General features: G+C 40.5%; 9 protein-coding genes across 15 annotated transcripts; 8 read left to right on the top strand and 1 right to left on the bottom strand.

The window, feature by feature from the left end:
- The first annotated feature begins 3,126 nt into the window (after positions 1 to 3,126).
- LOC109038331 (uncharacterized) lies at positions 3,127 to 6,088 on the top strand. The gene is made up of 4 exons (XM_019053361.2): positions 3,127 to 3,744; positions 4,669 to 4,737; positions 5,115 to 5,204; positions 5,899 to 6,088. The coding sequence occupies exons 1-4, from the start codon at positions 3,127 to 3,129 to the stop codon at positions 5,995 to 5,997; spliced, it is 876 nt and encodes a 291-aa protein (XP_018908906.2). The 3' UTR covers positions 5,998 to 6,088.
- A 1,122-nt stretch (positions 6,089 to 7,210) lies between these two features.
- Positions 7,211 to 9,288, top strand: LOC140224034 (uncharacterized). The gene is made up of 3 exons (XM_072297032.1): positions 7,211 to 7,457; positions 7,968 to 8,110; positions 8,914 to 9,288. The coding sequence occupies exons 1-3, from the start codon at positions 7,350 to 7,352 to the stop codon at positions 9,107 to 9,109; spliced, it is 447 nt and encodes a 148-aa protein (XP_072153133.1). The 5' UTR covers positions 7,211 to 7,349; the 3' UTR covers positions 9,110 to 9,288.
- Positions 9,289 to 9,981: 693 nt separating this feature from the next.
- On the top strand, positions 9,982 to 19,113 carry LOC109040305 (facilitated trehalose transporter Tret1). 5 transcript variants are annotated; one of them, XM_019056207.2, is made up of 8 exons: positions 10,005 to 10,194; positions 11,656 to 11,796; positions 12,598 to 12,736; positions 13,210 to 13,595; positions 14,241 to 14,418; positions 15,335 to 15,531; positions 16,504 to 16,775; positions 17,805 to 19,113. In XM_019056207.2, the coding sequence occupies exons 2-8, from the start codon at positions 11,695 to 11,697 to the stop codon at positions 18,073 to 18,075; spliced, it is 1,545 nt and encodes a 514-aa protein (XP_018911752.2). In that variant the 5' UTR covers positions 10,005 to 10,194; positions 11,656 to 11,694; the 3' UTR covers positions 18,076 to 19,113. The 5 variants fall into 5 exon arrangements, with proteins under 5 accessions (XP_072153116.1, XP_018911752.2, XP_018911760.2 ...); XM_019056215.2 differs by having other exon boundaries at positions 11,623 to 11,796; XM_019056198.2 differs by having other exon boundaries at positions 10,006 to 10,194; positions 11,666 to 11,796.
- Positions 19,114 to 19,256: 143 nt separating this feature from the next.
- LOC109040323 (facilitated trehalose transporter Tret1) lies at positions 19,257 to 27,377 on the top strand. The gene is made up of 7 exons (XM_019056226.2): positions 19,257 to 20,066; positions 20,545 to 20,683; positions 21,060 to 21,445; positions 22,758 to 22,935; positions 23,386 to 23,582; positions 24,260 to 24,531; positions 25,156 to 27,377. Exons 1-7 carry the CDS (start codon positions 19,965 to 19,967, stop codon positions 25,424 to 25,426), a joined length of 1,545 nt encoding a protein of 514 aa, XP_018911771.2. The 5' UTR covers positions 19,257 to 19,964; the 3' UTR covers positions 25,427 to 27,377.
- Positions 27,378 to 27,522: 145 nt separating this feature from the next.
- LOC109039541 (facilitated trehalose transporter Tret1) lies at positions 27,523 to 41,645 on the bottom strand. Its single transcript, XM_019055044.2, has 9 exons — positions 41,477 to 41,645; positions 38,885 to 39,068; positions 37,713 to 37,851; positions 35,432 to 35,716; positions 33,490 to 33,590; positions 32,561 to 32,747; positions 30,232 to 30,428; positions 29,194 to 29,465; positions 27,523 to 27,909 (listed from the first exon to the last, which is right to left on the bottom strand). The coding sequence occupies exons 2-9, from the start codon at positions 38,984 to 38,986 to the stop codon at positions 27,633 to 27,635; spliced, it is 1,560 nt and encodes a 519-aa protein (XP_018910589.2). The 5' UTR covers positions 38,987 to 39,068; positions 41,477 to 41,645; the 3' UTR covers positions 27,523 to 27,632.
- tei (irregular chiasm C-roughest protein teiresias) lies at positions 30,451 to 407,691 on the top strand. 3 transcript variants are annotated; one of them, XM_072296993.1, is made up of 10 exons: positions 30,451 to 31,121; positions 32,171 to 32,288; positions 50,895 to 51,220; positions 260,071 to 260,412; positions 292,752 to 293,120; positions 323,290 to 323,412; positions 357,775 to 357,921; positions 362,508 to 362,846; positions 384,865 to 385,040; positions 406,694 to 407,691. In XM_072296993.1, the coding sequence occupies exons 3-10, from the start codon at positions 51,139 to 51,141 to the stop codon at positions 406,928 to 406,930; spliced, it is 1,815 nt and encodes a 604-aa protein (XP_072153094.1). In that variant the 5' UTR covers positions 30,451 to 31,121; positions 32,171 to 32,288; positions 50,895 to 51,138; the 3' UTR covers positions 406,931 to 407,691. The 3 variants fall into 3 exon arrangements, with proteins under 3 accessions (XP_072153094.1, XP_018910577.2, XP_018910564.2); XM_019055032.2 differs by lacking the exons at positions 30,451 to 31,121; positions 32,171 to 32,288 and adding an exon at positions 41,865 to 42,877; XM_019055019.2 differs by lacking the exons at positions 30,451 to 31,121; positions 32,171 to 32,288 and adding an exon at positions 45,619 to 46,565.
- LOC109039551 (uncharacterized) lies at positions 143,656 to 147,053 on the top strand. Its single transcript, XM_019055056.2, has 3 exons — positions 143,656 to 143,928; positions 144,639 to 144,737; positions 146,630 to 147,053. Exons 1-3 carry the CDS (start codon positions 143,899 to 143,901, stop codon positions 146,975 to 146,977), a joined length of 477 nt encoding a protein of 158 aa, XP_018910601.2. The 5' UTR covers positions 143,656 to 143,898; the 3' UTR covers positions 146,978 to 147,053.
- A 14,463-nt stretch (positions 407,692 to 422,154) lies between the features above and the next one.
- Positions 422,155 to 434,681, top strand: LOC109038089 (trypsin-1). The gene is made up of 5 exons (XM_072296981.1): positions 422,155 to 423,971; positions 425,857 to 426,034; positions 427,266 to 427,555; positions 429,112 to 429,263; positions 431,660 to 434,681. Exons 1-5 carry the CDS (start codon positions 423,806 to 423,808, stop codon positions 431,816 to 431,818), a joined length of 945 nt encoding a protein of 314 aa, XP_072153082.1. The 5' UTR covers positions 422,155 to 423,805; the 3' UTR covers positions 431,819 to 434,681.
- A 3,806-nt stretch (positions 434,682 to 438,487) lies between these two features.
- On the top strand, positions 438,488 to 465,993 carry LOC109039084 (endothelin-converting enzyme homolog). Its single transcript, XM_019054428.2, has 16 exons — positions 438,488 to 438,651; positions 439,746 to 439,846; positions 440,630 to 440,770; positions 442,004 to 442,285; positions 443,575 to 443,774; positions 445,575 to 445,778; positions 446,318 to 446,514; positions 448,778 to 448,924; positions 450,508 to 450,651; positions 451,946 to 452,042; positions 454,253 to 454,424; positions 456,304 to 456,422; positions 456,938 to 457,063; positions 458,080 to 460,105; positions 462,499 to 462,765; positions 465,376 to 465,993. The coding sequence occupies exons 2-14, from the start codon at positions 439,762 to 439,764 to the stop codon at positions 458,410 to 458,412; spliced, it is 2,247 nt and encodes a 748-aa protein (XP_018909973.2). The 5' UTR covers positions 438,488 to 438,651; positions 439,746 to 439,761; the 3' UTR covers positions 458,413 to 460,105; positions 462,499 to 462,765; positions 465,376 to 465,993.
- The last annotated feature ends 3,110 nt before the right edge of the window (positions 465,994 to 469,103 follow it).

The following is a 469,103-nucleotide window of genomic DNA, read 5'->3' as shown; positions in this document are numbered from 1 at the left end:
CATCCTGAGTGAAATTCAACTTTCCATTTTCATGAGGGAAAAATGGCAAATATTCGCGTCTCTATTCAAATATAAAAACTTGAGCATTATTTGCAACAATGCGTGGCTGATGGGAGCAATGGAGAATGCAATTGATATTTGGTTTGACAAAGCTTACAATATACATTTTATTAAAACATAACAGAGATCGTTTGAATTCTGATTGTATTTCAATGAAATTTGAGAGCGGATCTTGAAGACAATTTGAGATGGACTCAAGAAAAGAATTCTCACTGTGGACCCCATCTGAGATCAATTTTGATGTAGAATCCCTGTCAAAAAATAAACGACCAAAATTTTCCGAAAAAATTCGCCCGCTCATTTTAATGTACAAACTTTTTGGTCTCGTATCATTTTCGTATCGGAAGGACGGATGCTCTGTGATTCTGGTGCAGGACACTTTCAGTTTTTCGACAGTCGCGATAAAATCCGTCCTACTTGCAACGACGATTTATCTTTGGGGAGCCGAACCTAAGCATTGGCGCAGACAGTTGGATCTGACAATATTTTGGCTTCTATTGGGCGCCTCAGCTTACACGGAGAAATGCTTTTTAGATGCAATAAACACCATCGATAAATTCGACTCTCTGATGTATCACAGGTTTGCTCAAATTCAGAATCTTCATTTTTTCGTGGTATGTAGGCCGTTGTGTTGGTGATTGGTAATTGCACGTATTTCTACCAAACGAAACTATGTGCATTATGACGTGAGCCCTGTTATGCATATATTCTTATGGGTCTCAGGGCTCATGTCTTATTGCACATAGTTCCGTTTGAATCGAGTAAAGTGGGAAGGGACCATATTCTTTGGCTTATTTTCGCAACAATTCATTTACGATCCATTTATTTACCTGTACCAAAAATGATTTTACAGACGTGGCTACTTATTAGGCTCCTTTCTGTTAGATTCGGTTGAAATATGTTTGTATTGTCAAAGTTAATAACCTAACGTCAGGAAGAAGCTGGTTCTAGAAAAAAGAAAGTGGCAAAACATGGACAAAAAATGCCACTATTTTACAGCGGTTACTTTCTTATGCTCTTCAGTTTGCAAAATCACCGATTAAGAGAAATGCGGTGTAGCGCAGCCTGGTGTTAAAACTTCAGCAGTAGGCCCGCACCACTTGTCAATGCCCGAGTAATGAGGCAACTTTATCAACTATTTATCAACTGTACACATTGACCTTTTTAATGCATACTGGTAACTAGTAAATACTTAGGTTCGGAAATATTCCTCAAAAATTTTCCGGAATGTGGCGCTCTATTACATCCTCGGAAAAAAAACCAATACGGGCTGTGAATACTATATATACCGTAAGTTCCGAGCTCCAAGACATAGTGTTCCGGGTGCTGGAGCTGAAGCTTTGACCGCTCTGGGTGCTACGGTTATAGGACATTTCGTCAACGATTTTTTGTCCGCGCACCTGTTTTTTCCAGTAATTTACGTCCACGCGTTTTTTCGGCACGCGAGTTTTGGTCCACGTGCCAGTTGAGACCCAAAGTTAATTGGCCCACATGTAAATACAAACGACAATTGCTCACGACGTTTTTGGATGAAAATATATAATGTCTTGGAAGAATGAGGGTTTGCTTGTTTTTTTTTGTTTTTTTTTGTCTGTTTGGTCCAACGGAGAATAATATATAGTTGAGAGTTTTGGTAAAAATGGGGGAGCGTCAATTCCATGAGACAAAATTCACTAAAACTCTCTACACCTCTTTGGTGTAACAGGACTTAATTAACTTTCAAGAAATTCCCACCTTGTTATACCCGAACCGGATAAACCTCTATATTTGCCTCAGCGAAAGGCTCTTAGATTTTTCCTGTGTACGATAATTATCTTGATTTATTTTGCGAGGAAAGATCTGTACTTTTAAAGGATGCCTGTCATTTTACGTTCAATTTCGTATAATACTGTGCAACACCTCTGTTGTGAAATAGTTGCTTCAGGCGCCGCTGCAAGGCGGGCGGTCGGCCACCGCGAAACGCGCATTAGCGCCTACAAACCTAAGTGGATACTTCAAGCATTGTGCAATGCGTGAAGTATCCACTTAGGTTTGTAGGCGCCAGTGAGCCTCTCGCGCTGGCAGCACGCCGCGCCGCTCCGCTCTGTTAGGCTTTAATATTTATACTCGCATAGTCAGCGTTTTTTTAACTCATGATTTTGAATTGTTAGCACACTCTGCATTGATTATTCTCTTTAAATTGATGGGGAAAAAATATGTATCAATTTATCAAAGGAAAATAATAATATAATGTGTGTTTTTTAAATATTGGTGGTTCCGTGTCAAATTTAATGATTTGCAAAACACTATAATTTTTTCTTTTACGTTTTGTGCTTTTGTTGTGCTGCAGCGAGGTGTACGCGCAACGAAACGCTCAAAATTTGACGTATTTGACTCTAAAAGATCGATGTACAGATGGGTTAAAACCAAAGATTACGTGCTTCTTGGTTTTTCCCCTATTTTATTCATTTTTGCTGTCTCTGTCGGCACAACTGCGGCTCATTGAGATTAGTGTCGCTTGGATAAGGTTTTACAAATATTTGTCATGTTTTGAAAGTATAAATGTTTTCAAAATGAAGTAATAGTTTCGTAAAGAAAAATAAAAATAAAAAAATAAAAAAAGCACCTATACATATATAAGGTATATTGTACATTCAATATTTTAAGGATAGAAATAAAACCAAATATTCACAAATGACAATTTAAACAGATGATTCAAAAGGAGAAAGTGATAACATTTCATTCAGAAAATGAGCAACCATAACAACACCTCCTTCTCTCTCAATTTCTCCCCATATTCATTTCATTCCCATATTGTCAATATAATTTTACATATACCGACTAAAATATAACGCTTGGACCAAGTCACTGCTGCTTATTTTACGTGTGGGTGTAAACTACCGGACAAAAAAGGTGCGCGGACAAAAAATCGTTGACAAAATGTCCTGAAACCGGTGCTACACCCGGAACTTCCAACCTCTGAGCCCGGAACACGGACGACGTATGTGTATATCACCCGTAAGTCCGGCCTTCACAGCCGGAGTTTTCTTAAATTTTTATTCTTCTTGTGTCTAGATTGTTTAGCCTATGTTGCCAAAAGGTGTATCCGGCTGTGCCCTCCTAATCTCATGTTTTTTATCCTCTGTGTTATTTTTTCTCAGTGGCTCTCCCCTGGAGGTCCCTCGGCTCAACAGTCGTCTGCTGAGCGGAATGTGCGGCATCCTCCTCTTCTTCACATCCATCATGCACACCCTCCTGTACTCCCACCTGAGCGACAAGCTCATCTCCAAACGCACCCTCATCCAGTGCCTCAACTACCCCCTCAAGACCCCCCGCTTCACCGACTACCTCATCCCTCTCGTGGGCGTCGTGTTCTACTCGCAGCTCATCAAGCGGTTCCTGGACCTGAACACCAAGTGGCAGGGCGTCGTCACCGCGCTCCCGGACGCCGCCGTCCCTCAGAAAGGGATCGAAAGCGTCCGGCTCATGCACCACGATTTGTGCCAAGCCAACCTCAACTTCAATTACTACCACGGACTCCAGTTCCTTATTTTCTTCTTGAGTATTTTTTTGAAGCTCGTCACTGACTTGGCCTTCTTCCTGTACCTGTACATCCCTGATATCGAGCTGCAGTGCGTTGTTTATGTCGGGTATTTCATCAATTTCACCCTCTTCCTCGCCGTTTCGGGAAGCTTGTTGAGAGTTGTAAGTAAATCGACGGTGAAAGTCGGCAATCACATAACTCGGTTTGCGACGTCGCAGACTTCCTGTCATACTTTATTTTTTAAACGGAAAACTACTCAACGGTAATTCTTTAAAGCTTCCGTGATTTTTCTTCTATGTGCGAGGAAAATTCTGCAAAAACTTCAAGGAATAATGTCCATTTGTTCTCCTTTAAAAAAATAACATAGTTGCGGAGATTTTCAGACACCGCAAACGAGTTATGTGATTGCCGACTTGCACCGTCGAAATACGACTGACCGCGCTTTTTAATTACTCGAGTGTATGCCTACACGGAGAAAAAGAGTGTTACCGGATATTAGATCTCTGATCATCGGTAACAGGATGGTGAAATAGAGCTGGGTCCAGGTTATCCTCCGGAGGAATTAAAGCCAAAAAATCCACAAATCAAAATTAGAGTCACAAAATGAACGGCAATAATGTTCTCCATCTATTATTTTTAATTTTTTGGTTTTAATTTTCTTTCAGGTTAGTATGTGGACCCAGCACGACCGCACATTTTGTTACCTGTACAGTATTATCCGGGCCACATTTTTGGTGTTTTTTTCTTTTCCTGTAGGTCGATTATTGAACCATTATCGAATGACCTTAATCAATAGATATAATTCCCAGGATAGGGATATATCGATCTAGTTTATTTGATAACTATTCAATAATTGAGATGCTGGTCACATATCGTTTTTTTCCGGACGAGCGAAAGTAACTACATTTCAAGGTTGTAAAAGAACTAAAAAAATGTGTTTTTCTACAAGATAATGATCGTAAAGTTCCTATTTAAAAGGTGACGATAGGCTCTAGACTCATGCATGTCAGAATTGATTCAATGTAACTGTTTCTTTTTAGTTTCATTTGATCCAATTGCATGTAACTGATTACATTTGTGTGCAGAAACAACGGGTGAGCTGTGAAGTAAAAAAATTACAGTTGAGCAATTTATCTTCAAAGTGTGTCAGTCAGGTAAGTAATATTTTCTCCTTCTCCTTTTCTTGACTTTGTCGTGAAAATTGGTATAAAAATGATCTGATTTTTTCAATGCATCAATACACACAAAATAAATTTGAGCGTTCTGCTGCATTTTCTTCTCTTCAAAATTTCAATCGTGTGCAACAGAAAACATTATAACTTGATTATGAGTAACCTCTAATAATTTTTGTTGCATGAATCGTGCTCTACGTAAAATTTTGATGAGAAACATGCGTGTTAGTCCTTAAATTCAAACCTTGCTAGACGTCCATTGCTACATCAAAATCTAGAGAATTTTTAAAATATCCATTTTTGAAGCCTCGACGAATGTAAATTGTAAATTTTTCACTTGAGCAATTTTGTATTTCCAGGTATTATTGTATTTAGGACAAATCAAAACAGATAGGTGCGAAGTTGTGGCTAATGGGTTCGCGCATTTTGACCGACCGTTCATGATTTCCGTAAGTTATCCTCAATCTTACATTTATTGGAAAAAACATAAATCTTGATTTTTTTAAATATTCCATGAACGAACTGTGAACAGTCAAGAGTCAACTGTAAAGTTAATTGCATAGTGTATGCCTCCTCTGTCACGCTGATCTTCCTCTTTTCCCCGAGAGTTTAATGTTGAGTCTTCAACAAATGTAAAGAGAACTGAACATATATGGCCAGAAAAAATGTAAATATATTAGAATTCAATTGTTTCTCTTCTTTATTCTGTAACTTCTAATGAGTGTGGCCAATTATTAAAGTACAGAATTGCATATTACAAGCTGGGAATGAAATTAAAAATTATGTCCGCTCTTCCCAATTTTCATTCAAGAGATCTACAAAAAACAGAACATAATTTTTTCTCTGATCGAAGACTGACAATTTTTTCCATGTCAGTAATCGTATTCCACCAGGCTCATTTTCAATCAAAGGGTGAGTTGCGCCGGTCACAGAATCGTGTTTTGGCGCTTGATTCTTGTATAGATTAGCTAAAATAATGAGATCAGTCTAAACAACAACTTTCTACGTTCAATATCAACCGAGATGTTGCGCTTTGAAAAATTCGGTCTCTGACGTCACCCACCGCGGCAGTGAAACCCTTGGTTTCTTCCACCTTGCTTTCATCAGTCAGCGTGACGAACATTTGCTATTTGTTTCTCCCAGATCATTTCGGCTACAGCAACCGCACTGATTGTGATCATACAGATGGGACCGAATACATTCCATTTGACTCAAGCAGACATTGAGGATGACTGCTGCTAAAGTTGTAATTAATAATCATGAAAAGAATCTCTGAACATATTGGCACACATATACTTACGGCAGAATATCAGAAAGGTCTAAACTACATGCGGCAAGGTAACAAAATCGTCATCTGAAAATATGCACAACGATCTATCACATATCGACGGTGAAACTCCCAAACCACGTATCTCGTTGTCGGTGTTTCAAAATCTCTGCTTCCATTTTATTTTTATACAGGCGAAAAAACCAGCACCATTCATTGAAGTTTTCACAAAATTTTCTTCGCGCAGAGAAGAAAAATCATGGCAGTTTTTAAGAATAACCGTTGTATAGCTTTTCATTTAAAGATAAAACTCGACAAGAAGCCTGCAACGTCGCAAACCGAGACTCGTGGTTTCGGAATTTCACCGTCGACATGTCAGAATGGTCGTATGATTTAAAAACCTGATCAACAGCGTAGGAGCGTATAATACTGCCGTGCTATGGAACAACGCCGTATGAACATTTGAGAGCTGCCAAATTTCACCTGATGAAACATGTATTTTTGAAGACAGTTTTTTTTTCTTTTCCCCTGAAATTTTCAGATATTTTAGATTGAATTACAAGCAAAATTGTCTGACAAATTTGAAGAAAAATATTCACAATTTACCCTGTAAATTTCCTTTTCATCGAAGGAGAAATGGCAACGTCTGGAGGCTTACACGGTGTTCTTCCGTAGCACGGCAAAATAGTGAGTAATGCTGTTGCTTCAGATGATTCTCTGTTGAATCGTCTCGACGCATAAAAAACGCCTTCATCGGGGAAAGATACTTCCTAGCGTGGCCTCAGAGGCTGAATAGTTGCATCATTTAAAAAACCCGATCAGCAGTGGTGCGGCGTGGATTAGTGAGTAATGCGGTTACTGGCATTATTTTTTGATGAAGTAGTAGGGCATGGCATTGTGTCAAGGAAAATGCAAGGAAACAAGAACTTTATGCAACAGAAAATTAGACATGAATAGAACCTAGATCTTTTTAAGACAATTTTTCTATAGTGTGTAAAGTTTCGTAAGTCGTCAACTTTTTCTGCGAAGGTTATTATTTCGTCAGGTTTTATCAAATACCAAAATGACATAAAAGTCTAAGTTTGAGGAGCAAATGATTTGCGCGAGTGCACTCGCATTATACGTTACTCGGGACACATAAGTTTGTTTGGTGTTGCTAGGCGGAGAAAATAGACTCAACATCCAACGCTACCAATTGCTGAACAGTCGTTTAGTGTTTTTCTTGAAGGACGGATCGTGATTCTTTTTCACGATTCAAAGAACATAACCTGGATACTTGAAGACAGATTTCTCGCACAAAAAGCGTGAACAGTTCATATTCATTAGCATGCAAACTATCGAGGGACCAGCTCTTCTAGCACAAGAACCCGGATCGAATAAACTTTTTGACATCTACAATACGACAAACACACTGACATATCATCTTATAGATCGCGTAAGTTCTGCAAGGGAGGGGAAATCCTGAGTTTACAGTTGTATTTTAATGAGAGGTTTTTAATGATTGTTTACGGGGGCAATTGGAGTAAATATATTTGAAAGTTTTTTTTTTTTTTTGAATTTTTGTTACCTTCTCAACAAGAAATATAAACAATTATTTTACATTATGAGGTGGTGTTACAGAATGCCTCGACAGTTTAGAGGCATTGTATTTGAAAGGGAGAAAATGTACACCTCTATGAGTTCATAAAGCGGCATTTTTCTTTCGAGCAGATTAGTCACCGTGTCATAAGTTTTACAATAATTGTTTAATTTAGAAACCGAGGAAATTCCTAAGCTAAGCTCACCTTTTCATTTACTAACATCTCTCTCGTGAATCCGAAAATTGTCTAAATTTTTTGTAAAAACTCAGTGAACCTGCCTTTAGAAATTCATCACTAAATAATACAAGCGAGAAAAAAAACAAGATTTCATCCTAAAATGTCTGTATTCAACCGATTTTCCTCAGGAAGCGGTTGGCTTCTACAACGCACCACTTGCCAACTATTCTCCTCTGCTTCCAGAACGCGGAGCAATGCGGGACGTAGCAGTTTTTCCGCATCCAACTATTCACCGTATCCCAAGGACAAGCTTCAAAAGTGCGTTGAAGATGTGAGTAAATCGCTTATTAATAAGCTTATTCTGGGACTATTTTACTTATAATAAACCGTACTCAAACGTGCTGAGATTTTTATTACTGAGAAATCTTTTGAACCTTTATTACCTACTGGCATAGATGGGTGAGAATCGGGGGGGGGGGGGGTATAGACCCTCAATGAGCCAATTTTTAATCAAGAATGGGTCATTTTTCTCGATTTTTAAGAATAGTTTACCCCTGAGCCTCCCTTCCCCCGAGAGAAATTGTCCTTTGTGAATCACCTTCTTCCGCTTAATGAAAAACACTTCGACGGTGAAAATCCCAAACCACGTATCTCGTTTGCGGTGTTCCAGAATCTCCGCTCCTGTTTTATATTTTTAAAGGAGAACAAATCGGTATTATTCCTTGGAATTTTCCCAGAATTTGCCTCACATGCACAGAGAATAGAAATTACGTTAGTTTTCAAGAACTGACATTGAGTAATTCTCCTTTTTAAATAAATAATATCTTGAAATCTCGTGGGAAATATCTCGTATTTCATAAAACTATGAAAGATATTTTTCAAAATTAAATACAAAATCAAATGAGAGGCAAATGGATTTTGCTTTTTGGTGTTTTTCAGTGCGTGTTGCATACCCAGTCCCCGGAAATATGTTTCATTTTTTTCACAACTTTGTGACATTTCATGAGATATTTAACGTAAATTTCCAATCTTTTACACATTTCATCGCAACCCTGGGAGGAAGGGGTAGGGGTGGTCATCGGGCGAAGACTTCGCTTTCGGTTAAAAATAATTTTTTTTTTTTTTTTTGCACAGGACAGACAAATCAGAGACAAAGGAGAAATATTCCACACCATGGCAACCCGTGTTCGAGACGCCCATACCAAGACACATGTACCTGGAAGAGTGGAACAACAAGCATGTGCGTTGCTTGACTGCAATGTACTTAAGCGAATACAATAGCACAATCGCTAACAAGGCACCCGCGGCGATAAATTTATTAAAATTTTAAACAGATATTACTTCATAATATTTTATGAATCGACTACAAAATGCTTCAACAAGGAGTATCCTGTTAAATTCCGTGTGATGTGTGTTGATACGTGTTGAGATAGAAGTTTTTGAGGGAAACAGAAACAAAAAAGCATATAGTACACTGTTTTATATTAAAGTTTACTGCTTTAGAATAAAATTCGTAATTATCAAGCCAACTCAGTATTTTCTCACAATAAACGTTACTCACAATGGTTTAAACAAAAAAAAATGCATCTATATTTTTTCAAAAGTTGTGTATTTTTTTTCTTCTTTTTTTTTGAGTTTAAATTCTCCTTTGGTCCCTCCTTGTCTGTAAGCCAAAAAAATTATTTTATTTTTATCTCTATCATTAAGTCTTGAGGAAGAACGTAGAACAGAAGGAAGGAAGTTGAAGAGCGACACATTTTCAATAAAATTTCAAAACAACGAAGTTTCTAAGAAAACAAGAACATAGCGTCAAACTTCAATTCTCACATTGTCCATTGATCACGGCTGAATTATCAGAAATTCTTAAGTCTGGTGAAAAAAAAAATCCTTTCATTTTATCGCTATGAAAAAAATGAATTATCTTTTTTAACACATTCTTTGTCTAATGGCAGTGTCTTTTGGTTGGTAACTATTTACTACTCAGGGAAAACATTTAGTTATCGTCGAGAGGAATAATCTAAAGCTGATTTGAGATCGCCCACTGAGTCTTCGATTCAAACAAAACATTTAAAAACTCTCATCTGAGAGCCCCTCGCAATTTTCCCCATTTATTGAATCATGAATAAAGGCCCGTTTATTGGACAGCCAAATCTTATTTCCATCCGCAGTCCTGAGATGCCTCAATATTCAAGTATGCTTGGATTCTATCTCCACGGGATTAATGTCTGATAAGATCGATTTGAGAGGACTGATGACTTTATGAGCTTTCCTACTTCACAATGCTGGAAGTTGCTTCATAAATAAAGAGTTAGTTGACTCAGCGATTATTGGCTGGTTTTCATACATGCTTATCATCCATTACGGGTATGTTATCGTGTATCAGTGTGGTGATTATTTGCATACCTGGAGATTTCGGTGAGCCTACGTTAATTTAAATTTCAATTAATAATTAAGGATTACACGCATAATCACATCTTAGACGAGCGAATTCAAAAGTTTGATAATTTAGCATTGTTCAGAGAGTAGAATTCCATCGATAACGAGACCCAGGCTTGTGGCTTTGGGTATTTCACATTGAATTGTTTCACGAGTGTTGGAAAGCTCTGACTGCCTTTTCTGTGCAGTTCTTGGGTAACCAATCATGTCTGATGGGCGTTCTCTTATCCCTCCACCCTGGGAACGCATGCTCTCTTGAGATGCCAGGCTCCTCCAATAAAATTATATTACATATAATATTACTTATTTGAATTTGTATTACCCAGTCATAAAAATGAGAGAGGTACTGGAAAAGCGGATTGAGCATATTCCATCCACTTTATTTAATTTAAAATCACGTAATGACAGGAACATACATGAAAACAGTTGACAACGCTTTCGACCCTCCAATGACTTACCTATTATTGACGATGTGAGTTGTCGACCTATATAAGAGGAAAATTGCAGCCTATTTTCGATGTAATATCAAAAATTCAGACAAAATTGTGTCGGGAATGTCATGGAGCACAGTAACGATATAGTGTAGTACTTTCTTTTTGTGAAGTTACCATAAACTGTCTCACAGAATGTTAAATTTTAGAATTTACATCACCAGAATCCCATTACCAGTAGTACCTCTAACCACTGCCGTCCTGACATTTCCGGGCCGGTTTTCCGGTGGTTGCAAAATGCAAATGAGAGGAAAAGCAACCGAAGTAAATTGTCGTCTCGGTGATCAGGGGAAAAAGAACCCATACACCAACACACGAAAACAATACAGAGAACGAGAAAAATTGAAGATAGTAGGACAAGTACATACAATTCATATATCAAGACTCATGCGAAAGTCTTCCATAAATTTAAAATTACACTTGAGAGGCTTAGAGGACAAGGGAGATATAAGTGTTAAAAGTCTCAAAATCATATGGAGCCTTATGGCGAAAAGAAACATCAAACTCACTTTTTGATGCCTAAAAATTGGATTTCAGTGAATGGTGAATTTTTTCACAGAATTCATCTCAAGACTGGGTATGGTTGAAATTATTAATACCTCAATTATTTCGAAAACTGCACTTATGCGCCATGTCCTCCAAGTCCCCCCTTTCCTCTTAGCAAAATACAATCAACTTTTCTTGCCAACTGAATTTTTTACAGACATTTTGGTGAATTGGCAACAGAGGTATCATCCTGGAATTTTTTTATGAGAGAACTTAAGTATTACAGCATGATAAACTAATGTTAAGACAGAGGAAACACTCTGCAAGATGTAGGCCGGCAAGTTCAAGTGTTTGCATTACAAAATGCTAGAAATACTTACCACGTTGCCACGATCTAGAAATAAATTATCCTCATTTTTTCAAATTAAAGTATATATTTATCAACCATTACTTACTATGTAAGTTGTGAGTAGTGGGGTGAAGGCCGCCAGAAATCAGAAGGATGCGTGAAATCGATGAGTCAGGGGGCACGCAAGATGGTCAAATTAATGAGCAGAAATCGAACAAAAAGCACAAAACAGACCTGAGATCAGCATCAGCGCAGGCAAGTCATCATTTTTCGATTATTTTCGATTATTTTAGATTTATTTTAGAAAAATCGATTCTATGTGAGGCAGCCTGTCTCACCTATAATCGATATATATTAAATGGATTTAAATATAGTGTTAGCAGTGTTGCCAACTTGCTGGAATCGCCATCAGCCACATGCCATCATTATCAATGGGCCTCTAAACAAATTATGAATGGAAGCACTACGAATTTATCTCTCTTCAAAATGTTACGAGGAAAATGAATCACATAACAGGAAGTCTGGAATTTAAATACAATCTTCAAGCTTACAAAAGTTATAAGTGATAATTAGGCTGAACTTAAAAAACAGGAGAAGTTCCAAACTATTCATATGGCCGTTGTATTAAAAACCTTTTAAATTCTCATCATCCTAAAAGTAAGGGAAGTCCAGATTGCGACGTTGGAAGTCTCCGCTTAAGTTTTATTTTTTGAAAGGAAAACCAACGAAAAACATTCTGTTGAAATTTTCTGTAAATTTTCTCCACTAATTCCAAAAAAAAAAAAAATCACGCAAAATTGCAAACAATTTTCTCAGTAGTTGCCTGTGCAAAAAGTAAACATCATACAGCAAAAAGTAAAACATAATACAAGGTTTTGAACGCTGCACAATCGAAGTACTAAAAGTTCACACGCAGCTATCAATGTTTTACGAATAGGTGAAATTTTTATAAATTTATGAAGATACTTTGTTTTTTCACAATTTTTTCCTATGAATTGGACGCACAGGAAATATTGAGATCCACCCTTCCCCCTTTTAATCTATATTTTCTGGCAGATTCTCGCGACACTCATTCAGGACTGGCTGCTTCTGGGAATTGGTTTGACGTTGGGAGTTCCAACATTGGTCGTAGGAGCGCTCTACAGGAATCCAGCATCAACTTTCACCTTGGACGATGACCAAGCGTCTTGGATTGGTAAGGTATTACATCGTCCTTGAACTCTAGCGTTTCTCTGTATTTATCTTTGCGGCCATGGGAAAGGGATTCAGATGGCTAATTTTCCGAGAGAGTGTTTTTTTTTTTTTTTTGGCAAGCTAGATAAAAAAAAAGATCAGTATTTGAGATTTGAATGGCAAACTCTCTTTAGTACCTATTTATTACGGGTTGCCTAATAGCACATTCCAGCGTTTTTTCCTCCCCTAAGAAAAAAGTTTACCGTTCTACATTCCATCGATTTTTATTAGAGAATGCTTTATACATTTCAATAGCTTTATACAAGTACTTCCCCTTCTAAAAAACGTTGCATAATTTCTATATTCCAACAGTCTTCTCTTGAGTGGGTGAGTTCAAAACAGTTTTTTTATTATAATTATTTCTTTATTTTTGTGAAGTCAATTGACAACGGATACCACCAAGTAACTTTTTTAGTGTTCGATTCTTTTTTTCAGGGAGTATACCCTTCATCTGCAACATTATTGGGAGCCTGGCCTCGGGTCCATTTCAAGAGCAGTTCGGCAGGAAGGGTAGCATGATCCTCGTCAACATCCCCTTCTTCTGCGCCTGGCTGCTCCTCTTCTACGCTCGCTCCGTTGCTTCTCTCTACGCCGCGTCGGCCATCATGGGCCTATGCGCCGGCTTTTCCGAGGCCCCTCTCCACTCCTACTGCGGCGAGATCGGCGAGCCCCACCTCCGGGGGATGCTGTCCACCATGTCCACTTCCGCTGCCATCATGGGGTCGCTTCTCATCTACGTCTTCGCCTACTTCTTCGAGTGGAGGGGTGCTGCGCTCATCAGCAGTGCCTTCCCGGTTATTACGTTTATCTCCATGACTCAGGTGAGCCATATCAGGAGGCCATATGAGCCTTTCCTTGTCATAATTATACAATTTTAGTTTTGAGGTAACAATTTTTTCGGTTCCTATGGTGAAAATGCAGCATTCTTACACCGAGACCCATAGAATTGTCCCCACAAAAGTAACATCGTAACTGGAACTGAAAAGTAGGAGGATTTGGAAGCAACCACGACTATAGTAGAAGCGACGATTTTGCCTGCTTCGTGATATAAGAAACTCAGTATAAACCGTTTTCTACCCTGCATGTAAAAGTTCATATTGAGGATCGTCGCTATTCGGAGAGGTAGATGGAAAAAACGGCGTGAGACGCATGCAGTTGTAAGACAATACAGTTCAAAATTTTAAAATTTTGCCAAATGAGGTTTATCAAAATTAAAATACATATTTTACCATAAACGGACTTTTCTGACAGCCTTTAATTAGTGCCATTTATATGTGACTGTCCACGGCCCAGTGGACATTAAACTGCAGTGGGACATTTTCAGACATTTTTTTGTCAAGTTGCAGGATAAAAAATTCTGTGATTAACTCTTCGACGGAGAATATCGAGTTTTGATTGCAGGAATTTTCTTTGCTAAATGTTGAAACAGATGGAGAACGTTTCCAATTTTTGCAGTTTTTATTTAGATACCGGAATCTCCTACGTGGTTGGTAATGAGAGGTAGACTGGAAGATGCACAAAGATCTTTATGCTGGTTGAGAGGCTGGGTCGAACCAGATCAGGTTAGAGATGAATTTGAGGCGCTCGTTAATTACACCAAACAGAAAGTAGCTTCACTTGAAACGGCTCATCTGAACATACTTGGTGAGTAATGTCAATAAAATGTTTCATTATAAAATGATCATATGTATTTTGGCAGCATTCAGCTATTGGGAGCCAATTTTTTTGGTTCAAAAGAGACTTGAAAGAAACTTTGTTGAAAAGAGAGTTTTTTTGGTTCATGGAGTCAAAAATGAGTTGGGAAAATTCCAGATCTATTTTTAAAGAACGTTTTCAAATTTTATTTTTTTAAACCTAGTGTTCTGAAGACAATGATTTCTCGTACTTAATATCGAAAAACCTGTGTTCGGCATATCATCATTTATTTAGTGCCCTTCGTTAATTAGTTGGTTTCGCTTCTACTTATTAGATTATGATGAAACCAAAGGACATGCGGTTTACTGTGACTTTTTCGAGGTAAAAATGGATGAATAAAAAGGACCTCATTATTTATTCGCAATGTCTCTGATGAAGAACTGTGCCGTGAACAATTAACAAACACAGCTATTGTTTCTCAAAATAATTATTATCCGTCGCTGAAACTGTCAATATACCTTTGTGTCCCAATAAAAAGAGAGACAACAAAATTCCTCACTTTTTGAACAAAATTGTCAAGTACGTCATTTTTTGTCATCTTTAGGAGTTTACTCCCATGGACCCTCCTCATCAATTTCTGACAGTGGTAAAATTTACCCCCCCCCCCCCCAAATATTCCTGGGTCAAGCCACTGGGGGAGGAGTGTCAGTAACATGAAAACAAGAAAGATAAAACTTTCACGGCATCGCAAACACTCCATATTGAACCTTCTCCTTAATATCGTCTACTTTTAGAAGATGGCCTGGAGTCACTACTGCGTGCAAAATGAGTTTGATGTAATTTCACAGGTTCACTACGTGCGTTCTCTCATTAAAATTAGCCATGATCATGTCTTACCACACAGATGTGTAATATTTTATTCCAGAGAGACCGGCAATCGAGAAATGCAACGTTTTCACAGCACACTTGAAAGGACTCACTGCTAAAAATCTGTTACGGCCTCTACGGATGGAATGTATAGTAATTGCAAACAGCTACACCACAGGGTTCGCGGGCTCGAAGCCCTATCAGATCCAAATTTTCAGACAACTCGGCTACGGTGACTTTGCTAAGCGTATTTTGGTAAGTTGAGGAGCTCTGAGATCACTCAATCAAGTTTTCAGGAGTGTTTTGCAGGAGAGACAATGCACCTATGCTATCGTGCAAAAGGAGAACGATGTACGAATACATGGAAGTCACCGAAATTCCCCATAAAAAATACTTCTCTTTGAGAGAAAGTATGCATTCTTTGCCTTGAAATCTTCAGATAACTTAGATGAAATCACGGATGCAACTCTCCCAAATTGATTAAGAAAAATATTTTCAGGATTCCTCAAGAATTCACATTTTATAAAAAAAAATTTGGCAACGTTCAGTGGCTCGCACGGCACACCCTGCGCCGCACTGTAGAATGAGTCCGTAGAAGAAGTCGGACATGAAATTTTTGACAAAAATTTTGTAAAATTTTACGTTTATGTCCTCACAATTTTAATTTTAAGGGGTACTATTAGGAGAAAATTCCTCGAGAAAACCAATGAAACTTCTTGTAAAACATCAACATGATGAAAATGCTTTCAAAGTTTTTTGATCGCATTGTGCGCCGTGTCAAATTGGATGCCACTATTCGTGCTCGACGATTGTCCGTGTTGCATAGCAAAATATTGAAGGCGCACTGGTTTCAATCGCGCTTTACCATATGCGTATGTGCAATATTTCGCATTAGAACCGCCGGCGTTCTTCCTTAGTATAATCCCAGTGTGCGATCCATTTTAAGTATGATGCACCATGATGCTCGTGTGTAAAATATGCAATGCATGGATCTGATTTGGCATAGTGCAGCGATATCCCCCCCCCCCCAAAAAAAAAAAAAACGGAGACATGAACACGGATGCAAATCGCTCCGTACGATGCAATGAAGGATCAGCTTTTTGCCGTTGCCGATACCAGTCATGTTTAAAACATTCATATTCACGTCCTCATTCATGCAGTTGCCGTTAACCAAGTGTATTTCAATTATTTTCAACTGAGTAAAATTTTCCTTTTTCCTTTATTTAGATACTAGGTCACTTAATTTTCTTCGTTGGCGCAATGGGAAATCTGATATTACTGCCGTATTTTGGGAAACGGAAACTAGCTTTGTTCGCTTTTGGACTGTCGTTTTCCTGTCTTTTTGGTATTGGGACCTTTGGCATTTTTCGCATGGAGCTCATCCAGATTCCAGGCCTCTTTTGGCTCCCTTTGATCCTAATACTAGTATTCAAATTCACTCTCGGGCTTAGTATAATGCCGTTACCATGGCAACTTTTATGCGAAGTATTCCCACCTATGTAAGTCTTAAATGCTCGTATTCAACCTTTATTTCGGCCGCCAGGGATAGAGCCCTTGGTAGAAATGACGACTGAACGACTGTTCCAAATACGTAATTGCACTATTACTTCTTGTACCGTCAAAAAACATTTCCCCCGATTGGAGAATTTTGCAGTCACGAACCTATACTATTTATTTTTGCCGACCTCTTCCATACTGAAAAATTCAGAGAATTTACCATTTCTACTGCGACTAGGTAATTGGAAAAATTGTGCAATCGTCATTTTTTACAAGGAACCACATAGCCACATCAGAAAATTATTATTTAGTGGATATGTAAATACAGGTCTGTGTCTTTGATATGAAACCAACGTCAACCAAATCGGAGATAGTAGGACTATGCGGACATACCAATGTCAAATAAATTCATGACAATTACCTTATAATATTGTTCAGAGACATAATGTCTTTACGGCATTTATTTATGCCATTTTGTCGCAATGATTTGTTTTATCAGGCTATCATATTAATTTCTTAATTATTAAAGCTTTATGCTGGAATGATTCATTTTGAGCCTATTACCATCAAAATTAACTGTAAATGTTTGCCAAGGTGAAGAAGCAATTCTTCAAATCAGACAAACTCTTAGTGCGTTTACTGTCTTTATTTTGACAGGGTAGACAGAAATAGCTACTATATGCATCTGGAGACACAAGCATGGAAGCGTCTCTTCTTCACGGGATGTATTTGACGGGCTACTCTATAGTGCCTCTGAGCCTCGAAAATAAAATTCAAGACTAAAATACCCCACACAATGTACCGGAAGTTTTTTTATTTTATATTTTAAGCCATGGAAACAAAGAACTAGCTTTTAACAGGGGGGAGGAGGAAGCTCAACCTACAACGTTTTTCAGCCTAGGGAGTAGGGAGAGTCTAATGCTGCCTAGTAGCATACAGTTACCTGGCCGTGGAACATGGGGCCAAAAAATCGAAAAAATATCTAATGTCATAATATCTTAAATTTACTCTGTTCATTTTTCTACTTCTAGTGGCCGCGGAACTGCCAGTGGGATATCGTCAGCCTTTGGAAATTTAATCAGTTTTGGCATGACTAAATCATTTCTGTACTTGAAAGCTTGGTTGGATCTGCCGGGTGTAATCTACCTCTACGTGGCGTGTGCTTTTCTTGGCTGGCTGTACTTCTACTTCTACCTTCCGGAAACCGAGGGCAAGACCTTGGAGCAGATAGAGTCTTACTTTACCGAAAATCATGATCGAAAGGAAAAATTTTCCATCGGCAAATCAGGACGCAAAAATTGAGCTCTAAACATTCGAAAGCAGTTTAGATATTAAGCTGGGTCTGAAAGACCCAGCAACAGAGTAGATCCGCCGTTATTTGACTCAATGTAGTTTTGCTGATTGCTGACCCGTTTTTAGTAAATATCTTCGAAAATACACCATATCTTAACAAACCATGATAAAAATTGAAAAAGAGGGGGAAAATATGAAGTGACAGGCGCTATTATTTCAGGCTTACCCGAAGAAGTTCCTTTCCATCCGAGATCTATGGATTGCACTTTAGTCTTCTCTAATGGCACCACTTCCTTATTTCCCCGGACTATTTAGACGATTTAAGTTTTTTCGTTCAATACACTTCACTTCTTTCTTGAAAAGTGAGTCACCAATAAAGAGGAATAGCAAATGTGAGTGATGATAATAAATATGGTTACAGAACTGCTTTAGTAAGGCTCATTTTGGAACAGCTAGAAAGTTTTCATGGAGAAAAATGCTGCTTAATATAAGACTGTTAGGGTTAAGCAAAACTTTAAAGTGATCCTTATAGATTTAATGTTCACTACCGTCCAAGCTACTGGAGAAAACGGAGGAGGAATTAATACAGACAAGTCTATTACAGAATGTTGTTCCAGACTTGGATCCCCGTGCCCATTCGGCGAATCCATCATCAGCGGCGTGGCGTGCTTGCGATACATCGATTGATCTGCCATTTAAACCTATGGAAGAGGATCGATTAGTAGAGTGTTGGCAGCGAACACCTTAATGATAGATTCTATACCATAGCTTCAAATGGGGAAATATCGATAATCGAATCATTCACGCCTCGCCTCAGTATCATCTGATGTCCGGAACTTATAAATGAGACGTCTGGTGGGTTTTCGGCCAGTGAATGTCTGGCACGACCTACAATATGCTACGTAAGCTTTTTTTGCTTGTACCATTTTAGAGGAAAAGTTTTTTAGAAGTAGATTTAAAGAGACACACTGTAATTTTTCATGCTAATTGAAGCGCCAGTCTGTTTAGGTTTAGTAGTAATTAAATGTACGGTTTTTTAACGAGTAATTTGTATTTTTATTTATATGGTCCACTGCTTTGCGTGTATAGTCTTTTCCACAACTTCTGTCAGGTTTGTAAAAGGACGAGGAGAAGATGTATGTAGCATTTCGGACTGAAGACCAGGCCTATCCCAACAAAGACTTGCGCGCAAAGTGACCCAAAATGTTGATTGCGATAACCTCCTCTGATACTTATTACGAACTAGAGTTAGGTACGAATGATTTTTACCATTTCCTTTTTAATTGCAGTATCAATTTTTAATTAATGATCGAGCTTTGCCACTGATTCGGTCAAGATAATTCTTTGATAAGATGAGCTGCTTCAGAAAAAGAATAATGATAAAAAAGTAATGGCCCTAAAGTAAATTCCTCCGATGATCCACTTTTTAGTTTGGTTTAGTGAGTTTATAACTTAATGCGTTGGAGGCTGAATCATCTATCGCACATTTTAGTCACTGTTGTTTTCCCTCTCAAAATTATTTCCATGTGGTATTCTATGTTCCTGATAGTGTAATATTAGACTTTTAATTAGTGTAAGACAACACATGCCTCAACCAGTAGAACCATTTATTAATATGCAAGAATGAGTGTGGTGGCGCAAAAAATTATAATTTCTATGTGAATCTGTGATGCGGACACTTACACAACGGACAATGCTGCAAATGAAATCCATGGTTGTGGTTTAAATGTTTTTTTGTTCTTTTATGGCTCCGAGACAGTTTGAAATTACAAAAAAATAGTGAATATTTTCCCCCAAGTCTATGATGAGCTTTCAGCTTTATAAACCTGTCTAGAGGGTAAACGCTATTCCAACTTTTGTGAATTTCGGTAAATGAGTGGACCTTCAAAACTTTTAAGATGGAGAAATTAAATGAGTCATATGGCATGCAGCAAGTCACCATTGACACCGAAAACACAGAAACAAAACATAAACAAAATCTAAGGTCAACATCAGCCCAGGTAATTCGTATTTTAATAATATAATACTTAAATTTTCAAAAAGCCGTCGCTTTCATTATGACATGATCTAATGCGCAGACTCAGCATGAAAATGCATTAGTTGCTGTTGGAGAAACGACGAACGGCTTAAAAGACAATAGCAGATAAATGCAGATTTTGAAAAAAATAAGATATTAGTTTTTTCAACTAAAACTAGTCCTAAAATACATTCTACGAAAAATTCACTGCTAAAATCCAATTTTTAAGCATCAAAAAGTGAGTTTGAACTTTCTTTCCGCCATAAAGCTCCATGTAATTTGACACTTTCAACACGTATTTCTTGAAGTAGCAAAAACTGCACTTAATCGTGTTACGTTGAGTAAAAGCATAAATTGGTAGTTTTCATTAAAAAAATTCATTTTTTTCTTGTTTCAATTTTTTCTTTTCCTCCAATCCTATTGTAATTCATCATTATTCGTAATGATATTAATTTTTGCAGCTTTTAGCGACGCTCGCTCAAAATTGGCTACTTTTGGATATTGGTTTGACATTTGGGGTACCACCGTTGGTTTTGGGAGCGCTTCACCTGAATACTGGATCAGGTCTTTCATTAAACAGCAGCGAAACATCATGGCTCGGTAAACAATTTTTTTTAAACGTGTGCAGCAATACAGCTCTATACGTTCCAACTGATATTTCAATATTTTTCCGTCAAAGTTACAATCAAAGATTAGATATAAAATGATAGACGTTTCGGGGTGGTTTTAATCCCCTCTTTGACCAGGAAATAAAAATATAAAATTCAATTTTGATAAAAAAAAAAAAAAACAGAAAAAAATATAAACAAACAAACAAAGAACGAGGAGTGGGTTGAAACAATCCAAAAACATCCCAGGAATTTTGTTTGTTTTTAGTCTTCGTTTCCTATTTTCCTGTCAACTTATATAGGCTTTAATTTTCGTGTATCATTTTCATAGTTATATCACTAATATCATGTTGTTCCCCGACTCTCAGGAAGCCTACCCTCCATTTGCCATCTGATCGGGAGCCTGGCCTCGGGGTTGTTCCAGGAGCAGTTCGGCCGGAAAGGGAGCATGGTACTCGTGAATATCCCTTTCTTCTGCTCCTGGCTGCTCCTCTACCACGCCGAATCCGTGCTCGCTCTCTACATCGCCTTCATCACGATGGGCCTTTGCGCCGGCTTTTGCGAGGCCCCGCTCCACTCCTACTGCGGCGAGATCGCCGAGCCCCGCCTCAGGGGAGCGCTTTCCACCCTCTGCGTCGCGGCGACCATCTTGGGGGCGGTCTTCATGTACCTCCTTGGATACTTCTTCGAGTGGAGGATGGCAGCCTTGATTAGTAGTAGCGTGCCTGTCATCACGTTTTTATTGACGACGCAGGTACTATACCAACCTAACCAACCAACCTAACCAACATAAATAAAAATGAAGAAATAAATATAAAAACTCTGATTTTTATTTTATTATAATGATAAAAATTGATAAATTCAGTAGTTAGAAATTGCAATAAAGATATATATAAACAGACAATAAAAGAATTTAAACACCAGAACTCAGAAATTCTTAATAATAAAATCAAGGAAATAGGAAATCAATTAAGGTTCAGAATCATCAGGTACGAGAATCATTATATGAGGGATCCCGATCTTTAAAAATTAACTATATTATTGGATCCGGCCGCATAATTTTTTTTATTATTTCAGAGATCTGCCTATTTGGATCATTTTTTTGAATATATTTTTATTATAGGTACATGTCGCAGGAAATTAGTCAAATCAGGCATTTTATCAGATGCCTAGACTGATGATCTTTGACAGTTGAATAACATTTTGTAAATTTATGACGGAAAGCTCACGAGTTTTCAAAATTTTAGAAAATATGACGCATCAAATCTATGAATCTCTCCTTGTTCCTCCCGCTTCAAATTCTCCTCATACATTTAAATGTCAAAATATTAAAAATTCTTTATTCCATGTCATGCTGTAATTTCCACGTAAATGTTCATTCAGGGGCTAAAAACTGTTTAAAGTACTATTTTATGATGCAGATTTTTCCAGAGATTTTTTTCTTATATATGAGCAATGAATTATTTTCTCAAAAAGTAGCAAAAGAGTCAGAATTTCATTTTAAGGAAGAATATTTGACTACACGTCTAGAAATCAATCTAATCACATTTCAAGTTCGCCAGTGTTATCTCTTGTCTCATTTTTTTACAGGAAAGCTAGGCAACTTAACACCTTAAAACTCTCTGTGAACTTTGTCTACAGTATGAAGAATGTACTCACACATTTTCAAAACAGAGCTTTGTTTGGATTTCCTGTGAAAAATTTTCACGACAGAAACTCAGGGAATGTCAAGTGTACTTAGGCTGATTCTGGATGATGCCGCCCAAATAGTTGTATACATAAAATAGAATTATCTTATGACGAAACTCACAATAAATGAATGGCGAGGGAGAAAATTCAAAACTTGGACAATGTCAGTAGGTGTTGCACAATCTCAGCAACATCTGACTGTGCTTACCAGGATTTCCAGTTTTTTTTCACTCTCAGATTTTTCCTATATTATAGTCTAAATGTAAAAGTCATTAATTGACGATCGCTCAGGAAAGTGAGTATTTCAAAGAGCCCATATCAGAAAGGGGGAGAAAAAAGTTATGGTAACGATCTAATTTACTACAGTTTGCCTTCAGATACCAGAATCCCCCACTTTTCTTCTAATGCGTGGAAAAACCGAAGAAGCTAGGAAAGCATTATGTTGGTTGAGAGGCTGGGCTGATCCGGACGAAGTAAAAGAAGAGTTTCAGGCATTGATCAATTACACCAAACAGAGAGTTGCCTCCCTAGAATCATCTGGCGGTAACAAAAATGGTGAGTGAAATGAAAGGACGGATTTCCGGTCAACTATTCTGCCGTGCTAAAGAAGAACGCCGTATGAACATTCGAATGTCGCCAAATTTCCTCTCAGGAAAGATTTAATTTTGGAGAATATTATGAATATTTGTCCTTGCAGTTTTTAGATTTTTTAGATCAAATCGTCAACAATATCATCTGTAAAATGAGGAGAGAAATGTCAACGATCTAGAAACTATCGATAGGGAAATCTATGCCAATGTTGAATTTCGTATATTTTTAATGGATTTAAATGGAAGAACAGCGGTGTTGCCAATTTGCAAAATTGCCACCGGGTTAAATCCTTCCTCTCTATCTTTGCCATGTCCATGTGCAGGAGAAACGAGTAATCGGCTGGCAAAGTGTATTCATCGAACTGAATAATATCTATTACCTACCCGGCATTAATTGGGACTCCATTTTTTGCAGCGAGCCTCAAGTTCAAAAAACCTAATGACCTCAAGGCCCAACTCTCCGAGTTAACTTCTGACAGAATCTTGATACCCTTCCGATTGGAGTTTTTCGTTACCTTGAATGCAGGTATCACATCATTTGTCGGATTCCAACCCTATCAAATAATTGTTTATAAAGAACTTGGATACCCGAACTTAGGCAAGGAAATATTAGTAAGTATTAGGTGAAATTGGACTTTATTTTGCAATTAGAGACTAAAATTCCTGGCTCAGTTCAGAAACAACGTGTGTAACATTAGTTGTCCTATGCTCTTAATTCCTTAACATAGCTCTTAAAATAACAGGATATACTCGTATATTCTTAGGAGAATCCGACACAGTGATGAAAAAGAGGCATGACACAAAAGTGCGATCCTCGCTGACTAACGTCACTGATGAACAACTCTTAGGAGAAACCAAGGAAAACCAGAAAAAATTATTATCAGCCATCAGGTTAGAAATGCGACAGCATCTAGACTCAACCCCCCCCCCTCCCCCTGTACGGGAAAAGCTTAAATATGGTTAAATATGCTCGTCTTCAATCCATAAAATAGGCTAAAAGGGAGTCGGCAAGAGCCGGAAGGGTAGTAGCTTTCAATGTCAGCTATATTAATGGTGTCCTTCAAATAAAAAATAGAAAAATATAACGCCTGATCAGTGGCATAATTGAACGACTGTTCAAACGGAAGCAAAACTGATTTTACAAAATTGTTGAGGACGTCGGGAAATTGAATTATTTAATAATTTTTTTGGTCTACTGCATTCAAAAACATTGACCTTTTTAGTTACTACTTGCGGCGTTTTCCTCTCTACATCAATCTCTTTCCTTCTCTTTTTCCATTTTTCATTAGATCGCAGGAGCTGTGCTCGTATTTTTGTCTTCGATGGGAAGTCTTTTTTTCATAAGGCGATTTGGAAAGCGTAAAATCGCCCTATTCTCCTTCGGGTTATCCACAATGTCAATTCTTGCACTAGGGACATACAGCTCGTTCCGAGATGATCTCCTTTGGATCCCGGGACTTTACTGGGCACCTTTGGCTCTCATCCTGTTGATGAGGTTTACACTTGGTTTCAGTATTATGCCACTGCCTTTTCAACTACTTAGTGAGATATTTCCACCTGTGTAAGTTTAATAATGTACATAAGATTTTTATAATTTACAACATGGAAAACAAATGTTTATAGCCATTAGCCAGCAAAATGTGCTTTTTTATGTCCGTTGATACATAAACTTTTTTAAACTACCCTGCCTTGATATCACCTTCTCTTGAAATAACTGAAAGTCTATGATAGTCAGAAGATTCTCCAACGGAGTATTTAGACAACATTTTCACAATACTGTCAACCTTTTCAAGTATTCTTTTTTATAAGATTGTATGAATATTTTCGGTCATAATATTTTCTGATTTAGTATTAAAATATTTAAGGAATATCATCAAAGAAAATCATCGAAATAACAATATTTGAAATTTATTGATTTTAAAATTAAAACTGAACATTAAAATATTTATTTAGAAAAAGGTCTAAAATATTGAAACAGTACTAACTTGACTCTGTTTGGTGTAATCACACCATAGTATCAAAATCAGCCAGAAATATAGTTAATTTTATCATAGTTTTTTCCATGTATCAACATATCCTCCTCGACTTTTTTCCATGTATTAATCTATCCCCACTCGACTCTAAGCTACGTATTCACTATGAACGTTACTTCTTTTCATCTCAATTCTTTTTTTTTTACTTTCAGAGGTCGTGGCACTGCCAGTGGAATCTCAACTGCTTGGGCTTATTTATTGACTTTTTCTCTGACGAAAACTTTCTTGGTCATGGTAGCGTGGTTGAATTTGGGAAATGTGTTTTACCTTTATGGAACATGCGGCGTCCTCGGCTGGGTATACTTTTATTTCTCCTTGCCAGAGACTGAAGGAAAATCCTTGGAGCAGATCGAGTCATACTTCACCAAAAATCATGATCGCAAGGAGAAATTCTCTGTCGGCAAATCGGGCCACTTAAAATAGAACCAGAAACATCGGAATCTGGAGCCTGGTTGGACCATCATGTTGCTTCACTACAGAGGCGATTTCCACAAATTGCTCCTCCTCCGACAGGGGTCCCGTTACACAGAGAAATTTAAACATATTATCATTTGTTTTATTGGATTTTATGTAGCGGACGTTGGTGGTTGTTGGACACTTTGTCATTATAAATATAACTGTATCGCCAGTTGATCTCCTCAAGATATATTTTTTTCTTCATCAATATTGCTTTCCCTTTTGCCGTGATAAATTAATTCCAAAATTTTACTTCATTTCCTTCGATTGATTTACTTTTTTTCTACCTCCACCTGTGTTTTTGGAAACCATTAATCTCCAAGTGAGACTCGTATTAGGATTTTACGAAATGTGCTTGAGCATGTACAAATTATTTCATAAAATTCCAAAATTATCCTTAAATTGACTTGCTCTTTCCTGCAGGATTCATTTAATCGATTTGCAATATTATTTCCGTACTTCAATATCTGTTGTTAAATATGACAAGACTGCTTTATCATCGATATTACAAAATAGAACTGGACAGTCTTGTAACCAATGTTTGACTGTTGTCGCTTATGCTACAAGGATAATCTTACTTTCGCCTGAAAAAGACTGTACGCACAGTGTGCAAGTTCTGGTATCGTTCCTGTCAGTTCTTGTTGGATCAAGTATAATAAGACAGTCTTGTCTAGACAAGGAATTCCTATTTTCTGACAAAAGCATACCACACGCATACTTATCCGATAAGCAAAACAAAATGAAACATTCGTACAAACTGGTTTATGCTCGAAAATTATCTGTATATCATTCCGAACGTTCTTCCAAAAGTTGGAATCTGCGCTCTAGTTCCAGTTACACGATCAAATTGAGCCATCAAATTGGGCCTCTCATTGGTCGCATTCTGAATGCGACCAATTAGAGGACGTTAGAATTTGATCGTGTAACTGGACCTTATAGCACTAACGTTGTAATGAATGAGACCAGCTCTCTTCTTAATATGGGGTCTCTATACTAGAGTGGCGATTTCCTTAGGAGTGCAAAATGTATTAAGAAGTAATAAATAACATTTAAAAGCTCCGATGACAACAAGAATTAGAACGCACAGTGTTTTTATCTTCGAACATTGAAGAGTATTGCGTGTTGCAAGCTTCAGTCATCGAGCATTAAACCTCTTATTGGGACATTGCACCCGCAGAAACGCAGCTTTACTTAGGTGCTTACATTTAAAGAGTGGAAATTCGAAGCCTGTCGAGCGCCAACAGGTGTTGCTAAGATTGTGCAATTGCGATACTCTCATTAAACGAGAATTCAGTTGCCTAAGAAAAATTTGTTTCATGAAAGTAAGACCGAACTCTGGAGGAAATTCCCCCCAAAAAATCCACGGAGCGAATGCATTTATGCTCTTTCCAATTATTAGTAACTCTATGCCAAATCCATTACAACACGGATGGCTCTTATCGGGTATTAAATTTCCACTCTTCAGATAGTCTATAATTAATGTGCAGGATGTTTAAAGATTGATTATAGAGATTAATCAAATTTCTCTCAACTGATCCAAAATTCTAAACGTAGTTGGGAACTTTTGACGCTTTAAACCAAACTAGGTAACTCCATTCAACGAGCCGTGGAGAACATGGAGATATACGGATGGCAGGGTTCATTTCAAAGTGCAGTTACGCTGTTACGCCCTTACGTCAGTTGAGCAGTGATTTATCCACTTGTTTTGACGGGCTTTCCTCTGAATACCCTGTAATTTCATTTTCAAATTCCTCTTCTTCAGGGGCCATCTAGGGAACGTACTTAAATACGTCTGTGACAACAATTTTTTAAAAGAAATCTCAAGTAACTGCTCTGGAAGCACATATTTAATGTAAAACATTGAAAGAAAGCAATAATAAAGAAAAGAAGAAAATTATGTACGCGTGTGATTACTTCTTTCATATACGATAGTGATTTTACGGATGAGTAAAAAATTGTAGTTCCCTATTGCAAAACGTAATATAAATATTATAATATCAAGAGGAATCATGTATGTGGTTCAAATTCAAGCTTCTCTGTCAAACAACAAAAACATATGAATGTGCAGAAGTAAAAAATATTTTATTAGATCAAACTACTCAATAAAACTATGTACAAAACTTAAATTACTTTGAAAATATCACAGATCGATAGCAAGAACCGAATTCTTTATTTATGGATCTCCTTTTTGAACACTTTTTCCCATGGAGAATTTTTCCTTCTTGTCATGCTTTTTGGTGAAGTAGGATTCGATCTGTTCCAGTGATTTCCCTTCCGTCTCCGGTAAGCAGAAGTAATGGTAGGTTGATCCGAGCAATGTACAGATTCCGTAGAGATACATTATCCCATTGAAACCAATCCACGCCTCGACGTAGAGATACAACTTTACATGAACGGACAACACGAGATGCGCCCAAGCGGCCGATAGGCCTGTCGCTGTACCACGGCTCCTGGAAAAGAGGAACATTAAGGGTCATCTATTGCCATAACGAGGTCTGAAGTTGAAAGTATCAGAATTATTGTTTTACATAACTATGCAGCAGCTGAATAGTCAAAAATTTCATTGAATACCTGAGAAGAAAAGTCAATTTTACTTTCTAAAAGTGCAATTCTGATTTTTTTAAATTTAATTTTCGTTTTTTTGTGTTTATTACAAATATAGGATCTAAACATGAAGATGGAGGTCATCCATTAAATGTATGTTCTCTCCTCTATAAGCTACCCGTAATCCAACCTCTCACCACCTTTTGAATTTCGTGAGCCTTGCTTGACACCTCCCCCCACCAATTTTTTTTTTACAAAAAAAATACAGCAGAAAAACTAAAAAGTTGCTGAAACATTATTTTCATATGAAAATATTATTTTATTTTGAAATGAGAGGCTTATGTAAGTCTGGGCATAACCCTCCTTCCCCCGTAACACTGTGTGAGCCAAGCTCAGACCCCCGTCGTAAGTGATTCTCATAATACTTAAACGGTATCTACCCTAATATGCCATGGTATGTATAAGCGCTATGCTCCATTGCTAGTAAAATTACCTACTTTGCGATTTGAAGGCGTTTTATAGCGCTGGCTTATACGCAGATAAGAGATAACTAAATCATGCTTTTGGGTCGACCTCAACATCTTAACTGCACGAGGTTACAGCCCGATCCCTGATTGGAGCAGTGAACCCCTTCCCTCCTCCCCCAAATAATGATTGCGTTTAAATGTTTCACAGGACACTAGCAGGTGCAAAATAGCAGCCGCCCTTTTAAAGAGTAAACATCTTACTCATTACTTGATAACTAAAGATCGTAATATTGAACCCTGAGGAAATTTAACACTAAATTCCATAGGCTTAAAAATCGGTTTTCTAATTTAAATTTTGAAAAACAAACTGCCTCTGGGGACAGGGGCTTCGAGGTTTCCCCAAAATCTGAATTCTTCAGGAGTCTCCCGAGTCCCGCCAAGAAAATGCAATGGTTAAAACGATCATCCAAAGGGACTCTAAACTCATAGCAGCTATAACCCAAAAGTGGTGGTATTTTTACAATTGAGTGATAATTTTACCTTAACGCTAGTAAAATTATCATGTAATGGTAAAAGTACCCCTATCATTGGTTATGATTACTATCAACAAAGGGCTCTTATATAAAATCACTATCATGGTATTTTTCGCCATAGTTTTTTCTTAGTGAGTCTTACTACGGCGCAGGGTGGATTGTTATTACTCAGCGGGATGAAACTACTTACAAAGGTGGGAAAACTTCGCAAACGATCTGCCACGGCAGGGTGACAGTACTGAGGCCATTGAGGAAGTTGACGACGGTCCATAAGGCGATTGGGACCCACACACGCAGAGGATACTGAGTCAGACCTTGCAGGAAGGTAGCGTAGATTCCGACTCCTGCTATAGCCACGCCCCCTAAGGCATGCGAGAAAATGGCAATCCTCCTCTTGCCGAATCGACGCAGGAACGCCACGTTTATCATCGCGCCCAGGAAGAGCCAACCGGTGCCCATCGTCTAAGAAGCAAATACAGTTCTTCGTAAGTGCATTTGAAGGGTTTGCATTTGAGGAGGTTAAATTAGAGAACCTGTATAGGGAGAGTATGGACAACTCGAAATATGTAGCTCTTAGGGCCAAAAAGGGTAGGTAACCTTTGAAAACGAAAAATGTCACTGTCAGTCTTTAGACTCCAATATCAAAGGAAAATGGACAAGAAAATTCATAAGTAAGCATTCTTCCGCAAAAATGAGTAAGTTTATGCAAAAATCAAGTCAAATACGTGCTTTACCAACGACAGTTCCCAACAATTGTGATTATAAATCACTCTGGATAATTTGAATTCATAGATTGCCTACCCTTTTGAGGTCCAAGAGCTCCATCACCTAACTTCAGAATTTTCGACATGTCCATACTCTCCCTTTACAGGTACTCTAGGTTAAATTATCGTAGCGATACATGCTCGCACGGGTACTAATATAGTACTTCCTTGTTTATCAGTTACTGTATTTATCTAAACAATTTTCAATTTTTCTTCTCATCGTAGATGATTAATCGAGAGATTTAAAACAAATTCGTACACTTAGTATTTGATGCATCAAGTATTTAAATGTGTAACTGATTACTTTTCGACAAGTAGCTTTTCTGTAAGCTATCGGTTAAAGGGTTGTTAATTAGTTGCATTAAAATATCTAAAGCTCCTCATTGATTTAAATTCCATTTTTTAAAAACCTGAGCAGAAATGAATTTCAGTATTATGTAAAAAGACCAGGGAGATGCACTTACCAAAAATAGTTTAGGATCGATTGGCGATTCTAGCTTTTTGAGCTCATTAATGAAGTAGGGCCTGATACCTCCGACATAACCAAAGAAGCAAATGATGAACAAGGTAAAGACCATACGGAGGGGTCGGAATGTCTTTTTGTTCATTAGCTCTTTGAATTGCTGCGTTAAAAAGCCATCTTTCCTGACGAGTGGTCCATCTGGAAAATAAAACACACATCGTCTTTAACTGCTGGTGAATCAAGAAAAACTACAAATATGTAGTAAATTGATCCGATTTATTCACGAAAAAACAAAATTGATTCGGATTCGATTTATTTAGTGCAAAATTGCGCATCAAGTGGTCGCATAATTGCGAGGTGACCCCCCCCCCCCCCTCCGTTCACCTTCCAAGGGCGCTAGGGGGACTTTAAGATCATAAAATTCGGATGCCTTCGGGTCAATTCCCCACTTCATGGTCCCTGACATCGTGCGACCTAAAACAACCGAATAAAAGTCTTGTTTCGGGGCCGATTATTCGCTTGCGCGCAACGAGTGGACTCCCCGCTAATTTGAATATTGGCGCGTCAATTTATATATTTTGCCAAGCGCGCCACTGGAATTGGCGGGAACCAATGGGAGTGCGAGTTTCGACGAAGCTTTCATTCGCGTTGTTTTGATAAAGAAGATGTAAACAAACGTGGTTCCTCGTCTTCTCGTGAGTGTTGTGAATCGTCCTTTGAATACATAAATATTTAAAGTTTCTCGAGGTTCTTTACTGTTTCTAATAGTGCGAAGTAGTTTTCATTTACCAATCTTAATCATATTCCACCAAAGAATGTTAAATTCTGTGTTCCTTCGTTCAATGTTCATGAGTGCAAGTCGACACCTCGAGGTGTGCTCTCAAAATATCAGTAAGTTCTCACTGATAGTTTATTTATTCCTCCTAGCAGTTTCATTAGCACAGTACCGTTCAAAATTATTGAGGCTTTCAAATTCCAGGAAGCTTCAAACCTTTCATTTTGGTCCATTAGTCAATTGAATGATTATTTATCACTGGGGATTCATTTGTCGTGTAGTGGTCTACCTTCTTCAAATGTGTTTGAACGTCAGCGTGTCACCAGTTTATCTATACTCTTAGTCACTTGAAAAAGGGTCTTCATAGCTGAGACATAGAATAATTCATGCCCACAAATAAGACTATGGAAGGTTGCAGTCAAATTCAGAGTCTAATCTTTTGAGTAGTGTCTACAAGGGGCCTGCCAAAGTTTGATTTCCTTATGATGATCGATGCCTTAAAAATGGTTAATTTCATGCCTAAGGTGTTAGATATCCCTCAAAGATTGATATCAAGATGGAATAAATGTTCCTTGAAGCCTTTTAGCTAGGCTTTTATTGTTAGCGAAGAGAAATAGAAGAGTTGATCTATCTGTGGACAGATAACCAAAACTAGATACCCGAAGGCTGCCATGAACATTCACACTAAATGTTAAGATTGATGAACATTGACCCTCTTTCGGTCAGATCTATTTTTTCCATAGCAGCATATTTAGGACTCTCTCAAGCAGGAGGACTGTTTAGGCATTAAGTATGCGCTACTTTAGAGCAGAGTCATTGTATGTTGAGACAAATGTCAATCTCTGATTTGCTCTAAATCAGCACCACTCAACAGGCTAATACACACAGTCAGATGGCACCACTGATGAGTGGTAACATAAATAATACTTAACTTTTGTCTCAACATGCAATGACTCTGCTCTAATAATTTTACATTATACCTAGAGTAAGTAACTGGCACTGCGCAGTGAGAAATTATTTTAATAATTGAGCGAGCACCATATTTTTATTGGGGGCAATGGCACGGCGATTGGGTGTCGCAGATTACGAAGCTTTGCTGTAAAAGCAGCTGTCATGTCTGTATCATTTATTTTAACACTTATCTTGTATACTCATCTTTTCACAGAGACAGATCTATGTCTGATTTCATGCGGGACTTGAAAGAATTTGTCGGTAACAGCTGCCATGGTTCGTCGTTACGGCGGCTCTGCATATGAGGAAGTATCATCGCCTTACATTTTAGTGTAAGTATCTTGCTTGAATACAATATTGCCTCCTCACTAATCCTGTAAGGCTGGAAAAAAAGTTTGGCTACTCCCACCCACCCTAGGCAGTGAAAATTTCGGTTCGCCTACAAACCCCAGAATAATTTTTTTCTTTTTTCTTTTTTTGCCAATAATCTTAAATACGACCTCAAACATCAACATCACTGTTGATGTATAAGGTTGTACACTGTTGATGAAATCTAATTGCTAGACTAGAAAACCACTTTTGCTGGATTATAATGGACATTTACCATCGTCTACGGTTGAATTCGTTGAGTCCTGTCTACTTAGGCCAGCAGAGTTCCTCGTGTAATTGACCAAAGCTTGGAATTCTGGCTCAGCCTCATCTGCAGTTACCCATCCTCTCAGCCAGCACAGGGATTTCCTTGCCTCGTCCAACCGACCCCTGACTATCAGCCATGTGGGAGACTCGGGCAACTAAGGATCAAAGCAACAAAGGCATGCATATAAATTGGTATCATGGTACTTAGTGGAACAATTTGATAGTCAATCGATCAATAACTTCTGCTTTCTAAGACATCTTTTCAAAATCCCTGATATTAATATCAAATTTTTATATTCCCTGTATTTACAAATTCGATCTAAGAACTTTTTAAAAATTCAAAAGTACATATCAAGTTAATATCTTGAAGCAAGGCACGTGAAGATTTCACCTGAGAACTCTTAGAGTCATTTCAAGATTTTCCTATGTAAAATCTTGAATATGATTCCCAACATATTTCAGTGTGATGCAAATTTCAGAAATTTTTCAGATGAACTTTGAGGTAAGTAATGTAGTAGTTAAGAATAATGCAAAACGGAAAAATTTAACCAGAAATAACCTTTCTGCAACTCAAATTACACTAAAATGATAAATTTGTACAAGAATAATATGATGTAATTTTGACTTAAAAAAATTGATCAAAATGGTAAGCTAATCATAATCTGAATAGATGCATGCTTCTGCATTTTGCTATCTATTACCAGAGAAATTTTTACATTTTTCTTCTTCTTTTACAAACAACAAGGGCATATTCCTGTTTGTAAGGCCATCTAGTACGAAGCACATTAAATCATTAAAATATCATACGTCTTTCTGATGTAAATTAAATTCCAACTTGAACTTGAAATCTTATGGCTTAACTATCATTCAGGTGATTGTATATTGGGGATTTCTTACCTGCGTCATCATTAAGAAGGTGATAACAGAGCACGAACTGCTAATCAAAGCAACAGTTTTCCATTCAAATAGATAGCCGAGCAAGTACATAAGTGAAACACCTGTAAAATAATATATGGAGAAGTCTAAAGATGTTCCGGAAAGAATAATATGCAAGGCAGGCGAAAAATTAAAATATTTTTCTTATGCATTTCCTGCCGACCTGAGTGTCTTTGTAAGTTGATGCACCTACTTCTCTCTGATCAACGTGCATTTGTGAGTTATCCCATAAAGAGTGAACTTTTTATGGAATACTCGAGGTAATTTACACGAAAAGATTTTGAGCTGTCAGCACAAAACTGGTATTTTAGGGGCCACAGAGTGGGAAAAATGTACCTTTTACAATATGATTTTAAAAGTGATAATTTAAGCAACATAGCAACTGTATTGGAGCATTAGATGTTCATTTTAATATTCTGAGTGGCACATCAGGGATGTATGTAAGTAGGATAGGTAATGTGAAGTGAGAGAAGTGAAGTACTTAGGTACTGGGAGCATAAACTCCACTAAGAACAAGGTGGTTGGCATTATGTTTTTATCTCGTTAAAGTATACAATTATTTTTATTTAGTGTCGGAGCAAGTAATTTTTCATGGGAAGAGTGTCCATGATCAAAAATTTTTCACAAGAGACGGTCTAGGGGTAGAAAGTCCTGAAAATCTCGAACCCTAATGTTTTCCTTGGTTTTCCAGTAGGGGGGGGGGGGGGGGGGATATCTTGAATCCTTCTTCTCTGGCTGCACTTCATGAAATTTTGTCGTTCCCCAATGTTGCCAAATTCCCACTCTCAAATTGCATTTCAACAGGAGATTCTTGGGCATTTCCAACTAAAAATTTCACTGATTTTCCATCTGATCTCATGCAAAAATCAGAAAAAATTTAGACAGAAATTGCGCAGGTGCATTTTTGAAAATAATTGAATTTTTTGCGTCTATTTTGCAATCTTTGAATAGAGTTACGTTCTCTGGTGTGGGGAACGACGACTTATCGTTAGTATTACAATACACGGCCTTCAGGCAAACTTGGCTGGCATTTTTTTGTATTTCATTCTTTCCATATTCTTTCCATTTTCTTTCCATAAAAATTTTATTGAAATGCGTTTCCCGCCACAAGGAACCTGTTCACAGTGTTTTGAAACGGCTCACACTGGACCGAGTCAATAGGAGAAGTCGGACAAAATCTGGGAACTTTGAAAGCTTATATTTTCGAAAATACGAAACGAAAAAGTTTAAGCGTGGTCTCATTGGGTTTTTCGTGATATTTCTCTTCAGAAACACCCTTTGAAATTGAATTTCTGACAGAATAATCATACAAATTCGAGATTTTAGCCAAAAATTCCACGCCCAACCTCTTCTACTAGTTCGCTCTACTGTATGGCTGAGCATATCACTTTTGAAATGGCTCACACTGGACCGAGTCAATAGGAGAAGTCGACAAAATCTGGAACTTTGAAAGCTTATATTTTCGAAAATACGAAACAAAAAAGTTTAAGCGTGGTCTCATTGGGTTTTTCGTGAATTTCTCTTCAGAAACACCCTTTGAAATTGAATTTCTGACAGAATAATCATACAAATTCGAGATTTTAGCCAAAAATTCCACGCCCAACCTCTTCTACTAGTTCGCTCTACTGTATGGCTGAGCATATCCACTTTTGAAATGGCTCACACTGGACCGAATCAATAGGAGAACTCGGACAAAATCTGGAGACTTTGAAAGCTTATATTTTCGAAAATATGAAACAAAAAAATTTAAGGGTGGTTTCATTGGGTTTTTCGTAAAATTTCCCTTCAGAAACACCCTTTGAAATTGAACTTGTGACAAAATAATGATAAAAATTTGAGATAAAAAATCCCATGTCCGAGCTTTTCTATTAGTTCGCTCCACTGTGCGGCTGAGCATATTCACCTATAATGCAGCACGACGTGGAGATGGTGGACAGGGTGCCTCTCATGCGCGGCTCCGCGATCTCACCGATGTAAGCGTGGAGGGGGGCTTCGGCGAGTCCCGTGCAGAGTCCCATGATAACCGAAACCGCGTAGAGCATGTAGACCGACTTGGCAAAGTACAGGGTCATCCAACCGATGAAAATAGGGATGTTGATCATCATGACGGCCCCTTTGCGCCCGAACTTCTCCTGGAGCAGCCCTGACGTTAGACTCCCGATCGGGTGAAAGAAGTCCGGGATACTTCCTGCACAACACACAGCCAAAGTTCAGCGTAGAGTCCCTTTATGCTGAGAGTAAAGACAATGCGAATCCATTTCCGATTGGTTCCCGTATTTCAGGGCTTCGCAGTGTCACAAACGGGAATAAAGATTACGCTTTCACCACTTGCAACGATTATTATAAACCGGAATGGACCGGGGAATTGGGGGTACGGCGAGTAAGAAATGAAATGAGAGAGGGAACGGAGACAGGAATTCGGGAATAGGGTTGATCAAATATTACAAAAAACGTCCGATTTGTGTAGTCTTTATTCCCGTTTGTGACATCCATAAGCCGCGTTTTCTCAACTCTCTCTATAAAGGGACTCTAGTTAGCAATGAGGGATGAAAATCAAGAACTCCTATCCGAAGGTGTTTAAATTTGTTTCTTTATTAGGAACCTCTATGAGGTTTGCATTCACGGGAGGAAAGTATGGTACATCTTAAAGGGAGTCTTGAGTCTCTGTCTTCACAATGTAAAATTCACTGATGCTAAGGTACACGTTTTTCAAATTCTGCCGGATAGATTTTCAAATACTTCTGCTTGATTCATCAGACTTTTTTCTGGCTTTAGACAAGCGGGTTTTTGAAAATTCAAAAATCTGAATTGAGTTTTTCAAAAAATTTAAGTCAAAGGCCCATGGATTTTTCCTTTCTTAAAACGTAATCGGAGCAACTTTTCTCCTTTTTAGGTAGAGAGAAAAATTGAAAGAGAACGAATAAAAAGTTTTTGAAATTCCATCCAGTAAAGTCTGAGAAAAGGTAGATACAAGATAAAGGTATAAGGATAGATAAAGGTAGAATCTGTACCGGGAGGTAAAAAACCGTTGTTTTGAGAAAACAAGTGTAAAGTTTTGGACACATACAGGAGTCAATTTACGAACTCCAAGGCGCCTTCATTTTCGTCTGATACTGTGCAATACTTTTGTGGTGGAATAGTTGCTCTGAGCGCCTTCTACAGTATCGCTTCGGCTTAATGGGGGAAGATAACGATTGCCGCCTATTACACTGTAGCGTGTGCGTGGTTACACATTTTATCTTCGTCGACGGTTAAGTAAAAAACATTCATAACTTAATTTGCGACGTTGCAAGATTTTCACCGCCAATTTTGCACGGGTAAATAAATGTAAACACTTCAAATTCTGCCGTTATTCTTCCGAGATATCCATGATGTCTAGACGGGGATAAACTGGGATGCATCAGGGAATGAAAAATGACGGGAAAAATTAGAGAAAAAACAGGGAATCTGTTCTAGAAAAAGGGAATCTCTTCTTTTACCGCCCAGAAACCATTTCGTTTTCAAATTTTGCGGAAATGTTCAGTCCCTACCTATTGTCATTAAGGTTTATGTCAGGAGTCAATGATGTTCCCGATCACGCGAAAATTGTGAAAAGTCGTCAGGTTTTTTCCTCTTTTCTTTTTGGTCGACGTCCGACAAAGAAATGGTACAATAAGCGTTGATTAAGCCTCTCTTCCTCCCACTTTATAATTTTCTTCCCACCGGTCGACCAAAAAATCTGATGGCTTGAAAAAAAATGGTTATCACTTTTTGTGGAAGTACTTTTTCGGCCTGCGCGGAATTTTGGAAAGCAGGGAACTTAATCGACCCCTGGTTTATGTAAATGCTCCTAAGCCGCCATTCTTGACCTCTTGAATGACATATTTGAATCATCAAATTATCATGATAGAGAAGCTTACATTGGCCAGATAATGTAAACATCAGGAACGCTTTTGGAAATTGAAATTTGAGTGTGCGCCAGAGGATTGGCTGAAAGATTAAAAAAAATTATCTTCATGTCTGGAATTCGAGATAATTATACTCTTTTCCCCAGAAAATTCCAGGGAAGTGGGAGAAAACTTCGGTATCTCTCAAGGGAATGAGCTCTTAAAAATCAGGGGGAAATCAAGGAATGAGCGTGATCAAGGATCCTAGACACCATTATCTATCCTCACGTCTTATTTACATTTTAATATGCCTCTTACCAAACCAAGACGCCTCATCATCATTTAAATTGAGGGCCGCTGCGGGGTTATTATGAAGTGCTCCCAGGACTATGACAGGCATGGCCATTTCCAGTCCGATCTCAATGAGCAGCCAGTTTTGCATTATGATCGCCAAAATCTGCAACGTTCAAAAATCATTTCTGCTGATTCTATTTACAAGTATTCATGAATATAACTTGCAAAATGACATCATTTTGTACGTTGTCATTAATATTCCGCCACTTGACTTCTCGAAAACTGGAGTGGGTGCACACAATTCGTGATAGTGCACTCCCACCTGGAAGTACACCGTGCACGTAAGAATGCAAATAGACCTAAGCGAAATCATTTCCAATGTTGCGCTCGAAGAGGAAAAGGAATTCTCATGGTAGCATTTCTCTTAAATTAAAAATGACTTTTCGGCATAGAAACTAGGAAGGACACATAGTTTTAACGTAACTACATAATAATGAAAGAAGAGGAGGAAAATCTCCTTGATTGATGCATCTTTTAATAACGCACGATACTGTGATTTACATGATTCCGGGGATCGCAAAATTTCATATTTAATATTAATTTACGCATATCAAGTGACTAATGGGGCTTGGGAGATGTGTATTTTTCATTGAGGCTTTCTTTAGAAAATTACACGAGGATTATAGGACAAAAATTGAACTGTAATTCAGAGAACTAAACATTGCGTACAGCTAAGTTGAAAAACATTTACATGAACAGAAAATTTAACATGATAATGAACATCTTAATATTAATATTATTTGAAAATCAATATTTTTTTTTCACGCGTCTGTCAATATGACAATTTTTTTCTCTTGTAATTGTCGATTTCAATTTTTCACAATTGTGAATAATTAAAAAATTCTGTAAAATGCACTCTGAAACATTTCCATAACCAGTGAGCCGCGTGAATTCATTGAAACTGATTTGTATTATTTAATTTGTGAGACAGCAAGTTTTTAAATTTTTTTTTTTTTTTTTTAACATCAATTTGACGTTAAAGCGGGCAATGAGTATAAATTCACGCGCGCAGCTATTTGTTTTTCCTCTTGATCATTAATTTTCTTGCTTTCTTTTTCATTGGCTTCAGGGAACTAGTGCAAAACTCATTTTTATGCAATTTTTTAGTTTTTTATATACTTTGTAAAATCACTAACCTGTGCAAATGCTGATTTTCCAGGGTTTTTATACTGAAAACTTGGCTTTGCATCATTTCCCGGAACATCGAGACTTTTAGATGGCTCTGTCTTGTTACACATTCTGAATTTATTACCTTACAACTCGTTGAAATAATATATTTCCGGTGCGTAGTTCGATCAGTTCACTCTTCGTCTGTTTTATCTGGAAAGATACAAAAGTAAATAAAACAATGCAGAATAATCAGTAGATCTTCAAGATAATTAGAAGCGTAAACACCAATAACACCCTCTTCCGGCAGAATTACTGTTTTTCCGTAAAATTTCAGATATTTTTTTCATAGCCAAGTGAAGTATTATTCCTGGTTTATTTCTTGCAAAAATGCCAGGTATCATTCTCTAAAAACTATGAAATCAGAGTCGAGCCTTCGAAATATCGTAATCAAGGTAGTTGGTTTCACCGTCAAAAAGTGACCACTCTACTAATGTATGTAATTACTCTTGCAAAAATCTGCAAGATGATCGTGTTTCATTTTTTTCGCTAGTATGCGAGTGTTTGTTTCTGCTTGATTAACCGTCTATCAGAAAATATCCGTCTTGAATAATCGGCAACAACGCACAAACGCATAGGCCTTAACTTAAAAAAAAGAAAGAAAAAGATTCTTCTGTAAACAAAGTCCTCGAGGGAAGCAGCTTTGATTCATTAGTTAGTTACGCACCTGATATCAACGCTGAACGCTATGATAGGCTGAGCAAATATCGGTATCTTCATATTGCACTGAAAATCCGATCAAATCTTATGCGACAGTGATTAAGATACGAAACTGCTAATAAAGCAAACGTCGAAACACTGATACGCAGTTATGCGAATCTTCCTTATTTCAAAACATTGGAATGATAATCACCTAAGCGGTAAGAGCATTGAACTAGAACGTTTCGACGTATCTATGCGGAAAGGAACTCCGTCTAAATGAATAAAATAAAACTGAATCATGTAGCATGCAGATAAACGGGTATGCAAGTGATTACTTTTGTTTTATTCATTTTCACATAGTTCCTCTCAGCATAAATAGGTCCAATTGCGAGGCAAGGTTTCAACATTTTAAAAAAAATATTGATTGATAGGTAGACGGATTTATCGGAATAAACTTTACTACAAAAAACATAATGCGATTTGGACTACATTTTGCAATTAGGAACAACAGTTTCAGGCTCATCCATAAAAACACCTATGTGCAGAAACTAATGGTACGTACGTTGTTTTTAAATTGAACCGGAAATTGTAGTTCCTAATCGCAAAATGCACTCCATTCATTCTCTTGTTTTGCCTGAAAACTTAGCCACTCTCTGACTTGAAATTTTGTAAGTATGTATTTAAAATCTAAGGATAATTCAGATGAAGTTTTAAGACGTTGTGTTATATGTAGGTCTCTATGGAGGCCTACGGACAAGTATCCGTTGCAACACGATTAAGTAAAATATGTCAAGATCAAGAGTTTATCTTAAAATTGATTTCAATCCCAATGTGACCGGAAGGAAACCTTGCCCACAATAACTGAACATTGTTATTATATTGATACCCAAGTATCGAGGAGACTTTCACAACCATTTCGGGACCGAAATTGCCCGATCATATCAAATCAAACCAAAAGTGGCTAAACAATTACGGTTCAAAAAAAGTTGGTCCTGAGGAAAAGCTGCGTAAAATTTTGATCTGCCGTGTTCAGGGGGCAAGATTGCTGATCATACTGCAACTTTCTTCTCTGAATTGGTCATAATTGATTCTTTCGGACAATGGAGGGAGTTGCGCATCGAAATCTCAAAATAAAATTATTCGACTCAACTGAAAAAACATGGCCCTACGAAAAATGTTGCTTCCGTGGAGTAGGGTACTTTCCCCCATAAACAGTCATAATCTCTCATTAGTTCTCAATTAAATGCGTATCTTTTGTTCATCTTAAACCTACGAGAATTAAATAGTCTAAATTTGTGAATATCGGACAGTAAACCATCAATGAGCGATATTCTTCTGAAAATGGTCTAGTTTCTATCATTTTTTTGCAGTACAATTTTTTGGAAACAAATAGAGCCGTTTTAATAGTCTATTCTTTTAAAATTTCGGGAGCAGCGTTCTAAAGGAAATTAACTTAAGGTGTTCATTTCTTATACCGACAATTCTATTAGATCTGCCCGATTTCGAACTGTTTTCAAGAAATTGTATTGCTCTGGGGAAAAAAGATCCTAGTGCCGTACATCTCTAAATTGAAAAATTGGTCATCATCGTATAGAGGAGACCCTTTTCCAACTATTTAGCGGGAAAAACGCCTAAATGTTGAATCCAATTGCTATCATGAGGGTTTAAAGTTTGCAACTCAAAAAAATTTACTTTTGAAAGAAGATTTTTGCAGTTTAAATATTTCATGTTCAGCGCTCTCGTGTGTCCAAATGAAGGTTACTTCTCCGATTTTCCTCTTAGAGAAACGAGAAAATCTTGATTCCTAAAGCAAATGACCCGCGAAATTTCGACCCAATGCAACGAACATCGTGCACGAAAGTTCCTTTCCCCTGCTGAAGGCGTTCTTAAAATGTGTAGAGCTTTTGATGCCGACTTACCAGAAATATTCAAGACGAAATTTTCCTAAGAATATCCGTGAAAATAATGGTAACTGCAGTTTTCTAGTCGTTCCAGTCAACTTTTCAAATCCACTACTTAGTCTTAACTTTTGACCGAGTCGCTCAGTCAATCGCCGATCAGCGAGCTACGATTTAACTGCACCAAGAAAAATATCCAGATCCACGGACGGTTTCACGACTGCCTAGATGCACTAAGGAACAGAGTGAGTCCATGACATGCCGGCTTCTTGTATTTATTTACAATTTCGAAAGTCATGTGGAGATAAACGGATGCCGCACTTCAGACTCTCAAAAGCTAAACTAGCCGCCTACAAGTCTCGACTTGGGTGCTTGAGATTCACTTAAGATACTTTTGCGTCACGATCGACCAATCAGAGGAGTGGAGTCCACAACATCGGACCAATCAGAGGACGTCGATGGAACGGTGCACTCAACTGATGTGTGAAGAAAGACCCACTGTTCCTCGTCATTACGGATGTTACGGAGTTATCCTATTTTGTTTTTTATTTACGAGAGAGCACTTAACGACAAATCTTATTATTAGGCCCTTACGTGAGGTTTGCGGTGAGTTTTCGGAAATGTTTATCGATTTCCACTACCGGTTACGGCTTGTTTGATTGAATAACCTTTTTCAAGAGACTGCCGACACTCAAATCGGTTAGCATAGATGCAGTTGAAGAGTTTAACTACTCTTGATGAGGTCAAAGAAGTGGCGTCATAACTCCATAATTAAGCTATTACCCTCTCCTCTAGAGGTTCCTATCTTGCATTTATATCATCATTATTATAGTTCCGCACAGTTCACTTGAAGGCTACATTATTTTGCCGGCGTGCTCGTTGATTTTTGTTGATTTTCCTCGTCGATAGTAAGTGTGGGTGACTGTGAGTGTGTGTTTGTGTCAGGGTGAGGAAGGGAATAAATCACTGAATTATGACAATATGTGATGTATATTAAATATGTGATGTATATAAATATTTGATGTATATTAAATATGTGATGTATATTAAATTTTGAATCAATTTTTTTTTAGTTTTTCGGTTTACTGTGCGTGTGTATTTAATAATCCGGATTCTTTAAAACGCTGAGAATCTCAAAAATGTAAAGAATCGGTAAAAAGAGGTATCATCAGCAAAAAGCTAGCCCTCCGGAAAGCTTCAGTTCCATGTTGTCTACTTACACCCATCTTTTGCGTCAAGATTTACGGAAAATTTTGGATCCAAAGTGATGAAATGTAGACGCAAGAAACATACATTTACCTAATATCACTCTGGAATCAGCGAACCTTATCTAAAATTCAATTTTTTGCCGGGAAACGAGTATTATTGTGCTTATGATATATCTGTTCTACAATTTGATTTATTTTATTTATAGCTTTGGAGGTAATACAAAAACGTACTTTCTTTACGAATACATCTCTGAATTGCTCTTTGTTAAATTTCAGCTTATTCTTAGGATATTTAAAAGTTCACATTAATTGAATTTAGACGTCCAATGTGGTAGATGAACAAATCTTTGGTCGTATCTTTACTATGGCTGGTTAAAAGAGTTCCAGACATCGTGAATACTTGCAATCACTATCCACTGCTGTACGTTTACTTCTCTGTTAGATGTTTAGATTAACAAAGATATTTGCGTCAGCAAATTCAGTTTGTTTGCTGTTTTTAGTCGCAATAGGTCTAAATGTCCAAAAAAAAAGAAGAAAGAAAGAAAGTAGTAGTAATAGTAGTAAGATAAGTTTATTTTAAAGCGGTGCTTTAGCATCTAAGGCCATTTACACCTCTCGAGATTTTCATTCAATGTTTGTATGTTTTCCCAAATATTGGAATGTTCAATTGCCAATGACAGTTCGAAGACTTCTATAAAGCTGAGACCATCAATGCATTCGATCTGAGAAACACTTTATATAAAATATTAGGGATCCTTTCCCTGGTTGCTTTCTGGTTCGACCTCCAACGGCCATTCCGCGTCCTCAGACAGGCACAACGCGTCAATTAAAAACCTGGGCCATAATTCGAAAACTTAAGGACAGCAGGCTTATTTGGAAAACTTTCCTACCAATGGTCGAAAAATAATGAAAATAGGTAGATCTCTTGATATAGCTGTGGGCAGAAATGCAAAAGAAAGCTAGAGATTTTGAACCCATGATGTTGATGAAAAAAAAAACTTGCAACCTAATAACTTCCAAAGCTTTTAGACTATCAATAGGGATTTCTTCACAAATTAACGTATATTTATGCTGAGATGAACTATGTTGTACGTAAACTTTATGCTGATAGTTTCTTTTAGCACAAATACATCCAAATCTTATTTCATATGTGTGTGTCAATCTTAATCGCTTATACAGACGTGGCGCCTTAGACTCCACGCGTCTAAAGACATCAAATTGACTTCCGAAACGCCTTCAATAAGTGATGCAGGCAATTTCTCATGCTTGAATCGTATCGGGAAGGTGGATATTGTGAAGGCGTTTTGAGTTTCCACCGTTTATCCAGAAATCGTAGAAAATTGCAGATTAAGTCCACAAGGTTCGTTTAACTTACCGAAAGATTTCACCCGAAGAATATGCCTCCCGCCTCCCTCAACCCCTCTCGTTTTTACATGGCCAAAATGCCTGTATTCCGTAAATTTCAACAAACTCGTTTTCTGTTGATAAGCACGACAAGGGCGGATAGGCTTCTAGTAATTTTGTCCGATTTTATGTCAATAAGTTCCAGGTTCGATCACTTGTGAGGACGCCACAGTTTTATCGAGCTGACAAGTAGGTCTGCCCATGCAACTTCTTCAGCTCGACGTGAAACATGGATGAAACCAAGGCAAAAGAATCCACGGCATGCACCACAGCGGTGGATGACGTCATACGCCGTGTATTTTGAAGGGCGATATCTTCGTTAATCCCGGATGCGGAAACGGAGGGTATGGATTCGATCAACACCAATCGATCGGGAAATAAAAACGTGATTTGATCGATTCATGGGTTTGTCAATCGAATCACGGATGTGTCTATCGGTTCAAGGGTTTGTCAATCTATTCACGGGTTTATCGATCGATTCACATATTTGTCGATCGATTCAGGGTTGTCGATCGAATCACGTCGATCGGCTCAAGTTTTATTTTTCGCAGTTGTCGATCGATCGGTGTCGATCGGTTCACGTCGACCGGTTCATGTTATTATTTTTCGATCGATGCGTTTCCACCGAGTCCATACCCTCCCGTAGAAACTTGGTGTTTGGACAAATCCTATTATCTTTTGGCCGATCTATCATCCGGAATCATCAAATCACGGTTACTGTATTTACTAGCACAACTGACCCATCGCATGAACTTAGGCGGATCCACACACTTTGAAGGGGGGGGGGGTGCAAAGGGGGGGTGTCCCTCCGGAAAATTTCTGAATTTTTGAAGCATCTAATATGGACATGGAGTACATAGAGTCGTATTTAAATGGGAGAACTGGCGCCATGTGCTGCTCGATGAGTTCCGGGCCCGGTGTGCGCCGAGTTCGGGTCACTTTTTCGATACATGTTCGATCCAAAATGGCGGTATGGAATACGTGGTGATTCCTATCTTCTTTGTTTACATCGGATGGCCGGGTACCCGTGTATCGCAAACAATCGATTATGTATCGAAAAAGTGACCCGGCGTCACACAGGAGTCTTGGAATTCGGGACCTGGAAAATGCTTAAAAGTGGCGCCAGCTCACCCACTTACATGACGATTCTATGTACTCTATGAATATGGAGTTCGAGTCAATTTTGTCATGAATAAATACAAAATGTAAGCGTCTTTCCTCCGCTCCTTCCTTCTTTCTTCCTTTTTCTTTTTTTCTTCCTTTTTTAAGCGAACGGGCGGGGAGGGGGGGGGGGCGCACGCTCCCTAAGCCACCCACCCCCCTCTGGATCCACCTATGCGTCGAAACGGCAATAGTATTGCTATTTAGGCACTCGGCCGGCAAGTGCAGCGATTTTCGAGCTTTTGCCTGCGAACCCTACTGGACCGCAGACGACATGATGGAGAGCGTGAGGGGTATCAGAGAGATGTATTATGATAATGACACTCGTGGAGCGTCGGGGGCGGCGGGGGTGGTGAGGGTGTCGGAGGGGGTTGCCTTGGAAACGGCGCCGCGCTACGTCGGCTCCACGCTGCGACAGATGTGGCAGTGACTGCCAGGCAGTCGCAGTGAAGCTGCTACGCGCGTCGGTGATGTCCGCGAACGTCGCGTCTCGCCGGTTCCCGCGAACACGTGTGCTTTTTCGAAGCTCACTCTCGCCGGAGTGACCCCTCTCGACTTGGTCACAGCCCCAAGCTCTTTGCTGAAAGTTGTCGGATGGTAGTTTCCCAGTTCTTTTCGTAGTATGCAGCCTCGTACCAGGGTTCATTTTGCGGTAATTCGAAATTCTGCCTCGCACTCGAGCTAGATCAGCGGTCAGAGCAAAACTGTGACCATAATCTAGATAATTCGATTTTTCAATTGATGTTTCTTCACCCGTATAGTTAAAACTACATTTTAGCCGGTACATCCTATTCCGGAATATTTGAAACTGAAGTTTTAATAATTAAAAAATTGAAATGAAATTTACGCCATTGAGTATGTTATATTTGCCGTTCGAGAATCTAGGAAACGGAGGATGTGTTTTTCCGATGCCTAATTTTTTTTCTAAATCCTTCACCGTTTTTTCAGTGTAAAATCATCTCTTGAATGTCAAGTTAAATCATCATACTTTCGGTCCATGAAGTGCTGTGTGTGATCAACCTTTCCGAATCAAATTGAGTTTCTAATCCTTATCTTATTTTTATTTATATTTATTTTTTTCCGCATCTCGTAGCAATGTAAATATTCTGGAGTATGTAAACGGAGTGCTTGTCGTGCTACTGGACAAATACTTAGAACTACATTATCTCTCATTCCCCTGTAAATTGCTACTATTACTCTCAGCTGTATCTTTGATAAGTGCGGTTCAGTGTCTGTTGTCTGGAGTCTGAACCAACCCTCACTGTGCAATTACTGCGAACCAGCCCATTGAAACAGCAATGAGACTGTGTGGATGTACTGTCGCATTACGTTCGTAGGTTAGTTACATATTTTTCAATAGCACTGCCAAAACAATCGATAAAAAAAGGTGTCATCACCAAAAAATAAAAGGATGGTAGAAATTCCCATTGGTTCCGTATATCTGGATTTCTTTAAAGACACACAATATAGCATCACTTTTAAACTGTTTGTAATTTTGCGCATTCTGCGTTCATATTTTACATGGTGATCTTCACGTACAGTTACACTATACGAACTGTATAGTCATTTTATAAATGACACCGTATTATTATTGGGCTTGGGCGAACGACCGGCTCACGCCATTGGTGTATATTTTGTCAAAACTTACTGGGGATGGGTTTGTATCACCCGCAATGGCCATTTAAGAATCACGAAAGGTAATTTTGCATCACTAACAATCACTTCATTAATGAGAATCATTTAAAACGTTTATACATTTGCAAGCCAAACCAGATTTTACTCCTAAATTCTATTTGACTCAATTGTCGTTGAAAAAGAGAAAACGAGACACAAAAGGGGAGGGAGAAAAAAAGATAGCTGAGATAGAGAGGACGGGGGTATTAAATTTTTCATCCACCATCGTAGGAGTTCAACGCCTCACTAGGAAAGGAGCACGGAAACACCCCCGCAAAAAGCTTTGGTGCGAGATAAGGGTCATCCAAGCCGGTTGGCAAAGGGGCTCATCTCAATGCGGAACTGCCGATTTTCTTCCGAGAATTTTTTGTTTCCCAAGTTTTGTGTGAAAAACAATGAAACGAAAATGAAGTTGACCGTCGAGCGCGACAACAGCGCGTGGCAGAATCCCTGAGCTGGCGCGGTCATCAATATTCAAGGGCTATTTGCTCGATGCCTTTGACGGCCTTACTGCGGGTGCTCAGCGTCCAACGCATGCCATCCTTCCGGTCGTGGAAAGCAAACATTACAAAACGGTCATTCTCCTCATGACCGCAAATTTTTACCCTCGGTTCCCGACGCAACGTGGTCATCTCATTTCCTCGCGACTTGAAGACACTTGGGCCCTGTCCACACGAGCGCGGTTCGAGGAACTTATTCGACGAACTGCCCGCTTTCCCGAAACTTGTTCCTTAAAACGAGGGATGCTGTTCACACGAACTCGCCCGAACTGGAACCGGAACTTTAATATAAAACCATAAAATCATTGCAAAATAATATATTACTACGACCGCGAGAGTAAGAAAAACAAATGTTAAGACATAAAGGACGTAAAAAACACGAACGAAAAAATTCTGAACGGAAGGAACACAGAAGCTCGGAGTACGGAGGAAGTTCCGGGATTTGGAGAACAAGTTCCCCGGGAGCAAGTCCCCCGAACTAAGTTCCGCGAACCGCGCACAAGGCCCTTGGACAGCGTTCAGCAGCAAGGACCAAGCTACATCAGCTATCGCCAAAGGAAGGGTATAGATAAGGTCGTTATTCGGCCCCCCATGGCTGAATTTCTCCACCTCTACGATTGGTTGAACATTGAGGGTCATGATTTTGTCATTTCCGGTCTCTTTCTGGGTCTATTACCGGGTCTATTAAACAAGGGTCCGATAATGCGGATTTTCTTTGCATTTGACTGCAAATGCTTTCAGATCCATGTTCAGGCTAGTACAAGACCCAGAAATAGATTGAAAATGTTCGAATCATTTTCATTTCGTCAGATGTATACCCTCGATGAGCACTAAAATGCGAAGTTGCAGAATTTCACGATCTGCCTCAAAAACGGCCCATTGTTAATATTCCTCCTTTCATCGATCATTTTTTGTTTAGAAGATAATTGTTGTACAGATTCTTTTCAAAATTGCAGGGAATTTATCCCATGTCATGGCGGAAATTTCCTGCAATTTTCAAGAGAATTCATTCGCCCTTTCTCCCGTATGAAGATAAATCATCCGATGAAGTCTGGTAGGCTGACACGACTTGCTGAATTCTGCTGAATGCGATTCAGTTCGTCGAAACAGCAGCAGTGGAAGTAATCTGTGCCAAAACGGTTGTGTGCGGTTACTGATCCGGGGTGTAATAAGTGCGATCCAATTGCGGGGTGACGGGATGATGTCTTGGAGTTACTGCCTTGCTAAGGAAATACACCGTATGAGCCTTAGGATCCCCGTATGATCCCTTCCGATAAAATATAGATTTTTGGAGAAACATGCACGCTTCTTCCTATAATTTTCAGATATTTAAGATTAAATTGCGAACAAAATCATCCTAATTATTTTGCAAAAAAGTTTTCGCAAATTTCCTGTTGACTCGTTTTTTAGCGTAGGGAATATGGCAACACCTAAAGGCCCATACGTTGTTTTTCCTAAGCATGGCAGTGTAGGTCCAGGAACGGACGTGCACACGACGTCCTTCCTCCACGTCAGATCAAGATCCAGTGGTGGGGCTTAATAATTGACACGGAAACGCAATAAATTACCGGGTTCCAAACCCGCGACGCGCGCGCCACCTCCACGCTCACAATTCGTCGCCTACTTGACACCAAGGCGTAACTACACTATGCAATGGACCCTGTCTTCCATACATTCCAATGCTTTTCCGGGCTCATCATCAATGTGTAGTTACGCCCTTATGTCAGCCAAGCGACGAATTGTCGGGGGTTGATGCCTCCAATGTCGCATTCCTTGTATGGCAGGGAAGTAGGAGGGAAAAACGCCGTATGAACTTTCGAAAGTTGCCAAATTTTCTCGGATAAAAAATTTCTTTTCGAGGATTCTTATGTATGTTTGTCCTCAAAAGTCTCAGATATTTTATGTTACATTCCAAAAAATAAAATTGTCCGAAAAATTTGAAGAAATTTAAAATTTCCTTAGTTGATGCTTATTTTATTGACGGAAATGTTGCAACGCCCGCATGTTCTCTCGGCGTTTTTCTTTAGTACGGCAGCATAAAAGGTGATCCAATGCCAAATCACCAAGCTGCAGGATCGTATTCTGTGGTTCAAAATGAGACTTTTATCTTCTATTAAATTTTTCCGAAAGTGCGTTTTAAGAGGACTACACCCCCCCCCCACCCCCGGGAAATCAATGGTTTCCCCGTATCTAAGGGGCAACGGTAATGCATGAAAACCGTTTTTGTTTGATCCATTTTACAAATAGTATTTCTTAAGATAAACACTTTATAAAAATGAAACAAAGCCGAAACGCATAAATTTCTAGAATGTGAAGCGGTGACAACGCTGAAAATCAATGTGAAACGTTCTCGAAAATGATTTCTTCCACTAAAAAAAAGAGGGACAGAGGCGCGAACTTCCCCGATAAAGCGAGTGTGGGGATGATGCGTTCGGGTTTGAAGGCACCGCGGCGGCGGTGGAGCAGGGAGCGGAGGGCAAATGGGGAGAGAACGAGATTAAACTTTTTAAATTTGGCCGAACTTCCCTCGGTTGGCGCGAAAGTTGAGCGGCCATAAAACCGTAATTTTCTCGCCAGGAAGATTTATATGGCCGATATTTTGACTATTTATTTTTATAGACGGCGGTAGCGGGGACCGGTACCCCTTCCTCCCACCGCCCGTCATAGCCCCCCTGAGTCGAATTAAAAAGAAATGCTGCGAGAAATAAATTCAGCTTAAAATTGATCTGGACCTTATTTCTTATCTTTCAGCATGTAAGTGAGCGACGACTATTTATGACCGCGGAGATCCAACCTCTCGCCGCTTTTCTCCGAACGGTTCTGCTTCGCTGCTATTCGCTTGCCATTTTTGATTCGATTGCGTAGTAATACGTATTTTAGCACACTGAAAGTGTTCACATTTTCTGCTCTTAAGGACTTACTTTAGAACGGTACTTTATCCTAACGTTACAGCGAACATTCTTTGTCACAAGAGACGTAGCCATCATTTCAAATGAACGCCATAAGGCAAAAAGGGGTAAAACCTCATTTGGAGAAAAACAAGTTAAGGTTAATTTTGAGGTAAACCAGTCGCTTATTATCTACAATCAAAAAATCAAAGTAGAGAAAAAATAATTTGAATGAGAAAATAAAGGGGTTACACTAACTTTATCTATAACATCAGTCTAATGGGCAACTACAACTTGAAATAGAAAGCGGGGACACTAGACTGTGTGATACAACTATTTCGACTCGTGGGTGACGCTAATTGCATAACCACCGATTTGGAGGAGAACTCAGTTTTCTGAATGGTGTGTTAAGGTAATAATGTGCTGAGATACCAAATCACGTGATACCACTATTTCAACTCCTGGGTCACTCGAATTGCATACCCACTGAATCGAAGGATAACTGCATTTCCTTAATAAAGTGTTAAGGGAATGTATCAACCCCAACTGTAAGCGTATTTTGAGCGCATAATATATTACTTACAGATTTGCTTGTTTGTTTCAGACCTGAACCGGGAACCGATATGTTGAACCTCGACGTGGGTGCCACACGTGAGCGGTGATTTGGATACGTGGTACCACCTTATAACACGCCGCCGTGTTCGCGGATTCGGGTGTTTCGTTCTAATTACCGTCCTTTTTTAAGACGTCAGGTGGGTATTTGCAGTGACAGTGCGATGTTCGGAAGTGGCCACGGGAATCCGAGTGCGAATTGTTCGGATCGTCTCGTTGTCTGAGAAGAGATCGACATGAAGGATTTCCAATTGCTCTTCCCCCTGTACCTATGGACCACGCTTGCGTACCTCGTGCCGCACGGATCTGCTATTCCAGGTATGATCTAACACTTTTTGAATAACTGCATCCGCTGTCTTTTCTGAAGAACGCAAACTCACTTAATCGGCTGATAATCTTATGAAGTTTCTTTAAAGTCTTTGTTTTGCGTCCTAAAAATGGAGGGGAACAGAAGAAAAAAGAACCAAAAGGTACAATCATGATCACACTACCGTGCTAAGGAAGAGCGCCGTATGAACCATCAGCCATTGCCAAATCTCCCTCTACAAATCATGAATTTTCGGGGAAATGTTTTAATATTTTTTCCGTTTTTCCCAGAGAATTTTGTCCTAAACTTGATCTAAAAAGTCTGAAAATTTCAAGGGAAAATGTTCATATCTTTCTTAAAATATAAATACTTTCTAAGAGAAGATTTGGCAACTCTCGAATGTTCATACGGCGTTTTTCCTCAGCACGGCAGAATGGTACATACATAGTGAGAAAAAGTAACCAAAATTGTGTGTTAACATTGGAAGTAAAACACGAAGTAACACAGCTGTTGGTTAATTTTTTGTGTGTTAATTTTCCCTGTGTCACATCTACCAAACTTTTGTGTTGAAGCACCCAAAGTTTTGTGTTGGAATTCCGCGACCTCGTTAAAATTAAGGGTTAGTAGTCAGGATCACATCGGTGATAATCCAATTAGTGTGCCAGCCGAACCTTGAGCCACAACCTCTGAGTGACGGGAACGAAAACAAGAGTAGGTAGATAAGTTTCGCAGGACACTTTCTTCATGTCCCGATGTTTCAAAATAACCTGCAGTTTGGGTCGATTTAACACTACATTGTGTTGAGCAGCCAAGACCTTAGCGTTGCTCTGAGACAAAGAAAAATAACACAGAGTAACACCGAACACGAAATTTTTAACTGTGTACGCAGTGCGAGACTATCATGATCCATGTTTCCCAACGAACGGATGCAGTTACATTTCAACATCGCAAATTTTTCTCCGACAAATCGTATTTGCCGTACTTAGCAAATGTTGGAAATGTCACTGGTTTTTCTTCTGATCTCGCGCTAACATCAGCAAAACTGTGTACTAAAATTTTCCGGTTCTATCACGAGTGATGCGTTATTCTTTTTAAAGGCTTATTTCCAGGCAAACTTTGGAAAAATATCAATTTCACAATGTCTTTCATAACTATTTGCGTTTTCTGTTTAAATGTTTCATACATGAAAAGCATCGCAGACGTGAGATTCGATGTAATCCGCTAACTTTTAGTTTTTTTGCGATCTTGCAGCTGAAAGTTCACTCACTCCAGCAGTTTTCAACTTGCAACACAGATGACGACTTGCAAAACCCCTTGCATGACTCCTCGAACCGCCGTTCCATCATTTTCGTAAATTCCAAGACGTAGCGGGTTTATCCTTTCTCTCCTCTCCTCGATCCTCGAAGACAATCAAGCGAAGGACAATGGCGGAACTGTCATTGCGGGAGGATCAAAAAGTAGAGGGAGGGGTCGTTGCATCATTTGTCGGCAGTCAGGAGCGAACAGGATTAATGAATCGAGGACATTCAAATGATATCGTTGACAGGTGACAGGCAGGCGGCACCCGGCGCCCGGGGGCTACGCTCCAAATGGAGCCCCAAGACGGAATAAATTGCGTCCATTATGCGCACAACAGTAATTAATGTTCGCATGTTTTGCGGCCCGGCGGGAATGATGAGATGCATAGGGTGCTCGAGTAGATAGTTATGAGGGGGGAGGGGTACAAGAGTGGGGGACAAGAGACGATGCAATCGCGGTTGTAGGTGGACGAGGCAGCTTAGAAGGGGGAACTCGAAGAAAGAATCTCGATGCGTGATCATACACGGAAGAAAAACCCCACTAGTCCTAAAAAAAAAAAAAAAAAAAAAAAAAACCTGCAAAATTAAGTAAGGGATACTGAGACATGCAGCGTCTTACGAAGGAGGGGGCGGTAGGGCTAAAGGCATAAAGTTTCTAAAAATCACCTAAAATAATGTTTTTGGGGGAAGTTTACCGGTTACGCGGGTGAGGGGGTCCATATATCCTCTTACTTATATATGTCCATACTTATCCTCTTGGCAACTCCACTGACTGGAGCACAGAGGAATATTTTACGGACGTTTTGGAGGGAAAATAGCCGGGAAGTGTCGTGTCAAACTAATTAGTCAGTTGCAAAAGGGCTCAATAATCGCCAAAAATTAAAATCCGAGAAACATGGTAATAACCGTTTTAATTGACCCCTTATGAATCTCGGAGCTCTAAAATATCAAAGCGATGAATTAATTAGTCACATTATTAATTAATCTGCGATTTAAAACGGGTCGGCTCTTACAGTTTCTATGGTTTTTTTTACCTTTCTTTTTTAGTCGTATTCTTACATCTGGCGCTGAGCCCTTTTGTAATTGACTGATTTTGATGACGCCTTGACGCTGTTAGAGGCTAGTTGTTCATTAAAGTTAGTACTTCATGAAGAAACAACTTGAAATTGAAATCCGCCTGTTAATGGCATGACTTTGTTGAATCCTATATACGATTTTAATGCCTCAGCGGCACAAAGATTAACCAAAGCCCTCGTAACTTATTCCTTAGGGTATTGAAGAGTTTTCCGTCCGAATTTAAAAATCTAATTTTTGATACATCCCTGATGAAGTTAAAATTGAAAAAACTTCCATAATAACTCATTGCGCCCTCTCATACTGCACAGCTATACATATAATTCCGAAAGACCGAAGGAAACAAGATCTTTTGTTGGCTATATGGGCGCGGCATGAACGCAAACATAGGATACGAATAAGAAATAGGTAAAAAGAGTTTGACTGTTCCCTAAAAATCCTCAAACAAAGAGAGAAATCGTCCGCAAAGCGCTTATTCTCGTCCTACGAATCCCTTCCCGACTCAGCAGGAAAAGGAGGATCCCCATCCCAGACTGGGCGACGCGACAGTGGCGCGGCGCGCGGCGAACGCCAGCGACTCGTGTCCGATCCATCGCTTGTCTACATGATTGATAACGCTTCTTTCCGTTTTAATGCATGAACGACCCGCAAAGAGCTGCGACACCAAATTCGCCCCCGTCCGGAGAGCGCGGGGGACGCTCGCTCCCTATTTTTTATTCCTAAAGACTTCTGCCGGGACGCACAAAATATAAATAAGGTCTTTACCCTGAACCCTCTCACTTTTCGGGGATCTCGGAGGATGTCTGGCGAATAATACCGCGCATCCACCGTCACCCTCCTTCGGATATCCTCAAAATTCACTCGGAATCCTCTGCCATCCCATCCTCAGTCTCTCACCCTCCTCCACGAGATTCCATGCCAACTATCGCGCAAACACTTTGCATATTCCCGCAGTCGGGAGAGGCGTGGTGCTAAGGTTTAATAATGGTTCTCATCGACAGTGAAAATCGAGAACACGTGTAACGATTTCCAACGTTGTCAGTTGGACTGCACTCCGCAATATACGGAAATATTATTTCTGACTCATCCCCAAAAGCACTAAATTGCAGCCGCGTAGGAAAAATCAAAATTAGAGAGGAGGCAGAGGATGAATGAGAAAAAAAATAGGATATAGAAGAGGAAGATGTAGAAGGAGGAGAAAAAGAAGAAGAAGTAGAACCTGTCCGCGTATAGGAACACAAATGAAGCAACTCTTAAAATTAACCTATAATATTAGTTTTTACTCGCAAAATGGAATCAAATTCCCACTTTCACAAGTTTGCACGGATGACGAACCTGGAAGTGGCTACAACTGTGTGGTCCTGGCTGTAGATGGTAGAAATCGCAAAACTTGAATCTCAAAACCTATTCTGTTGTTTCCTTTTTTGAGAGAAAACATCAAGAAGTAACGTGGGTCGGAACTCTTTCAGAATACGCTGCACAAGACAACGAAAAATATATGAAAATTCCAAGACATGGTTGTGTCGGTTTCGTGGAAATTTAGTAAGGATTAGGGTCCGCGCTTTTCGCGATGCCTATCCAGTGGCGTAATTGGATTTCTCTTAGATAATAGGAATGAAACATTAAAAACTGGCAAAGAGATGTTTGTGATTTTGTGTGTATCAGGTAAAATGAACCGTAGGTTAGAAACTAGAGTTTTTCAGCACTGTTAAAAGATCGATTCGAGTTCTGAAAGAAAAATTGTCAGTCTTTCATGCTGAGTCTTTCCAATATTCTATAGAACATCGCGTCAAAATTTCAAACGATATTTTGTTTTACGTGCACTTGTGAAAAAAGTTTGAATCGAATCATTTCTAAAGAAAACGCCGGCAGTTATGGACGACTTTTTTCTATCAAAACAAAACAATCATGCTCGACATCTGGGCAAACTTTATCTTAGGCTTTCTCAATTTGACAATATTATTGCGCCGAGGGTCTCCCGTAAAAAATACCGTTGATGTGTGAAAAACCAAGAGATGACAACAGAACAAGGCTCTCGAACTCCTGCGTCTGTTTGATACCACTATTCGTACTTTATGGATGTGCTTGAAGTATCATCAAAATTGAAGGCGAATTGAGACATCTGGTCTTGACTACGACTTAGTGCAACGCTCTAAAATATTAAAATAGGAGCCGAGATCTTTAGATACCGCAAACGAGGTACGTGGTTTGGGACTTTCACCGTCGTTTTATCACATCGCTTAAATTCGCGCCTTGTCTGTTCTACCGTGCCAGGGGAGAACGTCGTATGAACATTCGAGAGTTGCCAAATTCCCTCAGTTAAAGCCTGTATTTCTCCTTAAAATTTTCAGACTAGGGAGTCCGCCTCCTGGACACTACGTGGCCCAACCCCCGGCCACTGCGCGCCCCTCAAAGGCCGCTTCTTACTCATCTTATTCCCCTTCCTCACTTCGTCCGTCAATCATCTTAAAAATGATTTTATCAGAATCTTCCCGTTTACGGACTTTAAACTCCAGCCCATCGACCGTCTTACTCTCCTTCCCAGCCCGTCCATCGAGCGTCTTAAAAATGATTTTATTAGAATAGAGAAGATTATAGTAAGCGTATAAAATTGTCCAAAAAATTGAAGAAGAATATTCACATTTTTCCGGGTGCATTCGTTTTTTGTCGAAGGAAACGAGTCAACGTCTGAAAGTTCATACGGTGTTTTTTCTTAGCAAGGCGGTGGTATGGGTCCATTCAAAAATCGAGTAATCCGCCGCCGAAAAATGGCATCCGTGCCTTGATCCCCCGCGAAGACCCCCCCGAGTCTGTGAGTTTAAGGGCGGGGAGTAAATTAGGTGCTTAGCTCTGTTTAGGCGTCTTCAATTCAAATTACCATATTCCGCAATCCGCAGGGAGCGAGCGGCATGAGTGGGAGGGGGAGGCTGGCGATTATACCATTAATAAGAGCTCCTGGAGTGGGCTTATCGCACCTCGGCGACTTCTCTCTCGCGTCTACTCCGAATCCTGGCCGAAGAACTCCCCGAATTAGATTTCCAGCCGTTTTTAAAGGCAACGCCGAAATTGCGTTCTCATAACAACTTTAAAAAAGGCCGAGGGTGGAGCGGAATGGCTCACCCCCCGTGAGGCGAGAGAGTACTCGGGATGAACGCTTCGTCTTCCCAGCGAAGGGGCGTAAGTGCACTTCGAGACGAGCCTTGATGTCGACTGAACTCAATGTTTTGCAGGGCTCGATGAGAATGAAGATTATGTGCAATCTATGCTCTGATGTCGACGGGGCCATGGATTGGGCTCGCTGTAATCAAGTTGCTCGGTGAAAAGAGATCTTTCTTTGAGATGTCTCTTGGAATGGTTGAGTGATTAACGCCCAGACTTTGAGTAAATCGAGACGAGCGGAAGTTCAATCTTGCCAAAATCGACTATGCACAGTAGGAAAAAGTAACCAAAATGTTGTGTTGCTATGGGAAGTAAAACACGAAGTAACACAAAGGTGTTGGTCAAATTTTGTGTGCGTTAGTTTTCCCTTTGTCACACGCAAATTTTTGTGTTAAAAATCTGTGACCTCCTTCAAAATCAGGCGCCAGCCGCCAGGATCGGACCAAAATTGAATCGATGATTGGGTTGATCTGACACAAAAAAGTAACATAAAATTCTGAGTAACACTAAATACGGAAAACGGAAATATTTACTGTGCATTTCGTCTTTTAAAGCACCCATGGTCAATATATACATTGGTGTAGTCAGGTATTTTTTATGGGGAGAGAAGGGGAGGAGTCGCCGGCCAACAATTTCTCATGGGGGGGGGGGGGGGCGAGTTCCAAGGTATAGCAATCTCAAAAATCACGATAAATCACCCAAAAAAAAAAACGAAAATTACAAAAATTTTGGGGGAAATTTTTCAATCGTTGAAAGGCATAGACATAGACCCTCTGGACTGCCACGTCATTAAACACTTATCGATGGTTAAAGATCAATACCGCCTAACTGATGTTTTTATTGAACGAAAAAACATTTTCAAATGTTTTGTAATTTTTTTTACCTACTACAGCGTCATTACAGTGCTCTTATGGGGGATGGAAACAATTAAAAACATAAGCTTGTCCCGCTACGTAGCTTTTGCCAAAATTCTCGTTCTCGCGGTTTTTCACCTTAGCATCGATATGCGCAAATCTTGCCCGGAAAAACAAATCAGTGCTTACGCCAAGATAAGTGTAATGACATAAGTTGTGATGTGCTCACAGAATAATGCTGCGATGACCTTTAAAGAAGATATATCTATCCGCATATTAAATATGTTCGATATTTTGAAGACTCCAAGTATGAACGTTTTTTTTTACTCATCTGAAGGAGTATGATCGTGGCTAACCTTAAAATAATGTTGAAGGAAGTTTTAAGGAGGTTCTGAACCTCTCGCAAATAAGCCATAACTTGCTATGTGTGAAAAAAACCAAATAACCTCACGAGAAATTACGAAAATTTTGGGGGAAATTTTTCAATCGTGGAAGGGTATAGACGTAGACCCTCTTGACTGCCACGCCATTAAACACGTATCGATGGTTAAAGATCAATACCGCCTATCTGATGATTCTACTGTACCAAGAAAAATTTTCAAAATTTCCGTAATTTTTTTTAGATTTACCACCAGTCAAATCGACTGGTGCGCCCATCACATCAACCCTCGTCGCTTTTTTCATCAAAATCCTGTTCGGGTGTCGAAAATTAAGACAGCTGCAAGAGCGCTAATTACATTTCACATCTCGGTCCCGAGGTTGCCGGATGAGCCGATCAGTTTTTTGTGGATCAACGTCTCGCCGAGGTTTCCCCGCCCGATATGACGTCCTTGTTGATGAATTTTTTCGAAGGATTTAATGACACAGTCGCTCGCAAACGGAGTTGATAAAAGGGAAGGAAAGGATTACGCGTCGAAAGAGGATAAATGATGGGGCAGGGCGTGAGGGGCGGGGGGGGGGGCGCATAGATAAGAGGCCTGAAGAGAATGAGAGGGTGGAGGGAGGTAACGCAAAGGAAGATGTGATAGTAATAAAATAAAGGCGGCGCAAAGAGACGGAGATGGCAAGCCCAGAATTCTCGGATGGCTAATGGAATTTTTGAAAAGCGATGAAGGCTGAAAGGAAAAGAAGAAAATGATGTGTTTTATTGTCCAGAAGAGCGGCTCGTTAGCTCCCACGGAAGGGATTCGTTTTCGGCCGGTTGCCATGTTTAGGCCCCGGTAAAGTATCCCTTCGAACCTTCGACAGAAAATTCAAGCGGCTCAATTATTACTTAAGACATTTTGGCCGACTTTTTGACCTTTAATTGGACCGCGTTAAACAGGAAGGAACCAAGCCACATCAGCTATTGCCAAATTTAATTGGACGAATTAATTTTTTACATGAAAACGGTTGGGCGGATTTTCGTGCAAATTTCAGTGCATTTTCCTCATGGTTAGACAAAAATTCCTTAAAATTTTCAAAGGAATTCGCACAAACGTTCTCTCGTAAAAAATTGACTTGCCCAGGTAAATTTGGCAATAGCTGATGTGGCTTGGTTCCTTTCTGTTAAACGCGGTCCAATTTTACTCGAGCTTTGTTAAAGTTGTCCACTCCATGATGCCGTGTTCATGAATCTCTTTATCCCGTTTTTAATCACAATGCGGTAACCAAAAGACTTCCATAAGGAAAGGATCTCGTCACTTTTCGGCTAAAGTTTCACAAGCGCCATGCGAGGTTTACAAATTTCCGTCGCCGTTTTATTTTTTTACAGAGAAATTGTTGGGTGCATCTGTTTGGAAATTTCACTGAATTTTATCGGCAGCACAAAGAAAATTCGGTGAAATTATCGGACAGCTCCGTTGAACAATTTCTCCGTGGAAAAAGAAAATGGCGGCAGAAATTTTTAAACGTCGCATGGCGCTTTTGATACTTTGGCCGGAAGGTGACGATCTGTTCAGTGGCGTGGCGTGAATAATCGATTATCGATATCTCGCCATTTGAAACCATAGTAAAGAATCGATTACTAGGGTGTTCGCTGCGAACACCCTGATAATCGATCTTTTTTCATAGGTTTAAATGGCATAACAATCGATATATCGCAACTCACGCCACGCCACTGTATCTGTTCAAGGAACGAGTATGCATACGGAGGTAGCTTTTACGTTTACGCAAAAGGGACCGTTCTGCAAAGATTATACAGGGTGTCCCAAAAGTCCGTACCCCCCCTCGTAACTTTTGAACGGTTAGAGATAGAAAAACGAAACTTTGGGAATGTTTCTATCTTAAAGGGGTCCATCTTCTAGGGGGGTCAAAATTTTTGTCCCCCCCTCAGGGGGGGCGCGGGGGCCCCCAACTTTTTTTTTTCAAATGGTAACCCCTATCTTGTGATACATCATTAGAAAGAGCATAAAAAACTAAGAATTTTGGCGCAAACCGCAAATCAATATCTTAATTTTTGACCGAGTTATGATAGGTCAAAGGTCAAATTTGACCTATTTTCAAAAAATCATATCTCCGGTTCAAATTATCGTAAAGAAAAAAATAAAACGGGAAAATTTACCAAATTGTAAGCACTTTCAAGTAAAAATCACAGAAATTACTTCAAACTAATTTTAAGGGGGGTTTCGGATCCCCAAATACGTCATTTTAAAGGTCATACGATACTCTCGCGAAATGAGCCAATTTCTCCTTACTTTTCCTCAACATTATCTTAGTAAGTTCAAAGTTAGTTCAAAATTGCGTTTTCAAGTCCCCAAATTTCGAACAAAGTTTTAAAAAAAATGAAATTTAAATGGTTGAATTGAATTACCTTAAATTTCGTTTTTTGAACTTTGCTCGAAATTTGGGGACTTGAAAACGCAATTTTGAACTAATTTTGAACTTACTAAGATAATGTTGAGGAAAAGTAAGGAGAAATTGGCTCATTTCGCGAGAGTATCGTATGACCTTTAAAATGACGTATTTGGGGATCCGAAACCCCCCTTAAAATTAGTTTGAAGTAATTTCTGTGATTTTTACTTGAAAGTGCTTACAATTTGGTAAATTTTCCCGTTTTATTTTTTTCTTTACGATAATTTGAACCGGAGATATGATTTTTTGAAAATAGGTCAAATTTGACCTTTGACCTATCATAACTCGGTCAAAAATTAAGATATTGATTTGCGGTTTGCGCCAAAATTCTTAGTTTTTTATGCTCTTTCTAATGATGTATCACAAGATAGGGGTTACCATTTGAAAAAAAAAAGTTGGGGGCCCCCGCGCCCCCCCTGAGGGGGGGACAAAAATTTTGACCCCCCTAGAAGATGGACCCCTTTAAGATAGAAACATTCCCAAAGTTTCGTTTTTCTATCTCTAACCGTTCAAAAGTTACGAGGGGGGGTACGGACTTTTGGGACACCCTGTATAGTCTTGGACTATTAGAAGAGGCAACATGGACCCAAATCGAAAATATCAGGGCTGCTTTCTTTGGGTCACCATCCCTGGCGATGAAAGCGCAGTTCGGATGGCCGAATGATCAGAAAAACCCAGGATTTAAACAGGGATTTCTGTGCTTTACGCGACGAGGGCAGACGCGACAACACCACATCTCGGTGCCCGCTGCTGTGCCCGGGACGCTATCCCTTCTGGGCGACGGGTCTCTTTGTCACTCATAATAATTTAATGCACTTTGGGCAATTGCCCCTCGCCTCTCTCCTCGTCCATTCAATGGTCCGGCTGGGGTCCCGCGTGTCCCTTCGGAAGCGTTGCCGATTCTCATCCAAATTAGACCGATTAAATTAGGTGAAGTCCGTCATGAATCTACTTTGCAAGGTCCAACTGTAAATTTATTTTGTCAACCGTTTTAACACCGCATTAATGTAATTACAAAATTTTAAGATAAAAACTCATTTTAATGGAACATTCCTCAGGAACCCGATTCATTGATATCGTCGGATTGCTGCCATATACGTCGCGACAGCAATTCCTTGTTGAGACAATATTAATTCTCCTTTTTTAAAAAAATGAACCTTCCGTTCAGTTCACTGAAGTTTCCGTCAGCTATTCTTTACCGGAAGTTTAGCAGGGCCGATGTTTGTCACGATGACTGAAATCCCTATTTACCTGCGAGGAGAATTTCCATCTTCTGTCTCGGAGTTAAAATGCATCTGTCACAAACGAAATTTGTTTCTCCGCGTGGATCGACAAGACCACACTGAAAAAAAAGAATCTTGAATTTACCGCCAAGAAGTATTTCTTCTTAAATCAAGAATTTTTCTGGTTAATATAAGCTAATTTTTTGCTCAACCCGAACATTATTTTTCTTATATCAAGAAAGTCAGCTTAAAGAAAGATAAAAAAAATTCTTGGCGGCAAATTCAAGAATTATCATGCTTGATCCAAGCTACTTTTTTTTCAGTGCAAACTAAACCAAAAAACCCTTTCAAGTGCTCAGCAGATAGGGTAAGCTATTTGATTTCAACCTGCCTCTGGAATTTTAGCATAATAGTAGCCATGCGTTCAAAGGCGCACCAGCTCATCAACAAGATGGCGGCAGAGGCGTGGCGTGCTTTGCGATCTATCGATATTTACCCATTTGAAGCTGTGGTAAATAATCGATTATTAAGGTGTTCGCTGCGAACACCCTGTTTATCGATACTTTTCCATAGGTTTAAATGGCTGATCAATCGATATATCGCAAAGCACGCCACGCCACTGGATGGCGGAGAGGAGCGTGGCACATTTAGAATAGATTACTCTGTGATACCTTTATTTAATATGCTTCTGATGTTAAAGCATAGAGAACGATAATCATTTATTCTTTTAGCGATAGTGTAGTTTTCTCAAGGTTGACTTTTGAAATTTTGGTGAGCGAGTTCTCTCACCTCAACGGTGCTCATCCTCTTCGAGGAACTTGAAAAATGCGCTCGTGTAGAAAACAGCCGAGCGTTCTTCTAAAACGAACGAATTAGAGCTTTTACGCTTGTTTTCTCCGGACTTTTTCATTTTTTCATGCGTATCCGACCTCTTTTTTGAAGACTTTGCAACTGCGGGCGAACCTATGACTTGGTCTGGTGGTCAGGAGCGGTCGTTGAAAGCCGCAGGAAGTAGATTTCAAGAGCCAGTTGAGCCTCGTTAGCGGTTAAATGTGATGATTGATACGAAGCAGCACCCCGCAAAATTGCATCGGGGCTCGGAGAAAAGGGCGGGGGCGGGGGCATAGTCCACGGGGTAACCGGTTCAATGTTCTTGGTGTGGCTGTTGACAAACGACCAGATTAAATTAATGCGTTCAAAAACAGCTCGGGATGTTGAGGTGATTTTCTATTGAGCATAGGCATATTAAGTTGTGAAAGCTGTCGGTGACAATTAGGTGAGGGAAATTTGCCGTGATCTGTTTGAAATGTACTGTCTAAATAAGGTAGTAGTAAGTAAGATAGTAGATAGTAGTAAGTAAGGTAGTTGATGAAGGAGTGGTGCAGTGCATAAAACGGTCCAGTAGACAGGTTACGACTTTAAGCATTCTGACACATTTTTTTAAATCAAAATTTCACCCAGGACAGGATTAGCTCACCGAAAGTTACTAAAATACTTGTAACTCCCAACTAAGCTATTTTACGTATTTCTATGCGTAATACAAACCTCCCGCTCATGTAAAAACAAAAGTCTAGACTTGAGAAAAATCGTGCTGTAAACGTTATTGTGACAGTCTGCGGTATGGAGAAACAGGACTCGACTTCGGTGCTTTGGCTCAGCTGTTGCACATTGCTATCACTTCGAACAACACAAGGTTCGAAAAATCTGCAACACTTTTTTGTGTCGAGGGTAGGGGAAATTGGTTGAATTCTATGAGTTCCTCTTCAAGGAAAAAAATTCAGCAAGTTGGAATTTTTTAGTCAACGTGCGTAAAAAGTTAGTATAAAGCTGAAAATCTCAATACAGAGGGGAAAAAACTCATATGATCACAATTTTCCCTCACTATGCTGATTTTTAACGCCCGTTGGCTAAAAATTCCAACTTACACGGAAAAAATTAAATTTCTGATTTAACAATTTTGTAGATGAACATAAAGCAACTGCAATGTTTCAAGTGGATTTTACAATAAAAAAATGCTAATTTATTCACCCCCGTGGTAGTTGTCCACACTGTTGTAAAATGTACATTTGAAAAATTGCGATCATTTTTTTAACAATTGAATTTTTAAATCAGAAATCCATTTTTTCCGTGTATCGTCTTACGACCCGTGCCTTTACCGCAATCCAGTTTGAGAAAAAAAAGTGTAAAATTCGAGCTTTTTCCTTTGAATCTGCAGTATTCTGCGGAGCACTCGGTATCGTCATGAGAAAGAGCATTTCTCGCCGACCGAGTGAAAACTGGGTGAAGAGTCACAATTGCGAAGGACTTGAAACTCGGCTGAAAGAGCTCGGAAGCAACGTGCGCCACAATTTGCCTTAATAGCGCCTTTTCGAGCACTTCTGTTATTCATCTCAGACAGGAGTCGCCACTAAATGTGCAGCGCCCGTTGAGTAAATAGGCGGCGAGAATAACTTCCTCACCAAAGTGGCCCTAGAGCCTTGTTGTCTCTTCTCAAATGGTGACAACGTCTTCTTTTTCATGAAACGGACTTTCGAAACCGCGTCTCTTTGCCGTGGGCATGAGAGGTGTAAAGAAAAACCACCCGACAATCCGCCTGCAGTTCTCGGATCTTTGTAAAAAGTGCCTTAATAGTTGTTCAAAAATTATTGCGAATTCTTTGAGGAGCATTGCGTTAGAACTTTTACAGATTTCTTGAATTTAGACATTACTTTTCAATAATTATTCAAACATTTTTTTTAGACAGTTTTTATTATTCTTCTTCTTCTTTTTCCACCAATGACTAGGGCATAGCCCTGTCTGTCAGGCCATCCAGTATCGAGCACAATAAACTGTATAAATATTAAAAACCTAAAAATAACTAAAAACATATGACTCGTCAAATCTATTAAAACAACACAAAATCTTCGATCATTTTGGAACTTCCTAAATTATCTGCACACATTTTTTTAAATCCCTGCACCAGCTTTATAATCGTCGACTGAGAGTGCGCAACATCAAAAAAGGAAAAAAAAATTGTGATTAAAACGCATTTTGCACGAATTTTAAAATTATATCAAGGTAAGAGTACATGGGGGGGGGGGGGGGTGTAAAAAGAGAGCGAAAGGGTAGGAGATTTTCAGTGTGTTCCTTGCCGGAACTGAGCAGAAGTGGCAATGGCAACACCACTGCGCGCAACTGTTCCCACTCTGAAGCAGCTCATATTGCCATCACGGTTATTGAAGGCGGACTCAAAAGATTGTGAGGCATGCAATGAGGAGTAGGCCTCGAGGGCTAGCAAAAGGTGACCAAAGAAAATAACCATGATGTATTCTGTGGACCACCGTATTTCCGGGGATTTTTTTGACGCATTTTATTTTTTATTGCAGTATTCGGATTCGCGGTAGAAACTATATGAGGATCGTCTGCCGTCAAGCACTAGGCATAAATACACACATCTCGTAGGTGCTGTCAAAGTTACGTGGTTCGGTGGCGTGCGTGAATTGTGATATATCGATTGTTATGCCACTTAAACCTATGGTAAAGAATCGATTATTAAGGTGTTCGCTGCGAACACCCTATTTATCGATCCTTTTCCATAGGTTTAAATGGCATAATAATCGATATATCGTAATTCACGCCACGCCACTGACGTGGTTGCTGCTGAGAGGGTTATCGCTGGGGATGAGAGTGCATGGCGATCGTCTATTCTGATCTGTCAACTGCTAGTTAAACTTCAGCGTTTATTAGATAACTGCGTCGAGTCAACAGCAGTGATTGAATTACTTCCTCAAAGCGAATCATCCAGTCTGGCATAAGCGCTTCCAGCAGTTTCGCTCCGTTGTTGAATTTCAATCGAAAGACAAAACAGACATCTAGATAAGGTAAAAATTGAAGCACCACGAGGCATGTTCCTTTCTCAAAATATTACGAAGAACGGTGTAAAAATTTCAAGAAATTCCAAAAGCAACCGATGGAGAAATTTTTCGTTTGTGTGCTTTGTTAGAATCCGTCAACTCGAACTTCCTGCTGGAGAATCAACGTAGTTCCTGATTGGAAAAAATTAGTCCATTCGACAAATAACTGCTGTTAGGTTCTACCGAAAATTTCTTCCCGCTCTGATGCGTAATGTTGGGAAACTTGTTTTTCAACAAAAATCCAACTTTGGTGAACGATTATTTCGTCACAAGGAGCAGGACTGTGGTTCTTCTCCGAGCGAAAGGTTCAAATCGACGTTCGCAGAAAATGCTCATTTTTCATTCTGAGAATGCATTTGCAAATATATGATGTTTCCACTGAATTTTAGGAGAAGCGCACCCCGAGTTAATTCTGTAAATTGTTTTTTCCTCAGACGAGGGATACTCGCTCGATATGTACTTTCGGAGCTTTTTCAAATGAGCGTTCTTCGGTTAAACCCGTATACTTGCCGCTTATTTACACGCAAAAAAAACTGCGTTTACGCAATTTGAACTTCGGTCTACGAGGAACGCCATAGTTTTTGGTTTGGAGAACCGAAGTTTTCGGCCATGAGGACTGAACTTCACCTCAATTGACCAAACTCTTCGGTTAAAAATACGAGTCTTGGTATGGTTTACAAAAACCGCGGTTACTTGACGGAAGTTGGGCTCCCAGGACCTAAAAATTCGGTTGCCGTTGATCTTTTATGCGAGCTGAAGTTTTTATCCGTGTGCATTCGAAAAAGTTAACAAAAATACATATCGATAGTGTAAGTCGGCAATCACATAACTCGTTTGCGGTGTCTGAAAATCTCCGCCTCTATGTTATTTTTTTAAAGGAGAACAAATCGACTTCATTCCTTGAAGTTTTTGCAGAATTTTCTTGGCACAGAGAAGAAAAATCATGGCAGTTTTAAAGAATTTCCGTTGAGTAGTTTTCCGTTTAAAAAATAAAGTATGACAGGAAGTCTGCAACGTCGCAAACCGAGTTATGCTTACACCGTCGATATGTCTTAAAATTCAGAAATATCACCGAGTGATCAATTTTTGGACCTTTCTCGGAAGAGCTGAAGATCAACTTCAAATTCAAATTCGAATATAAAATTCATCGAACAGCTGATCACCCATCGCCTGGAGTGTTTTTCGCGCGCCGAGGGGGGTCCGCGCGGGGTAAGCGCGTAAAATCAATGGAGTTAAACTTCCCGATAAGGCTGAAGGCTCGTCGAGGAGAAGAGGGTGGAAAAAACGGGGAAATCTCGGCAGAGGTCGGGATACGACGCGCTCAAGCCTCGGAGAATTGTTTGCTTCCGGAAATCAAGATTGCCGGCGACAAAATGAATCGAATTGTCCCGGAAGGGGAGACAGGGGAGTTGGCTGTCCCTCGTGGACCCCCCTTCCCCACCCCTCGCCCTGCCCCCTCGGCCCCCTCCGCTGGCATTGATACGAAGCGGCACTTTGAGAAATGAAAGCACGACATTCGTAGTGACTGCCCAATACGCTCCGCCGAGGGAGACTATCACATCCTAACGCGGCGTTGACTCCATGACGTCAGATTTCCTATCCTGAGGTTGCCTTGAAGAAATAGGGATTATCAAGAGAAATGATGCTCTTCCTGAGAATGAGAACAGAGCCCATGAATACCGGGACTTTATAATATTGCTGTGGAAGGGAAGAATTTTGGGTTCTTTTACGGTAAGGTCCACCATGCACAATATTAGCAATGCTTAGTGATACTCGCCAGGATTTGAATTTCTACTCTACATTTGAAGGATGAAGCACCATTAAATACTGCTAATATTATGCAAGTGTTTCTCATTTTAACGAAAATCTATTGGCTCAAGACTAGCAGTCATTTTTCTGAAATTAAAATCAAAATTACAGAAAATTCCGAACAAAAAGTTTTTAAAGCAGGAGCACTTAGGTTCTCTTACAAATAGGAGTATGTAAAATCTCAGCAACACTCGATAGTGTCCACCGAGTTTAACATTTCAAATATCAATTGCTTCACATTTACGTTTACAGTGGCGTAGCCAGAAAGGGGAGGATGTGGAGTCCAAACCCATTTTTCCTCCCTTTGATAGAAAAATTCGTCCCCAATAGCGTAATATTCTATAATTTTAAATATTTTTTTATCTTTACGGACACCCCCCCCCCCCCCCTCCTCATACTAGCAATGTCTGAACATAAAATCCTCCCATGAGGAATATTTGACTAATTTTGCTAAATTTGTTAACTTAGCGTTTGTCGACTCGCGAATATCGCCGTTGACACTGTACATAGTGAGGGGGGGGGGAAGGGGTTCCACCCCCTCCCTCCACCCGTCTCGAATAATATCATTTCTGCCCGGATTTTATTCTGTGTTCATGTCGGGCTTTGTTCGCTCGCGTGTCGGTATCGGTAGGTTTTACGGTCCTCGGAATTGGTACTCCCGACTTTTCGTCACCGTCGATAATTTTATTTTCTCCTGCCTTTCCTACTGCGACCGGTACCCTACGACCTGTTGGACGGTCGACAGTTTTGTTTGCTTCTCTCGCAGGTGCTTCATTTCGACGGCCTCGCCGCGATTTGAATCACAGTGCGGCACACGAAGTAAGCTTAATCTATCGAATACATGCAACTTTCCCCGTCTATTGGACTTATTTATGCTAAAAGGAACTATGTTCATAGGGTTTGTGAGCAACATGTTTCCTTTTAGCATAAATACGTCCTATTGGGATCAGGCTTGGCGCTAATAGTTACTATTCATGAGTAAAGGCTCGCTGAAATTTTGCATTTTAGCCCCTATCGTTAGGCAACATCCCTATTTGGACTGCATTTTGCAATTTGGACCTATAAATTCCGGTCCGGTTTAAAAACAACGTATGTGCCATTAGTTTCTCTATGCACATAAGTGTTTTTTCACATGAGCCAGACTTTATAGGTCCAAATTGCAAAATGCAGTCCATTTCTTCTTCCCTCTCGTCTTGTACCTGGCAGACAGGGCTGCAACTCCTGCCTTCCCGCCTGAAAAATTACGTTACATTCTGCTTGCTCCATATTTGTTGCATTTTTGAAAAGTAGAGAGTGCACTTTGCTCACGGGAATTTTTCTAGATTTTCTCGAGCGATATTGCGTCGTTGAAAACGAGCTCAATGTTACTGATTTTGAGCCCCCGTTCAAACATGTATCGCTGAAAAGCTAAGCTGGCTAAAATATTCCTCCCGCCACGGATGTTCTTTTGACTGCGCGTTCCCTCTGAAAAAATTATTGTTGGTGGAGAAACTTAACGGTTTTAAACTTGCGCTACAATACAATTTTCTCAATAAAAATGAATCTTCACCAGCGATGCTGCTCAAAATCGATCGCGGCGCTTCGTGCAATTATTGCGGCACTAAGGTGTTGCACGGTATCAGATGAAAATGAAGGCGCACTGGCTTACGTGAAATAACGAACAGTGTTCATTGGTGCAGGATTCTGAGAAAACTATCATACCGTTCGTCAAAACATATTTTCCTGTCGCATGTTCACCAAAAATCCACCTTCCAGAAAATAAGTAGGATGACGTCATTCAAAAATGCATTTTATCGTAACCGTGCACCTAGAGAGAGAAAGTAGTCTCGGTCAAGCGTATTACTTTTTTACCCCCACGAATAACAATCCAATGAATTTTTCCGGTTCAACAAATTATTACTAGTTGTTGTCCTCGAATTTCAAATGTTGATATCGGTGATATTTCTCTCGTTGTTGTCCTTGAATTTCAAATGTTGATATCCAAGCTGGTGATATTTTCCCTCCTCACATATATTTTTCAAACTAAAGCAGGACTCTTCGCAGTGGTAAACGATACCAGTCAATTTAAGTACGTTAGTGCGCCTTCATTTTCATCAGATACTGTGCAATACTTCTGTGCCGTAATAGTTGCTTCGAGCGCCTTCAACAGAATCGCTTCGGTTAGATAGCAGAGGATCCCACTTACCGTGAATTGATCACGATCAATGATCCATGATTTGTGCAGCCCAAGCATTGATCACACCTGCTCACCTCAAAAATAGCAACGTAATTGTATTAGTTGGAGTTAAAGACTTAATAGCGTTTACATCGGTGATTCGACGAAATTATTCTGACGTATCGCCGTGAGAAGCTCCATCTCAAGATTTATCTGTTGACTCGGTTTCGTTTCAAGATCTTTGTCCCGAATCCGACCGGCCGTATTCCAACTTCTTCGGTTAAGCGTTGTCGTTTTGGGTCATGTCGGAAGAAACGATATTCCAAAGAGCAGCAGCGCAAGAGCGATGTCAAGACGGAAATGATAAATTCGTGTTAATGACATCAGCCACTATTCACAGGAGGTCCTTTCTCCATCCCGAAAGCTCGGTGACAATTTACAGAACCTTGGTGCCACATTATGTTCAATATTTCCTCATTTTAACCCATAAATAATTGATTTTCCCTCCCTGTCTTCTCATCGACTGAATTGACAGCCACGTCATTCCAAGTTCACCAAGTAGATAAAAGTGTCCTTGCTCCTGGCTACCTCGGGTTGGATTTTCCTTCGAGGAGATTAACCGAATTAGGTTCCTTCAAGACATCAATATTATCAAATGTGTCCTGATATAACTTGATGTACACCCACGATTTCCGCAATTCTAATGAGGTTAAGTATTATACATACAGTGAATCCCATTACAAACCCGACAAAAAATCTCAAAACTTCTTATTCTCTTGACGTACGCAGAGTAAGAAACATCGACTGTATGAGTCGATTCTGATCATCAGACGTGAAACTGCTTTTCGGTTCTAATGCCCGAGTACTATTAAAGTGAAATTTAAAAATAATTAAAGTTGCTACGTAATTCAGTTCATTTGGGGTCGTTTCAGCATTTGCTAGGGCCGAATTTTTGACTGCCCCTTCTCTCCTCGTAAGGCACCCTTAAGACAACCCCTCGGTCCCCTCTTTCAATTATTACGCAATAGTGGGGTACCTCTCTCCGCTAATCTACTTTAGAAAATAACAGAGAGAGTCCGGATAATCAGTAGAAAAAAAAGTCGCTTGGATCTGGAGTCCGGACTCTTAAATACATTGACAAGAAAAAATACTATCGGTTCAATCGGATTTTTGCGTAAATCGAGAACCAAGGCTCTTAATTTAAGCGGATTTCTTTTTGATTCAAGCAAAAATCCGATTGAATCAAAAGTATTTTTTCTTGTTATCGTTTTCAAGAGTCTGGACTCTAGATCCAAGCGACTTTTATTTCCAGTGCTGAAAAAATTATTTATCTGGAAACTGTCATCTCTTTAAATTGAGAGGCTTACGTAAGATTAGCCATAACAACCCTCTCCATTAAGACCCCTTAGACAAACTAAGGCCCCCTCCCTTTTGAGTAACTTACGCAATACTCTAACGGCTCTTTAACTGCATGCCGTGCGCGACTCCCATACCGAACGGTTACTTTGAAACACCAACGGCAACATTTCAAAAGATTTCGAGAGTGAGTCCTGAAAACGGTGAAGAACTTTCAAGTTGGCGCGATAATTTTATTTGCATGTTCTGTGCGACTGAGAGAGTAGCGACGGTTCACTTTCATTTTACCGCGCACTCAGCAAAGCGGAAGAATTTGGAGAAACTTTCTCATTATCATGCAGATTTGGATGCATCAGGGAAAATCCACGTACCAGACTGAAAGTGCATAGGTATCAGTTTCTTTACGGTGAAAGGGGAGGGAATGCGAAGCTCTTGCGTTACAGGAAGGGTGGGGGTAACTTAAAACGTTGAGGCACTGGTACCCGTCAAAAGCAAGGTGTATTTGTGTCACAAGCAAATAGTCAATATATATATTCATATATTTTTAATTTAAGAGCACTCAGGTTTTCAGTGTTATAAAAGTAAGAATTCTTTCTATCTACAAACTTTACCAGTATTTTTCTCTCAAAATGAACCTCATATCGATGGTCAAAGTGCGTAAACACGTATCTCCGTTTGCGACGTTATAGACTTCCTGTCATACTTTACTTTCTTTTTGGGCAACTATAGTCAACGTAATTTCTTGAAAACTATCTTGACTTTTCTTTTCTCCTAGCAGAATATTGTGTTTAAGTTTCAAGCAATAGAGTTGGTTTTTTTCTCTTCGAAAAAATGAAAGATAACCGCCAATATTTTGATACACCGTGATGGAGGTTTGTGGTTTCGTATTTTGGCCATCAGTATATTTTAAGTGTCAAGATATTCCATATTTTTTCGCGTGCTACAAAATTTGAGATGGAATCTCGTATAGAGCCTAGAAGTATTATTTTTTTTTTTTTTTGACTGGGGGGCTCGCACCCTAACTCCTTCGCGGTTCAACCCTTTGAAGTGATTTGCTCTTCAGGCTTTATGCATTACGCGTTACTCTTTCAAATTTCATACGTAAAGAGTAAGATGTTAGTTTAAAGTTCTAAATTATGTGTGCAGAACACATCGTCGTATCAAATAGATATAAACCTGTACGTGTTATTGACGTAACTAAAAATCCAAGCAACAGTTTTTTTACTCGACCAAAACGAGTTAAAATATGCATTTTACAAAACGTCAATATAATCGTTTTTTGTCCTTTCTGAAAAACTAGGATCCGTGGGCGTTGCTCTCTTTGAACTAACTTTTTTAATTAAAATAGAACAAATTAATATTTAAGTGAAAAATCTTAAATCAAATCAAAAAACAAGAAGACCCTTCAGAACTTTACAAAACAAATCAACAAAACACCAACACACCAACATCCCATTAGTGCTTCAAGATTCCTCTTACGTTGATGAATTTATAGGTCCGCTGAAAATTGTCATTAGGAATCTTTTTTTCGGGCGGCTTTTTGGCAACGTTGTGCGTGTTCCTGACGCGCCGCAACACCGCCGTAAATAACGTCGAGTTGAGCGTTGACACGCGGACATGCAACATGCAACATGCGACAATGTGCTCAAATCTTTTAAAAAGATTAAATTCCCTCTGTCCTCTTGCACTTAAGTGTCTATGTCCCACCGCGAGCATCCACGCCCTTCCTCGTCATTCAACCCCCTCCCACTCCCACTCCCCCCCCCCTGAAGCGGCGTCTTGCGAAAAACAAAACAACAAAAAAGAAAGGAAAGTAGATCTTATCAATGGCTGAAATGACTCTTGTGTCTACGCGCCACTCCGTTACTATGACTACGTTTGACACCGTTGCCGTATTCGACTGCGTTACGCCATCAAAAATTCTCTTGTTGAAAAAAACGTAAGTGTTTGTACTCAAAAATATGTGCAAACTTTAGGTGAACAATAAAGCATGGTCGAAAGGTTAGCAGTTTTCATGCTCGAGAAGATAGGAATCAGACTGTTTTTTCCATTAAAAATGCAATCTTGACAGCTTTTTTGTAAAGATTATGAAAATTTGAATGCATTTTTTTGCGTAAAAATACTCGTTAAGTATAACTTTACGAAAAAAGTGTCAAAGAAGAGAATAATTTCTAATTGTAAGTTGAATTTGGATGGGAGTTGTTCTAAATCCCGATAAATTAATCAATATCGTTAAACATTAACAAATAAATCGATAGGCAAAGTAAGAAAAGCGTTTATTATTAGTAATTTTTTTACTCACTACTGAAAGACTCATATTTCTGTGGCGCGAACGTAATAAAACAGAGAAACCATTGAAAGTGCGTGCGACGAGCAGCCAACTTTGAAAGCCTGGGGCCTACTCAGAGACAGACGATGAATCTTACGGAGAGAAATTCCTCAATATTGAAAGTTCATTAAATTCCATACAAATTTTAAGAGCTGCGTATGCAACTTTCCACGATCAACCAAAAACTCGACAAGCAACTCGGAAGTAAGATGACTCAAGGAGTAAATTGTGTCCCTTCAAAATTCAATTTTGAATTAATTTTAGGCGCCATCTTTTAGACTTCCAAAGTCTTCCGACATCCATACTGAACAAATTAAAAAAATTTCACAAAATTCTGTTTTTTGAACTTCATTGAGTTTTGCATCTCCAGACTCTCAACCGCGGATACATTTTCTTTGCTCAAATTTCATTGCGTTTCTACTCTGATTTCTCCAATCCCGCCTCTTCTTCAATCCACCCTATTCCTGAGCCCCAGCGTTGCCGTTTTAAATATGAAATTCGCATATTTTCACACCCAGCTCCCTCCGCTAAAATTGGTTACTTCCCTGCTGAAACGTCAACGCTGCTCCGTCCCTCAGTCTCCTCCCTCAACTTTCTCCGCGCGAAGTTTCATTTGCTCTCCAGTTTCCCCTGGTCCCTTCCGTAGCGTCGCGGGACCCCAGGAAAAACACAACCCCACGGAAAGAGGAGTTTCGAACAGGAGCAATTTACAGGGCACCTCACCCTAACTTTGACCTTGGAACATTTTAGAACTCTCCCTGCTGCCTTCTTTGCAATACGAAGTACAAGGCATTCGATACCACGCTAGAAATCTAAGTAATTCCCTAGGGAGAGTTTTGCTATTGTATACTTTTACAGAGCATTGGACATCCATGCCGTTCACCAGCAGAATACAGTGTTAAACTTAATATTCTATTTTCATATTGCAGATAAGTTGAGACAGTTAACTCGTAGATCGATTCAAATGCGATCACCAATTGGAGACAATTGAAGTAATTTAGAGCAAAGCGGAGTCTTCAGTTTGATTCATTTTGAACACCGAAATGTTTCGATCTCAGAAACCTAATTTTGATTCAGTTTACGAAAGTTTGGTTTCTATGGCCAAACAAATTCGGTTGCTTGAACTGAAAAACTTCGGAGTTCATAATGAACCGAGGCTCAGCCCCCACTCCTGAACTTTCCTTGACGGTGTGGATTTTAAAAATTTGAAAGAAACCTCAAGGAACTGCTCCAGAGGGAGTCGCAAATCATTTTTTCTTCTGATTTGTGATATCCGTTAACTCTTGAAAAGAAAATGGTGAGGTCCTCGAGACCGCATAACCCCGTTTCAATGAATAAATTAGAGTCAAACTGCATGATGCTTCTGAAGTTCTTAACTGTGGTAGTATCCCAATAAAATAGGTTACTAACTCAAATGTTGCGGTACTTACACAACTTGAGTTGCGGTTCTACCATAATTTATTGGAAATGTCCATATCATCCAACAAAATAAGGTACAACCACGATCTCAGGGGATAACCCCTAACACTTTTTTCCCCATGTTTGCCCCCAAACCCTAACCCCTGGTTTTCTTAGTAAATCACTCCAGCTATTCTAGTATAGACCTATATTGCCGTGCCAAGGAAGAACGCCGCAAGAGCTTTCAGAAGTTGCCAAATTCATTTGACAAATCACGAATTTTTTGGAAAATTTGTAAATATCTCACTTTCGATATCTGGAGAACTTTGTCCGTACTTTGATCCAGAGTGCCTGAAAATGTCTTAACTTCTTTCAATAATAAATCTTTCCTGAGAGGAAATTTGGCAACATTCGTATACTCATACGGCGTTTTTCCTTATCGCGGCAGCATAAGAAGCTGCAAATCAGGGAACCAGCATGGTTGAATTATCACCCCCTTTTGGGTGAATTGAACCGGGTTGGAGCTCCGAGTGGCGACCTCAGCGCTCCTCCCTGTAGAACCGCAATTTTTACAGCTCGCCTCGTCATTCGCCTGCGAAACCCTTCGCCCCCCACCCCCCGCCGCTGCATCCATTTTTAAGGCTCCGTTTTATTAACGCAGCCTCGGCTTACGTGGGCGGACGGAGATAAAGAGAAACCAACCTCAACCCCCACCCCGTTCACCGTCCATCTAGACTGCCCAGATTTCTCGGCTCCCTTTATAGAGGGCGCGGACGATCAGAGGCATGTCATTAAGCTCAGTCCGTCTGAAAGAGGGTTGCCAAACTGTGGTGAATCCCTCCGAGAATCCCTCCTAAATCGGCGAATTTACGCCGGAGAATCGGCATCGACGGAGGGAGTTCTCTCGAGGGAGGGGCGGAGGGGCAGAGCAGTTCGCTGAGATTAAACTGCGTTACAATATTTCTTCTATCGGGGGAAACTTTCGCCTCCTTTCCGGCATCTTTTCATTAAGTTTTATACTCTTTTATTAGTTCAATCTTTGCGCTGAGCGTCGGCCGAGGTTGCCGCTTCGATCGGAATTCATTAAAATTATCAGCAATCAGCAATTTTCTAGTAGAAAAACCCAGGAGCCCGGGAAAATCGTCTTAAAATTAGACGAACTCAGCTGGAACTATCTTAACCTCAGGAGACGCTGCTTAGTTTCTACTCGTGGTTTATTTTTTGCGGCAGGAACTAAGTTTAATGCTGGTTTTACATTTTACATGTATTTTGTATGATCTGGAGAAAATGCAGCAGGTTGACCTGCCAAAAAAAAAAGAAAAAAAAAGAAAATGAAACGAGAAGAAATTAGGCACCGTGAATTGCAGTTAGGCAGATTCTGGTTGAAGCCTTTTGGTTTGAAGTTCTTCATAGAAAAATCCGAGGTATTTTCTATAGTCTCATAGTATGGGGCCGGTACCTACGATACAAGCTTTACATATAGGTCTAAAAGTACAACCTTAAAAAATAATCAACAAATCGAGGAGCGGTGCATTGAGAGTCACGTCTCGCGCCATCGCGCCTTCAATTTTGCAGATACAACACGGACATCCATCAAGCACGAATAGTTGTATCTCTGCGCCGTCATCAACACGCGTCCCTTCTCTTGCTCTATTTCTGTGCTATGGTGGAGGTGGTTTCGTTTGTCTCATTTGTATTGGTGCTTCCAGGGCTATGTGAGCAACACAACCGAAGATAGAGACGTAATCTAGGGTGAATTTACAAACAGTCTAAAGGTGTTAAGTTTCTTTGCTCTCTTTTAAAAAATATAATACCAGAGAAAATTACGCCACGTTTAATTCAGTTAGGCCAGCGCCGCACAGTGGATCAAACTAATAGAGGAGGTTTGGTTGGAGGATGGAATTTGTGGCTAAAATTACAAATTTTGATGTTTCTTTCAGCTTAATTTCATTTTCAGGAGGCGTTCCTCCAAGAAAATTTTACGAAGGAATCAATGGAGCCACTTTTTAACTTTTTCGTCTCATATTTTAGAATATTTTAGCTTTCAAAGTTTCCAAATTTTGTCCGACATTCCTAATGACTCATTTCACTGTGCGCCGTTTGAATTTGACAATTTCCAATACCAATCCGCCGAGAGATAGAGGAAAAAATTCAATAAATTCGACAACCTGAGTTCCAGCAAGTGGCAAACGCCGGCTGAAAATCTCGAGTTCTTTTGTTCGCAGCTTTTTAAGACTCGCTGACTCGCCGCTTCAGCACGGTTACAGCCTTACCGACCTTTCTTGTTCCTGTTCCCGCTCATCACTGTCAGGAACCGAGTCAACTCCGATCCCCCCCTCCCCACCTTCCTGGTCCTGCTCTTCGTCCAAAGGGAGAAAGCAAACATCAAACCATTGACCTGTTATCCGTTCAGGGCCTGGTTATTTTCAGATATGCTATGCCGTTCTTTTAAAGAGAATGGATCACTGGACAGGGTAAGAAGATCGTTTGACATTTTAAAAAATGTCCAAAACTAAATCGTAAAAATGACAGTCAACATTAGTTTCAGTGAATTTATATTTCCTGCTCAACAAAAAACCTAAATCGACGCTGGTCAAATCGATCATTGGAAACGGTTTTTTTTCGTCTGGAAAATAACTGATTATTTTTCGAAAAAGTTTGAAGTTACCTACAAAGATTTTGACGTATTTACCGTGTTTTTCGTGAAATTTTTGTGAGAAACGTGTATAATTGTGCGTAATTTCTTATCCTGGCTAGCAGGACATTGGTCGATTCTACCACGAGAAAATCCTTCGCCGTATGATGCAGAGCAATAGGAAACTTGTTCAGAACGATTCAGTACCCTCCGCTAAATATTTTTACGCGAGTAGTGCTGAAATTGGTTCAATGTGTGGGTTTCGCATGGTTTAGTTTTTGGTGAGCGGGAAGTCAGAATCTCCATGAGCATGAATAACACTAATTTCTCGTCTATCAGTTGAAATCTGAAAGTTTCGATGTGTTACGCGTGTTTTTCGTAACATTTTTGCGAGAAAAATGTTTTGTAGTGCTCATTTTCTTACCCTTGCTGGTAGGATATCGGTGTATATCCTATACTTATCTAATATTCGATTTTCCGATGACGTAAGGCTAGCAGTGTCTAGAGAGGAATCAGGGATCTCTGTTTGCCTTTGAAGCCAAACAAATGATGAGGGATCGGTGATTGAGGTTGCACTATTTACTAGATACGACATAGCCTTCCATATGTGGATGGCACATGGTTGTTGCAGTAAACTGGAGTTATTCCTTGGTTTACAGATGACGTCATCTTAGTTTATTGCCCCTCTAGCCTATAAGAGATTGAGGTTATGTTTTTGTTTTGGTCGGAATTCCGGACGAATCGTATGACGTAACGACGGTATATGTCTGATAATCCGCTCGGGTAAGAAAATAGGAGGAGGGGCTTTGCGGCCGCCAGCGTCACGCCTAATTGAGCTGCGGTGGATTACGACGCATGGCCACACGCCTGGATGAGCGCGGAGTTCATTTGGCGATCACGTGATCCTCAGCGCGTCATGGCGTCACCCAACTCGGTGCCTCAACCCTTCTTAATCCTATTACACTGCACCATCACATTGTTGTCGCAATGTCGGTGTCCATGAGATGGGAGACACATTTAGAAATGACCAGCGAGAACGTATATAGAAAGAATATGAACGCACTGGGCCTCATTCAGACCCTCAAAATAAAAATAAAGATGACGGCGACTCAAGAAGGGAACCGGCGCGGAGGGATTTTTACGAACCTTTGACGTTCTTCCCCTGCTGCACTTTTCACCAGATTTAGTAGAGGTTCTATTTCAATTTCAATATGTTTTCTTTCTCAACGTAATTCACAAAAGTGGTTTCAAAATTGAGAAGGTAAAGTCGTCTAACTTTTTTTGACTTAGAGTGAAGTGTATAGTATAGTATATTCACAATATACAGAGTGTGGAATTGCATAATGATGCAGCAATTCTTTGTACTGAACAAAGTAGATCAGAATATTTCCATAGACTACGTTTCTTGGACTTCGAAGCTCAAACTTCAAATCGGGGTAGCTCCGCGAGAGGCTTGTAATTTTAAGGCATTTGGGGTCCCAAATCGAAATTGTAAAATAGTATGAAATGATAAGAGTCACGCATATCGCGCGAAGCGCTTCACGGGGTTGAACCGCGAGGTGGTCAGGGGGCGTACCCTTCTTGTTGATATTGTAAAATATTCGTCTATGCTTCGCTATCAGTAGTTCAGTATTGAGTTTTAATGGGGGGACTATGAAGTTCTGGAACTACATCACGATAATAGCCTAAGCGGGAACAAGATCAACAATCAAATCTTTCCCTTCAACAGTTTTGTCAGTTGTCTCTACAAACAGTTTCATTAGTCAAGGGGAAATTCTCGGTTTGACCTGTTTCAGATAATTATCAAATGAATGTTTCACATTCATGGCTACGTGCGAAAAATGTGTATCTCGGTTGCAACGTTAAAATCTGCGATTATGTTTAATTCTCCCAAATCAAACTAGTCAAGTTTCCTAGCACGTTGGTGCATGTGTGTGTGTGTGTTTTTTAGAATGGGAGAAAAAAATTCAACGAGTATAAAAGAAGATTTGTTTTACTTTAAAAAAAAAACGCACTGGAGGGGAGACTTACAACGTCGTTGCTTGATAATGCATTCTTCAACTTAAGCCATCAGTTGGGCCGAAAACAGTGTATCTGAAACAAGCGCCACCGATCGATCGTTGAAAAGAGCAATAAAATCTTATTATAGCTCAACGTGACAACAAGGAAGGGGAACAAGTATGGCTTTTCTCGGGAGCTGTCAGTTTGTCAGGTGTCCTGATTTTTACCTCCTTAGCTGCAAAGTCACTCACCTTGTAGAGCATCTCAAGAGAGGTTTCGTTTTTCAGCCGGATGGATTTTCACGTATGCACCAGAAACTTGCTTGTTTCTTTCGCCCTCAATATCGTTTTTGTTTACTTCGCGTCCGTCGACTTTCTTCAAGGGTTTAAGAGAGTGATTAAAAATAATCATATGCGATTCGTTTTTCAAGATGAAAATAATTTTTGGTTACTCCTTATACTGTAAGTTCCTCATCGATACTGACTAACAATTTCAATGATATTTATTAAAACCTTGGTGTATGTTCTTACGAATTATATTTAATTTTGTGTTTTCGTTTTGTTTCAGGTAATGATTCATACGTTTACTCAATAATTTGTGGAAACCTCTAGTTTGTGGTAAGAAAGTCGGAATCGCTAACTTTTTTAAGTAGAATAATAATGAATCCGCCACAACAAAGTATTAGAAGTCACACAGTTGTGACGGGTTTTTCAGTAGAGTGTATATTTCTATTTCATTTATTTATTTGTAGTTCGATGTAGGCGATGAGCACTTGGTCTCCTCTGTCCCGAACTCCCGAGAAAGACTTTATTTGACTTTGAAAAATATTGATATTTAGTGGTCATCCAGAATACCTTCAATCTTGATACCCATTCCTTGATACCTATTATTTGATGCGTACATCTTAAGCTGTTTGAATCTCGTGGCGGGGCGTTTCGTGTCTCTCTTCGAAAACAATGCGCTCATCGGCGCCTCTATGTTATGAGAGGCATATTGGGAGACGGCGCGCAGGCTCAGAGGCCAGATAATAGTTGTATCCTTTAAAAATCTAATCTGCAGCGTAGCAGCGTGCAGTAGTGAGATAATGACTCTACTGTTGTTTTGATGAAGAATGTCGACGCATAAGAAACGCCTTCATTGCGAAATGATACTTCCTAGCGTGGCCTCAGAGGCCGAATAGTTGCATCCGTTAATCCAATCAACAGTGCAGCAGCGTGCATTAGTGAGATAATGACTATGCTATTGTTCTGATGAAGAGCGTGGACGCATAAGAAACGCCTTCATTGTGGAATGATACTTCCGAGCGTTGCCTCAGAGGCCGAAGAGTTGCATCGTTTAACTCGACTTTTGCCTCACTCGATTATATTGATCAGACTGTCAGTGCGGGGTCTCTAAAATGCACCGCCTGATTATTTACACTTGTTTTTGCTTTAGTTAATAGTCTTTCCATTGTTGCGTGTATTACATAAAAATCCCATTATTTCATGACGTAATCCGGGGCCTCCTCGCGGTGCTCCTCCACGGGTGATGACTCTGTCTCAAGTCCCAACGCGTTCATTAACTTGTAAAGCGGGCCCCCTTATTGCCATGGCAAAGCGAGCATGTAGCAAACACCCCGAGTCCACCCGTATCTGATTATCCTAATGCAATATTCGTGACCCACCCGCCTCCGCCGCGATACCCGGTAAATGCTCAACTTCACGCAATTAAAAGATATTTCACACGAGTTCCGCCCCGCTCTTAACAGTCAACCCATGCTAGTTTAAACTTTACGGCTCCCGACCAGCCCTCTGCCACTCGGCCAGACTTTCTAATTACGCTAGTTTATTATCTCGCCCGCGACTTTGGACCTGAGATTACCCTCGCGCCTCGCTCGCCGAGCTTCCATGCCCCCGTCCGAAGGAAAAACCTCGTATGAGCCCTCGGACGTTGCCATATTTTCTTCGATAAAAAACGAATTTACCACGAAAATTCTGAATGTTGTCCTTCGAATTTTTCCAAAGGTTCGTTCCCAATTGTATCGAAAAACTCTGAAAATTTCAAGGGAAAACAAGCGAGAAAGGTCTAATACGTTCGTATTAAGGAAGAATATCGCGTGAGCCTTCAGACGTCGCCATATTTTCTTCGATAAAAACGAATTAACTGGGGAAATTCTGATTGCTGTGCTTTCAATTTTTCCGACGGTTTCGTTCCCAATTTAATCTAAAATATCTGAAAATTTCAAGGAAAAACAAGCGGGGAAGCTTTTATGCGTTCGTATTCAGGAAGGACGTCGCATGAGCCTTCAGACGTTGCCATATATTCTCTTCGATAAAAAACTAATTTACTGTGGAAATTCTGAATACTGTGCTTTCAATTTTTCCGACGGTTTCGTTCCCAATTTAATCTGAAATAGCTGAAAATTTCAAGGAAAAATAAGCGGAAAAGCTCTATTACGTTCGTATTAAAGAATTGCTCTGCTGTTTTCTATGTAGGCGCTTTTTAAAATTCCCCGCAGAAGATGAGCACTGTTGCGATGAAACAACTCGCTCATCAAAATATCAACAATCGATTTGGAGAAAACTGCACTACCGTTAAAAAATTAAGTTATAAAAAAAGTTTTAACCGTTCTCCGTGCTTTGAGATCAGTAGCTCTAATGAAGGTATCGCAGATTAATCTATTTTAAGTATGTTAGGATCCTGTGCGCTACCTTGTTGTTGAGCTGGTCCGCCATTTGAACGCATTGCCACTAGTATACTAGAATTCTACACACAGGTTGAAATTCAACAGCGCTCCCTATCGGCTGAGCGGTTAGTATGCATAAATTTCCTTAAAGATCAATCTTTTTTGGGAAACAATTTGGCAACATTTGAATGCTTATGAGGCCTTCTTTCTTAGCACGGTAGAATATGTGTTCTTCATTCTTGAAAGAGCGCAAATCGAAAACTCAGGAGCCTCGCACTGAAGAAAAAACCCTGTTGCAGGATTGAGGATTTCGGTGCTCCTCACAAAACTATCCTGTTTTCGGAAGGATTTAACCAAAATGAATTTTGCAATGTTTAATTTCTTCTCATATTTTTCTTTCTCAACCGGAAAATAAAAATATAACGCCTTGAAACTCTCGGTGCATTTTCTCCACATTATAAAGAATGTACGCACATACTTGCAAGTTAAATTGTTGCTTATTCTCTGTTGGAAAAAATAAAACCTAACAGAAAAGTAAGTAGACAATGGTCACAAGGTTCGAATTTAAGCAATCTGATACATGTTTCTTAACCAAAATTTCACGTAGAACATGATTCATACAACGAAAATTACTGAAATCAACTCCTAACGAAGATATTAACGTTTTTATTTCACTTAGGTTACGATGAATTTGAACTGCCCGCTCACAAGAAACTCAAAGTTCTACGTGAGTCAAATCGCGCACTACAACGGTTTCAGCAAGCTTCTCAATCGAGCAATGTTCATTTCCCACCATGTGTTGTTCAAACTATTAGCACTTTGCCATAGCTGAGCCAAAGCGTCAAGATTGAAGTTGCCAGATTTTTATATCACAGAGACTGTCATGATAACGTTTAGCGCGCCATGTGAATCACGTAGAGCATTGAGTTTTCATGAGCGGGTGGTTTGAATTCACGCATCAAGAACTATTAAATATCTTCGTAAGGAGTTGATTTTAGTAATTTTTGTTTTGCGCATCGTGTTTTACGTGAAATTTTAGTCACGAAACATGTATCAGAATGCTGATATTCGTACTTTGTCTAGTGGTCCATTAAAGCATCTTTCCCCGGTAAAATCACAGGGGATCTCGTTGACAAACCGAAATTTTCAGTTTCGTGCAGTTCGATTTTAGACTTTCTCGGGAAATCGCGCCCATCTCGTGAAAGCATCACCGAGTTTTGAGAATTTGAGATACGAGGAGGGGAGGAGTAGTTTCACCAGGACCAGGCTTCGTATATTAAAAAACCGGTCGGGTTTAAACGACCGCATGGGGCCAGTGAAGTGAGGGAGAGACTGGCAGAGAGAAAGGAGTGAAAGAGGGTATGGGAATATGAGTCTCTAGGGGCGGGTTTTCATTTGCGAGGCTCAACTGTTAAAACGTTGAAAATTAAAACGCCCTCGTCGTAGCTTCCCGCTTAAAATCGTCGTGTAAGCAACAAACGTCATACATAATGTTGTCAATTTTTGCTGAATTTATTTCATAGGTTGATCAGTCAATCAGTCTGTCCGTTCGACGAGACGTCCTTTCTCGAGGAAGCGTGCCTTTTTTCAAAGTTTGCAAAATTTACTAAAAATTCAATTTCTTGAAAGAATGACTGTGCAATTTTTGTATAGAATTCTGCTGATTTTTGCACGTACTCGAGGATAATTACTGAACTTTTCAGTCGAAGAGACCCAATAGTTTTCTAGTGAAACTGCAATTTAGGAGTAGACATTTTGAGACGTTCTTTTTTCTGGAAAACGACAGAAAGAGGCATCTAACTTTTCTCAGGCGCTCATTTATGTGTTGTTTTAGAAGGAGTAAGCTCAGAGATCGCCTTCAATTTCGCTGTGTAGGCAACAAACATTCCGAGATGCTAAAACCGTTGTCCGCACGGAAAACATACTTATTTCGCTCTATGTGCTAGAATGACGAAGTCACTAAATCAGCCTATCGAAATTGGCTTTTTTAAATTTCGTCCTCCGACTCGGCAACAGCGTATGACATCCCCACTTAAACTTTCAACTCGTGTCTATTGAGCCCATTTTGCTGAAAATAAGCAAGCTCTGGAGCAGTGGCCGTGCCGGGCCGGCCAAAGCAATTTTCGATTTCGACTCCGACGCAAGGCTTTCAGTCTCGTTTTAGAGCCCGGGCATAAATTTGAAGTCCCTCCTTGCCATCTCGGAGCATAATAAAAGTTAATTAGAGAACATTTAACAACGTTCCCGTCGCTTGACGTCCTTTTGTAGAGTTCGCCCGCAAATTGAGTGGAAGATTTTGCGTGGACGTGAGCGCAAATTATTTCCAGCCGCTCCCCGTTTTCGCCTCTCTGCCGGAGAATCTCCGTCAGCGTCAGGAACGATTAGGCGGTTTTAAAGCCAGTTTGTTTCTTTCAAGTTTCGTTGCTTGTGAGACGTTTATAACGGTACGTAACTGACATGATTTTCTTCTTTTTTCTATCCTTCACTGGAAAAAAAACACATTGGATCTAGAGTCCAGACTCTTAAAAACATCGACAAGAAAAAATACTCTTAAATTAATCGGATTTTTGCTTGGATCAAGAACCAAGCCTCTTAATTTGAGCGGATTTCCTATTGATTCAAGCAGAAATCTGATTGAATCAAGAGTATTTTTTCTTGTCAATGTTTTCAAGAGTCTGGACTCTAGATCAAATGTGTTTTTTTCCCCAGTGTTCCTTATTTCCACAGTAGGCCCTAAATTCCCTAAAAACTCTGACATACGATTTTCAAAATGCCATAAGTATGTTGAGTTATAACTCAACATACATAAAATTCATACTCATAAAAACTTTACGCCATGAATATTTCTTGTCTCAGGAGTGTGAGTTTGCCATAAATTCTTTTTTTTTCTTTTTCAATTTTCCATCATATTCTGTGAATCATGTTCCCGGAAAATCTGGAAAAGAGTATGTGAGTTTTGTTTTCAGAACCGTCCTTATCAGCAATATTTAACACCACACTTAACCTTTTTCTCGTTTGGTCAGCCCGTGAAATACTCTCATACTCTCAGAATAGGCGCGAATGCGGAGCACAAATCAGTTGCGCGATGTTGTCAAATTGACAAGGAACTTTTCTTTCCTTCCCATGTTTCGTTATCACAGCGATCAGCATTTCGATGTCCAGTCTGGCGTGGTTGGGTGCCGGTAACGGGCATTGAAAGCAAACACATGTACGCATCAAAGAGTTTTCCATGTCAACTTGTTATTAATGTATTAATGTTGCTTGTCACGCGAGCGAGAACGGCGAAAACAGTGTTGCCGGCCCATCGAACTTCCCCGCCTCCACTTTTATGAAATTGCAGTTTTCGTGCACGAAGTGGCAACGACAACGGAAAGTGATATTTTTCACTTTTTCAGAACCCATCGGCCTGGAATTAATCGTCCCCGTGTCGCGTTTGATTGGTGTGTGTATCGCGCTTTTGTTTTAATAATCCGTTCCGGGTTGCCGACTTTTCCGGGAACTGAGCGTTTCCCGTGGGGTCCCTGCGAGGTTGGAAAATTATTGGACGATCCGCAACCCTGTTGTCATCCGCGACCCACTTTTCACCCTGACTTTTTGTCGCTGTTCACTCTTGTGTCCTCCGCGAAATGAACGGCTCTGATTAAAACTGCGGGAAATCGAGGTGCAAGCCAAAGAACATGCTCCCTAAGAAACTTGCCTGGGTTGGAAAGTAAAATGTCACCAAATTTGTGGGTTTTTTCCCCCAAAAAGAATCGTAAAGGAAACAGAAATATGGAAGAATGATGTCGTCTTTCGAAAAGTTGCACTCCTCTCGGGAAAAGATAAAACATTGTCACAGAGGGCAAGTAAGTAGCTTGCACTTATTTCCTAGCCGTGGCGGCTAGAAGGAGCGGGGAGCGTGTCCTCATCTACACTGATTACTTCAGTCTGCACCAATGGAAAAGCTGGGAATTTTTTTAGTGTTCCAATTTATTTTTTAGCGCTGAGTCCGAAAAGAATCTTAATTTTTCCCTGCGCCCACGCACCAATTTTTCCGATGATCGAAGTAAAATTAGCTCCCCTCAAGAACCATTGGTCCATGATAAAACACACTTATTACAAGTACTTACATACAATTTTTCCCGCATTGGTACCCATGTAAAACTGATCTGTTTGTTTTGTTTGAAGCGGGAGGCAAATTATTCCATCTACGTGTCAGATACGGTCTTCTCCATTTAATTTTTAGCGCAGGCAAGTCAGAAAATGACCTCGGTTTTTTTTCTATCACCCACAATTTTTCCGAAAAACCGAAGCTGAAAAAAAAAAAGTGATTTAACAATCAAGAAAAGCGTTTTATTTTGAATTTTGCATGTTCCAAAAAAAATGTGTATAATGAAGGGGAAAAACATGGACCATTTTTGGCTTCACCGGTAAAAATGTCATCTGAATCATCCATCAAATCTCCAGCATTTTCTTTTAAAAAACTTGTTTTGCAAACTTGTTTTATGGATGCGAGTTCCTTTCGTAGCTTTCGGCTGAAGCCATCCCGGAGACCCCGCCCCCATTACCCGGAAAGTGAAAAGCGATCAAGGCAGGAACACCGCGGAACACGGGTAGCCAAGCCCCGCCCCTGCGGAAACACCCCGTCGGTAGCGATGAACCGAATTAATCTCTCGGCTCCAGTCAAGCAGTGCCTCTCGAATTTTTTCGGCTCATAACTTTTTAAGGGCGCCCCACCACCGGGGAGAGTTGTCGAAAACTCACCGGGGGGATTTCTGCCCCCCCCCCCGCCCCGCCGCCGCCCTCTCGGCGTCAAATTTAAGGTGAATTTTGCGGTCGGGTGCACATCTAATTTCGGATGGGGCTCCCGCTCATTTGAGCCCCTGCTTCTCTCCTTGATTTATCGAGCTAATAGGAGACATGCCAATTTCCGTGCCCCCCTCCCCGTCCTCTCTTTCTTTATCCACCAATGAATGCACTGCGGAGGCTCTTGGAGGGAGGTGCCAAATTTAGGCAAAATTGTGACCTTTTGGTACCGCGAGAGCCCATTTAAAGCCGAAGACAATACATCAACTCTGTATGAAGCTTAAAGGATCGAAAAGTCATCTGGTCACTTCTCGACGAAGCTGTAATAGCTTCGACAAACAGGGTTTTATAGGTGCATTTTAAGAAATAAAAAGAAATCGGCGAACACTATATTTTTGGAGGTCTGGGAGGATATTTACCCTCTAAAATATTCTAAAACGTAATAAAATGGAAACATAAGTTCATCTAAAGGTCCATCATACGAATTGTACGATTATTCTCCTTTCATTTTAATTTTATCCTCTAAAAATCTTTTATGTTACACTAATAAAAATTAAGATCAAAAGAACATAAGGTTCAAAAAGCCGCAGGTCTCTTTTCCCCCTTTTAAAATTCGTGTTATAACTTAATTTTTAGTGTGTAAATTTGCATATTCTTCAGTGGTCTTCCTATTTCTAATATAAATACATGCTCTAAAATTCATTTACTAGGCAGTCTAAGAGCTCATAGGCCTTAAACTGTTGAACAATTCTAAAAATTTCCATAAAAACTACGGGGGAAAAAATGGCAGGCAAGAAAGTCGGTCCCCTTCGCTTGTAAATTCACCCGAGGGCGTGCATCTGCAGCCGGAGTAAAGTTCCACAGCGCATGAGATATTTCAACCCTTGCAAGAGTTGAAAACATCAAGGGGGTAGGGTCGCTTTACCAGGCGAAAGAAAATAATTAACAGGGCAGAACACCGCAGTCAATTAAATAAACAATGCGAACAGTAAAAATTTACAGAATTCTTCGCCAACAGACGGCACAACCCAGGAGATACGCCCCGTTCGGGAAAAATGCACACTTTCATTAGAGGAAAAATAAACTTATTCGAAGTTGCTACAAGTTATCCCCTGACCAGGCAGGGCGAGCAAACATCGTAAGACGGAGTCTCTCCGTCCCCGAGGCGCGGGGATAGCGGACGGGAGGGGAGGGGCGAGGAGGGGGCTAAGAGGGGGAGCATGCAGGGATGCAAACTCAATTTGCGCTGCAAAAACTGCCGACGACGTCGGAGAATTAATTACCAGCATCCTTTTTAATTGAAATTGTTCGCCAACTTTTGACGGCGAATTCATTCCGTTTTATTTTTTAATTTAATTTTTTCTCTCCGTTCTCAGCTCGCACCCGGCTCCACGCACTAGACGGTGGATTAGCCGCCTTGTCGCTAATTTCCCCATTTTCTCCGAGCCTACTGACCCCCTTCGTCCCCCAGTCGTCCTTCATCAAAGTCCGTCAATAATTCATGTCTTGCCACGGAAAAACGACGCAAGAACGTTCGGACGGAACCAATTTTTTTCTGATACAATATTTATTTAATGAGAAAATCCTCTGTATTCTAATAAAATAATTTTTTAGATGCTTGATGGACGGGGTGAGGAAGGGGAGTAAAACGGTCGATGGGCTGGAGTTCAAAGTCCGTAAGAAAATTATAATAGAATAATTTTTAGACGCTCGATGGACGGGGTGAGGAAGGGGAGTAGGAAGAGTGAGAAACGGCCCTGGGGGGGGGGGGGGGGCGCCTCGAAGGTTGGGCCGCGTAACGGCCAGGGGGTGGAGCCTCCTAGTAATGAATACTTTTTTTTTTTTTTTTTTTTTTCACTTTTAAAGGTACTTTAGATTGAAATATACAAATAAAATTGAAAAGGAGAATCGGGAGAAAAAATTGAGACACTGGTTGTTGATTGTTAAATCAGCGCAAGCTGAATTCATTTTCTTCACTCTAGAGGAAAAATCTCGAATTTCCCTCATGGAGTTAAGCTGTTAGGCGTTGTTTGGTTGCTTTCTGATAGGACGTAACTCGTTTAGCGCCAAACAGCTTAACTTAATGAGGGAAGTTGTACGAAATGCGAGATTTGCCCGCGATAGTGAAAAAAATGAGGTCACCTTGATCTAATGATACGGTCATCACTTGTGTCTATTTGACCGGTACGTCTCGCAGCTTTTGCACTGTGTAGGAAAATATTTACAAATTTCTACGATAAATTGGACGTATTTATGCTAAAAGGAACTATGTGCATTGGGATTGCGCGTGACATAGTTCCTTTTAGCATAAATACGTCCAATGGATCACTAGACAAGGTACGAATTTAAGCAATCCGATACATGTTTCTTAACCAAAATTTCACGTAGAACACGATTCGTGCAACTAAATTTTACTGAAAGCAACTCCTAACGAAGCGATTAACGTTTCTAGCATTCACATGGCTACGAGGAATTGTGAACTGCCCGCGCACAAGAAACTCAAAGCCTACTTAGTCCAAATTAGCACACTACACGGTTTTCAGCAAGCTTCTCAATCGACAGGTTTCATGGGGCGCCCAGGGGGGGGGAGAAGGACGAGCGACGTTGCCATAGCTGACGCAAACGGCACATTGAGGTTGCCACGATTTTTATGTCAATCGGAGAGGACGGACATGATAAATTAGCGCGCCCTGTGAACAACGTATAGCACTTGCAGACAACATAGCTGTAAGTTGAATATACGCATCACGAATCATTTAAATTCTTCGAAGGAGTTGCTTCGTAATTTTCGAAGTGCGCAACAAATTTACGTGAAATTTAGTTAAGAACCATGATACAGACTGCATGAAATCGTACCTGGTCAAAGGTCCTTTGTATTTTATAACAGGAGTACAAAACCGCAAGCATCTGAAAGCCCATACGGCGTTCTTTCTTAACACAGCACAATTTTAGAATGTAATACACACTACTCAGAGCGCCTTTCGAAGGATGGGGGGGGGGGGGGGGGGGGGTGGTGAAGGGACGACGAAGTTGGCTCGCCGGTAAGGGAGTTACTCCGTATCGGTATGCAACCGCGCTGCCATGAGCAGCGACGTAGGTAATCAAGAGTTTCGGAGTTGTTTTTCAAGACCCCTTGACGTTGAAATTTTGCGGAATCCGAGCACACGCAGTTACCCGGCACTCGTTCCTCTTGAAAATCAATTACAAATAAATAACAAGCTCTCACCTGAATTATTGCTGAAGTGCTCCGATTTGCCTTCCCCTCGGGTTTTTAGGTACGGTTCGGACCTGAAGTTTTAGTCTTTTAGTTAGTTTCCTCGTGTTCAATTGGATTACGTTTTGCCATAATATTTCTGACTAATTTCAGAAAAACAACATATTGATGGCCAGAGTGCGAAACCACATATCTCCGTCTGCAGCGTTGTAGACTAACTGTCATACTTTATTGTTTTCTTGGAAAACTTCTCTACATAATTCCTTGAAAACCTCATCGATTTTTTTCGCTCCCTTCGCAGAATATTCTCTAAAAATTTCAAACTATAAGGTTTGCTTTTTTCTCTTGCTCGAGAAAATGTAATGAAGGGCTTGGAGGACGCGGCGCATAAGAGCAGTTTTTGCCATTTCGAGAAATACGTGTTTGAAGTTACGAATAATTACATGGATCCTTGTGGTGGAAAGAAAGTTCAAACCGACTTTTTGATGCTTAAAAATTGGAATTTGGGATCGTATTTTTGACAGATTATGCATTAAAACTAGTTTTACTTAAAATCATATATCTCAATTTTTTCAAAAACTGCACTTATGCGCCTTGCCCTCTAAGCCCCTCAAATAGGAGTGGACATTTTGAAACCCCACGATGAAGATACGTGGTTTCGAACTGAGGCCATCGATGGGTACTCCACGCGGATCGGTGCTTTCATAGATGGGCCAGGAGTAACAGTTCCTTATTGCAAAATATACTGCAAAATGTATTCCAATTGGACGGAAGAAGTGCAATAAAAGTTCCTCTTTCTCGTTTCTTTATGCCGCTGCTTCTATCACAGTAGCCGCGCTCGATGCGAATTCCACACCACGCAGCGAAAGGACGTAACGCACTTTTCGCGCAGGTTCCCGACGATCATAGTCGAGCGTTCTGCGTTACCAACGGAGGGCCCATTTGAAAATCCAGTTACGTCCTTTTGCCGTCGGCGCGACAAATTCCTTGTTTCGGCGCCTCGTTCACAGCATCTGCGGAGTGCCGAGGCGAAAAAATAAATCATTTACCGTTGGTCGTTTTAATAAAACGGCTTAAAAGGCACGATTTCACCCGCCGACACCACGAACCCCCCCCCCCCCCCCCCCCCTCCCCGCGCCCCCAGCCACACTTTTCCAGCTCCGCAGTGCATCGCCCGATCGTCGCGGGGTCGAGGGGCCGCGGATGCGTTTTAATTTCGTTTCATTAAAGTTTAATTACGATTCTGATCTCGGTTTACAAATGTTTTCTTCGCCAGTTCGTCGTTTCCCAGACGGATTAACGTAACTCATCCTAAGTTGCGAAATTTACTCGAACTATACCATTATACACGAGAGTCTGACTTTTCAGAAGGAAACTCACTTGAAATTTCAGTCAAAAAATCTGGAGTACCTTTATAGGGAGAGTATTGTCATCTCGGTCCTTATATTACAGAAAAAGTGTGCCGTTTTCTGATTGGTCTGTTATCTAGGAGGCCCAAAGTTGGCCCAATGTAAACAAACCCCACCTCTTCTGCTCCTATTTTGACCCAGTGTAAACAAACAAGATGGCGACAAAGTTTTACAAAATTCTAGACGGGATTTTGAGTGTGATAGAAATTGTTTTATATCTAACTTCTGCATTGAGTTGGGATTGAACTTTGATGAATATTCTTGCCGAAAATTAAGCTTTGAGTGTGATAATCATTTATTTCTCAGCCGATAATACGTGTTCCCTTCGGTCGGGTTTGTTTACATTGTGCCCACTTTGGAGCTCCATGACAGCCTAAAACTGATGGACCAATCAGAGAGTGGGGCAGAGATGGCAGTACTCTCCCGTATACAGGTATTCTAAGAAAATCCGCAACCGTCTTCTAGTGATGATACAATTTGTGCATGAGTGGGTTGGGTCTCGTGAGAGTTTAAAACGCGTTGACCAATCAAGAAGCTGCACATGAATGAAGGAACGTAACTCCTTTCCATGGTTGCAAAATCGACACAATCAATTCCATTTTTTACAAGTACATACTCACTTGCGCAATTTTTTGCAATTTTTTGATTTTTGCACAAGTTAAGGAGAAAAATCCGTGAAATTTCTAACTAGGAATCCCAAGATTCACCTTGTAAAAATACAATTTGTGTGGAACAATTTGGTAACACCGAAATGTAGTTATGTTTTTTCGAGAGGGTAACGACAGACTGTAGTGTTCTAAGAAGATACACATCGCCACAGATCGTGAAGCCAGAAGCAATCCTGTCATGACGTGAACTCTTGTAGAGTCCATGTCTGCGAACGGCGAGCTGTGTGAATGATAAAACACGAGTGACTTCATCGAGTACGAGTGCTCGATCGTTGTGGCTCTGGATTAACAACCCGCCTCGCACCCCCTGGTGCCCCGAGCCCCCCCCCTTCCCCCCATTCCCCCTGCCCCCCCCCCCCCCCCCACAATGCGGGCGATTAAACGTGATTAATGATCCGCGCAGACAGAGGTCTGAAAGACTGAAGCTGGACGTCCAGCTTTACCGCACAAAAAGGTGGGTCTCCAAAATCTTCCGACTCCGATAACTATAACGCGACTCATCTCACTGCTTCACGGAGGGAAAAAAAAACCTCAATTTCATATGGAACATTAAAGATTTCAGTATAGGTAATTGAATTCTTCAGTCATGACTCATAGGAGTCAAACTTCAGTTCATATAAGCGAGGTTTTCATTCGTCGCAAAGTAGAACGAGCCAATAGGAGAGGTCGGACACATTTTGGAAACTCCAAACGCTTGTAACTCCGTTTATACTAAATTTTGAGGTTCTAAGTGATTCCATTGGTTTCCTCGTGAAATTTTCTTATAGAAGCACCGCATAAAATTTATAATGTGACGAACTAATCATTAAAATTTGCAGTTTTAGTCAAAAATTTCATGTCCGACCTCTCTGATTGACCCTCCCTTGTCTTTAAGGTTAACACAGAGGGGTTTATCAGTTGATTTGTTAATTTTTTTTTACATATTGCAGGCGTGTCGTACATTGTGCGTCGTTTTAAGACTCATATTCTTTAGGGAAGACTTTTATCATGACTTGAAATTCAGATCCCATGACTGAAAACTTCAGTTGACCAAGGCACGAATTGAAAAATGAAAATAAATGTTGACTACTCAAAATTTCTCGCAAAACTTGATTCGGGTAATAAAAATTTCCTTAAGTAACCCCTGAGTAAGATTACATAACTTAAGGTATGAAATAACTTTTTAGTGTGCCTTAGTTACAGGAAAATTGAATTGCCCGTTTACGAGAAGAACAATGTACCCAACGTGAGTCAAATCGTGCACTACAACGGTTGTGGCGAGCTTCTTAATCGAGCAGTATCAGTTGCAGCAATATCTGGTCAAAATTCACAATCTTTTTAAAGAGTTAATTTGAAAATTAAGACGGCTATCATCGATCTTAGCAAAGTTAAATTTAAAGTTCCGCAGTGTGAAGGACTGATAGGTGTCTGAAAATAGTGTGTCGGTAGATAGTCATCATTATTTTTTAATATTAAGGGGCTCAAGCAACTATTCGTGCTTCGCTGTCGGTATTTTGCCTACACGAGTAATTGAAGGCGGATGGCGCGTCCTCTGATGCTGCCTCTTGTTTGCCTCGCTCCCAATCGAGAACGAAAAGAAACGGTTACATGAAAACGGTATGCTAGTTTTTGGTCTTTAACTCCTTCATCAAGGAAAAATATTTTAGGGGAGTGCCTTTTGGCACAACGCAGCCCAACCCTGGACGGTCCTACGACCCCAGTAGAGTTTCCTTTTTTCATAAGCGGGAGGTTTGAACAAGTGTTTCGAAGAACGTTGAATACTTCAGTTATCAGTCAATTTTTGTAATTTTCGCCACAGTAATTGTATTTCACGTGAAATAACTCGTAAATTGAATCAGTTTGTCTAGTGACCTATTTCCAAAATGATATTCCAGGTTTCTGGAAATACGTTTTTTAAATCATAATTTTTGAACAACTACGAATACGGTTCGGCTTGACATTTTTCTTGTATTTTTGTACCAAAATGTCTGTACAGTAAACTTACAAATGTCACGGCATCAATGTGTCAATTTTGAATTTTTTCGGTACACATTCCTATTTCCAAGTTTAACAGAAACTCACGCAGTAGCATCAAGTTTGAATCACGAGCGAAAAAGTTTGAAATTTTGATCTGCACACTTAATGTTGAGGACAAAGTTGAAGGACTTTTTTCACGCTGAAAATATTTTTCTCTGACTTTGGATTGTTAACAAGAGAAAATTTACGACTTGTTGAGTTCAAAATCTTACCCAATTCACACCCCCCCCCCCCCCTCTGCAGTTTAGTGCGCTTCTGTCACACTCGGTCCGTATCGTGATTTTTAACAGACGCAGAGTGGATCGAATCCATCAGAAAGGTCGGATTTGAACTTTTTTACTAAGACTGCAAATTTTGATGTTTCTTTCGCCACATTTTAAATTTCAAGGGGCGCCTCTCAAAAAAATTTCACTAAAAAACCAATAGAACCACTTTTAGAACTCTAAAGTTTTGTATAAACGGAGTTATAAGCTTTTAAAGTTTCCAAATGTTGTCCGACCCGTCCAATTGACTGGATCCACCGCCAGACGGTGCGGCTTAAAGAGCGTATAAAAAGTGCTTGATGAAGGGAGAGTGATATCTGCAAATTAAGCGGCACTTGGACTACTTTGAGGGTCCTCGCCGTTGATCCCTTTCTAATGACTCGGTGGATCCGCACATCAATAGCTAAGCGCCGCGTCCCCGCTCAGGGCAAAGGCAGAGAGGCAAAGACCCTGCATTCATCACCACTTCGCGCCCACCGCGTCTCTGTCACCCGCGTGAGTTCGTCCTTGGCGGCTTGTTGTCTTGTCGCTTCCAAAGTTTTTCTTTTTTTTTATACTTTCTCTTTTTTTAGCCCCAGTGTGATAGACTCGGGTTTTAGGATTCTTAACTCGATGGCCGAAGTGCGGAACCACATATCAGTATCCCAGAGCGAAAAGGTACCTATCGCACCTTTTTGGAAAAATCGAAATAGTGTCATTTTCGGTATTTTTATTAACGGCTTCGCATGTGTGAAAAATTTAGCAGCTTAACCTCAGGCCGGCTGCATTGGCGGATCCAGCACTGGCTACATTGTTTTTTCTCCATTTGATGGAGTTATAGGAAAAGAAGGGGAGGAGGGGAAAAAGGGGAGGAGAAGAAGAAAATTTGAGAAGAGATCTACTAGATATTATTAAGAAGAAGAATAAAAAGTGGAAGAGGAAGACGAGGAGAAATCCTGTGACGCGGAAGAAAAAATTCAATGGTTATGGCAAACTCTAAGGTAGGAACAACCTTGAAATTTTCAAAATTTGCAGAAAGTGTTTCCTCCTGCATTTTCAAATTTTCGTAGGAGTAAATCGAACAATCCTTTGCAAGGGTATATGCCGAAAGTGATTCTGTTAAAAAGTGAGACTCGTTGAACTTATTCCTATTTTTATGGTGATGTTAAGGATCTTCGCAAACCTCTCTTGACCCCATTGTGAACCATACGGGGTCTCCTCACAAAACGAGCTGTTTAAGAAACGACCCTCAAAGCTTCCCGCCTGTGTTTTTCTCGAGTTGTTCGACCAAGTCTGGCAACGGTCTGGAAGGGTAAGCATCAATCGAAGACCAAAGGGTAGCAGCGCGTTGCGTATCCTGTAACTGACAGACGGGCGGGCGGGGGTGAGGGGGGGATCCTGAGTCTAACTTGCAAATGAAGTTAAAATTGCTTCAAAAATGAATTATTGAGGGATTAAAGTCCCGCGCCCGGATCCACGATCCCCGATCCCCGCACCAAGGAAGGGGGTTGGGGGGTGTGAGGGGTGCGCAAAGGGATGAATGGATAAGAGCGGGCGGGCGTAATCAAACCGGAGTTGAAATTACTTCGCGCCAAGATGGGGATGCCCCGATGATACCGATGTGGGTACCGGCTCCTCCTTCAGGGGCCATCCCTTCTCGGCTAAGATGAGCCGTGCCGTCCGTATAACTTCCGTGTCCCTGAGGGATCACGTGAAAATGAGGTTACGCCTTTTTGTCAGGGAAGGGACGTCCTCCTCGGCCTTGATCCGTCAGTCAGCCAACCTGACGGCTTGGAATTTCTCGCCCGGTAATTGAAAATGCTCGGCTCGGAAAAATGAAGGCTCAGCTCAAACGCAAAGTTTTTTTTTCCATTTGCACCCAAGCAATCTGTGCAACAAATGTTTTTGGAAGTATAGATGATATCTTAAAAAAACTTCTTCTCAAGCTATTTTAAGTAGAAGAAGAAGGATAGATTTAAGAAAAAGAGTGAGCGTCATCTATGCCCTTCTAAAGTGATCTAAGAAAAGATCTAAGACTATTAAATCTTGTCTCCTCTGGGATCGAAACCAGGACCTTTTGGTTAGTAGCCCGTTGCGGTAGCCATTAAAACAACCGAAATCGGTTTCACTTTTTTTTTCTAACGTAAATCTACGTAAATAACGGATAGGTTATAGGAGATAGGGAAGGTTCTATGGTAAAATATTTGTCATGGGAGGCTGGCACGGGTGCAAAATTAAAAATCTCTGAAAATCATAAAAAATGACACTTTTTGGAACAAATTGTCACTCATTGGGACGAGAATATGCACTTGTAGTTATTCTCATCGCGCATGAGCACTTTTCTCAGTGTGCTCTCAAAGTTAGGTAGAACAGGAACGGGAAATTTCAATGATCTTTCTTTTTCGCGAGAAATTTCGTATGAAAACATGATATACTGTCGGGTCTACACCAATGACGGGTATTCTAGCTCCACCCAGAGGCACCTACCAAAGCGGGGTGACTTGCGATTTCTAAAATGCATCTCTACCACGATATGCTTTTGCCAATCTTTACCGTTGCGTTTATCGAAATTTTTGGTCGTTACTAGGTCGAACTCTTCTTTCAGCACCACCCCAATTTTGCATGCGTTTTATTTTCGAAAAATACATGGGAAAGGGATAAGGACTTTTCCGAACCGGTCACACATTCAATGGTGAATTGATAGAAAAATTATGCAAGTTTAGGGACATTCCAGAAAATCTATTTAGCAAACCATCGTTTATCTCATACATTCGACAGCATCAACGCTACTTTTGAACATTATTGGGGGGAATTTTCGCATTGTTCGGTGTGTCACCCTGCAGGAAATTAACGAAACGTTGAATGGGGCTCAGGTGTGACGCGTCATTCAATGCAAAATTGCCCTTGAGACGGCAACTGCGGCCCGCACGCTTTCATTATCAACGTATCAATAAAACTCGACCCCCACCGGCCAGTGTTGTCGAAACTACCAATGAAACTCTGCAACTTTTCGTCGACATAGTAGAATCGACTTTTCAAAAAGTTAAAAATACTCTCTTAGTTCAAAGAAAAAACTTCTAAAATATCTAAGTTAGGAAGTTATATTCATTTTTTCGAAAGAACTCCACCTTGCACTTCTATGAGTGTATCATACACTGTTTTAGTAAATTTTAACACAAATTTTACACAAAATTTTAGTTTTTTATGTTGTATTGCAACAATGGAAAAAAAACACATTGGATCTAGAGTCCAGACTCTTAAAAACATCGGCAAGAAAAAGTACTCTTGATTCAAGCAGAATGTAGCTTAAATCAAGAACCAAGCCTCTTAATTTAAGCGGATTCCGTTTTGATTCAAGCAAAAATCCGATTGAATCAAGAGTATTTTTTCTTGTCAATGTTTTCAAGAGTCTGGACTCTAGATCCAATGTGTTTTTTCCCAGTGAATTTATTTTGTGTTCAGCGTCAATTTGCGTGATTACTAGATTTTAAGCAAAGTTTGATACCTATTTGTTTGAACTTTTTTAAAATTAAATTTTACATTAGTTGTATTTAAAAGAAAGTTTTCTAACTTTTACATTTCAAAACTTGTTTAGTATCTTAGGTATATTTCGATAAGAAGAAATAAACTTTGATCATCCCATCCGGCAACTTCAATCGAAGCAACCGAGGTTTCGCAGAATAATTTGAGCTTCCCTCCCCTCCGCACCTTCAGTTGCACCATCCGTCAAAATTTGAAAGGGAGGAAGTGGTCGGACTTCAGCTGAGGGAAGCCCTCAAACTTGCGTTTTAATCTGGGGGCAAGTTTCGTCTCGGAAATTTCTGGGGATAAGTTGTCAGATTATATTGGTCGACAGCGGCTACTGAGCCGTGGTCTACAATACTGCCGTGCTAAGGTAAAACCCCACATGAACTTTAGCCCGTTGCCAAATTACCCTAAATATATTATTTACTTTTGAGAAAAGTCATGCACTGGAAAAAAAACACATTGGATCTAGAGTCCAGACTCTTGACAACATTGACAAGAAAAAATACTCTTGATTCAATCGGATTTTTGCTTGAATTAAAACTAAATCCGCTGAAATTAAGAGGCTTGGTTCTTGATTTAAGCTTGATTCTGATTGAATCAAGAGTACTTTTTCTTGTCGATGTTTTTAAGAGTCTGGACTCTAGATCCAATGTGTTTTTTTTTCCAGTGTGAATGGTTTGCTTTGACTTTTTCACAGAATTTTGTAAGGTTCTTTACAGACATCTAATGAATCGTTGGAAGCGCGCAATTGCCGCCCAGTGATGAGTAAAACCATAAACCTTTATTTTATCAGGAAAATCTATTTAAGAGTAAAATTTAACGAAAAAGTTCATTGAAATCGGTTGCAATGGAGCGGAGTTATAAATTTTAAAGATTTTCACTTAAAATGGCAAAGGGGCAGCCCGGCGCTTGTTAGCAAACCGCGACCATTTAAATTGTCTCGGGAGGTACTTTATCACGCTTAGTGTTTTTCGAAATTCGAAAATACCTTGAGGCATTTTTGGCCGTTTTCACACACCTCTTCATGGAGAATAAGCGAAAGTAATGAATGTTTAAAACCCGAGAGTATGTGAATAATTACACTTTTCCACTATTTTATTTGGCTTCAGTGAATTTTACATCCCACTCTTTGCTTAGCGATTCAATGGGTTGATTGCGCTGGTCACGGAATCGTGTTTTGATTATTCATTCTCGCAGATTAGCTGAAAAAAGTAAGATCTTTCCAAAAAGCAACTTTTCTTTTTCAGTACTGACCGACATATCGAGCTTTGAAAACTTCGGTTTCTGATGCCATCGACCGCAGTAGTGACACCCTTGGTTTCTTCCACCTTGCTCTCATTTGAATTTCACGTTGAGCAACTACTGCAAATATGTTTATCACCAGTTGATGAACCTAACTCGAGGTTGATGAATCGAAGGTGTAAAAGATCATGATATGATATGTAAGGTGATATGTAAAGATCATGACTGCGATGGATGACACCATAAACCGAATTTTGCAAAGCGCGAAATCTCAGTTAATATTGAAAGTAGAAAGTTGCTATTCGGACTGATCTTAATATCTTCAGCTAATCTACAAGAATTAACAGGGTGTCTAGCATCAGGATTTTCCCGATTTCATCAGGATTTGAAGAAAAATCGGTCGTAAAATCAGGATTTGAGAAAAGTCGGCCGTCCGCTTATTTACCATTAATTATCCGCTATCCGTACGTTAATTTTTTTCCGCAAAAAGTCAGGATTTGGAAAAAATATGAAATCAGGATTTAGCGGTCAAAAATCAGGATTTCTCAAAATGAAAAAAACTAGACACCCTGAATTCAAGCATCAAAATACGATTCTATGACCAGCGCAACTGACCCATTCAAATGGAAGCAGCAGGAGAATAACATCATTGCTGATCAAACACTTTCATCGGTTTGACTCGCATAATCGTTTCTATTCATGCAAAATATTCGCAACAACGCTATTACACGGTAGGCCATAAAGACCCTATAAATCCCCGGTCTAAAAGGTATAACTCAGGCTCGGATTTTTATTCTTCTTTTTCCGATGAAAAATGTGAGCGTTCGAGCGGCTGCACTGCTTGTAAACGCGCAGTTCATTTTGATTGATTAATTTTCTGAGGCCTCTTCGTCGGTTCATTTGTTTTGCAATGAAAGCGGAGAATCCACCCGGACAGGTTTCATACCGTTAAAAAATGAGCTCTTTCCTGCCTCAGTGTACGAGCACTTCAAACACACTTTTAAAAAGCCTCGTTGTCATATTCTAACTTTACGACTTACTACCCTTTGTATTGAAGTAACCTAAATAATTAGTTCTGCTGCGTGTAAAATCAGTTCGTTGGCTCCTCTATTACAGTCACTCCATTGATAATAATTTTTCCCTAGATGAGAGTTTTTCCACCACAACAAAGAAGCACCAACCGCAATGGTGATAATGCCTGGCAGTTAATGTCAATGGACAGGCTGTCGCTGCAGCGATAACTCTCCCGTAACGTTACCGCATACTATGAATTACAAAAGTACTAATTTTGCTTGAAACTATGATAAATAATAGAGTACTACACTGTCAAGGCCTTTCGCTCTTTAATTTGTCATCATTTGTCATTCGCTCTTTTGCTCGGGTCACCGTGTGTTCTACCTCCCAAATGAACATAAATTGTCGGTCCTTTCTCCTACTGCCTTTTCCTTAAAGATCGAAAAAATGACTTAAATACAATGAAACATTTGCAGGTGTCTAAAATTTAATGAATTTCGTGTTTAAGTTGAAACTACTGAATGTACTAAGCATGAGGATCCACGTGGTTCATAGATTGAATAATTGGACCACGTGGTTCATAGATTGAATAATTGGACCACATTTTTCAATAAGGAACTACGATTTCTGGCTCATTCATAGTATCACCTATCTGCATAGGGAAACCAATGGTTCAGACGTCGTTTCTAAATTGGACGTATTTCTACGAAACAGACCTATGTGGCGATGAGAAATGTGGGGTGTGCTCTAGAAATCTGCATAAAAAGCAATGTAAAAGTGGGCGTGGTTCCTTTTGAAGAATTGGAAAAGCGGGATATTGCATTCTATCAAACAGACCTATGTGCAGCTGAGTGCGGAACTCATGAGCCGCGGGCATGGCAAGAGAGCCTTGTGGACAGGGCTCATGAGTTAAAGACCACGCTGCCGGGCATCGTTGCTCCCGTCATCGTCGCTGACGTCACTGGTGCTTGATTATTATCATTCACTCTTACGCAAAGAGACTAACGAGCACACCCCATATTTCTCACTTCCACATAGGTCTGTTTGGTAGAACTACGTCCAATTAAGCCAGAAATCGTAGTTCCGTATCGCAAAGTGCGGTCCAATTATAACAGGAGGTATGACAAAATGATCTAGTCTGCTGAAATACATCTCGCTAAATTTCGCTAGATGACGTGACTATAGGTGGCGCATTTTCTCACTATTAAATCTATCTTCATACTATTCCCCATATCACACTGGAAAAAAAAAACACATTGGATCTAGAGTCCAGACTCTTAAAAACATCGACAAGAAAAAATACTCTTGATTCAATCAGATTTAAGTTTAAATCAAGAACCAAGCCTCTTAATTTGAGCGGATTTCCTTTCGATTTAAGTTTAAATCTTATTGAATCAAGAATCCTTGGACTCTAGATCCAATGTGTTTTTTTTTTTCCAGTGCAGGGAAAAATTATAAAAAATACTGCGAAATCAGCCCTTTAAGCCTTTCAATGAAGTAGTAAAACATCTGCGTGCAAATTATCCATCTCTTAGATGGAAGAGAGGTCACGCATTTATTCAGCAAAAAGCCCTCAAATTTCCGGAAGGGGACCAAGCAGATCTGCGGGGGAGGCAGCCCCCCGCCCATGCCGACAACATCGTCTCGCGGTTCACCCTTGATGCACGCACAGAGGACGAACGGCTCGCGGGACAATTAATCAGCGAAAGTGCGCGGCGCGCACTGGATCGAGTCGATGGGAAAGGTCGGATAAAATTTGGAAACTTTAAAAGTTTATAACTCCATAATGAAAAACTTTGGGATTTTAAAAGTGGCTCCATTGGTTTCTTCGTAAAATTTTATATCAGACGCACCCCTCTACACTTAAAATGTGACGAATTAAAAATCAAAAGCCCTGGAAGAAAAACACATTGTATCTAGAGTCCAGACTCTTGAAAACATTGACAAGAAAAAATACTCTTGATTCAATCGTATTTTTGCTTGAATCGAAACGAAATCCGCTTAGATTAAGTGGCTTGGTTCTTGATTTAAGCTAGATTCTGATTGAATCAAGAGTATTTTTCCTTGTCGATGTTTTTAAGAGTCTGGACTCCAGTAGAGTACCTATATTGAGAGAGTATGGCCACTGGGGTTACCACCTCTGATTGGCTTAGCCATCTTAGGCTGAATGGAGCCCTTAGGACCCAAAAATGGCGGACGCCATAAATTAATGTAATGCAAAATGACTCAAAATGTAGTTTTCTTTGCTTATCGTAACGAGAAATTTACTCAAATGCACTATTGCGACATCTTTACATATTTTTAAGGCTAATCGTGTGCAATTTTTAAGAAAAATTATCTTAGATGTAGTAAGGTTGGCAGCAAGTGCGGTTGATGATAACCGTCAAAAGTTGGCAATGACCCCCCTCCCATCCTAAAAAACCAAAACAAAGCACCGCCATTTTTGGGTCCTAAGCCTCTCCATGGGGCCCAGTGGCCATACTCTCTCAATATAGGTACTCTAGACTCCAGGTACAATGTGTTTTTTTTCCAATGTGCAGTTTTAGTCGAAAATTTCATGTCCGACCTCTCCAATTGACTCGATCCACTGTGTGGCGCATCATCCGAGCGCCGCCGTCGGGACGACCGTAAAATATGAAGCGTCTGTCAATTAGAGGAAAATGAAAATTTGGAGGGGCCAACGCCGCGACGCCCCTTCCCCTCCCACCGCCTCGCCGACCGGGTGGCTTTAAAATGCGCGACACGCTTACAAATCAGTGCTCCCAACAAGATTATAATTTATCGACGGTTTCCCTCCTTCTACCTGCCCTCATCCCCCCCGCCCCCGGGGTCGGTTTGGTCGCCCGCATTTTTTATATCTCCGGGCGTCATAAAAGAGTCTTAGCCGGAGGTGAGTGCCATTAAAGAGCGTTGAATCATTTCCGGACCCGGCGCGGTAAGTACCCGGTTATTGCAGCAGGTTGGCTCGTGCTGGGCGTACGATGCCGATTTTCCTCCGAACTCCCTTTTTTGCCACTTTTAAATCTTTGAAATTATTTCCCTCTAGAATTTTAAGAATGATTTCTTGAGGGGTGCAGAAAATGTCTGGTCTCGCGAATCTGGCAGCACGGCAAAGATAAGTTAAATTTTTGGCCATGAAGCTATTTTAAGCCATTTTTTTCTTTAATATTTTTAAAAAGTGGGAAAAATCGTGTAATTGGACCTTTTCCTCCAATTTTGAACTTTGGGCCGTGAGGCGAATTCGCAATATGGTCGTGAGGCAAAATTAATGGCAAATCCCGGCAGACATTCGGCATTTTAGAACTCTCTGAACCCCTGCAATCTTTTCTACAGAGGTCTCTGATGGACTTTGAAGACATCAATTTTCCAGGAAAAACTAAATAACCTCGATGAAACAGAGGTGGTTGTTTTAACGACTAAGCATTTTGTGAATTTTTAACAAGTTTGCAATTTCGCTAGAGGCAACAGCAATCTCTAATGAATTACTTCGGGATTAAGATTTTATGAAGCCTAATGTCACCGGCGATGAAAAATTTCACTTATTTACTACGGATTTCCAATTATGTCACCCTCCAGACACAAGAACGTGATTACACTTCGGGATGAACCCTGTCGTCTATGCAACTCGACGCTTTCCCGGGCTCACATCCAAGTGTAATAGACGCATTTAGTGGTGACGTCACGGAGCGATATTGTTGGTTCGATATCTCGAAAGTCGAAATGTGCCCCAACCAACAAACATAACCTCCAAAATGAACAATTGATGAAAGAATGCTGAAACTAGCCCAAAACTGAAATATTAATCCATGAGACCGTAAAATTATGAAAGCTAGTTATTTTCCAAAACGTTTGAGACCACATACACACGAATTGATAATATAATAAGCTCGTGACGTAGTACTTAGTCTTCGGACGAACGTTGTGTTCGTTTGTTGGGGCACATTTCGACTTTCGAGATATTGAAATTAAATCGAGATGTGACGTCACACTAAATGCGTCTATTACACCCCTCTGTGAGCCAAGAAACCATTAGATTGGGCGAGAAATCAAGTACCGCGAAACAAGTGGTCCCTCATCCTAATATCATGCAAAATACGGTGGAAAGAAGAACAAAAAAATAACAAAATTCAACTTATGAAAGAGAAATCAACATTTTGGCGTTGTTCCTTCATTTAAAAAAAGGGGTCTTTGCAATTGACCCTTAGGTGCCCAAGCCTGGTCAAACTGATCTGGGGATTCCTGAAAACACGGAGCCTGCCTACGGGTTGTATGGTGTAGATAATTATGAGCCTCAGAACATTTAGCGTTAGTTCTACGGATACATCCTAAGGAAAGAATCAGATCTCGAATTGAAAAAAAAAATCGAGTGTCAACACAGCCAAAGACAGGGGAAACGTATTCGAGCCTCGTTGTTCTACTTTTCTGCCGTATTTGAGCGACATTTCTTTGACGGCATAGAATGGAGCATTGCGAGTTCACGCCTCGCGCCGTCGCGCCTTCAGATTTGAAGAATGCAACACGGACATCCATCGAACACGAATAGTTGTATCTCTGCGCCGTCATCAAAGCGCATCCTTTCCATTTCTCTATCTCGGTGCCTCCATAATTCCATGTTTTCTGGCCGAAAACTGAAAGTAAAATTCTTAATGGAGGTATCGTATTTTGCGTGTTAATTAACAATTAAATTGAAAAAAGAGAGAAAGTCTTGCCTTTGCTATTGATGAGCTATTTATTTAATAACTGCGCATTTTTTGCTTCTAACCTTCTCACTTGCTCAATTTTTCCTGTTTTAATTTATTGTAATGCATCGTGATATTTCATCTACTACCCGTGTTTTTACTGTGTAATTTTGTGTTTAAGTGCTGAGGAAATGTACATCCACTAAACTTTTAATGAACAACATGCGTGCAAAGGCAAGACTTTCTGTCTTTTTTCGATTGAACAAAATTCTTAATGTATCCTGATAAAGTAACTTTTTGAAAATTTGTAAAATAAGCACAATCGGCAACAGCGGATCTTTTGGTCATTATTTCTCGGATGTGGGAACATGAAAGTGCCCTGACTTATGTCCGGGATTATTAGCACTTGTTTTGGGACCCTGGGCGCCCTCTCGAGTGGTCGTAAATCAATATCCCACCACTTCAAGTGCAGGTGTAAACAGGGAAGACAGACGCATTCTCCTTTAGATTTTTGCACTTTAGTTTGCCGTGTCGTCACTCAGAGAAACTGAGAATACGTGGAGTGTTCCCCCCCCCCCCCCCGATCATTCCAAAAGTCTCATCACAATCATTAGTAGAGCCCACTGGAAAAAAACACATTGGATCTAGAGTCCAGACTCTTGAAAACATTGACATAAAAAATACTCTTGATTCAATCAGATTTTTGCTTAAATCAAAAGGAAATCCACTCAAATTAAGAGGCTTGGTTCTTGATTTAAGCAAAAATTCGATTGAATCAAGAGTATTTATTCTTGTCGATGGTTTTAAGAGTCTGGACTCTGGATTCGATGTGTTTTTTTTTCCAGTGCCCATGTAAAATTTCGAGAGAAACAAGATAGTGTTCTCTCAATGTAGTTTTCCCTAAGACGAACTCCCAAGCTCAAAAAAGCTCTCAAAGTTGAGGTCGTAATGTATGGGATCTTCCATGTTATGAGAAAGTCCACCTCAATATCCAGTCTAACACTCCAAGCACAGATAGACAGGTAAACATTTCCTTGTTTATGGTTACTTTGAGATACTTTTTTCGGTTAAATCAGCCGAAAGGACTTGACTAATTGATTAAATTTTTGATTAAGACGACCGTAGGTTGCTCTGAGACATTAAGCGATGAAGAAAGTGACCTGCTGAACCGGTTTGTTTCTCTCGATATCACTCAGGAATGGTGGCTAGCGCATTAGACCACTAACTTGATAACACTTGATCCTGGCGGCACACGCCGACGTAAAATTTCGGAATTTCTTTTAATGCGTAGGGAGCGACTACAATAGTTAGGTTGCCGTAGCTTAGCCCTGAAGTTGCCGTTCAAAGTAGCAACCCTACTCTCCTCCTGTATAAGGAAAGTTTGACTGCATAGAGGTGGACTGGACATTCTCTTGACGTGAATGACTCCTTCTGTTAAAATCTTGAGAGCTTTTTACAAATTGGAGAGTTCGTTCCAGAAAAACCAGTGGCACCGTCGTATTTTTTTGCATAAAATATAGTACTTAAATCGTAAATTCCTGTGGAATGTCAAACTCCATTCTTCAATACATCGCTCAAAAGCCAACATGAAGGTGGATGGAGCTGCGAAAGTAAAAATTCCCACCGTTCCCAAAAGGTGCGTTGTTGAACCAAACTGTCTAGGACCGTGTTGAAATAAAATTAACTAATACCAAACGGTCGATGTCGCTCCCTTCGAATTACCGGATGACTTGCGTGTTTACATGGATGCGCAGTGTTTTTACCAAACGCTCAACGATCGATCTATTTGCGTTTAGTAAACAGGATAATGGAACGGAATCGGATACCTAGTTTTGGTTTAACAACGCACTCAAATTGATAGCGGGGGGGGGAGGGGGGGGCATGCACCCCTTAACTGGATCTGAACTTACCTTTTTTTAGTGTATTCCAATAAGAATAAATCCATGTACAGAGCTTTTCTTGTAACGTGTCACGAACGGCGTCTACATCAACAGCCTGGAATCGAGTCGTTGAGGCGCAGCTCGACAGTAAGTGGATCGCTCTAAATAATTCCGCCGTGCAGGTCTTTATAAATATTTTCATTTTCTTCCCGCTGGAAAGGCCCTTTGTTATTATTTACCCGCGCTCCTTTTATTTTTCCTCTAAAAGGGACCCCTCGCCCCTGCCCCAACCCCGGCGTCTCTCTTCGGCGGCATAAAATTCACCGGTTACCTTCAGCAACGCCACTTTTTTCCCTCATTTTTCGCGGCTTCTTTTAAAAGGCGGTGCAGCGCCTGTTTTGAGATAAGCACTTTGTTTCGTTTTGCTCTCTTGAGGGAATTTTAAACAACTAATTTCTACCTCCCCCTCCCCTTCCACGTCTGGAGGTGGAGCGGGATTCTGCACTCGGGGATGTTGTTAGACTCGCCGAAAAATCAAGGATTTCCGCTCCTGGAATTGATCCTTAAATCGGTGTTTTTCCGTGACATTTGGCCAGCTCTCTCGCACCTTTAATTACAAGGTGCCTTTGAACTCGGCGCCAGAGAGTTTTTTTCTCGACGATTGAGGGACTTAAATGAGAGTTGACGCGTAGCCTTACCCTTAAACCTGCATATGGGGTGGAGGGAGGCCCCTCTGGCTGGTTCCTTATTAGTTTTAGTTGAGTTCGCGCTTACATATCGCGCTTACAGAATCTGTCATGAAGCGAGTAGCTTATTGCAGAAATCGAGTTTTAATCGCGGATAGCTCTCACTTACTAATTCTATCTTTGTGAATAGGGAAATCACTTTCATCCCACCCCAGAGAAGGGAAGAGTTGAAACTTATGACTCAATTATTTTTGTGAGCCTTCCAGTTGTTTGGACCAAAAATAACCATTTATTGGACATTTTCAAATAAATTGTATTGCCTGTGGGCGTATTTTCAAGTCCTTTATTACATTCTGGCCTTTGAGCGTAAAAAAATCTGCGTGGACCTTGGAGTACCACTTCTTTGGCTGTTCTCATTTTGCTTAAATAACTTTGAAGTACTTCAAAATACTTTGCGCACAAGTGTTTTATTCTTTTTTTTTGTAACTTTACGTCTCGTGATTGTATTGAACTTGCTCTTATTTTGACCATTTTGGCCTGAGAGAAAATTTAATGGAGGAAACTTTTCAATAGAGATAATTCAGTCCGTATTGATACAATCATCCTCCTCAATCATTTTTGAAACCAGTCGAAATTAAACTTTCTTTTGCTAGACGATCGAAAAACATGGGCGTTTTTGTAGGAGACGTGGGCGGCGAATTAAGGCCCGTTTTTTATCTTATTTTAAGGTACAAAGGAAATTTGTTGATAAAATCCACCTTCTTGGGTCTCGTCAATTTCATCAGCTCCATCGATAACACAATTTTTAATAAAGTAAAAGTCACAAGTATACTATGAATAGAGAATATTTTATCTTCCACATTCGCATCACCGAGCTAAAATTTCTAGGAAAGAGGTTATCCAAAACCTTTAGACGCATATAAAAGGGGTTGTCATTTTCCACTAGAGTTTCAGGAATCAGTTAATTAATCCATCTGAATTCCAGCTAAAGGCTAGGTTGGTGTGGGGCGTGGAGGAGAGGAGTCTTTCCGATGAAGGAGAGAAGGACGAGTTTGCCAGTACTCATCGTTATTGTTTGATTATTCGTTTATCAGTTTTGGAGGATCGATGAAGAGAATTTAAGTACGAATTACTTTATTTAATGTAAAGAACAGTGACATCGATGGTGGCGTGATAGAACGAAGGAGGCACGAATACGCGTTATCCGTTTTGTAGAAAAATAAATAAGAAAAAAAATAGTCCCAATTTTGTCTTGATTAATTTTAGGGGAATCAGTTAAGAATTCAAAAACTAGGCAACGCTTCTTTTCTAAACTGAAGCTTCTATTACTTTTACGACTTGTTGTGGAGTGCAAAACGGTAAAATGCCTAACAGATGTTGTAAATATTCACTTATCCACTATACGCCGAGTGATATTCTTCACAAGTGATTTTAAAATTTTCTACGGAGAGTAAAAATGTATCCAACCCTATTGTTGACTTTACAGTAACGTGTTCAGCAGTTTGCAAAGAAAGGTTACCAATATTACGTGGTTGTCAAACAAATAGCTAAACCCCTTGCTGTATATACAGCAAGTCTCTAGGGTAGATAGCTTTTTAAGTAGAAGTTTTTATTTTTCACCAGGAATCCACGCAGAAGTATCTAGGTATTCATTTCGGTCTCTGTATCAGCAGTTTAAAATAATGTGTAGACTGTATTAAGGTGATTCGACGGACGTCATTTTTTGTGTCAGAGCGAAGTGCGATGTATCGCATCGGTTTGTTTCATAATTTCAGTCATTTGTCAGTTTTTTCGAATTTTGAGATCGCACTGCTGTTGTCATGAGACTAAAGAATTCATGCACCAAATTTGATAAAGAAATTCAACGTAATAAAGGCAGGGTTTTTTTAGAGGAAAAATATCGCATCAGAGTGTATTTTTGATATCAGTGTCGAATTCTATATTTTTCCTCTAAAAAAACCTTGCCTTTATCACCTTGAATTTCTTTGTCAAAGGTGCATGAATTCTTTAGTCTCATGACAACAGAGGTGCTATCTCAAAATTCGAAAAAAATGACATGTAACTGCAATTATGGAACGAACCGATGCGATACATCGCACGTCTCTCTGACACAAAAAAATGGCGTCCGTCGAATCACCTTAACTGCTTTTTCGACTTGTTATAGTCGCAAGTTGTTTTATCTTCTACTTTGAAACTACACAGAGTTACAATGTAATTTTGGGCCCCTCTGGTTCTCACCCCTCAATATTTTATAATCTCTCATAGTGTAAAGGTTTTCTTTTCCTCTCCGTGCCAGTGGCGTGGCGTGAATTGCGATGTATCGATTGTTGTGCCATTTAAACCCATGAAAAAAGATCGATTATCAGGGTGTTAGCAGCGAACACCTCAGTAATCGATTCTTTACCATAGCTTCAAATGGCGAGATATCGATAATCGATTATTCACGCCACGCCACTGCTCCGTGCCCGCCTCTGATTCTGAACGAGAGTGAGGCGATCTGGAGTTCCTTTATAGGGAGAAGCACATCTCAGGTCCTGATGTCGTTCTGATGTCACAAATCGTCGAACAGATTATGCACTGCGTAATGCTTTTCGTAATCTTTGATCAACTCATTTCCGGATTCTTTTCCTCCATTCCCTATCTGTCTTGGTTTGTTCCCTGACGTATCCTTAGTTCCCGGGTACATTCAAGTTTATTATCTTCGCAACCGGTGAAACTGTTATCTTTGTAACACGCTTTGTGGCATCAGGAAATAAATACTAGAAATACTTGAGTGCCTGGATTGAGAGAGTATGGACGGATCTGTTTTCCGGAAATCCAGCAGGTACATAAATGCAAATAACATAAAACACAAACAAAAAACAAAAATTTCATTTTAGTGTTATTATTTAACTGTTAATAAACTATGAACGTTTGAGCTTTTTCAACTAATCATAAAGATATCGTTGTTTTATATTTTATCTTTGGTGTTTGGTGTACAGCTCTAGGGTCCAGCCCTATTGCCTGTGGTAGGCGGTATTTTACTTACGTGAAAGGGCTCAGCGCTAAGTTGTCTTTTCCGTGTATCCTAACGCAACGTTGGGTCAGGTTAGATTAAGTCAGATCAGGTTGGGTTAGGTTGGTTTCCACGTTTGCGCTTCTGGATGACTACACTGGAAAAAAAGAATCTTAAATTTGCCCCTAAGAAGTATTTCTTCTTAAATCAAGAATTTTTCTGGTTAATATAAGCTACTTTCTTGCTTAACCCAAGCATTATTTTTCTTGTATCAAGAAAAAGTCAGCTTAAAGCAAGAAAAAAAAATTGCTTGGTGGCAAATTCAAGAATCATCATGCTTGATCCAAGCTACTTTTTTTTTCAGTGTAATTGTGCTTTTTGCGCTTTTATATAGTATCCGTAGGCAACCTCGCGATGCGCTGCGCTTACCGCTCTATTCCCGGCGAGTCCTTTCCTTTCCAAGCGGAGGATTCGGGTGGATTTTTACCTCGAACGCAAGAGTCGCACAACTGGAAACACGTTTTAAAATGCTAATTGCGCGGGAGCGGTTTCCGGGGCGGGCCCGCCTTGAACTGGAGCAACGTCTTCAATTAAAGGAGACAATAGTGATTACTTTTTGTTGCTCAAGATTTGCTCCCTCCGTTATCTCCGCGCTAGGCGAATTTGCGATCGTTCCCTCAGCTGCAGCAAGTTGCCCCCACCCTGCTAGCTTAACCCCCCCCCTCCCCTCCCAAAGCGAGATAACCCTCGCTTGCCTTTTAATTACACTTCCCACCAATACTCCTTACGACCTATCTTGTGCAGAGAATTTCGCATGCATCTCGTCGTAAGTTCATGTAAGTATTCTACGAGATTATAAGATAGTAAAAATAAAATCGCAAACTTTGAATATTTGACGGTCTACATGATAAAAGACTTGATTCTACAATAACTACAAATTTAATTATTGATAGCAGAGCATAGAAGAATTTTCAAGAATTGATTTGCGTTCAAGGGACAAAAAACGCTGCAATATTTTAAACGTGATAAGTGAGGATAATGTTACAGCTTACAATTCCACTAACGGAAGTTCGAGAAAACGCCATTTAAAGTTCGAATCTGCCATGCTCAGAGTACACAATCGCTGCATCATAATGTAATTATCTCACCATGGAAGGCTTGCTAACAGCAATACCCAACAAAATGGTGCCAGTGATAGCATTTTATTCGATGGATAGCAGAGAGTGTATGTCAATTCTTAAATAATAACCGAGATAAACCCAAAAATAAAGAAATGATAGTAGACAAGAAGTTAATTTTAGAACTTGTAATTTTTTAGAATTTTAAATGCATTCAGGTAAGGCTACTATCAGATTTATTCATAAACATTTACACTTCGTAAACATTAATGAATTCTTTAAAAAGAAAGGTCTTGTGGCCTCACAAAAATCAGAGGTATTGTGAGAAACGGTTACGAAAACAAACTTATATTAATTTGATCTCACGTGTGAGATAAATGCCACCCTCGCGGCTACGCTGCCTTTCGTCGCTTGGCACGTGAGATGAGCCTATTTTTCAGACGGAATCTAGTTAAAGTTTCACCGACGGAGGGGGCCGAGGGGGTACCGTTTGCTCATTCAGTTATCCGAGACTGCGGAGAGACACAAGAGGAGGCATCCCAAGTTCATCACCACACGCGCCGCGGGCCACGGTTGAGGAGTTGCTAACACACGAGTTGATGAAATATTACATCGGAGATACCGAGATAGGGAGACAAATTAGGGTACTCCACCCCCTCCCCCTGCATATTTTATTCCTCCCCGTAGACAAAACACTTAGCGTGTGCATGGGTGAGGGGGTGTTATACCGATCACCGCCCGGGGGCAAGTAAGTGTCGGCGCTGCGAAATTTCGGCTGCTTCCTGGAGTCGCTTCACAGAGGCATTGTTGCTATTTTGAACGGATTTGAATTCGTCTTATGAATCAGTGGAAAAGGTACGCATTTGACCATTCTGATACAGAATGAAGAGCAACTCAATCAACCAAAAACATAATAAAATAACAACATAGGGAAAGGCTGCAAAAGGGGAACAAATCAAAAGAGGACAGCGAATTGACGACTCATTTTTATTTAATTTCTGTTTTCCTGTTGATAATGAAGTTGTGACTAGTTCGAAACGTTTCGGGGTTTCTTTTGATTTGTTCTCCTTTTGCAGCCTTTCCCGAAATTAAGTTGTTATTTCATTTTGATATGTCCTCTAATCAATGGACTTCCCAAATGCCCAATGGAAATGTCAAACTTCCGTGAAACCTAACAATTTTGGTAACTTTGCTTCATTGAGAAACATTTAATCCCACCATCCCCTCTTTTAGCCACTAATGTTCCTGCAGGTGTGAAATGTAGCTGTTGGAAAATTGCGTCCGTAACTAATTTTCCTTCCAATGAATGAGTATGCAATTTGAGAGGCTCTCGAGCTGGTTTAGTTGCCTATTCGACGTTTGTATGATCTCCGCCACAGGTGGATGTTACCTTGGACACTGAACAGGTCACTGTAAAAGACTTGATAACAGTAATGCACTGAAATAATACAAAATTTCCGTTTTTACTGAAGTTCTTATGGGGCGGGTAGCCAAATTAATTATTTAGAATCGTTTGGTGTTTCTTCTATTTTGATCGTGTCAGAGAATTTCCTTTGTTTGTATAGTAAATCGCCCGTCTTACATGTAAAGAGTAGGTATGCGTTTTGATGTTACAAAAATCACCAGGGAACCGAATCAATCCGTTTATGTGCTTCACTCTTTTCCAACAATAGATTTGTCTTCCCTCGTAGTTTAAAATGAGTCTGAAAGAAAAATTAATAAAATGTATTCATGATCAGGTAAGTTGATGATCAGTACTCATCTACTATGATTATTTTCCTAAAATATATTCGTGATCAGGTAGGTCGATAATCAATCCTCTACTATGATTGTTTTCCTTATTGCACCAAATCTCTCTTTCCTGAGACGTGCTTAATTTACGTGCATTAATGATTCCTTTTTCTATTTTCAGGTGAGCAAATTGTGACTTTGAGAGAATAAATATATCTTCTTTGAAATATTCATCGGTAAGTAAGTTTTTAAATTTTCTTAAAGATCAACTTTTTACTTTCAAATTTTCACATGCAAAGTTTTGCATATTCTCATTAAAATAGAAAAAAAAACTGTGAGTATGCATGAGAAAATCAAGGTTGAAAACAGCTTCGTTAAATAAATCGTTTTACACTAAATTTTAGACACATAGCAATTAGATTTTCATTAAGTATCCAAGCATATAATGACCTAGTTCTTCGGAGGGCCAGAGCCCCGCAAACAACTATTTTTCTTTAAGTGTGAAAGCTCCTTTCAAGGGTCAACGTTCAGATGTGCCCACCACGTTCATGACCAAAGGAAGGAACAATGGGCCTGTTGCAAACTTTTGCTAGAGCAAAACTAAGAGTTGTTTCTTATAGATAATGCCTCAAAAATCACGATGAGCGCATCGGCAAAGTCTGAAATGCACTCATAACTTCACAATCTGCGTAAGAAATTTGCGTTTTTTTAAGCTTCCCGCTTCAAAAACGATACTACGGCACAGATGAACATTTTGTAAGAGGAGTCGTTCCATCGTCGGCAATAATCATCATAGCCGACGCCAATCCGCCAAAACACGTTTGATGGGACGAGATAACACCTGAACTGGATTGGACCAGATAACAATCGGTGTGTTAACGTTCATATTTTCCACGCCTGAATTGATTGACCTTGAACTCTCCTTGAATTACGCGCGGAACTGCGTGCAAGCGTCGGCCATGATGAATATCGCCGACGATGGAGCGACTCCTCTAACAAAATGTTCACCTATGCCGTAGTATCGTTTTTGAAGCGGGAAGCTTAAAAAAACGCAAATTTCTTACGCAGATTGTGAAGTTATGAGTGCATTTCAGACTTTGCCGATGCGCTCATCGTGATTTTTGAGGCATTATCTACAAGAAACAACTCTTATTTTTGCTCTAGCAAAAGTTTGCAACAGGCCCATTGATTTAGTGATCCTAACCTAATCTGCAAAAGCTCGCCTATGTAGGTCGTTCATCAATCATTATTTAGTGCAAAAAAAGACCCTTATCAATCATTATTGAGCAAAAAATAGCATTGGCCTCCGAATGTAACTTTAGCCTCAACAGATTACATTGCTCAGATACCTAGTGCGGGATCCCTAAAACAAATTATCTTTTTCTTCTTCTCCTTCTTCTCCTTCTTCTTCTTTCGTTTCAATAGAATTCGATGAGGTTGATAAAGAGTCGCTAGCTTTTATTCAAGAGAATTCGTGCAGGCCGTTTCGCAATTGGACGTATTTCTGCCAAACGGAACTGTGTGCATCAAGACATGAGCTCTGAGACCCATAAGAATATATGCATAACAGGGTTCACGTCATAATGCACATAGTTCCGTTTGGCAGAAATACGTCCGATTTGGCTTCGTTACTCCTCGAGTCGATACAAAATTCAGCGAGAAGCAGAAGCGAAACAAAAGAAAGTCAAATGCCATTCATTGCAAGGCGGAAGGTTAAGTTATGCGTTTGAATTGCTTCCTCAATAAAATTGAGCGGTGCTCTGAATCGAAAGACACCAGTCAGCCCTCGTTCTTGTTTCAGCTTTGGTTTTATAGATTCTCGCTATAACTATAGAAGCTTTCTCTTCGACTTGATTACATTACCTATCGATTGAAAAAGAGCAGTCTGCTTGCTTTTGCCTTGAAGTAAACGGAGCAGACTCCAAGGGGAACGGAAATTCAGGTTCACCATCGACTCCTCATTTATTTTTTAAGTGTTGTAACTTTGAACTTTGAGTATTTTCACAATGTTTTTTATTTTTAAAATCCCCCTTCCCCCTTTTCCCCTTGAATAATTGTCGGCTTCAGATTCCTGCCTCTCGTGGAAAATTCCAGTTCCGCCTCTGATATCAGTGATTGAATGATTCTACACAAATTGGTTGAACATATGATCAGCCAAGATGACGTCATTCTTTATTCTCTTACTATGTTTTTTACTTATACTTTGTTCTTTGTAACACAATAATTACAGTTATTTTCCTTTTTTTAAAAATGAGAAACACTTTTCAAATCAACAATGCCTCCCATCCAACCCCATAGTTTTTTAAATTCTGTCTTTGAATTATTTCCGTTTCCAGGTGAAGTCAGGCACCACGGCTCGACGTATCACGTCACGCGTGGCTGGGGCGAACGACGCGAAGTGCGTGCAGCGCTGGTGGCCGGGCGGAGCGTTGGAAGGGGCTGGAATCCGCAGGGCTTGGCGCGGCGCGGTGACATTTTCGGACATTTCGCGATGACATTTCGTGTCTACCACCCTACCAATGCAACACCGCTCTGCTCGGTAAAAACCGCGGGAACATCCTAGGTTCCCATGAGAGTTACGCTTTTGTAGCTCGGCCGCAGGTCGATTATCGAATTACCTTGATCGACATATCGAATTATCGAACGACCATGACCGATAAATAGCTTTGCCTAGGTAGGGACTTATCGATCAAGATCGTTCGATAACGATTAAACCATCGAGCCGCAGGACAGATTACTCAGCACTATATCGCGTCGATTGTTTCCCCATCGCAGCTAATACGGAGAGCACCTCACGTTGGCAGCAGGGTTGTCGATAAACTTTAAAGTGGTTTGCGCAAATTCAGCGCAATGCATTCTGGGTATGATCGATGAATTTCAAATCTTTACCATTAGGTGGATTATGTTGGAATAATAAACATTTCAGTTAGGAGATAAATCACTGAGGAATGTTCGTGGCTAAAATTATATTTTAAAGTATTAAAACAAAGTCAATAAAAGTATTGCTTCCAGTTAATCATCGATATTGATACATTAAATTCGGTTGCGAAATGAAAACAGTGCTTTTAACTTTATTTTAAAAGTTTGGAAGAAGATTTTCGGCACGGGCATACCTTGATGATTTATCTATACACCGACATTTTTATTTTCTCAAAATGGCCAAAATGGTTAAAATTTGGAATATATCAATTTTACCCAGGGATGCATATCACGGATGCTCGAACCTTAACCGTCCACCTTAAATGATAAAGTTATGAGTTTCTTTATCAAAAGAAAACGAAGTAATACTATTGCTCAACATTTTCTTCAGAATATTCTTTACACAAAGAAGAAAAATCAGAGAAGTGTCTAGTTATAATGTCTCTACTTTAGAAAAATAAATCGTAACAGGGGATTAGCAGCGTCGCAAAGCGAGATACGAGTTTTTGCAGGTTCACCGTCGTCGATTTGCAGCCAGAATATCCGCTAACGCGAACGTCGAGTAATAATGAAGAAACGGTTCTACTGGTCCTCTATCAAAACAATTTCAGATTATACTTGTTTATGCGTCCGTTCATCCTGCTGAAAAGTTTCATTTCATTAGAGCGGTAGGCCCATATTTTCCGACGAGCTGGTTTTAAGGGATGGCGACGGGGGAGGAGAGAGGGTTTTGTGGAGTGAAGGACGCTTAGCGTAAAAATTTAATCTGAAAGTATCACAATGCATCACGATCACGTGTTCATCGTAAAAGTCATTAAGAGCAGTACAATACCCACACATGGTTCTCGGATTACGAGCGAGGCGAGTGACAGTGGCGCTCTCTCTGTCTCTGTTTCCATTTCAATAACTAGCCCCCTGCGGGCGCGACGATGGGAATGAAAACAATACTCAAGTTGGAATTACGGCTTTGGTTTTTTCGCCCCGTCGACAGATCGCGCTGTTGCCTTCGGTAACATGCATGTTCGCATAGTTCGCTGTGCTCGAATCTGAAAATTTCCCGTACTGATGTTATCCATCGGAGAATAATTGGTCCGAGTTTTTTACAAACGCACCAAGTTGCAGTATGGAGTAAAGTGTGTTGAGAGCTGTTTTGAATTTAACCTGTCGTAAATTTTCTTTTCTCAAAAATTCAGAGCCAAGAAACAATATTTTCAACGTATTATTTATAATTTATATTCAATCTTATGGAGGATTTAATTTAAATTCCAAACATCTGTTTTTTGGTTCAACCTCGATCCGAATCGCAACAGTCCTCCTATACTCGGTCCAGCTACTTGTTCACCTTGACTCTTAAATTTAATATATTATTCTCGGTGAAGTGGCAAAAATGCGCATCTTGATCGCAATATTTCAAAGTCTCCGCTCCTATATCTTACTCGTAGAAGCAGACTCAATCAATGTGATGGCTAAAAATTTTCAAGGATCATTTTTCACTAACGAAAACAAAATCACCGAAGTTTTTATGGAATGGTGTTAAGTGGTTTTTCATGTAGGAAACAGAGGATAAGAAGTAGTGTCCAATGTCGCAAACCGAGATACCCGTTACTGTAGTTTCACCATCGATAGTTTTTTCAAGTATTCAGCACACCACGTGGCGTCCTCGCGAACACCGGAAATGGGACGCTGTATTGAAGCATGAAACTTCGGCTTAGTGGCCTGCATTGTCTTCTATTGCAACGTCACCGGTTGAAATCTGCGGTGGTATTATCTTGTCGCGCACTGTTACATTATTCCGCTCTTCAAATCAGGAACCGCACGACTGCGATAAAGTCCTCGCACGCATACGCGGTTTTTGCTCAGCCTCAGCGTGACAATATTGCAGCGCTTTCGTCCATTTACAAGTTATTACGCATTTTTCTTTGTTTTGCATTGCAAATGGCTCGTTTCAGAAAGGATTACGTCGAAATGACGTGGTTGATTTTCAAAACGTCACTGTCCTTCCGTGGGAAAATAGGCGTTAGTTCCAGCAGGTAAAGTTCTCGGGAGAGGGCTTTTTTTTCGAGTTGAGAAGTAAAATCGGATTTTGAGATTTCGACATAAATCTCTCTTTGTTCTCTTAAAAGTGAGTTGTTAGCGGTTTAATTCATCTCTATGCCAGTCATAGGTAAAGAGTTGCATTAAATTGTGACAGTTTCCCGGCGGATTAGAATTTTTAGCAATTTTTTCTTGTAACTACGTGGTTTGAACTCTCAATCCTAGGGTTAGATGTGGCGAAAGTACAGTTGTATTAACCAAACTGTCTGCAAATAACATTGCCTTCCAGCCAACCTAAACTTTTTCTTCTTATATGCTTCCATTATTGTAAAAGTTGTTTCCGAGCACCACTATTTGTCGCTCGACCATGAATTATGAGAATCGAGCAGACTATTATTAGCAAACGAAGTCTTATACGATACTGTTTTCGAGAGTCGCTCAACCCAGGCCAGGGTTCGCCAACCATCATCCGAAAGAAAGCACTCAACAAATTGCCGTTTGAATTAAAAATTATCACTTGGAAAATGGCTTTGCCAAAAGGAGAATATTTAGGTTCCCATGTCTCACCGAAGTTTTTGACCCGAAGTTGAGCGAAGTTTTGTAACCAGTAACCGAACCTTCACCGTTAAAAATCGAGGAGTGAAATTCGGTGCCGGAGTTTTCAGTCTACGTAGTGCCCAAGAACCCCGAGTGATATTAATGCGAAGTGAAATAGCAAATGGCACTCTGCAAAAAGAGTAGATTCCACTCTGTAATAGTTTAAATCACTGTAAGATTCCGCTGCGCATTCATATCACTCGGGCCTTCCGAGTGCTATATTATAGACTCCAGCACGAAATTCCACCCCAAAATTCTTAACAGCGTTGTTTCTGTAACTAAGATTTTTCGCGGCTTCACTGAACATTTTTCATGGGAGATTTTACTTATCTGTATCAAAGTTAAATTTCTATGCTTGAGTACTATGGTTGCCCAGCCAAAAAATTTGGTGTGTCATAATGCACCGAAGTTTAGTTTCCTTTAATTGATATTTCTTTCTCTATGTGATTCTCGAAAGTAGCTTTTGCCTTCTTCGCTTACATTGCTCATGTAGGGTGTCTAGCGAACGGGAAAACCGGGAAATGTCAGGGAATTTTTTTTGTGTCAGGGAAATCAGGGAAAACGTCAAGGAATCCGCAAAAATTCGGCATGTCAGGGGATTTTATTTTGCAAGCGATTTTTTGTCAGAGAAACGTCAGGGAAATCGAAAAACACGAATTTATCCGAAAGTGTCGCAAATTTTACCCTCGCGGAGATTCTACCAAAATATTTACCAGAATTTCTGCTGATGTCTTTTAAATTTTAAAAATGATCAAAAAATATCTCGCATAAGTTTAAGCACCATATATTTTGCTCTATTTATTACATTATATTCCTAAAACATGAGTGAATTCTTACTTACATCTAATCAGTTCAACCGTGTCGAAAAATTAAGAATATTTCTCCTATTTGTCAGGGAATGTCAGGGAATTATTTTTTCCGTTTGTCAGGAATTTTAACTTGTTTATCAGTTTTTTTGCCGTTTTTGTCAGGAAAATCAGGGAAGTGTCAGGGAATTTTTTTCCTTAAATAGCTAGACACCCTGGATGGGTTTATAAAATTCCTTGCCTCTGCTGTAAATCCATTTGATTTTTTTCTCCGCGGTCAGCAAGATATACTACCCCTAAAGCTTAGTCACCCTCCTCATTTTAACCCCACGCACCGGCTAGGTCGAGAGAGCGCTAAAGCTGAGCCAGTAAAAAGTTGGGGCGAATTAAAGCAGGGTTTTCCGTGTGAGGAGGAGTCGGGCCGGAGAAAGTTTTAAGAATCAGCGATCTGCGATCTCTCCCGCAGGAATTCTAATGACACGAATTAGAGGCGACGTAACGTGTAATGATAGCGAGCAACTTGAGTGTGAGGCCGCCCAACTTCCATAGACCTTCTCTCCGTGCCGGCGCCGCGCCGTTGCATTTCGAATCGGAAAGCATTCCACCGAATTTGTATGAGAAATAAGGGTGGTTTGAAATATTCAGATCGTCGTTTTGAGCAGAGTCTGTCTTGAAGCATAACAATGGATTTGTTCTAAAAGCACAGCGCTTATGCTAAAAAAAAAGAGGGAGTCTGTTCCTACTGAGAATTTCATAATGAGCATATCGAACTAGTTCAAAATTCTCCCCTAACTTTACAATGTGTCCAAAAATTTTGAGCTTTCCCGTTCAAAAATTATCTACGGCGGAGGCACAATTTGATAGAGATGAGTCACTCCGGTTTCACAGCTAAACAAATTTTGTTCTCTCAACATGCTAAATAAGAATTTCAAGTAGGTAATCCTTTTTTAAAACCGCGGTTCCGAACTGCAAAATTGCAAAAATATAAAAAATCTCCGAAACTTCAATTTTGTTTCACATTTTTTGGCATTCCATGATTTATAAAATGAATACCCCTGATTGTAGCAACAGGACAAAAATTCCGCATTTCTGAGGAACATTTCCCCTTCTCTCGTTAACAGTCAAAATTACGACCGGTTTCACTCAAGTCGACTTTGCTTTCAATCGAAGATCCCATCCCCTCCCTCCGAAAGCGGGGATTTTCTGAATCACCCAGAGCATAAAGCGCGAATTTCTCATTTATAATTTGCGTTCGGAAATTTTCAATTTTCCCTCCGTGAAACGTGGAATTCTCATCATGAGAATGCTGCTCGCTTTTCCATCCTGTCTAATCGTGCATTATCGGGGTATTTTTGCAACAGCGCACCGGTGTGCTGCGGGTTGCGGGACGCGGAGAGGCACGGCGCGGCTTTGAGTCGACTCCATTGTTCACCGTGGAGAGAAGAATTACGAAGACGCGTGACCAGTTAGCTAATGTCTCCTCCGCCCCTATTCCGTGCCCCTTGTCTCCAAGTCGACTAAAGCCCCCCCTACCCCCCGCCTCCCACCCTACCGCCTCCCCCTGCTTCGACTTCTCGCCCACTTTTAGCAGCTTCTGCACACGCAACTCGGAATTATGTGGAATGCGGAAAACCCTTCCCGGTTCCACGTGTTGTCGAATTAGTCCCCCCCCCCCCCCTGGTGTTTTCTTTCTGTGATTTTGGGTGCGTTTCTTTGTTCGAACCAGCTCTTAACATTCGCGGCCTGTTTCACCGGCCGTCCATTCGAATTACGATCATGCGTTTACCTCAGACGGCTAGTAGGGTTTCTGACGCTTTGGAAAGTTCTTCGATGTATCCGAGGCAAACAATCAGACCAGGCATCTGTCAAAGGCAAAATTTTCCCTAGCATTCACTTGTGCTTTAGCCAGAAAACATGAAAAATTACCATTTTTAACTTTTTGTCCCATCATGGTCACTTGTGCGTCCGATTTTGGTCACGAACGAGACAATTCTTTAACCGTTCCAAATTATTGGAAAGTCAGAGAATTTTGAGATTCGAAAGTAAAATTGTAATTTAGTGCTACCGTAGGAAGCAATAACGCCCTTTTGGAAATTGAGCCACCTTCAAAATATGACTAATGTTTTTAAAAGAACCTATTGAATCAACCGTAACTGTAAAGTTCGTACCATTCGTAAAAAAGCTGAGAAATCAATAATTTCAAGAAAATTGATGTCATATAATATTTTAACCCATTCAATTCTTAATACTTTTTTCTACGCTAAGTCCCAAGTCGGGTCCAATTGACCCGTGCTGCACCACGCACCTTGCCCTTGAAGCGCTACTGCAATTTTGACAAACGGAACCAAACAACATGGAAACGGAGCAAGGGACGGATGCGCTTCGATAAGGCGCAGAGATACAACTATTCGTGCTCGATGGATGTCTGCGTTGCATCTCCAAAATTGAAGGCGCGAAGGCGCGAGGCGTGAACTCGCAATGCTACGCTCTCTGCTGCCCATGAGGTATCTCTCAGATTCGGAAGAGAAGTTTGAAGAGAGGCCCGAATACGTCTCTTCTATCTTCGGCTGTGTTTGCACTCGTCCCCCCCCCCCCCCCCCGATTTTTTTCAGTTTGATGTCTGATTCTTTTTATACAGTGTATTTGAAGACCTATATCTAAAGCTCGCATGCACCGGCAGTGACGGACCTCGCACAACCCGCGGACGCCGTGCTTTTAGCAAGTCTTGGGCCAATTTAACGCAGTAAGTCCACATTATTCCGCGAGGAGGGCGGCACTTAGGCACTGTCGTATTGAATAAAATAATACCTTTCTCTTCCAATCCGACCTCAGAATTTGTCTTTTATGTGTCCAAAACCTAACCACGTGAGAACGCAAAATATAAAACGAATATGTCACGACTGTTATCAAATGTACGTATGCACGAATGCGTTATCATATCATGCCAGGCTGTCCCACCTTGCGAGAAATGAAAACGGGGTTTTTCATGTATGTCAGGTGGTCGAAAGCAAAATTCGTCGATTTCTTATCATCCGAAAAATTGATGTTAGTCCTTTGAATAAGTTTTGGCAATTATGCGCGGAACAAGGGATCCGTTCAGGAAAATTTTCCGCTCGGACACTAATGGGTCCATTTCCTCAACACTTGCTCTTCGGACGTAGCGCAATGAAAGCATATCGGAATTTACAGAATTTACACCGACCCGAGAACGGAGGACCGAAAAACTCATTTCCATCGGTGCAAACTTGAGCGGAGCACGGCGGACTATACAAGTTCGCCACCTCCCCCTCCCCCTCCCCCTCCCCCTCCCCTCCCACAACTTCCAGTAAGGGGGGGGGGGGTAGATACGAGGAGTTGAATCTCGCGGGAGGGCATAATTTTTGAGTCGCTTTGATATCGCGCTCGAAACGCTCACAGCTCATCGCAAACTTCGCGACCGGCTAGAATTCGCGTTAAATGAAGATAAAAAGTACATTACTTACATTTAACCCCTCCCCCCTCCCCCGCACTCATTATTCTACCGCCCCTCGGTTGTCTTTATCTTGTTTGCCTTCTAAATATTTGAGCGACCCCCAACTTTGTTTCATTTTTCTGCTTCGCGTCCATGTTGTATGTTTTCTCACCCCCTCGTTCTAGCTCTCCCCTAATTTCGGAGTGCTAAATGAATTCAGACCTATTCGTTCGAAATGAAATGTTCGTGTCTGCGGCCTTATTTCCGATTTTTTTTTTCTCCGCGGTCTTTTTGAAGCGGCCTTCCCTCGAGACGGGGATGGGGTGGAATTATTGTTGTATCCACCCTCGGCCTGTAGTGATGAGTTGTTAAAGACTCGATTATTAGATTTCTGCAGCGCAAAGAAAAACGTTCTGTTCGTATTGAACGTCAAATTATTGTTCGGTTCAGGTAACCGAACTTGTTGGTCACAGAAGTTGAAATTTCTTCTGCTTATACCGATTTGATTTCTTTGGCCGAAAATTTCGGTTACCAAGCCGAAAAAATAAGGTGTTTAATAAACCGAAGTTCAGTCTGCAACCGAATTTGTGTTTCAGTGTGGATCCAAGTAAAAATCACTGTAGATTTTATGTTTGTTTTACTGCTCGATGAAATGGATGCCTTTATCTTAATAGAACTGTATCCATTTAAACTTGCTTTTTCATTTAGGAGTTAAAAGAACAGTTCACTTAAAGTTGTGCTTCATTCACGTGTAAGAGGGCATTAGTCTAACATTTCAGATCAGCCTAAAAGGGACCTTAAAAATTCCCCACTTAAAAAAAAAATAATAATTTAGAACTTTCAACTAGATGTTGACCTATCGCTTGAACTCTTCATATAATGTTTAGTCATTTTCCTTGAAGAGAAAGTAAGTTTTTCGCCGTCCCTCTGAAAATTGGCCGGGTGAACTTACGCCTTTCTAACTGCAGAGAGCGTCATAATTGAGGTTTTCTAGTCATTGCATGTGGCAAGTTCATACATTGCGAGTACAATTTTGAATTCCTTGAATATAACTGGACCGTTCAAAGGTAGGATTCGGAGAAAAATCCATTGAACCGTTGCAGGACCGAAATAAAAACCATCTAGCAGGAACAATCTGCCAAGCAGAGACGTGCTCTCGCGTCTTACTGACGTACTTAGAAAAAACACCGTATATGAACATTCAGTTTTTGCCAAGTTTCCCCTGAATTAATATACATTTTCTAGGAAAGTTAATAATGTTTTCCTGTGAAATTTCGAATTACCTCAGATCAAATCAGTCTGTTGCACGCAAGAGACACAGCAAAAAAAGTGTTTTTTTTTCCAGGTGAAAGCGTACTACATATACGGACGATCCACCAGGGTTAAAATTCTCGGAAAAATTGGAAGAATGTATAATATTCGCTGGTGTCCTGAAAATCCGACAGCATTTGATGAATCGTTCAGCATGCCACGGTTAGTTAAGCATGCATCATAGAGAAAAAAAAGGAGGTGTTTGCATCTTGAGGATTTGTACCCACCTACGTCATCAATGTAAACAAGACGCTCGTTGAGGGTTATGTTGACGCTGTAAAAACGGACCATAATGTCCGATTTTTTTACTTAAATCAACTCTTTATTTAATTTCAAGCACTTTTTATAGAATGACTTTTTCCCTTAAATTACACCATTTCCAAGAAAATCGACAGGATAAAAACGTCGCTGTACCCAATGACGTCATCAAAGCTATAGATACTCTATGAAAAATTCCAAGATGCCCGAAATGCAAACACCACGTTTTTCTTTAGCGGGTAGTAATCCGATTCAGCATTTTGATCCACGGTTAGTTAAGCATGCATGGCTACGGTGCTCCCGGAAGAGGAAAATTTTTCGCGACGGTCAGAAAGCGCCGAAGGCGGGTGGACCGGGGGGGGGGGGGGGGCGTCTCATTACCCACGACACATTATCCGCCATTTACTCGAGTCGTTATTTTTCATTTCCGCTTCTAATTTCCTTTTTTCCCGTCTCTACCTTGAGCGATCCTAATCGGGACCCGGTTTCAATTATTTCCGCTTCCGGGTTGTCGGGCTCCGGGAGTGTTTCGCGATTGTCTCCGCGAGATGCCGTTGGCGGAGTGCGCGGACCGGCAACGCTTCCCGTTTGCGCTTTCGGAGTCCCGGTGTAATCGTCCGGATAACCCGAAAGGTCGTTCCGGGTCCCCCGCCCGGATCCGACGGTCACCGACCGTCGGATAGCCAGACTCAACGAATGACCAACTTATCTGATCCTCGGTTCGTCTTGTTAACTTAATTCTTTGAGATAGCTGTTTTGTTTATGTCTATCATAACATGCGCTAGCTTAAGATGAACATTGAGCACACTGACATTAGTTGGACGGATTCAACCGGAGTCGGCCGAACTACATCACGCGTTGCCTGATTTTCTCTGATTTTTTATTTTTCAACAGAAAACGAGGCAACACTGAACTTTGAAATTTGTGAGCGGTTGTGTGGTGTCAAGTGGTTCAGTTCAAAAAAAAAAAAAAAAATTAGAATGGAAAAAAAAATTATTAATATAAAATCAGCATCACAGATGACTGCAGCACTTTGGTATTCGAAATGTATACGAGTATTATCACAACAGGACATCGCAAATTGAGAATCACACGGGAAAAATAGGACCATGTTTTATCTCAGAGATTAAGCAGATTAATCAGAGAAAAAAAGGAAGACCCTTCATTGACCTCTCGGCGGCATATGGAAACTTTTACTCTCGTGGATTCGATAATTCCTATGAGCAATATTATACGGCAGCAATAGTATTTTCTCTTTCTTTTTGGCTGTTAATCTACCTACCAGGGTATAGCCGCGGGTGATAAAATAAGCCGGACAAGTTTACGAAACTTCGGTTTGTTCGCGAAACAAAATACTCAACATGTTGTTAATCATCCACCTAGTGGGTAAGTCAACAGTTGAATGTTGGAGTCCCGCTAGCAAAAGCTTCCACCATTGTTTAGATATCAGTGGCGTGGTGTGAATGATCGATCATCGATATTTCCCTATTTGCAGCTATGATGAAGATTCTATTATAAATGTTTTCGTTGCGAACACCCTGTTTTTCGATCTTTTTCCGTATATTTAAATGGCAGATCAATGGATATATCGCAAAGCACGCCACGCCACTGACAGATATTAATGGAGGGTCTTTCTTTGTCTCCGAGATGAACATAACCTTAAGACTAGTTTCCAAAATGAGGCCGCTGATCAGGGCCGCTCAAAAGAAAAGAACGACTCCAGTTCAAGTCAGTTTTTGATCTGCTCGACTGAATATAGTCTGAGTTGAATTTTTTTGATAGCGGCATTTTTTACTACTATCATACTGTAGTAAAACGCGGAGCTGATGTCTATGGAGCCACGTCGAGTGAACTCCACTTCGTATCGCTCGAAAAATCGGTCATTAATCGGGCACGAAAACTCGATCGCTGCACACCGGCCGATGGAAAGCTGTGGTGGGGGGGGGAGGGGGGAGGGCCCGAGAGTGTTGTAAAGCGGGCGATAATGTTGTCTGGCCGCGGATGGTGGTGTGGGAGGGGGCGGATCCGCGGGCGGAGGTGCGCGGGATTAAATTATTCAGAATCGGGCCTTTGAGACCATTAGGGCGGCCGGTCTCATCCCTGTCCGGGCGCAAGCGGCGCGGCGGGGGCCCCTGCGTATGCAGAGTTTTAATTGGAGTGCATTACTATTGCTCCAAGATGATAACAGAGCGCAATCGAAGCCGTTGATAGAAGGATCCAGCCCGGCGGCTTTAATTGAACCCCGAGCCAGACTTTCTCTCCGTTCCGTGTTGCGGGGTTGTCGCAGCACGAGGGAATATGAAAATCGGGGAGGGGACGTTCCAGAGGGCTGATTATTGCAATTGATAGACAAAATGATAGACAAAAAAGACGGAGAGAGTGGGGCGATCCCATTGGTTGTATATGAAAACTGGGGATGGGAACGTTTAGCAGCCTGATCATAGAAATTGATAGACAAAGCGATAGACAGGAAAGAGTGGAGCGATCCTATTGCCTGAAACGGGTGGTTGTTGTAGACTAATGATGAACTAACTATAGGGTCTCGATGAGTTGCCGTTAGTTAGTCCTTTATTTACCTCCTTCATCCATTGCAACCACCCGCTCCCTCTGATAAGATTTTTCCATTTTTTCATTTGTCTTCTTTGTCTATAGCTTTGTCTATCAATGTCAACAATCAGCCTGTTTCAGGACGTATGTTCTAAAGAACTCACACTAACAGTCTAAGTAATCTAACCGAGTGAAGCAAAAGTTTAGTTTCGAAAGAGGTAGAAAGCCTTAAAACCACGTTTCGTGAACATCAAACTTCGACCTTTTACATTTTTTCCCATGGGTCCCCGATTGGCTTATAACATGTTGTACTCCAAAATGCGTTCGCGTTTCCTCAAATGTATCCGATTTATTTGCATCCAATTGGAGTGACAACCTGCAGGCGACTTGAAACGGTGCGCGGCACGCGTAATGCTGCTCCGTGCGCAACCAGCCACTGCGCCTTCAATTTATAGCTTCTGCAACTCGGACATCCATAGAGCAGTAATAGTTGCATCAAGGAGTTGGCTCAAACTGAGCATATCCATTGTGCATTTCAGCGACGATGTGAGGCTGCTTAATGTTCAACCCGTCGAATTTCTCCTAAAAATCCGTATGTGAACACGGAGGGCGGCAACGTGGTTACCGGAAGGACTTAATTCGGCGATTGCGGATAAGGGTGCGGGCGTCTGCCTGCGATGCACGGCCAGACGTTATCTGAATAGTGATGGTGCTGCGCGGGGAGGGGGACGGGGGCTCTTAAAAAATGACTCTTTTTAAGTGCTCGGGGACTTCCCTCGGTTTGTTTGCGATCGAAGCGCCCCATCGCGCCAGTTCTGCCAAGGGTCGTTCACCCCCCGCCCGCCCTCTCGCCACCGGCCGCCCGCCCTTGCCTCACGACCCGCAACGGCCCTCGGGGAGGCCCGGCGCACGGAGACGGAGGACGCCACTGAAAAGTTGCGAGTCTCATCCCTCACCTTGAGCTTACGGTTTCCCTCCCCCGCCCCGCCCTCGGTTTCGTGTGCACTCTGAGTGTCCACGACGCAATTCCAGCGATGTTTAACAAGAGAAAAAAGCACCAATTTTATAGGACCAAAAGGGGTTGAACGGGTCAGTGAATTATTTTTCACCCAAGAAATATTTATCATGAAACAGGGTGTCTAAATGTCCGGAAAATCCGAAAATGGTACTGATTTTTTAAGGGCGGTCCGAAAGCACTGTGAAAGTGCGGCAATTCCGCGAAAAGGTCCGGAATTTTTTTAATTTTTTGTCATTCTTGTCGTAATCTCAAATTTTTGAAATTTTATCGAATTTCGTCAAATGTAGGTACTGAAAAAGTACGGATTTTTCCTGTTGGAGGAGGCACTGAATTTCTTGAGAATGTACTGTAAGAGTACTTACTTTTGACCAGCCTGTTTTAGATACCCTGTGAAATTATTGATATAATGCGAGTACGTTGTGGAATACCTGCGTCCCGCCCAACACGGAAATATTTTAAAAATATTGCTGAAATATTGTCAAAAACATTTTAACAATATTTTAACAATATCGAAATAATATTGCTGCAATAGTTTGTTGTCCGCCCCCCTGACAATATTGCAGCAATATTGTCAAGGTAATATTGATAATATATTTTAAAAATATTTACTTGCGATGAGGTTATCATATTCCATATCCGTGTGCGCGCACTCTAGGAGACGTCTTTGGTACTAATTTTCTTTCTAATGTACACATGCGTCCAGGTTGTGGATCGTAGAGTTGTTACTGACCTTAAAATCCGCGCCGTCCTAGTCGGGATTAGAACCCACGCCTCGGGGTGGAGTTGATATCCGAAGTCCAGTACTTTACCACCAGACCAGCCAGGCTTGATGTAGATGGGCCCGTAAATTCAATCTCTTAACTATCGCAGGCCTCTGAGTCCGTAATATGTTTGTTTATTGACGGATTCTTATAATATTTTACCAGAATTTATTATTTATTATTTATTTATTATTTTTTATTTCATCCTGTAATTTGTGTTTCAAATTCTTTATTAATTGTACTCAACATATTCCTATTCATGTATTACAAATTTTCGTTTTTTTTAACTCTCTCTCATTTTTTTCTTTACCAAATTACTGTTTTTTATAATTGCGTCTTTTTCCAGTTTTAATTATTTGAGCTTTTTCCTAGTTTGAATTTATGTCGATGTATTTATGTTATGTTATTTATTTTTTTCCCTTCTTTTTGTCTTTTCTTCCCCCCCCCCCTTTCTTTTTTCTAGCGATTGATTTTAGTAAGTTCCGCAAAATAATTGGTAAACAGAGCAAAACCATACGCTAATTTGGCAAACATTTTGAAAATCTAGCAAAAATTTTAGCCATAATAGCATAAACTAGTAATGTTAATTTCGCAAAAGTATAGTTTGCCATTTTCGCACAATAAAATTACCACTTTTGCAAATTGTTTTGTCGTTCTCGCCACGAGGGTGGGCATTTTAGCAAAAAAAGCAAATTGCAGAAATCGCAAACCATTTTTTGCCATTTTAGCAATTAATTTTTAAATATTACAAAAATATTTATAAAATATTTTTAACATAATATTAAACAAATATTTTTAAACTAATATTTCTAAAATAATTTTAAAATATTTTGTAAATATATTTTACAAACTGTTTTAAAAGTAATTACATAAATATATTTTGTAAATATATTTAAAACATTTTTATAAATATATTGTTACAATATTGTCATGAAATATTTTAGCAATATTGTCAACATATTTCTGCAGTGTATTTAAGGAAATATTTACATGACAATATTGTTTCAATATTGACAATATTGCTGCAATATTGCTGCAATATTTCGTGTTGGGCGGGGTATCATGTTGATCAAGGAACTGGAGCTTTGGACAAGGTATTTAAAAAGGTAAAGTTTCGTCGTCACGACTGAAATTTTTGACAACACTGCGTAGGTGAATTCTCCCCTCGAATTCGCCTCAACTGAAGGGAGAACTGCCAAGGCGACGACTCTCTCGTAATAATGAATCTGATTTGTATCATTGCGCTAAATGAAGAGCCAAACATGTTAAGCGTAGTCAGGTTTTTATAAGATTTTGAGACTATTCCTCTCATATCACGGGAATCCACAGACCCAAAAATGTCAATCCTCATCAAGCAAATATGATCCTAATATAGACAAGTTACCCCTAAAAAGTCAAAGATACAAAGGAAGGGTCTTTTAAGACGAGGGACAACATGAACAGTCTTACCAACACCATATGGCCCTTGCGAGGTATTCAATTTCCACTCTTTAAGTGTCAAATGCCTCAGGTTTTGCCTATTGGAACAGAAGTTTAGCAACAGCATCGACATATATTCCGAAGCGGGAAAAAATGCTCGTATACAGTCTACTTGTAGACCTAGAGTCCCTTTATACTGAGAGTCAAGACAACACCCCTCATGGAGTCACAAACGGGAATAAAGATTACAGAAATTGAACGTTTTTGTTGTTTTTTGTAATCTTTGATCCTTGACGGCCCATTCTCAAATTCCTCTCTCCGTTCCTTCTCTCATTCCGTTTGTTCCTTGCCGAACCCGTAATTCCCTGGTCCATTCCAGATTATAATCTTTGCAATCGGTGAAAATGTAATCTTTATTCCCGTTTGTGACACTGTGAAGGCCTAAAATACGGGAACCAATCAGAAATGGATTCTCATTGTCTTGACTCTCAGTATAAAGGGACTCTAGTAGACCCGAAGGAGTCAATCACTCGGGGAGCGAAGAGGGGGGGGGGGAGGGGTTGTTTTTCCCACGGACACATAGTAATACGAGAGCGAACGGAAATCAATCCGGCGTACACGGGGATTTGCCAAGATTTATGTTGAAGTGCACCGATGTCGAGGGCTAATAACTTTATAATTGGAAACCTCCATCCATCAAGAGACGTCACGGAGGATTGTTACCGGAGCTGTCCTACATTCCGCCCGGCGTCTTACGTCTTTCGTCCGCGGAGCCGGGTCCCTGTTTGCCATCGACTTTTCGTCTGATTGAATTTCCAGCCGCGTTTGTTTGCCGAACCCCCGCCCCCACCCCTCCCTCGCCCCGGTCCGTCCGATTGCATAAATCATATTTAATAAGAACACATTTTTAATTGCGTTCCCTCGATTCGGACGCGGGGCAAATACGGAATACGGGATCGCGGGGAGGAAATCTGCCGTGCTAAGGAAGAACGGCGTATGAACATCCGAGAGTTGCCAAATTTCCCTCGATGAAACATGTATTATTGACGATATTTATGCACATTTTCCTTTTAAATTTTCAGATGTTTTAGATTAAATTGCGTACAAAATAGTCTGACAATTCGGAAAAAAAATATTCACAATTTTTCCAGTAAATTCGGTTTTTATCGAAGGAAACTTGGCAACGCTTGAAGGCTCATACGGCGTTTTTCCTTAGCGCGGCAGAAATGTGACTAGGATCTCTCCAGACGTAATCTTCGCCGATATTGTTTTTCCAGGAGTGAGTTGTAAGAAGGCTGCTGCGAGTTGATACCACCTCCGTTGTTGTTTCTCCGGCTTTCCGTTTTCCGCGCGTCTCATAAATTTTCGAAATTACGCTCGACAAACAAACTTCAATATGCTCCGCAAACAAGTTTCTTTCCTAGGGAGGGCGAGGGGCCCGTCTGATCAAGATTAAGTATTATTTCAAAGTTTTTTCATGCACGTATGTTGTATGTTTTCTTTCCGTACGGCTCGGACTCTTAATGAGCGTTATCCATAAGGTGGGTGTGTCTAACTGTTCATATCAAAAAGAACTATTTCTGTTGCGACCCGGGCTCCGAGACCCGTAAAATGCATGCGTGACAGGGGGTCTTGTCATCGTGAAGATAGCTTCTCGTAAATTAAGTAAGACTAGGTTATTATTTATTTGATCCGTTTTAAATTTTAATTGTTCTAAATTTGACCCCGCGTATTTATGCATCAGGAATCAAATTCATCGTTTTTTTAAGTGCCCTCAAAAAATAATTCATAAGGTATAACATGTAACCTGACGGAAATCTTTCCTCTTTTATGATCGAAAATTTCTATGAGTTTGATGCTGTAGTCGGCTGGCTTCCGTGGAGAGTTAAACAAGCAGGAAGCTCCAACGCATTGGCGTCGGAGAGCGGCTCTGGGGGCAGTAGTTGTAGTCAAGAATGAGGGCCTAGACACATTTTGTCATTGATGTACAATCCGACAACTGTCGATTCATGTTTTGTAACTTAGCAGATTTACGTAGCCGGTGTATAAATGTGTATTGGGCTTTGATATGGCGAATACATGGCATTATCACTTGTTGTATACTTTTAATTTTGAAAGCTCTTTGGAGGTCCGCTTCCTAAAAAATCTCTGGTTGATAAGTCGTTTAGCGAGGCTGCAAAAAATTTGCATTTTTATATCTGAAAGTGTAGGTATTGGTTTTTTGTATAATTGTTTTTTTGGATTGCTGGAAAAGTAACGCATACTTCTATAATTTAGGACTGAGTCAGGGAAATATAAGGTTCGTTAAATAGTAAATATTCCTAGTACCGTGTGACACTATTGTTAACGAAAAGTTTTTGCAACTTGTCAAAGAGGTTGTTGAATGATCTTCGAATAACTTTTGATGAGCTAGAGGTAATGGTTCTATCTGCAGCTCGTGGACTTCTGTACGATATTGTCCAGAATCATCTAAATTTTCAAAAAGTGTCCGCTTGTTCGATACCCAATTTGCTCATTCATGCATACAAGGAGAAGCGCATGAAAGCTTTAGCAGACATTTTGGAGATGAATCAAGAATTAGATGAAGAATTTATGACTTAAATCACGGCACCTTAATCACGGGATGACCTTAATTACGGCAACTATTTATTGTCCATGAGATGCAGATGGTTCCATTTCCCTAGCTCATCAAAAGGTATTCGAAGATCAATTTCATCAGCCACCCGTACGAACCACGTTTCTAGTGACCCGTACTTGCTTCGCACGTATGAAACATACAATCAGAGAAAACAGAATTCATCTTACAATAATCAATAATCAGTAGGACATGAATCGTTGCGATGTATAATACGACATTATAATGCGGCATTACTATTGTAATTCATTTTAATGGATTAGGGGCATTATAAATCATTATTGCCACGTCGGAATGAAATGTTGTAGACTGAATTGAAAAGCATGTTGGCAAAATTTATTATAAAAATAGTATAACATGTAGGTACATAACATAAAGGTAATACAAATTAAATGATTAGAGCGTGTATATTTCATTACATTATAGGTATATTACAATCATTTTTGTCATTAAAAGGGGAAAGGGTCCAGAATGAGGGAGAAGGAAAAGTTGAAATAATTTTACTGGAAGGAGGGATAAATGAGGTACTCACCGAATTTATTCGTACAGAACATTCAAAAATCCCGTGAAAAAACAGCTCACAAATAAAAGCAAATTGCCATAGAAACTTCTTCACGAAATCACACACACAACGAAGAACGAGGCGCTACAGACGAGTCCGTCCAGGACAAGTTAAAAAATTCCCATGAGCCGAGTGCCGTAGGTTAAGGGCCCGTTCGCCAAAACTAATCGGAACTGTATGAATGAATTGCTCCTTTTAAAAATCAAAACAATATCGAATTACGATATATTACACAGTTAAGATAGGGCTATGTCCTGTCGTAAGCGGCGACATACAGTCGATATCATTTCAATAATCGCCCCAATGGCCACGATAGTTGTTAGACGTTTACGGTTTCCCTGGTAACCTTTGTTTGCTATCAGCTGATATCAAGTAATATGACTAGGAAGCTCCAACCCAGTGGTTAAAGCTTCCTTAACCGCGAAAACTTTAAAATTCAAATTTTCAAATTTTGAACGTAAAGTACATTTTTTCCATCACGAGATAAAAGCACAAACAAGTTTTGAATTGTTGACTGTATCACCATGATTCCAAAAATACAATACACAACATAGCATTGACTAACAATAAAACAGTATGCAATAAAATAAAGTCATGACAAGGAACATAGCCGAAAATGGCGCCGATTCCCATCAACCAACGCGCGGTCTCTACAATGTAACATGCTGCATTGATACTCCCCAGCTGGGACCGTCCGGAATAGCAGCTCTAGTGCAAGCACCAGAGCCGCTAAAAGATAGGAGGTGAGACGATGTGCGACTTATATTTAAATGCATTTATGCCAAATGGAACAATGTGCAACCGAATTAAATCAGTAGGAATTATGTACGCAACCCGTATGCACAGTTCCTTTTGATTTATTTTACTTTCACATAGTTCCGTTTAGCACAAGTATACAATTTTCACACAAATACGTCGATGTTCCTTCGTTCACGGCAGGAAGGACCATTGTTAAACCACACTTTGCAGTCATGGACCTCTATTTTTGGCGCACCTTAGAAAACATCATATTATGTGCTGCGTTGGTTTCCCCACGCAAGTAAGCATTTTTATGGATGGGTCAGAAATAGTGTACCTTTATTCAAAAATGTAGTTCACCCAAAAGAAGTTTCTTTATTTACAATGCTTTACGCTTCTTCTTACCAGTTCGCCTTGAAAAATTTGACAAACAATTCGAGCGCCTTACGAGCACCGTGGTGAGAGAGCAGTGAAAATTATCCACAGAGACCCAAGTCCATCGCGCCTTCAATATTGCGCGATACTCTACGCATCACCGCAAAGTTAGTTTAGTTGCTGAACCCAACCAAACCTAACTTAGCTTGCTGTCTGTGACATTGAACGGCAAGCTTATGCAGTTCACCTTATAATGGTTTGTCCTTTAAGAAATTAGTCAATGCAATTAGTTGCAAGCAACAGTTTGAGCTTGCTCATTCGGTTCTAGCAGGAAGATTACTCGAAGTTACAATAGTTATTTTCACCAGTTTGACTGGTTTAAACTCGTCTATTAAAATGCTAAACTCCACTATCATTAGTCACTATTTGACGAATTCAATGCCAAAAATAGCGTTTACCTCAGAACTAAACTTTTGTCTTTCTCGATTACACTGCTTAGACTGTTACTTCGTTGTGAGGCAATAGAGAGGTACAAGGGAAGCTCCTCCGTGACTGTTGACGGAAAGAACTCGAGTCCATGATCGACGATACTCTCACAGTCAACTCATTCTAGAAGATTATTTCCGAGTCAAGAAGGAATTGAAAATTGGTCTTTCTACTGTCCTGGACTGCTGAAAAAAACACCCTGGACGACGCACAGTGAATTAATAGAGTCAATAAGAGAAGTCGGACATTAAATTTTCAACTAAAATTGCAAATTTTGATGTTTAATTCGTCACATTTTAAGTTTCAAATATTGGGGTTTCTTATTGTCAACGGGCACTATACCAAGCATATTTACGATGACTTGACGATTGAACAGTCCGTAGTGCATCAGAGGAATAGCGCAACCGTCAACGGCGCCATCAATTTTCCCATCACGTCTAAGTAATTCCCGGGCAATCCAGAATTCAACATTAAGCTAATTATAAGCTGCACTTGTCAATGACTCGCTGATTCGACAAATGAATAGCGCTCCGCCTCGCCACGCCGACGAGTGCATAATTATATTCATCCGCCGTTTCCGGAACGTGAGGCACCGTTGCCGGAATGTCCCGGAATACAAGGCCTGAATAAACGCAAAAGGTATGTTTGGCGGTAGATCTGGCAACGGCGGCGTCAGAAGGTAGCGCCGAATCAATTCTATTAGCGGCAATCTCAATCGCTCTGATTTTCAACCCTTTTTGTGATGGGATTCCGCGCTCAACGGAACGTGGGGCTTCCGCGGGGGATCAAATATGCGTCGGCAACTCATGAGCCATGTATGTATATTTTGTTTACTCGATAATTTCTGATGATTTTTTTTTGTAAATCCATTCTATTACATTTGATCAATTTTTATGAAACGTCGTTCCTTTAATTTGTTAATGTTTCAATTCTGTTGAGCAAATTTTGCACGACAGGTGCAGTTACTTGGAAATACTTGAATGTATACTTGGTATCATACTTGAATTCGGAGAAATCGATGGGATATGCATGAATATACTTGAAATGATTCAACTCCTCCAGTGCGACCTGGCTGTGGCTGAGCGTGACCAACGATTTTTCGTGAGGAAATGGGGGGGGGGGAGTCTATGGTGAAACATTTCTGATGGAAGGGAAGCGAGGATCCAAAGTCTTTTCAAAAACAACTCGAAAAATTGACCTCTTTTAAGAATAATTTCGGGTCATAGTGGTAAAGACGGAGTTTTAATGACTTGAGACCCCCGAATACGCTACTGCGACTAGGACGGGGAAAAACTTGGATATCTATAAAGGTTTACATTAACCTCGAACTTCTGAAGAGAAACTCAGAGCAGCTCACAAAAAATACGTTAAACACGTCAAACCCGATAACCACTCAAGCGCTTTCAATCCTCTTGCATATTTGCCCGGTTTATTTAATATGCAATGGACCACTAGACAGGGTACGAATTTAAGCATTCTAATACATGTTTCTTAACCAAAATTTTACGTAGAGCACGATCGCGGCAACGAAAATTACTGAAACCAACTCCCTAACAAAGATATTAACCTTTTTATTTCACATTGGTTACGAGGAATTTGAACTGCCCGCTCACAAAAACTCAAAGCTCTACGTGAGTCACAATAGCGCACTACAATGGTTTCAGCAAGCTTCTCAATCGAGCAATGTTCATTTCCCACCATGTGTTGTTCAAACTATAAACAACTTGCTATAGCTGAGCCAAAGCGTCAAGACTTCGGTTGCCAGATTTTTATATCGCTGAGACGTTCATGATGACGTTTAGCGCGCAATGTGAATCACGTAGAGCATTGAGTTTTCATGAGCGGGTAGTTTCAATTCACGCATCAAGAATCATTAAATATCTTCGTAAGGAGTTCATTTCGGTAATTTTCGTTGTGCGTATCGTGTTCCACGTGAAATTTTGGTTAAGAGTCATGTATTAGAATGCTGAAATTCGTGCCTTGTCTAGTGGTCCATTTACCGCTTACGCCCCAACAACTTATATCTATATGCTTTACTAATCCACTTAATTAATAGACTCTCCCAAAAAAGGCCTTAAAGATTACGTCCTTATTGTCGGGTTCCGGTCGCCTGGAAACGGAATATCCTCTCTCCCCAACAAATTCAAGGAAACCGCACTCGTAGCCAAACGATAGCTCAGAGAAAGTCTTCGTTAAACCCTTTATTTCTACGAGCATTTAGGCTAAACAAAAGCAGCGTTAAGATGAAAGTTAGACGGAAAATAACGACGACAAACAATTCGACCGAGGCGGGGGATTTTAGAGAGGTCTTGCTCATTTATTTTAACTGCTGTCATTTCGACCGGGAACTTGCTAGTTTTTTTCTGCGGAGACAGTGAGTGACTTCTCTGATCCCCTTTTTGATGACTCCTAATAGCTTGGCAAGTTCAAATGCATTCAGACCCCGGAATGCGCAGTAAAAGTAAGAGAACTTGACAGAGCCCTCTCGATGGCAGCGTTGTCTTTCCTTTGATGAGTTTACCGATGATTTTTTTTAGATTTCCTACCGCTGTAACGTTTTGTACGATTAAGTTCTCTGATTCCTGAGTATCCACTTTTGCTTCGATTACCGCGAGTGCACAGTTGGAAATTTCCGTGTTTGCGGTTACTGTGGGGTGGTTTTCTTTTGGTTAGGTCAGCCTAAGGTATACCTAGAGTCCCTTTATACTGAGAGTCAAGACAATTCGGCTCATGGATGTCACAAACGGGAATAAAGATTACAGAAATTGAACGTTTTTCGTAATCTTTGATCGGCCCATTCTCAAATGCCTTTCTCCGTTCCTCCTCTCATTCCGTTTGTTCCTTGCCGAACCCGTAATTCCCTGGTCCATTCCAGATTATAGTCTTTGCAATTGGTGAAAATGTAATCTTTATTCCCGTTTGTGACACTGTGGAGGCCTAAAATACGGGAACCAATCAGAAATGGATTCAAATTGTCTTGACTCTCAGTATAAAGGGACTCTAGGTATACCTAATTAGGAAGAATACGGACTTGTCGAAATATTGAGCTCTCAGGGCCCTAAAGGACAGCCAACCTTTGAAAATGAAAAATGTCACTGCCAATCTTCAGATTCTAATATCAAACCAAATTGGCCAATAACGTGCATAAATGAGCGGTCCTCTGCAAAAATGAGTAAACTTATGCATTCGTGCCCTACCATCGACGAGAATCACTCTGGATAATTTGAATTCATAGATTGGCTGCCCTTTTGTGTCCTGAGAGCTCCGTCACCTAACTTCATTATTATACCGGCATGTCCGCACTCTACCTATATAGGTACTCTTGGTCGGCCAACCCGATTTCGTTGCCCAACATAAAGCTGGTTTAATCAACCGAAACCGAAATCTTAGGCTGCACGGGATAGTAGCCATAAAATCACTTAGATTTTAACAGAAAAAAACTTTAGGTTACCTTGAAATATTCTGCCGGCCATGAGAAATGTTTGCCCGCAGACACCCCCCCCCCCCCCCAATGAATTATTTCTGCCACGCCATAGTAACCAACGAAGAGACCCTTTCTTTCCCTGAATACTCGGTTTGCTTTCTCTAAGCACTGTCGCAGTGCTACCATTTCCCGGAATCAATTCCGAAAATTGGAACTTTTTCCGGAATTTTCAGCTATTTTCGGAGTTTCTTCGAAAATAGCGGGTTTTCGCCAGTTTGACTATTTATTTGATCAAATTCAGGAACTTTTTGATCAAATTTGACGATCTTCGGAACTACATCCGGGCGTATTTCGGAATTTTCCCCCGGAATTTTTCCCACAACTTTGGCAAATCGGAATATGTATCCGGGAATCGGAAATATTTCGAAATCTTTCGATATAATAAAATGGCAGCACTGCACTGTCCGATTTCTCCTCCGTGAAAAAGCGGTGGTTTGGCACGGTTGCTTCCGTGCAGCGGGTGGAATCAACTTTGAACTTTTTGATCAAATTTGACGATCTTCGGAACTGTTTCCGGACATAGTTCGGAATTTTTCTCGGAACTTTGGCAAATCGGAATATGTATCCGGAAATCAGAATTATTTCGGAATCTTTTGATAAAATAAAATGGCAGCACTCACTGAAAAAAAAATCTCGGTGTATTTACCAAGAAAAGGGTAAAATTACCAAGAATTCAGGGTTCTATTCGATCCCAGTTTTTTCTTGGTAAAATTACCATTTATGGAATTGGTAATTTTACCGAGAAATCTCTGCAAAATTATTGACTTTCTCGATAATTTTACTGATCCCCGGTAAAAACGCCAATATTTTTTATCGACTGTGGTAGAATTACCGAGATAAAATGGCAAAGTTACCGGGAATTGATTACCAATAAAAGTGGTATTCTTACCTGAAAAAAACAGTAAAAATACCGGTTTTTAGGTAAGCTTACCAGTCTATCTTGGTAAAATTACCAATAATTGGTAAAAAAGTGAGATGGTAAAGGTACCAACGGACCTTGGTAAAAACGCCGAGAATTTTTTTTTCAGTGTGCACTGTCCGATTTCTCCTCCATGAAAAAGCGTTGGTTTGGCACGGTTGCTTCCGTGCAGCGGGTGGAATATGACGCAATACGAGGGAAGTGGTTTAATCAGCATTATTCCGGAACCGCGGCGGTGGCGGCGGCGGGGAAAGCGGTGAATTATCATGACGACAGAGCGGAATAAAACCGGTGGAAAACAGAATAAAACGCGGCGGTCGTTTTGATGAAGTCGCGCCTCGTCGGGTCTCGTCGGCTGTCGCCGTCGCGTTTTAAGACCTCTCATTGCGCCCCGCGCCGCGACGCACGGTGGATCGAGTCAATCAGGGAGGTCGGACTCGAAATTTTTGACTAAAACCGCAAACTTTGATGTTTTTTTCACCACATTTTAAATCTCAAGGGGCGGCTCCAGAAGCAAATTTCACGAGGAAACCATTGGAACCGCTTTTAGAACCTCAAAATTTTGTGTTATGAGCTTTTAAAGTTTTCAAATTTTGCCCGACCGCTCCTATCGACTCGATCCCCTGTGCGACGCAGTGCCGAGACTATTCAATTTACTCGCATTAGGCGTCGTTATCTTTATCCAAGAGCCGAGAAATCAAAGGCTATCATGCTCCCCTGCCACGTCGCTCCCAGGAAAAATCTCCGGGAAAGCGCCTTTGGGGACCGAGTCGTTCATGAAGTACCCAACCCTCCGGAAGGGAGGGGGGTGTGATGCTGCATTAGGGTGCGTTACAAGGATCACGTAACGCTAGTTTCACGTATTTTTAAAGTGAAACATTCACGCAAGGTTGAAAGTTAAAGGATACTTCAGCAAATTTAAACATATTTTTTTACCATCGTTTGGGGCGCCGTCTACCTAAAATATCAGTCTTAGGACCTCTATAAATCCGTATTTTAGATTCCAAAGACCCCCCGAGGATCGAGAATTAAGAAGAAAGTCGCCCGAGGGGGGGGGGGGGTGCTGCAGCTGGCCGGCTTTTTTTAAAATTATTTATTTAGCACATCCTTGTATAAAACAAAATATAGTACGATAAATGTACAATGAAAATACTTTTGATCGATCAACTAAATATGAACTACAACCCGGCTAAGCCGGCCCTGAAAGGCAATCCAGGGATGGAATCCAAATTTTTTCAATGTGTCCGAAGGATTCCAATCGTTCAGAAATTTTCGCGTATTTTCTATTCCCAAAGTGTTCGCAGACCATACTTAAATGCTCTGATATTAATTACTCACATTTGAGCTATCATGAATACAGGCTCTTTTTCCTGTAGATAGTAGTATATGAAGAAATGATCCGAGGTCAAATGAAACGCCTCAAGTCAAATTTTGGAAGTAAATGAGATGGGAGTTTTAATTTTAAAAGTCGAGAGAGAGAGGATTATTTTGAACTTGAAAATTTTCGTGAAGTTTGTCCTTAACGTTGAGTCTTACGACAGTATTCAACTTCAAACCGCTTTTTCTTGGCTTAAAAATGACGAAACTCGTCATCTGTTGAAGTTAATGTCAGTCAATTTGGAATCGGATTTTCTACAAACGCAAATAAAAGGAACTGATGATGAAACATTACAGCCCGAGAATTCATTCCATCCAATTCCAAGACTCGTTCGTAAGACTTGTATTCAATTTTTTCTTTTTATTCTGTTGCAGGTGAGTTGTTGGTCTACCATTACGAATCCGAATCAACAAGGAGGTCGTAAAAAATACCCGTAAGCGTATTCTGTCGCACTTGTTGATTGCCTGCACGAATTGCATGTTGTAGTGGATAAATTGCTACCAGCACGTTTTACACGATGTCATTCGCGAATTGAACCGAGGGTGTCGAGTCTAAACCAGAAATATAGGTGTACATTCTGTACATACACAAGATGATTTCAGTTTAAAAATTAGCCAAAAAGTATTAAGATCAATCCAAACATTGAGTTGCCATGTCCAATGCCGACAAATATATCGATTCTTTTCAGTGCAAATTCGGGGAGGGTATAGATTCGATTAAAAAATAAAAACGAGAACTGATTGACGTGATGCGATCTACAAAATTTGATCGACTTTCAAGGTTTGTTGATTGACTCACGGGGTTTAGTCGATCAGCTCACGTGTTTGTCGATCAATTCACGGGGTTTTTGATGGATCCATCGGTTTTTTGATCGAATCGCCACCCATCGGTTTACGTTTTCATTTTTCGATCGATTCATGTCGATCGAATCGACACCGGTTTCTTTAATCATTTGTCGATCGAATCGGTGTCGATCAGTTCCCGTCGACGGATTCCCGTTTTTATTTTCCTATCGATTCCTGTCGATTGAATCCATACCCTCCAAAATTCCATTCGTGTATCTGTTGCGTATAACAGACTGGTCCAACGTCATGAATACGTAATTTCCTATTAATGTAAATTTATCGCTGAATCTTCTTTATTTGAACGATGCCGGGAAGTGTTACATTTTCAGAGGCAGACGGCTTGATTTTGGAAACGTTATGTTATGGGGCTCAAAGCAACGTGCTGTAGACTTTCAACTCAATTCACAGTTTCAGAGTCCGCAGAATTTATTTCCGGGTCTGCATTCGCTCTCATCCCACCCTCCGCCCGAACTTCCTGTCCGGGTTTCCAAGTTGACTGATGCGTCATGCGGAGTTTCAATCGGACAAATATTTGACTTGGTCCTCGCCATACCGAATACTGCGCCGCCATTGGTCGCTCCCCCGACGCACAGAGGAGCGAGTCCATGGGATCGGTCGGACATGATGTGAAAACTTTAAAAGCTTTTACTCTCGTAAATACGAATCGTAGAATTTTAAAAATTGGTCTCATTAATTCCTTCTCAAAATCTCCTCTAGAAAGCACCTGTTGAAATGTTTAATGTGACGAAATAAACATCAAATTCCATAGTTTTAGTTATGTGCGATGTATCCCAAAATTCCGTTCCACTGTGCGACGAAAGAGCGCAAGCTCATCTCGAGTTGAGCCTTTCAGGCATGGATTCATGTGGAATACGAAACTTTCATTTTTATTTATTTTATTTCACACATTTTGTACATACGGGCGATTGCCTATGTTACAGGTCGTGAATGGATTTGAACAGTAAGAAAAATAGATTAATTCGGTTAAAATAAACTAAGTGAGACAGCTTTGAATTACATTAATTTACCAAGCATAATATAGATCAGTGATCAATTAAATTTTCAGCGAAGTTCAGGTGGAGCTATTAGGGGGGGGGGGGGGGCTTAGGAATGATGCAAAGTCTGCATCCCTGAACAAATGCTTCAAATTTAAGGGCAGTGCATTAAAAATGAAACTGATGTGAATTTGATGTTGGAATCTGAGACTTTCAGAGATGTTTTCATATTTTGAATTATGTCCAGAGTTATAAGTATGCTTAGGAATCAAATCAGTTGGTGTAATTAAAGTAATGTAAATGGCTTATTTGATACTTTCAGAGGTATAAAGTGATGGTGATGGTAGTGATGGCTCGTCGTCTTTAAATAACTGTTTACAGGGAAAGTTTCAAGGTTTACTGAAGATAATAGGAATCTTTTTCGTTTTTTTAACAACAAACACTCCGCACCGCTACTCCTGCCCTAGAGGATAATGCTTTAACTAATATGGGACGTAAAATGAGCATGGTAAACAGCTCATGGTTTATGTTCAACAGTTTCTCAGAATTTTTTTGATTTTGAGGGGGAAAATTAGGGGAGGGTGGGGTTTCTAGGGCTGCTATATTAAGTGTTACAAGGGGGAGGTGAGTCAAAAATGCCTAAAAAGTGCGTTGTGTAATTTATGAACGCTACCCTTGTGTTGAATTGAAATACTTTGCGCTATCTGTGAATCGAAGATATAGAACCGAAGCTTCATGTCTAAATTTTGGATTCCTCTACAGTATTTTTCACAGGTATCTCAGTTTAACCTCAGTTTAATAAGTAAGCGACAGTCCAAATGATGATTAATTCCCTTGAAGACTTTACCGTCATTTAAGTTGTTTACGATCATAAAATAAGTTCCATCAAAGGTAGCAAGTTAGGTGGAAATACAGGAAAATACGAGGAAATTTGCCACCTGTGAATGACATTGAGTGCAAGAAAAGGGATTCCGCGCATGACAACTTGCCCGAAATTAAATTTGCTCTCAGACCTTGCGTGTTAGTGCATCCTTCTCATACATCGGCAAAATTTGCACATTCGGTGCAGCACATTTGCATGCATGAGCGTAAAAAACTATTTACGTCGAGAGCACCCGTGTATTCAATTCTTGAGTCGTTGCTCAGGGCCGATCGAAAAATTGGTTTGCCAGCTGGTTGGATGGTTTTACACAGGTCCTCTTGATTTTACGCATTTTCAAATTTTTCTCGCAATTCCGATCAGAAGAATTCATTTGTGCCACGATGAATCTCGTTCACGTCCTTCTTTTCATGGTAAGTACTCTTACTGGGATATTTGTTTTCACTGATAATATCTGTGAGCGTATATTGTTTTCTACACCTTGAAATCTATGAAACCTTGCAAATTCACCTCCCATAATCACCAAATTTTCAAATTATTCTAATTAAAAAGGTAGCCAGTGCTTCTAATTATGTGTTTTTATAATGTATTTTCTGCTTAATTTCTGTTTTCATTTCCTTTTTCCTTAAATTATCGTTGCAATGATCTGCAATATTTTGAGTTCTCATTTAGAAAACGTGTTTTATATGACTTGAAATTGTTTTCAAAAATTTCTGCACCCCCGTATTTTTGGGGGAAATTTTATGACTCAAACTTTTCTGCGAATATTTTATACATGGGAGTTAGAATATAGCTTTTTATGATATGAGCTGCCTTAATTAATATGCTTACGACTTTTACAAGAAAAAATGAAAGATTCTCAACGTCGCAGATGTGATTGTTGCTTCACTTTTTTTTAAAAAAAATTCTGGAATGAAATATATAATTTGTATATTACCTGCTGCATGCAAAGAAACAGTCCTTACCGGGCGTCAAGAATTGAGCGTAAGTATTTTGTATGCGCGGTCTGGAAAACATTAACGACAAGTTCATAGTAATGACGTTACCTTTACATTTTTATTATTTACCCTTTAAATCTGGATAGAACTTATTTACCATCAAATTATTTAATTGGTTTCAAAAGTTTTTGATGATTGTGGTGGATGGCTTCGAAGAAGGACCAGTAGACAAAACCGATGAAGGCCGCGGTTTGATCAGACTAAATCGGGAGCAGCCTACTACGGTGAGTTAAAAAAAAAAAATATGTGTCAAAGAAAAAACTTGTCATTTCCATCTTTGGTTTCATTTTCAAAGTATTTAAATATCTTTTAAATTAAAAGTATGCACATTTTTCTCGTCGTCTCGCCTCCCAAAAGACGATCTCTTGTCGCGTAAAGTTTTATCAGAATGAGAGTAGACGCGCAGTTGGACTTCATTTTAAAATTTGGAGCCTCTATTTTTGGTTCATCCCAGGAGGCACCCATGTGCATTAAGGAAACTCATTGCAAAACTCTAACTTAAGCCTGCGCATTGTTTCTAAGATGAGCCAAAAATAATAGCTAATGGCGAAATGTAGTCCAGCTTTCATTTGTGAGTTGTTGAAATGAAAAAAAGACAGTCACACAATATAAAACATCTGTGTTGTGCCTCCAAAGGCCCTGTGCTGCGGTATAGTACAGCTGTACTGATATCATGTAGTTACTATATCAGTAATATTTGTTTAACAATCGTGATTTTGGTAAAAGTAATACAACCAGACAACATGGTGATGGTTGGTTGGTTGCGATGCTCTATCAACATCAATTGTTTTATCACGTACCACCGTGAGTAATACGTCAGGAAGATGTAGTTAACTAATTTCGGAGCCGCATAGCAGATTTATACTGGTTACTGATTTTAATGGTATACTATACTAAAACAGAGTGACGTGTAGTATATCAATGTCTACACGTAAAAGAAATAGTCGGTGCTGATGACGAAACCTTCTGTTCATAGGGCTCCTACACTTTCTTTGTTATACTTACAGAACTTTTGTGTCGTGAGAACAGAACTTAGGTCGTGAGCACAGAGTACTCCGTCCTCATAACGGAAACTTTTATAGCTGTATCAAAGAAAGTGCAGGAGCCTTATAATCAGAACTATTTGTTTCGGTGTAAACTTGAACACCACTATCAATTTGCGACTTTGTAGACTTCCATTCATGCACTATTCTCAGTTCTCGCGCGGAACCCCGTATAGGTCCTCTCTTCTGTTCGACGAATTATCCATAAATGGACATGAGTTTAACAGAAAGGAACCAACCTACATAAAATTGAAACTGAGAAAAAGAGGATTGAAGTTTCATTCCTCTATAAGACTCACTGCAGAAAATAAACTTTAAATCTTCTTTTCTTAGACTAATTTTTTGTCGACTCAGAGTTTTTGGCAGGAGAAAATATACAGTTAGTGGAATTCAAAAACATTCTGAACTCAATTTTTTCGAAAATGTGGGTCGGTTCCTTTCTGACAAACTCGGTCCAAATACATTAGGAAAATAGGTTTTTTAATTTGAGAAAAAAATTGAACAAAAGTGGAGAGTTTTAAACACCGTAGCCAAGTTTCTAAGTTTGGCGAAAGATTTGTCATTTCTTCCTGTTAATACATCTGTTCTTAAAATGAACATTTCGTACTCCAGTAAATAAAAATATTATGCGTACCTTTCTTATTTGATTTCCCCCCATAGTTGACTTTTTAATGGTATCATAATTTTGAAGCAGCATTTTTATTTCCGTAATGCCCGTTGCAAAAGCATCGAAAGTATAAAGCGAATACACTTTCGACCAAAGTAAGCCTCACGAAATAAAAAGTTACCGAGTTCCCTCTCATTCTTGATTTTTCAACAGATTATTAAGTATTTGACTTAAAATTATATGACTATGAGAATATGATTTCACAACGCATGAGAATTCTACGAAAAATTCCATCGAGGTAAGTTGCTCAGTTCCTCGTTAAAAAGGTGAGCTAGACAAGAAATTAGGCAACACGTGAAATGCGAAGTTATGATGATTCTATAGTTGAATCCGACCAGATTAAAATTTCACTCCCACTCGATCACTGTTTTTTCATATTCTTTTTTCTATTTTTTATCGGGAACAGCCAGGCGAAACGGTGGCAGAACAGAGTCTGGTAACCAGAAGCGAGCATGGAAATCATGTACATGGCGAAAAACGTACAAAAAAAGGTGCTGCGCACTACGCATCGAAGCTCTACCATGCTGTAGCGGGACATAAAAAAGGGAAGACGGATAAGGATAAATCTTCAAAGAAATCAAGTATCAGTAAAATCTTCTCGGGGGCGCTGTCATTGGTTAAGAACCGTAAGGGACACAAGGATCATAATAAGGAACATCATAAGGAACATCAAAAGGACCACAAAGGACATTCGGAAGGGAATCATGTAGAACCTCAAGAAGAGCAGGGGTCATCGGCACCACCTGAATCATAATTCCTTATGTCGTACCTCCTTGAGGTAATAATGAGAAGCCACAAATGCTCTGCATTAAACATTATTTACAATGATACTTGATTTGATTGATTTTTCTTCTCTGTTATTTCCTTCCCTTTCTCCCTCGTTTAAAACGCATCGGAATTGCTTGCAAACATAGTTACGGACCATTAAAAGATTACCTGCTAAGCTACTCTCAGGGGATATACGAGGTCTGAGCTAGCCTTATGGGGTTTTACGAGACGGAAAAAGTCTCTCACGGTATGCTCGAAAGATTCAAATTCAAAAGTTTATTGCTGTACATTAGCCATGGTAAGCTAGGCTCGATACAGGTCACAATGGGTACAATGAAAATTAGCAGATCAGTTTGTTAATAGGCTGGTTGGGTTATCACAAATTTTCGTAAGTTTTATCAAATTATCTTAGGTATGAACAATTTTCTCAGATTTTAACAAATTATCTCGGGTTTTGACAAATTAACAAAAGATCTCCAAGCTGTGTGATCTTTGCGCAGATAATGTGGGGAGAGAGGTTGCCCGTTTCAGTTTCGGATTGGGCACCCTCTAAAAGAAGTCGACGGAAATTCTTAAGAAGGGATGCCCGTAGGGCGACGACGAAGATATTTTTTGTTGTCAGTTGCTGTCAGTCGTTTGCGTTTGGGTGTCGCAGAGCGCCCAAGTGCGAGCGACATATATGTATGGATTATTTTATTTTTAAGTGACAGCCTTTCATTAGAGTGAGCTTGACCTTCCTCTCCTCGTAAGAGAGGCTTAGAAACCCCCCCCCCCCCCCAACTAGTAGCTTACGGGATACTTGAGCGGCCCCATCGCCTAATTTAAAGAATGAAAAGCTGGAAGTTCGATGGATGTGCCTTTCCTTTAATCGCATGCACGGAGCTCCAGATCCCAGTCAAACTTTGCCGCGGGTGGGGGGGAAGGGGGAGTTCCGCCACCGCGGGAGCGCCGGCGGGGCGCATTTTTAACGGGAAGCGCCGTAATTATACGACGCCGTTAATAACTCCACGCGACGCGCCGCGCCGCGACGCCGAGCCAAAGTCATAACGCCGCAAACTTTGGCATCTTGTTTTCGCCAGATATTGCAATTACAATATTACACTTCCGCGTGTGCGCACACCTTGTTGCCGGACGGTAATTCGTTATCACGATAGAGGATGTGAACTAGAAAAATAGTCGTAACTACTTTCTCCTCAAAAGCTAACGTAGAAAACGTTGCAAAAGGGGAAAATACTTGAATCAAACCCCCGAACGAGATGTAACTCGTGCTTTTAACACAGATTAAGTGCAAGTTAGATTATAAAAATGACGTCTATTGTGTTTTTTCTATTTGACCAATGTAAATTTTAAATCCCTTGTTATGTATTTTTTAAGAGTTAATTTTCAGTTCCTTGCCTTAGCTGTGTGACTTGATTTTATCGTCAAATTTTGGAGTGAAAATATGATGCGTAGTGCTTTAATTCGTACCTTATCCAGAGGGCTATTGTCCGCATGCCTCAAAAACAACGGTCCAGCAAATACCACCTGTAAATACAACAGGATTTGAGAATATATCTATCCCCAGAACATTGGCATTATTTTGTGCTTAATACTGTCCAGACAGTAATTTCATAACTTTTTGAAATGGTTTTCAGCAAAACTCCTAAACTTATCAAGGGAAATATTTTCAAAATACTTTTAGTAACAGTCTCCGAAAATGAACAAACTCAAGTACCTATACTGGAAGGAGGTACTGAACGAAAAACATGTATATCTTCAGGTAACGTAAAGGAGTCTTAAAGTTCTCCAACTTGCAGAAAAGAAGCATCGTTATTCTTACAATACTTATAGTAGTATACATATGTAGTTATAGTATGCTCCTTATGCGGTTAGAAGTATTCGTATCCCAGTGACAAATGTCACGGGGATTGGAATCATTGCTCTCACAAAAGTAGCAATGAAATTAAGACCAGACAAGTAAATAGGACCTGTAATCCACTAAGAGCATCGTGAGAACAACGGTTTTTTTTCTGTGAGTAGGAACATATAAGTTTTTTTAAGGGAAAAATATGCTGGAAAATCATGAACTGCAAATACCAATGCGAAATACAAAATTATAAAACAACATTTAAAAAGTTTGAAGTGATTATTTAAAATTATTTTACTTTTATTTCTTTAGACGCCAAAGTGCCTTTGCCTGTCAAAACCTTGAAATTCGATTTTTTGAAACAACTGCACCGAAAATCATCCTTCTGAAATTATGCCTCAGTGGGTCGTTACATTGACAGTTTCAAATACAGTCTCTACTGAATGAATTGGATCGCATTTACTTAACAAAGAGGAACCAGCGAGCATTACAGTATTTTCAAAATCATGCAACTTCTCCTTTTCTTTTATAAATATTAAACATGCGTACAGTACTACAGTATAGAAATGTACACAAGTATCTTCCCATAACGTAACAATATTTTGGGGGAAGCTAGAACTATTTGCTATTCTGGGAGAGTTTTTTAGATAATTGTAAAGAAGCAACATTTTTACAACACTGTAACCTCCCTGGTTCCTTTTTGCTAAATACGATCCAATTGAACAAGGACAATATTTAAGACCTGGTAGAAAGTATGGCATATCGACGGTGAAACGACCAAACCACGTATCTCGGTTTGCGACGTTGCAGACTTCCTGTCATACTTTATTTTTTAAATGAAAAACTACTTAACGTCCAGTCTAGAAAATTTCTGCGATTTTTCCTCTTCGTGCGAAGAAAATTCTGTGAAAATTTCGAGGAATGATATTGATTTGGTCTACTTCAAAAAAATAAAATGTGAGCGTAGATTTTTAAACACCGCAAACGAGATACGTGGTTTGGTAGTTTCACCGTCGATATGACCTGAGTTTCTCGAAAATATTGCCGCATGTGGCAATGCGGTTGAAGGTAGTAACTTTTCGTGCAGCGCTTTATTGCTCCTCGCGTGGTTTTTTCTCGTCTTTGGCGAAGATTTCGCGCCAACCCTCCCTCACCCGTATATGAGGGTTGGAGGATTTGGGTTATTTCTAATTTTATGTGTTTTATGAGTTCGGTGGAGAATTTCATTGTTCCTAATGTAAATTCGGCGGATCCACATCCTGTAGCAATCATTTTGCCTATCTTGTGTGCATCTCCGCTCTAGAGTCCCTTTATACCCAGAGTAACGACAACTCGATTATCAGCTGACTGGCAGCCGACCTTGGCTGGCCATGGAGGCCGAAACTAGTGCACTCAAACGAACGATATTGGGGGATAAGGATCAGGAATCCTGCGATGTCTGTCACACAGAAACAACAACATCAACAAATTGATCAATTAAAAAGAAAATGAGATTGGTTTGTGAATAATTTCTTAATCTATTTTCATTTTGGACCGATGGCAATAACAATTTACTCTTGATAAACCACAATTAGGTAATATTTTCATTATTCTTGTTCACATACGAGGTACCGCCATCTTGGTGCACTAGTTTCGGCCTCCATGAGCGAGAACCAATCAGAATTGGATTTTTTTTTAGGCCACTTTCAGCCCAATCCTGGCCCAACCAAAAGTGAGTTGTCGTAACTCTGGGTATAAAGGGACTCTACTCCGCTCGTTCTACCATGTTTGGAGTCAATTTGTTTCAGTCGATTGGGTTGGCTACAAAAAGTTGGAGGAGGACAGCAAAATACACTGAGAATACGCATTCAAATACGTGTGATGATACTCCATAGTATTTTTACCTTGTCTGATAATGTTATACGGTATTTTTCATTTTTGCGATCAAAGTTGTTAACTTTACGAAAAACGAAGTGATAATATCGTGCGCGTTACTAAGTTTTTCAATACCTATAATTTATCGAAAATTTAATTCAAGATAAGACTCCTATTTTTCTAGATTATAAAGTATGCATGATAAAGTTGCAACAGACCCATTCTTTCATCAGTGTAATCATTATCAGCCACTTTAAAATTCACTCGTCTTAGGAGCAGCTGATCCAAAGACATAAAGACGGAGCGCTCGTATCTAAAAGCACGGGGAAAAAGTGAAGCTAGGTTCGGCGCTGCGCGCTTGTGTGAGTGTGTAAATGAGCGCGGGAATCCATGGCGGCAAACGGAAATTTGATTTGAACTTGTCCTCTTGATTTTTGCATATTTCTTCTTCGAAACGTATTTTAAATTCCTAAAACGAATATACTAAGAAAGTTTGGTCTGCGTCCTAACATAATACACCTACTTTTGCTCGGTAACAGGCAGTAATCTCAGATAAAGTTAGTTTTTCTTCTGCTTATGGTGGTTCTGCAGGTTCAAACAGGCCGTTACAGTTCTAGATCAACGTTACTCCCAAATGAAATTAATCTGTCGACGACCGACGGAAACTAACCTAGAGTTAAAAAAATATGAGTTTGTACCTGAATTTGGGCAAAAATCAACCTAAAATACTTTGTTTCCGCAATTATTTTATTCAGTTCCCGCCCTATATTTGAATTCAAACTTGTCCCGATTTCGCCGCCAATCCTCTAGCCAATAGTAGAGGTGGTTGAAAAGAAGCTTCATTTTTTGCTTTTAGCCCTCCGTCTTTATGTCTTTGAGCTGATCGCACCGAAAAATCGATCGAAGTATACAATTTGAAAAATGAAAGGCATGATAGAATTGCTATAGGCACTTGTGCAGCAAAATCTCTCACTCTTCGTGGAAGCGATCAATAGATCGCTGGGGGCACCGTGCTGAGTCGATGGAACAACTTAAAGCTGTGCTAGGATGAGGTTGTGCTTTGTCTCTGTGTACCACTTGCGTTAATTAAACCTTAAGTTTTTTGGTGAAGTTCAGAAAATTTAGTCAAATTTAAAAAAAAATATGGCCAAGAGTACATTTCCTATGTAACAGTTTTTGGACCTTCACGAATACATGCCGCCTGCAAGAGAGCTTTCAAGTAAACTCCTTTACTGCTTTATCTCCCAAGTGAGACTTCTTCGGTTTAAAGTTGGGTGCCACTTCAGGACCCCCCCCCCCCCCCTCACGCTTACTTGTCGTGTCGTCCGCGGCCCTCTCGAGGAGCTCCTGAATGGAGCGCCGGAAGGCATTCGGCTCAAATCGCGTGAGCAGCGAAAACCCGTGAAACCACCGTTGCCGGCTGACAGAACTACATTCCGCAAGAAGGAACTACTATTTCTGGCTCATCCACCCAAGCACCTATCTGCGTAAGGAAAGTAACCGAATATTGGTTGTTTTTAAAATGAGACGGAGATGATAGTTTCTGATCGCAAAATGTAGTCCATTACGTCTAGAGTCCCTCTATACTCAGAGCAAAGACAATACGAATCCATTTCTGATTGGTTCCCGTAATTTTGGCCTCCACGGTGTCACAAACGGGAATAAAGCTTACATCTTCACCATTTGCTAAGATTATAAACTGGAATGGACCGGGGAATAAGGGGCACGGCAAGGAACAAATGGAATGAGAGAGGGAACGGAGACAGGAATTCGGGAACGAGTTGATCAAACATTCAATTTATGTAATCTTTATTCTCGTTCGTGACATCCATGAGACGCGTTGACTCAACTCTCCCTACAAACGGACTTCAATCAGGTTGATGCCAACACCAAAAATGTCGATTGAACCTCATTTTGCAATGAGTAACTATTTCTGGTTCATCCATAAAAAGACCTAACTACAACATTATAAAACGGACTCATTAGGCCTTTCTTTCCATCTGTTTGTGTGTCCGGGACAAAACGAGAACGGGTCCTGCGTAGGCGGATCCAAGGGATGGGGGGGGGGGCGTCCCCCTTCGCCCGAAAAAAGAGGAGAAAAGGGGAAGAAAGAGATTAGGATGGAACGGAGGAAAGAAAAAGGAAGGACGCTTGTATTCGATAATTATTATTCATGATGAAAACTCGAATTGCATATCAGATTCTTTAAAACTTTGGAAATTTTCTGGGGGAAGTGGAAGCCCCCCCCCCCCCCCGTTCAAAATGTCTGGATCTGCCTGTTGTGCAGAGCTAAGGGAGAACGCCGTATGAGCCATCGGACGTTGCCAAGTTTCCTCCAGTAAAAACCGAATTTACTTGGAAAATTGTGATTATTATTTTCCGAAAATTTCAGACAATTTTGTACGCAATTCGACCTAAAATATCTGAAAATTTCAAGGAAAAATATGCATGTTTGTTGTCAGAAATACGTGTTTTAGCAAGGGAAATTTGGCAACTCCGAATGTACATACGGCGTTCTTCCTTACCACGGCAGTATGATCGTCGGGATCGTGATTGTTCGGAGCAGACGGCAACCGGGCCGAGAGCGACTTAGCTGAGCGTTTACGTTGAATGGTTTTCGTTTCAAGAGGAGTCTTTTACCTCGCTACTGCAGGGGTGGAGAAAAGGGTGCGGATTGGTGGGCTCACATCTCGCGTCAAATGTGCGAACGTTAGTCGGAATTTCTCAAGAATCAAAGAGGAAAGGATAAATGGTCGCTGTCTTGAAAAGCTTCAAAACGCTGTGCAAGTCTATTAGTAACTTATATAATGAAAAAAATTAGGTCATAAGTCCCGAGTTTAGGCTCAGTAGTACTACGTTTCTCAATTAGGAACTACTGTCGCTAGGTCGTCAGTAGAGTCCCTCTATACTGAGAGTCAAGACAATTTGAATCCATTTCTGATTGGTTCCCGTATTTTAGGCGTCCACAGTGTCACAAACGGGAATAAAGATTACATTTTCACCAATTGCAAAGATTATAATCTGGAATGGACCAGGGAATTACGGGTTTGGCAAGGAACAAACGGAATGAGAGGAGGAACGGAGAAAGGCATTTGAGAATGGGCCAATCAAAGATTACGAAAAACGTTCAATTTCTGTAATCTTTATTCCCGTTTGTGACATCCATGAGCCGAATTGTCTTGACTCTCAGTATAAAGGGACTCTAGTCGTCAGCAGTGTTCGAAACTCACAGGCGCCAACGCGCCATATGCGCCTAGGAAATCGGTCATGGCGCCTAAAAAATAAAGGCTCTGCTCCAACGTGGCCCCTTGAAATTGCCCCACCAAAAGAATCCTAATTTTTCTGTTTAGTAATTTTTTGAACTTTCAACGCACGGCACCGGATTCTGACTTTTCACTAAATGCGCCGTGATACGTAGGCAAAAAGTCAATTTTTCCCCTAAAAAATCTACAATGGCCCCTAAAAATCGAGCTTGATGGGCCACACGGCTCCTGAAACGCAAAGGCGAGTTTCGAACACTGCTCGTCAGGCACTGTACTCAGCAGAAAATGCTATTGGCTACTATCATCCGGAAGGGGGCTAAATGTGGCATTCCTGTTGGGGTATATGGGAGGGAGGCACTTGTGCTTTGCTTATCAGTGCTCATCGCGAGGCCAGAAATGGGCGCGGCAGCCGAATGAATTTCGGGCGTTCTGTCTCAAAGCCCAAGTGTCTGGCACTCGTTCCGCATTGTCTGCGGTCCTAACTGGAATCCGAAAGGCGGTAAAGGTGCAAGAGTTCGCACTTCCGTGTCCTCAACAGTGAAACACGGCGTGCTCGCAACCAACTTGAGCTTCTCGCCAGCCTCGTGGGCAAATTGTCAGATACGAACTTCGGAGATGAGTACTTTTGTCTCTTACGGAGCTGGCATTTTCTTCTAACTTAGAATTCCCACGCAAGAGTCCGGCTGCGTTGCGGTGATGCGTGTCGCGGAGATAGTTATGTGATGCCATACGATGTATCACCACTAAAATGTGATGCCATACGATGTACTACCACTAAAATGGAAAGCTCCAGAGCTCAAAAAGAGCTTTCAAGGTTGAGGCGGCAATTGAGAAGGTAGCCCACCTTATGGCGAGAGCAAGTACTTTAGTTTGCTTGCCGTGGCTGTAGCCTTGGATTTCCCACACAAAGTAGCAACCGCGCTAATATATTAAGCGCGCCATGCATATGACGGAGAAGGTCCTGATAATTGTCGAAGTAAGCAGTAGTACCTACATATAAACCTAGTACCAGGTTAATTATTAAAAATGCATCAAATCCTACATATATTCTCTTAAGCAGCGCTCTCCTAACACTCAGTGTTAGATTTTTCTGCTTGTTCGATTTTTTTCTGTGCATTATGGAGAGTTTGACTGGACGCAGAGTGGACTTTCTCATAACGCGAGGGACCCTTCCTACAATAACCTCAACTTTGAGAGTTTTTTTGTACTTAGGAGGTCATTTCAAGGAAGGCTAGTACCGTCAAGGTGTTGCTCGTGAAATTTCACATGAGTAAAAGTAAAAAGTACTTCACAAATCCTCATGGCGCATACAAGAGCTTCATTCTCGTAATTGAAGGATGGGAATTATAAACTTGGTGAACCTCATGTTGTTAAGATTGTGCAACTATTCCTGGAATCCAGTGGTCTAAAAGTAACAATTTTCGCCCTGAAGATAAGACTAAAATGTGAAGAAATAAAGCCTCTTTTACGGAGAAGATCTGCTTGCAAAATCTGAGCAACACCTGATGACACATGAGCAGATTTTGAATTTCCACCCTTATTCCTAAAAACATCTATTTTACCAAGAGAAATTTGACAACGTCTGAATGTTTATGCGGCGCTTTTCCTTTAGCTCAGCAATATTTGTCAACTGCTAAGAGAGAGAAACCGAGAGGGCGGGAGGGTCGTAAAGATACGGGGAGACAATAATCGGGAAGAGATAAAATGTGAGCCGCGCGTGGAAATATTTAAAACCGCGGAGACGGGTGAACCGATGCGAGAGATATCGCCCGAGAAAATATGTCCATGGCAGAAGGGAATTGGGAAGAGGGGCTATTAGGGCGGGTACGAGCTCCGAAATGATGGGTGGCTCACGGGAGATGTCACGTACGGGATCTTCGGGTTTCAATTTTCAACTGAGAAATTCATTCCGAGGAGAGACGTGAATTCAGCTCTAATCTTGGGAGTATCTCGGTCGGCTAAGCCACGACTTGCTGATGGAGCTCGCGTTTTTACTAAGCGGAATCGTTACGCTTACAATGCGCTCATAAATTCTCAGCGCAGATTCCGGACCAAACTACTTTCTCAGTAGTAGTTGCATCGTTACTTTTGTGGTTAGGGCACACGCAGATTGTGTAATGAGCCACTGAACAAGAGCACCCTACCGGGATAGGCAAAAGAAACGCTCTATACACACCACACTGAAAAAAAAAAAAAAAAAAAAAAAACACACACATTGGATCTATAGTCCAGACTCTTAAAAACATCGACAAGAAAAAATACTCTTGATTCAATCGGATTTATGCTTAAATCAAGAACCAAGCCTCTTAATTTGAGCGGATTTCCTTTTGATTTAAGCTTAAATCTGATTGAATCGAGATTCCGTTTTCTTGTCAATGTTTTCAAGAGTCTGGACTCTAGATCCAATGTGTTTTTTTTTTTTTCCAGTGCATTCAACGATGTGTCACAAGTGGGGGGGGGGTGGATTTGAAAATGCTGATTTTCTGCGGGGAGCGCTTCTCTCGGGTGAGGGGGTTGGGGGTTGTGACCCCCCAAAAAGTGTCACCTCGATAATTAGGACAACCGTCCGAATCGGAAAATTTTAACTCGATAATTGAAAAGTTATGGCGTATCGATCGTTTCTGTTGCCCATCCCGGTACATGCAGAGAGTATGGACATTTCGGTAATTTTGGAGGTTTGGTCCTGAAACTTCAAGGACCCAAAATGGCACCAACCTACGAACTAAAATTATCCACGATGATTTATTAGTACAATTTTTACGACTCGTCGTCTGCAAGCACGTATTTGACCTGGATTTTGCATTTTACTCATTTTTGCGGAAAGACGGTCATTTACGAACCTTTGCCCATCTTGGTTTGATATTGTAATCTGAAAATTGGCAGCGGTATTATTCTAGTGTTTTTCATGCTAGAACGTTGGCTCCTCATTCGGGCCCTAAGAGCTCCATATTTCGGCACGTCCGTACACTCTCTCCATCTAGGTCTCTCTTCATCTAGGTACCTCAGCCTACACAGGGGGAAAAAATTCCGCATTTCCGCATCAATATCTTTAAACAATTCACACAACAAGAAGTTCAGAAACCAACTCCCGAAAAAGGTATTATCAATATTTATATCCAATATTTGTCTTTGTAGAGAACCTATCTTTTCCGCACCTTTCGATCAGGTTTCTAAAATTGTGTAACATTGTAATATTGCAACGCCTACGCGACACAGCTAGCGATTATGAAAATAAACAGGAGTAGAAAACACGACCCCTAGGCTATCGATGAAACGGTTGTTACCCGTTGAAATTCGTCGGTTATGACAATGCAGTTTCCCAACCACTCAGGAAGAAAGGTTCACAGTTATTTAAAAGCTGAATTCCACGGACAAGTCACGAGAGTAAGAAGTTGGCAGAGGCAGCGCCAGAGAACGGAGTAGCAAGATTATGTAAATTTGATCTCTCTCGTTTCAAGAACTCGGCTCGCTCCTCTCTCCACTCTCTTTATTTACTTTCCCGGCTTATTTTTTTGAGTGCAATGTTATGATTTATTATTTCGCAGAGTCGTCTCAGAATCGCACCTTTTGTCCGCGGAAATTAGCTATTCAGCGCACCTCTCCTTTGCATTCCTAATCCGTCGGCTCCCAAGTTCAAAAGTTAATTGTTAAACGAGGAAGTTGTTTTATTCTTTCAAGCCGTGATTTTATTCGCTTGATTATGCCGCGCTCCAACCATCCTCTTTCCCCGTTTTACCGTTGACCGAGAGTGTAAAAAAAAGTTGAAATTGAGGCTGTCTTCGATGCAACTGAGGACATTAATAAATTCATGGTTTCTTCATCACGAGAGTTGAAGTTTTTCACTTACCTTATAATTCAAAGTTCGGAACCCGATGAAACTTGCTTCGCTCTACTTTAGATTTCCCTGCCTGCTTTCACTCACGATCCGGTTTTTTTCGCTTTAATCTATGATAGGCTGTCTCCGATGTACTGTGAGCGACGCGACGCACAATGGATTGAGTCCATTAGAGAGGTTGGACATTAAATATTTGACGATAACCGCGAACTTTGTTGTTTATTTCGTCGCATTTTAAAGTTCAAGGGGTGATTTTAGAAGAAAATTTCACGAGAAAACCACTGGAACCACTTTCAGAACCTCAAAATTGTGTATAAACGGAGTTGATAGCGTTTAAAGTTTCCAAATTTTGTCCGACCTCTCCTATTGACTCGATCCACTGTGCGACGCGGCGCGGTGACGTTGAGTGTCTTTCTAGAAAGGAAGGAGTTACATAAAATCCGGGCTACCAATTATTTAAGAAAAATCCGAAGGACATTTTTATTATATTTTTAAGCACGCCATTTTATTGCATGCGCACTGTGAGAGTGAAGTTTGATTTCTTACATCTTTGTAAAGAGCCCCAGAATATCTACTTGTTTCAAGCCCTCTAATCGAACTTCATCGCTGTTCCTACCATCAGCAGTCCGCTGGAGAGGATAGGACTTATTCTCACAAAGCATATTGCGTAGCCGTACGAGAAACTTAAAAACAGAGGTCTTGTTCTAAAAATTCAAAGAAGAAGAAAACATTCTCATTGATACTTAAGGGCATACCTTCAACACATAAAGGGTGATTATTATGAACTAATCCTGGTTAAGAAATCTACAGTTTGTTTCTTGATAGAGGGAGATCACGTTCGAAGGGTCGAAGATTGAGAAAAAGGAGTAGGAACAATAATAGGAATAAAAAGATGCCTGACTTAGATTTAAGCTAGAATGCGGCGAATTTTTGTTTTTGGTCAATAACCTTATATCAGACGAGTACCAAGCGTTTATATAAAAATAGCCGTTTAATCAGTTAACTCTTTCTCGTTTGCGTCATATGCTTTCGTTGCTTTTTTCAGGTGCTAATAGCGTATTATTGCACCACACTTTTTAAACTAGATTATCAATTGATTCAACCTTTCGGTTGAATAATACTGAGTGGTTATAACCGGTAGTGCATCGAAACCAATTGCTTTTACTTGCATACATGAAGAACGATATGAAGAAAACCCCCGCTATTGATGAAAATTGAGCCAGGTAAATCCTACCTCCAGGCACGAAAAGAACAAGACGTTTGAACAAATATTCAATCTTGTCCATGAATCGAATTATTCTTTCCGTAAACGCTTCATTTAACATTTACCATCTATTGGGAATAATCTTTATGCACGGTTGCCTTTGAAATCGTAAACCTACTATCACATGAAAATGACTTTTCGTAAATGTACCTCCGAACGAATCCGCACAAAAGTAATAGTTTGCGTCTTGAGAAAACATTTCATTACTTGTGTGAATAAATGGGTATTTTTTGCATTCTGTATTACCTGGGTTTCTTTCCTTTTATATTTTCTTAATTAGGCGTTGAAAGTTGCCTTTTCTATTTTTTTCTCATAATCTTTTTCCTCCGAAGTATATGATTAAAAATCAAGTTTCAAGATGGCGTAAGCCGAAAGGTGCCTCAGTAATAATATATATTCAATACAACACCTTGGTTCTCATTCAGATCTACGAAAATCAAGTTTTGCGTTCTCATCAAGAGCTATGGAGTCACCACAGCTGAGTCCAAATCCTTTACTGTCCTCGTTTTTTCCACTATTTTTACAGGGTTTACTTTGGTTTAAAAGCAAAGAGAACAAAATGAAATGCGAATTTGTAAATAGTTAGTCACTCAATTCAAATGGAACCCTAACATGAGACCAATTAAAATGCCTCCTAAATTAAATCTGCAGCTTTAAGGCCTCGTAAAAAGGTGATTAGAAGGATCCAGAACTTGTATCTTGACTTTTGAAGCGTCCCGTTCAGTGGAAATGTCGAGAATGAAAAAAGTTTCAAAGTGTTTAACGCCCCAAGTTTCTTCCGCAGGAGTGAAATGAGGCAAGTTTAAAATTATGACCGAGCGAAGAATAGTTCACTTAATAAACAATTTATGAAGTGACTCTCTCGGCTACAAATTACCGACGAGAAAAATTGAATCAAGCAAAAGGATCCCACGTGATAACTGGTCAGTAATTATTCAAGTCGAAACTACTTATTCAACAATATTAAAGTTCTGGAGTTGAAAAATTTCCCCCCTTAGATCTTCAACAATCTTCTCAAAGTTTATCATCGCTCCATTGGAGAAAGTCTCCTTTTTTTCTAAGATCTTGGTTTTAATGAAGTTGAAAAATTGATTGAGTCAACACAACGGCCTCGAAACCCTGCGTCTGCGTCCTAGCATTCTCAGCCTCCTTGAAGTTGCGAAAATCGAGTGCAAATTTCAACCCATTTCTTTTATTTTCGTGCAGGAATAGTTGTGCAGAATGAGTATCAACTGTCAGGGGATTGGAAAACCATATCGAAAATATGATTTTTGTTTATCAACCTCCGCAAACCACGGAATTTTCCAGTAGCCAAAGAGTACGTTACGGGGTTTTGATTCTAATATTAGAAATGTCTCCAAATATCTTACACATGCAATTATTCTACCCAAAAGCGACGTGAAAAAATTTTCTGGGAATTTTCCACCCCCCCCCCCACTCTCCTACGATAGATTTTTATCAGTGGACTCCCTATTCCATTTAAAGCACCTTTCTATGCAGAAGTTTATAGGCAGTGCATGTATTTAATAAAACGTTCCAATATACCCAGAAGACCACGAAAACGAACACAGTACCGAATATTATTGTGTGGAAACAGTGGAAACTTCACTTGAGAATCAGGAGGAAGAGTCACGTGCGTCACTCCAGAGTTTCTTGCAACGCCTGCACGGAAAAATTTAAATTTCTGATTTGACAATTCAATTGCTAAAACAAAGTGACTGCAACGTTTCAACGTAGATTTTACAACAAAAAAATGCTACTTTAACCACTATTGTAAGTTAATTTAACCACTGGGGTGGTTAAAGTAGCATTTTTTTGTTGTAAAATCTACATTGAAACATTGCAGTCACTTTTTTTAGCAATTAAATTGTTAAATCAGCAATCTATTTTTTTCCATGATGAATTAATTAATACAGGTCGTAAAATGAATAACTCCTTAAAATTCTGTAAAATTGTTTAAACTCTCTCAGAAAAAAAAAAAAAATCCATTTTACTTATTTCGCATTTATGAATACACCCCTGAAAACTACGTTTGCCTACGTCTAAACATCGATTCGCCCCCTTTTGTGCCACATACCTCAAGAATCCCCTTCGTTTTTTTAATTTTCGCAATATTTTTAATCACGATTTTCATAAAAATATAGGCTAATTCACGCGCGCGAAAACAACCTTGGAGAGGAGAGGACGGAGGTAACCAGGGGTTGAACTCAATGTTCACCTCTCCGTGCTCTGACCGTTGTACAAACGTCACTTAACTTAATTAAAAGTAACACAACATACATGCATAGCATACGTGCAGTTCGCTGCATAGTGTGTGTACAGGGCGGACCCTGCACCCCTCCTCGAAGTTCTCGGCGAAGCCTCAATGCAATTAGGAGCTTATTCAGCACACAAAGAACATTCCGGGTTGGTGGAGGTGTAGGTACCCTGCCATGATAAGGAAGAACGACGCATGGGCCCTCGGACGATGTCAAATTTCCTTCAATAAAGCTCCAATTCCCAGGGCATCTCGTGAACATTTTTCTACAGGTTTCCAGAGAATTTTACTCGTATTCAGATTTAAATTATTTGAAAATTTTAAGAGGAAATATCCTCTAAAATCAATCATCCATCGGAGGAAAGTAGGCTACGTCTAAATGCACATAAGGCATTCTTTCTTTTCCCTGTCCATTTCTCCTGCATCAATGCAATTTTGAGCGGATGGAACGTCGGTCATCGAGAGAATCCAATGCCTTTCGGATCAAAATTGCGAATCGTTTTGGATTGAGGATAAAAACGCGCGCTTGCCGCGGCAACTTGCAATCACTACTTGTTCAAAAATGTGAAGTGTGTCAAAACGATGAAGCTCTAAAAAAGTAAGGCAAATTCCTTTGGAAGGCTAGTTGGTTTTGGCACAGTGGTACTTTTCGGTGAAGGAAACCAGACTATTGGTAGCATTTATAGCACACTGTTAAAATTCCCGCGTTTATGGTTTCTTTGGCACTTTTTGGGTGTTGATCAAGTAAAATTATTTGGTTGTACAACAAACTTCAATGTATGTCTATACAAGTCGCTTTTACAGCGCGTCCGGGCGCTCTGCGACACCTAATTGCCATTCTTTTCTATCGACCTTTCTTTCTATCTTCCTATTCTTTTCTATCTTTTCTATACTGGTCACCCAGTAAATTGCACCTTGTTCTTTCATCTCGAATGCCTCCTATCCACGATTTTGCTCGGCGTCCTCCACGATTTCTCCCAGGAGGAACCCAATCTAGTACCTTCTTGGGCAATCATGTCATCCGCCAAAATTTAATGTCAAATCAATTGAAACCGTAGGTCACTCCGAGACATCTTAGGATCATGGAAGTGTCACGCTGGCCTAATATACTCCCGTTTTGCTCGTTTCTGATTGCGACGTACTAGTTGAAAGTGGCTAGCGCATAGATTGTCAACTATGGTATCAGGTTTCGATCCCAGTCTGTCTTGGCTAGTTTTTATGGGCTTTGAGTTAGCAAAATGAAGTTGGCAAATTTACACCAAAACGAAACATAGGCGGAAACAGGCAACGTGAAATACAGTTACACATTTTTTTAAAAATGAAATCAGGTCGAACGTACTTTTCAAATTATCTTCAAAACAAACCGGCGAAACCGTTTCTTTTTTCTTCAGCTCCCGTAAATGTTGCAAATAGAGATATTCCCCATCAATATCAGCGGTTGGGGGTGGGATTGCGATAGCGTTATTTGCCGACGCACAGTGCGTGAAATCGGGGCGGCAGCATTGTGAGTTTGCGACGGCGACGCACCGTCGCGCGGGTTGCATACACAAAGAAATCACGGCGCGGTGATTCGCTGCGCGCGGCCATTGTTCGGCGAACTCTAATTAGAGCGGCGGATCGATGAGCGACAAAGCCTAATTGAACCGCCCGACGGAAGAAGCGCGCAACTGTCGCAGGGTCTCAATGACGTGCACGTTGCTCTTCCGAATTAATTGGTCGCCAGTGTCGCGGGCAGAATGTCGACTGTGACAAAGGTTATCGCGCGCAAGAGTCAGCGTTGCTGCCGATGGATCTGGTGCTGGTGTTGTTCGGGCTCCGCGCAGTGGCGTGGCGTGCTTTGCGATGTATCGATTGATCAGCCATTTAAACCTATGGAAAAGGATCGATATACAGGGTGTTTGCAACGAACACCTTAATAATCGATTCTTTACCATAGCTTCAAATGAGGAAATGTCGATAATCGATCACTCACGCCCCGCCACGCCAATGAGTTCCGCGAAAAGCCTATCACAACGGAGTGGTGCTAGCTCCCTGTTTCCGCCATGAACCCTTTTTGAACCGAACTTGCGGATCCAATCCACGTTTGCCTATCATCAATTATCGATAAGTATTTGGTAATCCGGTAGCGTAGAAGGGAAACTATGTAACAAGTTCTTCGTGGATCAGGTGTTGAATGTTACGTATTAAGCTATGTTAATGACAATGGTGGGACAGAAAATTTAATAGGCTAAGTTTTTATCCTATCTTGGATTTTGTATATTTCTTTTGTGTGTTTTCTATTATATCGCTTATATGGATTGGAGCTAATTGAATAGAACACCCTTTTTACTTGGTAGGACAGTGATTAACTTTTCTTTGCTATACTTTCTTTCATTTTGTAGCTTTTTGAGATTCAAAAAGCTTCAAAAAGCTCCAAAGATTCAGGAAGCTTTTGGACAATGATTTATTATGCGACTACGAAGACATACAATAGTAAAGAGAAAAGAATGACGATCATTTGGATGCATTTAACGAGAATCATCCGAACTACATTTCACGTCACCTAAAACCTTCGCATATTTTTTTTTTCTTGTCCTTATTCTCTTTTAAAAAAATGGGAGAAACGCAACTTTTGAATTTTTTTATATATTTTTAGATTTTCACATAATTTCAAGTCAGGCAGTTGCTCGGTTTTCTCGTAAACAGTTAAACTACGAGAGAAAATCTGGTAACATCAAATGTAATTAACCTTTAGATGCCCAAGCCGGGTCAAATTGTCTGGAGGAATGCTAAAAACTCGTGCTCCGCGGGTTGTATGGTGCTGTGCTTTAGATGTAGGTCTAAAATACCTGCATCATTAAAAAAGAATCAGACATCAAATGGAAAAAAAGAAAAGAATGGAGTGTCAACACTGTCGAAGGTAGTACGGACGTAAGCGGTTATCGATTCTCAACTATTTTCTCAAATCTGAGCGACACCTCATTCGTAGCATAGAGAGGAACATTGCGAGTTTACGTCTCGCGCCATAGCGCCTTCAATTTTGCAGACGAAACACGGACATCCATAGACCACGAATAGTTGTATCTTTGCGCCGTCATCAACGCGCGTACTTCTCCTTCCTCTATTTCCATGTTATGATGCCTCCGTTTGGCTAATTTTTATAGTGGCACTTCAAAGATTACGTCAGAAACAAAGCCGAGGGTAGGAGACACGTAAGAAGTTATCGATTCTTTACTTTTCTCCCAAATCTGAGCGGCACCTCATTAGCATCATAGAGCAGAGCGTTGCGAGTTCACGCCTCGCGCCATCGCTCCTTCAATTTTGCAGACGCAACACGGACATCCATCGAACACGAATAGTTGTATCTCCGCGCCGTCATCAACGTGCATCCATTGCCTTGCTCTATTCCTATGTTTCCATGTTTTTTGATCGAAAACTGAAAATAAAATTTTTTAACCTATATTATAATAAAGTCACTCCTTTGAAATTTAACGAAAAAAAGTGAAACTGAATCTGGTATGGTCTCTATATTTTTTTCTGCAGGATTCATGACCAATATGCTACCCCCCTCCCCCTGTGCTTTTATGAAAAAAGATCTAAAGGCTCAATACCTGTGTATACAGGGTTCTTTCTTCCCCTTGAGAGCAGGAGTGTGTTTGAGCTCCTTTACAGGTCGGTGCTATGTTCGTGGTCTCCCAAGCAGGTATGCGTGAGTCAAAAGCCCCCGAGGTTCTCGGTGCAGGGAGTGCAGTTTCATTTCCGATGGTGCAGCATGCTTTTGCAGAAGGGTGCGACATGACTTGGGACCGTGCGGTTGCCATATTTATCTTGGAAAGAGTTCGTCGAGAATTCTCATTTACTCACGATAAACTGTCTTCAGAAGATTATAGCTTTTTGATATCCTTATAACCTTCAGAATAACGTGAATGATTATTTTTGCTTGAACACTTCAAAAGATTGAGTAACAATTGAACGTATTCATGCTAAAAGAAACTATGTCCATCGCAAATCCTATGCACATAGTTCCTTTTAGCATAAACACGTCCAATTAGTCAATTATAAGGTAAACAAACCACGTTTAATTTTTTTCATCTTCGTGTGTTTTTTTGTTTTTTGCCGTTACTTTGCGAGAAAAGTTCCATACTCCTAGAGGATGCCTGTCATTCTTAATATGTTCGAGCGCCTTCAATTTCGTATGATACTGTGCAACACCTCTGTTGCGAAATAGTCGCTTGAAGCGGCGCGGCGGGTGAGGGCGACCAGCGTGACACGGGTAGTGGCGCCTACAAACCTAACTGGGATACTTCACGCATTGCGCAATGCGTGAAGTATCCCTGTTAGGTTTGTAGGCGCCAGTGCGCGAGTCGCGCTGACAGCACGCCGCGCCGTGCTGCTCTGCTCTGTGTTTGGCTCTAATGTTTAAGAAAAAAATCAAATGTATGTAAGACAATTTTTTATTTTAAACGCTTCCCAACATCTTCTGTGTAAGAAATGTCTGCAATTTTCTTTTGGCGGGGGAGAAGTAATCTTACCTATCATCTGTTTTCCAAACTCTTAGGGAGCTATCTTGTGGAAGTGTATCGTTCAAATTTGACGTGCCACGTTAAATTTTAGACAAAGTCTACGGTATTTTTCAACTTCTTTTGAAAGCAAATCGAAAGTACTTCCGTTTTCAACGCGATTCATATCATTCAATGTGGTGTTGCAGTTCATCTTTATGGATCTTTAGTTAATATTCCTTACAGGAAAAAGTAATATTTTATTTCGTGATTTATGTTATTTACTCATTTTTTTAAAAGTTTTTTTGTTGCATGTTTTCTAGAAATCTCGATGTAGTTATCATCAAAAAGTTCTCTAATTTTTTCTTCTTCTTCCAACACATTCCATGCTAAGGAACTGAAACATCACTGGCCGCGACTCCGTTCGCTTAGAATGGTAGATGATTTGATCGTCAATTGGACGTATTTCTGCCAAACGGAACTATGTGCATTAAGACATGAGCCCTGTTATGAATGTATTCTTATGGGTCTCAGGGCTCATTTCCTAAAGCTTATAGTTCCGTTTGACAGAAATACGTCCAATTCCATGTATTGAGAACAAACTGGAATAACACGTATATTATTTTAGCGGGCGGCAACAATGCGTGTCACGAGATGTATGGTTTTAATTTTGTCCCGCAAACGTGTGCCTTTTGCTAGAGCAACGTCGAAACAATGCGCCTCATGCTGAACCGTGTTGCCAGAATTATCGTCAACAAAATATTCATATTGTGCCTCTCTGAATATTCTGTGGGGTGAATTTTCGTCACCCTCTGATTCCACCGAGTATACTCTTGGATATAGCGTTTGACTGGAAATTTGAGCATTTGTTCGTCCATTCAAGCTTCCTATTCATACCAAATGACGACCAGAATATCTTTTTGGTGACGCTAATTCATATACAAAACTCGGGGCTTCGTTCGCTTTGACTGCTTCGCAGTTCATTCCTCAGGGCGCCCAGTAGATCGAGTCAATTTGAGTAGTCGGACTTGAAATTTTTGACTAAAACTGCAAATTTTGATGTTTATTTCGTCACATTTTAAACAAGGAGCGCTTTCGCAGGAAAATTTTACGAGGAAACCAATGGAGTACACTCTTAAAACCTCAAAATTTTGTATGATGGACGGAGTTATTGGCTTTTAAAGTTTCCAAATTTTGTCCGACCTATCCTATTGACACGACTCACTGTAGGGCGCTTCGCGCCACAGGCGTTAAGCGCTCCTCTTATGATTTTATATTTAAGAGCGTGATTCGCACTGTTCGGTTTCAGTCGCATAATTCGGCCCCCACCAAAAACCTGCCACGGTTGGATTATGACGTGTCTCCCTTCCCTGTGTGCGGTGACAATTATTCTGCCGTATTCACTTACGCTTCGCAAATAATCTTCCGACCGCAGCGTCTAAAGAGCATGTGAAGCTACTTAATTATGGTTTAACGGGACGGTTAAACGCTCGCGTCTGAGTTTCTTGCCGGTGGCTGAGATCGGGCTCGGGGTCGGCCGGAGAAACACATGCACCACCCGCCCCCCTCTCGCGGCGGTCACCGGCAGCCGCCTAATTAACTCATTAGCGTCCTGTTACTCCTCTTGCCGAGAGATTGTCGCACTTAGCACCGCCGCGGCCTCGCCTTCGCAAGTGCCCTTCACCCTTGCCCTCGACTTCTATGCTGCTGTGTTAAGGAAAAACGCCGTAAGAACCTTTAGGCGTTGCCAAATTTTCTTCAATAAAACACGAATTCCCCGGTAAACTTATGAATATTTTTCCCCCCAATTTTTCAGAGAAATTTGTTTGTATATTGATCTAAAGCTCCTGAAATTTTCAAAGAAAAATACTCATAATTTTCCTCAATAATAAACGTTTCATCAAAGGAAATTTGGCAACTCTCGAATGTTTATACGGCGTTCTTCCTTAGCACGGCAGCATTCATATCCATGGTGTAATGGGGATGTTGCGCGTTTTTTTTTTAAAATTCATTTTTGGAAAGTACGTAGCCAATGAGAAAACTTTCAATTTTCCGTTTTTTCTTTTAAAAAACTTTTAGCTGAGATTACGACATTCCAAGACACAACCGGGGGGGGGGGGGGTGTCGGCAGCACCCACTAATCTTTCTTAATACCATACAGAGGCTTCGAAGCGAAATTCTAAGGAAAATTTGCAGAGCGGAGCGCAAAGAAATATACGGGAGGAATGTAGATATTCATAGGGGCCTGGGAATGGAGCCTGTCATTGATTAATAATTATACTAAGGAAGTCACCATTAGACACGAAGACAGGCCGAACTCTCATCCCAATGAAAAAGCCTTTGAGTCATGAGATACATCTTTTTTACATTTGTTTTTAGGGACTTAGGAAGGCTCTGATGGAAAGAACCATGGGATTTAGCCAGCCGAATACGGCTTGACCTATAAGTCATAAAGGATTGAAACCAGTATAGACCTAGGTCACAAAAAAAAAGAATCATAAATCTTGGACACGCGCTTTTCGTTAAAATTCCTTAAAAATACCTATTGCAAGGCAATTCCCAGATTTCGCAACACTCCTATCATGCCTTCGTGGCGTGTGGTCTCTTTTTCTCCTAACGGTCACATTTGAACTACATTTTGCTATAAGGAACTATTATTTTTGCCCCATCCATAAAATCACACACTCGAATAGAGAATCTTCAGTTCATTCAAAGTTTAAAAACTTCGTTCTGATATTGACGCAATTTGTGGATACCACTATTCCACCTCCAGTGGACCGAGTTTTGCCTCTATTACGAAATGAAGGCGGACACTGTCTTGTCGACTTTCTTTTCGCTTACTTTCTGGGGTTTTTTTCTTTATTTTTTTTTATTAGCCTTTTGATCGCCAGTGCATCACTATTATGAAACCGCAGATTACCACACAATTTATCTCTAACATAAAACTGAAATTTTAGTTGCTAATTGGAAAATGTCTTCCATCGATAATACTCAAGATAGGAACATACCACACATGAAACACACGCCCCTTCGAAAAAACACTAGTTTAAATGGAGTGGACCACCACGAAACGTAAACGAAGCCCCGATTCAGACGCTCATCCACGGCAGTTGCCATGGAGACGGTGCACCCTGCCGCAGACGCTGAGTCATGGTACAGCTCAAATGTAAACATTTTCTCGGGCAGATTGACTTGCCGCGCCACCCACGCTAACGCATCTTTGCTTGCCGTAATCAAAACTCCCAGACACGCTTCCCGCTCCTTTTTTATTCTGCCGGAAAACCCCACTTGTCATGAGATTGCTCTTTAAAAAAAGATGATTTAAACGGACATTTAGCGGCTTGTCCCCGGAGTTTTTAAAATAGCGGTCTATGAACAACAATTTCCCACGGAGGGGCTTAATTACGTCTTTTCAATGAGAGTGCTCACTTATCGTTGTTCCTCTGACGTAAGGGCGTACCTCTATTTCCAATGAGCCCCGAAAAGCATAGAGTCAAACGGAGAACAGGGCTCACGTGAAAATCGAGGTACGCCCTCAGGTCAGAGGAGCGACGTTATTTTAAAACCTGCGGGCCGATTATTGAAATTGAAAGACAAAGCTATAGACAAATTAGATATGGAGAGATTCTATTGGTGGAAGCGGGTGGTTGCAATGGACAAAGGAGGTAGGTGATAGACTAACTAACGGAAACCCACGAGAGACCCGACAGTTAGTCTATCATTTTCTCCATTTGTGTATAGGAACCACCCATTTCAACCAATAGGATCGCTCCATACTCCCTATGTCTTCTTTGTCTATAGCTTTGTCTATCGATTTCAATAATCAGTCCGCAGGTAGCTAGGGGCCGTTCAAGTATCACGGAACGCACTAAGGGGGAGGGGGTTTGAGCCAGCGTTACGGTACGTTAAAAGGGGGAAGGGGGAGGCTCACAGTTAACCTGCTGTTTCGTATTCTGAACATGGCAGATTACATTATTTGGTAACTCTTCCAAAAATTTATTTATTTATTTTTTTTTTTTTTTCAAACTCAAACGTTAAAACTGTGACAGTTCCGGTTTAGTATGACATTTTTAGATGCTGTTCAGAATTTTTCGTACACTGCTCCTCTATGCTCTGGTATGAAAACCCCAATTTCGACATATTTATTATTTATTTATTTATTAATTTATTTATCTATTTATTTATTTATTTATCTATTTCAAAACAACTTATACAAAGATATACAGGGCCACAGGGGCCCCAAAACATATCTTATTAACACAAAAAGAAAATCCAATATCTAATATGTGGGTCTGGAACCCAACAACCAATAGATAAGTAACATAAAATAATCATAACTTAGACTAGATAACATTACAAAAGAAAAAGAAAGGAAAACGCTAACATGAGTGTGAAAAGAAAAAGTTAAACAAGAAATGGTTAACAAGTTGAACAAGATAGAGTGAGTCAATCAAGAGTGAGCCGCCCGAGACAGTCACTGGCAAAAGCTCCAACCGAAACTGCAAAAAAGTCCATTATTAATTAATTACTCACTGGCTCGCGATATTTAATAACTAATATCGGGAGCCGGTGATTAATTAATTAATAATAATTATTTCAAGTTTTTCCGGTTCGGTGCTTTCATAAATCTAGTCAAATACTCAATTTTGAGTTTTTGCGGATCGAGGCTCCCTCGCCAGAGGACAGTTACATTTACGGAATAAATCAGGATTTTCCTCTCTCGCCCTCCGTATAAGGATATTGCAATCATGTCGCAGGCAGTCGAAAAAAAATCCAGAGGGAGCCCATCGGGCGCAAAACACCTTTACCGCACGCGGGTCGACACAAAGGGCGCCCGGATGAATATTCAAACGACACCCCTAACAAACTTCCCGGGGCCCCCGACGAGTCATTTCCATCCGATTTCCACGCTTAAATTCCCCACTCATCCGTTACGATGCACCCCCCCCCCCCATGCCTCCTCCACCCTCGCCCCATCCCCCACCGAGACAACTCAATTCGTCACTTATGCTACAGTTTGAGCTCACTTCAAAAAGGGGCGCACCGATTGTTCCTCCCCCACCCCCCTTCCCCTGACCCCCGCGACTCGCGAATATTAGAAAGTCAAATGAGCTCGCATCCTTTCCTTTCCGGGCCGTGTTAACGACGACGGCCGTCGCCGAATCGCACGCGGATTCGGATCGTCAGAACGGGGGATCGGGATATTTTCGATTTTCGCGACAACAATGCGCCTCCGGGCGTGGGAGTGTGGGGGGCTAAAACAAACAAATAAATAAACAGAAAACTTTGAGGGCTAACTCGGAATTATTTCAAGTCGGTAGGCACGGAAAGGAGGGGGAGGAAAGAGGGGTTGAGCGGTTTCTGCCGTGTCCCGATTCCTCCCGCATCTATAAAATTCGCCCGCTTGAGTCGGCGCTGGTGAAGTCGATTCGCCGCGTATGGTAATTCCGACGCCCTAGGGCAAAACACCCTATGTACGTCCCAATGTTGCTGAATCCCCCGATGGCAATTTATTTTTTTAAAATTGCTATGAATGTTTTTCCTCGAAATGGGTCGCTAAACTTAGAGTGAATTTTGACTTGCAAATGCATTTTCCTTACGGTAACTGATACGTAGAACCCGTGCGCGTACTATAAACGTGAGAAAGGAACTCTGGAACCGGTAATTCGCATTTCAAAAGTAATGACCTGTCCGATACAAAATTTAAATCGCTCCGGTTTCGCGCCAGACCGTGTGATATCATTCGATACCAATCAGAAGCAAGTACCTGTGTTGGGAGAGATACAGTCCCTTTAAACTGAGAGTAGAGACAATGCGAATCCATTTCTGATTGGTTCCCGTATTTTACACCTTCACAGTGTCACATACAGGAATGAAGATTACATTTTCACCAATTGCAAAGAGTATAAACTGGAATGGACCGGGGAATCGGGGGTATGACAAGGAACAAATGGAATGAGAGAGGGAACGGAGACAGAGGTTCGGGAGTGGGTTGATCTAAGATTACAAAAACCATCAGATTTGGGTAATCTCTATTCCGGTTTGTGACATCCATAAGCTGCTTTGTCTCAACTCTCTCTATAAAGAGACTCTAGTCAGACAGAGTCCATCCCTATATCCAGTCACACTCCTCGTTCACGGGTAGGGAGTTAATACATAGAGTCACAGCATGTACATAGCCACAGCAACCCAGTACCCAGTTTTTTGCCCAATGATGATCGAAGAATGACCTATTAAGCGATGTGTTTTATAAAACAGGATTTAGCTTGTCAGATGTAAGTTAAATTGGACTTTTTTAATCCAAGGGGGGGGGGGGGAGTCATTTACTTTTTCAGGAGTGTCAAAGAAGTGAGCGGACGTATCCGGTTAAACTTTTCGTATAGAGACAAGACCCCCGCCAAAACCCCCTTTCTACGTTTGCTGGGCCAATCCCTTGTTTTAAGATTGCTTTTTACTATATTTTTTTTCTATTTCTTCAGCCTCGGAATATTACTCGAATTGAAGGAGAAGAAAGAAACAAGTGCACCACAAAACAAAGTGTAATGCGAGGATTCACGAGAAAACAGCAAAAAGAGGAAAAGTCAACGGCTGCAAGATATAACCGGAAACGGCTAAGCTTTGAAATTGAGAGGGAAGGAAAACCCGACTTCAAATTAAGACCAAAAGGCAGTAATGAAAAGTCGGCGGCGGAAAAAAAGACGCTGAGAAAATGAACGAAGGAAAGGAGATTGCCCGAGTTAGCGGACTAAACTGGGATAATTTAGGTGAATTAAGGACGGAGATAACCAGCGGAGAAAACGGAATGAAGGGTGGGGGGGGGGGAGGAGTCGATAGGGTTGGGGGGGGGAGGGGGAGACCGCATCGCGCATCGGGACGAACCGATTCCGTTGAAAGTTTTGAGATTGATGACGCGGTAATTCGTGTGCTGTGAATTGATCCAGGTGATGCGGCCGTGCAGGAGGAGAACGGCCGAAACGGGAGGCCATCAGTGGTGTGGTGTGCTTTGCGATATATTGATTTATCCTCCATTTAAACCTATGGAAAAGGATCGATAAACAGGGTGTTCGCAGCGAACACCTCAATAATCGATTCTTTACCATTGGTTTAAATGGGGAAATATCGATAAATAATTGATCGTTCACGCCTCGCTACTGGAGGCCATAAGCGGGAAATTAGAGGTAGCGCAGTGTTCACAAAACGTCGGAGATCAAAGTGGCAACGATCGAGTAAATGAATAATTTGACCGTTTGTCAGCCAGTTGTGTTGTATGCACATAAATCTGGGAGACACTGTTTTCGCGACGGAGTTTAGGAGTGTTGAAAGATTCAAGGATCGCCGTGAATGTGGGTGTTTCTAAAATTTTTGCATGAAAAACTCGTTTCCACAATTTATAAATTCTAAACTTTTTTCGACCGGAAAAAAAAATTAGATTTAGAATTTCTGACATTCACCCCAAACATACTTTGTGTTCTAGGTTTCCATTCTAACACGACTTCTTTTGTTTCCTTGTTTCAGGTAAACGACAACTACCATCTCAGGTTTCAATCGATGACGATGCTTGTAAGTTTGAAACATTATTTTTCCTCCATTTATAATCAGCTGAAAATGATCAAGTTTTCGTGAGATGGCAGGGCGGCCATGATGTATGTATCGATTGTTTCAACGATTATTGATTAATGAACGATACTTATTCAGGCCGAGATTAGCCACAGCTCCTGTACCCCGGGTCCTCCCTATGCGATCTTTTTTTTATTTGACACGGAAAAAAATAGGGTGGTCGACACAACCAGCGGCTTGTTAAAAATGCGTCAGCTACCGCGCGGTAGTTACGATAACTACCGCGGTGAAGGTCACAACTAACCCGGTAGTTACATCAACATCCATGGTTGTTGATGTAACTACCGGGTTAGTTGTGACCTCCGCCGCGGTAGTTATCGTAACTACCGCACGGTAGCTGGCGCATTTTTAGCCAGCCCCTGATTGTGCCGATTACCCTATTTTTTTCTGTGTAGATTCCTCAGGAGTCTGTGGATTCTAAAAGACGGATTTCGGAAGGCTATAAGACTGGATTTTTGAGTGTCTTGTGATCCTTAAATTTTAGTATTTGGGCCCTCTAATGACTAGCACCTCCGGCCTTTGATCGTTAATCCAGCCCAGCCCAAATTACCAATGGTTTTCATGTCAATTAATAAGATTCATTCTTCATCTCATAGCGGTACGCATGATCCGTACCCACGCTTTAGTTGCCATGCTTTTGTAGCCCAACGGGGTTGAATACAATTCAAAAATCGAGTGCCCCTTCAAGTCGGCGGTTATACAATTTCAGCAACTTGGGAGTTGAAGTAATCGCATCTCACCTGCTGGTCTCGAGACAGCAACAAAAATCGGCTCGGATGCAGGAGATTGTGGTAGGTAAGAGCTCGACGTATGTCTAGAGCGGATTTTATCCAGAATTTAAATATTGCCCCCTCAGGCATGCAGACATTCAAATCCGCTTATTTGAACTTTGCTTTTAAGTTTTTTTCACGCGTAAAACCGAGCTGAATTATTACTAGGAAGAGATTCAGACACCAACACTGACTCGGTTGGAAGCGACTTGAGCAAACGCTTAGTACAGGTTTGCGTACCATCGGAACGAGCATGAATAAACAAAATATTGAGATGAGTCGAAACAGATTTCCGTAAAACAATGCCGCCGACACGAAGCAGGGCTGAGGCTCGCCTTGCTTCGAACCCCCATATTTTCCGCTGGCTTGGAGCCAGCCATAAATCGCTGCTCGGGAAAATTGCAATGTATAAACGTATGAGTTTGTCAAGTGAGTTATGAAAACTTAAAACCGGGAAAGCCACCTCAAGTCACATCGTTTCTACGAGCAGCTGCGTTGGAGATCGTTCCGTCGCGCGATTCCAGTTTCCTTCCGTCATGATGCTTTTTAAAGTCACCGATCCGACCAATCATAGACTAGGAAAATTGCGCTGCATTTCTTGCACTCCGCGGTTGGCAAAACTGGCTTACGGCTTATTCGTATAGTCGTTTCTTGAACAGCTTATTCCTGGAAAATCCTCATCACCGGAAAGAATTTCGTTTTTGATAAACAGGAATACTTGTTAAATATCGACGTTGAAAAGCATTACAAAATCTCTTTTTCTAGACAGCACCGCAAATACGCCATCGATAGAACGTCTGATAGACCGTGTAGGTGTCCGATTGATTCCCGCTAATTGTAATAACCCCTCTCCAAATAATTAACCTGGACCAATAAAAAATTCGCCCCACAGTCCTGACTCCGACTCATCGCGAATTGGAAAAATTTAGACGGCCTTTAATGGAGCCTGCAAGCACTACCTTTGAACTTGTTTTTATTTTATTGGATGATTCATACACCGCTGCTCGTGTTGATTCTCCCCACTTTGTTTTATCATTTTTTTTCCTATTCCCACTTTCTCCCTTTCCCCTCCCCGCACTCTGGCTTAGGGAGAAATATTTGCATCTAGGAAAGACAATCAAATTAGCCACAGTGATTTTGTGTTTGCCACATTGATTTTTTTAAAAAAAAAAAAAATGTTCAGATGGATTGATGTTAACTTTGCATTTTGATATGAGATTATTTATTTTATGAATATTTTGGGGGATAAAAGTAATCATTAAATTAATAGAACATACGAACACCTGATTGATGAATAAAGCTCATTTTACAGAAGTGCATTCACTTCCTCTTTTTAAAGGAGGCAAGTAAGGAAAACTGCCCATAACAAACTAGAACAAGCTTAACAACTCGATGAATTGGACCGCGTTAAGCAGAAATGAATCAGCTATTGCCAAATTTCATTGGGCAATTTGGTTTTTTACATAAAAACGGTTGTGCGGATTTTTGTGCAAATTTCAGTAAATTTTCTGTGAAGTACGAAGCAAATTCCTTAAAATTTTCAAATTAATCCACACAAACGCTCTCTCCAAAAAATCAAATTGCCCTGTTAAATTTGGCAGTAGCTGATGAGGCTTGGTTCCTTTCCGCTAAGCGCGATCCAATTGTGATGGATATTTTTAGTGAGAATAACCTAAAATAATATTAAAGTGATCATATGGTGAAAACGTCAAGTGAGGCAAGTAGCAATTTCAAAACAGCATGGCGACAGAGCAGCTCTGCACTGGATTTGCCTGTAGCACTCAACTCACTCCGCTCAAAATTGCATGCGTACTTGCCGGATATTTCGATTATTTTATTCGTATCACTCCCATTTTCTCACTTTTTTGGAGAGAAAAAACAAACAAATCGACAATGCTGTCATACAGGGTCCAGTCCCTGCGTGGAAATAGAAATACCTGGAAATTAATTTTTACCGAGTGCTCGTATTAATCACATTTATAATGATCCAATTTTCATAATTGATTCAAGGCCCAGCAGGCATTACACTCATCATCACCGGTATGCTGCCGTGCTAAGAAAGAACGCCGTATGAGCCTTCAGGCGTTGCCAAGTTTCCTTCGATAAAAACTGAATTTACTGGGAAAATTGTGAATATTGTCCCCCCAAAATTTTCAGACAGTTTTGTACGCAATTTCATCTGCAATACCTGAAATTTTCAAAGAAAAATGTGCATAAATGTCGTTTAAAATACATGTTTTGCCAAGGAAAATTTGGCAACTCTCGAATGTTTATACGGCGTTCTCTCTTAGCACGACAGTATGATGGGGGCGAAGAGGGAGAGTCGATGGACAAGCTTGATTGGTAGGAATAACTTAATTATTCGTATTTTTGCGCATATTTCTGATTTCATGATTTTATGACGTATCCAGAGATCAAAATTACTATTTTCTTCTCCTGTGGATACTGAATTTCTCCAATTTTCCCGAGAGAGAAAATTTTCTTTGTTCAACAATGAACCGTCGTGATTTCTTCATGATAAAGCCACGATGTAGAGTCATGACTTTTTTGTTTCACTCCAAGTACCATTCGTGTAATTTTCCTCATTTATACGAATTAAAAGGAAAATATATTAGGAAACACGACTCCGATCGGGAGTGACTGTATCTGTATCCAAGACAAAAATCTAAGTTTCCGGAAAAACAGAGGGTTTATTTACCTTTTGCTTTGTGTAGAATCTCCTTTAGTAATCATCTTTCATTAACAAGGACGAGGATCCTTTTTTGTGAATGAAAGTCCATCTTTTAAAGATCTTGGGAAGGAAAAAGTTTCATTCGGTATTTTTCTTTGAGTTATTGATTTTTTTTCCAGTCATCGAAAGGGAACTCATTTCATAATGAACACTAAAAATATACAAATTGATCGCGGTACACGCACGGGTCGTAAGACAGTAAGTTTGAATTTTTTAAAGCCAACGTGCGTTATAAATCAGCATAAAGCTGAAAATCTCAATATAGAGGGAAACTCACACCGATCTCTTGGAGGGAAAATCGTGCTCATATGTGCTTTTTTAATCAGCGTTATACATCAGCATAAAACTAAAAATCTGAATACAGAGGGAAAAAGCTCATATGAGCATGATTTTCCCCAAGAGATTGTTGAGCTTTTCCCCTCTGTATTGAGATTTTCAGCTTTATGCTGATTTATAATGCACGTTGGATAAAAACATTCCAACTCACTGAAAATATATCTAGAAATGTTCCAACTGCAATAATTAGTTTGCTTCCAACAAATATCAGCGCAGCGGGAAATTAACAATATTAAGACGGAATGTTATTTAATTCTCTCATTCAAGAGGGGTAACTTGCAGTAATTTTGAAACACTTAGCCCAGGGATGTTATTTTGGGAGGACAAGTTTTAGGGAATTTACTCCTCTTTTCTTAAAGTTGACTTTATTATGAGCAATTTCCATCAATTTCAGGGCAATTTAAAAGATTGTTTGAAGTTTCACTCGCCCCACCCCCCCTCCCTCACAAGCCAATTGTGTCGCCTTTGAACATCTTTTACACACTCCCCAAAGACCCGGCTGAAATGACAGCCCTGAAAAATACGTAGTGTATTTACTTACTTTAGCTACTAGAATTTTTAAGTATCAAACTAGTTAGGAAACGATCGATTAAGGAATGGAGAATTTGCACACAAAAATGTTGAGAAGTCATCTGAGGGTGCCTAATGAGCTGAATCGCAGTATTTTGCATAATTTTTTTCTGACATGGGAAATTGAAGGAAAATAGATTTAAAAGTGAGAAAATGTGCCGCCTTATTACGTCATCTGGCGGCATATTCAATTTAAACACATGTAATTTATAAGATTAGATTATTTTTCATATTTTCTCCAATAATTGCTCAATTTAGAAGGCTACCTCGTACTTAGTTTTCCCAGTAGGATCATTTTAAAGATGAAATTCACAAAATTTCAGACACCTGCAAATTCTCTAGTGGATTTGGTCTAAATCTGACGAGTATGTCGAAAGTAATTATTTAATTGAAAATTTAATAGCACGCAGTTGAATCCTGTAAAAGCACTCTTAAACTCATTGTTGTTTCGAGCCCTTTATTATATATGGATCGGAAGCCGTGAGGTTCCGCAGGTTGCAACCCCTGGCCCTGCCGGAGCGAAACATGGACGGACCACGGGGATGAAATATTGAGGCCGTATCTTGCGGCGGCGTTAATTGACGGGGGACCTCTGAGCCGACAATTTCCGAGTGTTTGGAGGCCGCTCGCCAGGGACCGCACTCGGCCCCGCACAAGGAGACGATCCGGCCCTAGTTTTCGATTTCACTCGCCTCCTGGCGCCGTGGGCGGTTTCAATTTTCGGGATATTACTGGCTGCATTGGCTGATATTAAAAATAACAAGCGGGAAAGCTTTAATACGTCACGTCAGTGCTGCCATTTTATTTTATCAAAAGATTCCGAAATAATTCCGATTTCCGGAAAGTGATTTGCCAAAGTTCGTAGAAAAATTCCGATATACGCCCGGATTTAGTTCCGGAGATAGTCAAATTTGATCATCAAAAAGTCCCTAAATTTGATCAAACAAATGGTCAAACTGGCGAAAAACCGCAAATTTCGCGGAAATTCCAAAAATAGCTGAAGATTCGGGGAAAAGTTTCGATTATTTGAAAACTGCCGATTATTTGTAAAGTTCCTAATTTCAGAATCAATTCCGGGAAATGGTAGCACTGTAAATACGTAGGTATTGGAGAAGCGCTCAGCAGTTTTTTGGGGAAAAGTACGATACACAAAGCACAAGAAACGTGGTTCAAAAGCTGCATTTCTATGGTATTGTTCTATTAAAATTTGGCTCTATTTTGAGACGTTTGGCAAAATGACCAATTTGACTATACCTCCGTGAAACGCGCGGTTGAGTGCACCTTTGCTGCAGGTCATGCAGCTGATCGTCCCAAGTTCTTGTCCAAAAGCTCTGCGAATCGGCCCATTGTGCGCAGAGATGCGGAGGATCTGTGAGATAAATTTAATTCGGTCGAAATTTGACCGGGTGGTTTCGTTTATCCTGTGCCCTCTAATCATGATTCGGACCCGCCAGGGAAAATCGTAGGCCAGACAGTGCGTCGACCCCTCCTTCCTCTCGGAGTTTACTTGTCCACGAAGAGTCCACCTACACCTTTGTCATTGAAGGCAGCAGATCCGTCATCGACCCAATCAAAAGTTTCAACTTTTGATATATTCATCATATGTAACAAAAGTACCGCACGTTAATCGGATGAATATTTGATTTTAGTTAAAAATATTAGCCCGCTATATTTTCAAAAATGTTCAACGGATGGATATTTGTAAATGTAGCTTTGAAGTTTACAGTGTTCTGAAAGTATACCCGTGTTTTTTTATCCTCTTCCTTTACTAACTCATCATAGTTTTCCAAAGTCGGACTGCGCATTTCGGCATTCTAACGCCACTCCTAACCTCCTGCCCTCCTCTCCCCCAATTTTGTCAAATTTTTGCACGCCTCTTTTGGTTCTGTTTCTCCTACAAAAGAGTTTTTCTTGTGGGTTTTTGTACATTTTTTCGTGCCCAAAAGAAATTGAACAATATGTATGAAAATAACCTCAAATAAGAAGATCTTGTTTCACAAAAAACACGCACAAAACATTTCGGCTTAATCGTCCCTGAATATCATTGATGCATTTATTTTGGTACGATTTTGAGTAAAATTTTCGTACAGTCTTTTCATGCGATACTTTTGTCCGATTTACTGTCACGATTCGTCTGATATTATTGCCCCAAAGCAAATAGCTAAAGGTTACAAGTCATTGAGTTCCTCCATAGAAACCCCACCTTTAATCACAAGTATCTGCACTGCTGCTTTAAGGAAAAACGTTGTATGAACTTTTGGGCGTCGCCAAATTTTCCCCTATCAGATATTAATTCTTGAGAAAAGTTATGAATATGTGCGCTTGAAATTTCTGGATACTTTAGGTTGTATTGCGAATTCTATCTTAGAAATTGGACGGAGTAAGTCGCAAACTTTTTCCTGCATGAAATTCCGCATTTTATCAAAGGAAGTTTGTCAACTTACGATGGCTCAAATGACGTTCTTCCATAATACTGCAATATAGACATTCTTACTTTGATGCAAGAGACACCTTAATATCTTATCGCGGAAGGGGTGCGAAAGCTAATATAAGTCCAAAGGCGAGGCAGTTTGATTGCGCACCACCCTTTATTCCACTTTGAAGTTTGTGATAACGGAAGGGTGCGGATGACCCTACCACCCCGATACCCTTGCGCCCGACGGCCGGGGCTCGAATCCTCCAATTGCCTTCGTTTTGATTAATTGCGTCGACAAGTGACAATGAGCAATTATCACCATTGTCCGCTAGACTGCGCTGCACGTCTGCCCCCGCGCAATCGTGAGATATGGCCCGGCGTTTATCAGCCGATCGCAGAAAGGGGCTCAAGATGACCCGCGCAGCGCCGCACAGTGGATCCAGTCAATGGGAGGAGTCGGACAAAACTTTGAAACTTTAAAAGCTCAAAACTCCATTATTGCAAAATTTAGAGGTCTTATAAGCGGTACCATTGGTTCTCTCGTTAAATTTACTTGAGATAGCACCCCTAAAACTTTAAAATCTCACGAAATAAACATTTAAATTTGCAGTTTTAGGCAAATAGTTCATGTCCGGCCTCTCCCATTGACTCGATCCACTGTGCGCCGACCGGCGGATTGTTCCGAACCATCGGCCCACACTGCAGTGTTCCTAGCGTTGCGTTCCTGTTTTTAAGGGATCACAAATATTTGAATAAATGGAGAATTTGCACGAGAAAATTTAATTGCTTAATCTGAGAGTGCTCAATGAGCTGAGTTCGCAGTTTTTTTTTATAATTTGTTTTTAATACGGGAAGTTGTCGAGTAATCGATTTAAAAGTGAGAAAATGTTCAGCCTTGTGAGGTAATCTGGCGGCATTTCCTATTTAAACACAAGTATTCCAGCAGATTAGGTTATTTTCTCAAAGCTACTCAAATATTGTTATGTATGAATATTTTTCTCCCGGAAGCAGTTCTTCAAATGTTGGAAAAGGACGTTAGAGAGCTATTATGGGGGAATCGCCCGGTAGTAAGATGCGTCCACCCTAAAAGAATAGTACTTCGTCGAAAACTCGATGTCTGAAAATTTGGCGTTTTCGCCTTTCTTCAAATAATCCACTCAACTGAAACTGATGCATTGTCTAAACTACTGTAAGCAACTTTTACCGGTTCCCGGGTCGCCCACTTTCCCTACCAGCTTGTTGAAGGCGAACATGTGAGAATGACGCTGAACATAGTGAGTGGATCAATTATAGGTCCAACTGGACTGGAACTAAAACTGATAAATTTCTCAAACTACTATACGCAACTATTTTTGCTCCTGAGCCGCTTACATTGCCTACCAGCTTTAGTTAGAGTGAATTTTACTCGAGATCTATATTAAACTTGTCCTTTTAAGATTACTTCTTGAAGGATTCTCCTCAAAGCTTTCTCGTTCACAGTTTGAACAACATGGGTCCTTCTAAGGAAATGAGTTGTCTGAAGAACGAACATAAATACAGCTCTCTTTTGGCTTAAAACATTTTTATAAGATTTGTGTCCTTTTTCCAGTTGTTAGTCTTTGTTTACTAAGTCCAAACGTCTGCCTTTTGTGCGGACTAGAGGATGCACGCTCTGCATTTGAGGATTCCTGCAATATTCACGCTGCATCATTCCGCTCCATTCAGATAACCGCGGCTAGCTTGACTCTTCTGCGTTTACACCTCTACCCTTGGACGCTTTTATAATTCATGCAGACATTCATTCACTGTACCCTTTTACCTTCCTAGTTCCGGAGCGTCACACAGAGAGCAGAGTAAACAGATATACAATTTTTTCAGAAACTTTGAAGACGACGAGGACCTAAAATATGAGGCCACTTTTTCTCTTTTCTTCTTACCGCGAGGATTTAATATTTCGCTCAAGCGCAGACATTTTAAGTCTGAGTATGAGTAATGAATGTTGCATCGAGCAAATCGAGGAAAAATTGAATGCACACGGCTTGTCTGTCAAGCATGATGCAATAAGACTATACTGTTAACTAGAAAACGTGGCTAACGTGCTAAACGTGATAGAAACGTAGATAAAAACTTGGTAATCGTTGGAAACCTAATGGATTAGTGTCGGGTCTCTGACAAAATTTGTCAGTATGCATACCATTTTTTTCAACTGAAAATTGGTGTTCAAAATATGTCAACTACGGCATATTTTCTCCCCTCCGGCGATGTTGCTTTTTACGCCCCCCCTCCCCCCATGCCATGCAATATTTAAAAAAAAAAAACAATGACACTAAATACCCGGTGAGTTACAAAAAATTCGCTTGAAAAATGACTAAGGTGTTGCTTGCAATTGTTCTTTCAGTCCTAGAAAGGTACCCCCTCCCCACCAAGTCTTGTAGCGGCCCTGACCAAAGAAAATGCTAACGAGGTACGAGAATTCCTAATTTTGTTGACTTTTCCCTCACCCTTAACCATCAACTTCATTTCTTTTGCAAGTGCTTGGCTTGCCAGCCAAGATTTTTCTCACTTGTTGCCTGAAGCTCGCTGATAATGTTTTTTTGAGTAAGAGAATTTTTCATGCACTTTTCAAGAGTCGATAAATTCTGATGTGGAACGCTCAAAAATACCATTTGGTTGAAAATGACGGAGACACTCCTATATGCATTTCACCAACCACGCCTTCGAATAATTTTATCGAAAGGTGCAACAAATTAAAACTTTTGGTCGATGCAGAAATTACACCCGATGTTGGTAAGCACTTATTAAGCATTCCTTTGCTGCTGAATGAACCCTCATTATTTTGCGTATACTAGGCATCTTCAGTCTTGAAAAGTTTTTCTGGGTCTTTTCTACTCTAAGAGTAAGATTCCTCCGGGCTTATTTTTATCTCTATGGGGCTTTCTAGAGTATTTGCTGAAGAAACTCGTGAGACTTTGTAAGCCCATCAGAATTTCGATTAAAAAATTTAGACATGCCCTTTATCAGAACGTATGAATGCATGACTTCAGCCGAAAACTGAGTGTTTCAGGTTAGGAATGGTTAGTCTCCGCCCATGTTTTATTTTTGTAAAGGAAAGTTATCTGACAGTTTCTATTAAATTTTTCAGTGATTTTTTTTCACTCATTCTAAAAAAATCATCCAAGATTGCACGGAAACACGTTTCACATTTCGTCGTTAATTCTCTCGCACGAAAGAACCTAACCTAACCTAACTTCATTTTTACGTCGCAAAAATTCCACGTCCAACTGTATTTTAACTAGAAAGATATTTAGCTTTCTTATTTGAACATGTCACTAATTTTCCTTCCGACTAACCCCAATAATCACACAAATTTTGAACACAAATTGCACAATGATGCTCTTGTAAAAAAGTAAATTGTTTGAATCAATTTTGCAATCTTGGAATAAAGTTACACTCCTTCGTCCTGGAAACGACCATCTCATCATCCATATTGTCATGTTGAGATATCAGAGCTTACATGAAGCTAAATTTGTGCGATATCACACTTACACCTTTAAAACCCTTTGTTGAGTATCCAAGAAACATATGCGCGTGAAATTACATTTTGTGACAGGCTTATTTGAAGTTAGAAATAGACACATGTCAACGCGTATGTCTCATACCCTCGTTTTTCACCTTTGAAATGAAGAATGGGAATTTTTTCAAGGCGAAAGAACAGAATAATCTTGTCTCTACTTATCTCCTGTTTTCCTCCTCTTGCTCCAATCCTTGAACTAGACCACATCGGACGAAAAAAATCGGAGGGAAAGAGAGGTGACAAAAAAGAATGGAGGGCGCTTGAAATATAGATTGCGTCGTTGTTCCTCGTAACCGCGGGTCGGAAGGGGGTGTGCGAGGGGGATATTCGAGGGGGAGGGGAGCCAAGGCCTGGGGTAAAAGTTCCAAATCTCAGGACGAGGCAAAAAGAATGTTATTGGATTATTAAAATGAGTTTGCCCGCCGAAGGAGGGACAACAGGAGAGGATAAGGAAAATTTGTGAGACACCGAAACCCACGGATGAGGATCGGCTCTCGCTTGCCACATTTATGGCTGTATTCAAAATTGTTCCTGAAGCATCTTGTTCCAATAGGAGATCACATTTCGACAGTGAAACTACAGACCACGTATCCCGTTTTCGATGAATAGAAAATAAGTTTCTTGGATCCAGAATCCAGAATCTTCAAAAATGCGATAAGAAAAAATACTTTTGATTCAATCGGATTTTTGTTTGAATCGAGAGCCAATCCTCTTAATTCTGGGAACTTATTTTGATTCAAGAATGTAATGGTCAGTATTTAGGACCAGTGAAATATTCAACGACAATAATCCAAAATGTATTTTCGGTTCAGATAAAAAGGAATTTTGATACAACTTACAATTTTCTTATTTTTTTTTTCATTCACAGATTTTCCGTTCTTTTACTTCTTTATGTTCAGTAAGTACTTATCCATGTATAGTCTGCAATTTAGTTCAGTTACTAAAATCTCATGCATATCATGCGGAATGAGTGTATTAATGCTGCTCCTGTGAGAAAGTAATTTCTTTATACAGTTTGACAAAGAGGTCCAAACAAGTTTTGTGTAGACGCTTTAAGTAAAAGCTCAATCGCGCCTCAACAGCCCACGAATTTACTTGCTTCGAGGAAAGTTTTCCGAACTTTGCTTGTTTATGTAAGGCGCTAAAATACGGAAGGAATAGAGCCTTCTATTTTCAATCCTAGCGGAATCCCTCAGACCGATGCCATTGTCAAGATCCATGTTGTGCCTCCTCACCGAGGTAGCAACTTTAAACGGAAAAGAAAGAGTGCTTGACTGTGAAAAAGTACAGGTGCCACGCATCATGTAAGGGAAGTATTATTTCTGGCTCATTTTAGAACAAATGTATGGACCATTAGTTTTCCTCGTGCAGACAAGTGTTTTCATAGATAAGCCGATGAAAAGGCAATTCATTACCGCAAAATCCAGTCCCATTCTATCTCCGGGCTTTTTTTTGGTCCCATAACGTTTGTAAAACACGTCTCTATATTCGGGTATCAATAATTTCGATATTGAGCTTTGTGTGCTAAAGTTCTTTCTCCCGGGGACGGTGTCAAATCGTCGTTCCCCCGACGAAGGGTTGTAACTCCATTCCAAGGTAAAATTATAGCCATTCCATTTCAATTTTTATCAGAATATACTTGTGCAATTTTTGTTACACATTTTTCAGATTTTTGCACGAGATCAGATTAAAAACCAGCGTAAATTTCAGTTAATAATGCCCAAAATGTCCTCATAAATACACGATTAGCGACAGATAATTTTTCAACATAGGAATGTAGTTACACTCTTTTGTGAGGAGAAGGACGAACCACAGATTGTTTTACTTGCATTCAAATGGACCAATCCCAGTTTTGCCAACTTGCAAGAATTCCACTGTTCGCGAACCGGGAGAATTTGAGTGAGGGTCTCTTGGTAAGGCACCATGCAGATAGGCTCGAGGTCATTTCATGCTTTCACCGGCTTTTATTAGATTCCTCATGATTGTTATGTGCCCCAGTTTTTGCAGCCAACGGGTGCTTCGGGCATTTTGTGGAGTTTTTTAAGTCTGGGAGATCCAAGAAATTACGCAATGTGAGAAATGGGTTTTCTTGCAACAATGAAAACCGCTCCTTTTGCGTCTCCTCTCATTGGTGCTGAAGATTATACCCGCGTTAAGGTATTTGAGCTACAATATTTTATAACAAACTGGACGCATGATGGTTGGAACTTCGCAAATCAAAGAAGTTTTTCTCGGAAATTAACCACCGGACAGGATACGAAACAAAGGACCACAGTACATTTTTGTTTTATTGACAAAATTTGGCAAACGATGAGCGCATTACAATTTTCAAATTCGCAATTCACAATTAATATACGTTTACTGTACCTCCCCCTGTACCCATTAGTTTATGTCTAATTTTGATATATTTTACCACCTCTTGCCGTGTGGACAGATTTACCTCGGCGTCGAGACTTATTTTCTTGTGGTTAGTTTTTTTTATCGCATTTTTGTTCGTTTCCCCCCAGGAATGCAGTAAAAACAAACCTGCATCAAATTTTCCCCAATTTCAACTTGTCGTAGACTTTAAATCTTTCAAGTCGCTCCAGAACCGCTGGGTCCCCTGCCCCTTGGGGTCTGAGAGACAGATGCCAGGACCTAGACCGAAATCAAAAAAAGAACCAGGCCAGCATAAATCACGGGCCATTATGCAATTTAATTTATACATGCGGTTTGCAATACACGCGCCCTGGGTGGAGCGGACCGCCGCCGGTGTGTGCGTGTGTGTTTACTGGAATCGGGGGTGGAGGAGGGGGGAGCAAAGGGGCTCAGTAAATCAACTCGCGGCCACGTTTGAATGGTGAGATGGTGGGTGGCTAGGGGGCGGCGGGAGGATTATAAATCTGCGAGCGACTAACCGCTGAAATCAAGCGCGACAAAAGAAATGTTGCGAAAAGTGTTGCGAAAAAAGGACGCGATCCGCGCGATTTCTTCCGCGGGAAAGAGTTGGCGCACAGAGGGCTCCGAATTTAGGTCCGCGTTGCAGGACAAAGTTTTGGCTCGAATGCATGGGGAATTACGTATTCTGCCGTGCTAAGGAAAACCGCCGTATGATCCTTCAGGCGTTGCCAAATTTCCCTCCATAAACGGGAATTTCCTGGTAAACTTATGACTATTTCCCTCCCAATTTTTCGGATATTATTGTTCGCAGTTTCGCCTAAAGATTCTGAAAATTTGAAGGAAAAATATTCAAAACTTTCTTCAAAAATAAGAATTTTATCGAAGTAAATTTGGCAACTCTCGTATGTTCATGCGGCGTTTTTCCTCAGCACGGCAGTATTGTCGTGAGGATTTTTTGCCGTGTTGGCGAGATAATTCAAGATATAGCCCTGTCCGTACCCTGTAATATCTCGATTAGGAATTTGCAGGTGTCTGAATTATGCTGAATTTATCGGTCAAGTGGAGACTATAGTGAGTGAACTGAACACGAGGATACCCTCGGTACATAAATTGAATAATTATTGGAGGAGATACGACAAAATGATCTTATCTGCTAAAATACAAGTGTTAAAATAGAAAATGCCGCCAGGCTGTGTTTTCTCACTTTTAGATCCATTTTTCTACTCTTTTAGATATTAGAAAAAAAGTATAAAAAGCACTGCGAAATCTGTCCCTGAAGCACGTACTGTTAGATGAGTTGCAATCGTTGACCAAAAGCGGCGAACAACAATTATTCGTCTTCCGTTCCTGCAGCCTGATCGTTGAAACTTTTACAGGCCATGTCGGCAAGATAAGACAAGACATAGCCCTATCTGTGCCGTGTAATACATCGATTTTCGATTCTTGTCGTGTCGACATGAATTCCAACAATCGGACGGCTGTCAGCTGTTTTTTCTGCAAAATTGGTGATCCTAAAATGATCCCAAAATGATCTGAAATTTATTGAATAAATTGATGATATTCAGTCGCATAAAATCGCTTTTTGAGAGACTGGTTGTTTCCTTCGGCATCAATTTGCCCTGAGCTCATCACGGAAGGAGTTATCACCATGAACACTGATTCGGCCCCAGCAAAGGAATCCCCCCGGCGGAAAAAAAAAGAAAACGAGGGATGGAATTGAGTCGGTAGCTTATACTGCTGTGCCAAAGAAGAACGCCGTATGAACATTCAAGGGTTGTCAAATTTCCTTCGATAAAATTTTTCTTTTTGAAGAAAGCAGTGGATATTTTTCCTTGAAATTTTTAGGAATTTTAGGTGAAATTGCGAACAAAATTAACTGAAAAATTGGAGGAAAAATATTTACCAATTTTCCCGAAAATTCGTGTTTTACTAAAGGAAATTTTGCAACGTCTGGAGGTTCATACGGCGTTTTTCCTTAGCACGGCAGTTTACCAAGTGCATGTGCATGTTCCACGGCGGAAGTGGGCACCGGCCGGGGCGGGAATCTTTTATTCCTACGAATGCGACATCAAACGGAGCCCCTCCTTGGCAGGGCTCCAGGTAAAAGGGTATTCAAATTTGGGTCGAATCGCCCTCTTCCCAGTCGCCCCCGCGCCCCCTCGCCCGGGGATGCAAACACGACCGGATCTTATTTATCCTTTTGATGACAAAAGCAGTGCATCCGAGCTTCCGAAAGGTCGGGTCAGCTTTTTTGCCCCCCTCCCCCCTCCTTCGGCTTCACTCACCGCCGCTTCATGACAACGATTCACCGTTGAGTCATCTAATATCCGCGCAGATCCTCATTCATTAGTTTTGGATCCAACATAACCTGCAAGAATAGCGGGAGGAAAACGCAGCAGTGCGAGCTGAAACACTATCCACGGCTAGAGTAGAAAAAAAGAGCGCCTCCTTTGCGGCATTCAAGGAACTCGTGACTTATGTTTTATTTTTAATTTTATTTAATTTATATTTTTATTCTCAATTGAAAAAATCATCCTAAAATTCATAATTTGTCTTATAATAAAGTATGATCAGGGATTGGAACCAACATAGCTCACATGCAACGCTCCGTTTTCATTTTTTATTTCTTATTTTGCGAGTGGAAGCGAGCAGATGACACAGCTCGGACTCAGAGACGTTGCTGCGGAACATCCGCCTTCAAATAGTCGAATAGGCAAGATACCGACCATGGAGTACGAATAGTTGCTTGAGCCCCTTCTGATCACAAGATAAACTGATCGTACTCCAATGCCTAGTAGTGTCATGTTTAGACTTTTAAACTTGTTGCTTGCCTGAATTGACAGTTTCCCTCGTTTATAGAACGTGAATGGACTCCAGTCACGGACACGTAATGATGACTTTTTACGACCTGGTAATATTTTGTTTCAAACATAAACATGTACATAACCTTTTTCTGATGCTCTCGCTTGTTTTCTTAGTAATTATAAAATTGTTCAACAGTAATAACACCATTTATTTACGGCAAAAATATTATTACTTCTAAAGTAGAAAGTGGTATCTCTATCGGGTTCCATTGTTACGGAAATTTATTTACCTTTTTATCCCGATGTAGCTCATCGGGATAAAAAGGTAAATAAATTTCCGTATTATTACTCCTCTTATTAATTATATAAATAATAAATAATAACCGTAAAATTATGGCATTACAATAAATAAAAGAAAAATTTCTACAAAAACAAAAAAAATATAAGATGAAGGGAAAGATACATTCAGGAATTGAACAATATCATCCCTGCAAAAAACTTAAATACTTCAATCGGTAATTATTTTAAATTTTCAAAATGCCTCCTACTTTTTAAAAGCAGAAATGACAGACTTTTATAGTGAGCACTCTACTCGGCAAGTTTTTGCAAATTATAGGCTAGGATCGCGAAAGAAATCGCTCATCACTTTGGTTCGCAATCATCATGAAGCGAATGTGAGCGTTTTCCTCCGGAAGTAACCTTTACACTACGGGGCAGATTAGTGCGAGGTTTCGAAAATTATCGTCGTTGGTTGGACTACATTGCAGCCAGAAAGGGGACCCCAAAATCCTCTCTGTTCTAGTGAAATCATTTTTAAGACGCTCGATGGACGGAGTGAGGATGGGGAGTTCAAAATTCAGAATTTTAATGGAGTGGGTCTTTACTTTCAGAGGCCTTTGTTTAGTCATGGATAGCTATCTGTGGCCCTATCAAGGCCTATTTCCAAAAAAAGGAATCAAAATTCAGAGTAGGGAGAAAGTGATTATGAATATTGCAATGCGGGAAATTTTTCTTTGAAACGTCATTTTGTTATTCAATTAAAATTATTTGCTAATTAACCGCCAATGGGTAATATTGACGATTTCGCTAGCTGTGAAGCGGCCTTTGGAGGGGGCGCGGAGGGGATGGGCTGCGTGGCGGCCAGGGGGCAAAGCCCCCTAGATTGACGAATAAATTCAAGGCAGGACACGTGGCAGTACCGCGACATATATTTCTATATGATGTTGCACCCAGTCTGTCTCCAGCGCTGATCTCCGGTCGTGGATCTGTTTTCCTGCTTTTATTTTTTCTCTCTTCCTTTTTTCCCCTCGTGAACAACGGGTAAACTTCGTGTCGATTTTGTTTTATTACTTTCTTCCACCCACCGTCAAACAGACACCCGCCGCCGACGACCTGTTTTATTGCCGGAAACAACCCGTACCGAAAGTTGATGCTGGTGCTACTCGTCAGTGAAAATTGCGGAATGGTTTTCTCTTCAATCTTGCTCCTTTTTGAAAAGGTTTTGAATATTTTCATCATGGACTACTTTTTGCAATGTAAGACTAGAATTAATTCCTGGCTCATCCGTAAAATTTTTTTGTCTGCATTGGGAAACTAATGGTATGCACGTTGTTTCTAAACTGAGCCAGGAATAGTAATTTCTAATTTATTCCACGATGCAGTGCAGTTCAACTACAGAATGTAACCTTATTAGGATGACACCAACTGGAATCAGCATCACCGGACAACATTTTGCAATTATTAGGAACTACAATTTATGGCTCAGTTTAGAAACAATGCATTTACCACGCAGTTTTCCTATGATCATAAGTGTTTTTACGGATGAGCCAGAAACCATAGCTCCTGATTGCAAAATGTAGTCCAACAGTATTTGCCTTACTTCCTCTAACAATTTCGGGGTATCAGAGGAAGAAGCCACGTCAACCCTACTGGTTTGAACGTATCTGGTTTGAATCTTCTCCGCTCATAACCTGCATGTGCAAGAATAGCTGCCAAACTTTTCACACACACATCAGAACCGTTATCGAAAATATCGCGGAATCTTTCAACTCAATGTTCCTAAGAATGCAAGCCAGATATCTTTGTTTGCTTCGGAGGAATGCTACACGGAGAAAAAAACTTCGTACGTGGGACCCGAAGTTTAGGTCATAAATTGGATCTCTGAAGTTTTCGGATTGAGCATCTGAACACTTCAGGTCCAGCTGCTGAGGTTTGGATCACACATCTGAAACTTCAGTTCTTACATCTGAAGTACTTCGGTTTTCACATCCGAAAAACTTCGGCTCTCACACCTGAAGTACTTCAGATGTAAGAACCGCGCGGAGTTTCAGATGTGTGATCCGAACCTCGACAGCTAGACCTAAAGTGTTCAGATGCTCAATCCGAAAACTTCAGAAATCCATATGATCTAAACTTCGGGTCCCACGCACGAGGTTTTTTTCTCCGTGTACCATGGCAAGGAAGAACGCCGTATGAACCTTCAGACGTTGCCAAATTTCCTTCAATAAAACCTTAATTTACTTGGATTATATTGAATTTTCTTCTTCAATTTTTTAGACGATTTTGCTCGCAATCTCGTATAATATGTCTGAAAATTTCAAGGAAAACTTGCATAATCGTTCTAATAAATCTATGTTTTATCCAGGGCAATTTGGCAACTCTCGAATGTTCATACGGCGTTCTTCCTTATTGCGGCAGGATGCGACAGCGACATGTTTAATGGCGAATCGCAGGTGCCCGCGAAATCTGAGTTTCGGATAAAAAAACCGAACATTTTTCGCGCTTTTAAAATGCATTCAGCGCTCGGAGCACCCTACGAGCCTCCCGTTCGATGGGAAAAATTTCAATCTTAACAGCCTCAACGACCGCAACAGTTACGAATCGAAGCGAAAACAATCGCTCTTCACAGGCGTTTGTTCCTCTTTTTTCCATCCCCTCTCCTCCCCCTACCCCTTTCCCCGCCCCCCGCAGCGCTCGGTCGCAGAATCATGCACGCAAGATTTCACCCGTGTTCGTTGCAGCGCCGCACGGTGGATCGACTCAATGAGAGATGCCGTACAAAATGTGGAAACTTTAAAAGCTTATAACCCCGCTCATACAAAACTTTGAGGTTTTGAAAGTAGTTGATCCATCGTTCCCTCGAGACATCACCCGTCAGAAGCACCCGTTAAAATTTAAATTGCGACGAATCAAACATCAAAATACAGTTTTAGTCAATGTCATGTTCGACCTCTCTGTTTGACTCGATGCACTGTGCGCCGTGCCGGCACTGTGCATCGTTTCATATCCACCCACTCCCCGTCCGCAAACCCCTCGGCTCCCCTCCCCCTCCCCCCACGACCGCGGTAACCAAGCCGAGGCGAAATGACAACCGCATAGCACTCCCCCGTTTTAAATATTGTCTCCACGCACGTGAAAAGCGACGCAAAAAACGCATCCGAGGCCGAGAAACAAAAAAAGGGAAAAAAAAGAGAAAGAGTCGCAAAGCTCGCCGGAACCCGGTGGTGAGGGGGAGGTGGCCAGGAGAGAGGGGAAAAGGTACGTGTCCCCCTTTGTTGTTCATCTCGTGGAGTATTTTTCGCCTTTCCTCCGTCGCGTTCGGTCTCGCTGCACGTCGAGAGGCGAGTATTAGCCACGACTGTTGGGGCTCTGATACTGCCGTGCTAAAAAACGCCGTATGAGCCTTCAGGCGTTGCCAAATTTCTCCTGTCAAATCACTAATTTTCAGGAAAATTTTGAATCTTTGTCTCCCAATTTCTCAGATAATTTTGCTTGTAATTTGATCTAGAACTTCTGAAACTTTCAAGGAAAAATATTCATAATTTTCCTCCAAAATGAACATTTTATCGAAGGAAATTTGGCAATTCTCGAATGTTCATACGGCGTTTTTCCACACCGACGTAAGGCTTCAACGAATGCGTCGATTGAGTGAGAGCATTGTCCCTATAGAAACTAAAGTATTTAAAAAAAATTTCAAGTGCTCACAGTTTTTTTGAGCTATTTTTTTACATTTTTCCCCCAAAATATTTTCTGGATGACCATGTAGTGTGCGCCCTTCTTAACTATACCTAACCATAGCTGAATATTTTCGAGAAATTTTCAAGATTTTTTTAAAAATTTTTCTCGTAAATCTCAATTGTTTTAGATCTATCAAGGAGTATTTTCATGAGACAAAATTAAATTATATTGAAAATAATTTGCTTTTATATTTCAAATATTTCTCCGAAAAATTGTTTAGAATTGGGAGAAAGCTCGCAGAAAGTTCCAAACTGCTATAAATTTTTGTCGACAAAATGAAACAGATGAAGCAATTGGACCACATCTTGCAGTAAGGAATCACTATTTTGAACCCAGCTGTAGAAGCACCTATCTGCAGAGGGATACTCATGGCATCTATGTTGTTTCTATAACGAGTCAGAAATTGCAAAATGTAGTCAAATCAGACAGAGTGAATTCAACGACGTTGACCTCAATTATTGGACTACATTAAGTGACTCAGAACTACAATTCTGGCTCATCTGTAAAAGCATTTATGGGTGGGGGAACTAATGATAAATACATTGTTTCTAAACTAAACCAGAAATTCTAGTCCCTAACTGCGAAGTAGAGTCCAATTACATTGTTGCCTCGCTATGCCTCGCATTTTTGTTTATTAATAAGAAAACTAGGTAGCATTCCAACTTGAATTTTTGGGAGTATATTTAATAAACCAAAGAAAATTCATAAAAAGTTTCAAGGTGTTATGGTGTTTTTATATTCATAAAAGAGGCGCGGGAAAAAATCAGGAAGTGTGCCTGTACAGCGTAGTTGAGCTAAGTTCGACCAAAATAAGATAGGCAGCATTTGGTTGAATTCGTCTAATTATTGAACGTCACTATACGCAGAAGAAATCCAATTACGACAGTTTTAAAGACAATGTACGGTCTTTTCCTCAACTTCGATGTATAAAGACGCGTATTTTCAAAATCACCCCCGTGCATAGATCCCTCTCGCTTTAATGGCGTCCAATTTCGAGTTTCCGATGAGGACGAAACAAACAACGAGCTTTCGCCCCGGGCTGGGCAAGAGAGACAGAGAGGAGGAGGAGGAGGAGGAGGAGGAGGAGGAGGAGGAGGAGGAGGAGGAGGAGGAGGGAAGGGGCGAAAGTTGCGAGTTCTCACGTGGAAACACTTGGAGGATTTTTCCCGGCTGATTGCATCCGGAGAATCGGAGGAAATTCGATTTGCATTTTTATGGCTTCTCACAATTGTTACACTTTCGACACAATCATTAGTGCGAGTCGAGCGCCGCCACTTTGACTTCCCTCCCCCTCGCCTCCCCCTCTCCTTCCTCCGCGTTCCACCCCTCTCCCCTCGCAACCAGTCGGATCCCTTTTTACGCTATTCCGCGATGCTGCGACCGGAAATGTGATGCTATTTGCATTTGTTTCTCTTTCTCGCCCCCAGAAGAATTCTCGATTGCCCACGGCCGTCGCTACTCGTTTGATGTCCTACCCCTATCCTTTCCTCCCACGCTAGAACACCGATAATGGTATTAGCGGTAATTTTACCTTTTCTTTCCAGTGGATGGGGATCGCAGAGGTCAAAGCTTGTGCAATGATAGTAACAGTGTATACGAGATGGTATAACCGAGTTTTTGATGTGGTTTGAATATTTTACTTTTAACCGCCGGAGAAAAGGATTAAACTGACGTCGCAGCATATCTGATATATTGGATATATATATCCATATATTGGAGGGGGGACTGGGGGGTGAGAAAGCGCCAGTATGTTACTGAAAAGGAGAAAAGTCCAAAACATTGTATCTTACGTTCAAAAACATAGAAATAACACAGATAATACTTCAAAAACCATCATAATCGATGTATTTAAGTCGTATGAATACAATTTCGGGCATTTAATGATTAAAGCTAAGTGTTTGTGTAAATAGGGTTTTTACTTTATATTTTATAACTACTTATATTAAATGAGAACAGAACGTGCAGGATTTTTAAAACGACCACCGTACCTCGCGTTTCATTCTAAGTAGTTCTTAATTTCCGATTAGGTATTGATTGAACCAGCGCAAGGGTGTTTTTCAACTCTCATTAGTTATACGTCAAGGGACAGGGAAGATAAGCAAATGCAAGATCGGTGTGCAACGACTCTCTCTTTGCTTAGTAAGTTAGCATCCACCTATTTCCGTCTTTTACGGATCCACCACGATTTCTGTCTCTTTCTCTTGCTCTCCCTTCTCTCATTCCTACTTTCTCTCTCTTCCTTTACCACCCCTCTCTAACGAAGACTTGATTCTATGCTAATACCGCTGTGATGGCAGGCTTTGTCTTTAATGTGACATTCTTATTTAATATTAACCTTGTTTATCCACCCAGCGCCCTCTGCTTACCCTCCCTTCACCCTCCACTCTCTCCTTTTCTTCGCTCCATTTCTTCCCTTTGCCTGCCCCAAGCGTTGTCTTTCTTTAATTGCGACGTGTATTTGCTTTAATTTCGTCGAAAGACCCTCCAATGTTGCAAGATTTGGATCCTAAACTTTTTTTCTTATTAATGCAGTTCCTCAGCGTGCAAAATAGAGCTCATAATATGACAACGGCAAGATTTTTTGGAGCTTTTGAATTTCGATTTTTGTAATATTTTCGACGCAAATTATGTAGTTTGCAAAGAGGATGTGTAAATTTAAATATTATAATACAAATTATTGTGAAATAAACTCTTATTTACTCTTATCTTACTTATTGCTCATATAATCAGATGAGGGACAATAGCAAGATTTTTCGACCTTTTAATTTCGCTTCCCGTACTTGTTTTTTTTTTTCTTCTTGTAGATTGAGACGTTTGCAGTACACGTTTTTAAGCATTCGCAATGCTCAATTTCCTGGTTCATCAATTAAATGTTTACTATTTTTGACGATTGGTATGGTAAAACAGTAAAGTATCTCTTAGTCGTCAAAGGTAGTTAGGGCTTATTTTATCAGCAAAGATAAAAAGATGTTAAAAGGTTTTTCAAGTTACGGAGGTTTAACTTTAAAAAGTAATGAAAGTTTTCTCTGCAATGTGGCAAACTCAACACGCAGTTTTTACCACCTAGCTTCTTCATTACTGCGGCTTGACTTGTAAATGACGGTTTTCGTAAGCTGCTGCCGCTTCTAAGTAGTGCGTCTTAAGGGCACCATGGTCATTTTTAACAATTTACCAGATTTTTCGCGCTCAGGTTCGGGAAATCGGACTGATTTTGTAAATGATACGGCAGCATTGTACGACACTTTTCCTAGAGGTTATTCGTTGATGGTGGAAAGAAATTAGGGTCCTGTAAACAGCGAGCAGAAGACGTGACGTTGGAATCAAAGTTCGGATGAATTTCTTGGAGCACAAGGAAGGAGCGTTAGAGAAGCTCAAAGGAAAATAAATGAAAGATTCGAAGAAAATTAGCTCCAGAGTCACATTTTTCTCCAAACATTCTAAATCTAGAACCGACATTCCGACCAGTATCATATTTCTGATCGGGAGCAAAGAATGCTGAACTTGTTCATCAAATTGGTAATATTCGCGTGTATTTATGGTTGTTGGTTTTTTGAGAAGTAATATCCTCCTATTTTTTTCTTGTTTAGGTCAAAGCAAAAAATGCCTTATGATTAATTTGATCAATTTTATGGCGTCATCTATTAATGCGATACTTACATATTAATTTTTTACAAATTTTAAAGTGGTTTTATAAAGTAGACACTTGATTCATTTCTGAAAATACGGAATTCAATTCAATACTCATAATACTCATTCAATACTGCATAATTCAATACTGAAAATACGAAAGAAAGACAAAGATATTTTGAAAAATGCAGAATATACAGAAATTTATTAGGTAGACATTTATTTTTATGATAGTATGATTTTTTCCGGGTTTTATCCTAAAACTTGGTTTCACTAGCGGTCAACTGTTCTGTATCTAAGAAAAAATTCGTTAGTTCTTCTTCATTATAAACATTCCGACTTCCCGACAACTGTTTTACATCGGCAAGAATCGTCACTGTAAACTCGTTGATTTCGAGAGTTTTAATTTTCTGTGACATGTATGTTCAAAGATTTACTGATATGTAGAAATTAGTTCGACTGTCGATAGAACATATCGATAGCGAAATAAATTTCTATCACTTGTCTGATGCTACTACAGCCCATTGCGTTTACATTCTTGAATGATGAGACAATTTTTTGTCATCACAAAGCGAATTGATCCTCCTAGGATCGTCGAAGGTATTAGGCTGCGTCATAACAAGGAGAACTTTAGTTTTCACTTTTTCCGTGTTAAAGGAACGTCGAAGATCGAAAACTACACCCTTTGCTCTCCCTCGCAAAGGGAGCGAACAAGAGCAAGCATCGGAGGACGTTCGATCCGCCTTCATTTACTCGTGTAGGCCAAATACCGACCACAAAGCACGAATAGTTGCTTGAGCCCCTTACTATTAAAAATAATGATAGGTATCTACCTGCACATTGTTTTCAGACGGTAATCTCATTTTTTCATACCGTAAAATGTTGTCGGCAACTTTGTCGACATTGTAGCCGTCTTAATTTTCAAAATACCTATTTAGAAAACGTTGAGTTGCGACAAAATATTTACAAATCAGCCAGCATGAATTTTCAACTGATTCCAGGGATTAAAGTTATTTTTTCACTGGTTTTGTTTTATTTTCTGGTTAAGCTCCTCAGAAACATTTAGTTCACGAAAAACCCATACCTCAAAAATCCTAAAAACCACTTACCTCTAAAAAATTATTCTCGAATCAAGAAAATCCCTGGAAATACTCAATTTCGGTTTTTATCAAGAGATTTTCGATATCATGTCTCATCTTATCTGACGTTGGTAGTTCCCTTAAAGGGATGAAATGTTGTAATTATTGGAAAATGAAAATGAACCAATAGGCGCTACTAGTGGTGACGTCACCGCACGGATGCTCCATTCTATCGAATTGGATCCAAACGAAAGCAGTAACATAACCTCTTTTAATGAGAACAAATCGATATATATTGCTGTTCTATGCCGTGGCACTTTTCTGCCGCGCTAAGGAAGAACGCCGTATGAACATTTTAGAGTTGCCAAATTTCCTTCGATAAAATGTTTATTTATGAGGAAAATTATGGATACTTTTCCCTGACATTTTCAGGAACTTTTGATCAAAATACAAAAAATATTCCCTGAAAAATTGAAAGAAAAATATTCATAAGCTTACCGGGGAATTCGTGTTCTATCGAAGAAAATTTGGCAACGCCTTAAGGTTCATACGGCTTTTTTCCTTAGCACGGCAGTATTAGTGTCTGTAAAAATTTACAGATTACAATTTTAACAAAGTAGTTCTTTTGCACAGGAAGGAGTCGCAAAGAAAATTAGTTAAAATGCCATCTTTACGCTTTAAATTTGCATCCTACAGAATGTGCACCTACGTAAATACCCTCGAACGTAAGAATGCTTTTGCAGAGTTCCTCCTCCCTCCTCACGCGTTTCCCATCAAGGCGCCCTGAAAGAGTGCGACACCGTTGAAAAGGCGATCCAGACGAACATAACCGTTACCAAACACGCGGAGCGCTTCTTCCCTCAACCACTCCTCGAGGATAAGATTGCACGGATGCGGAGGAATAGGGAGTGGGGAAAATCGTCACGAAAGTTGAAGAGGACCTGCAAATGGGGCGGCTCGGTGAAATGAGTGATTGCCATATCGAGCTCAAATCCAGCACTTTTCCGTATAATATGAGCAGGGACGATGTATATCAGAGATCCTTATTAACAATCAAATAAATGGATTACATTTTGCAATAAAGAACCACTATTTCTGGCCAATTTTAGAAACAACATACATGCCATTGGTTTCCTTATGCAGATATGCGCTGTTATGGGAGAGCCAGAGATAGTGGTTCCTTATTGCAAAATGTAATCCAAATGTAGTCGAGGGAGGCAAAGGTTAATTTCGGTGGTCAACGCTACTTTTTGTCCAAAGATGGTTGATGAGCAACTCGCTGAGCGAAAATTCAAGTTGCCCCATGAAGACGCTCAAACTGGGACGTCAGTGTGAGGATATTGATGCGGATGTTGACTGACGGAAGTAGTAAAAAAGAAAGGAAAATGTTATGAAGCCTTACATTTCGACAGACTTGATTTCAGGGTTGTTGATCAAGAGTAATCAGTATGCGGACTTTCGAGGTTCAACGGCTAACATCTGGACCCTCACCGATACCCTCATCCTCACACGGAGAAAAAAACTTCCTGCGAGGGACCCGAAGTTGAGGTCATGTGGATCTCTGAAGTTTTCGGATCACGTATCTAAAAACTTGAGGTCCAGCAACCGAAGTTCGGGTCAGAAATCTGAAGTACTTCGATATGTACCGAAGGGTTCGGGTCACACATCTGATGTACTCCGGTACATACCGAAGTGCCTCGATGTCTGACCCGAACTTCGGCAGCTCGACCTCAAGTTTTCGGATGCATGATCCGAAAACTTCAGAGATCCATATGACCTCAACTTCGGGTCCCATGCACGAAGTTTTTTTCTCCGTGCATACTGACGTTACGGTTCGAGCGTCTAGAAGGGGCCAATAAAATTCGCCTTATGATGACTGGTGTATGTCTCGGTGTTGCGAAGCGAATTTTCGCACATCAGGTTATTAAGATCCCTAGACCAGTTTCTCAACTTTTCGGTCATGAGTTATCGTGAGGCGAATTTGAGTGTTGACTTTCGAACGTGTAACTTCTTCCCCGCGGAGTTTCTAAAATATATCGATTGCCGAAATACGGAACCCCCGTTGAAACGTTGCAGACTTCCTGTCATATTTTATTTTTTCATTGGAAAACTTGCCAATGTAATTAGGTACTTGAAAACTTCCATGAATTCTCTTCTCTGTTGACAGAATATTCTGTCCAAATTTCAAGCTTTTAAATTGTCTTGTCTTTTTCAGAAAAAATAAAAGAGGAGCGATAATTTTGACTCGCTGCGATGGAGATACGTGGATCCGCACTTTGACCATCGATATTATCTATAATGTCTGTAAATTTACATGAATTTTTTTTTGCCCGAGCCGACAACCGCGGTGGGGGGTTCGTTGCCGAGAGGCGGGAAATAATCGCAGTTTTTCCCATTACCACGTAATTCGAGCCAGCGTTCCGCATAAATCCGGCAGCTCACTGAGGGGCGATATTAGTTTTATGAGCTTCTTCAGAGCCCGCTACACGTTTCGTATTCATCTCGTGTTACCTGAGCTTCTGGTTCAGGGACCTCTCCTTGAGAAGGGAGGGGCCGTACGAGCGAGTAAGAGAGAGCGAGGGAGCCACTGGTCATCGATTCCGTCCTGTTATTGCCACCTTAGCACTCGATTTATCACCTCGTCCCACACCCTGATACCTTTAAGATTTCGTCGCCACCGTGTTGTCATAGTTCGGGAAAGCTCAGAGCTTACACGTGCGAATGAAGGGGTCGTTAAAAGAACGATAGACTCATTTAGTGACTTCCGATACAATATCAAAAACCGAAACAAATACTATGATCTGACATAATCTCCCGTCCAAATTCTTCGTGAGCTAATTGTGTTAATTTAGCGCAATTTAGTCATTTACAGGTCATAAATTAATCAAGCAGGACTTATTGATCACGAGAAATTTAGATCGTAAGAAACGCTTCGGTGCATTTTACCACCATGACGCGAAGGATGCGAATCAAAGACAATGTTTTGTGTTTGTTCACAGTTATTGAACCATGACGTAGCCACTAAATCAGTCTATTGAATGATATTCATCAAGACTAGCCTATCTGAATTTCAGTTGCCTAATTGCCTTTCATGTTTCATTCTTTTAATGAAAAACTAAACAAGATAATGCCTTGATACTTTCTCCGCAGTTAGCTCGGATTATTAAGGATGCTTTACAGAAATTTATACAGATTTGAGAGTTACAAACTGCATTTTGGTATTCCTAAAGTATCCCCGGAAAACCATTCAAGCTCAAAAAGTATTGAAACATAAAAGGAAAAAGTCTCTGATCGTTGTTAAAAGCTTCAGCAAGACTGAACAAGAGTTGAAACGTACAAATGTTATGTACACAAAGATGCTTTATTATGATAGAACAAAGAACTACGTACACAAGCATCCCAAAACGGAAACGGTAGAAAGAAAGCAAGGATGGTATCACCATGATACCATCACCATGTAACGTCGTGCTGGTTTCTTTTGATTTTTATTTCTTTTTTATTTTTGTATTGTACTGTTTCTAGCTGTTGATAATCGCGAGACACAGATTTTTTGTGTATTTCAGCCTTGTTTCCGCTGTTTCTTTGTGTTCTTTTTATTATTATATAAAGATGTACGTTTTACGTGAATTACCGAGATGTATACGTAGTACCAAATTGTACAGTTATCAGAATAAGGAAGTTGAAAACTGAAGAGGCTACCATGTTGACATTATTTCATGTCAGACTTTCGAGCCGCATCTGAATCTTTCTTCCCCGGCACGGCAGTACTGTAGCAATGTTTCTCCGAGTCGAGACCCATCTCCATCCCTCGATGCGCCCGTGTACAGGGCCCGCCAATCGCGCGTCACGAATGCCCTGCTCGGAATTCCAAAGGGACTCGGAACCGACCACCGCCATCACTAATTGACAGGAGGAAAGGGCCGAGGTTTGGCTGGTTATTTTAGTTTGAATTAAATAAGATTTCTTATCGGGACTTTCATTACGGGCCCGAAATTGGATTTCAAGCGTTGAAGAGGGTCGCGCGGGCAGACGCGTGGGGTCAGCGAATTCGTGGGTCGCGGGGGAGGGGAGGACGGAGGCTTGCGGACCCGGGCCGACACTTGTGTTGCTTCGTCCACTTCATTAGTTTCACGATATTCAACACCCTTTGCCAAGTCTGACTCGGAAACTTCCGGAAACAGAAGAGGGCTTCTCAAGATTTATCTACATCGTGTTAGTGCCGTGTTCCGTGGAATATCCACGACTTCCCGCTGCTACACGGTTCATAACATGGTGTGTAGATCGGAAGAATCTGAGATTCAACGAATAATGAAAAAATAGGGCTTCTTGAAATTTATCTATATCGTGTTAGTACTGTGTTCCGTGGAATGGAATCTACCACTTGGCGCTGTTAAATGGTTAAAAAACTGCAGTCCAATTTTATCTTTGGAACGCAAATTAGACAATTCAGAGGTCGTCATCAGCCGCGACTGAAATCGTTCAATGTACGGCACACAGTGGACCGAGCCAATAGGAGAGGTTTGACAAAATTTGGAAACTTTAAATGCTTATAATTCAGTTTTTACAAAACAGCGAGGTTCTATAAGTAGTTTCATTGGTTTTCTCGTGATATTTTATTTCTAGTAAACCCCTTGACATTTAAAATTCGACGAAATAAACATAAAAATTCGCAGTTTAGGTAAAAAAATTCATGTCCGACCTCTCTGATTGACTCGATCCACTGTGCGGCAGTTGTTTTAGTGTACATCTCCCTTGTTTTCTTCCTATTTCCCTCTTCCTTATAATGCAACCCTGGACACTACAAGCCACTCGTAAGGGAGGCTCGTGGGAGGGCGCTGATGTTGTGTTTCTCGGTGTGGGTTGCGTCTCGTCCCTACCCTCCGTGTGCCGACACCCCCCCCCCCAACCCTTCCCCCAAGTCGTGACGACATCGATCGGAGCTCGGCAAGACGGAAGAATAGCTCGGTTCCGCCTTGATTGGAAAACTTGTAACCAACTTGTGTTATGTGGTGAGCCGCGATAGCGGGACGATGAGATTCGACCGGCGGCGTCCCTCGATCGGCCGTAAGAATGCCCCGTCCTAAAGCCACTTAGATGCCTCGTAACTTGCGGCCGTGTCAGCTTTCGCTATTAGGTCTCGCGTCAGTGACGTTAGGCAGATCATCCTGGCGCCTGCATGCGACTATACTCGCGTTGCGGATGCCCTTGTTGCATAAGCAACGCCGTGAAGGCGCGCCAATCTACTCTCGGCTTCGTTCGCGACGCGTCGTTGAGGTGATTCGACAGACGCAATTTTTGTGTCAGAGCGACGTACGATTTATCGCATCCTTTCGTTCCATAATGTTAGCTACTTGTCATTTTTTTTCGAATTTTGAGATCGCGCTTCTGTTGTCTTGAGACTCGGAAAAAAATTGCGTGGAAAAAAATCGTGGTTTTCGATTGCTTAAAAAGAAGACAATTCGTTTTCTCTACTAATCAGAAACCTTTGATGCCAAAAAAGGTGTAAAACCCCACTTTAGGTTCGATTCAAATGACAATTTTGCCGACCAGGTTGGCCTAGCGGTTAGCGCGCTTGACTATAGAACATTAGGTTTCGGGTTCGAATCCCGGTGGTGGCGACAAATTTTCAAGGAACTGACGAGTGGATCTGCAGAAACAGACTTCACGCGTCCTTAATCCCAGAAAAATTGAAAGCCGAGAGCATGAATCTGTTCTAACCCTATCCCGATCCCTATTAAACGTTGCAGAATCCTCAACTGGATGAAAAACCTCAAATAACTGTAAAAAAAAAAAAAAAAAAAAAAAAAAAAAAAAAATCCGGGAAATTATCACGCCAAAAATAGAATATTCATCAATTTACATGAACATCTACTTTCAATGATTTTATAAAACATGGCTGACACATAATCATATTTAAAAAGTTGGATTTTAAATCACACATTATTAAAATTTTGACTATAGGCCGTCAAATAGTTACACGCTTGAATAATATCAAGATTTATTTTTAAGATAGGAAACCTCCCGGACCCGGAAAACCTCCGATAGGAAGAAGTATTTGTGCGGCGAAAACTTTTAGAGACATTTTAATTTTGTACATAAATGTGCCAGATACATGCATTTTTGAGCTGAAAACTTCCTTGGCTAAATGTCACATTTTTTTCTTCCCCAACGCCATCCACCGGTAAGTTGGCACTGTTCAAGGGACGCATTACGAATTCAGATTTTTTCCTCGCCCCGACTCGAGCCACAAGGGGGTGTGGGAGACGCCGAAAAAGACACATAGCTTTTTAACCGAGTGTCTTTGCATACTATCGCCCGGGTCTAACCCGAGCGAAAATTCTCAGCTCGACACCGGAATATAATTTAAGACCTTCGCTCCACGTATTAGTGATAAAACGCCGCTACAGAATGAAGTATGATATGCTTTTTTAAGTATCTTTCTATTAGAATATGTAAATTCTTCCGCTTTCTATGATTTAGAGGGCGCGAATGAGACCCTATTTACTTATATTTTTTGCTGTCACCTCAACCTGTAATCTTCACTTCCAGCGTCAGAGTTTTTCTAATGGATAACCGAGAGAACGCCTCATTTCCAGAAAGGAAACTGAGAACCACCTTAAATGTCGATTTATATAATTTACACTGCGTTAAGAGTTCGTATAGTTTTGAAATGACAGAACTCAGATTTCTTCAGTATGGCAATTGGAAAAAAAATTAAAAATAGGCAATTAATTATTAGGACATTACCAAATTTAAACAAGTAAAATCATCCAGTCTCGGAAATGTCCTATTGCATAAAACTTGATTGCACGTCTACAAAAAAAAAGTGAAAAAAAACCCCGTTGATGCCTCCTGTTTTGGGGGGAGGAAAGGTGTCAAAGAGGGACCCTCACGCCCCTCCTTTCTCAAAAGGAAAACAAGGAAAAAGGGAAACGAGGAACTCAACCATTTTTATCTGAAATGCATCTAAGGAGTGAACCGAGGAAAAATTGGCGAGATTTTTAAATAGAAATGTTTAATAGTTTCCGGGCAAAAATACGATCTCAGGTTGAGAATTTTACAACATTGCCACGTAGTTACATTCTTTTGTCTGTGAAGCGACAAATTGTAAAAACCCGTGAAGAAAATGTTTAAACCTTTTTAAACCTGGAGAGTGCTCTTTGCAACAAAGTCAACTCAATCAGGCGTCTCATCAAAGTCAGGCAGACTCACTTTTACTTACCTCTAATTCAAAGGAGGGCACGAGCCACTCTGGGGCCCATGTCCTAAATTTCTTCAACGCTACGATTCTTTGCTCATTCAAGGTGTATATTTTACAGGACGCATCATGGATTTGTCATTTTCGGTCCAATACATGACCTAAACATGAGCTTGAAGGCAGATTTTGGCGAAAAACGTGGATTTTTTGGCACTCATCCGTAATTCCGCATTTTGCGCAAGAATTAGCCTCCAGAGCCACTATCAGGGCAGCATTAGATCCGGAAAGAGATAACAAATAACCAACTCATGACGCAGTTCGTAAAATACAGACCTTCAACGAGCAAAACATCGTAGAGTTGAGATTCAGGGTGGTCCCAGAAACGGCCTTTATCGATACTGTCGTGTGAAGGAAGAACACCGTATGAGCCTTCAGACGTTGCCAAGTTCCCTTCGATAAAAAACCGAATTTCCTGGGAAAATTGTGAATTTCTTTTCCGAAGCTTTCAGGCAATTTTGTACGCAGGATAATCTAAAATAGCTGAAAATGTCAAAGAGAAATATGCATGAATCTCGTCAAAAATTCATGTTTTACCAAGGGAAATTTGGCAACACTCGAATGTTCATACGGCGTTCTTCCTTAGCACGGCAGTATACCCCACTTTTTCCCGCGTGTCTCTGACTCCGTGCCGGTTTTTTCTTTCCTCCGAACGGCAACAGTGATAACTCGGTGGAGTATTAGAGCGTCTTGAGACCCTTGATACGCTAAAAAAACTTAACTCTGAACGGAATCGCGGTTTTGGGTTCAGTGGACGTGAAGAAGGTAATAAGACTTCATAAAAACTGGCACGGTTGCGACGGGTGGAGGGGCGAGGAGAAATGCTTCACCAATCCCAACGACAGGCGGATCAGAGATCTCGAGACTTCTCAAACGTATCTGGAGCGTAAGCACCAATAGCTCTCCTTAATTTCAGTGTTGTCGGGTTGCATCCGGCGAACTTTTACGAGCCGACGTGTCTCCCGGTATCGAGGGAGATTCGGCCCCAGCGAATCCGCCGAGGAAAATCGCTGATATGAGACGAAGGCAGATTATTATGCTTTGCTGCTTGTTGGTCAGCGATTGCATCCAATCATTCCTGAATTCGAGTCGGGTACCGAGTTCAAAGTATGAGGGAATGATACGAATAGATGCCAAAAGATGAAGCCAGCGTTAGGCCTTGTCTCCGCAGGACGTTTTCATGAGATTTGTCCCGGAGTCGAATCGCGGGAATGAAACTCAGAGATTTTTCAAAAGCCCTGTGTCCACTCGTCAAAATGGCGTCAAAATGGAAGTTCAAGTGTATCGATAAATACGATCTGTTCGCGATTGTTGATCAAAAAAGAGTCGCGCCTAGAGTACCTATATTGAGAGAGTATGGCCACTGGGCCCCATGGAGAGGCTTAGGACCCAAAAATGGCGGTGCTTTGTTTTGGTTTTTGTGGATGGGAGGGGGGTCATTGCCAACTTTTGACGGTTTTCACCAACCGCACTTGCTGCCAACCTTACTACATCTGAGATAATTTTTCTCAAAAATTGCACACGATTAGCCTTAAAAATATGTAAAGATGTCGCAATAGTGCATTTGAGTAAATTTCTCGTTACGAGAAGCAAAGAAAACTACATTTTGAGTCATTTTGCATTACATTAATTTATGGCGTCCGCCATTTTTGGGTCCTAAGGGCTCCATTTAGCCTAAGATGGCTTAGCCAATCAGAGGTGGTAACCCCAGTGCCCATACTCTCTCAATATAGGTACTCTAGTCGCGCCGCTCTATTTTGAGTTGCAACACTCATCAATCGCATCAAGTCCCGACTTTGAGCCACTTATCGTTGAAATCGATTCACTTTGAGCCTCCATTTGACGCCATTTTGACGAGTGGAGGCAGCGCTCAACAGTGACGTGGCGTATATGCTTTGCGATAAATCGAGTGATTTGCCATTTACACTCATGGATAAGGATCGATAAACAGGGTTTTCGCAACAAACACCCCAATAATCGATCTTTTACCACAGCATCAAATGGGGAAACATCGATCATTAACGCCTCGCCACTGTTTTCAAAGTCATCATCCCCACGGAACGAGGCTCTCGTGTTCTTCCGACAAGTTAGCGCGGGAAGATGAATTGGCAAAAACCGAGCATTTAACCGCCATTAAGATAATAATTCAATACAATTGACAATGAAACAAATTATTTAAACTAAACAATTAGGAACACAACAATGTGGTCTTACTTCTTCTCTCTCTCTCTCTCGGTTGATTTTAGATCTCTACGTGGACTACACTTTGCTACTCCAATACTGAGTGATTCAATATTTGTCCCAATTTTTTTACGAAAAAGAACTGTTTTCTTTCGCTCATTAGATCACTACAGATTAAAGCGATCCAAATAATGTATAAAAGTGGTTGAATTATCACTGTTTGTATGATAGTCTTACTCTCGCGCATCACTTACTTTGTTCATGACAACATTAACCAAACGCAATCTTGGACGAATTTTTTTAAAAAAAAAAATTCTCTGCGGAAGCTGTGGATCAAACGCTATATGAATAAATACACAATGACTCGTAAATATTTTTCATGTTTGAAATGTAGGACCTTTTCAATGATACAGTGAATCAATGCGGAAAAATTTGACGTTTTCCAGTTTTCGGATATCCGTGTTTCCCTTGATGCCGAACAAATTTAACTCCAAATCAACCACGTGTATGACGATCGGAGGCCAAAATCGGTGGCATTTTGACAACTCTGACCCATCGCGAATCATAATTAATGAACGAAGGACGTGAATTATTCATTCTATCTTCGGTAAGGTACGTAATTTCATTAAACGAATATTTTTAACAGTTCAATTACTACGTCGAGTGCGAGAGAGCGCTGGAAGTCGCGGCGGCGGCTCGCCATATTTAAATCTTGCGATTTTTTGCCTCCTGCGCTATAATTTCAAGCGCCGAGGAATTAAGAGGAAATTCTGCATTCATAGAATAATAAAAGTGACCCAGGGAATGTTTAGTATTCCTCGCGAAAGGTCGCCTTCGGACTCTCCCTTCTCCAATTTAATAAAATGATAATTACCCTCTTTAAAAACGCAGGACCGGGGAAAAAGTGAAATTAATGATTAATGCATTTTTATTCCTTAACTTTGTGTTAATCACTTTTTTTTTTGCATAATTATTTTTTCAGCAAAGAGGAGAGGGACGCGGATTTAAAATAAATCTCGGGCCCCGGCTAACTAAAGGAGAGCGTCCTCTCAGATCCGAGCTTTTGTTAACTGCATGTCGTCGTCAATAGGGTGCGCTGAAAAAATACCCGTTCATATTTACCTCCATTTTTTATCTTCTCTTTTATTCCTCCTCCGAACGATTTCCTAGTTTTTGTTCAACCTCGCCGTCTGGTAATGGTTGTCCCAGAAGTATCCACCCACACAGACTCTCGTTAAAACTGTTGTCTATCCAGCCAAATCAAATTGAGTTATAACCAGAGACAATATATTTTAGAAATCCTGCACTAACGATGTAAGCATAATGTAATCGGATGAGGCGAAAGTGAGCTTTGGAGTTAGACTCTAACAGTAGTAGACTACTGAAGAAGGTAAGACATGACACACTGCAGCCCATATTTTCGCATCAATTTACACTGAAAGTGTTAGACATGTACATAAATTTCCAATTTAACCTAAAATTGAGATATGAGGATGCGTAATTTACATTATAAAGAGTAAATTCAAACGTCGCGCTTACAAAAAAAAAAAACCATAATTATCATAGACCTAATTAGGCATTGAAATCAACCTTTAGGCAAATAACTAGAAATAAATTTTAGGGATATAACTAGACCACGGAGTTTTTCAGTTAATGTTTGTTTCCAAAATGCGTGGATTTAAAAAAAAAAAAAAAAAAAAAAAAAAAAAAAACCCCATCAAAAACTAAAATTTATTTTCGGTATTAAAAAAACCACGCACTTCTGCGGCTCAACTGATAATTAACTAGACCTTCGTTTTACATACACTTTCATCCTTCTCTGATACAAGGTATTCCTAATTTTTTCCCAAACAAAACGTTAGGCATAGAGAAATTCTTTCATCGTGATATATGCCTAAGTTACTTTAGTGCTCGATTTGGTTAGACAACCTCCAGCTTTCCTGTGATCGGGATTCAAAATGGACGTATTTCTATCAAACGAAACTATGTGCATTAAGACATGAGCCCTGAGACCCATAAGAATACACGCATAACAGGGCTCACGTCGTAATACAAATAGTTCCGTTTGATAGAAATACGTCCAAATAATGTAGGCGCAACCCGTTTTTTCTAACTTATGAACTGAATTTGGGGGGGTTCTGATGGGTCCATTGTATTCTAAATAAAATGCAGTGGAAATATTACGTTGTTGTCTTTAATCTCGTACTCTGTCTAGCGCACCATTGCGTCAAACCTAAACTTTAACCTAACCTTGTCTTTAAACGTAATGCCGTTTGAACTTTCAGACGTCCCAAATTTTACTCAATAAAATACACATTTTCACGAACACTCGTGGAAATATTTGCCAGAGAATTTCATTCGCAATTCAATCCACAGCATCCGAAAAGTTCAGAGAAAAATATGTATCACTTGCTTCAAAAATGAATGTTTTAGGCGAAAATTTGACAACTTTCGAATGTCCATACGGCGTTTCTCCTTAGCATGGCAGTACACCCCGTTCCACTGTTTACTCGGATATCCCGACCGTTTTCGTCGCCTAATTGGGCTTCCCTCGATCGGTGGATCCGGGTAATATCCGCAGATTAGTCTACTCGTTCCGCGTCCAATAAACGAACCGAGTTTCTTTGCCAACCCGCCCGTCGAGAAGCGCCTATTCGCGACGGGGACGACACGGACATACGCGCTTCCTCGAGCGCTGACCGTGGGGCATGTCTCGATGTCTCGGTGGTGCACAGTGGATCGAGTCAATCAGAGAGGTTGAACAAGAAATTTTTGACTAAAACGGCAAATTTTGATGTTTATTTCGTTACATTTTACATTTTAAGGGGTGCTTTTAGAAGAAAATGTTACGGGAAAACCGGTGGAACCACTTTTTGAGGCTGCAGGACTTTTCTGCACACTTTTTTTTAGAAAGTGCCAAAACAAATGTATATTTGGCAACGTTGTACTTGCCTCACTGCCGTCCGATAAGTTTCCCAGATTTACTTTGCCTGGAGCCTTTGTATGTGCAAAATGAATTGCAAATGTGCAATGTGCAAATTCGCGTATTTTTGGAAGCTATCTGAGAAGCGTGGATCTCAGATAAAGGTGATAACGATGATGGGAAACCAGAAAAAGATTTTGATGTCGTCGCGATTCCGATGAAGAATAATTTTTTTTAGGGAGATTGTTCAAAATTACCTAAGCTGTTGCGGGGCCCTTTGAACCCCGAGTAATACCAGCTTTTTTGGGTGGGCAGGGAGGAACTTTGAGAAGGAAAGGTGGGTAATCAGTCCCAAAATTTTACTTTTTCCCTACATAGCAGAGTTGATTACTATGAAACTATTTGTCGACCAAGCCCATATATTCGGTAGAGCCCCTCTAATCCTTCACTCGCTTTACCTACGGAGGGAAAGGGAATGCGGCGTTGTGCAGTAGTAATTTTATTTGGACGATTTTCGCAAAAGTGTGCGGAAACGTCCACCTCCCCTTTTTGAGCCTCAAAGTTGTGTATAAATGGAGTTATAAGCGTTTAAAGTCTCCAAATTTTGTTCGATCTCTCCTATTGACTCGGCTCGGTGTGTGGCGGCTCGACAAACACGCGTAGCCCAATCTCGCGAGTGTTTACTTTCGGGTTTCTGAGACATTCAAAGAAGACGCGGCCGCAAAGAGACTCTTCTCGGCGGGGAAAAATTAATCCGGGACTTGAGTGCCTCCGCTCTGGTGGCGAGTCCCGGAAGAACCCGTAAATACGTTGCTAGATGAGCCTTGGTTTGCACACGCTCTGGTGTGTATCGAGGCTCACGTTTAAAGCTACGGAACCTTAGGCGCGTCTGGACGCGGCGTCCTGGACGCGGCGTCTAGACGCCGATAAATCTGTCTAATGATTTTTGCGCGGGGACGGCACCTTAGCGGCGAAGAGACGCTGCGGAAAACGCCGATCGAGGACGCTCCGATCTGTCGCGAACAGATCGGAGCGAAGACGCCGAGAAATTCCGCTCAGTCCGCTGCCTTTCCTACCGATTTTTGAATGTGTTTAGTTCGACAAACCCACGAATCGATCACAAAGGCCGTGAATTGATCGACAAAAGCCGCGAATCGATCGAAAATTCCGTGAATCGATCGACAAGAGCCGTGGATCGACCGACCCACCCGTGAATCAATCGACAAAAGCCGTGGATAGATCGACAAACCTGTGAGTCTATCGACAAACCTGTGAATCGATCGACAAACCTATGAGTCGATCGACAAACCTGCGAATCGATCGACAAACCTATGAGTCGATCGACAAACCTGTGATTTGATCGACAAACCCGTGAATCGATCGACCAAGTTGTGAATCGATCGAATTACGTCGATTGGTTCACGTTTTGGTTTTTCGATCGATTCATGTCGATTGACTAGATACCGGTTTTCCTTTTAATTGTCAATCATTTCTCGTCTATCGATCCACATTTTTTGTCGATCGAATCGACACCCGTTTTTTAGTAATTTGTCCATCGATTGGTGTCGATCGATTCACGTTTTTATTTTTCGGTCGATTTTTGTCGATCGAATCCACACCCTCCTAAAAAAAAGCGCGTACAGCCATTTTCGCGGCCCAGAGCATACTGTCCGATCAACGAAAATTCGAGAAATTGACGGCGGACAGAGCGGAAAAAATCCACGGATTCCGCTCCTAAGGTGCCGTGCTCTAAAATGTGAGCGTCTTCTCGCCCTCGACTCGGTAGCAGCATTTTCCGCCGGCGTCCAGGACGCCGCGTCCAGACGCGCCTAAGGTTCCGTAGCTTAATACCACCTGTGGCTCTTCTCTGTAACATGGCAGTCTGGTCTGGTGGCTCCTCAAAGAAACCCGTACAAATACACCGCTCGGTGCCAAACCGCAGTTTCGATTTATCCGAGCGTCGCCGTTGCGGTCGTGCTATTTTGTCGCCGGGCAGGGGCGTAATTTCAGCCAAATCTGGTGGGGGGCGACGCGACGGGACGTTGTACAAAGGAGGTAAAATTTGCTTGGAGGAGGGCAGTGTCAATTCTTGAAAGTTGGCAACACTGTCTCTTCTCCTTTTAAATGTTTGGGAAACAATTGATTCTCGACAAATTTTCCGGAAAATTGATTTTTCTCCGGAAAAGCTCGATTTTTTAAAAAAATCCAGATTTTCCGGGGTGAATCGACCTTACCCACCATAACGGAGGTCATTTCCAGACTCAGTGCCAAAAACTACCCTGGAACACATACATTTTAACCCGTGTGGACCAGTGTTACTTTAGATCTCTGGTCACTACCAAAATAGCGTAGTTAATAAAGAGTGTATTTATATTGGAACTTTAAGGGAGAGGGGGGGGGGGGGTTCGGGGGGGGAAAGGAGGCTTAAGGTGGAGAATGGAGTGCATTTTACATTATGCACTGTCTATTTATGAATAAATTCATCAATTAGAACTCTCCGTAAGACCTGAGAAAATTTGCGCCAAAATTGATGAAAAAATGCAAAAATTAGCCAAATTTCGCAATTTTGAGGGTCCGTCTGGACCTATAAATGTTGACCAAATGCAAAATTGTTCTACAACGTTTGTTTTTACATTATTTGGAACGTTTTGGCGGGGTCCCTTGTCAACTTTGAAATTCATCATTTTAATTTATCGTATAAGCCGCACCCTCGGGGAAGGATGAAAAGATGTGATAAAACATTTATTTCTCTTGTGTCTCTTTAAACCAACCATTCTCCACCGAAGTGCTCTGAAAAAATCACATCTTACGATGAAATTGAAGAAGAGAAAAGTTGAAATTACAAAGAGCTTTAATAGTTTTGCAATCCCATTTCCGTGCTCAGAACCTTTCTCGGAGACTCGAAGGAACTACGGACATCAAAACAGTGTGCAAGAATCGATGGAGGCTTGTATCGTGGCGTCAACGAGGGATTTTGGAGCATTACGTTAGAGTCGAAACAATAATTTTTGCTGATGTTATTATTTTCATAAAGAAGTGAGCATAATAGAGTGAGTGTCAAGAACAAAGAAGCGTTATCAAACAAGGGTGCAAGCGGGTGGGGTAGCTGGCATTGCCGCGAAACCATTGTCTTCCCGATCAGACATCCCCCTGCCCTGCTTCCGCGCTGAAGACCTGCAAAATCAATTGAAACTTTTTCCTCAAAGTTTCTTAATTTATTTTCGTCTTCAACCGCTTGCCAGACTTCTCGAGGAATATCAATGTTTCGGTGAAACGGAAAGCAATGGTTGACTTTAATATTAAATTGTAATGTGAGTTCAAACGCTTTTTCTATCGCTTCAAATGTACAACTTTTGACTGATTCTCAAAGCAAACATGTACCGCATGTACATGTAAATGGGCGGACATGTACTGTCGTAGCAATTACAGGCAAGTAAAAAAACATTCACGAGCTAGGAAACCCTTCTTGTTTCTTTGAAATTGACATTTATGTGAAAAAATTTATTAAGGAAAATTCGCATAATGTTAAATTCTAAAAATCTCTCACACTGATCGTAACCACAAAATATTGTGCATAATATGTGACGCAAAAACTGCAATTTTATGAAACAATTGTGGTGAACTTTTCAAAAATAAAGTGATCACGGATTGCGAAAGTTTAAGTTGGCATTCAACGAAACAAAGAACAAAAGGGGTTCTCTACTGCGGATGCCTAAACAGTCTTTTAAAGAAATTTTGCTTTGTAATTTAGAGGTTTTTTACCTTTTGCAGCCAATGGCACTAGACGTTGACCCGTTCTCTCGGACAAATTTTGGCCTTAGACTGGCATCCTTAAGTCAATATTTTCATTTTACAATGACAACCTTGCAACTGAATCATGTCGAAAGTATCAAATGCTATTTACATTCTGATCAGAGGAAGGATATTTTTTTCCTTATTTCTTCGATCGATCGTAGAGTTTTAATTATTTCGGGGCACGGCAGAAATTAAATCAGGGCGGGACCCAAAGTTGGCGGCCAAGAATTCTTTTGTTCGAGAAAGTTTGCGGGCGCGGTCCGGGTGCTCTTTGGACAAGGCGGGAAATTTCACAATGAAGTTATTGTTCCGGAGGAATAGATAAAAGTTCCCGTTTCTTTTTGCATTAGGCGGCTCCTAGCGTATCGATTTCAGGGTTCCACTCTGCCCTGCTAAGGAAAAACGCAGTGTGAGCTTTCAGGCGTTGCCAAGTTTCCTTTGACCCATCCAGAATTTTCGGGAAAATTTGTGAATATTTTTGTTCCAATTTTTTAGAGAATTTTGTTCGTAATTTGATCTGAAGTGTCTGAAAAATACAAGGAAAAATATTCATGAGTTTCTTCTAAAATTCATGTTTTCTTAGAGAAAATTTAGGAGCATTCGAATGTTCATACGTTGTTCTTCCCCAGCATGGCAGTACCACTCGTTTAGGTTCGGCTTGTTTTCCGTTCTTCATCGAAGCTCTTCTTGGTTTGAAGCTGGGTTAAGCTTGATAAAGTCAATTCTTAGGGTGCTAAAAATTGGACCACAAGACATTATAAGAATTCGACCTCCAAGACACACGCTATCTTATCAAAATCTCACGCAGAATCTGTTAAACAGTTCGGAAACTTCTGTAGTTAGCTCAATTAACGTTTGTGATTTACATTAAGGACATCAAATTTAAACTTCCCACTGTCGGAAAATCATAAGCAACTAAGTCCAAACCAGTTATTGAAATCTAAGTAAGTATTCGAAGAATAACTAAGCTCGGTTTTACTGGCACATTTCTCTTATTCAAGGTACCTTTAATCGTGTCACAAATAGATCTCAAGTCTTCTCACGAGTAATACAGGAATTTTTTTAGTAAAATGTACAGAAAAAGTATCGTAGTTTCATGCTCAATTTTACTCGAATGGACTTCGATTTTTTTTGTGAACGGGAAATGTGAATATATTTTCATGGAAAATTATATTTTTTCATGTATCAATTGAATTTGAAAAGGTTCAGTGTATCCATTGTTTTCCACGTAAAAGTTCATAACGGAACCACAAATCACGTAACCGTAACAAAAGACTGCTGTTAACGTCACGAACGGTGTTTTGGAGTGTCAGTGTTTCTCTTCAATTCGCCAAGAAAGTTAAAAATCGAGCCCCGATCACGTATTTTCCATCTTGTCTTGTCGCTCACACAGCCCTTGAAGAACCACTATAGAAACCTGACAAACGGAACCAATATAACACAGAAATATAGCAGAGGAAAGTGTGATGATGACGGCGTAGAGATACAACTATTCGTGCTTGATGGATGTCCGTGTTGCGTCTGCAAAACTGAAGGCGCGATAGCGCGAGGCGTGAACTGAACTCACGATGCTCCGCTATGCTATACGCTGTCAATGAGTTGTCGCTCGGATTCAGGAGAAAAGCCAAAACCCGAGGCCTAAATACGTCTCTCCTGTTTAATTTGATTTTTTGTTTTTTACTTTCTCGCTCCCATAGGGTAGAGAGGAAGTATTGTCATCCTCCAAAAAAAAAAAAAAAAAAAAAGTTGAAATTTCATCATTTCTAGACGTTTTAAGGTCCCAGGAGTAAAAATAACCATACTTGAAAAAATGTGTGTCCGTCCGTGTGGCGTCCCCCAAATCTGTCTACAGCGATATCTCAGAATCTATCTGTTCGATTTCATTCAAAATTGGCACAGGACACCATATCTATGGTCTCCTTATGCACGTCCAACGATTTTGAGGTACGCTAAAATTTGGGGGGGCTACGCTCAATTGTCCATTTTTAGCAAAATCACACGGAAAGCTCATTTTGAAAGACTGTAAATTTTGAAAAATGTCTTTAATTCTTTAACAATGGGCATCAAGCACATCACCTGGGTCATTAATTTAAGTTCCAAAAAGATCTTTGGACTAAACTCAAAATTCAAGAGATTACGAGGCCCAAAAGTAGGCACTTTGCTCCGCGAAACAGCTCATTTTCAAGGACTGTAAATTTTAAAAAAATAAAAAAAATAAAAAAAAATGCCTTCAATTCTTCAAAAGTTGGCATAAGAGCACCACCTGGTTCATTAATTTAAGTTCCTACGAGGTCTTTGGACTAAACTAAAAATTGAAGGGTTACGCGTCATATAGCGAGGAGAGCACTTCGGTCACACGGAGAGCTCATGGACTGTAGATTTTGAAAAAATGCCTTTAATTCTTTGAAAGTTGGCTCAAAAGCACCATCTGAGTCATTAATTTAAGTTCCTAAAGGATTCATGGACTAATCTCATAATTGCAGAGGGGCCGATAGGAAACGCTCAATTCTCTGATAAATGAGTCGGAGCGCTTCTAGATAATAGCAGCAAACGCTTTGAGTCAGGTGAAACCTAGGAATTCAAATGCATTATATAATGCATCATATACTATTTCCAAAATTACTCCGTAGGTAATCACAAAGCAAAATTAGACAACTAATTAGATACATACTCACATTACAAAGGTACTATGAATCATCAAGCTAACGCCAAGAACTGACACTTAGATCTTTATTAAAAACTAATATGTTTGTTGTTAATGAATTTAGAATCCCGGCAGATTCCATCTTTTGCGGTTCCTTTTTACGAGGTACTAAGCACAAATATAATGTAATAATTCGGCACAAATATAACTGATTTAATGCTTGTTAATGAAGGAGGTTATAATAGTTATAACGTGACGTTTGTTGACTTGTCTCTGGTTGACGTTTGTCGATGGCGCTCTCTATTGTTTTCGCTTTAAGTTACGGGGATACGCGGTAAGGAGATGGCGCTCCTGGCGGGCGTGTCGTGAACCTTCCAGCAGGTAGATTCGCCCGCCAAATTTAAAATTTGGGAGATGCTAAGCGAAAACCGTTTAGTTTTAAGACTATTTGAACATCGAATAGTCATTCTACCCATTCAAGTAGATATTTGATGGCTTTTGACCGTGCTTAAGGAGAGATTATAATATAAAATCGTATCTGAAGTATGATGTCAATGAATCTAATGGATCCTAATGAATCGTAGAAAAGCTAAGATTTTTACGGATCGCCATCTTTGACAGGAGACTTAGTTAATCAATTACATATTTAATTGAAGATGCCTCATAAAATCAACAAGTCGAGTCCGAATATATGAATTCACCACATATCGCGAAGACATTTACAATGAAGTTCAATGGTTTGAATAAAAATTTCATAACTATTATCCTGTGATCAAAATTCCAATCAAACTTTATGATTTTGTAAAATTGGCAGTATTTTTCTAAATATTCCAGTAAAAGTGGCTATGCCGGCGCGAAGCGCCGGCTCGAGCGAGAAAGTCCCGTGCGGTCCCCGCACCAATCCGCTAAGCGGATGGGGGGGCGAAGCCCCCCAAATGCCGGCGCGTAGCGCCGGTACGCGGCGCGAAGCGCCGCGCAGTTTTTTCCATTTGATGGCCAATTCCTTTCTAGGATGTATCCGTAGACCTATATCTAAAGCTCGTATGCATCGGCCTTACACAACCCGTCGGGGCACGTGTTTTTAGCGAGCATCTGGTGAATTTGACCAGACTTGGGCATCGACAGGTTAAAATCATAATAGTTGCCAAGAAAATACGAAGAGCGTGTGTTTGATAAACTCTCTTTTCTGTTCACAGGTATGAGCTGTCCACGATGATTTTTTCGCAGCAAAAGATTGGTTGTTGATTGTGTCAGTAAGTAAATTCTCTCCTGCCATTAGTTCACCAGCACGGTACAAAAGTGAGTCTGGTGTCCGTCCGACATCATCATATTTTCTTTAATCAGGCTGTGCTTAGTTTGCGAGTTGATTATTAAACCAAACTTTGGAATGCAATAACCTTTTCAATGTCACCAATGAAAATAAATCGATGTATATCGCGACGTATCACGAATAGCGTCTGTATCCCGGAGGGATTCGGTGGTTGACAAGTTGAATTAGAGATGACCGCCGCCGGCCGGGTGTGTCACTCGCTTATCACCGCATCGCGCGGACGCCTTAAAGCCACGCTCCCACAGGGCGCGAGTGGTGCGAAAATGGCTGCGCGAAATCAATGGAGATGTTGCATGTGTGAGGAATTTGCGATGTGACTGTTGATTTTTATGTAAAAGTTGGCGAGAAACACGATGGTGCCACTGGCTTTCTCTGAAATCAACTCCCAAGCTCAAAAAAAGCTCTCAAGTTGAGGCCAAAATGGAGGGGATATCCCACGCTATCCTGAGAGTCCACCTCTGCATCAAGACAAACTCTCCATGCAAAGATAGGGAGCAAATACATTATCAGGGCTGCCGTGTTTTCAGTTTTGGAGTCTCCAAATAAAGTGGCAGCCCTGTCAATGTATTTGCTCCCTCTTTTTGCATGGAGAGTTTGTTTTGATGTAGAAGTGGACTCTCAGAATAGCGTGGGATATCCCCTCCATTTTGGCCTCAGCTTGAGAGCTTTTTTGAGCTTGGGAGTTGATTTCAGAGAAAACCAGTGGCACCATCGTGTTTCTCGCAAACTTTTACTCAAGAATCAATAGTCAAATCACAAATTCCTCACTTATGCAACACCTCCATTCATAAAAAAATGATCTTTTTCATGATGATATGTTAAGCACATCCTGAAGCCCCTCTTAATCACAACGTTAACGTACAGGACCTCCTATAGGAGGAAGCTGTTCATGGAACGACCATAAACGGTCTTTAAAATCATTAAGCTGAGTCACGCGCACTTCCGCGCGGTCTACTCGACGTCGTCGCCGGCGGCCTGTGGGACCGTGGCTTTAATCCCCACTCGACGTGATGGTCTCTTCGCCTCGTCCGTCGCCCGCGCACTTTCATCAAGTGTCCGCGGGAGTTCATCTCGCTTCTTCGCTTCGGACAGAGACAAATACGCTCGCAGTCCAGTATCAGGTCACGGGGGTTTTTGCGCCCATCAGTGCGTGCTTAGCGCAACGTTTTCGAGCTCATGACGTTGATGCCGGAGCAGTGATACAACTACTCGTGCTTTATGGATGTCCGTGTTGCATCTGCAAAATTGAAGGCGCGGTGGCTTAAGGCATGAACTTGGAATTCTATGCTCCATGCTACCAATCAGGTTTCGTTTGTATTGGAGAGTATGGATTCGATCGAAAAATAAAAATGTGAATCGATGGACAAATTATTGATACATCGGTGTCGACAAACCCGTGAATCGATCGACAAACGCGTGAATCGATCAACAAAATCCGGGAGTTGATCGAGAAACGCGTGAATTGATCGAGAAAATCCGAGAGTCGATCGAATTTTATCTATCAATTCGGTGTTGATCGAATCATGTCGATCGGTTTACATTTTCACTTCCCGATCGAATTAACACTGGGTTTTTAATCACTTTTTGATCGAATCGGTATCGATTGGTTCACGTTGATCTATAGTTTATTGCAGGAAATAGATTCTCGCAAAAGATCCCAATGAGTATTGCCTATTTAAAAAATATTTGTGCAAGAGAAAAAAATCCGATGATTTTGACATAGTTTTAGGTAGAGAGGGCCACCTATTTCAAACCCGTACAATTTTCATGTAACATTTTACATTTTTTGCGGTCAAAAAATCTTTGAAATTCCTGGATCTATTTCCGGAGTTATGATGTCAAATTTTGCTCAAGTCTCGTAAAAATCATCCCCTTGATAATGCCACGTTAAAAGCGTCCTCAAATCTTTTAACCACAAAATAAACCATATAGGGCCTTCCGAAGGAGAGGAGCTCTTTAAGGAATGACTACGGACTCAGCCGCTAGAATCGTTAAGCGGAGGAAAAATAAATAGTGTTGCAAACTCCCAAGATTCGCCACTCCTTAAAGTTAGCAAGTCAGCATGCGTAATGCGCCCATGCGCGAGCGCAATGACCTCTGACGTCGAAAACAGGCATTAAACTGTGAGCTTCCTTTGCACTGCGAGTTTGCAGACAGCTTCATGGAACGAAAAACGATGCGGAACTTTCTAATTTTCCCATGAAGCGATGTAAACATTTCTTGAACCCGACACTTGAGTAGTTTGAGTCGAGTAACTTTAGTTTACAGGCGCGATTAACGTTGTTAACAAGGTGCATATCAAACAGCTCGCCTTACCGGGATATTTTGGAAATTCTCCGTGGCTATATTGCGTCAAGTACATTCCACGGTGAAAAAAAAATGCGAGGAACGAATTTCGGAACCCTGTAAATTTGAAAATAAGAAAAACGCACAAAAATAACCCCAGTAATTCGATGAAAAATAAACACAATAAAATTGGTAAACAGAGTTGAAAAGCATACGTAAAGTCTGTGTGTTCCGGGGTAGTCCCTCCGTTATCAATCAGGAGGAAAAGTATAAAATGATCAAAAAATCAAAACCCTCAGACGCCTTTTTGTGGTAACAAAAAAGGAGGTGTCTCCCTCAAATGTCTGTCCCAGGCATTTTGTATGTTTTTCAGCCTTGTTTGTCCATTTGATTGTGTTTTGTTTTTTTTCAAATTTAAAAGAATTTCGTCTGCATGCTGCATATATTAATGTTCTGCCCATTTTAGATTACAACAATCAAATCGTTGATATCCCTGCATTAGTGATAATTCTATTCGAGATCGACAGTTGGTCAACCACCCCACCCCCCCTAATTTTTTGCGTTTAATTCTGCAAAGGAGTATCACTGAGTTGAGTGGTCCGCGTCAGTTGACCTAGGCATAGTGACCTCATTTTGTACGTTTAGAAATGACCAAGATGGAATCGAGCAGGAGTCTTTGGGCCCTAAGTCTTTTTATTAATTTCCAATTCGTAAAACTATTTTGTCAAACATCTTTTCGTAAGATTTGCCTTGAGCTTTAACGTTTAAGTTTGAGAGTAAAACTATAACTGCATCGGAAATAATTGTGCGCCAGACTCACGAATACCGGTCATTATCACACTGGAAAAGAACTTATTGTATCTAAAGTCCAGACTCTTGAAAACATTGACAAAAAAAAAGGACTCTTGATTCAATCAGATTTAAGCTTATATAAATCAAAAGGAAATCCGCTTAAATTAAGAGGCTTGGTTCTTGATTTAAGCTTAAATCTGATTGAATCAAGAGTATTTTTTCTTGTCGATGTTTTTAAGAGTCTGGACTCTAGATCCAATGTGTTTTTTTTCCAGTGTAAAGATAGAATAGAATAAACTCAGAATACGTTTGGAAAACATCAATTTTGCATACCTGGTCGCTCTGAGACATTTTTATGTTGATCATTTTTCACTTTTCGTTTCGCTCATCGCCGGCGGGGAACGAATTAAGAATACAAAAAATTATGAGAGGAAACAGACGATGAAAAATAAGAAAAAATATAACCATGAGATAAAACGACTTCAAATTAGAAACATTAAGAAAAATAATTGAATAAATAAATGAGCAAAATGAAATAACGCACCAAAATGAAATAATGCAGACAATAGAAAGAGCAAAAATATGAGAGAAACAAGGCACTCCAAGAAACAATGCTCCGAAGTCGGGGAATACAAGTTTTTCTCCTCATTCTTTCTAAATTCATTATACCTTTTAAAAAAAGGAGATGACCCAAATGTCTCGGCACTACCTCAACTGGAGTTGTAGTGCTACCAAAATTAATTTGAAATGTGCATATCCAACAATTTGGGGTAGTATCACAATGGACCACAAGACAAGGTACGATTTAAGCATTCTGATACATGTTGCTTACTTAAAATTTCAATTAGAACACGATTCTTGCATTGAAAATTACTGGAATCAACTTCCAACTAAGATATTAACGTTTTTATTGTACATTGGTCACGGGAATTTTGAATTGCTCAGTCACGAGACACGCAATTCTCTACGTGAGTCAAATCGTGCCTCACATCAATTTTGGCAGACTTCTCAATCTAGCATTGTTCCTTTCTCACCCTTTATCGTTTAAAGTGTGAACAATTTGCTGTGGCTGAGTCAAAGCGTTAAGATTGAAGTTGCCAAATTTTCATATCGCAGAGATTGTCATAATAAAGCTTAGTGCGTGATTCGACTCACGTAGACCATTGCGTTTTCACGAGTGAAAAGTTTGAATTCACGCATCAAGAAACATTAAATATCTTGGTCAGACGTTACTTTCAGTAATTTTCGTTGCACGAATCGTGTTCTCTGTTAAAATTTGGTTAAGAAACAGTTATCAGAATGCTTGACTTTGTATACCTTGTCCAGTTGTCAATTTTAGGGGATAGTCCCTGACACTTTCTTTCCGTGATTTAAAATTTTAAAGATAATCATATATTCGAACTGAAGAAATGCGGCAACACTCAAATGCTTTTACGGCTTTCTTGTGGAATAGGTGTAGCGCAGTTCCAATTACAAGGACTCAGCCCGGCCGATAGCATATCCAAGGAGACCCTAGAGAAACGGAGCCTACAAATTGCTCTCTTATTGAGTACGTGCATTGAACCTCCCTCATGCGCGGTGCCCTACTTCTCGAGCACCCTGTGCGAGCCCGAGCCGCCTAGTTGCCCCAGCCCCGGCCCCGACTTCGGTATTAATTTCCCTGCGAGTATCGTGTTTTCGCCCCTTAAAACCACCCCGCTACGTCGCCGCGCCGTCTTGACGTTCTTCCTAGATTCTCCGTGCCACATAGATTTTCCTCGGATCTTTTTCAGATTTTAGGGCTGTGTTCATCGTCCTTTAACAGGGCGCAGTGGTCCCATTTCCCGGAAATACCACCGAATTTCGGAACTTTCGAGATTTTCCTGAATTTTTCCCGGAACTTTTGAAATTTCCAAAATGTTCCGGAACTTTCGAAATTCCCGAACATTTTCGGAACTTTCCCGGAATTTTTGAAAAACTTTAAAAAGAATCCCGGAACTTCTGACGGTCATCTGGCGGGAGAAATTGAAACAAAAAAGTTCTAAGTCCCGGAACTTTTGATGGAATCATAGCACTAGTGGCCTACTAGTCTGGAATTTCTGGAAAGCCCACTATGAATACGACCTAATATACCGGGTTTACGTCGTAGTAGCCTTCGGACTTTACAGAATGTTCCTTGATGATAACCACGCTCTGCTACCATTTGCAACCGTTCGGTCTCTAAGTGAAGCGTGTGATGGATCAGAAAAACATTAGAGAGCTTAGAGAAATGAAAAGGTGTATTTACGGTCGCTTAATTGATACACATATTGGAAATTCACTTCATGACAATAATCAAATAATACATAGAAAAATACATATCACATAGTTTCAGATGAGCAGGCACTTAGATGATAAGATCGAGAAACTGGAAACCAGGACTATCCACCACCTGGACTAACCAGGTTGCGTGGTATTTACGGTAAAACTTCCAAAATTTGTATTCTAATTTTGCAGAAAATACTCCCAGCCTCTCAGCAATCTAATCTTAAGTATCTAAATATTTCAAGGCTAAATATCAAGTCAACTTTTTTCAATAATCATTACATTATCGGGGGCAATGTGGTAACATTTGAATGTCCATACGGCGTTTATTCATAACACTGCGGCGCGGCAGTAGTGCTGACTTAAAGTAACAAGGGGCTCAAGCAACTATTCGCACCTCGTGGTCGGTATGTTGCCTACACGTCTATTTGAAGGCAGACGCTACGCCGCGTATACTCCAATGCCACTCATCATTCCACTCACGTTTTCCTTCAGTCGGTTAATCGCTCGCCACCGCTTGCCACTTACCATTTCAGTTGCTAGTGCATTGACCTATCAGGTACAAGATGCTGGTTCGATGCCCAAAACGTATCGTTGCTCTTACAATGCTCATAGTTGAGTCCAGATCCTATTCTATACCTACTTTTTAGTCGTTGTAACAATGTTACTGTGTTGGTAACTGTTATTCCGGACAACATTCTTGTCACGATCAAACTATACTAGGATTGTGCTTTTAGGTTTCTTTTTTCAAGGACTATCACACATCAGGCTGTTGGACTCTTCCCTCTTTCCTTTGCAGAAAAAAAACTAAGCCTAACCCCAAAAAGGGCCATAAGTAGAAATTATTTCGGCAATGTAGAAACAGTGCTACGCGCCGAAATATTAATTCGCGTCAATATGCGGCCAAGTTCCAAGCTCACTCTCGAGGATTTAATCTGAGACCCGCGTATAAATCCCCCACCCCCTCCACCCCCCTCTTTCCGCAAGACGGGTCACTCATTAAGCACCGTGCTTCAACTCCCGCCTCCCTCAAACACTTCCCGCGTCTGTTCTGCACCGCTCCGAAGTAGGTGAAAAATCCGTGTCACTTTCACGAGCGCTCACTGCCCCCCATTGACCCAATTCCCGCGACCCTTCTTTCAGATGGCTCGTGTAATTTCTGTTCTTGCAATAACTTGCAAGCTGCGTTTGATGGGCAGCGTTGCGAACCCGAGGGAATTTTAGGGATTGGCTCCGGATCCGGTTCCGAAAATTTGGGAATTTTGGATTTGGCTCCAGTTCGTTCAAATCCATGGTTGGGTCCCGTGTTGGCTCCAAAGATATCTTCTTAACACAATTTTCAAAGGTTTGAATAAAGTATGTATTGCAATTCAAAATGGCTGAAATATTTAACGAATTTAAAACGTTACATCCTCTTTCATTTGTACCTTTAATGCATTGAAAAATTTACGAATCTCGAGAACGGGGTTTCCGGGGTTCCTCCCTAAATGTCACCATCAGCTGATGCGGTCCACATAATGCGGAACCAACTCAAACTGTTAAATTTCACTCGAGATTGTCAAAATTGTCCATTTTATGATGCCGGAGGAAGGACCTCCTTGTATCTCCCGTAATCACAATGTATTCCATGCAAGGCTTCCTAGGAAAGGTGCAATCCAAGAAGTGACAATGAATACTCCCCCAAACATCGACCGAGACAGCGATGGAAGTGGACAAGGGGCTGCTTGGGGGGTGGTATCCGCTGCGCCGGGCACCGCGAAGAGACACGTGGGTACAGAAAGGGCCATAAATCAGGTGCGGCCACGATGGCAGGAAACGCGTGGGGATGGCGGGAGTGGCTGGGGGGCAGAAGGGGGGGTCGAAGGGGGGGTCGTGGATCCGGGCCCTGTCTCAAGTGCACCGCGGCGCCGCCACGCGCATCAGCGTCGATCCATCAAACGCCTCCGAAAGGAGTTATAAACCTGCCGGCGAAACTTAATCCCGTCCCGGTCAAGGTAATTTCGCCCATTGATAGATGTCCCCGCCTCTGTCGCGCCCATAAATCGCTCCCGATCCGATGCCCCCCCTCACAACCTTTCCTCCCCACTCCCCCCTTCCGATGACGTCGGCCGCTTTTTTTGCCTATTAATTAAAGTGTTCCGTGTCGGAAAATCGGGTGGACCGTCGACCGACGTGTCTGGTCGCTTGCGCTTTGTTGCCGAACCGTTTCTTGTTGATAAATTTTAGATGTTATAAAATTCTACTTCTTCTTCTTCTTCTTCTTCTTCTTCTTCTTCTTCTTCTTCTTCTTCTTCTTCTTCTGACTATGGCATGAGCCCTGTTTTTCCAGCCAGCCTTGGGCCAGGCACGTTTAAAAAAAGCTAAAATAAGAATTTAGTAGGTACATTGGTGAGCAAACACAAATAGTTGCAAATGGCACATTGCTAGAGTTCTTTTCTTTTTAATTAAGAAATATAATTTGGAGGTGCCGAGATGAACGTTAGTAGATTTTCAACGCTACGAAATTTCCGCTCGCAAAGCGTACTTTTACCAGGACGTTTTTCGGCATTTTTAACCGAATATTCCAGTTTTTCTTTGATCGCTCGCAAAATTTTAACATGAATTGCGAAGTCCTGTCCTGTTTGGAAAAATTGGCATTTTTTAATCAATTATGGAACCCGGTAATAAATTAGCGTTTATTTGCCAGGGAACTGACGCATTTAGAAGTCAGAGATTCAAACTTGCTTAAAATGGAAACTTTATCCGAGAAATTTTATTGCTCAAGTAGTGATCATTCAAGCTCACGAGAATAGGATCTTCATTATTTGCAGCCCAAAGCACAATTATTAAAATATGCCCGCTAGAGGTGGAAATCATGAAATTACAAAGCCCCAAGAAACTTGGCAAGGGCTCATAGATCGTTCTTCAGTGATACGTCTACGAGCGCTGTTTTTGATCCAATCTCTGATTTATCGTCCCTCTTCCCCATTCATTAACCTGCACTACCAGCGCAATACCGAGGTTTTCACGCCGTGTCACCGATTTTTCCCCTTCTTTTTCTTCCTTGACACCTCCAACAGTTTTATTCTGTAACCTACTGAGTCCTACGTTTCGACTTCAAAAATACTGTCGTTTGACGCTTGGACTTCCTATTTTGCCGTGCTGAGGAAAAACGCCTAATGAACCTCCAGGCGTTGCCAAATTCCCTTTGATAAAACACGAATTTCCTGGTAAACTTATGAATATTTTATTTGCAATTTTTCAGATAATTTTGCTCGCAATTTCACCTAAATTCCCTGAAAATTGCAAGGAAAAATATTCATACATACATATCAAGCCGCTACCTCAGCGCACTAGAGCGCTCTGCGACTCCAAATCGCCATCGGAATCGATCCTCCCACAAATCATCGGGCAGATTACACCGTCTGATCTCCCCCTCCACTCCCTCTAGCCAACCTTTTACTGGACGTCCACGCCACCTTCTTCCGGGAGGAACCCAATCAAATACCTTTCTGGGCAACCTACTATCTGCCATTCTCCGCACATGAAAAAATATTCATAACTTCCCTAAAGAATGGACATTTTATCGAAGGAAATTTGGCAACTCTCGAATGTTCATACGGCGTTTTTTCTTAGCACGGCAGTACTAGGAACGGCACTGACTATGGGTGTGTTCCCGGAAGTTTCTTGCAAAAATTCAAGAATTTGAGAGGACAAGGGTGCACGCGAGTAAAGGTATTTTTTCCCTTTTATTGAAGGGATCAACTTAAGCTGAGAAAACGACCTTTGATTCTTCAATAAGTTCCTCGAGTATCATTCCTCAGATCAAAAAGCATACGGGAAACGATAATACGAACAGAGACTACGCTCCACGTATTTATTTCGCGGCGCGAGGCACGTTAGATTTTGGCGTCGTTAAAGGGCTCACCCGAGATGCATAACCATTGAAACGCTCGCTGCGTTTTATTTAGAGGTCATTAACTATAAACTCATCCTCGGATGCCGCTCGTAGATTTTTATGGAACATCACAGACGCCATAAATACGATTGCGAGGAGAGTCACTCATTTTACTTCCAAGTATCCTTGAGCGCTGCGGCGTGGCATTGCGCGTATGGACCATGGGTTCACAAAATGTGTGTCCTCTTTATTCGCAGACCTGGACGGGAACCAAACTTTGGCTCCTATGGAACACCAATGATTTTGGTCCGGGAGCAGATATTTCCAGCCATATTAAAAAACTTCAACTCAGGTAACTGAAGTCCTCGCTCCTCGGTAAATGATACACGGAGAAAAAAACTTTGTGCATGGAACCAAAAGTTTAGATACATATGGATCTCTGAAGTTTTCGCATCGTGCATTCGAAAAGTTGAGGCCCAGCTGCCAAAGTTCGGGTAACACATCTGAAGTACTTCGGTACTTTGGTTGTCTCCATGAAAATTTCAAACGAAGCTTTGAAGTGTTTTAAATGCGTGACCCGAACTTCAGCAGCCGGAACCCAAGTTCTCGGATGCAGGATCAGAAAACTGCTGAGATCCATACGACTTAAACTTCGGGTTTCATGCACGAAGGTTTTTTCCACCGTTTGCGAGTCTTCTCATGAAGGAAAAAAGTTCGATTCATAGTAAACACCGATTTTTTCGCTGTAGGTAACTGAAGTTTTCGGTATTAGAAACTGAACTTTGGTTCAGCTGACGAAATTCTACCCTTATGGTGAAAAACTTTGATGTAAATGAACCAGTAAACTTCGCTGTTCATAATGAACTAATTTCAATCCCAAAAACAATGAAATGTTTAGCTTCCAAGTAAAAAATTATTTTTAAACTTCTCATTACTAGTTTTTGCTGTTCATCCCTGAAAGAGGACCCGAAGTTTCTACCAAAATTGTAGTTAGGATCACAAGCATGCAAGAGGGGGAGGGAGGGGAGGCATAATTATTGTTACTTTACTATTAATTAATGTTACTGTTAAATAATTATTGTTTCAACGAATTTTCTGCATAGACAATCTAAAAATATGTGTAAAGCATCTCTACCTGACCCCTCCTTACTTTCGGATTCATTACCGTGACCATAAGCAGATCCGATCATGTATGCGTTGTGAGGAAGTTGAAAAATAACTTGTTTCTTTTTATTTTAGTGGTAAAGCATGTTTTTTTCACAAAAAATATTTGCGCTGTTACCAAATCTATCTTTCAAGTTCTGAAAAATAGTAAAAGTAGCTGATAATTATCATGAGTCTTAAAATTGTGTAAACCTTTGTAAACTTTAATTTAGGAAGTTCTGAAGATTTCCGCGACCGTTAGACCCCTAGCCAGCTCATCTACAAACTCTTTCATACTTACATATTTACAAAGTTTCGCTCCGTCCACATTTTGAGAAACTTTGCCCTGGATTCCACGCTGTCCATTCAGTTACTAACGATTTCCAAACAGCAATTATTTTTTATACTCTGTGTACTCTTGGTTCTCTATTGATTAAGTCTCCCAAGAGTTCACTCGTTTTATGAATAAAGATTCTGAGACGTGGTCGTAAAAATAGATGACCAATCTCAATTTCAGTTGATGCTATTTCTGCGTTTAGTTTCCTCTGCGAATTATGGATGACAGTAACCGGTATTTGACTCCAATCTACCGTGATAAAGTGCGGCTGCAAAGAATAAGCGTTGTTTTGCGACTGATCGAATGCCAGTGTATTTTTTTGCAACAAGATACAAAATATCAATTTTCTGGGAAAAATTGGTCTACTGATTGAGAATGATTTGCAAGATGTCTTAGTATCAAAATAGGCTTTTTATAAAATGGAAGGGCCAATAAATTAAATACCAGTATGTAACCAAGTGATCAGCTGATTATTTTAGGATCTCTCTGAGTGAAATTTTATCCGCGACAGCGAAACGTGATGTGTATTGTCTCTTAAAGAGAATTTCACCATCGAACTAACGGGTAGATCCTTTGTTTCCAAAAAATGTAAAAGCTTTTCTACCAGAATACTCAGTCAAGCGGTGTTGTTCCGTAGCCCTCGATTTGGAGAGCAATATACAAGAAAATTTCGTAGAATTGCAGAATTTTCATATTCAGATTGCTGAAAATTCGACAGGTTTTCGCAGGGTTGCCACATTCAGGGAAAACCGGGAAATGTCAGGGAATTTTAAGAAGTCAGGGAAAACCGGGAAATGTCAGGGAAAATGACGAAAATGTCAGGGAAAATTTGTTAAATCCCCTTCATTTGCTTTCTAGAATGGGTTTGAGGTTTCAAACAACAAATTTTGCCTGAAAACTATTTTCAATTATGTCTTCTTAACCATCCGTCACATCTTCAATTTATTGTCAGGGAATTTCACCAAAATTTGTCAGACAAAAGTCAGGGAATTTCATTTTCTAAATTCTGTGGCAATCCTGTTTTCGTTGCAAATGAATGAAACTTCGTATATAAGCTATCAAAATTTGTCAATCTACCTATTTGATAGTAATAATATGTCTGAAATCATCTAGCGACGCGGTATATCAAATAACGAAGTCCCTAAATCAGTCCATGACAGTCACTGCAATTGGAAAATATCTCAACCACTCATGCACCACAACACAGTAGCGTTTGCGGGCGCGATGCATCCAAATTTGAAGCACCCCATCGCGTGCGGCGTGTCGACACCCAGGCGACCCTTGCACCCTTCCGAGATCGTCGGATCTCAATCCGAGACACCCTTCGATGCGGGAGTCCCTTCGGCATTTAATTCTTTTGTCCCTGCACCCTCCGCGGTGCGGTCCTCCCGGAACACGATCATGAATATGAGGACCCGAGGCCAGATCCCTTTTATAACCTACCAATTCTGCAGTGTTGAGCGAAAACGCCCTATAAACGCTCGGACGTTGTCAAATGTGACCGTTCGAGGGAAAAGGAACCTTTTGTTTTTTCAAATGGAGAATTTGCACGAGAAAATTGAATTGCTTCATCTGAAAGTGCTTGAAGAGCTGATTTTGCAGTATTTTTTATACTTTTTTTCGGATATGGGAAATAGTATAAAAATAGATTCAAAAGTGAGAAAATGCGCAGCCTAGTGACGTCATCTGGCGGCATTTTCGATTTAAACGCATGTATTTTAGCAGATTAGATCATTTTGTCATATCTCCTCTGATAATTGTTCAATTTATGAACCGAAGGTATGCTCGTGTTCAGCTCACTTGGTAGCGCCCATTCAATCATGGTATTCATCAAATTTCAGACACCTGCAAATTCTCCATCGAGTTATCGATTTTCAGAGCAACGAGGCAAAAGGGCTAAAAAAGTTCTAATGGAACCGCAGCTCGTTGTTTTCTATACAAAAGAGCGTACGTAAGTTTCAAACTTGCAAAATTAATATTTTTTTTAAAAAAAATGTTGGAAGTCTTAATTAAAATGTTTACTGATTTTACTTTTGCATTCACATAAAAATCAGCCAAACTGTGAACATACACCGCATAACTACATAGTCTTGGCAGTTTGAAGTTTGCTGCTGAAAACAATTCCAAGTTCTTATCTTCCTTGTTCAATACTTAATTATTGAATTTAAATGCAGTTTCAAGCGAAATATTGACTGAACCAAACTGCCCGGAGTATATCATGGGGGTGTACGGAGAGTATTTCCTGTAGAAATTCCGATTTTTGGAGAAGTATCACCCCCTCAAAAGTATTTCACCGCGTAAGCAAAGGTCTAATTTCTTATGGGTCAACGTTGATCACATATTCGAAATCTTCAAGAAAGTATACATGCATAATTCGGAATCTGCCTAAAAAATGGAGAAAATTTTACAAAAACTGAATGTTCATTGGGTGTTTCCCCCAGTCTTACAAATATGTTGCCCTCGCTTAGAAAAAATAAAAAAAAAAAAAAAAAAAAAGTAAATCTTTTCGTGCATGATCTTGCAACCGCGAGCATCGCTAGAGGTTTCATCAGTTGGGAGTGCAAGTTTTCATCGCGAATGAGTTTACATTTATCACTAGTTATGAAATTACCCTCAGCCTCCTTTACAATGTATTGACAGGCGGACAATGCACCGAGACGATGCGACGCCGAAGGGAGTTAATCAAATACTCCTCGCTAATGGGTGTTTGATTATCACATGCACCCATTCATCTGTTGGTTTTCGAGTCAGCTCTCGTTCAGAGCCTAACTTATAATGAAACAACTTTTAATTCACTGGAAAGCACGGACATTCATAATAAATATGTATTATATCCGTACAAAAAAGGTATTTTTCGGCTCCTCTGTGATTATTATTATCTGTTTCAGTAATAAATAACAGAGTCATAAGAGTCTTTAAGGAGGGGCGTAGCTTTATTCGTGTGTGAACCTTGATTTTCTCGTATTGTGAATTTAGTGTCAAATTTTTTGTCGCAATTAATTTAATGAAGCTGTACCGTCGAGGCCGAAGGCGCTCTGAGCAACTATTCCGCCACAGAAGTGTTGCAAATGTATCCGACGAAAATGAAGGCGCATTGTCGTACGTGAATTGTCTGGTATCGGATACTACTACGTTGAGTCCTACTTATCCTCCGATATGCGGCTTCTGTTCGATCGATTTTTGTCAAACTTTGTACTATCTGGCATTTTCTGACGAGAAATCTGAATTTTAACTCAAATTTGCAAATTCAATGTAGCGGTAGCGGCCTTAAATGCCATCCTGGCATGTCCACTTCTTTCTTTTTTTCTGCCAGAACTTTTGGGCATTCTGAGTTCATTGATAGGAGAAAACTATGAAACTCTTGCAGTGTAATTTTTGAGAGTCTCTAGATAAAGTAACTCACAAGACCTGGTTAGTGTTTTTTCGTCCAGCTGAAGATATCGGTAAGCATATCTGCTCGATCCTCAACGCAGTTAGCAAGCAACTTATCTCATCATTCATCGTCTCTCTCATCTACTCCACCGCCTTCAAAATCTCTCGCCACCACCCCCTCAGCACAAGGGTGTATCGGTTACCGGGACGTCGGCAACGCACGAGGAGGCGGCGACCAAGACCAACACGACCCGGCGGTGTCTCTTCAGAAATAAACCAATAATCCCTATAAAAATACACGGGGAGCATAAATAAATAAACGGCGGGGATAGGGCGGATGGAGTGTTGATCTCGGCGGTGAGGGCGCCATTAATGTAATGGCGGTAACCGCTGAAAAATTGAACCGGTGTTCCCGCCCCCGAAAAGCGAGCCCCTAACAACTCCCAGATGGCCCCTCCAGCGCCGTCCCTCTCGCGACGTTGCGTTGCCGATTCTGACGATGCTAAAACCCGGAAATCCCGTCTCGCAAGATGTACCCTCTAAATAAACCCTGAGAACCGAACCAGGGTGTCTAGCATCAGGATTTTCCCGGTCCTATCAGGATTTGAGGAACAATCGGTCGTAAAATATGGATTTGAGAAAAGTCGGCCGTCCGATCGGATTTTTTTATCGAGCTATTTTTGTGAAGTTACATTCGCCTTGCGTGAAATCAGGATTTAGAAAAATTATGAAATCAGGATTTAGCAGTCAAAAATCAGGATTTCATCACAATGAAAAAAAATTAGCCACCCTGCGTAGTCATGTATTGTCGTTCCTGGAACAGTAGTTTCCCCTAAGATGGCCCCATATCCCGTATTACATCGATTACATTTTGATCAAGAGTCATATCTATAGTCGTCCTTTAAACATCTTATTGGGAGGGGCAAAGGGGGCGCAACCCCTCCCTCTCCGTGAAAAGGAGGAAAAAAGAAAAAAAGAAGGAATAGCGCTCATATTTGATAAGTATTTATGACAAAGAGCCGTATGCAAAAACGACTTTTTTCGCCCCCCCACTAAAACTTATTCAAACTTCGTCTATCAGTTTACTAATACTTGAGCGCTTCTTTCCCCAAATTTTCAGACCCCCAAAAAATTTTGGGGGGGCGCTAGGGGGGGTGGAAGTCAAAACCTGTGACCCTCGATATCTTTCGAACGAAACAAGATATTGAGGCCCGGTTTGGACGAAAAATCGTCTAAAATTGCATACTTTAAGATTCTAAAGGTCAAAATCCCAAAATTAAATTTTTAACTTAACTTATGTGCTTTTTTTCAGTTTTTGAGGAAAAACAATTTCTTTTAAACAGATTAAACTGAAATTTCACATTTTTTGATTTGAACCAAAACCAGTTTTTTAAATTGTTCGTCTTTTTCCGCATCCAACGAGTGGTCGTATAAGCTGGGGAACCGAACGGTTCCGGAGTTATGATCGATTGAAGTTTCCGCTCAACGCGCGCCGACCGATTTTCGCGCGCAAAAAAGTCGGATTTGACTGTTATTAAATCAGATTTAATGTTCAAACTGAGCAAAATGCATTATTAGGGACCCTTGAGGGTCGCTGAGTCCAGAAATTACAGATACTTCCAAAAAATTCACGTTTTTAAAATTACAGCTCCGTAGCGCTATTTTAGAGGCCCACTGAGCGCCGACCGGCCGCTCAGTGGTCCTGTACGGAGCTGTAATTTTAAAAACGTGAATTTTTTGGAAGTATCTGTAATTTCTGGACTCAGCGACCCTCAAGGGTCCCTAATAATGCATTTTGCTCAGTTTGAACATTAAATCTGATTTAATAACAGTCAAATCCGACTTTTTTGCGCGCGAAAATCGGTCGGCGCGCGTTGAGCGGAAACTTCAATCGATCATAACTCCGGAACCGTTCGGTTCCCCAGCTTATACGACCACTCGTTGGATGCGGAAAAAGACGAACAATTTAAAAAACTGGTTTTGGTTCAAATCAAAAAATGTGAAATTTCAGTTTAATCTGTTTAAAAGAAATTGTTTTTCCTCAAAAACTGAAAAAAAGCACATAAGTTAAGTTAAAAATTTAATTTTGGGATTTTGACCTTCAGAATCTTAAAGTATGCAATTTTAGATGATTTTTCGTCCAAACCGGGCCTCAATATCTTGTTTCGTTCGAAAGATATCGAGGGTCACATGTTTTGACTTCCACCCCCCCCTAGCGCCCCCCAAAATTTTTTGGGGGTCTGAAAATTTGGGGAAAGAAGCGCTTCAGTATTAGTAACTGATAGACGAAGTTTGAATAAGTTTTAGAGGGGGGGCGAAAAAAGTCGTTTTTGCATACGGCTCTTTGACTGATAATACATGAATACGGTTAAGGAGTTTAAAGCACCACACAAGAGTACGTAAAATTTAAAATTTTAAAAATTTTTAAAAAACAATTTGTGAAAACACTCACTTGCATAAAATGTTTTGACAGAGCGCAATTGTAATTGTAAATTTTTGCGCGAAATTGTAAATTTTTTAAATTTTTTTTTAAAATTTTGATAATACATGTTAGATGCTTTAAAATTTCGACAATTTGCGGGGAAGCCCCCGCCCGAACCCGCATTCCGCCCCTTCCTATTCGAAGTGTCTGGATCCGCTTTTGTTCCCTTTTCCTTGGAAGGCCTCGTTTATATCGTGATTGAAGAGGTTTTTTGCCAATGGAGCTCTTACATATACCCCAGGGATTTGAAATTTAAATAATTTTTCTAACGTTAACTTGTGCAGGAAACACAATGGTGCCATTGGAAATATATGGTACAAACTTTGAAGCTCAAAAAAAAATTCTCAAAGCTCTCAATGGAGGTGATTGCCTCCGTCACGATAGTCCACATAGGTATTTAGTCAAACTCTCCATGTACCGATAGGAAGGAAATACACGAATTTTGAATATGGTCTTCACTTTGTGCGGGGACTCCAAGGCTGCAGGCACGGCAACCCTGCTAATGTGTCTTCATGTATATGCTCCCTATCTGCGCATGGAGAGTTTGACTAGGTATAAAAGTGGACTCTCACCATAAAGAGAGCAATCCGTTTTAGTCTCAACATTGAGAGCTATTGTTGAGCTTTGACGTCTGTTCCAGAAAAAAGTGTGGCCCACCCATGTGTTTGCTGCAAAATTTTAGTGAGGTTAAAGTCCTGCAATCGCGAGGCTAGAGCTCCATTCCCTTGATTTTTTCCCCTGATTTTTTTTTTTTTTTTTTTTTTTTTTTTATTCAGTATTATATACAATTTAAATATACAATACAGAGATGTGAGCAGACTCATGGAGTCTTTTAACACTCATATTAAACCCTGTAAAAATACAGTATGAGAAGGGCACTTTTTGGTGGTCTATTGACACTAATATTAAAAAGACAAAATGTGAAAACTGAAAATATGGTAGTTAAAATTAATTAAATAAGATATTAAAAGTAAAATTAAAATTATGAGTAAAATATACCCTTCCAATAAGGCGAGAGGGGGGGCCTCTGTAGCTATAAGGGAATGCATAAAACATTCAGTGATCGATATCATTGAAACGGAGCGATTTCAAGTTGTGATTGTGCAGGTTGAATCATCGCTCGGTTCTTTTAACGTCGGAGCAATTTATGCACCGCCAGGTATACGCTGCCAAACAACTCATTATTCTGAATTATTAGAAAGAATGGGTCCACGATTTATCCTCGGCGGGGACTTTAATTCTAAAAATCTTAGGTGGGGATCTCGCCTCACCAATCCTAAAGGAGTTGGCCTAGAAACAGCAGTAAATCTAATTGGTGGAGATTTCATAACTCCGGGTAAGCCTACCTTCTATCCGGCTGATGGTATTAAAGAACCAGACATACTTGATTTTTTTGTGTTTAATAATCTTTCTTTAAACAATAAAACTGTTTGTGACGTTTTGGAATGCAAGAAAGGACAAAAACCTAAAGATCATATTCCAGTTAAATTATCCATTCTTGCTACTCCCACTTTGACGAAAAGACCCCCTTGCCTCTTTTCGGCCCAAACCAACTGGAATAAATTTAGAGAATTACTTACATCTAGAATTGATAATTCAACCCAAATAAATAATTACGAAACTCTCAATAAAGAGGCAGAAGCGATAACTTCATTAATCCAGGAGGCTGCCAAAAGTTCTACTCCTGTTGCAAGAAATAATACAAATTTTTACCCCAAGTGTACTTTACCCGAAGAAATCTTAAAACTCATAGACCACAAAAAAGGAGCTGCGCGGAGGAAAAAGACTACCCATTTCCCTGCAGACAAAGCCTATTATAACCAGCTAAATAAAGTCGTTTCAAAAAGAATAAACGCTTATAGGAATGAACAATTCGAAAAATTTATTAAAAATCTAAGCGCTAGTGAGACAAACGACTACTCACTATGGAAAGCAACAAAAGGCTTAAAACGTCCCTTCCAAGCTAGTTTTCCGATTAAAATGGATAATGGCGATTGGGCTACTAGCAGCCAAGATAAGGCGCATACCATCGCTGCCCATTTGGAATCTGTTTTTCAGCCCAATCCAAGTTCAAGCCCTGAAAAAGAAAGAGAATTAGAAGCTGAAGTAGAGAATTTAGAATTTCTTCCAGACGAAAAAATCAAAAAAATTACTTACGAGGATGTATTTAACGAAATTAAATACAAAACAAAAATTAAAAAAAGCCCAGGATATGACTTGATATCAGCAGTAGTTTTAAAACAACTTCCCCCGGCCGCTTTAAAAAAATTAACAGCTATTTTTAATGCTGTAATTAAGTTAAAATACATACCTCTGCAATGGAAAAAAGCGGAAGTTATTGTAATCCTCAAATCGGGCAAACCTGCTTCAGCTCCTAGCTCCTACAGACCTATTTCCCTCCTTCCGCTAATCTGCAAACTCTTCGAAAAATTGTATATAAAGAGAATTTTTAGTATAGTTAGAAAGAAAAATCTACTCCCAGACGAACAGTTTGGTTTTAGGCCTGGGCACAGTACGATTGAACAATTACACAGAATATCCGCCTATATTGAAAAAGCGTTAGAAGAAAAACAATACTGCAATGTCGTGTTTCTGGATGTCGCCCAGGCTTTCGATAGGGTGTGGCATCAGAAACTGGCATTTAAACTTTCCAAAATACTACCGGGCAACCATGTTCAGCTGCTGATGTCATACATCTCTGACCGTTTCTTTCGGGTTCGCTTCGAGGATTCTTACTCAGATTTTAAAAAGATTAGAGCAGGAGTACCGCAGGGGTCGGTACTCTCCCCCCTTCTTTATAGCCTTTTTACGGCCAATATTCCAAAGCCCAAAAAGGGCAAATTGGGTATTTTCGCTGACGATACAGCCGTAGCGTCTTCAGCTCCCACATATGATGAAACGGTCAGAAATCTGCAAGAAAGCCTGGACGACATCCAGGAATGGACAGATAACGATCGTACTGTGCTCAACGCCACTAAATCGGTCAACGTGGTATTTACTTTACGCCCCTACGTTCACACACCTCTGATCCTAAAGAATACTGCTATCCCCCATTCTTCAAAGGCTACTTATCTTGGCCTTATCATGGATAGTAAATTATCATGGAAAGAACATATCCTAACTAAACGTAAGCAAATCGAACTTAAGCATAGAAAAATGTTATGGCTTCTAGGTAAGCGTTCAAAATTAAAATTAAATAATAAAATTCTCCTATATAAATCCATGATAAGGCCAATCTGGGCATACGGCAGCCAGATGTGGGCCTGCGCAGCAAACTCTAACCTAAACCAAATTGAGATAACACAAAATAAAATCTTGCGCCAAATGACCGGGGCCAGATGGTACGAGCGTAACGCCGATATTAGAGGCGAGCTCGGGATAGAATCCATGGAAGTCTATATCTCTAGACTTTACTTGAACTATGAGGATCGGCTGGGTAGACACTCCAATCCGGAAGCGATATCGCTCTTGGATTGGTCTGCTGCCCCGCGACGCTTAAAAAGACGTAAAACGTTTGAGCTGAGCTCGCCCCTTTTCCGCCGGTGTTAGGCTCTTGCCTCTGACCCCTGATGGCCTATGTCGGCTGAAGGGGTACACGCTTGCTAAAGGCAAAAGTTCTCACGTTACCCGTGAGGCTTGACATAGCTAAACTTAGTTATTTTCCTGCTTTTCTTATCATTCTTAAACTTCAGTAATCTACCGTACTTACCTTTCAATAATTTTCGTAACTTAGTAATTTCATTTTCTTGCAGTTTTCACTTCGGGCCACCTGGCCTGATTACCACAAAGCATTCTACGTTGTTCTTCTTTGCCTTAATACCCCCTTTTCTGATTTTTCTAATTTTCACTTATTCTGATTTTTCTACATTTCTGATTTTCTGATTCCCCTTGTTACCATATAACCATGTAAAAGCAGTTGTTTATTTATACTTAGTATATAAGTTAAAGTTAAGATTTAAAAGACTACACAGGTCTAAAATCTCTTTGTGTATATCGTTATTGTGATTACATAAATAAAAAAAAAAAAAAAAAAAAAAGTAAAATATGAATCGTGGAAAAAGAAAAGTTAAATAGAATGAAAAAGTTACCATACAATAAGACAAAGTTAGAAAAGAAAAGAAAAGAAAAAAATTAAAAAGAAACAAAAAATTGAGAAATTGGTAAAAAAAGTGCTAAAAAACCTAACTATAAGAACTGGTACATAAATAAACTACTTTACTAGAAAATTTTTGACTTTATCATTACTATAAGAACTGGTACATAAATAAACTACTTTGCCCTGAAAAATGTTGTTATTGTTGAAAATTGGACTACCTGAGTCGATGCATCGCTTATCCCGGTAGAAATCCGGCAGCGGGGTGAGGATATTTTCGCATCTTTCATTTTTATCGTTTCCATTGCTCGACAAGGATCTGGATCGGGAGGAACCAGCGCCCGCTTGGTGGCAAACGTGTATTTATGCGTTTCGCATGCACGGCTGCGCTGTAGCTCGCATAATTCTAATTTATCGTCCAAGTGCATAAAAGGAGGGCGCTAATTCACCCAAGCTGGGCATCCCAACAGCGGGGGAGCCTCGAGTGTCGAGAAGTCGCTCCAGCCCCGAACGGATACCCACTCACCCTAAAACGATCAAGATGTAGCTTTCAACGGACTAGCAGGCACGCTTTGAACTTCAACCTAACAATGAATGATACCTTTTAAGAGAGAAAAATCCTCAGGACGCAGGGCACACATTGAAAAGACGTTTTCTGTCTGACAATTCTGAGTAAGAATTATTAACACGAAGAGGGTGTAAAAGTCACGTACGTCGCTATTTTGCCTTCAGTTTTCGAGGTAGGCTAGAATTCACACTTCTCGCAGCTTTTGAAGTGAGCGGCGCATAGTGGATCGAGTCAATTAGAGAGATCGGACATGAAATTTTTGACTAAAACTGCAAATTTTGTTGTCTATTTCGTCACATTTTACATTTCAAGGGGTGCTTCAAGTGGAAAATTTCACGAGAAAACGTATGAAACCACTATTAGGACATCACAATTTTGTATAAGAGGAGTTATAAGCGTTTAAAGTTTTCAAATTTTGTCCGACATCGCCTATTGACTCGATCCACTGTGCGGCGGGTTTCGACGCTAGCAGCTTAGCTTTATCTATTCAAATGTCCATGATTTATGATAAATAAATGATAATAAAATGTAAGAAACTCTCAAAAATCTGGGGACAGTAGTTTGTCTTTGATGTATCTATACCAATGGTCGAAGAGCGGAATCACGTTGCGATGGTTCAAAATTCTTGCTGCTAATTTATTTGTTTGAAGGTAAACAAGCCAAACTTACAGCTTGATTTTTTACAGAATATTCTCATAACAGAGAAAAAAAATCGAAGAAGTTTTCAAGACGTTACGTTGACTAGTTTTCAAAAGGAAAAATAAAGTACGACAGGAAGTCTGCAACGTCACAGATGGGGATGTGTGGTTTCGCACTTTGGTCATCGATAAGCACAGTCACCACTTGATTATTGCAAAAATAACTTTCACCAGAATCACTCATTGTACGTTGCAACTACCTTTGGTGTGTTCTTTATTTTCCCTTGAAAGCCCCCAAAACTCGGACCCGAAACTTATGTTCAGTTTTCTTTTAAGTAAAGTGCTCATGCTCACTCACAAATGTTTCATCCAGTTTCAAAGTTCAGTTTTTCACCCGAGTTCTAGCAAAGTCTCCCTCCCGAAGTTTTGCCTCCATGGATCAAAATTTCTTCTTCTACGGACGGCCAGAACTCTGTTTTTCTTTCCAATACGCAAATTGGGAGCCATCAATCATAAGAACACGCATCCGTCTCTTTTCATGACCATTTCCTGGCCATTTTTTCTGGAATCGGAAAAGGATACGGTTCATTGTAAGCGGTTCACACACGCGTATTTCCTCGGTTTGCATAAGCACAAACGAGGACTCGTTTTTCAAGATCTGGATGTTTACCCATCACGGGTCATGGGGGTCAGGGGATTGTAAACGACCCCCACGAGAGTGGAGGGGGGAAGAGTGGCTCGGCAAGCGTGAAATTCCGTCGAGAGCAATGGCGACGGGGAGGAGGATGAGGATAGGCGGGGTATCAGAGCGCGATAAGCGGAAAGGACAGCAGATTAGCCATTATTAATCTTGTTTATCAATTTTTCCCCCGTTTTTCCTCGGTTTTGGATTTGCGGGGTCATGGCGCCAGGGTTGAGTGTGAATGTATCGGATTTTGAGTGGAGGCTTCGGTGATTTAACTCGAGCCTCTGTTGTCGGGTTCCCGGAATTTCCGGATTCCCGGATTTTTTGAGTTGCCAGATTCTCTTTACTAAACTGAAGGGTGGAAAGTCAAAAACTGGAGAACTCCATCAGGTGTTGCCAGGAGTGTTCTTCTCATTTTTCGAGAATCCCAGTGACCTGAAAATGGCAATTCTTTTTACAAAAATGAAACAGAAATTTCTAAAAAGTATCCGATACAAAGTTCATGTGGGAAATGAAGGAAGGAATTTTTGTCCTATGTGTAATGATCGAGGAACACCATGCATAATCTGGGAGACATTTAACGGTTTTTGCCAAGTCTCTAATTTTCACTCACCTGTTACGGTTTTTTTTTCTGATTATCTTTCACGTCCTCAGGACAAAAACTCTATAAACGGATGTCGAAACCCCTTGCAAAAGAAGAAATCTCTTCTGTAAAGTAATTTAACATTATAATCAGCGAAATCACCGTAAAGTCACCCATAATGGTATTGGTACATTGAGTGATGCGTTATTTGTAGAAGGGGCCTTCATCCTCAAATACTCGCTCTAAAATGATTATAGAGTCACTGTAAAATATTTTCGAAATTGCACACTCGTAGCAGCATTGAATAGAACTAGAGCAAGAGTCCTTTTTGCATATTGTGCCTCAGTTGAGGAGTAATTTTAAGAATTAAGAAGTATTTAATTATTAAATATGTCTCATCACGTATGTGTAAATAAGGAGAAATCTTCTTTGAACAGTACCCGATTGGTTTTTAAAACTTGACAAGAAATGAGCTGATATTGCATCTATGGTTTTGGAGATCTGCTGTACGACCTGGCATGTATGTCAGGGAAATATGAGAGGCGAGATGTAAGAACATTTTCTCATTTGTCAGTATGCGGTCGTAATGTATTTCATCCATCACGAGCTCTGTCAAATGGGAACAACTTTATGCTCATTACATACCCAGAAATTTTTCCTCCCTCTCCAGAAACCTGAGATGTGATGTCGGTGATGCATTTTCTTCCAACATTTGAGGGTGCATGGTGCATGCGCATCTAAACATCATCCCTGTTTCTTAACGTACATCACCTCTCTCACTGAAACACGAATGATAATTCATCGGATATGTGAATTTTTCCATCAGATATTTCTATCCTCTCTCTGTCTCGAAATATTTTTCTAAACATAGAGGCATGCATATCGAACATTTAAGTTTGCTTTTTACATAATTTACTGACATTTTGTTCATTTAAGCCATGACACCTACTTCAGTAGTCCATCGTTGGGTTTCCATATAATCTTTGCGTCACGTTGCTAGAATTGCACCATTCCTTGCACATAGGTAAGCATGCTATGCACGGGTACGGTAGGAATGATCGTCGGGGTAGAGGTATTAAAAAGACATTTATTCCGACGAAACACAATAAAGCAAGTTACAACTGCGGGCTGTGACGGCGCGGCGGTGGAGGATTTTTCAGGGCGGAAAAATGGGCAAGGAATCGTTAATTTATCGTTGGCCGGTGGCTGGTGCACCGATGATCGGTGAACAGCGGGGCGGCTCAATTTATTCGAAACGGAAACACCGACCAAACACAAGCGGGGGAATAAATAAAAACTAACGAGGATTTACGCCGTTCGTAATATTTATAACAGCTGTTTTGATTCTTGACCGCCCCCGGGGGTCTGGAAATATCTTTAGGTCGGTGGGGCCGAGTTGGTTTGATTTTGATTTCAGGTGATAGGGAAGTTCCTGATTTGCCCCAGTCGCACCCCATCTCCTGGGAAGAGAGCCAATGAATATAAAAAAATAACCCCGCCCCCCGCGTTAAAAAAACCGAGCGTTATTATAAAAACTATGTATGACAAAACATCGTCGTATATAAAATGCTCGATATTCTACATTATAATTCGTACCTGTTTTTGATTTTCCTCGAAATGATTTTCATGTTTTTCGAAGGTTTATCATTTTTAACAGAAAAACAAGTTATGTGTATGGCCTGGTTTTTGCCAAGGAGTCAAACTTATCTCAGGTATGACTTGACAAAAATTAGCTAGACGCATGAAATTACAAAGTTTTTTATTAATTTAATTTAATATACCAATGCATTTCAGCAAACGCCATCATCTGGGTACAACTTACAAAATTTTGTAATTTCATGCATCTAGGCTAATTTTTGTCAAGTCATTTCTAATAAATACAATAATGTAAAATTACAAGAAATTATCTCAGGCACAATAAAGGTTAACGCAGATGCAGACAAGTCTTTTATCACAACTCCATATAATCCGTGTTTCATGCAACATTGTCCGGTTCGAGTTTCCTGATCTCTTCTCCAAATCACGGATCGGTATATATACGTGTATAGCTTGATTTTTGTGGGGTTACATTGGTCACTTCAAATGCATCATGATCCTAAATCCCTATTTCCTTTTTTTTTGCCGAACAGAAATATCCGCCAATAACAATTGGGCATATACGAGGAGGGCAACCGCAGTTAGTGACCCTCAAAGGATGGGGGGGGGGGGGGCAAACCCGCAATCGGAATAAAAACAATAACCCTGTGAATACAACTTTTTATTTTTAACGCTCAGTTTCCGCACATCGTGTCTGCCGGATTTCGCCTAAAATCAGCGCCATCCCACTTATCATGGGTAAGTTGCACACAAAAGACACAGCCGACTGAGTTAGTCTTTTGTCGACGAGGTCCACAAAAATTCTGTTAAGTACGTCAGAAAAACCTAAAATAAATTAAGACTTGATTATTCTACGCATTTCTTTATGGCTAAGCTCTTTATAAAAATAAATTTCCCTTAGAAGCGGCTAATTCTATCATGCGTGCTACGAATTATTCAAATTAAGCGTTTTGGAGAATGTTTCCCCTCCAATTTCTTCAACGTGATTTTTGTACAAGCTTTACGCCTTTTAAGCCCACTCGGTTGGTTGTATCTCTGGTGTGCAACAGACAGGTTCTATGTACAGGAATACGATTTTATCGAAAGATATCTGGCAATCTTGCATCAAGCCTCGGAACTGCCCATTCAATCAAAAAGAATGCGGACTATGCGGACGAAAAATCCTACATCATGCCACAATCCCACCGGATTTTATTTTTCACCTTTATGCATTTACATTTCAATTGTTCCTCCTTTATTGGATTAATTTATTGACTTTGAGCTCTGCGCGATTTTAATGTGTGCGCTCAGCTAAACGTCTCACTATTGTCTTTTTTTTAACAAGCTGTTTCACGTGTAGGTACCCGTGTTGTGGAGCAGAGCCCGTCAAAATTTAAGAAATGTGGGAAGTGGCTAATCCAAATGCGTTCAAAACATTAAACTGGATGTTCAATATCCGTCTACTTGACAGCAATAATTTTTTTTCAAAAATGGCATTATTTATTAGTATGTTATTTTACGTTTCCAATACTTTTTAAGTTGCGATTCCACAATTAACGGAAAAGACAAGGCGGGTTGGACTAATTACATGTGGCATCCAGTTACAAAATGGCAACGCTGTTTTTACCTAACTTAAATTCGTTTTAAAACTCGGTTCTTGGTGAGGCAGGTGAGGAATGGTTCGTGAGAAAATATTCTCGAGATGACTAAGGAAAACTACACACAATTTGGTGAAATAACGATACATTATTAGAGATCAGCAACGTCCCAAAAAAAAGAAAAGAAAAAAATATGCTTTTGTAATTTCCATAAAATTGCTTTAGTTCTTCTTCGTCTATTCCTAGTTTTTAATAGTTATATTAATTGTCATTGATAAGTTTTTTTTTTAAATTTTAAAAATTTTACTTATTTACATTTTGGTCTTTTGTAAAATCAGGCAACGTGAAATGGAGTTAAGCCGATTCTCATACAATGGAGATGTTGTCATGTGTGAGGAATTTGCGATTTGACTGTTGATTCTTCTGTAAAAATTTGCGAGAAACACGATGGTGCCACTGGTTTTCTCTGAAATCAACTCCCAAGCTCAAAAAAGCTCTCAAGTTGAGGCCAAAATGGAGAGGATATCCCATGCTATCCTGAGAGTCCAACTCTACATCAAGACAAACTCTCCATGCAAAGATAGGGAGTAAATACATTGACAGGACTGCCACTTTATTTGGAGACTCTAAGACTGAAAACACGGCATCACTGCTAATGTATTTGCTCCCTATCTTTGCATGGAGAGTTCATCTTGATGTAGAGGTGGACTCTCAGGATAGCGTGGGATATCCCCTCCATTTTGGCCTCAACTTGAGAGCTTTTTTTGAGCTTGGGAGTTGATTTCAGAGAAAACCAGTGGCACCGTCGTGTTTCTCGCAAACTTTTACATAAGAATCAACAGTCAAATCGCAAATTCCTCACACATGCAACATCTCCATTATATGAGAATCAGCTTAACTCCATTTCACGTCACGAACTTTTACAGAAGAATCAATAAAGTCAAATCGCAAATTCCTCACACTTGCAACATATCCATTCCTAAAAAATTCCTCCTGATTCTGCAAGCGTCCAAATATCTCAGTTTCTCTCCGAATGCGAGCCAAGACTCAGAGCCACTCTATATGCGTGACTACAAAGTGAAGTTCCCCAGAAAGCCGAAACCAGTCGATCCACCCTTTGACGAGTGTACACGGCTCCCCGGCGAACCACCGCAGGAAGTCGCATGACGTCACGCCGTCGGGCCGTAATAGACCATTCTCAACGGCGGGTAGGTTGGGTTGGGGGCTGTTTGCGCGGGAATCAAACGTTTAATAACGGGGGCTATGTGCCCGAGGGAGGGGGGAGGCCGGCGGGGGAGGGAGCAAAAGCTTCAAGAATTAATTAAAGCGTGTTGCGTAAACAGCTGTTGGCACCAGTGATGATTTAATGGCATCCGCCCCCGCCACACCCCCCCGCCCTGAGGATTTTCCTCTCTCGAGTTCCCCCGGCCTTTTCCGTTTTCCGGCTCGGCTCTGCTCCGAGGCCCGTGTCACGGGGAACTGATTCCGTAATTAGATGGATTTCGTGTCCTCTGTAAACAATGGCGAACCTTTTCGATCCGGGCCGCCTCCGCCTCCCGCCTCCACCCCCGAGCAGGGAACTTTAAAATTTCCCTCCGAATGTTATTGTTGTTGACGTGGTGATATGGGAATCATTACACGACTTTAGGATGTGACCATCCGCGGGATAAAGGATCTTGGAGCTTGGAGGCAAATTTCTCACAGGGCGACTTGGTACCGAAAAAAACCCCGGATTTTAAAGTCGTAATTACGGGCTGTATACTGCTGCACTGGAAAAAAAACACATTGGATCTAGGATCCAGACTCTGAAAAATATCGACAAGAAAAAATACTCTTGATTCGATCGGATTTTTGCTTAGATCAAGAAACAAGCCTCTTAATTTGAGCGGATTTTCTTTTGATCTAAGCAAAAATCTGATTGAATCAAGAGTATTTTTTCTTGTCAATGTTTTCAAGAGTCTGGACTCTAGATCCAATGTGTTTTTTTTCCAGTGTATGTTAAAGAAAATCGCCGTTTGTGGTATGAACCTTCAGACGTTGACAAGTTTTCTTTGATACAAAGAAGATTTTCCTCCAATTTTTCAGAATATTTTATCCGCAATGAGATCTAAATTGGACGTATTTATGCTTTAAAAAAAACTGTGTTTAAGGGGATTGCGTGCAACATAGTTCCTTTTAGCATAAATACGTCTCATTATTGGGAAATTTTAAGAGGATATTCATAATTATTCTCCTTAATAATAAACATCTTATAGGAGGAAATTTGGCAACTCTCGAATGTTCATACGACGTTTTTCCTCATTACGATTGTACACATAGACTAATCATCCGTTCCGATTTTAGATGCGGAAGGTTCCGGATTTTGAAGCCGTTATCGTTGTAGCCCCGGAACCTGGAATAGTCGAAGCAACGGCTCCCAAAGTTGGTATTTGGGCTTCTGAAAATGGTGAAAAAATAATAGTGGTAGTAGTTTATCAGATTTTTATTGGCTTCAAATCAACTATTAAAAGACACCAGGAAGTAGGTTTTAACATCAAATTTTGAAATTTCAGAGAGAGGGTTCATAAATTTGGGAGTTATAAAAGAGGACGTCGGAGCTATTTTCGATGACAAGACTTATTAGTAAGAATAACTCATTAAAGAGAAAGGAGAAGGCGATTATGCGGAGTGAAATATTTTATATAAGACACTTTAGAACATAGACACAGCGAAGTTACATTGCAACTAATGAAACTAGTAAAACTATATGCAACTAGGTATGTAACTTGTGAAATTTTGAGAATCCAGGGAGCGAAACATAGATAAAATGTGAGTGTGTTAGGAATAAGAAAGTAATTTAAATTAAGAATTTTAGAACATGTGCGAATTTCTGCCTAATTTTAAATTTCTGATTATTAATTTAGATAGTATTAAGGGCGAAAGGTTGAATTGGAGTGAAAAACAAGAAGATAAATGATTCTCTAAAAAAATTTATTCTAGAAATTTTCCGGTGACTTTGTTGACCAAAAGTAAGTCATAGAACGCTTTTTACAATCTGAAAGAAAAGAAAAACAATGTGGTAATATACGTCAGTCTTTCATGATCCATCCATTCATTCACTCATTTATAATTTTTATACCTTAATTATTGTTAAGTTAATCAATTTTACCGAGATGCCGCAGATTAATAGAACATTTAACGACAACAGTACTCGTGTTATAATTTGATCTCGAGGCATTCTCTTGATATCTCGTTAGCTGTGGTAAAAAGTTGAAGCTCAAAGGTGCACGGAACTTAATTTCGTTGGACCCTAAATCATCGCGGCGGGCGCGGGTTGGCCGCCTGAGTGTGAGATAATGCAGCGCAATAATTATGACAGTCACAAAAATCCAGAAAGTTGAGTTTAATTCCGCTCAGGGCCGAGGGCGGGCATTTATATCTCGGGCGAAGTTTCGGGAGATACGAGAGTGGAAGTGGAAGAAAACTCGGAGCAATAACGATAAATATCGTCAGTGTGTGTGAACAAAACGGCCAGCATCGCTCTGCGCCTTGACTCCTTGAGATGAACCAGCAGCGCTCCCTGTTGTCAAGTCTTTAAAACAACCGGATCGGCCCAGCTTATAAGCATACTACCGCGATGGATCAGATAGATCGTCAAAATCAAAGTGAAAAATCCCTGACGTCAAGTATGGCCGGCTTTCGTGCAAAAAAAGCGAGGACATTCAAAAGCGCAAATTTCTAACAGCGCAAGATCCAAAAACGCAAATCGTCAATTTGCGCTTTTGGAAGGTGGCTCGATTGTGCAAATTGGACATGGTTGAATTGGAATGGTTTTGAGGTGACAGAGAGGTACTGAAAGGTATATAGAATCAAAAGGGTCAATATCTAGCCTAACTTGTTCTAACACAAGGTTAGGTTGGGTTAGGTTTAGGTTAGGTAGGTTTTCACGTTTGTGCTTTTGGACGACTACTTGTGTTCAAATAAATGAACGCTTATTCTGCCGTGCTTAGGAAAAAACGCCGTATGAACATTCGAGATTTGCAAAATTTTCCTCGACAAAACATGAATTTTTGACGGAATTCATGCATATTTTTCCCTGAAATTTTCAGATATTCTAGATAAAATTGCGTACAAAATTTTCTGAAAATTTTGGGGAAAATATTCAGAATTTTTCCAGTTAATTCGGTTTTTATCGAAGGAAACTTGATAACGTTTGAAGGCTCATACGGCGTTTTTCCTTAGCACGGCAGTATTTGCTACCGTCTTTTCGCTACCAGGAATTTGCGCTTTTAGATAGTATCGTAAAAAGGTGCACATGGACCCCTTGCTCTGCGTGAGTTTTCTACATAGGTCTTACGCGAACTCAAGAAATAGAAGAGCGGAGGAAGCCCAAGCTGGCAGGAGCGTTGTCGCATCGGAAATTCACACGTGTGTAGAGCAGAGCCCAAGAGCACTGAATATAGCTTGGCATTGTTTTGTTTCTCGCGAAAGGAAGCGCTGGGAGGGCGGGGGGCGGGGGATGGGCGCCGGGAGGGAAAACGTATTAGCTCCTCCGTCAAAGGAAAGAGTTTCCGAGTGACAACCGGGGCTCCTTCACTTGCCTCGCAATTTATGTACATTTAATATGAGTACGTGTTCTGATTTAGTCGCCTCCGCACCTCGCCGGTGATTCGCTTTTTATTAGGTTAAAATTGTAGTTCGCGCCCCGCTCATCCCCCCTCTTTCCCTCCTCCCTCCGCAGCTCCCGAGCTGTGCTCGTGATTGGCCGTGAAAGCCTTCCAACGCAACGGTTGCCAGCCGGACGAAATGTACGATACAAATATTTCAACGCTGAAGTACCCTTAATTGCATAGGTAAAGAATTGAAGGAGAACTTATCTTTCTCTGTTTTCGAGCTCTGTCCGTAATCGGCCGTCAAGTCTGAAGCCTCCAAGCGGTTACGGACGGTACGGAATGCACGATACGAATATTTCGACGCCGAAGTACCCTTAATTGCATAAGCAAATAATTGAAAGAGAACTGATTTTTTCTCTGTTTCCGAAGTCTTTCCGAAAATGGCCGTCAAGTCTCAAGCCTTCTTGCAATTAGGAACTGGACAGAATGTGCGATACAAACATTTAGGTACAAAACAACAAACATTTATGTCAGACGTAAACATCAGGTCATATACATTCGGTCAGTGCTCGCAGGAAAGACTTTAAATTATTATATAATTCAATGCTGAAACAGTTCTGACAATAAAATTTAAAATACCATCCAATCAGAGTCCCTTTACAGGAAGAGTTGAGAAACCGCGGCTCATGAAGTCACAAACGGGAATAAAGATTACACAAATTGAACGTTTTTCGTAAACTTTGATCAACTCTTTCCCGAATTCCTGTCTCCGTTCCCTCTCTCATTCCGTTTGTTCCTAGCCGCCTCACCCCTAATTCCACGGTCCATTCCAGTTTATATTCTTTGCAATTGGTGAAAATGTAATCTTTACTCCCATTTCTGACGCTGTGGAGGTCTAACATACGGGAGTCAATCAGCGTCAATTTATTACCTGACGCGCTCCTTTTGAATTTCACCATCTCCTCTTTCGTAACGTTTTTTTGTGATTCTCTGTAATGGTTGATTGCGGTATCCGAGACCCCCTCTCCTTCAATTCCAATGCGTAACTCTATTACGACTCCATAAAAGCAGCAAGACCGTTATCTTTTAAATTGTATTTTATTTGTAATTGGATCTTTCGGATTGTTCTACAATAGGTAAAAGTGATTATTAATTTAGATAGTATTAAGGGCGAAAGGTTGAATTGGAGTGAAAAACAAGAAGATAAATGATTCTCTAAGGAAATTTATTCTAGAAATTTTCCGGTGACTTTGTTGACCAAAAGTAAGTCATAGAACGCTTTTTACAATCTGAAAGAAAAGAAAAACAATGTGTTAATATACGTCAGTCTTTCATGATCCATCCATTCATTCACTCATTTATAATTTTTGTACCTTAATTATTGTTAAGTTAATCAATTTTACCGAGATGCCGCAGATTAATAGAACATTTAACGACAACAGTACTCGTGTTATAATTTGATCTCGAGGCATTCTCTTGATATCTCGTTAGCTGTGGTAAAAAGTTGAAGCTCAAAGGTGCACGGAACTTAATTTCGTTGGATCCTAAATCATCGCGGCGGGCGCGGGTTGGCCGCCTGAGTGTGAGATAATGCAGCGCAATAATTATGACAGTCACAAAAATCCAGAAAGTTGAGTTTAATTCCGCTCAGGGCCGAGGGCGGGCATTTATATCTCGGGCGAAGTTTCGGGAGATACGAGAGTGGAAGTGGAAGAAAACTCGGAGCAATAACGATAAATATCGTCAGTGTGTGTGAACAAAACGGCCAGCATCGCTCTGCGCCTTGACTCCTTGAGATGAACCAGCAGCGCTCCCTGTTGTCAAGTCTTAGAAACAACCGGATCGCCCAGCTTATAAGCATACTACCGCGATGGATCAGATAGATCGTCAAATTCAAATTGAAAAATCCCTGACGTCAAGTATGGCCGGCTTTCGTGCAAAAAAAGCGAGGACATTCAAAAGCGCAAATTTCTAACAGCGCAAGATCCAAAAACGCAAATCGTCAATTTGCGCTCTTGGAAGGTGGCTCGATTGTGCAAATTGGACATGGTTGAATTGGAATGGTTTTGAGGTGACAGAGAGGTACTGAAAGGTATATAGAATCAAAAGGGTCAATATCTAGCCTAACTTGTTCTAACACAAGGTTAGGTTGGATTAGGTTTAGGTTAGGTAGGTTTTCACGTTTGTGCTGTTGGACAACTACTTGTGTTCAAATAAATGAACGCCTATTCTGCCGTGCTTAGGAAAAAACGCCGTGTGAACATTCGAGATTTGCAAAATTTTCCTCGACAAAACATGAATTTTTGACGGAATTCATGCATATTTTTCCCTGAAATTTTCAGATATTCTAGATGAAATTGCGTACAAAATTTTCTGAAAATTGTGGGGAAAAATATTCAGAATTTTTCCAGTTAATTCGGTTTTTATCGAAGGAAACTTGATAACGTTCGAAGGCTCATACGGCGTTTTTCCTTAGCACGGCAGTATTTGCTACCGTCTTTTCGCTACCAGGAATTGGCGCTTTTAGATAGTATCGTAAAAAGGTGCACATGGACCCCTTGCTCTGCGTGAGTTTTCTACATAGGTCTTACGCGACCTCAAGAAATAGAAGAGCGGAGGAAGCCCAAGCTGGCAGGAGCGTTGTCGCATCGGAAATTCACACGTGTGTAGAGCAGAGCCCAAGAGCACTGAATATAGCTTGGCATTGTTTTGTTTCTCGCGAAAGGAAGCGCTGGGAGGGCGGGGGGCGGGGGATGGGCGCCGGGAGGGAAAACGTATTAGCTCCTCCGTCAAAGGAAAGAGTTTCCGAGTGACAACCGGGGCTCCTTCACTTGCCTCGCAATTTATGTACATTTAATATGAGTACGTGTTCTGATTTAGTCGCCTCCGCACCTCGCCGGTGATTCGCTTTTTATTAGGTTAAAATTGTAGTTCGCGCCCCGCTCATCCCCCCTCTTTCCCTCCTCCCTCCGCAGCTCCCGAGCTGTGCTCGTGATTGGCCGTGAAAGCCTTCCAACGCAACGGTTGCCAGCCGGACGAAATGTACGATACAAATATTTCAACGCTCAAGTACCCTTAATTGCATAGGTAAAGAATTGAAGGAGAACTTATCTCTCTCTGTTTTCGAGCTCTGTCCGTAATCGGCCGTCAAGTCTGAAGCCTCCAAGCGGTTACGGACGGTACGGAATGCACGATACGAATATTTCGACGCCGAAGTACCCTTGATTGCATAAGCAAATAATTGAAAGAGAACTGATTTTTTCTCTGTTTCCGAAGTCTTTCCGAAAATGGCCGTCAAGTCTCAAGCCTTCTTGCAGTTAGGAACTGGACAGAATGTGCGATACAAACATTTAGGTACAAAACAACAAACATTTATGTCAGACGTAAACATCAGGTCATATACATTCGGTCAGTGCTCGCAGGAAAGACTTTAAATTATTATATAATTCAATGCTGAAACAGTTCTGACAATAAAATTTAAAATACCATCCAATCAGAGTCCCTTTACAGGAAGAGTTGAGAAACCGCGGCTCATGAAGTCACAAACGGGAATAAAGATTACACAAATTGAACGTTTTTCGTAAACTTTGATCAACTCTTTCCCGAATTCCTGTCTCCGTTCCCTCTCTCATTCCGTTTGTTCCTAGCCGTCTCACCCCTAATTCCACGGTCCATTCCAGTTTATATTCTTTGCAATTGGTGAAAATGTAATCTTTACTCCCATTTCTGACGCTGTGGAGGTCTAACATACGGGAGTCAATCAGCGTCAATTTATTACCTGACGCGCTCCTTTGAATTTCACCATCTCCTCTTTCGTAACGTTTTTTTGTGATTCTCTGTAATGGTTGATTGCGGTATCCGAGACCCCCTCTCCTTCAATTCCAATGCGTAACTCTATTACGACTCCATAAAAGCAGCAAGACCGTTATCTTTTAAATTGTATTTTATTTGTAATTGGATCTTTCGGATTGTTCTACAATAGGTAAAAGTAGAGTACCTATATTGAAAGAGAATGGCCACTGGGCCCCATGGAGAGGCTTAGGACCCAAAAATGGCGGTGCTTTGTTTTGGTTTTTATGGATGGGAGGGGGGTCATTGCCAACTTTTGACGGTTACCACCAACCGCACTTGCTGCCAACCTTACTACATTCAAGATAATTTTTCTCAAAAATTCCACACGATTAGTCTTAAAAATATGTAAAGAAGTCGCAAGAGTGCATTTGAGTAAATTTCTCGTTACGATAAGCAAAGGAAACTACTTTTTGAGTCATTTTGCATTACATTAATTTATAGAGTCCGCCATTTTTGGGTCCTAAGGGCTCCATTCAGCCTAAGATGGCTGAGCCAATCAGAGGTGGTAACCCCAGTGGCCATACTCTCTCAATATAGGTACTCTAGGTAAAAGCACATGAAAAGAAGTTTCTCCGCAGAAAATTCTGCATTTCCATTTCAAAAGATAAGATGACTTCTTTCTATCATACTAATGCTACAGTTCATAGCATCGAATCGGAGATTATGATGCGAAATTTGGCAGTTGTGGAAAAGTATGGGCGAATTTCGTCTCTCATAATTAAAAATCGATCTGGAATAAGGCCACCGCAGACCCATCGAACTCTCTTCAGTCACGTTCGAAAAGTTTTCACCTCGACGAACTCTTGATACAATAATCCGGTTCCGAGAAGGGTCTTCCTTTGAAGTCGCTCTGCGTCCGTTTGTCACACCATGCCAAGAGCTGGCGGTTTTGACCCGTGCGCTACGGAATCCGGCATACACACCGCAGAATGCGAAGATTCGAATTTAAAACACGGCCGGCCTCGCTTCGCATTCTGGCGTCAATGCAGTCTGAACTTCCGGGTCTTCCCGGATCCTTGTTAGATAAAATAGTCCGGAAGGGGGGGGGGGGGCAATCTATTCAGATTTTCGGCTTAAAAAATCCTCTACGATTACTGAGAACATACTAGTAAGCTCTAGCAGCTTGATTGTTTTAAAAAGTAAAAAAACGTAAAAATCTGGATGAGAATACTCTTTAAAAAGAGTGTTATATTTCTTTGTTTTTTTTTGATAAAAAAAAGTAAAATGTCACCTTATACTTTTACAAGCTTTCTAAATTTCATCACATTCAATTTAGAGACGATTTTTGCAGACAATTTTATTTTTAATGTCGTATGTAAATTGTACTTTTAATGTGCTGTTTATTTTATATTACGTGTTAAGAGGAGTGATGATTAGATTTTAACGAAATTTTGTTGCCGTTTTGGTTTTATTCATTTTTTAACGGAAATTTCCGATAAATTTTTATCAAACTCTTAGATGCCCAATACTATTGCATACCTCACCGTGCGTTGATGACGGCGCAGGGATGCAACTATTCATGCTTGGCGGATGTCCGTGTTGCATTTGCAAAATTGAAGTTGCGATGGCGCAAAGCGTGAAACCGCAATATTCCGCTCTTTGCTGTCAATGCGGTGGCGCTCAGATTCGAAAGAAAAGTTTAAAAATGAGACCCAAATACGTCTCGCTTATCTTCAACTTTGTTGACACTCAATTTTTTATTTTTTCCTTTTCAAAAATTGCTATCAAATGTAAATAAAAACCAAACAGAAAAACAAAAGTTCTTCAAGTGGAACATTCTACTTTCTTCATGCCCTGAAAATGCAACCTAGAATACTAAGTGTTTCCATCAAAAATTATTACTAAAGCTCAAGAATATTATTTCAAAGTCATTTTATAGTGGTAATTATGCCTAGGTTTCCTATTACCACTAAAATGGGAAGATTTCTCGCCTTGCTATAATTTATATGGAGGAGGGCTGTTTGTAAATAGATTATTTATCAAGCCTAAGGTATAAGATTTTATGTGAAATAGAATGGATGGAAGGGAGAAAAGGAGACGATATCCTTAGAAGCAAGCATGCAAAATTAAATAAAAGGATTTTACAAAACAAAAGAGGAGTAAGATTAGTTCAGACTGAGATCACTCAAGTGTAAAGGTTTTAAATAAGATATTCAGGTGCAGTTTAAAACTGAAGAATAGTCGCAGTTTTTCATTTCGGAGTCCAATACTTTTATCTACTATTTAAAGAGGAATTTATGAATCCCGTCTTTTGTTTCATCTTTAAAATTAAAGTGCTTCCAGCAAGTTTTTAATCCTTATTTTTATGAGGGCGCAATAAAATTTTTGAGGAAGTGCTAACGTGCCACGAGAGAGAAATATTTATCATAAAAAAACTGAACTCATATCACTTCTTCAAGAGTAGAAAATTGTTCGCTGAAAGGATCCAGAATCTCATAAATCAGAGTCACATCACTTGTAGTCCAGTCAATCTGGCATTTTTCTGGGAAAATCTATATATAGAAGGTTTTTTTGCGGAAACATGTTGCATTAGGCTACCAGAACAACATATCAAAAGTTTACCAAAATCGGCCGTCCGCTAAGGCCGCCATCTTGAAAAAAGGGGGGGGCGGGGGGCCAAAATACGCAGCCGGCGACCGGTTTTTAGCTTATATCTTGAAAAATATCGATCCTACGGAAAAATGTCACTGAACCTTTTAAAAAGATCATAAAATTTCCTATTAGAAACACTATACATTTATCAAGTTGCGACTTCTGGTTCGTGAGATATGGCGGTAGTTTCCTGCGGCTAGGAAAGTCAAATCTTGCGAGAAATTACGTTTTTTCAACAAAATCTGTAATTATCTTAAAAACGACGAGTCTGAGACAAAAAAGTGTTCTCACCGGAATGAAAGAGCATGAAATTTCCATGCTAAAAATGCTTATGAATTCACTAGGGGGTCCGCCCCGGAGCGCTATGCGGTCCGAACCAACGGCGGCTACTACGCGGTGAGGCTCGGCTTGGCCGCGCCATGAACTGTTGCGGTCCAAGATGAAACGGCTTCACTTTTTTGGTAGATTTACCGCGAGGGTAAGTCATATTATCCATTTAAATATGTGCTAATTTCCTTTCATCATGAACCCCCCCCCCCCCTCCCCCTTTAGGTCATGCATGTTGTATAGTTAACAAATGTCAACGGTCGCGCTTGAAGATAATGTTATTATTTTATGCTTTCTTATTCAAATTTTTGTCAAACAACAAATCTTCTTTTTTCAAAGTAACTAAAAGGAAATGAATTAATACAAAATATAGAAAGAGGGAGTTTAAATTCATCCTCTGCTTCCTCTTCGATCAGTGTTTCTGGTTTATTGCTGCATCCCAAGCCGGAACAATGTAGACAAATGTCACTGCATGGTAGACCAGCTCTCTTACAAGAGCAGCGGTTACTACAGCCTTTCGAACATGTACATGAGATGATTTGTAAAAGTTCTTGGGGGGGGGGGGGGTCAGGCGGGTTGAGCATAGGCACAAGGAGAAGCCTGAGTTCCGAAGATTTCCACCCCCATTCTTTGGGATTCCGTTTTCTTCCTCTCCAGAGTTGAACTTGATAATATACACGTAAGAAGTGTTGTCTGCACGCATCTGAAGTTGGAGGCAACGTTTGCAGTTTCACCTCAGTTTTTGCCTTGCCGAAGCACGATTAAAACATTGAAATCTGCATTTGTTCAAAGCAGTAACTGATTTTTCAGCACCATACAGCAAAAGAACGAGTTGCTCATCCGCTTGACAAAGCTCATCTTGAGTGCAGTCGGTTTCATCAAATTTCTCAGCAAAACAAGAGACTTCGCCACACTTTTCTAACAGTTTAATAAATTTACCTTTGCCCTTGCCACGAAATGCTGAAGTAGTATCACATCCACTGACGACATGGATAAACAGAATGCTCTTCTTCAAATTTACATTCGATGTTCGCAATTGATTTGAGCTAAAAATTTGGGCTGCATATTTGCCCTTACCTGGTTTGAGTAATAGGACGTCGCTTGATGCAGGCGTCAAAGCTATCATTAGAACAAGGAGGTCAATGTCTTCACCAACGATTAGAGTACCTATATTGAGAGAGTATGGCCACCGGTGTTACCACCTCTCTGATTGGCTCAGCCATCTTAGGCTGAATGGAGCCCTTAGGACCCAAAAATGGCGGACGCCATAAATTAATGTGATGCAAAATGACTCAAATTGTAGTTTTCTTTGCTTATCGTAACGAGAAATTTACCCAAATGCACTATTACGATTCTTTACATATTTTTAAGGCTAATCGTGTGCAATTTTTGAGAAAAATTATCTTAGATGTAGTAAGGTTGGCAGCAAGTGCGGTTGGTGAAAACCGTCGAAAGTTGGCAATGACCCCCCTCCTATCCACAAAAACCAAAACAAAGCACCGCCATTTTTGGGTCCTAAAAGTCTCTCCATGGGGCCCAGTGGCCATACTCTCTCAATATAGGTACTCTACCAACGATAACAACTTGTTTCTTCGTTCCTCTCGGCAGACTGAGAGCTTCATTTACGATGAGAGAATCCGCATCGTCCTCTGCTTGAGATACTTTAACTTGACTCCCTGTAGTAAAGTGTTTCGATAGCAAGCAAATCAAACGCGCCTCATTCTTTTCATTATAGATAGAAGCAAGTCCTGGGCCACGGATAGAGGAGTGTCCTCACAAAAAATTAAGGCAGGACATTTCTTAAAGCTATAACGTCGTCACCTTTCAACGCTTTTTGTAGAATCTGTTGCGCTTTTTGTTCGTATCCATCAAAAACAATTGAACCTTCAAGACCATCATGCTTTTCAACACATAGGTATTAATAAACGATTCCACCGCTTAAGGTAATAAACGAAGAAATGCTTGTCTTATTCCTATTTCTATATTTTGTATTAATTCATTTCCTTTTAGTTACTTTGAAAAAGAAGATTTGTTGTTTGACAAATTTAATTTGAATAAGAAAGCATAAAATAATAACATTATCTTCAAGCGCGACCGTTGACATTTGTTAACTATACAACATGCATGACCTAAAGGGGGAGGGGGGGGGGGGTTCATGATGAAAGGAAATTAGCACATATTTAAATGGATAATATGACTTACCCTCGCGGTAAATCTACCAAAAAAGTGAAGCCGTTTCATCTTGGACCGCAACAGTTCATGGCGCGGCCAAGCCGAGCCTCACCGCGTAGTAGCCGCCGTTGGTTCGGACCGCATAGCGCTCCGGGGGCGGACCCCCTAGTGAATTCATAAGCATTTTTAGCATGGAAATTTCATGCTCTTTCATTCCGGTGAGAACACTTTTTTGTCTCAGACTCGTCGTTTTTAAGATAATTACAGATTTTGTTGAAAAAAACGTAATTTCTCGCAAGATTTGACTTTCCTAGCCGCAGGAAACTACCGCCATATCTCACGAACCAGAAGTCGCAACTTGATAAATGTATAGTGTTTCTAATAGGAAATTTTATGATCTTTTTAAAAGGTTCAGTGACATTTTTCCGTAGGATCGATATTTTTCAAGATATAAGCTAAAAACCGGTCGCCGGCGGCGTATTTTGGCCCCCCGCCCCCCCTTTTTTCAAGATGGCGGCCTTAGCGGACGGCCGATTTTGGTAAACTTTTGATATGTTGTTCTGGTAGCCTAATGCAACATGTTTCCGCAAAAAAACCTTCTATATATGGATTTTCCCAGATGACCCTTATTTAGAGCTAAATTGACTGGACTATTGGGCAACCGAGACAGGTTCTTTCTGTCAAATCGACGGCGCGGCGTAAGTCCGCAATCACATCTGATTTGCGGTGTCTGAAAATCTCCGCCACTATGCTATTTTTTTCAAAGGAGAAAAAATTGACATCATTCCTTGAAGTTTTCGTAGAATTTTCTTCGCGCAGAGAATAAAAATCACGGCAATTTTAAAGAATTGCCGTCGAGTAGTTTTCCGCTCAAAAAAATAAAGCATGTCAGGAAGTCTGCGACGTCGCAAACCGAGATATCGACGGTGAAACTACCAAACCACGTATCTCGTTTGCGGTGTTTAAAAATCTACGCTCACATTTTATTTTTTTGAAGTAGACCAAATCAATATGATTCTTTGAAATTTTCACGGAATTTTCTCCGCACGAAGAGGAAAAATCACAGAAATTTTCAAGACTGGATGTTGAGTAGTTTTTCATTTAAAAAATAAAGTATGACAGGAAGTCTGCGACGTCGCAAACCGAGATACGTGGTTTGGTAGTTTCACCGTCGATATGTGATTGCTGCCTAACACCGGCGATATGCGTTTCACGTCGACCAGCGACCAGGCGCAATGCGTGAAGTATTCGTGCACTCTTGTAGGCGCTACGTGAACCGGCGATCCTACTGTGCGCTAGGCGCAATGCTTGAAGTATTCGTGCACTCTTGTAGGCGCTACGCGAACCGGCGATCGTACCGTGCGTTAGGCACAATGCGTGAAGTATTCCTGCACTCTTGCAGGCGCTCATATGCGTTCGGCTCCGACCGGCGACCGTACTGTGACTGTCGATATGTAATCCATGCATTAACAAATCTGCTTTCCCGAATAAACAAAAACCTTAAAGGCGACAATATATGCCACGACCATTGAAGACCTGCCAGACTTTTATCAAATGCCGTGGCAGATAGTCAAATTTTGACAGTTCACGAATTTGTTTAAATTAATGGCGAAAAGCTCACGAGTTTTCAATATCGTAGAAAAAATGACTCTTTAAATCTTCGAAATCTCTTTGTTCCTTCCTCAGCAAACGCTCTTCATGCGAATTTAATTAGGAAAATTTTATGAAAATTGTGTTTTATGCGGCATGCTGTAAATTTCAACATGAACGTTTGTTCAGGAGCTAAAAAACGTTTAAAATACTATTCTATGCCACGCATTTTTATAGAGGTATCTTTCTTACATGATCTATGAATTATTTTTTCTAAAATGAGCAAAAGAATCAGAATTTCAATTTAAGTAAGAATAATTGACTATTCACCTAGGCATTTGATAAAATGTCTGATTTGACTATTTGCCTGCGACACCTTCTTTCGTTGTTGAATGAACCAGTGGCGAGGCGTGAATGATCGATTACGATATTTCCCTGTGTGAAGCAGTGATCAAAAATTGATTATTAAGGTATTCGTTGCGAACACCCTATTTTTCGATCCTCTTCCATAGGTTTAAACGGTAGATCAATCGATACATCGCAAAACACGCCACGCTACTAGAATGAACTTCGCGGATCCTCCTCGAGGATTTTTAAATATAAGCTATTTAAACAAATAAAAACAATTATCGGAGTAAATATAATTAAAATTACGGTCTTTAGATTGAGCTGACTTACTTTAAATAATAGTTGTGTTCTTATATAAATAAATTTGATTATTATTTTTGTTTGTTTGAATACTATTCCTTTTTCTGTTGTTTTTATCATGGTGATCTTTCTTTTTAGACTCAACGTGAGTATTTTTCCTTGTGTTTCAGGCGGCCCGAAATCGACGAGCCTTCGTCACCGTCAGCACGGGGGTAGTTCCGGCGGGGGTGGAGGGGCGGCCAGCGGGAACTCGGGCGGGAACGAGGCGGCGATCAACGAGTACACGGTGCAGCAGCACGAGGAGGCGCGACTCCTGTGCGACCTGGTCGGCAACGACTCCATCCAGTGGCTCCACGACGGCGTCCCCATCGGCGCCGCCCACAACCGCTACTCCCGCGAGCCGCGCCTCAACATGCTCACCATCAGCAACGTCCACCTCGAGGATAACGGCGTCTGGCAGTGCCAGGACTCGGACGGGCTCAAGGGCAAGCCGGCCACCCTCATCGTCCTTGGTGAGTAACCTCTCAGATCTTTACGCCCCAAGTACATATTAGAGTCCCTTTATACCCAGAGTTAAGACAACTCGATTATCAACTGACTGGCAGCCGGCCTTGGCTGGCCATGGAGGCCGAAACGAGTGCACCCAAACGAACGATATTGAGGGATAAAGATCAGGAATCCTGCGATGTCTGTCACACAAAAACAACAACATCAACAAATTGATCAGTTAAAAAGAAAATGAGATTGGTTTGTGAATAATTTCTTATTCTATTTTCATTTCGGACCGATGGAAATAACAATTTACTCTTGAAAAACCACAATTAGGTAATATTTTCATTACTCTTGTTCACATTCGAGGTACCGCCATCTTGGTGCACTCGTTTTGGCCTCCATGAGCGAGAACCAATCAGAATTGGATTTTTTTTTTAGGCCACTTTCAGCCCAACCCTGGCCCAACCAAAAGTGAGTTGTCTTAACTGTGGGTATAAAGGGACTCTAGTGCATATGATCGTTGCTCATGTACTATCGACGAATTTAGTTTCACGCAGAGTCTCAGGTGACTATTTAGCGACGGCGCGGCGCGGCGCGTTGCCTGATAACGCTCTCATGAAGACGCACTTGTTCTTCTGTGAGCGCGTAGTCACTAACACAGACGCACATGAAACACACACAGACACTTTCGCTCATTCACCGTGAGAATTCACGTTTTTGGCTCTTTGGAATGTAAACAAAGATTCGTAATGACGTATCGCGCATCGATTCCAAGTCTCGCTTGCCTCTTGTTCTTGTGACTAGAGCAAGGAAGAAAGGACTTCATTCCAAATCGGCCATTTTCAACCTTGGCCCGATCTTCGAAACATTTTCAAAGTTGATAGAGGATCACCTCCCGAGTCTAAAACACTGACTCTTTTTGAAATCGGACGATCACGGAGGGAGGGGGAGGGGAGTCAAAGTAAAAAAATTAAACTCGCATATCTCGCTAACACTTAGTCGTAGAGAGATGATATTGGTCTCAAAATTTAGAGAAAACCATCAGCTTTCAAGCGATAATTACAAAATTGGTCCATTTTGGCAATTTCATCTATTGTTGCCACGTTGCCGTAGTTCAAAAGTTCAGTTTTTCCTATTTTTAGCTGTGGCGTTGCGTTGAGAGGTGCACATAAAAGAACAGAACTATTTTCTAATGAAAGTAGACCGTTTATGTTTTAACAAGCACAAGCACCTGGGGAAACAAGTTCAGGGGGAGTTAAGATTTTCCAAAGTTGACGCGGTACGCTGAGACCTGGGATGTTTGGAGTCCCTAGACCACCCACGCCCCCAAACTGACCACTAATCGCGTGGTTTTGCATTTTTATTGGTTAAGAGGACCATATTTGATGCATTGTGGTTATTGGTCAGTCTGAATCACTCAAGTAGGGGAGGAAGAGAGAGAAAGATCTGTGCTGAGCTTTTTCTCGTAACTCTCTTTGTCATTTTAATGGGTTTTAAGCATCGGTATTTTACTTCTTCTTTGGTAAGAAGAAAACAAATGCTTCACATCGATTGAATTCATGTCAGGGCCGGATTTACCTACTTGCCGCCTGTGGACCGCCTGTATTTTGCCGCCCCCTTCTCATTCGTATTGAAACATTAATAAACACCATCAAGTGAGCGTGCCAGCGGGGGAGGGGTACAAAAGACGCGTTTTCTCGTGTTGAACACATTTTTTGGGGATGCCCTGTCAACATGACTACTTAGCAAAAGTTAAGTTTTGTAAACCTATCTCTGTGTGGATAAGGCCTTCCATTCAAAAGAAATGAACGAAAAAATTATGAAAGAACAGACATGAATGTGGTTTAATGATTTTAACTTCCACCGCCGCGCCGCGCAGACCGCACGGTGTTTGGCGCAATGCGTGAAGTATTCATGCATTCTTGTAGGCGCTATCCGATTCACGCTGACCGCAATGACCGCACTGTGTTTCATGCAATGCGTGAAGTATTCGTGCAGTCTTGTAGGCGCTGATATGTGTTACATGCCGATCGCCGCGCCGATGGCTTCTCCTTTTCATCTCAAGTCCTCGTCATAATTGCTCTCTGCGCCGCGCCGTTCCAGGCCAAATTGCGTGTTTGGTTTCTCTCTTAACTCGACTAATTAAAGGTGCTGTCTCTTGCATCACTGAAAGACGACAAAATTAAAAATTACTACATTCTCAGGAAACGAGAGATTTTGTCGCCTTTTCTCGTTTTGTAATTTTTTTTTCTAAATCCGATATTTTTTTATATCTACATTTAAAGAAATTTGCAAAATTTGCCGCCTTCTAGATTAGCCGCCATGGGCTACGGCTCATGTGGCCACCCCCTTAATCCAGCCCTGATTCATGTTGAAATCATATGTGAGAAGGATTGACACCAGTTTACGAGGTCACTGATTTCTCATTTAAGTTTTTTCACAAGTCTCTCCTGGACAAACCTTAAAGCTATAACGACGAGAAAAAGTGTTGTATTCGGTGGTAAATTTGAAAATGTGTACTCAACTTTGCCGAGCTTTGGCCACTTCCATGCCCCGCCGTCTGCAATCGGTAGTTGACAACGAGGGCAACCCAACAAAATATTGAATTAAGCTTATTTTCCAATTTAACTTTATTTACTAATCTTGTATCTCTTATTGGCCAAGCATGTTTATCATTTGTCCTATTCCTATAAAAAAAAAGATGTAAAACTTTTACGATCCTCTTTGCTTGTGAAACTCATTTTTGTAGGGCTGAATCTCCCAGTAAATGAGGCAAATGTGTTTCTAACGAGTTTATCTTCACGAGTTTTTTTAGATATGTGGATGTAGGGTGCATACATCGATACTGAAACGAGAAAAACACGTTCCTCGACTTGCAACGATACAAACTTACTGTCAGAAAGTCATTTCTACGTTAAACATATTTTCTGCGAAAAATTCAAGCAATGATTTTTATTCATGTTTTTGTTTTTGAAAGATTTAAAAAAAATAATTATAAAAAACCCAAAATCGAGCTACGCATTTCCCTGGTTTCGTTACGGCTAACCAATGGCGTTTTTCCTGGCTGACCATGCCTTTACTCTTAAACGAGCAATTGATAGAGAGCTTAGTCCAATTATGACCATAGTTGGATCGTACTTAGCAAAGAGGAACCATCGCGATTACGGTGTTAAATTTCAAACATTTTTTAAAGTGTTAAATTGGATCGCATTTAGCAAAAAGAAACCAGCGCGATTCCAGTGTTGTAAAAATGTTGCTCCTTCATAATTATTCACAGAATCTCTTAGAATAGCAAATAGTTGTTGCTTCCCACCAAAAATTTGTTAATTTCAAAGGAAAACAATTGTGCAAATGTTAATACTATGCTTGGATTATAAGTATTTTTGAAAGAAAAGAAGAAATTGCACGATTTTGAAAACACTGTAATCGCGCTGGTTCTTTTTTGCCAAATGCGATCCAATTACAGTGCCAATTTTTTTTAAGAAACCGAATTTTATAGAAATGCATATTATCTGCACCTGGATAGGAGATTTTTTTGGGCCAACTCGACCTGTCGGAAAATTAGTAGGTGGTCGAGAAAAAAATGGTCGATTAGGAGTCAGTAGCAAGCGATAAGATGATGTAGCCCAATTAGCTATCTTAATAATATAATGTTCGGTCCTTTTAGACTCAAAACAAACGGATCAGTTTTGTATAAGGACCAGGGGCTTATGGAGCAGCCCCTTATTTTTTATGTACACTTTTTCCTTTTACATGTCTTTTTTTTATTTATTTATTTATTTTCAATTAATTTTCTGGTTTGTCTTTGAATTGGTCCTAATTTTTTCTTCGAAGTAATGAATGTGACCAAATTTTTTTCAAAAATTGTAAGTTTATTTTGTAAAATTTAAATTAAAATTTTGTATAAACCTTATACAAACTTCTTTTTAAGCTTTTACCTTTGTTTTTAAACTAAGTTTTAAGTAACGGCTTTTTTATCTTTTAAATACTTTACTCTGTTTTCCTTTTAATTTTTGCTTCTTCTTTTTCGATCTCTGCTCTGCTTTTTTTCCAATTTTTCCTTCAACTCTTCTCTTTTTCGTTCCTCCTTCTTTCTTCTTTTTCTTCTTCTTTTTCTGCTCCCTCTTTTTTTCTTCATTTTCTGCTCCCTCTTTATCTTCATCCAATTCTTCCGATTTTTCTTCTTCTTCTTGTTCCTGTTCCTTCTTCTTTCCGTTTTCCGTATTTTCTGTTTCAGAAGTTTCCTCTTTTTCCAGTTTCTTCGTCTTACTGTTCCACATGAATGTTATTAGAAAGAAAAATTGGAGGTTATTGACTTGATGAGGAAAAATTGGAAATAGGAAAAAGATGGAGCCAATCATGATTTGGGGGTAAAATTGGAAAAGAAAAAACGCGGGAAGATAATATGACAAAGCGTAAAAAAAACGCGAGAAAAGAAAAATGTAAGTTGATGGCAGTTGAGTGTTGGAGGTAACCTCATTTAATGATGATTGTTGAATGAAAACAGCTTATGAAAAGACAGCAAATAGTAAAGTAAGATGCTTAGCAACAAAAGATTTCCGAAAAACAAAAAAGAAAAAACCCCTACTTCCCCTCATCCAATTTATGAGTTTTTAGAGATTTAAAAATCGGGGACAAACCCCAGAAAATAATTTATAATTTTCCCGAAGCATTGAGTACAACACCTTTCAAATGAACCAACGCCCCTCGCAATTAGTACAGAGGTTAATTCACAATTTCATTCTATTTTTCAAATTATATATTAGGATTGTAAGTAGAATATGCCATTTCGACCGGAAAACCTTGTTATCAGAAAAAGGAAGGCACATTTTTAGACATGCGGTATGCGATACAAGTGCGCTAAAATACCTTAATAATCTCAATCATGCATTAATCTCCAGGAAATTAGATTTTCCTAGGAAAATTCCTTCTAAAGAATCCCAATATGCCGGGAAATCGGCGGAGACAGGGAAAAAACCAAGGTCATACTTGGACCCACGGCTGAATATTACACGAGAATTCGCTATTAAAGCACTAACTATTTTTTCGGTGCATACTTGTGTAATCTTTCATATTCTACAGCCGATCAGTCTTGCCTCTTGCGTCATTTTCAAACTTCCTACGCGAAAAAGTGTATGCTGAATTGAGGAGTTCTTTGGAACAAGGTCGCATGACCGGAAAAGTAGTTCCGAGGAAATCGCATTTGACAGTTCAAAAGTGTATAGCGCTGGTTCTAACCAATATCTTCGCACGGAATTTAATTAGTTTGGAAGAACAAGTCTTTGACAATTTACTTGCAAAAACGGAACATTATGACTACATTCCCCTATGATTTCTGCAGGATAATTTGGATCGTTGTATACGCCCTTGTTCGAAAGGCTATAGCTTACTAGTTAATAATTTTACCTTTCTGGAAAAAATTTTATGAAAAACAGAGGTAAGTGGGAAAAGAAGCCATTTAGAACAATTTAAAGTAAAAGAGAACTATATTACCCTAAAAGATCACTCCGGAAAGTCATGAATTTGAGTCAAAATTTTGGGCAAAGTTCAAGAAACAAAATTTAAGGTGTTTCAAGTTGATTAAAGTCGATTAAATTTTCGATTTTTGAACTTTGCCCAAAATTTGGGTACTTGAGAACGTAATGTCCAACTAATTTGGAACTTGATGAGATAATGTTGGGACAAAGTTACGGAGAATTGGCTAATTTCGCAGGAGAATCGTATGACTTTTGAACTGACGTATTTTGGGGTCCGAAATCCTCCTTAAAATTAGTTTGAAATTATTTCTGTAATTTTTACTTAAAAAGCTAACAATTCGGTAAATTTTCTTGTTTTATTTTTTTTCTACGGTAATTTAAACCTAAGATATGATTTTTGGAAAAAAGACCTTTGGCCTTTGGCATATCATAACTCGGTCAAAGATTGAGGTATTGAAAAATTCTTTGTCCTTGATGTTCTCTCCAAAAACGTATCACAAGTTAGGGGTTTCAGCTTGGAAGAAGAAAGTTTCCCCCCTTGAGGGAGGGTCAAAAAGGGGGGGGGGAGCGGGAATTATTCGTGCACTCTGCATATTTCCTAAAATTAGGAGTAATCAAGTTTCAGAAAACGCGTTCTCCCGGAAAAGGGCGGATGCGCGCATACGCCTTTGTCTCAAAGAACTCCATGCAACCTGCCGGCGCGGCGGCTAGAGGAAAAAATCAGTTGCACCTCATGAAATGTTAGCTCTATTTTCGAGTGACCGCGGTGTTGCGCTGTCTATTATAGTTTGCACCTATAAATGCTTGTCTGAGGGATATTTTCTTGAAAAAGTAGCAGATTTGTCAATTGTTCATGTGGCTCCGTTTTCCTCGTTGGCATGAGATGAGATAGGTCCAATCAGCACCCGATATCTCCGAAACGCGCCACGCCGCGCTGCGCCTCGTCGCACAGTTTACATTTGATTTGGAGCGGCCTATGCGTGAAACTAAATTCGGCGATAGTACATACATATATGTCGCTTTACAGCACTCCCTCGCGCTCTACGACTCCTAACCTCCACTGCTCTCTTTCAAACTACAAATCTTGGGGCATTGAGCACCTTAACATTTCCGCTACAATCCCCTCCCTCCAACCTTTCATCGGGCGCCCTCTGCGTCTTCTCCCGAGGACCCAATCAAGGACCTTCTTCGGCAACCTGTCTCCTGCCATTCTCTGGACAAGCACTCCTAAAAATTTGTAAATATCGCAGCTTCCAATTTGCCGCCCATCCTCTAATTCTATACTTTGCTGATTCCCGCCAAAGGAATGCCAACGGTTGCTCATGTTCCCGTCAAAAAAGTCACCATCAGCTGGGACAGGCTGGGTGCAGTTGTGGGGGTTGCTATGGTTTTGGTAGAGAAAAACGTATCAGTCAAAAAGAGAAGGAAAAGTTGTGAGTTTAACCGAAGAAAGTTTGTTTCACCTGCCCCCCTTGTAATTTGCATAATTTTCTTAATCCCTTGTTGTAAAGTAAACGATTATCACTTTCATCAGAAATGAGTATTTATTCGTATTCTTCAGCTAAGGGTGATAAAATTATCCCTTTCGCGTGGGGTGACAACAGGGATAAAAGGAGGCCATCCATTGCTATCTAGGCAATGGAGGAAGCTTTTGCTTTCGGGGTTCCAACCTGCAGCTGTCGATTTACTCTTAGGTGGATGTTGAACAACGTGGTGAGTATTTTTTTTCACAAACAAACCGAAGTTTGGCAAACTTCATTGATTCACCTCGTTACCCGAAGCTCATCCTCTACCTTGCAGGTGGGTCAACAGCCGAAAAAATATTGATAACTGTTGCCTTCTTTTAATTGTCCACGAGTAAGTGTTGAATCACCGAAAGTAAAAGGTTCCACCTGTCGCCAAGAGGCTATCGGAGGGTTTTTCTTAGTATCTGGGTGCCAACCGTGGCGGTGCTAAAATTTCTCGCATTTCTTTTATTTATTGAATTTTTCCCAGATATTTCCTTTTACTACTCTTATTCCTCTTCTTCCTCTCCATCCTATTTGTTCCATTTTTCTTATTCCTTCTTTTCTTCTTTTCCCCGTCGAATGAGTTTTTTTTTTCTTTTCAGGTAGGATTTTGAAAAGAAAACACGTGGCAAGTTTTTCCAAAATTTAGTGTCAAGTATTTTTTGAAAATTCAAGGAATTTTTTTTTCAATTTTTCTGAAAAAGAGGGCTCTTACTCGAAAAATGTTGACAACATTTGAACGCTCATACGACATTCTTCTTCAATATGCGTCATTGTTCACGTCAATGACCGAAGTGAGTTAAACGTTGTCGACGGACAAGGAAGGGAGCACTGATTGGACTGTAATTAGTTCATCCAACTGCAGTCTGCAGTGCGCGGATGTGATTGCAATTAGCTCCCTCTTCCCCTGCTGACCGGTCTACGCTCGTAAATTCGCAACCGACGCGGCGCGGTGTGGTGTTCGACACAAAGGCCCGGTTTGAGTCTGACTAGTTATCGGCTATTCATCGCTTGAAGGGCGAAGGTATGATGGCCAAACTGGGACCTTGCCTCTGAGACAAACGCCTTAGCTTTACACTTATGGAATATGTTTACTATGCTATTGTGCATGCTCTCTCTGGTTTTCATATGACTGGGGAAAAAAGTAAATTCATTAAGTATGCGATTTTATACGTTGCTAAAGATGAGCGAAACTCATGTGCCATGGTGTCTACAAGTCCGAAATTTCCGGAAAGTCCAAAAAAAGTACTGATTTTTTTTAGGCCGGTCCGGAAGTACTGAAAAAGTGCAGAAATTCCGCAAGAAGGTCCGGAATGTTTTGTCGCTTTTGACCTAATTTGAGCAAGAAATTCAAATATTTGAAATTTTTCAAACGTCAATCGGAGGTACTGAAAAAGTACTGAATTTTTCCATTGAAGAGGTACTGAAATTCTTGAGAATGTACTGAAAAAGTACTGTAAAAGTACTGATTTTTGGCTAGCCTGTTACAGTAGACACCTTGCACTGCGCAACTGTCGATATTTCCCATCAGGGCTGTTGCAAGATCGAGGAATTGCTTTGAAAATTAGCATTTCTGCAGTAATCTTTGGCAAGAAACGTGTTTCCGCACTTTCAAAGTATCAAAACTTTTTTTTCGACTGACGATAGGGCTTGTAAGTGGACGTTTTGAAAGAACGCCTATTGGCCTGAAGCTTATGGCGTCTTATGAGATAACACAGCCGTCTTTAGTTTTAACCGCCGTGTACCTGCAATTTACATCACAACGAAACGATTTCGTTCAGGAAAATGGCGAAAATATTCTTTTCAAACAGCGGTGGTATCGCAATTGTTTCTGTTCGGTTTTTCTCATTTAAACCCCCGACGTTTCGTTATTCCACAAAATTGCTGAAAGAAGGAAATCGCGACGGAACATTTAAGAATCAGCACAACTTCCTCTCATCATTCAATCCACTATGTTAAGCTAACAGATTAAATCGTTTCACTCCGTCCCACCGGTGTTGTTCACGTTAGTTCATGTACCCGAAATCTCACTAATCATGTCAATTTGTAACGCGCATTATCGCGATGACGTCAATTGCAGACGTTGAGACTCCTCTTTTTCGTGTCGCGAGCTCTAAGGGGTGGAGAGGGGGGGAGAGGGGGTGGTGAATGCGCTAGCATATTGGAAAAGGAAAGAGAGATATCCAACGAGCCCAACAGATCACTGCTGGTCGTTACTGTCTGTGGCGTTGTCAAAACGCGATTTCTCGCCTCGATTGCTTCATCGCTCGTCGCACAGTGGGCCGAGTCAATTAGAGAGGTCGGACATGAAATTTTTGACCAAAACCGCAAATTTTGATTTTTATTTCGTCACATTTTAAATTTCAAGAGGTGTTTCTGGAAGAAATTTTTACGAGAAAACCAATGGAGCCATTTTTAGAACCTCAAAATTTTGTATAAACGGAGTTATAAGCGTTTAAAGTCTCCAAATTTTGTTCGACCTCTCCTATCGACTTGATCCACTGTGCGTCGCGTCGCCCTATTGCAGCAAGTTAATGTCCCAGTTTCAAATTTTCATCACCATCAACTCACTATCGTCGCCTGGGTTCAGCGATGCCGCTTCAGCCTCGCTTTTCCGCACGTTTGCGCCATTGTTGTAAGCCTCTCAGGTCAGTGGCTCTCCAAATTCGTCGCTTTTCAGACGAAAGAGCGGAATCGCGTTTCAAAGTTGCGAAATGCTCACCCGCAACTCAAATTTTTTACCGGCAAACTAATGGACATTTTTAACACGAGAGTTATCGTATTTGTCTCCTGGTTCCATGCAAGTAGTATCATTAAAATTGTGATCATAGGTCGCATAGTCGCATTTCTGCGGTAATCGAATCGTTTGAGTCGACTTTACCTTATTGGATTATGGTTCTCTCGTCCGAGCAACAAAAAATTGGACTGAATTTTGCAATAAGGAACTAAAATTTCTGGTTCATAGATAAAAACACCTATCTACGTAAGGAAACTGATGGAACACATGTTGTTTCTAAGATGAGCCTGAAATTTTACTTCCTAACTGCAAACTATAGTCCAATTCATGGCCAAACATACTGGAATAATAGACTATATTATCTCAACAGTATCGGCTCCATGTCAGGCAATCTATATAAGGAGGTGCGAAAGTTTTAGAAGGCAAAATGTGCAAGGATTGATCTCAAAAAATCTCGAAAATTGAAAAATCTTCGAAATTTGAGAAGATGATGAGAGGTTATTCGGGGGGGGGGGGGGGGCATAGTTTTTTTCCTTTTCCAAAAGGCAATATTCAGTCGAAAGTCCGAGAATTCCTTTCCCATTTTTGGGGTTCATGCTGAATACCTCGCAAAACTACCATAGCGATAAACTTCGGAGAATTATCTGCGGAATGAAAGCACCGGTGTGTACGTAGACATTCCAAAAGCACCCGGCAAAACAATAAGCGCGATATTGCAATGGGTTGCCTTCAGTTGAGTGGAGCATAGGAAGAGAATTATCTCACAACGTTGATTGGTTGCGGTGATTTGAGGTTATGTGACGGCGGTCACCCGCGCAGCGCCTACAGGAGGTTGTCAGATGGTGCCTTTAATTTCCAATTTTCCCTTATTGAAGCAATCAGAAAATAACAGAACCTAGAATTGGCTTTTGCAATCCTGTTTATCCTCGATATCGGTTAACTGAAAAATCCATCAACACCTCTGTGTGTGCAGAGTAAAATTGTGTGAGTTTACGAGACTATGTGGCAGCCTAAATCTGTTTCTAAGGCATTGATTTCACTCATGACCGTCGTATATTGCTCGTGATCAAATAAGCGCCAGGAGGTAACCAACCGTTCATAAGTCTGGTTTCCCATTACAGTTTCACTACTGCAGTGTGTGTATGACCGTGATTACATCTGGTGTCAGAGCAAGGGAAATTATTTCGCTGCAGATACTTCGGAGAAGAGTATTATGATAGGAAAATGTTACGAAGTCATCAACCGTAAAATTTAATAAATTATCCGTTAAAACCTATCCACTTCCTGTCCAGCTAGTTAATTGAACTTCTAAGCCACGTTTGTAAAAACTGAAAGACGAAACTACCAAATTTTGCCTCGAGTCAGCTATTTTATTTAAGAATTTAACAAAGTTGATTTAAACGCTTGGTTGTGGTGAACTTCGGTGAAAAGTAGTGCTTAAAACTGAATAAATCCGTCTGGAGGTAATCAAAATCAGCGTAAGTGCATTTAGCTTTGCTTAATTTTCTCGGGTGTTTTATTTTTTTTTTAAATAGGGAACTAAACTACGTAATTCCTTGAAACTATCTGTGAATTTTTCGTAGATCATAAAGAATGGGGAGTCTGTTGTATCTTTGATGCATTTCACACCTTCTTTAATGTGAGGGCATATCTCGATCTACGCATGAATCCCAGAAAGCATGGACTTATATGCAAGACAGGGCTCACGTGGAAATTAAGATACGCACGAGTATCGAGCCACAATATGTTGTTTCTGAAAAATGTTAGTCCATCATTGTAGTCTAATTCATCCGCTCAAGACTTTTTAGAATGTAGATTTTACCCAACTCCATCCGTTTGTACTCTCTCAGTTTCATCCGTGACCCCAATGTTTGAGGTCAGTTCGGCAAGACAAAGTTCTAAAAATCGCATTACTCGCAGCGCGACGGCCGCAACTTTATTGTATCAAGAAATAATGTAGCATGAACTTTTGGATGTTGCCAAATTTCTTCGGGTGAAATTTGAATTTTCAGGAAAAGAAGTGACATATTTCCTCAAAAAATTTCAGAAAATTCATTGCGTAATTTTATCAAGTGCGCCCGAGAAATTCAGTAAAAAATGTCCATAGCTTTCTTCGAAAATCAATATATTATCATGGGAGATTCGGTAACAGCCGTATGTCCATACGGCGTACTTCTTCAACAAGGTAGAACTCCCAGCAAGGACGGTCACCTCTAGCAGCAAATTAGATTTCCAACCCCGGCCGCTCACCGCGCCACCTGTCCGAGTTGAACAAGTTGCGGCCCACTTCTCCGAACTCTTGACTGCGGGCTAATGTCATTACCGGTAGCCGAAAAGCTTTTAGCCCGGGGTTGGTCGGTAATAGTCGACGGAGGCGGAGGGGCACCTGGTGGTCTAATTTTGACGCTAGAGTCAAGGGCCACTCGGGTCGATTTTTCTAGGCAAACATTTTCAGCTGAATGCGGAATTTTAATTTTGCTCAGAAAATATCTTGAATGACAAATGGTACTTATGACTTTATCTTAAGATTTTGGAAGATGATCTTCGGGGTAACGTTGCATGGTTTCAACGATCATAGTGTCAACGAACCCAAAATCTGATCACGGAGTCAACGATTGTTGACGTGGTGCTCAGGCAGTAAATCGCAAAAATGAGCCTTGGGCATGGTGTCGACGATCTCGGTGTCAACAAACAGAAAAATATCTTCCTTATGAGTAAAATTAAAAAAATAAGTGTATAAGAGAGGTTTGGGCACGTATAATTAAATTAGGTTATCTCAGGTCAGGACATGTACTGTTAGAATAGGTAGGAGTGGTTGAAGTTAGGCAGGGTAAGGTCGGGGAAAGTTAAGTTCTGTGAAAGTGGGTTATAAGATTTGCAAGGTTAAGTTGGGTAAGGTTAGAGTAAATAACACAAGAAAAATAAGACTTGAAATTAGAAAGATGTTAAAGAGGGAAGTTGTAAGTTTCGTTGACGTCGTAATCGTTGACATCGTGATCATTTTTTACAGGAGTCAGATTTTTATTTGTTGGATGATCATGGTGTCAACAAAAACTTAGAAACACTGTTTGTTGACACCGTAATCTTTGACACCATGCTACGTAATCTCGTATTTTCGGTATGAACGTTCCTTAATGATTGATCTACAGATATAAATTTCGATTTTCCGAAAATAATTAATCAAATGGTTAAAATTTGAAATAAATCGGTCGTACTCAGGATGCATTGCACGAAAGCTGAATGGTCCAGTCACACGATCAAATTGAGCCATCAAATTGAAGCTCTGATTGGTGGAAAAAGACCTGAGGTGAGGATGCGACCAATGAGAGGCCCAATTTGATGGCTCAATTTGATCGTGTAACTGGACCTGAAGACCCACTCGAACGGCAGGGGCAGTTGATGCAAACGGTTCGAGGTCGTTCCACATGTTTTTTAGCAACCAGAATGTTGATTCAACATCCTGATTTATTTCGGTGCAGGGCGGTTTTTCTTAAAACAGCAGCGTGGACGTTTCGTGTCCTCCGCGTCGACCCGCGGCGTACCTCTTCCGTTCGGAAGTATAAAATATTCGCCGTCTGATCTCGGGCCCGGGCGGAGAGTAAGTGAATGCTCCTTGCGAACGCCGTTAAGTATCGAACATAAAGCGCAATTCTTCCGCTGTCGGAGCCATTTATCCGGCAATGAATTGTTCTTAAAAGCGTATTATTTATTTTAATTCCGGGGCGCGCCGCGCGCCGCGCCACTGCAGCGACCGGGCGAATTTATCGCGGGGAATCATTTGAATAAGCGACTGTGGGAAAAAAATCGCGCGGCGGGCGGGTTCGGAGCAAATGGCTCAGTCAATCTCTCGCCCCGTACAAATTGCCCGGCCCCCCCTCCGGGAAACGTATAAAAAGTTTACGCAGACATTAGAATTAATGTGGAACAGCTTCTGCGGAGCTGAGTTTTGTATTCTGCCCTTTCTCGTCGCCGAGCATGGTAGCAGAACGTGGTTAATTCTTTTCTTCAGCTTCCCCGGGTTATTTTCTTTTTCTTTTTTCTTTTTCATCAAAGAATGATAACGTCAGGAGCATTGATACTGCCCGCATTGCTCACCGCAAGTTTCTTTTGTTTGCGCGGGGGATGAGCTTGAGCAACCCTCCTCCCCCGCTCTCAGGTCTCATTCTGCAACGCAATAACACTTCATGGCGGCGTTATAAAAGTGCGCGGAAATAATCAGCGAATCTCCGTCCGACACTTCTCAACTTCTGTTCTTCCTTTCGAGAGAAAAGAACCGTTCCGGATGGTGGTAAGTTTTAAAAGCGCTCTTCGCCCAAGGTGATTATCCGTCATTAGGGGTAATTTAGGTGCGCGGCGCCGCTTCGAGGCTCGCGTAAATGATCGCGGGTCGCATTGTGCCAATTGGAGTCGGGAATGCACCGCGTCACCGGCAGAAACGCTGGATTTATTGGCTTCTTTAAAATCGCGATTTTAAGAGTACGAACTGTTTGTTTCAATTCGGGTCGCAGCCTGGAACCGTGCCAAGGGACCGATAACGCCGCCGCTGCTGGGACCCCCCGGTTTTTCTACCTCCGGTTCGGAGGAAAGTTGGAATGCTACACAGTTTCAAATGTCCGTGTTTTTTGTTACTTTGCCTCAATTTTCTTTCGGTTACATCAACCAGAACCTTAGGTTATTATCAGACTTTTCAGGATTCAGAACGCGTGCTGTCCTAATCTACCGTCCCAAGGAAGAACCGCAGGAACCTTCGGACGTTGTCAAATTTTCTCTGATTTAAATGTAATTTGCTGGGAATATTCCATCGATTTTATTTCAAATTTGCCGAGAACATGAGAACATGTTAAGCAATTTAATCTCAAGTATCTGAAAATTTTAAGAAAAAAATCATCGCATCTTTCCTCAAAAATTAATATGTAATCGGGGATAATGTGGGAACATTCGAAGGTCCGTACGGCGTTTATCCACAAATCAGCGATAAAGCTGACTTGTGGTCATAGGGGGCTCAAGCAACTATTCGCACTTTATGGTCGGTATGTTGCCTGCACGACTATTTGAAGGCGGACGTTACGCCGCCGTTTCTTCCAAAATTATTTCACGTGGAGTGGTGGTAGTAGTGGAAGAAAACGCGGCGTTGCGTCCGCCTTCAAATAGCCGCGTAGGCAACATACCGACCACGAAGTACGAATAGTTGCTTGAGCCCCTTAGTACCACCAGTCAGCTTCACTGCTGCGGTGCTATTCATAGACGCCGTATAGATATTCGAATGTTGCCATATTAAAACCCCCCCCCCCCCCATAACAAATTGATGTTTAAGAAAAATTGCTTTGATATTTTTTCTCGAAATGTTTAGATACTTTAGATTAAAGTGTTATGGATATTTTCTGGAAAATTGAAGGAAGAATATTTGGAATATTTCATTTTCATCATAGAATATTCCGTAATGTCCAAAGACTTCTGCGGGGCAGATTAGTAATATAATTTTTTTAATTTTTTAAAATGTTTTCGTTACGAAATAAGTAGATCGAGTTTTCACCTTAAGGGTCCTTTTGCCGAATGTTAATATCATTGTTAAAACCTATCGTATCTTTATACCTTGAATTTTTCCAAGGGTATAAAATCAGTCTGTTTTCCATTTTTTCCCCGTGTGTAAAAATTGACTACGTTCAAGGAAAAGTGAAAAGCAAGTTTTTTAAAATTTGTTTTTTTTTTTAAGAAAAAATTTTTCAAAAGTTTTCATAGACTAAAAACTGGAGTAATGCACCTCTGTAATTTTGACTGAAATTTATCAAGAAGAAAATTTGAAGTGTACGATTCTTTCCTTTCGAAGCTGCCACAGTCGTATATTTACACATTCCGTCTTCAAGAGACCTCGATAGCCAAAAATTGTAGAGCCAACAACTACAAGTTATACAAGAAGAAATTCTGCACGGAGCATAGAATCAAGGACAATGTTGCCGACTCGTCGCAGAAACTACCTAGTTGTCAACGGAAAGCTGAGGTAAATTAAGGACTTTCCGAGGGAACAGACAGCGATTGGATAAAGCAATTAGACCGAGAAGTCGAGGCGGACAAGAAAAAAAGCAAACGCGACGAAGGAACCAGTACAGGCGCCAGATAAAAGAACGAGTTGGTTCTAAAAGACATTGCCCCCATTTATCCCATGAACCCCAGGCTGCGTCAGAAGATTAGTGTTTTAAGGCTCATTTGAAAAATATCCTTGTTCCTTTTCGGAGAAAAACTCGTTCAAAAAGCGGAAAGACTGGAGCAAGTGGAAATGTGTTTATCAGATCACCGAGAGAGCGGGCTCCGCGCGGTCCGGGGCCTAGTTCACCTTCCGTCGAAGTAAATATGATAAATGATTTTTATTCATCCCTCCGCTTTGAGCTAAGATTATATCGCGCAGATAAAAAGAATTGGACGTATTTCTGCCGAACGGAACTATGTGCATTAAGACACGAGCCCTGAGACCCGTAAGAATATATGCATAGAAGGGCTCACGTCATATTGCACATAGTTCTGTTTGACAGAAGTACGTCCCATTCGCCGGCGTCCCGGAAAAGGCGTCCACGTATGGGGAAATTCGATCGGATTGGAATCTTTTTATTAAGTAGGTTGCGGGGAAGCGCGGCGCACTATCCTTTCTCTCCCGGAGATGGGAGTCAATTTTCCCGGGAATTTCCTAGTTATTCGTTCGGCAGTGCGCTAATGGTGTTTACCTGTTTCCGAGCGGTTCCTTCATTTATTTGCCCGTTTATTTATCTTCGGAAAGTAGGGGGTTTTCTGCTTTCGCCAGAGAGATTCGGTAAACTGGAACGTAGGCCGGATTCAATCGAACCGTTTGGGAAAATAATAAGATCCGATACATTGCAGTTTTTTTCAAGCACTGCCTTTCATTCAAATTCTAGGTTTGTATGTTTCTAGCATGTGGCTACATTGAGAGACATTTCAACACAAACGTTTGGTTAATATGGGAAGTAAAATACAAAATAACCATAGCCTTCGCTGGACAATTTCTAGAGAAAATTCCAGCTAGTTTTCTTGAAAAAAAATGAAAAACGAGTGGTGAATTCAAACGTCGCAATCGGAGGAAAGCATTTCACCAGTCTCTCCATTGTTTTCTGCGCGAAATCCATCGCAGACTGTACCGAAATCATTATACAATCTGTCTTGGTTTGTATTTCACCTCCTCCATATCGACGGTGAAACTACCAAACCACGTATCTCGATTTACGACGTCGCAGACTTCCTGTCATACTTTATTTTTTAAATGAAAAACTACTTAACATCCAGTCTTGAAAATTTCTGTGATTTTTCCTCTTTGTGCGGAGAAAATTCCGTGAAAATTTCAAGGAATGATATTGATTTGGTCTACTTCAAAAAAAATAAAATGTGAGCGTAGATTTTTAAACACCGCAAACGAGATACGTGGTTTGGTAGTTTCACCGTCGATATACTCTTCATAGAAACTGCGTGGGGGGATGCCACGACTCAATTCTGATAACAAATTTAAAAAAATTTCCTGTACTCACTTGCGGTCATTTTTTTTATTTATACAATCAAATCCTAGGATTGAATATAAATAAAAAAATTACTGCAAGTGTGTACCGGAAAATTTTTTAAATTTTTCAACACAAATATTTTTATCCGTGTACGCCAAAAATACAAAACACCATTTCAGAGTGTTATTTCAACCTCTTTTAATCTCTCGGTGCTCTCTGTGAGAGCTTTGCCTAGGCGTATTCCGCCACGTAATCAAGAACTTCTCTTAAAAATTTTTTCCCAAGTTCACACAACTCATTCGATGGCGTGTGAATGTGCTGGCAGGGGTCTCGATCGGACGGCGGAAAATATCCCCGGGCTCCAACTCCCTCGGAACGTTCCAACTTTTCTCGCGAACCTGACGAAAGCACCTGCGACGTCGCCGGGCGTCTGATAAAATCCGCCCACTTCCCATTGCTTAAATGGACGTATTTCTGCCAAACGGAACTATGTACATTAAGACATGAGCCCTGAGATTCATAAGGGTATGTGCATAACAGGGCTCACGTCATAATGCACATAGTTCTGTTTGATAGAAATACGTCCAAATAACGGAAAGCGAGTTTTTTCCTTCCACCATCTGCAAACGCTCGGTCCGGGTAATAGTTATCGTCCCGCTCACACACGTACTTCGCGCCGTCTTCCCGCCGAAGTTCCGGGTCACGGGGAGCTACGGGAGGGGGAGGGGGAGGGAGATAGGGTTCTCTCAATCAAAGCTGTCTAATCCGTCGAAACGAGGTTTTCGGTTTTCACGCGCCGCAAGTTTGTTGAATGGCGGGAAGCTTCTCATCGATGAGTCAGCATCCCGCGGAACGGTGCTCTCGGCAGATGGTGTGGTGAAATTCGCGTTTTGCACGTGGATCCGAGCGGGAGATCCGTGGATTTCGAGACCGTTTGGCACGCGCGTCTCGGAGGCAGTCCAGTTTCGGAGCCGTCGATATTCCGTGAAACGTTCTGAATAGATTATTAATATACAGCCTTCGTTCGGGGTTCTGTATCGGTGTCAGGTTGTCCGCAAGTAACTACCGAAACCGGAGGGGGTGGGGGGCTAAGGAAGAAGAGCTGGAGCGTCTCTCCTGTTCGCCCCGAAAGTGATTCAAGGAGGGTGAAGTTGTGGGAGATAAGCGTGGAGTAGGCAGTTGTTAGGGCCGAAAGAGAGACGCGAGTTTTCCCAGTTCGAGATATTCGCTTCGCTAATGATATATGGCTGTAATGCACCTTGTATCTAAAGGCTAAAGGTAAAAGCTAAAGGTGGTATGGAAAGAAATAACACTCGGAGGACGCTTTTAGATCACCTTTATGGGCAAGGTATCATACTGAACTGAAACTGAGAAATGAAAAACTGGAGGAATCAAAACTTTACAAAACAGCTGACGCTTTTCGCCAACACGCCCCCTCAAAATTTAACTTGGGGATTAAATTTTGACATTGAAAAATGAAATGTAAATTTGAAATTTCTTTTTTTTTTTAAAAAAAATTAACTTTATCTAATATCTGGGAAGAAAAGAAAATAGATTCAACATTCGTTGCAAGGATGAGGGAAACCCAGATGAAAACCTCATCAAATCTCTCACTCGGTACTGGCTGATTGGAGCCCAAATTCAGCTCTGAATTTCAAGAAGGTCGGAGTTGGTAGAGGCTTCGTGAGCAGATCTGCTGGCTGATCACCTGTGGACAAATGATGAAGGATAATAGTATTTTCTTCAACTTGCTCTCGGGAAAAGTGATATTTAATATCGATGTGTTTCGATCTTTTATGACTAGACGGGTTGTTAGCAATGCTAATACAACCGTTATTATCCTCATAGATAGGGATTGGCCGTTGTATTGCCAAATTTACGCTATGCAGTAATGACTTCAACCAGAGAGCTTCCCTAACCCCTTCAAATAGGGCCATGTATTCTGCCTCTGTAGACGAGGCAGCAACAGATTTCTGTTTCTTTGTATTCCAACTAACGGTGCACACACCAAACAGTTTGAAGAAAAACCCAGTGGTACTTTTCCTGTCCGTCGAATCTCCTGCCCAATCAGAATCAACAAATCCACTTAGAATATGCTCATGATCATTATTTCGTTTATACGTAAGTTTCAAAGCACGAGATCCTTTCAAATATCTCAGGACTCGTTTTAAACACTGCCATAGCTCCTTGTTATTTTTACTAGCGAATCGACTCAAAATATTTACTGCAGTGCTTAAATCGGGTCGAGTACTCAGCATTATATACATGAGACATCCAATAAGGCTTTGGCAAGGCGCGTCGCACCTTTCGTCTGAATTGAGAGCTTCGAAGTTTAATTTGCTCGGAAGAGGGTTGCTAATAGGATTGCAATCACTCATGTTGAATTTTTTAAGGACTGCGTCAATGTAAGCGCATTGACTCATGGTTATCTCTTCATTACCTCTTTCGAATTTAATTCCCAAGAATAATCGAATGCTGCCTAAATCTACCATGCTAAATTCACTCATTAAATAGCGTTTGAAACTCATCATTGTTTTAAGATCTTTGCAAATTATTACCACGTCATCGACGTAAAGAATAACGTAAATATTTTTGGAAATATCACCCCTATCCAAAAAGTAAATGCAACGGTCCGCAGGTGAAGTTTTGAAATCTACCTTAAGGAGTTTTATTTCAAAAGTTTCAAACCAGCATCGTGCTCCTTGTTTAAGACCGTATATTGCCTTATTTAGTTTGCAAACGTGATTTTCTTTACTCTCCATCCCTTCTGGTATTCTCATGTAAATTTCCTCTTTTAGAACTCCATTTAAGAATGCAGTTTTGACGTCCATTTGGTGAATTAACAGGTCAAATTGGTTTGCAAAAGCTGTTAAGATTCTAAGACTAGCGATTCGAGCAACTGGCGCAAATGTTTGGTCGTAGTCCTCCGCAAATTTCTGACTATAGCCGCAGGCTACAAGTCTAGCTTTATACTTTACTTTTTCCCCAAATTCATTGTTTTTAATTGCAAATACCCACTTGCATGCAACAATGTTTCTTCCTATGGGCTCTGGCACAATATTCCAGGTTTTATTGATTAATAAAGAATCAATTTCTTCCTGAATAGCTTTTTTCCATTTTAATTTGTCGGGGCTTTTCTCGATCTCTTTAATGGAAGAGGGAATGTCACATTCGAGTGATTGAGCACTTAAAATGTACCGAGTTAAATCATCGGTTTCATCATAACTAACATGTGGCAATCCCTTAATTCGTTCACTCCTTCTCAGTTCATGGGGCTTTGAGTCACAGTTTGCTGTAGGTAAATTAACATTCACATCCTTATCATCCATTTTGTCCTTGTTAGAGTTTTCAGGTTTAAAAGGCTCACATGTTTTCTCACACGTGTTTGATTTTTCATTTACTCCAGCTCGTTGCTGTGAAACTGATACTTGACCATTATCGAGTTTATGGTTTGCACTATTCCTATCACCATAGGTTTCACCATATTTATCTCGATTTTCTAGAATATTATTCAAATTCAGCACAGGCCTCGAAACCAGGTAATTTGTCTCATCAACAATTACATCTCTAACTTTGACAAATTTTTCGTTTTCTACGTCCCACACTTTATATCCATTTGGTTCATAACCAACTAGAATGGCTTTCCAGGATTTTTCATCAAATTTTCGTTTCCTGGTTTTGTTGTGGACATAGACCGTAGAACCAAAAACTCTCAAAAATTCTATTTTGGGCTTTTTTCCATGCCATGCTTCATACGGAGTCATGCATGCTGATAAAGCTTTGGTAGGAGTCAAGTTTATCAGATACGTAGCTGTTAGGACAGCTTCACCCCAAAATGCAAGATCTAACTTAGCTCCATGAAGCATTGCACGTGCCCGTTCTGTGATACTTCTTACCATTCTTTCAGCCACCCCATTCAACTGAGGCGTTCGTGGAATGGTCGGATGATATGTTATTCCCTTATCTATACAAAACTGTTTCATCTCAGTGGAGAAATATTCGCCACCATTATCTGAGTAGAGAGTAACGAATTTTGAATTAAAATGAGCCTCACTTTTGGCTACAAAATCTTTGAAAGCAGGAAAAACTCCCGATTTTTGTTGAAGCAAGTAAGTTACACAGTAGTGAGTGTATTGATCAACAAATAAAACGAAGTAATTCTGATTATTCAGAATAGTTGGAGGACTAATTGGTCCAGACACATCTGAATGTACTATAAATAACGCTCTATTGACGTGACTTTTATCTTTTATCTTGTGAAATGGTAACCTTGCTTGCTTACCTTTAATACAAGCTTCACAAAAATGTTCACTCACTGCAACATTTTTGATCCTGTCAATATCATCAAACATGTTATGTCTTTTCAACTCTAAAAATTTTCCCTTGCCAATATGTCCTAAGCGTTCATGCCACAGTTTATAAGTAGTATTGCCCATCGCACTATAAACTTGCATGTTTGCAGTTCTGGGAATTAATCAAAAATGTAATCGAAAATAAATTATGAAAGGGCTTACCCTTGAAAAACACTGTACTTCCCTTTGTAATTTGTACGCCCTTTTGATCGAAGGTGACCGTGAATCCAGCTTCCTGGATTTTCTTCACGGACAATAAATTATGAGGAACTTCAGGGCAGAATAGAACGTCCTCGAGAAGTCCGCTGAACCCGGATTGAGTCGTAACGTTGATATTCCCTTTTTTAAGGGCAGTGATGAAGGCTCCACTCTTTGCGATGGCAATCTTCATTGGAGGATCTAGTGTCACGCTGCTGTTGAAGAATGCATCAGTTTTTGAAATATGGGCCGATGCTCCAGAATCCAGGATCCAGAATCCAGCTTCTTGATTTCCTTGAGATTCACCCGCCATGAAGGCAAAAGCAGAGATATTTGCACTTTCGGGTGAATAGTCATCTTTATCTTTAACTTTCACGCTCTTTAAGTTGGGTCTCGGTGAATTTTGGCTCGATTGATTGCGTCTGTAAATGCAATCCTTGATCACGTGATTTTTACGGCCACAATGGAAACATCCCATTGATTTCTTCTGAAAAGGTTTGAAGTTATTCTTCTTCTTAATGTTCGGATTGAACTTTTGAGAATTGAACTTTGAACCCTTTAGTGGGAACTTTCGTTTTTGGTGGTCCAAGAGGAGGACTTTGGGGCTTGTATCATCATCACCCTTCAGCTTTGTTTCATGATCAAGTAGCCTTGTCTTAACAAAAGCTAATGTCAAGTTGTTTTCTGACAAAGTCTCGATAGCTGTAACGATACCATCATAGCTGCTTGGCAACGTCACTAAAAGGTGAGCCACCTTATCAGATTCGGTCAACGTGGCGCCAGCGGCACTCAGCTCAGTCATCAAATCGTCAAAAACTGTGAAGAATTTCATTAAATCTGACTGTCCTTGGAATTTTAACGCGAGCAACTTCTTTTTAATCGATATTTGCGCGGCCAAACTCTTCCTCTCGTAAATGGCATCTAAACTTAAGAAAATGTCTCGTGCACTTTTTTCGTTGCTAACGAAGTGAATGTGAGAGTCCGCGAGATACTCGAGAATTACATTTTTCGCTTTTAGGTCCGAATCGTCCGAGATTTCACTTGCACCACTTGCAACACTGTTATCGCCCGACGCGGTCTGAGTCGTAACCGTGGTTACCGAGTCTACGGCGGATAAGACTTTTAACTCGGCCAAGACCGCTCGCACTCGCAACTTCCAAATTGAGTATTTGGTACCGTCGAACGGCTTAATATTTCTTTTAGTTTTATGGTCACCACTCATTGTTAATTGGACACTTAATGAAATCACGAATAAAAACTGCACTGCTCTGGGCCCATAACCCAAAGGCTAAAGGTAAAAGCTAAAGGTGGTATGGAAAGAAATAACACTCGGAGGACGCTTTTAGATCACCTTTATGGGCAAGGTATCATACTGAACTGAAACTGAGAAATGAAAAACTGGAGGAATCAAAACTTTACAAAACAGCTGACGCTTTTCGCCAACAGTATCTCACTTTATCCCCAAAAATGGCACGTGTGTATGGAGGAGGGGGATGAAAATAAGGTCTTATAATAAACAGAAGTATCGGAACGATAGTTAGTAATGAGAAACTAATATTCCTGGTAAATCCATAAAAGCACCGGTTTGCAAAGGGAACTAATACCATGTACAATGTTCATAAGATTAGTAAAAAATAGTGTAGTTCTGTATTACAAAATGTTGTCTAATCATGTTTACGCGTTTCTTTTTGCAGTACAACATGCATACCCTGTTTTTGATGTTTGCCATTATTAAGTAACTACATTAAGCCTCTTTTGCAATATTTTACCATCGGACCGCTCAACTGTAAATCAAAAATATTTTTTTTTTTTTTTTTTTTTTTTTTTTTTTTTTTTTTTTTTTTTTTAATTTATTCTTGAATTACGCCTACATAGAGTATTAAGTAATTTACATTTTAGAAGTACACTTAAACTAGACCATATATACATTTTAACTTGTGGATTATTAAATCCTATGGGTGAGTCGAACTCTGAGGCAGAGTCAGAATGTACAGTTTAATTGTTCCAGGTGTCCCAGGCCAGGCCGCGGTAAATATCAAAAATAATGCGTAATGTGTTTTTCCGATTTTTTCTGATAAACCTACTCGTAACGCAACCCGAAACTTCTTCCTCTCCCTTTTGAATCACGTAACATTAGTCCGGTCCTCTCACCCTAATTTGTGTAGAAGACAAGGAAACTTGCAGTATTTGGGACTGAACAAATTGCGGGCGTATGGAGGTTATTTTGATGTGAAAAAAATGTCAAGACAGGTCGGTGGAACCAAGAAAAATGACATTAAATTCATTCCTTTCTAAGCGCAAATGGCGTTAGTCAGTTGCAATCTTAATGAAAAGTTGAATTGATTTTTGATCGTTTTGAATGCGTTTCAACTCAAATTAATAAAAATATAGTTTTAGTTAAACTGACGGAAGTGGTATCGGAGATAAAGAACAACGGGATCGACGTGGCGGTAATAACGGAAACGAAGAAAAAAGGCCACGGATCAGAGAGCCTTGGGGACTATGATTTATTCTACAGTGGAGTGCCAAAACATCAGCGTGCACAGCAGGGTGTCGCAATTCTGATCCGCAAAAATTTCGAAAAAATATTAAGAACTGGGAAGCCATCAACGCTCGCATGATTAAGATGAACCTAACTATGCACGGTCACAGAGTCACTGTTTTGGGGGTATACGGGGTCAATGATGATGCTACCATCGCACTTAAGGATCAGTTTTTTGAAGAACTGGACGAGGAGGTAGTGAAGGTAGGACCTGGGAGAGAAGTCCTTGTGTTGGGAGATCTAAATGGAAGAACGGGATCCCGGGTTAACAGTAAAATCGTTGGCCCGTTCGGTGAAGTTACAGTGAACGACAACGGAAGCCGCATTATCGACGTTTGCGAGCAGAGGGAATTAAAAGTATTGAACGGGTTCTACCAACACAAGGATATTCACAAATATACTTGGGTCCAACCTACCCGCGGCTTAAGATCCATCATTGACTACGTGCTCGTTAAACAGGTAACAAACCTGAAGATCCAGCAGGTGAGGGTATGTAGAGGACTCTCCTGCGGTAGTGACCACTATTTCCTCAGAGCGGATGTAGCCTTTCCCGCTCGTGTGTCGCAGAACGATCAAGGCGACAATCAACAACCGGAGCGACAACGCGTACATCAAGTTCAGTACAACATCGATAGCCTAAAGCACCCGAGTGTCAAGGCTCTGTACGCAAAGCGCCTGGATGAAAAGTTAGGAGATGCATGCGATGGCAGTACGGAAGAGCGGTATGAATTCATTAAGAATTGCGTTCACTCGGCGGCAGCGGAGGCCCTGGGGGTTTCTGATCAAAAAAATGACAACAGAAAACCGTACTGGTGGGATGCGGAGGTAGAGGAGGAAATAAATGTGAAAAGGAATAGGTATCATCAGTTTCTCTCTTCCCAAAAGTTGGATGATAAAATCATGTACAGACAGGCTCAAGCAAGAGTCCGTCGGGTAATCACTCGGAAGAAAAATGAGGCTTGGGAAGAAAGCTGCATGAAGATAAATACCTACCTTGGAGGCCGGAAAAGTACGGAAGGCTGGAAAGTGATCAAAGGGTTGCGACGGAATAAAATGCGCGACATCATATCTCCGATACCAATTGACAAGATGGAGGACTATTTTAAAGATTTATTAACGGAGAGGCGACCCGAGTTTCAAGGCGGAGTCATAAGCACTAAAGAAGATTCCAACGTGGAGATCCAGCTCCAAGATGTAGTGAAGGCTGTGAGGGAGTTGAAAACTCGCAGAGCTCCTGGACCTGGGGGTATACCGGCGGAGTTGATAAAATGTGGTACCGGTAAACTATTTGAACATCTGAGGAAACTTATGCAAGACTGTTTGCATGGTTCCGAAATACCAAAGGATTGGAAGGAATCTTGGATTACTCCCAGTCATAAGAAAGGTAGTAAGCAAGATTGCGACAACTACAGAGGTATATCGGTCACAGGAACCTTGAGCAAGGTGTACGGTAAAATTCTCAAGGCAAAGGTCGAAGAGGTTTGGAGCGGTCAGGAAGCCGAAGAACAGGCTGGTTTTAGAGCCGGTAGGTCTACCGTCGACCATTTGTTCACCATTACCCAGGTCATCGAGAAGAAAAGGGCGGTCAGCCAGGAGCTGCACTTGGTGTTTGTGGATCTTCAGAAAGCTTATGACAGCGTGCCGTTAGTGAAGCTTTGGGAAGCCTTGGAAAAAAGGGGTTTTAGCAAAGGACTTGTGGGGGCAATTAAATCATTTTATAACGGGACGATAGCAAAAATTAAATGTCGTGGAGAGTTGTCCGGAGGTTTTTTCGTCACAAAAGGGCTAAAACAAGGCTGTTGTTTGTCACCAACACTATTTAAGGTATACCTAGAGCACGTTTTAGAGGAATGGAAAAAGAAGGTTGCAGGAATGGGCGTTCCACTCCTTGATGGGCAGACCCTTTATACTCTATGCTTTGCCGATGACCAGATCGTTGTAGCTCAAGATGAGGAAGATGCAGATTACATGACGCAGAAGTTGGTCGAAGAATATCGGAAATGGGGCATGGACGTTAGTGTGTCCAAGACAGAGAAGCTGGTCGTGGGAGCAGCGCATCAACGGCAAAGCATAGAGCTTGAGGATGGACGGCGCATCGAAGAGTGTGACGAGTATAAGTATCTCGGTGTTTGGCTCGATCAGGATGGAAGGATGGATAGAGCAATTAAGGACAGGATCATCCAGGGCAGGAGAGCCATCGCGATGCTGAACGGGGTGCTCTGGGATCAGAGCATCTCAAAGGCAAACAAGCACCGGATATATGACGCCATCGTTAAAAGTATCGTGCTCTATGGTAGTGAAGTGTGGCCTTTGACGAAAAGAACGCAAGAAATGTTGAGGGCAACTGAAATGGATTTTTGGCGGCGATCTGCCGGCATTTCGAGACGGGACCGTGTCCGTAATGAGAGAATTCGCCAGGTGATGAAGGTTGAGAAAGATATCGTGCACGACGTCATGTCCAGGCAGTTATGCTGGTATGGACATGTGCAAAGAATGTCGGAGGAGAGGTTGCCCAAACAAGTTTTGGATTGGGTACCACCTGGGAAGAGGCGACGGGGACGTCCCGTAAAGGGTTGGCGGCAGGGCGTTGACAAAGAGATGTTGCGGTGTCAGTTGCCCGATAACCTCTGGGAAGACAGGCATATGTGGCGCTTGGGTGTCGTAGAACGCCAGAGTGCGTTATAAAGCGACTTTATATATATATAGTTTTAGTTAATGTGTCGCACTGCTATACTGTTGTGAGGCTAAAACATTCGTAAGTTTGGCTCTTCGAGTCCTATGCAAACAAACAAATTGTGACCAGATGAAGTCGATGCACCGATCGCAAAACAGTACAAGCACCTTAAGACTAGCCTGTGTCACACTATTAAAATACTCCATCGAAATGTCAAGGTCAAGTGCTGTGATTGGTCCAAGTCATCGAATAAGCCAATCACAACGCCCGACCTTGATATTTTGATGGCTAACTTTGATAGTGTGACACAGGCTACTCTCCCAATGTTCAAGAACGCTCTCCGACACGACGAACAATAAAGAAGTGCCTCCCAAGTCAGAGGGGTGATTTATAGCTACGGACGTGAAAAGAGACGGGATCACGTGAGCCGAGGCTACTCTCGAAACTCGCGCCCGGCTTGTTAGACCGTATGCAAAGCGGCGGTGTTCGACACGAAGGGACCCGCGCCCGACCGGAAGCCGACGGTGGCGCGGGGCGGCGGAGCGGACGGAAATTGAACCAACTTGTCAGCACTTCCGGTCCGCAGCCCTTGCTTTCCTCCCCCCCGCCCCCCGCCCCCCGCCTCCCGCTCCGTCCAGGAAGGCAATAAAAATTCATCGCGCATGTTTATGAAATTGTCGAGTGATTTCTTATTTGTCACGGGCGATTGCCTTGCGACTGCCTTCGCCGCGCGCGGAGAGAAGTTCGCCCGGCCGAAATTGTCGATGCAGATGCGACACTGACGTCCGATTCAGTAAGGGAGCCTTTATTTTCAAATTTACTCCCGTTTCTATTCCTCGCTTTCCTTCGCTGTGTTCAATTGCAAGGAGCGAGTTTTGATGTTTGAAAAGGTGCATAATTGTTGAGTCGATTTGTTTCGGAATGTTTCCAAGTTGCATACGAGGTTTTAGGAGGGTATGTAGTTTCTAGAGCGAAACTCTTCGAATGGAGAATTCTTATGAGCAGTTCGCCAATCTTTTATTCCGCCTACTTTTGGCTCTGATCTTGCTCTATGTTTAAAAAGATGACATATTCTTGAAAAGTTGGCAATCTTAAAATTGTCTCGTAAAAATCATTTTCGCAATGAATATTCATTTTAAAAAAAGAAGAAAAAACAAAGAAAATCCCTAAAAAGTAAGGGAGCTTTAGGTTCAAAACCTCTGAAAAGTGAGAGAAAGAGGGATTTTTAATATCCAGGAAAATCTTTCACCCTGAAAAACGATGCAGGATGTCAAAAAATCCACCCGGTTCAGTGGCGTGGCGTGCTTTGCGATACATCGATTGTTATGCCATTTAAACCTATGGAAAAGGATCGATAAACAGGGTGTTCGCTGTGAACACCTTAATAATCGATTCTTTACCATAGGTTCAAAGGCATAACAATCGATATATCGCAATTCACGCCACGCCACTGACCCGGTTAGTAGAAAGGGTAGCTGACATTGGGATTCGATCCCAGGTCCGCGGTGGGGAAAAAACATCCCTCACGTGAACATTCCAGAGTCTTCTCGCAGATTTTCAACTTCCCGTTTTTTCATTCAACAAGCTTTTTCTTTAAGTCATCCACTCAACGAAAAGGTCATTTAGGATGTTCGATTAGACAAAAGTTTGCATTCGCGGATCCAGCAATTTGACAACACCGGATTTCCTCCATTTAAATCTATGGAAATGTATCAATTCTCGGAGGGGCCAGGTGTTGCGACAAGAATCGATTACTTAACATAAACTTCGATAGAGAAAATCCGGTGTTGCCAGATTGCTAGATCCGCTTGTGAAAGTTTGTTACTATATAAGTAACGACTAATGAACAGTTTTAATGTTAGACTCATTCTTACGATTCGGTTTTCGATAATGTCAATGTGCCTAAGGTGTTACGCACGATTATCATGCTAGAGGACGTGCCTTAAGGGTGTCATTAGCGATCGGATTATATGCTAAAGTATCATTATTCACTGCGAGAGGCAACCGGAAGAGTGCGTATGTCACCCACACCGCGGCGTAAAATGGTAACTAAATTATACAAGCGGAGAATAAAAAGCGGGAAAGGCGGAGTAGATTGTCAAAAACAGAACGCCGACCGGGATTCGACGCGACGTCCATAAAAATTTTTTCCACCGCACACACGCTATTAAAAATCCATCATAGCTCGGAGCAAATCGTCGCTCCTCCGACGCGAAGGCGAATCGCTATCCACATGAGCCCCGGAAAGCATTAGGTTGTACGGAGAACAAGGCTCATGTGGAAATTTGGATACGTCCTTACGTCTCAGGGGCGACGAAATAACCTGTCGTTTGAATACGAGGCTGCGCCTCCCGCGGAATGTTTCCGAAGCTCTAGGAAGTCGGAGGTTGCTACGCGCAAAATGCTTCGTGCACGATCTCAATAGGGGCTTTTTCTCGGGTGCTTTGATCCTCACAGCTAGGGGTGTTTTGAATAGCAGCGTTGGCCTTTATAGGTCTTGACGCGCCGCTTAATTGAAAAAGTCTGAAGGCACACGAGGCTATAGGCAGGATTATTTTGTTTCTGATCCGAGCGGAGCTTATTAGAAAAGAAATCATATGGGAGTTTTTCCCCATATTTTTGAGGGCTTTATAGGGAGTCGGTTGCTCGATTAAAATATGAATGATCCATTTCTCTCCTCTTTAAAGCTCTGTGTTTTATGATTTTATGCTCCTTTAGCCGATCTAGCTAGTTGGCAACTCTACATTTTGTCCGTCCAAACGCATGTAAATTTGCTTGTTAATAACGGGGTGGAAGGTGGTAATGGTCCACACCATTTCGCGGGGAAATCAAAGCCAAGAAGTTCCAAAAGATATAATTAGAGATGTAAGCATCGAAAATTTTGACGCGATATTTTCGTTCATTCTGTTTTCTTAGAGGTAACAAAAAAATTAAATATCCGAGTTTCTGAATCATCACAATGATGATACATACCTTTCAGTCGGGGTGAAAACCGGGCAGAGGCCGTCCAAAAAAATGACGCGTGGTCCTAGTTTTGCGTCGATTTAAGCGTCACGCAAACCAGGGAAGGTAGCGGAGCGCATTGCGTTTGGTGCAATGCGAGAAGTATTTATGCAGTCTTGTCGGCGCTAATATGCGTCTGAGACCGACGCGACCGTGACCGTACTGGTTGGCGCAATGCGTGAAGTATTCCTACAGTCTTGCAGGCGCTGATATACTTTCCGCGCCGACCAGCGGCCGAACTGTGTTAGGCGCAATGCGTGAAGTATTCCTGCAGTCTTGTAGGCGCTAATAGGCGCAAAACATAAAAATAAATCTTTTTAACTCTAATGAGTACCAGTACAAAACTGAGTACAACTGACAATGAGTGCTACAGTACAACAATATTGCATATGTCCACCTTGTTTCATACAGTATTTGGGCCACCTCTTAGTGTTTTTTTCTCATTTGCTTATTATTTTCATCGGATTTTAAAACGTACATGTCTAAAGCTTTAGGATTTCTGCCTTTTGGTATCACAATAATATCTAACCACGACCCTTAAGTTTAAAATCAGGAATCTTCACTTTTCAAGCATCTATTCCTGGGGTTGATGAGATACTTTATCAGGGGTGCAGAAACTTCTTTGCTTTCCCATTTTTGGACCCAGCTTTCGTATTTTTTGAGCTTGCCTTCACATTACTGACCACGTAAGACTTGTGCGCATTAAAGAACGCGCTTCACTATTTCCTCTTATAATATGCGCTCGTTTATGAACGTTAGGTGCTAAAACCACTTGTTTAATTGTTTGGTCATGAGCCATCATCACGCGAATCTAAGCGTTTACTTTCGAATGTAAATGGTAAAATATAGAGAAGGTAGAAATGTGGTGTTTCTGAAATGAACCTTCATAGTTAACAACGCTTCTCTGGTACCTTGACACTGGTGAACGGTGAAGATGATGTTCGCAATAAAAGGAGGCAATTTCACGGTGGGAAACTCATGCCTTGGCGAGTAATTTTCGATGGGCTCGCCGGAGCCGTCAGAAATCGGGCGATCGATGCGAATACGAGTCGAAATAATTAAAAGCATCGCCGAGCAGCGATTTATTTTTGCCGTCTCGTAATTACTTTTGCGCGCCCCCCAGCCATATTTTTTTCATAACCGCGGTGGCATCGTTACGGCCTAGCGGACGGAGTAACGGAGCCTCTTCAAACAATCATCCCTAATAGCCCTCTTTGCGGAGTTGCCAGCTAATCACAGCCTTTTACGGTCTCAATAATTCAAAAGACGGTTCCGGTAACTTTATTCTAGATAGTGACAGCATATTCCTACGCATCGACAATTTTCTTCTTCTTTAGTATGAAGGGAATATATTTTTTCCCGGGCACTGAAATCGCAATTTCTTCTAAAATGGTTTTTTCCCCCCTCGAAAATACCTGACCAGGCCTGACACTACTCAAACTGCCCCAATCAAACCTAATCTCACCTGAATAGACCTCACACAACGATTGGTACTGGCAATCACCTTAAATTTTGTAAGCTGACATGTTTTTAGATTTTAACTTTAAGAATGAGCATAGACGTAATAGTTGCGTTATCGGGGAGATCTCTGTGGGACATTTCTACAGGTGTTTCAGCTGTTGATTTTCTCCACAAATGCTTGGGAGGGTCAATGGCAACTACGAAGTTTTTCACGTTTGTGTTGACACATCACAAGAGCTGTTGTTTCCTCATATATATAATTAATTGGAGAAGATCGACAGCAATAAAGCGTTTTAGGACTTAAAAAAAGCGATTGTAATGTAAATAGTGGGGACCCCATTGGGTCCCCTTAGGATCCCCGCAAATTGTCATAGGAATCTGGGCCAATTCCCAATAGGTCGCTCATGGGAACCTGTACAATATCCCATCGGGGTGTCTACAAGTCCGGAATTTCCGGAAAGTCCAGAAAAAACTGAGTACTGACTTTTTAGGGGCGGTCCGGAAATACTGAAAAAGTGCGGAAATTCCGCAAGAAATTCCGGATTTTTTAGCCGTCATTCGAGCAAAAAATTCAAATTTTTGAAATGTTTCGAAATTCGGCAATGGGAGGTACTGAAACCTACTGAATTTCTCTATTGAAGAGGTACTGAATTTCTTGGGAATGTACCGAAAAAGTACTGTATAAGTGTACTGTGTGTGTACTGATTCCGGCCAGCCTGTTTTAGTTGACACCCTGATCCCATGAGACCGTTTCAACAGGGATAGTCAGGCTAATTCCAATTCAATCCGCCCAGTTACCACACTCTTTTGAAACTGAACTCTTTGAACTCTTTCGAAAAGTAAAATCCAAATACACTGTCCAATTTGACAATTTGTTTAATTTGAGTTTTGTACGAAATTTGTTTCAGATCCACCTCGGGCGCCATACCTGCAGATCGACGGGCGGCGTCTGGACCCGGGGAACCTGTTCATCCCGGTGAAGGAGAACATGGAGCTGTCGGTGGAGTGCGTGATCGAGGGTGGGAGCCCGGCCCCGCGGCTGGACTGGCTCCTCCAGCCGAGCCCGCAGGCGAGCAGCCAGGACGCCCAGGCGCCCCCGCCGGCCCCGCTCGCCCTCCAGACCTCCAACACGAGCGCCTACTCCGGCTCCGGCCTCGCCCGCCGCGCAAAGATCGCCAAGGTCCAACGCGCCCACCACAACGCCACCGTTGCCTGCATCGCCTACCACGAGACCTTCCCCACACCCCTCAACGCCTCCCTCCTCCTAGATGTACAATGTGAGTAAAACATCATCTAAAACTAGAGTACCTGTATAGGGAGAGTACCGACAGATCTGAAACTCCGAAAGTCCATCAGGCCTTCACCGATGCCTCCGCGAATAAAGTTAGGGCCCTAAAAGGCAGCCAACCTATGAATTTCAATTATCCAGAGCGATTTACTGATACTATTGTTACGAACCGTCCTTTATTAAGCACGTGTTTGACTCAGTTTTTGCATAAATTTACTCAATTTCGCGGAAGAACGCTCATTTCTGCATTCTTGGCCATCTTGGTTAGAATTGGTATCTGCAGACTGGCAGTGAAATTTTGTGCATTAGAAGTTGGTTAGAAGGGTGGCTGCACTTTTGGGCCCCAAGCCCTCCATGAACCGATCTGTCGGTACTCTCCCTATACAGGCACTCTATCTAAAACCATTCACTGAAATTCGTGTACTGTATATGCTCGAACAATACGTTAGGAGGATCGAGGCAAATTCTTGAGATTGTGTATTCCTCTTAGTTCTCTTCAAGTTCTCTTACATCTCTCTCTGGGCAAAGCTCATGGCTGGCACACAGGGTTGCACAAATGAAATATGTCAAGAATTGCAAATTTCGATTCGTAAAAGCTTAAAATGTGGGCCATTGATTCAGATCATGAAGGATAAGAACTTTTTGGGACAAAAACGTTCCAACATGCCTAACCAAACGTGGGATGGGATTCCAAGCAGTTGACATAAAATACATAGTTCAGAGAAGCAACTATTTTAAATTCTACTCTACCATATTAACGTACGAAATTGCCCAATAATAATGCAAGTTTGCGCCCCCCTTTGGATAAAAAATGAACGAAATTACGCTGTTAATAGAACACAAAGCTTTACGTGTCAAAATCTAAAAATCTAATTTCCCGACCCTTCTCGACAAAAATCGCCTCGCTACACATTTTGACAGTGTGGACGAAGGCCGCTCTTCCTATCATGGACGATCACGAACGGAGCAGTGTTACCAACTTGTTGGGATCCCTGATCCCTTCAGGGATCCGGAGCAACTTAGAGTCCCTTTATACTGAGAGTCAAGACAAAACCCCTCATGGAGTCACAAACGGGAATAAAGATTACAGAAATTGAACGTTCTTTGTAATCTTTGATCGGACCATTCTAAACTTCCTTTCTGCGTTCCTTCTCTCATTCCGTTTGTTCCTTGCCGAACCCGTAATTCTCTGGTCCATTCCAGATTATAATCTTTGCAAACGGTGAAAATGTAATCTCTATTCCCGTTTGTGACACTGTGAAGGCCTAAAATACGGGAACCAATCAGAAATGGATTCACATTGTCTTGACTCTCAGTATAAAGGGACTCTAGAGCAACTCAAATACGAAACGCAACCTCGGAAGGGTCCGGACGGTGAACTTCTCCCGGCCCGCCATGCCACGGGAAACGAACGGAACGAACAAAATCAAAGGCGGCATCGATAAAAAGGCTGGAAACAGAATCAACCCATTTTAAGCCTAAAACATTTTGCGCGCTCATCCGTGGAGGAAATAAGGGATACGAAGGGGGGGGGGGGGGCTCTGCCGCGCCCGATACCCATTCTTGTGTTAGTATTCCGAACTCGTCTGACAAGGGTCCGCGAATTTCCTCCCGCCCAGACACTCGGGCCCTTTTTCTCCCGCGCAAACTTCTTGTTTACCCTCCGCAAACGCGGTCGGGGAACGCGGAGGGGCCGGCGTAAGCCCCACCGCAGAACATGCAAATAATTTTTCAGCGGGGATGGATTTACAGGGTTTGCTCGTCAATATTCATCAAGGATATGTTTGGTTTCAAATAAAAGCGAGGCAATTTTATCCGTAACCTCGGAAGCTGCAGTTTGCTCCGGTGAGGATGGTAACCGACTCATCTTCCGTTTTTAGAACGTCAAGTTGGTGTGAAAACAGCAGTTTCCTCGCAGCGTTTATAAAGTGGGTGCATTCATTCGTGGGCTGCTTTTTGATCCGTCTCGCAAAATTGATTTTGAAACTGAACAGAAAAATAGTAAATATCTCGATTGTAAGTTTGGGTAATTTTGAAGGCTTCAGATAGCATTTTAGGCCACTCATGCCATCTTGAATTTTGAAATTTTGAAAATATGACTGAAAATTTGTGTTGTTTGTCAAAAAATACTACCAGATACCGAGTTTCACAAAAATCCATGGAACAGACGCCAAAATATCAGTTTAGGCCACCTCTGCCGTTTTGGATTTTGGAATTTTGAAGATTTGAGTTGAAATTCAAGTTTTCGTCAAAAAATTCCCTCTGGCTCCAAGTTTCACAAAAAGCAATCAAACAGGGGCCGCTTATCGTAGGATCTATACTCGGAGGGCTCTGTATAATGGTAAACGATACCAGTCGATTGTCGAGCGTTAGTGCGCCTACAATTCCATCTGATACTGTGCAATACTTCTGTGGCTGAATAGTTGCTCGGAGCGCCTTCAATAGTATTTCGCCGCAACTTGATGGCAGAGGGTCACGGTTGTCGCTGAGATTATGCTCTAGAGCGTGTGTAGTTACACATTATCTCATCACCGACGGTGAGAAATCATTCAAACCCCAGTTTAAGACGTTGCAAGTATGTATTTCACCGCCTGTTTTACGCGGTCGAAGGAATATGAACGCCTAAAAATCTGCCGTGATTTTTCCGAGGTACAATGAAAAATATTTTAGCGGCTCTGGTGCTTGCACTAGAGCTGCTATTCCGGACGGTCCCAGCTGGGGAGTATCAATGCAGCATGTTACATTGTAGAGACCGCGCGTTGGTTGATGGGAATCGGCGCCATTTTCGGCTATGTTCCTTGTCATGACTTTATTTTATTGCATACTGTTTTATTGTTAGTCAATGCTATGTTGTGTATTGTATTTTTGGAATCATGGTGATACAGTCAACAATTCAAAACTTGTTTGTGCTTTTATCTCGTGATGGAAAAAATGTACTTTACGTTCAAAATTTGAAAATTTGAATTTTAAAGTTTTCGCGGTTAAGGAAGCTTTAACCACTGGGTTGGAGCTTCCTTAGTCATATTACTTGATATCAGCTGATAGCAAACAAAGGTTACCAGGGAAACCGTAAACGTCTAACAACTATCGTGGCCATTGGGGCGATTCGACAGTTTGAATCGTTTTCGTTGATTGAATCGACAGTTGTCGGATTGTACATCAATGACAAAATGTGTCTAGGCCCTCATTCTTGACTACAACTACTGCCCCCAGAGCCGCTCTCCGACGCCAATGCGTTGGAGCTTCCTGCTTGTTTTACTGTTCCATTTAAGTCAATTTGTACGCTGTCGTTAAGTAAGAAAAGAGAAGTGTGAGTAGGAAAGTTCGAAGAAACAAAGGCGGGTCCGAAATTTATATACCTCGAAATAAATTGGCCTTGAAAAAAAAGGGGGGGGGATGCCAATAGAAACAGACTGACAATCAGCGTTATTATCACTTCGATTTTGCGCTGTTGTGTCTGATTATGAACTTTGATCATAGTTATTTTGATGATGTAATGAGGAAATAAAAAAGGAAGGTAGTAGTAGGAAATAATCCTTGAGAGGAATAAAAAAATAAATACATCAATAAGTAATCAAGCTGTTTCAACACAAACAATTGAAGAGTGCGCTTATATTGAGGTTTATATTAGATGAGAGTTCAGGCCTTAAGAGAGCTATGGCGGCAGTCAGCGTACAAACGAGAAAGCATTCTGTAGTGACGTTTCTCTTTTAGTATGTAATGTAAAAGATCGATATCAGTACGATTGACTGACGAATACAGTCTCAAACAGGCGGTAAAATACGTAGATGCAGAAAGAACAGAATTCCTAGGTACTTTGAAGTGATTGGTTTGGAGTTTTCTAGATAAGGATAGTTTACCGACAACAATTACCCTGTAAGACTGAGAAAAATACCTAATAGAATTCGCCAAATGTTATAATAAGTTCTTGGAGAGTTTCACAACGAGGCAAAGGAACTAGAAGCTCTTGTCGAGTTAATTCAAAAATAGAATACTGAATAATTCATGGAGAACGTAATTCGATGTGGCGCGCGTCGGAATCCGAAATCGAATTTGAATTTGAATCTGATTCCATAATTGCAAACTTAGCCGATTTTGCCGTTTACTCATACGCCTTCCATTCAAACTTCATAGTAGACGCCAGTTCTCACACAATATCACTTAATTTTCACACCTAAAATTCATTTTTTGTAAAAGCGCAATCTCAATTTGATATTACCAAAATTCCTAGTGCAGTAGTTCAGAGGCAACGCTAAATTCTGTGTCTGATGAATATCTTTTTACTTTCTCACTCCTCTCGCGGGTAAAGGAAATATTGTCATCGTTCAAGGAAAAAAGAGTTGAAATTTCATCATTTCTCGTTTACATCATTCGTCGTTTTATTTTAAATTGCAGCTGAAATTTGATCATATTTGCAGAGAAATCAAACGAGGTTTGTTTACGGTGACTTTGCATTGCATCGGATACTTCTGACACTTACAGGCCTTTAACATGGGTTTTGGGTCAAATTTATCATGCTATGAAGATTGACAGCTCCAGTAAGGCACTTTGATTCGTTGCATCTCGTTTTTTCAGAGGCCTAGAAATTGTTACTTTTTGCTTTGACTATTTGTGACCATCCACGGGAAAAGTAGAATGATGCCTGTTTTTAAAAAAATCTATGTTTTCTTTTTTCGCGGGATCGGGAAATTGGATTTTGAGTTTTTGAAATAGATTATTTTCTTCTATAAAAAACAACTCAACCTGACTAACGCACTATAAGTACCCATGCAGTCCGAGGAAAAGCCGCCAAAAGAAGAAGAAGAAAAAAAGTTAAAAGAATCCTATTTTTTACAGCCCTTTGATCACGCTATTCTGCACAAATATCCGCTTGGTATCCCGAAATATGATTCACATACGGCTCAGTTCACTCACTTGCCAACACAGGGACTTGAATTGCTTATCAGTGCAACATTTTTGCGATCCTATTGTGACAGAAGAAAAACTCAAGCTTCAAATCGCTATTTTCTCGGTTTCTTTGAACAATTTCGGAAGGTTTGATTGCACAAAAATCTCCCTCGCTATAATGATCCTCTAAATATGCTATATGATCCTCTTAATTTTTGGACATTAGTGTTTTTCCCCCGCGGATAATCAGATTAATTTTTGCCAAACGTATTCCGAAAACGTTCTGCTGATCTGGATCTCTGCCTAGTTTTTCTCCCGATCACTCCTGCCTTACCCCCTCCCCCTATTACAACCCTCATGACTATATGCAATCCATGTCTTGGCGGAGATAATGCCTCGTGCGAGATCCTTAGCAGTGCGTCGCGTTGCCAAAGAAAGAACATAAGTCAATTTTCTCGTACACTTTGGACCGTATGGATGTGCGATCATGGCATGGCTCAGTTTGAATGCAGTTATGTTCTTTGGTTGAAGGAGCGGCGACGCTGCTACTGCTGAGACTGCAAAGCTCCCCGCGATTTTGCATTCCCGCCGGGTTCAAATAAGGAACTGATAAAACTCTGCCCCACATTTCTGATGCGCTCAATTCCACGAGCGAGGGATTTTGATCGGCGGGAAAATTACGGCGATAGCTCCATCTGATCCTCGCAGGAATAAAATCCCAAATACCAGTTTGCGATGTCGTGGGACACGCGCTTACGGAGGGGTTTAGCTGATTCGATTTGATTATTGGCGGGGAAGAAACTTCCTTAATTCGCTCTACTGCATTATGCAAAAATGAACTAACCTTTTTAGCTCATATCATGAACAAGATGTGCATCATCAATATTTGTTTGTAGTTAGGTGCTAATATAGACGAGGCAGAGAAATTAGTTTCTTTTTGCTGAAAGCGGCCAGGAGGATTGCATAAGTAAGACTTTTATCTTTGTAGACGCGCACAAGAAAACAGATCAAAAATAGTTTTACTCACTTGCGCGTAACATTTTAAACTTTCTCAGTTCGAGGATGCGGGAGGGCGTGCCGTCGAAACGCGTCTTCTAATTATAAAAATTTCATGCGCATTTGAGTAAAGTGTTTCTTGAACTGATCTCCTCTCTACTCAATCGTTTCTGGAAATGTCTAACCAAGCAACATAGAGGGGTATTACCTTTAACATTTCTGCGTAACGCTTCTCTACTGAGAACTGCATATGCAAAAGAAATCGTTAAAAAAGAGAGCTTAAGATCACTTACTGGTTCGGCATTTGAATGAAGTTTTGATGATTTTCATATATCATCCTTTTTATCATCAATTCTCTTTTAATTTCGTGTGTTTTCCTATATTAAATATTTAATCCAGACTGAATTATCGCATATACGTCTTTTTTACAAAACCTCAAGCGGCAATGGAACTTTCCCTCCATGGTAAATGAACCCAAACTAAATTCGAGATTCGAATTTACAAGTAATTTTCTGTCAATGAGAGCAAATAGTGCACTACGCCAAATATTTCAGTTTTCTCCTTTCAGTTGCAATACACTTAATAAAAACCAAAATGTCGGTTTACTTCTTTTCCAAGAGTTGATCAGTAGCAAAGTATTGACAGCGTCCCAGGATACCGTTCTGGTTTAGCGGCTGTATTGTCCTCGGCGCAGAAGAGGGACTGCCCGCCTTCAATTTTGTGAGTATGCAATACGGACATCCATCGAACACGAATAGTTGTATCCCGGCGCCGTGATCAATGCCGCGTCCGCGCATCGCGCACTAACTATTGAACTTTATCCCGTAGTTTATTATTCAGTCATACTGAGATCCTGATAAGTTAGTAGAATATCGTGCTTATCGACTTTACCAGGGTGGCCTCTGTGCAAGGAATAAAAGAAAAGGAAACATTACGTCACGAGAAATACGGTTAGGCTGACCCTGGTTGAATCTAACAAATCCCTTATCGGGGCAAATCCGGCAATATCCAAATGCTCATACGGCAGTGTTGACACTGCCGTGCTAAGAAAGAACGCCGTATGAATTTTCGAGAGTTGCCAAATTTCCCCGAATAACTCTATTTTTGAAGAAAGTTGTGCATATTTATCATTTAAATTTTCAAACTTTTTAGATAAAATTAGGAGCAAAATCCTCTGAAGACTCAGAGAAGAAATATTCTCAAATTTTCCTAAAAATTAGTGATTTGTCGAGGGAAATTTGGCAACGACTGATGGCTCATATGGCATTTTTGCTTAGCACGGCAGTACAGGACGCGAGAACTCTTTGGCACGATTTGACGGCCCGCCGGCGGCGTCGGGGAAACGAAGTGCCCGGGAGATCTGTTGCGCCAATAAAATCGGGGTTTACGAGTGAAGCGGGACAAACGGCGAAAGGCGAACAGCAAAGGCCCAAGCCGTGAGACACACGGCGCCGCCTTTGCCTTAATCCATTTTGCGACGCGTTTATGATGCGAATATGAAACGACCGGCGTATCACCGAGCGGCGCGAGCGTAAAACGACGCGGAATGCGCAGTTGCAATGCCGTCGTCGAAAAACTAATTTTCTTTTCAACCTAGTGAACAATGGCGAAAATGTTCAGGAAGAGCCAACTGGAATATCCATATTGACAATAGGTGACCATTTGTGTGCCGATTTTTTATTTGTAATGAAAAATAGGCGAATACGATGCGCTGACGGCCGTAAGCTTACAAACAACATGACGACCCCACGCAACTGTTGAATTTCCTCTCGAAGAATTAATGAAAGAATCATTTTAAATCAGATAAAGAATTGAATTAGCTGGAAAAAGGGAAAAAATCAAGCCTTTAGGTCATCTACACAGGAAGGAGGTAGAATGAAGTGTATTAAATCGTTATCTTTGCAAGTGCAAGTGGAATGCGCGACCGTGGGATTGATCACGGCGCGTGGATATAGTACTATTCGTACTCAATGGATGTCCCGTATTGCATACTCACAAAATTGAAGGCGGACAGTCCCTCATTTCGCGCGGCGGACACTGCGTCGAGCCGCTAATCTGGATCGCTAACAACACGTTGCTAATAATGAACTCTTTCAATTTTTGCAAGTAACGTAAACCAGTAATTCGCGTTTGGTATTCGAAACTATCCAATATGTGTGTCGAAAAAATCAAAATCGAAGTTCTCTGAAACGTGTATCGCAAAAGTTTTGGCACAGTAATTTAAAGAAGAAGCATGTTTTGATCCGTCATGCTTGATTCTCTGATATGGATCACTTTCATGGGTAGAAAAATAAATTAAGCTACTCGGGACTAATTTTTTAAGCTATTGAGCAGTGATTTTTGTCTTAAACTCAATAATCAATTCCGCAGCTTAACCTCTGCTGCTTGAAAGCGCTCTTCTGAAGATGAGTAGCAACCTACGAGTTCCTCATATACAGGTGACTTTTAAATAATCATAATCTAAAAATTTCTCGTGAATTTGACAACGCTGACGATTGCTCTGAGTGCCATTCTTTCATCTAGGTGTCGGCAAACTAAAAAACTCATACTCCCTTCAACCTCGCAGACTCGAATAAACCTAAATCACTCAACTATGCAAATGTTGATTTGCCGCAAATGACGCACGACCTTAACCTGTCAAATTTCGCAGGATCAAAATTCTCAATGCTCTCATGCTCAGGAGAGGAAACTATGTTGAAGAGTGAATTTTTTGAAAAAGTTGACATTTACAACGGAATCTTTCGTTTGCCTTAATTTTATATTCGTGCGAACAATGCGCTCGAGAGAAACCCTGTCGTCTGTGAACGTAAGGAAATCTAAAAACTTGTAACTTCCTGTGCAAACGTGTAAAAATGATACAATCTCGGGAGCATATTTACAGTTTCCAATACTCATAAAAACGAGCACTATGCTATGGTTACAAAATAGTCATAAAAACACGATTTCATCGACGTATTGTGACGTCGCTGCATGTTCCAAATCACAGTTTAAATGCATGCATGTCAGTCGTCGCGCTAGTTATTACTTCCTCTCCTTATTTTTATAAACAAGTTGCATTTCCATTTCTTACGTGTAAAGTACGAATGACAAAAACAAATTGGAATCTTTGACGTTTTTTGCACTATCTGCAGCACTGATAGCATCCATGAACAGACAAGAGTTCGGATGATCGTAAATTTAGGGTCATTTTCCAAGAACTTCGGACCGTCGTTCCTACTCTCAAACAAAGGACTGATCGAACCAATAGAACTTGCATATTTATCTTACGACAGAATTTGAAACACAGCATGGACGACAGCCCCCGTTAGATCTTGCTAAAATACGTTCAATAAGATCAAAATAAAGCAAGAGCTTTGTGCTGCGGTTTGAACCGGACTCACAGGACATAGGACCACCCCTCTCCGCCCCCTCTTCACCCCGCGCCGCCCCCGCATAGCTCTCGGCTTGCCTCCCTTTACACTGGTTCTTTGACAATCTCTAGGGTGCTTTATCCATGATATAGTGTCCCATAATCCTTTTCGACCGGTCTCAACTTGCGAACGCGTCCGCGAATTCCCTCTCTTTCTTTCTGCGCCAATAAAGTTGGGCTGGGAGACTTGAAGTTTTCAGTGCTTGCCGACTTTTGATTCAAGGGGTCAGTGTCACCCGCCGGACTCTCAGATTTTTGTGTTCCTCCCGTGAAGTTAGTTCGTACGCTTGGGAATCAAGAAACTCGACTACATAATAGTTCATGTTGATAAATTCTGTGGTATGATTATGTATCCGTCGTTTTTCTCAGAAGGAGGACCGTAGCTCAAGGTTCAAGGTTGCAAAATTGACTCGAATAATTTAATTTTTTTATAGGAAGATGGCAGAGTAATTTCTCTCCGAATTTTGCCCATTTTTGTTTGTGATCAGATTTTCGCGATTTTCAGTTAGCATACCGGTGAGAAAGCATGGTAGTTATGCAAAAGTACTTTGGAAAAAAAAACACATTAGTTATAGAGTCCAGACTCTTCAAAACATTGACAAGAAAAAATACTCTTGATTCAATCAGATTTTTGCTTAAATCAAAAGGAAATCCGTCAAATTAAGAGGCTCGGTTCTCGATACAAGCAAAAATCCGATTGAATCAAGAGTATTTTTTCTTGTCGTTGTTTTTAAGAGTCTGGACTCTAGATCCAATGTGTTTTTTTTTCTAGTGTACGGTTTGACGTTTCGAACGTTCGATCGATATGGAACACCTAGCGTTCGGCTCGTATGATGAAACCTTTTTTTTAGTATATTTCTCATGAAAGACGAACAGATGGGAGAGCGAATCGAGAAACGAAACCGTGAAAAACATTGGGTCTCCGTGTTTACATAAACCGTTGAAACTCGGAACGGCATAGAATTAAAGCGTTCGTTCCTCCAGCAAAAGCGCATCCGAATCAAGCCGTCCGAAAACTAAACAGTTAAACCGGAATCGATTCGCGCCTACCCCTGCTCATCAAATTCGAGCGCGTGCTAACATGGTTAGAGTGGACACAGTAGAAATTAAAAGCCATCAGCGAGATTAGATGAAACGTGATTCGGGTATTTGCACAATAGTTCTGCAGTTGCCCGTTCGCAGCGCCACCTTGCGATGGATGCGACGGTTGGGGTGGACCTCCTCGTGAATTCGGCAGCCTCTGTTTCCTGTCGCTGTCACCGCTCGTGTCAACGGGACGGGCTGGGAACATTGGTAGCCGGTGATTGAGCCGCCGACGACATTGTGAATACAGTGTGATTCTCAAGTGATGGACCCGATCCCCCATATCTGGTGGATCTGCACGAAGAGTCTCAACTTTGTCTAAAAGTGGCCCAGAATTTTGATAAGAGGGATTGCTGATCCCAACTTTAAACGATCATAATTTGGACCGACTTAAACAGAAACGAAGTAAGTCGCATCAATTTTGAATGGAGAGTAAGAGGTTTGAAGTTTTATTCATGAGACACAGTATGAAAGCCTTTGAACGAATATTTGCACGCTAAAAAGATTTCATTTCAGCCCTGCATAGTTTTGATCAGGAAAAATTGTTGAATTCAAACCCAGTTCATATCCCCCCCCCCCCTCCACGTGTGAATCACTGCTTTTCTGTTTGATTCTGTTAATTTAAGGTGCTGGTTATCTGAAGGTTAATTTGAGAAATATTTTTCGTCTTTTTAAGTATGTACAAGAGAAAGAAAAAAATAATTAAGATTAAGAACATGCGTTTCACTACGCGAACAAAGTATACTTTTGAGATTCTCTAAGCAAAAAATAATTTAATTCCAGTCACCATACCTAAAGTTTTTTCAAAAATGTACTTGAGAAAGATTTAAAGAGATATTTTGTTTGAATCAGAAAGAAGACAATGTCAACTAGCTTTCATTAGAATTCAGCCAAAACATCTTGTAAATAAATCCGACGACTTTCAATTACATCCTATCGTTTTGGGGAGGGGGGGGGGTATAAAAACAATGAAGAAAACATTAAAAAAATTATATTCTAATCATCCGTAAAAAATCGTCGATTTTCTTTGCAAGGATCCATTCACAAGACAGAACAATTGAATTTCATTCAAACTTCATGAAAATTGCTATTTTCCCCACATTACATCAAAGATATCTTTAAACCCTCCATCATAACTTTATCTTATATGGATCTCCCTCTGAGAAGGAGCTGTTTACAGTGTGACAATAATCATTAAATACGTAATTCTAAATTTCGCCTCCCCCTTCCTCTCCACCTCGCGACGCTTTCACGACGTAAGTTCCTATCCTGTAACGCATGCAAACAAAATTCCTCGACCCCCTTCCCCCTAGAGCGTCACGTACCTCTCGAACGACTTTTCTCCACCATTCTACAACATCGTCCATCACAGTGATCCCGGAACACCCTGTAGATTACCACCAACGGAGTTGGGACGTAACCGAATTGACGGGAATTCAATCAACGTGGGGACTCCATATCCGCGAAATTTCCCCGAAAATGCTTATTGCACCGCTTGAATTCTCAATTTTCCCGTTACTTTGGCAACAGTGTTATCGCGGAGGTAAAACAATGACGCGAAATTGAATGAGCTACAATGACGCGGTTTTTAAGCCGCTGTGCAAGTTTACACGCACAAATGGCCGTAACGCAGTGTAGTCCGTTCATCGGGTTTGATTGCCGGTCAGAGTTGCCATTTCCATGGAATTTTTGGATTTTTTTCGCGTAATTTGTGAAGTTTTGAATATTCAATGTAAAAATGACGACGCGGATATTGACTCATCAGTCCGATCTATCATCTATTTGTTTCTGGTTGACATTTCGAAAGTGCAATGTATGACCGATTTATTCAAATTAGGCCAGGATTGTCAGGCGCTGCGCTTGACCTCAACACTATATCGAGTGATCCGGAAGGAAGCAACTCTTCATCCGGTGACAATATGACGCCAGGGTGATATTGAAACCATTCAGGAAACCTCAAAATTACGCATTCATAATAATGGTCTTTGATTAAACATGCTCACAACTTGAGTTTCAAAGGGCCGCTCCTATTTCGCTGATCTATGAACTCGAGATGAGACTCTTAAATTAAGTTTTTTTGTGAAAATTAAAGTAATCTTGGAAATACGGAAGTCAATCTGAATGATTATGAAAGTCACCGTACTTAATCTCACACACAATATGGAAATAAAGCGAGAGAAAGGATGCACGTTGATGACGGCGCAGAGATACAACTATTCGTGCTTGATGGATGTCCGCGTAGCATCTACAAAATTGAAGGCGCGATGGCGCGAGGTGCGAACTCGGAATGCTCCGCTCTATGCTGCCAATGAGTTGTCGCTCAGATTCGGGAGAAAAGTCAAGAAAAGAGACCCAAATACGTCTCTTCTATCCTCAGCTGTGTTAACACTCCATTTTTTTAAAAAAAAATTTTTTTCAAATTAGATGGCTGATTTTTTTGAAAGATATGTTTGGAGACCTATGTCTAAAGTTCGTGTGTGCCGGTCCCATGCAACCCGCGGGCCACGTGGTTCTAGCAAGCCTCGGGTTAATTTGATCCAGCTTGAGGATCTATGTGTTAAAGCACTGATGTAAAAGATTTTGCCCCAGTTGGTCCAAGATAAAACTCAAGTGTTATTTTGTCTATTTTACCCATGAGTTTTTCAAAATCGTGTGGCAAAATCTTTCGAATCATATTTCCAACAGACTGTTTTGGACAGCGGGTTGGCCGACTTTGCTGCGTATTGATTTATTGCCACACAACTTCCTTAATGAACTCGATTGGTGATTTTTACCGATTCCAAGAATATTGTAGTTTTTTTAAAAAGATTTTGTCCTCGCTCGAATCAAGCTCTTTCCCATTTTTACTCGAAACCACTCAACATTGATTCAAACCACGGTCTCTACAAGCGCTGTAGGTGGTAATTGTAAATCAAATTAAATACCTTACTGACAGGAAACATGGCAAGCTTCAAAGCTAAACAAACTCTCCGTGCCGGTAGTCCTGAAATCTCATCAAAACCAGGCGTATGTAATTTTTCCGACCCATCAGTCCGATGATGATCGATCAGCCCCAATGTTTCTGCGTAGTCTGTCTGTTTATTTAGGATTTTTTCAGGTCCACTGAATAAAATCCTGTTAATATATAAATAGGTTGAAGCTTTGCCTCCGTTGATTTTGTCGGCCGTGAAGGCCTCTCTAGTGTCATGTAATTTACAAAAAAAGCTCTATTCATAGTTCACGAGAGCAGCAAAAATAAAATATTGTTAATAAACAAACAAAATTTCCAATATACAAATATTGATAGAAGCTGTAATATTGTCACTAACTTAAGGGCGTTTCTCAATTACCACATGAGCCTTGTTCTCTTAATAACTCTATGCTTTCCACGGCTCTTGTGGAAGGAGAAGTACGTCAGTGGCGTGGCGTGAATTGCGATCTATCGATTATTATGCCACTTATACCTGTGGTAAAGAATCGATTATTAAGGTGTTCGCTGCGAACACCTTGTTTATCGATCCTTTTCCATAGGTTTAAATGGCATAACAGTCGATATATCGCAAAGCACGCCACGCCACTGAAGTACGTCTTTATGTCAGAGGAGGGACGATTTACAGCACCGAATTCCATCGGCTTGACATAGAAAACTTTAGCTTTAACATCTTCAATTGAATCCCTAATTTCATGTCCGTGCAAGGGCTTCATTTTTAAGTATCATCTCTTTCTTCGGTGAAACATTGCTGCTTCGCACCGTCGGGTTCGATGAAGTGATTAGTTTGTGTAGGTTGGGTGTCATTCTGTTGCGCCACTTAGTAAATCATGTCCCCGCGACTCTCTTATTTCAAAGGGGAGTCTTGCCACACGATGCGGGGTTTTCGACGCTTTTGACTCGTTAAAAGCCAAATTTGACATCGTAGCCCCTGCTTAGCTCCCTCATTGTCTCACATAAATCATTTTTCTCTCCGCGCCCTGTCTTTGCTCCAAGATGACGGCACAATTAACGGCTTTTTAACTCACTTACGCCTTGGTTGTCATATCTGGCTTCAGTAGAAACCCTCTGTACCTGCACAGGAAAATCGGGTTGCGTCGGAGACACAGAGAGAGTAAGTCGATTGGCGTTACCTAACTTCTTTGCGGCCCATACCTACCGGTTTAGACGCTCAACATATTTGTTTGTACTTCCGTTCCGAATCGGCCGGCGTGAGATGCAAAGAGGTTGGATAGCGATGATTTTTCTCCCCATCATGTGTCTCTGACGCACAATCGTTTTTTCCTGTGGCAAGGCGTGAATGACTGATTTATCAATATTTCCTAATTTGGAGCTATGGCATAGAATCGATTATTCGGATGTTTGTTGCGAACACACTTCTTATCGACCCTTCCATAGGTTTAAATGACAGATCAATCGATCCATCGCAAAGCACGTCACGCCACTGGATTTTTCCGTGCGGTTACTCTTAGATTCGGTCCTGAGGCATATGAGAGTAGCAAACTGAACTACTTACTTTCCAAAATATAAATATCATCCTTTTGAGTTCTTAGAGCGTATGGGAGCTTTTTGTAAACCCTCTGGAATCTGGATGCTTGCTGTGTCCTCATGAAAATAAAAAAAAAAAATTCTTCGGAGACGCAGGACAGGTAGGTCAAAATTGGTGTTATCTAACTCTTTGGAATCGAATACTATACGAATAGGGCTGAGGCTTAAACTAGGTCTGTTACGACCCTAAACTGGCAGGCAGGGGACGCAGAAGAGTTAGGTTTAGAACGCCAATAATTGACCGACCGGTTTGTGTCTCCGATGCAAACCGTTTTACCCGTGCTGAAAAAAAAACTTTGATCTAATTTTTTTTTATTTTTTTTTTATTTTAATAAACAACGGAACTACAATGTATTAACCGTCTTAATTCTAATATTATACAAAGAGAGTTGTGAATATTAACTGGTGAGTCTAACTAAGACTCTAACTAATTGTAAGCTTATAAATAGGATCTATTTACAAACATTGTTCTAATTATTGATTCTGCCTCCCAGCGCCCAGCAGGCACCACTGCTGTCAAGGATAGAAGGGTCAGCATAATTGGAGAAATAACACTTACTGGACACTGGTAGGCAGAATCAAAGGTGAAGTGTTGTTATCTATTAATGTGTATATAATATATATATGTACAATTGAATAATAAAGTATCGATCTAATAAGACGAACGTGCGGCTCTCTATTTCAGTAGAACTATTCGGGCTGTTAAATTGAAAGTTCAGTTCATCTGACCGGACTTTTTTTTTTGAACCAGATCTAAAAAAGAAATTAGGTGACGGGAGTCAAACGACCGCATCAAAATTTCTGTTTGACAAACCTAATCATTCCGCGCAGACCAGTGCATGTTTGCGGAAAATTCCTCTGAAATCAAATGATGTCACTCCGAGTAAAGTAATATCAAAGAACCTACTAAAAAAGGGATTAATGATGAAGCGTCCAATACGCTATCTCCTCACGCCGCGAGGAAGTTTTCGCCGGAAAGTTTCGCGGAAGCCTGGAGCGGAGCAGTGAGCAGGAAGCATTGGTCATCAAAAAAGGTCGCCGGATGAAAAGCTCAAATCAGCATCGTACTTGGCGAGTAATAAGCTCAGGACTTGTGGAACACGCAGTTAAGGGGTCCTTTGTGCGTTGATTGGACCACTTGAGCGAGCGAGGCGCACTGAGAAGCCTCGCGGAAAACCGCTAGATTTCACGGAAAAAGATCATATTCCACCCGCAGTTGCGTTTGTGTCGCAGGCAGGCCGGCAACACTCGACCGCAACAATGCTTAAAAATTCCGTTGGGGTTGCAAGAGGGGGGGGGGGGGGCACTTCTGAAGTCGGCCAAGTATGTAACTCGTTTACGGCGCCGAAATGTCCACGCTCGGACTCGAGCAACTTCCGAATTCCAACTTCCGCCTCTGCCGTGGACGTCTCTGCCCTCCCGATTCCGGTTTTGACGGGTCTGTCGCAGGGATGGTCAAGAGGACATACTTTCCTCTGGAAGTAGGTTTCATGCCTTTTGAAGGGGCCTTACACGATCCAGCTTGGAGGGAAAACTGCAAAAATGAATTGAATTTTAGCGGCTCTGGTGCTTGCACTAGAGCTGCTATTCCGGACGGTCCCAGCTGGGGAGTATCAATGCAGCATGTTACATTGTAGAGACCGCGCGTTGGTTGATGGGAATCGGCGCCATTTTCGGCTATGTTCCTTGTCATGACTTTATTTTATTGCATACTGTTTTATTGTTAGTCAATGCTATGTTGTGTATTGTATTTTTGGAATCATGGTGATACAGTCAATAATTCAAAACTTGTTTGTGCTTTTATCTCGTGATGGAAAAAATGTACTTTACGTTCAAAATTTGAAAATTTGAATTTTAAAGTTTTCGCGGTTAAGGAAGCTTTAACCACTGGGTTGGAGCTTCCTAGTTAATTACTCGATATCAGCTGATAGCAAACAAAGGTTACCAGGGAAACCGTAAACGTCTAACAACTATCGTGGCCATTGGGGCGATTATTGAAATGATATCGACTGTATGTCGCCGCTTACGACAGGACATAGCCCTATCTTAACTGTGTAATATATCGCAATTCGATATTGTTTTGATTTTTAAAAGGAGCAATTCATTCATACAGTTCCGATTAGTTTTGGCGAACGGGCCCTTAACCTACGGCACTCGGCTCATGGGAATTTTTTAACTTGTCCTGGACGGACTCGTCTGTAGCGCCTCGTTCTTCGTTGTGTGTGTGATTTCGTGAAGAAGTTTCTATGGCAATTTGCTTTTATTTGTGAGCTGTTTTTTCCATTCCGGGAACATATTTATTGAAAACGGCGACTTTTTCAACAGTCCTATTTTTATCTACAACATCTAAGTGGCCCTTCATAATCATTTAATTTTGGCCCCTGGCCAGAAAAAGGTTCGGAAATTGCAGTGATTTTGCCGAAAATGCTGAAGTAAGTAAATTTGGGCATTTTTTTTCCTTCTTCAAACTCTGTGGAGAAGCACTTCTCCTCCAGTACATCTATTTTTTTACTTATCTCTCGCAAGGTACATTTACAGAAGGTGTGTTCCAGTATTAACAGTTCAGATTCGTGGTTTTTTTATTATAACGCTTATTTCGGAAAGCAATTATTACATTGTTCAATTCTACTGACTTTCAACACTCGATTATACTCCCGGCAAATTCTGCAGCAGCGTTTCAAATGTTGACTCTAATGCTTCCAACAGCCATCCGATGTCTAAGGGTTTATCCCTAGATTTAGGGATTTTCCGGAATTTCCAGGGATTTAGGGATTTTTCAGGAAATCTAGGGATTTTTTTTTGATGAGGTAAAGTTACCAAAAATCAACTTTTTAACCTCAATTCTAGCTTCGACTATCGAAAACATTTTTTCATCTATATTTTGTAGGCCTTTTTGGCAATACTATTTTCCCCGCAAATAAGCCGGAAATTAAAACGATTGCGTCCTTCGATGTACTTGACATTCAACTGCATTCAACCTGTTAATAATAAGAAATCAACTAATATTCTTTCATTTTATTGGTCTGGATTAGCACTGCTTTCAGAGAGCGCCAAAATTCAAACGAGCCAATCAGATTTAAATATTGCAAATCGCTACATCGAATGACATCATGATTCTTCGTTAAAAATGGCGCTTTTTGCAAAATCTAGGGATTTTTTAAGTATATTTGAGCAAATCTGGGGATTTAGGGATTTTTAGCGAAATCTAGGCATTTTTTTTCTTCCCCGCTAGGGATTTAATATCGGAAGACTGGCTTCCAGTATCGTAGCGTTGATCGTCGCTGATGTCGAAATGGAACCTAATGCCGGACTTACTGTAACACCTCCATTCCTCAATTCCGGTGAGGAATACGTCTCTACCCTTAACTCAATATAAATATACAAATTGATAAGTGTGTGCTTTAGTCTCCTGAAAACAGAATTGCGAAACTTAAAATTGGAGAAAAATGATGAGTAAATGAAAAAATGGAACCAATTGATGGGATATGTCGCATGCCATTCTGACACAAAATATGGCGTCTATCGAATCACCTTAACTAAATAAAATAACCAAATTTTCAACTCTCAAACTATCAACTATCAACTATCAAATTTCAAACTATCAAAATTTCCAACAATGACAAAAATGATTTTAATATACCTATAATGTAATGAAATATACACGCTCTAATCATTTAATTTGTATTACCTTTATGTTATGTACCTACATGTTATACTATTTTTATAATAAATTTTGCCAACATGCTTTTCAATTCAGTCTACAACATTTCATTCCGACGTGGCAATAATGATTTATAATGCCCCTAATCCATTAAAATGAATTACAATAGTAATGCCGCATTATAATGTCGTATTATACATCGCAACGATTCATGTCCTACTGATTATTGATTATTGTAAGATGAATTCTGTTTTCTCTGATTGTATGTTTCATACGTGCGAAGCAAGTACGGGTCACTAGAAACGTGGTTCGTACGGGTGGCTGATGAAATTGATCTTCGAATACCTTTTGATGAGCTAGGGAAATGGAACCATCTGCATCTCATGGACAATAAATAGTTGCCGTAATTAAGGTCATCCCGTGATTAAGGTGCCGTGATTTAAGTCATAAATTCTTCATCTAATTCTTGATTCATCTCCAAAATGTCTGCTAAAGCTTTCATGCGCTTCTCCTTGTATGCATGAATGAGCAAATTGGGTATCGAACAAGCGGACACTTTTTGAAAATTCAGATGATTCTGGACAATATCGTACAGAAGTCCACGAGCTGCAGATAGAACCATTACCTCTAGCTCATCAAAAGTTATTCGAAGATCATTCAACAACCTCTTTGACAAGTTGCAAAAACTTTTCGTTAACAATAGTGTCACACGGTACTAGGAATATTTACTATTTAACGAACCTTATATTTCCCTGACTCAGTCCTAAATTATAGAAGTATGCGTTACTTTTCCAGCAATCCAAAAAAACAATTACACAAAAAACCAATACCTACACTTTCAGATATAAAAATGCAAATTTTTTGCAGCCTCGCTAAACGACTTATCAACCAGAGATTTTTTAGGAAGCGGACCTCCAAAGAGCTTTCAAAATTAAAAGTATACAACAAGTGATAATGCCATGTATTCGCCATATCAAAGCCCAATACACATTTATTCACCGGCTACGTAAATCTGCTAAGTTACAAAACATGAATCGACAGTTGTCGGATTGTACATCAATGACAAAATGTGTCTAGGCCCTCATTCTTGACTACAACTACTGCCCCCAGAGCCGCTCTCCGACGCCAATGCGTTGGAGCTTCCTGCTGATTTTTTTTTTTTAAATTTAAAACGATATTTCAAGTATTGTCTCTTTCTGTTGTTTTGTATCTTTTCTACTACATATGTATAAAAGATACAAACAAATTATATTTTATTCCAATTTTTTATCACGTTTTCTTTCAGAAATTCAAAAGGAAACTCGGTTCGCACTTTTTCCCGCAAAAAATTAAGTGCTCGGCTGGATATTTTCTACGAGCTAACAATAAGCTATTTCATATTCTGGTGAAAGCTGTCTAAGTTAATTTAATTTGTTCACATGTTTATCTCTTTTTCTGTTTCTTTTCTAAAATCATGTAGTGAAAATTCTACTCTTAAACGGACTCCGTCAGTTCATCGCGATTAGCTTTTATTGCTTCTATCTTTTCAAAGTTTGGTTTTACAAAATATAAACGAAAATATTACTTCAGGTCTTTAAAATGAAAATTCAATGAGCTAAAAAACTGAACACCTTACTGTAGGAGTTATCCATAGATTGACAGTATTAGGACATACCTCAAGATTGATCAATTTCGAGTCAAACACTGAATGGAAGTATTCGTGATAAAAAGAACTATTTGTAAAATAATTTAAATCAAAAGAAAGTATGATTCATGCAAATCTATACACATAGTTTCTTTTGATTTAATTCATTTTCACGAAGTGGCTTGAGGCAAATACGTTGAAATAGCGAAGAGATGCTTAAGAAACGAGGTTAAGACCTGATCTCCAAATCTGCATTCGGGGTGGATCCATGTCTGAGCGTAACACTTCAGCGTGCGTTCAGTCGCGCACTTAATCCAACAAACCCCTCTTTTCTTCACGAAGAAGCTCTTTTGTGACGGCGGAGCCGTATTGATTTTATCGCAATAAGTTTCTCTCTGACAAAACATCGGGTAACCGTTGCCGATTTCCTTCGAAAACCACCTGAAACTCTTTGCATTACTCCTAATTCAAAGGAGAAGAAGAAACATGCGTTTTTACATCCTTTATGAAAGAGAGATTAGTATATTGCCTTTCTGGAAATAAAGTTTTTGATACAATGCAAATTTAATAGAAAACTCAGAAGACTTTCTAATTTTTTAATAATTCGTCCCCTCAAAAAAAATTTAAAATAACACACGTCTCATCAATCAGCGAAATTTTGGCGCCTAAAAATTTGAAACTCTTTTTTAAACAGCGTTCCTACTTCGGAGTAGAAGTTAGGGGACCAAGAGTTTTGAAGTTTGGCTGTTAATCTAATATTTTGGAGCCATTCACAATTTTTAGGGGCCCGAATAATTTTTTACATCCTTAATACCTATCATGCCGCAAATTAACGGCAAAATGAGTACCGGGCCAAGCGCTATTAGATTTTGTCAAAATCATCCTGCTCAATACAAATAACATAGCTGTTTTTTGGAGGTCTTATGCGGGTTGCGTGCGATTTTTTAGGCGCCACGTATTGCCAGCGTTCCGAGTTTTTGGCGTCAAAGATTCATTTTAAGGTGCGTTTTGCCCGTGATGCCCAGTGAGGTTAGAACAGTGTTACCAAAGGTCGAATATAATGGAATCGAAACCCGTCAGCGACGCTACAAGATTTCCTACAAGAGCGAAGCGCCAGAACTTGGCAAGCGGAACGCCCGGGAAAGTGAAAAAAAAGGGAGAGAAGGGTCTCGTCCTCATCCCGCACCGGGATGAGTTTAACAGATTGTCAGATAAGGAGAGGTGACGGTTAAAAAACAAGGGACAGGAATTGATTAATTGCATGCATACGCCAGGACTGAAAATCCCTTCAGCCATAATGTGATCCGATAGACGCTCGAGCAATCCGTAGCCCTCCTTATCCTTGCCTTCGCCTTTTAGCCGTCGCCTTCCCTTAATATCATTATATTTTACTCGGTCTTCTGCTTTGCAACCCCCTCCCCGACCCGTGCGCTGCGTTTGAGCTTTGACGGGGAACGTCGAACCCTTGTTGATGATAAATTTGCGCAATAAATTGCATCGCGATGCGAGTAATTTTAATTCAATATTCGTCAAAGACGGCGAAATTACCGCGTGGATGTGTGTCGTATCGGGAGCGTCATTCAGCTGTTTCTCCGAGCCTCGAGTCTTTGGTTCTGCTCGCTTGAATGTGTTTCTAGTCGCCTAATTAATATGTTAAACCAGGAACCACAGGGCCAATTTCGTCGTGTCTGCGGGAAAGGAGGAAAATGCATCGCGAAATAACGCCTTTGAAAATGTTCGCTCTCAAAGACAAAATTTCACGCAAAAGGAGTAATGATCTAAATAGTACACCAAGACTTTTCCTTATGCCGCAACAGGAATTCTTATTGAATGAACCGAAAATCTCTGTGACAGAACAGAATGTTTCTTTAAAGCAATTGGAATGCTGGAAGGACAAGGAGATTTCTTGTTGTTTCAACAGGAAATTCTTATCGTGGTATATGGAATATAGGAATTCCTGTTAATGAAGCAGAAATGTTTTCTTGGTGTTTTATATTCAAGCGAGAAAACCTGATAGAGGCAGGAAAGGCCGAGAGGGAAAAACAATTTAGCTGCCAAGGAGGGCGACGCCCCCTCTGCCGTGCTAAGGAAAAACGCCGTATGAACATTCAATAGTTGCCAAATTTCCCCAGACTAATCATGTATTCTTTTGAAAAGTTACTCATATTTTTCCTCGAAATTTTCAGGTATTTTATATCAAATGGAGAATTTGCACGCAATTTTTTTATTGCTTCATCTGAAAGTGCCTAATGAGCTGAGTTCGCAATATTTTTCATAATTTTTTTCTGACATGGGAAATTGGAGAAAAATTGATTTAAAAGTGAGAAAATGTGCCGCCTTGTGACGTCATCTGGCGGCATTTCCCATTTAAACACATGTATTTTAGCAGAATCGGTTATTTTGTCATATCTCCTCTAATAATTGCTCAATTTATGAATCAAGGGTATCTTCGTGTTCAGTTCACTCAGAGGATTCCACTTAAACAGGAAATTCATCAAATTTCAGACCCTTGCAAATTCTCCATTGCGAACAAAATCGTCTGAAATTTTTGAAGAAAAATATTCAAACCAGTTAATTTGGTTTATATCGAAGGAAATCTGGCAACGCCTGAAGGCTCATACGGCGTTTTGCCCTAGCACGGTAGCCCTGTGCTCCTCCTCTAGCTATAGCCCTGAAACACAGACAATATATTGTAGAAAACCCGCAACCTCGCTATCTTTTCCATAGTGTACACTGCTCAGGTTACTGTCCATTTTACGCTCAGACCAGTCTGACGACAACTGATGGCTAAAGAGATGATCAATTAGTTCCGCAAACCTAACCTAATTTGCGAAAGCTTGCCAAGCCATGTGCTCATCCCGACATTCATCCATCACCATTTTGGCAAATTTATAATAAAAAAATTGCTTATCAATCTTCAATCGGCAGAAAATTGCATTAAGATCCAAACTCAAATTTTCCCGTGCCCGATTACACTGCTGAAATGGACTACTAGACAAGATAGGAACTATCTCATTTGAATACTTGTTTCCCAATCACATATCACGTAAAACTTGGTTCGCGTTACGAAAATTGCTCAAATTAACTCTTAAAAAAGATGTTAACGTTTTCAGTTAGCACTGGTTACGTGAAACTTGAATTGTTTGCTCACAAGAAAAACAATTCTCTGTGTGAATCAAATCGCGCACCTCAATGGTTGTGGTAGGTTTTTCAATTAACAGTGGAACACTGGGGAATCCCCACCCTGTGGTTTTAAAGTGTAAACAACGTAAACGATTGATCCAACGTGCCAAGATCGAGGTTATCATATTTCTATGCCGCAGAGACGGCAACGGGTATAGTGCGTATTGACTCACACAGATATTTGTTTTTTCATGAGCCGTAGGTTTAAAATTCATATAATTTATTCAGCAACTGAAATTCATTAAAATTGGATTCATTCAGTAGTTCAATCTTAAGTATCTAAAAATTTCAAAAAAAGATATCAACGCAACTTTTCTCTGCAGTTCATGTGGCATTAGGGCTAGTGTGGCAACATTGGAATGTCCATAGGGCGTTTATTCCTAGCACTGCTGTAACACCGAGTTTTGATGATAAGGGGCTCAAGCAACTATTCGCACTTCATGGTCACTATGTTGCCTACACGACTATTTGAAGGCGGACGCTACGCTGCATGTTGTCTGCGAGCACAAGAAGTATAGTCCTGCCCGCATTTTAATGAGCAAAACCCGAGGTTGCCATCTTACGAAAATCACTAATAATATGCCTCGCCTAGGCGCACAACTTTCCTAGTCAAAATTCCTGGGTGTTCCACTATTCAGCCGGAGGCGTTTGCTTCACCAACCGCCCCGTGATCTTTGATTGGATGAATATTTAACGAGATCATCACCTAGAGTAAGCGTTCACCTGGGCGTGCACACGCAAAATGGAGCGTGAAAAATCCCTCTCCGAGCTCGCTGCATCCCTGTGCAGTTCTGTAACGCCTCAGTAGTGCCAACTGCGACGGGATTTTCACTCCGTCGCAACGTGTCGGCCGAGGTTTCTCCGCCGTTGTTGGCAAGATTGACGCTGTTTACCCGCGAGGCGAGAATTTGCCGCGCGCTAAGTGTAAATATTTCGTCGCTGCCAGAAAAAGCGTTCTCAGAAGCGCATTCTCGAAAATTTCGATTATGAAATTAGATTTTCGTGTCGGATATTCGATGCATTTTAAGTTTGCGAGTGTGAAGATTCTGCATCAGGGGGAATGTGTTATATTTCAATTGGTCTCTACGAAAAGGCTGTAACTCCACCAAACAGATTTTACAGGAAAGGCAAAGGGATTCATTCTCTCGTCAAGTTTTTTCACTAATTTTCGTTAGTAATGAAGAGCATTGGGGTTAAACCTTTAGAGAATGTAAAACATTTAAAGGCGTTGCTGTTTTATTATTTAAAAATAAATAAAAATCATCTTAAAAAGTGTGTAAATACCCCTTAAAACGCTAAAAATAATTTTCAATTTCACGTTTCTCGCCCTAGCTCATTGTTCAAGTTAGACTTGGAGACTCAGTGCCTGGAGGGATTTCAAAATATTCGTCTAATCAACAATGCGTAACCACCAAAATACGAATCTGTGATACGCGCAACTGACCTGTGAAATATTTCAAAAGGGGTGAAAAGTTCAGAGCCCTGAATCTCCCTTCTGCCGCTTATTACCAGAAAATTTCCCCATATTAACGCCATATTTCTTGATTTTCAGGAATTTCCCACCCATTACCATCCCTTTGTAAAAAATTGTTGACCGCGAACCCCCTTAACTGAAAAATTCAGGCTACTGCACTACTCAAAACGACCTGGACTCGTAAAATATGGAGTTTCACGTACAGTCCTCCGCTCAAAAATAAATAAATACTAAAATAAGAAAAACAAAACGTAGACACAGCGCTCTCTCCCTAAATGCCATCCAATTATCAAACGCATGCAGCATCGAGGGATGAAGGGGTAAGGGGAGGGGGGGAGCTGAAGCACGTCGCGACTCGAAATCGCATTCCAGGGTTATTACTTGTAAATACGGACCTGACTCCAATTACCGTCTTGCCCCCCCCCCCCTCACCCCATTCTCCTTTCAGAACTGCATCCCCGAGATCTCGGGACGTGTTCAGTTGTAGAGGGGAGGGGAAGGGGTGTCCCAGTCAATGCGCATTGAACTCGTGAAATCTGATAAGCCTGTATTCAGCCGAATCGCGAGGAATTTCAAATCGGGGTCCTCGGCGCGTCCTTGCGGTTGCCAAACCCGCGGTTCGGTTCAGGAACATCGGGTCAGCCGATTTTTCAGGTATTCGAAACCGTATTTGTTTCGATGAATCCGACGCATCGCTTCGTTTTCAGACAAAAGAACCCCCTTTAGCGTTGCGGAATTTTCATTCGCATATTTTATTTTTACTCGATGTCCGTTGGAAATTTTGCACTGAAAATTGCACTGCCTTGACTTCTGGTCACTGAAAGTTTCTGGACAGGGATTGTACCGTAGTATTGTGGTATTTTTGTCAAAATTTGAACTTTCCTAGTCAATTCTGCGCCATTGGCTTTAAGTAACACCTATCTTTGTCTGAACACGACGATTTATACTGATAGTAATATTAAGACAACGCATTAAATGGAAACAAACTTTGTGCATAGTATTTGCGTTCAACATTTTTATACACCATTTTTTTTTAGCATAAATACATCCAAATGTGTACGGCACACATGTACTTACATGCAGTACACACGTTACATGTATAGTCTGTGGGGTCGGGAATACCCAATATCGTGAGGGGAAATATTGGTTTTGACGGATTGTTCACTTGTGCAGGGCTCGGGTTACCGACCATTTTTATTCACAATTTATGGGCACATGATGACATGATGTGGTATATCGAGTGCTCTAATAAGGTAGTTACAGGTCAGATTCTTCTCCCTTTGTCCTTGTCGTTTCTTCTAGAGTGATAGTACGTCAGAAATTTCCTGGATAAGAGGGTTTCTCGTAACAAATTGCATTTAAAGAGGAACGGAAAGGCTGTGAAAGTCTATGGTGGACTACTAAATAGTGTCAGAATTAAAACAAGTCAGTTGAATTGACCACTTGCCTTGTCACAAAATTCGTTCGCTCTTCACGCCTAAAAACATTACTTTGTGACGGGGCAGCTTTTGTCGTGTAAAAGAGAGCTGTGTCCCAACTAGGATTCTACGTATCGTAATTCATTCTGTCTTGCTGTAATGAATCCAACTTCTCAGTTCGCAAATTGAAACAAGCAGTAAGCTCCAACGCATTCGCGTCGGAAAGCGGCTCTGGCGACGGTAGTTGTAGTCAAGAATGAGGGCCTAGACACATTTTGTCATTGATGTACAATCCGACAACTGTCGATTCATGTTTTGTAACTTAGCAGATTTACAAAGCCGGTGTATAAATGTGTATTGGCCCTTGATATGCAGAATGCATGGCACTATCACTTGTTGTATACTTTTAACGACGACTAACAACGAAGAACGAGGCGCTACAGACAAGTCCGTCCAGGACAAGTTAAAACAAGTTAAAAAAATTCACATGAGCCTAGTGACGTAGGTTAAGGGGCCCGTTCGCCAAAACTAATCGGAACTTTATGAATAAATTGCTCCATTTAAAAATCAAAACAATATCGAATTGCGATATATTACACGGATAAGATAGGGCTAAGCCGGCCAGGTTGCCCTAGTGGTCAGCGCGTCTGACTCTAGGCCAATAGGTCCCGGGTTCGAATCCCGGTGGTGGCGACAAATTTTCATGGAACTGACGAGTGGATCTGCAGAAACAGATTCCACTCGGCCTTAATCCCTGAAAATTTGGAAGCCTGGAGCATGGATGTGCTTAATCCCATGATGTCTAAGGACAATAAATACTGTCTATCGATGGCTGTAGGTTCCAACGGAATATAAGCCACTAAACCAGCAAAAAAAAAAAAAAAAAAAAAAAAAAAAAAGATAGGGCTATGTCCTGTCGTAAGCGGCGACATAGAGTCGATGTCATTTCAATAATTGCCCCGATGGCCACGATAGTTGTTAAACGTTTACGGTTTCCTTGGTAACCTTTGTTTGCTATCAGCTGATATCGAGTAATATGCCTAGGAAGCTCCAACCACTCGTTGCCAACCACTGCATTCTTCCAAAAAAACCGCGAAAACTTTAAAATTCAAAATTTCAAATTTTGAACGTAAAGTACATTTTTTCCATCACGAGATTAAAGCACAGACAAGTTTTGAATTATTGACTGTATCACCATGATTCCAAAAATACACTACACAACATAGCATTGGCTAACAATAAAACAATACGCAATAAAATAAAGTCATGACAAGGTACATAGTCGAAAATGGCGCCGATTCCCATCAACCAACGCGCGGTCTCTCCAATGTAACATGGTCCATTGATACTCCCCAGCTGGGACCGTCCGGAATAGCAGCTCTAGTGCAAGCACCAGAGCTGCTAACACCTATTTTAAAATCATTGTCCGGTGATTTCAGTTGCTTAAAACTCCTCTTCATCTACTTTGTCGTCAAAAATGTTTTAATCGTAAATTTTCTTTCAGTCAACATTGAGCCTAAGTAAATTTTTAATTTTACTTTTACAACCGAGAGCCCCATTAAAATTCGATCATTTCATAGATTTCGGAGACAATGACGTACATTCTGAGTTAAAATGGTTACTATTTGACGAAATCTGAAGATAAGGCGAAAGAATATAATGAACGAGGGTCCTCTCTTTTTATGGGAAAATGATGATCCTCAACTTCTAAGAATGTCACAAAAACGGCTTCATTAGCCCGCATTACTGCAACTTTATATTTTCTTCCCGTTTCTTTCTCATCTCGAGCGTGCAAAGTTTCCCATCCCCTAACGGGCAGAAGTTACCCCCGCGGACGCATTTCTTGTTATTTTTTCCGTGTATTATTGCTCATCCCTTCTTCCTCAAACATCCGCTTTGATTTATCTACTTTATCAACTAACTTGTCCGTGATTCCAGGGTAATGCGGGAAAAATCGCCGGGGGAACTCCGACCAGGGGTGATATTTCAAGAGTCACTTAAAGAGGGCGTGTCAGAGCCCCGTTCAAAACTCACTTTTTATCTGCCCATAATTAATTACCCCGACGAACACAGGACGTCTCTCTTCATTCCCTTGAAGCTCCGAATGGAATAAGGGAGAGAGGCGACTGCCAACCACGACTCGTGCACGCAGCGACGAAAGGAGACTGCAGCCATTAGATCATTGAGAAATGCCCGTCCATAAATCATAGGGGAGGGGCCCCGATCGGTCGACAGGGAGAGGGGGGGGGAGGACGATGAAACGGTCAAGTTGAGCGTATAATCGAACAAAAGTATAAACACATAAAGCGCGCTTGTATGGCGCGACACCGAAACAGCCTAGTTAACTCGGAGAGGAGTAAAGTCGCAAAAATAGGGAGCGCTGACATCTATTCTCCAGGAGGGGTGGGTGGGGGGACGCAACTATTCCGTTGAATGCGTCGGCCGGCGCCAGACGGAAGAGTTTATCATGAGTCGCACGCGGTAGCCGAACCCCCTCCCGTGCGAGGGTGGACCGCTTTGCAGTGCGTTCTGCCTACCCGCCGCTTCGAGGGCGCTGGGATGGGGATCTCCAGACGGGACTGGAAATTGGGTACCGATTTCCGTGGCGCCGGGTCTCGAGGTATTTGTCTAACCTCGCCATGCGAAAGAGTGGGATGATGGAAGTGGGTGATTTTTGCTCGGGCGCCGAGGGGAGGGATGCAATTCGGCCTGATGATCGAGGGGTTTTGCGCTCCGCTACTCTGAGGCCACCTATCAATGGGGGTCGCTCTGATCGAGGGAGGAAATTGGGAGTTCTCTCGTCCAAGTTTTGAATGTAAGAAGATGAAAAATGCGCCGGCATTTTGTTCGGACTGTGCTCTTGGACAGGCACACAATTTTCTCGCTTCTGTCTCTTTTTAGCCGGGGCGGATCATCTGTCTAAAACTGAATTTTTGTAGCCGTTCATGAAACGCGTAAGGGTGAAAATCGAATTACTCTAAGCTCTTCTTCCTCCCCGTAATGCATCCATCATACATGTCTGCGCCCCCGTAGCAAAAATTACGTAACGCTCAGTTTGATTATCGCCTCCTGAAAGTAGCGTTTTGTGGTGACTTGGGGATGGAATTACCATCTCGCTTTGATTTTCCGTTCAGATTTGTTGAATAATTGGAGCTGTGCGCCCATTTCAGCGTTAAGTTTCCCAGCGTGAAATGTTATCCTTCTCTGTAACTTACTCTCATAACGCTAGTTAAGTCACCCCCCCCTCTCTGCGCCTCCGCCCTATAGCGTTACGTAATTTATGAACGGCCCTGTTGGACAGTTTGCTGAATTTCGATTTGATATTACTAAAATTTAAGCGCTCATAGAAAAAGAGATGCTTTTCCACAGGAACTCAAAGTTGACTAATTGATACGGGAGCGTGGAGTACTTTTTAAGGAAACTGTTGTGACCAAGAAGGAAGAAAAAAAAAAAAAAAAAAAAAACAAAAACACCTAAAAAGTCAAACTAACCTGGACATTTGTTAATTTCAAATTTATACTTCAAAAAACGCCCTTTTGAGATCAAACCAGTTTAAATTTTTCATCCATCTTGATCAACAATTGACTTGACGCTCATGACAATAGGAAATCTCAAACTGCAATTTTCTGTAGTCAACTCGATAAAAATCGCTCTATACACAAAACATCACCTTTACTTCCGTAGACGAAGGTAGGTAATAGCGGATGGTCATAGATTGCTCTATTTGACGTGCGAGAGCGTATTTCAAACAACTTTTCTTTCATTATAACATTTCAAAACCTTTATGCTATGAGTTTTGAGCATTTTCAACTATGAAGAATAAGTTTTCTACGTTGGCACGAATTGCCATTTAAATAATTAAAAAAAGCTTTTGAATTATAATTTGAATGTTGAATTTTTGTTTCAGATACTCCTTCTTTTGGAATTAGTAGAATACCAGGGTTCGGAACCCCTCTCACTGTGGGTATCCCTGTTTCATTAAAATGTGATGTAGACTCTAATCCGCCATCTACGCCTGTTTGGCAGAAAGGTAAGAATTTTCCTTTTTTTATGCTTATCAGTTATTGCGATTGTATATTTTCCTGGATTGAGTTTTAGGTACCTTTTTTTTCTCGATGATTTTTCCTTGGATTTGTATTCTACGCACGATTAACATTGAGCTGATTTGTCTCATCTTTAGATGTTTGCATTATCAGTATTGTAGTGTCTCGTGCGATCTGTCACATAGCAACACTGAGAAAATAACTTACGTTGCACCGCCTGAATTTCGGTTCATATTTAATACTAAAGTTTTTTGGTTCACTGAAGCGAAGTCTCTGCTCATAAGATTTAAATTTTGGTCACCTGAACCAAAGCTCGTTTTTTTGACCGAAAACTTTAGTTACCTAAACCGGAAAACCTGTGTTTAATATGGGCCGAACATTTGATTGGATGAATTTTGTTTTTAGTTAAATAAAATTAACTTTGTCGTCCGATGGCTAAGAAAATTTTCTGTGAATTCAAAAGTAGCTTCATTGAATGGAACAAATAACAACTTCTTACCCAAAAGTGTTTTTCTTTACAGAAAAAATTGCCTAGCAAAAAAAAATTCGAAAAAAATTTCAGGTCTCTTAGAAAAAAGAAAAAAAATCAGAGACAAATTTTGCTTTTTATGCAAAGCATCACCATTACCATGTTTTCTAGTGCATGTGCAAGAATCCTTTGCGTTGTGATTCAGTAGCATAGCGAACAATAATTATAACCAATAGATACTGGAGGGTTAATTAAAAGCTGCTCACAGCAAATAACTCCCGAACAGCGTTGCCACCAGGCCTCAAACCCATTCTTCAGATCTCATGGTGTTGTTCCAATTTGTCTCACCACTTGTTAACGTGGCTCGTAAATTAGTTTTCGACGCGCGAGTCCCCTTGCGCGAGTTAGAATTCCCGCGCGAATTTCTCCCCTCCCCCCCACCCACCCCGGGCGAATTCGCGAAACGATTGGAGCTTAGAATAATCGAGCGTTGCTATGAATCAGCTGCGGTCCAAACTAATAAACTCTATCCGCGACACCGTCAGGGGTCATGAATCCTCTTGCGGTGACTTTTTTTGCGCCGATCTTTGCCCAGGTAAACCTTGCTGAACGAAATGAACACTGATAAAAAAAAAAAAAAAAAAAAAAAAAAAAAAAAAAAAAAAAAAAAAAAAAAAAAGTTTGGTGCAGTCGCAATATATATCAGAGACCCCACTGTAACAATCTAAACCATGTAGTGGAGCGTGGTAAACGTTACTTTCGGAGGTCAACGTTTTTCTTTGCCTATTGATACACGGAAAAAAGTGATATTGCTGATTTGAAAAAAAGTATACGACATGTTTCAATGCAGATATTACGATAAAACAAGCTAATTAAACAACCCTTGTGGTTAAATTAGCTTTCCGCTATTGTAAAATGTACATTTGAAACATGTCGAGTATGCTTTTAACAATTTAATTGTTAAATCAGCAATCCATTTTTTCCCCGTGTATCTGATGGACAACTTGTTGAGCATAAATCCACCAATGATGACTGATGAATGTCGGAATGAGCACTTTTTCAAAAGAGTATTTGTAAATTAGGACACAAAAACTCATGAAGTAAATTGACCAGCTCAGTTCACTTTCCAGAAGCTCCAAACCTGCGGCCCATTCATAACACCAACGTCTCTACACCAGCACGCGATCGCCCTTTATTTCCTGGAGCTCTCCTAGGAATCTCGGCTGATCAAAGTTGAAGACAATACCCGGAAGTTGGCGGGAAAAGTATGCGCGAAACCACCTCAAAAGTAGGTAACCGAATTGGCGAGCTACGACTTTTTGACTTCGAAGACGGGGAGCTAAAAATAATGGCGCAAAGTTCTGAAACACCCTGCCATGCCGCTCTGTACCCTCCAAGCCAGCCAACAGCCCCCCTCCACCCCCCTCACCCCCTTCCGTACACTTCGGGCTCTTTATCAGAGCAAGGAGAGTCAAAAAGTTCCCAACGCGGCCGGCCTTGCTGTGAGAATGTGTGTTTCTTATCGCTTGTGAGCGATTAGTCTAAGCTAGATTTAATAGTGGTGAATTTCTTTGATGCCTCAAGTTTTCTACCCTTATGTTGCCAATTACTCCAAAATTCCACAAAGGGCCATTCAAGTATTACGTAAGCTGCTCAGAGGAGAAGGGGACCCAGCTCGATCTTACGTAAGCCTCCCCTCTTTAAGATAGATATAATATTCTTCAATATAATTTTTTTCAGGTATTTTCACGTCGCCACTATTATTTTTCTGCAACATTTTGGGTGGAGTCAGACCAGTCTTACGTAATTCAAAAGGGGAGTCCCTTACGGGTTGCTGTTAGTTCGTCTATACTTACTTCTTTTGTCCGTTGCAACTACCCGCTTACACCAATAGAATTGTTCCATCTCCTTTCCTTCTGAATCCTCCTGATTTATCTCCTTTGTATGTAGGTTTGTCTATGAATTTCATTAATCAGCCCACTGGACACCAACTATCAGATGACTAATGCGTGATATAGTGAAGATCACCAATATAATTCCGAGAAATGTTCATTGGTCGATGGAGAGCATTGTACAGGAAACTATTCGTGTAGATCCGACAACGTTGCCCACCCACCTGATTCGCGGCGCCTTCCCCGTGTCATGAACATAACTCACGGGGAAGTGTTGCGGGTTGCGGCACGTGAGCTGGCAGGCGCGGGGAGGGGGTGGTGAAAACAGCCGAGTTTGAATTGATAAGGAAACGCACGGCTAAGACGGGAACGTCGACTTGCGGCGCATTGAATTAAAATAACTGAATAGCGAATGAATTGCACGAATGAATGACTTACCTACGCCCCCCCCCTCTACCCGCCCCCACACCACCTCCTCCCCTGAACCTTCAAACAGCCACCAGCCGAGTTTCCTTCGAATGCGTCTTAATTCTACTGAATTCGGCAGCTCCAAGTTTATGCGAAGTTGATGCTGGAGTCGAGGCGATTTTGAATGGATTTAACTTCCTGCTGCAGTCTAAAAAAATAGATTCCGTGAAGTGAGTTTGTATTATAAAGGAGCACAACTAAACTGCATACTGCAAAATTTGAGATTATTTATCCCTGCTGTTGGTGATTTTGCCGACGTGCGGTGAAAGTAGTCAGAATAAAACTGAAATGTTCAAAACAAAGGGAAACAATTCATTTGAGCACAATTTTCTTTGGAAAGATATCGATAGCCAAAGCACATGATACAAAGTGCAAGGTTTTTTTTTTTAAAATAAAATGATGACCAAGATAACTTGCTGTAAAAAAAACCTAGCCGAGCCAAATTATTTTTGTTGAAAATATTATTTATTTGCAGATTTTTATTTTTTATTTGTATTACTTTTTTTTAGAAACTGGGAGATTTCCGTAAGGCTGGGCTTTGTCCTCCACCCCCTCGTATGACCCCGTAAAGTAAACTCAGAACACCCTCCCTCGAGTAGATCACATCATACTTGAAAGGCCCTGTGCATCGTTTTGAATTTTGCATAACTTGATAATATTTTTTAAAATGAGTCTATTTTTATGCCAGTATATCATACATAAACAGGGCAAGGAAGGAATAATGACGAAAAACAACAAGAACAACTATACGGGCTGAACAGAGTCCCAATTTAACGGCGAGATCGAATAACGCTCTCTCTGCAAGCACATTAGTCGTGTGATGAGCTCTCCTCATGAGAGCAAGCACAAGTGGTCGGTGTATAAGTAACACGACGCACAATGGATCGAGTCAATTAGAGAGGTCGGACATGAAATTTTGCGACTAAACACTTTACCCAATTTCTTTTACCCAATACCTAATTGGGCCAACAAATTTTATCCAAGGTATAGTTTGGCCAAATTTTATTATCCAATTAAAAATTTAACCCACCCTTTTTTAATCCACGTTCTATGTAAGCCACAATATTATTCATTATATACATTCCTCGTGTAACAGCTGACTTGTCGGACGTTGCTAAGGAAACTTTTCAATTGCAAAATTTGAAAGCTGAGGACGAGAAAATATTATAACCTGTAAGAAATGAGTCAAAGACAAACTCCAAAATTTTTAATTAAAGTCTACATTTGAAATCCAATTTTTACTTCAAAATTTTCGCGACTTTTTTAGAAGCTTAAAATTTTTTTAAATAAAATTATAATTTAAAATTAATATAAGATACAGAAGCAGCTGTCACACAACTACTAGGAGGGCATGGACATCTTAGAGACCCGATAAATTCAACGTATGTTCGAAACCAAAGACGCGTTGAGACGATAGTTGGAAATTACGAAGAATACAAGCAGCAAAACAATGTCCGTACTTACTTGCGGGCGATTGCTAACAATCTCAAGCAAAGGGCGGATGAGACTCGGACAGACTCGGAAGGCGGCGATGATTAGCCACATCATGAACAGACAGCATGTAAAAGTATGAATTTAATTTTTCCCACAAAATAAATATTACCTTGGACCAAAAACTAACGTGGACTAAGTTAACTATTGGTTAAAAAACTATTGGTCCAAAATTTTATTGGACAAATTTCAGCAACGGACCAAACAATTGTTGGACCGAACAAAATTGGGTAAAGTGTCTGGCCACCGACTAAAACTGCAAATTTTGATGTTTTCTGCGTCTTATTTCAAATTTCAAGGGGTGGTTTTAGTAGAAAATCTCATGAGGAAACCTTTGGAACCACTTTTAGAACCTCTAGGTTTCGTATAAACGGAGTTATAAGCGTTTAAAGTCTCCAAATTTTGTCGGACCTCTTCTATTGACTCGATCCACTGTGCGACGGAGAGCACAGGGTTCTCAGCGAGTGTTCCCTTGTTAGTTGATAAGTGAGTTCATCGCCCCTTCGCGGGGAGGAGGAGGGGGTTAATCGCGGAAAAACTCAGGACTCGCGAGTGGTCGTGAATTGCCACCCGCCCCGCATCGTCGATCGGGTGGTGGGCGAGGGTTGTTGTCCGAACCCAACGAAGGAAATGTCGACTGAAACGGAAGGCATTCGATCTTCGAGGAATCGATAACTCATCTTTGACTAGTTTTTATTCTAAGTGGAGTAGGTTTTCCGCGAGGCGTCGGCTCGAATGAAAATTGGATATGAAGTTTTGATGTGCCCAAGATTTATCACAAAAATTTACTTTCCTTACTTTATAGACAGTGTTTTATCTTTGCAGTAAATTTAAAATGTGATGAGCAGGCCTTGAAGAAAGAACTTACTTGGCATGATAAGTAGACTTATCAATATACTTGGTTTCCTTTCAACAAATTGAAAAAGGACTTACAAGATTTTGGAAAACTCACGGGAAAAAGAGGCAGGGGTTGATAGCTGATATGGGATTTTCCATTTTTTGGTAGCACCCCAATTAATGGTTGTAGGATCCCACTAAATTAGATTACTAACCTAAATGTTGCGGTACTACCATTATTAATTGGAAATGCCCATATCATCTAACAAATGGAGAATTTGCTCACAAAAATTTTATTGCTTCATCTAAGAGTGCTTAAAGAGCTGATTTCACAATGGTTTTTATAATCGTCTTCCGATAATAAAGTAAAACTAGATTTAAAAGTGAGAAAATGCATCGCCTATTGACGTCATCTGGCGGAATTTCCCATTTACACACGTACTTTAGCAGATTAGATCATTTTGTCAAATCTTCTCCAATAATTGTTCAATTCATGAACTAAGGGTATCCTCCTTTTTAGTTCACTGAGTAGTTGCCCCCTCTACATGATATTCATAATTTCAGACACTTGCAAATTGAGATAGTACTACATTTTCAAGGGACGATCCCCAACACTTTTTTTCCGCACCGAAATCGAGACGGGACCATTTTGTTTTTAAAGCCATCCAAATATGTAATTTGAGCATCCCTTAGTTGAGGGGTCGTGAGGCCGAAGAGAAAAATAAATCCGATGCAAATTGAGCTGAGGTATGGGAGGAGGGTAGGGTGTGCCTTATTTTTGAGTTTTGCGAAAATCAAGTTGGTCAACCCCTAAAAAGTTTCTATGTAGTCTCTAAATGAACCCCCTAAAAGGAAAAAATTTTAAAAAAATTTTAACCCGTGCCTCAAAGGGCCTAAAGGGCCTAAACCCAAAATTCAAAAATTTTGGCAAGCGACACATCAATTCTGAAGGAAAATGGCAAGTTACGGCCCTTTTAGGGCAGAAATTTTGTCCGTTTTGCCGTATCTTGAAGCGTAAGGTCACAAACGGCCCAATGACGACGTGAGGCTATGGGCTGGCGGGGCGCGCCGCGGCCGGCCCGCCGCTGAGCGTGCGCGCGCGGCAGGGTTGCGCATCGCCGCTTTACACCGGCGTAGAGGAACGAACGGTGGGGTGGGAGGGGGATATCCGGTGGAAAAGCATCCACATTTTCTATCCATAATGAAAATGCATTATACTTTTTCAATATAGATGAGGAAATATGAGCCATACAAGGAAGTGATGAAAAGAGTGACAAATACATATATAGTTTGTACGGTTAGGGGTGTAAGTGGGGAAAATTTGCCGTAACTACAGAACAGCCCTGAAAATCTCCGGGAAATAAAAGCTGCTATTGATGAGAGGTTTGCATGAGAGGTTTAATTAAGGACTAATTAAAAAGATAGGTGCGATGTTGTCGAATCGTAAGCCCTTTACGCGATCAAAAGCGATTAGTGTAAATTTAATTGGAAAAGTTTAAGAAAAATTTGATGAAAGAAAATTGCCCCAAATTCGGGAAGTGCTTAAAGTGTTTTTCTATCATGTGAAGTGTTCGCACATGAATGTAACAGTAATTCCAATATGGAATGAAAAATGTAGAATCCCTGTGATACATAGTGTCTATGTTTACCCTCCTTTTCATTAGCGCATTTAACGTGACATCAATTAGAAGGTTTTATACGAGAGGTTCAATATGGCTTACCCACTTACATTTTCTGGTACTGAACACCCCCCCCCCCCCCGCCACAGTTACTTGCTATAATCAAAAATGTAATATTAGTTTCTCGAAAAAATATGATTTAATTTAGGATTTGAACCCCACTCTTTATAACCGTGGGCAATGCCCTTGACCACTCGGCTACTGGGGAAGATTTGAGTAAATGAGGCTAATGTGTCATTTAGCCCCCTGGGTGAGGCCAGGCAATCAACATCAGCTGTAAGTTGGCGAAGCCAGATTGAACCGATTGAATAAAACTTTCTAATTGATGCCGCGTCAAATACACCAATGAAAAGGAGGGTAAACAAAGTCTTATTGATGTATCAAACCTTCAGTGATTTCATAGGAAATGAAAAAACTTATTTTCTTCCGTTTGGCGGGACTCATAAGCGAGCGTGAATTTTTCCTGTCGAGAAACTCTCTCCTGGGCGCGAGGTTTCTTCTTGTCTGCTCTCCTCACCTCTGCTGCAAGGATAGTATCCTTCACTGTGGATATTATGCATTCTCATTCAGGTTTTCGCTGAAGAATTAAAAATGCTTTATCCTCTTCATTTTCCATGATACCAAGAGTATTGCATAAAGCAATGTCGAATAACATGTCGATTTTTGCCGTAAAATCAGTCTCCAAATTCTCTTGAACCAGCAATCGACGGCTAGTATTTTTTGATACGCGCCTCCACTCCTCATAAAAATGCAAACATTTTTAAAAACATGGACACTATGTATCACAGGGATTCTACATTTTTCATTCCATATTGGAATTACAAGATCAGAGGTTTTCGACGCACCGCCATTGACATTAATGTGCGAAAACTTCACATGATAGAAAAACACTTTAAGCACTTCCCGAATTTGGGGCAATTTTCTTTCATCAAATTTTTCTTAAACTTTTCCAATTAAATTTACACTAATCGCTTTTGATCGCGTAAAGGGCTTACGATTCGACAACATCGCACCTATCTTTTTAATTAGTCCTTAATTAAACCTCTCATGCAAACCTCTCATCAATAGCAGCTTTTATTTCCCGGAGATTTTCAGGGCTGTTCTGTAGTTACGGCAAATTTTCCCCACTTACACCCCTAACCGTACAAACTATATATGTATTTGTCACTCTTTTCATCACTTCCTTGTATGGCTCATATTTCCTCATCTATATTGAAAAAGTATAATGCATTTTCATTATGGATAGAAAATGTGGATGCTTTTCCACCGGATATCCCCCTCCCACCCCACCGTTCGTTCCTCTACGCCGGTGTAAAGCGGCGATGCGCAACCCTGCCGCGCGCGCACGCTCAGCGGCGGGCCGGCCGCGGCGCGCCCCGCCAGCCCATAGCCTCACGTCGTCATTGGGCCGTTTGTGACCTTACGCTTCAAGATACGGCAAAACGGACAAAATTTCTGCCCTAAAAGGGCCGTAACTTGCCATTTTCCTTCAGAATTGATGTGTCGCTTGCCAAAATTTTTGAATTTTGGGTTTAGGCCCTTTAGGCCCTTTGAGGCACGGGTTAAAATTTTTTTAAAATTTTTTCCTTTTAGGGGGTTCATTTAGAGACTACATAGAAACTTTTTAGGGGTTGACCAACTTGATTTTCGCAAAACTCAAAAATAAGGCACACCCTAGAGGAGGGTCTGGGATGATCGAAGATGGAAAGCTTCGAGAGCTCCACCTTACGAGTGGAATTGAAAGATGCGAAATTTCTGGTCGGTGATTAATTGGCCCGCCCGCATGGTGGCCCTGGCGCTGGCGCACGGGACCATAGCGGGAGCCAGATCAAGATTGATACCGGAAATCGAGCCATCCAGACCGTTTTTCCTCTCCATTCCGCCTCGCTCTTGTTCCTTGTTCCTCGGCTCCTTCTTCCCTCGCAGCTACTCCTTATCTTACAGGCAATCTACCTCCATCCCTGTGTTGCCGATATCTACTGACGGCCTTAGAGCATTCAGCTTAACATGATAGAAAATAAAATATTCGCGATTAACAACTTCATAGGCGGATCCAGACACTTCAAATGAGGGGGCGTAAAGGGGTGTCGGGAGGCTCTCCCTGGAAAATTTTTCGAACTTTGAAAGTATCTAACATGCAGTTTGAGTCACTTTCGTCATGACTAAGTACCAAACACAAGCGTCTTCTCCCTTCCACTCCTTCCTCTTTCTTCATTTCCTTCCTCCTATCTTTCTTCCCTTTTTCCTCCTCCTTTTTTCGGGCGAACGAGGGAGGGGGCGGTGTACGCCCCCCCCTACTTCACCCTGGATCCGCCTATGAATACATTTTATGTATTAGGATTACAACTACTATCAAAAATATACACCTTTATATATCGTGTGTTAACGTGATAAGTCGATATGAACAGAACTTTTTAAATCAGTACGTTGATATCCTCTCTTCTTTCTATTTCTCTAATCATATCTTTTTTTTCTCTTCTTCTACTCTTCCTCATACTTTCTTCTCTTCTTCTTTTTGTCTTCTTCCTCTCTTCGACCAACTTTTCTTTTCTCTCTCTCTCCCTCCTTCTCCTCTTTCTTCCTCCTCCTCCTTCTTCTTCTCTTTCTTCTCTTATCTATTCATTCGTCGGAGGAAAGGAGGTGGGGGGGGGGGGGGGGGCGCAAATTTGATGTTTGCCTTGGCGACAAATTCACATCAGAAACACGACGGCTGCATGGAGAGTATGCGACAAGGCAACGCCACTTGGCTCGTTTCGTTGGCTGCTGTGATATTTTTATTGTGGCACGAGCTATGAGTGTCGGGGCGGGGGGCGGGGGCGGCGGGGGGCGTCAATTCCGCAAAGTTGCTCCTTTTACGCCGAGAGAGTGCGGAAGAAGAAATTCAAGGAAAACATCCCGCTTGACGACTCGGCTCCGTGCAGATAAGTGAGTCAGTGCGACTTGCGAGGTGGTAAGGCGAATTGAATCGTCGCGCGAATATTCTAAGCTCAATTTCCGCCGCCATTCCCAGTGACAATGCCCGGATTTACAGTCGCCGCACCCGCAGCCGCCGCCGCCGCTCTTTCAAAGGTCATTGTGCACTTTGCACCGAGCGCTGCGCATTCGTCATCTCTCGTCATTCCTCCTCCAACTCCTGGGAAATCGCTTTGGCGGTATAAGAAAAATCAGCAATTGAAACGATTTCAGACGCAACATTGCACACCGTGTTGATGCGTCTCGATACGGAATTAGAAAGCTTTCAGCTTCTAATTTTTTTTTATTTTTCACTTCAATCTGAATAATGTGACCGTCCATACTTCAATTACACAAAAAAGAGTGTTCAGGTTTTTTCCCCCCCTACACTTCAAATATCCGACGAAGGATAATCCTGCGCTTTACCGTCCCTAGAAGCCCCTCCCCCTCCGCCCTGCATCCCTAATCAAGCCAGCTCCAGGTAACCGTTGTTTGAGACCATCAAACTCGGGTCACCTGGCCGGGAATCGAACCCGGGACCTCCCGATCATAGAGCAAGCGCTACAACCACTACACCACATGAGGCCAACCTTGGCCTGCTGTGTTGTAGTTGGAGTGGTACCGCAAACCGCAACATTTGGGTCAGTAACCTAATTTATTGGGGTAATACCACAATTATTTCAGTACCCCAGAGTCAAAAGGTACCTAACTCACATTTTTGGAAAAATCGAGTTAGTGGCGTTTTCGAAATCTCCATTTCTTATATAAAGAGTGCCTTCCATCCAAACTTACAGGAAAATATTGTGTTTTTTCCGTCATAAAAGTAAATCCGTATAACGCCATCTTGCTTCTACATCTTTTCCACAATTATTCAAGGCTTTTGATGTAATCTCAACCGAAGGAAATAAGTCGGGAAGTCATTTCGAAAGCACGTGAGTTGGTGAGTTTCGATGAGATTTCCGACGTATCGCCCGAATCGAATCAATTATTCGCACTTCCTCTAATTTACAACGTTCTCAGCCTACTCCCCCTCCTCCAGCGATCTGATTTACATACCTGCCCATTCGCTCCTTCTCGGTCCCTGAAATATTACCCGCGCCCCGATTCAGCCCCCGCCGAACCCAATTCACATTTCCACCGCTATCGTCCCCTGCTAAGGAGAAACGCCGTACGAACATCCGGGCGTTGTCAAATTTCACCCGATTTAATATTTAATTTCAAAGAGTGTCATGAGTATTTTTCAACGAAATTCTCAAATACTATGGTTTGAATGGAGATATTGCATGTGTGAGGAATTTGCGATTTAACTATTGATTCTTACGTAAAAGTTCGCGAGAAACACGATGCGATGGTGCCACTGGTTTTCTCTGAAATCAACTCTCAAGCTCAAAAAAAGCTCTCAAGTTGAGGCCAAAATGGAGGGGATATCCCACGCTATCCTGAGAGTCCACTTCTACATCAAAACAAATCTCTCCATGCAAAGATAGGGAGCAAATATACATTAGCAGGGCTGCCACGTTTTCAGTTTGGGAGCTCCCAAACTGAAACACGGCAACCCTGCTAATGTATTTGCTCCCTATCTTTGCATGGAGAGTTTGTCTTGCTGTAGAGGTGGACTCGCAGGATAGCGTGGGATATCCCCTCCATTTTGGCCTCAACTTGAGAGCTTTTTTTGAGCTTGGGAGATGATTCAGAGAAACCAGTGGCACCATCGTGTTTCTCGCGAACTTTTACACCAGAATCAACAGTCAAATCGCAAATTCCTCTCACATGAAACATCTCCATTGAATCTCCATTCGCGAGGAAACAGGAAAAAAAAATATTCATGAATTTCCCCAAAAATTTGTTTTATACCAAAGGAAACTTGGCAACGCCCTAATGCTCATACGGCGTTCTTCCCTCGCACCGCTATCGTGCTTCGGAATAAATCTTCGCCGAAATTAAACTTCCCCGGGTGGATAAAGTTGAACGCAAACCCGTCGCTCGGTCGACGAAGGACGTAACTCAATTCACACATGGATCTTGAGTAAAATGATATCATACGGACGATACGTCTCATCGCAAAGTGCACTTACGTCCTTTCAGCACCTTGCTCAATGAGTAACGGCGACGTCCGATTCCGAGGGATTTGATTCGGTGGCGCCTAGCGCGTATGCAACCCGTCGCGCTCCATTGTGTTGCGCGATTCGTTCCGTGACAGGTCGACGGGATAGTGGGTGGGCGAAACGTATCGGCGTGAAACATCGCCTACATCAAATTTCAGGATTCGACCACCTTCCGTGACTTTAAATATAAGATTATTTGGTCCAGTTTCCGGGTCAAAGATGAAGAAACACTGTCAGGAATCTCGTCCTGAAATTTGATTGGTTTTGCGGGTCTACGTGATCGTGTAGGCACGTCGATACACGATCTAATCCGATCAAAATAGACCATTGCTGATGTTGGTCATCATGCAACAGTCTCCTTTTGGACGGGCCAACTTTGATCAAAACGAATTTCCACCATTCATCGTTTCTTGCCGCGCGGAACATTTCTTCCAAGTTTTCATTTTAAAATAATGAGTTGTCTATAGCTGGGTGTAAGTTCCTCGATTGGAATATAAGCCATTGAACCAAAAAAAGAAGGAGAATAATTTGAAGTAACGATTTTAGCACTGATGATCCCCGACTTTTGGATGGGAATTGGTTCGTGTATCGAGGTTTCATACATCAGAAGCGGGACTTTCCGTTGTTTTGATTCCGTTTAGCTTTGTCTCATTTGACACTACATCTCTCGGATTGTATGTCTCTGAAGTATGTAACTTTTGAATACAACCAGCGGATAAAAATTGTGCAAAGTTGAAATTTAGTGGAAGAATAGTGTGGGCCGAGCACTATCGTACCACCTTCTTACAATCCGCAAAAAAGTGTGATCCCAGCTCTATTTTACCATCTTGTCACATACAGTTCGGGCCACATTTCTTGGTGCTCGTCTTGTTGAAATGAAGTTTACGTCCTTTTGTCGAGGAGACGACGATATGACAACGCAATCACCCCTTAGGTGCATCTTACGGTGCGGAAGTATAGAAATAGGTATGGAGACGGGCCTGGCATTTGACTGAGAGCATTTAGCCATTGTAAATTAGACTCTCTACGTGACTCCCTTACTCCTCCTCCACCCCTACCCCTCCCTCTTTCTCCCTCCTCCTCCTTCCTCACTACGCCCCCCGACAACCTCCTGCGGGGGTAGGGTTGATGGGAACGGCGGATACACGGCGGATTCGAGAGCGAAGCGTAGTAGAGGGGAAGAGATCTTGTCACATTTTATGATTGAACATGTACTTACGTGTGCATCATACTAATTGTTGGCCTATCCCGGGCCGGATCTTCAGCTCGGTGCTGCTGTTTCCGGTTTCCGGTGTCTCCCTCCAAGACGATGCTCAGTCTTGTAAGCTCCTTATCTTTCGCTATCTTCCGTAGTTTTTGGACCGCGATGCCAGTTTTGAACTGGATCAAATAGAAAGAAAATACGACGTATTTTGGAGGGAATTAAGATCAGTGTGATACTGAGCTCAATTTTTTGTGCAATATCTTCTGAAAAAAATCAAAGTTGAGAAAAAATAGTTCCGATGCACTGGGAAAAAAGTCGCTTGGATCAAGAGTCCAGACTCTTCAAAACAATGACAAGAAAAAATACTCTTGATCTAATCGGATTTTTGCTTAAATCAAAAGAAAATCCGCTTAAATTAAGAGGCTTGGTTCTCGATCCAAGCAAAAATCCGATTGAATCGAGGGTATTTTTTCTTGTCACTGTTTTTAAGAGCCTGGACTCTAGATCCAATCGACCTTTTTTTCCAGTGTGGACCGCATTCAGCAGAAAAGAACCAAGCTCCATTATCTGCTGCCAAATTCAACCTAGTAATTTTATTTAATTTTTTACCAGAGAGCTTTTGTGCGAATTGTCATTAAAATTTCAGGAGTGTCCTTCGTATTAAGCAGAAAATTTACTGAAATTTGCATAAAAAAATCCGCACAACCTTTTTCATGTAAAAATTAAATTGGCTGATGGGATTGCCCAATTAAATTTGGCAATAGCTGATAAGGTTTGATTCTTTTCAGCCGAACGTGATCAAAATGTGAATAAATTAGTCGTTGAACTTCTTCTCCAACATTGAGTCTTGTGGAAAACTTAAACTTCAAACCAGTTTACGACAATAAGGCCCCTTTTCTCCTGATGATGATTGATACGCAATTTGTAGAGCATAATATACGTTAAAATGATGATTGATGAAAGACGGGGTCATCGCTTATCTAGGCGCGTTTAAATCTAATCATCAGTCAAAATCTGTTTAATTAAGTTTACGTTCCTTATTCAGCTAATTTGGAATGTACATACAAAGATGCAGAAAATGTGTCTGATGAACACGATTTTCATGAACTTTCAACGAAGTGTCTTTGATCTCCATACACGCGCCAACTTTGTTCCACTTAAATGCCAAACAAAACGCGCATTTGAAAGATTTTGCTCTCTCAAAGGTAAGAAACGGGAAGAGTAAAAAATAAGGAGAATGGCAGTTTACTCTGGGAAGATTAAATTTTCCCGATGTAGGTCGCGTTGACGAAGTCTTTGCGTTTTCGAGACCGACCTTTCACGTCGCAGAACAAAGGGAAGCGCTGCTCGACGTCGACAGGCACAATGTATACGCGTCTCGTCATCGGATCGGCAAGCTGTGCAAGGGTTTTAGACGTTTTGCCTGTCGGCGGCACGGAGGCGCCCCGACAAGAGCAAACATGGCGCCGGTAAAAGACGAAGGTCGATGTGCGATGTGTACCAAAGAAAACTGAAGAGTAGTGGAACACTCTCGATTTTCTTTTTGAGCTTCTCTGTGACCTAGTAGGCGTTATTAGTAAGTCTTTTCTCGAGGCGAGAGGTTCAATCCCTTTCATATTCTCATTTTTCATCAATCTTTGAGGCGGGAGCAATATCTTCGTCTTAAGGGTTCGTTGATCTCTTGATCAAAGATTTCATCAAAGCTTTATCAAGCCTCAGTTTTGACTACTGGTGTTTGTTTGTTTGTTTTTTTTTTTTTGCATTAAAACACGGATAAATTTTCAAGGCGCACGCACCCACGAAAAAAATAAGCATCGTTATTTCGAATTTTATCGGCGATGTTTCCCATCCGATAAAATGTATAATATGGACTGGTTTTGAGAAATGCTTGCTCGGGGAAAATATCGATGGCTCGAGTCGAGGACCATGTATCTTAGTTAGTGGTAGTGCATATTTCTCATTACGTTTAATATTTTGTCTATAGGACTGAAAACGTTTTTTATTTTACATTTCCACTGTCATTCTACCATCTATATCGGTCAAATGTTTTTCATCATGTATGAAATGAAATCGCCGACGTAGAGCGTGTAGAGGACGCCCTGCCAAATCGTGGATTGACGGAATAAGGCAGGAAATGAGGAGATGCGATCTACCGAAGGAGCTCTGGCAGGATCGCTATCAGTGGCGGTTGTGTGTCGCAGAGCGCACCAAAGCGCAATAAGAGCGACTTGTTAGTCAGTTATGAAATGAAATCATTCGATCTATGAAATATCAAAAACGGGACACGAGGTTTCCGACTTAGGTCAGTGCCATGAAGGGACTGAAGAGACGATCTGTCTAAACTGTGATTATTCGTTTCCTTGCCAACTCTGAATGATGAAATCATTATTTTATGAAAAATATTTGTAATACTCTCAATTTTTGTCGAGAATATTATCTGGCCTTTTTAAGGAACAATATCTGAAGGTATTATCAGAAAAATAATAATCTCTAGTTGAATACTGCCAGTAAAAATGTGAAATATGCGCGATGACATCGTGGATCATATGAGCTAATCGCGCAAACTCACTATTTCGATTCCTAGGAGTGCTTATTGCCTACACGCTCAACTGCAGGCGAACTGATACCGATAATTTCTCTGCCACGCGGTCTTCCTTGGGTAAAGCAAGGTGTCGTACAAAACATTTCATTCTTTTTAGGGATATTTAGTAAAAATCGCGTGTCTTTTAAGCGTTTTTGTACTGTTAAAGGTAGGTTCTGTCTTTTTGTGTATGATTAAAATTGCCTCCAACTGATCTCACGTAAGATTTGGCTACAACGCCTTCTTTCTCGTATTTGGTCGTGAGCTCCCGGTCACCCTCCCCGACCCAAGATTATCCGCGGTGACCACAGCGACTCCGCGCCGCCGGTCTGAGGCGGCTATTTTCGCCCAAACATAAGGATGCCCGAAGAAATCAGGTTAGACAGGATTGAAGGGATTGTCCCCGGACCCAAGAGCTCAGGAGAGGGGGGATCGAAGGACGGAACGTGCCCGGACTCCGATATCCGGCCCCTTTCGGCTTTGAATTATGCAACACTCCCCCTACCTGGGTCCATTTTGAAGTTGGTTTGTTTTGGAATTAAATTCGACGCGGCGAGGTGCACCTGACAAGTCGGATAGGGAGGCGTCTGATGGGTGAATGGGTCGGGGAGGGGGGGGGGGGCTCTTTCGATGGATGTTGATTACCGATTCGTTCTTTCAGACCTGTCGAGGAATCGTGGTTAGCTGTGGATTCTAACTTTAATGAAGGTAAGACACTAGATTAATTCGGTGACAGGGCGAGAAGAGCTAAACGACTCACCTACATTCATATCACCGTTCTCCGGAAGAAGAAACGTATCCTCATCCCGAGGTTGCCAGATCTATTCACTCAATTTTTGTACGTGCACACATAGCAGCGCAAATTTAGTCTAACATTTCATGAATTTTTTACCATAATCCAAGGAAAAGTCTCGGAAAATTTTCAATAAGAAGTGTCCCATAGTTTCCGAATAAAAATTAAACATTTGGAAAGGAAATTTGGCAACGTTTAACTGTAGTTACATTCTTTCGGCCGAGAACGGACATTATTTTGTCGTTCAGAGTTTTGGGAAAGGGGCTTTATATCTTTGATCCCGTTTCTTCGTGACTTTTTACCTACAACCCTCAATACACTTTATTTTCATATTAAAAACTGATGAATTTAAAGACCATTGCTCCTCTAGCTCAAAAGATTATATTTTTTTAGCAGTATGTGTTTTAAAATTAAAAAAATAGTGATAAGATTAATACGAATTGTTAAAATTGCTAAATATTCTGAGGTGAAATCCTGTGGAGCTGTCTTACATCCAACAGGCATTACACAGCATCCAAAAGTATATTCTATACGTCAGAGTTAGTCGGAAGGAAAATGTTTGCCGCATTTCGTAACAACACTTAACGCGACCACTCATAAAAGACGGAAAGAAAAAACAACATCGACCTGAAAAATTAGGTCAGTAAAGCGCCCCGATTTCTAAGAGATTTAACACTGGTGCTTTACTACGTCAGGGATGTCAAGTATAAAAATAGACGTATTATAGAATTCCTACCGTAATACCCAGAGAAAAGTATGCAAGTTGGCAACAGTGTGCGCTCGGCTGTGCTAAGCGCCACTCGAGGATCTTTTAAAGCGTATGAGAAGTACATGAAGTTCGAAAACAACCGTATTAATCATTCCCCAGCGTTAACTAGATTTGAACGCCAGTTTAAATGTGGAAGAAAAAAACAAATTACTCGTTGGGAAATACACACTTCGTCACCCCTCTAACGTAAGGACGTATCTCTACTTCCAAATGAGCTCCAGAAAGTGTAGAATCAATGCGGAGGAAGAGTGCTTACGTAGAAATCGAGTTCAGCCCTTTCGCCAGAGTATCTATAACGTTTGATAATCCTCCGAAGATCGATAGACTGATTCAGTGGCTATGTCATTCGATTTATCGCCATTAAATGGATCAGTTGCGCTAATCACAGAATCGCGTTTTGGTGGTTGAAGCTTAAAGTTTAACTAGTAAAAATAAGATATGTTCAAACGCCAAGTTTCTACGTCCAATATATACGCCCTTACATAGATGCCGTAGATGTTTTTGATCCTGTTGATTTTAATATTTTTTGAAATAGTGTGTGTGTTATTCCTATATTTTTTAAGACATGACGTACGTTTTTTTTGTCATTTTCGCCGTTTTAATATACCGGCGCTTTTCATCCCTTCCTCGTCTGCTAAATTTTACTCCCCGAGAAAGGACTTGACCCGGTTTGGGATTTCTAGGGGTAGTCGTCAAAATAAAATTCCCCGACACGAAAAAACTCGCGCCAAAATACCAATTTTTAGACGTGCGCTCTTTAAAACGCTTGAGATTTCATTTTTTTAAAACTTTTTCTTCTTCAAATTGATTATTGATTTTGACACACTATAGTATATTCTGAGCAAACTTTAGTTTAACTTCTCTCATAGTCAGTAGTCATCAACGCACGTTGATGCGCGCGGCGCAGAGATACAACTATTCGTACTTGATGGATGTCCGTGTTGCATCTGCAAAATTGAAGGCGCGATGGCGCGAGGCGTGAATTCTCTGGTTTCTCGACTTGAAACAAGAATGAAACCAAGGTGGATCATGGAATTAGGGAGCGAATTTTTCACAGATTACGCATTAAGACTAGTTTAACTTGAAATTATGAATATCTCAATTTTTTTTTTTTTTTTTTTTTTTTTTTTTTTTTTTTTTTTAAGAACTGCACTTATGCGCCCTGTCCTCCAAGTTCCTCAAATGTTTACGATTTAGTCACTAAATCTGAGGACCTGAAATGCGGAGACAAGATCAAGAGATCCAACAACCCGAAGGCAATTTTTGAGAGGTGCTGGTGCCTGTATGAGTATTCGAACGAAAACCGTTTTCCTCTAACCCATACAGCATCTATCATATTTTTACGTGTGATACTCTGTTGATATTTCAAGCATGTTGAACAAAGCAGGGAAAGGTGCTGTGTGGTCTTCTTTGGGTTCTCATTTTGAGGTATTCTGGGAATTCCGCGCCCTTCGCAACTCCTCTGATTTTAGAAAGGAGGACGAATAAATAAATGAAAAAAATAAAAGGCCGCCATGAATAGAATCTCGTTTAAAACCGCAAAAAATTGGTTTGGTGCCTCCTCGCGGCGCGCTCAGCGCTGCCTCTAATGTTCCCGAGAGAGCTGCATTTTTATGAAATTGCTTCTCTGATCACTGAGTCTTCTGGTGTTATTCATTTTTTGCCGGCTTTGAGCTAGTATTCTCCTAAATAAATCCGCCGGAACAAAGCTCTTTTTGCCTCACCGAGAGCTCTCGTCCTTGCTCTGCTCACTTCTTGGAAATATTCCCGCAATCCTGATCCCAATGAAAAATATTGGGCTGTTAAACGTTCAGCCGTGTTGACGGTGAAACCACAAAAACGGTTTACAGCGTTTCAGACTTCCTGTCATTCTTTTGTATATAAACGACGAAATACTCAACGTTGTATCTTGAAAACTTCAGTGATTTTTCTTCTTATCTGTGTAAAAAATATTCCGTGAAAAATTCGAAGCCATGATGTTGGTTATTTTTTTTAACCCTCTATGGCATGAATTAATTTTGGATCTGACATTCTGGGGGACACTCATCTATTTTGTAGCTTGTGTAAAAAACATAGAGTACCAATTTTTTTCAAAAATTTAAAATTTTTGGGAATTAGTTATTCAGAAAAAGAGGGAAAACTAATGAAAACTTGCAAAATTATGCTACAGAAGAAAAATTCAATTTTTAAAAATCTCATAAATACGTTGTCACTAATTCGTAATAAGGGGAGGATTAAAATAAATTAAGCAGGAGCACAGATTTTGAAACAACGCAAACGAGGCAGGTGTTTTTGTAGTTACATCGTTGGTTACTCGAGCTAGGTATCTCTAGGAGTGAGTCAAGCGCTTAGCTGATGGCAAAAGCTTTTTGCTTTGAACCCGCCAATGTATGTACACTATAGAATATTCGTGCTGCCGAGACTGATAAGGCAGCAGCTCATCAACAAACATGACGGAAAATCGCCTCAGATTTTAGGAGAAGATTAGCCCATCATGTAATCTCTCATGCTTTCAATGATAAATACCGCAGATAATTTAGGTCACATGTATGGAATTTATTTCGCTAGAAATAGTGTAATATTTGCAAAGCTCATAAAAATTGTAATGAGTGTAATTTTTTATCCGCGGGACAACCGACAAAAAGTCAATAACATTCGATGCAGAAACTAAACCTGTGCAAAATTTTGCCGTGCTAAGGAAGAACGTTGCATTTACTCTCAGAAATAATACATTTTTGAGGAAAGTTTTGAAAATTTTTCATTGAAATCAACAGCCACTTGAGACAAAATTCTCTGAAAAATTGAAAGGAACGTATGTACAAATTTCCCCGAAAATTCATGATTTGTCGAAGGAAGTTTTGACAACGTCTGAAGGCTCATACGGCGTTTTTCCTTAGCACGGCAGATTGAGCATGACGTTCTAAAGTGAGGACTGAAAAGTTTCACGGCTTGGCGTCTATACTTCGCTGAGGTAGAACCGGGTGACTTCAACCGAGTTGAAACTGGTTGCAGTTATCAGGTTTCTCCTTCATGTGATAGTGTTGTTTTTTGCAATACATGTCGATTACTTCCTTCCATTTTCCGATACTAATTAGACGTTGTCCTCAAAACGGCAACACTGGTGCCGCGTCTGGTTGTGGGGTAGTTGGAACATCAAGTCTCATCAAAAACGTGTTGCCCAGGCTCATAAATGTGTTTACAAATGCATCCGTTGGAGTCTCTGATTTGCCGGCGCCGGCTAAGTGATTTTCATTCGTGCCCGCCCCTCCTCCCCCTTCGGAAAAACACTCCACGGCTAGGTTCTCGCTGTAATCATCCCACTAATGTTCTTCCTTCGATCACTGTAAAATGAGTGGGGTCCAATGTGTAATGCTGGCAATCGTCTGGTCTAGGTGGAGATTTCGCTTGTGGAAAAGTGATTTTGGATCTTCTTTCTACCGACTGTATTTGATGACACTCACCTTATTAATCATTTGGAAGTTTACTTATCTTATTAACTTTAACGCATAGATTCTTTACGTGCCATCTCTGCAAAAATGAAATGGTTCATTTTTTTTCTGTTTGCAAACTCACGTGTTTTCTGCGAATTCTTCGACTCACCGTCTTCTCGTCGCTTATTTCAGACCGTCTCTAAATCATATATAGCCAAATTTTCAGTTTTTTTATACCAATTTTACACTCCTGAACGCCCCCTGAACACCGTGCCCTTATCAGGTCCCGTATCAGGATATGTCAGTTAATTAGGGTGTATTAGATTAAGATAGATGTGCTAGCGTTAATTGGTAGGTGTAAAAATTTTGATTTGTAGCGCTGAGGAACATAGTGATTACCGCACCGCCACGGCTACATACATATACCGTCCGTTCCGGGCTCACAGGCCGAAAGTTCCGGGTGCTGAAGCCGTAACCTCGACTGCTCTGGATGCTACGCCCGGAACGCGGACTGTATGGCTATATAGCCCGCAAGAACGGCTGCCACGGCCGTAGTTTTTTTTTCAGTGTGTTTCCCGCGTGGACCACGGGTCAACGCAAAAGAGTTCCCTTAGTGATGCAGAGCGCAGGGAGGCTGAATTTGTGCCTAGACTTGGCAACAAAGACAGGCTAATAGCGAAAAATCAGCGTGGAGGAGAGGGAAATTAATAATTCAAGAAGAAGAAGCAGAATAAAGCGGGAGAGGCTCAGCATGGTCGCTTTAAGTGGGTCGCGAAATTGTTGCTGCCTGAAACGTTGGCAAATTATCCGTGTCATAAACTCGAGCCTAGTTGGCTGACGCCGGGAGACTAGGCAGCCTGTGCCAGAAACAGCAATCTCAGCAAAAACCGCCTATTTACATAGGGCGTGCGTTGGAATCTCGGGGTTTGTTCCTAGCCGTGCCAAGCCGAGTGCAAGCTCCGAATAAAAGCCTTAAAAGCTTTTCGCCCATCACAATGAGGATGAGCATGATTCAAGACACCCCCACCCCCGCCCTCGCCCTCACACAGTCCTCTCTCCTCCGTCCTCCGGCTCAAGACTTCAATTTCATCAAGTTTTCCGCTCGGGTTTTTCCGGTCGCCTCTGATGCTTTACGACTATGGGCTCTTTACTAAAAAACCGTTTTTTTTTTCTCCTCTCCCAGTGAAAAGCTTTGATGTTAGTGTTACTTGTCTGAAGACTTGGCGACTCCTTCTTGGTTGTTTATTGAATCCAGGTTCTTTTCCTCTCTTTCGTCTTTTCTCTCACTCCTTTCTCTTCTTCTTTTTGTTCATAATCAGCATCATAATTAGACTACATTTTGCAATCCGGAACTATTTCCCTATGCACACAAGTGTTTTCACGGATGAGCCAGAAATTTTAGCTCCTTATTGGACTACACTTGCAATCAGGAACTAAAATCTTTGGCTCAGTTTGAAACAACGTATATGCCATTAGTTTCTCCATGCAAATAGACGCTACTACGGATCGGACCAGAAACTTTATTTCTGCTGTCCAAAAAGAAAGAGTTTCACCTCAGAGATAAAAATTGAACGAAAGTAAAATAACTCAATTTTACTCGTATTAAAAAGCGGTTTTGAGACATAAAGTACCCGCCAGAGACAAGCTTTCCAAGTGTATTCTGTGCCAGATTGATCTTTCATCCTCCCACCCATCCATTTTTTTTAATCCTCTTTTATCTTTTCCCCTCCCTCCATCACTTTCTGATTGCCTTTATTAAGGTAATTGCACGTAGGAAGTAGATTTAAAGGCAGCCTCCGCATTTTTATATTCTTAAATTTGAGTTCATGACTGGTCCAGAAAAGTCTGATCATCGTCGTTTATTCTCTTTTTTTTTTCTTGCAAATTCAACGTTGCAAGAAGTAGTAAAACAGAGGAAGGCAAGTTGCCGAAGAAATACGGGTTTCCTCCGGAACTCGCCGCGAAATTAATTGGATAAAATGTACGTAATAGGATTGTCGAGCGGGAGGCCTGCCGCCAAATCTAAGGCGCTTCAGCCCCATCAAACGCAGTTACTCCACAGCGGAAGAGGAACTCCGACGTCTTAATCTTATCTGCGTCTGTTTACACCCGTTGTCAATTGGACTACATTTCGAAATAAGGAACCCCACTCTTTCTTTCACTCCTTTTTTTCCCTGCTTCTTTTCTTCTGTTCATTTTCATTTTCACATACCATAAAAGCTCTTATATGCACTAGGAAATTAATGATAAGTACATTGTTTCCAAAACGGGCCGGAAATAGTAGTTCCTAATTGCAAGGTGTAGTCCAATTCTGTAAAGTAAATTGGAACCACATTTTGCAATGAGGAACTACTGTTTTACACTCATTTAAAAATGACTTATCGACGGTGTAAGTCCGCAACTACGTTTCTCCGTTTGCGACGTCGCAGACTTCCTGTCAATTTTATTTTCCTAAATTGAAAACTACTCAACGGCAATTCGTAAAAACTGCCAAAAGTTTTCTCCTCTGTGTGAAGAATATTCTGCACAAACTTCAAGGAATGATAACGCTTTGTTCGCCTTGTAAAAAAATAAATTAGGAGCGAAGGTTTTCAAACACCGCAAATGAGATACGAGCTTGTGGACCTACACCGTCGATTTGTCTCATGACCAGATATAATAACGGCAGCATTTATTTTCTCTCGGTTTAATGAACCGAGTCGATATTAGTTGGGTTCCGTTAGGTCAAACAACCAAATTAACTCCGCGGCAATGCGTGGAGTATCACCAAAATCGAAGGCGCGTTCGATAGGAAACCGCGCTAATGGATGTCATCGTAAACCATGTTAGGCTTCATTTAGGAGAAGAGCTGATTAAGGAACAACCTTAAATACAGCCCTAAAGCCGGCACCTGCGTGTAAAATTGCACCGCCGCACACTTTCGATGAGCAACAACCGCTTAAAACCTACGAAAAACTTACGTAGATGAATGGTTCTTGCGGCTTCACGGCAGCACTGAATTCGTCGACCCTCTGACTGAAGCTCGTACCTCGATTTTTGTGTAAGCCCTGTTCTCCGTATAACCCTAAGCTTTTGGGGGCTCATGTGGGAAGAGAAATACGATCTTACGGCAGGAGAGCTACGAAATCAGCCGCGACAGCCTTAACGCGCTAACTTTCCACATAACCATTAACCTACATTGTCGGCCAAATCCCTCTTTTTTTCTGCACGCGGAAGCTGAGTCGACGCCGGCAACATTTTATTGGGGCCCGTGGTCCCCCTCCCCCCTCCTAACATCGTTATTTGGTCACCGGATCCACGCCTCATTCGACTTTTATTTCTCTCGCAGTTTCCCCTCCCGGCGTTGCCGTTCGGCGAGGATGATCGGGTACAAATCGGCGCTCTCCTGTCTTAAGGCGTATCTCCGCTTTCACGTGAGTCCCAAAAAGCATGGAGCCCTATGGACACCAGGGCTCACGTGGCGATGGACATACGCCCTTACGTCGAGGGCCCGACGGAATTAGCAGTTCAATCCATCTTGCCACGAAAAAAGGCGTCGCTGACCGAGGCTACAACTTGGGCTTTATGGCTCTGTAGATCCGTTTAATTTTTTCCTCCACCATTTCTATTATAGCCAACTTCGGCCGTTTTGGGAAGTTCGCGGGACGGGAGTAGAGAGTGCTCCTGAATGGATCGTTCCTCTCAGAAATAAGGAGGATAAATTGGTGCTTAGCGGGCACGCCTTGTGTCATCGTGAGGATGTCCGAGTGCTCGTCACGTAACGATTCCGTTTTTTTGACAAGCCGTCCCCTTGGTATGGCCCCCATCCGCAGTCCAAACCCCTTTTCCTCTACGACTTTATCAGCGATGGCCAGACTTTCTCTTGAATATAGACTTGGAGAGCCTAATTTTCTCCTCTATACGTATGATTGATTCTCTATATGATTGAATCCCCCCCCCCCCTCAATCAAATGTCGTTACAAAGCATCAAGCTAATCTGAGGGTTGAATTTCCAAATCTTACACTTTAGAGTAAGAAAGCATGCGGGATCTCTAATATCGACGGCTAAAGTTCGAAACCATGCGTATCTTACTTTATTGCGGTGCTTAAAAATTTCCGCACTTAATTTTTTTTTTTTTTTTTTTGAAGAGAAAGTAGCTAAATTTTTGGCTTGAAATTGATATAAGATATTCTCTTTACAAAGATAAAAAATCATAAAGATTTTGAAAAAAACACATTGACTATTTTTCCGAAGAAAAAATACAGTATGACAGAAAGTCTGCAGTGTCGCAGACAGACATACGTGGTTTTGCACTTTGGCCATCGATGAATGCTCTCCAGACACAATATCAAAATATTTAATTTTATTCTTACCGAAATTCAAGCCGTGGCGAAAAATCTCTTCTTCTCTTTTTCAACAATAGAATATTACGACATTAATATTTTCCCCCATTCTAACTTAAAGTTCATGGCTAACGTCTTCTTCTTTGATAAATAACAACTTTGGGCCGACAAGGAAAAGTTATGCTCGGTCAAGAGCCTCTTCGTTCAAAGGACCGGGGGGGGGGGGGGGGGGCGAAAAAGGAAAGGAAAAAAAACAAAACGGCAATCTTCGACAATGGTAACAGGCTCCGGTTGACAGGGGGAACTTATTGAAGAAAAAGCACGGCGTAAGCCCTGTAAATTCGCGCGAAAGAACCGAGCTGAAACAACAGTTGTGGTGTGACCTCACCCCCAGCGAGACGGCGGAGAGGCAAAAAAGATGCGTAAAAGCTAGGAACGTGACGCCCTGCCCGATATATCGACACATCGATATCACGATGGTCCCTATCCTCCGCGGGTGAAATATCGAGAATTTCGATATCGATAGGATCGGGAACGTGACCGAGAGGAGCGGATCGGTAAAAAAAAGTCCCGTAATAAAAGCGGAAAGACGGGGCTAGAACTACGTTTACGATAAAAGTTTTCAGAGATTTCCCGGCTTCCGATAACAAAACGCGGCTCGTATCATTTCATACTTTCCCTCGCCGCCTCGCCCGCGTTCCTGCTCCTTTTGCGCCCTAACGCATAAACTATGGTCCGGATCGATTGTCAAAAGCGTCGTTTTCCGCGCGTTTGCCGGGGATGTGGGGGCGGCGGGGCGGGAGGGGTTCGTCTCATCTCGGACGAAATGTTTAAGTCGGAGACCTCTCGGCGATTTGAGCATCGCCGCGAAGGGATTATGCCCTTGTTAGACGATCGAAATACGAGCCGATTCTCGACGATAAAATGGTTCGCCGTTTGGTGAGCGTGTTCGGTGCATCCAGGATAAAAGTCCGGGCATATGAACCGCACATTGCTGAAAATCTCGAATGAAATCCAGGGTGTATTTCATTCCGGCGCTTACTTTGTCCTTAGAAAAAATAGTGGTATGAGTCAGGGGCGAAATCAACTTTTTTCGTGGAGTGGTTTTCGCCCCTCATTTATATAAGACTGTTAAAAATCTGGAATAAAATCCGGAGTGCAATTCACTCCTTAGTCTATTTTGCCATCAGAAAAGCTGAGCGATATGAGTTAGAATGGAATAAAATATTTTCGTAGGGTAGATGCTCAGACTACATTTTGCAATAAAGGACAATTATTTCTAGCTCCTTTTAAAAACAAAAATTATACCTTGAGTTTTATTATTTAGGCTACATTGTACTGTTAAGGACTCAAAAATTTCAGCTCCTTGTAAGCAGATGTAGATTAAAATTACTGAAATACTGGTTTTATTTCTTAGTACACCGTGAAAGCTACTTTCTCAATATGAAACGTTTTCAATCCATTCAAAACCCAACCTACAGGTTATGTATCGAAGAAAAGAATCATTCGTCCATGTATAAATATTTGCAACAGGGTTGGGAAACAGTTCAACAGACGATAATGGCCAAAAGTTGGCATTACTGCAACAGCTTAATCCACATCCGTTTTGATAGCCACAGCTATTTTTGGCTTCTTAGTAATCTAAGGGAGCCTGTGCCTGTACTCTTCTTATGATGGTACTCAAACTTTAGAAGATTGAAAATTTCCTCGAGAGTGGGAATAGCAACACACATCTTTTTATATATTGGCCATTAATTGGACGTATTTCTATCAAACGGAGCTATGTGCATTATGACATGAGCTCTGAGACCCATTAGAATACACGCATAACAGGGCTCACGACGTCATAATGCACATTGCACATAGTTCCGTTTGATAGAAATACGTCCAATTGAGCTGCGTACTTAGTTAAAAAGATAACACGAGAGAAATTTCAAATTTTAAGGGCTGAAATCCCGCAAAACATATTTTAACCATTGTCGAAATGAGGGAAAATATCGTATACGCCTTCAGACGATGCCAAATTTCCTTTGACAGATCACGAATTTTCGGTAGAATTTACAAATAGTTTTTTTTTTTTTTTTTTTTTTTTTTCAGATTCTATTTCCGATTTTTCAGAGAATTTTGTTTGTCATTCGATCTGAATTGACAGAAAATTTCAAATAAAAATATTCATAACTTTCGTAAAAAATAAATATTTTCCGGTAGTAAATCTGACAACATTCGAATGCTCTCACGGCGTTTTTCCTTAGTACGGCAGCATTGCCAGGACACTAGTGCCGTGCTAAGGAAGAACGCCGTATGAGCCATCAGCCGTTGCCAAATTTCCTCCGATAAAATACCAATTTTCCAGAAAATTGTTGGATATTTTTCCTCAAATTTTTCAGAAAATTTTGTACACACTTTATTCGAAAATATCTCAGAATTTCAAGGAAAACTATGCACAACTTTTCTATAGAATGCATTTTTTATCCGGGGAAATTTGGCAACTCTCGAATGTTCATACGGCGTTTTTCCTTAGCACGGCAGACTAGTCGAGGGTCCAAGGCCTCAGTGGACGTGAATTACGTTGCCCTGAGCGCGGTCTCTTTGTCGCGGCGTCAATAACACCATGCGTGAACGATCACGCGTAAACATGACGTCATACAAGGCAGATTTATGACCTCGAACCAATGGGCGATTGCTTACGACCCTTCTCGTCGTCGCGTCGACCGTTCGCGTCCCTCCCTGCGGGGATGATTCCGGACATGACCGTCCCCTAATGAGCGTCTGGTTATTGCGCTTGTTACGGAAGCGGGTCCGATCATGCTTTGAGCCGCGCCGTAATGAAAAGTTAATGAAGCAATGATAACATTGCACCAGATTGCCCCATTCAGCGCGGCCAATGGGTGGGGCACTCGCTTTTTCAATGCCTTATTATTTATACCGCAGGGATGTCCCGATTCACGGTTTGGGTGGCTCGTCGGCAAGCGCTGCAGGGGTTTTTTGATCGCTTGCACTGAGTAAATAAGCGGGCATCCAGTTTTTTTTTTTACTTTTTAGATTACGAATGATCATGATTTGTTATTGACAAAAAAGTGATGAGGACAAAGCTATGTTGCATTGGGATGCAGAAATCTATCGACCATGCGACCAGTGGATTGCAATCGGTTCGTGTGAGTTATCGCGAAAATGGAAGACTGGGGAAGGATAACTCTCGTGAATGGTCTTAGACAAAAAATTTTTTATTCCTTAGCAAGATGTTAAGAATATTGACGGATCCAGGATTATCGTACCTGATAATCCCAGTATCCCGATGCGTGGAGAAAATCTTAGTTCAGGGAAAACACATGTATAGGGAGAGCACAGACACGGTGGGTTATATTTTTATGTGGGATCTTTTGTCTGTTACAGCTAAACAAGCTAAAAGAGTTGCCTATGACACTCCTCAGAAGTTTTACAATAAAATTGAGAAAAGTTAGATGAGAGTATAGAGTTGAGATCGCCCAAAAGATTTACTTTTTTGAAACGTGGCAACGCCGTGCCTGGACAAGTGGACAAAGAGACAAAAACCTGGTAAGAAATGAAGGGTGGTGGGTGGCAAAGGTGTTAATGACGTGATAGCGCAAGAAAGGAGTGAAACGTGAAAGCCAAAACGAGACCAGTGTCCAGGATTTATGATTCCACGCCAAGAACCTGAGACGGGTTTGAGATTTGGCGAAAATCGCGGTTGCCTAGTGCACAAGAAATTCTTGCTATAGCACCTTCGAAGCGTGTTTCTCGAGATGGGTAAGATTACACAAATGTAGTAGCCCTGCCTTCCGTTGTTGTTAATGTTTAAAATGGCGATCAGGTATTTCAGCTCTCAGATTTTCCGTAACTCCCACATGTTGAAAATAATTGAATATTTCGGCTTGTCGAAAATGCGGAAATCTGAACGTTTATTAGCTATGCTAGACACTATTGATGCTAGACCACGGAGGCCAGTGCTCCTAAGTTTTTTTTTTACTTTTACTCTCCTTAAAAGGCATAAATTATTATAGTTTCGCACATTTGTAACCAGTCTGAATTTACTTGATCATTCAAAATTGTAAGTACATAATTTTATCACATAAAACCAAATTTCAGTGTGAGGAAAGTAAATATTGAATGGACTCAGTTTCAGGGAAACGCACTAAATAATCAAATTGGGGGGAAAATGAGATGACAGTAGTTTTGAATTCAACCGGTCATTAATTTTCCCATTACCGAAAATCTGAAGTCCAGAAAAAAATCTTCAACGTAAGTGGTCCTTAACATCGAGTCTTTTGGAGGAATATAACTTCGAACTTCTTTTTCTTGGTTGAAATTTGATGATCGGTCTCAGTTCAACAGAATGTTTGAATGCAAAAATTGGTCTAAGTGTTACTCAATAAGTTCGCAATCCGTAAAGCAAAGTATTGTAAAATATTTGTCAATTAAGAATAAGATCTAGCCTAAATGAGCAGATAAGGACCAAGTCCCATTTTGGAATAAATGAGTAAGAGTATATTCAAGCTCAACTGCACGTATGTTTGCTTCTGTCGGAAATTCAAAGCCGAGAAACAATTTTGATTGTGAAAATAGGGATTGAAGAGTACTTATAACATGGAGTTTTATGGCGGATCAAAAGTAAAACTCCAAACCTATTTTCCTTAGTCTCAACTTGATAAGGCTTGCTTCCTTGATTCCAACCTGCTTCGAAACAATTTTAAAACTATAATAATTGTATACGCAATTGTGTATGCGTTTGGCAAACACGCAAATCACTTTTGTTTCGCTATTATTTTACGATACAAACATGGTCTCTTAGAAAGTCAATCAACAGATTTAGGCGAAAGTCATATTATGTGGTGCTAAAAACGGAGGAAGACAGCAAAAAAACTGTCAGTATCATCGCACCTCCAAGTGGAAAGTAAATGACAAGTAGAGATGTTGCAAGGGGGAAGCGGAGAAAGAACGATGAGGAACAGGAAAAATATAGAGGGAAAGAAGGAAAATTGGAAGCAGAAACAAGATAAAGGGGAAGGAAGAGAGAGAAAGTAAATTGGTAGGAACATGAACTACAGGCATGCGGTCCTCCCTGTGTGCAGTCGGTAAAAACAGTTCCAGTCTCGGGGGGTGAACGCAACAAACATGGTGCCAACTTGTACTTGTCAAATATACAAAATACTGTTTTATTACTGGTAAAAATAAGCATAATATTAAAATTTCTTCTTCTTTGAAGTGATGAAACAACGATTGCTCTTTTGGTGCTCTCGTCATAACAAAACTAAAAATACCAAACAGTGTAAAAACTGTAAATGAGCAAGGAATCAATATTATTTAATTTCCCTCGTTGATAACCAGCAATCCAAAAGTCTTCGATGACACGCAAAGTTTCTAAAGGGAACTTTTGCGATGTTACTTTTGAAGTTGCCTTTGCCTCGTAAGAGATTCTACTGCGCTAATACAAAGATCACATTAATCTCTAACATACGCAACTGTTTTCCTGGTAAAATCTGTAGAGGGATTTTGAGAGATGAATACGTTTGTACGAATGAAAGTCTAGACAACATTTTGGCAAGTATATTAAGACTCCCTGAGAAAAATTCTACGTTCCCTTTATAGTGTAATTTCCAAGAAAATTATAACGTTTACTCAATTACCGTTAAACTAACCTTCGCAGTTCCATCACTTCTAAGGAATTTTGACCTTTTTTAAAAGAAAAATATCACCCTCTATCGTTCATCCAATTACGGAAACTTTTAAATATTTTGATCATCATTTATCATAGCCCAAAACGTTAAATACGTACTCTTCAACATGAATTAATTCATTCAAAAATCATTACCAAAACATCCATGCTGAAAAATCTCTTCAATATGCTGAATGCGACTATGTAAAAGAAAATACAAAATTAAGGTATAATTAAACACTATGTATGATCCTCACGTACTCTTTCAGCGAGTCTCTTAAGATACACATTTTCTGAAAGCTCAGACGACCATCAATGATGTGTTTATTTAGGGATATGACGACTATTTTGGATTGATCAGACTACTTGGCAACGTTTTCATGCGGACCAAAGGGGTGGTTGCTGCGTACAGAGGGGTGGCCAAAGCGTCATACATCATATTTTCATCTGTGGCGGCTCAGCCCCTGCCACCCCCTCGCAACGTCGAGCGTAGTTATGTTTCATGACCCGTGCATAGACAACAAAACGACAGCATTGTGCTTTGTGTGAAGACCATTTTATCATATAAAATGACTACCCAAATTCTCATCTCTTGTCATAGTTATATCTGGTGATCTACCGATTCGCATAATTTTTCGACCATCGGTAGGAAATGAACTCTAGATGAGTCTGCTGTCTTCAGAAATTAATAGTAGATCGCCATTAAAATGTATTTATTGTACAACTTGTATTCTACAATTATGTAGAGTTGTTGCAAATTTAATAATGTTTCAACTTAAATAAATATATGATGTGTATCAATCTTAGAACCAAAGCTATTTATCCCTTGTATTATAAGTAGATGTCGGTTCCATTTTTTTTCAAAATTGTGGTAGAATAACGATCATCCGACATCTCTATTATCCAACACGACGTTTTCATCGCTGAAACGTGGCATTTCCAGATACGACGCGACGAAAATTGGTTTTCGGGGCGATGATCAAATATGCATGTTTGGTTAATGTATTTTTTTTCCAATTGAATGACCATATTTTAACAAGCGATAGGAAAGTGGCCAAGCTTGTGTCTTCTGGTGACAAACACAGTCCAAATTAAAGTTTTCAGTCACTTTTTTAAAGGTAACTTTGATTATCCTACATTTTCATTATCCAATATCCCCGATCACTACATTGTGTCGGATAATCGAGATTTTTCTCTTCTTAGTGTTTTAGTATTAATTAACGGTAGGAAACTTTGACTAATTTAAACAGAAGGGGCACCACGGTATGAAAAAATATACCATACGTATAGTGATGTCCTTTCTCCTACAATATTGTTAACGACATTACCCAGAAACTTCTAAAAAATTATCGAAAGAAGTACCTGTAGCAACGAATAATTATCAACAGCATCTCAGACACGCGAAAAGTAGATCGTGGAAACTGAGCCGACCCATTTCTGAGATCATGCTAGGATTCACGAATTAAAGCGTTAAGCTACGAATCTTCAAATAAAACTCGAAAATTTCAATATTGATCTCGATTGCGTCCTCTCGTTGAACGCTCTAACGAGCTCGGGTTTTTTGCGGAATCCGGCCGTCCCTAAATCGCCCCCACTCGATCCTGGAATTATACTTGCATATTGCGTTGGCTTTTCGTGGAAAAGCGTCGAAGGATCCGTGCGTCATTCTTAGAATCAATTTATCGTTCTTTTGAGGTAACAAGCTTGCTAGTTTAACGAAGAGGACTCAAATTCAAGACGTCAAAAACTTATACGCTTTGATATCAATTAGGATCAATTTGAAAATGTGATTTCCTAGTAGTTTACGTCGGAGGGCGCTCAAGCATTTCGTATTTTTTTTATTTCTTCTTACCGTACTTTACTTTTTACATCCTGACTCCAGAACTCCCTCATAAGTTAGTTACGTTATAGAGAGCAGAATACCTTTCTTCCCGTATTCTTTGATATTTTGACAAACTGTGGTTAATTTAATCAGATATTTTCCGAATAATCCACATTTAGCCAGCCTACCTTTTTATCCGAGTTTCCCTAATTTCCATGGTTTTCACATTTTTTCAACTCAATTTCGCATCCATCCTTCCCCTTTTTTCGTCAAAGGGAGTGTACAAGAGGTATCAATTGCCTTCATTTACTCATGTAGGCAAAATTCCGACTACAGAGCACGAATAGTTGCTCAAGCCCCTTACAGCCACAAGTCGACGATAATAGTCTACCTCGAAGGCGATTCTTGCAAGTTGGCAACACTGTTTCCTCCGTTAAAACCTTTGTTGAACAATCAATTCTAGGCAACCTGCCTCACCTAGTTTCGATATATTTAATGGATTTACATGGAGTATTAAAAGTTTTACCAACTTACTGCAATCGCCACTGGTCTGCCTGCACCTAGACACCGTTTTCTTGACACTATTCGTACTTTTACATGTTACGCCATCTACAAAATATTCAAAATGGCGCATAAATCGTCGAAATTCTGATGAATCCTCACCTAACCCCCCCCCCCCCCCAACGGATTTTATAGATTTAAACTGTGTATTCTGTGGTTTTTCCGTCTCCGGTTAATACTCTTCTCAAAATTTGGATTCTTCTCCCTCACGTGATGCTGTTCTACGAGAGAAAATCACCGTCGAACCCATAGTGATTACCCAATAATAATCGATGATTTGCACTGGCTATCGATATTTCTCCATTTGAAGCTACGGCCGATTACCGACGTTATGCAAATAAAAGTACATTTTAAGTCATTTTTTATTAACATTTACTTACAGCGTCCGCCATTTTTGGGCCCTAGAAGATGGCTAAGCTAATCAGCATTATTGATGGGTGGTAACTGCAGTGACCAAACTCTTCCTATAAAAGTACTCTACGTTACCCTCGACTTTGATATGATGACAACGCTGCCGTGATAGCGAAGAGTCGTAGTGCAAAAATGGACCGCATTTTGCAATTTGGAACTATAAATTCTAGCCTGGTTTAAAAACAACGTATGTGCCATTAGTTTCCCTATGCACATAAGTGTTTTTTCAGATGAGCCAGAATTTATAGTTCCAAATTGCAAAATGATGATAGTCCAAAATGAAGTTTTGAGAAAACGGGCTCAGAAGCTTCTGATGAGATCATTTTATTGAAAGAAGCCTCCGTTCTTTGTCTAATTGCCACTAATCGTCCGGAAGACCCCTGGAAATCGTATGGATGATTAAAAATCGACTGATTTTATTTCCATTACATAAAAAAAAGTATTTTTCATTTTCATGCTAGGTTATTGTTAGGCAAGACAGCCGTAAGAGCTATCTTCTGCACGCTTTCGTGGTTGCGTTTCGGACGCACAACAAACACATTTTCAGGTTAGAAATTGGCAGAAGAGGGCGGCACCTTACTGGAAAGCACTGTTTTCAGTGGCTCTCACGCATCTACGGCTGTCTTGAAAAAAAACTGTGTCATTTTTTGTGCACTTACGGCTTTTACATACGTCTCGTTTTCATTAAATTAGGATGAATTTTGCTGTTTTAGCTGTCTCAGTAATTTCATCTAAAAGAGTTTAGACGAATTTTGAAGAAAACTCGATTTCGAAAATTTTGCACTTACGGCTCTCTTCGCTATCACGGCAGTACGGTAGAGACCTTTTACTTTAGATTTCACCGATGCGGACGTTTAAAACTAACCTTTAACGATGGTCTGTTGCAGATAACGAGCCGCCGCCGGTGGAGCAGTCTGGCGACGGATTCCTCAATTTCACGAGCATAAGGCGAGACCACGTCGGATGGTACAAGTGCACAGCCCGGCATTTGTTCTCCGAGTACTCCTCCATAGGCTATTATCTCAACATCGTTTGTAAGTATCATCTTTATTATCCTTCACTACCTACCCCCCCTGCCACCCCTTGATAGCCCCTTCCTCGCGAGTGCATCAGCGCCCTCGCCGACTCTTTAGAGCGGAATTCTGCCGTGCTAAGGAAGAACGCCGTATGAACCTTCAGGCGTTGCCAAATTTCCTTTAATAAAAAACAAATTTCCTGGTAAATTTGTGGATATTTTCCTGCCAATTTTTCAGAGAATTTTGTTCACAATTTCACCTAAAGTTCCTGAAAATTTAAAGGAAAAATATTCATAGCGTTCCTCAAAAATAATCATTTATCATGTCAATAATCAATAATCATAAATCATTTATCGGAGGAAATTTGGCAACTCTAGAATGTTCATACGGCGTTCTTCCTTAGCACCGCAGAATTGCTAGCTACGGTTTACTCTCACTGAAATTCCCCAGCGGTGCATTTGTTTCGTAAAGACTTTGTTACTGAGATTCAGTGCTCCCATTTCCCGGAACAAGTACCGAATACCGGAACTTTTGAAATTCCCGAAATGTTCCGGATCTTTTGCATTTGCCGGAACTTTCTCGGAACTTTTGAAAAATCTAAAAGGAGTCCCGGAACTTTTAACAGTCATGGAGTAGGAGAACTTGGAACAAAAAAGTTCCGAATCCCGGAACTTTTGATGGACATGAGGTGGGAGCACTGCTGAGATTGTGGGAACGAAAGAACTTTGATTCGAGCGTTTTAAAATATTTGCTTCTGCTCATGTGCGGAACTTGGAATTTAGTGAAGCAGTAGGGCCTATTCTCAAAAGGCCTCATAAGGGAATTTAGCAACGTTGAAATTTAGTCACGCTTTTTTGGCAGGCAAACAAGGGAATGTCCAAAATCGAGGCATTGCGATCTGACTAAATTACCAACGTATCAGACTTATTCAGAATTTCAAAAATATAAATCATTCGATCCCTACAAAATAGCTGGTCACTTTTCAGCTCTACTTCAAGTTAAAAATATGACAACACCCAAGCATCACACCGGAGTTTGTCTGTTCGTTGCCTTTTTGTACTTAGCAACGTGTTATTGGAAAAAACTTAATGCGAAACACGAAAGCAGGAAACTATCTCGAACGCGGGGGCAAGGATCTGCCGGGAGCAGCTGTTTTTGACTGGAACCATTTCGCACACGTTGAACTGTAAGCAAATGCATTTTAGATTCTCCTCCTCGCCCCCCCCCCTCCCCTCTCTCCTCTCTAGGCAGGTGCTTCTCGAAGAAATTTAAAAAAAAAGCTTCCACGCGCACTTTAAAAGCAAGAACGGCGGGTTAATGCAAATAAAAGGGAACGTCTTACCCTGTTGTCGCATTCATGGACAACTCCCGCTAGGTTGTGGGGGTGGATTTACGATAGGGGGCGATTTGACACTGGGGCGCCTCAATTGGATTTTCGAGACGACAGCGAGTTTCGTTAAACGCTTCCGATTGTCAGCGAATAGAGGAGGCGCCGGGTCAGAGGAGGTCGGGGAGGGAGGGAGGGAGGGAGGGGTGGAGGAGGGCGAGAGTTTGCAAGATTGACGCATCTCCCATCAAACCGGAGGAGATGAGCCTTTGTGCTCCGTCCCGAGGGACCCCGAGTTTCGTGATTTTCCGACAGACGTTTCGTGTTGGGGAAAAATTTGTGAGGCTGACACCCCAAGTTCGAGCCTCTCCGATTGATGGCCGCCTTTGCTGAATTTCTCGGGCCGTTGGATTCAGGGATCTTGCCACCAAATTTTGACGAACCTCTCTTGTTTGAGAAGGAAATTTAGCCCACCTACGACTTCGTACCATTTATACACTGCCGGGCTAAGGGGACGCCTCACTTTGGATCGAGTCAATTAGAGAGGTCGGACTTGAAATTTTTGATTAAAACTGCAAGCTTTGCTGTTTATTTCGTCTCATTTTAAATTTCAAAGGGTGCTAATGGTAGAACATTTCGCAAGGAAACCAATGGAACCACTTTTAGAACCTCAAAATTTTGTATAACTGGAGTTAGAGGCGTTTAAAGTTTCCAAATTTTGTCCGACCTCTCCTATTGACTCGATCCACTGTGCGCCGTATGAAAATTAGGAAGTTTACCTCTGCTGAAAAAAATATTCATTTTTGAGAAAATGAATAAATAGTTTTCCCAGAAATTTTCAAATGATTTTCGATTAAGACGAGTTTAAAATTTTCTGAAAAATGGAGGTTGAAAATTCAAAAGTTTTTTTTTTTTTTTTTTTTTTTTTTTAACACTCACCTTTCAAGCAGGTGCGAGGGTAATTTTGAATTGTTTTAATTTATAAAACACGGTTTTACTAGATTCTTGAAAATGCTGACGCCTCATATGGCGCATGAGAGCATGTTTTAAAAAAGAAGTTTAGAACTGCATTGATATCAAATTTCAAAATCAAAGGGGATCTTAAATGTTGTCACAAAATTGCTAGTAAGTACAAGGCATCAAATCACATCTCGATTTCTGCGAGGGTCCATCGTAAGTTGGTGAGACTACCGACGAATTGTTTTGATCCTGACCCAGCGAAACCCACTTTTTGTGGATTTTTTATTTATTTACTTTGTTTTCGACTTTTATCACTGGTTTGCATTGCTGACAAGAACACTGGCTGATAAAATTGAGTAATAGAGAGTCTCCAGTCCTGTTTGCCGACGCCGGAGTCGTAAAATTGGAGCGTGACTAGCCGGTGCCTGAATTATTGGATCCAGGCATGGGAGAACAAAGGGCAAAAATTAGGACGCCAAGTCGATAAGGCTGATAAGGGAAAACCGCTGTGGAGGGAGATAAATTTGCGCGGTAAAACGACAGAGCTCGGCTGATCCAAACAGCATAAAACACTCAACCTGCAGGGCGAGGAGGGGTGGGTGTGGTTGGAGCGCCGACTAAAAAAAGAGCTTTTTCGCACGGTCAGAAAATAAATCTCGGCGCGGAAAGCGGCAGTTCTTTTGCGGTCCCTGCGGGGCGAAATGGGGAAGAATAAAGGGGAAGGGATAGAGGGACGAGATAAGATTCCCACACCCCGTGCCCCCCTTGCCCTCTCCGTGTGATGACAGTCTATAGCGTGCAATATTCTGCCACGTATCATGCTTTTTGATGTTCTTATTAAAGGAGTCAGGGAACGAATTCCTCGTATGAAATTCGATGTTGTCTGGTTTTGATACCGTAGCCCTACCACAGCACGGCCGCGAGAGCTCCTGCTTCTCGTTCTACGCTGAGAACACAGAGGTAGGGAAGTTCAGTCATATAAGCCGTAGTACGGAGTCTCATATCCGCCGTAATATTCGGTTAATGCATCCGTGTTTTTTACTTACGTAACTGTATCTTATTTAGTTCTCGTGACTGGAAATTGAATTTATACCGAATAGTATTACAAATTTGATAGAATGAACCGAGTTACAGGCGGAGTTCGGTTGCATTAATTGAAGGTTTAGTTAAATAGACAAAATGTGGTGTGGCCGATGTGGGACAGAGTTCCACGGTTTACATGACCCTCCCTTTTTTTAAAACTTTCTTAATATTACTTTTTCTTATAACTTTTGTTCTCAAACATATAGAGGCAGTTAGGACGTTTGTTTTCGAAAAATATTTATGATTTCCCTTAAAATCGAACATTTTATCGAAGGAAATTTGGCAACTCTCGAATGTGCAAACGAAGTTCTTCCAGATCACGGCAGTATAGTTGGTCCATCATTATTCTCTTTAGTCCACCATCCATTTCAACCTATACGAACGGTCCACTTCGACGGCGTAAGTCCGCAATCACATATCTCGTTTGCGGTGTCTGAAAATCTCCGCCCTATGTTATTTCTTTTAAAGGAGAACAAATTGACATCATATCTTGAAGTTTTTGCAGAATTTTCTTCGTTTAGAGAAGAAAGATTACGGCAGTTTTAAAGAATTGCCGTCGAGTAGTTTTCCGTTTTAAAAAATAAAGTATGACAGGAAGTCTTCGACGTCGCAAACCGAGTTATGTGATTGCGGACTTACACCATCGATATGCTTTTCACGCCGACCAGCCAGCGATCGCACGGTGTTAGGCGCAATGCGGGAAGTATTCCTGCAGTCTTGTAGGCGCTCATATGCGTTCGGCTCCGACCGGCAACCGTACTGTGACTGTAGATATGCAATCCATGCATAAACAAATCCGGTTTCCCGAATAAACAAAAGCCTTTAAGGCAACAATATTTTCCTTCGCGCTCTGCTTCTGTCGCAAACCGAGTTATGTGATTGCCGACTTACACCGTAGATTTGCTCTTTGTCTATTTGTCTACACTGAAAAAAATGGTATGCTGTTTTAGCACCTAGGATGTCAAAAATATGTCTAGTGATCCTAAGATGCTATCTTGATTACCTACGCAGTTGAATTTGCATTCATAGGATGTAAAGTTAACTGCCAGGGCAGTAAAGGCAGCATCTTGGGACCACCAGACACATTTTTCACATCCTCGGTGTTGAAAACAGCATATTATTTTTTTCAGTGTACCGCTCTGTCTATCAATTTCATGAATGAGCCCGCAGGTGGCTTTTCTTTTATCCTTCCCTCGTTGAAGATATTCATCCTGTATGCTTGTGTTTGTTACAGACGACTCTCCGGAGCTGGAGATGCCGGCGGACGAGATCTCCTCGCCGGTCGGCGGGTCGGGGGTGGTGACGGTGCCCGGCGCAGGGGCGGGGGCGGGTGTCGGCGTCGGGGAGGTGGAGGTGACGCTGGGCGGGGCGCTCCAGCTGGAGTGTCCGGCCGGGGTCTCCGGGTGCTGGAGCCGGCTGGGCAGTAGGGGTCACTTGGAGCCGGTCGGGCCTGGACCGGGGCTCACCATCGACAGGATCCTCTACCAGGAGGCTGGCGAGTACCGCTGTCTCCCCGCCAAGATCGCGGCCCTCGACAAGCTGAGAACTCACAGTTTTCACGTTAAAGTAGTCGGTAAGTCAATTCCTGCACTTTATCCACCCTCCTCTCAGTGACGTGGCGTGCTTTGCGATACTTCGATTGATCTGTCATTTAAACATACGGGAAAGGATCGATAAACAGGGTGTTCGTAACGAACTTATCGATTCTTTAGCATAGCTTCAAATGAGAAAGTATCATCAAGCATCATTTACGCTTCGCCATTGGCGGATCCAGCAATTTGGCAACACCGGATTTCCTCCATTTAAAGCTATGGGAATGTATCGATTCTTGGAGGGGCCAGGTGCTCCGACAAGAATCGATTATTTAGCATAGGTTTAAATGGAGGAATCCGGTATTGCCAAATTGCTGGATCCGCCTCTGCGCCTCGCCACTGTCTCTTCCAACAGTTTGGGAGCCCGACAACATTTTGTGACAAAGTCGGGACACAAGTCACTCTGGAAAAAAAGAGGTCTCTTGGATCTAGAGTTCAGACTCTTGAAAACATTGACAAGAAAAAATACTCATGGTCCAATCGAATTTTTGTTTCGATCAAAAAGAAATCCGCTCAAATTAAGAGGCTTGGCTCTTGATTTAAGTAAAAATCCGATTGAATCAAGAGTATTTTTCTTGTCAATGTTTTTAAGAGTCTAGACTCTCGATCCAAGCTGTTTTTCCCCCAGTGACTCAAATCGATAGCCTCACATGCTCTGACTAGGCAAATGGTCGTTTTTATAAAATCACGCAAAATGCGCTTCACAGATTATTAAAACTGCATTGTTTCACAATCAATCCTAGCTTGAAAGAGCCAAGTATACTTTTTCATACCCTACTAAAGTTCTGTCATTTTGTCGTGATCATTTTGCTTAGAACAGTTAGCACAGTTAGGTTGAGAAAGCGTTTCTTCAGGTTTCAACGGGGAACTCAATGCAGTATTTGAAGAAATAAGTTGCGAGCTGTTCATTTCCATTTTGTGCCAATAAAGAGAGCAGGAATGCATTTATAAGGCGATGATGTCGCATGCAGCTCAATGAAACTTCACCTAAACTTAAAATTAGTCCATATTTGTTAAATGTTGTGATTTAATTTCTTCCAACCTGTAAGAATTTGTTTTCAAGTTAAACGACTATATTGAGTGTTTCGTAAATTGGCACAGTGAGTCAAAGTTTGATCAAAGTGTGAGAATATTCTACATTGAATGTCGTCAAATTGTGCTATGCTAGAAACTACTCAAAACTGAAGCTTTGAGAAAATGTAGGTAGTCGAGCACTCAAAAAAAAATAAATCAGGTTCTAGTTCCAGTAGTTGTCTAGCGATATTATTTTTGAAATATCGGCGCAACTCTGTTCAAAATATTGGTGCCTGTATAATGGACCCCGAAATATTTCGAAAAGAGACTTGGAACAAGTTTGATTTAAAATGGGAAGAGGAGGGAAGATGAGCCCGTGGATCTTGGCTGTTTAGGCACTGCTGTGGGGTTTATTTGCCAGGGCTCGAGCCGGCGGAATCCCTTGCGGTTTCTGTTTACCGAGTTTGTCTTTGAAATGAACTTGCGGTGCCGAATTACAAAGGGATCTCCGGGTGTCCCCGCAAAATTCAGCCTCCCAGCTTCGAAACTTTTTGATCCCCAACGCGCCCTCCCGTTGCAAAATGTATCGTAAATTACTCGCAGATACGGTGCTTCCAACAAGACTAATATCGCCCAAAATCTATCAGTCAATAAATAAGAAGAAACCGGCCCCATACAACCCGCGGGGCATGTGTTTTTAACAAGCCTCGGGTTAAGTTGGTCCTGCTTGGGCACCTTAGGGTAAAACAAATTCTTTGAACTATGCAAACAAGAACAGTTAACACACTTTTCCTCTCTCTCGTAGTTAGTCTTGGATCTCCACAATCAAGGTCAAGATCCCTTTAAAGTGGTAAGAGTGGAAAACAACACAAGAGCCCGAATTCAGAACGATAAAATACAATGAATATAAAAAACAAATGGGTATACAAGGCTAAAAAAACAGAATATAAACACAACCTCCAGTCACTGCAAACTCATCATTTTTGCACTAATTCCTACCTCGGTCATTTGCATTCTAATTTATTTCTTGTTTAAATTTTTTAAATTTCAAGCTTTTGTTTCAGTTGAGAATGGGCATATAACTCGCTCGAAACGTCCTGATTGTGTTTATATTCCGTTTCCTAGCCTTGTATACCCATTTGTTTGTTATTTATCGTATATTATCGAACCCCTCTAAGTGTTGCGATTAATATCGAGTTAGTCAGTATTTTTTCCAACTTTGCAAGTGTCATGAGGATTTTCCGTGCGACTAATCTCATGAAAACGCCCCGTGGAGAAAGGGCCTGAGGTAACTTGTATGCACGTCTCTTCATTTTTCATACACGGAATCAATTGAATTTGGATACCATTTTTCCACAAGAAATGCGAAATCAAAAGTCTTCCAAACACAATAAACTAACTCGTAGCAAAGTTCGTGAATTACCTGCGTGTGATCCCCATCCAAAACCCTGTCGCTGAATTTTGAGGCGCCTGTAAAAGTCAGCTTGGTAGTTTTATCTCGGTGAGGAAAAAAGTCAGAGCTTCTCCGGCGGAAGGCCGCGCGCAACTTAGTTGCAAGTGCATTACAGTCATCGTATCTTGCTCTAACTCGCTGCGAAATGAGACAGCCGTCAGGTCTGTTAAAATTTACTCCCAAATTCTTTGCGCGCCACTTCCTTGCCTCTCCGATTTCTTTTGATTAAAATCTTCTCGATAAATAACGCAATTTATCGGCGGAAAAATTTGCACCCATTGTACCGTAAACGGGGCCAGTGAAATACGTATTTGATTGGATCTCGCGTCTCCTTGTCTGCGGGACGGACGTTGAAATCGCCAGGTTGAACATATTTTTGAATCGGAGACATTTATTAAAGTCGTGAACAAAGATGTTGATCCCGATGTAAGTAAGCTCATCAGACAATGTTCTCCTCTGTGTGGGAAGGTCATCAAAATTGTTGGAGAAAATGCGGGAAAATGTTGGCCGATCTTTCTAATTCTTTTACTAATTTTTTTTTTTTTTTTTGGGGGGGGGGGGGTGTTTGGTTGGCGTCATTCGTCGTTACGGTAACGTGAAATAAAACGTTATTCGTTGGTATCGTATCCCTAACTAGAAAAGTTTTTAAATACCGCTTCACATCATGACTTCTTGACCGATAACCGGAATATTTTCTACCGCTTAGGTGACTTGGTAGTTTTGTAAGGTGGCATAGAAATCGTCAATATCAGTGATCAATTTCTGATCTAGGATAACAAGAAAACACTTTATGGTGATCTTTTCGCACTTTTTGGAAAAATAGGTAAGCACGGAGCTCTCGGACGGGCAAAGAGCAATGTCCTATCAGTACACGTATGTGGAACCGGCTTCGTGGTTTAGGACAACCGAGGAAATCTCGCTTATTTTCTTTAATCGGCTGTATTTTCGTCAAGTTTGTAACCGCAATTAACCGAAAAAATGTTGAAGTCCGTACGGCTACGGACGGATAGAGCCAGCTGTTTTTAACTTAGTTTTTTAACTGCATCAAATTGGAAAACCTCAGCGGTGAAACATTTTTCGATTAGCGATCAAAAAGTCATCCGGTAAAGTAACCTTAGCGGTATACTGCTAAGATTTTCCAGTTAGGATACGGCACATTGACACATAACGTTTTATTCGATGATACGGTACCGACGATTAATTTCATTTGAAGGTACCTTACCGACGAAGAATCAATTCATTAATTTTTGGTTAGGAAAACCACCTGATGGTTTCAAATAAAATTTCTTGTGAATTTTCTCGACCCATCCTAAAGAAACACATACAATTGTAAGAAAGAATTTTGGCCTTTTTTTCCTTGCGGAAAATAAACCATAATCGCAGATGCTGAAGCGTAGCAAACAGCGTACACATTTTCCGCATTTAGGCATCGAATGTTCTTTTAGTCAATTTTATAGAGAGTCAAAAGCCATATCCAAAGTTAACGAATAAACCAGATAAGATTTTGTGATAAAAACATGTTTAAATCCCTCTAATCTGGTCTCTCCAAGATAAGTAGGATCAGTATGCAGTGTACACAAGTCTTCACTCGCTGGGAACACAATACTGTTTGTTGTGCAACCAACTTGTGTTTGACTAATAAAGTATGCGATTAAATGAAAAAAGCGTTAGTAAATTTTTGCTTAGCCAGGACAAAAAATTACGGGGATTCCGTTAATGCCGACTAAGATCAGATCTGCTTCGCTCGACCGATTTTGACCGATCGGGGTGGAACAAAATTAACGATCGATAGTTCCTGATGGATGAGGATACTCAATACCGGCTCTCACACCGACAGCAGCGCGTATTCAAAGTGGATTAAAGAGCGCTAATTCATGCTAATAAAATTAGAGTCCCCTACTGGTGGAGCCTGCTTGCCAAATACGCTTACAAATTGAAAAGCTTTCTCGTTGAAAGAATATCCCAGAGAAATCGCAGTAAACTACTCGCAACAAAGTAGTGAAACCATCAAAAAATTCGCTCCAAATTGCAGTCAATAGCCCTTCAAAGTTTTCACCCGGCTGTGAATTCTAAGAATGACCGAGGATTCGGAATTTTTCGCAGATTTTCTTATCATTAATGGTGATCGTGACAACGTTGCTTCAAAGATTGTGCATAGGTTGATCCAAAATGCGGAAGTGAAAAGATTTTTTTATATTTAAATGAAAGCATCTCAACCAATGGACTCTAAACTCTGTACATTCAGTCAGCCGCCTGGGATTAATCCATTCATCGTCGACCCTTTTTTTGGATTACATTTTGCAATAAGAAACCACTATTTCTGGCCCATTTTAGAAACAACATACATGTCATTGGTTTCCCTATGCAGATATGTGATTTAATGGTAGAGCCAGAGATAGTGGTTCTATATTGCAAAACGTAATCAGTTTAAGTAGTTTACTTTTTCCTTTCCTATCTTTATAATCGCATGCAAATGATGTGGGAAATTAAGGGAATTCTGCAAGTACGAGCCAAAGTTTTACACTAGTCAATGTTTGAATTACCTCTAAAATGCTACCAAAATATCATTTATACTACTAAAAAACAATACCAAGAATGACGTTAAATGTCACGCTTTTCTTTCGAAAGTACCCAATTCAGGTTTTTTTACTTCTCAGATTCGTCACCAATTTTTGATAAAAAATTTAACTGAGCATCTTGAAATTGCAGGAAAGCATCCAATTTTGGATCTTCATTCAAAAAGAAGATCATCGATTCATTTTCGTATTTCCGGAGGATGATATGTATTCTTCCATTATTTATGGAATTAGTGTTTCAAAATTCATTCAATAAACAATTGTAAACGTCATAAAATACCTGCATGGTCACGATTTTGGTAAAAGCATGAAGAAATGGTAAAACGATCGATGTCTTAAAATTTCGTATTCCTCCATTATTTTTAAAATTGAGTTTTCAAAGTCTATTCAATAGATTAATCAATGAAGTCATAACATATCTGGTCACAATATTGGTAAAAGCATGAAAAAAAAGGTACATTTTTGAAGAAATGGTAAAACGATCGATATCTCAACCTTGGTATTCTTCCATTATTTTTTGAATTGCTTTTTCAAAGTCTATTCGATTAATTAATCAAGGACGCCGTAAAAAATCGGTAAAATCATGAAAAGAGTTACAATTTTGAAAAAATGGTCAAACGATCGATATCTTGAAATTTGGTATGATTTTCCATGCTAGCAAGTTTTATTCAACCTCTGAACATTTCAAGCGGAACACCAGTACCAGTAGTACTTAGGCTCATACAGTATTCTAATTAAATATTTTAACCCCGCATTTTCGCGAAATTGTATCATATTTAATTTGACCCAGCGCCGGCCTTATTAAAAGATAGTTACCGAGGTCTTAAGTCTCACGCTCAGCGCTTGCGGGGAAATTTTCGCGATAATTTTCTCCTCCAACACACGTCGCAGAGACTCTGAGCCGGCTTCGCGCCCAAAAGTTTTCATGAAATTTTTCCTCGAGACCGGAAAACTTCAAAACAGCCATGCCCGTCGTCGCTACGTGCCTGAAGCCTTCGCGTCAACTGCGTTTAGCTGGGCGGCAATTCTGCCGTGCTAAGGAAGAACGCCGTATGAGCCTTCAGACGTTGCCAAGTTTCCTCCGATAAAAACCAAAATCTCTGAAAAAGTCGTGAATATTATTTTTCAAACATTTCAGATAATTTTGTACGCAATTTAATCTAAAATATCTGCAAATTTCAAGGGAAAATATGCATGAATGTTGTCAAAAATACATGTTTTATCAGGGGAATGTTTGGCAACTCTCGGATGTTCATACGACGTTCTTCTTTAGCACGGCAGAATAACCTTAAGTTGTGCTGCTTGTTTCCCTACGCCAGCGACCAAATCTTCAACTACGGACCAAACTCGACTAATACTTCAAAAACTTGCTCTCGACCTCATTAGCACGAAGAGGCTCCTTCTTAATTTAATTTCCACATCGAAAGTATTAAAAAGTATACTTTCCAATTACAACCACTCCTCCGCTTCTTTTTAACTGACGTAATCAACTTGTTTATTAATTTTAATTTATCAGCATCTGCTCCGTCGAGCGGTGAAGCGATCCATCGTCGGGCTGGAATTTGATATCGCTCGATTGTGCATGGAATAAAGCGAGGCACGATCGATGTATCGTATCGTTTTAAGTGGGAATTTGCTCCGTACGGTTGTTAACTTACAAGCGAGCCTCAACAAGCAGCGTCTGACGAGAGAAGTTTTTCCTGCTAATCAAAAACCCATAGCTGCCCAATCGCAGTGAAATTTGATGTCGTGGAGGGAATGGATCCGCAAGGGGAACAATAGAACAACGTTAAGCACATTATGAGCGCTTCGATTAAAAGGCGCTTTTTCTCAAAACGCTTCTCCTGATAATCAAAATCTTCTGTTTCACTGCGTTCAAGTGATCTTAAGGAACCATACTTAAATTATGTTAACGCCCCTTAAATTAGGAGATGACTCAGTTATAAACAGAAAAAAATAGATGGTGCTGAGGACAGAACCATCTGTTCACAGGGCTCCTGCAGTTTCTTCGTTACATTTACAGATTTTGTCCGTTGTGAGAACAGAACTTCGGTCGTGGGAACAGAGTACTCTGTCCTCCAAACGGAAGCTTCTGTGACTGTTACAAAAGAAGTGCAGGAGCCCTGTGAACAGAAGTATTTTTTCAGTGTAAGTCCTCTGTAAAATCATGATTAATCGAAGTATTTTAAAACGTTTATACGTAATAATTTTTGGATTTATTCTTGCAGTCCATTCGTCACCAATTGTATAAGTAATTTTTTTTCAACCCAGCGCATACTATCGCAGTCTGTTTTGGAACAAGGCAATGAATCCTGATTCTTTTATCTGATGAACAATCTAAAGAGTATGACAATATTCATTGAATTACAAAATTCAATAAGGAAACCTCAGTTGGGCTCATTTTGCTTCCAATGTCCCTTCAAACTGTCGGTGCAGTTTTACCAGCTTCCTCATCCAGATTTGGCCAAAATTATTAACGTTAGCAACGACCGAAGCTTGTAAGTTCTACCGGAAGCTTCGGCTTTATAAACCGCAGTTAAGATACCCATAACTTTGGTGGAACGTTCTAACCGAAGTGTGAAAAAAAAACGGAAGCGAAACGGAGTTCGTTGTAAAACTAACGCTCTCCTAGTGTGATCAATGCAGAATTGAATGAAATCAGGATGTTGAACTAACATCCTATTCGTTAGTAAAATTTGACCTGAAAATTACCCAATGACCTGAAAATATTTGTCTCGATGGCCTCCAAAATTAACATAACATCCTGAGGACATGCATGCAGATCAATTGAGACAAAGGTATTTAGTTCGTTGCCCCTCATTTTTTTAAAAAGTTATTTCAACATCTTAATTTTTCTCTGCAGGGCTCCAAAATTCGTGTCTGGAATCGGCGAAATTTTGCAACCCTCATAACGAGACGAGTATTTACTCAAGGGCCCGTCAACTACTCAAGCACCCACCTCGCGAAAGAACTAATTTCAAACTCCCTCGAGAACAAAATAACGAATCCACGGGTCCGCGAAGAGATGCTCGAAAAAAGTGCGGAAGCGCTGCGAAAAGTGGAAATAAGACAACGATTAGGTTATTATTTAATGAAAGACCCGGGCGGAGACCCCGGGGGGACGACGAGGGGGGAGGGGGCAAAAAGAACTCGCAATAAATACGCGACTACAGCGGTAGTATTTAATACTTAATGAACTGAACAAAAGGGTTTGTTTTTGTAGGCGGCCTTGCCTCTCCCGGGGTCCGGGGAACCGGGGGCGGGGGAGGGAGGATTACGTCCCCTCCCGCCGAGACGTCTTGGGTGTTTTTCTGCAGGGATGCGATCTCGCTTTGTCATTCAGATGGCCCGGCGCGGTGGTCTGCTGAATGTTGGATGTTGAGTGTTGAATGTTGACTTGAGGTGTTTTTGCAGCATTACGGGGGGCTCGCTTCGTTTGAGGTTGTCCCGGCAAATAAGTCTTGGCTCCCTTTGTCCCGCGGACTCCGCGCTTGCTCTTAATTTCACGGCTTTCGACACCTCGGCCCGTCACCGAGAGAGATGTGCATCTCGCAAACAGCTTTTGAGCGTTGCTCTTGTTTATTCGCACGAGAGGCGGTTGTCCTTTTCGGGAGGTTATTATCAAATCGAGGCGAATCTACACCGGAAGTAAACAAACTTTGACGCTTTGAACAAATAATGCTCCCATGATTGTTCCTTTTACATTTTTGGCCAAAAGCAGAACCGTTCAGCCGTTTTCTCCCCGAAGAATCTATTCGGTAAACCTAGAATGGGCGAATCGAACCAGAATTTGACTATTGTCAATTTTGTCTCGTCATTTTTCTCGAATTTTGAGATGGCAATTCTGATTTCAGGCGACTCCAGAATTCACTCACCAATTTTGACAAACAAATTCAACGTAACGAAGGCGTGGTTTTTCCGGAGGAAAAATTTCGCATTCGATATTGATTTCGAAACGGCACCCGAATGCTATAGTTTCTCTTAAAAAAAAAAAAAAAAAACACGCCTATATGACGTTGAATTTTGTTTGTCCAAATTGGTAAGTGAATTCTTTAGGCTCCTGACAACAGAATTGCAATATCAAAATTCAAGAAAAATGACGAGTAGCTTAAAAATTGGAACCAAACGATGCGATATATCGCATGTCGTTTTAATAGAATATATGGCGTCCATCGAATCACCAGTAGGACATTGGTGAAGTTAGGTTTGGTTGGGTTAAGCAACTAAACTAACTCCGCGGTGATGCGTAGGGTATCAAGCTATTTGAAGGCGTTTTGCTGCGCTCTTGCAGATCAGTTTTACAATTCCATTAAGGAGTGATTGAACAAATGTAAATATAATGAAACTACGCATTGATGAGATGTTTAGGACCTTGTAGTAAGGTACTTCCATGACCATCCTAGCTATAAATTAAATATTTCATTGAGTTTCTGAAAGATGAAGGCCCCTTGAACTTTTCCAAGAATCAAATTTGAGAGCGCGAAAATAGGAATAAGACTCCCTTTTTTCCTCTCCTCGTTTGTATGGGAATTAAGACTTTTATTTCGTGTTTCCCGGCACAGTAAATGATATTTCTGAAATTTTCTAGATCCCCCCCCCCCAAAAAAAAAGAATTTTTTCGCCATACAGCGTTGCCCAGTTAAACATTTTGAAATTAAATTTAAAAAAAAGGAATTAAACTATCGAATTGCGCTTTACAACCAAAAATCGTTGTCAGTGCCCGCGTGTATGGTGTAACAGTGACCATAGCCTTTTTAGCATTTTTAGGCGTTGTTGCCATTTTAAATTTTAATTATATTTATATTTCTTCGATGGCACAGGTACATGACATTGACCGATCTTTGTTCGCGATGATGCTTAGAGTGACTACCGGAAATGAAGGCGCTTCGCCGCGTTTTCGCAGACTTGTTTCACAATTTTGTGCGACAAAATATAAGCCAAAAATATGTATAAAAGTGTTTCTGCAAGTTGAAATTTCACCCAGATTTTCCTTCATTTTCATGAATGTGGTGTCATGTTTCACCTCATCAATATGCAACTTTCATCATTTCTCTCTGAGTCAATTGTGTTTTTAAGTGCCAACTGATAGAAGTGTACCGTATGCGAACCCCAGTCTTACCTGGGAAAAAGTTCTTCTTTCGCTGAAAGAAGGTATTCAATGTTTGATAACTAAAACCTAAAAGCACGACAGGTACCTCAGCAAATTGGAGCAAACTTTAAAAGTGACGGTGCAGGAGCCAAGAATTTACGTGACATACAACCAAAAGTCAAGTCTCTGAGCTCCATTTAAATCAAATTCCGAGTCTTACGTTTGAGTGCGTATTAGATTACACCACTTTTGCCAAATTTATGGGCACGTTTATAATTTTTCCGTTAAATCTTAGGTTAAATTTGATCGTGGAAATGTGCAGCACCACAAATAACACCTTTTATCGTGTCGACACATGACCGTTGGTGTTTCTTGACTGTAAATAGAGTAGTAAGATTAACACGAGGAAGATACAGAGGTTACGTTTATTTTCCGTTCTCCTTCAATTGCGAGGTTCGGCAAGAAAACAGCCTTAAAGTGGCAATAGGCGTCTATCCGAGGGCTTGCTTCTTGAATGAACTATGTTATTTGCATGTGCTAATGCCACGATTCACGCCGTATATCATGCCATATTTCGGGTTTGAAATCGCCAAAATCTAGTGAAACTTTCCTCAACCCAATACCGAAGCTGGAACGGACCTCTCACGACTTGCTCTTCTAGATTCGAGAGAGATTGCCGTAAAAATCTTGGATAATGATTTATTGACCCGAGTCAACGAAAATTTCTCCTCCGAGAAAGTGTTCCCCGTGAATTAAAGTCCCTTTTTCCTGTCTCAGACGAACGAATGACCTCTTTCCTTGAATTTACTCTAATTGTCTGTATTCGTGATCGCCAACCGTAGTAAAATTTTCAATACAGCAGTTTTTGTAGCATCGGATTAAAAATCGGATCGCGAAATGCCACCAAGAAACTCTTCACACTCATGCTGTTAGTGAGGATGAATTAGGGTCAGTTTAGTTCTTTTTTATGCCAAAAAGGCATGCAATTGTATCAATATCTGGAGATTTCGTGGCCTGAACACGAAAGAGCATCATCAAATATATTTTTGTCGATGTTACGGGTTTTTCAATATCAAACTGCAAACCGCTTAAATTCTAGGGTATTTTGATATTTTTGGCATCTTAGATCCAAAAAGATCCGTAAAACACTCTTTATCGCTCTTCTTTGACACTTTCGATCGAACCAATGCAATGGTACCGTATTAGCCCTCAATAGCTGGCAACGTTATTGGTGAATTCATAAAGTGTGGAATGAAGTCAGGTCCCCATTTCAGGTGCATGTAACACGCAGTGCATATTTTAAGCATAAATCGCAAGCCTTTGGAGGACGAGAGCGACATCAAATTGGGGGCAAAGTTTTAAATTCAGAGACTGTCACAAAATCCACTTAGCGCGCTCTCTAAAAGTCTTCAAAGGCACCGTATCTGTGATGCGAATAGATTCTAGTGCTGAGAAGCTCATAGTTAAGAGCATCTTTTACCTGGGCGTAAGGGAGTGTAAGTATGGACCGCATTTTCAACATCACGTTTGTAGTGGGTCTGCGTGAACAAAGCACAGTGTGAGAGGCTGTTGCTTATCAAAAAAGCTAGTGCTGTGCGTTATATACTTGAAACGTGGTTGTGCAAAAATTCCCCCTTGAAGTGAACAGCCAATGTACGTATTTTCAAACAATCTTAAAGTTACACTAAACAATTGCTTTTCTCTTACTAGTTTTCGCTAGTGCTTTAGCAAAATTTGCCAATAGAAATTTCGTCTGAAAACCGAACTCGTCGCGTAATTCTTCATTTCAGTTTTGGAATTTGTACCAGCTTGTTGTTCCTGATCTCCTAGTTTTGTCCTATTTTTGATTATTTGACGATGACCATTTCGGGGAAAGAAGCCATTTTGAAGGAAGTTATACATATTTTTCTTTGATATTGTCAGATATTTTAGATCAAAATGCGAACAATATTGTCTGAAAATTTTGAAGAAAAACATTCACGAATTTTCCAATGAATTCGTTTTATATTGAAGGAAATGTGACAACACTGAAGGTTCATACGGCGTTCTTCCTCAGCACGGCAGAATACTGAGCACGACTCGGCGATCGATCCTTTTCGGAGAAATCCCCATGCAAATTGACGGAGACAGACCGGCACCTGAAACCCGGCAAAAAATCCACGTGAAGCCGAAAGAAGGGGAGAGGGGGCGGTGGTCAATGAATAAATTCGCAACAAACGGTCCTCAATTAACACGGCAAACGGGCAAGTATGTAATAGGCCAATTTTCGTCCAATTTCGTTGCCAACACGGTTGCCGTTTTCTTATCTTTTTTTTTCACGGCGTGATGGATTCGCGTTGTGAACGAGGGAAAACGGCAAAGCCGGCCGGGTTTTTTTTTCCGGGCGCGACCCCAAAGAGGCCGATGGAATTAACCCCGAACGACGGGATTAGTGCAAATTGGAAGGAGCGGTGGGTTGTCGGACCTTTCCGCGCGGTCGAGCTCCTCGCGGGGAACTCAGGGTTCGCTTTTTTACGTCCGGACGCGTTAATGAGCGAAAGCGTTAAAAAAACTATCATTAAAGCCCCCTCGTTGAGTTTCGCCTGAAGGTTCTAGATGTCGCTCCGAGCGTGGGGATGCCGTGCAGGTCGGGCCGCTTTCCCGGCGAGATCTGGCGGATGTGCTGCCCCCGCTCGGACTCACCTGCGTAAGCTTGACAGATTGTGTAATAAAATGTGGATGCTATAAATGTGAAATCTATGGGTTTTCAGCACTTTCTGGCAACGGTGTACCTGCGAGGGGCTATGTCGGTGAGCCTCCGTAATTATCCTTTAACCCGTTTATCCTGGAATTTAAAGGGCGTTGATTTCACGTCCGTAGACGTCACTTCGTCGCTCCTCTGGTGTAAGGGCGTATGTGTAAATCCAAATGAGCCCCGGAAAGCATATGATTATACGGAGAACAGGGCTCACGTAGAAATTGAGATACGCTCTTACGTCCTTACGTCTGAGGTCTGACGACTTCTTCGCATCGGTGCTTTGATACCCTCTTTCATTCTTTCGTAAGGTTCCTCAGTTTGCCACGAAGAAGATTAGTTTTCTCATATTTTTCACGAAAAACTGAGGAATTAGAAACGTAATTGATAATGTTAGGGAAATAATTCTCACTCAAAGAAACTTAATGAATCAATAGTTTATGAGAAAAGAGAGCTCGAAGAAAAAGAAAATGAATCGTCTCTTCCAAAATGCAATGACCATTAGTTGTTTTCTAAAAAAAAAGGAAAAAAGAAAAACTCATATGTTGTTTTAAGTATGGTACATTTTACACTCTAACGTCGACAGTAATGTAGGAAGAATGGCGGGGGATTCCAGGGGGTCTGGTTTGGACCCCTCTTCCCCTCATGACTGAAAAATGTCCCCAAAAATGTCCCCAAAAATGTCCTTTGTCTGTCAGAAGTTGTCTACCCTTGGATCCTTTTTTCCTTCAGAAAGACATTTTTGAGTGTGTACTCTCCTCATAAAAAATCTAATCTACCAAAATTACGCACCAACGTCGCGAACGTTGCGAATCGGAAGTTCCCAACTCAAATAAAATGGCAGCTCGGAGGTTTGGGCACAAAAGTAGTACCGAACCTCTTAATAAAATTCGCTTACTGTAACGTTTGGTGTGCGATTTACCTCAGAAGATTTTTGTTCTTTCCATGAGGGGGAAGTTTGAATTTATGCATCGTAAAAAGATGATATCTTAGTTAGGAGTTACTGACAGTAATTTTTGTTGTACCAATCGTCTTTTCCGTACAATTTTGATGAGAAAACTTACATCAGACTGAATAAATTCGTACCTTGTCTAATGGTCCCTTCGGGTTCGACGCCAAGGAGTATCAAGGGACGAGCTCCGAAAATTGAAACCGTACGCATTGCTGCTTGAAGTTCATTAATTAAGAGAGTCAAACCAATATTTGTTGCGATTCAGTTTCAAGGAGTGCACTGTCTGCAGCCCGGTCGAAGATCTGCCTTAATTAAATGGAGACTTCATTGCGATATGGTCTCAGTGATTATTGGTTTGGTAGCCGGTATTCTCGGAATGCCCTAATGGACGTCTTCGCATTGAGTTTAAAGTGAAAACGGTAACAGCTTTGCCAAATTTCGTGTTAAATTTCGTTGAAGGTTCGTTTTATATCATGAGAAATTGAAACGGTCGTTCTCAAAAGTGGCCAGGAACGAGAATTCGAGAAAATCAGTGAGAAGTATTTTAATCGACTCATTCTACATTTTGGAGGTCAGAAAAATGAATGTGTGATACGGTTAAATTCGAAATCGGATCGTGGTTGTATAAAAATGTTTCTACAAAATGAACGATTAATGAAGAACAAACGGTAACAGATTTGCCAAATTTAGTGTCAAATTTCGCTGAAGGTTCGTTTTATATTATGAGAAATTGAAACGGTCATTCCCAAAAAGACTTAAACGCCAGCAATGAGAATTCGAGAAAAATAGTGAAAAGTATTTTAATCGACTTGTTCTACATCTTGGAGGTCAGAAAAATGAATGTGTGATACGATTAAAATTTAATCGTGGTTGTATCAAAATTTTTTATATAATATGAACGAATGATGAAGAAAAAAATGAGTTGACACTTGAGTGTTTTTGAGAATAAACGGACTTATTCCAGAATATTTTCCCCCGTTTAAAGTAAAATTTCAATAGACTTGAATGGAAGATTAAAATAATATTTTTCAACTTATCTCGAAAAAATCAGGGCATATTTTACAGGATCAATATTGGTTTACCTAGATAAAAACTGAGTGAAAAACTTGGCAGTGTCGCAAATTGAGGTATGCATGTTTTTATCTCGCCATCGGTAATGAGAAAATGTGTAACTTGCGCACGCGCTAGAGTCTAATTGTAATCGTTGTCTTCTACCATCAAATCGGAGAGTAACCGTTGAAGGCGCTCTGAGCAACTATTCAACCACAGAAGTATTGCACGGTATCAGACGTAATTGTAGGCGTACTAATGTGTGTGAATTGACTGACATCGTTTACCTCTATGCAGAGTCCTACTGATATTACTATGTGCGGCTGCCATTCGATCAATTTTGATGAAAGTTGGTGTCAGGAGGTTATTTTACGAGAAACTTGAATTTCACCTCAAATTTTCAAAATTCGAGAGTCCAAGATGGTGGATGTAACCTAAGATGCTATCTCTACTTTTTTCGATCGATTTTTGTGAAACTTGGTGCCAGAATATGTTTTTTGTCGAATTTGTAGTCACTTTTTTAAAATTCAAAAGTCCAAGATGGCGAATGTTGCCTGATAGTGACCTCGGTGCCTTCGAAATCATCCAAATTTTTTAACCTAGATATGCATTGTTTTTCTGTTCAGTTTCAAAACCGATGTAATCTCATGCTGATTTAGATATCGATATCGGCGCTCTCTTTGACTTTTTCGTGTTGAAACTCTTTGTTTGTTTATTCATTTATTAACTTTTTCCTTTATTCTTCTTTTCTCATTTGATCTTTCCGAAGAGCATAATCAAAGTTCATAATCTTTACATCATAGACGCAAAAGCGGGCTTTCAACAACACAGATTTTCAGCCATTGCTTTGACGCTTTTTTTAACTCTTCGGGCCCTTTTACTGCAAGGATTATTTTCGGATCCGCTTTTCTTCATTCGAAAGTTCCTAGAGGTGTCGTCAGCTAAGTTGACGGTTGTTTACTTTCGGTTTGCAAGCGTTTCCGTGTATTTACTATCCACGAGAAAACATCCGACTCTCGCAGAAGCAAAAACACAAGCTTATAAGTTTTTTAATACTTTCAAAACTTGTAACATTTTAATTTTTAGCCACACAGAAATCACAACCACATAAAAGTCGCGAATCAAAACCGATAAGTAGTTTTTCTACGATACAATCATGAGACGGATGTTTTCAAAGTAGATAATAGCGAACGCCGCTTTGTGCAGAGGCCCAAATTCGTCGTTGGCGCTTGCAAACCGAAAGTAAACAACCATCAACTTAGCTGATGACACCTCTACTCCTACATTTATTTTTCCCTTTTTAACGGAATCATACAATTTGTTAATATTAGAAGCCGATGAATGTGCATGAAAAGGGTTCCTTCACACTTTTTCTACGTAACATACGATGGTAACGCCTACTCTCTGTTTTATGCAGTTCTGCAACTAGTGAGACAAAATATGCCCGCGTGCAACTAAATAAGTTTAGAGGCTGTTTTCGTAAACTGACCTCAAACTTTCGTAATTTATGGAGGTTCGTAAAGTTTAAGTTGTGTTGAAGGGAAGATTGCGCAAGTTTCCGCCTCGGTGTAGCACACCGATCTTCTTTCTCGTTGTTTTTTGGCGCGTATACGTAGTATACCGCCTTTGCGATCGTTTCGAACCCTGCTCGATACAATAACCGAGTCCCTTAGTTCCTTACCGAAAAGTGACTACCGCGAACTTCTGAGATTTTCCAAAGCGTGTAAAAAGTTTATTTATCCATCAATAATTATGATTTAAAGTTGTTTCTCATTCTGGGGCTCATTAGTTTATGTGCAGTGAATACCAAGAGTCTACGTTACTTGGTTTTTTCAAAAAAAGCCTAAGAATGCGACGCGCTGATTTAAATTATGCATATATAAGCAGAATCAAGCGAATTGATTCGAGGATGGCTGAGCAGGTCGGCACTCTCGAAATGAGAATTTAACTCCTCCGTTTTGTTCAAAACGTTGCTTTGACAGATCTGTAACCTCGGTTATACTTTTCAAAAGTTGGTTCCCGTGCTCTGATAGTGCTGTTCATCTGACAACATTGTCAGTGTCAGCTGATAAAATGTATATTTTCACAGTGCAATCTGTGTAAGTGCAATCTGTGATGAGCCTCGAGACTCATTAGACCATTAGCTAAACGTGGCTCATACAGGAATCCACTTACCCCTCTCTTTCCCACGCTCCTGCTCACTGCGTCGGCGTCTCGACGAACAATAGCTAATGACGGTTGCCAAGCGATGCCGGGATCCTCAGCCCCTCGCCCAATTACTTACGCTTCATTAACCATTTCACCGTCACGCTAGGATTCGTCCAATTTTCAAAAAAAATTGTTTCGCGAGTTTTTAGCAATTTTTTCCTTACTCTCCGTTAAAACACGAATTAAAAGAGGTCTCATTCATAAAAATCGGCCAAATAGAAGAGAAGTTACAGTATTCGAAATCCGAAGAAATCAACAAAACTTCTCCAAACAAAAAATAAAATGAAGGGGAGGGGGGGAATGTATAAATTACAATTTAATATGATTGACCTCAGAATGTGACAAGCAATTCAATTATAAAAAGGAGAAAAAATTGAGTGAAATTACAAAAAATTAGCCTCTTGCAAGGGGCTTCCTTGTATGAGTTTTGACCTGAAGACAAGTAAATCCCGTTATATTATTAAAACGAAATTGACTCCATAGTTTAATGCCTTAGTTTCTTGAATACGATTATTTTAAGCACTCGATTTATATCAGCAATTTTACCCATGAGGTGATTTCCTGAGAGCTGATAATATCACGAATTTCTCATAGAGCCCTTCAAAAATGGCTTGCTTTTTGGGCAGCCGATTCGGCCATCAAACCGAGGTTTAAATGGAAGCTGATAATAACACAAAGCTCTGAGAACAATTTTAAGATGAGAATAGGAACGGTTTGTAAATAACGAGGAGAGGCGGGCATTCTGTTCAGCATATCGATACATAAGTATTTTCACACGTAGAATTCAATTTTCACGTCAGGGAGTCGACATATTTTGATTTTTTCGATTTTATACGGGAAATTTATGGTTTTTCGGGATTGAAATTACTTACAATTGTTTCATGAAAAATGAATGCACCCAAAATGACTATAGCATTTTGACTTTCACATACCTACGTGCACTCACTAAATTGATTGGTAAATTCAAAGAGTGGGTACATCGACCTGGTATATCAAGTTTCTGCGATTTTTTACGGCAAATCGGTAGATTTTCGGGATGTTGGATTGCTTACTTTCAATTCATGAATGAATAAAGCATGGACATGGTTGAGCTTCTTTGCATGAAAAGACGTTTAAAATAACAAAATCAAGACATATTTAATACAATTGCATTTATATCGAGTCAATTTCTTTTCAATAATATAACGGGATTTATAATACCGGTGATTTGGGTATTTTAGCCCCAAAATACCTTTAAATCGACTTTATCTTCTAGGAATTCGACAGAATTTTTCCTTTCTTCGCTTAAATTTTTCCGTACCACTTTTCTTCAAGAATCTGATAAGATTTTGCTTGAGGCGGATCAAAAAACTTAAATTTGTTCGAATAGCTTTCTAGATTCACAATACACGGTCTCGTCAAGGTGCGTCGTTGACCTTGCAGTGTTGGATCGTGAATTCTCTTGTTGTGCTGCTTGCCTTTTTTGAAATCTCTGTAAATGAAAACTAAAGGGGTTGATATGTGCGAGTTAATGACGCGCCTTATCAACACATTGTGTTGGAGGTCACTGCTTGTTTAATTTTCAGAAAATTTCAAAAATGACATAAATGGCTTCAATTTGCCTGCACGGTCAAGTAACTGCATGTATAAAAAGATGCAGTGTAAAGGTCCATTTGCATGAAAAAAAAGAAAAATACGTACCATTTAGTTTAGTCCTCGGCCAAATTTTAAAAAATACTTGAAGCGGTTAGTTTCTTTTTTCTTCATTATTTAGCGTCATAAATTTGGGTGTTTTTCATATTTTTGCGGTTGCATTCCAGTGATATGAATCAGGCTTGATTTTCTGTCGTAAAATTCACATGGAAACGTTCAATTTTATTTGTTCTGACATGTACCGGAATTTTCTTCAAATTTCCATCATCAAAATGCAAATATCGCAGCCCTTCTCAGACGTTAAAATCATGAATCTGCTCTTTTGTGTAATATACTACTAAAAGGGTGTGGTAGTTGTTTCATCTGCAGCCGATTAGTTATATAATCTTGTGGACATTTTTTAATAGATGAGCCAATATTTTGACAATAATTGTAATCTATAATTTTGACGATGTGATACTCCTCTCATTTTTTTAACATTTTAATCACTCTTGGAACTTAACACTTTAAAGTTAAAAATTAAACTTTACAGGCAATTCAGGAATTTAAAAATGTTAGCGATTTCTCGAATGGTTCCTCGGCCTAAAAAATAATGCTGTAGATTCAAATTCGGTTGTTTCCTCTTGTACTCGTGAGTTTTACATTGCACTTTCCATTGTTCAAAAATGAATTGTCGTGCCCATTACCGCAGTCATTTGTCGTAGCCACGAAGGGCTCTCCAGAATAACCTGTTGAAAACACCGTCATCGTGACAATTACGAGCAATTCATAACTGACCGTCTAGTTTTATCTCCCTTCAAAATCAACATCAAATTGAGTCATTCGCACGCCACTGAACGCCCACTGTGCTCGAGCGATAATTCGTCGTCCCTCGAACGTAAGGTCGTATCTCAATGTCCACGTGAGCCCTATTCTCCGTTTAACATCATGCGTTTCATGGCTCACGTGGAAACACAGATTTGTCCTTACGTCAGTGGAGCTTGTATACAAATTACGGAGCTGTGAGTATATTCTCCTTCGCCTGTGGGTTAATTATCGAATCGTCATCAAATGATTTTGATCGAGAAATCCCTTTTTTATGAGTGCTATTTATCAATCTAGTCTGCTACTTTTAGAAAGGGAAAATTGAGTAATCCTATTGGCTGAAACGAAGGATGTTTTGGACCAAGGGGGAAAATGATGGACTGCAGGGACCCTCGTGGGTCGTCGATTTGTCTGTTACTTACCTCCTTTGTCCATTGCAACCGCCCGCATTTACCAATAGGATTGCTCCGTTTGCTCTTCGTCTTTTGCTTTTTCTACAAATTTCAGTAATCAGCTGGCCGGATTTCGTTTGTAGAGCTACCCCAAACCCAGCCCATACGGCTAATTTAACCGACATTTTCCCATCGGGCAGATACGCTCTTTTCAAAATGTGTTGCGCACAGGGCCCTACTTAAATCATTCTTTACGCAATAGAAATGTTAATCTTTGGAAAATAATCCCTAGCTCTTTGGGAAGCCTTAATGCGGGGCGTCTAAACACTTCGTCCCCGACCAAGCATGCCATGATGAACGGAACATCGAAGACCAAAACCATAATTGCCGGGCTGAAGAAGAGCACCGTATTAGCGTTCGAACGTTGCCAAATTTTTATTGAAAAAATGTGGATTTCCCGTGACATTTTAGATATTCTCCTTCCAACTTCTCAAAATAATTTTGCTCAGAATTTTATCTCAAGTATCTGAAAACTTCAAAGAAAAATATTCCCAACTTCCCTGAAAAATGAACAGTTCACCCGGGAATACCCGGCAACATTCGAACGTTCTCACGACGTTCCTCCATAGCACGGACTGGCCCCATATTCTTGATGATTCGAGTGGAACGAGATGGGGGGGGGGGGGGGGGGCGCTCATCAGATCCGCTCGTAATATGGTCCATTACGGCACACTAACAGACAGTTAAACCTGAGGTGGAATCGCCTGGCGACTACCCCCGAGAGGTGCCCCATTTCCGGTGCCCCAGTTCCGGTGCCTCATCCCGACACGCTTTGGTGCAGCGGGATTGCGCGTCTCATCCGGTTGATTGATGCGATTCGCTCCGCTTCGTCCGGTGATTAAAGCCAGGACTAGGAATTAAAAGTCCAGTGCTCGCGGTCGTCCGTGTTTTAAGGACCGTCGGCTGGGTAGCATCAAGAAATTCAGTCATATCTACACCGAAAGCATTCAAAGTAGATCTAAGTTAGAGTCCCTTTATACTGAGAGTTAAGAAAACACCCCCTCATGGAGTCACAAACAGGGATAAAGATTACACAAATTGAAAGTTTTTCGTAATCTTTGATCGGCCCATTCTCAAATTCCTTTCTCCGTTCCATCTCTCATTCCGTTTGTTCCTTGCCGAACCCGTAATTCCCTGGTCCATTCCAGATTATAATCTTTGCAATTGGTGAAAATGTAATATTTTTTCCCGTTTGTGACACTGTGGCGGCCTAAAATACGGGAATCACATCAGAGATAGATTCACATTGGTCTTAATTCTCAGTATAAAGGGACTCTAATCTAAGTTATATAGTGTTAGACTGAGTTTTTACTAAATTGGGTTCAAGAGGGAATTGCATTGTCAAAGAAAATCAAAGGTGAAACTGCAAATGTGAGTACCTCGATTGCGATGTTCCGAAATCTCCGCTCTTTTTTATTTTTCGAAGGAGGCCAAACAAACATCATGGCTTCAGGTTTTCTCAGAATATTTTCATAAAGAAAAGAAAAATCACTGGAATTGTAAATGATTTACGTGTGGTAGTTGTCATCAGTAGTTTTCCGCGTGGATAATAAATTATGATAGAGAATAATCTACAACCCCGCAAACCGATATACGCATTCCTGCAGTTTAACCATCGAATTGCAAGTTTCTCGGATGGCCAGTTCAGAGACAGTAAAATACTGCTTTACTGACGTAGATTGCATTTCACTGCCCTCCGTCTCTTCGTCCCTTCCATATTCGTAATATGTTACCAATCGCCAGTCTCGTGTCTCATTGCAGCGAGTGCGACCAAACTAGAAACGCCTTCAATTCTGCGTGTCTGCAATGTGGACATCCGTTGTGCAGGTATAATTGCATCCAGGAGTTATCAATTAGTAGCGCCGCAGCTGTTTGACTTAGATAGACCGTCCGGAGGTTTAAATGCAAGGAATTGAACCTCTTTTTTTCTCAAACTTAGTTACTATTTTTTCAGTCTCACGCTTAAAACAGTAATTGTAATCATAATTTTTATCAGTGTTGAGGGATCTTATGATTTTGTTTTGTTTTGTTTCAGGAGGCCCAGTAGTGTACCCTTCAAATTCGTCGATCGTGACGGCGTCGGGGAAGCACATACGAATCGTGGCGGAATTTTGTGCCAATCCGGCCCCCACCCGGGTCATATGGGTCACCGAGACCTCCGTCCTTCGCCCAGGTCAACGCCGTGAACGCCTCATCGCCCATGATCTCACCGTGAGTACATATATATATAAAGTCGCTTTATAACGCACTCTGGCGTTCTACGACACCCAAGCGCCACATATGCCTGTCTTCCCAGAGGTTATCGGGCAACTGACACCGCAACATCTCTTTGTCAACGCCCTGCCGCCAACCCTTTACGGGACGTCCCCGTCGCCTCTTCCCAGGTGGTACCCAATCCAAAACTTGTTTGGGCAACCTCTCCTCCGACATTCTTTGCACATGTCCATACCAGCATAACTGCCTGGACATGACGTCGTGCACGATATCTTTCTCAACCTTCATCACCTGGCGAATTCTCTCATTACGGACACGGTCCCGTCTCGAAATGCCGGCAGATCGCCGCCAAAAATCCATTTCAGTTGCCCTCAACATTTCTTGCGTTCTTTTCGTCAAAGGCCACACTTCACTACCATAGAGCACGATACTTTTAACGATGGCGTCATATATCCGGTGCTTGTTTGCCTTTGAGATGCTCTGATCCCAGAGCACCCCGTTCAGCATCGCGATGGCTCTCCTGCCCTGGATGATCCTGTCCTTAATTGCTCTATCCATCCTTCCATCCTGATCGAGCCAAACACCGAGATACTTATACTCGTCACACTCTTCGATGCGCCGTCCATCCTCAAGCTCTATGCTTTGCCGTTGATGCGCTGCTCCCACGACCAGCTTCTCTGTCTTGGACACACTAACGTCCATGCCCCATTTCCGATATTCTTCGACCAACTTCCGCGTCATGTAATCTGCATCTTCCTCATCTTGAGCTACAACGATCTGGTCATCGGCAAAGCATAGAGTATAAAGGGTCTGCCCATCAAGGAGTGGAACGCCCATTCCTGCAACCTTCTTTTTCCATTCCTCTAAAACGTGCTCTAGGTATACCTTAAATAGTGTTGGTGACAAACAACAGCCTTGTTTTAGCCCTTTTGTGACGAAAAAACCTCCGGACAACTCTCCACGACATTTAATTTTTGCTATCGTCCCGTTATAAAATGATTTAATTGCCCCCACAAGTCCTTTGCTAAAACCCCTTTTTTCCAAGGCTTCCCAAAGCTTCACTAACGGCACGCTGTCATAAGCTTTCTGAAGATCCACAAACACCAAGTGCAGCTCCTGGCTGACCGCCCTTTTCTTCTCGATGACCTGGGTAATGGTGAACAAATGGTCGACGGTAGACCTACCGGCTCTAAAACCAGCCTGTTCTTCGGCTTCCTGGCCGCTCCAAACCTCTTCGACCTTTGCCTTGAGAATTTTACCGTAGACCTTGCTCAAGGTTCCTGTGACCGATATACCTCTGTAGTTGTCGCAATCTTGCTTACTACCTTTCTTATGACTGGGAGTAATCCAAGATTCCTTCCAATCCTTTGGTATTTCGGAACCATGCAAACAGTCTTGCATAAGTTTCCTCAGATGTTCAAATAGTTTACCGGTACCACATTTTATCAACTCCGCCGGTATACCCCCAGGTCCAGGAGCTCTGCGAGTTTTCAACTCCCTCACAGCCTTCACTACATCTTGGAGCTGGATCTCCACGTTGGAATCTTCTTTAGTGCTTATGACTCCGCCTTGAAACTCGGGTCGCCTCTCCGTTAATAAATCTTTAAAATAGTCCTCCATCTTGTCAATTGGTATCGGAGATATGATGTCGCGCATTTTATTCCGTCGCAACCCTTTGATCACTTTCCAGCCTTCCGTACTTTTCCGGCCTCCAAGGTAGGTATTTATCTTCATGCAGCTTTCTTCCCAAGCCTCATTTTTCTTCCGAGTGATTACCCGACGGACTCTTGCTTGAGCCTGTCTGTACATGATTTTATCATCCAACTTTTGGGAAGAGAGAAACTGATGATACCTATTCCTTTTCACATTTATTTCCTCCTCTACCTCCGCATCCCACCAGTACGGTTTTCTGTTATCATTTTTTTGATCAGAAACCCCCAGGGCCTCCGCTGCCGCCGAGTGAACGCAATTCTTAATGAATTCATACCGCTCTTCCGTACTGCCATCGCATGCATCTCCTAACTTTTCATCCAGGCGCTTTGCGTACAGAGCCTTGACACTCGGGTGCTTTAGGCTATCGATGTTGTACTGAACTTGATGTATGCGTTGTCGCTCCGGTTGTTGATTGTCGCCTTGATCGTTCTGCGACACACGAGCGGGAAAGGCTACATCCGCTCTGAGGAAATAGTGGTCACTACCGCAGGAGAGTCCTCTACATACCCTCACCTGCTGGATCTTCAGGTTTGTTACCTGTTTAACGAGCACGTAGTCAATGATGGATCTTAAGCCGCGGGTAGGTTGGACCCAAGTATATTTGTGAATATCCTTGTGTTGGTAGAACCCGTTCAATACTTTTAATTCCCTCTGCTCGCAAACGTCGATAATGCGGCTTCCGTTGTCGTTCACTGTAACTTCACCGAACGGGCCAACGATTTTACTGTTAACCCGGGATCCCGTTCTTCCATTTAGATCTCCCAACACAAGGACTTCTCTCCCAGGTCCTACCTTCACTACCTCCTCGTCCAGTTCTTCAAAAAACTGATCCTTAAGTGCGATGGTAGCATCATCATTGACCCCGTATACCCCCAAAACAGTGACTCTGTGACCGTGCATAGTTAGGTTCATCTTAATCATGCGAGCGTTGATGGCTTCCCAGTTCTTAATATTTTTTCGAAATTTTTTGCGGATCAGAATTGCGACACCCTGCTGTGCACGCTGATGTTTTGGCACTCCACTGTAGAATAAATCATAGTCCCCAAGGCTCTCTGATCCGTGGCCTTTTTTCTTCGTTTCCGTTATTACCGCCACGTCGATCCCGTTGTTCTTTATCTCCGATACCACTTCCGTCAGTTTCTTGGAAATGCCTTGCACATTCCAAGTACCAAAAGCGAGGGTCGTTTTCCGTAATCTAAGTCGAAGAGTCCGTTTGTTTCCATGGTTACCGAGGCATATGTTATTGGGTTTTTTGACATTGTACATTTTTTCCGAGGATCGGGGAGTCAGCCCGATGCCCCAACCCCCAACCTGGAGGACCAGGGTTTGATTTCGGAGTTACCTCTCCTAGACAGGTTGCTTTCACTACAGCTAAGAGCCCTGTCTACCCACCCCCTTTGAGGCAGGGGCTACCAGCTGGGGTCCGCAGGATTGCTAAACCTGTGACAGTACAGTCCCCCATACGGTTACCGTGAGTACATATGTCTTTTTATTCCATGACCTCAAACCCCTTCAATTTTGTGCATCTGCAATGTGGACATCCATTGAGCAGGTGTAGTTGCATCCAGAAGTACTTAATTAGTTGCGCCGGAGCTGTTTGACGTATATTCGTAGAACTTTGTGCACATGTACATAATTCGTCTACATAATGCGTAATACTCGGTCGTAACAGTCTGTTTTCTTCATTTTTAAAACATTTTTAAGATTGGAAAATAAAAATAAGATGAACGCTGTCAATGGTGTGATTTGCGTTCATATCGGACTCATGGTATTGTTGTCCAAGTTCAAAAATTAGGTAATTTAAATATGAGGTGTATGCAAAACTAACAATAAATCCTAATCGAACGTTTTGGTTACGTTAGCCTAGGTCACAAGGTCAAACTGCGGCTGTCAAACTATCAAAGTCACTGCGCAGTAGGTTCTCGCGCGCCAATCACAGATCAGTGCGCCATCAAATTACTGTGTCCCGCAGTAATTTGATGGCATTGAGAGAAGTGTTAGAAGTTATCCCTTAAAATTGTGGCACTGCCCCAATATGTCGGATGATATGGACATTACCATTTAATTGTGGTAGTACCCCGACTCAAGTTGGGGTAGTACCGCGACATTTTTGTTAATAAGCTAATTTATTGGGGTGGTACCACAACTAATGGCGCACTACTAAAATTAATTGGAAAAGTCCAAGTTCATGTTAGGACTTAACCCCTATTTCTTTTTTCCGTGTCTGATTGGTATTCTTAGCATCAATCAGAACCCTGACCTTGCCGCATCGATAACTCCGTTGGATCGTGTGACGCAGCCTTACGTGTTCTACTCCCATACTGCCGTGCTAAGAAAAAACGTCATAAGAACATTCGAGAGATGCCAAATTTTCCATGATAAAACATGTATTTTTGACGACATTCTTGCATATTTTTCCTTGAAATTTTCAGATATTTTAGATTAAATTGCGTACAAAATTGTCTGAACATTTCGGGAAAAAATAATCAAAATTTTACGAGCGAATTCGGTTTTTAGTGAAGGAAATCTGGCAGCATCTAAAGGCTCATACGACATTTTTCCTTAGCACGGTAGCATATGAGCCCAATATATAGGTTGCCGGCCAGGTTGGCCTAGTGGCCAGCGCGTCTGACTCTAGGCCAATAGGTCCCGGGTTCGAATCCCGGTGGTGGCGACAAATTTTCATGGAACTGACGAGTGGATCTGCAGAAACAGATTCCACTCGGCCTTAATCCCTGAAAATTTGAAAGCCTGGAGCATGGATGTGCCTAAATCCCATGATGTCTAAGGACAATAAATACTGTCTATCGATGGCTGTAGGTTCCAACGGAATATAAGCCACTAAACCAGCAAAATATATATATATATATATATATATATATATATATATATATATATATATAGGTTACTTTTTCTGACTGGTTGCTGGTTAACACCGAACGTTCAGCTCATACGACTGAACTTTAATTTTTATCAGTGTGAGAGGCTGTGAGTATGTGTGTCTGGGGGGGGGGGGGGGGGTGACGAGGAAGAGAAAACAGAATCGTAACGCGCGCGGCACTCGAGAAGGAAATGAAATCCTGCACGGTGAGAAGGATGATACGACAAATTAAGCTGCAACAAAAGCTCCCGTTCGCGTTTGACTATTCGCAAATTAACTGAAAAAGCTATCGGCGAAAGATACGCGGAACACTGAGCCCACGCTTAAACGCTCATCCAGTCGAGGAGTGATTAATTAAAGTTTATATTATCCCGGCCCGCGCGTCGCCCGTCGCTCCTCGCCCAAGTCATAGCCGTAATTTCCATTAAATCTTCATTTATTTGCTCCGCCGAATCCCGGGGGACCCGATCCCTCGGGACCCACCCCGCCCCCCTGCCCCTCCTGTCTTGACCCGGCAATTGTCTTTGATTAAATTTAAAATATTCATTGATTAAATTTCGAGTTGAATTATTCTGCACTCATTGTTTCTCTGTATTTGCCGCTCCGACGCGCTGATCGCCGAGAGGGCGGAGCAGTACATCGTCGATTTTCCGTCGCGGTGACTAAGACCCGTGGAAAACGGGTAACGTCAGCGAACGAGACATTTCCGGGAAAATCAGGGAATTTGAATTAAAAATCGGGCCGAATCCTGGTCTTTTTACTTTGGGATAATTGTTTCTATGAAATTGGCGGGTAACCAACCCTCTGAGGCTGACGAAAGCGTGAACTTGCCGGATATACAATTAACATCATAATTAATCAACTTCTAGCTTCCTATGAAATGGTAGCATTATTCAAGAGCCAAGCTTAAAACTTGTCTTTAATCCAGTCAAGACAATTAGCCTAATATCCAGCATCAGTAACCCTTCATAAGGAACGTACACTCAAGAGCCGTTCGGTTTGATTCCGAGAAATATGCATCACTATCTCTCGCGTTCTTGCACGCGCAGGAGAAACATCGTAAGTGCATTACAACCTTGTCAGATGTCTCTCGGCGGAATTCTAACTTCCAAGCGAGGGTATTGATGTTCTCTTTAAAAATCTTCAAGCGCAGTAGATTGATTTGCGTAGGAGATCCATCGAAAAAATTCGGAGATGAGAATTGACGAGCTCTCGAGAAAAATCGCATTTTATGGGAAGAAAATCGGCAGTGTCTGAATGTTGTTAAGCTGCTTTTCCTCAGCGTGGCAGAATTGTTCCAGCCCCCGCCTCAAGGTCTCAGCTTCCTCGAATCCAGGTTATTAATTCTCCCCCCTCTCCGCTCTCGGTGCAGGAATGCAAGCAGTTTGTGAACCCCTTTCAATTCCAGTGAACCGTTGCGCAATTTTGAGACGATCTAATGATCTCCCCCTCCTCACCCCCTGCCTTCCTAGCCCCCCTCACCCTTATGTCTCGCAGATTCTACGAGGAGAAGATGCGTCTCACTCCTCGGTCGAGTTGCGTAGCCCCCGCACAGTGGAACATGTCAGTAAGAGAAGCCGATAATGAAATTGTTGTCTAAAATTGTAAATTTTTTGTTTATAACGTCACATTATATCTTTTCAAAGGTGACTATTGGTGCAAACTTCACAAGGAAACCGATGAATCCACATTTATACTTCTACGCTTCGTATTAACGGGGTGTATACTAAAACAGGCTGATCAAAAATAAGTACTTTTACAGTTCTTTTTCAGTACATTCTCAAGAAATTCAGTACCTCCCCCAGCAGAAAAATTCCGTACTTTTTCAGCACCTCCATTTGACGAACTTCGAAAAATTTCAAAAATTTGAAATTGCGACAACAATGACAAAAATGACAAAAAATTAAAACAATTCCGGACCTTTTTGCGGAATTTCCGCACTTTTTCGGTACTTCCGGACCGCCCTTAAAAAATCAGTACCATGTCCGGACTTTCCGGACTTGTAGACACCCTGAAAAACGAAGATATATACGCTTTTAAAGTTTCCAAATCATGCCTGTTATTTCCTGCTCCCCTGTGCGACCTTACGGGAAATTCGAGTTCTACGGGACAGGAATCGGTGACGCCTTGACGACGTGACGGTGACGTGAGACGTATTAATTATATTTCTCGTCAGTCCCCAGTGTGACGACGGTCGTTAACGGATCTGCCGAGATCGTTAGCGACCCGAGGTTACGAAGGTGGGAGTGGATGAAACTAAAAAGTGCCACTTTTTTCGCAGCGTGGTAGCTTCTGTGATTCTGAGGGCTGTTCGAGTATTATATAAGGGATTTTGACCGACATTTCAACCTTACGGGAATTTGTTTTATTTTGAAAAAGGTCACAAGTGATGATTTTGTCTCGCTGACCTCATTCAAAGCCTATAGAAAGATCATAAATGGTGGTTTTGTCCTGCTGATCTCAAATAAAACATGCAGGAGCAGAGTGCGAAGAAAAATATTGTTGCCTTAAAGGCTTTTGTTTATTCGGGAAATCGGATTTGTTTATGCGTGGATTGCATATCGACAATCACAGTACGGTCGCTGGTCGGAGCCAAACGCATATGAGCGCCTACAAGACTGCAGGAATGCTTCACGCATTGCGCCTAACGCACAGTGCGGTCGCCGGTTCGCGTAGCGCCCACAAGAGTGCACGAATACTTCACGCATTGCGCCTAACGCACAGTGCGATCGCCGGTTCGCGTAGCGCCTACAAGAGTGCACGAATACTTCCCGCATTGCGCCTAACGCCACGCCGTGCGATCGCTGGTCGGCGTGAAACTCATATCGATGGTGTAAGTCGGCAATCACATAACTCGGTTTGCGACGTCGCAGACTTTCTGTCATACGTCATTTTTTTGAACGGAAAACTACTCAACGGCAATTCTTTAAAACTGCCGCGATGTTTCTTCTCTTTGCGAAGAACATTTTGCATAAACGTCAAGGAATGATGTCAATTTGTTCTCGTTTAAAAAATAACATAGAGGCGGAGTTTCAGACACCGCAAACGAGATATGTGATTGCGGACTTACGCCGTTGATATGCAAATTGAATTATCGGGTTATCTATGGTTCGAGGGCGTTTTGCTTGAGGTGAAGACCATCTCTGATCGACTATCAAAACGTTTCATTTCTGGAACGCATGGAACAGGCTGGACCGCTACAGTGAAACGAGATAACGCAACCATCGTGATCCTCTATGGCTGAGATAGAAAGTTCTTTTACACCCCGAGAATGTGAATATTTCTATTCAATGGATGTCCTGGTCACATTAGCCGAAAATCGAAGGCGATGGTTTCTTTACGGTCACACCGCAGCTATGCACCAAAAATAATTATTGTGGTCAAACGCGTGCTTGGACCTTACTAATGATACACTCAAGTCTAACTTCAATTTTCTTAAATCTTATTTATTTATACTTTTCTTCATTTTATTTATCTACAACCTGACCAATACACTCTTTACCGAACCCACGCATGCTTCGTTTCTTGTCCACGTGGAGGTCTACAAATACTCGAAAACTTTGAAGTTAAGTCATTTCAAAATCATCCCAATAGGACGCTACTTCCGCTATCTTTTTCCAAGATCATTTACATCAGAAACTTTCATGTATCTATCTTTTTCGGATCTCGAAGTCCGTTCGAATTAGAAATTACCGGAGCTGTTTTTTTCCCTGCGAAGCACCTGAGGAAAAATTCAGTGCTGACTCGCTCGCCTCCCTACGCGGGACGGGCTTGTACGCGAACGAGAAACGCGAGATGAACATGCGGAGGAAAAACCACCGATCTCCATCGCCTTTAAGTGGTTTTCGGTTAGCCGGGCACGAGAGCAGATGAGACGAACCCAGCCGAGCCCTATCTTGGATGACACTGGTTGCCCGCAGTCAATTTTCATCGAATAACTTTACGCTCTCAAAGAGTATTCCCGTATATTTTATAACCGACCGCCCCGGTTGAGAGTAACCCCCCCCCCCCCTCCGTCCTTCTCAACCCTCTCTTTTTCCGACTCCACCAAGATTATATTTTATTTAGATTTTAGAATATTATATGATGCGAGGATATAGGTATTCCTTGAGTGCGCAAATATAGGGTCGTTCAAAAATGGCACACCGCAGATCGGGATCGAACACCGTTCATATCGCAAGAAAACGCATGATATTCATTTTTTATCTTATTCGAATTCATGCCTCGAGAGAGAATTTTTATTTATATGCTTGGTAAGAAGATAGTCACCACACAGTGTCACGCCTCTTTTGCGCATCTTCTATGCAAACCTGCGGTGAAGGTTGCTGGTGCTGGATTAAGAACCGTATCTGGAATAATGACTATCTCCCGAAGATATAATGATCAAAATACATGAATTATAAGCATAGCATATACACCTGCAATATATGCCTGCACCTCACGTATGCCTGCACCTCACGTATGCCTGCAATTCCAATGCATGTTATTCCACTTGTAGTTAATTTTGTCACGATTTTTTATTTAGAAATGAAAAAAATACAAATCATCAATTTAACAAGTCGTACGTCAGTTAAAGGCTACATCCATTTTTGCTACATTTTCTTTGAAAATCGATGCAATGAATGAATTTTAACTCCCGTTGCCTAAAACTTCGAGTGCCTGTAGAATTAAATACTCAAAGATGTTTTCCAAAATTTGAAGAAATCCATTTAACCAAGATCTATTCAGAATCGGAAATACATCCAGAAAATGTGTATTTAAAATAGCTTGAAGGTGTTAAACGCTGTAACTTTATTTTTCCGACCTTTCTTCGAATCATTACTTCACGTAGAGAAAGTCAAATAATAATCTCAATCACCATCATAAGATGTAATATTCAAAAGAAAATTCAAAATTACTGCTCAAATTAAAGACGCCTATCGCAATGAGTACGTTCAGGATTGTCAAATCCTTCTTCAAAATTAATTACTGTATTTTTGGTTTATTGAATCTCCCAATTTTTTCTTAGTATCCTAACTGAAAACGAATGATTTTATTAAAAGAAGCACTTAAAAATGTTACTAGTATGTTGCTAACTCTGGTCAACGGCTCGTTTTTCTTCAGTTTCTCAGCGTCCCCCTCGCAAGTTTATTTTCTTTTTATTATTTATTCTAATAAAGAAAAAAAGAAATTACTGTGACTACAATTTAAGTATTTAATATTTGAAGGCATATTTTTGAACGATCCTGTATCCGTGGTGTTATGATGACAATCACTACAACTTTTCGTGGGCTCGCGGCGTGTTGAATCGGGTCGATGAAATTGCTAGAAAAAATGTGCGTAGACGACGTACCCTCGTGCAGGCCTCAACTCATTTCCATAATTCTGTTCTTCCGAAATGAAATAACCTCCGGACCTTTTCCCCCAAGTATTTCCTTCTCTCCAGAGTAATCCCACCTCGTTTCATTTTCTCTCGTAGAATTTTGCAGGATTACACTCATTCTTTTCTCCGCCTTTACTGCTCCAAGAAGAGAGAAATTCTGAACAACTGGCATAGTCGTAACAAAAATATTTTTCACTTAAATTATAGGAGCTGGCATGTAAAATTTCCAAGTGTGATGAAGATAACCGAGGGAAGAGTGGACTCACGTTATGCAATTATGAACTGCTATTTTATGGAAAAACCAATGGCGCATATGTTTTTTTTCCAATATAAGCCAGCAATAATATTGTATAAAAAACGGATACAATGGATATACCTCATACAAAATGTATAGCACAAAAAGTGGTGTTTTGCGCTATCGCACTGTCAGGAAAAACGTAGCGTAAATCTTCTAATGACGCCAAATTTCTTTTGTTATGATATACATTGCCTGAATAACTCGTTAATCTGTTCGTCTTTTTAATTTATCACATAGTTTGCTCCGCAATTAATCATAGCGCTCATGAAAATTTCAAAGCAAAGCATTCACAATTTTATTTAAATATTTTATATTAAATTCTTATGGTAGATTACGTCTGTCTGTCCTTCCAAGCAATGGCGCAAAATTCAGTTCTATCATTGCTCGGTTCAAAAATCGGTTTTTGCTCAGAAAATTAGAATACCATTTTTACCTAGAATGGGTGTATCAGTTTTTCCAACCCGATGCCATTTCATCAAACTTTTGTTATTAAAGTCATAAGGAGACTGAGGAACTTACACCATAATTTGCGACGAACTCTCGGTTGAGGAGTACACGATTGGATTACAAAAACCGCGAGCAAAGCAGCAATGAGATTTAATATTCTGGCTCAGTCATAAAGCTCGGGATAAAAATCGCAATTCCAAAGATAGTAGCTGGAACTTTTGCAGACCGTTGAACCGTCACGTTAATTTGAGTACATTCACACTCACTATCTGACATCGTTGTCCGTGAACTCTTCGCTTGGACAATTCCGATTTACTTGTCGGGTTAATTTATTTCCATCGCCGGATCACAATTTGCCATCAGGTTGGTTCGCCGCATCCTTAAGCCCTTCCAGGGTCTTGGCTTAAGCTCAAACTTACGAATTTCAGTGGAGTTCCAAGATTTTTCCCCTCGAATTTTATCGTGTTGAATTGTGACGCAGGAGAAGATTTTATCTGCTTTCAAGTCATTTTTCAGGCGACAGTAAAGCAAATGTAGTGCTTTGTAAGACGTAGCGTCACCTGTAAGCTGCTTGACATCAGAGAGTTTAGAACTAAGTATTTCAATAAATACTGGCGACATAATAATAATTTATTCTCTCCTTAATACACATCTAAAACTGCTCTGTACTAACTAATTTAAGTTTAAATGAGGCCAACGATCGAGAGATGGACTCGACTCTGTTGAAAAAATAAAACTTGCAAGGAAATTAAGGAATGTGGAATGTAGTTATGCTGATACTCTGTTTAAATTAGTCTAATTTTACCTTTTAATAACATGGGCACTCCTTGAGTACCAACATCAGCAGCCGCACGTCGTGACGCCGCGGAACGCCTGCAGAAGGGTGCGTATGCAACACGGTCATCCCTTGGGTACGAATAGTCGCATCACTGCAGGCGCCGTCATTGAGGACGCCGAAGCGCCTTCAATTTTTTTCGCTAATGATTAGAGAATACGGCAAATCAGCGTGCTGTCCATGGCATGTGAGTGATGTGGACGTAGGAATAGACCTAATACACTTTTTATTTAAAAAAAGGTACGTAGCTGTGAATGTTTTAACCCGCAGTATTATGCCGGCAGCTCATAGTTAGCACCTTTTGATCACAACCTACCTGCTGTTTCTCAATAGCGCACCAAATCCCTCCCTGTTTCAAACAACTTAATCTCCACTTTTGATTTATCCGTTCCTTGTCCCTTTTTTTAATTTAACTTTTTGTACTATTCTTTCTGGATCTCTACTCTGACGTGTGAATGACCCAAGACTTGTGAAAGCACCTTTAAATACATGTATCAAACAACAACAACTCACCGGAGGGATGTCAAATAATACTTCTCACACTGAGAAAAGGTTAGCCTCGTATACATTTGCGAACGCTTTTAATGCCAAAGAGCGTAGGAAATTAATCATTTGTCTAAAATTTGATCCTCTGAAGACGGTGTAATTTTCTCAGCATAGTCCATAGAAAATGACGCCGACTCTCAACCCTCCGAAATTGCCCCCAGTTGACCGGGAGGCGTACCCCCCTTTGGTCGAATGGAAAAGTAAACGGATTTCCAAACGCTGAACGCGGCTATAATTTCGACGGCGGTTCCTCGAAAGCTCATCTCGCGCCTTACGGCCGCGTCGATCCACGGACACCGGGAAACACAGAAAGAGTGATTTAAAGACCCGATTCCACGCTTGTCAAACTTAGATTTTTCGAAATGCATCGAAATTTTGAACGTTGGAGAACATATTTGGTACTTTTACATTAGTGTTACTTTAGCGAGACTTTAAAAGTAAAACATGTGAATCACCGAATTCGAGAAAGATCACAGCAAGCCGAAAACAAAATGATGGCAGCCGACTGTTTTCAATGATTTGAACTGTTTTTTGGTGCATGATGTTTACATATCATAGGAAGGCTGAGGGGTATTGCTACCAACATTTTTTGCTTTTGTTGTAATTAGACTGTTTGTCGGGCAGGTAGGACTGCCACAAGGTACCGATGTGGTTATTGCTAGTCGTCCGACCGACGTACCAGACCAATAACTTCTTAGTCTATTCTTGTCCATCAAACAAGTAAACAAAGTCAATGATCAACCTCTCGAGCATTAAAAATGTTCCTTTGAGCAAAAATTCTTTAAGTCTAGTTCAGCCGCAACCGACAACACTGTATGTTCGTCCATGTGTCTCCATCAAATCTGCGCCTCGCTTCTCAACAAGTTTAAGTGGAAGAGATCTCGATGAAAAAGAATTGAACTTGTGTTCTTGCACCGTTTCGGGTCGTCGAGAAAGGCGGTCTTGTCCGACAAATGCCTGGAGAAAAATCCATCGAACAGGATGGTGGGTGTGAGTGAAAAGGGATCAACTCGAGTTTGTCACTGGCGGCCGATGAGACCGCTGACAAAAACAAAGCTTCGACCGTAATTTGTCAAATCGTTCGGGATCAGAACTTTTGACTTTCTCGAATTCAAAACAATAACGTGCGTTTTGGGTATTTTTGATAAAAGTAGCACACCGAGTAGCAAATGCACGATTGTAAAAAAATGCTTCTCTCGGATCAAAAAATTAAGTGTAAAGTTAATCTCTTTTTTAGCGTAAATACTGAAATTCAGGACTCATTCGACGACCCCGCTTGAATCTGAGGCCCATGGTATACTTGGGGAAGGAGATGAGTCAAAACTATGCTTGACAGGTCTGGATGAGAGGGGACCGGGAGGTTGAATGAAAGGAATCGATGAAGGAGGTGAGAGGAAAATCTAGCTCGAAAAGACAATAACTCCAGCATCACTCTGGATTTCGCGGGAAAACCGAACCCCCTCCCCCAACCTCTTTCAAGCAGGTCCTTTATGTGTCGCTCAACTCGCGACGCGATGTCTCCTTGTCTAATTAATTAAGTGTCTCGTTTTCCGCCTGCCCTCGCCTGCGCCTTCGGACGTCTCTTGCAGACACTCCAGATTCTCCCGAATTTCAAGTCGGTGCAAAAAATCTGCACCAGTTGGAAATTTATAAAATACATCGCTAAGTACGTTGTTTTGGAAATTCTATTTATTTTCTTTCGTGCAGCCTAAAATTCCTCAAATGCAATAATTAATATGAATTATCAATTTAATAGTAATTATAATTAATTTCAAAGAGGGATTTTTGGAAATATTATGAGAGACTCAACGACTGACCCCTCTCCGCGGTTTAAATTTGGGAACCATGTGTCCAAAAATCTTGAATTTGTCTAGGCGTCTACTCAGATTAATAGCACTTTTGTCTCGCTAGTAATTTTTTTTTTTTTTTTTTTTTTTTTTTTTTTTTTTTTTTTAATTTACCGTCTAGGAGTATTTATATAGTTAGTCTCGGAATTTACTAGTCCACAAAACAATATCTACGTAAAGGTTTTACCGTTTGACAAACTGAGTGTTGGCTCCCGATTTTGCTGAGTGATGATTGTTAGAGGGCCAGCATGGTTGGAGCAGGGTGAAGCCAGAGGTGAAGCGCACACCGCATGCGCACCGCCAGTTCAAACCGGGGCGCGGTAAGTTAGCGGTATTCCACCGCGAAATTCGTTTGAGCGGGAGCGGTGCACCCGCAGTGGTCACGAGCAACCGCACATCTGTTTGATGACTTGGAAGTTCCACCATCGAGCACCTAAACGCTGTTTCCAGGGATTCCAAACCGAGCCCGGTTGCCATTTAGTGAAATGTACAGGATAAAAAATGTGCGGGCCGCTTTTTGAACAAAATCGAGGTAGTAAAATTATATACTTTTCAAGCCACATCCAAGTACACAAAAAGTCCCATTTAAGCTTTAGGTTAAAACATTGTTGAGCAATCAAACAGCCGTTGTTTCATGAAACATAATTTGTCACCACAATTTGTGAATTTTTTTTTATTTTTTCCTCCGCAATTTATTACAGTACGCCTGAAAATTTTAAGGAAAACTATTCCTGACGTTCCTCAAACAGAAATATTTCATCAGAAGAAATAAGTCAATGGCTGAATATTCATACGGCACACAGTAGAGCGAGTCATTGCAAGAAGTCGATTACGGAAATTTCGACCGAAATCGAAAATTTTGATTTTTAAATCGTCACGTAATACATTTTGTGGGGTACCTCTCATTGAAAATTTTACGAGAAAACCAATGGATTCTTTTTTAAACGCCTACGTGTTAGATTAACGAAGATAATTAATAGCACTTTTGTCTCGCTAGTAATTTTTTTTTTTTTTTTTTTTTTTTTTTTTTTTTTTTTTTTTTTTTTTAATTAACCGTCTAGGAGTATTTATATAGTTAGTCTCGGAATTTACTAGTCCACAAAACAATATCTACGTAAAGGTTTTACTGTTTGACAAACTGAGTGTTGGCTCCCGATTTTGCTGCGAAGTTTGTGAAGTTTTGTGAAGTTTCTACCCAGTGCCCGACCTTTCCCACTGACACCCACATCCCGTCGCTCCTCTAACATAAGGGGTTGTCTTTATTTCCATCTGAGCCCCGAAAAGCATAGAGTAATATGGTGAGCAGGACTCATGTGGAACTCGAGATACGCCCACGCCCATACGTCAGAAAAGCGACCAACTGTGTGGCTTATGAACCAAATTCTCTTTTTTTTCTGCTCACGATTTAGAGGGGTAAAATCATGGATTTGGAGTTTTTGAATGATCCGCATAAATCTGGAACGCAAACGAGGGAGCGAAATTAATGGGCAGTATTTTCTTCAACGAGGCGTGACACCGACACCCGACCGAAGCGCACGGCGGCCGCCTCTGGAACTACACAACTGGGAGTGAATAAAATTCGACTGTCACATCAATCGTTCCCTCAAACCACCTCTTATTAAGGTCGTTGCTCCTGGGGGTCGCGACGCTCCGGTCTACTGGGGTACGATTCCCTGAAATTGCGCAGATTTCGAATGGACCGACCTCAGGAAGCGAGAAAAAGTGACGTGAAATGTTTATCCCGCCGTAAGATTTGATGTTGGGTATTCAGGGATATTTTGGGTATTTTATGTTGTGTATTACAAATTGTCCGTGTTTACGATTAGACGTTAAATTTTTGGTGAAAGAAAATGCACGATTAGTTTTAAGCTCAAAATTCGCTTTAACTCATCCCCCCCCCCCCAAAAAAAAAATTGGCCTTGGTTCATTTCTGCTCACGTCATATGCATTCCTATAAGTACACTTATCCTTTAAATAATGATTTCGGAATTTTCAAGTTCCCGAAGTTCCGTGATTTTACATGTTAAACCACTTCTTGACCTCGACATACGCTCTACCCATGAGCTTCTACCGAGTTAAAGAGGCTTAAAATGTTTATCATATTCTAAAATATTTAAGGTTGGAGATAACTAACTCGTGTTTATGTAATGAAAATCGTCTTTTCTCCGCGTTAAAGTTGTGACGGAAGAAAATGTACGGTTAGCATAAACTTGAAACTTCCTCTAACTCATTTTTTCTCAAAATTTGATTGTACTCATATTTGCTCCATATCGGCGTAAAAAATTCGTTCAAGCTAAAAAACCACATTCGAAAGCATTTAAGTATTGTATTACGCGCTTTTCCCATGATATACTCCCTCTTGACCCTTTTAATGTGTCCTACCGGAAAGATAGACCCTCTCACGGACAGTGTTAACTCTGACTAAAATCGCTCTCCTATGCACGAAGACTCATTAGACAGATGAATAAATTATGAACCTTAATAGCATTCGCTCCCCAAAATTACGCGAGAAATTCTCAGTGGGTACATGAAACGTTTCTGATATTCAATTAATTCATTCAAAGTGGAGAGAAGGGATCGCCGTTTAGTAGACTTGGAAGATTTCAATTTGGAAGAAGATGAGCTTTAGAGGAATGTAGGTTCATAGTGTAGTGTCTTCAGTTGTGATACAGTGCTGGAGTGTCTGTTGTCATGATTTGGAAAAAAAAGAATCTCTAAAGAACGAGGATAAAACGTGAGATAACATCAAAGAGGAGCTTCGCCGTTCGTCCGAGCTCAGAAAGGAGACAAAGTTCGGCGCTGGTTTCGAATGAAAACAACGATCTAAGGATAATACTGGAGAGAAATCCGTCCAAAGGAAAATACAATCGTTGCACCTTCAATTTTACGTGATACCTCAACACATACGAAGTGCCGGGATACCCGCATAGAAGTTATTTGATCTTCTTTTGGTCTTAAACTGCAGGCAATTCTTCTACTGGGAAAACTTGAACCGTTTTATTATTCTCCCTTCACTTCTTTCTGAGAGGACCCCACAATTTTAATAATTCGACTTCTTTCAAAAAACCAACACCATTTAAATTACTATTTTCTGAAACTCCTTACAATTTTGAACATTTAAAGCTCAAAATTCCCCAATCAATATATGTACTTTACACCATTTCTCGTCTCAGAAATTAACTGGACTGTTCTCAACTTATTCAACTGGTTTTTTCAAAACGCAAATTCTGATATTTCAATCCAGTGTGCGGAAATCACTTTGCCTGTAAAATTTGCCATCATAGATTAAGGCCCCTGCCTCCTTGGAGAGATCAAATAGTATGGTAAAATTCCAACTGCGCCAACGACAAAAGTGCAAATCCCAAAGGAGCTAATCTTCGTTTGCCTTATTGGGGTTGTAAAAGAAGGGAATTGTTTGCACAAATTAGTGCGATTAAAAACAGAGAAACGTAAAGAAGAAAAACTATATCTATATTAAAAGAAATCAAATCTGCACTTTGCCTCTAAGCTTATTATTATGTAAATGGGTAGAAGGTTGACGATTCTATTCAGGACAGTCGTGTCAAAGGAAGTCATCGGAGGTGGGGCTTAAAAACGAGTATTGAGGCAAAAATCTGAGTCCGGAAAGTATGCTGCAATCAACACAGTAATCGGTAAACCAAATATTTGAATGAGGCTGGCCTAAAGTTCTTCACATAAAATCCCAGCCCTTGTATAAAAGTGAGACGCGCTGATGTCAGACTCTAACTCAGTAAAGCTGCATTATGAGCAAATTCAAATCACTCTGACGTTAACATGAATCATTTTGACGTCAGTTTGACGTCGGTCTGATCGGATGGACGCTAGTCCAAAATTTACTTCGTCACCGATTTTTAGGACATCAATGTTAAACCTAGGAGACTTTGTTAGAAAGGGGACATTCTCGTCAGGTGCGGCCATCAAGAGCCCGAAATATTGGTTTTTTCCAACTATAGTTTAGTGTCTTCTGATTTTCATTCATTTCGTTCCGAGAAAATTAAAAACGCGCTGCTAGTGATATCCACACAAAAATTGAAGGCGTTTTGCGTCTCCTTGCTCACTCACGAACAAAAATAGTACCACGCAACCTATGGCTACGATCACCACTTTGACTGTAGCGCCTTGATGCAACTATTCGTGTCCCGAAGCTGTCTAGGTTGCCTACACAAAAGTTGAAGGCGTTTTCTCTTGCGCTTACAGCGTTACACTTACGTACACAAACAGTACTATGTATCCATGGCTTACAATTTACAAACTAAATTAGACGTTTGAGCTAGCATCGTCTTGATATGAATACTTGTGTTCCGGAACGCCCAAGGAACATTTTCCCCTTTCGATCCAGGGAAGCTATTCCAGTTCGACCCAGGATCCGTCGTGCTATCAATAATTCAATTATTTGCATTTCTTTTATTCACCTAAATACTCCCAAGATTATTACGATTATTCCTGTTTTGTTTCTCTTTTCGTTTGGTTCTTTTGCCTCTTCGTCCGCTTTTCCTTCTTTTGTTTCTCCCTCTTTTCCACTTTTGCCTTTTCTTCCTGCTCTTCTCTTTCCTCTTCTTCCTCTTCTTTCTCCTTTCCTTCTTCTTCATCCTTTCACTCTCTTTCCTTCCTTCCTCCCTCTGTTGCCTGCTCCCTCTTTTACTTCCTCGTTTGCATCATCCTCTCCGGCCCTTTTCCTTTTTTTCATCTCCTTCTTTTACTTCCTCTTATTTCTCTTTACTTATTTTTTCTTCTATCGTCCCACCTCCTACCTTCTATGTTCTTTCTTATCTTCCCCTCATCTTCCTCCTCTTCTCCCTTTTCTCTTTTTTCCCTGTCTTTTTCTTCATCATCTTTCATCCTTGATCTCACTTTTCTTCTTATTCTTCATCCTATCTCCCTCCCTCTTTTTAGTCTTTCTTCTTTTCGACTTGCAGCAACTCAGTCCAATCCGCCCAATCAGGTCACGCCGAGTCGACATCAAAATGTGCGCACGTCATCATTGCAGGTGCAACCTGTGCACCGAACCAGGTGCGCTTGCACGGCAAAGGAGGCTACCTCATTCCCAGGCATTCCGGTTTATCAAGAGCATTAGCGCACCGCGATTTATGCGCGATCGAACGAATTCAACTCAATTCGACGAATTCCCAACGTGAGGACGCAACCCCACTCTGAGCCGAGCCTCTCGGAGCAAGGAATCATACGGGCAGCAGGGCTCATCCCGAAAATTAGTTACGTGGTTCGTCAGGCCCACACACTCGTGCATGGCGTAATAGCATCTCGGTAGACAGGAACTCTCCGCAAAGCGGAAAAAAGGGAGCGACAAGTAGATTAGCGAGCGAATTCCGTCGCACGAGGACGTCTTTGAGCGCGCAGCCGGGGGAACCCGACGGCGCCAAAACCCAGTCCGCACAGCACGTGTGTTCCCCCGAAAAGCGGCCTGAATTCGCAACCGCGGCCGCAGTGATTGGAACAAGGGTGAATTGAGGCATAATCCAGATATCGGCAAAGGCCCGAGCTCAGCTTAGCGCCTTTCACACGTTCGCGTTTCAAAGTTAACCGGCTGCCTGCAACTTTCGTGTCTTCTATCCGGATGGAGGGGGGGGGGGGGGGCGCAGACATACGCCTTCCCCCTCCGACCAGTGCCTGCATCTTGGAAGTCTTTTTGACTATCATTTTCATGGTTGACAAACAAGTTTGCAGAAGGCGGCAAGCGTAAACTTGCTTCATTAGAAGTTTTCCCCCGCCCGCCAGCCTCGCCACCCCCACTCCAGGGGCTCTCGTCGGGGGGTCTCTGACTAGGTCTCATTAAAATTCATCTGCTTTTTTCGCTTTGCCCACCCTCCTTCTCGTTTTCTCCCTTTTGGCCTCGCTATCTTTTTAATTATGAGTTCTCGGGGGAAGATGGGCAGATTCAATCGGAATGGGAACCTGATACGGATCCTTCTGCAGTGGACACGGCTCGCAGGACGCTAATTTTTACTCCCGCAGGAGCACTCATGAAATTCGGTGGCAAGGACAGGAAAAGAGGATTATGAACTACTCGGCCTCGCGGTCACGCTAGGAGGTATTTTTTCACAATGAAGGCGGTGCTTATGCCGTTGTCACTCTTAATCAATGAATTATGGGAAGCGACCTTATTTCACGCTGATTAACGTGCTGCTACACTATCGATGATCGAGTTTTTAATCTATTTCACTATATTCAGCCTCCGCGGCGACGCTAGGAAGTATCTTTTCCCAATGAAGGCGTTTCTTATTCATCGTCATTCTTCATCAAGGAATTATCTCAAGCAACCGTATAACTCACTAATCTACGCTAGTGCATTGTTGCATGGGTGTTGAAATGCTGCAACAATTAGGCGTCTGAGGCCCTGCGAGGTAGTATATTTTTCTAATGAAGGCGTAACTTATGCGTCAACACGTAACGTAACATCAAATAATATTGTGAAACAACCGCATTACTCGTTAGTCTACATGCTGCTACGCTCCTGGTTGGGTTACTGAATGATGCAACTATTCGACCTCTGCGGCCACGCTAGGAAGTATCTTCTCCCAATGAAGGCGTTTCTTGTGCGTCGTCAATATTCATCCAAGAAATATCTCAAGGAATTGCATCACTTGCTAACCAACGCTGCTACTTTGTTGAAAGGTTTTTGAAATGATGCATTCAGCCCCTGAGGCCCCTCGCTCTCTCGGAATATACATTGCGTTAGACAGAGGCACCAACAAGAGCGTCTTCGTCTCTCAAAGAGAGACGCGAGATGCCACATCACCAAAAAGTATCTCTTTTAAATAGATCGTATTCGATACATCAAACAGGTGAGATTTATATCGATATCGATTGGTTCAAAATGTGAACATGGCCTGAAAAGTCAATTTAGAAATCTAATGGAACGGGTCTTTTGTGATCGAATTTTTATTCTTTCTAGTATTTAATGGCAACGAAAAATGAAATTATTAGGAATTTTCTCATTTCAAGCTTTTCCAAATCAAATCCTAAAATTCTTGTCCGAGGATATGTTCTACTTTTTTTTTAACCGAACGATACATTGAGCCACTATCGATTACGATCCATTAAGCGCCAAACAGTGATTTCTTATCCTAAGAAGCACCTGTTGCCCAGAGTCGTAATGTAAATGGGAGAGCTGGCGCCATGTTCTGCTTGACGAATTCCGAGCCCGGTGTGCGCCGAATTCGGGTCGCTTTTTCGATCCAAAATGGCGGTGTGGAATACGTGGTAATTCCTATCTCCGTTGTTGTTGTTGTCATCGGATGGTTGGGTGCCCGTGTATCGCAAACAATCGATTATGTATCGAAAAAGTGACCCGGTGTCACACAGGAGTCTCGGAATTCGGGACATGGAAAATGCTTAAAAGTGGCACCAGCTCTCCCAATTGGACGGAGTTAAACAGAAAGGAACCAAGCCACATCGGGATCGAACCGAGAAAAAAAGGCTTAAACTTTGGCTCCTGCATAAGACTCAATGTAAAAGATAAACTTCAAGTTCAATTTCTGCAAAATTCGCTCCAACAAAAACTTTGAATTTTTGGCAATAGATAGTAGGGCAGTGGTTGAGTTCAAAACCACTCATAACTCAATTTTTTCCAAAATGTGGGTTGGTTCCTTTCTGCTTAACTCAGTCCAATTACATTACGACTCTATGTACTCAATGCCCTCATATCAATGCACAAATCTTTAATCCATTTTCTTGTGTTTCAGGCGGGTAGTTCGCGGGATTGCCGGCAGGCAGCGCTGAGCATCAACCCGGTGCGGCCGACGGACGTGGGCGAATACTCGCTCATCGTTCGCTCGCCGAAAGGCGTAGCCGAGGGCTCCGTCCTGGTCAACGTCACCGGTGCCGTCGGCCACGTTTCGTCCTCCGGTGTCTCACCAATCATCGTCCATCCAACGTCAATTTGTATTGTTATGTACCTTGTCGCACTAGTCTTAAGTTAGTAAGGCAGGATTTTTTTTTATTAAACATGTATGTATCTTCGTCTCGACAGGAGCCGAATCACTCGGGTGATGGAAAAGAGTGAGCTCAAGCTTCAAATAAAGGGTAATTGAGGGGCTTTGAAGACAAGGCGCATAAGTGCAATTTTTTGCTATTTCGAGGAATACGTGTTTGAAGTTTCGAAATTACATGAATCCATATGGCCAAAAGAAAGTTCAAACTGACTTTTTCATGCTTAAAAATTGGAATTTGGGAGCGAATTTTTCACAGAATATGCATTAAGCCTGGTTTTACTTCAAATCTTTAATATCTCATTTTTTCAGAAACTGCACTTATGCGCCTTGTCCTTCAAGCCCCTCAATTGAAGGGCTTTAAGGACAAAGCGCATGAATGCAATTTATGTTAAATATGAGGTATTAAGGATTGAAACTTAAACTTGCCTTAGATAATATTCTTTGAAAAATTCACTATTGAAATCCAATTTTCAAGCCTCAAAAAGTGAGTTTAAACTTTCTTTCCACCTCAGGGCTCCATGTAATTTTGAAACTTTAAACACTATATCTTGAAGTGACAAAATCTGCACGTATGCGCTTTGTCCTCTAAGCCTCTTATTTGGACTTCATTTTGCACTCGGAACTGCAATTTCTGGCTCATACATAAAGACATTTATCTACCTGGGGAAACTAATGGCTGATACATAGGCTGTCCCAAAACAACTGAGAGTAAGTCTGTATTTCAGAAACAATAATAGATATTGAAATGCGGTTTGTGAGAGGTTGTAGCTCATCTTTAGCTATCCTACGAGCCCAGATCTGCTAATTGGTCAAAATTTCGCTGAGGTCAGCATTTTCCGGAGGCGGGTAAACAAAAACCCTACAGGATTTTTGAGTTTTTTTTTCTTGTCTGAACTGTTGTTCGATAGTCGCGTTAGTTGATCGCAACTTTGCGGATCACGTTGGGCCAATGGTCTAGTGCAAGTTCTAATATGTTGCATGTGCTTTCATTGCATATAGAGTTTTCTTCAACCTCCCAGATCAGTTTGAAGCAACATGGTAGCGTTCATATGACACTTTCCTCTGCCGCAGAAGTTGTCGGCATGGCCCGCCAGCGGAATATTCAAAGTCGCCGACTCGCGACCCTCGGATTAAATAGCGCATGACACCGATAAATGGTCGCTATCCCCAAGGTCGATTTTCTCCTATGCACCTAAACATCTCTTTCACGGTATCTGAGCAGTTAAACCTCCGGTCGAACTACAGTACGGATGGCATGCGTTGCTCTTGTTTCAGCTCCGCGGGCAGAACTCATTGCATCCAAAACGAGAACACATGTCAATAACGGCTAGGACTTGTTGGCTTCTCGGAGCTGGGAGGTTGAAGAAAACTCTGATATGCAATGAAAAGCACATGCAAACATATTAGAACTTGCCACCTGACTTGTGCCAACGTGATCCGCAAAGGTTGCGATCAACTGCGCGACTTTCGGAACAACGTTCAGACAAGGCATAATAATACTCAAAATCCGGTAGGGTTTATGTTTACACGCCTCCGGAAAATTGCTGTAAACTCAGCGATATTTTGACCAATTGAGTGATCTTAGGGCTCGTTGGATGCTATGGATATTGAGCTACAACCTCTCATAACCGCATTTCAATATCTATTATTGTTTCTGAAATTTACAGGACTTACTCTCAGTTGTTTTGGGACAGCCTATGTATGTTGTATCTATAATGAGCGAGAAATCGTAGTTCCTAACTGCAAAATGTTGTCCAATTAATCTGTTGCACACAGAAGATACAGCCGTGTGAATAGACTCTCAGGGGTAAAATGACACAAAAATCACAATTTTTACATCAATTAAGTCTGAAATTTACTCCTCAAAGCGTAATCTGCATATTTTGGGACACGCTCTTTCAAATTGCCTGCGTCTGAGGGCAGTTTCCAATCATCGTATTTGAAAGCAAGCAACAGCAACTTGCGGTAACTCGCGGTCAATGCATGAAAACTGATAATTCTGGACATAACACGTATCAACGTAACCTGCAGATCGATAGAAAATTCAAAAATTCAAGGCATGGATCACAATCAAATATCACTTTTCCCTAGTAAACAAAACTAATGAGCAACAACAATGAATCAGCAACTTCTGGCAACCACTGAGGCCGCCTAAAGTTGCCGTTTGCTTGTCTCCAGTAACTAGAAAGCTGCCCTTAGACGTGGGAAATTTGAAAAAGTATGCTTCTAACTTAGCAAATTTTCCTTTAAGGAGTGGATTTTAGACTTTTTTAATGTATAGCCATCGAAAGTTTTGTGCCATTTTACCCATTCATAGCTTCTTGATGTCATCCTATCAAGTCATCGTTTTTCTTCACTGCCTTCATTATACGATTTTTATGCATTTTACCGATCGTATGTAAAATCAACCAACTCGTTTGATTTTTTAAATAAGATGTCTGTATCATTAAAAATATAATGACCCATATTTGTTGCAAGAATTGCCAGAAAACATCCCTCTTTGATCAAATCGAGTGAAATGTAATTTCAAAGCATTAAACATGTGAATATTTTTATTTTAACGAAGCTCTTGGATGAGAGCGACTCTCCGCGAATTTCGAGTCTCCAAAAATAAAAGAATTACCTAAGTCTGTCGGGGTGGGGTTGGGGAGTAACTGAAGTATTATAAACCAACTTTTGCATTTACAATACTGTTAGAAACATGGAATTTAAATTCTAGGGTTATCCAAAACTCTGACAGGTGTCACGTTGTTATTTTGCAATTAAACTTTTACGATGCCAAATGATGTTTCTGTCAGTAGTACTTTTAAATGTTTTGATCATTTTAGCAGTGGTATGTTCATAACCTGTTGTCGTGTTTTCTGCTATGTTCCTGCTGAGATTGTCTAATTAGCAAGTAATGATAAATTCTTATGAGCTAAGCAGACACAATCAGCAACCACAAAGCCGAGAACATATGACAACAGGTAATAGACTATTACCTTCGTCTCAAGGAAACCTGCAAAATGAATGTCTGTAATATAAGTTCAACCCTGTGAAAGATTTTATTTTTACTGAGTCTGAGATTGAATTTTGTTGAACAATTTTTTCTTTTTTTTAATGGGGTCGTTTTTCTGTGATACAATATTCTGATTACACTGAAATCAACACTGTAAAGACTCTTCTACCTTGTATAAATTTACTCGAACTTTTGTAAAACTATTTCCCATTTAATTTAATTTAATTTTTTTCCTAAGATCATTCGAACAATTCTGTTATATGGATCCTGGATTCTGTTAACTGTCCTGGAAAGTTAAAGTCTGAGAAATAGCCTTAGAAGCTATCGCAATTAAAAAGGCGTGCAAAAACGATAAAATACATTAGAGTCGAGCCCTGCAAAACCTCTCGTTCCTGTCTTTTGTGAATGTCTTTCAGACCAAACCCAAATATCTTCTCTTGTGGGGAAAAATCATTGCAAAGCACCAATTAAGTAAGATAAGAGACGGATTAGGTCAAATCTGATGCTATTCATGATATGCGGCTCCCTGATTTCTCTTCACTTTCTTTACAGGTGAGCCTTTCAGAGAAAAAGTAAGTCTTTATATCACATTATGCAGTATTTGTTCATTCCGCAAAAATGTGCTCTTTTTTCTCCGCATGATCAATACAAAATTATTCCACAATTCACAGTTTTAAGCTTACCGATGAGGTTAACTCAGGACTTCGGAATTAAGTTAATTTTTTGAGGTGAGAAAAATCAGTCTTTAAATAATACTTGGTCAAATTTATTGGTTCAATAAAAAACCTGACAGCAAATTTTTGAAGGAACAACCAAAAGTATATTTATGTAATTTTCCAGGTTTCAGATATCTATATCAAACATCAGCAAAGCATGTCTAAGCAACCGTTATTCATAAAAATTAAAATTTGCCTAGTTGAAGAAAAAGTTTGCGAATCACAACACTAACGACTCCATTTCTTGACGTCAGCGTTAATTTTATGATATGTCACACCTAATTTCCATTATTTTTCTGGCAGCTTGTATGTGTGTGAGAGATTTATATTTTTGCCTAGAAAGCTGTACTACATATGGCAATTTTTGCGTGTATTCAAAAGACAGGATGATAATTATTAAAACATGTAAACATTTGAAGAAAACTCATACCTTAATACGATAAACCAAAACCTCCTGTATTCTGTTGTTAATATTATATAATTTATTTGTACATACGTGTAAAAAGGTGTTGAAATAAATTGTTCATACAGATTATTTTTTCTTTTTTGCTGTATATTATAACCATACAATTTCATAGAGAGAAAAAGAACATTTCATCATAAAACAGTAGTCCTCTAGGATCAGCATCTTGGTGACAGATGGGAGTAAAAATGCGGCTGGGATGCACTCGGGGGCTGATTATTGAAATGGATAGACAAAGCTATAGACAGAGAAGACCTAGGGGGTATGGAGCGATCCTGTTGGTTGAAATGGATGGTTCCTGTAGACTAAGTGAGAAAATGATAAACAAACTATATGGTCTTTCGTGGATTGCCGTTAGTTCGTCTATTACCTACCTCGTTGTCCATTGCAACCACCCGCTTCCACCAATAGATGTTTGTCCACATCTATTTTGTCTTCTTTGTTTCTAACTTTGTTTATCAAACTTATATCAGATGCTGAAAATTAGAAAATCCTTATCAGATCTCGCTTTATTTCACCATCTTGTTCAAACAAAGTAAACAAATCGAAACACGGTAAACACCCTGGTCCAAAACTAGGATCGGAGGGGTTACCATTAAAGTTGAAAACTTGCCAACAAATCAGAGAGCGTTAGTAACCGGTTTGAGACAATATTCTCTCTGTACAAAGTACAAGGCACTGTGGATTTTGGACCAAATGACGCAATCCTATCGGAATTGCAAGTGCAAGACGCTTACATCACAAATATTGTATGAGGGCGAAAATTTCCGAGCCTAGAATCCGAAAAGTTGCCGAACAGCCAGGGAAATCCCGTGGACCCATTGCAGTTCCGCACGTTACATTACGTTCCCGAGCAATGCTGGTCCTTGCCCTTGCGGAATCTTTCCTGCACCGCAACGCATTGGTGCATCGTTGCATAAGTCGAGAGTTGGGATCCAGATAGCGCTGCTGTATCCGCCACCAGCATGGAGCATTTCCGGGTCCGGGCTCTAAATAGCCAACCACGCGCCAAGATCAAGGTCGCCACGATAAAGAGACGTTGCCTCTGGTGTCATGAATGAACAGTGCTGCCATCTTTAACGAAAAATTTGGCTAATTTGCAGCTCATTCAATAGAGCACTCGGGGTCTTGGACAAGATTGGGCAACAGCGTAAATCATAAACATGAATGAATGAGTAATAAGCGTCTAAATGGCCTTGTTGCCAGATTTATTAGATGGGGCGTCAATGTCATGCAGCATGGCGCTAACCAAACGCAAAGGGGAACATCGGGCTGATTGTTAAAATTAGGAGACAAAGCTATAGACAAAGAAGACAAAAAGGGTATGGAGGGATCTCATTGGTAGAGGCGGGTGGTTGCAATGGGCGAAAAGGGGATATACATGCTAACTAACGGCAGCCCATGAGAGACCCTATCGTTCCATCATTTTCTTCCTCAGTCTACAAGAACCACCCATTTCAACCAACAGGATTGCGCCATACTCCTTATGCCTCCTTTATCTATCGCTTTGTCCATAAATGTCAACAATCAGTCCACTAGAAATACTATGATTACTATACAATACAACTTTTCACACCACTTCTACTCTTCAACATTTTATGTAGAAAACGAATGAGGTGTCTAGAAGTAACTCCTCAATCAGGCACATCAAGTGCTTACAATTAACATTGTTTAAATGGTAAGAATGCAAATGTTAACTGACATTTGAGTAATCTAACCTCCATTTGATCCGTGTTAAAAATGCTTGTGATAATCTTATTGAAGGTTCGATATTCCCTCTTCCCATGGTAGAAATCGTCGTTATCGTAAAATTTTGAAGAGAAAACGTATTACTTCTTTTCTAGCTCAATCCCTGCTAAGCAACCCATGGAAAGTGTTCAGAAAACCGGAATTAGACTATCGGATACAAACCAAAATTAGCGAAGTGCCTATTAGTCAGTTGCTGGTAGCAGTCATGACCTAACCACCTGTTATTCACACAATACAGTTTTAACTGATATTTGTCTCAAACTGTATCCATTAACTTGGATACTAAATTATCGAAGGATTTTTTACAGGGTAAAACAAAAGTAAGCACATGTCAAGCCCACGCATGGATGTCTCAGAAATTGATTTATTACGTCATAAATCGCTAATGTGACAAAAAACAGGTGCTCATTAGGCAGCGATGCGTTATGGTAGGTCGACATGCGCTCGTCACCGGCAGCCGGCCGGTCTGATAACACATGTCTGACATTAGAGCGTATGCAATTACCACGTGAGCCCTGATTTACATCTAAGGCCATGCTTTCTGGAGCTCATGCCAGAATTGAGATACGCCCTGACTTTAGAGGAGCGACAATGTTCAGCTAATTCCGCCTTCAGTGAAAAAACCACGTCTGCGCTTTCCTCTGTCGTTATATTGCACAACGAAACGTAATGGAAGGGGCTTCAAAAGTTTTGTCACGGATTCAGTAACAGGGAAAGAAGGAGTGAACATGTCACGTAACACTAACAGACCAATGTTTGCGACTTTCAGATTATTTCTCTTTTGGGTGGTGGGGGAGGGGTGAAGATTTTAAGCCACATACCAAGCTAAAAATCATTTGCCACTATTGAGGGAATGTCCATTTTGTTATGCTACAAGAAAAACTGGACAACATTTTGCAATTAGAAATTACCATTTTTGGCTCATCCATAAAAGCTCCTATCTGAATAAGGATAGGAATGGCAAGCACGTTTTTTCAAGAATTCATTCGTTTCATTTTTACGAGTACCGAGGAGTGTACAATGCCTTTTTCTTGTTTAAAAACACCTCCTCAAAGTTTTCAGCTGTTTTCTTAAGATAGAAAAATACATTGTTGTGTTTTTTAATATTTGGTTTATGAAATAACTAGATGTTTTTAAATTTTATCAGAATTCTGATTAAACATATTTACAAAGCAAGGGCCAACACCGAGTTTCTCTTCAAATGAAAATCGTCATGAAAATGTCAGAGTCTGGAGACTTTAACGCGAAATAAGAAAGTGAACATCGGAGCTCACAACTGGAAAAGAGGAATGTGAATCCTCGAAAACAGTCAAGACGGTCAAACACATTCGTTTTGCGACTGAGGAAGCTTCGTGGCGTTTCGGTACTAGACGCAATCGATTCTACGCCTCAAACTTTATGAAGGATATGCCCACCATCTCAAAAAATGTCCCACGTCAAAAATCGAGAAAAATCGACTGGGATTGCGTGGACAAGAATTTTTGGGTCAAAATCAAAAGTTTTTGATCGGACTGAAATGAAGCTATGATGTAACCAAGGTGTAAGACGTAAGCGATCAAGGCATGCGTTACCACCCTGGATGACGTCATATGTTTTGTTGTTCGATGAGCAAATTCTTTGTTACCATTGGAAGTAGAAACTTGGTGTTGATTATTTATTGTTTTTTGCTAATCTCCAAGCTGAAACCAATGAAAATTATTTGGTGAATAGCGCAACCGACTCCTTTCATGTAACGCACCAATTGAAGCATTAACGTATTGCCTGCAAGCCGTCTTTAAAATCGGGGAGTATAATTAAAAAATGGATCGTTGTCTTTATGATAGGAGACTGTTTGAATCAAGGTGGCAGGAAATGAAAGTCTTCCGGTGTTCGCCACAATTTTAAACTCAGCGCACGTACCAGTAAATAAACAATTAGTTATCTCTCGATACAAACGGGGTGTTTACTGGTGTATTGTCATGATAATACTCCAGTTCCTACTTTTCATGAGACAAAGCTGTCGTCGATGCGAAATGTTTGAGGCCACTGAATTTTGTGCACCTACTCTCCTCCTCTCTCCAGCGGTTTGTCAATGTTTTACATTAAAGTAAGGTCTGGGTCAGGGTTTTCATCTGTTCATGAATCTTTTATGTTATTATTCGCATTTCTGGCGGCCTTTTGAAAATTCTCAACAAGGTCTAGGTCGTTTGCGTAGGATTGTTAGAGCATTGCATCACCGTGATGAAGTAAACGTCATTGAATCGGCAAGAAAATCGTTGGATGTGTTGGTTTGAATTTAAATTATTCCTAGTCCGATAAGTTTTCTCAGAGATTTGCGTTTTAAAATCAATAAAATATTGTAAAAAGTCTTACCTAAGTGTAAAGAGAATTTGGAATAAAATAGATGAAATTTCACGGTGCTTTGTCGTTGCTTTCCATCAATGCATAGTGAAAACGTAATTAACTCCATATTTGCTTGGATCGAAACCTGCCTATAACGAGTGAATTTCAGGGAATTAATCTCTTCAGGAGGACCTCCGGACCGCTCTCTGACTGCATAGAAATCCCCCCCCCCCCTACCATCACGTTTTTCCCAAAATCTCCTCCTCCCAAGTTTCAGCCCCATGCCTCCCCTGGAATTAGTTAAAAATCGTTCCGATCTTATAAAATGAAACACATCTTGTAAAGCAAGGGTACTGCACTGCAGCTAGTCGAAAACAAAATAGGTCAGTTGTTCTATTGATGTCAGGCAATTATCAATAGCGGTAACGAAAAATGGGGGAAACGCGCAAAAACGGATTGATACGATTGATTTTCAATGTCAACGCATGAGTGTGCATTCGATTAACGCGTGGGCCCTGCCTCAATTTATTGATGCCAAGTAAAGAGTACCGTTAGCGAAGTTGACAAATTTTGATTTTTCGGGTTGAGAAAAAAATCATTGATCGATGAATTCCAGAAGACTTCAGTTATGGTTTCTTTCAGGCTAATACTTAATACAATAACTGATTTGAATACGTTTTGCAATAGAAACCGAAATTTCCGGCCCATTTTAGATTAAAAAAAAAAAAAAAAAAAAAAAAAAAAAAAAAACGAATGTGATATTGATGCACACAATGGCATAATTAAATCTCTTGCATATCTATTGCATCAAACGTGACTTTTAAAACAAACGGAAAGACTTGATTTGATGATATTACCAATTCTTTAGGTCAAAAAAAGTTATCTCATTTTTAGGGATTAGCATCAACAACACAGTTTGACTTCCAGTGCACAAAGTTCTCTTCATAAAGAATACTTGGATGCATCATCACGAAAAAACCATATCCTCAATAGTTATTATTTGGCGCAAAATAAACACTTGTCGCATTAAGGGAACGAAGTTTTACATCAACTATTTTAGTTGTGGAAAAGAAAAGGTATTTGTCATAATGGATTTTTATTCTTTTCCGTGTTTTTTCTTCTTTTTTTCCATGCGATAAAGATCACTTTCCTTGCCTATTTCACTGAGTGCGCTAGCATCGACACGTTGAACATATGTTATGCCAAGTGTGCGCTCAGAAATTTGGCAAGTTTGGTGCAAGTTCGGAGCAGACAGTAGAGTGATCTTGGCGAGAGTTTCCACGGAATATTTCCAGGTCAAAGTCTCGCTTTGTGGCGCAGCCGCAGTCCAGTAAACCTTGGTTCGGTGAACCAGACCCAGAAATATGAAGGTCGCCTATTGGCTGATGTAACTGAGGTTCCCGTCGCGCTTCCACTGATGCGGGTTTTTCGGATAAAATCCGCCCGGACGACCCGGGGTCCTATGGCGGCAATATACGATTTTTTCACGAATCGACAACGTTAACGAGGACATACCGTGCGACCACGAGAGCATCCTACGTGATACTTTTGGGTCAGGAACAACCCTAATGGTATAATGATGCTTGATATAGGTGTTTTTAAAATATTCCTAACAACAGTGAAGTGTTTCTTCAAAACGGAGAAAAATTATGGTATTTCAATAAGGATTTAAAAAAGTTTTGGTAACAAGTTACCTTGGTGACGTCTATGCTTTTTTAGCGTTTTAAAGTCATTTCTTAAGTATGTTATAAAATATTTTTTACAATTTTTGCAGGTAGGACTTTTTAACACGAAAAGTCTCCGCCCAAACAGGCCATATACACATTTTTGAGGCCGGATCCACGTAGTCATTCCTTAAACAGCTCTATTCCTGGAGAGGTCCAATGTGGTTCAAATGGTGACAAAGGGAGGTTCAGGGAAATCTCTAACATAGCATCATAAAAAAAATTATGTTAAAGAATGTCGAGTAAAATTCATTAGTGAAACTTTGGAAATAGACCCTCATCGCGAGCGGCTACAATGATTTGCCTCTACAAAAAATTAAAAATACAAAAGAAAACGTTTATCAGGTTTTGCAACGTTTAAAGAAGATTTGCACCTACCAACTTCTGTAAACAAGTGAATTGATTGGGACGATTTTTGCAAAATTGAAGAGGCTTAACTTTTCGTCGTCTCAGAAACGACGGATGGAGAATAATGTTCGGGTGTTTTAAACAACTGAACTCGCGGATACCCGTGGTTCATAAACTGAACAATTCGTCGTTTCTCTAACGAAAGAACGTATCTTCATTTCAATGTTGCCAAATTTCCTCTCGTTAATTGTTAATTATCTAGGTAAATCTTGGGCATTGCTAACTGAAAATTTCACCGATTTTTCCTCAGATTCCATGCAAAATTCAGAGAAATTTTGAATGAAAATTGCTCAAGTACATTTTTGTAAAATAAATAAATTGTTTGAGTCAATTTGGCAACCTTGGAATGGAGTTACGTTCCTTCGTCCGGGAGACGACGAATTATTGGAGGAGATATGACAAAATGAACTAACTTGCTAAAATACGTGTGTTTAAATAGGAAATACTGCCATATGACATCACCAGGTGGTATATTTTCTCACTTATTTCCTAAATCCAAAAAATAATAAAAATAAATAAATACATAAAAAAAAACACTGCGAAATCAGCTCTTTAAGCACCCCAGATGAAGACAGTAAAAACAAAATTGCGTGCAAATTCTTCATTATGCGTGTAAAGTATCTACGATACAATTGCCTCTGAGCGCTAGCCATTCACCACGCAGCGATTAAAATAGCGTATCGCTCACGTGTGGATTTTCCGGGATCCAAGAGGCGAGGAAAATTCAGATACGCTTCCCTTTCTTTTTTTGTGAGCCAGACTGGCTTCCGCCTCCATCGGCACGGGAGACGCGTGATGGCGGGCAGGAACTCGCGCGACCCAGCCCAAGTGGCACGTTCGGGGAGTTCATTGATACGGAGACCTCGAGGCCACTTTTGGACACTTTGGACCAGACCAGACACTCAGGGAAGTATGACCGCATACCTGGTGGCACGGCCGGCGCCGCTGGCTGCAGGAACCGCTCTTATCACCGACGTGCCCTTCGCAGCAGTCATTGGCTTTCTTAGTTCATCATCGGCCCGGCTCGGTTCTCAGAAAGAGGACCCTCTCATTTTTCCGAGAGGGGTCGGGTAAGACTACTCATGTAGGAAGGAGTATGGCCAAATGTATTTTTTCAGCACAGAATCGGTAATGCCGGCTTTTGATTGGTCCACGAATTTCAAGCTTTTATATGGCACTTACCGGAGATAATGTTTTAAAGACCCCGCAACGGTGTCCCCTAAGAAAGCTACTTTCGGGAGTCAAAAAATTATACCGATGACCAAAAAGTTGAGCAATTGGTTCCTAAATACCCATTGGTTCCTTGGTCCTGTTGGTAGATTGGTTCCAAATCCTAGCTTTGATTCGCAAAAACTCGTCCAGGGAAGTGCGCACCTTGACATTTACCAGTCATAATTGTGCAGATTCCACACCCAACAAGAGATTCATCAATCACCATTAGGCTAAAGTACTGTTGACCTCCGTATTCAACGTTTGCCCCAACTAATTACATTGTTTAGATTTTTAGTGCAAGGCATCTAAAATATATTGTATCTGAGGTCTTACGGTTGTTAGTAAACAAACAATTGTATTAGTTGATAGGCTTAGAAAATGTATGCCTGCCTCCTTGCAAGAAAATACTCTACATGTGCCGTATCGAACCCTATAGAGGGTTAACACGCATTGATCCAGAAATAGATTTCTGGATCAATGCGTATTAAAGGAGTCTCATGAATAATGATGTAATTGAAATCTGGAATCAACTCTATGGGTTTTTCATTAAATGGTCACTTCCTCGATGTGTATACATCATGAAAGTTTTAACAAATTTTCATCGGAGTAATCCAACGATTGTGTGAAGCCGCTGTCTTGTTTGTTTACTTGGGCCGTTGGAGCGTCATGAAAGCCTACCGTAAACGCCTAATCAAAAACAGGATATAAGTGACCATACTTTCCCCATGTAAGTATTCTAGGAGGATAATTGGGCTTGATACAAAAAAGACCGTTGGATTTACATTCTCATGCCATAGCAATGTACCCACTAAGGTCCAACATAAGATTAATTGACACAGCCATCAAGAAATAACCAGATAATTATAGAATGATGATTCCTAACAGGAATGAAATCAATATATTCTGACCCTTAGGTCGGACATGCGATATGATTGATGCTCCGCAGCCCGTGACAAGATATATGCAATAATATATTAAAACAAATCACACAGCGGATAACAAGACTAATTTTCTCGTAAAATACTACCAAGATATTGCGGCTGAAAACTCAGCCTTCCTCTGCTGGATAAAACAGTAATAATGGTAAAAATAAAAAAAAACCCAGTACTTGGCTATACCTCCCAAAGCGAGAACAATGCTGATATCTATGTAGGACAACCGTTCACTATACCGAAAAGTTCAAAATTGAAATATGGGTATCACTGCCCAAATGATTATTTGTTGTACGAAATTAAATCTCATGGCAAAATATAAAATTTCACTGAACTTGCGAAGGTACTTGCAACGTCCATTTTACCAAAGTTCTTGGTAAGAGAAGAAGAACATTTCCGATCGCACACCTTTCTTGGAATCTGAAGGACAGAAGAAATCGTAAAATTTCAGCCCTCGACGGCACGAAATCCGGTCACGGCCCACATTTTAAATTGAGTTCACGGTTAATTTGACCTTTCGGCGACTTTAGGGTTAAACTTCAGAAGAAAAAAATGTAGGTCAATATCATAGATGTATGTCCTTCCCCCATCCCCGATAAGTATTATACTACAAAAAATAAATTACCTGTTACAATCGCTACATTTCGAGACTCCTCACAGCATTATTTTCGTGGATGAAGTTACGTGCAAGAAATATTCGTTACACAATAGATTTTGTAAGAAAAAAAAACGGGACTAACCCGATCCTACTTCCTTGACTTTTTGCTCCTGACAGAGATGCAAGCGTGGGCTATATTGTTGCAAAAATGCACCGAATTATCCGTGCCGCAAAATTATATGAGTTTGAATTTTCCTTATGAGGGAAAAAGATTACAATCCCCGTAAATGGCAACAGTGGCTGGTGAGTATTGTCCATTCTCTTCCGAATTAGATTGGCTATTATGTTTGGTGGATCATTTTCCCAATTCCATGCGGGTTCTTGATTATGTAGCGCGCGCCATGAGTAGCTTCATTCATCAATCCACGAACTGCTTTTGTACAACACCCTCACGTTGCCACGTGTGTTATTAATAATGCACTCCTTGCAACCACTGATGTGACAAAGAACGCCATTTAAAGGAAAACAGGTTCAAAGCAGAGCACCATAATAGCTCACCGATAAACAAAATTGTTCTGATAACGATTTATTCTAATCTTCATGAAATTTTCAATGAATTTTCAAGAAGTAATTTAAAAAATATTTAAAGTAATTTAGAAAAAAGCTTGGGCTTTTTCAGCCTTGGAAAACCATTTTTTTGAAGACTATTCTTTTTTATTTTAGGTTTAGATTAAAACCAAAAATACTTAAAACAAAACCGCCCAAGCGTACAGAACATAAAGCGCGTACTGCTGTGTGCTATCTCGCCTAAAATCATAGTCGAAGGTAAAATTCGTCGATTGTGAATTATCCAAACAGTTTCTGAAAGTGTGCTGGATGACTTTTGACTGTTTTTGAAGTATTGACAGGAGGGTTCGATGAATAAAATTTTCCACTCATTGTCAGTCAATACGAGGTACATTTGTTTCAAAACAACATTTATCTACTTACTGCTCTTTTTTGGGAACACTCGGTGGCGATTCTTAAACGGTATCAACACTGTTTTTCCTCCGTTTAAATGTATGTAAAATAATCGATTCTTGGCGGGAAATCCCGCCTGACTTCAAATTGATGTTTTACATGGATTTAAGTAGAGGATTGACAGTGTTGCCAACTTGCAAAATCGCCCCTGGTAATACTGGAGAACGATCCGGCAACATCAGATTCAGAATGCACATACGACGCTCTTCTTGAGCATGTTGTACTACAGATATTATTCTGAAAAACTGACACTCATGCCCACACACAAGTGATGAGGTTGTTAATTCATGCGCGGCCGCACAGTAGAACTAGTCATTCTGAGACTGAGGATTCGAAATGTTTTATTTAAGACTGCAAAATTTTAAGTTTATTGCGTTAAATTATAAGTTTTAAGGGATGACTCCTAAAAGAATAATTGGAAAATAATCAATGGAACTACTTTTAAACCCCTAATTTTCAGATCTCGAAGTTTCCATATAATGTTCGACCTCTCCCATTGACTCGTACCACTGTGTCCGGCGAGGTGGCATCACTCCTTTATTGCGCAATACTCTCGTGGCACTCGATTTAAGCTTTATGTAATTAAAAGAATTTTTGTGCATGCTAGATTGACTTTTCCAATCTAATGAAAGCAAATGGGAGTAAAATCCCGTTAAAAGTACTCTAATCTACTCAAATAGATTAGAGTGCTTTTAAAGGGCTTCGAGCAATGATAAGGAAACGCCAAACGGACAAAAAAATCAGGAAATGGTCAGAATCTCATGAATTTGAGTATTTGGATTCAATTTTGACTTCAAATTATTTTGATTAGCCATTTACAATCGCCATAGGTAATCAGCTAATATTGGTTCTGGGAAAGTTAGGATTTTACGATTTTGTCTGCATCCGTAGTAACGAGTGAATTATTCCATGCTAAATATTGAGATTGTAGAAGTGAGTCATTCGATTCCGTTCAAATATTTAAGGTTGAAGGGACAAGAAAGAATTTCATGAGAAAATTGACGAGGAAATTCCAGCTGAAAGGAATCATAAATAGTTGCAAAAAAAAAAAAAAAAAATCCGCCTGCTTTCCGTGGACTTCTCTTTGTCGATTTACAACTTCTACGAACTGGATACAAATATTTCAACTCTACGTGTGTGCGTAAAGTACCACGTATTTTTGAAAGCGATGTGGTGGTCTAACTTCACAGAATAAGAAATCGCCATGAAATTATAGTAGTTTTTGCTACCTTAATATATTTAAACTCTTCGGGTGATACAAATATATTAACTCCGCGGATGTGCTTGAAGTATCTCAACTTTTGAAGGCGTTTTTATGATTCAATGTTTTCATCGTTCGCGATTGGGAAGATACATGTTGCCCTTGCTACTTTAAGCTGTATCACTATTTCGTGTGGTACAAATATTTTAACTGCGCAGATGTGCGTGAAGTATCTGAACGTTTTAAGACGTTTTTGTGATTGTTGATCCTTGCAGTCATTATGTGAGAAGCTGGAGCTCCGCTTTTCTATTCAAGTCTCTATGGTTGATAATGAGAATACGTACAATAGGAAAATTAATCATTCACTTGCAAGTTTCATTCTGCCGTGCTGAGGAAAAACGCCGTATGAACATTCGAGAGTTGCCAAATCTCCTCGAGTAAAACATGTATTTTTGAAGAAAGTTGTGCCTATTTTTCCCTGAAATTGTTGGAGATTTTAAATGAAATTGCGAACAAAATTGTCTGAAAAATTAGAGGAAAAATATTTAGAATTTTCCGAGAAAATTAGTTTTTTAGTGAAAAGAATATGGCAAAGCTTGAATGCTCGTACGGCATTTTTCCTTCGCGCAGCAGCACTGGAGAGGAGTGATTTTATAGTGTGCATACAGCAAACGGCACTGAAACATTTAAAGTTTTACCTGAGAACCAGGATTAAGGACCTGAGTGATGAAAACCGGTAGGAGACGGTCATTAGCGTTCGATAAGCAGCTTCTTTTCTTAGACGGTCCCATATAGTTTACAAGGTAATGAAAGGAGATTAAGGATCACTTTAAGGAATATTTCAAAAACTTGTGAGTGAAATTCAACAGTTGAACTTTGAATGTACATCCTCACGAGGGATTAAGACGATTTGCCACTGTTGAAACTTGAAAGTTATAAATACAATAAAAAATTGCCAGTTTTGAACAAATTAAGGTAGGTTCGTACCATAAAGTTTGCTGAAATCATAGAATTTTTTCTCATGAATGTTTTAAGCAATGGTAAATCAATGTACGATCACTTGGAAGGGTCTATTTCTAAAGTTAGGTTGTTGAATTATACCCGATATTCGTCGTGTCTTTTATATGATGCCACGTAAGAGATCTACTTTCATCACACTCCTTCCATCACACTGTCATCTATATCGATTGCCAAAGTGCAAAACCACGTATCACTGTTCGCAGCGTTGCAAACTTCCTGACATACCTATTTTTTTTCCTTTTGAAAACTTTACTAATCAACGTAAATGTCTTAAAAATGTCTAAATTTTTCTTTTCTGTTAGCAGAATGTTCTGTATAAATATCAAATCATAAAGTTGGCTTGTTTGAGCGTTTTGGAAACCTCGTAATGGAGATACGTGGTTTCGAACTTTGGCTAGGGTTTGGGGCTTCCTGAGGGAAGGAGCTGTTCAGGGATCGACTATCGTCTGTAGTTACGGCTCTTAGTGAGTGTTGGTGCGGTGCAGTACTGGTAACTGAAGATGTGCGTTTATTTACAAACAAAGCTGACCCTGAAGAATAAGTGGCATATAAATACCCTCATGAACGGCTCATCAGTCATTACCATGGCCTCATCCTCTCCCGTCATGTGGTTCCCCCTCGCGTGCTTATTAGCTTGTCTCGCCAGCGTCATTGCCACAACCAATTGTGAGTTTACATCAGTTTCTCGTTTTCAGATGGAGTTTTTGACAATTTCCCGATGCGTCTCCCCAAGTGAAGTGTTCGACACGAGTCAACCTCATGGATTATTCGAAGTGGATTTAAAGTGTTCCTGATTTTAGTGACAGTGACACCCTCGGATTTTAACATAGGGTTGGCTTTTGTGTTAGTGGACCACCAGACAAAGTGCGAGTGTAATCACTCTGATGCAAGTTTCCAAATCAAAAGTTCGCGTAGAACACGATTCGCACGAGGAAAATTAAAATAATTGACTCCTAACTAACACAATAACGGTTTTAGTTTACATTGGCCACAGAATTTTTGAATTCCTCGCTCAGAAAAGAAAATAAAAAAAAAAAAAAATCATACTTAATTCAAATCGTATGTAATAATGGTTTTGACAAGTTCCTCAATGAAGCAACGTTTTTTCCCTCCTTGTGTTGATTAAAGTGTTAACGAAGTGGAACCGCTGAACCGAAGCACCAAGATTGAGATTGCTATATTCTCATACCGCAGTGACTTACGGTAACGTGGAGTGCGCTATTTGACTTCAGTTTTTTCAAGAGCGGGAAGTTTGAATTTACGCGTCAAGAAACAATAAATATATTAGTTAGGAGTTAATGTCAGTAATTTTCGTTGCGCGAATCGTGCTTTATGTAAATATTGATCAGGAGACGCGTATCAGAATGCTTTTGTACTATGGCTGCTGGTTCATTTAAAGGAGAATACATAAACTTGTTGCCAAAGTTGAGCACTATAATCCTTTGCCGCGTGTAAATACGCTTGTTTTTGACGGCCAATTTGACCTACATTCATTTTGATGCGCGGGGAGTTTGGATTGATTGACTGTACTGTAAACGTTCATTTTGCACCTATGAGTTACTTCTTGAAATTTTCAATACATTTAACGAGTTTTCCATGAAATCCTAGTAAGGAATCCTACCTATATTTTGACAATTTGGACTACCTTGGAAACCACTATTTCCGTCTAATTTTAGAAACATACCATGCGCTTTTCTCATGCAAATATAGATGATCTGATGGATGAGGCAGAAATTGTAATTCCTTATTATAGAACCAAGTCAAATTTTCACCCTGTCTGGTGTTTTTTCGAGGGGCAATGTACAGGAGCATATCACAAGAGACAGCTTTTCGTTTGGTTTTGATTAAATGGAACGCACCTTACCAAAAGGGATTACATGGTCAAGTGAACTCTTCTCCTCTGCTGGACCACGTTGTGCAATACAACCCTTTTTTCTCGGCTCAGATTAGAGTAACGCATGTGTCATTGGTTCTCCTATTCAGATAAGTGAGTTTTTAAATGAGCCAGAAATATTAGCTCCTTCCTGCAAAATGTAATCTAGGTGATATGCGTTAAACGGTTTCAGTCAGAGAGCCATTATTATGCAAAATGAATAGGGACGCCCCCTAACCGCTATGCGGTCCAACTTCCCGAAGCGTTTAGCGCCTCATGCCGCGATCAGACGCTGAATTTAGCACCTGAATGTGGAAGTCAACAGTCATCGCCCAACGGCTGAAATTTAGCAAATTCGAGTTATTTTCATCCAGATGTGTATCAAACCTACTCGAATAGTTCAGACAAATTCAAAATTGGTCCGATGGTTGCTGAGAATCGTTGCTGAATTTTGCGCGTCACGCGCAAAATTCAGGCATCGGGCCGATGACTTCCACATTCAAGCCACATTAAGCTCCCACATTCAGCGTGTGATTGCGGCATTAGATGTTATACGTCATGCGTGACTTCCATGATATCATTTTATAGAGTAAGATGAGACGGCGTGTTTTTGCAAAATATACGATTCAATTAAGTTGAAGTTTACATTTTACTGATGAAAGTGATGTTTGTTGGTAGTGGCGGACATACCATGCGGTCGTACGAGGTACGCGGGAGGGCGGATTGTGGGAGGCATGAACGCGGACCCCGGCGAGTTCCCGTGGTTGGTTTCGCTGAAGCGGAGCGGCGGTCACTTCTGCGGAGGAACCCTCATCAATAAACGCTGGGTTTTAACCGCTGCTCACTGCCTTTGCAAGTAAGTGCTACTCTCAACTCCTACGTGTATCTTTTTTTGGTTCTTTGATACTTTAAAATAGCTTTAGTCGGTCAAGTTGGGATGATGGCTAGCGCGTCTGACTCTAAGGCCTTGTCTCCACGGGCCGTTTCACGGGATTTGTCCCAGGGAAAAATCCCACTTACGAAGTTGGGAAAAATATTGAGTTAATCAATATTTTTCCCGGTACCAAGTATGGTCCTTTACCCCCAGGATCCGCTGAGAGAGGAAGAAGAAGTGAAAACGAATTGTGCGATATTTTATTCATTACTCCATTGTTAATGTTTGTTTAGTTAAAATAATGTGTCTAATTGTCAATTGAGTGCAATTATTATTTTAATCCCGGTTAAATAATCGACTTAAACGAATTTATTTTCCCGCGCAAACTAGTCGCAGGACCGTATGAGCCCCGTCCCGTGGAGACGGTAACTGGGAAAAATCCCAGAAGTTTCATTCCTGCGATTCCAACTTGGGACAAATCCTATGAAAACGTCCCGTGGAGACAAGGCCACAGCGTGCTATTCATAGTCGTTCCTTAAACATCTCTAGTCCTTAGAAGTCCTTACACGATTAAAGACGGTCTAAGGTAGCCTTGTGAACATGACATCATGAAGATAGATATTTTTGTGAAACTCGAGTTAAAGTTAGTATTTTAGCTCTGTAAATGGATCCTTGCAAGAAATTACAATGAATTGCCGCTACTAAAGATACGAAATACAAAAGAATGTATTTTGAGAGTTTAGTAAAATTTAGGGTACTTAGGATCACACTTAGTAGGAGGTAAATCTCAGGGGGCATCATCAGCAATTTTGGACAGGAAATCGTCATCAAATTAAGTTAAGTATCCAAGCTATGATTGCCATCAAAATCACTTGTTAGATCGTTAGTCGGGAGTCTCTATGTCGCCGTGCTAAGGAAGAACGCCGTATGAACATTTGAGAGCTGTCAAATTTCCTTCAATAAAATGTTTATTTTTGAGGAAAGATATAAATATTTTTCCTTAAAATTTTTAAAACTTTACGTGAAATTGCGGAAAAAATTATCTGAAAGATTTGAAGAAAAATATTCATATGTTCACCAGAAAATTTGTATTTTATCGAAGGAATTTCAGCAACGCCTGAATGTTTATACGTCGTGTTTCCAAAGAACGACAGTATAATTAGTTTTCTCTAGTTTATGCGTACCTAACAAGTCCGTTCATATGTTTTTGCAGGGAGCTATCAACGCCGGGCATGCGGCACCTTCGGGTGGGCCTAGGTCAACATAACCTATCGACCCCGGCAACTGCGACGATGAGCGTTCGGGTTTTGCGCGTGGTGATGCATCCCGATTATCAGTGTTCCAAGTTCCAGAACGATATCGCTCTTTTGGAGCTGGAACAAGACATCGTCTGGACCGGCAGAGCCCTCCCCGCTTGCTTGGCTCCTACTCATTCGTCTAGCTTCAGCCAAGAGCGGGCTGTCGCTGCCGGCTGGGGTTGGACCAACGAGAACCTCTCTCAAGGTATTCTTTTCATTATTTCATCAGAAATTGGGCTACATTTTGCAATGAGGAATTCATGTTTTAGGTTCATTATAGAATCAATGCGTGTGCTATTATTCTTCTTGAGCAGACAAGAGCTGCTTCGTCTCCTTCTGTATCGTTTTCTTTGTCTTCAGCCTCACTTCTTTCCTCTGGCATTTTTCTCAACTCCTGCTTCCTCTCCTTGCTGACTTATCTTTTTCCTCTTCCTCCTATCCTCTCTCCTTCTCCCCTTCTTTCTCCTCCTCTCTCCTCTTTTTCCACGTTTTCTTCGTATTATTCTTCCTTCTTTTCTTCTTCTCTTCTTTTTTCTCTCTTCTCACTTCCTTTTCTTCTCCTTCCTCCCTTTTCCAGTTTTTACTCCTAATTTATTTCTTTTTTCATTCACAACCTCTTTACTCCATCTCTTTTTCCTCTTACTCTCTTTCATGTTCCTCTCCTAACTTTTTGTCTTCCCTCTCTTGCTTTTCTTCTTTCTACTCTCATTTTCCCTCCTTTGCCTCGTTTTATTATACTCTCTCTCTTTTCGCGGTCCTTTTTTCCTACCTCTTGTATCCTCTCTTCTCTCTCCTCCTCTTTATTCTCCCCTTTTTATTTTTCTCTTTACCTAATATTTCTATTTTTGTTTTCCTTCTTCCGTCTCTTCGTCCTCCTCTCCTTCCTATTTTGCCTCTTCCTTTCCCTCCTCATTCTTTCCCTCTCTGATTTTCTTTACTCAGATAGGTGTCTCCATAAAGGACCCAAACATAGAAGTATTTCTTTCAAAATGTATTCTGGCTGGACACATAAAAAATTGTGAAAAAGGTCTGAGATGATACTTAGTATAGAAAATTAGTCATGGAACAAATGTGAATAATAGTAAATCTGATTGTTTATGTAACACTAACGGAAATCAGCTGACCCTGATGTAAACTTCAAATTGACCACAAGACTGGGTTGGAATGCAAGTACCACGACACATGTTCCCCAATCGGAATGTCATGCAGATTACATTGAGCTCATAAAGAATTTCCAAAATCGAATTTTAGAAGTAGGAGTGACCACTTGGAGAGTGAAAAATTGCCATAGTAGAAGCTCACTTTATTAGCAGTGTCCAGTTCATAATTTCATCTTGAAGAGCACACAACATTAAATATACAAAATTGGACATTGAATTTAAAATTATACGTTCGGCAAATGGTCAGAGCCTGGCTTATATAAAGTTTACACCGTTGATATAGTTACAGTGTACTTTTGTATTTGCGATTATTTTGGTTCCAGTCACAAACTCGTCCGGGTCTTTATTATTATTAGCACCTGATAAAATGATACCACACATGTAACATTGTAACCACGATTAAAAAAGTAGATAGGATCTGGGATCCACAATGACAAAATAATAAGGGCAGCGATTCTTTTTCTCCCGTGCACGAGGTGTCATCACTGCCTTTGACTTCACATCGGAGCAATGAATTGAGGGATCGAGAAGGGTTCTTTTGAAGCATAACGGTGGCCTTTATTTCAGTTATGGTTGACTAATTTGTTTGTTTCGCGTCCAGGGAAGCGGGCCGACATACTGCAAAAAGTGGAGGTCTCCGTGGTTGACAACGGAAAATGTCAGGAGTGGTACAAGTCCCAGGGGAAGAAGGTGGCCATTCATACCTCGCAAATGTGCGCCGGCTACGAGAGCGGAGGCAGGGACTCTTGCTGGGTGAGTTCAGTTCATACTACCCCAAAGTTGTTAAGTTGCACCGAAAAAGGAAAATATAATATAAATAAAACAAAATAGAAAAAAATAAAATAAAAAAATGAAAAAAATAAAAATAGAAAAAAATAAAAAAAGTAAAAAGAAATCCAAGAATGAAGGGATGAATTCGGTCCAAATAGTGCCTAACTTTTTCGGAGCATCTTCAATATTCGTCGATAACCGTCATAAACGATGCACCTATTAAACTTTTAGATACTTGGTTATGCCTGTAAAATTTTAACGAAAATTCTAAGGGATACGAGTTACATAGGTTACCAGACTATAAACAATTTATGTTTCACTTCCTTTTTTAACCGAACGTATCACAAGAACACAAATATTTTGCTCGGTGATATTTGCTACAAAATATTGAGCCCCAAAAACACAGTGCGCTTTGTAATTTATTTAATGAAATTTCGAATTTTTTACGATGAAATTCCAATATTTTTACATCATTTGATCAATTATTGCCAATTTCAAATGATCAACAAAATGAGCTACATGTGTAAGAAAGCTATGCAATTTTCAACGTAATGAATAGTTGGAACTTATTTCGATTTTGTTGAAATAAACAATCAGAGGTGTTCCTTCAATCAGTGGATAGACAACACACAAAACACTCTGATGTAGTACTAATAATTTAACCATGTAATTGCAATGTTTTGCAATGTGTGCTACTCGGGGCCAAGAAAGCTGAGCGAAAATACGTGGAATCCACGAATTAGCTCTGCAATCCGGCAACTTAGCGTGCGCTTATCTTTTAATTTAGTTTTGTTTCCCTGCTAATTTATTTTCTCGCTGGGGCGGAAGCGTTCGTCCCGCTTTTTGTGTCGCCTTTGAGGAGGGGCTAGGTTCGTTTCACACCAGATAAAAGGCGCTTCATCGTCAATGTCGTCTCGCGCGCCAAACAACGCGGAATCACATCTTCCCGCATAGAATTGCCACCTATTTCTCTAAGGATTGAGAATGATCATCGTGAAAAGGCTCTTAAAAGAGAATGGTGCATTATACGCAGGAAGACTGAAAACCGAGATTGAGAGGGCAAGAGGGTGTTATGGTTGAGCATTTTCTCTCTGCTTCGTATTAGGATGTTCGTCGTGGGTGTAAGATATTTCTTAAACTAGTTACCTATAAGTTGGAACATTACCCAACTAGTTTTATTCTATGATTCAAACAAAATAAAATTTAATAATTTAATAATAATATTTCCACATCATGTATGACCACTCTCATTGACTCGCTCCCCTGACAGTGCCAAAGCGCTGGTGAGGCGGTTGGTGTTTAATGTCAAAACGCCGTCTCCTCCGTGCGTATGCAACTTGCATATCCATGAAGGCCGAATAGTTGCATCTAGGCGTTGTAAGAAATTCGTCTATCAGTCACATGCGACACTAACTGAAGCTTTGATTGTTTCTCCTACATATCAACTTAATTCCAGCTTTGCCTATTGTGCCGATGAAGAAAATCATTATTGATTTTTATCGTGACATAGTCCATCATTTTCCGAGTAATGTATATTATTTCAATGTATTACAACGTTGCCAGCCCTCGAGATTTCAAAAAAATAATATATCATTTCATAATTTTTAGGGTTTCGTTTAACCTACTTTATTAGTCGTCCTTTGTTGAATTCCTTTGGGGAAACTAATTTTGAGATCTACGGGCGAAATATCGAATGAAAGATCTCGATGAATATAAGACGGAACTTGGGAAAAAAACGACGACCATTCGTCTTTCGACAAAATTAAATGCGATAAGAAATCTGTAACATGAATACTCGTATGATTTCCGATGTGCAAAGACAAAGAGTCTGGTCTGGTGGATGTATTAATGAAAATTATGTTATGTTCTGGTCTTTTCCCCCGAAAGTTATTGTACCTTTATAGACAGAGTATGGCCATTCGTATCTTTTTACTACAGGAAAACTGTTCCGCTTTTGATTGTCAACGAGTTTTTAGGCTTCATGATGCTCTTAGGCCGTAATAACAACAAGATGCGGCTTGCCGTAACATCGATAAGAAGCTAAATTTGACAAAATTTCAATTCTACGTCAGTAACAACTTAAACAAGCATATCTACGAATACACACGAAATATTGTTAAATCGCCTTTCACCTTTATCACAGGAGGATGTAAGATGTGCATAATCTCAATCTTGCTTGCTGATAACGGCCATCTTGTTTGTTATTTACGGCCCTAAGAACATCGTGTCAGCCTATTTTCACGCGACCAATGAAAAACGGAACAGAATGGCCATACTCTGTCTATAAAGGTACTCTACGAAAGTGTGGGACGCGTCTAATTCGTTTTCAAAAGGATACATAAGCATTTGTTTTACGTGTGAACAATGTTTGGTTTCAGGCGGACAGCGGTGGGCCTTTGATGTTGGCCCAGGACGACGGCTCGACAATTGTGATCGGCGTCGTTTCCACCGGGATCGGATGCGCCAGGCCCCGCCTTCCCGGCCTCTACACCCGGATCTCCGAGTATGTCGACTGGATCTCGACCTACGTCAAGTGATCCCGATCTCAACATCCCTCTTGAACGTTCGCCGGAACCTCCTCCGCTGAGAGTCCGTACGCCTCGGGGTTGCATCTGAAGACTGAAAGAATCGAACCAACCCCTCAAAATTCGATTCGGGGCCAGCTCCGAGCAGCACATACTCTGGTATTAGTAGAGTCCTTTATACTGAGAGTCAAGACAATGCGAATCCATTTCTGATTGGTTAACCGGATTTTAGGCCTTCACAGTGTCACAAACGGGAATAAAGATTACATTTTCACCGATTGCAAAGATTATAATCTGGAATGGACCAGAGAATTACGGGTTCGGCAAGGAACAAACGGAATGAGAGAAGGAACGGAGAAAGGAGTTTGAGATTGGGCCGATCAAAGATTACGAAAAACGTTCAATTTTTGTAATCTTTATTCCCGTTTGTGACTCCATGAGGGGTGTTGTCTTGACTCTCAGTATAAAGGGACTCTAGGTATTAGTAACTCAACGTTGAGTTTTATGGACTTAGGTTCCTTTTTCGGATAGTGTGCAAAATCTGACAAGGGTGGTGGATGGTGACCGGAGCAGTCTGCCCTGCCAGGGAAAACGCCGTATGATCATTCGAAAGATGCCAAATTTACTTTGATAAAATGTTTATTTCTGAGGCAAGTAATGAATATTTTCCTTTGAAAATTTCAGGGACTTTAAGTGAAATCGCGAACAAAATTATCCGAGAAATTACAGGGAAATATTCAAAAGTTTACTAGGAAATTTGCGTTTTATCAAAGTAAATTTGGCAACGCCTGAAGGTTTATACAGCGTTTTTCCTCAGCACGCGGCAGCAGTGCTGTCGTTGGGAGATTTTAAAATTACGCATTTTACGCAATCCTTACATATTTAACCTAAAATCACTAATAAAGGGGTTAAATTTCCCATGGAGCAATTATGCATCGTGCCTAAGTAACTACAAATAAATGCGTAATTACACACACAACGGCAACATTGGCTGACTGCAACGCTCGCGCGGCGACTGTAATCAAGGTTTGGACCGCGCGCGCTCAAGTTCCTCGCGACGCGCGACGGGTGTCAGCGATTAAAACACCGATTCAAGTGCAATCGATAGTGTTCGAATGTCAAGCGGCTCCATACTTGCCTGGTCTCGTAAAAAAAATTCAGATTTTTGACGCAGTTGAAAAATTCCCTGGTCGCATTAACCGTCAGAAACAAAAAAGTAAAATAAAAAAATCTAAATTCCAAAGAAGGACTTAAAATGTATTAAAATATTCAAGTTGGGAAACTCACTCTATTTCAGACATTTTCAAATTTTAGACTACCAAGTTTACATGCATTGAGTGACATGTAACACACATGGACATGTAAAATGTCTGTATTCCCCCCCCCCCCCTCAATTGAGGTCCTTGATGCGCAACGGTAGGTTGGATGAAGTGTGTCACGCAAATGAAAACTTGCGAAATAAATCTTGTACATACTTGCATACCACTGCAAATACCAATGGTGGTTCAGACCCAAGAAAAACGTCATAACCAAAAACATGGCATCAGTGTGTTATTACGGACCTCATGTAACCTTCGCTATTTCAGCCTCTCGGGTCCCTCTGAATACTGACATTGAACGTCACTGTAGGCAATAGAAGTAGTTTTACGTCCTCGGGGGCAGTATGCCCGAATGCACCGTTGTATGTGCTGCGTCACACTCTCATTTGACACATCTTTGCGGCAAACAGTTGATCAAACAAGACAACCATAATCGACGCGCATTTTTGTTTGAAACTTGATTTCAAGAATTAAAATGAAACCTCCAAGTGAGTGATTTTCAAAAATTGGCCCGTCACGTTGCGTCACTTTCGATTTACCGACCCATACCGCCCAGAGCCTTTTTATTGTTCATCATTCGATCAAATCTGCCAAAAATATATGGAAACAAGTAGATCTAAGGTCATAGTTGCTTTTAAACATGATGACAATCTTCAAATTCCAAATTTTCATCTTCGGATTTTTTGAAAATCCTGCTAAGCATCAATTTAAAGTACGCCTCACGGATGAGGAAAATGGGTACGAAAAAGTCAAGTTTCCTTCCGGCGAGAAAGTGTATATTTCTTTAGAAAACGGAATTGTTTGAGTAGGAAATATTTTAGCCGGGGAATAAAAACTATTGTTCCCCCTGAATTGTATAAGCACGAGCCCTTATTATTGTATTTTACCTAATTTTACGTTTTGAAAGGAACACGATCTCAGTGACTGAAACCGTCATTCTAGTTTAAGTTAGAATTTTTTCATTTTTTTGTTTGGGGATAATACCTTTTTGATTTTTTAAGCGCATTTGTTACCTACATTTCTAGTGTTAGCTTTATGCGTGATTATTTTATGAAGTTTACATGTATGGAATTTTTAAACAAAATTCCTTGCAATAAACTTTTGCTTTGTACTTGCAGAGATGAGAGTCATTGATGCAATATTTGAGGTGTAAATGAAACGGTTTCGAATTTGATCTCAGCATGTTCACTCTCTAAAATTAGCGGATAAACTTCCATAGATCAATCAACTGCTCTTAGGTGTTGCAGACGTATTTAAACCTCAGTTTCAGTACTCTAAAACTCCGTGACTTGGCAAAAAAGAAAGAAATTAAGGCATGTCAGTAATTTAACTTGAGGCATCTCCTCTAACTCCAATGATGAGAACATATTGGGTTCCTATCAAAGATAAATTTTGAAAATTTACACTGGCCTATTAATGATCGAAATTTATGTGAGTAGTTTTTTAAGGGATTTGTTGCACTGCATTTAATACCGATTTTCCCCCATAAAAAGTCATAGATACTACGTTTCGAGCTAGACGTATCCTAAGTTTTACTCGGGTTCGTTTTTTCCGAATTGTCATCATTAAACAAAGGGTGACTAACTTTTGAGCTGAACGCAATCAAATCTTTAAGAAATTTCCGTAACATATCATCACTTAATGTTGTTTTAAATTTGGTACCCTTTTCTGCAGACTACAGGCGTAGATAATATTTGTTTTGCTTTTGTATCACATAAGTTTTCCCGGTTGTTCAACATTGTTTTAAAAATTTCTTTCGAAAATTAAAACATGTTTTTTTAATTCGACTAGCTTCTTATGTAACCAGTCAAAAAATTTTCATGTTTATTGTATATTGACTTTTATGGAAATTGTTCTAGTCACTAGGGTTACCTACTAATTTAATTATGTGTTTTTCATTAGTATTTATATGTATATTACCTACCAATTTTACGTTTATAATAATTCTGGTATTTCAGAAAGTACCGGTAGAAAATCCTTAATAATCCCGGTGAATGTTAACTAGTTCTATAGTTTGCCTTTTGTCAGTGTTATTAAAAGAAAAATCTTTTGAAATTTGTCATGAATTATGAGATTACTGTGTTGTTAATAAAAAAAATGAAATTAATTTGATGTCATTAAATCATTATTTGTCACTATGTTCCAAATAAAGATAACAACTTATACTTTACGCTCGAAACAAAAACGTAGAAGCTTGTTATTTTAAACATTTAATACATCACGGAAATCTATGAACGATTGATTCGAAGAGAATTTGACAAAGCCACCGTAATCAAGCATGAAAACGAAGTAGTTATGATAAAAGCGAGGCTTCGTAACACGAGTGTAAGAAAGATTGCTCACCGCGAAATTGAAGGCGTTTTAAGTGTGGCCGTGGAATGATCTTAAGTCTGCGAAAATGGCACAACGAACTTACCACGCCAAAGACGCAAAGTGCTACACTTTGAACGGCTTAAACAATATTTAATAGCTGGTATTTTTATCTTAGCCTTTAAAATTATAAAATATATATTTTTCTCTCATTGAGCACTAAAGGTAATCATGATCAACATTTTTTAAATCAGAGGTAGATCTAATGAAGTGAATTCCTGTGGAAACGTTCATCGTCAACAACCTCTTGGGCGATGAGGTGCCATTAGAGGGATGAAACGTCTAAGATCTGACCTATTAGCAAGAGTATTTCTAACTTAATTCGCAGATATTTTTCTTACCCGCAGCCGAAGCTTAGATCTAAGTGGGCCGAATCTCTTTCAGTTAATAATTATATTGTGCCTCTCTTTTCCCTTATTCAAACTTTTGTCTGAGTCAATGGGGAGAAAACTTGCGACGGAAGCTCAAATTTTTCAGAATAGCAAGGAAACGTGATTCGAGTCAAACATATCAACTTATGTCGAGCGCGTGTAAGTTCGCCCAAAAATACAAACTTGAGAGCCAAGATCATGAGACGGCGCTCCGATATCATTAACTAAGAGTCTAATGTGTGTCCCTCGGTTTATAGCTAGGTTTATGAGATCTTATCTGCGGACACAAAGCTGTGTGCGGTCACAGAGATCCTACTACTCATAAGCCTCCTCTGATTTTGAGCATGATTTAGGTAGTGTATACAGTCGATGTTTCGGAAAATTAGCAAATATTTGGTTCTCATGAAGAAGAAGAAAAAAAAAACATTAGAAGCGATGTAACTGCTCTTTAAGCAAGAATCTTGTTCATCCTCATTTGTGGACTGATTAATTGCCAATTATGATCGACAGACCATTATTTTCTGATCAAATTGAAATGTGCATTTTTAAGGCTGAACTCGATATGTTTCGCTCTATGCTGCCAATGAGGTTTTGCTCAGATTCGATGGAAACGTTTTAAAACGAAGTCTAAATATACGTCTCTCCAACCTTTATCTGTGTTGAAACTCTATTTTTTTCTCTTTTTATTCAATTTGACGTCTGATTCTTTTTTAAGAATGTATTTGTAGACCTATGTATGTACCGGCACCATAACTCCCCAAGAAGAGATAGTCGGGTTAATTTGACTCGGCTTAGAATTTCTAGGAGCACTCCCATGCTCCTCACTCCCTCCCCCCTTGCTTACCCGTACTTCTCTCATAACTTTTTTTGGTCTAATAACTTTTTCAATTTTTGTACCAATTTCATCAAAAATACTCGTTGTTGAATAAATATTGCATTTAAATTTGAAAAAAAAATGCATTTTCACCCGGAATATTTCGTAAAATGCTTTTGTCATGAAGTTCCGACGTCACAACCGTGACAGATTTTTTTGTACGTCTAAACGGCCTCCGGAGGCAGTCAAAATCGCTACAAAACGTTCCATCCCGTTGAGTGAAATTTTCACATCAAAATATGTTTGTACAGCAGTTACTGCCGGAATTAAGAATATTCTGATGGAAGGATTTAAAACGTAAATTAACTCAATTGAACCTTTTTGTGTGTCACGACCGTTACGCTTTTTATTTTTTGAAGCTTGTGATATTCTGAAAAAATCTTTGTGTCCACTTTATATAGTCCTTACCACCAATTGCACATGTAACAACTTTTGAGATCGTTCTTCATTGCTGTTAAGAGTACCCGCCGTGTTTGTTTAAATTTGTTCTGGCCGTCACTGCATGTCACGACCGTCACAAAGCACAGGATACTTTGTGTGTAAAAAGGAAGGAGGGGGCTAATAGAAACAGGTACCCGTATTACATTTTTAAGCCTAATACTATACTTGACTGGGAAAGCAAACCCTCGATCCACAATAATCAAGTTGAATTTTTGGTTTTTTAGAGGTCAAATATTGGCCGGTTTTCGTAGAATTGCCCGCCCCGATGCGTTTCATACCGACCAGCAATCGCACTGTATTAGGCGCGATGCGTGAAGTATTCGTGCACTCTTGTAGGCGCTACGCGAACCGGCGACTGCGCTGTGCATTAGGCGCTATGCGTGAAGTATTCGTGCACTCTTGTAGGCGCTACACGAACTGGCGACTGCGCTGTGCATTAGGCGCAATGCGTGAAGTATTCGTACACTCTTGTAGGCGCTACGCGAACCGGCGACTGCGCTGTGCATTAGGCGCAATGTGCGAAGTATTTCTGCAGTCTTGTTGGCGCTAATATGCGACAAGCGGCCGCCCAGCCCGCCTTTTTTCGAGATGGAAATGATCCTATGTGGAGCAATAGTTATTTTTACCAGGATCTGTATCTTACATGGACTTCATCTGGCAATAGGAAAGTACTATTTCTGGCTAATTTTAGAGACAACGTTTCTTAAGCCAATTGATTCTACTTGCCAAAAGGTGCTGTTTTGGATGAGTTAGAAAATAATTGTAGTTCCTCGTTGCAAATTTAGTTCATATTGTCCACAAATATTTTGACTCTCAGTTATGTATGCTAGACCCCACCTAGCGATTTTCAAATCAATTTTGTTATTCTATCCAAACCTTTAATTCATAATAAGTTTTTTAAATTAATTCAATGATTCACTTTAACATTTCTAAGGGGCAGCAGTGTTTCCCCAGCGTACTTTTATACAAATAACGTCTTTATAAACATCTTTCATTTGACCTCATCACCAAAATCTGGATCATTATTTAAGGAATAATTTCTTAAAACCCGAAGAATTTTTTGACCAGAGGTCAATCCACGTGCCTCTGGGTGAGTTGAATAGATAAGTTTTTTGTGTTTAGAAGTGACAAATCAGAGTGGCAGCTTTGCATGAAACGGAATTCTTTTCTTGCTAGGATTCATCTATTAATTCCTGTCAAGCATTGACTGGAAACTTAATTACCGAGTCAATTTTATGACCCTCGGTGCATCCAAAAGACGCAATGAGGATGATACGTAATTCGCTGCAGTTAAAAACAGATGATCATAAACTGATTAACGATTCGCATAATCCTGAACTATGCTTCGTAGTTGGTTGACTTTGCTGCGGTTTTTTGAAAGATTGGCAGTGGTGCTTGTTTTAAAAAATTAATAAGAAATATTGTGGTCTCCGAATTAGTGCTCAAACAATCGGATTAATTACTAAGCACGTGAGTTCAAAATATTTTAATAGAATACTTCGAAGAAGTCACCTTAGTGAGCTTAATAACTAAGGGTAAAATCAAGTAATCGTGAAATAATTTTGGTTTGAAAATTTTTGCAGCAGTAGATTATCTCTTTTATTCATGAGGGTTACGGTGGCTTTGCTAATTTTTATTTTCTCGCTGCCCTTGCTTAAATTATTCAAGACTTAGAGTTAAATGAAACTAGTCGTCTTATATATGAGTGCTCCTGGTACAAAAACGGTTGTTTCAATTATTGATGTCTGTGGCCTTAATTTTTTATTGTTCAAATAAAAATGCCTAATTTTATGGCCTCTCAGGTATTTTCGCCAGAAGTCCAAAAATATTTAAAAAGTTATGAAAATTTGACACAGTACAGTTCATTCAGCCTCTTTTCACTTTGAAAAAAAAATTGAACTCTGCCGAGAGTTCTGACATGACGCAACAGCATCACATCAAGCGTCCATAGTTTGATTTTTCACGATATTCCAAGAATTTGCCCGGAAATAAATTTAGACAAAACACGTCAAAACTTCGAATTAAAAAGTTGCTTACTAATGAATTACCTTCAAATATAGCCTCCTTAGTAATGATGTGATAAAATGGTTTTCAAGCAACTCCCACAGTGTTACCCAGGACCCGCTACGTAAGGTGATTGGCTTAGCTACTTCCAACTCACAAAAACCAACCACAAAACTAGGAATTTTCAGCCGAAAAAAAAAGAAAAATTAAGGCCACCGGAGGAGAATTTTTTTTGTAATTTTTCCCTTGTAACTTCCGTCATACCTTACGTGATTGATACAAAAAAATCACAAATTCTTCGGGGTTCAACCACTGGCGACCTCTCAGGCTCCCATAATAGTAGTTGCGGTCTTATCCCATCATATAATTTCTTCCATCTTCCCTGTCAAGATCGCACAGAATTACATTGGATCAATTTGAATAGCTCTGTTATAAAAAAAAAGAAAAAAAAAAAAGAAACCTAAGAATGTAACGAACAAGCTTTGTCACCAATTCTACAGTGACCTCATGCAATTTCCCTGGTCAAGACAATCATGAACATCGATGTGTTTTTTTTCAAGGAGCTCATTTCGTGCGATGAATCTCAGGCATGGGATCAAAGCGACTTTCCTACTGGCTTTAATGGCCACAGACTTGCAAGGCGCTATCGGATTCCTAAATGGTAAGTTGTACTTAAACGACAGAGGCCGTTCATGAGATATACGTAACACTGAAAATAGGGCGTGTTTCCCTCCTCCATTCACCCTCGTTACGTACTCATTAAAGAAGTCTGCACCCAATGAAACATTTCATAACACTTTAAATCCTCCCTCTTATTTGCTCTTTATGATGAATTATACATGGAAAATTGGAAGCTCACGTTGATTTTTCCAGTGGCGTGGCGTGCTTTGCGATATATCGATTGTTATTCCATTTAAACCTATGGAAAAGGATCGATAAACAGGGTGTTCGCAGCGAACACCTTAATAGTCGATTCTTTACAATAGGTTTAAATGGCATAACAATCGATACATCGTAATTCACGCCACGCCACTGGATTTTTCATCATAGAATTCGATAACTCGGCGCCAAGCGCCCGTTTTAGTGTTACGTAATGCAGTCTTAAACGCCCTCTCTGCCTGTAGCGTTTCCATAACGTAGTCTTCCCTTTGCCTTCTGGTTTACCCTTAATCGAGCCAGAAGTCTCTTTTTAATCGAGTTTTTATTCATGAAAACGGAGCAGTTTTGAAATATTAGGAGAGAGGAGAGAGGGGTGTCAAGTATCACCTAAAAAGCTTTAATAATTTGATCCCTCTCCTGTCACTTTGAGAATTAAGGCTACCGCTGACAGAGACTCCTTTTTCCTAGAGAGTTTGTTGGATGATATTTGAACTGCGTTTGGAAAAAAAATTGGTCCAAATATTGGAAATTAATTCATTTCAATTTTTCCTCTTATTTTAATTAGTGACCATGACATGGCAGCCATCCAATACACTGATAAAAGACTTCGCTGATTTACTGAGCGGATTTGCTGGGTCGCTCAGAGGTGCGAGGTCAGCATCACCTGAAGTGAAAACGTGTACAGCTGACGTCTGCATTCGCAAAGGTACATTCTGCCATTTTGTTTTTTAAAAATTAGTTAATTATTTTATTCCTTATTCGTGAGTACCGATCGTATCAAATTGGACGTCGGCGCCGTGTAAAAACGAAACATCTAGATGAGAGAAATTTCACAATTTTTTTTAAATGCTCTTATTGACGATTTTTAAATATTCAGCCTTCATTTCATCTGCTGAGATTCGATTTCACCTTTTCAAACATTAGTATCTCTTCAATAAATTTTCATGAAGCGTCAGGCGAATCGAGCGTTGACTATTCCAAAGGTAAATTTTACTCCGCAGGAAAGATAGCAGTGCGGGGTCTTTATAATGTAGGGTTATTCAAAAGTCACGCACCACTGGCCACGAGGGGGTTGGCCATTTGAAATTTTTGAGTTGCACCCCGCCCCCTCCCTCTGAGGGGGTCAAAAACTGGAAAGTACCTAAAAGCTTCCCTCTCAATATGAGAAAAAATGTCACAAACCGCAAATCGATATCTTAATTAGAACTATAGTTATGGCCAGTGGTACGTGATTTTTGAATAACCCTGTATACTAGGCGGAATTAGCTCGCTGTGCGAGCTTTCACGCCTAGCCGGGGAGTGCCCCTAGACCCCCGGATCCTCGCTTCACGATGAACTTGCGACTCGCTTTGCGAGCCACCCCTCATACCTATTAACTTTCAAAATAATAATAATAATATTGAGAAGACAAAATCTTCACCACTTTGGCCACGGTCGCCATCTTGACTCTGGAGTTTTGAAAATCTGACCAAAAATTCAAGTTTTCCGTCGAAAAGTACCCACTGCACCTATTTACACCAAAATTTCTCGAAAAAAACACCCCCTGAAATCTGAATTTTCGTCAATAATGCTGTGACGTCACGCGACAAGATTGAACCCGTTCAGCACGCGGGGTGTGTAAACAACCTCGTATATTTACAGTCCCAATGCATTACTATAGGGAGAAACAACCTTTCTCTTTTTTGGGCTGCAGCAGCATTTTTTTTATTTCTTTAGGCATGTTCCGGTGGTACTTAGCTTCAAATTTACCAAGTTTGAAGGAAATCGCTTTGACAGTGTTTTTGTGAAGTGTTGATGAAATCTCGGTACGGTAGCTTTATATATTTTATTTTCTCCGATCCGTCCGCTCACTTCAACTTGATTATTTTGGGAGAATTTTTCCGCTTCAAGTTTAGAAAATTACACGTCCCTAATGGAGTTTTGATTTCGCTTCTTTCAGCTGCCCAAATGAAACTCTACATGAACGAGTCGGCGAATCCCTGCGATGACTTCTACGAATTTGCGTGCGGTAACTTCGAACGAGAACTTGCAATACCGTACGGCTCCTCGGTTTACACTTTAAGGGACGTTGCTGACAACAAATTAAATCGTGATAAGATGAACGTTTTCGAGCTTCTTTGCAATTTCCAATACGATGACTATGGTCCACCAGCAAGCCGGAGACCCGAACCAACATTTTACACTAAGATGAGGAACTGTTTCAATTCATGCCGCGACGAGAGTGAGTAAACATCAGTGGCGTGGCGTGAATTGCGATATATCGATTGTTATGCCATTTAAACTTATGGTAAAGAATCGATTATTAAGGTGTTCGCTGCGAACACCCTGTTTATCGATCATTTTCCATAGGTTTAAATGCAATAACAATCGATATATCGCAAAGCACGCCACGCCACTGGTAAACATTCAAGATTTCATTGCACTACTCCTCGTTATTTCAGTGTTGAAATAACATTAGGTTCATATCACTCGGAGTTGAAAGAGCTATGGTGGATTCACTCCTTTCTGTCTAAAATGCGCGAGTGTTCTTCTTTTAGGCGATATACCGACGCACAGTGGACCGAGCCAATAGGGAAGTTGGACAAGACCTGGAAACTTTGAAAGCTTATATTTTCCGAAATATGCAACACAAAAGTTAAAAGTGGTATCATTGGTTTTTTCGTGAATTTCCTTTCAGAAACACCCTTTGAATCTGAATTTGTGATAAGAAAAACATAAAAATTTGAAATTTAAGCCGAAAATTTCATGTCCGACCTCCTATATCAGTTCCTTTAACTGTGCGACGGTGAAACTTCCAAACTATGTATCTCGTCTGTGTTGCTCTAAAATGTTCGCTTCTGTTTTATTTTAATTATGAAGAACGAATCAGCACTATTCCTTAATTTTATTTTTCTCACAGAGAGGAAAAATCAAGGAAGTTTTTAAGCACCGACATCAAGTCTTTTCCCATTTAAAAAATGCAGTATGACAGAAAGTCTGCGTGTTATCACAGTCTCCTATATGCGGTGTCTCAAAAATTGTCGTTTGATCGGCATGAAACTAATGACACGAATGTTGGAGTCCCGGAAGTAAAAGCTCTCACCATTACCAAAATACCAATGCTGTCGTGCTAAGGAAGAACTCCGTATGAACATTCGAAAGTTGCCAAATTTTCTTCGATAAAATGTTTATTTGTGAGAAAAAGTATGAATGTTTCTCCTTGAAATTTTCAGACACATTAGATCAAATTATAAAAAAAAAAATTATCTGAGAAATTGGCAGGAAAATATTCAAAAAATTTCCTGAAAATTAGGGATTTGCCAGAGGGACTTTGGCAACGCCTGCAGGCTCATACGGCGTTTTTCCTTAGCACGGCAGAATAAAGGCTTTCTCTTTGTCTCTGAACATCGCTGATTGACTCGAAAAGTATTTATGAGGTCTTGGCTAAAGGCGCAAAAAGAAATGCACAGAGTCACTTGAAATATAATGTTTTTAATCAACTTGTTGAGCATGAACCGTTTGATTGTCCAGGGAAGATCAACGAACAAGGAGTGGGCCCTGCGATGGAGTTGATCGCCAGATTGAAGGGTTGGCCAGTTCTAGGCAACCACTCGGTGATATCGATTCCAGATATTTTCAAAGCTATGAGTGCAGCAGGACTCTCCACACAAAACTTGGTTTTTTTGACACTGAATCGAGTGGAGGGGAATGTAAAGCAGACTGTATTACGTGTGAGTATTTTTATTATATGAGAATTTTGCATCGGTGAAATATGTTTCACTGTCCAAAAACTCATAGCGTTGTAAAGCGAGTTTCTTAAAACACACAGGGTTTCTGAATGATCACGCAATAAGCTCGTATGATGCGCTCTGTGTTCCTAAGAGGCGTAATCGAAACACTGGATATTTCGAGGTGGCACGTCACCTAAAAATTATCAATTTTTTCATTTGTACAAAATGTTTGAAGATGATTTTGGCTCATCCCGTCAACCATATATACTTTCAGTAATCTTAACATTAATATCTGCCAAATTCGTCCAAAACGTATCGTACGTTAAACGTGTACCTACTTTACGAGCGGTTCGCGAGTTCTGGGCGAAAAGTATCTGCGAAATAATCAAAGCTACAAAGCATTGCGTTCGACCACGCAAAATGAAAGTTCATTTTCTCATATTTTATCCAACAAATTGGGGAATTTGTTGGAATTATAGCAAATCCACACGGGCTGAAGTTGGTTTACCGTATGAGCTTTTGCCGATGCTCGGATATAAAATATCCCCCTATTGATTTAGTATACCGGCACTAGAATAATTATGGACCAGTAGATAAGGTGCGAATCAAAGCATTCTGATATGTTTCCTAATCAATATTTCTCCGAGAGCAGTAGAGCATGATTTGGTGCAGTTGAATTTTCTAAACCTAACTCAAAAACAAAATATTTAACGTTTTTTGATGCGTAAATTTGACGTCACACGCACACATGGATTCGTCTACTTGGAGACTTTAACGCGAAGATAAAAAAGTAAGACAGTGGACCAGTAGACAAGGTGTGAATTGAAGCATCCTGATTATTGTTTCCTAATCAAAATTTCACATAGAATATATTCGCGTATTGGGCGTCGCAGAGCGCGAGGCGGCGCTATAAAAGCGACTTCATGTATGTATATATTCGCGTAACGAATTTTACAGAAAATATTTCCTAAACTTAGATATTTCTCGTTTTTCGATGCGTAAATTCAAACCCTCTGCTCATGAAGAAATCAAAAGCCTACGTGAGTCAAATCGCACACTAAACATTATTGTAACATTCTCAGAGGTGTGAAAGTATGGAAACCTCAATTTCGTTGCTTGGCCTCAGCAGTTGAATGTTGTGAAAATTTTGAACGACACAGGGCAGGGAAGGAATATTGCTCGATCACGAGGTCCACCAAAGCCGTTGTTATGCACAATTTCATTCAAGTATAGACCGCTGTTTTTCTTGTGAGCGGGGAGTCCAAAGTTATCGCCGTAATCAATGAAAAAAAAAACCCGTTAATATCTTTAATTACGGAGTTGATATCATTATCTTTTGTTGCGCGAATTGTGTTTTATACTTGAAATTTTGGTTGAAAAATATGTACCAGAATGCTTCAATTCGTACCTCGTCTACTGGTCCATTATAAGTGTAATTCTTTAAGAGAATGGAAGAAAATGCAATTGTCCTGAAGGATCATTGTTGAAAAATGTTCTACTTGGTTATAGAACAACTGGACCGCGTTAAACAGAAAGGAACCAAGCCACATCAGCTATTGCCAAATTTAATTTTTTACATGAAAACGGTTCTGCGGATTTTCGTGCAAATTGCAGTGAAAATTCTCCATAGTTTGAGGCAAATTCCTTAAAAATTTCAAAGGAATCCGCACAAACGTTCTCTCGTAAAAAATTTTACTGCCCAGTTTAAGGCAAGAGCTGATGTGGCTTGGTTCCTTTCTGTCAAACTCGGTCCAATTCAGGTTTTGTCTGATAAGTTGCCCACAAGTCAATTGTTTGCAGTTGCAAAATCCATGGTGCTTTGGTGACGACCAAGACAAAGTGCAGAAGCATATGGCGAGGCATATGCAGGCGTGCTCTCACAATGGAACGGCTCCGATACCTTTGGCATTTGCAGTTGAATTCGCAGTCTACTTTGGCGCCAATAGAACTGATGCAGAGATTCAAATGAGTGACGTTGTCAGATTTGAATGTGCGTTATTCCGCGTAAGTCATCATCCAATTATCCATCTTTCTTTAGAGGAGGTATACCGATAAGGGCTCCTTTTGGACCCATCTAGAGTACCTTAACAGGGAGAGTTAGAGTACCTTTATAGACAGAGTATGGTCATTCGTATCTTTAAACTACAGGAAAACTGTACCGCTTTTTGATTGGTCAACGAGTTTTTAGGCTTCATGATTCTCTCACGGCCGTAAATAAATAAACAAGATGGCGACCCATCGTAACATTGAAATGAAACTGAAATTTGACAAAACTTTCTATTATACAGCAGTAACGATTTAAACTAGCATATCTACGAATAACACATGAAAAACACTTGAAAACGCTGTTAAAAACACTGCACGACAATTTTAGGGGAAAACCCCATACACTTTTATTTTTCCGTAATCGTTAAGAACAATTACACTATCGTAAAATATGCAACGTTTTTTTTTCCGTGATCGTTAAGCACAATTACTTTGTCGTAAAATATGCAACGTTATACTCTGATCGTGTATATTGGTAATGGAGTGCTTCCTTTCAGATAGCCAGACTCGATGGTTGCAAGAAGCCGCCGACAACCAAGTACGTGGTGCATTATCGGAACCTTGGTCTTGATATTTTCCCACTTGAGGCCCTCTTCCCTCCACATTTAAATCTGGCGCCTGATGAGCCGATTTTGAATACACTGCCCGAATATACGAGAAGCCTAAAACATATCATGAGCGAAGTTGATAAAAGGTAATAACAAAGATGTGTTGGTATTTAAGGCTAAAATTCAAAAGTCGTGGCAAAGAACCGGGTAGCAATGGTGCCATGGACAATTTCATTCTCACCAAGAGAAAAAATCTAAAAAAACAAATGAGTTAAAATAAAAGACAAATGCATAACTGCATGCGGCCGGCATTTGTTCAGAAAATTATTGTCAATTTTCTGTGTGCCGATGTGAATTTCCACGATAGACTTATTCTGACAACATGGTTATTGACTCAAACCTTCCATCGATATACTACCTAACTTTCCATATATCGACGGTGAAAGTCAGCAATCACATGACTCGTTTGCGGTGTCTGGAAATCTCCGCCTCTATGTTATTGTCACTTGGCACTTGATATGTCACTTGACCTTAAGAACTGTAAATGTTATCAGAGAAAATATTTTACGGACAGTACAAATAGTCCGGTCAATCTAGTATTTCTCTGGAAAAATGAATGTATAGAAGGTTTCTTTGTGGAGACGTGTTGCAATAGGCCACTAAAACAACATAACACAAGTTTACCAAAATCAGCTGTCTGATATAAAGCCACCATCTCGAAAAAAGGCGGGCTGAGCGGCCGCCTGTCGCATATTAGCGCCTACAAGACTGCGGAAATACTTCACGCATCACGCCTAACGCACATAGTGCGATCGCCGGTTTGCTTAGCGCCTACAAGAGTGCACGAATACTTCACGCATTGCGCCTAACACAGTGCGGTCGCTGGTCGACAACGTGAAGCGCATATCGACGGTGTTAGTCGGCAATCACGTAACTCGGTTTGCGACGTCGCAGACTTCCTGTCATATTTTATTTTTGAAACGGAAAACTACTCGACGGCAATTCTTTAAAACTGCCCTGATTTTTCTTCCCTGTGCGAAGAAAAGTCAGCAAAAACTTCTAGGAATGATGCCAATTTGTTCTCCTTTAAAAAAGCAACTTAGAGGCGGAGATTTTCAGACACCGCACACGATTTATGTGATTGCCGACTTACACCGTCGATATGTATTGTATAAAAAATGAATTACAAAACGAAATTAGGTGAGTAACTGTACAAATTTTGACTTTAAAAACGTCAGAATTATGAATTTTAAAACAACAAAATGAAATTAATGACTGATGGACGTATTTAAAGCTTATATTCGAACGGGAAATAGTTTTCCTTCATGCAAGTGATTGCGGAAAAGTACAATTTAAATTATCTTTCCCGTTGTTGAAATGCTGACATGGATGCCATGTCTGAAAGTTTGCTCGTAAATCGATGTTTGGCGCATATCAAGTTCGAAACTTTCGCTCACCCAATAAAAAAAGAAGCGGGAAAAATATTAAAATTAGCTAAAGAAAGGATGAATAAAATTGAAATATTGAACAAGTTTATAAAGCGGGACACAGAAGCACTAGAGTGATTTCACTATGACAGGAAGAGCTGAAATCGGCACACCTCCAAAATAAAAGTATACCAATTTTAACCAAATTTCATGAAGTCATTTTAAAAATTATCATTTTATTTTTCCAAGCTTTGCCACGAATAATTCTGATTTAGTTCTAAATCATGATTGTTAAAATTCAAGACATCAAAGCCTAATGAGACTTTTAGAGAACGATTTGAACCCATGGAACCTCAACCTCTAATTCGCAAAGAATAATTATTTGCGCTAAATTTCTTCGCCAGACCATGTTGCCACATGCGGTGACAAATGTATCAAAATGCAGCAAAGTTTTCAACATTTTCTAGGGGAAGCCCCCTGTAACAACTGCTTGTGGCGGATATTACAAATCGACGGTGAAACTACCAAACCACGTATCTCGTTTGCGGTCATTTTAAAGAATCCAGCTCACATTGTATGGATTATATCATTACGCCTTGGACTAAGCAAATCAAGTTATCACGTAACCTTGAAGATTTTCACAGAATTGACTCGAAAAGCGAGAGTAAAATTGACGGACAATTTCTCTCACTCGATCTCCTCCCCTCTCTCCCCTCTCCTCTCTTTCGTTCGGAACATATACATCAAGGGTTTTTTTTTTTATTAATGTCCTCGTAGTGGCTGCGCACTTGTATTGTAGAGTGCGGCGTCATGTATAAACGCATTGAATTTCTTCCGAACGCAATCTAAAGGGCGTTGATAATTTATTTATAACAGAAAAACTTTGCTTTTGCTCGCTCGAATATAATTTTGATAGGATTAGGTGTCTTAACTTTAAAATAAAATTATGTGAGTATAATATGTGACTCTATTAAAATTGCAGAACTTTCCACAATTATATGGTGTACCGTTCGTTGAGATCTTTATTACTATATTTGCCTGAAGGAGCCAGGAGTCTATTGAAAATTGTGGAACCCCATTATAATATAGCTAAACGAATTCAGTTTTGCGCAGAAAAGACTGGTGAAATGTAAGTAAAAGGTACAAAATAGTAACGCATATGTATCAACGGAAAGAAACTTTCTTCAAGACATGGAACAATATTTACGGTACAATTCACATCCGCGAAAACTATTTCACTTAATATTTTGCCATTTGCTCCACTTCGGAAAGAGATTAGTTTTACCATAATTTCAATTGAAGATCCCTAGATCCATGATAAAATGTTTCATATCGGACTGATCGGGAATTTGACGTCTATAATAAGCCAATATAATTCTATCAAGTTTCAAGGTCATATCAATATTGAAACCTGCAAAAACGCGGACTAATCTGGATTGTGGCGTTTCAAATTGTTGTTCCTCTTTTAAGGTTAAAGCAAAACAAAACAAAAAACCGAAATTTTTCCCTTAATTATGAAAAAAATATTTGCGGCAAAGTGGCAAAGAATGAAAACAAATTGCTAGCGTTTAGAAGAGTGTATAAAAGTGAATTAATGGCTCACTAATAACCTACAGTGGGCAATTTCATGTTTCTAAACATTTTTGGTTTTATCCTCATTAATAAAAAGGAAAAAATACTATATCAGTCCAATAATTTTGTAGGTCTAAAAACTGTAATGATCGAAACATAAGTCGCAGCCATTTTATCGAATACCTAGGCAAAAAGTCAAATTTTGAAACTCTACGAAGTTTCGAATGTTTTTTCGAAGAGCCCTCGAATTTTCAGCATTTTAAGAAGAATCATTCATCTTAGTGCAAACTATCATTCTATTATTCTTTTAAAAATAGTTCTTGTACATTTTTTACTGTCAAAGTCGTGAAAACCCTTCCTTCAAAAATGCTGCAAATAATCAAAGCAAGTATTTTGTCAAATACTCTCAATCAGAGTCAAATTCTAAGTTGTCTGATAATTTCTTACAAATTAATTTTTTGCCTCTAAAGACAGGTATTAATTTTTAAAAATATGCACTATGGATTATTTTATCGTTGCTGTAATGATTTATAGTCTTTAAAGGAGCTTTCATCTCACATTATGTAGCATTTTGAAAGGAAACGTTTTCACAACTTTGACAGAAGAGAATGTATGAAAACCATTTTAAAAAAGGAAATACAATAGGAGTCTTTACTTTGAAGAATGATTACTTTCAGGACATTAAAAATTCAAGGGTTCTTTGTAACAACATTCGAAGTTTTGTTAAGTTTCAAAATTTGACTCCATGCCGAGCCATTTGATAAAATGCTTGATTTGACTTTTAGCCTATTGACTTTGACACGTTCTGTGGACCATCTTTGATTTTGAAATGAATTTTACACCTCATGAATAACTAGATTACATTTCGCAGTAAGGAACCACAATCTCTAGCTCTTCCATAAAAGCACGTTTTTTCCCAAGGAAACCAATGGCAAATATGTTGTTTCTAAAATGAGCCAGAAATAGTGGTTCCTTGTTGCAAAATATAATCCAACTAATAAAAATAAATGGCAGGAGGTGTGGTTTTCTCTCTGACAGATTTATTTTCACTGTAGAAATCGTTTACTTTAAATATATATGCAGAAGTTGAATTTTGCGCAAGCGTTCGTCAAAAGTTGCGTTTACTCACTTTTGTCTTAGATTTTTGGGAGGTCTCAACCATATCTATTACAAAATGCAGACATCGGCCCGACTAAAAGAAGAAGCTGATGATATGGCTGATTACATCAGGAGAGCATTGCACGCGACTATCATGAAGAGTCCGTGGCTGGATGAAAAAACCAAGTAATTGTGTTTATTTTTTTCTTTGATGATATTACCTTTCTCCCGATCACTTGTTATCCGATTTTTAGACGATAGCTATTTCGATGTTAATCATCATCATCAGGTCACTTCGACTTCGATTATTTGGTAAACACTAAAAGTCACATCGTATATTATTAAAATTTACTAAAATTAAAATAAAAAATTTTAGTAAATTTTAATAATATACGATGTGACTTTTAGTGTTTACCACATCGAAGTCGAAGTGACCTGATGATGATGATTAACATCGAAATAGCCATCGTCTAAAAATCGGATAACAAGTGATCGGGAGAAAGGTTATCATCAAACAAAATGCAGCCCGATAAAGAGAAGTTAAACTTTAAATTTATTTTTTTCTTTCTCCTGATTTTTCTTTTATTTGTTTAAACTAGAGCCCCTGTATAGCGAGAGTACAGACAGATGTGAAACTCCTAAAACCCATCAGGCCTTCACCGATGCCTCCGCGAATAAAGTTGGGGCCCAGAAATGCAGTCAACCTTTGAATTTCAATTATCCTGAGCGCTTTGCGAATACAATTGTTACAAACCATCGTTCATAAAGCACGTATTTGACTTAGTTTTTCCATAAATTTACTCATTTTTTCAGAAAAACGCTCATTTATGTACATTCTTAGCCATCTTGGTTAGAATTGGAATCTACAGAATGACAATGAAATTTTGTGCGTTAGAAGTTGGTTTGATGGGTGGGGGGTGGCTGCACTTTTAGGCCCTAAGCCCTCCATGAAGCGATCTGCCCATACTCTCGCTATACATAAAGGTACTCTAGTTTAAACCATCAACAGAGGTCATGTGTAAATTACTTAGGTGCCGAAAAACTCGAATTAAGTTTCAACCATCAGTGCTAAGTAGGATCTTGGTCCACGAAAGCAAAATTTCCAAAAGTACAAATTTTATCGAGTCCGGCCGAAAAATTAAATTTTAATATAATTACAACAACTCACTAGTCTCCCACAGAGGAAGCCGGATGTGTTTTCAATAGAAAGTGTAAAGCTTCATTCATCTCCGCGGTAAACAATGTATTATGCATGGTACCTAATTTTGTACCCTATTTAGTAGTCTACTCGTGACAAGCGTAACAAATCAATGGAGTTTTCTGATGTTTTGAGAGAAAAAACGATATTTGGATTATTCTTTGCGCAAGATTAGGTTCGATTTTATCGAGCTTTTTAAGTTCTTAAAGAGAAAATCGGTTCAATGCCTTCCGAGACGCATTGCTTGAAACGAAGAAGCTGTCATGATTATCATGATTTCAGGTCAAAGGCAGCAGCGAAAGTTGATTCCCTGAATGCAATGCTCATTTACCAGAAGGAGTTTCTGGATGAGAGCCTAATCGATTCTCTGTATGATGAGGTAAGTCATTCATGGATCCATGACAGAGAGACGACGTCCCTAAGGTTCCCCGCTTTAAAAGTGGGTGCCCGAAGAAAATTCATGTTATCGCGTGGATTGGTTCTGACCTTTTTTTAACCATCTGGAGTGTTTTAGAAGAGACCTTTCTGAAACTTTGAGTGAATCAATCGAAAACCACCCGTCATGGCCGACTTTTACAGTAAATTTATCGCTTATACGGCAGCAAATCACGCATAGGAACCCATAAAAGAATCAAGTGGAAAGCAGTGGCGTGGCGTGAATTACGATATATCGATTGTTATGCCATTTAAACCTACGGAAAAGAATCGATAGATAGGGTGTTCGCAGCGAACACCTTAATAATCGATTCTTTACCATAGGTTTAAATGGCATAACAATCGATATATCGCAATTCACGCCACGCCACTGGTGGAAAGTCTTGCTAGGCCCTGAGAATTCAATAGAGGCTTTTGCCTCTCTTCGTCAACCTATTATCAACCTTTTTAAGGAAGTTAAAGGGAAAGTTCTCAGTTCAAATACAACATGTTAAATGATTCTACCGGCTTTTTTTGACCGAATGATATTTTGGGGGTTTTAATGATGTCCCTACACTAGGATCAAATATTACAATACGTGTCCTCGCGATTTTTTTTTAAATATACTCTCTCTCAGTAAGTATGTAAGCTATTTTCTCGTGATGTCGATTTATCACCAATATAGCCGATCCCAATGACTGCGTAAAAATATATAGGGTTATCCAAAAGTCACTGACCACCCTTGTAACTTTTTTCCAAATTGAGATAGAAGTTTGAAACTTTGGGAATGTTCCTCGGTCTAAAGTAGCAACTTTTTGGTCCCCCCAACATTTTGGGGGCGGCTCCCCCTGAGGGGGGCGGGGGCTAACTTTTTTTTCAAATAGCAAACCCCCCCTTTGTGATACCTCATTCGAAAGATAATAAAAAAAGAAAATTTTTGGCGCAAACCGCAGGTCAAAATGTTGATTTTTGACAAAATGGCGGCTGGTCAAAGTTCAAAATGGCGGAAATTTGGCATCTCCGTTTTTTAGCGGCGGATTGGTCTGAAACTCAGACTCTTTGGGTTTTTTGGGACGAGAAAAACGATTCTGGCATCGGTTTTCCAGAAAAGTCAGTCCTTTTCAAAATGGCGGCGGTCAAAATGGCGGCCTAGAGCGAGAAGTGGATATTTAGGCTGCTTATCGTTGGATTTGCATGAAACTTGGTATACGAGGGTATTTCGGCACGAGAAGAACGAATCTTTCATTGGATATCTGAAATTCCGACGAATTTCAAAATGGCGAGGAGTCAGTTTTTCGGCTGTTAAAGAAATGGATTTGCATGAAATTCGATATCCTGGTGGTTTTTGGCTGGATAAAAAGAAATCCTTCATCAATTCTTGAAATACTAAATAATCGATATCGCATTTCATGCAAATCCATTTCTTTAACAGCCGTAAAACTGACTTCTCGCCATTTTGAAATTCGTCGGAATTTCAGATATCCAATGAAAGATTCGTTCTTCTCGTGCCGAAATACCCTCGGATACCAAGTTTCATGCAAATCCAACGATAAGCAGCCTAAATATCCACTTCTCGCTCTAGGCCGCCATTTTGACCGCCACCATTTTGAAAAGGACTGACTTTTCTGGAAAACCGATGCCAGAATCGGTTTTCTCGTCCCAAAAAAACCTAAGAGTCTGAGTTTCAGACCAATCCGCCGCTAAAAAAACGGAGATGCCAAATTTCCGCCATTTTGAACTTTGACCAGCCGCCATTTTGTCAAAAATCAACATTTTGACCTGCGGTTTGCGCCAAAAATTTTCTTTTTTTATTATCTTTCGAATGAGGTATCACAAAGGGGGGGTTGCTATTTGAAAAAAAAAGTTAGCCCCCGCCCCCCTTAGGGGGAGCCGCCCCCAAAATGTTGGGGGGACCAAAAAGTTGCTACTTTAGACCGAGGAACATTTCCAAAGTTTCAAACTTCTATCTCAATTTGGAAAAAAGTTACAGGGGTGGTCAGTGACTTTTGGATAACCCTGTATATCTAAATGTATTGATTATCAGTCAAATCCATTATGAAAGCATGAGTTTTTATTTGATTTGGTTTTAAACTTATTATTTCCTCTTTATCAGCTCCAATTTTGGCCAACAATAGCGACCATTTATAATTAATTTTATTTATTTATTTTTTTCAGCCGTATTATGATTGGGACGTGGACAATTTTCTTTTATCCTACGTGCGCTACCAAGGTTCACGCGAACGCTTATTCTCCCGTTACAATCAAACTTACGATAGATTTCATTGGGAAAATAAGATATTTCCCATCATTTCAAATGCTCATTACAGATCTGCCACTAATACATTCGGTAAGAGGGAGTAATTTTCACGATTCAACTGTTACATATATATAAAATTGATCAGAACTGAAGCACTATGTATGTGTATGGCACATCATTTGACTTCTTCACCAGCTCTGCATTTTTACAATCATTTTATGACCCAACTACGCTGCTTCCTTCTTTTTATTTACTTCTGATTCCTAACCGCTATTAACCGTAATAAGGACTGAAAAAAACCTTGAAACCAACTTTAGCAGTTTAAATTATAATTTTTTGTCCCATATTATTTCATTTAGGTGTGAGGGGCCATACAATCATCAAGGATCTAGTATTGATAAGAAAAGGCAAACCTCCATTTTCATTCAAATTCAGTCATTTTACTACTCTTTCGATTCCGCCGGCGGAAATCATACTATTGCAGACATGAAATTCAGTAGCTTATTATATTCATTTTAGAATTTCTGGTCAGCAGAAGAGTCTGCGAAAATGATACTGGAACAATAACTCATCAGATGCGTTAAAATCTCTTTCCTGAGGAAGGTATCCTATCCGAATCGAAAGACGTGAATAATCGATTATCGATACCTCTCCATTCAAAGCTATGGTAAAAAATCGATTATTAAGATGTTCGTTGCGAACGCCCTGCTTATCGATCCTTATCGATATCGATCCATATCCTTAAATGGAAGATCAATCGATGTATCGCTAAGTACGCCACGCCGCAGAGCCTCAGCAGTATATTCGTATGCGGTGCATTCTTGGAAGAAAATGGGAGAATGTTGAGACAAATTGTTTCTGTAGTTCTCCCAGCAATTGGAATTCTCACTTGACCTTTCCTTTTCTTTTTGCATTCCAGTTTATCCAAGAAATGAACTTGGTCCTCTCATATCCATCCTGGGAAAGAATGCGTGGCTAGCGCTCTACGATTTTTACTGTCTGTTCCTGATCCAAGCATTAATAGAAATTTAGCAGCAACATCATTTCATAGAAATTTTTAAAAATACGGTGAGATCTTTTGAAATTAGTGCCGTGAAATTTGAGTTTCAATAGCCGCAATCAGTTCATAATTCCAGCAGTACAAGGAGGCTAATGTTTTTGCAATCTTTTCAATTTTTATTTTCAAATCAATGAGGACAGCTAAGTAACGTGCTTCTCAAACGCGCAGTATATAATGCAAACAAAAAAGAGAGAATAAAATTAAAAATGGGATTGTTTTTTTTTTAATTCCTTTAATTAATTGGATCAGGCATAAGTTCTCTATTTTTTAAAGACGCTTGTAGTGATTGATCGTTGTGCATGTATTTTCTGTAGACGCTTAATTTCTATTACATCCTGAAATCCACTGATGAATATAGTTAGCGACTGGATTATACAGTAAAGTCTTCGTTTAGCATCACAAGACATTGGTAAAATTACTGAATTTGAATGAAAAAGCTGTAGTGCGCTTCTTTGTCAATGCAATTATCAACAAGATCTTTCACTCTAAAGTTAAAAATATATGGGAGAAAAAATGAAACTATGAAAGGCTAACTCAAATACGAAAGTCGCCCAGAGAATAAGTAAACTTTACAATTTACGATAAACTTAACGAACATCACAGATCTTGTATATACAGACTATATACGTCACCAACATTGGTATCACTGATCAGATGCGGGCACTCGGGCAGACACCTTGTTCTTATTTGCATAATTAAAAAAAGAGAGCAATTACGTATCACTGCTGGTCCCATAAATCATCCTAGTCCCACCCATTAGATTGGATTCATCATGGAATTGAAGTTTTTTGATCCAGCATGAAATGGATTTATTATTTTTCTTCCCAACTGCGGATTAATTTGTCCATACTTGCATGTGCTTTATTATTCTATGTGAAAAGTAATCTTAGTTTTTTGTTTCTTTTTCAGCCATATATCCACCGATGGCTTTATATCCATACAGTGACCCTGATCTCCCTAAGTATGTGAATTATGGTTCTCTTGGGATGCTCATTGGACATGAAATGGGGCATGCATTTAGCCTGAAAGTAATGACGCTGTGTTTTGTGTTTTCAATAATTATAAAGTTTTTACCAAGAAAAAAATTACCTTTGGAAACTCGTCAGTAGAGCACGCAAGAGAGTGACGCACGGGATTTGCGATTTGAGCACTATTAGTTCTGTGAAATTTTACGAAAAATACTGTGATTTACTTTCGCTGAAACTAGACAAGAAAATATTTCAAAGTTAAAGCCGTATTGGAAGAGAACCTTTACGTGATGAGAAGAGTCCAACTCTGTATCTAGTCGATATCTCCATGTACAGATAGAAATCAAAGACATTAGCATGGCTGCCACTTTGTGCGGGAACTCTTTGGGTCAAAATGGTAGTTTCTGAGCTTTTACTTCTGGCAGCAATCATTTGATTTTTCTTATGTTCATTCCAAGATATCTGCAAGCAGGCATTACTTATCATTCATCTTTTGTAAGTACTTTGCATCTCTTAAGTTTTCCAAGTTGATTTTCTTGAGTTTCTCTTAAATTGATGTGATTTTCTTTTTTTAGGGCAGATTTCATGACGAAGAAGGAAACAAGAGAGATTGGTGGACGCAACAAAGTCTGGCAAATTACAAACAGATCACCGAGTGCTTAGTGAGACAGTATAGTAACTACAGCTACCAAGGACTGCAGGTAATGTAGTGACAACTGTTTATTTAACATTTTTGAATAGTGTTAACAACTTAAACTATAAATTAAATTATTAAACTTTAGATAATTTAAATTTATTTTAGTAAATTTAGATTAATATAACTATATAATATATTTTACCAGAACTATCTAAAACCTAATTATAAATTTTATTTTAGTTTAAAAGTTAGTTATAAACATTATAAAGTTAGCTCATAAACGTGTGTTCATCGACCAAAGTAGATTCATACTGAGGGTGTTGGATCAACGATTTTCCTGATCAATCTGCGTTTTTTTTTTTTTTTTTGGCAACAATTGGTAGTGGGTTGGGTAATGTCTGGAACTATATACTCCCCTGTAAATCTAGTGACAAGTTATCTGGTGGTTTCAAACTCTATTCCCCTCAGGAATCTAGCTCTGGTTACTAAATGCCCCATGGAGCATACATATAGCTAGACAATCAAGCGCCCACTTTATGTTAGGGTCAATGACCGGAAGTAGGCCGCGTCATTAGCCGACCAGTGTTGACCGTTGCCCAAAGTTTTGCCGTGGATAGTATTGGTGGAGGAATAGTGGATAGCTGAAAATTGAGATGTTTTAACTCTCCGTATAAAGAGACTCTATTCTAGAGTACCTATATAGGGCGAGTATGGACAGCTCGAAATATGTAGCTCTTAGGGCCCAAAAAAGTAGGTAACCTTTGAAAACGAAAAATGTCACTGTCAATCTTTAGAATCCAATATCAAACGAAAATCGACAAGAAAATCCATAAGTAAGCATTTCCTCCAAAAAAATGAGTAAGTTTATGCAAAAACCAAGTCAAATACGTGCTTTACCAACGACATTTCCCAACAATTGTGATTATAAATCACTCTGGATAATTTGAATTCATAGATTGCCTACCCTTTTGGGGTCTAAGAGCTCCATCACCTAACCTCAAAATTTTCGACATGTCCCTACTCTCCCTACATAGGCACTCTACTCTACTCGGGTCTGCATAAATGTTTTTCTTGGCGCAGATGAGCGGAAAGGCATCGCTGAACGAGAACATCGCAGATAATATAGGGGTGAAAGTTTCGTACGACGGACTGCATGCATGGAGCGAGGGGCGTCCACTGGAGCCGAGCTTACCTGGCTTCGAGAAATACACGCCCAAGCAGATGTTCTGGATCTCGTTCGGGAATATGTGGTGCAGTCGGTACACCCGCCTCGGCGCCTCACAAACTGGCGGGCACTCTGTCAACCCGCTCCGCGTCAATGGACCTATCTCCAACCTCCATAGCTTCTCCCAGGATTTCGACTGTCCCCTAGGATCCAAAATGAACCCTGTCTCCAAATGTGCAGGATATTGAGCTTTCTCTCCCATTTTGACCTTTAAATTGCTGGACAGGTTATAAAGTTCATTGGATTTCGTCGGAGACACAGGATGGGACGTTACCTAACTTTTTGCGCTCCACGCCTACCGGTTTAGGGCTGAGACGCAAACGGGGTATTGCTGCGGTCTGTTGGCAGGTGTGGGATCCAAAAAAGTTCAGCAACACCAAGTGACCCACCTGTCTTGTGTCTTTGACGCAAACCGTTTTCCCGTGTTTAGAACCCTCAATATATGTTTCTTCACTAAAATTTTCACTCGTGAGTGAATCGCTTTTTGAATACATCAATTTAAAACTCCTGCTCCTGCTCACATGAAACTCGAGTCAAAGTGAGCACTAAAGTGACTGCTGTGCATATTTTAATGTTTGTTGTCAGCAATATGCTGCACTATGGGAAAAAACCGTATGAGCCTTCAGGCGTTGCCAAATGTTCTGCGAAAAACAATTAATTTCCAAGAAAATGTGTGAAAATTCCCCCTCCAATTTTTCGGAAGATTTTGTTCGAAACTTGATCATGAGAGTCTGACAAATTCAAGCAAAAATATGCGTAATTTTTTTTCAAAAATAAGTATTTTCTGAGAGGAAATTTGGCAAAATTCGAGTGCTGATACGGTATTTTTTCTCAACAACGCGTCAAGGACGGAAACAAGCAGGTTTGCCCAGAGAAACAGAAAGAAAGAGAGACCTGAGGAATCCTGCCCGAAATAATTAAACAGTCTCGCCAAATATTTTCCACGTGTGAATTCAATAATTTTCAAACGTTTGTTTCCTCCTTATCTCTCTATGTTGCAAAAATAAATCTATGGTTAGTTGCATATGTTGCAATCAACTTGATTAAATCAATTAAATTGTTAAAATAATAGACATTTTTCATGCATATTTTGTATTTTTTGCGGCCATTACCTAAGTTTTATTGTTAATTTTACCGGAAATTGTTTACAATTTTCCTTTTTACGGTGCTTTGCAAAGGATCTTTTAGAGCCCCTCTTAATCACGAACTAAATACTAACTTTTAAATTAAGGTTGTACGAAGAGGGGAGTCCTAACGTTTAAGCTGAAATAAATGTAATTTTTACTTCTGCACAAATCTAAGATAAAAAATAATCAATTTGTCTTAGGTATAAGTGCAATTTATATATTTTCGTAAACTCCTATCCTTAAACTTTAAATTATCCAATCTAATAATCCTGTTCATCATTAATATATAAATCTTATAACAAGCACCCATATCAATAGATAAATTATTATGAATATATATTTAATTCGCTATATGGGGTCTCCGAGTAAAAGGAGGCGTTTAAGGAACTGTTGTGAATACGGCCCCGAACCTCGATAAACTATGATTCTCTGTCGAATTCTTGAACACTGACTAGCTCTAGAACATTAATATCCGCTAAAACTACTCTTTAATGCTAGTAGAAAGCTGTGAATTTAAGCGAATGAGACGATCAATTACATTAATGCTCGCTGTTAAACGGAATGCTCACGAATGAAGTCCCACTACCACTCGCTCAAAGTCCTAGGTGTTCGTGATTCGCAGAAGTGCGCTGCAGGATAATCGTCCCGAAAAACGGTGCAGAAGTGCGCTTGAATATATTTTATCTTATAATTTGAATATTTCATATTCAACCCTGTTTTTAGTTTCCTTAAGAGCCCAAGGAATAAAATTGAGGTAAGTCCTGCAACTTATTTGTAATTAATATCCCTCACCTAATAGAATAAATTCTTTGACAGCAATGACCTCATAAAAACAGCGCGTACCGGTGGCGTGGCCAGGACTTCTTCCTTTGGGGGGGGGGGGGGGGTGTAAAATTTCTGATGAGGGCGGAAGTCTACGGTCAGAGGTTTCTCCCGGGGTGAGAGAAGCGGCGCCAAGGTAAAAAAAAAACAAGAAGAAACATCCAACATGAATATGTTGGAAAAGCGTGCCGAAGAACTGAAATCTAGTGTGTGCACTATTTCCATTTCAACGAGATGTGTATAAATTAGTACTCTCTGCAAATTGGGGAGGAATTATTGATTTGATACCGTTGAATGTAAATACATTTTATTGAATAAAGAAAGTAACATAATTATATTGGATGAACAAAGAAAATAACATCATAAATCATTTAACTGAATTGGTTCATTCAGAATTTCAAATTAAAGTTTGGAAATTGTTCAGTTTGTTGCGTCATGTTGGAGATTGCTCAGTTTGCAGCAGCAGAGTATGGAGTTTACTCTGTTTAATGAGTCAAACTTTGTCTTTTCCTTTTCTTCGATTGATTTGTATTAAAATGAGACTTTAAGGTATCTTTTCTGGAAATAAAAAAAAAAAACGTGACACCAAAAAAAAAAAAAAAAAAAAAAAAAAAAAAAAAAAAAAAAAAAATGCAACTTACACTCAGAGAATCAACAAGGGAACCTAACCTCCAAAACTCTGCCTTCCAATTGGTCGAATTGGAGATTGCTCACTTCGCTGCAGTTGTAACTATGGAGATGCAGCCAACTTGGGTTTAACCGCTTTTGAAAAGACGCTGATTCGCTAAATAGTTATGGCGGCATTTAAACTTCTAATTTAAATCCTCCGAGCGTAGAAAAGCTTATTTGACGTACCTATGAAAGAAAATAATACGGTTTCCACGGGAAAATGTTCTCAAGGGTTTCCAGTAACAGGATAATTCGGTTTCTCGATGAATGACCTTCAGGGCTTGACACTATAACGGTTCAAAAACGGAAGAACGGATCCGACGGAAAAAAAATTCGGACCGCCCCTTGAAAAGCATTGGTCGATCGGTGTGCTGTACTACAGTACATCCGAGTGATTTCAAAAAGCGAGCCCTATAGGCACGCTTAAAATCCCTGAAAGACCACGCAAACTGAAGTTTTGGGGGGGAGCATTTTTAGTCGTGGGGGAGTCCAAACCTCTTAGGCCTTATCCTAGCTATGCCACTGTGTAGATACGTGTCATTTCAAAAGTGTAGAAAGGTTTTATTTTTGCTCATGTAATGAGCACGAAGAGACATCCATATACGGTTAAGAGCGGTTAACAATTGTATGGCCCTTGTTTTGATGGGTTAAATTTTTTGGACGGATCGAGGGGAGGAACTTCGTTGCTTTTACCAGACGTCAATTTTCTACATGGGATCGTGATCAAGTTATCGCTAGATTAGAAAGAGTGTGCTTCACGTGATACATCGTAGAAGTGCTTACCACAATTTGTTCAAACGCTCTTAAAACTATGTGTGCACTACTAACAAGATCAACTTGGGAGAACCTATGATGTGCACCACTACAGCAAATAAGATCTAATAATTTGTTCTGAAGGTGGTATAGAAATTGCTTGGAGTTTGTATCTGTTTGGGTCAATAATAAATGTCCTATGTTTTTTTTAAAAGTGTTGAAAACAGACTCTGGTTATTGTTTGATTCCGATTTTTCTTCTTTTAATTTAAGTAGCAGCATTAGCTAAATTTTATTTTTCTGACTGTCTTGCAGAGTATGAAGTCATCACTAAAATTGAGATATTTTCCCGTTATTGAGATAAGTAATCCTTGCCGTGCTGATTGGCTAACTACCTTTTGCTAGCCGAGGAAATACTTTCGCAGAAAAATATGTCAAAATTTAAATACAATTTAAAAGATACATCATTCAAAAGTTTTCACTTTTTTAGTTCGAAATGAGGCATCTGGTTGTATTATGATTTCAACTGCTGCATAGCTTTTTGCTTATAGGTACTTTTATGTCAGGGAATGGTTACAGAATTGTTGAAATAATAATAAAATATTTTATTATTCAAGTGATTTTTTCTCCACTCATGCTTGTCTCTGCATTATTTCATTTACTAAACGTCATTTACGCACCTTAATGCATTTGTACGTAGTTTTTTTTTTTTTTTTTTTTTTTTTTTTTTTAACATGAAAATTTACGATTATTAAAACTAATAAGTCCTTGTTAAGATCATGAGACTTAATTTGATCAACCTATTGAGCTGCTTTCGCTGTAAGACTGAAGTATTGAGCCTTCGGTCTTAGTTTTATACCCTTTTAAAAACGATTCACTCCATTTCGTGTTTTTTTTTTTGCAGGAGAATCAAAGATTCAGGTCAAAGCAAAGTGAAGCCCAAAGACCTGAAGATATCATCCAAAGGATACTTGCAATTTTTGTTAAAAATCTGTCAACATTGAACACAGCTCTCAGTCCACTGCTAACACCAATCATGAACTTTCCACGGATCAACTTTGAATGAAGGCTTGATTTCCTTTTCCTCGAAAAAATTGTCAAGTGCATAGTCACCGGGACGAGTCACCAGTTGCAATCTGCCAAAATTGTCTGATTGTGAAAACGCCAAAAAGTAAGTATCACATCTGGATCACAATGCAGCATTTAAATATATTTCAATAAAGAAATATAAAAAAAATATATTTAATAGCCTTAGTAAATAGAGAGGTAGAAAAATATCTGTATAATCTATATATTTAATATCCTAAGGTTTTTTTGTAATATTTAAGTGCTGTACTAATAAAATCCCCGGTAAAAATTGGCAGTAGAATCTTTGTTCTAAAATACCACAGACCTACAGCCGGCTGTAAGATTTCCAATCTATCTATACTATAAGCTCCGAGACCTCCTAATTTTGCGTAACTGGTAACGCTTAGTTCCAGCCTTCTACCGGGCCGATTTTCATGATTTTTGCGGCTATCGACGGGCAATTGTCTCTAGATTAGCCAACTCTTTTCAGATTTTCAAAATATGGCCCAGGTTTTTTTATTTTACGTGGTGAAGTTGCGAATTCTCCCATTTAAACAATGTAAATTTATACTTTTTGTCATAGTTCGTTTGGGCGTTCTACCGGGCCAATTTCCAAGTTTTTTGCGGTAATCGACGGGTAATTGGCCCTAGATGAGCCCGCTCTATTCAGATTTTGGAAATAGGACCCAGGTTTTTTTACAATCACGTTATAAAAGTGAGTGAATTTTCAGAATGCTCCGAGACTGCTACCGCTATGCGCGGGAGGATGTATACTATAAGCTCCAAGACCTCCTAATTTTGCGAAACTGGTAACGCTTAGTTCCAGCGTTCTACCGGGCCGATTTTCATGATTTTTGCGGCTATCGACGGGCAATTGTCTCTAGATAAGCCAACTCTTTTCAGATTTTCAAAATATGGTCCAGGTTTTTTTATATTACGTGGTAAAGTTGCGAATTCTCCCATTTAAACAATGTAAATTTATACTTTTTGTCATAGTTCGTTTGAGCGTTCTACCGGGCCGATTTCCATGATTTTTGCGTAAATCGACAGGTAATAGGCCCTAGATGAGCCCGCTATGATCAGATTTTGGAAGAAGGACCCAGGTTTTTTTAAAATCACGTTATAAAAGTGAGTGAGTTTACAGAATGCTCCGGTACTGCTACCGCTATGCGCGGGAGGATGCGCAGTGGTCGAGGAGGTTGCGCAGTAGCTGTGTAGCCTGCGCATCAGCTCTACACTTATCTACACAAGATTCGTGCCGGCTGCGGCGCTATCACGTTGAGCGGTGGCCGAGTCGTCTAAGACGTCGAATGCGTCCACTTTACCTCGACGTGAGTTCGATCCCCGACTCATGAAATCTCAATTATTAATTGACTATCATTGTTTATTGTTTTACTGCAATATTTCATCAGGCAGTCATTCCAAAACGCGTCCTTTTAATTTCAAAGTAATTTTAAGTATAAAGTTTAAAATTTAAGTATATCTCATATCGTAATCTTTCAGGGGAAAAATAAAACTAACACTGATAGGAGAGTGAAAATAGGGCCGCGAAGCGGCCCATTGACGGCGCGGAGCGCCTTCAGGGGGTTGGGCCGCGTAGCGACCAGGGGGCGTAGCCCCCTAGTAGCTTCTATATCCGGCTACACAATTTCTTATAGCCTTTTATAGCCGATGGCGATTAAGCAACAGCCAGCCGATAAAGTGTATGCTAAACGTTACTAATTACGGATGCTAGGACTTAGTGAGTTTTTGGACTACTGCTCTCATTTTGGGCCGTAGTATCTTGATTTATTTTGCGAGGAAAGCTCCGTAATTTTGATGGATGCCTGCCATTACTAATAATAGAGCGCCTTCAGTTTCGTATGATACTTTGCAATACCTCTGGTGTGAAATAGTTGCTTCAAGCGCCATGGCAGACGGACAGCCAGTGCGCAACACGCATTGGCGCCTACAAACCTAACAGGGATACTTCACGCGTTGCGCAATGCGTGAAGTATCCCTGTTAGGTTTGTAGGCGTCAGTGCGTCGCGTCGCCGCTCCGCTTTGTGTTAGGCTCTAATATTTAATCTGGCGGAGTCAGCGTTATTCAACTCATGATTTTGAAATGTTTGCACATCCTGTATGGATTATTCTCATTTTAATTGATGAAAAAAATATGTATTAAAGGAAAATATAATGTGTGTTTTGTAAATATTAAGGTGGTTCCGTATCAAACTTAATGATTTCCAAAGCACACGAATATCTACACAATTTCTTATAGCCTTTTATGATCGATGGCGAAAAAGCAACAGCTAGGCGATAAAGTGTAAAGCCCGGCGATAGGAACTATAGCCCGGCTGCATAATTTTTTATCGCTTCGTAAATTCCGGCCGTATGATTTTCTCCGCATTCTACAGCCAGCTATATGATTTTCTGTAGCCTTCTTTAGCCGGCTATAAGAATTCCTATGGTATTTTGAAACGCAGCTCTTATCGCCAATTTTTTACCAGGGATTGGATGATCCTCTTTTCGACCCATCTCCTAAGGAGAATTTTGAACGTGGTCGCCGTTGCTGCTAGCGTGAAAACCAAATCTTGTGGGCAATTTTGTTTTGTTGTAACGGAGGTGAGAAGTAAGTCACGCAAAAACTTAAACAAATCCACTCTTGGAAATTTGCTTTTGGTCGCTTAACCGGTATTCTAACCTATCATCATTTATGCTTGGCTTTTTACAGATGCCTTTCCCGGTGACGCTTCTTGCAAAAGCGGGCTCAACGGCAATGCTCAAGAAGTTCCTTCTGCCTGCCATCTTGAAATCCATATTAGTAATATCGACAATCGCCTTAGGACCAAAAGAGGGACTACTCTTTAAGGCTGTGAAACCGGTCGTTCTGAAAACCTTAGCCAAAATATTCCTCAAACCTAATTTAAAAGATTTAATCAAGAAAGGCCCTCTGGGTATTGTGATCGCAGTGGCCTTAGTAGGGGTTTTGAGTATGGGCGGTCTCGTTACTGCTGCCCTTGCTGCTTGCTTTGTCGGAAGTCTCTTCCTCCGCGGCTTTAAAAACTGGGCGTGAATTTTCCGCAGAAGCTAGTCGCGCAAGTTGGCACCACTGGATTTTAGCAGCTCAGTGTTTACTAACGGAATCCTTGCGTGTATGAGGTATTTGTGAAATAAGCATTTTCAAAATTTTGCGAGAAGCACGATGGTGCCATATTCTTTTACCAAAGATTTTGGGGTTCCTGTACATGATTCCAATTTTCAACAGTTCCGAGAAAAATTCTGATTTTTTCAAAAATTCCGCGGAAAAAATCCCGAAGTACGTCCGAATTTAGTCACAATTATCGTCAAATTTGATAAAAAAAAAAAGAAAGAAAAAATCAACTTTGATCAAACAACCGGTCAAACGAAAAAACCCCGAAATTCCGAGAAAATTCCAAAAATTTCTGGAAATTCCGGGAATTCCGAAGATTCCGAGTGAAGTTGAACAAGAAATTGCAAAAAGTTCCGACATCTTGAATCTGGGAAATGGCACCAGGTGCCACTGATTTTCTCTGAAATCAGCTCCTTAGCTCAAAACATACTCTCAAAATCCAGGCCGTAGTATATCCCACGCTACAGTGAAAGTCCACCTTTAACCTCTCCTCGCACAGATAGGGATTGAATACATCATAACAAGGTTGCCGTGGTTCCAATCTTGGAAACCTGAACTAAATGGCAACTCTGCTAATGTATTTGATCTCTATCTGTGCATGGAGAGTTTGAATAGATGTCCATAAGGACTCTCAACGTAGCGTGGGATAACCTCTCTTCATGGCCTGAACCTTAAGAGATTTCTTTTGAGCTGAGAAGTTGATTTCAGAGAAAACCAGTGACATCATCGTGTTTCTTTACAAAAGAAAAGCATTCATGGTGCAAATTCCTGACACATGCAAGAACTCCATTAATCGTTACCTTTCCAGGCACGCTCACTCGAAAGAAAGTCGCTTGGATCTGGAGTCCAGACACTTAATAACATTGACAAGAAAATATACTCTTGATTCAATCGGATTTTTCCATGAATCGAAGAGCCAAGCCTCTTGGTTTAAGCGGATTTCCTTTTGATTCAAGCAAAAATCCGATCGAATCAAGAGTATTTTTCTTGTAAATGTTTTTAAGAGACTGGACTCTAGATGCAAGCGACTTTTTCTACCATAGTGCTCCCGTATCGATTTTTTACAGAGGAAACATACTTTAGAGACCTCGCACAAATGGACTGCATTTTGCAATTTGGAACTATAAATTCTGGCTCATCTGAAAAAACACTTATATACATAGGGAAACTAATGGCACATACGTTGTTTTAAAACCGGACCAGAATTTATAGTTCCAAATTGCAAAATGCAGTCCAAATAATCTAAGCAAATAAAGGGAAGTTTAGTGCGGATATCAACGATATTTTTTGCCTAATGGTGATTCTTAATTGATAAACTTGTTCAGCACGCCGTTTACCAAATAAATGAACATCGGGTTGAACACTTTTTTCGATGAGTTTTTAAAACATAAGGTTGGATTGCTAAATCAATCGCTCAACAATTTGGCCATCAATGATCATTCGGCAGATCTGAACCTTATTTTTCAGTATAGAGAGGACAGCAGCGCAAGTCTCTAAAATGTGTTGTCTCTGTTTATAATTGATTCAAATAGAGAAAAACAATGATACCAACTTGCAAATATTGCCCTGAATTTTCTAGATGCCGTTGAGCTTGTAAATAAGACATTTGCCGAAGGCTAATGGCAAATTGGGCACTGTGGCCAATAATCAATTATTTTTACTTTTTGGGGCCAGTTCTGCCAAAGAATGCTTTGTATTTGGAGATAACAAGTTTTTGTAATAATGAGGATGATTTAAAAATTATTTAAGAGATTCTCAGCGCTTTTGTAGCTGATTAGAAATGAAGACGCTTGAATGAATACTCACCTCAAAGTTTTGCAGTATTCAATTCAATATATATACAAAATGTCTATAAAGTGGACTCCTATAGTCAAATTGTCATCGTTTGACTCGTGTTTGAATTCAAATTATTGAATTTTTTTTCTAAAAACGTAAAACTTCCTCTTTATAAGTTGACAAACTGATAAAATACATGCATTAACTATTCGCCTGCGGCTTACTCGAAGGGCTTCATTGTAGGTAATTCACAGCTCCACCCGCAGCCCACATAGCAAACAGTGTGAGACCACTTCTGTTGTCATTTTGCCCAGTATGTAGCTTGCCTTCCTTCAGGAGCCTCTCATGATGAAAAAATCCAGCAATTACACGGAAAAATTGCAAAATGGACCATTCTTAGAACATCCATTGGCAAAAAAATCGAGTTTGTCAAATTTTCGGCCACTTTGAGCCTAAACCGGTCGCCATTTTGAAAAATTAGGGTTTTTTTGAAAATCTAACGTCAAATTCGTTTTTCTCGTGCCAAAATACCTCCAGATACCGAGTTTCAAGCAAATCCATGTGCAAATAGCACAGGTGCCAATTTGCGGCCATTTGGAACTTTGACCGGCCGCCATTTTGAAACGGTTTGAGATAATGACTTCCGGTTTGCGCGAAAAATTTTCTTTTTTTATGCTCTTTCGAACGAGGTATCACAAAGGGGGTCTTCCCATTTGAAAATTAAAAGCTAGGGTCCGTAACCCCCCCCCAAAATGGGGCCCCCCAAAATTTTGGGGGGGGGGGTCAAAAAGTAGCTCCCTTTGATCTAGGAACACCCTCCAAGTTTCAAATCTCTACCTCAATTAGGTCAAAAGTTAGAGGGGGGGGGGGAGGGGACTTTTCGAACACCCTGTACAACACAGATACAATAAAATATTTAAATTCTGTGCCATTGGCTCGGAAAAGGCACTGATATTTTCAGTGTAAGCAGCTTGCTAGCTGAGGCTCAAAAAGAGAAACCTCATACGATATTAAAATACATTTATAATCACCTTGAATACCATAGTTCAAGAACAAAGCTCAGAGCATCCAGTTCAGAGCATCCTTCACATTCAAGTGACCGTGTGAATAGGCACACAATGTTTACCAATTATTTAAATTCATCTACAGCTGGGGACATCTTGTTGGCTCTACGGATTACTCTTAAGTAAAAGTCAGTTATTAATTCACGTCAATAAAGCACTTTTGAAAAGATATGCATGAGCCAACGCCGAATTTACGGGGGATGCCCCCACGGTAAGATTTACAAAAGGGGACCCCGAACCCCACCACAGAGTTGCCCCGGGCTCCCATAAATAGTGGAAGTACTTAATAACTTAACAATGTACCTAAAATAGAACAAAAAACAGGTTATTTTAAACGCCCCTAAAGTAACCTAGCGGAGATTACACCTACCAAACTTTGTGACTCGACTCTGTGAGTCATCCTGAGCCTAAATATCTATCTGGGTTTAGGAGGAAAATCACAGGTAATCGATGTTGCTATTTTTGTAA

The sequence above is a fragment of the Bemisia tabaci genome, chromosome 1 (genome assembly GCF_918797505.1).
Source record: "Bemisia tabaci chromosome 1, PGI_BMITA_v3".
Lineage (NCBI taxonomy): Eukaryota > Metazoa > Arthropoda > Insecta > Hemiptera > Aleyrodidae > Bemisia > Bemisia tabaci.
The sequence above is the reverse complement of the archived record's forward strand: the minus strand, read 5'-3'. Positions and strand labels throughout refer to the sequence as shown.

Bases quoted from the DNA above. Each gene is read 5' to 3' on its own strand.
- LOC109038331 (XM_019053361.2), top strand. From the start codon at position 3,127: ATGTTGCCAAAAGGTGTATCCGGCTGTGCCCTCCTAATCTCATGTTTT. The intron at 3,745-4,668 runs GTAAGTAAATCG...ATTTGTGTGCAG, and splicing joins CGGGAAGCTTGTTGAGAGTT to AAACAACGGGTGAGCTGTGA. The intron at 5,205-5,898 runs GTAAGTTATCCT...TGTTTCTCCCAG, and splicing joins ACCGACCGTTCATGATTTCC to ATCATTTCGGCTACAGCAAC.
- LOC140224034 (XM_072297032.1), top strand. From the start codon at position 7,350: ATGCAAACTATCGAGGGACCAGCTCTTCTAGCACAAGAACCCGGATCG. The intron at 7,458-7,967 runs GTAAGTTCTGCA...GATTTTCCTCAG, and splicing joins CATATCATCTTATAGATCGC to GAAGCGGTTGGCTTCTACAA. The intron at 8,111-8,913 runs GTGAGTAAATCG...TTTTTTGCACAG, and splicing joins TTCAAAAGTGCGTTGAAGAT to GACAGACAAATCAGAGACAA.
- LOC109040305 (XM_019056207.2), top strand. From the start codon at position 11,695: ATGCGTGAAATCGATGAGTCAGGGGGCACGCAAGATGGTCAAATTAAT. The intron at 11,797-12,597 runs GCAAGTCATCAT...ATTTTCTGGCAG, and splicing joins TGAGATCAGCATCAGCGCAG to ATTCTCGCGACACTCATTCA. The intron at 13,596-14,240 runs GTGAGCCATATC...GTTTTTATTTAG, and splicing joins CGTTTATCTCCATGACTCAG to ATACCGGAATCTCCTACGTG.
- LOC109040323 (XM_019056226.2), top strand. From the start codon at position 19,965: ATGGAGAAATTAAATGAGTCATATGGCATGCAGCAAGTCACCATTGAC. The intron at 22,936-23,385 runs GTGAGTGAAATG...CATTTTTTGCAG, and splicing joins ATCTGGCGGTAACAAAAATG to CGAGCCTCAAGTTCAAAAAA. The intron at 24,532-25,155 runs GTAAGTTTAATA...TTTTACTTTCAG, and splicing joins AGTGAGATATTTCCACCTGT to AGGTCGTGGCACTGCCAGTG.
- LOC109039541 (XM_019055044.2), bottom strand. From the start codon at position 38,986: ATGTGTAACAAGACAGAGCCATCTAAAAGTCTCGATGTTCCGGGAAAT. The intron at 37,852-38,884 runs GTTAGTGATTTT...TGAACGTTGCAG, and splicing joins GAAAATCAGCATTTGCACAG to ATTTTGGCGATCATAATGCA. The intron at 33,591-35,431 runs GTGAATATGCTC...ATTATTTTACAG, and splicing joins CACGTCGTGCTGCATTATAG to GTGTTTCACTTATGTACTTG.
- tei (XM_072296993.1), top strand. From the start codon at position 51,139: ATGAAGGATTTCCAATTGCTCTTCCCCCTGTACCTATGGACCACGCTT. The intron at 293,121-323,289 runs GTGAGTAAAACA...TTTTTGTTTCAG, and splicing joins CCTCCTCCTAGATGTACAAT to ATACTCCTTCTTTTGGAATT. The intron at 385,041-406,693 runs GTGAGTACATAT...CTTGTGTTTCAG, and splicing joins TCATCGCCCATGATCTCACC to GCGGGTAGTTCGCGGGATTG.
- LOC109039551 (XM_019055056.2), top strand. From the start codon at position 143,899: ATGAATCTCGTTCACGTCCTTCTTTTCATG. The intron at 143,929-144,638 runs GTAAGTACTCTT...TGGTTTCAAAAG, and splicing joins TTCACGTCCTTCTTTTCATG to TTTTTGATGATTGTGGTGGA. The intron at 144,738-146,629 runs GTGAGTTAAAAA...TATCGGGAACAG, and splicing joins ATCGGGAGCAGCCTACTACG to CCAGGCGAAACGGTGGCAGA.
- LOC109038089 (XM_072296981.1), top strand. From the start codon at position 423,806: ATGTGCGTTTATTTACAAACAAAGCTGACCCTGAAGAATAAGTGGCAT. The intron at 423,972-425,856 runs GTGAGTTTACAT...GTTTGTTGGTAG, and splicing joins CGTCATTGCCACAACCAATT to TGGCGGACATACCATGCGGT. The intron at 429,264-431,659 runs GTGAGTTCAGTT...GTTTGGTTTCAG, and splicing joins GAGGCAGGGACTCTTGCTGG to GCGGACAGCGGTGGGCCTTT.
- LOC109039084 (XM_019054428.2), top strand. From the start codon at position 439,762: ATGAATCTCAGGCATGGGATCAAAGCGACTTTCCTACTGGCTTTAATG. The intron at 439,847-440,629 runs GTAAGTTGTACT...TATTTTAATTAG, and splicing joins CGCTATCGGATTCCTAAATG to TGACCATGACATGGCAGCCA. The intron at 448,925-450,507 runs GTAAGTAAAAGG...CTTTTGTCTTAG, and splicing joins GCAGAAAAGACTGGTGAAAT to ATTTTTGGGAGGTCTCAACC.